The sequence below is a fragment of the Mauremys mutica genome, chromosome 2 (genome assembly GCF_020497125.1).
Source record: "Mauremys mutica isolate MM-2020 ecotype Southern chromosome 2, ASM2049712v1, whole genome shotgun sequence".
Lineage (NCBI taxonomy): Eukaryota > Metazoa > Chordata > Testudines > Geoemydidae > Mauremys > Mauremys mutica.
This window is the reverse complement of record NC_059073.1, coordinates 182946418-183523133: the sequence shown is the minus strand read 5'-3', so window position 1 is coordinate 183523133 and position 576716 is coordinate 182946418. Positions and strand designations below refer to the sequence as shown.

Below are 576716 nucleotides of genomic sequence, written 5' to 3'. Positions count from 1 at the left end.
TGGAACAGGCTTCCAAGGGAGGTTTTTAAGAACCGGTTGGACAAACACCTGTCAGGGATAGTCTAGGTATATCGAATCCAGCCTCATTGTGGGGGGAATGGACTTGATGATTGCTTGAAGTCGGTTCCAGCCCTACATTGCAATGATTCTATAATTCTTTGTCCTAAGCCATAATCACAATTCACTACCTGCCCAGCTGTTATCAGATGGCAGTTTTCTGTATCCATTATAACAGGAGGGACTTGTCATACTTACTTAGGAGAGTTCATTTCACACTCTGTTGCTACTACAAACATATACACTGATAGGATAATTGCATTTATAGGCAAATGAATTTGATTAATCAAATCATCATTTTTGTTCAGCCAATTCCTGCCAAGAATTAGAAATATTGATATGTGAAGGACATGGAATGCCCATATTATTATTATTTAATATTTACACTGCCGTAACACCAGGTAGGCCAGTGCACTGATTTCCCAGCCCAAAAATAAAATGGTCAGACAGCTGTCAGACAGTTATGGTCCCTCTTCTTTTGAGACCTCTTTATAAAGAATCCAAGCAGAACAGAGTATTAGCAAAACCAAAGCAGCAAGTACAAACACTAGTCTCCACAGTCATACAGCCCTGTTGTCAGAGCTCCCACTCACACCCACACATTTCTACCCCACAGCCTCCCAGGCAGCTCTTTATATTCTCCCAGTTCCTTTTAGGTCATGTTTAATTGGCAGCTGCCTTAAGCCTTCAGGGTCTGGACTAGGGAGTGTCCTTGTACCCTATCACACACCGACAGGACCCCATCAGGACAGCTGGGATTAACATATCCAAGGTCCGTTTGCTTTCTGCTCCCCAGGGAGAGATCGCTGGTGTGGATTGGGCAGGCCATGATAATACCGTTGGATGGGACAAATTAGTTCTTTCAAACACAGAGGATAATGTTATAATCTTGCCTGCTTCCATGATTGTTGGCTTTTCTCCATGGTTTCAATCTAAATTAGGCCATTCGTTTCCCATGCTCATTGCTTTTGGGGGGGGGTGAAGAGGTTGGATTTAATTAATATAGGAATGCCGAGCCCAGTGGCAGGATCTGAGTTTCATTGAGATTCTGCTTTATAGCCCAGTTTTCAACTGGAATGACTGAGGCACAAGAAGTCAAATGACTTTTCATTGCATGCACCGTGAACTCAGCTGGGAGTAGAATCTAGGCCCTTCTGCCTCCCAGGACTTCAAACTATGTAGCTTCCTTGTATAACAGGAGATACAAAATGAATTTTAAAAATAGATGAGCTTTTTTTCCTGACCTTTTCAACAATTCATTTGTGTGATACATAAAATGAAAGCAACGGTTCCAACAGATATGACAATATATACCATGCATCTCCGTCTTTTGCCTACACATAACAAAAAAAAAATCCACACCCTCTTGTTTTTATTTCTTTGCATTAAAACACTACTTGCAACTTGTAGCACCATCTGAACATCATTAAGAGAACCCTGCAAACATTCTTCCCCACCCCCACTTCACGTTAAACAAAAGGAATAAAATTAGAGATAACGTGTGAATGCATATGTCCATGGACATTTACATGCATACCATAAAGACCCCTAGCTATATATAAATGTAAACCAGTCCTCATCCTCAAAGGAAACTGCAGAGCATCTTCAAAAGATAAGCCTGGGAACTTAAATTCATAACTTTACTAGACCGCAAAAATCATGGACTTAATAAAGACACTGGATTTACGGTTCATTACAATAATCTGTAGCCTATTAATCCTCCTATGATTGTAGAAGTGTCAACTACCCACTTTGAATGGTCTCTTGCAACATGTGATGACACCTTACCTGTTCCACCTTGCATTTAGCTGTGACAGTATTTTTCCCAGACTTGAAGAAGAGCTCTGTGTAAGTTCGAAAGCTTGTCCCTCTCATCAACAAAAGTTGGTCCAGTAAAATATATTACCTCACTCACCTTGTCGTTCTAATGTAAACAGTAGGCAACAGAGATTCCTACAAGGGTTTTTTGAGCTGTAACAGGAGCTGAACACATTCTTACAAATAAGTATTTGATACTAGATTTCAGAAGTAGAAAGTCTTGTACTGACTATATAAAAGCCTGTGCAGATAGGATTTGTATCTATAACATGGGGCCCCAAAATGTCCCATATCATAAAGAGATCTCTCTTCTTTCTCCTCCTCTTTTCTTTTGCTAACAGAGGGCATACTGTTGGATGCTCTGACCAGCCACACAGGAAAAGTCCCGGGAAAATTTGAATTCCTTTTCCTGTCTGGACAGTTAGAATCTCATTTCGTGGTTGGACATCGGGGCGAGCTCAGCAGCACCGGCAGCAATGCAGAGCTCTCCAGCAGAGGAGTTCATGTAATCTCTGAATAGAAAGAGGGACCCGGCATAGACTGACCAGGAACTCTTGGATCTGATCGGTGTGTGGGGCGAGGAGTCTGTGCTTTCGGAGCTGCACTCCAAAAAACGGAATGCAAAGACCTACGAGAAGGTCTCCAAAGCCATGAGAGACAGAGGATACAGCCGGGATGCAACGCAGCGCCGCGTGAAAATCAAGGACCCCAGACAAGGCTACCAAAAAATCAAAGCGGCAAACAGACGCTACGGAGCCTGCCACCACTGCCCCACCAGTGACCATGGACTCTGACGATGGGACAGTGTCGACAGCCAGTTCCTCAGCGATGTTCGCGGACGGGGAAAATGAGGAAGGGTTTGTGGAGGACGAGGCAGGCGACAGCGCTTACAACGCTGGTTTCCCCGACAGCCAGGATCTCTTCATCACCCTCACGGAGAGCCCCTACCAACTCTCCCCGGCCGTTAACCCGGACCCTGAATCAGGGGAAGGAGCAGTCAGTAAGTGCTTTAACCATGTAAACTTTTATTCTTAATATAACAGGAATCTGAAGTATGTGAAAAGGCGGTCTCTCTATATATGGGGATAGAACAGAAATCCTCCTGGGAGATCTCCACGAAGCTCTCCTGGAGGTAATCGAAAAGCCTCCGCAGGAGGTTCCTGGGGAGAGCTGCCTTATTGGGTGCTCCGTGGTAGCACACTTTTCCGCGCGAGGCTTTCATGAGGTACTCAGGGAGCATTGCCTCCCCGAGCACGGCTGCATAGGGCCCTGGTTTGTGCTGGCTTTCACGCAGCATGCGCTCTCTATCTCCTTCAGTGACCGTCCTCAGGGTGATCTCGCTCGGAGACTCCTGCATCTAATTAGGGGAATTACTGTAATGTTACGCCTGGTCCAAAGTATTTTTAAAAAATCTCCGGACAGACGGCATAGCAGAGACTCAGCACGCTGCTGCGTGACGAGCGTAACGGAAACCCAAAGAATCAAATGGACGCTCATGGAGGGAGGGGGGACTGAGGACGCAAGGTATCCCACAGTTCCTGCTGTCTCCGAAAAGGATTTGCATTCTTGGCTGAGCTCCAAATGCTTCTAGGGTCAAAAACAGTGTCCGCGGTGGGTCAGGGCATAGCTCGGCAATTTACGCAGCCCCCCACCCACCCCCAGAAGTGAAAGGGAAAACAATCCTCTCGACTCTTTTACATGTCACCCTATCTTTACTGAATGCTGCAGATAGACGCGATGGTGCAGCACTCAACACCAACATCCTTGCTCCCCCCACGCTATGGCTGGCTGATGGTACAATAAGACTGATACCCATTGTCATCATCAGCCTATTGGCACATGGGGCAGTGCAAAAGGACTGGTAACCATGCTGACTAGCATCGGTAAGGTCAATCAAGGGCACCTGGCCCTAATTTTTCCTGGTAGATGGTACAGTATGGCTGATAACCATCGTCATCATAGCAACAGGGGGCTGAGCTTCATCAGCCCCCACCCTTCATGTGTAAAGAAAAGATTCAATTGCCCCTGGACTAGCAGCAGGATGCTGGGCATCTCTCCTCCACACTCCTTAATGTCCTATCTGGACTATCATAGCAACTGGAGGCTGCCTTCCACTCATTTCTCACTAACAAGGCACTGTGTCTTATTCCTGCATTCTTTATTACTTCATCACACAAGTGGGGGGACAATGCTATGGTAGCCCAGGAAGGCTGGGGAAGAATGGAATGAACAGGCGGGGTTGTTGCAGGAGCACCCCCTGTGAATAGCATACAGCTCATAATCTATGCAGGATCTGACACAGAGCAGCTGTGCTCTCTGGTTCTCTGATACAGTGGTTCTCTAGTACACTTGCCCATATTCTAGGCAGGACTGATTCTATTTTTACATATCAAAAGGAGGGATTGACTCAGGGAGTCATTCCCAATTTTGGCTTTTGCGCCCCTGGCTAAGAGCAGCCAGGGGCACTTATGACAGCAGCAAATGGTGCAGTGCAAAAGGACTGGTAACCATGCCCATCTTATTACCAATTTATGGTATGGTAGATGGTACAGTATGGCTGGTAACCATCTCTGCTGTCATGCAAAAGCAAAAGCATGCTGCTGTGTAGTGCTGCTGGACCGCCTCTGTCAGCGGCATCTAGTACACATACGGTGACAGGCACAAAAGACAAAACAGGCTCCATGGTTTCCACGCTGTGGCGTCTGCCAGGGCAATCCAGGGAAAACGGGCTTGAAATGATTGTCTGCTGTAGCTTTCCCGGGGGAAGGGATGACTGACGACATTTACCCAGAACCACCCGCGAAAATGGTTTTTGCCCCATCAGGCACTGGGATCTCAACCCAGAATTCACAGAGACAGACTAGACTGTGTTCATTGTTCGCAAAAATTTATCTTTGCAAGGAATTCACTCCCTTTTTCCCCATCACACAGCTTCGACTGTCTCCAGACCTGCCACAGCATCCCCCTAACAGAGGCTGGCAAAGATTAGGCGGCGAAAGAAAAAGACACGGGACGAGATGTTCGCTGAACTTATGGGGCGCTCCCGGGACGAGGCGGACCAGCAGAGCCAGTGGAGGGAGACCCTCTCTCTGTACCAGCGCTCACACAGCGAACGGGAGGAGAGGTGGCGTGAGGAAGACAAGCAGGCGACTCAAACGCTGCTTGGACTAATGAGGGAGCAAACGGACATGCTCCTGCGCCTTGTGCATGTTCTGCAGGACCTCAGGCAGGAGGACAGAGCCCCCCTGCAGTGTATCTGCAACCGCCCTCCTTCGCCACAAAGTCCCATACCCCCCTCACCCAAAATAACCAGAAGGAGGGGCGCCAGAGGCCGTGTAAACTGTCACTGCACCCCAGCAGAGTGCTCAAGTACCGAAAAGCTCTCATACCCTAAATTTTGAGAAGTCCTTTCCTTCCCGCCTCACCCAAGCCCCCATCCCAGTTTCATCCCCTAACTGTCTAGTTGATAATAAAAAATACTTTTCTGTTAATTACTGTTTCCGTCATGTTCTTTTAGAGGAGACTGTGTTTGAAGGGGGGGAAGGGAGTTGGTAATTTGACAGGACAATCACCTTTACCAGGGTACAGACATGGGGGCAGGATCAGCAGCAGGTCACACACACACTGCAGTCAGTACGCACCCTGGTCGGTATGGGAGGTGGTTTGCAGGTTCTGTGTGGGTGGGGGGGTACGTGACTTTGTAGCGGGGGAGGGGGGTTACAGATCTCATGCAACGGTCCCTGTCCTGGACCACAGAGCCATGCAGCAGAGGAATCTGTATCCGTCCTCCCCCACCAAAAGGCCACATAGCCCCCTGTAATAGTCCGGTACGGGGGGCCATGCCCTCTCAGGGGCCACCGGGAGCCAGGCCGCCTCACTACACGGCCCCAAATCAGTCCTCGGGTTCTGAAGGTCTCGGGTTCTGCCCCTCAGGCAGGGGCTAAACAAAAGGCACACGGTCACTGCAATGCCCCAGCCCTCGGTCAGGGCTGGGCAGCAAACCAGTTCTAAGCTCCGGTTCTTGCAGCCGGAGCTGAGCAAACACCAAGTCAATAAGCCCTAACCCTAGCTCCGGGCGGGGCAGCACACAAGAGTCCAGGGGCTCAGATCCTGTCTGCAGGCTGAGCACCCATACAGTCAATACGCTAAGCCCCGGCCCTCAATCAGGGCGGGGCACCAAACACTTAGTGCTAGGTTTAGGGCTCCAGTCCTTGCCCCAGGGGCGGGGCAGTAGCACTAGTCTCAGAGCTCAGGTCCTTACTGTAGGAGCTGAGCAGTAATAACCAAGTCAGGAAGCCCAGGCCCTTAGTCAGGGCGGGGCAACACACAAGAGTCCAGGGGGGCTCAGGTCCTTGCAGCAGGAGCTGAGCCCTAACAAAGTCAGGAAGCCCAGGCCCTTAGTCAGGGCGGGGCAGCAACACAGCAGTTCTAGGCTCAGGTCCTTACAGCAGGGGCTGAGCAGCAATGATAGTTCAGGGCTCAGGTCCTTACAGCAGGGGCTGAGCAGCAATGATAGTTCAGGGCTCAGGTCCTTATAGCAGGGACTGAGCAGCAATGATAGTTCAGGGCTCAGGTCCTTACAGCAGGGACTGAGCAGCAATGATAGTCTGTAAGCCCAAGCCCTAGGTCAGGGCGGGGCAGCAACCAATAGTTCAAGGGGCTCAGGTCCTCGGGCAGGAGCTGAGCAACAGCAGGTGCGTGCAGGCTTCTATGCCTGAACGCTGGTGTGAAGGGGAGACTGCCACCCGTAAGTGGGGTGGCAGGGGGGACACAGGCCCACCCACTCCACTGTGTCCCAGCCCGGGGCCCTACCAGCGGCAGTCAGTCTGCTGCTGTGTCGGTGGGGTCCTGACCGAAACACACCGACATCGGCTCTTCCTCTGTCGTAGCCAGACTGGGGTCAGCTACCCCCGGGCTACTTCCCGTCTCCCCCTCCATGGGTACCTGCTCATCGCGGGGCTCGGCAGCGGGGTCCCACACCATGGGCTCCTCGGCGTGCTGAGGGCTGTCTAGGTCGGGCCGCTCCTCCGGACTCGGGTCAAGGGGCCGCTCGGGCCGCTCCTCGGGGTACCGGGCTCGAGGCAGGCTCGGCCAGTCCACCTCGGGGTACCTGGCTCGAGGGAGGCTCGGGTGGTCCACGTCCAGATACCTGGCTCGAGGGAGGCTCGGTCCGTCTGTGTCCGGGTACCTGGCTTGAGGGAGGCTCGGTCCGTCTGTGTCAGGGTACCTGGCTCGGGGCAGGCTCGGTCCGGCAGGAGCCCGAGTAGGAGCGTCTGTCCTCTCCGGCTGCTGGGCTCCAACTGAGCGCTGGGGCCGGGCTTTTATACTTCCTGTCCCGCCCCTTGACTTCCGGGGGGCGGGAACAGGTGGCGGCAGCTCCGCCCACTGGGGTGGCTGCTCTGGTTCCTCTCTCTCAGGGGCCGCCGGGATCCAGGCCGCCTCACTACACCCCCACACACAGAGTCCCAAAAAGGAGGGATGGCAGGCTCTGTTGAAACATCCAGTCCGGCACTGCAGACCGCTCTGGGAGCAGGAGCCTGTCATTCCTTGAGTTTACAGGCGGTCTTTACATCACTGCACACCCTACCCAGCACAGTCCGTGTCCCAGTTTCAACCCTGTAACGCAAAGTCATCAATAAAGAAACCTTTGTAAAGTTACAGTGGAACATGTATTTTATTTTTAAACGTGTGTTGGAAGTTGGGGAAGCGGGGTGGGCGGGGTATGTAACTGCAGATGATAGTCAACAGTCACTTGGTAAAGAAACAGGGGCAGGTTCAGCTTCTCTTTAAAGAAACTGAACAGTCACAGGTCACGCTGCTCACTGCTCGCTGGTACTTGAAGAGTTCCTTGTCGCTGTGCAAGGCGCCTGCACAGAGCTTCACGAGCCAGGGCATTAGCGGGTAGGCTGGGTCCCCGACGATCACTATAGGCATCTGCACATCCCCAAGACTTATTTTGTGGTCTGGGAAGAAACTACCTTCCTGCAGGCGTCTAAACAGACCACAGTTCCTGAAAACACGCACGTCATGAACTTTGCCTGGCCAACCGACGTTGATGTTGGTAAAACGTCCCCCATGGTCCACCAGTGCTCGCAGCACCATTGAAAAGTAGCCCTATTTCTCAGCAGCTGACTGTGGAAGAGGTGGACGATAAGGTGCGAGGAGTTGACAACGGCCATAACTGCAGCGGGATCCGTGCTCAAAGTGCTTTGGCGCCCGCGCTGTCACTGATCAGAAAAGTGCACGAACAGATTGCCCGCAGGCGCTTTCAGGGAGGGAGGGAGGGAGGGAGGGAGGGTGTGATTGACGGTTCAATGATGACAGTTACCCAAAACCACCCTCGACACATTTTTCCCCCCAGCATGCATTGGGGGGAAATCCCAGAATTCCAATGGGCAGCGGGGAGTGCGGGAACTGTGGGATAGCTTCCCACAGTGCACCGCTTCCAAAGTCGACGCTGGCCCCGTTTCTGTGGACTCACACAGTCGAACTAGTGTATTTAGTGTGGATACACAACTTCGACTTCATAAGGTCGATTCCACAAATTCGAATTAAGTTGATTCGAAATAGTCTTGTAGTGTAGACATACCCTTAGACTGAAAGGTCTCAGAATCAAGGGCTCTTCTGGGCACCGTTCAATATGCTTTAGGTATCAAAGTCCCGCGTCTGCTTAGAGAGCTACATGAATAACCTTCATCTGGACAGCAAGAGCACTGAGCCATATTTTTCATTAAAAAGTTGAAACCATTCTTGAAATCAGGAACAATAACTTTGACAATGTTGCAGTCCTTATGACTCTATAAGCACATTGGTTGGACAGTGCGCTACAGCTACCCGTGATACAGTCCACACAGGTTTATGATGGCATTCATCATTTCAGCAGAACTGGCTCATCTTCCTGGCCTGAAAACTGTACTACAATAATATCCCTATATATTTTCAGCGCCTCCATACAGATTACTACAACAAAGGTGATCAGCATATTTTCTGACAGATGTTTGTTGATTTTGCTTCATTTATACAGGATACCCACAGAATCAACTGGTGGATGCAGCAAAACTTGTGTGCTTGTGTGTGTGTGTGTGTGTGTGTGTGTATGTACATACACATACAGGCTAAATTCTGCCCTCCAATACAGGTATAGTTTCATGTGTGCATCTGAGTGTAGAATTTGGCCTTATAGTTCATGTACAATTCTGTGTGTGTGCATCAAAACTAGTACCTCTAAACACAAAGTAGTTAGATAAAAGAAGTTATATGCCTCTGGGGTGATATCCTTTCCCCCACCATTTTAAACCAAAAGTTAGACTGGCAACACATTTAATAGAACTTATCTGTAAAAATACACATTTGCCATAAGTTTATTTTGCACAGAAGAATTTTAAAGCCTTCCCCACATCTCCTTTTTTTGACCATGCTCTTTACCAAGTATTAGAGATAACCTAACAAAAGAAGAGGTAAGGAATGAAAGTGAGGAAGACAGAGGAAGATTTGAAAACAGCTTGCAATTGTTGGTGTTGAAAACAGCTGACGTAATGCTTTTCCTACAATCAGACTTTAATTCTGTATCATTTGCTGCAGCTGCAGAATTGCAATGAACAATCTATTTTCATTTATCTTGGTGCTTAACCAGCATTCCCTCCATACGTCCAAGTAGCTGTTCCTTATTCACCTCATGGCTGAAGAGCATTTCATACATAAGTAACACAACTTCCCCTTCTCCCCTTGAATGCTGATACCAAAAAACCTTAAGAAACACTGATCAATACACTCTCAAAGTGGCTTATCTGCTTTGGAAAAGCCCTCAAATTTCTATACTTCCGTGTTTTCCTTATTACCTTTGCTATTTTTCTTGCTTTTACATAGGGCTAGACTACACTAGGAAATTATATAGACCCACCTATGTTGCTCAGGGCTGTGAAAAATCCACACTTCTGAATGACCTAGTTAAACCCTACCAACCTAAGTGGCCTAACAGGACAAGGTCAATGGAAGAATTCTTCCATCAATCTATCTGCTGCCTCTCAGGGAAGTGGATTATACAGCAATGGGAGAACCCCTCTTATAGGCGTAGATAATGCCTACCCGGAAATGCTACAGCGGCACAGCTGTGTAGCGTTTCAAGAGTAGACTAAGCTCTTAGACTCCTCAGAGACTATTTTAAAAATTACCTTCCATTTTTTACACCTAGTATTTGTATGGATTTTTCTGCCTCTCTCCCCCTTTAGACTTTGTCCTCTCTAAATGCACAAGTTTTCAGCACAGTCACCTCTGTAAACTGATACCAAAGACCTTCTATGGCCATAGCTCTTACTAAGTAAACGGAAGCTGTGTGTGTGTGGAAAGGCTGTAGATTTGGGCCTGTATGTGGATGTCTGTCTGATTTGTAAAGCTTACGCTCTCCTGAGTAATGGGTAGTGGACAAGTACCAGCTCGAGATCAGTGCTCTTATCCTCGGAATGCTCACCATGACACCATGGACTTGATCTTGTTAGATCTTCCCAGGCATAGACAATTTTTACACAGGGGAAAAGGTTAAAAAAATGAAGGGACAATATTTCAGTATTTTTCAGGCAGCTGCAGCTTACTTTTTTCTTCTGGAGAAGCTCTTTCAGCAGCAGGAGCATAGCAAGAAGAGTTTCATATGTTTCTTTGTACACAGCATCCAAGCAAAAGATCAAGAGAAAGTGTCAAAAACAACGGTTTGTTTGTTCCATTTGTCATATTTCATTCAGTCATCTCTGCAGGAATAAGGAATCAAACCATAAAGTATTTGACTGTTTTCATACTGCGCATGTCAATTCGCTCACGTCCATCTCTGACAGGTGACTGAGGCTGTAAGAGGGTTGCATTATGCTGCCACTAAGCCACATCAGAGAAAGCTAACACTATCAGATTTGAACAGCATAATTGTCTTTAAAAAGGCATTCTTATTGGATTTTTTATAATAAGAATTGAGTTAACTTAACGTTACACATCACTGTCCATTTATTCCTTCCCTCATACACTAGATTGCAAATTTGGGCACCCACTTCCACATGTGGTCCCCAAAGTTACACATAGATACCTAAAAATGGGAATTGGGTTAAATTAGTTTTGAATACTTAAATGTGTGATTAGGACAGCATAGTTAAATGGACTTATTTGGTAATTGGGCTTAGTGGATTCATTATTGGAGTAAAATGTAGCTCCAGAAGCAAAGCCCTTAGCAAAATTAATCAGAGTCTCCTTTTGATAGCCTTTTAGTTGCTGTCGCAGTAATGCATTAACTTAGTATTCCATGCATCTCGGGTGTATTGGAAGATCCTTTGTTTTCATATAATTTTAGTGTTATCTTTACCAGACTGTAAAGCACTACTTTGCTGATCGCTGTTCTTATTGCAACAAAATAAGGTAATTGAACATATGAACCCAGATTTGTCATTCATAAATGCTCCCCTCCCTCTCTCACTGTCTCTTATTTCTAATAGTCACACATATCAGAGATCACTGGATCTGTGAGTCAAGCCAGGTGAAGCAGCTGATAGTAGTAGTATTGTCAGATTGCTGGAACCATCTCAGCAAATCAACTGAGATTCACATGGTGACAATAAAGCTAGATAAATTGATCCATCCATCCTATATTTGGCCTGCCTAGACTCTCTTGGAAGAAAATAATGTGCTTCCAACACCTTAACTGTCCAAGTCACTTTACTAAGGACCATTAAATGTCCCTTTCAGTTTGAAGCTCAGTTTCTAATTGGGTTCACTTGTCAGTATGTAGATCACGGACAGGTCTGTTTTATCCTCTTTTGTGACAACAGATTAAAAAAAATGATGGATTAGTTTTAGCAGGATGTGCTGTTTTAGTCAATATCTGTCTCTGCATTTTCAGAAAACAGGGAAATCATTGCCTTCTGGAGTGGAAACACATGTTCCCATCTCCGAGATCTAGGTTAAAAAAAATAAAAATAAAGCAATAAGGTGTTTTAGCATTGATTTGCTATGTGCATGAGGCCTCATCTGGAGTACTGTGTCCAGCTGAAGAAAGATGTAAACATGTTGGAGAGAGTCCAGAGAGGAGCAACAAAAATTATAAGACATTTGGAAAACTTGACCTCTGAGGTAAGGTTGACAGCACTGAGAAGGGAAGGAAGATATGATAACAGTTTGCAGATATACAAAAGTTTGTAACAAACAGGATGGTGGTCAATTGTCAAGCATAGGACAAGAGGTCATCAGCTTAGTTTGCAGCAAGGAAGATTTAGGTTAGCTATTAGAAAATACTAATCATGAAAGTAGTTAAGTTCTGGAACAGGCTTCCAAGGGAGGTTTTTAAGAACCGGTTGGACAAACACCTGTCAGGGATAGTCTAGGTATATCGAATCCAGCCTCATTGTGGGGGGAATGGACTTGATGATTGCTTGAAGTCGGTTCCAGCCCTACATTGCAATGATTCTATAATTCTTTGTCCTAAGCCATAATCACAATTCACTACCTGCCCAGCTGTTATCAGATGGCAGTTTTCTGTATCCATTATAACAGGAGGGACTTGTCATACTTACTTAGGAGAGTTCATTTCACACTCTGTTGCTACTACAAACATATACACTGATAGGATAATTGCATTTATAGGCAAATGAATTTGATTAATCAAATCATCATTTTTGTTCAGCCAATTCCTGCCAAGAATTAGAAATATTGATATGTGAAGGACATGGAATGCCCATATTATTATTATTTAATATTTACACTGCCGTAACACCAGGTAGGCCAGTGCACTGATTTCCCAGCCCAAAAATAAAATGGTCAGACAGCTGTCAGACAGTTATGGTCCCTCTTCTTTTGAGACCTCTTTATAAAGAGTCCAAGCAGAACAGAGTATTAGCAAAACCAAAGCAGCAAGTACAAACACTAGTCTCCACAGTCATACAGCCCTGTTGGCAGAGCTCCCACTCACACCCACACATTTCTACCCCACAGCCTCCCAGGCAGCTCTTTATATTCTCCCAGTTCCTTTTAGGTCATGTTTAATTGGCAGCTGCCTTAAGCCTTCAGGGTCTGGACTAGGGAGTGTCCTTGTACCCTATCACACACCGACAGGACCCCATCAGGACAGGTCTCTGTTGTGTTAATTTCCGTACAAATACAGAAGTTTGCTAACCTCCTTACATTTGGTTCCTGCTTCATTTTGAAGACCTAATCTGTTAGGGAAGTTAGAGTCACAATAGGAATGTCCAGGGAGACATATTGCCAGGCCAGGCTCATCAATGGTCAAAGAGCACAACTGGTTGGTGGTCTTCTCTAGAGGGAATGGACTTTCATCCTCCCCTGCTCAGTGCACAACTTCAGTCAAACTCACAAGATATGAGGATGCATAAAGAATGGGATGGAGAATAACACTGAAAATATAATGGCATTATATAAATGAATGGGGTAACCTCACCTAGACTACTGGGTGCAGTATTGGGCATGCTATCTCCAAAAGGCTAGTGCAGAACTTTGCATGGGACCCAGAGAAGTGTGATGAGAATGATCAAAGACCTGGAAAAACTCCAGGGGAAGAGAGTTAGAAAAGATTGGGATTGTTTACCTTAGGCTGTGGCTACACAACACAATGGTGAGGAATGGCACTGCTTGCAGAATTCTGTGCCTCCTTCTCTTCCCCACACAGTGAGACTGCACTGGTTTTGCTCCATCAGTGATAGCAAACAGGATTTGGCCCTTAGTATTTAGCTTGCACTTACAGAAGTCACTAATTTTCATATATAATCATACACTTAGTTGCACCCTATTGCACATTTGTAAATGCCGTTCTTTTGAAAATTTCAGCCTCTCTTTTAATTGCTTAAGGGCACCAGATTCTCATGGTTTATTTAACAATCACTGGACAACATTATGCTCTGCTGGCCAGTTTAAGACTGCAATAGTCTGCAGTTCTTGCATACTTGCTGCTTCCATCAACATTATTGGGTGTTGTGCAGCAGGTCTGAGCACAAGCTAAGCAACGGAGACCTGCTCCGAGTGTAATTATTTATATTGCTGCAGCATCTATAGGGATCAGCCCCACTGTGCTCGTCATAAACACACATACTGAAAAGACGGTCCCAACTCCAAAGAGCTGTACCTGGTAGGAATGTTACAATCTGGATTTCTCCCAGATGTCCAGGGCAAAGGAGCACTGATGACCCACAAAGGGTGTTTAATTGAACTATATACATTTAGGGCCAGTGTGTGTAGAAACTAAAACTAAATAGTCCCTACTGTACACTATGTATTATATAGAGCTTGCTCTATTCCTAATGCTTCTTGGAGCTTAAGGCCAAAAGGGATCCATAGATCATCTAGTCTGACCTCCTGTATAACACATGCCATTACATTTCGCCCAGTTACTCCTGTATTGAGCCCAATAACTAATGCTGTTGAGCCTATTTCAGTCTGATAGTTTTAAAACTAGAATCACTTATTTTGAATTAATAACGTATAGTGTTTATATTGCAACAATAGACAAGTTATACATAAGAGAAAGTTGACCGCATGCTCAAGCATGTTAATTCAACTAAAAAACTTTCTGGCAAAGATGATACCACTGAGACACAGGTAGTCACTAAGCAAACTGTGGGCCACATCTGGACCACCAGATGCTTTAGAATGGACCCCAAAAACATTTTATTTACTTATTAATATTATTTTCCTTTCTGGGGTCTGAACCTTCACTATCCCTTGACCAAAAAATTTAGACCTTGACAAAAAAATAATTGCCTGCCCCCGCCCTGAGAGTTTGTACTGTCTGAGAACAGCGCACATGCCACACTAGGGCGCTGATGCAATGTCTGCATTTGTCTTAGATATGGGTGTGGCCATAAAGTGGGGCTAGGACAGTTGCTAAAAAACAACCATACAGGCAATGGAAGTTTCAATGCCAACCTAAGTGTTCATTCTCTGTCTGAGTGCACAAACTCCTTAAACGCCTGATACAGAAAATTTTCTGAGCAGGACCACCATCAAAACAGGCTTTTAAACCCCCTCCCCCTTTTATTTTTCTGAGAACACAAAATTGGACTGCAAAAAAGTGCATGCGTAAAAAGTGATCTTTTGAGATTTCACCTGCACAGCCACTGAGATCTGTAAAAAAGGAAAACTGGGATTAACATATCCAAGGTCCGTTTGCTTTCTGCTCCCCAGGGAGAGATCGCTGGTGTGGATTGGGCAGGCCATGATAATACCGTTGGATGGGACAAATTAGTTCTTTCAAACACAGAGGATAATGTTATAATCTTGCCTGCTTCCATGATTGTTGGCTTTTCTCCATGGTTTCAATCTAAATTAGGCCATTCGTTTCCCATGCTCATTGCTTTTGGGGGGGGGTGAAGAGGTTGGATTTAATTAATATAGGAATGCCGAGCCCAGTGGCAGGATCTGAGTTTCATTGAGATTCTGCTTTATAGCCCAGTTTTCAACTGGAATGACTGAGGCACAAGAAGTCAAATGACTTTTCATTGCATGCACCGTGAACTCAGCTGGGAGTAGAATCTAGGCCCTTCTGCCTCCCAGGACTTCAAACTATGTAGCTTCCTTGTATAACAGGAGATACAAAATGAATTTTAAAAATAGATGAGCTTTTTTTCCTGACCTTTTCAACAATTCATTTGTGTGATACATAAAATGAAAGCAACGGTTCCAACAGATATGACAATATATACCATGCATCTCCCTCTTTTGCCTACACATAACAAAAAAAAAAAATCCACACCCTCTTGTTTTTATTTCTTTGCATTAAAACACTACTTGCAACTTGTAGCACCATCTGAACATCATTAAGAGAACCCTGCAAACATTCTTCCCCACCCCCACTTCACGTTAAACAAAAGGAATAAAATTAGAGATAACGTGTGAATGCATATGTCCATGGACATTTACATGCATACCATAAAGACCCCTAGCTTTATATATAAATGTAAACCAGTCCTCATCCTCAAAGGAAACTGCACAGCATCTTCAAAAGATAAGCCTGGGAACTTAAATTCATAACTTTACTAGACCGCAAAAATCATGGACTTAATAAAGACACTGGATTTACGGTTCATTACAATAATCTGTAGCCTATTAATCCTCCTATGATTGTAGAAGTGTCAACTACCCACTTTGAATGGTCTCTTGCAACATGTGATGACACCTTACCTGTTCCACCTTGCATTTAGCTGTGACAGTATTTTTCCCAGACTTGAAGAAGAGCTCTGTGTAAGTTCGAAAGCTTGTCCCTCTCATCAACAAAAGTTGGTCCAGTAAAATATATTACCTCACTCACCTTGTCGTTCTAATGTAAACAGTAGGCAACAGAGATTCCTACAAGGGTTTTTTGAGCTGTAACAGGAGCTGAACACATTCTTACAAATAAGTATTTGATACTAGATTTCAGAAGTAGAAAGTCTTGTACTGACTATATAAAAGCCTGTGCAGATAGGATTTGTATCTATAACATGGGGCCCCAAAATGTCCCATATCATAAAGAGATCTCTCTTCTTTCTCCTCCTCTTTTCTTTTGCTAACAGAGGGCATACTCTCTTTTCTAACACCTGCCAGCCCCCATCCATTAGCCTCCTCCCTTCTCCTTTCTTTCAAAGGAAGAGCCTGCTAATTTAAAGTAATCAGATCCCCGTTTCTTTATTAAATGCCCATTCAAAAAAATTATGGTGTGCATAATGCAGTTCCTAGCACCTTATTCAGATTCAATTACAAAAATCTGGTGTCATCAACACTGTCTTATATTCATTGTACAAATACTATTGTATCCCGCACTCAGATTTTCTTCATTTTCTATACATGATCCATCAGATTTGATATTCTTTTCAATATGAAAAAAAAAAACCTCACCACATGTTGAATCTATAAGTTCTAGTAGTCTGCTCCGTTTTCTTCTTTTAATATGTTTCAGTATTGAAAAGAAATATAAACCTGGCAAATCCTGTAGCAGAAAATGAATTACACCAGATAATGCTGCACTACTGAGTCTGTTACTGAATAAAGCCAACTTGTTCTATGATGGGCATTTCAAATGTGCCCATTACTGAAGTACTAGCCACTAAGATTATATATTACTGATGTTCTTTTTATGTTTCACACAAGAATCTGACCATAAAGACCCTGATTCTTATTTACACTAAGGCCTTTTCACACTATTCTGGCAGTGTGGTGGAGCCTTTAAAAGTAATTTACAGCCACTTTAAGTCACCTTGATGTTGTTCTGACAGTGTAAAGGGGCCTAAATGTAAATGACAATCAGGCCCAGGAAGACGTATGTGATGGCTGTGCAGATGATGAAAAGCTTCATCACCAACACCATAGCATCTGGTAAATCGTGCACAGTTCAGCTGCTCCAGGGGTTGGAAAGCCTAGTTAATCTGAGTTTCCCTTGCTCAGAATCCCAGACAAATGTATCATGCTATGGGGGACGGTAATGTTCTTTTGTAGATAAAATCACTCTGCTGCAGACTGAGTTATCTTCCTCCATGAAAGCTACTCATGGTATTTTTAGGGGACAAATATAACTTCTTCACTGCTTAAGCTTCAGCCCGAATTGACTATATTGGTCTTTTGGGGCTACAGCCTGCATGAGCTGGACCCGGGGGCAGCTCTAGCTTTTTTGCTGCCCCAAGCATGGCAGTCAGGCTGTCTTCGGCGGCGCGCCTGCGGGAGGTCCCCGGGCCCGCAGATTCAGCTGCTTGCCTGCGGGAGGTCCCCAGCCCCGCGGATTCAGCTGCTTGCCTGCAGGAGGTCCCCAGCCCCGCGGATTCGGCGGCTTGCCTGCGGGAGGGTCCACCAGCCCTGCGGATTTGGCGTACCCGCCACCGAATTACTGCCGAAGCCGTGGCACCGGCAGACCTCCCGCAGGCAAGCTGCCAAAGGCTGCCTGACTGCTACCCTCACAGGGACTGACAGGGCGCCCCCCCACGGCTTGCCACCTCAGGCACGTGCTTGGAGCGCTGGTGCCTGGAGCCGCCACTGGCTGGACCCATCTCCATCCTGGCTAATGAAAGCCAGTGGAGGAGACATTGGGTCTGTATGTGATGGATATTCAGAGTCTCCCTGTGGGAGGGAAGAGTGCCAGGTGTTCTCAAGAAGGAATTGGTGAGGCTTTACTCAGGAAAGCAGCCCCTGACAAGGACAAGCATGCAAATATTGACTCGTGTCAAATCTCCCCTTTGGAAAAGGTCAGTGGCTTGTAGTGAACAATTTATTTGTTATGGGATGTTCTCTGATTTCCAGGACCCCACTGAGTCTTAATTTGAAGTGCTATACTGAGTATAGTACAGACGCTGCTCAGGCTGAGCCGGTTGATTATATCCTCCTGGGATGCATGAAGAGTCACACTAATTGTTTTAGATGATCATCAATTGTGTTCAACAGTGCTGACCAGGAGGTAGTGACAAGCAGCTGTGCCACTCCTGAGTGGTGCAACTCTCCCAACCTCATGTGGATTAAACCTTTATACTACACTAGTAGCATAGTGCAGTTTGTCATGGAACATCCGTGGAACCCTTGCCTCAGACATTGCTCACCTGGATTCACAGTGGCTGGGTTCCACAGGAACTTTCCATGGTGCAAAGGGATTAGAGAGGCCTACTGAACATCTCATAAGGCCTGCTCTGCTGTGGGTTAGGAATGTCGCAGCTCCAAATGCTCACAGGAGAAGAACTCTTTTCTGCACAGTTCCTAAGGTACAGTGGCAAGGGAATCCATCATGTGGATTTCATCCAGTGCATGGGAGAAGGTATTCCAATAGCATCTAGCCAAACAGTTCTAGATTATGGAATTAAACATGTAAATGCCAATTTTCTGCAGGCCAACAGAGCTTTGAAGAATAATTGATCTTTTTAATTTTTATTGTTTCCATTAAAAATGTTGAAGGAACACTATTTGTACAGTTAAGCACTCAATACAGGAAATGTCAAATTAAGGGTGCCCAAGCACCTCAAACCCCGTCCCTTGTGTATATACTTTGACCCACTCTTTTATTTAATCACATGATCGCACAGTGTTAAATACTATATAGTATAATAAAACAATACTTCAAACTTAACATGCTGCATACTGTACTACTCTGACCTACTTCATGGATCCCAGAAATAGTTCATGAAGTTTGTATTTATGAAAAGCAAGCTATGGTTATCAACAGTGTTTACACAACATACCACAGGAAAAAAAAGTGTACAAAATAAATTAAAAGTGAAAATTTACTGGCATATTTTATATACGTCTGTGAATATCTGTATCTATATTTATATATCTCTATATCTATGCTCTGTGCATTTTGGCAAATGCACAGAGCATTTAGCTTTGTAGTTAATTGCCTCACCCCCTGAATTATAGCTAAGGAGCTACTCTACGGGTTATAGCTAATCTACGGGTTAAAAAAAAATTGACATTATTCTACATGGTGATGACAAAAATATTAAAATACCTTAGAAAGTAGAAAACTTGTATAAAATTACTAAATCAATAAAAATGGGATCATTATGATAATAAAATCAGCGTAAAAATATGAAAAAACATTAAAGGATGTCATGCAAATATGTATATACAGTTTTAGATATTTGGCATGCATAAGTATGCCAGTCTTCCCATTGATATCCATGAATCTTGGCTCAGACCATTCGTTGTACTGAGAATTAGTATGTAATCTTGTACTTAAAAATGGTATCATAATTTGTATGCACACAAGGTTCGACTTAAGGTTGTGGGTGGAAATATGAAAGTCAGGAAATATCAAAGTTAAGTGCTGAACTGTGCAATTTTCAGCCCGTCTTGCAATATGATCCATGAAGAGCAATGAACGGAACTCTACAGGGGTTCAAGGTCCACCCACAAGGATCGGATGGCAAGATGTTCTCAACATTTTTTTTTTTTTTTTTGGTAATGGAACATGTATTTCTAATGGCAGACTGACAGCTGGAAATACCAATACATGTATTTCATTTTGGTTTTAGGTTCTCTGTTGTTTTGCTTATTTTTATTTTGGCTTGCCCATTTGTATTCATTTGGCTAGATTCTGTTTGGATGCTGTCTCATTGATCACAATGTGATTACACTTGGGTAGATTAGAGCAGAATATAGTCCATAGCTTATATTTCATAATAAAAAACACATGACCTTGTGTTGTACTATAAAGTCATGTACGCAGAAGCATAATTTACTACCCTGCTTTCCCGATTCCACCAAACAACGTGAAAAGGCCTCTTTACTCATGTCACAGCACTGTGTGTCGCTTTAAAGACCTTTTGAAGCCATTGAATTCCAAATAATATGTTAACTGCCAATTTATGAGACTCATGCAGGCTTAGATAGAAACGTATCACTTTGGCTTATATTGTTACTGAAGTCAGTAGTAATTCCTCCTTTACACAGAGAACAACATATGCTACTTTCCATTCTTTAGGGATTTCTTAGTGAGAACAGATAGATTAAAAACAGACACTCTTGGTTTTGCAATTATCTCAGAAGCCACGTTAAAAAAAAGATAAAGTTTTAAGTATACCACTTAATTGTCAATGGATTTTGTATCAAACATTCTCCTTGTGTCTTCTCAGCACTGTGTGATCCCTTTATAAAGAAATGGGATTTGACAAGGAAAAAAAAATGGTGTCACATTTTAAAACAAAATTGAGGTTTTGAAATTGATCTCCTTATTTGTTAAGCTTTCTAATTCTTCTCCCATTCCCTGGCCTCTTCACCCCACCATCTGCCTATTTTAAATCCCTGGCCCTTGACTGATATGGGTTTACTCTTTCAGGGATTTAAAAGATGCCCTTATTTCATAAAGATGTCAACATACACATTTAAAAGGAAAGCTCAACCTTTTTCAGAATCTTATCTGCTTATATCAGAGACAGTGCCTTTGCTTTGGAAATTAATGTTAACATAAAGGAAAGGTAAAATGGATGTATTGTTTAGAGGCTGCCATTATTTAGGACAGGGTGAGAGAGGGAGGTGCAGGGCAGAGGAGTTGCATCATCTTCACCCTCTCTGACGTTCATGCCCACATTCTAAGTGCATAACATTCCACAGGTTCGACAGCTCCCCTGTGCAGGCATCAGTTTTCCTCCATCTCTAGAAAACCACTCGGGGCAGTTTGCAGGAAAGGTGTCAGGTCTGTAACAGGGATGTAACAAGTCTGTGACAGGGATGCTTGCACAAACAGCAGCATAAAGGGAATTAGGATGAGAGCTTACTTCCTGTAAGTTTAGTTTTGGACAAGGATTTCAGGGGGTGGGGAGTAGAAAGGGAGAAATGAGCCAGGCAACAGGAATGGACACTTAGCAGTATCCTTGGTGTGAAGTCAGCCTGGAAGGTTAGCCAAGATGCAAGGTCAGGCTGTGGAGATAATATTTGCTGAGTCCTAGGTTCCCTTCTAAACCAAAAGCTTCCAGTGGCATCATTTGTTACATTTTTTTTGCTGAGCATTAGTTTTCATCTGACACTACATCCCAGTCATATAACATGGATCATTATCCACTAACTTCAGTGGCTTTGGTCACAGATTCCAAGAATTTACCTTTGCCAGGAGACTCTGCAGGCTCCAGTACTAACAGCTGACACACTGTGTATGATATTCCACACGAATCAGGTGGCCCTTCACAAAAACCCACCACCACCACTTTTGTGTCAAAGATGGTCTCTCATTACCACCTATGTCAATCAATAAATTTAGCAGTATTTTTCCTCAAGCCCCATTCATTATCAGGGGAGGCTGATTAGTCATTCAGAAGGCTACGAAGTGACTAGGACTAAGCCAGTCTGCAAAACACCTATATTATTTGTAGCACACAGGATGGCATTAGATATCAATCAGTTTCCACCCAGAGCATAAGTGGATTAAACTCTGCAAACACTCACCAGTTATAAGCTATTGAAAATTCCAGAAACAACAGCACAATGGAAGAGCACTTTCCATCCATTCTCAGACAACTTCAATGGCATGTCTCAGAAACCCCAGGCTACCTGAAAGGAGCCATTCACACTTTCATGCAGCAACTCCCCATGGACTTGGCTTCTAGATATAATCCTCATTTCAGGAGAGAAGTCCTACAAGTGTTATTCAAGTAAAACTCCTCAGTCCCATCTCCTTTGAGTCTGGCCACTCCTCGTTAATCAGCTGCAATAGGGAATGGATCCATGCAGGTTTTGCTTGAAGAAGAGATAATGGTTGATTACCATAGTAAGGGTGGTTCTTCAAGATGTCTGCCTTCACTGTTGTGTGCTTCCCACCGTCCTTCCCCCATTGTTTCCAAGTCTTACTATAGATTCTTGAGTTAGTGGAAAGAACCGAGCGGCGGTTATGTCCTAGGGTGATGAAGTGAGAGGGCTCAGGCAGGGTGAGTGCACATCCCCAGCAGATGCTGCTATCAAGAAAGTTCTGCGCTTACATGTCCAACATGTACTCATTGCTTACCATAAGCATCTGTAACCCTTCTTCCAGGTGGCTAACAGCAGCAATTAGGACTGAGTTCAAATATCTAGAGTTCCCACTGAAAACTAACATACCCTACCAATCTGAGCTCCCTCCCAGAATTTCTGAGATCACTAAATATCTTCCCTCAGAACCCTTAATAGGTAATACTTCTAAACACTGAGCCTATATATAAAACAAGGAAAGCTTTATCAAAGGAAAAGGGAACATGGGGTTGATTTGGAGATATACAGCAACAATCTATATTAAACAAACGGAAAAGTTATATTATTAAGATTACAAAATGAAGCATTCAATAGTTAGGAAATGCCAGTATTTAGGTTGCTCGTGCAACCTTAACTCAGCCCCCTTGTGTGTATGCATTATGATAGTCTTTGATTATATGATCGCATTCTTTTTCTCTACAAGACCACTGCCTCCTTCAGTGCACAGAATGGATGGTGCTCAATTAATAAGCAGCTATTCAATATTATGTTTTCTCTTTGTTGTTCGACATGTGGCCCCTGACTGCACACTGATCAAATCCTGCTCTGAAAACAGAATGATTTATTTCCTTGTATTTTCTATGGTGAGGTATCTGAGTGCTTCACAAACACTAATTAATTTATTTTCACAATTCCCTTCTGAGATAAGTGAGTATTCTTATCTCCATTTTTACAGATGGGGAACTGAGGCCCAGAGAGAGAAATTAAGATCAAAAGTATTCACTGATTTTGAGTACCCAATTTGAGATGCTTAAGACCTGATATTTCAGAGTATTTAGCATTATATGAAACTTGCTGTGTTCAAAGAACAGGTTACCCTGACTTCAGGTGCAGTCATGAATACTAACCACATGTACAAATAAGGCCTTAGAGTTTCAAGACAGGCTACAGAAAATGAGGAACATACAACTAGTGACCACCTGTGAAGAGTTTAGTTGCATTGCACCACACAGGAATTCAGTGGCAGAGTCAGGATAGAATCCAATTCTGTGGGACAGCATTCAACTGCCTTAACCATGAGATAATCCTTCCTCTTCCTAGAAGTCCCTACCTCATTCACCACATACCTTCCAACTTCTGCAACAAATGAGGCAGGGGACCTACAGACACAAGTCTCCTGTACTACATCACCTGATTCATCATCAAAGCAGGTCCATTCTGTGTACTGAATAGGTCAGGAAATATGTTGAAAAAAATAGTATATAGAGTATTGTGTGATTTCCAAGGTTTTTAAGAAAGCAAGCTAAAAAAAACAGAAATTCCATCATGAGGCATCATATTGACACATACAGGACATCAGCAGGTTGGAATCTTTAGACCTACCACACAGACCTCTGCCACTTAAGCTAACAGAGTAGTGATACCATTAGTATGTTCTCATCCTCTATGAGGACCAGAGGTGAAAGTAAGCTGGTCCAGTCCAGTACGGCGTATCGGTAAGAGCCGGTACGCTGTGTCAGACTGGAACGAGCTTCTCCAGCAGTGATTTAAGGGGCCCAGGGCTCCAGCTGCTGTGGGGAGCCCCGGCTCTTTAAATCACTGCTGAAGCTCCAGCAGCCGGGCTCAGGTGGGGATGTAAAGGTCCCGGAGCTCTGGCCCCTGCAGGGAGCCCTGGGCCCTTTAAAGCGCCACCCAAGCTCTGCTGCTGGAGCTCTGGTGGAGATTTAAAGGGCTCGGGGCTCCCCGCAGCAACTGGAGCCCCAGACTCTTTAAATCAGCTCCAGAGCCCTGCTGCCACTACCCCAGCCCTAGCCCTGGGGTAGCGGTGACAGGGCTCCCGCGGTGAGTTAAAGGGCCTGAAGCTCCATGGTGGCTGGAGCCCTGGGCCCTTTAATTCACCCCTGAGCCCCGGGGCTCCCAGCTGCCTCTGCAGCTGGGAGCTCCGGAGTGACTTAAAGGCCCTACCTCTTCTGGTTGAGGCCACGCCCAGCTCAGGACTCTGGCGTACTGGTAAGTCCTTCAAGTTACTTTCACCCCTGATGAGGACCAGCACTAAAGGGGGATGAGACACTAGGCCAGTGGGTTTCACAGATATTTGCTGTCATCAGAAGACTGAGGAGATTCAAGAATCTTGGGTTCCATTCCAGGCTCTGCAGTGGAGTGCACTTTAGTGGGCACAGACTCTTTTGTCCACTCTCTCTAAGCAAGAACCCCTGCTGCCCCACTCCTGTCTCTTCCACACCCGTGGTTCTTTGTTCCAGTCTCTTTGCATAGCCAGTTCCAGTCTTTACTCCTCAGGTTTCTTATGCTAGTCCCAGGCTCCTTGTACAGCAAGTCCTAGTCTCAGCCCTCTGGATACCCCAGTCCCAGCTCTCCTTGTTCAGCCATTCAGCCTCAGCTCACCTCCTTGTCCCCAGTCTCCTGCCCAGTCAGTTACGGTTCTCCTCATTTCTTCCCAACTCTCATATTAAGATTCCCTTTCCCTTCTTCCCCTGCCAGCCTCAAGTTGCAGTCTCCCCAACAGGCTCTTTGTCACAATCTACTTCTCTTCCTCTCCCCAATTCATGTCTGGCTCTTGTTCCCTCTACATTTGAATCAGGAAGCTTCCTCCCCTGCACTGGCTTGATCCAGGAAGGGGGCCATTAAAAGCACAGGAGAGACAGTCTCCTGGCTTTCAGTTCAGGTTCCCAGACCTAGCTCTGGACCCAGCATGGCCAGCAGCAACCACGCTTGCAGGGAAAATCTTGCTCAGCCCAGAATGGATTTTTGAAAAAAACTTCAGTGATCTGGCAGACATCTGCAATGGAAAATCTCAGCCCAAACAGTTGAAGTTTGGCAATGTTATAAACAACTGAAGCCAGGGTCTTCTAATGGAGAGTTTTGGGCAACCTTAATAATAGGTAGTGTTGCAGTCCTGCATATAATGAATGATAAATAAAACACTCTCTTAGGTAACTTTGACAGTAGTTTGTTAACATGGCTCCCCATCTCCATTGTGAACATTCAATAATTAAATGTATCTTTACCACATCAGGTTTCAGAATAGCAGCCGTGTTAGTCTGTATCCGCTAAAAGAACAGGAGTACTTGTGGCACCTTAGAGACTAACACATTTATTTGAGCATAAGCTTTCCTGGGCTACAGCCCACTTCATCCGATGCACAGAATGGAACATATAGTAAGAAGTGGGCTGTAGCCCAGGAAAGCTTATGCTCAAATAAATTTGTTAGTCTCTAAGGTGCCACAAGTGCTCCTGTTCTTTTTACCACATCATTTTCCCTTCCCCATCTTCTAAACCCCACTCCGAATTTCGGTAGCATAGTCCTAGTGTTCTGAGGTACAGCCAGGCAGGCCTGTCTCCAGTCCCTTGCAAAATGCTGCCTGTTTCCACCCTGAGCCTTCACTATCTAATCCAGCAATAGCAATTTCAGCTCTATTTAGTGGTAGAGCAGGATGGCCCTTACCAAAAGTTCATGAAACACTGTTGGTATCTCCTGCAACTCCACCAAGGAGCTCTCTTGGTATTGCATCCCATTGGCTCTGCCTCATCTTCTATCAAAGAGCCCTCCTGGGGAGGAGGGATAGCTCAGTGGTTTGAGCACTGACCTGCTTAACCCAGGGTTATGAGTTCACTCCTTGAGGGGGCCACTTAGGGATCTGGGGCAAAAATCTGTCTGGGGATTGGTCCTGCTTTGAGCAGGGAATTGGATTAGGTGATCTCCTGAGGTTCCTTCTAGCCCCGATATTCTATGAAGTGGTGGGGAACCAGTGACATATAGAACCCATGAGTAGTCTTTACTACAAGATAGGAGCCCTTTTCTTCTGTCTCCTCACTCTTAGATCTGTTCTACCACACAACCAATTCTGAGTTGTGCTATATCTGTGAATAGTTAGTGAATAGTTATGGTGACTCCCAAAGTGTCACTGGAGGAATTCTGCGTGGAAAGCTTATGCAAATGAAGCTCTGTCTGTAGCTGCACTTCACCCTGTTAACCAAGAGATGGGGCAGAGCAGCCCCTACTCTAGATCTTACATCAGCAAACAGCTGGGAGAACCACAGTTACTATGATTAGTAACCTTTCTTCACCATTATCCAAATCACCAAACATTAATCAGCAGGAAGGACTTGTTCATCCAAGCCTTTCAGAAGCTGTTCATTACATGGGTCCAAGGGAAAGGAACCTTCCGATATCTAAGTAGCTGAACAATAGCTAAATAAAACCAGGAAGGCTGCATACCACTAATAAATCAAACAAGCCAATACAATCAAGTAGAATATAAAACAGTGGATGTGTACTTGTGTTCAGCACCAAGGTTGCATTCATGTAGCTGTCATTTGAAATAATGTATTGATTACACTTCCAGGGGAGAAAAAAAACCCTCAAAACACTCAGGTTAAAACAAGAAGAGGAAGGAGGAGGAAAACTAGACTCTTTTATAAGCTGGCGTGGGCTGAAAAGTTTAAAAAATACTTGATTATTCTATGACCTGGGTCTCACCTGGTTGTGAACAATGGGCCAGATACTAGAATTCAGTCTGTTCAGCTGAGCCAGCCAGTACAGAAATCAGCTCGTCTAAGGACTCTGCTCTGGAAGCCATTCCCTGAATTGTATGATCCCTTAATGACTTCCTGGGGTGGACTATGGGCCAGATTTTCAAAGGTAATAAGACATCTAAAGATGCAGACAGGCATTTACCCGGACTTTCAAAAGCTCCTAAACAAATTAGTTACTTTACTCCCATTGATTTCAACCTGCTAACTTGCTTAGGCACTCTAGAAAACCCCAGTAGGCACCTATCTTCATTTCTGAAATAACTTTGAAAATCTGGCCCTCTGTCCTTTCTAGTTTGCAACAGCAAGATTTTAAAATATATCAGAATTTTAGCAAATGCGTACATACATTTTAGATAACACAACCTACTGGCAATGGCGAGGTGCAGTGTGATAAAGGTGTCCTCCCCACTTCCAGAGCAGGGCAATTTGACAATTCTTGGGAGTGGTTCGGAGTTTTGGGGAGTGGTTTGGAGCCCTAAGGGATTTCCTGGGTGCATCTGAAATGAATACTTTGTGTGCATTTCTCTCATGGGTGGCAGGTGAATGCGCCCTTGGGGGAGGCTAGCCTCTGGCCCCTCCCCCTCTGCCCGAGGCCCCACCTCTCCTCTTCTGTTCCCCCTCCCTTGCCGGAGGCCGGAATACTCCCCCCTCCCCCCCATGGCCGCTGGCCTCCTGCGTGCTCCCAGCCCGAGCGCATTGGGCAGATGGCATGGCTGGAGCAGCCCCAGCCCTGGAGTGCTGGGCAGGTGGTGTGGCTGGAGCATCCCAGCCCCAGCACCAGAGCTGGGGGTGTCCCCAGTCCTGGAGAACCGTGTGGGCAGCGTGGTCCCAGCGCCCCCGAGATGGACAGGAAGCATGACATGGCCCCAGCCCCAGGATCTTGTACTCCACAAGAAGTGCCATTGCCCAAATAATTCTACCAAATACCTTCAAGCTCACAATAAATCAAACAGATACTGCGATATGAGTCATGGAAAGAAAGATATTCTTCCTTTGTCAATATTCCATGAAAGCACAGCAGAAGAATATTAACTGAAAGCTTCTGATCACTGTTTCTGTGACATATAGCGTACATTGATGGAGATGGACAAATCCCTTTTGGAGCGATGTACCTTCCAGTATTTTCAAGAGAGCTACGGGCAGGCTGAAGCAAACAGGCAAGCCAACCATGATATAAACAGGGAAGGGCTGCAGGTTTGGAATAAGTTAGTTTATTGAATATAAATACGTGATGTCCAAATTGGATTCTTGAAACTGAATCCTTCTCCATTTCAGAAGAGGCAAGGTTTGGGTTCAAAATTCCCAAATCCCAACTCACCTCCCTTACAATCTGGTTTTAGATAAGGTCCAAAACTGGAAAGGGCCTCTTTTTTACAGGCCAGATATAGCACAAGTCCTGTGACAACAGCTGATTTTTTCTTTTTGTGGGGGCGAAGAACCCTCATTTTTGTGTGTGTGGTTGGGGGACCTTAACTGACAACAGCAGCTTGAAACCAAACTGATATTTTGGACCTGATTTTGCCTCAGCCCCCAAACTTAGCCCAAACACAGTATTTCTGGCCCTCCTCCAATATAAATATACATTGGGTTGCATTTTAATAAGGCTACACTATGGTTTACTCTTTCTCCTTGGGAAAAAATTAGCAGGTGTCAGTCAGTAATCTGGAAAGATCACACAGGCTGGCTGAAAGGACAGCTTAAAAGCTTGTGACCATACCAACAAGTGTCACAGTTAATTGTCAGACTTACCGGTGATTGGTCTGTTTCATTGTGAGGATCACATCTCATGTGCTGACCAAGGTCCACCATTAGTGCATCTTTAATAAGAAACGTAGAGAAACATGAAAAGACCTACAGATGCACTGAAGTTTGACAGCACCGAAGTAAAAATACAGCTTCCAATGCTCAGCTTTTTAGTTCACAGCATTCTTTTTCTCATTGTGCAAAGCAACATTTTTCTATCCATACCTGGTGATGCAACCACTGCCTCATTCATCATTCAGTTACTGCAGGGTCTGCAGAGAGATTATCCATCTTCCTTCATATGCATCATAAAAATACATTAATAGCTACTTTAACAAAGCAGCTGCAACACTGTAAATCCTTTTGCCTATTAACATAAATCATGCTCCCCCCTCCCAAAAAAAATTACACTGGTAAGCACAATTCCTACATACATGTTACTTGAGTGACTTTTTCAAATGTTGAGACCTTACATCTTCCAGTAGGGAACATGCTCCCATATCACCAATTATTCACCTGAGCTACTTCTTGGAAACAGAATAAGCATTTCAGCTATCGGGCCTCACATTCACTATTTCACAACTTAAGAAAAGGGCTTATAAATTATACAAATTGAGCAGCAGGCTCACACTGCATTTTTTCTTAAAAGTCAGGTGGGAGATTATTGAACAACGTTCCTGATTTCCATAACCAACCAGCAGCTGGAAGTGTTTTCTCCACCACTCAGGTGTATCAATTGTGAATGATGACTAGCACAAATATTGTGACATTTGGAACTTTGGGCAGGTGAAAACTAATCTTCATCTTTGGAACATGGAAATAAATGTATTTGAGTGTTAATGCAATTAAAAGACTGCCAACTGGGAAATGCTGGGCAAGGGACTTCAATTTATGACTGTTAATTTTGCACTGTTGGATATAGAAAACAGAGATGTTCATGCAGATAGTGCTCTGCGTTTTAAAATGTTTTACATTTATAAATACGTACAACATGCTCTCTAAACGAATGTATAGAATACATACACAGACAAAAGAGTAGACACTTTTAATTCAGGAGTCCTTACCTGCATACACTTTGGCATGGGGCATCTGAAGACCACACACAAAAATCATTGAACATATTAATTTTTTTTGCCATTGTTCTGTCACCTGATTTTTGAACTCTTAGGAGAGAGCCCCCTGTAGCTTTTCCTTGCCTCTGGCCGGGAGGCTGAGTTGTTGTAGCAAAAGGAAAATTTTTTGCCACATTACTCTCCCCTGACAAACAGGAGAATTATATTTCTGGGGAAAATCCTCTGTTATTACGAGTGTGGTTTAGATGATCTTATGACACTAGTATATTGAAATCCAGTATGGTAAAGCCATTTTCATTTAACCACTGATGGTCCCTATTTTGGTACAAGGAGATGGTAAATAATTGTGTCATATCTTAGAGCTTGGAAATCATGTTTAGACGCACGCAACATTGGCAGCAGAACTTACTTCCATGCTAAATTTATCAAAGTCACCTACCCTGGTCCAATTTTAAATCAATACCAGGGTCTGTCTGGAGTGTCTGCGGAGCAGCTCCCCTATGCCTATTTTGCATCTCAAGAGGAAGACCATTTCAGTTCAGGGATCAATGAATTCGGTGGCAGTGGAGGGAATCCAGCATCTCTGAGGAGGTGCTTAGTACCTGCTGGTAACTGCTTTTCAAGTCTAAAGGCACCATTATGCTCACTTAAAGGGCATCTCTCCTCAATTTTCCCAGTTCTTCACTTGGTCTTTCCCATCAAGGAAGATCCCTTTGAAGCACTGCAGGAGGGCAGAGGAAATGGATGATTAATATGAGCAGCCATCTCACAGTGGTAGAATAAGGGGATTTCTTCCCTCATTCCCTAACGGGTGACTGGGGCTGGGAAGCGAGCAGGGGAAGGAGCAGCTTCATCTTCTATTTTCTTTTCACTTCCTTCCCTATAGGGTGTTCCACCAACAAGGCAAAGCAGTGTCTGGGAGCGTTGGATACAGCTGAGGCAGTCACAGCTCACATGGTCTGTTTGCTTTGGTCTGACCTCTCCCAGCATCCCGTTCTGCAACTTTTCTACTACCACAACAGTTGAGGATTTTTTATGGGAGAATATGTGTTCCGTATTCTCCAGACGCCATTTGATCCTGATACATGAGGTAGGGGAGAGAGAAGGAGAAAAAAACAGCTATCAGTTCCCTTCCCGGATGGCTTGGGAATGGGAGAGACAGTGTGCCTCCCAAAGAAGGCACACAGCCTCAGCAGGAAGGAACATGATGTGCAGGGATGGGGGAAGACACGAATTAAAACACTCTCCACTTTTTTTAAATGGTTCATTTTGTGCCATTGCTGATTCCCCCTCATCTATTCTTTCTTTCTTTCCTTTCTTTCTTAACACTGTACAAGGCCTTGTAGACTGAGGTAAACTGTTTTACACCTTGCTTAAACTAATTTAACGAAAGCTAAATAAATGTAAGTGCATCTACAGTAGGAGTTTGCACAGGTTTAACTTGATTGAGTTTACTCAGTTCATTTAAGCCAGTAATACTATTTGCAGATTTGGGACCGGCAGGTCTAAACCTGCCCCATCCCCTCAACTAAGGGGAGGGGCTGCTAAGCCCAGGCTACAAAAAAAAAAAAAAAAAAAAAAAAAAGTACATGGGGCAACACCAGGGGAAAAACAAAACGAACAAACAAAAACATGAATGGGATTGAGGTCAAAAGTTTGAAACTCAGGGAACCACAAAGGGAAACCAAACAAAGGACTCCAGAGAGCACCTATTGCTCCTCAAAAGCATCTAAGGCAGAGGTTCCCAAAGTTTAACAACCTATGAACTCCTTTCACTAAAATGTCAAGTCTCACAAACTCCTAAAAATCAATATTTCCAAGGATTTTCTCCTTTACCCGAGTATAAATTATAAAAGCAGTGATCTTAGAAATATAAAATTTGTTTTTACATGCTTATTACACACTATTTATTATTATTATTTATCATTACAGTATTTTTATTACATTATGAAAATGGCAACACTCTTCCAAGATCTCACTTTCGTAGCTTGTATCACTTTGAATAAGCCTGTTATAAGACAAGGCTCCTATGTTTCATCAAGGAGTATCAGATGTGAAACAGCATGAAGGTATTAAGAAGCCAACCCAAATTGTTCCTGCTACACAAGCATTCAGGTCTTGAGCAGTCCAGGCAAACAACTCACATTACAACAAAGCTTAAACTTGTTCTTCATAATAATTTAAAAACCAATATTAGCTGCCTATTTAATTAAAAATACAGCAAAAAATATCCACCTCCCTTTCCATTTCTTATAAGGATTCTTGAAGTTTAAATCTCCTCAGTGTGATAGATATGCTTGCTTTGATCTGCCAAGCTCTTGGAAGTCCAGAGGCTCAGGGCTGCTGGCCCTGTGCTGCCTGGGCTCTCTAGGGACAGCTCTGTCAGCCATTACGGAATTTTTTTCCCTGAGAACCCCCTGTAACATTTCGCGAACCTGTTTTTGGAATCACTGATATAAGGAATCAGTGGACACTGCCCCAGAGAACTCTGCCCAGAGGCCCGTGTTATATCCTTGGGGCAGCCGGTGTAGGAAGCAATCATTTGAGGCCAGAGAGCAGACAGCTAACCAAAACCTCCATTTTATTTACAGATACAGAGAGCTCACTCAGCCGGTTGAAACCGGCTGAGCTATCCCTTAATAGTCTAACTCAGTTGCCATAGTAACAAAACCCATGACAACCAAATACACAACAGCCCAATAGAACAAAGAAACAGAAATAGGCCCCACAGTAGCTGAGCCTCACCCAATCCAGTGTGAGGGAGTAGATGATGTGACACATGAGTCAGTACAGAATTTCTTTGGGAGCTCAGCTGGACGTTGTGTGGCCAGCTCAGGTGGCACACTGGAGGAGGCTCATGGAGCAGGGGCCCACTGATCAGTTCTGAAGGACCAAGAGTGAGGAGCTAGCAGGGAGGAGCCTCCTGCAGGACCCACTCAAGGAAAATGAGAGAAGCAGGAGGCAAGACTGCCCTCATCTTCTAGAGCACATGACAGGGGATGCACAGGGTAGGCATCTCCATGCACTGGTTGAGTACTACAGGGGTCTGTCCAGTTCCTCTGATATAGCCCAGCAGGTCTCCGATTCTGGTGACACCACCAGGACCATCCCCCACCACAGCAAGAGGGATTCTGCAACCTGCACACAAAGATAGGGAGTTTGTAGCAGGGGTTCTATGAGGAGGTCCTCCCCTTCGGTGGCCGCTACAGACCTGGCTGCTGAAACTAGCTTCCAGGTCCTGAATAAAAGACCGGCAGCTAAGAGACATCTCGGGGGAAGATTAAGCCTGTAGGATAGACAAGGCCCCAGGACTCAGTTTTGTTGGGGCTGCAGTGGAATGTCCCTTTCAAAAGTTCTCTCTGACTATCTCAGTATGACTTCTCGCAATAAAACCTTTAATTTAAGCTCTTTGCCAAACTACTGTCATTCCTTTCTTCTTCATGTACAGAATAAAAATGAATCTATTAGCCTTCAGCATGTGTTTCTCTGGAAAGAAATGAGCAGAAACATTTTAATTTTCAATCAGCATTTCTGGTGGGTGAACACAATTAAGTGCCATGAGACAAAATATCTGTTATAGCTTAAGGGTACAGAGTGAGACTAAATGTACCGAATAAAAAAGCCAGTCGAGTGAATCGTAAAAACTTATGCTGAAACCAAAGTATCTTTAAAAATATATATATATATATTCAGGATAATTGTGAAGTACATGTTCATCTTGGTTTGTGTGCACGAGCAGGCATGTCCTGCCTGTGTTCACAACACATGGAAAAATACCCATTTTGGTTCATGGATGCTATGAGCGGCAGGTGAAGTTTCCCCTTGGGGAAGCTAGCCCTCAGCCCCACCTATTCCAGCCAAGGCCCTGCCTCTTCCAGAAGAGGCCACACACCCACTTGCTGCTCTTAGCCCTCCATGGCCCAGGGTGGGGGTGGGGGCTGAGAGCTCAGTCAGGGCTATGGCAGGGGGTTTGAGAGCTCAGCCCCAGCCGGGGTCAAGCACTCAGCCCTGGCCAGGACTACAGCAGAGCTCTTGGCCCTATCTGGAGCTCTGAGCCTGAAGCTCTGCCCCATTCCACCCCTTCGACTCACGGCCCCGCCCATGGCCCCACCCCATTCTGCCTCTTTTTTCACACCCCTGACCAACAAAAGTTTTACTGACAAAAGTGGTAGTGTAGACAAAGCCTAAATTAGGTGCTACAACTCAAGGAAGAGATCTTGGAGTCATTGTGGATAGTTCTCTGAAAACATCTGCTCAATGTGCAGCGGCAGTCAAAAAAGCAAACAGAACATTAAGAACCACTTGGAAAGGGCTAGATAGTAAGAGAGAAAAGATCATATTGCCTCTCTGAATCCATAGTACTCCCACACCTTGAATAAATCATGCAGTTCCGGTCACCCCATTTCAAAAAAAGATATATTAGAAATGGAGAAGGTACAAAGAAGGACAACAAGAATCATTAGGGGGATGGAGAAGCTTCCATATGAGGAGAGATTAAAAAGACAGGGACTGTTCAACTTGGAAAAGAGATGACTAAGGGGGGGGATGTGATAGAGGTCTATAGAATCATGAATGGAGTGGAGAAAATGAATAAGAAAGTGTTATTTACTTCTTCACATAGCACAAGAACCAGGAGTCACCCAATGAAAATAAGTTGCAGGTTTAAAAACAAACATAAGGAAGTACTACTTCACACAGTCAACCTGTGGAACTTGTTGCTAGACAATGTTGTGAAGGTCAAAACTATAACTGGCGTTCATGGAGGATAGGTCCATCAATGGCCATTAGCCAAGATGGTCAGGGATGCAACCTCATGCGCTAGGTGTTCTAAGCCTCTAACTTCCAGAAGCTGGGAATGGGCAACAGGGGATGAATCACTTGATGATTATCTGTTCTGTTCATTCCCTCTGGGGCACCTGGCATTGGCCACTGCTAGAAAACAGGATTCTGGGCTACATGGACCATTGGTATGACCTATTATGGCTGTTCTTATAACATGAAAGCAGGGGACAGTTTCTCCTGTGCACCTAATGCTCCCCCTTTGCTGGGGCCATCAGTTTGGAGAAGTAAGTTGCTTAATTTAATTGAAGAAGGGACAAGAATCAGTCCTGTAGAGGGAGTAGATTGGGACAAAAAAAAATTATGGGGTTGGAGAGAGGTGGTGACTGGAAGCTGACCAAGAGGGGAGAGGATACTAAAACTTGGAATAGGGGCTGAGACTAGGACAGGGAGCCAGGGGGAGACTGCAACTGTCTAGGCAAGGAGACTGGGACTGAGAATCAATGGTTGGTTAGAAGAAGAGACATAGATCTGATGAGGAGCCTATAAGGGGGCAGAGGAGTAGGCCAAGGAGCCAGGGAGAGGCAGTACACTGAGGTAGGACAAGGAGCCAAAGGGAGAAATTTGGGAGCCAGCAGGGATGGGAAATATGAGCAGGCAGAAGTGGTGCAGGATAGGGGGAAGAGAGAAATCAGATGAGGAGCCAGAATGGGGGAACTGAGACTGGCTGGGAAAAGAGACGGAAAGAAATGGTGGGCAGGTGGAACCTGGGAGCTGGTAGGTGGGTCAGGCAGATTGAGATTAATTAACAGAGCAGGTCCATCCTATGCACTGAATAAAGCATGGGAAAAAAATAGCATATGATAATTTAAAGATTTGATCAAAATGCATACAAACAAGGAGACCAAATGAAGGTTGCATGGGTAACTTCAATTCGGGCATTTCCTATCTTTGGAGTGTTTGACTTTGCTACCTTAATAATGTTCTTTTAATGTGCTCTCTATATATAGTGCCTGTGGGAATATATGTATTCCAACACATCACGACATGGACGATTGGGTTATTGGAAAATAGTAAGTTTTACTGAATACTTCAGGTCTTTTAAAGACAGTCAAGTAATAAAAAACCCATCATGCACTGCAGACTTTATTTTTGAACTATACTATTCATTCACTGAAGTCTTTTTGCAGTCATATTCATTAGAAAATACAACCTGTGATATAGTTTATATATTTTTACAGAACACCTTTACAAATAAATTATAACAGAAGTTCTAATAAGAAAGAAAAATGCAAAAAATAGAACATTCAGACTTGCCTATAATTTCAGTATCCTTAGGAAATTGTTTACTATATAGTTTTTCTAACCTTATTCTAGAACTTCTACATTTCTTTTTACATTTCTGTCAAATCTATTTCACAGAGTCTTTGTAGCAAGACATTTTCTCAGTGGCAGCAATTGTAATTCTCTGTCGTTTCTTCATCTTCTCCTTTTCAGGTAGGGTTTTATTTGTGACCACATAAGCTGAATGCGCCTGAAGATTGTTTCACAAGATTTATGGGAGCTTTAGATTTTCATTAAAGATTTATTTATTACACTGAATGGATGTGCCATTCTAGCATGGTGAGGATAAAATCCACACACAACAATTTAGTAATACATTCACTAAAAATATTTTGTTCATTAAAAGTTGGTTTACAATGGCTTCTACTCAAGATAATTATATGGATCTTTTATTAGAAATAGTAACTTTAATGCTTTTAATATATTTATTTGTCCAAAATAATTAAATGAACTATGTATTATACTATCATATCTTTCATTCCAGGTAGAATTATCTAAGGTGCAATACTGCTATGAACAATGTATAACAAGATTGTACAACTATCACCACCATGTTGGGAGTAGAAGGGGCAAACATCTTCCTCAGAAATGTCTTCTTGCAGAGTGTTGAAGATTTTCAGACCTCATTTTCCACACAGTATTTCATACTGTAGCTGTGCCAGTATCCAGGGTACAGTCTGGACTGTTGGACAGCTGTGTCCCCTCAGTTCTCCAGCCTAGGTCCCCCCCTGCTTCACTGGAAAAGCAACCACCCCTGGACTGTTCTCACACAACCTCCAGCATGTATGTCATAAATTACACTGCGGAGTAAAACCAGCAAACTCTCCAGTCCCAGACTTTCCCGCAGAAAAGGGCGTGTTGTACAGCTCAGTACTCCCCTGCACAATGCCAGCTCATATAAAGTCCATCATTTATTAACAGAAAATGATATGCATGAGCCCCGTTATCCCAAATGGAGTTTCCCCAAACACTTCAATCCAAACATACTGTTTCAGATAAAAGAATAAGATAGATTTTATCTTTCTATAGTTAAATTAAGTGATTCCAAGTTATGAGGCATAAAAATCAAAATCAATTACAAAGAAATAAAAGGTAAAACAATTAATATCTAACTTAACAAGCTAAGTGAATTCAAAGGTCTCACTCCTCACCACATGTTCCAATAGTCTTACTGGCTGAACCCCTTTCAGACAGGATCTCTCCCTCAGTCCAATGCTGCAATCTTTGTTCTTGGGTAGAGCGATAACGAGAGAGATGCATTGGGATGTTTTGCTCTCCTTTCTTATAGCCCTTTCTCTTGTGCAAGAATCATCTCCAGCTGAGATTCAGGAGACTAAGTCTGTGTGGATGGGAACCTCGAGCTGTTTCTTTGTTCGAGATGTAGATTTTCTACACACACCCTTTTTTTCCCTGCAAAAGAATGGCCACTTAACTCGGTGAGTGTCCATTTGGTCTTGTTGACACCTGGCTGAGGCATTGGCTAGCCTTTTGTCTCTGGGGAACTGGTCTGAGCCTGCTCCCAGACTTGGAACATGTCTTAATAACACAATACAGAAGTATCTTATAACTTTACATGCAATGTTGCCACACATACTTTACCAGGACACTAATGATCGGCAAATCATGAATTTTCAAATGATACCTAACAAGGACTGGCTTGTACAAGATGTATCATAGTTCTATAAAAAGGGGTGCACATAGGGGTACAGACTTACAGTAGCCTTCTGCTCATTTCTCTGGACCTTACCTTTGTTAGAGGTTAGACTAATTATCAAGTTGAAGCATGAACAAATTGTTTGGATTTTAGTGTTTCTAATAAACAGATAATCCATATGGTTGGTTGCTTAAGCAAAGAGATTTCATACTCTGTCACTATGCTCCCAGTCAGTAAATGGAAGTAGGGCACATTATACTTCTACATAGCAGAGCAGGAAGAGGGGAGGAGTTCAGGAAGGAGGTGCACAACCTGAGTGGCCCAGGGCATTGGGCCAGAATCTGCCTCCATTACTCCAGAGAGCCACTTGTGTAACTGAGCTCAGAAACTGGCCATAACAGACAGAAGAGTGGAAGTTCTGCCATTTACTTTGATGGGAATCAAGATTTCACCCCATGTCTCCAAAGCGGTGAGTGCAGAAGGTCTTGCTAGATTTTTAAAAAGATGTCAGTGTAGTGGGGCAATGGAGTATGCTAGGTCCTATAAATCAAATGCACAGCTACAAAACAGAGAATAATTGGCTAGGCAGTAGCACTGCTGATAAGGATCTGGGGGGTGTCATAAACAGATAGTTAAGGGTTAATGTCTTTTACCTGTAAAGGGTTAAGAAGCTCAATAAACCTGGCTGACACCTGACCAGAGGACCAATGAGGGGACAAGATACTTTCAAATCTTGGTGGAGGGAAGTCTTTGTTTATGCTCTTTGTTTTTGTTGTTGTTCGCTCTTGGGACTAAGAGGGACCAGACGTACATCCAGGCTCTCCAAATCTTTCTGAATCAGTCTTTCATGTTTCAAAATTGTAACTAATAGCCAGGCAAGGTGGATTAGTCTTATGTTTGTTTTCTCAGCTTGTGAATGTTTCTTTTGCTGGAAGGATTTTTACCTCTGTTTGCTGTAACTTTGAATCTAAGGCTGCGGGGAAGGGTCCCTCTGGTCTCTTTGAATCTGAGTACCCTGTAAAGCCTTTTCCATCCTGATTTTACAGAGATAATTTTTACCTTTTCTTTCTTTAATTAAAAGCTTTCTTTTTAAGAACCTGATTGATTTTTCCTTGTTTTAAGACCCAGGGATTGGTGGGGGAAAAAAGGAGGGGGAATGGTTAATTCCTCTTTGTTTTAAGATCCAAGAAGTTTGGATCTGTGTTCCCCAGGGAAGGTTTTGGGGAAACAGAAAGTGTGCCAGACACTGATCTCAGATCTAAGCTAGGAATTAAGCTTAGAAGGGTCCATGCAGGTCCCCACATCTGTACCCTAAAGTTCAGAGTGGGGAGGAAACCTTGACAGGGGGTTATAATGAATCAACAATTGAGTGAGTCAACAATGGGATACAGTTGCAAAATAGGCTAAAATCATTCTGGGGTATGTTAGGAGTGTTGTATGTAAGATATGGGAGGTAATTGTCCTACTCCAGTTGATACTCATGAGGCCCCAGCTGGAGTAGTGTTCAGTTCTGGGCACCACACTTTAGGAAAGATGTTGACAAACTGAAGAGAGCCTGGAGGAGAGCAACAAAACTGAGAGAAAGGTTTAGAAAACCTGACCTCTGAGGAAAGGTTTAAAAAAACTGGGCAGTGTCCTGTACATAGTTTTCCCCACGTATCTTTCAGTGAATTTCATCAGTCATGATATTTGTGCCTACAAATGAAGGGCAATCAGCAGTCTTAAGAAGCTATGGAGATAGATGTTAACAGTTTAAATCTCATTCCATAAAGACCATATATTCTTACTAATGATTTTAGAACTAAATGTTTTCCCCCTATGGTAAATGGATGCTTCCAGGGAATCCTTTACCTCACCTCCACAGGTTATGGTGATCCTTGGAGCTTGGCATTGTTGGTATTCACTAGTGCTGTACCTTCAGTCTGGAAGCAGGGTTGTCACTGAATCTCTCAGAGCTGGCTGAAATTGTTTTAAAAAATTTCTTATGAAAATGGCCCTGTCTCAAACTGAAAATTCAGTGACAGTTCATTTCTTTTCCATTAATTTTAAACTAAACAAAAAATCAGTTGGTGGAAGGTTGAAATAAAGAAAACTGGATATTTTCTGCAAAATACTTTTGAAATAAATGAATTTTGGGGGGCTTCTTCTGAACATTTTCACAGAATTTCTTACCATATTTTGAGACCTGTTCTATAGCTGATTATCTCCTCATAACTCAGGATCAGCAGCAGTGTCCACAGGTCCTGGGCATTATTACATTATCTCTTCCCTCCCCCATTCTCCAGCAATTCCCTCCTTCCCTGTCTCCCATTCATCATCTTTCCCTTATTTCAGAGGGTCAATTCATTGCAGCTCAGAGTTCATTTGGATTCTTTAGGAAGCCTTAGCACCTGATAGGCAAAATTCTCCTAGCCTACTTGTACTTAAACCAAGACCCTAATGCCTGGAACACTGCATATCTATCAATATTTGTGGCAACTGCAGTTTTATTTAATGACCCTGTGATATGAGACAAAATGCTGATGTATTGAATAAACACTGAATGATTACAGAGCAGCTGCATAATTCAGGCTAGACTTAGATACTTACAGTATGAGCAAATGTCTGCCAAGCTCTTGACCTGAGCCACTCTCTACATAGAGACTTGTCTATTCATCACAGACCACTGCCAGATCAAATAGTCTATCCTGGCCAGAGGGGGAGAAAAATACGGAGAGAAGAGAGAGTCACCACTGTTATTTCTGGTAAGACCCTCTTTTCACTCTAGTTTTGTTGCCACATAACTCCTTGCTAACTTCTCTCCTACTATAGAGTTTTAGGTGCAAGAGGCTTGCCTGGTGTAACTTTGTCTAAAACCTTCCTTTATCCAAAGGGTAATTTGAATGCACACAGCATGTCCATGGAAAGTGCTGGGAATTTGTGCTGACAGAACAAGCCTATGTGGTTTGCACAATAGAGGTTTTTACTTGATATAGTCTCCTTTAAAAATATGCATCTGAGTTTTTGCAAGTACTGCAGACTTAAACAGATACAGATTGAAGTGTAGAGGGTTGGGGGGGGGGGCGGAGAGGGGTTACAAGAAATAATATTACCTTGCAGGAAGAGTAATTTGGATACAGATCTGTACAACACAATTTAAGACTGTCTGTAGCATCAAAACCTTGTGGCCTGCAACCTTTGCCTCAATTTATAAACACATTTACTTGTCAAGCCTTCTGAATAATATTCCCTGAACAGATGAGCATTAAATTGCCATAGAACTCGTAATGACTTGGAGTACACTACTGTACTGCTCCACAAACAGCATTACAATTAATGGCCTGAGTGTTCAAGCAAACAATCAATATCATCAGTGTTCTACAACAGCTGCTTCAGAGAGAGGGTCTAGTGGTTTAAGGATTGGACAAGGAGCCAAGAGATCTTGGTCCTATTCCCAAGCTCTGCCACAACTTCTTGTGTTGGACTAGTCCTTCAGTCTTTTTGTCCTGAGGTGTCCCCTTCCATAAAATAGGGAGGCGATCATGGTGTGATGCGTGGATTGAGTCATAAACCATACATGCGAGGCACAATAGAAGTGCCAAGTATTATCAGTTTCCACTTCACACTGAGGAGATGTAACAAAAATTAAATCATTTCAGAAACTACACGAACAGCATTTGAAACTCGCCAAACAAAACTACTATTCCATGACAAACTGGAGAAACCCCAGAGGGGAGCAACAAAAATGATTAAAAGGTTTAGAAAACCTGACCTACAAAGAGAGAACATGCATGTCCCTTAATGATGATCCAAATTGCAGCTGAATGTAAACAAACATGGGAAACCAAAAGCAGCAGGAAAGTGCACAGTGCTTAGCTCCACCTCATACAAGCGCTAGCTAAAACTGACACATTGCCCTCGCCTGGCATGAATTCAGATATTTGACAGACAGATAAGGGGAAGATCCATATCCACCATGGCATAATTTGATGGACAATTCATGTAGCCATTTAGGAGAAAGAAATTAAACCCATGGACTTACTGCCATGACTTGTACAAGGGCATGAGAATTATTAATACTCAGCCCTTCAATAGCACCTTACATTTACAAATTACTGTACAAACATCATTTAATTAACAATAAGTCTCTAAATACAGTGGAGGCAAACAAGTGCAGGTTAGGATGACTGATGCCTGGAGGCGGAACAATCATTACCCTTCATGAATCATGTTTTGGGCAGTGTGCAGAATATATATTAGCAATGTACTAGGATTCAGTATGACAGGCAATTACGTTCAAAGTTCTGTTATGCGATATGAGCTGTTCTGCAGACTCCCAGCTTTTGACCACTTTGAATGTTTTCATGCTCGATTGACAGACATGAGCTGAGCTAAGTGTTGGGGTAATTGCAATGTACAATGGTGGGAACACACACCGGGCTTGATTTTGCTCTTATTTGTGCTGCTTTTCCTTAGTGCAATTCCACTGATATCAATGTAGCGTGCGTGGGCCAAGGTCACCATTCTTCTGCACCTTCTGTCCCCATCGCGAGCAATGTGGGGAAGAGTGGGGGGGAGGATAGGACTCAGAATGAGCTGAATCCTGAGGGGTAGGATGAGGAGAGCCACATCATGTTATGGGTTATATGGTAGAAGCCCTGTAACCCTCACAATGGAACCAACTAAATGCCTAGTATAGGAGACTATGGGTGATGGATGGGTAGTGCCCCTTCCCAGTATTTAAAATTTAATAAAAGTTGCAGCCTGCCACTTAAAATCCAGTCATGTGTCTGTTCTCATTTCAAAACTGTGTCCACATTAATACTTTTCTGCCTCTAGTACATGGTCATCTAATGTTTGGAATGCAAATGCAGTGCAATCTGAGACAGACTCCCTTTATCAAGGATGCCTTCTCCTAACAGAGCACTCTAATAATTTTACAATATTGGATTACATGTGCTAAGCAATTACTTTCCCCAATGTGATCAAGAACTACCTAGAATTAGTTCCAGAATAGCTGAACCCTTTCCAATGCTTTGAACTTCAATGCCCATAATGCACATGCACGGAAAGCTCTGCACTATGCTTAGTCTGTGTATCACATTACCTTTTTATAAGGAAATACCAGACAACTGTTCAGTAGAACACATTTTTACATTCATTTTTCTGTGTCTAGGATAAGTGGCAGACAGATCAATGTTTCAGCTACAAGAGACCTTTTATATAGTAAAAACCTGTATTAACTATTTGTGTTTCAAGTTTTATAAAATTGTTATTTCAGACTTGAGTTTTAAGTGTTTATAAAGCAACATTATTTCTGGTATCAAACAAGCATTATTTATTTTTGATGGGATTAGATTCACCATTCAGAGTAAAATTCTTCATCTCCTGTATTAAGAGAGCCACTTCCCCTAAAGTTATGTCTACACTGCAAAAATCCCAGATCAACAGACTTGGGTTCACTATATGCAGCTTAAAATAGCAGTGTAGACCTTCTTGCTTGTGCTGGAGCTCTGGTTCTGAAACCACCCCTCCTGTCGGGTTTCAGAGCCTGAGCTCCAGCCCAAGCAGGAATGTCTACACTGCATTTTTAGCCCTGTAGTGCAAGCCCAAGTCTATAGACATAGGCTCTGAGACCTGCTGCTTTGGGGTTGTTTTTTTTTTGGGGCGTGCAATGTACACATACCCTAAGAGACCATGCTGTCAAAGTAAATCCCCCTGTTACCGTCTTTCTTGCTTTACCAGTTTGGTGCTTCTTAATATCCTCCCAATGCCTATCATTTGTGTCTGTTGGATTTATTAGGGCCAAAGTGGTCTTTGAATGGCTGGTGTTATTGAACTTGGGAATACTCGAAGTTGCAGATGACTTGCAGCAGGTTATCAAAAGATACTTCCCCAACTGCACTGCTTTTTTTCAGCCACAGAAAATAAAGTAATTTAGCTATTGACAGTAAATCCTTGCTAGCTGTTTTTCAGGCAGAATTCCTATTGGCACTGAGCTGAACTGAAATAGTCTGTGTTAGGCAGTTCTGAGGTCCATACATCAAACATATAACCCCTCAAAAACAAAATGATAAAATATCCATTATTACAATGACATTTTTAAAAATAATTCGCTATATTAAAATAATGCTTATTCTTCACTCATTGATTCTCTCAAGATATACACTAAAGCTTTCCATGGTAATGCCAGACAGATTGTACCCAGTCTGCAAAAACTTCCTACAGGGTGTGGTGCTTTCTACTGTAAGTAATCCTATAAGCTGTAATGGGACAGGTCGTGGTAGTAAATGTTTGCAGAACTGGGCCCTATATTTGATAAACTATGTAGATCATACACAGCAGAATAAAATAGAAAGATTTTTTCAGCACTATTAAACATGGAAAGTTTTGCATATTTTACAGGGAACATTTCTGTTTCATTTTAATTATACTGCCAGTAGCTTATTAATGCTGTGTCAGCTCCAGGTTACAATATTTATAGAAAAATTAGAATTGTCATGAATGTATAACATTAGTGTAGATTTCATTTTATACTACTTGGTACTTGACAAACCAGTTTCTCTCAGCAGGCATTTAACAAACAGCCACCACAAATATAGCATGGTTCAGCTAGAAAAAAAATTAAAACCCCAATTGAAACCCTCCAAAATCTAGAATATTTCCTCCCTTAAGCAGTGACATTCTGATTAGTGCATCATATGTTTTATATGGAACAAAAAAGGTGCCAGGGACCTCTCATGCAAGCAACCATGTAAGAAAATAAAGTTGCCCCCAAAATAAGGCAGAAGTACAGGGAGATAACTGTGAATCAATTGAAACCAGTGTCCCATCGCTTAGCTCCAACTTTTGTTTTGTATTCCTTCCTCACTCCCCCATATAAACTAGAGATGGCTTAGGTAGCCATGTTTGTTTTGGTGGTAGTTTCACCAATCAATAATTTTCCCCTGCTCGATTGTGAGACACAAATTAAAATAATTCCCTTTTGCCTTTCCGGTGATGTTTGCTCACATTCTAGGACCCACAACAGCACAAGATGGAAAAGACATAAACACTGTTCCTCACAGTGGTTCAAATACACCCATTAGGTAAAATCCAAACCCACAATATAGTTATGCATGTATGGACAGAGCAAGCAAGAAACTAGACCCTGTTTAGCTCAAATATATGTAACCCTTCTCCTAGGTGGAGTCGGCAGCGACAAGGGCCAGGTTCAATATCTAGGCATTCCTTTTTAACAATACACCACCACCAGTTTGCGTCCTCACTCACTAATTACACACCACCCCCGGGGCGCTTCTAAGAGGTAATACTACCTCTCTTGCAAGTACAGAATGAGCGTAGAAAAGAACTTTTACTAACAAGGAGAACCCGGCATTAACTTGGGAAAACGCTGCAAGCAGGATTCATAAGCATAAGACCATGAGCAAAACACCCACCCTAGAGTAAGTAGGAGCAACGTCCTTCACCTCAGGTCCAACAAACCAAAGTTCCTTTAACATGCCTCTCCCGCTACTACATCTCACTCACAGTTGTCGTCCTTGGTCAATGAAGATCCAGACTGCAGAGGTGTAGGCACATGAGTTCACCTCCTGCCCTAAGAGAGGTGGAGTGGGTAGGCACCTTGCTCGCTCCACCGCTCATGCCTCTGGTCAGCCACTTGTTCCACCAGCTGCTCTGTCATTTGCTCGCTCCACTGCAACCTCTGGGATGTCTTTAGGTCCCATTGCTTAACACAGCTCTCAGTGATTTCAGTTGTTAGCGGGGGAGTCTCACTGCTGGTTCAGGCTGGACAGTCTTGTTCACCAGAGACATTGTCCTATAGCAGGTCTAATACTTAGACCAGGTTATCAGTGATTTCAGCTCCGCAAAAAGACTCAATTGAGCCTTAATCAGCTTTGTCATTACATAGTGGAGAGGGGGAAAATCAAATGGTGTCTAAGGCCCTTAGACAAAGTCCATACTACCAGGTACAAACATCTATCCCCACCCTCTTTCATCTCCACAGGGCTTTGGCACCCCTGCCTAGCGAGTGCAGTTCAGCTGAGAGTGAGTCCCTCAATCAGGGCATGCCAAGCACAGTTCTGCTGCTCTTGATCCACACAAGGATAACAGCCCTTTATTACCACCACCACCACCACCCCCCCCACACACACCACAAATGTGACTTGTGATCCAAGGCCAGCCAAAAGTGATCATGTGTATACCTAGGCTGGGTGGGTGTGTCTATGCAAACCAAGGTCAGTTCCTGAAGTCTTCTCCTCCAGCTCATTGCTAGATGTCAAGGGAGAACTCGACCCTGCTTACATCTAGAAGCACAGAGGAGAAAGCTTGGGTTTTGTGAATAATGTGATAGGTAACTACTTCGTTTCACTTAGCAGCATTAACTTTGTGGGGAGGGTTAAACACATTTTTGGGGTTTGAAATAGAAAATATCCAGGGAATGCATAACCTCAGGCTTCATCATCTCCACCTGATGGAGGAAAGGGCTCCTCTGCCCCGGTTTGCTTATGAAGATAGGCTGCCTTCCTGCCTCTGTGGTTGCCGTGGCCCCTCTACCAGGGATTTCTCAGAGGGTTGTGGAAGATGTCTGGTTGTGAGGGAACATCAGGTCATTAGCTACTCCCTACCTCTTGCTTCTCTTCTTTTGTTGGTTAACCTCTGCTTATACCCTCTTATATTTTACTTTCTTCCTCATGAGTTATTCCCCACCACCCCACACGTCCTGATTTCCTGCTCCAATAGTCATGGGGGTCCCAAGTTAGGGCTTCACCAAGAAAAGTCATGGCAGGGGCTTTCACTTCCTAAATTAAGCCCATTAGAACCAGATCTTGAAATAGTGAAATCTCCAGTTTTGGAAACAAACCCACAAGGAATTGTCCCAGTCATCATCACCACACAATTTGGACGGGTTTGGATTAGGTGCTTTGGTTTAGGCCCATAATCTTAAAAATAATAAAAAAAACAAAGAAAACACACTGACCATTCTGGAAGTGCTGCGCAATTTAGTGACTGGAAAGATACTTCAGATGGGAAGAGCTGCTTGAATCCAAATCCCAATTTGTTACTAACTACAATTCCCCTGGCACGTGTTAACATTTAGCTTGTTAGCAATTGCAGGAGCCTCAACTGAGTCAGCCAGCAAGATCCAGCAGTAGATAGAGAAAGATGTTCCTCCCAAAGCAGTAGTGCTACATCATTTTTATTTAGACTATAACAGTCCCTGATGGCCTGCTTTGAAGATCAGCCATCTCCTCTCACAGTCTGTTCATTGCTTAATCTTCATTCTGCTTTCTGCCCAGCAGTGAATCATATTTATAGAGCTCCCTGGGTAGAAGCACTTAATTCCTGACTGCCCTCAGTCCAAAATTCTGCCTCATTACCCTCAAGCCCAAGCCTAGTTCTCAAACTAGGGGGTCCCAACCCAAAAGTGGGTTGCAAGGCTAGTGTAGGGTGGGGGTCACAAGTAAGCTGACAGTACGTCTGGGTTTTCCCGGACATGACCTTTAGGTCTGCCGATCTCTGTCGGGGTGGACTTTTGAAAAATGCCTGTGATTTTTCCTTGTCTTCCAACCTGAGAGGCCATAGAGTATGGGCTGGTGGCCAGATGCTCAGCTCTGAAGTCAGCACTGACGCCAGCAGCAGTGCAGAACGAAGGGTGGTATGGTATTGTATTGCAATCCTTCCTTCTGCTCTGCTTCTGGTGGCGGAACTGCCTTCAGAGCTGGGCGGCCAGAGAGCAGCCACCACTCTGCAGCTGCCCAGCTCTGAAGGCAAACAAAAACCATGAACATTTTATCATATTTCAAAAATCTGCACAGATGGTGATTGGAGGTAAAAAAAAAAAGAAGAGTTATGTCTGGGAAAACCTGGATGTATGGTCACCCTAATCATGACCCCCCCCCATGCTAGCCTTGCAACCCTTTTTGTATTGGCACCCCAGTTTGAGAAATGCTGCACTAGGGCTCTGGTTCTCAACCAGGGGTACTCGTACCCATGGAGATGCACAGAGGTCTTCTAGGGGGTATATCAACTCATCTAGAGATATTTCTCTAGTTTTGCAACAGGCTATATAAAAAAAACCACTAGAGAAGCCAGTACAAATTAAAATTTCATACAGAAAATGGCTTGTTTATAACTTTTATATACTATACACTGAAATGTAAGCACAATATTTATATTCCAATTGATTTTATAATTACATGGTAAAAATGAGAAAGTAATCCATTTTTCAGTAATAGTGTGCTGAGACACTTTTGTATTTTTATGTCTGATTTTGTAAACAAGTAGTTTAAGTGAGGTGGAACTTGGGGTATGCAAGACAAATCAGACTCCTGAAAAAAGGAGTACAGTAGTCTGGAAAGGTTGAGAGCCACTTCACTAGGGGATTCCCCAACTCTTCCTACGTCCTATACAGCTAATAGTTCTTGGCAGACTGTTTCCCACAACTTCCATGGAAAGGGTCATAAATTCTCATAACTTTTTTTATATTTCAAAAATCTGCCCAGATAGATATCAGAACACAAAAAACAAAAACCAAAAACATGACATGTCTCGGAAAATCCAGACATATGGTAATGCTATCAAAAACAGCAGAATTCCTCACATTGTGTCCAGTTTCTTGTTTGTATATAGTTGCGCATGGAGCAACAGTTCTTGGACAATTAATGATTACCACAAATTGGACAATATTATGATTATTGCCACAATCACGGGTAAAGGCTTCCACCTCCCCAAACGGTATCCTGTTGTCTATTTCCCCCACCCCAGAAGTCGTGTTTCTTAAATGTCCATGCATTTATTCCTGAAAAATGTTGCTTTCCACTTTTTGAAAGGCTTCAGAGCCTGTGACTGCAGGGATAATGATGACATGCTTTATTTAATGCTCCTCTAAGTATGGACAGTAATACACTATCACTTTTGGATGCAGGGGGAAGGAGTTGTCACAGCCTGAAATATTTTCAAAGGGGGGCCCAGCAGGAAAAGTTTGAGAATCCCAGCTCAAGCCTTTCCACCTGCAGAGGTGTGGCCCACAGGAGACATGCCGTTAACTCCCCGTTTCCTGGAACTGGGGCAGAGCCTCACAACTCCTTTTTCCACCTTGCTAAATGAAACTCCACATGAAAGAGCCACACACTAATGAAAACCAAACATTCTACAGCAATAATTCACAACTCTGCAGGATCACTATGTATAAGGTACACACTGGGATTTTCAAAAATAACCTAAAGAGCTAGGTGCCCAATTCCCATTGAAATCTGATGGGCCTAACTCCCTTAGAGTCTTTGCAAAATCCCTGCCATAGTGGTTTAGACCACTATGGCAGAATACTGCAGTCTTGTGTTGTTCTGGAAAGGCAGCAAAGTGCTGTTAGAGGAATAAATATACTACTTGCTTCGGAACCAATGCTTAATAACCAAGGTACTTATATGGCCCCTTCACCACAGTATCTGAGCCCCCGCTAGCCATCTGTAGCGAGGGTGCTATAGTACACAGAGGCACAGAGATGCAAGCATTACAGTACTGAGCATTGCATAGCCTAACTTTAGGTGCCCAGAAAAGCACAGGAAACTATAAAGCCTGAGTTAGACACGCAGGGTCTCTACGCAATGAGATAAGTTCCCAAGTCAGCACCCTAGGCAGCGCCTAAGGCTGGCGGTAGATGGTTCCCTCTGCTTAGGAGCCACAGCCCTAAGTGGTTTTGGTTTGTTTTTTTTAATTATATATATATATATATATATATTTCTTTAAAAAAAATACCAGAGGTGGTGATGGTGGGGCCACCTCCCTTATAACCTTTAGCCCAGAGGTTAGAACAATCACCCAGGATCTAGGGGACTTGGGTTCATTTTCTCCCCTCTACCTGATGTAGAGAAAGGATTTGACCAGGGTGTTCCACCTCTCTGGAGAAAGCTCTAATCACTAGGCTGGGGGTACTCTGGTGTGGGTCTCTCTCAGTCTGTCCTGTTGTAGCCATCTGTAGCGAGGTGGCTACCCTGCTCCTGCCCTGAGGGCCTTAAAACAGCCTGGGAGAGGGCTGAGGCTGGAAGCAGGCTGACTGGGGAAGTAGCCGCAGCTGGGCCACACCCCAATCAGGCTGCAGCAGGCCCTTATGAAAGGACTGCTAGCCAGGAGCTCAGAAAGTCTCTCTCTGCATTCAGAGAGAGAAGGGCCTGGCTGCAGGGAGCTAGAGACAAAGTACCTGAGTGAAGCAGGGCTGGGGAAAGGCAGAGGAGCTGGGGAGCTCCAGCCTGGAAAGCCCCAGGCTGCAGCCTAGCAGAGGGCTAAAAGGTACTGGGGGTTGCAGAGGGCAGCCCAGGGGTAGGCCAAGGCAGCAGGTCCAAACCCTCCTTGCCAGTGATGAGTAGGCTGATACTGCAGTCTGCCCCAGGGCTAGATGACGACTGGCAGTAGCCTTATACTGATGCCAAGTGGAAATAGTGGGTGGGGGTTCCCCAGGGAGGGGAGACCCTAAGACTGAGGGGATTACTGCTAGGGAGCAGCACCCCAGGTACAAGGGCACCAGGTCCAGGGAGGGACACGGGGGCCAGAGGACAGGTGAATTACTGGCCTGTAGAGGGAGCTCCGGAGCTGGAATGAGCTAATTCCCAGAAGTCACCAGCAGGAGGCGCCGCAGGGGTGAGTCTGCACATCTACACCATCCCACTTTAGATGGTTAGTCACTGAAGCAGGGGGACTGGATCCTAGGTCTCCCATCTTCCAGACGGGTGTCCTAACCACCGAGCAATAGAGTCATTCTGACTCTCTCTCTGGCCCAGTGACTATTTCCGTAAACAACCTTTTAAGATATAAATGAACTGTTGTGTAAAAGAAGGCAGGCAGCTGCCCCTCCACAGCCCAGCCACCTTTCTTGTATGGTTCCTCACAGGCAGACTGGCTTTCAAGATGACCATTCTATCTATGTGTGTTGCTGGGACTTTATTGTATAAATGGAGTGTTAGGGAGCCTAGAACCTTGCATGGGTGTATTATTTGAAATCAAAACACAGATAAATAAAATGTTAATGCAATAATAATGAATGATAGCACTTCTATAGCATTTCTCATCCATAGATTCCAAATGCAAAGGAATGTTAAAAGGCAAACACTGGAAAGCCAGGAAATTTTCAATTTAGGTAGAAAACTTCTTAAAAAAACCAAGCTCATATGCTATAAAGCAAAAGAACCCCAGAGTTAAGGCCTCTCCAATGATAACAGTATCATCAATGATAATTACAGCCTGAGTAGATAAATGTACAAGATGGAGCACAAAATGATACTCTCAAAGCCCAGCTAGCCATAGAACAATCTGATCAGGCCAGACGCAGCCTAGCCGCAATCAGTCTGACTAGCCGAGAGGTGTTCCTGTAATGTAAGAGGCTTTTTGATGCCCAGCACTTAAGAAAATGCCTTGCAGGTGTCAGGATGACTGGAAAACTCTCCCAGGGGGAGAAAGGGAAATGCTATGGGGGAGGACGTAGAAAATAAAATTAGGCAAATCACATGTAAATGACTAGTGAGGCGGGCTACTTTTAGACACAGCCCCAGGCTGCCCGTAGCCGACTGTGATTTGACATGTCAGTCAGCACTAGGAGAACTTGAACAACACGTTTCACAGGAATCCAGTGACGACTTAAGAACCACTGCACTACAACACCCTCAAAAGTCATTTTACCAGTTGCTGGGAGTGGTGCTCTCTCTCCTCTTTCACTCCAACCCAAGGTGATGCACTTTAAAAGCTGAAGTGGGCTAAGCCATTTTCTTGACATCAACCATTTATTTGAAATACATACATTAAAATTAAAAATCAAACACCAGGATATGTGGCTTTGAATGAGTCACATATGTAAACATACCTCTGGGTTCTGACGTGGCAAGACACTTAAGCCAAATTTAAACAGAACTTTATGTTCTCCCCCAGAATAGTGACAGTTCTGGGGAAAGAAAGGACAGTGCATTGTTCTGCTCAGACCGATTGGCACATTTTGAGGGGTGAAAAGGTGGGCACCATGCCACCTATTTCTAGGTAGCATATACTAAAATGCTAGAGCTAATCTATCTATATTGTACTACATACATCCTGCAAACAAAAAACCTACATAAAAAAACCTTAAAGGTTGCAAAGCCAAGCACTGAAAATTTAGGAAATGCAGAATTAAGGTTGCCTATTCATATGCATTATGCTACAGTCTTTAAGTACACGATCACATGCTATTTTTTCAACCGACATCCCTACTTCATTCAGTGCACAAGTTGGGCCTGCTCTAGGGATGTATCAGGACTGGGTACTGAAGGAGGCTAGTCGTGTTAGTTTGTATCCACAAAAACAACAAGGAATCTGGTGGCACCTTAAAGACTAAGATTTATTTGGGCATAAGCTTTCATGGATAACGCCCCCCCATGCATCTGAAGAAGTGGGTTTTTTACCCACGAAAGCTTATGCCCAAATAAATCTGTTAGTCTTTAAGATGCCACCAGACTCCTCACTGTTTTTGAAGGAGGCTGTTGTCTGTTAGACCTCTCTCTCATTTGTTGCAGGAGTTGAAAGGTGTGTAGCAAACAAGGCAGGAGGGTGCAGGAAGAAAAAGGATGATCTAATGGTTAACTGTTGCATGCTACTGTGAGAATTAGATTCTATCCCAACGTCTGTTATGGAGTTCCTATGTGGCAAGCCACTTGAACCAAACTTTTCACAGATGTCCTCCAAGTGAGTGTGTTCCTCATTTTCTTAGTGCCCAGCTTGAGAAGCTGGGGTCTGATCTTTTGAAGTGCAGAGCACTCACAGCTGGAACTGAATAAGAACTGGCTTTGAACATACAAAGTGTTATAGGATGCTAAGTACTCTAAAAAATCAGGTGTCTCAAATCAGTCACCCAAAATGAGTGGACATTTTGTACCATAATCTCTGTGCCACAATTCCCCAAACGTAAGATGGAGATAATAATATCCCCTCATTTCATAGGGGTGTTTTGAACATCAAGTAATTTGTGACACATTCAGATTCTATAGAGGTGAGTGCCATGGAAGATCCCAAGAATAAATTAATAATTCTGTATTTAGATCAAGGTTTGAATATTGGGCAGTAAACAAGACAGGGGGCCACACATTGAATCACAGAGCCAAGCAGCAAGAGAAAAGTCTATGGGGAACATACATATGTCTGATAGGGATCCCTAAAGGTGCTGAAGAGCTTGACATTAATTCTTACTGTCTACAATTATCAAGCAATTACAAGAGGAGACAGCAGCCTTTCCCACTTGCTATGGAAATAGAAAAAAAAACAAACACACACACACTGTGGAGACCCCCTGTTGAAACCAGCAACACATGTACGACTCAGTCTCATCACATTCAAGCCTTTCAGAAAGAAGGAGAGGGGAATGACTCTCAAATTTGGCAGACAACACAATCAAGTTAGCTGGAAGAGGTGGGGCATTTTTATTTTTCCATTTCTCAGTTCAAACACATCTAGGAAGCCTGAAAATTTCCAAAGTATTTGGTTTGACCTTAGAAAGTTAGAAGCCACCATATTTCTACAATATCCAGCTAAGGTGAAAGCACCCTGGAATTGGAGCACTGGAATTGTTTTCTTACCTGATAACATATACCTAAAGTTCTGTTAGCCACATCAGGATCACAGTTTGAAATTTACAATTTTAAAAACCTCTAGGTTGTGAGATAAAGTTCCTCCTCTATCTTGGTGGGTCCTGCGCTTATTGGTGGATTTGCTCACCTCAGAGATCTTCCCTTCTGGTGGAACCCACAGTCTGGATCAACTCCTCCTGTGTCTGATCAGGAGTTGGGAGGTTTGGGGGAACCCAGGCCCATCCTCTACTCCAGGTTCCAGCCCAGGGCCCTGTAGATTGCAACTGTCTATAGTGCCTCCTGTAACAGCTGCATGACAGCTACAACTCCCTGGGCTACTTCCCCATGGCCTCTTCCAAACACCTTCTTTATCCTCACCACAGGACCTGCCTCCTGGTGGCTGATAATGCTTGTACTCCTCCAGCAGCACACTCTCCGCTCCTTGCACCTCTTGCTCCCAGCTCCTCACACACACACACCTCACTGACTAACTGGGAGGCTTTTAACTAGTTCCAGCCAGCCCTTGATTGGCTTCAGGTGTCCCAATCAAAGTAGCTATCTCCACTGCCTTCTAGAAGGATCTTAATTGGCCCCAGGTGTCTTGATTAACCTGGAGCAACTGCCATTTGGTTACCATGGTACCAGGGATTTGTTTAGCCTGGGGCTAACATACCTGTTCCTCACTACTTTACTGTAGCCATCTGGCCTTGCCCCATCACAGTTGAAAAAAAATGGGGGTTGCGGAGGGAAATGAAACTACAAGCACAAAGCAAGGATGGATTGAGCAGCAGAGCTGGGTTCCAGATCCACACTTCCCCTGTAGTCCAGGGATGTTTGGATTTGAAGTTTTGGCTTGGCCCATTATAAACATGCAAATTTTAGTTCCAACTCCAAACTTCCCCAAGAAGAAAGTGAAATTACAGGTAAAGCCCCTGGCAGAAGGTGTGTGATCAACCCTGCCCCTAGTGGCCAGTCCAAGTAATTACAACAATCTGCCACTTGCAGCTGAAGGATTTCCCCTCAGCTCAAGGGCTGGAAGCCTATGGTTTTGGTGCCAAAGGCACTCTAGGTTGATCCTTGATGGTGACATTGGTGAAATACAGATAGGCACCAAAGTTAGTTACTTAAAATTATCAGGAAACCAGCCAGACAAGTGCAGCCTGGTCCATTTCTTTTTGATTAGCATTCTGGAGAGAAAAGCAGGGAGAGGGCAGCTGTGGATTGCAGGAAAACTCCCTTCATAAAGCCCCTAGGAGAGGAAAAGCCACCATTAATTTCCAGCCACTCAGAGAGGGCATATAAATAGAAACAATGGGTGTTATTATTTTGATCTTATTTGAGGGAGTTGAAACCACACCTGACTGGAGCAACATTCACACTTAAATGCTTTTCCTTACTTGAGGGACAATCTTCAAAGCACAAATATACACAGACCTTCTCTTTGCTGTAGCTCATTTAATCAACAAGGCTCTCCTTCCTTTAGCATGACTGGCTCTCTGACCTTTCTGCAAATGCCAGTTTTCCTGGAGAGCAGATATTTCTCTAAGTTTTCTATTTGGTGTTCCCTTTGAGTCATTTAATCAATAGGGGCTGAGTATACATGACAAGCGCTAGAAACAATATTTTCAACTGTGGGAGAATCCAAACCCTGAATAATTTCAGAGCATCTTCCTAGTGCTTATTAACCTACTTTGCATAATCAATTCGTTTTCTACTCATGCCCATTACTCCGGGGACTGTGTGTAAATTCGCTTGGAATAATGTAATATAGCTTGGCCTCAGGAAAGAGAAACCACAGAGAGAATAACCTGAAAACAGGGAATTCCCACTGCTGTTTTTCCATAGACATAGAAAAAGAAAATCTGGGGCCAGATTGACTTTCTGCAAATGAAAAGAGCCTGTAACTTTTGTTCTGACTGCTCTTGAGACGTGAGAACAACCCCCAGATTGAGCAGTATCTGTGAAGGAGGGGGATGGCTAAGGCGGTTGGGGGCTGCAGAACTTGCAGCCCCGAGGGAGGTATCTTTAAGTCATGTTTGTGCCCTTCCAATTTTGGTCTGTTCCAGGGACTAGAGAGTCTACTGGCATAATTTACACAGCCTGCGGGTGTCGTCTATATTTCAGCAGCCTCCCCCAAGGGTTGCAATATTGCCCAACACCTGTGCTATGGCTCCACCCCCAACATGCCTCCTATACCAAAGCTTATCCTTACCCACCTAATGACTGATCACCAACTGGTTTACTCAGTGCATTTCACAAAGGACAATTTATATCACAAAAGAGACCAACATAATTTAGCACCAATTGATACCTTTGCTCACAGTTTCAGCAGAGAGGAAAAGACTCAACAGCTATGCAGGCTCTTATGCTTAGTCTGCGTCTACATACAAGATGCACAAGTTTTGGTGTGATTTCAAACCAGTTTAGTTAAATAGGGGCAACTTTGGGTGTGGACGCTCTAAATATCAATGTACACCTGGTTACCTTGGTTTACTTTGCCCCTATAAACAGATGGGAGTGTCCACATGGGGGTTTGCACCGGTTTAACTGGTGCAGATTTGTGGGTCCCTCTTGACACTGCATTTGAGGCACAGAGGTGGGTAGTCTGGGGAAGCTTGCACTGCCTCTGTCACTGCTAATAATGCACCTGTTCTGTGGATGAAGAAAGCAGTTCAGTTTTTAGGGCTGTCAATGTGAGCCCTTTTTTGAACAAGAAAGTCACTTTTAAAACATCTCATTACCTGGTGTTATTCCACTTAAATGTGCCACTCATTAAAATGTGCAGGGCAGGTTCCAGGGGCCGATGAGCAGGGCAGTCACCCTTGGCACCAACTTCCAGGGGGCACTGTACCACTGTGCTATCAAGCTGCTTGACTTTTTTTTCCTTTTTGCTCTGCTGATTTTCTTGTTGTTCACTTTTGACTCAGCTGCTTGGGTGGGTGAGGGTGCATTTCAGAAAATGGCTAGATCTGCTCCTGAAGAGGTGCTATTCCCCTGTCCATCACTATTTCATTAATATGTTACTGGAGTTTTTCTAGTTTTACACGATGCCAAAATCTGTACATTCCCTTACCGTTTTCTGTATAACATCACCAATATTTCTTTATCTCTTATATGTGTTTGCATCAGTTTTTTGGGAGTCCAATAAAATCATGAATAAAAAATATTGTACTTCACATTTTGTATTTATCACCCTGTTTTGTGTTAATTCATAAGAAACCTCCCATTCGTCTAATGTAATGTAACTCTCCAGATATTTTCCCTAGGTTTCTTTAATCTGTTACACGAAGAATTGCATTATTAGTACATGTAACAGATTTAGATATTTCAGGAGCATTTAGTATAAAATATTCTATCCTATTAGGTGAGGGTGATGCATTCAGACCTCTGTGAATAGAAACAACACAATGCCATTTCTTAAAATCTTGAATTCAGGAGAGAAAATTGTGTCTTAGATTTCTGGAATTATATAAATAACTTAATTAAAAATATATCCATGGCATAAGCACCAACTACCTCCTATTTCTTGAGATCAAACTTACCTTAAAAAGTGTTCCATGGTCACCATACAAGATGGTCACTCTGACTTGCTTCTTGTCATTTTAAAGGGTTTCCAAATCATTAGAAAGTGCCTCAGTATGTATGGGCTGCTAAGGCATCTTTTAAACCTATAGATGCATGTAGGGTAAAATTTTCAAAAGTATCTAATGGTATGTCTATATCAGGGCTGGGAGTGTCCCTCCCAGCCCAGGTAGACAGACATTCACTCTCTCTGTATGAGCTACTTCATTAATAATAGCAGCATCGTTGTGGCGGCACAGCCTAGATACCCAAGTCCAAGCCTCACATTCCCTCGGTTCACATTCAGGTAGCTAGACCAGGCAGCAACATCCATACTTATATTTTTAGCATGCTAGCCTGAGCAGAGCTAGCATGAGTCTGCCTGCCTGGACTGGAAGACTTGCTCCCACCTGCAGTGTAGACATACCCTAACTGAATTAGGAGAATAAGTCTGATTTTCAAAAATGATTTAGGCACATAGGAGCCTAAGTCTCATTGAATATCAAATGGACTTACACTCCTGTTTTGAAAATGGGTCTTTAATGGTGTTGAAATTTTTGCCCTCAGCTCTTTTTGTAGGTTTTGAAATAGATCTAGACTTTTGCCCCAATATTATTAGTCTCTCCTGGTTATTTCTGGTTGGTTGACTCCAGAGAAAGCTAGTCAATATATCTGGGATGACTTAAAATAGAAAATGGAAATCTGGCAATATATTCATTTGTAACATATTATTTCTACCAAGAAATTTAAGTTATTGCATTCTTTAAGTTTATCTTCTGTTTTATCCATCAAAAATAATTAATTTTATATATAAAAAATGAGAAATAGCCAAACCTGCATTTTAGGTTCATTGACTTCAATGGACTTTGAATCAAGCCCAAAAAGAGATGATGATTTTAAACTGTGCTTTCCCTTCAGTGGTCCCAGTTCAAGGTTAGCATTTCACTTTTCCCCATACTAACTTCCTACCCATACAGATCCATGTTTTAAAAATGTCTCAGGCTCACTCAAAACACAATTAAAAGTAGGGGATCCCCCATGTATGTGATATTCTCCCCTGTGCGAAGGGCCAGCACAAGTCTTATGTAACACAAATTCCACTTAAAGACTCTGACCCCAATTCTACAATACATTGTGTATAGGTGCTCTTCTGCACTGACTTTAACAGGGCTGCAAGGATCCATCGGTTCACAAAGGTCTTATCAAGACTTTAGGTTTTAAGAAGGACGTAAGTGTTGCATAGGGCCTTGTTAGGGTGACCAGATAGTAAGTGTGAAAAATTGGGACGGGGGTGGGGAGGTAATAGGAGCCTATAAAAATATCAGGACGGTCCCTATAAAATCAGGACATCTGGTCACCCTAGGCCTTGTGCTGACGCCCTCCACACAAGTATGAATTTCACCCACCCATTGTGAAATATTGTGTTCCATCCCCCTATATAGCCAAGCAGACTTTCCAACTCAGAATAAGAGAATACCAAGAAATGCCAGAAGACTCAAAAAAGATTACATTTTGTGCAACGTTTGCCACCCAATTTGTACATCTCTTGTAAGATCTGGTCCCCACAGTGGTTCGGATACACTTTACAAATTAACTTTTGAGAGCCTATCTGGCTTGAACTTCTGAACATTTTGGGGGTACATCTTTTACTAATTTTTATGATAAACTATTCATAACAAGAAGCTAAGTAGAAAATAAGGAAACAATATCCATTTTATTCCATTTGCAACTCAAACGCTGACAGACCACCTCATTTTTTCCTCAGATAACAATTTAATATATTAGCTCCTCACTTTGGTCAATATTAGACTTAACAGTCCCTTGAGATAAATATTGATTGCAGCTTTGTCTCAGTCATTATTTACTCCCTGGATCAATAAATCTTGGTATTGCTCTCAACCTGCCAAAAATATATCTGATGTGATCTTTCAGTGTGCGAACCTATTACTTGATGAAAAGATTCTTTAACAGTACACAAGTAAATATTGATGTACAATACCCATCCCCACCAAACAATTTCCCCTTAAATAACAAATATACCTTTCAGCACTACAGAATTTCACAATAAACTAACAGGATATAGTACCCCATTACCAAGTTACTCTCCAACAGTAAATCTGGAGGGAAAAAGTGTTTGACATACGAGGCAAATTGAATCAGCTGAAAAATTGCTGACTGGGGACGTGCTAAGACTATTGCTAAAAACTGCTCTGATTGTAGGGAAGACAGCATTGCAACGTATTCCTAAGAAAATCACCATTTATAATAATCATCTCTGATAAAGTCTTGATTTTCTTAAAATCTTTATTACAAAATGCTCTTGATAAGCTGACTTATAAGGACCAAAGGGCCTCAGAAAACCAGGGAGCCATTAAAAAAAATGACAACTTCCTTTTAGGAAACTATAACAATAACCATAGCCTATAGAAATCTGTATTTGTAGTTAGTAAACTAACTTATGCCAAGCTACTGACGTAATTCCAAGCTATACAAATAACACCTTATGTTAACCGTACGAAAAGAACATGTGAAACAAACAAACAAATCATGTTATTGAGTGTGGCTGGAACCAACCATCTTGTGATATTAATATCAGGCAGACACGAATGTGAAGTATAGAGAAAATACTCTATTTTAAATACAATTATTTCTGTAAGTCTCGCTATAACCCACTGGTGTTACAGGTCCCTTCTTTGCAGATGCACAGAGGATTTAAGTTGTAACAGTACCAGCTACAAAGCCTTGACTCTTTAGCCCAAGCTGTAGCAGTTGATGCTGGAGGTCTCTAAGTCAGTCCTTGATGTATCAGCCAAGGGTGTGGCTGACCTGCCCCACCCCCCATTATGTATTCATGCACAAAAACACTACTTTGTGCAGCAATTACAGTTGAGCTACCTGCAACATACCTAGCCCAAAAACAAGCACATAAAAAGTTAAGCCTGCTAACAGTACACATTTTCATTGTCTCCACCCAGACACTCACCTGTCCACTAGCACAGCATACCCCACAAACTGTGCACCACAACCTTAGCTCCTCCTCCAGACACATGGAATGCCAGCTTTTGAGCATCCCCTTCTTCAAATCCTGCCACTATCCCAAACAAACCAGATGTTTTCCCTCAAATGTCCCTTTTGCACAGTTTTGGGAAAACACGCTCCCTCAAGTTTGGAGGAAGGGGTGCTGGAAGGCTAGCATCTTTATAGAATGGCAAAGTGAAGGTTGTGAGGAGGCAATACATGTCAGAGCCAGGATTAGAATGCAGGAGGCGCTAATAAATTAACTTAATATTAAAGATTTATTGAAAACTTTTTTCTTGTAATGCTTTCCATGTTCTGCATTGTAGGAATACTTTGATGTAAATCCAAGTTTAACACTACTTCGTAAATGTCACCTTTTATAACTTTTTAATTGCTCCAATGCATCAGCAAGCTTTCAGGGCATGTGTGGTAGTGAATATCTGAATTTCATGGGCGGTTCTGCTTATTCTTCACTGCAGACTTCCATCATTGTTAATATCCATAATACAAAATAGCCACTCAGCTATATACCATTGTTTACACAACTACAAATTTTTTTTTTAAAAAAAGCAGAGTCTAAAGCTTGTCATCTCCTTTTTGGTTAACCTTGCCGTGTCTCTGCAATATGGCACACCATTATCTTTATTGTTTCCTGGCACAGAACCCAAGATACCATTTGCAAAGATAGCTCCATAGCACAGTACAAAGAGGCGCCCATCCAGAAAACAGCATATTCCACATAGTGCTGATTCTGAGATTATCATGTGCAACATATGCGCAGTCCCCTTGAGGCCTGCAAGATGGAGTTTCTTAACTCCCTTCTGATTTAGTGCTTCCACCTCTTTGAGCAAAACCAAATATCTATTACCTCTTAAATGAAGCAGATGGGGATTTCTTGGCTTCAGGGATCTCAGAAAATATACTCTATCCCTCCCATCGGGATTTTTTTTTTTTAAAATGAGCATTCCTGTACTGGTTTATATTTACAGCATCTGGTCACGTAAATTTCAAACATAAACCAGTGTCAAGTGGTAAGCAGAAACATATAATTAAAAATATTGACTAATAAAGTGTTTGCTTGTGCCCAGAGCCTTTCAGCAAAGGATTTCAAGCATGCCTGAATTTCAGAGTCCCCTGCTCTCACCACCAGACTCGTTTAATGTCTGGAAACCAAAAAAGGTTCAGAGATTTGTTCTGAATTAGCATTTAAATCTTTGGATGCATAGGCCCATGTTTTCATAACTATGCCTGTCTGAACCTCTTTGGTTTACAAAATTGGGGTGGGGATATGCAACTGCCTCTGGGGTGAAACAGAGCAACTGCTTAACAACAGACGGTCACTGTTTTTCTTTAATCGCACCTCTGCACAGGATGAAATTACACTTGATATTGTTAGATGGGGGTTTTGGGTACATTATGATGGGGAAGGACCTTGTATTTTACTATGGAATGTACAACACTCAAACATTGGGTTAACTTTAGGGGTGACATTATTAATCGTAGAGTAAATATATCCTCTGCTCTTTTTTTCTTCAGATGTTATAATTTATCCAAGTAACATAAATGTCTCTTTCTTCAGACAACATTAGCAGGTAACAGCATTTTCCTCCTTATTTCTAGATTTTAGAGAACCACTGAAATTAAATTCTGCATGGTGCTTCAATTCTTCCATTCCTCAGGAAGATCCATGCTTTCCAGTTCATCTGGACTTCAGCAAACCCCATGTATCCATTAGTTGTCTTTTCTTAGGTTGTGTCTGCACATATTGGGCTTTTGACACCAGGGAATCTTTTGACACCCTGGAAAGTTTTTGTTGGTTCACATGGGTATTTCCTTGAAAGACTTGTAATTTAATAACACCACTAATGTATCTCAATTATATTACAGGTGTTTTTACCAACAGTATTTTGGAACAATAAATGGGAAAAATCCACTGTATGTTTATATATTCGCACACAAACACATACACACACACAAAAATCGTGTCATTAATATATACAAAAAATGTGACACATATGCCTTTAAGGCACATTCCTGCAGTACATGGGCTAGCTGTCGCAGAAGCTTAAGTAGAAATTCTGACTGCCTCAGACAAAATTCCTCTCAGAACACCTGGACAGTACACACTGAAGCATCAGCTTCACCATCCCTTGCCAGGGTATAGTACGCATGCCCGTCTATGACGGTCAGCTGTGTTGACTGGAGTAGGAGACGTGGGGCTTTGTGCCATCAAGCAACACACAGACTCTTTCTAATGGCTGCACTAGCAGTACACAGTGTCTGTGCTTCCAAGCCATACTGCATCTCCTTCTCTTACACACCCTGACCAATAAAGATTGATATAAACATAAAACACACCTGCCCTTTATTACAATTTTACAGATTCAGGGCCTTGCGCCTTTTATTCCTGGTGCTCATAAGCAGCTGCAGTTTGGTAAGATGTCAAGATAAGATGCCTTTTCCTGAAGAGAAGCTGCTGCTTATTTGAAGCTTTTGAATGGGTTTTGCTAAGTTGCAACACTGAACTTCTTATAAAGCCTTTGTGTAGATTATTACCAACAAAAAGCACTTTGAATTAGCATATTAATTATTCCTCAATGAATTCTTAAATGTTAATCCTCTGCATGTTGCTAATTAAAGAGGAGCTATGAAACTAGGAAAAGATAACACTCCCAAGTGCTATGGAGATTACTTTTACCTGAAAAATGAATCAGCTTTTATTGCCTTTATTTTAGTGAGTTGCAGGGCTAGCTGCCTTTCCTTGCATTCACACTATGGGTTTAATATGGCAGCTACAGAATTATTTCCAATTCTTCCAAATTATCATGAATTGTTTGATGCCACCAGAGCCTGAAATCCACTTTTCCCCAGTAGGGGCATGATCCAAAGCCCAATGAAGCCAATGGAAAGGCTCCCAATTCCCCTAATTAATTTTTGGATGCAGCCATAAATGAATTCCTGCACAGCTGACCCTTTATTTGGGCTAATTAAGCACTTCGCATCCAAAGACAATACTATCCTCTTCAAATGTGATTTTGCACTTTTGTGATGGACTCTTGTCTCTCCAGAGACTAAGAATCTGATTTACTTATAGATATTTAATCTACGTCTTTGGATATGAACTGCTACAATTACGACCATGCCACTGACAGACAGGGACCTGTCTGTGTGATGCTAGTAGACAATGAGCTAAATTCTACTCTCAGAGAAAACTCCTGGGTGGAGTTCCCAATAGTCTGCCGAACTCTGCCCACAATCAGGGAAATGCCTGAAACTGAGAGTGTTCCAAGGTAAAATTTGCAGATCTCTGTTGTTCAAACATAGTTAATGTTCAACCAGTAGTTAGGCCCATTGACTGGGGCTTAATTCAAGTGTGTGGCATTGGTTCAAGGTGCCCTTTGTACCATTGCCAAGCACAGAGCAGGCTTAGTTATACTGTATTCTGAATTTACACAGAGTTGCTTTGTAGAAATCATGCCTGCTTTTTCTCTGATTTCCCATTTTTGCTAACTGTTATGGTATGTTTGGTTGAATGTGTCTTCCTAAGTATTTGTTGAGATACCATCTTCTCTATCTGGCTGCTAATTTTATAATGCAAAACCAAAGCCATTCTGTTCAAAAGACTTTCTGCAACATACTGTGCAGTGGAAGAGAAGAAAGATAATAGATCCATTGTAAACAATTCTGTCCAGCTTCTCAACTGAAGAAGAAACGTTCAGAGGCTCATTAACAGGAAGGCAGAGAGAGAGAGAAAGATGAACCATAGAGCAGATGTTCTCCAGGAGATGACTTTCCTCAGTGCACAAAAAATAGATCTTATTGGGACACAACATTTTCCTCCCAAGCCTGCCACCTACGGAAGCCAATATGAAACTGCACAAATGGCCTATGGGAGAGAGTGACTAGAGTAGGGGATTGCAAGTCAGGGCTCTTGCATTCTATTCCCTATTTTGCTGTGTGACTTTGATCAAGTCACTAAACCTCTGTTTACGGCTGCTTTCCTATCTCTTCAACTGGTCCTGATAATACTCGCCTACTTCCTGGGAGAGATGTAAGATTTCATTCTGTAATGTCTGCAAAGTGCTTTGAGAGCCTCAAATGAAAACTGCTGTAAGGACTCCAAAGCATTATTATTATAGTCACTAGGGAGTTAATGAAAGAAGATGAAGCTATTAAACAATAGTTGTTGTTATTGTTTAAATGCTGTCTATGCTGCAGAATAAAATAGCACTTTTGAGAACTTCAGAGGACGTAGAAACTGAATAATACATCTTTTGTCCTGTAAATACAAGTAGTTGGTCCAGAAAACTTTCCAGACTCAGCCCAACTGATCACTTCCTAGTTTGGAGATGGCTATAACTGCTAGAACACTTCTACTTGCATGTTAACCTCTGAAAATTCTTAATAGGATTCTGAAAGAAGGGAGATTCATGGATAAAGTGGTGCTGTAGTCTCCTTCTCAAATTCCTGCCCAATTTTACCTAACCAGAAGTAAGCCCCTGCAGATGTTATATCACAAACATATCATTTGTTTTGGTGCTTTGCTTAGCTTTACCCTACTGACAGGTGGATCACACATATGTGATTTGGTTGGAGAAATTGAAAATGCAAGAGTCTAATTTTCATAAATTAGAGGCACAAATAGTCCAGTGCACCCAATAACTGGGATTTGCATGTATACATGCCTCCTTTGAAATTTCAGTGGAAATCCAAAAACAGCGAATGCTATTCTCCCCTAGGTATTATGGAGCAGTATAGTTCTAAGCAGCTACCCAAATAAATAAATAAATAAAAATGACACTAGGTTTCTACTGAAAATATCTTAGATCCATAGTGAGATCTCTCAGAAGATGACTAGCATAGGACTACTTTAGCCATAGGGTAAGCAAGCACAATTCCATTGGCTTCACTTAAACAAATTTGGCTATATTTTTGAAAAACATATCTAGCCATAACTTTTTCAACTTAAAACTGGTCTTTGTTTAAGCCAATGTCAAATTTCAACATAATAGTGAGCTCCTTTTTGGCCAGATTAAAAATGGTACGGCTGCAGTGAAGCCTTCCTTCTCCCACCTGCACACATACACAATGTTTGGTGTTTGAAATGATCTTGATAATCCTTATTAACACCTTACAGGCAAGATAACTCTAATACTTCATTTAAGCCATTTATCTGAGTTCCGTGTTCTGCATCTGAATGAAGGTCTTAGCCCCAAAGCTGGCTCAATGTCTCTGTTTATCAGCTGCACAATACATTAAAAAAGTAATAGATCTCTTATCATATATTTAACTGTTTTAAAAATCATAGCCAAAGGATATATTTTGTACAATCCTACTGAAATTCATAAGCCCTCACAACTTTTACAATACTGCCAGAGTGCCTCTATTCAACTGATGATAAAATCTTTACAGCATATTTTCCTAAGCAGCAATGTTTATTATTGGTCATGTTTAAGTGAAGTAAGCCTTTGGCACAGCACTGCAAAACTTAATATCTGCATATCAGCCTCTTTCCTCTCATTCTCCTGCTGCAACTTACATTATTACGTGGCTTATTCTTTCAGGGGGGATTTCTAAAATGATAGAAAAATAGCAACATAAAGATTATAAGATAGTAGATGTAAAATTGTAAATGGCTTTAATTCAGTCAGAAAAGGACACCAAATAACCACAATATAATTTTAAGTCTGGTGCAGAATATGAAATGAGCTTTAAGGCTTGTTCTCCCCTCAGTATGTGGAAGTTGCTCTAGAACAGTAGTTCCCATTAGCATTATAGTTGTTCTGCATGTGAATTGCCTACAAGACAAGAAGGGGGCTGACTGTGTAATAATTAAATTAACATACTAAGTAACGACTGGCATTCATTATAATCTGACCATATTTTTAATTGCCCATCTTTCGCTTTGGCAATATCTCCTGATACCACCAACACCACGTCGGATGATAGCTTTGCCACAAATCCTGTGTATGGAGCAGTACACCATGGCAGGAGCGTGAGGGGAACAGAGGAAGTAATATGCTGCTCCACCCACTCGTTGCCCATCTGCTCTAGGGAGAAAATAGCTGGCACGCAACACCTGCTTATCCCTGAGTGCCTGGGCTCCAGAATTGGGTAATCTGCATAGGGGCCTCAGGGGAGAGAGGGGAAAAATCTTACTCCCCATAAACTGCCGCCACTCAGATCTGGGGATGTAACAGGACTGGCTGGCTGCCACCTGAGCACCCCCTTATGGCCATGGGTGCCTCTGCAGTGCTCTGCTCTACTTTCCCCCTTCTTCTGGGCTCCTTCAACAAACTCTCCAGTCTCCTTCCATCACAGCCTTTCTTGAGGTCTGGGGCTTTTTATTAAATTAACAACGTTCTCAAAACAAACATGAAACAGTCTTCCCCCCATGCTTAAACTAGGCACAGCCCTTCCTTCCTCCCTGAGGGACTGTCCTTTCCTCAGGGACCACGGCAGGAGACCCTCTCTCCCTGCAGCTTCCTGATGCCTTTTACCCAGCAGCACCAAGTAATCAGGGGCCTAGCCTCAGGCTCTCCACTCCATGGGCAAACACCCCTGTTACAGGGCTCATAGCCCAAGACAGAATCCAGCCCTTAGGGCTCACAATATGCCCATCTGCACCAGAGCAAAAGGTACGGAGACGACCTTCATTTATCTGCAAACACATTTGCAAATGCTGCTGATGAAATAGAAAGTGGGCAGCTGTAAAAGCTCAGTCTGAATGAGTTTGCCCAATAACCGATAATATATTTAGGGCCCAGTTCTGATAAGGGTAGAGGAACCTGACCCTTAGGGCAGGTTTTGAGCAGTGATTAAAGAGACAAACTGGCAATTTAAAGAGAGAGAGAGAAATATCTAGCAAATACATAAGCAGCATGAATTTCAGTTCTCTCTCCAAGGGCAAGCCAAATATGAAACTACTACAAAACTGAACTGGGTACATACGTCCTTAGAGGAAGCAAACAATGTCTCAGAGGAAACAGTTACCTTTTAGAGAGTGTGGAGCAGCACTAGTGATGTTGTGGCCTGCTCCACCCTCCTCCACTGAATGGATGCAAGTTTCGCCTCTCCCACAGCAGAAAGTACAAATGTGGAGGGATTACAAGAGACACATCCAAGGAGATATGGGGTTTTGTGTGATCCTCAGCATACAAACGAGGCATTTAGCTATGTGCTCCCCCATAGGCCTCATTGCCGCTCCGAGATAGGAGTAACTTGGCAGCCAATCAAGCACAGTCTCATTAATTCAGGACTGAGCTCCCCTTCTCATCACTTTTAACCTTGTGCTCACACACACACACAGAAAACTCCCTCCACCTGCGCTGTGCAGCATTGAGCCCATGGCCTGGCACTGTTGAAATGTAATAAAATTAAAAGCCGTGTTCAATAAACCCAGTGGAGTGGAAGTGGCTGAAGTATTTTAGTAATATTGTCAATACAGAAATAATGGGAAATAACAGCTTTTGTGAACTTAGAAACAAACAACAAAAACCATTGTTACCTTAAGGTGGCTACAATGGCTGCGTACCGAGCAACAGGACAATTCAAACTAAGCATTTCAAGAATGGCAATGAAGATCAGGGAGAGTAGCTAGCATTCCTTCATTACTCTGTTGTCCTCTGTGTGCTTCCACAGGTGTAGCTGAGGGCAGTGTTTGACCCTGACATTGGCACTTAGGATCACCCTCTTCCCATGGAAGAACCCACAAGAGGCTCATGGGAAGGAAATCTTACTGATTTTCACCTGTGTTGTTCCAGGGGAGGAAGGGCGGGTTATTTGCCTCCACAGAATGGGAAGACTGTTTGGCCCCAAAACCTTGGCTATCTCAGATCCACGAGAGGCCTGTGCCTTCACATTGGCTTCAGGGACTGCACACCCACCTCTCCATGTTCCTCATGGTGCAGATCCAATGCAGCCACACTGCCCCTAAACCACTGATTCTGGGGCAGAAGGTGTCTATGCGTGTGCTAGGAGTGGGTGGAAGGGAAGAATGTTTTGTTGCCAGCATACTCCTTACCCAAGTGTGGATGTCCACCCGTTTGGCAGACCTTCACAGGGTCCTGGGAGGATGGTATGAGGAAGTGGTTGACTTACTCTTTTCATGCTGAAAATGTGAGATCTGTGCATAGAGAATCCCCTTTGCAAACAAGATCTGGGGTACATAATCTGTCCTTAGCAATTCTGTTGACGATGTGAGGGCCAGAATCATTGAGTCTCCTGTAACTGTGCTGTCTCTTCAGGGCTAACAAGAGGAGAGTCTAGTTAAATTTTATTTATTTATTTGTTTGTCACTGAAGTCCTCAGATATGACTCTGAATACGCACATAGGGATCAGCACTGCCTAGTAAGCCGTTACCCTTTAAATGATCACTTCTTAGAGGAGAAGGACTAAAAGATTTAATTTCAAGCAGAAATGACCCAATAAGTTTCAGAAACTATATATAGAGAGCACTAGAATACTATGTTACAATATGCAGAAGATCCATTTGGAAGAGGAAATTAAGGGTATATATGGAGGATAAAGACCAGGAGAAAAACCTAAATTTTGTCAGGCTGCAGTCATTGTTCTTGACTCCATTGAACTCTCAATCCAAACTGATTCAGAGATTATAGCCAACAAGGAAATAGTGCAAATGGAGACGTGTGATAGGAAATGGATCACGTTTTGTTTATGACCTAGAAACAAACCTTTCTGATTAAATGCTGATATTGAATCTACGGGCACCATTCTCGCCAAAGACTGGAAATCCTTGCAGGCCTGCCCAAGAGATTGAACTGTTGTTTCCAGTTTGGATTTGACAAACTCAGTATTTTGGATGGATTGGGGGCTAGTTCTGAGGTGCTGATAACCATTGGAATCCAAATCTGATTCCAGGACCTGAAGGACCTGGGTTAGAGGTGTGTGCACCAGCTAGGGATGTACTGGAAAGAGGCTGGACAACTGCAGTAGGTAGGGAGAGGGTTTTCTAGGGACAAGAAAAGGATGGCAGGAGGAAGCCATTTGAAAGTGGAAGTGGGGGGATGGGGAGACAGGCCAGGTAGTGGGATAGATCTGAGTCGTACTTTAAATTGCTACCGTCATATGGCCTGACCTTCTTATTGAGAATGATTATTATTTATAATAGAGTAGGACCCCAATCAATGATCAGGGCCCCACTGTGTTAGGTTCTGTAAAGATAAATAACAAAAGAGACAGCTCCTGCCTCAGAGAGCTCACAGACTGTCAGACAGGACAGGACAGGTGGACAAAACAGACAAATGGCCTGGGGGGTGAATGAAAAGATCATTTGTATCACTGAGGCTTGCTTCACATACAGTCTTTTTCTTTTGATTTAATAAACATACACTTCCAGTGCTCTGGGCTCTCTGCGCAGAGAAAATACATAGCAACCAATAAAACAAAACACCCAGAGTAAACATTCACAGATCTGCCCCTGAAAAATAAACCTTCTTGCTTACTTCACCACTAATCTCTGCCCTTGCCAGAGAAGGCCTAGGAGAATTGGTAAACCTAGTAGCATGACCCAAATTACTGCTCTGGCAAAACAGGTGGGGGAGTGAATTCCACCACTGAGGAATCCTCATTGAAAACACCCTCCCCTTTTGTCCGCTTCCTGATTAAACAAGAGGACTGATAGCATCAGTGCTTCAACTGTGCTCAACTGGGAACTGGGATTGTTTAGTCTGCAGAAGAGAAGAATGAGGGGGGATTTGATAGCTGCTTTCAACTCCCTGAAAGGGGGTTCCAAAGAGGCTGGATCTAGACTGTTCTCAGTGGTACCAGATAACAGAACAACGAGTAATGGTCTCAAGTTGCAGTGGGGTAGGTTTAGGTTGAATATTAGGAAAAACTTTTTCACTAGGAGGGTGGTGAAGCACTGGAATGGGTTACCTAGGGAGGTGGTGGAGGTTTTTAAGATCAGGCTTGACAAAGCCCTGGCTGGGATGATTTAGTTGGGAATTGGTCTTACTTTGAGCAGGGGGTTGGACTAGATGACCTCCTGAGGTCCCTTCCAACCCTGATATTCTTTGATTCTAAGTGGCATGGTCTCATACGAGCAGAAAGGCCATCTCTAAGGTAACCTGAACTCAACCTATTGAAGGATTTATACATTAAATGGTACCCCAAAACAAATTGGAAACCAGTGAAGATCACAGAGTATCAGGGTAACATGCTACCCATGACAAATATCCCTTTATAAAGTTGGTAGCCACAATCCATACTTCAAGTTTCTAAATGGACTCATGTAGCGCACATTGTAACAATCCTATTTTGGGAGGCAAGATGGAAATTACCAGCCAGGCTATATACAGATATATATCAGTAGGCCTGATACTCAACAGGCTTGCACCTTGTGCCATCATTTACACCTGTGTAAAATGAGTGCACAATAGTACTATTTTGGTTAGGTAGCATTTTAAACCCACTTTACACAGGAATAAATGACTACACAGGGACCAAGACAGAGGAGAACCTGGCCCAATGTTCTCTGCGATGGACTATCTTGTTTCCCTCGAGTCTTGCTGGATCTCATCTAATAGTCTTTAGAAGTCTAATTTCTGCAACACTTTAAGGAACCAAAATAAATACTTCATATCTCATGCTGCTCTGTGGCTGGTTTCCCAACCATTTGCTGTAACAGAATTAAAGCCCATTTTTCTGTAATTGTAGAGGGCTGACATTTCTGAATAATAGATAGACCAAAACATAGATCTTAAAATAATAACTGCCTTAAAAATTAACACATTGCTAAAAAAAAAAGCTGGATTAAGATGGATTTGAGCAGAATACAGTAACCCTGTTCGAACAGATTTCCACTTCTTTGTTTCTCGGGATTGTTTCAACAGAACCTTTTCACCAACAAAAAAAATTTAGGTTTTCCTGTTCGGTGTCTAGTATCTTTTAAAAACAAACTAACACAGTAGGCCCTCAATACCTGCAGGCCAACAACGGGATGTTTCCATTCATTCCTTGCTTCCTTTGTTACCAGTTCCATCATTGGCCATTTCATGATTGTGCAGTAAAGTGATAAATATGTAAGGCCAATTTGTGTTCTCAGCTACAGTGTAAATCTGAAGTAACTCCAGTGACTTCAGTACTATAAAATTAAACCTCTTGGAACAGTTTTTCTGTCACAATCCTGATATTAGTTCACTGATTAGGAGGGCATTGTAATCTTCACGTCAGCTGTAGCCTACAGGTATGAGTTGCACCTCCCTGTTTCCTACACTGTTATTTTGTGTTGTCCCATGAACAATCCTGGTGCCCCCCCCACCCCCATGAGGTTCTGTAGCAGGGTGCTAGTGCAAAGGCACCTAATTAGCCCCTGCTCAGCCAGCCCCAGTCAGGAGAAATAGATTGGGGCTGGGGAAAAGGCTGGTGCCTGGCCTCTGGAACTGGCTGCACCTGTGGGCCTGCTAGTAGAAGAGCTATAAAGGCTGGCAGGCAGCCAGTGCAAAGGGGGGAATGGCCAGTCTCCAGGCTGAGGGGAGACTCCCTGTAAAAGAGGAGATAGGAAGACCTGTGTTTTGTAAATAGTATTGCTGGTGGTGGGAACTGTATGTAAATAAAAGCCACGGGTGCTGCAGCAAGAAAAGCCTCACAGTGCTTTATTGAGGGAGCACAGAGCTCAGCAGGGGGCGGCCCAGGAAAGGACCCGGTTACACGTGGGGGCTTGTCCAGGATCCGTGCCATAGACGCAGTGTGGCAGCCTGGGCATGGAGAGCACCCTGCAATGGCTCGCTGAGCAGCACACCAAAATGCAAAAGACGCTACAGTCTTTCTAGGAGTCCCACCAGGTGGAGCGGCAGGCTCTCCGCGTCTGGCAGACCGAGCAACAAAAAGCCCTCCAGGACTTCATCAAAGAGCAGTCGACTGTACAGCAACAGCTCCTGCAGAAATTGGTGAGTCCTGCTGTGGGGGATGGGACCCGAACGCCAGGCCTCAGCCTTTGTAAAATGGCCCCCGCCGATGACACCGATGCCTTTTTGGGCACCTTTGAGCGGGTGGCCCTGGGAGCTGGTTGGGATCGTACCACCTGGGCCCTACGGTTGGGCCCTTATCTCACCGGAGAGGCGCAGGCCGCGTATATGGCCCTGACGGAGACCCAAGCCAGGGATTACGATGCGGTGAAGGCGGCAATCTTGGACCCTCTTGGGTTGTCGGCCGAGGAATACCGCCAGAAGCTTCGGGCAGCCCGGTGGACAGGGCGCGTACGACCCCGGGCCTTTGCGCAAAAGTTAATGGACTGGGCGACCCGGTGGTTGAGGCCCGATGCCCACACGGTGGGCCAGATAATGGACCAAGTGGTTCTTGAACAGTTTCTGCAGGGCCTCCCTGAGAGCATGCGGGTTTGGGTACGGCGACATCAGCCGGCCACTCTGGAAGCGGCCGTGCAAAGGACCGAGGTATATGCAGAGGCTGACTTCCCAGTGAGGGAGCATCGAGTCCTGCGAGACCCAGAGGGGGGCAGGAAACCCCGTGAGCACGGCGGGGTGAAGCCGCCGGAGAAGTGACGAGAGGAGCCCAAGGGGACCCCTAGCCGCCTGGGGCAGTTCGTGTGTTGGCGGTGTGGCCAGCTGGGACACAAAAGTAGGGACTGCCCAGTGATGGAGTGTGGGGCGGACTTTTGTGGATGGACTAGGAGTGGGGCAGGGGAAAGGAGGCGTGGGTTGACCACCATCCCGGTGCGGGTAGGGAAAAAGCCCCAGAGGGGTCTGGTGGACACGGCCTCCGCCCGCTCCTTTGTACAGCGGCGCTTGGTGAAGCCGCACTGGCTTATCCCTGAGGGACGGATGTGGGTGGACTGCATCCACGGGGATAGGAAATGTTGTCCCGTGGCCCAGATACCTCTTGAAATAGACGGGCGGTTTACCTGGAAGCGGGTGGGGGTAATTGAGGGGTTAGCTTACCCCGTGGTCCTAGGGCAAGACTGGCGCTTTCCCCTGAGGGGAAAGGTGGCCGGGGGGGAGCAACCGAGAACGAGGGGAAAAAGAAACCTGGAAAGGGAGAGAGAGGCCCCGGGGGAGGCTGATCGGGAGCAAGAGAAGGCCCCACAACCTCCGGGGGGAGAATTAGAACAGCCTAGACAACAGAGCCAAGATAGTAAACAGGAGGGAATGACTGAGGAGCCCAGGGAGCTCCCGGGGCAGGACCACCTGGGGGAGGGAGCCCTCGGGGAGGTAGAAGGCGTTCAGCAGAGGGAGGCCCAACAGCAAAGGGACAGAGGGCCTGAACCAGGGACAGGGGGCTGACTCAGGGCAGTGGGCTCTGAGCCATCACCCCCACTCGAAAGGAAAGAGGAGCCTCTGGGGCGGCCGGCCCAGCCGTGTGAATGGTGTGTGGACCTCTGGGTAAGCGTGGACCTGTGGGGTGCCTCACTCCCTACCCAATGCACCTTTTGTGGTTGGGGGGTGCCAAATCCCCATGGGGTTGTTTCAGGGGACCCCTTGGCTGGGCAGGGGGCCCAACCTCAGAAGAAAATCCCTGGCCGCGGAAGGCGAGGCCGAGGAAGGCCAGGCCCGGCACCAGCTTAAGGTGGGAGGTGTGTAGCAGGGTGCTGGTGCAAAGGCATCTAATTAGCCCCTGCTCAGCCAGCCCCAATCAGGAGAAATAGATTGGGGCTGGGGAAAAGGCTGGTGCCTGGCCTCTGGAACTGGCTGCACCTGTGGGCCTGCTAGTAGAAGAGCTATAAAGGCTGGCAGGCAGCCAGTGCAAAGGGGGGAATGGCCAGGGAAGGGACAGTCTCCAGGCTGAGGGGAGACTCCCTGTAAAAGAGGAGATAGGAAGACCTGTGTTTTGTAAATAGTATTGCTGGTGGTGGGAACTGTATGTAAATAAAAGCCACGGGTGCTGCAGCAAGAAAAGCCTCACAGTGCTTTATTGAGGGAGCACAGAGCTCAGCAGGGGACGGCCCAGGAAAGGACCCGGTTACAGGTTCCCATCCCCAGATCGGAAGAAACTTTCTTATAGTTAGATTGTGCAACACTAAGGGTATGTCTACACTACCCGCCCGATTGGCGGGCAGTGATCAATCCAGCAGGGATCAATTTATTGCGTATAGTCTAGACGCGATAAATCAAATCCCGAGCGCTCTCCCATTGACTCCTGTACTCCAGTGCTACGAGAGGCACAGGCAGAGTCGATGAGGGAGCGGCAGCAGTCGACTTACCATGGTGAAGACACTATGGTAAATCGATCTAAGTACGTCAACGTCAGCTACGTTATTCACGTAGCTGAAGTTGCATAACTTCGATTGATCCTCTCCCCAGTGTAGACCAGGGCTAAGTTGTGTCATCAATGAACATGACTTCAGGACCCTGTATAAGAGAAAAAATTAATAATACTTTTTATTTTAAAATAGCCAGTTCTCCCTCCCCGCAACCAGCAGGTACAGTAAGCATATTGCCAGCTATAGCAAGACTGTGATGCATTTTTTAACTTCCTAATATCCTGATATTGCATTTTTTCCTTAGGTAAATCCCCAGGATAATGCAATTGCAAACAACAATGATTACAGATGCAGTCAAAGTTGCCTAATTAGGTGAAAAAATATCCAGAAGAGTTCTTCTATTTCTCTGTCTTCCAAGTGACCTTTTTCTGAAGAGAAATGCAGCCAGCATATTAGATATTACTATTCCACTCTTTCACTGCCTATATGGATGGCTGCCAGAAATTCAGCTTCGGTTTGCAGCCTGAGAACAAAACAGGCAAGGAGGAACTCCTGCGATCTGATCCTTCATTCTAGTACCAGCTCTATTTGTAACCTTGGGCCAGACATTTTGGGCTTGATTCTCTGCTGCTGTGTGCCTTGTGTAGTCATTCACACCAGAGCAGAATGGGAGAGAAATGCTTCCATTCTGACTTAGTAGCATTTCATACCCATTTTGCACACAGGTGCATCTGAGAGCACTCATTTTGCCTAGTCCAAAGTCCATTGAATTCTTGGGAGTCTTCATTAGGTTTTGGATCACGCCTCATGTGACTACATAAAGCATAAGACAGTGGAGTGTCTCTATCACATCTGCATCTCTCCTCTCAGTTTCTCTCTTTGTAAAATGAAGACAAGACTTACTCTGCCTCCTATTGTGAGGATTCACTAGTAAATGAACAGAGCACTATGTAATTTCAATACTTAATGTTAATATATATGTATAATATAAATAATTAGCATGTACATTCCACTTTATTCTATGTATATCATTGTGTTAGTTAGCTCTTATGTAGTGTATAGATCTATACTAATGCTCTAGTTCAAACAGGAATTATTTTGCTGTGGTTCTATGGCCTGTGTTATGCAGGAGGTCAGACTAGGTGATCACAGTGGTCCCTTCTGGCCTTAGGAGCTATTTTAATAGACTATAATAAATAAATATAATGTACAATTGAAATCATTAGCATGTACATCCCACTTTATACAGTGTGTCTCTGGTATAAATTAGATTATAATTTATAATAATATAATGGTGTGTATTGTATAATAAATTATACTGTACTCACACACAGAGAATAAAATTAATACTAGTTATCTGCATTATTATCCCAAACACAGAGCATCAATAATTGTGGTTTCATCTGAGGACAATACTTTGACAGCAGAGTATCACTATACAATATGACAGTAGATAGAGGTTTTATTCTCTTCACCATTAATATTCACTAAATGCTGTTCTTTTGATAGGTGCTGGAACTAGGGGTGCTGCCCCACCTCTTGGCTTGAAGTGATTTCCATCATATCCAGAGTTTATAATTTAGTTCAGTGATTCTCAGCACTCACCACTATACAAATTGTATCAGCACCCCTGGTTCCTTCTTGCTTAGTTAGTGAGCCTTCCATCCATCAAATGACACAACTTCATTCTATCACAGTACTTTGAAAGTTGCTGCATAAATTTTCCCCATGCTGTCTTTTCCTGATTTCGACAGAAATCATCTTGTCCTTCATGGGGTACATTTGTGTGTGTGTCTATCTGTTTTGACAGTGTCCTTCACAGAAGTCCCACAGTGCTTAACAATTCAGCACAATTAAAAGCAACATCAAATAAAAATCCTTTCAGATGGGATTTAAAAGCTAAAACTGATTTAAAAGCTAAAGCTGTCTGAATACAAAAAGGAAGGAAGGTGAGAAATAAACACTGATACTTCGGTTCCAAACATCTGTTGTGTTTAAGGCAAGCTAATAAACTGGCACCCATTTGCACAGGCAGCCTATTTGTGTAATATGATCTTCCCTGTGTACCAGGATGTACTATGTGCCATATTCAGAAGCTGATTACCTGCATTATGTACTAGCAGAAGCATTTGCATGGGTTTTACAATGAGTCCCAGTCAGAGTGCAGCATTGTGGTAGAACAGTCTAGAGGTAACAGACTTGGAGGATTGTAGTGAGGTGTGCCTCTGAAATAGAGAAGGAGCACAGTCATTTTACCAGCCATAGCTATAAAAAAGAGTGGGATTTTATGTGGCCATCTGGAGAATAGGGGTAGCTAGTGATGAAAGGATTGCAGTACTTAAGGGAATACGGGAGACTTGCAGACTCCACTGCATGGAGTTCTGCCTGGCAGCCATTTTCCCTAGCTGCACAACTCCTGAGGTGCACTGAAGCAGAGCTCTCCTTGGGCAGATCTGAGCACTGCCACAGGAGGAGGGAGTGTGTGGCTAGTTTTGGAGGCTGGGGGCAGCCAATGCCAGATGGGTCCACAAGAGACAGGGTGAGGCAGTGCTTAATTTGTAATGAATATGGTGTTGGGGCTCTAGTAATTTTTTTACATTCCTAACTGATGTAGGAAGGCCAGAGGTGCCGGAGCTAGGAACTGCTAAGTCTAGAGGTGCCAGGCGTCAGCCCTGGCAAGCTCTGGCACAAATTAAGCACTGGGCTGAGGCTTGAAAGAGGGAGGCAGCTGTGATGTTATGCTCTTATGCCTCATTCCTGTTAATTGCTTCATAATTCCCCTTTGTAGAATAATTAGCTTTGCTGCAAAATTTGGGTGTGGTGGCTGCTACTGACAGTAGGCGGGACCTGAAATAAAGAGAAGAGGAAGGCAAAGATCAATCCATATACTAGGCCTCTCAACAACTTTGGCAATGTTTCAGGGGCAGAGTCCCCAATGAAGGGAGAAAAGGAAGAATTGCTAGAGGTACATACATGAATATTGAAATTAAACCATTCTTCTCCATTTCTGAGGAAATCAGTGCCTGCCGTTTTCTGCGCCTTTCCACGGAGAACTCTAGTTAGGTTTGGTGATGACAGAACAACATGTTCTCACCCAGCACCTAGAAACATCAAATTACATTTACAGAAATAAAATAATCAAGGCTGAGGCCTCATGTTTGTCTCAAATGCAGAATGTCACAGTTCCTCGTGCTCAGAATCACAATGGCCCACTAAAATCATGATAGCTGAGAGAGGTGCATCCACTACAGCAATCTACCTGTATTCGATAACTCAACAATAAGCCGAATCCTGAGGTCACTACTTAGTCCCCTTAGAGGTAAAATTCCCATTAACTTCAATAACTACAATCTTCATGAGCTGGACCAATAATATGGTACACTTACTTAGGGCATGTCAGTACTGCCCCATAGATCGGCCTATGTGGCTGTGAATAGCAGTGCGTACCAAAGTGCTGCGCTGTAACTCCCCTGTGAGGGCACTGCGGACGTGAACTAAAAGGTTCCTAGTTCGCATTAACATAGGACTACATTCAGGGCAGGATTTCCCATTAGGCACAGTAGGCATTCTAAGGGTGCCGAACTTGAGATGCCCAAGTTTGAAACGTTGGCCTGTAGTTTTGCCCCTGGGACGGATGGTGGCTTTCGCCGGGGAGACATGTCAGCTAGAACATCCCTTCATCCCGTGGAGAGGTGGGCTAGGGACGGGCAGTGCCGCTTTGAGGGGCTGCTGCAGGGAGGAATGGGGTCAGTCCTGGGCATGCGGGGCAGAAACAGAAGAGAGTTTAATTTTTTATGGAGAACATGAAGGTCAGCTGTAGGTGGGCAGGGGGAGAGAGTGCTGAAGATGCTGTGCTTAGGGGCACATGAGGTGTAAATCCGGCCCTGACTACATTAATGAGAACAAGGAACCTTTTAGTTTGTACCACTGTGTCCTCACTGGGGAGTTACAGAGCAGAACTTTGGTGCACTCTGCTATTCACACCTCCATAGCCCAAACTGTGAGGCAGTGGAGACATAGCCTTATTGCTTTCAATTCATCGCTCGCCCAAGGTAGCTAAGCATTGATGTCCCTATGTTACAGATGGAGAATCTCAGGCATGGAGGAGGAAATCCTGGTCCCATTTAAGTCAATAAGAGATTTGCCATTAACTTCACTAGGGGCTAGGATTTCACCCAGAGACAGTAAACGACTTGTACAAGCTCACACAGTGAATTGGTGGCAGAGTTGCGAATCAAACTTAGCCCTCCTAACTTCCAGCCACCTGACCAGCTTTTCTATAACTGAAGAAATCTACCCTGCCTCTGTAAGGAAGCCTATTTATTAAAGTCACTAATGTTATTGTTACCCCTGTTGGCCTGAGAGGACAGCCAAAAATTCAGGAACTAGTAGATCGTTCCAGTTGGAAATAGAAATTGATGGAGTCCGGTATTTTCTTTGATGCGGTTTTGTTTATTTACAAAAAATGCACAAAGTCCTGTGTCTCTGAACACAGAGGAAATCAAATAGCAGGAGACAGCTTCTTTTGCTCATAGCACCAAGAGCACTCTTCAGCTGGCACCATAACCTGAAAACCTCTTTCCAGGTTTCTTCCAGGGTCAGCCATTATGCTTTCAACTACTCCTTCATGTTGTCTGTCTCTCTCTTAGGCCATGGCTACATTTGCAGATGTAGAGCGCTTTGGGTTAAACCAGCCTTCGGAAAGCGCACCAGGGAAAGCGCTCCAGTCTGTCCACACTGACAGCTGCAAGCGCACTGGCGTGGCCACATTCGCGGTACTTGAAGCGGCATTTGGAGTGGTGCATTATCGGGAGCTATCCCACAGAGCATCTCTTCCCATTCTTGCGCTGTGGCTTGTGGGAAGGGGGCGTGGGGTACAGGGCATTCTGGATCCTGTCCCAACGCCCCATGATGCATTGCTTTGCATCCCAGCAATCTCTGTGTTTCCATCCACATTTGGCACCATCTTTCAACGGTTTTTGTGCAGAGTGCGCTTTGTCTTCCCTTTCGGTCTGTGGGAATGGAGCCCGAACTGCTGCGGAACATGCTGACGAGTCTCGCCACACGTCTCATTTGGCAGTCACGTTACTGGTTAAGATCCAAAGTGATAGTGAGGAGTCCAATGATGATATCAAGTCGTGTAACGCATACGACACGAAATTGCTTGTCTCATTCACAGAAATGCTCAGCACCGTGGAACGCCGCTTTTGGGCTTGGGAAACAAGCACTGAGTGGTGGGATCACATCGTCCTGCAAGTCTGGGATGACGAACAGTGGCTGCAGAACTTTCGGATGAGAAAAGCCACTTTCATGGGACTATGTACAGAGCTCACCCCCACCCTGCAGTGCAAGGACACAAGATTGAGAGCTGCCCGGCCGGTGGAGAAGTGGGTGGCTATTGCAATCTGGAAGCTGGCAACTCCAGACAGCTACTGATCGGTCGCTAACCAGTTTGGAGTGGGAAAGTCAACAGTTGGAATTGTGTTGATGCAAGTTTTCAGGGCTATTAATCGCATCCTGCTCAGAAGAACCGTGACTCTGGGTAACATGCATGACATTGTGGCTGGCTTTGAACAAATGGGTTTCCCTAACTGAGGAGGGGTGATAGATGGGATGCATATTCCTATTCTGGCACCAGCCCACCTAGCCTCCGAATACGTTAACCGAAAGGGGTATTTCTCCATGGTTCTCCAGGCACTTGTGGATCACTGTGGTCATTTCATTGACATTAACGCAGGCTGGCCTGGAAGGGTGCATGATGCACGAATCTTTCGGAACATGTCCTGTTCATGAAGCTGCAAGCCAGGACTTTTTTCCCAGACCAGAGGATCACCGTAGGGGACGTCGAAATCAGGGGCGGCTCTAGGTATTTTGCTGCCCCAAGCACTGCAGGCAGGCTGCCCTCGGTGGCTTGCCTGCGGGAGGTCCCCGGTCCCACGGATTCGGCGGCATGCCTGCGGGAGGTCCGCCGAAGCCGCGGGACCAGCGGACCCTCCACAGGCATGCCACCGAAGGCAACCTGCCTGCCGCCCTCGCGGCGACCAGCAGAGCGCCCCCCCACAGCTTGCCGCCCCAAGCACGCGCTTGGCGTGCTGGTGCCTGGAGCCGCCCCTGGTCGAAATGCCCATTGTGATCCTTGGAGACCCAGCTTACCCTTTAATGCCATGGCTCATGAAACCCTACACAGGGAGCCTGGACAGCAGCCAGGAACGGTTCAACTACAGGCTGAGCCAGTGCTGAAAGACTGTGGAGTGTGCTTTTGGCCATTTACAAGGCTGTTGGTGCTCTCTTTATGGGAAGCTGGACTTGGCCGAAGACAGCATCCCCACGGTTATATCTGCGTGCTGTACCCTCCATAATATTTGTGAAGGGAAGGATGAAAGCTTCACTCAGGCATGGGATACAGAGGTTCAACACCTGGAGGCTGAATTTGCACAGCCAGAGAGCAGGGCTATTAGAGGGGCCCAGTGTGGGGCTGCAAGGCTTAGGGATGCCTTGAGGGAGCAATTTGAGGCTGAAAGCCACCAGTAACGTCTGGTGCCCTGCACGGGAGTGCAGTGGCTGTGTTTGGTACACTGTCTTGCAGTGCTTGTTGCTTTCCTGGACTAAGGTTTATTTTGCTTTATGCACTAATAAAGTATGTTTTCAAAATAAAAAACTCCATTTATTGAAAAGAAAATTCATTTATTTAAAAAAAAGAAAGTAACACAGAAATACCAAAAGGGCAAAGGGGTGGGGCCCGGTTCACTCATAGGCTTGAGTATGTCCTTATTTCATACTCTTGAATCCTGTCTGGAGTGCTGTGCACTGAGTGCTGCACTTCAGGATGGCTATAAGGCATGTTGAGGGGGGTTGAGTGCAATGGATAAGGGTTGTAGTTTTCGTGGGTGGATGGTGAAGCTACGGGTGTAGGAGGCAGCTGCGGGTGATAAGAACCCGGATGTTGGGGAAAGTGGGTTGGAAGGGACATGGGGGCACAAGGGGAAGAGTTTTGGGACAAGGCCTGCGGGGCGGGGGGGGGGCAAGCGCAGTAGTGTTCTGCCTGCATGGTGACGAGCATGTGGATAAAGTCCGCTTGACGCTCCATTATGCTAATTAGCCATTTTCCGTGGTTTGCTACCAGTGCATTGCATTTTCTTGGAGGATCCTCCTTTCGCTCTCCCTTCACTTCTGTGCCTTTCGAGTCTCGTTTACAGACTGCTGTATGACTTCATGCAGCATGTCTTCTTTGCTTTTATGCGGCCTCTTCCGGAGTCTTCTCAGTCTGTTGGCCAGTGATAAGAATGACGGCTGAGATCTCAAGGTTCCACCTAGACAGGCAAAATGCAACACTTAACAGAGGCAGCATTGTACACACCAGACAGAGTAATGATTCCCCCACACTTAAGGAGGGCAATCACAAAAACCATAATTTGCCTGTCCCAACGCGAGCGCACATAACCCATGGGAGCCCCAGAAATGGTGAGTAAGCACAGGGTCTATGGGGACTGATTATTTCATGGCTGTATTGTCCTCTGGGTTTCTGTGCCTTGGGGAGAGCCAACAGCTGCAGGGGCCACCTACACCGAACACTGTCCCAACATTCTCCACAAGAGTTCGTCCTAAAAGATATCTCAATGCTGAGGGTGACCAGGGAAGCAAGAGAGGGTCTTCTCCTACAATGCGGCTTCCGCCCTGGCCCATATGCAGCTTGCCTGTGTGCAGCAATGGTCCCCCTGCCCCTCAAGGCACAGTGGCACAGACACGTTAGCCTGACTGGGACAAGAACCACGCTGGCTCTCCCAATAAACCTGCGCAGGCACATTGCCCACGTTCTGGCTGAGACTTTTGAAGAGATCACCGATGCTGATTACCACAATGTGATAGACCACATCAGTGCGCTATTCCGCACCTAGGCATGCATGCAGCCCTTACCCTCTTCTCCCAAAGAACCCGTACCTAAAAACTTGCTTTCCGAAAAGAAAGCTGCTTCCGAGGAACGTCCTCTGTTGTTTGTCCTTCCCCAAGCACTGGACACCATGACTGGCTGCCTTCCTCCTGGCTCGAGAAGAGCTCCTGGCTGCATTCATCTAGGGATTCCGGGGTGTCTCCCCCCGCCTCAGCACCATCGCCTGCGCTTTCCTGCTCCTCCTCCTCCTCCCACCCCCCCTTGCTGTGCTGGGCTCGGAAGTGTCCATGGTGGTCGTTGCAGTGGAGGTGGGATCGCCCCCAAGTATCGCATCAGGCTCTTTGTAGAATTTGCAGGTCATGGGGGCAGCACTGGAGTGGCCATTTGCCTCGTGGGCTTTGCGGTAGGCATTCCGCACCTCCTTCGCTTTAACCCGACACTGCACCGCATCCCAGTCATGGCCCCTGTCCATCATGGCCCTTGATATGTGCCTGAAGGTATCGTTATTCCAACGGCTGGAGCGCAGCTGGGAGTGCACAGCTTCCTCCCCCCAAACACTGATGAGATCCAGCACTTCACCATTGCTCCATACTGGGGATTGCCTGGCGCATGGAGGCATGGCCACCTGGAAAGATGCACTGAGAGCACTCCACGCCTGGCTGAGCAAACAGGAAGGGGATTTTCAAAATTCCCAGGGAATTTAAAGGGCGGGTCTGATGCTTGGTCACCTGAGGACAGGGCAGCAGAGTTCAAAAGTGATGACCAGAGTGGCTAGGACAGGCATTGTGGGACACTTCCGGAGGCCAATCAGAGCCAATCAAAGCGCATTAGGTGTCCACACTGGCACCGCAGCGCTCCAGTGAGAGCGCAACAAACATTATTCCTCTTGGGGAGGTGGAGGACCAGGAGCACTCCAGCCGCAGAGTCAGAGCGCTCTACATGCCTTGCCAGTATGGCCGGGGAGTGAGGTAGAGCGCTCTTGGCGGCTTTATTGCGCTATAACGCGCAAGTGTAGCCAAGGCCTTAGTTCTTGTCTGACCTCAGAATCTGTCTGATCTCTCTATCCTCTCCCTCCCCCCAATAAACCCCGCCCCCATCCCTATACAAAACAATACTGAACCAAAAGCTCCTGGGCAGGTTCACATACCTTTTCTCTTAGGCAGGTCTTCTGCTTATAGTTATGTTAATTGAAGAGTGGCTTCACACCTACCAATCTCAATGAGGTTTTAACTTGACTATAACAAGGTTTTACCCAGCTCATAACATTAACATGGAATCTGAGATCTAGGAAAAGCTGAAGTACTAGAATTTAAAGAAATCTAGTGTAGAAAATATACCATTCAACTGTAAATACATACTGTCAAGGAATGTGGGGGGACACAAGGCCCTGCACCCCCGCCTTCCTGCGATTCACCATGACTCTCAGCCAGCCAGTAAAGCAGAAGGTTTATTTAGATGACAGGAACACAGTCCAAGACAGGTCTTGCAGGCACAGACAACAGGATCCTCCCCAATTAGGTCCATCTTGGGGTTCCAGGAGCACCACAGCCCCACTGGGGGGTCAGAGCCCTGTCTGGGCTTCCCTCCATTCCCCAGCCAGCTCCTGAAACTCTCTCACTCCCCAGCGTCTCCTCCCCGCCCCCCGTCTTTGTTCAGCTTCCCGGGCAGAGCTGTCACCTGGCCTCTAACCCCTTCCTGGGTTCTCACCTTACATGCTCAGGTATCTTCCTTCAAGGCCAGTCTCCCATCCCCCAATGCAGACCGTCCTCCCAGGCCAACACTCCCCACCCAGCATTCAAAGACCACATTAAGAACAGTCCCAGTTCGTCACACACACATACAATTATTTCTTGTTATAATTATAAGATAAAATGTGGCAGAAAATTCTGCAAATACAAATTATGTCAAAGAACCAGCAGTAACTTGTTACAGCCAATCTGCCACAAGTTTTTGGAAATGTCATAAATCATCAGCGTGAATTACTCAGAGTTTTTACATATGAATGCTAATGCAGCTACAGTATAACTCACTACTGAGAATGTATTCTGATTTGTTCTGTTTATTGGCTGGCCTTTTAAACACTGAAACATATCAACAGGCTACATACACCTGTCTATAGTACCCATTCATTTTGTTTCTGAGCTAAAGGGCTAGTCAAAAAAATGTATCTTTTCATGTTTGAAAAGAAGTCACTAATACTGTGTGTATCAAAAGTATCAAACTGAGATCTAATCACTCTTTACTCTGAGATGGTCTAGATAATACTCACTCTTGCCATGAGTGCAGGGCACTGGACTAGATGACCTCTCAGGGTCCATTCCAGTCATACGATTATCTGATTCTAGGATTATGAAAGTCAGCATATCTGATCTAGTAACTTCAGCTGGGCTACATGGTCAAAATACTTGCCTGTTTGGAGCCCAGAGAAATGTAATGCATTTATGCATTCCAGTCAGCTAAAAGTCTGCAAGGATTAGTTAGTTAGTAAGTAAGTAAACTACATTAATTACAAGGCTGGAATAAATGTGGTACCCATCCCGGATTAGATGGGTGAGAGAAATTATTTACTTCATTATTATAATCTTATCTAGTTGTCCATGCCAGATAGGAAAGGGGTTTAACCATCAGATGAAACATTTTTCATTGCAAAAAGAGCTGAAATAAAAACATCAGTCTTCCCAGTGCACCAATCTGTGATCCCTAAAGAAAGGTTCTAAGGGAGGTGAGAACCACTGTGGTCTTCTGCAGAACCTCTGTGCCTTAAGAAATGCCAACTGTGAAATGACCAGCTCAAGAGGGAGCGATGTTAGATTCAGGCTATGTCTACATTTAAAATGCTACAGCAGCATAATTGCACCGGTATAGTGCTTCAATATAGACACTCACTACAGCGACAGGAGGGCTTCTTCCCTTGCTATAGTTAATGCACCTCCCCAAGAGGCAGTAGCTAGGTTGACAGAAGAATTCCATCTCAGGGGTGTGGCTTTTTCACACCCTGAAGAGACGTAGCTAAGCCAATGTAAGTTTTCAGTGTTAACCAGCCCTTAGTTCCTTGCACCTTAGTCTGACTGCATTTGGACACACTTGTTAAACTGCTATGTTTTACTTCAGCATGTACAAGCAGTAAGAGATTCAACTTGACCCTGCTTATGGAAAAATGTATTTTACAGTGTATATTTTGGAAATTGTATTTAAAAATGCACCATTATTTTATTTTAACCCAGGACATTTTACACTTTGTATAAAAATGTGTGACATAGATTGGTCCCAAGGAGAAAAGCCCAAACTGATGAGGGCTGCCTTCTAAGGGCTTGGCATTAGAAATGTCTTCAGAGCACACATTAGCTTTAGGCCTGAGGAGGAACAGTTGTAGCAAAAGGAGCACATCAGATTTATTTTATAAAACAAGTCTTGCTCTTTTAATTGAATCACGTTTATTTTCCTAGATGGGTCAACGTTTTATCTCAATTTGCTATATTTAGCCTTTCTAGGGCAGAGATAGATAAAATATAAAACCTTCTCATTGTCACAGGTTTAGTGCAAAGCTAGAATGAGTGTACATCACCTTGATAAGCAGCTTTTTCTAGTTGAAGAAATCTGTGTTTGCAAATTAATATAATTTATGTGAAGGTATGAAAGAGTGAAGCCTGGGTTATTAACCATTGAACGGTGACTCCTGTTATTGCCAGTACAGCACAGAACATTTATAAACTGCATTCGCAAATTCCAGCTTAAGCCATATATATATAATATTGTAAGTTCCATTTCCTCCTGAAAGCGGCTTTGGTCTCCTATTCATTTGGGCTCACACTATTAAAAATTCATCAGGTACAATTTAAATTAATATTTGATTTCCTCTTGCTTCCCTTAGACATTTCTTTTTCTCAGTAATCACAGTGAGAACCAGTGTGTAACACTTGCCTATCAACCCCAGTTGTCCACATAATGCAGTGGAACCTGGCTGAGCAAAGTCATAGCTGCTGCATATGTTAGCTTTTACTAAATAGAAAGGAACCTATGAGCATATTATAATTCCCCTGTAGAAGTTATAAGGCATATCGCTGAGAGACTTGAGATGATGACAACCTCTATTCATCTCTCAGAGGGTAGTTACAAACTGCCCTTGCACTAGTGAAGGCCTGTGCAGTTCAAAAGGAATTTGCCGCTGGGGATAGGAGGCAGTGTTTCCAGTGCTCATTCCCACTGGAGGTTCCTGTGGAGAAGGGGAACTTTGAGCGGCAACTGGGATTCCATGGGAGGCTGCCCAGGAAATATGGTCAGTCAATTTAAGCACCATTGCCACCCCAACTGCCTCGGGCTGTACTGGCTGACTATCGCCCCCATCATGCAGAAGGGATTGCAGGTACCTCTCCTGCAAACCCCCTCTAGGCAGACATTCCCACCCTGGGTTATACGAGTAGAAACCAGTTTAATCTGGATTGGGGGTGAATCAAGCCCAGTGTCAACAGAATATATCACAGGACAGTGGTTTCCTGCTGTTAGGTGATGTCAAGGCAAAACTGACTTGCTCATTTTTCAAGCCATGAGATTTGATGGCTGTCAATCATCACCTTTTTCACCAGTACTAAACCACACCAGGAGCACTTTGCCAGTACAGTACATGGCTAGTCCTCTACCATTAAAGGGCTCAGCTCAGCTTCACTGGTTTAGTGAATAACTCTTATTGTTGTTTAAGGTGGTGTCTAGGTTTATATTGTTATGGCAAAATGTGCTAATGGCTCAAGCTTTGGGGGGCACTGATGTCACCTCTGCAGGGTCCTAGAGCCACAACTCTTATCCAAGCCCAAATCATTATGTGCTTTGTCTATTGTAATCTCCTTCTCTCTGGCCTTCATACCTGCCACCTCGCCCCCCTCAAATCCATTTGAAGTGGCTTGTCATTCTGATATCACCCCACCTCCCTTTAAGTCTTCCAGTGGTTCCCTCTCTGCCAGTGCAGCAAACACAAATTTCTTGTCCTTCATTTCAAATCCCTCTGTCATTTATTAAATCAGAACCATCCTTGAGTTTCACAAGTGCACAAAGTGTTCAAAACCATTAAATTGCTTTCTGGCCCTTTTGTATCTAGACATTTACAAATGGCTGGAAATGTTCTTAAATTTGGCACAATATTTAATTGTGGTTGAGACACTGTTTGCTGAATACTCCTCTTCATTGCCTAATTATAAGACCTGGCTTTAAAACAAGAATTTAGTTTCATAAAAAATGTTGAGGTTTTGACATTTGTTTTCATTTCGCATTGATTCAAGCTGACAACAGGACTAGTGTCTATTCTGGAGCTGGTCAATCTTTCTTGTTTTGACCAGAAATTCTCCAGGAAGATTTCCCAGGTCCAGGATGGAAAGTTTAATCAAAACCGATACATTGCCACAAAACAGTTTTTGTTTTGACAAATCGACATTTTCCAACAAAAAACAGTGTCCAGAAATTGCCAGCCATTCTATCTGTAAACATCTGTAAATATAGGTTTTAAATCTAAGTGCATTAGCAGAAATGCAATTAAAGTGGATTCAAATAATGACACTTGGGTGCATTTTAACCTGATAAGAAGCACAATCACATTATTCCCAACCTCGAATGGTTCCACTAGCTGCCTTTTCATTTCAGGGTTCAGTTCCAAATTGGTTGCATCACTTATAACCCTGCATCATAGACATGCTGTAGCCTACCTAGTAACCTGGCTTTTTCTTTACTGTCTTCACTGCTAGCACCAACCCCCTTCGCTATCCTTTCACATTCTGGCCACCACTGACCTAAGAGACATCTTGCATCTTCTCAGCACTCCATTTATTTTAAAATCTAATATGAAGACTTCTGTCTTGCTCACCTCTTAAGGATGGTATGATATTATGTTTGTATGTAAGTTACCCAGCATTTTTGAAATGGCTCTTTTTTTTAACTGCAAAAGGTCCCCTGTCCTGTATCCAGCATACATCAAGAGTGATCAGTTTTGCGCAAGCACAAGTAGGTAAGATTAGTATTCTCTGATTAACCTGTTTCAAAGAATCCCCTACCTCAAAATATGAGTTCATGATTCAAGCTCCCATTGAAATTTCCTAGTGCTACTGCGGGAGTAGAATCAGGTCCTTACATAGTAAGGAAGGTGTTTATAAGGATGTAGTGTAATTTAGCTCCTTGACTCCAAGTGATGTATGTTTCACTATGTTTAATGTAAATGCTCAAATACACTCATGTTCAGTAGCATTATTCTGGGCCAACGAGCACCAAAGAATTAAGCTTGTCATTTAATTTTAATACTCTGAACTGCCCTATCTTTTTACCAATAAATGCAATTACAGACAAATCAGCTATGAATGTAAAGGCAATCATTCACTTGTTCAGTGGGAGGAGAGGCTACAGATAAGATCATTTTTCTTCTATCTATCTTTTTAACGGCCATGAAAACAAGCCTCTGAAATTAGTTGGATGAATTTTGGCACTTTATTGAGTTGGATCATAATTTCATGGTTAATTATTCTCTATCTAAATCCTCCCTGGTTACAGCTACCATGAGCTTTATTATTTTAGTAACATTCCTAGTTATCAAAAATCTCAGTTTCTGTTTACCAGTGTAGGGAGACACACGTTATGGATGACATCACTTCCAGCCTTCTTGTCTTTGGACTGCATAACATTAGGGTTTCAGTTATGAAGACAAGATGATAGGTAAGATCACATATTTGTTCTAGCTGTAATGTGGCAGTTTAGCAGCTCTACTATGTGAACAAATGAACTTTTGTTTGTCTTTAAGGGTCGATTGACTTAAAATTAAATTTTGAGAAAGGATTTCAAAGTAGCTTCTGGTACTACACACATCTGTGAGTCACACTGTCACTTTCACATTTTCCTGTTCTTCAAAACATGATTTTTTTTCTCCCCTATTGAAAGTATGAGACCCACACAAACAGGGGAAATGACTGCCTGCACACAAAGTGCAGTGAAATGTACACAATAAACAAGCTGAAAAAAGTGTGGGTTTTTCTCTTGAATTTCTTTCAGTTCAAGTAATCTTAGATGTTACAATAGATTTTAAAAAGTCAGCTAGCAGTTTGTTTGTTTTTTTTAAGTGGCCAGTGTCCCTTTAAAGAACGTGCCCAGAAAACTTACGCTTTAATAAAAATAATAATGAATGTACTTCCAAGTGCACTTCATATGAGAGCAGATAACATTTGCTTCCGCCTGAGAATCATTTAGCTTTAGTTTAAGTTCAAACTCAGTGGCGTTTTTAAATAATCTTCAAAGTCGCATCATTCTCCCTCTGTTTATGCTAAAGTATTTTTCTTGGTATTATTGTTTCACTGTGGCACTTTAAGTACATCTCCATTCAAAGCCATTCATACTGAGTTATGGGGGCCTGATTTCAACCAGGGAGTACTTGCTCAGGGACACCTGCTACTGACTTCAGGATTTTTGTCTCAATGAGGACCACAGGATCAGGATATAGGTCTACATAGCCAAGCATTCTCCTTTGTTTTCAGGTAGTCCCATCACAGTGGGCATCAAGTAACACCTCTCTATTTAGAAATACCAATAAGCTGTTTTAGAGCAAATCCGGGGAGATGCTGAGCCCCTCTTCTGAACAGCTGAGCGGACCTCATCTCCCATTGACTTCAATAGTAGTTGAGGGCAATCAGCACCTTGCATGATCAGGCATTTATTAAAGAAACTTTCCTCATGGCTTAAAGGGGACAATGTTTATTAACATCTGCCAGTTCCAGCCTCTGAACTCTCAGGTATCTCCTTGATCAGCCGTCAGACTGGCAGTAACTACCGCATGCTGTTGTTGTACACAAACAATCACCGTAAGGAAATGTATTGATTTACTAATATGAGAGTGCTAAGCAAATACAATGGTGTTCCTGGGAGGAACTGTTACTCTGAGCATGATCAATGAGAGCCAGATGTTTTCAGAAGCCTGGACTGATTCAGGCTGAGCTGTGTCCACTAGCTGTGCCTTGTCACCAGCTCACAAATCTCCTGAATGCTTCCTAAACCTTACAGCAGCCTTTAAAAACAACAATGACCTTGGTGTTGGGCTGTAGGGCTTTTATAACAATCCTACATGCCTTCAAAGTGCAAAGGGACACTGAAAATGAATGAGAGTTTATTGCTTTGATGAACTTACATAATGTTGCATTGTTTGAATTAAAAACATTGCAGGGAAAATACTTGTTACCCAAAAACTGGAATTACAAAAAATAATAAATTAATGGAAGGTTTTTATTTGCCAAAGAATTATAAAAAGCTTCTTAAAAAAAAATCAAAACCAAAACTTGCATGTTGGGCCAAATTTCTGATAGTATCTTCAGGAGGGCTGTCCAGATCTTTTGGTGCTCTGTATAAATGACCCCACTGTCATGAGACACCTGACCCCAGTTGTGACCTAGTGGAGAAGCCTTGCTGAGCCAGACACTGGTGTGGACATTTGAAGGGTTTCAATGTCCCAGCTGGAAGTGTCCCCTGAAACTGAGAGTAACTCAAGGACTCCCTACTCTTCAGGCCTACACCTGAGGTAATCAAGTAAGCTTTATAACTGAGGCTTGAGCCTTTCAGGGCTCCTGGAAATAGAAAGGGTTTCTTACTAGGAGCCAGGACAGGGAGCTCTGGAAAGCTACGTCTCTTGTTTATAATATTGTTGTGTTCCATGTTTAAAGGCTGTTAAGCTGCATGAAGGCGAATGCAGCCAGAGAATATTAGTTTGCTTCTGTTGCGCCAGAAAACTTGTAAATCAAACTAAAAATGAGGTGCCTTCTTGTTGCCTATTCTGGGACTCCTGCTGAGTTTCCACTCAGCTGAATTGACCCTGGCTCTGCCACAGTCCATCTACCTGAGAATTATTTTTCCACCTGTTATATTTGCCCTACTCTGAGATCTGTTTCCCTCTTGTTTTGTGTACTAACCACGGCTGCACCATTATCAACAGCCAGCCCGGTATATAAGGCACAAAGAATAAAACTTGTGACTTTTGGGTACAAGAACACACAGCCCTCTACCTTGTGCAGCTGAAGAAAGCGCTCTACTAACTAAGCTAACAGAGGGAACTGAAAAACTATTGAGTAAGCCTAATTCAGTAGAGGGCAAAGAAATACACACAACTCCAGTCATTCCGGTGTGTCCTCTGAACATTAATGACAGATGGGTGTACCCTTTGAAGGGATATCAGTACACCCTTTCATTCTGTATACTGCCTCATTTACCCACTCCCGAACTGTAGTATTCCAATAACATTCTCTGAGATAACAGACTATCAATACCTGATCATTCTGAATTAAAGCAGCAAAATCATTGCATTTGTATTGTATAGGAAGTGATAAAGCTGTAGGATTAAGTAGGCCAATATCTAGGTTTAGTTATCAGAGGTGAATGTAACCCAATTTAACTCTGATGAAATTAGGCCATTTGCCCTCATTTTAATGCAGTTTGCATTATCTGAAGAATATGGATAAGAAACGAAAGGACACTTGAGAGCAACTGGCAGGCAGCATGATGACTGTGCTAGATGAGTTACAAAGTTTGCTCTCAAATAGAAAGATTTATAAAGCCAGAGATAAGATGAAGTGGGCGTGTAAACATGAACTGCTTCCCTACAATTATTTTCTACCACAGAGCCTTTGGGAAATAAGTCGTGTGGACTTAACTCGCTCTGTGAACCTGCCTGGATTGTTTCACTGAAGTAAAGGCTGCACCCATATTTATTTTATTTATTTATTGGATGCCGCTATTTCTTTCACACAATAGTGTGATAAATAGAGACATTGCTACTGCCACCTATTGGTGGAAAAGTAAAATTGAACAAAAAGGTGTAATGAAGCAACTCTAGGAATTGCTAGTGCCGCTTATGAATGAGACTAAAGAATTGCAAATAGCTCTTCTTAATCTGCATTAGACATAAGGAGGATGTAGTGGAGGAAACAATTATAAGTTCATGTTGTACTGCTCATGTTAACTATTTCAACTTCAGAGGTTTGTGAAGATGATTTTATATGGGACTTTTAAAATATATATGGCACTGGGACCAATGTAATAACATTAAAATTGGTCATCACAGATACCATGCTAGGTTTAACCTAGCTATGTTAAGAGAAATTGTAAAAGCTGCCCTCTAAGATTGTGTCTGCAGCTTTGAGACTGAAATCCCTGAATGATGCAAAATCATAGAATGCAGCAATCTAACCAGTCACTCCCTAGCTCAGTTAGCTATTTATCTCAGTAAGTAGCTGCTTACTTCTCTACAAGAAAAGAGCCCCCCTCCAAAGCTCTGGGTACCCTTGATAATCTTTTAAAATATATTAATAATAGACTCATTAATAGCTGTAAGATGAACTAGCCCAGCAGCATAACGATTATATGTAAATATTCAATTAACATCCCCCCAGTTGAATCCCCTCCAGAATCCAGGACCAGCGTTTCCAGCCCTACTCCTCACCCTTCTCCTTACAACCATAAGAGAAAAGATGGGCCTTACTGTCCATCTTGAAGCTAACAGACTTGAATTGTTAAGAATTGAGGCCTCAGTCCTCTATAGTGATTGACATAGGCCATGCTGTGCTTATGTGGAGCCGCACTGAAAAGTCAGTGGAGGTGTAAGTGGGTGAAAAAGCCATAGAGTTGCCAGATGTCTAGTTTTCGACCAGAACACCCAATTGAAAAGGGACTCTGATGACTCCAATCAGCATTGCTGACCGGGCCATTAAAAGTCCAGTCGGTGGTGCAGCAAGGCTAAGGCAGACTCCCTACCTGGCTCTGTGCGGCTCCCTGGAAGCAGCCGGCTGTTCCTCCTGCTCCTAGGTGGAGTTGCGGCCACTGGGACTCCGTGTGCTGCCCCCTCCACCCAGCACCAGCTCTGCAGCTTACATTGGCCGGGAACCACACCCAATGGGAGTTGTGCAGGAAGTACCTATGGATGGGGGGCAGTGTGCAGAGCTGCCTGTCTGCGCCTCTGCCTAAGAGCAGGAAGGACAGCTGGCCACTTCCCGGGAGCCACCTGAGGTAAGCGCCGTCTGGAGCCTGCACCCCAACTCCCTCCCCCAGCTTGGAACCCCCTCCTGCACTCCAAACCCCTCAGCCCCAGCCTGGAGCTCCCTCCTGCACCCTGTACTCCTCATCTCTGGCCCCACCCTGAAGTCTGATCCCCCAGCCAGAGCCCAAACCCCCTCCTGCACACCATCTCCCCTGCCCCAGCCCTGAGCCCCCTCCTAAACCCCAAACCCCTCATCCCCAGCCCCACTGCAGAGCCTGCACCTCCAGCCAGAGCCCGAACCCCCTCCTGCACACCATCTCCCCTGCCCCAGCCCTGAGCCCCCTCCTAAACCCCAAACCCCTCATCCCCGGCCCCACCGCAGAGCCTGCACCTCCAGCCAGAGCCCGAACCCCCTCCTGCATACCATCTCCCCTGCCCCAGCCCTGAGCCCCCTCCTAAACCCCAAACCCCTCATCCCCGGCCCCACCGCAGAGCCTGCACCTCCAGCCAGAGCCCGAACCCCCTCCTGCATACCATCTCCCCTGCCCCAGCATGGTGTAAATGAGCTAGTGAATGAGGGAGGGAGGAAGGGAGGATGGAGTATGTGGGAGGTAGGGCCTTGGAGAAGGGGTGGGGCCTCAGAGAAGGGGCAGGGGTGGGGGCTCAGAGAAGGGGCAGGGGTGGAGCAAGCATGTTCGGTTTTCTACTATTAGAAAGTTGGCAACCTTAACAAGCCATCCAAATGATCACAATGCACGACCAGAGCACAAAGGAGGAAGCATTCTCCATATGCCCCATTAGACATCTATGTCCTATTATCTGTACTCACAAGTGATCAGTCTCCTAACATCACATATGTAAATTAATCAGGGACTAAAAATTAAGACTTGGTTGAAGAGCCTTTTTGAGTAGTTTGGATGAATGCAGCAAAACCTCTCCCGCTCCCTATTGACTATCTAATCCTTAGGGATTTCCCACTCCTTTCTCTTTGACTGTGATTGACCTTGTTCAGAAGTATAAGAGCTGGGCCTGTGCAGCAAGGAACACACACTGCAATCAGATATGGGCAGGCCACCAGTTCTCCACAGGTATTGCATATAATAGTAGCCACTCTCACGTGGGTAGTGCTCTTCTGCACCCTCTACCTCATGAAAGTGGCTTTACAGAAACAGCTTCGCCTCATATCTTAGGGTTTGAGTGCTATGGCTACTGGCTTTGTGTGAAAGCAGCATAGGATTGGAAACACCATGTTAACCAGGCTCTTTTTAGTCACTGAAGGCTAGTGGGCAAATGGCAGCATGGGGAATTACTGGGAGGAATTTCTGTTCTCTGTCAGCACAGAGCAGATGTGCGCTAATATTCACATGTGGCTGAGATGATGTCATGCTACTATCCTTAAATAGACATTGTCTCAGAGCATTGTCCTGGCAGTGCTTTGCATACAGAGATGCACAAGGGAAACAAGTCAGTGTGCTTGGCATTTCAGATCCTTGACAATCGTCAAGACTTTTCTCAAGAAGAAAAACATGAGAAGCCTGAAATGTAAATATTAAACCCAGACAGTATAATCAACTCAAATCCTGGGCTGTTCTCAGTCTGCTGGCGGCGCTGTTGGTGTCATCACCCATGGAAGAGTGGGCCTGAGTATGTGGTTCTAAAACAAACTCCTTCCCGCTTTCCCTCATGTCAAAAATACCTGGAAGGATGACCACATATCTAAGCAGCTTTTGACCTTTTGCAAGTACAGCAGGAATGAATAAAGCCCAGCAGGATTCTCTAAGGCAAGCCCACCAAAGGACCTTGAAGAGTCAAGATAATCTTCAATTCCTGCACTGCTGCGTCTCCATGATTATTTAAGGCCTGGAGACAGCTGTTTAGGGACAGAAAGATAAGGCTGGAAGGTGCAGTAAGAAGAGCAGGAACCACTATGCAGCAGAGTGGAAAAGGAGGGAAGAAAAACAGCAAGGAAGCAAATAATCCAGCATGTGAAGATGATATCAAGATGGAGAATCTTCAGGAAGTAGCTGAGTTAAAGAATTACTAAGCCTCCTCAGACAACTCTTATGTTAAATGTGTTAGTTAAGTAGCCTGTCATGGAGGTTTTACCTGAAATCATTCGGCAATTAATAAATTAACATTTATGTGATGTTGCAATATCAAATTTTTCATATCTAATGTTAAGGCTGAAGATGGCAGGAAAAAAATCTATAAAATGCTCCTGGTTTGTGGCAGAAATGTGTCTTTCTGCAACCCGATTTTTGGATAAACATGGTAAGGAAATGGATGCTCCACCCATTGTCTCTGTCTTTTAGCACTTGCAGTTTTAACTCTTTACCTGCTTGCTTATCTTCCTCTTTTCTCCACTCAGCTCTGGCATACCTCTTCCTAATCACACACTTTGTCCTTGTCCACACTACAGAAGATGCATTGTAACTGAGGTCTTAAATCTGCTTTAACTTAACCCAGCTTTAAGAGCTCAGTGAGTACGGGGCATAGAATAGAGAAATGAATTTAGAAATTCATTCCATTTTCTTTTAACTTTATTTTTCCCATCTGCAAAACAGGCAAAAAAGACAATGATATGGAGCCTGATCCAAAGTCCCTTGAAGTGAAGGTTCCTACTTCACAGGAATGCTCCGAGGTTCATCTAACTAATCCTTGTAAAATATCTGAGTTCTCAGCTAAAAGCTGCTATCCCCAATTATGGTACTTACTTTTTCTTATGATTTGTCACTTCTAGGAGGCCACCATCCTAAAGATGAGGGTCCACTATGTCAATGTTCTCCTAAGTAGCTGACGGTGTCTTTCTTTTTGCATGGTGGTAGAGCTGGTAATGGCACACTGTTTGAAAACAAAAATATCATTAGTATGCTGTGAAGAAAACATTCACTCCTGTGCTGTTTAACAATTATTTTTCATTGTCAGACTAGAGGAGCAAAGAAGCTGTTCTCTAAGAATCTGACTAAGGAACCCTTATGAAAAAGTTCTAGAGCATTAAGTGGGGAACCCTCCGTAAAACTCTCATTTGCCATGGTGCCTACAAAAATCCTGACATTGGCCAAGTTGCTGTGTACAGAGACTGCTGTGCTGCCAATCATGCTTGTAGGAACTTTACACTTCTTAAGCACTAAGGGGGTCGGAAGACCACCCCCGGATTTAGAGCGGCCGAAGTGGTTCCCACCCCCCCACACTTCCGGTCAGGAGACACACTGATTAAGCGCCGACCAGGTGCATACCACTGGAGTACGCAGTGCATAAAGCACCAATCAGGAGAGGGGGCGAGGAGCTGGCTTGTGTTAGTGCATGCGCATAATAGAATGATTTATGTAACCATTATAATAAAAGGACGTGGAAAACCCCCGCTTGGGGCGCTCCACCGGAACAGACTGACGGACTTGGCTTCATTCATTGCTACAATGCTGATCACCAATATTGTTTTCCTGGTCACCTCCCTCAGTCTGTATCCATCTCTTGCCTTATGTAAGCTCCTTGGGCAGGCACTGTCTTGTTGTGCTGTGTTTGTTCAAAGCTTTGCATAGTAGGGTCCTGGCCTATGACTAGGGCTCCTAGGTGCTACAATAGCACAAATAATAATACAGTAATAATAAAATCGGTGGCATTATTTAGAAATGTGATAGGGCTTTGTAGAAATTAATTTAAAAAATATAGAGAGAGAGAATGATATCCCTGCTACACAATTCTAAAGAAAGCTTATCATTACCACTGGTCAAGGGGGTGGGGGAATCATGTTTTCTAAATTTCCATTTTGAAGTTTTCAAAAAGAAAACATTTCAAAAACGTGCAGCTTTTAAAAAAACAGAAGAATTACATTTTCCTATGTGTCAGCTCCCTTTCTTCTGCTCTTTTTCCATTTCTTCCCTTTTTCCATTTTGCCACTGGACATGATGGGGATAAAGGGGAAAAAAGTGAAAGGAGAGGCAAAAGGGAGAAAATAAACCCTAAAAATGAAGATGAAAGTGAAACTGACTATAAACAAAAGGGAAGTTGTTTTCATTTTCCAGACTGATAGAAATAAAAGAAAGAAACCAAAATCATAAGTGACATGAAAAATGGATTTTAAAAATCCTCTCCCTAATAAACTACCGTATTTATAGCCATACACAAAGATGTGTATGTTTTCAATACAACATGCAGTGCTAGGTCCTCAGCTGGGGCAAACTGTCTTAGTTCAGTCGAGCTAGGCCAGTTTGTGCCGGATGAAGAACTGGCCTCTATTTTTTAAGCTGACAGTGTCCCTTTAAATCCGGTGTAGAGGTGTACAGATAAAGGTGTCTCTATTATTGATTTGACTCTATTTAGTTTCATTTTTAGAACATAGTTCTGTCATTTTTTCTTTAAAAATTAATGGTATGATGTGATTGTCAGGTCAAATAAAAAAGAAAACCTGTGTCTATTTAAATGTGTTGTGTGCTTTTTGTTTTTTTATTCTGCCAATATTCAGTTTCACTCTTTTTCTTCCAAACAAAGTTTAAGGCAGGGGTAGGCAACCTATGACACATGTGCTGAAGGCGGCACACGAGCTGATTTTCAGTGGCACTTACACTGCCCGGGTCCTGGCCACTGGTCTGGGTGGCTCTGCATTTTATTTAATTTTAAATGAAGCTTCTTAAACATTTAAAAAACCTTATTTACTTTACATACAACAATAGTTTAGTTAGATATTATAGACTTAGAGAAAGAGACCTTCTAAAAACATTAAAATGTATTACTGGCACACGAAGCCTTAAATTAGAGTGAATGAATGAAGACTCAGCACACCAAGATACTGTAATGGTACGGGGCTTACACTAGACAACAAATACAGATAAACATGGATTATCGAAGAGCCTCATAATTTAACTACAGAATTTAACTCAGTTAATTATTCCCTATGAGTAAGAAATATGAGAGAAGCAGCTCATCATTTTGCATGTTAGACGTGAATGAGCTACTCAGCTTTTCAGGAATCTAGCTCAAGAAGAAGATAAGAATGATAAAACTGTTACATGTTCAATGTGCTGAGAAACAGGTTGAGAGAACCCAGCAGTAATTTTAATAATTTGATAAAACAAATTTTGGGAAATTAAAACTGGTGAGCATGGTCACTAAGAGGCAGTATTAGAACCCATAAGTATAAAAGAAGGCAGGAACATTCTAAACGAGGACCTGGATCATAGGAGCTATTATTCTTGGAAGGCTTTTTGAGTGGCTCACTGAGCTCTGGTGACCTTCTCTAGGTGTTCCTCTGTTGTGTATTTGGTTGTCATGGGTTTTGTTACTATGGCAACTGAGTTAGACTATTAAGGGATAGCTCAGCCGGTTTCAACCGGCTGAGTGAGCTCTCTGTGTCTGTAAATAAAATGGAGGTTTTGGTTAGCTGTCTGCTCTCTGGCCTCAAGTGATTGCTTCCTACACCGGCTGCCCCAAGGACATAACACTGGCGACGAGGGTGGGATCCTGGTGCTGCTCCAGTAACAGAAGGAAGTAGAAGTCAAGGTAAAGACCAAACAAAGAAAAAAGCTGCTTGTTTGCACTGACTGTGAAAGTGAAACTAAAAATCATGGCTACTCTGACCAGGCCCCTGGAGCCTTTTGATGAGAATACAGAGCAGTGGCATGTGTATACTGAGCGTTTTGAGCTTTTTGGTATTGCAAATGACATTACAGAAGCAAAGAAGGTGCCAATATTCTTAACTGTTGTAGGGGCTAAAACCTACTCTCTGCTACGCAGCTTACTACACCCTGTTAAGCCTGAGACTAAATCTTACAGTGACATTGTGGAAATCCTGGGGTCTCATTTCTCCCCAAAACCACTGGTAATTGCTGAAAGATATAGGTTCCACAAAAGAGACCAAAAGGAAGATGAAACAGTTGTACAATTTGTAGCCATTTTAAAAAAGCTAGCAGAACACTGTGAATTTAAAGAGATGTTAAATGATGCCCTGCGTGACAGGTTAGTGTGTGGCCTCTGCAGTGAAGCTATACGGAAGCGCCTACTGACAGAGGCTCAGCTTACATTACAGAAGGCTGTTGATATTGCTGTCTCCATGGAACTGGCTACAAGGGAGGCACAATACATCGGTGCACCCCCTAGGGTGCAAAAAGTGTCACAAGAACCGACCCACAAACTGTGCAACATCAGCAGCAATATCAAGTCATCAGACGGGCACCCAGAGCAAAAGACCGAACCTTTAGCCCAGGACAGCCAGTTTTGGCTCAGAATTATACTTCCAGAGCTAAATGGGTCCCGGCCACAGTCATCACTCAAACAGGACCTGTTTCCTATACAGTCCAGACTGCAGAGAATCTTACCTGGCGGCGACATGTAGATCAGCTGTTGCCAGGTCATGCCAGTCTTCAGGACGCATCTGCAGTTGAGGGGTCTGACTTCACCCCTCCTGGTGAGACACCGAATCATGAGTCACCTGTTCCTGACTGTTCTCCTCCATTACCGCCGGCAGCTGAGATACCCCTTTGCCCAGCACGAGCTGATACCACCTCCTCACCTATTCGTGCTGCGGCCCCTGAGCCCCTAGTACTTTCGGGTGCAACAACACCAGAAGTTCGCCGTAATCCACCTAGAGACAGAAGGCCTCCTCATCGGCTGGATCTTTAGTTAGGGCGAACCCACGGTTATGGGGCAAAATAATCCCCAGGGTTTAGCCGGGAATGGAGGCAGTCTACCCTCCTTCTCTAGTTTAGTGTGTGTTTTATTTTGGGGATGTTCTTATTAGGGGGGGAGGAATATGTTGTGTATTTGGTTGTCATGGGTTTTGTTACTATGGCAACTGAGTTAGACTATTAAGGGATAGCTCAGCCGGTTTCAACCGGCTGAGTGAGCTCTCTGTGTCTGTAAATAAAATGGAGGTTTTGGTTAGCTGTCTGCTCTCTGGCCTCAAGTGATTGCTTCCTACACCGGCTGCCCCAAGGACATAACATCCTCCTTTTGTCCTTGAGGTCCTTTCACATCACTGGGTTGCATTTCTGGAGTACTTCTAAATTATTTCTCTGACTACAGCAGATAGAAATAGCCTCTATTTACCCAGATGGGAAAGTATTTGGGTTCCTCATTCACAGGCCATTGACTCATGCCTTGTAGCAGAAACCTTTTCTGGCATCCAAAGATGTGTTAATTAAAATTAACCAGCAAATATATATTTCCCGTGTGCACAAAATTGGCTATAAGCATCAACTTTTCTCAATCCATATGTTACCAAACAGCAAACTCTGCGGATATGTTTGCACATATTCAGCATTTCCTTGGGCTTTATGTATTAGCAGCTTCTTTACCCAGGATCTATCTATTTTTGCTCATGAAAAGAGTCCTTGTCAGATATACATTACATGTCTGTATACTAATGCAAGAAGTATGGGAAATAAACAGGAAGAGCTAGAAATACTAGTGAATAATCACAACTATGACATAGTTGGCATCACAGAGACTTGGTGGGATAATACATATGACTGGAATATTGGTATAGAAGAGTTTAGCTTGGTCAGGAAGGACAGACAGGGAAAAATTGAGGAGGGATTGCCTTGTACATCAAATATGTACACACTTGGACTGATGTTGAGAAGGAAATAGAAAACCAACTTGTTGAAAGTCTCTGGGTAAAGATAAAAGGGGTAAAAAACACAAGGGTGAGGTCATGGTAGGGGTCTACTATAGACCATCTAACCAGAAAGAAGAGGTGGATGAACCCTTTTTTAAACAACTGACAAAATTATCCAAAGAACAGGTCTTGGTGGTGATGGGGGATTTCAACTACGCAGGCAACTGTTGGGAAAATAATTCAGCGGGGCACAGATTATCCAACCTGTTCTTGGAATGCATCAGAGTCAATTTTTTTTTATTTCAGAAGGTGGAGAAAGCAACAAGGGTAGGAAGCTGTTCTAGATTTGATTTTGACAAATAGGGAGGAACTGGTTGAGAATCTGAAAGTGAAAGGCTACTTGAGTGAACATGATCATGAAATGATGGGGTTCATCATTCTAAGGAATGGTAGGAGGGAAAACAGCAGAATAAAGATAATGGATTTCAAGAAGGCAGTCTATAGCAAACTTAATGAGTTGGTAGGTAAGATCCCATGGGAAGCAAATCTAAGGGAAAAAACAGTTCAAGAGAGTTGGCAGTTTTTCAAAGAGACATTATTAAGGGTAAAAGAGCAAACTATCTCACTGTGTCAGAAAGATAGGAAGTATGGCAAGAGACTACCCAGACTTAACCAGGAGATCTACAATAATCTGAAACTAAAAAAAAAAAGTACTACAAAAAGTGGCAACCAGATCAAATTATGAAAGATGAATATTAAAAAAAACACAACACAAGCATGTAGGGACAGAATTAGAAAGGCCAAGGCACAAAATGAGATTAAATCAGCTGGAGACATAAAGAGTAATAAGCAAACGTACTACAAATACATTAGAAGCAAGAGGAAGACCAAGGACAGCACAGGCCCATTACTTAATGAGAAGGGAAAGACAATAACAGAAAAAGTGGAATTGGTGAAATTACGAAATGCCTTTTTTTTTCTTTTCAGTTTTCACCAAAAAGATTAGTAGCAATCGGACAGCTGACACAGTGAATCCCAGTGAAAATGAAGTAGAATGAGAGGCTAAAATAGGGAAAGAACAAGTTAAAAATTACTTGGACAAGTTAGATGGTCTTCAAGTCAGCAGGACCTGATGAAGTACATCATAGAATACTCAAGGAGCTGACTGAGGAAATCTCTGACCTATTAGCGATTATCTTCGAAAAGTCATGGCAGGCGGGAGAGATTCCAGAGGACTGGAAGAGGGCAAATACAGTGCCTATCTATAACAAGGGGAATAAGGACAACCAGGGGAACTACAGACCAGTTAGCTTAAATTCAGTACCGAGAAAGATAATGGAGCAAATTTTCAAACAATCAGTTTGCAAACACCTAGAAGAAGATAAGGTGATAACCAACAGTCAACAAGGATATGTCAAGGACAAATCATGCCAAACCAAACTAATAGCTTTCTTTGACAGGGTAAGAAGCCTTGTGGATAGTGGGGAAGTTGTAGATGTGGTATATCTTGACTTTAGTAAGGCTTTTGATACAGTCTCTCATGACGTTCTCATAAACAAACTAGGGAAACATGGATGGAGATAATATAAGATGGGTGCAGAGCTGGTTGGAAACCCATCCCCAGAGAATAGTTATCAGTGGTTCATGGTCAAGCTGGAAGGGCATGTCAAGTGGGATCCCGCAAGGATCAGTCCTGGGTCTGGTTCTGTTCAGTATATTCATAAATGATTTAGATAATGGCATAGAGAATACACTTATAAAATATATAATTGGCAGATGACACCAAGTTGGGAGGGGTTGCAAGTACTTTGGAGGATAGGATTAAGATTCAAAATGATCTGGACAAGCTGGAGAAATGGTCTGAAGTAAACAGGAAGAAATTCAATAAGGACAAATGCAAAGTATTCCATTTAGGAAGGAACAATCAATTGCACACATACAAAGTAGGAAATGACTATCTAGGAAGGAGTACTGTGGAAAGGGATCTGGGATCACAAGCTAAATATGAGTCAACAGTGTAACAGTTTTGCAAAAAAAGGAACATCATTCTGGGATGTCTCAGCAGGAATGTTGTAAGCAAGACACATGAAGTAATTTTTCCACTCTACTCTGCACTGATAAGGCCTCAGCTGGAGTATTGTGTCCAGTTCTGGGTGCCACATTTCAGGAAAGATGTGGACAAATTGAAGAAAATCCAGAGGGCCTCCATCCTTATTTAAAATTATTAAAGGTCTAGAAAACATGGGCTATGAGGAAAGATTGAAAAAATTGGTTTTGTTTAGTCTGGAGAAGAGAAGACTGAGGGGGGACATGAGAACAGTTTTCAAATACATCAATGAGAGAGGGTTTCAGGTTGGGGGAGGGAGGTTACCAGGGGGAAGGTGAAAAACAGTTCTCCTTAACCTCTGAGGATAGGACAAGAAACAATGGGTTTAAATTGCAGTTTGGACATTAGGAAAAATTTCCTGTCAGGGTAGTTAAACACTGGAACAAATTGACTAGGGAAGTTGTGAAATCTCTGTCATTGGAGGTGTCTCTCTCCCAAATGTTGGGTTGACATACTCGAAGAGCTATATGGGAGAGGGCCATGATAGATCTTGGAGATCTTCATCCCTGTAAGCTGTTGGTCGGGGCTCAACTCTCCGGCTGGCGGGAGGGGAGCCACGCCGACTCGCTCCTTGTCCCCTCTAACTGGTGGGACGGCAAGAAATCAGGGTTAGTATCGTCTCCCGTTCAGGCCCTCTGGATCAGGGGGGCTGGATAACAATAGTTCAATATAAGCCCAGGCCCTCTGGAGCAGGGGGCTGGGTGACAGCAGTTCAATATGAGCCCAGGCCCTCTGGAGCAGGGGCTTGGGTAACAGCAATCAGTCTCAAGAAGTCCAGGCCCTCTGGAGCAGGGGGCTGGGTGACAGCAGTTCAATATGAGCCCAGGCCCTCTGGAGCAGGGGCTTGGGTAACAGCAATCAGTCTCAAGAAGTCCAGGCCCTCTGGAGCAGGGGGCTGGATAACCACAGTTCAATATGAGCCCAGGCCCTCTGGAGCAGGGGCTTGGGTAACAGCAATCAGTCTCAAGAAGTCCAGGCCCTCTGGAGCAGGGGGCTGGATAACAGCAATCAGTCTCAGAAAGTCCACAGGTTCAGACCCTCAGGCAGGGGACGAACACAAGGCACACAGTCTATCAGTGTAAGCCCAGGCCCTCAATTAGGGCAGGGCAGCACAATAGCAGTTCTACGCCCAGATCCTTTCAGCAGGAGCTGGGCAACACCAGTTCAATATAAAGCCCAGGCCCTCTGGAGCAGGGGGCTGGGTACCAACAGTTTACTACAGCAGTTCAGTTTAGGCCTCAGGTCCTTGCCTCAGGAGCTGAGCAACTACACAGTCAGTGAGCCCAGACTCTCTGGTCAGGGCGGGGCAACAAACCCTAATCCACAGGACTCAGGTCCTGACGTCAGGGGCTGAGCAACGACAGCAACTCAGGTTAGTGCAGGCGTCTGTCTGCATTGGGGTGAGGGGGAGACTGCCACCTGTGAGTGGGGTGGCAGGGGGGACACAGGCCCACCCACTCCACTGTGTCCCAGCCCGGGGCCCTATTAGCGGCTAGCACGGCCGCTGGTCAGTGGGGTCCTGACCGAAACACACCGACATGGGCACCTCGGTGCCTATAGCCTGACAGGGGTCGGCTATCCCCGGGCTACAGTCCATTTCCCCCTCTATGGGTACCTGCTCCTCGGTCGCCGTGAGTTCGGACCAGTCCATCGGCATGGGGTCTGCAGGACCAGGGCTTGGGGGCAGGTCCGGCAACTCCTGCAGGAAGTCCGGCCCGGCTGCCTCCGATGGCTCCTCCGGATAACAGCAGGGCGGAAGCGGCGGCGGCGGCTCCTCCTCGTACCGGGCGGGAGGAAGTCCTAGCGGCTGCTCCGGGTTCCGATCCCGGGGAAGTTCCGCGGGTTCCTCATCGTACCGGGCGCGGGGCAGTGGGGGCCAGTCCAGATCGCCGCCTCGGGTCCTGGAGGGTTCCCAGTCTGGAGCTCCCGCCGGCACGTCTGCTCGCGGCGGTGGCTGGCTCCTGACTGAGCTCTGGCATTCTCCTTTTCTACTTCCTGTCCCGCCCCTTGACTTCCGGGGGGCGGGGACAGGAAGTGGTGGCTCAGCCCAGCTGGGCTTCTGGGAGGGAGCGCCCTCTGCTGGGCAGGAGGGGAGCCACACCGACTCACTACAATCCCTCAGAGTGGAAAGCTGTGACAGACAGTCTTTCACTGTAAATTTGTGCTCCTAGTGGAGGTAATAAGCTGTGACAGGCTTTCTTCAGAAATCTCCATCCTTCTAGGAGAAGTGGGTCCATGAGATGTCACTTATCCCAGGTTCTTTGCTCTTGGAAGTGGCGGGAGGCAATTGAGTCCTGGAAAGCCAGGACCGTAGAAAAAACTTCTCCTGGAAGTTCAGAAAACAGAATGTTTGTTTCCTGTAGTGAAACAAAAGTAAAATAATTCACTCTTAGATAGTGTAGGGATCAATCCTTTTCTGTGTACCTTGAAAATATTAGAAAACAAGATATTCTTTTGTGTTCTCATCGAGAAGATCAAAGGCTCCTAAATGCTGTCTTCCTCATGACATTAAAAAAATACATTGAAAAGTCACAGAACAATTAGACATCCCATTAACTAACTATTGCAAACATTCCACATCCATCAAGAGCTAGGATTTGATTATCATCCTGATTTTTTCATGACATTGAGGTTAATATATTTGAAACAATTATACCGCCCCCACACCAAGCTTCTTGAGATTCAAAATACTGTGCATGTCATACATCTGCACGCACTTGTTCCTTTGCAAGATCTGAAAAGGATGAGCAACAGTATTGTTATGAGTCAGTTTGCTCCCAGAACTTGCATCCATTGCAGTACAGAGGTAATAGCTATGCTAATTCAGTCCCATGAGCTTTTGATTTCAGCCACTAATATGAGTAGTTCAAATTATGCCAGCTGCACTGTATTAAGTTTTAGGCAATTAATTATTCTTATTGTGGGTTTCAGTTGTTGGGAGATGCTTAACCAGAATGGCACTCACCCACACAAATTTCCTTTGACAGTTTCATTTGTGTCCCTAGATTCATAACTCTGGTCCCTCTCCATTTTTGAAAGCTGTTAAACTGGCTGTCATTATTAATCAGGAATCAGAATACAAATTGGTTTTGATAGCTTCAGATTTACAACATTGTAATTCACTTGTTTCCAAAGTGAAGAACATGTACAGGGGGAATGCACTTACCCAGTTCCATCATGCTGAAATGGACATTTGGTGAAGGCCAAATCCTCAGATGATGCAAATTAGCGTAACTCCATTAAAGTCAACAAGACTGATGAAGCTATGCAACTTTACACTAGCTAAGTATCTGTCCCTTAATTGCCAGCTGATGACCAGACATGGACATCTTCCAGCTGCAGCAGGAAAATGGTGAGTGTCCCCTCTTATCCTTCAGGAAGCACTTCATGTCTTTTAAAAGTGCTTGCTGGATTAACACTATACACACTTCAAAAAGGTCCATGCCCATCTGTGCATCATTATATATTTTAGGCTGTCTAATAGTCTATCCATAGGAGAGATCAAATTCCATTTTAATTTCAATTCTCCTATGTAGGGATCTGATAGACACTTATACCATATGATCAGGGCCTTGTGAACTCCATGGCAAAATCTAAAGCAACAACACCCACATTTTCATGCTAACATTAATTTATTCTCTCACCATTAAAGACCCTTCATTTCCATCTCTTTATTGAAATGAATGGAGCATTTCACACCTCTCTGAGCTATTGTGGCAGATTGTCTGCATACTGGCACAGTTGTGCCTCAGCTGGTTCACATTTTCATGACTGTCTTTGTAATTGTAAGGGCTAGAAACATATCAATTGATAATTGAGATGCTGGAGCACAGTTCTGCAGCAGAGGGGCAATCCTGTGGCCAAGGAATCATGGAATACATTGGACTTCTGACCTCATTATCCTAGTAGCTCAGGTGTTTCCCTGTGGGGATGAATGGAGCCCTGGGCGAAATCCTGGCCCCAGTGAAATCAATGGGAGCTTTGACTTCATTGTGGCCAGAAGACAGTCCCCTTTTCATGCCCCTCTCAGAATGACTTTCATCCCAAACCTTTCCCTCCAGACCATTTTGGGTGTGGAGGGAAGGGCAGCCAGCAACAAGACTACTTCTAGAGCACTTCACAAAACCTCTGGTATGGTACAAAATAAATAAGAAACTAACATAACAACTGTGTTAATAAGAAGCCAGTTTAAGAAAGGGAATTTTGGGATTAGATAAGCAAGTACACATGATTAAAGCTAGCTGAGTGTCCAAAGGTGAAAAAAACTCCAGCACTAAGGGCAGACATGCTAAAATCTTAGTGTTAACATTCAGGATCAACTCTGAGAGCAGCTGAGCAAAGAAGAAAGCCTGTTGCCATGGGTCTGTTGCACTCATTTGTTTGAACTTGCTGCTAGAAAGATGCCTGACTGACAGACCTAGAAATCCAAGTTTATCTACAAAACAGGTGTAGCACAGGCAATGGACGGTCCCTATTCCTCTGCAATAGGCAAAGTTCTGCCCCCTGGTACCCTCAAGCAATCTGGAGTGTGTGCAGATGGGCCATGTCATCTATGGAGGGCCCAGAAGGAAGATGGTCCGAGTCAGCCCTTCCAAGGAGAGTATGCTGCAGTGGTACTTCTGCTCCACACATCATGCCTGGCCAGTTCCATAGACCAGACGGTACGCCTGCCTCATCGTGTCCCTTTGATGATGGCTAATGCCACTGGGAGCGTTAGAGGCGAGCAGACACTATGATCCCCAAGGAGATTATGACCAGCCAAATAGACCATGTTTGGGCTGAGAAATAGGGCCCCTTGCCTCCTCCCACACAGGAAATCTGCACAATGTGGCCCACTATGCTCTTAATATGGCAAAACTCTCCTGCAAAGAGACCACTGCTAAGAGTAAAAGGATAATTTAGTCCATTGAAGCCTTAGATTCTTTGCTGAACCACCAGCTAAGATGCCAATTGGACTAACTGTAGAAGCGAGGAGGGCTTTCTGTGCATGCACATGTAATAAACACCCTCTTGGCTGACACAAAGGATCATTACAACTAAAAGCATGAGATACTGCTGCTAGAGCTAAAGAACCATAACTCTGGTGTGGGGGTTATAACATGTCATATCCTATGTGAATTGGCACAGAGGCAGGCCAGGAACACATCCTCACCAGTGGGTTACATATGTTCATGTATCTTTCAACTGAGAATCTCATTGAATTTAGGCCACCAAACATCCTTGTGATGATGAGACACAAGGTGGATGAGGTAATATCTTTTACTGGACTGACTTCTGCTGGTAAGAGATACACGCTTTCAACAAGCTCTCTCATCAACAGATGTTGGTCCAATAAAAGATATTACCTCACCCATCTTGATGCTTTAATATCCTGGGACCAACACAGCTATAACAACACTGCATACAACCGTTGTGATGATGAGTCAGTCAGGACTGACCTGGGCTGGATTTGAACCAGAAGCAGTCTACAGGTATAGGCATAATTAACCTCTGAGCCATAGATAGTCCTCTAGCGCTAGCTACTGAGAGACCTCATGTCCCAAGATTCTACATTTTCCCCACCCCCTCAGATTCATCCACCAAATTTTAGGGACAGGGACATGCAATTGTTACCCCGAGTTATCAGAACCCCAACAGTGGTAACTTAACTATTTCACTCCAGGCGGTGTCAGAAATAAATCAATGGGAACACAGCAATTCTGGCAGATCAAGGATTAATGCAAATAAGTGGGCTTTTGTGCTCTAACACTGCAGTTTATTAGATTTAAGCACACACAGACATAAGCAATAGGTTTAGAACATCTCAGATATGTGTCTATCATCTGGAACAGTATTGAGTAATTAACAGCAGGATCACAGTGGCCAGTTGCTCACCCTCCAGGGAGAAAGGGTGTCAGGAAAAAAATCTCTCAAAATTGCTTCAGAGGACTGCTCCAAGGTACACTGTATCAGCTAATCTTTTATAACTACTACAAAACACGTAGGTCATAGTGATGCCCCTTCTAAATCATCACTTTTCCTAACTTTCAATAATCTTCTAATATCAGAGGCATCCAGACTCAAAGTCTTCCCTCTGCCAAAGTTTTCAGTCTCAGTTGTTGACTTGTCTTTTCCCTCCTCCCATTCTGATTGGCAGAAACTGTAGCCAGTTTTGACCCTGCTTCTGAAAGACTGTCTGCAAATTAACCATAATTATGTGGTGGTTTATTTCATTAATTTAGGGTGGCTGAATGCACATAATATGGTTGCAACTAGCTTGATTACATTCTGTGGTATACACACCCCTCAAATCCAGGGCAACACAATGACATCTGTTGCCATGCTTCTATCTAGTGCCAGTGGGATGCTGAGCTAGCCAAAGAACTTAGAACAGGGGTAGGCAACCTGTGGCACATGTGCCAAAGGTGGCACACGAACTAATTTTCAGTGGCACTCACGCTGCTGGGTCCTGGCCACCAGTCCGGGGGGCTCTGCATTTTAATTTAATTTTAAATGAAGTTTCTTAAACATTTTAAAAACCTTATTTACTTTACATACAACAATAGTTTAGTTACATATTATAGACTTATAGAAAGAGACCTTCTAAAAATGTTAAAATTTATTACTGGCACGCGAAACCTTAAATTAGAGTGAATAACTGAAGACTCGGCACCCCACTTCTGAAAGGTTGCCGACCCCTGACTTAGAACAACATTTTCAAACTTAGCTGCCTAAGATTAGACATATAAATCCATATTTAAACATCTAAATAAAAGTGGCCTGATAGTCACAAGTGCTGAGCAACTGTCACTTTCACTGGCTGCCGTGGGAGCTTATTGCACCACCATTTTTATGTAGGTGGGCGACAGGGGGTGGATCACGTGATGATTACCTGTTCTGTTCATTCCCTCTGGGGCACCTGGAATTGGCCACTGTCAGAAGACAGGATACTGGTCTAGCTGGACCTTTGGTCTGACCCAGTGTGGCCATTCCTATTGTGATAAGTGAAGGAGGGGGTAGCTGCCTTTTATGGGCACCCAGCCAGCCAGTAACTATAAAATCCCTCTTAGTAGCTGTTCTCTAATTGCTCTACTTGTAAAGGGTTAAAAAAATCTCACTGCTGTACATAGGTAAAAGGAAGTGAGTGGGCACCTGGCTGAAAGAGCCAATGGGAAGGCTAGAACTTTTTAAAATTGAAGGAAGACTCCCCTTTTGTCTGTCTGTGGTTCTTCTCCCAGGGAGAGGGGACAGGGCAGAGCTATGCTGTAAGAAGCTTGGGACAGATATGAAAAATCATCAGTATCATACCTAGAAACTACTCATTTAAAACCCCAGATATGTAAGTAGATCAGGAAATGTCTAGGAAGATGCAATTAGGTTTATCCCTTTTATTTCATTATGGTTTGTGGATTTCTCTGTGCTAACCCCAGGTGTTTTTATTTTGCTTGTAACCTTTAAGCTGGACCTCAAGAAAGCTATTTTTGGTGCTTAATCCTTGTAGCTACTCTTTTAAAATCTGAGTCCCAGATGTATTTTCTTTCTTTCTTTTTTACTAATAACATTTACCTTTTTAAAGAACAGAATTAGACTTTTGTGTCTTAAGAGGTTTGTGCACATGTTGTTTAATTAGCTGGTACAGCTGATTTCCTTTTTTTCCCCCTTTCTCAGCTCTTCCCCGTAGCCTGGGTGAAAGGGCTTGAGGGTAGGAAGGAATTCCCAAGTGCACCTTCCTGGGCTCTCAAAGGGGTTCTGCACTTGGGTGATGGCAGCATCTTCCAATCCAAGGTCAGAGAAAAGCTGTAACCTTGGGAGTTTAATACAAGCCTGGAGTGACCAGTATTAATTTTTTGAATTCTTGTGGGTCCCCACCTTCTGCACTTGGAGTGCCAGAGTGGGGAATCAGCCTTGATACCCATGTTCTTACGTAAGTCCTCCGATGTAGTCAGCGAAGTTCAGAAATACTCCCATAACACCCAAACATGTTGCTGATCATGCCAATAACAGCTCACTTCTTCTTTCCCTTCCACTGTTGAAAACCCAAGAAAATATACTGTAGATGTAAGAATAGCTAATGGGCTTAAAAGCATTACATTAAGATGTATGGTAGTGCCAACCTCATCAGGAGCCCTAGAGACTGCAAAGGCCCCAAATCTGAGATTGACAAGCTGAAGATAGTAGTTCAGAAATAAAAATGCAGATTTCCAATACAGATATTTTAAAAGAGGAAAACAGGTGAAAAATGCAACTGGTGAGGGCTTCAGTTCCAAAGCCCCAGAAAACTCAACCTGTTAGGGTAGCCCCTGTTCCAGCTTATAACAAATACATCCTACAGCTTTTTGCAATAATTGCACTCAAAGAGAGATTGGGAACCTCTATAGTCCAGTGCCACCTACGTGCGATTCCCAGCCACATGCAGCGAAGAAAAAGCATCATCCTTTTTACATTGCTCAGTGCTCCAGTTTCCTGTCACCTGCCTCCTCCTTGCTTCTTCCATCCTATTGAACAAACTTAGCAAGAGCTAAAAAGAAGGAAGCCCAGTGGATGGCCAGACTTTGAGCTGCAGCTGAAGAATGTTCAGCACCACTCAGTTTCGGGGAGAGAAACCATACAGAGTGGTTTTATGCCAATGTGTGCTTGCCCAATCCTAGGCTGTTCTGGGACAGCATCCCAGCACAATTTAAAGTCACCTAGGAGCTCTAAATTGAGCCAGCATCTAATGTCTCCATGAGCCATTGCAGCAGTCCAGGATCAGCAGAGCGTAGCGCTCTGTTCATTGTATATGCTCTGGAGGCCAGCTGGTCCAGCTTCAGAGAAGTTTTGCACCAGCAAAGCAGCCTCACAGCCCAGGATCTGGCTCAGTGTCTTGCAGTAGATAGTACTAATGACAACTCAGATAATTCGCTGATCCACTTGTGGAGTTAGACAGAAAACTTGGCTCAGACAATGAACTTGTTGTGGAGACAGATTATTCGTTATTGTTACATAAGGTATATGTTTTGACATTAAGATATTATCTATATATTTATTATAGTCTTGGCTCATGGTTGGTAGTATTGTCATAGTTAATAATATTGAATATTAATCGAAGCACATATGTAAATCCAGATGGAATGCACTGAGTTCTCTGAAAATTACTTGTCACCTCAGAATGAGAATAAAAGTATTCTCTGGACATCTAGGGATATCAACCATTTAAAATATTAGCTTCAGAAAAGAGCTACTTCTGCAATACACCTCTACCTCGATATAACACTGTCCTCCGGAGCCAAAAAATCTTACTGCTTTATAGGTGAAACTGTGTTATATCAAACTTGATTTGATCCATTGGAGCACAAAGCCCTGCCCCCCCGGAGTGCTGCTTTACTGCATTATATCCGACTTCGTGTTATATCGGGTGGCGTTATAATGGGCTAGAGATGTACTTGTGAAATTTATGGCCATAAAGCCCTTCATGGAGCGGTTCCTAGATGTTCCGATAAGAAGCATTCAGAATGCATCTAATAATCTATATATTAGCTTCTGGCTTCCACGAACATCATGGTTTACAGCCCCTTTAGGAAAATACCATCCTCCTGTTTCAGCACATCTTGATAACTCAACAATCAATATCAGAAGTCAGTATCTGCTTCATTAAAATAACTTTTTTTTTAAGATGCCCCATTTTAGCCCAGAGACCCCTGGGCTTTTAAAACAACAACCCTTTGATGTTTGCCATCTAGGTCAAAGTCATAGGCAACTGGTTTAGCAGTTAGGAAAAAAGTCCTTTTATTGACACTAGGCGGCATCGTTTTGAACAACTGGCAGCAACCCATGGCTAAATATTCTGTCCACCCTCACCTCAGTCTCAGCCACACTGTGAATAGAGACTGGGGAAGAGAAAGCACTGGAGTGATGCACCAGCACCATATCTCCTCTCCTGCATCCAGCACAACGGGACCATTAGCCTCCTAAGATGCTGTGGGACCTGCCGTCCTGCCCCTAAGCACACTAGAGATGGCCTCTCCCACCCTTGGGATGGCCTCTCCCACCCAAACCTGTTGGTTGCCAGGAGGAGTTTGTGCACATGAACAAAAATGGGACCTTGCGGGGCAGGCCTCTGTAGGTTTGGACTAGCATCCAGATGTTGGGTTGCTTATCTCAAAACCAGGCATTTTGGGGGCCTGAATTAGGATTTGCATATTTAAAATAACCTGCAAGTCACCTAAATGCCAGAAACAATTCTGTGGTCACTGCAAGTCGGGTGGCCTCCAGACTCTCACCCTATTTGGGGAACTGTTAATGGAATTTTTTAACAATGTTGGCAGCTGAAGGGACATTATCATCACTGGAGCACTCTGCAAATGAGAAAAAAGATGAAGACTAACCGGTAAGCTCACAAATAACTGAAATTAGCATGGCCACTTGTTTTGTATCTTGATTGATGCCAGGTTGTTCATTACTCTAGGAAGACGTTACAGACAAAGGCCTGAGATTCACCACACTGTCGCACCTATTTTACACTGGCCAGCTTCAGGGAGTGATGAGGCAGGAACCAAAACACACAAGACAGTCAAGAAATATTGGCTCACCCAAGGCTTCCTGTGTGCGTGTGGAAGGAGCAGGCAGCAGAAGAAGCAAATTATTTCAACAAGCGAATAATTGATTTCGTCAATGAAACCTGAAATATTGAATTCATAATTGCAACCAGAATCTAGAGTTCTAACTTCTGCCCATCTCTGTTATCTGTATGCCAGGTTAGCACTGGTGCTGAAGGCTGCTGAACCAATATTCATTTCACTTCCACGCAGACATTTCCATAACTATGGAATATGTGAATATGTGACAGGCTCTTTTTCAAGAATCACAGGTGTGAGTCAGGTTACCTGATTGTAAATGGGTATTTGGATAGTACCCACAGCAATCCATGCAAGTTCACTCTTGGGGTCTTATTTCACCTCTATGTTCAGGGATACCATAAGATAGGAAGATTCGTCTTCAATATTGCCCAGGTTCAGAATTCACAGATATACTTTGGCTCAGAGGCTTCAGGTTGTTTAATGCTTTAAGCTCAGCACACTCCTTTTGCTTCAGGCGTTGGTGATTCACCATTTAAGCAAACATGCTTTCCCTTCCCTGGCATCAGCGGATAACCGCCTGGAGAGGACATAATTCATGGGTAGTTTCGCTTCAATTCAGCAGAACAGAGTCCTGCTGTGTCAGCTCAGTGTACCTCGGTGGCACAAAGACACTCCCATTCATATGGGGGATAATTATAATTAATTCTGTAGTACAATAATTACAGAGACTTGTTCCATTCACAAAAGTCCCAGGCCTCTCAGACACCACCAATGGAAATGAGATCAAAGTATTGCAGTCCACCAGAGAATAGGAGGGACTGAGGTGCATGAGGCCTCTGCAATGGCAGACAACTGACTGAGATATACCCAGATAATCCTGGTGAGTGACCAGCACCCACAGGCTGCAGAGGAAAGCAAACAAAAAACAAGAACAACCAACCCAAGGTCTCTGCCAATCTGCCCTGGGGGAAAAATTCCTTCCCAACCCCATATATGGTGATGAGTTAGACCCGAAGCATATGAGCAAGAACTAGCCAACCAAGCAACTAAGAGAAAATGCTCAGTGCCACCTGAGAGCACTGGCCCTCTCCATCCAGTGTCCTAACTTCAGCTGTGGCCAGCCCAAGTGCTTTACAGGAAGAAGGCAATTAAAAAAATCAATACATTGAGGGGGAAAAAAATCTTCCTTCCTGACCCCTGCAGGTGACTGGCTGAGCACTGAAGCATGAGCTTTCAGGAACATAAATCAGAAGGGACCCTAGGGCTGCTGCCCCTTACAATCACAAGCAACCCCATCATACCAGGATCCCTTTTGCCATTTAGTAATATGGGATGGCAGGATCACTGCAATCCCATTATACTTCTTTGAACTCATGGTCTAGATGTCCCTTTCCATCTTTATTTGCAATTATTCTGGGAACTGTAAACATAAAATCTTGACTTTTCATTTGCTGAACATCTGAAAGCAAGTCACAGGCAGCAGAAGGCAAATATTTAGGTGCATAATGAACCACTCAGAGCCCTCCGTCTCATTTGCACTAGGCAATTACATTTCACTTTGGAAAATAATCCAGTTTCTTTGCACACTTGATTTTGCACCTCATTGCACCAACTCTCCCCTTAAAGCACAGTCTGAAAACATACCCTGGATGCTCATTTAATTGAAAGCTTAATCTTAACGTCTCAGTTCTCAGAAATTCCCTTCAGTGTTTGACAGGCAGCTGCAGACATGCTTCAGCACAGTCACACAGGGTATGACAGTAATTATGTGGAGTCCTTTGCACAGTTGAGAGAATCACAAAGGACATTGATCAATACTGTACACACATACATGCCCAAATTCTACCCTCTCCCACATCAGTGCAACCCCACTGAGATCACAGAGGTGCCCAGGTGTAAGTCGGAACCAATTTTACCTCCTGAAAAATGAAACCTATGTAGTGTTACCTATTTTTATCTGGCACTTTTTTGCATATGGATCTATGTACGTGAGGCACTTTAATAGAAGTAGATCTTTACATGCAGATAAACTCTGCACTGATTGGACATGCAGCTGTGACTGTTTCATTATTTAAACCCATCTGTGAATTCTAGACTTTAGCAACTTGATGTGAGAAGCCAGCACATAATTTTCACAGTATGTGCCAACTATTTGGGGACCCACTAGAACAACTTAGTCAAAACTTCCCAGACTATGTCTACTAGGCTTCTCACCTTTCTAATTGCTGGTAATTGGACACCCCGAGACCCCGTCCTTTGCCTTGCCTCTTCCTCCAAGACCCCGCCCCCTTCTCTGCCTCATCCTCCAAGGCCTCACCCCTTTCTCTGGCTCTTCCCTGTAAGACCTGGCCCCCATCACTCGCTTCTCTCCCTCACTCCCTCCCCCATCACTTGCTGGATCATCTCAAGGAGCCTGCCTGCAGGTAGGAGGCGGCCCTGGCTGAGCAGAGGCTGGCGCAGGTTAATGACCCAGCATCTCCCCATACCCTGTGGTAAACAGACTTTTGGTTTGGGTGTCATTTAGGGTTGCCAGATCCCTGAAAACCAGGCACCTGGCAACCCTAAATGGCACCCAGACATAGAAGCCAAACACCAGACTGTCTGGGTAAAAACCAGACGGGTGGCAACGCTAATGTCTACACAGGGATGTAACTCTAGGGTTTGTGGGACTTGAGTCAGCTGACCTGTGTCAGGGAACCCAGGGCTACAGAGTCTACACTGCATTTTAACCCTAGGTTAAGAATTTTCTGATCCATGCTCGAAGCTAGTTGCTCTGGAGTCCACACTGCAGTGCATAGATCCAAGTCAAAGTAAACCTATTCCAAAGTACCTAGCTTCTCCCCCCAATGTCGACACTCTAGCCCTAGGAACAGGATGCACTGTGGGAAAACTCTATTGCCCATCCTGTTTCCTAACTGTGGTGGTGCTGTTGATGGCACTCAGGTGCCCATAAGGAGCACAAGTACATGAACTGCACAATTCGCTCCTTTGGTGGCTGTCTCGGTAGAATGACGGCAGTTTGAGAAGGCTTTATACTGAGCTACCTTCTAATCTAAGAATTGGGCTCTCCAGCACCGGGCTGAGTCACATGGACAGGAAAATTCCCACGTGCACCTATTCTGAGGATAATTAGCACATCAGTCCCAGGGCTGTCTGACTATTACAATGAAACTTTGCAATTTTTAATTTTTAAAGTGGGATGTTCAGCGACAGTATTTTTGTCTGTTTGTTTAGAAGTTTGACATAAAATGAAGGTATCGGTGAAACCCCCGCCCCAGCCTGGCTGCTGTTGGCTGCAGAGCAGTAAAGTGCATCCCCAGGGCTCGGGGTGCAGTGTGTTCCAACACCCCCCGGGCCGGATCCCTTATCCCTGCCCCCACCACACCTCAGGGGGTAGGGATAAGGGATCCCCAGGAGGCTGTGGGGAAGTTTGGGGTTGGCTCCCACTTGCCCCCCTGACAGTGCATGCAGCTCGGATGCCTCTGCACATGCAGCTCCAGGGAGGGCAGGAACAAGGGACAGAGAGCGCAATGGGACCTGCAGAGAGGAGAAATGGCAGGGCTCATGGCTCAACACAGTCAGGAGAGGAATGACTCCCAACACCTCCGCCATTCCCCCTCCCCTTGGTCCCCGCTCCACTCTCTGGCCCCTGCTCCCAGCCTCTCCCCCACCCCCATCAGGAAGGATGTGCTGGAGCCAGAGCCATCACCGCGGGAGGCTGTGGGGAGGTTTTGGGACTGGCTCCCAGGCCCTGTCCTCACAATGTATGCAGCCCAGGCGCCCCTGCACACACTACCCAAGGTGATGGGGGGATACCCGGGAACAAGGGCCAAAAAGCAGAACCCTGCAGGGACGGTGAGTGGCAGAGCTCCAAACTCAGCACTCCTGGGGGATGGATGACCCCTAACAACATGGCAACCGGAAGCCACCTCCCAACTGTCAACTTCTCTCCCTGGTCCAGGCAAGCTCTGCAGAGCAGCGAAAAGGAGCTGCCACCGCCATGGAGGAGCAGGAGTGGGAGCATGCTCAGCCAGATGGTGGCGTTTCCGGCTGCTGCACTGGTTGCCTGCACCGCTGCTCCTCCACCACTGGGAACTGTGGGATACATCTAGAGGACTTCCTGGACCTAAGTCAAACCAGGGATGCATGCACACAGGACACCAACAGGGCTCGGATGCCAGGTCCTGATTAACAGAGGCTTAGACACTCGAGCCCTGTAGGGTCCTGGAACCCTGGGTCTGAGCCCTAGGAAAATACATTTGCAGTGTGGACACAAGAGGGGTTTGGTTTGAGCCCAGGCTTAGACTCAGGCTTAAATTCTGAGTAGACATTTCCCCAATGAGCATGTTTCTTTGGTACCATCTCACAACTTCCTGCCCCAACTCTAAGTCCATCCGGCAGCTGTTCAGTTGACCTACCTGCTCTGCATCTCCTGTGAGTGCTATGAGACACAGCAGGAGAAAGAGCAGCTCAGCTATTAGCAGAGTGTTATAGCTGGCTCGCACAACAGATCAGAGAGGCCAGGAGAAAAATCATGCAGATTTTGCCATGCCCCTCTGTGTTCTACATGCAAACCACAGCTCAAACAACACACTGGAGGGCTCACAGTACATCCTTTCCCTCCTTTCATTTAATTTTAATTCCAGTGTTGTGATAAAAAAACAAACTGTCCTCATAGGGAGAGACAAAATGAAGGAGGTAACATCTTTTACTGGCCCAACTTCTGTTGGCAGAAGGTACAAGCTTTTGAGTTTACACAGAGCTCTTCTCCAGGTCCTATCGGCTACAACAACACTGCAAACAATTCTCCTGAGGTCATTTCTGTGCAATGCCTGGTCCTAATGAAACTTGTAATAGACAATTATATAGCTCCACAGGAAGGGCTGTCAGATTGATTATAGGAAACAAAATTAGTCTGACCTGCTTGAGTCTATTTTCAATGTACCACAACTCTAGGGAATGGAAAGCAGATTCAGCACCGCACACTCGGCTGGATTAAGTGACAGATAGCTTTGGGGCTGACTCAGTACAAAAATATGCCAGCCTTTCATTAGCACAGAAGCTTGTGGCAGTATCTGCCATTCCCTAGTCCAAAGTAGACCCTATAGAATACATGAGCTCAAAATGGTGTCTGCCAAATGCAATGTTGGGAAAACACTATGATGGCTTTGCACTGATACATATTCAGAACTTCTTTACCAGCTGCTGATGAGAGAATGGGAAGGCTAGGGGAACACCAAGAATTTGTGGAGGGCTATGGTAGATGAATATACAGTATGAGACTCCGTTTTCATGATCTTGTATCTTGGAGGATGTTATATGGGCTCACTAATAAGAACTAGTCAGAAAACAGAAGGTTTGTCCAATGGAAAAATCTGATATTTTTGTGAAAATCTAAAATTAAAATATTTCAGCCAAACACTGAAATACTTTGATTCTAAAATGCTGCCACAGTGACTCATGGGAATTGTAGTTCAGCTGCCTCAGGCTCCCATTCTTCTCTATAAGCTGAGCTCCCTGGTTGGGCCACATCTTTCAGGAAGCACCACAGTCTCCCCTAGTTTTTAGACTAGGGAACGCAGACAAGCACAGAAGAGCCCATGGTTCAAACTGAGATATCCCTTAAGGGAAGATCTATTAATAAGGATTCTGTATATCCTGCTAAAGAGGAGAGAATGAAAGTTGATAAAGTACAGGTAGGAATGAAAGAGAAACAGACAAATGAAGAAGAGTCCCATTCAATTATATCACATAATGGCAGACAGCTAAAAAGTGACAAGTTTGATAAAGGCTTGTATACAAATGCTAGAAGTCTAACTACTAAAATAGGTGAACTTGACTCCCTGGTATTAATTGAGGCTACTGATCTTATAGGCATCACAGAATCTTGGTGAAAGGATGATAATCAATGGGACTTGGTAATGCTAGGGTATAAAACATATAGGAATGACAGAGTAGGTCACACTGGTAGGGGAGTGACACTATATGTGAAAGAAAGAATAGAGTCAAATAAACTAAACATCTTAATGAATGGAATATAAATTCCATGCTTGAATAATAAGAATATAGCAGTAGGAATATACTACCAACCACCTGACCAAGATGGATTATGAAATGCTCCAGAAGACAAGAGAGGCTATAAAAATAGAAAACTCAATAATAATGGAGGATTTCAACTACCCGCATATTGACTGGGTACATGTCACCTCAGGACAGGATGCAGAGATAAAGTTTCTTGACAGCATAAATGACTGCTTCTTGGAGCAGCTGGTCCTGGAACCCACAAGGGGAGAGGCAATTCTCAATTTAGTTTAGGTGGAGCATAGGATCTGGTCCAAGAGATGAACATAGCTGGCAATAGCAACCATAATATAATTAAATTTAACAACTTTGAGGAGGGGGGAACCCAAAGAAGCCCACCAGAGTAGCATTTAACTTCAGAAAGGAGAATGACACAAAAATGAGGAAGCTAGTTACATGGAAATTAAAAGGTACAGACATAAAAGTGAAATGCCTGCAAGGTGCACAGAAACTTTTAAAAAACATCATAATAGAGGCTCAATTTAAACGTATACCCCAAATGTAAAAATATAGTAAAAAGACCAAAAAATGCCACCATGGCTAAACAACAAAGTAAAAGAAGTGGTTAGAGGCAAAAAGGCATCCTTTAAAAATTGGAAGTTAAATCCTACTGAGGAAAATAGAAAGGAGCATAAACTCTGGCAAGTCCACTGTAAAAATACAACTAGGCAGACCAAAAAAGAATTTGAAGAGCAACTAACCAAAGACTCAAAAACAAACAGAAAAAAAAAAGACATCAGAAGCTGGAAGTCTGCCAAACAATCAATGGAGCCACTGGGTGATCAAGATGTTTAAGAAGCATTCAAAGAAGATAAGGATATTGCAGAGAAGCTAACTGAATTCTTTACATCAGTCTGCATTACAGAGTATGTGAGGGAGGTTCCCACACCTGAGCCATTCTTTTTAGGTGACAAATCTGAGGAACTGTCCCAGATTGAGGTGTCATGAGAGGAGGTATTTAAACAGTAATAAGTCACCAGGACCAGATGGTATTCACCCATGAGTTCTGAAAGAACTCAGATATGAAACTGCAAAACTATTAACTGGGGTATGTAACCTATCATTTAAATCAGCTTCTGTACCAGATGACTGGAGGATAGCTAATGTCACACCAATTTTTAAAAAAGGCTCCAGAGGCAATCCCGGCAATTTCAGACCAGTAAACCTAAATTCAGTATCAGGCAAATTGGTTGAAACTATAGTAAAGAACAGAATTATCAGACTCATAGATAAACTTGATTTGTTGGGGAAGAGTCAACACATCTTTTCTAAAGGGAAATCATGCCTCACCAATCTTTGAGGGGGTCAACAAACACACAGACAAGAGTGATTCAGTGGTTATAGTGTACTTGGAATTTCAGAAAGCCTTTGACAACGTTCCTCACAAACGAAGTAAGCTGTCATGGGATAAGAGGAAGGTCCTTTAATAGATCAAAATCTAGTTAAAAAATAGAAAACAAAGGGTAGGAATAAATGGTCAGTTTAAAGAATGGAGAGAGGTAAATAGTGATGTCTCTCAGGGGTCTGTAGTGGGACCAGTGATGTTCAACATATTCATAAATGGTCTGGAAAAGGAGTAATCAGTGAGATGGCACAATTTGCTAAAGATACAAAGATTTACAAAGGAATCTCAAAGGAGTGACTGGGCAACAAAATGGCAGATGAAATTCAGTGTTGATAAATGCAAAGTAATGCACTTGGGAAAATACAATCCCAATTAGACATACAAAATGATGGAATCTAAATTAGATGTTACCACTCAAGAAAGAGATCTTGGAGTCTCTTTGTGGATAGTTCTCTGAAACAACCACACAGCACCAGTCAAAAAAGCTAACCGAATGTTGGGAATCATTAGGATAGACAGACAGATAATAAGACAAAAAATATCATAATATCACTATATAAATCCATGGCATGCCCACACCTTCAATACTGCATGCAGTTCTGGTCACCCCATCTCAAAAAAGACATTTAGAATTGGATAAAATACAGAGAAGTGCAACAAAAAATTTAGGGTGGTGGAACAGCTTCCATATGAGGAGAGATTAATAAGACTGGGACTTTTCACCTTAGAAAAGAGATGACTAAGAGAGGATATAATAGCGGTCTATAAAATCATGAATGACGGGGAGAAAGTGAATAAGGAAGTACTATTTATCTCTTCACATAACACAAGAGTTACCCAAAGAAATTAATCTGGAGCAGGTTCAAAATGCACAAAAGGAAGTACTTCTTCCTGCAAGAGTCAAACTATGGAACTCGTTACCAGGGGATGTTGCAAAGACCGAAAGTGTAACTGGATTAAAAAAAAAGAATTAGATAAATTCTGGAGGTTAGGTCCATCAATGGCTATTAGTCAAGGTGTTTGAGGATACAACCCCGTGCTCCGGATGTCCCTAAACCTCTGACTACTAGAAGCTGGGAGTTGACGACAGGCAGGGGCGGCTCTACAAATTTGGCCGCCCCAAGCAGTCATGCCCGGGAGGCGCCCCCGAGCCGCGGGAGCAGCGGACCTCCCGCGGGCATGACTGTGGAGGGTCCGCTGGTCGCGCGGCTCGGCTGGACCTCCCGCAGCTGCGGGCGGTTCGCTGGTCCGGCGGCTCCGGTTGAGCTGCCGCAGTCATGCCTGCAGGAGGTCCAGCCGAGCCGCGGGACCAGCGGACCCTCCGCAGTCATGCCTGCGGGAGGTCCACTGGAGCCGCTGGCCGAGCGTCCCCTCCGCAGTCATGCCTGCGGCAGGTCCGCTGCTCCCGGGGCTCCGGTGGACCTCCCGCAGGCATGACTGCGGCAGGTCCGCCGGCCCAGCCTGCCGCCCCCCCGGGAAAGGGCCGCCCCAGGCGGGTGCTTGCCCCGATGGGCTCTGGAGCCGGCCCTGACGACAGGGAATGACTCATTTGATGATTGCCTGTTCTGTTCATTCCCTCTGAAGCCTCTGTAATTGGCCCCTGTCAGAAGACCGGATACTGGGCTAGATGGACTCTTGGTCTGGCCCAGTATGGCCATTCTTATGGTCTCTTGGGGATGTGGGGCAGTTCAGCACGGGAGTTGCAGAGCTGTGGTGTATCACTGGAACCGGGTGCCTTAATTTTGCCTTGGTATGTAAATAGCAGCAGAATCTGTGGCGGTTTTCTGTTCCATTAGCATCATCTCCTAGTTCCACCACAAAAATTAAACTAACATTTATGGTTTATAAGTAAAACCCACAACAGGGGAAATTTCACAGTTCCGAATTACTGGCAAGTTTGTCAAAGGCAACCTACACTACATAAGCACTTAACTTTCTAAACTCTGTATCCTCCCATGAGATCCATAGGGTAAATGAGAAGTACAATAAGCAGTCACTGTATCTCTTCTGCAACTTTGAACGTATGTAGCATTTGCAGATGTTTTTATCCTTCCTCTGATAGTGATTTCTGCAGCCTGGGCACTATATTCATTTTGCCTCCAATGAATCTACATAACAGCATAGGTCTGGCATCACAGACACACACTCTGCTAATTTGAAATGTATTAAAATGAAGGCCTTGTTTCTTGCTAAGAGGCTTCTAGACTTCTTTAAATGGCTTAACTACTACTCTAAAGCCTTCACAGCTTTGGAGACATTAGGCAATTGTGTGGGTTCAAGTCAATATAGATCATAGCACGCACACACACAGAAAATATACAGTATCACAGGGGTAGCCGTGTTAGTCTGGATCTGTAAAAGCAGAGTCCTGTGGCACCTTATAGACTAACAGACGTTTTGGAGCATGAGCTTTCGTGGGTGAATACTCTCATCTTTTACCACGTCGGGTGGCCGGGCAAGGTTCATGACGCGCGTGTGTTCAGGAACTCTGGTCTGTTTAGACGCCTGCAGGAAGGTATTTTCTTCCCGGACCACAAAATAACTGTTGGGGATGTGGAGATGCCTATAGTGATCCTCGGGGACCCAGCCTACCCGCTAATGCCCTGCCTCATGAAGCCCTATACAGGCGCCTTGCACAGTGAGAAGGAACTCTTCAACTACCGGCTGAGCAAGTGCAGAATGGTGGTGGAGTGTGCTTTCGGACGTCTCAAGGGGAGATGGCGGAGCTTACTGACTCGCTCGGACCTCAGCGAAAAAAATATCCCCGTTGTTATTGCTGCTTGCTGTGTGCTCCACAATCTCTGTGAGAGCAAGGGGGAGACCTTTATGGCGGGATGGGAGGTTGAGGCAAATCGCCTGGCTGCTGATTACGCTCAGCCAGACAGCCGTGCCGATAGAAGATCCCAGTGGGAAGCGCTGTGCATCCGGGAGGCTTTGAAAGCTAGGTTCCTCGGAGAGCAGGGTAACCTATGACTCTCCAGTTGATTTACAGAGAAGCTGAACCTGATCCTGTTTCAGTGACTGTTGACTTCGATCTGCGGTTACATACCCCGTTCTCCAGGTTTCCCCCCTTCCAACACACGTTTTAAAATAAATTTAATGGAACACTGATTATTAATAAAGTTTTCTTTAATTATGAATTCCTGTTCAAGGGTTGAAACATGGACGCAGACTGTGGTGGGTACGGTGTGCACTGATGTACAGACCGCTTCTACACTAGAGGAATGACAGGCTCCTGCTCCTACAGCAGTCTCTGGGGGGAGGACGGTTGCAGGTGGGTGTGCAGGAAGGGGTGGGTTTGCAGGAAGGGGTGAGGGGTGCCATCTTTGGGATGGAGTTTGGATGCAGGCTCTGGGCTGGGGGGTTGGGGCGTAGGAAGGGGTGAGGGGTGTATGGGAAGGGTGAGTATGTGTCCATGGATGAGGGCTCTTGCTGGGGCTCAGGGCATCGGAGAGGCTCGTGGCTAGGGTGGAAGGGCATGGTAAGGGCAGCCTGCCTTGCCATTTGTGGATGCCAGGCGCTCGGACCCTGGGGCAGCATACACCTCACAGACTGACCCGGGGCAGCATTCACCTCCCAGAATGACCCTGGTGCCTAGTGACTGCAGTCTGTGTGTGTCCTGCTGTTGATCCTGCCCCCAAGTCTGTACCCTGGTAATGGAGGCTGTCCTATGCAATTAAAAAACCCCTCCCCCCCCTTCACACAAAGTCTTCTGACAAGGAAAATGTGACGGAAACAGTGAATAACAACAAACTACTCTTAATACTCAACTACACAGTGGGGGGATGAAACTTGGATTTGGGACTGGGTGATCCAGGAAGGGAAGCACTTCTCAAAATTTATGGCATGAGAGCTGTTTGGTACATGAGCGCTCTGCTGGGGCGGAGTGACAGTTTTCACGGCCCCTAGCGCCCCTCCTTCTTGTGATTTTGGGTGAGGGGGGGACAGGACTTTGTGGCGGGAGAAGGCGGTTGCAGATACAGTTCAGGGGGGCTCTCTGCTCCTGCCTGCGGTCCTGCAGAACATCTACAAGGCGCCGGAGCGTGTCCGTTTGCTCCCTCATTAGCCCAAGCAGCGTTTGAGTCGCCTGCTGGTCTTCCTGCCGCCACCTGTCCTCCCGTTCGCTGTGTGAGCGCTGGTGCTGACATAGGGTCTCCCTCCACTGTCTCTGCTCGGCCACCTCGGCTCTGGAGCAGGCCATCAGTTCCGAGAACATGTCGTCCCTAGTCTTTTTCTTTCGCCGCCTAATCTGCGCCAGCCTCTGTGAGGGGGATGCCGGGGCAGTTCGTGAAAGAGCTGCAGCTGTGTGATGGGAAAAAGGAAGTGATTTCCTTGAAAAGATACATGTTTGCGAACACTGAACACAGTCTAGTCAGTTTCTGTGAACAAGACCATACAGGGCACCTAGTCTCATGAGCTCTCAGGACAAGTTCGAGATTTCGGAATACGCTTTCATTGGCTGCGGTCTTGCACAGGAGATCGGACAAGCGGGGCGGTACAGCTGAATCCGTGTAGCAGCCAGGCCTGGTAAGCACTACACTATAGGCGGCTTAACAGTTAATGGATAGCTGTGCCCTCCCGCTGAAGGCAATCTGGAAAGCATAAAGTCTGACCCTGTTCCAGCCCCTTGCGGCTGTGCCCGGGAAAGATCACTGTATGCTTTTCCTCTGCGGCCTCCAACACGTGGCTGTTAAACGAAGGTCATTGCTATGCAAAGTAAAAGTTAAGCATTCACAATAGTAACAGTACACTAATTGCCCTAATTAGATGTAGCAGTCGCCGAACGAGATTACCCTGAGGCGGGTCACTCGGAGAGAGAGAGAGAGGATGCTGCTAGAATCCCTGCACAGACCAGGACCGTATGCTGCCATGCTGGTGGAGGCAATGATTCCGCTGTACGTTAGGATGGCCTGGCGCGGAAGAGTGTGCTTCCACGGAGCACCAAATAAGGCACCTCTCCCCAGGAACCTCCTGCGGAGGCTTTTCGAGCTCCTGTATGAGAGCTTCGTGGAAGTGTCCCAGGAGGATTTCTGTTCCATCCCTATATGTGTGGACCTTCTTTTTATATAGTTTTATATGGAAAAGTTTTTATATAGTTTTTATATATTTTTTATTCCTGTTTTTTAAAAAATAAATGTTTCCATGTTTATAGCACTTACCGACTGATCCTTCCCCTGATTCTGAGTCCAGGTTAATGGCCGGGGAGGGTTGGTAGGGGATCTCTGTGAGGGTGATGAAGAGATCCTGGCTGTCGGGGAAAGCGGTATTATAAGCGCTGTCGCCTGCGTCGTCCTCCACAAACCCTTCCTCATCTTCCCCATCGGCGAACATCGCCGAGGAACTGCCCGTCGACACTATCCCATCCTCAGAGTCCACGGTCACTGGTGGGGCAGTGGTGGCAGACCCACCTAGAATGGCATGCAGTGCCTCGTAGAAGCGGCATGTCTGGGGCTGGGCTCCGGAGTGTCCGTTTGCCGCTCTGACTTTTTGGTAGCCTTGTCTCAGGTCCTTGATTTTCACGCGGCACTGCATTGTAACCCGGCTGTATCCTCTGAGTGCCATGGTTTTGGAGACCTTCTCGTAGGTCTTTGCATTCCGTTTGTTGGAGCGCAGCTCCGAAAGCACAGACTCATCGCCCCACACAGCGATCAGATCCAGGACTTCCCGGTCTGTCCATCCTGGGGACCTCTTTCTATTCTGGGATTGCATGGACTCCTCTGCTGGAGAGCTCTGCATCGTTGCAGGTGCTGCTGAGCTCGCCCCGATGTCCAACCAGGACATCAGATTCAAAGTGCCCAGACAGGAAAAGGAATTCAAATTTTCCCGGGTCGTTTCCTGTGTGGCTGGTCAGAGAATCCAAGCTTGGACTGCTGTCCAGAGCGTCAACAGAGTGGTGCACTGTGGGATAGCTCCCGGAGCTACTAAGTTCGATTTGCATCCACACATAGCCTAATTCGAGATAGCCATGTCGAATTTAGCGCTACTTCCCTCGTCGGGGTGGAGTACCGAATTCGAACTAAAGAGCCCTCTAGGTCGAATTAAATGGCTTCCTGGTGTGGACGGTTGAGCGGTTAATTCAAATTAACGCTGCTAAATTCGTTTTAAAGTCCTAGTGTAGACCAGGCCATAGTCACTAACTTTTTAATACACTGTATGTGCTCTGGAGCTTAAAGAGCACATCGGAACTCATCTTCTTGGTCTCCTGATCTGGGAGAAAGGACTGGTTGCATTGACAGCATGGTTTAGAGTGCAGACACAAAAGCATCGTGGTACGGAGCAGGGAAGTTGGGTTCCCCTATGTGCATCTGGTGTGACTTCACCTGAAATATTGTATTTGACTCTGGGTACCACCATGGCAGAACCAGAGGTAACTTGGCAGGAGAAAAGCAATAGAAATGGTCAGGGATCTCCAGAGATTGTCTAGGCAATCTGTGCATCAAGACTGCTGCTTATGACACCAAACTCTAGCATTTCACCATTGCCTTGTCCTCCTGCTTGTTTGTTCTTGTCACCTGTTGTTTCTCATCAGATGGTAGCACAAAGGGGCCCTCATCTGCTTTACAGCCAATACTAATAAGTAATAGAGAGGGCACCTAGCCCTCCCCTCTCACTGCTACACTTGATCTTCAGTTCCACACTAAGGGCTGGTCTACACTACCGTGGTAAATCCATCTAACTACGCTATTTCAGTTACATGAGTAATGTAAGTGAAGTCAACATAGCTAGATCCAGTTACCGTCATGTCTACACCGTGCTGTGTCAATGGAAGATGCTTTCCCGCCAACTTAACTAAGGGAGAGCACTCTGCCATCGATTTAGCACATCTTCACCAGACCCACTAAATCACTGCTGCTGCTTCGCTTGCAGCAGCGCCTATTTAGGACAATAGTGAAGACGTTACAGGAAGGAGAGGGAGCTTTACAAATTCCCTTATACAGAGATGATATCTCCTCTCTAGAGAACTTGGTGATGAGGGCCGATAATGGAGACCTCTTCCAGGTGCTCAGAAACTACAGTGATGAGCACGATATGAGAACCCATGCAGGCTAGAACGCCGTATGCATTATTATTAATATAACAACAACATAAGCATGTATTCCTCACAGGAGCCAAGCTTCCATGCCAGTTCCCCCTCCCTCTGCCACTAACACTACAGAGGGAAGATTTACCAACCCAACCTCCTCTTCCTTGTTAGCACAGTCATATGGCTGACAGCTTTCACCTCAATATATGCCCACAGAATGGATAATGATTCTTACCTGGGAGCAGCAGCAAAACTAATAGGAGGGTAGGGGGCCAACCTTCCCACCCTATGCTGGAGGCCCTTAGGTGTACATGTGGCATCTTATCATATGGGGCTGGAGGGTGAGTCTGCCCTGTGCTCACCCAGTGGCAGCAGCTCATCCTAGAGGGCTAGGCCTGGCTCCCCACGCTGGGCATTGCAACGTGGAGGACACTCATCCAAATTTGGCCCAGCCGCCCCTTGATCATGCCAGACGGGCCAAAGCTGAACAGCGCTGCAACCCCCTGTGCCAGATCGCAAAGCCCAGAATATGGAGCTGGGCCCAGTCCCCTGGGGCAGTAGCCATCAGTGCTGGGTGAGCACAGGGCAGGCTCACATTCCAGTCCTCCACCGCACCCTGTGGCCTCCCCTCCCCACCAAGCTGTGTCAGGGCAGAGGGTGCTGCTTCAGGTGGGTGGTGCCCCCTCAGAGGGGCAAGGAGGAGGCGGCAGTGATGGAAGAGGAGTGCACCCATTGAATGGGGAGGCACCACCAATGACCCACTGCTCCTCTCACAATTGCAAAACCTGGCTCCGCCAGTGCCTGGGAGTGGCATTTTTCTGAAGGGCAAACACAGTCTCTACCTAGACAGACTCCTGCTTATATCACACTTGAAGAGACACAAACAACTGACAACATGTTGAAATATTTGAGCCCCAGTGCAGGTTGTCTCTAGGTTCCTGGTTGTAACCCCAGCCATTTGCATTTGCACTTATGAGTCTGGAGATGAGGCACATGGGGGCTGAAGTGAAATCGATTAGAGAACTAAAGGAGTCGCACTCAAGCTTAGCTAAAAGCCAGAAGTGCAAGCTAAAAGCAAGAAAAAAATATATACACAGTTAGCTTGGTAACATAACTAAGAGCAGAGTGCTTGAAAATGACTATCCATTTAGCTAGCATTATAGGGTGGAAGGATAGTTTTGTGATGAAGGCTCTGGATTGGAACTGGGAGAGCTGGATTTAATTACTGGCTTGGGCAGAGTCCCTTTTTGGACTTTGGGCAAGTTGTGTGATCTCTCTGTGCCTCAGTTTCCCCTCAATAAACAGGGATATTGTCTATTAGCTTGTAAGCTCTTTGGGGAAGGGACTGAGTCACATGATGTGTATTTACATCTCATACTATAGTAGGCCCCCAATCTTGTTGGGGGGTCTCTGAGCTCTATGATTATGGAAATCATTACTATTGAAATACCATTTTTTGGTCAAAAATATTCCGTGAATGGACAAGGTCTGTGTTTAACAACACGATTTCTGAAGTATTCCCTTCCAATTATTCTGGCTAGAGTCACCAGCTGGCGCTGTTATACATCATCTTACAAGGTTTTTTTTCTTAGCATGGTAGCCAGTTTTTAGTCTTGGAAGAAATACTGCATTGTTAGTTGTATAGTGCAGTGGTCTTTGAGAGAAACTATAGCAAAAAAGCAGCTTTTGCTCTTTGCTTTATTGTGTGTGTGTGGAGGCCATTCCTGGGACACAGTAGCTTCCTGGGAATCAAGCGTTGCTAAGTGGGCTGAGATTTCTGAAAGAAGAGATTGGCCTGTATGCTGTTTGCAACCATCTCTGGTTCAGGACTGGTGTTTATATAAACAAGACACACTTAAAAATATACCCAGAGACTCAATATCACTTATTTCTTCTCCACTGGGAAGACACCCTGCAAGGTCTCAGAATTCTGCTGCCACTCAGCAGAGGGCCAAAACTAGTGCCAGAAGCAAGGGACACTCGTATCAGAGGAAGTGGTAACAAAACAGTGGGCTGGAATGACTTTTCAAGCACAGAAGCTGGAAACTCTGCCAAACTCTGTTTCCAGAGAAACCCATGTACCTACGTGGGAAGGACTACACGCCAGCTTTGTAGCTGTATCTTAAGGCAGCTTGTCTCTCTCAGGCCAAGAGCTGGTGCTCCTTCTGGTGACCATAAGCCCAACAGGACAGACAGAGCCGCCCCGAACATGGCACCCGTCACTGACGCACATTCTTTGGTGCTGCACAATCAGTTCAGCTCTACAAAGCTCCAATCTGAGTGCTTATGAAATGGAACTTCATGGTCACTCTCACAGCTATAGTGCATGGAGGTGTCTCCACCTCAACGGCAAAACAAATGGGGAGTCTCACTTTCGAGGGAAAGCACTAGGGTGCTTCTGAACCAAAGAAGGTGCTGCAAGTAGGCCAAAGAAATGTGTGCCAGCAACTGTTGAATTTTGAGTATCCAGTCGTATGGGAACAAGTGCACCCTGGGTCCTGGGGGGACCTTGGAACCAGGGAGGAAAGCAGTGCCACAGGAGAGCACCACCTTCCAGATGTGAACCTATCTATATTGTTGGCATTCTGCACGTGACTGCTTGAGCATTCCATAACGGTGACTGTACAGCAGCGACAAGAACAGCTGCATACCGTATGCTGGGCTGCTTTCAGCTCTGCCATAAGCGGAGGTAAGGCGGGAGCAAAAGCAGATGGGAAGAAACAAACAGCAGGGTTGTCAGGTGGATTTTTCCCACCCCGAGTGTTCAGCTCTATGGATGAACAATGATTGAAGCTGCATCATTAGGGGAAACCTGAAGACCACTTGGCTTCTTTGGGAGTAATAACAACACATAATACTATTAATAACAAATGTTGTAATTAGTAATTGCAAATGCTCCAGAACTCTAGGCAACACCAGCATGAGCCATGAAATAAATAAAGAAACAAAAGTAGCCCACCTCTCTCTCATTCCCCACACCAACCAAACAAGTTATATCCCCCCAGCAAAGCCACAAACATAAAAAGAGAGATAACATTAATGCAGGTAAGCCAATTGCTTTACTATTGACTAATAAAAGCTCAAGTGCCTGGGCTGGGCTAATACAGTGATGCCTGTGGTAACGGAGCAGGGAGTGGGGAGGATTGACCTGGGAATGTTGCATGGGAGTTTTACTGGTACTCTCTGCATTGGTGATGGGATATCAGGGTGTGGCTTCACTTGAGGGATGATACAAGTGCATGTAACCTAAGCCATAAGGGGGCTGGGGCCAGGTGACACCGTCTGCCTGGGAAACTGGACAAAGGCTAGAGAAGGGAGCTGGGGTGGTGGCTGGGTGAGACTGCTGGAGGGGGTTTCAGTTCGGAGCTGGCTGGGGAAACGGAGGGAGACCCAGGGCCAGGGTCTAGGCTCCCTGATCCCCAAGATGGACCTGACTGAGGGGGTCATGTTGTCTGTACCAACAAGCTCTGTTTTGGACTGTGTTCCTGTCGTCTAATAAACCTTCTGTTTTACTGGCTGGCTGAAAGTCACGGTGAATCACAGGAAGTGGGGGGTGCAGGGCCCTGACTCCATTACACCTGTACAGTTCAATGGAGAATATGTATGACATGGCAATAGTGCTGCCACCTATTTTACACAAAGAGAATAGCAGGGAATTGAACGAAGAGGAGGTCTCTTCGGTTTTAGTCGATGCCAGAGTGCACAGCAGAACCATTTGGTATTAGTGGAAGGCTCATGGAAATTAAACAAATATTCAAGTTCACCCATTATATGCCAAAATAGCTGCTAAATGCACCCTGAGCACAGGAAGAAACAAATCTCAGTTCTTTTCTTGGAGCAGATGGTCCACTATGCACAGAACTGAAGTTAATACAAGTGGAAAATTGCTAACCAAGGCCCACAATGAAAACCTTCACCATCGCAAGACATGAAACTCTCTCATCAGTGCCTTCTGACATGCCAGTAATACCCTGTGTACACTCTAGGAGCACCCAATATGAGCGCTCAACAGGGTATCACCACCCAGGCTGCCAAGTAAAGAGACTTTGGCTTGGGACAGAGAACCAGAAAAGACGGTTACTCACCGTTGTAACTGTTGTTCTTCGAGATGTGTTGCTCATATCCATTCCAGTTAGGTGTGCGTGCGCCGCGTGCACGTTCGTCGGAAGACTTTTACCCTAGCAACACTCAGTGGGTCGGCTGGGCGCCCCCTGGAGTGGCGCCACCATGGCCCCGGATATATACCCCAGCCGACCCACCCACTCCTCAGTTCCTTCTTGCCGGCTACTCCGACAGTGGGGAAGGAGGGTGGGTTTGGAATGGATATGAGCAACACATCTCGAAGAACAACAGTTACATTGGTGAGTAACTGTCTTTTCTTCTTCGAGTGATTGCTCATATCCATTCCAGTTAGGTGATTCCCAAGCCTTACCTAGGCGGTGGGGTCGGAGAAAGACATGGCGGAATGCAAAACCGCCGAGCCGAAGGCCGCGTCATCTCTAGATTGCTGGACTAGAGCATAGTGCACAGCAAACGTGTGGACCGACAACCAGGTCGCCGCACGGCATATCTCCTGGATCAGTACGTGTGCCAGGAACGTGGCTGAGGAAGCCTGAGCCCTGGTAGAATGGGCAGTGAGGTGGCCCGCGGGGACATGGGCCAAGTCATAGCATGTGCGTATGCACGCCATTAGCCAAGAGGAGATCCTCTGTGCTGAGACAAGGAGGCCTTTCATACGGTCCGCCACTGCCATGAAAAGCTGGGGGGATTTACGGAAGGGCCTTGTACGGTCAATATAAAATGCAAGCGCCCTGCGGACATCTAAGGAGTGTAACCGCTGCTCCCGCGGGGAGGAATGAGGTTTAGGGAAGAAAACTGGGAGGAAGATGTCCTGATTCGTATGAAAGGCCGAAACCACCTTAGGGAGAAAAGCGGGATGTGGCCGCAACTGAACTTTGTCCTTATGAAAGACAGTGTAAGGGGGGTCTACAGTGAGTGCTCTAAGTTCGGAGACCCGCCTGGCCGAAGTAATGGCCACCAGAAAAACTGTCTTTCATGATAGGTACAGCAGAAAGCAGGTTGCCAGCGGCTCGAAAGGGACACCCATAAGCTTGTTTAACACGAGGTTGAGGTCCCAGGTGGGGGCAGGACGACGAACTTGAGGGTAGAGGCATTCCAGCCCCTTCCTAAACCTGGCGACCACCGGGTGAGAGAACACAGAGTGACCAGCCTCTCCCAGATGGAAAGCAGATATGGCCGCCAAGTGAACTTTCAGGGAGGATACGGCAAGGCCCTGCTGCTTAAGCTGCCAGATGTAGTCCAGAATGACTGGAATGGGGGCCCCTGAAGGAGTAAGAGCCTGCGATACACACCAGGCTGAGAAACGCTTCCATTTGGCTGAATAAGTGGACTGAGTGGAAGGTTTCCTACTACTGAGCAGAACATGCTGCACAGGGGCGGAACAGCGCACCTCCGATGTGTCTAGCCACACAGGAGCCACGCTGTGAGGTGGAGGGCCAGAAGGTCCGGGTGTTGGAGACTGCCGTGCTCCTGAGTTATAAGGTCCAGGCAGAGGGGGAGAGTGATCGGTGTGGCTACGGAGAGGCTGAGGAGCGTGGTGTACCAGGGTTGCCTGGGCCACGCTGGGGCAATCAGGATTAGACGTGCCCTGTCCTGCCGTAGTTTCAACAGAACCTTGTGCACCAGCAGGAACGGAGGGAATGCATAAAGCAGCTGGTGCTTCCACAGAATGAGGAATGCGTCCGAGATCGAGCCTGGTGAGTGACCCCGGAACGAGCAGAACACTTGGCACTTCCTGTTCACGCGAGAGGCGAATAGGTCCACGTGGGGAAAGCCCCACTTGCGGAAGATTGCATGGATAATGTCCGGCCTTATGGACCACTCGTGACACAGGAAGGATCTGCTCAGCCGATCCGCGAGAGTGTTCCGAACTCCCGGGAGAAAGGATGCCACCAGGTCTATCGCATGAGCTATGCAAAACTCTCATAAATTGGTGGCTTCGAGGCAAAGAGGGAAGATCGAGACCCTCCCTCCTTGTTTAAGTAATACATGGCCGTCGTGTTGTCCGTAAACACGGAGACACAACGGCCGGACAGAAGCTTGCGGAATGCGTGGCATGCCAGGCGAACCGCTCTGAGCTCTCGGACATTTATGTGGAGGGAGAGCTCCTCTGATGACCACAGGCCTTGGGTGCACAGGCAACCGAGGTGGGCCCCCCAGCCGAGGGATGACGCGTCTGTCGTCAGAGACAGGGTGGGCTGCGGTGGGAGGAACGGTAACCCCGCACACACCACGGAAGGGTTCAGCCACCAGTTGAGGGAGCGCAGTGTACTCGGCGGGATAGTGACTAACGTGTCCATCACGTCCCTGCCCGGATGGTACACCGAATGGAGCCATGTTTGAAGCGGGCGGAGGCGGAGCCTGGCGAATTTGGTGACGTATGTACATGCCGCCATGTGGCCTAGGAGACTGAGGCAAGTGTGGACAGAGGTCGTGGGAAAGGCCTGCAGACTGCGGATGATCGCGGACATTGCAAGGAACCTCGGCTGAGGCAGACAGGCTTTGGCCAGAGTGGAATCCAAGGTAGCTCCTATAAAGTCCAGCCTTTGAGTGGGGACCAGGGTGGACTTGTCCACATTGAGCATTAGGCCGAGACGTGCAAACAGGTCCTTTGCCACTCGTATATGTACCCTCACTTGCTCCTGGGAGGCCCCTTTGATGAGCCAGTCATCCAGGTATGGGTACACGTGGAGCCCTTGGCGACGGAGGTGGGCGGCAATCACCGCCATACATTTCGTAAATACTCGAGGTGCCGTGGAGAGGCCGAAGGGAAGAACCACAAATTGGAAATGCTGATGGTCCGCTACAAAGCGGAGGTATCTCCTGTGCGGAGGAAATATGGCTATATGAAAGTAAGCGTCCTTCATGTTGAGGGCAGCATACCAGTCTCCGGGATCCAAGGACGGGATAATGGTCCCCAGGGAGACCATCCGGAATTTTAACTTTATCAGGAATTTGTTGAGGCCGCGTAGGTCTAGGATAGGCCTGAGACCCCCTTTCGACTTGGGGATCAGGAAGTAACGGGAGTAAAACCCTTTGCCCCATTCCTCCCTTGGCACCTCCTCTATCACTCCAACTGTGAGGAGCGTTTGGACCTCTTGCAAGAGGATTTGCTCGTGAGAGGGGTCCCTGAAGAGGGACTGGGAGGGAGGGTGGTAAGGCGGGGTTGAAGCAAATTGGAGGTGGTATCCTTGCTTCACTATGTGCAGGACCCAGATGTCCGAAGTCAGGTGGGACCACGCCGGGAAAAAATAATAGAGGCGGTTGGAGAAGGGAGGTGAAGCATCCCGCATGGAAAGTGGCATGCTGTCCTCGAGCGCGCCTTCGAAAGGACGACTTCGGGCCCGGCTGCGGTTTGGAGGAGCCGTGGTTTTGACTGGTTTGAGGACCTGAATAGCGCCTGCGGCTGCCGCGCCCTCAGCATCTGCCAAAATCTTGTCTCTGTCTAGGGACAGAGTACGGACGGAAGGGCTGGGGGTGGTAAGTGCGCCGCTGGGTCACAGGGGTATGCATGCCCAGGTTCCGCATAGTGACCCTATTGTCCTTCAAATTCTGGAGTCTGGTGTCAGTCTTCTCCGAGAATAAGCCCTTGTCCTCGAAGGGCAAGTCCTGAATGGTATATTGAAGCTCAGGCGGAAGGCTGGAAGCCTGCAGCCAGGAGATGCGCCTCATGGTGATACCGGACGCCAAGGTTCTGGCTGCAGAGTCCGCCGCGTCTAGGGAGGCCTGCAGGGAGGTTCTGGCCACCTTTTTCCCTTCCTCGAGGAAGGCCTTGAACTCCTGGCGGGAGTCTGGGGGAAGCAACTCTCGGAATTTGCTCATCTCCGCCCAGGTGTTATAATTGTTACGACTCAGCAGAGCTTGCTGATTCGCTACTCTTAGCTGCAAGGCACCCGCCGAATACACCTTGCGGCCCAGAAGGTCTATCCTTCTGGCTTCTTTGGATTTTGGAGCTGGGGCCTGCTGTCCATGGTGCTCCTTGTCATTGACGGACTGAACCACCAGGGAAGAAGGAGGAGGATGCATATACAGGTACTCGTACCCCCGGGATGGTATCATATATTTACGCTCGACTCCCTTCGCCGTCGGCGGAATGGAGGCCGGCGATTGCCACAATGTGTCTGCCTTGGCCTGAATAGTTTTAATAAAGGGCAGAGCCACTCTGGTGGGTGCGTTAGCTGTAAGGATGCTGACAACAGGATCGTCGACCTCTGGGACCTCCTCCACTTGCAGATTTATATTCAGGGCGATTCTCCTGAGGAGGTCCTGGTGCGCCGTAAGGTCTATAGGAGGTGGGCTCGAGAACGACGCGCCTGCCACTGCCTCATCCGGCGAGGAGGAGGACAAGACGCCGGGGGCAAGGGTATCGTGCACCTGCTCGTGGTCCTGCCGAGGTTCCTGCTCAAGGTGCACCGGTGAGGTGGACGCTGGAGCCAACTGGTCGTCCGTGCCAACTGGTGGAGGACGACTAACTGTGGCCTCTGGGGCCCGGTGCTCTGAAGAGGCGGCACGTGAGGGAACCAAAGGGGCACCTTGGGCCTGATGGTAAGCCCATGGTGTCCAAAAGGGCCACTGCTGATCACCCTGCGCTTGGGGGTGGGCTTCCTGAAACAGGCCCTCTGGCACTTCCGCATCCTGGTCCTGAGAGTAGTAACTTCCCGCTTGGGACGAAACTGACGGATGCCTGGAAGGCCATGGAGGAGCCGAGAGACCTTGGGCCGACGTCCCCACCGATCTGGTGCTTTTACGCACAGGGGACCGGTGCCACGAAGAACTTCGGTGCTGAGATCGAGACCAGGACCTGCGACCGGCTCGGTGCCGGAAGGTTGACCGGGACCTGGAATAGCGGCGCCGTGAGCAGCTCCTAGGGGAGTGGTGCCGGGAGCGGTGCCTAGACGGTGATTGGCGCCGTGAGTAGCAGGACAGCGACCGGGATGCAGAGCGGTGCTGCGAGTCGGACCGGCGCCGTGTGGTGGAGCGGTGCCGGGACTGCGAGCGGCACGAAGCTGGAGAGCGGTGCCGGGATCTGGAACGCCTGCGGGACCGCGATCGAGAGCGGTGCCGGTCAGGTGCGTTGATCGAAGCTGGACGCACGAGGGCCGGCTTCCCGATTGATTGAATCACCCTCACCAGCGGTGCCGGGGGTGGTGGCGGTGCCGGGTCCGTCAGCTCGATCAGGTCTTTAGCCACTTCGCATACCTCTGGCGTGGATGGTATGACCAGCTCGATCACGGCGGGTGCCGGGGAGACAGGTGCCGGACTCGACGGCGCCGGCTTAGCAGGTGCCACGGCGGAAGCGGGCGCCGGGCGGAGCATCCGAGCTGTGCCCTCGTGCCGCGCGTCAGGCGGTGCCGGAGCGGCAGGGGTCTTAGCCTCTTTTGCTCTCGGGGAGAGCGAGCGCTTCAGGCCTGGTTTTGGTGCCGGCGATGTCCAGTGCCGAGAGGGCTTAGGTATACCGGTACGACCCGGTGCCGATGAGGCACTACTGGAGTCCGAAGGGGCCGCGCTCGGTGCCGAGGACGGAGGGGTGAGAGCCGCCTCCATAAGGAGCTGTTTAAGCCTAATGTCCCGCTCCTTCTTAGTGCGTGGCTTAAAAGACTTGCAAATTGGGCACTTAGCCGTTAAGTGCGACTCGCCAAGGCACTTCAGACAGGAGTCGTGCGGATCCCCTGTGGGCATCGGCCTGTGGCAAGCCAAGCACCGCTTGAATCCTGGGGAGCCGGGCATGTGCTCCGGTCCCGGTGCGGGAAGGGGCTAAGCCCCGAACCCGACAAAGTCTACCAAGTACTTACTTAACAATTAACAATTAACTACACTTATCTAAATTTCAACTATATCTACAACTATATACCCAAACAGAACGAGAACTATGAGAATGCTAGGGAGGTGGAGGTCAGCTAAGCCGCACTCCACTGTTCCAACGACCGACACGGGCGGTAAGAAGGAACTGAGGAGTGGGTGGGTCGGCTGGGGTATATATCTGGGGCCATGGTGGCGCCACTCCAGGGGGCGCCCAGCCGACCCACTGAGTGTTGCTAGGGTAAAAGTCTTCCGACGAACGTGCACGCGGTGCGCGCACACCTAACTGGAATGGATATGAGCAATCACTCGAAGAAGAACTTTGCCTTCTTCCCTGAAATGAAAGTTCCAGAACTACAAGCAGGAGAACCAAAGGCTCCAATAAGTGTATGAAGATCACAGCTCCAGAACTATTGAGCCCGGGCAAAAACTATGAACTAAGGGCTAGCTCCACAAAGAGATTTAAGTGCCTAACTGCCTCTTTAGGTGGCAAAGACCAAAGTTTAGATTTTCAGAATTCCAGCTCAGGTGCTGCATAATCATCTAGGTGCCCACATTTCTGCTGATAAAATCTCTATGGCACCTACATTTCTGACAATGAGCATGTGCACAGACAGCTAAGTCCCGATGCCCAGCCACCTAGCTCATAGCTAAGCCACAGCCGGATTCTAGAATACCCTGTAGTCCAGTGGTTAAGGCACTCAGCTTAGAAGGGGGAAACCTAGCTGCAAATCCCTGCTCCACCTCAGGCAGCAGTGGGATTTGAACGCCAGGTCTCCCACATCTAACCACTGGGCTCGTATGTTATAAGGGGGCAGCCTTTTTTTTTTTTTTTGCAAGAACGGGCTTAGACACTTAACTCCAGGAAAAAGTTCACAGTTAAAAATCATGAGTAGGGGGAGGCGTCTAATTCCCTTTCAGGGATGGGGTTTCAGCCACACCCTTCTCCTCAGCATTTCTTGTTGGCTAGTTTAAGTGGCTCTCAGCTCAACATGCTGGCTTGTGAAAATCCCATTCTTCGGTGCCTACAGCTCCCCATGCATTGTATAGGGAGCACAGGAGCCTAAACCAGGGCAGTGGATTCTACCGGGTGGCAAGGAACCTAATGTTGGGTGTTGCAATGCAGAGCTCAAACCTCTAATTCTCTTCCTGGGGTTTGGCCTCAGCAGCAGCTCAAACCACCAAAAATGTAAGATGCCACCTTAGGTTTCTCCCTAAACTTGGCTACTGCTAGGATTTCCCTACAGAGGTCAGACCTAGACTCAAAATCCCTCTGATGAAAGAGCCAATTCCACCACCTTCCATCTAGATGGACCCAGCAAGACATACCTGCTACAACAAGCAGGTGATAGAATCTGCAGGCAGGGTCCCAACATCTGTAATCAGGTGGATGAACAAAGGAACCTGTCCTTGCTGTCAGACTGTGACCACCATTTACCACTTTGCATCACCACTTCTTCAAACGAGGCTGCCTGGTTATAACCGAGAGCAGAATGTAGCCCTAATTGGCTATGCAGGAACAAGAACAGAATCCATTGATCCCCCCTCCAACAGCTGAGTTGCTGCTGACACACTAACAAGAGTCAAAGCTGTAAAAACATAGTTGAGTCACTCAAGCCAGCAGATGCACCTAAATACCCACTGGGAGGAGATCTGTTGAGTCAGAAGGTGCCATTTTTAGACTGTCCCTCTTCAGAGCAGAACCGTACTTGGTATATCCATCTGTGGAATACTATGGGGACGGCTGCAGAAGACCCTAAAACCAGGGACCCCCAGCACCTCTTTATTTACTCCCCGTGCATCCCTGTAACCAGAAAAGTTATCAGGCATGTTCTTATGCTTTGAAGCAAATGCAAGAGTTCTTAGATCTATCTGAGCTCGCCTATCTAAGTAAAACGGTCAGTTTCAATTATAGCCAGCTCATATCTGTCTCCCTCTCACACACACTCATTGCCTTGAGAAACTGATTTGGATTCTGACTTCATTTCTTCAGCTTCTCTATTTCTTGCCTGTGAAAGAGAAGGGGTTTAGGGGGAATGAAGGTTAGCAAATGTCAAGTATCCACCCCTCAGATACAATATTCAAATCTTCAAGTGAATAATGGATAGAAGCGTAAAACATCTACTCGGCTACATCTGACGCCCCAGCTCTGCACCTCATGACTCTGTAATGGCTCAGACAGCTGAGCATGCCAGGCAGTAAGTACTGACAAGGGTTTTCACATTTCCTTTGGAGTTAATTGAACTCTCTCTTACTCATACAAACACCACAGAGGCAGACTGAGAAAAACAAGTTTGCGAATAGTAATGGCTGGGCCAGAACACATATTGTACTAACATAGAGCAAAATTATAGGTGTATTTTGCAATGTTTTTTCAAACACTTCAGGAAAGCCCTGATTGGATTTTTCCCATGCTGTGCTGTTGATCACAATATTTCTAGGAAGCTATTCCTGAAATAATTACATAGGTTTTCCTTGTGACCGTGTTTTCATCTACATTTTCCAGACTCTGTCCTCCAATATAATTTCCCCCCTCTCGTTGGTGGCCATAGCAACACTACTGAAGGTTCCTTTATAGCACAAGCTCTTTCTTTCTCTCTTGCAGCATCCCCTCTGGGAAACAATTCTCCTGAGTGCCTTGAGGGAGATGAGCGTTCTGTACTTTTTAGATAGTTTACATTGTGATTGGGCAAAACCAGGGATGCTTTTGGGAAAAACCTCGAACAGGTTGGTTGTTTTACAGAATATACCCTTGAGGGAGATGAGCGTTCTGTACTATAGGGTCCTGACAAGAGATTAATCTCCTAAAGCCATTCTTGCTTCTCTGCCTCCTCTGTTCTTTTCAAGTAAGAAATCAGCATTTACTGAGATGCAATCCAGCCATCCGACCTATACTAAGGGTACATCTATACTGCAGCCACAGTCTATGTTTGCAGCTTCAGTAGACGTGCCAAAGATTAGCTTTAATCTAACTAGCTCGGATACTGGAGCTGTGAAGCCGTTGCAGCACATGCCTCAGCACATGGTCTGGGTTGGTGTGTTTATCCTGGATTCATTGTTCCAGTCCCCAAGCTAGTGAGACTAAAGCTAGCTCATGTACGTCTACTCTAGTTGCAATGATATCTCACAACTGCCGAAGACAAACCCTCAGGCTGAGATTTTGAAAGCTGCCAAAGGGATCTGGATGCCCTATTCCCATTATATTTGTAAACTGGGCATATGAGTTCCCAGGTAGTGGTGAAAATGCCAGCCTCAATGTACATCAGTCTGACATAGAGGGCCATTGGTGGTTCACTACTTTGTGTCAGCAACCCTTGCCAGGCCTGACATACTCAGTACACCTAACACACTGTTGTCATGATACATTCCCAAAAGGTGGCATGTAATATATCACTGGAAAATTCATAACTTACTGATCATTAATAGTCTTATGTGATGTATGAATGGGGCGTGTACAAAGAGTTAGGGATATGTGCTAGAATTATGTTTTTATGCTGTGTTTGGCAAGCCATGCATAAGAACAGTCTACCTTAGTCAAAGGAACATGTATTTGTCAGACTGACCTGGTCGTCAGGCAGAGATAATGAAGATGCATTTACATAAAAGGCAAACAAAGCCATCAAGTTAACAAGGGCAGAGGTAACAACTCAACTATCACTGCTGGGGGGAGGAACCAGCATGACCTCATCACCAGACTGCATGGCATCTCTTCCCAGAAGGAGAAAAGGAACTTTAATCCAAGAATACATTTCAATTGTTTATTGGACTATAAAGACACGGGATCTGAGCCTTCAATGATAAATTATTGAATCTACTGATTGTATTCAATATTACTGTATTATACAAGTAAGGTCTTTTCCAGAAATGACACACTGGTGATTAATATCATTGTGAAATGTATGTGTTAGCACTCTATAAGAAATAGGGATACTCCCCAATATTATGCTTTAGCATCTGTGACCAAAGACAGGGAGAAACAGATTTTCCCCCAGACAGGAGGGAAGGAGGCATTGTGGAATCAAAACACTGGAAGCCCTATTTACATACGAATCAGCAGCGGGAGGGGAAGTTCACAGGAAACAAAGACTAGGATGAGGTCATCCTGAGTCTGGGGACAAAACAGTGAGTTTGGGAAGATATAAATGAGAGAAGAATCATAAAAGCCATCTTGGCATCCCTCACTGGACAGACACAAAGGACCAGAGCTGAGAAAGATGGATCCTTCAACGAAGGGGGTCAAAGTGATTTAGTTGGGGTTTGGTCCTGCTTAGAGCAGGGGGTTGGACTAGATGAACTCCTGAGGTACCTTCCAACCTTGTTATTCTATGAAAGTCTCTGGGAAGTTAATATAGGTGAGAAACCTTCTAAGGCCAACATCTTTCACCTAGGAAGACAAGGGAAACCAGCACCTTGTACTTCTGTGGAAGATCCTAAGTAACAGAAAGTTAGCCATGGCCTGAAAGAAAAAGATCAGGAAAAAAATCTACCTTGAATCAAGGCTTTGGCTTGTTGAGTTAAGTCTTAGGCCTGGTCTACACAGGGTGTGCAGGGAGGGGCGGGGATCGATCTAAGATACACAACTTCAGCTACGTGAATAACATAGCTGAAGTCAATGTACTTAGATCAACTTACCATGGTGTCTTCACCACGGTGAGTCGACTGCTGCCACTCCCCCGTCAACTCTGCCTGCACCTCTCACAGCGGTGGAGTACAGGAGTCGACGGGAGAGCGCTCAGGGGTTGATTTATTGCATCTACACTAGATGCGATAAATCGATCCCCGCTGGATCGATTGCTGCCTGCTGATCCGGTGGGTAGTGTAGACATACCCTGAGTCTCTAGAAAGCATATTTTATTTTAATTTTCTTGTAACCATTGTCTCTATCCCTTATATTTGAATTCACTTTACATCTCTCTCTTTTTGATAAAATAAGCTTGTTTTAATCTAAGCCAACCCAGTGCTGTGCTTGAATTTAAATGATTATTTACTCCAGTTAAAGAAACAAGCTGTGCTTTTGTCTCTTTAAAGGAGCAATGGACCTTATTAATTCTCTGAATGTTCTAGGTGTGTTCCACTTCAGGGCAGACTGTTCTGGGGAAATTCAGGACTGGGGGTGTGTTGGGGTCACCCTGCACATACTAACCAAGGCTGGTAGAGTCAAAAGTGGGAACATTGTGTTGTAGGTAGGCTGCTGGGGTCAGAGTGCTGACCCAGGGCTGCACAGAACATGGAAACTCAGGGAACTGCATGCTTGTCTTCTGGCTGTTGGTGCCCAGGCTGTGAGCCACAGCAGCAGAACATTTAAGGGACTCAGAATTACAGGGCAGGTGGTGACACAACCTCTCACTGGTCTGAGTTGAACCCCAAAATGTGACAATCGTAACTTGTGGATTTCGAACTTTGATTTATGTAAAATTCTTTCTTCGACATGAATCACTTATGTCTCTGCCCTTGCCATTTTGCAGAAATTTCATGTAAGATTTTAAGGCATGCACAAAACACAGAGATCCGAAAATATGCCATTATGATACTCCATGAAGAACCGCTCCCCCCTTGTTCTGCTGAGATGAAGCAACTATTTCAACTGGGCTATTTATGAACTGTTTCCCAGTGAAAGCTGGCAAGAGCTTGCCAGAATGCATCTTCATATTGACAGGGAAAAGAAAATCTGGTTTGGGATTTTTGCTGCAGAAATGGTCTTTTCTCTCCTCCGGTCTCCTGTTAGGTAGAGCTTTTGCAAATAAGCAGTAATCCTCTAGCTGTATAGATCAAACAGTTTGTCATTAGGCTGTTTATTCAGATAGTGGCATGGGCAGACTGCTGGGCACTTTAGATATGCTTTCACCATGTTTCTTTTTGCAAACTGGAGCTTGCTGAAGTGCTCCAATGGGTTGATTTTCATATTTATTTCTGTTAAAAAAAATCTTTCCCTTCAAGGGTTATAAAAAGCATGTATCCAGTTTGAAGGAAAGTTTTGTTTTGTTTTCTGTATGTAAATCCTTCAGCTCTATCAGCTCTAATTCAGCTATGCAAGAAAATAAAATGATACTTAGAGTATGCTAGTATATTTCCAGCCAAAGCTAATCATTAGTCTTTTCTGTCACTAGGTAAACAACTTGTTTAAGTGTCGATCATAAATCTATAGTTTTGCTTGGATTTATTTTAGCTTTGCATATTAGTATCAGCTGCTATGAACTCCAAATGCAAAAATCTCTCTTTGGTGACTACTGTAAGAATATCTTATTCTTACAACTTCAGTCTCTATATTGTTGGCTATTGTGTTCCTTCCTTGAAGTGTCAGAGTAAATGAAAATTAGAACTGGTTGGAAAAATGTTTTTATCCTCTGTGGAAATTTTTTGGCAAAAACAAAACACACAAAAACATTGTCTAAATTTTCAACTTTTCAGTAAAAAAAGAAAAAAAAATTAAAAACCAAACTATTTTGATTTGGAGCTTCAGGGGAACTGTAGTTCGGGTGCCTCATGCTTTCATTCTCTCTAAAGGTTGGGTTTCCACATCAAACCACTTCTTCCATGATGCAGCACAGTCTGCATTCTTGGTGAGAGGCTGTGGTGCATCATAGGAATGCCATTGCAACAAAGCATCTTGGGAGATGTAGCCAGGTGAGAGAGCCTGACCCATAGAAGATAATGGGGACATGAAGCTTGTGAATTACAACTCCCATCAGGCACTGCAACACATTTCTATATTGAAATATTTTGGTTTTCAGGCATTTATTTTTTAAACGAAGAGTGGCATTTCCTGGGGAAAATGGACATTTTCCAAAGAAAAAAAAATCAGTTTAATTGAAAACCCAGTTTCAGTGGAAAATGTTTGACCAGCCATAATAACAATAATTGTTTGCATTGGGAGACTCAAATTGCTTTACAAAGGATGGTAAATATGTCCCTCCTCATTTATAGATGGGGAAACTGAGGCATATACCAGTGCTATGAATGTCCCAGAGTTGCACACTGGGTCACTTGTAGAACACAAATGTAGTGGTTTCCAGTCACTGCCATAGTCTCTAGACCACACTGCCTCCATAAAGAGAAAGGGGAAAACATTTAAAGGCTCAATAAACACAGAGCTCCTTTATTAATGTAGCTTCTCATCACCAAATTCCCTCAGTAAGAGAGAGCAAAGGTGGCAGCAAAGACCTACATCTATGCTTTGTGGCTTTCCACAACCAACACAAAAGCCAAGACCTCACGTTGCCAAGGTATTTTACAAGAATGCCTGGAGTAATAGCAGACGGCTGAGGTAATCAGACTCGGTAGCCTGCTAATCCCAGTTCTCAAGGTAAGGGGGAAATTGTGCAAATTTCAATGACAAAAAAAATGGAAAAACCCCTATGAAATCATGACATTACTTTTCAAAGGCTTTGCAATTGTTCTGCTGAGCTGCAGCCAACTGAAGAGGGTAAATGATGAAAAAAGCTCCAGTGTCATTTTTCCTCAGGTCTGTTGGGTGGCCTTAAGAACCCATATTGCAACAAGCTAAAATACTATTTTGTGTTTCAGAAAGAAATCAGGCTGTCTTGTGTTTCTTTGCTAACTACTGACTGTGCCACTAGTATTCATGTTGATCAACTTTGGGCTTCTTCTGTTCAAGCACCAAACAATGCTGGGAATCCTATAGAGCAGGCTGCCTCCTGAGGAGTCAGCTAGCAAGCCAAGGGTTACGTAGCCATGAAATTAAACCCTATTTTAGCAACATTAGGAATTAGGAGGCTTGGAAGTGTCTGAGTGCAGCAACAAATTCCTTTACAGCCAGTCACTCTGCAGTTGTTCGAGGAAGTGGAGTGCACGGTGCTTTCCTACCTGAGCCTCTGCACAGGATCTGGCTGCTCCTTCCTAAAATCCCCCTGCAAGGTTGCCACCTTTTGCGGTTTTACCATGAGACTCATAATTGGTGTTTTTCTGGAAGCCCCAGCTCCAGGAGCCCTGTGATTACAGGAGAATCTCAGCCTTCACTTAAACACAAATGGTAGATTTCTAGCCCTCATGGTTGCAAGGAATGTTTGAAAATGTGACCTAAGTGCCTCCTAAAAGCTCAGAATCCAGAAAGCAAATAAAAAGTATATTTTTTTTTTTAAAAGTCATGATTTTGGGGGGGCGAGGGGGCTGGACATGATTTTTGAGCTCTAGGGACTGGCAGTATTGATCGAGGTGCCTGAAAAGGAGAAATGCCATGAGTCTATTCCTCCTCCCAGCAGTGCAGGGAGTGTACTGCAGCCTCTCCCTCTCAAGGTGTGCCAGTGTGCTTTGCCTTGGAGCCGCGAGGAGGAGTTCTGAGTGAGCTAGCCAGCATTCCTGCTGCCAGGTGTTGTATGAGCCCTCTATGCTCCCCACAGCAGCCCAGAGGGCATAGAAAGCAGAATACAGTCCTTAATGATTTGCATGTGCCCTCGCCATGACATCTGTATACAGGACACATTAAAAACAAACCAGCAATGAAACCTGGCTGCAACAGATAGTGCCTACAACCCCGCTGCACCATCCAACCCACCATAAGTAAAACTTCCTGGTGATTATCCATCAAACAAAGGGGTGACCAAAAAGGCATGCCTTGGTCTGGGGTCTGAAGGTCAGCTTGTTACCCAGGGTTCTTTCAACCCAAACCTCTTGGTAACTTTTATTCTGAGCGAGGTGGTGACTTCAGCTTTGCAAAGTGTTGAGAGATACCTGACATGGATGAATGGAACTGTGGGGAGACCATAATATACTCACTTAACATAACTTCCCAACACTTTATTCATACATCTATACATACCTACACACATGCAATGTATATAATAATACTGCACATGAAATACCTTTTAATGTGGTGTATACAAGGAACTGTCTACAAAATGATGTGGCTTATCAGTGGTAAATGGAAGACACCAATAAACACTCTCATCAGGAACAAACAAGGATACCTACTAACAACTGAAAAAGAACAAGAATTATGCTGGACAGAGCATTTCAAAGAATTGCTGAACAGGGAGCTACCTAAAGAGGAAGCAAACATCCAGAAGAAGATCTTGATATGAACACAAACACCCCAACTAAGAATCATGGAATATTAGGGTTGGAAGGGACCTCAGGAGATCATCTGGTCCAATCCCCTGCTCAAAGCAGGCCCAATCTCCAGACAGATTTTTGCTCTAGATCTGTAAATGCCCCCCTCTAAGGATTGAACTCATAACCCTGGGTTTAGCAGGCCAATGCTCAAACCACTGAGCTATCCCTTTCCCCCAAAGGCAGAGATCATTCAAGCCATCAAAGCCTTAAAAAATGGGAAAGCTCCTGGCAAGGATAATTTGAATGCAGAATTGCTCAAGGTGAATCCTGAGTTAGCAGCGTCTATCCCGGCCCTTCTATTTATATCAGTCTGAGAAAAGGAACAAGTGCCAGATAAGTGGACCAATGGGATTATAGTGAAGATACCTAAGAAAGGAACTCTCAGTGTAATAACTGGCATGGTATCACACTTTTATCTGTGCCAAGCAAAGTATTGTGTAAGATCATAGTCCAGGGTATATCAGAGGCAGTTGACATCATTCTCAGAAAAGAGCAAGCTGGTTTTTGGAAAGGGTGTGGATGCACAGACCAGATCTTCACTTTATGTAACATAATAGAATAATGGTTAGAATGGCAACAGCAACTCTACATAAATTTCATAGACTTTGAGAAGGCTTTTGATAGCATTCACAGGAGCAGCCGATGGCACATTCTGCGGGCATATGGAATATGGCTTTCCGCATAATCAAAAGCTTCTATTTCAACTTTACATGCAGTGTTGATCACAGTGAGCTCAGTTTTGAAGTCAAAACAGGAGTACGTCAGGGTGTGTCATGTCTGTAATCCTCTTCAACATTGCCATCGACAGGGTAATGCAGCGTACAACAGAAGACATGCCAAGAGGCATTAAATGGACACTCTTCTCATTCCTTGAAGACCTAGACTTTGCAGATGATGTCGCTCTCCTATCACATACCCTACACCATATACAAGAAAAAACAACTCAACTCAATGCATTCAGCCAGCAAATTGGACTGAAAATCAACCGCAATAAGACAGATATCATGACCTTTAATATTGCCTCACCATCACCAGTACAGATAGAGGATTATGTTCTCACCAATGTAGAAACATTCACATATTTGGGCAGCACCATCAGCCAGGACGGTGGAACAAGCCAGGACATCTGGAACAAAATCAGTAAAGTCAGGAACACCTTCAGGAGCTTAAATACAGTCAGGAAATCATCAAAATACAACACCAAAACCAAACTCAAGATTTATGAGAACTGCGTACTTTCAATACTACTTTATAGTGCAGAATGCTGGGGAAGGAGAAAGTATGACACGTCCAAGCTGTCTTCATTCCATACAACCTGCCTCAGAAAAATCCTCCATATCTTTTGGCCCAGAACAATCTCAAACCAAGATCTATTGACACAGTGCAGACAAGAGGCTCTGAGCACCATCACTGCCAGGAGGTGTTGGAGATGGATTGATCATGTGCTTCAGATGGAAACAGATTCCATCACCAGAGTGGCAATAAGATGGACACCTGAAGGTAAGTGAAAACGAGGCTGCCCGAAAACAACATGGCAAAGAGCTGTGGAAGCCGCGCTGAAAAACCTGGGGCAGAGCTGGGGAAGCATTGAAAGACTTGCCAGAAACAGAAAGGAATGGAGGAGCTTCGTCACTGCCCTAAACGCCATAGGCGTAATAGGAAAATCATTCTCCTCTAAATACTTAGCAATTTCCCCCCTCCCACCTGATATTTGTTCCATTATTTGACTAGGGGTAGAAGCTGGACTTATAGGAATAGTAACTGCCTGGCTTTTACTCTTTCTTCCATTTGGATCCACACAATTTTGAATAATTCAGGCAGTCAGTGGTTATGCATAATATTTCTGTAACCGTTAACAGAGCTTTCCTACCTACTCCCTGCTTCACATACCCGACTTCTACACCAGGTCTATACAACCACTTACTTCTGTGTAACTTGTGTTGCTCAGCGATATGGGTAAGCCACCCCCCTGAGCAACATAAGTTACACCAACCTAAGCACTGGTGTGGACAGCAGTATGTCGGTGAGAGAACTTCTCCCGCCAACATAGCTACTGCCTCTTGCAGAGGTGGATTTTTTAGGCCGATGGGAGAGCTCTCTCTGGTATTAATTCATTTATTTAGATCTGTACAAATGATAAATGGACACCTATCCGTATGCTCTAGGTGGCACTAACATAGCTTAAAAATGCATCACAACCACCACACTACATGCAGCAGTAGAGTTCAACATAACCCCCCACCACCAAGCCAGGTAACTTCAGAAATCAAATACCTCACTCCCTCCAACAATTCCTCTGCTTACTCCCACCCACCCCTGCCCATTTTCAAATGCCTGGGTTAAAAGGATCAGCTCTGTGGCATGCCATGAATGTCACGAGATCCAGGGGAGTTTGAATCAAGGGAGGGGAGTGATTCCAAAGCCAGGAGGCCTCCCAGAGAATGACAGTCCAGCAGCACCTTTTCATTTACCCCAGTAGGAATTCATTTCCAGCACCTCTGCTGGTCTCAGCTGCAGCTTGGGGAGAGAGGCAAACTGCCTGGTAGGTAAGTCCTAAGTCATTTACAGCTTTATAGACCAAAACAAACACTTCAAACTCCATCTGGAAACACCCAGGCAGCCAGCACAGCTCATAGAGAACTGCCAATATACTCCTCATGAGATGCTCCCCTTACCGAGTAGGCTGCCATGTTCTGCATTCGCTTCAGTTTCCAGATGGTTTTGAAGGTAAGCCCCATGTGGAGTGTCCTACAGTAGTTTAGTCCTGAGGCAACAAGGGCAACAATGACAGTCTGCATCTGAAAGGAACAGCTGCGACCTCCTGGCCATGTATAAATGACAAAAAGCAGAGCGGGCACATCACTGTGTCCTGGTACCCCAAGTTTGGCAGGCGCATCTCAGCCCTATGACAGAGATATTCATGGATCCATGGAGCTGACAGTCGAACTGAGGACATGAGATGACAAGTGAAGATAAAACCAGAAGGGACTGGGGTAAAGAGATCAAGATATATAGGTTATGGATACAAGATGGTGAATTTACTTGAATGTTCAGCATGGGGCCAGAGAGAGAGATTATTAGTGTTAATTTATTTTCAATTAATACTTTTTAATTAATTCAGTGAATACCACAGGGAGGGGTCCAGCTGGTTTAGAGGTGAGGGGGAGTGATGGGAAGCAGTTGAGTCAATAGGAGCAATAGGAAAAGAAGAATGAAAAGAGAAGAGAGACTGGGGGGGGTAGGGAAGGAGAGGTGGGGGAGGGGACATACGGGAGAGAGCGGGAAGGGTGGGTGACAGGAGCACGGAGGAGAGTAAGGCTGGCTGCAGAGGGACTTGGGACTAGGAGGTGGGAGGTGGTTAGAGCAGTCCATAAATCAGCAAAGCATAAGGACCAGACCCAAAAGCCAAGAAATTCATTTTTTTAATCTCATGATTTTTAATCAAATCCCAAAAGACAAGCCCCCCACAAAATCATGATTTATAAAGTCATACGACTGACAATATTGTCTAAGTCGCAGACTGATCCAGTCCCCAGCTGCCCCTGGATCGGGGTCTTGGAAGGCTACAAGTCCTTCCCCTCAGCCCCTGTGCTGGGCTCTGTACCAGCACAGGGATGAATTGGGCTCTCAGCGCCTCCTGGTGATCAAAATAGGGACTCTGCAAGAGAGAACTTTAGTGACTAGCCCTGCAGCCCATGACAAGGACCCAGTCCCCTGGCCAAATCGCCCAATTGTCTTGTGCCTACCCACGATGTGCCTGACTTAGCCCAATGATATTAGCTTCTTGCTTTCATGAGCCCTTCATTAACTCAGATTTTTTTTTCTGAAATTGGCCATGCCACCATCCAGCTTTATTCAATTGGATTTTAAAAGGAAAAAGATGACTTCACTAAGCAAAACACACAGACCTCCAGGGGCTAGAAGAATACAGGAGCTGGTTGATAATGTGCCATGAAATTAGATCCCTTTAATGTTTATTTTTTATCTATTTATTTTAAACTGGCTCTTTTATACCTCTGATTATCCTGACCCGGCAGGCAAGCTCCCTAATGATGCACTAGCCGTACCAAGTATTTGTAAAGCTGCACTGTAAGATTTATATGGTGCCTTGAGGTTCACAAATGCCAGATGAATGTGAATACACCGTTTGGTGCGCACGTACAAATGTGCTGCAGCAGCATCCAGAGTTGTTTTAAAAATAATTATCTGCATTAGTCACAAGGTTGGGTAAGGAAATCTTTTATAAGGCAGAGTTGTCAGGCTCAGTATATACGCAGTGGAGCGTGGGGTGGTGGAGTCAGAGATCCAATCTATTAAAACAGTTTGATAAATACCTTACATCATTCAGCATGAAAAATTATGCATTGAACTATGCAACATATGTGAATTATCTTCTAATTTCATAAGACAGGAGCTCATTGTACAGTATTATGGAGGCGTCAGTAGCAACTCTACAGTTAAAGCTGCGTTATGACTTCCTCTGAAAGCAGAACTAAAATTTCTTTCTTTCATATTTTAATGATTGAATTTAGGCTCCACTTTTTATGCCTGAACTCTTCAAGAGACATTTCTATTTTTCTTGTAATTTTTATAAGTAAAATGTTTCCTCTGCAGCAGCTAGCAAATATTTAAAAAATGCTCCCCCGCCTTTTTTGTACTTTTGTCCTGTTTCTCCTCACATATCTTTCTGTTTCACCAGTTAATCACAGCCATCATGTACGTGGAACATCACAGACAGGACAGGGCCTCTGTCTTTAAGATTTCAATTATATTTTATGATCACAAAATAAGCGGTAGGGATTGAGGAGAAAGCTGGCTTTCGGAAGCTCGGACAACCCAGACAAACTTGAAACAATGGGTAAACACCTGCTCCTGAAACAAAGCATGGAGCCGTTGGGACTCTGAACAGAATTATTAAAACCCAATAGCTGAGCCCGGATCTTACAGGCTTTGTATGAAATTGTGGACAGGCAACTTAGGCGACTGGACTGACTGGTTTGTGGGGAGAGAGATCTTCCCAGGTTATGCAACTGTGGACAAAGAGACTCTTTGTAATTGTGTTAATAGACTAACATCTGAGAAACACTGGAAAAGTAGAAGGGATTAGTCTCCATATACAGCCTGTATCCCAGAAGGGGTAAGAGGATGCTGGTTTGAGAAAAAGAGGATTAGACCCTAGAGATGGTGTGGAAAACTATACTCTTTGTGACACCCTGTACCCCATGTTCACCACTTTCACAAGGTTATAATATATTTTGTACAAAGTATGCCTTGTGAGGTATCATTTAAAAACTCAATCTGCTGAACATCACTGTCCTGTTAAGATATGTGGAACAACACTGCTTGTGAAGCGATGAGATTTTACCATGTATCACTGCTGTAACATGCTCCAAATTTTAGAAAAGTAGGCCTAAACTAGTTTTTTTTTCAGCAACAAGGACACACTGAGGTATCAGCATAATCAAATAAACCATCAGAGACTATCGCCTAGATTAACTATCCATTCTTCAGCAATGGGGAGGTATATAATAAAATTTACATTTCATGCTGGAGATGCTTCAAACGTCACATACAGGGGAGACTGTCTGCACCCCAGTGGTGGGTAATCCTCAAAGAAAGGAGGTTATAAAAATAAGAGACAGTGACCTCCACATCACCTCTTCCTTTCCATCTCTACTTATGGCAGCTAGATCACTTGAAAGACAAAAGCATCATCATTAAACTGGGTATTGTCCAGCCAGTACAAACAGCTGTAAGCTTTTGTTGAGGAAAAACTCCTTTTTTAAACCTGCTAGCCTTGGTAAAGTTTAGGAACTAGCTTGCATATTTATCCTTTTGTTTCTTTTGTAACCAATTCTGATTTTTAAGCCTTATCACTTGTAATCACTTAAAATCTATCTTTCTCTAGTTAATAAACTTGTTTTGTTGTTTTATTTAAACTAATGTGTTTTGGTTGAAGTGCCTAGGAATCTCCATTTAGGTCAACAAGCCTGGTGTGTAATCATTACCCATTGCTGGAATGATGATCTATGAGCTTGCACTGTCCAGGAGGGTATTGAACAGTACAAGACACACATTTCTGGGGCAGAAAGGCTGGGGCTGGGGCTATGTGGGTGTCATCCTGCATGTAATTAATGGATGGCATAACAGTCATGTATTCAGCTGGGAGTGATTTTACATGTTAATGGCTGTGTGCGAGCAGAGCCTGGAGGGGTTGCTGTTCACCAGCAAACCAGTGTAAAAGCATCACAGGCTGGAGAGCTAAGGGGACACAACAATCCAGATTGTGACAATCCTGGGGAATGTCACACACCTGTATTAATCCCTTGCACACTATTGTAATAATCTTTGTACCAAGTATGCCTTGGGATGCATCATTTGAAAACTCATTACTGTCCTGGTAAAATATGTATAGCAACATTGTATGTAGAGTTATAAGAGTCCATTGTATAGTGTTACTAAAACATGTCCCAAGTCTGGGGAGTGGCCAAACCAGTTCCTCAGAGAAAAAGGGCAAGCTGATGCCTCAGCCAGCTGTAAACAAGGTTATTTTTTGGGCAGGAAAGGGGGAATGGATGAAAAGATGGAAGAAACATGGGGTTCCCATCCACAGAGACTGCTTGGTGCATGTTCCCAGCTGGAGATGATTATCAAAGGATGGGGAAGGACTATAAAAAGGGGAAACATCCCAAGGGACTCCTCCTTTTTGCTCGCTCTCTTTCTGTCCATTGATTCCCTGGACCAGGAGGAACAAAGGAAGCAGCCATTACACAGAAGAGGTCCTGGCCTAAGAAGTTTGGCCAGTATAACTACTGAGAACATGTGGTAAGAAAAACTTTGCTTTGAATTTAACATACATGGTTAAAGCAGCAAAGAGTCCTGTGGCAGCTTATAGACTAACAGATGTTTTGGAGCATGAGCTTTCGTGGGTGAATACCCACTTCGTTGGATGCATGTAGTGGAAATTTCCAGGGGCAGGTGTATATATATGCAAGCAAGAAGCAAGCTAGAGATAACGAGGTTAGTTCAATCAGGGAGAATGAGGCCCTCTTCTAGCAGCTGAGGTGTGAAAACCAAGGGAGGAGAAACTGGTTTTGTAGTTGGCAAGCCATTCACACTCTTTGTTTAATCCTGAGCTGATGGTGTCAAATTTGCAGATGAACTGAAGCTCAGCAGTTTCTCTTTGAAGTCTGGTCCTGAAGTTTTTTGCTTCAGGATGGCTACCTTAAGATCTGCTATTGTGTGGCCAGGGAGGTTGAAGTGTTCTCCTACAGGTTTTTGTATATTGCCATTCCTAATATCTGATTTGTGTCCATTTATCTTTTTCCGTAGAGACTGTCGAGTTTGGCCGATGTACATAGCAGAGGGGCATTGCTGGCATATGATCGCGTATATTACATTGGTGGAAGTGCAGGGGGTGTGATGTTATTGATATAAACTGGGACCATATAGAACATGGTTTGCAACCCAGGTCCTGTAGTGGCACCAAATCTTATGTAAAGGGGGTCATATAAGGTGTCTAAGTCCAGGTTATGGGTTGCTGGTTATGATTATGCTGTCTGTATGTCTGTATCATTTTGTAGTTGAAGTGATAAGTATTGGATCTATACTGTCTGTATTTCAAATTTGTGCTGTGTTTCTGGGAAACATCCCAGACAAGTTGGTGTTAGCTCTGCCTAGCCTGCTTGATGGCCCATTAAGGACCATCAGCTACACAATTGACCCATTGAGAGGAGGCAGATACGCCCTGTAACTCAGTAGGGTGTGCAGGAACTTGCCCATGTGACTGCAGACTCCATTTTGCTGTAATTTTCCACAGTAAGAACAAAGAGGTTCTTACACCTGGAAGAACCCAGTGTGGGATGTTCTCCAGAGACTTGATTTAAACCTGCAGTTCACTCCATCACTGCTACAAGCCTGAACTAAGAACTTTGCCATTACTGTATGTAATTGATTCCATTTAGCCAATTCTAACTCTCATCTCTACCTTTTTCCCTTTATGAATAAACCTTTAGGCTATGGCTACACTTGCACTTCAAAGCGCTGCCGCGGCAGCGCTTTGAAGCGCTAAGTGTAGTCAAAGCGCCAGCGCTGGGAGAGAGCTCTCCCAGCACTGTCCGTACTCCACCTCCCTGTGGGGAATAACGTACAGCGCTGGGAGCCGCGCTCCCAGCGCTGGGGCTTTGACCACACTGGCGCTTTGCAGCGCCGCAATTTGCAGCACTGGAGAGGGTGTGTTTTCACACCCTGCTGCAGCGCTGCAAATTTGCAAGTGTAGCCATGGCCCCAGATTTTAGATTCTAGAGGATTGGCAACAGCGTGATTTGTGGGTAAGATCTGATGTGTATATTGACCTGGGGCTGGGGCTTGGTCCTTTGGGATCGAGAGATCCATTTTCTTTTATTGGGATGTTGGTTTTCATAACCATTCATCCCCAGGACGAGTGGGACTGGTGGTGATACTGGGAGACTGGAGTGTCTAAGGCCCTGCAGCAAAAAAACTTCAGGACCAGACTTCAAAGAGAAACTGCTGAGCTTCAGTTCATCTGCAAATTTGACACCATCAGCTCAGGATTAAACAAAGAGTGTGAATGGCTTGCCAACTACGAAACCAGTTTCTCCTGCCTTGGTTTTCACACCTCAACTGCTAGAAGAGGGCCTCATCCTCCCTGATTGAACTAACCTCGTTATCTCTAGCCTGTTTCTTGCTTGCTTATATATACCTGCCCCTGGAGATTTCCACTACATGCATCCAACGAAGTGGGTATTCACCCACAAAAGCTCATGCTCCAAAACGTCTGTTAGTCTATAAGGTGCCACAGGACTCTTTGCTGCTTTTACAGATCCAGACTAACACGGCTACCCCTCTGATACTTGACATACATGGTTAAGTTAGTCACGAGTTGCATTTTATCTTTATTTTTCTTTTAATCATTCAAACTTTTATGCCTTATTACTTGTATTCACTTAAAATCTCTCTCTTTGTAGTTAATAAACTTGTTTTATTGTTTTATCTAAACTAGTATGTTTGAATCAGTCTTTGGGAAACTCCATTTGGGATAACCGGAATTGGCATATCATTTCTATTAATAAATTGATGGACTTTATATGAGTGCATACTGTCCAGGAGAGGGCACACATTTTTGGGGAAACATCTGGGACTGGGAGTGTGCTTGGTCCACCCTGCAGTATAATTCAGGCTGGTAAAAGCCTGGGTGCTACTAGCAGGTTGCAAGTGCACACAGATATAAGTGGGAGTGATTTACATGCTACAGGCTGATTGTGAGTAGTCCAGGAGTGGAGGAAACAACAGCAAAGCAGTGTAAAGGGCACCCCAGGTTAGAGGGGTGACAGCTGCTCAGGAGTCTAGATTCTACCCTGGTTATGTCACAGACAACTCTGAAAAAAACAAAAGATGTTATGTTTTCTTTTCTCTGACAAACTGAGAAAGCCTAATCTAATCTAACCTTTACCAGATATAAATCTAGGTCTGCTGAGGCAGCCACTTAGTTTTAAATCATGTTCTATAAAGAATTTGGTGGTTGAGTGGGATTGTCACCCAGCACCATTTGAGGAGAATATCACCTTGTAGAGAGGAGGCCTACAGGGTAAAGAGCCTGAAACTAAGATACCCCACATTCCTCTCAGTCAAAGAGCATGGAGAGAAAGAGCCATTCCCCGTGGGCTGCAAAAGGAGGGCATCATACAGGGGAAGATGCTGATATACCAAACAGGAGAGAGGTGGAGGTACGTCTATTGGTGACAGACAGACACACAGATACAGAAATAATTCTTGGATATAGGCCTATTATTCACTATAATGTCACTGATTTCACCAAGATTAGCCAAAGGAACTACTTAGATCTGTCTGCTGATTCCATTCTCTGATGCTGTGTCCCTGCTCTCTTTCTCCCAATCTAAATTTCCCCTAGTTCAAACCTCGCACTTCTTATCTATGTTCCCCCCATATCCATGCTCATTCCCTTCCCCTAAGAGCCTCTCTTCACCTCCCTACTGCCCACAAACCCCACTTTTCAACATGCTTCCATATCCCTGATCCCCACCATACCCCCTAAGCCAGCACCACATTTAACTGGTAAATGTTTCTGTATATAAAACAATACTACATCCATGTGTAAGAGATTAATTTGAATAGGGGAGTTTGGTGAAGACCAAGGACAGGATATGGGGGAAGCACGGAAGTGAGAAAGGATGGGTGTGGGTTGGGCAAGCATATGGACAATCTAAATGTGCAATGGGGGGTTGTCATGAAGGAGTGCACCAGGGAAATGGAACTTCAAGACTCTGCTATAAGGGATAGGGAGAATACATATTTATATTGATAGTTATTCACATGAATAGCTAACAGCTTTAATAAAGATTTTAAAATGGTGGAAATTCCTCTAAAGAAAGAGCTTTGTTAGAAACCTGTTCAGTTTGAGTGAATATTCCATCAACAGAATAAAAAAGCCAGGGAATCCCTCATTAAGTCCTTCCCCAACTCCTCCAATCCTCAGGCATGGATGTTGCCCTTTCCACATTGCCTCATCCAAATTCACCACCCATGCCTTCCTCTCTCTCCATCACCAAATAAAATTAATCTTAACTCTGACCACATCAATCAACTGTTGAAAAGACAAAAACAACCCTATTTCATCCTTATATTACCTACCATAAATAACACTACTAGAAACATTAAAGCCATTTCCCAAAATACTTGCTACAAACTATTTTCTTTAAAAAAATCGACTATTCCCCTTCCCTTTAAAAGTCATCCAGTACAACATACTTAAATATAATCATCAGCTAAAAATCTGCATAAGACACTGTCTCCTTCAATACAACAATTCAATATTCAAGACCACTGGAGAACATTGACTTCCAACCAGTCAACACATTCAGAGTTAAACACTGCGTGTTGTGTGTGGAGATGGAGGAAGGATGCCAAGCAGGAGAGAACAGAATGCACACCTCACCTTGACCCTAGAAATTCACTGTTGTAATAGTCTGACTCACAAGACTGTTGTCTCCTTGCTCCTAGCTAAAACCTCCCTTTCTGTGTAAATTGCTTTCTGTATAAAACTCTCCCAGTACAAAACTTAACATGTTGGGTTCCCCATGATGACACGTTTTTGTGTTACACTGACCCAAATAGCTTGGGTGAAGTGGTATCATCGAGTAGTGCAGAAGACTGAAGTTAAGACTCTTGCAGATTCTATTTCCAGGTCTGCTAATGATTTTCTGTGTATCTTTGAACAAGTCACACAACTACTCTGTGCCTAAGTTTGCCTATCTGGAGAATGGATAAAGTAATACCTTAATACATGTGGGTTAAGAGGCTAAATCAAAGTTTGTAAGACATTGAGCCAGCCTCAAAAGAAAGGTACTATATGTAAGCAGAGTCAGGATGAGCTCTACCCTGACATCTGGTGGTAGATTATGGGGAGTGCGGAAAGAAGTTTCAAATATTCGCATTAGCATTTCAGTTATTTGCATGGGCACTCCCACCCCACTTAGCATACCGCAAAGCAGCCTGGGATGGTTATTTTCACAGCTATGGGAGCCCCAATTTTGTTGTTATTGGGGCAGGAGCACTAAAATGTTGTCATCCCGATTAAGTAAATGAGGAACTACAAAACTGTCTTATGATAGAGGGTTTCATTGTCAACTAAATAACACTTGCTAGACAAGGGTCATGGGTTCCAAAACCCAGTCGAGAGAGAGAGAGAGAGGCTAGGGACAGATATCTGTACTTGGTGGTGCAGGCTCCTTGTGTGAGCCAGAAGCACCAGTTCCACCTATGTCTCTCTCCACTGTGGAATATCAGAGTTAATTTTTGATTTCCTTAAGAATCTAAATGCAGGTTACTGAGCTGAATTCACTGGTACTGGGGCTCCCCTACTAAGAGCTAGAATCACTGAAGAGCTGGACTTGCTGAGCTGAGAGCACTGAGTACAGGGCCGGCTCTAGGTTTTTTGCCGCTCCAAGCAAAAAATTTTTTGGCTGTCCCCCCCCCCCGCCCCCAGACATGAGCCCCTCCCGCCCACCAGTGCCCCCCACTCACACCCCCTGCTGTCCCAGCATTGGGCTCCCCCCCAAATGTGGGATCCGCTACCAGCACACTGCAGCCGAGCCCTGGCCCAGCTGCGACTCTGTCCCCATGCGGGTGGAGCTGCTGGGCAGCATGGAGCGGGAGTACTTCCAGGTGGCGGCACAGCTACGGAGTGGCACAAAGAACACGGCCCCCTCCCTGGGCTTCGCAGCACTGCTGGTGGCCAAGGTGGATCAGTTCGTGCTCACCGCCCTCACCCTCGACATGCTGGCGGCCAAAGACCTGGAGAGCCCCCTGGACCTGCTGCTCTTCAGCCTCACGGTGCCCTGGCCCAGCCCTGGCAGGATGGAAGGCGAGGATCTCCGGCTGCGGGGCTACCTGCTCAGCACCGATGAGCCCAGCCGGCCACTCACCTCCTCACACACTCCAGGAGCCCCTCGCCGCCATCGCAGCCCGGGCTCGGCTCCAGGGGACCCCGTTTCCCTCCCTCCCCGGCTCCTCGCACACACTGGGTAGGGCCGCCCAGAGGATTCAGGGCAAAGCAATTTTGGGGGCCCCTTCCATAAAAAAAAGTTGCAATACTATAGTAACATGTATTTGGAAATGTAAAAAATAACTAGTGAAAATTAATTTGTAATAATTTGAAAATACACCAAATACATTATTTAAAAACATTAAATGCTTTACTGGTCTGTATACATTTGCAATTACAAAATGGGCTGTTGCTGGGTGATGGTGATGGTTGGTGCCAATGGACTGTTACTGCCTGGAGGTGGTGCTGCTGTTGCCCAGGGCTGGGTGGGGAGCTGGGCTCTGGGGGGTGCCCGGCTCACAGGGGCTGGGCTCAGGACTGTGAGGAGATGGGGTCGGAGGTTGTCTGGCTCAGAGGGGCTCGCCTCAGAGCTGGGGGTCTGGAGTGGGGGGATGGGGTCGGAGGGTGCCCAGCTCAAAGGGGCTGGGCTTGGAGATGAGGGTCAGGGCTGTGGGGGATGGGATCGGGGGGTGCCCGGCTCAACGGGGCTGAGCTCGGAGCTGGGGGTCTGGGGTGAGGGAGATAGTGTCAGGGGGTGCCCACCTCAGAGCAGCTGGGCTCAGAGCTGGGGGTCAGGGCAGTGGGGGATGGTGTCGGGGGTGTCCAGATCAGAGGGGCTGGGCTCGGAGCTGGGGGTCAGGGCTGTGGGGGGAATGGGGTGAGGGGGGTGTCTGGATCAGAGGGGCTGGGCTCGGAGCTGGGGGTCAGGGCTGTGGGGGGAATGGGGTCGGGGGTGCCCAGCTCAGAGGGGCTGGGCTCAGAGCTGGGGGTCAGGGCTGTGGGGGGAATGGGGTCAGGGAGGAGTCCGGATCAGAAGGGCTGGGCTCGGAGCTGGGGGTCAGGGCTGTGGGGGGAATGGGGTCAGGGGGGTGTCCGGATCAGAGGGGCTGGGCTCGGAGCTGGGGGTCAGGGTTGTGGGGGGAATGGGGTCAGGGGGGTGTCCGGATCAGAGGGGCTGGGCTCGGAGCTGGGGGTCAGGGCTGTGGGGGGAATGGGGTGAGGGAGGTGTCTGGATCAGAGGGGCTGGGCTCGGAGCTGGGGGTCAGGGCTGTGAGGGGGATGGGGCCGGGGGGGTGCCCAGGTCCTAGGGGCTGGGCTCGGAGCTGGGGGTCAGGGCTGTGAGGGGGATGGGGCCGGGGGGGTGCCCACCTCAGAGGGGCTGGGCTTGGAGCTGGAGGTCAGGGCTGGGCCTGGGGGGTAATGGGGTCAAGGGGTGCCTGACAAACACCTCCCTGAGACCCCCCCAATCCAACCCTCCTTCCCTGGCCCCTGACCGCCCCCCCCACAGAACCTGTGCCCCCTCCCTGCCCCCGGGATTCCCTGCCCCTTAGCCACCCCCCGCCCCACCCCGCCCCGGCTGCTTACCCCCGGCTCACTGCGCAGCAGCCGCATGGCTCTGGAGGGGGCTGAGCTCTTCCCCGCTCAGAGCTGCGTGGGGAGGGGGCGGGGCCGCAAGCTCTAGGCTCAGCTCAGCTGTCTCTGCTCGGCCCGGAGCTTGCAGCCCTGCCCCCTGACCACGCAGCTCTGAGCGGGGCGGAGCTCAGCCCCGCCCCCCCCAGGCAAGCTGCTGCCGGGCTATTTAGGACCTGGGGAAGGAGCAGCCCGTCTTCTGCAGCCAGGTGGGGCCGCGCTACTGGTAAGGGGCCTCCCCTCTCCCCCAAGCGGAGCCGGTAGCATGGCCCTGCCCGGCTGCAGCCTTTTGCCGCCCCCTATATTTTGCCGCCCTAGGCAGCAGCTTGTTTTGCTGGTGCCTAGAGCCGCCCCTGACTGAGTACTGTGCTAATGAGTGGGGGAGCCTGAAGCCATACTGTGGAGCAGAGCAGCTGGCAGAGCAGAGTGGAGCAGTTTGTGCAGCCACTGGGTGAGTGGAGCCAAGCAGCTCGCGAGGACGGCTGGAGTGGCTCACAGGACAGCTGGTGGACCAGAGCAGCTGGCCGAGCGGAGCAGCCCACAGAGCAAGCGGAGCTGAGCTGTTTGCGGAGATGACTAGTGGAAGCAGAACCCCACGAAGAGGCAGGGCAGTTGGCCCCAAAACTACGTAAGGTGCCCCTTTCTACCCAGGCTGGGGAGGGGGACCTCTGCAGAGAGAATCTTGAGCTCTGGGGCTGCACTGACCCGGGACAGAGACTTTTGGATTGTGGGACTTTTGGGACTGTGGGTGATTTGGGGACCATTTGCTGGACTCAAGGGCCCCGAGAGAAGGACATGGCCCAATTTGCTGGAGTGGGTCTTTGCTCACGGTTTGACCTATGAACTCTAGCTGAGGTATTTTCCCAATTTAATGCTTGTTTGTCATGTAATTAAACCTTTTCTGCTACACCAAGACTCTGTGCTTGCGAGAGGGGAAGTATTGCCTCTTCGAGGCGCCCAGGGGTGAGTGTAAGATTTTCCCAGGTCACTGGGTGGGGGCTCGAGCTGGTTTTGCATTATGTTGTGGGGAAGGGACCCCTATGTATCGAACCCGGCCCTTGCTGCTATCGTTTCGGCCCGGCAGAAGGGTTACATATATAGAATTGCAAAGTTATAATTCATGAACTTCCAAAGCTTTAATGTATTGTCGTAACTTTTTAATTCTCTGATGCTGTGTCCGTGCTCTCTTTTGGGGGTGTTGTGGGTTGTTTCCATTAAGAGGAGAAATTGAGTGAGTCAGGTATTTCTTTACTGAAATCTTGTTTATTTATAAAGAACATACACAGTCTTGAATCAAGCAGGAGGCAGTTTCTTTGATCATAGTGCCAAGCCTCTTTCCAGCCAGCACTTTACCCAAAAAATTATCTTGGCTTTTGCTCAGAGCCATGTTACCAGTGCTTTGCTTGCTGACTCCTTGGCTTTCCTGTTGCCTTCTTTTGTAAAATATTGAAATTATAGAAATGTAGGTTTGGAAGGGACCTCAAGAAGTCATCAAGTCCACCCCCCCCCCCCCCACACACACACTGTGGCAGGACCAAGAAAACCTAGACTATTCCTGACAGGTGTTTGTCTTACTCTAACCTGTTTTTGGAAATCTTCAATGATAAGGATTCCAAAACCTCCTTGGAAATCTATTCCAGAGCTTACCTATCCTTACAGTTGGAAAGTTTTTCCTAATATCTAATTTAAATCACCCTTACTGCAGATTAAACACGTTACTACTTCTGTCTTGCATAGACAAGGAGAATAATTGATCAGACTCCTCTTTATAGCAGCCCTTAATGTATTTGAGGACTGTTATGAGGTCCCCCTTTAGTTTTCCTTTCTGAAGACTAAACTGTGATGTTGCACTCCATATGCTTTATGAAAATATGCTTGGAATGTGAACATAATATAACTGGAATATGCTTTATGCAAAAGGTCTCTTGTAAAGTATCATTACAAATCTTATAATCTACTGTGTTCATCCTATTTGTATGTCTGTATCATTCCTGTATCTAAAACTAGATATATAAAGTTAACTCTGGGGTCCTATTGTAATTATGCAAAGTGTGGGCCATTAATGGTGGTTTAGAATCTTGATGGTTCCCATTAACCAGGACAATTGGTTGTAAATGGCTCTGTTTACTTGTTAGTCTTCCTGTGTGTCAGGCCGGAAAGAATGGAGGCTGGGGTCTCACAGGACATGTAACTATGTCACCTGGTACTGGAATTCATGTTTAACCTGTTGCTTTTCCATTTAGAAGGAGGGGTGGGGATCCAGAGAGACAAAAGATCCCTGCGTTGTGCCAAGCTATAAAAGGGGGTGGAACAGAACAAAAGGGGCTGAAGTTATGAGAAAACCTCTAGTTACCACCTGAGCTGGAACTAACAAGAACTGTACCAGGGGAAAGGATTGGGCCTAGACTAAGAAGGAGTCTAGTCTGTGAAAGAAGCTTATTGGAACATTTCTTAGGGTGAGATTTACCTGTATTAAATGTATTAAGCTTAGACTTGCGTGTTTTGTTTTATTTTGTTTGGTAACTTACTTTGTTCTGTCTGTTATTACTTAAAACCACTTAAATCCTACTTTTTATACTTAATAAAATCACTTTTGTTTATTAAGTAACCTAGAGTAAGTGATTAATACCTGGGGGAGCAAACAGCTGTGCATTATTCTCTATCAGTGTTACAGAAGGCAGACGATTTATGAGTTTACCCTGTATTAGCTTTATACAGAGTAAAACAAATTTATTTTGGGGTTTGGATCCCACTGGGAGCTGGGTGTCTGGTTGTTAGAGACAGGAAACCCGCTGAGCAGTTTTGATAAAAGTCTGCAGCTTTGGGGGCGTGGTTCAGACCCTGGGTCTGTGTTGCAGCAGGCTAGCATGTCTGGCTCAACAAGGCAGGGTTCTGGAGTCCCAAGCTGGCAGGGAAAATGGGCTCAGAGGTAGTTTCAGCATGTCAGATGACAGTCCCAAGAGGGTCTCTGTGACCCAACCTGTCACATAAACATGTTGAGTTTTTGTAACCTTTCCTCATAGGTCAGGTTTTCTAAATATTTTATCATTTTTGTTAAAACATCCTCTGGATGTTTCCCAGTTTGTCCACATCTTTTCTAAAGTGTGGTGCCTACAATTGGATACAGTACTCCTTCCTGTGTCTTACATACAATACTCCTGCTAATACACCCCAGAATGATATTGGACTTTTTTTTGCAACTGCATCACATTTTTGACTAATACTCAATTTGTGATTAACTATAACCCCCAGATCCTTTTCAACAGTATTACAACCTAGCCAAATATTGCCCATTTTGTAGTTGTGCATTTGATTTTTCCTTCCTAAATGAGGTATTTTGCATTTGTCTTTACTGAATTTCATCTTGTTGAATTCAGACCAATTCTCCAATTTGTCTAGGTTGTTTTGAATTCTAATCCAGTCTTCCAAAGTGCTTGCAAACCCTCCCAGAGTGTGTTATCATGTGCAGATTTCATAAGCATATTCTCCACTCCATTATCCAAGTCATTAATGAAAATATTGACTAGTACCAGACCCCATTAGAGACACGCTCCCAGTTTGACAGCCGACTATTAATAACTACTCTGAATACTATCTTTGTCTGGTTCTATCTTCATCTGGCTGTTTATCACTCATGAACACAAAAAGCTCTACAAAACAATACCCAGCTCTTGCATTTGCATTCAGACCCCAGGGAAAACCCTTCAGACCACACAGTTCCACTCCTACTCCAGCCTTGTCATGATGATCTGTGATTTGGGCAGTAGCTTCTACTGTTTCAGCTATCACAAACCGAAGGCGTATAATTTCTCCCTTATTAGCTATCATCCCCACCAGCTTCAAGGAGGTTTGTGACTGCCCATGGATCAAAGACCCAACCTCCAACATAACAATATTTTTCAAGTGACTGGCTTGCTCATCCAGAACATTTACCTCTAAAATGTATGAAAACAAGATAAAAATGTGGAACATCAGTGCATAATCACAAAATATCTGTGCTACTTGAGTTTGTACCATATAGATTGCATATACTTAAACAGTTTTATCTCTGTCTGAACTAGTCTGAAAGCATCTTGGAGCAGGGATTGTCTCTTATAATTGCTTGTACAGCATCAAGCACATTGATGATATAAAATGACAAACTATAATAATGGCGGTTTGATTAAGGAAGACATGAATGATGCATTAGGCAGCATATGCAAAACACAATTAGTGCCACATCAAAAGACACTTAATTTTCTCTATCATACCCAATCTAAACTTCCTAGAATGTGGGGAACTTCAGAGAACTGATTAGCATTAGAAAAGTCCTGCATCTAGATAACCTTGATATAATGATAAGAAAATGGAAACATGTTTACATAGATGGCAATAAAGCAAATGATTTCACAATGTTAATTGAACAAGCAAATCTATGTGCATATTGCAGCAATGTGCAAAAGCAAATGCCATGAATATAGATAATGAAAACATTATACATAGGTTTGTTCACAACTTTGCTCAAGATATTGTTCCATGGTTAAGATTACAATGACAAGCAACAACAACAAAGAATCGGTCACTTAAATTCTTGGTATCCCCACCTTTTCCTCCATTTTAGACTGCCTATTTTTTTTTTGGCTTTCATTTATCTAAGGTGTCAAACTGGATTTATGCTTCTTGTGTCCCATTTGGAGGCTCTGACTAATTTTCACTGAATATTTAATGTAACATTCAGAAAGCATGAGATATCAAGTTTTTAAAAATCCTTGAAGAACCCTCACCTAATAAGATCAAAGTTGCTGGAGAAAAGGAAAAAAAATTGTAAACATTCATTAACTTGAGTGGACAGCCTTGAAGGCAAGTGAAATTCTTTTAATGGACTCATTTGGGGAATTATGGCCCAAATCTTCAAAAGTGTGTACATACTTATACTCATGCATTCTTGAAAGTCTGGGTCCACATGTACTAGGAGTATAAGCCATTCATTATTTAATTAGGTATCAATTTTGAATTTAATTTCCTTGGGTCTAGTCAAGTTTTATTTTTGAACAGATAAAAAGGAAAATGTATTATTCTGAACCCGCGTAGAAGGCTGGTTTAAGAAATAATTCATAGAGAACATTTCTTCATCCTTTGAGACCATACTTCAGGTTACACTGTAGTCTGCTAACCACAACATGGGGTTCAAAGGCACAGAGGAGGGCTCTTGGTTCCACTGATGGGGAATCGTAAATTTACTTATTTTCTCTTGTGTTCAGAGTACTGAATGCTGCACTGTCATGTTTTGACTGAACTGCAATATTAGTCAAAATTAGGATTGCCAACTTTCTAATGACATAAAACCAAACATCCCACCTCATGCCCCGCCCCTTCTCAGAGACCCCATCCCCTGCTCGCTCCATCCCCCCTTCCTCCATTGCTCGCGCTTTCCCACCCCCTTCACTTTCACTAGGCTGGGGCAGTGGGTTGGGGTGTGGGCTCTGGGCTGGGGAAGAGGGGCTGTGGGCTCTGGCTGTGGGGTGGGGCCAGGGATGAGGGGTTTGGGGATGCAGGAGGGACTCTGGGCTGGGCCAGGGTTGGGGTATGTGGGATGCGGTCTCTGGGGTGGGGCCAGGGATGAGGGGTTTGGGGATGCAGGAGGGACTCTGGGCTGGGCCAGGGGTTGGGGTGCTGACACTCGGGGTGGGGGCAGTACACGGAGCCTCTGAGTCCTGAGCTGCCCCAGCGCCTACTTCCAGGAGCAGCAGGGAGCTAGGGCAGGTAGAGAGCCTGCCTTAGCCCCAAGCCCACTCTGCACGCCGACTGGACTTTTAAGGCCTGGTCACTCACCACACTGCTGTGAGGGATCCAAATGCTGAATCTCATGTGCTTTAAGTCGCCGGAGTCTCAACACAGCCCAGACACTGCCTTTAGCTTGGGGTCTCTAGGCACAAACTCAGGCTGCAGATTATCTGTCTAGCACCCTCTTCTGAGTGCTCCAACCCCAAGGTCCAATTGCTTTCCCTCAAGGACCAGTGCTGAGCTCTTGGCCTCCCTTGTAGTTTAAACACACCCTCTGAGACATTCTATAACTTGGGGGAGCATGCTGTAACCCCCTTATTCCTTATTTTCATATAATTGTGATCTCACATATAAAGCATGCCTTGTAAGGAATCAGGGGAAAGGTTATGATCTGCTGAACGTCATTTCTCCATCCACATATGTGTATCATTAATGCATATGAAGTTATGAGAATTGTGTTGTATGGTGGTCACTCAAACATTCTGTAAGCTGGGGAATCAGCCAGATATTAGCTCCCCAGAGGCAACAGCAAGGAAAGTAACCAATGCCCAGGCTTAACCTTGCCTGGAGAGACTCAGCAATACCCCCCATACATGCCTGGACTTGTGCTCCCCAAGCAAGGCATTGTGAGAGAGAGCCCAGGCTACAGAGAATTCAGGGGGCACAACGGTCCCACAGTCCCAGGTTGCACTTCCAGAACTCCAGCTGTGTGGATGCTCTGGGTTTACAGTTTACCTCTATGGCACAACACAACACACACACAGACTTTGCAAAGGATTCTAAAATGCCATTTTTCTTTACTTAGTAAAATAAGAAATACATAGATCTAGGCAAAAATAATGATCCCTACACACATCTCCCTGCCTCAGTTTACTCACCATTCTGGAGCATTCTTTGGTCACAGGTTAGAGTCCTCTACGAGGGGATGCCCCTGCTCCTCCTCCTGCAATGCTTGCACGCCTTGTCCCTCTTCCTCTCCAGAACAGCTTGCTTTGAATTTGGTTGATCCTGGCAGCCAAACCAGGCTCATTTCACACCACTCCCCACTACAAAAGCATGCCCATCTCTTTCCCCCTCCTGCCCAAAAAAGCTTCCTGTCCCTCTAAAAGTTCCTGTCCCTCCCTGTGTCCTTCCTAAACCCCTGCTGTTTTGTCACTTTGGCCTCTCTATCCTGTTTGGAAATTTTCCACTCTCTCCACTTCACTAGGCCTCTGCATTGATGCTTGGTTGAACTGGTTTCCCAACGCCTTAGCATACTCATTATTCAATGCTGAGCAGTCCTCATTCTTTAACGACTCTCCATTGTCCCTGGCCTGGTGGGTGTGTGCTAGAGGGCTTGTCAAATGGTAGTTTTTGCAGTCACAGAGGCATTCCCTAATAACGTCAACTAGAATTTATAAATTGTACATAGATATTCCCCAAATCATCACACAAACTCCCTTCCACAACTGTGTTCTCTGCACAAGGTCTAGACAGAGTCTGGTTCTATAATAGTTTAATGAAGCAGATAGGCTTTGTCCAGTCCCAAACTACCCTAATTTGGAAATTCAGCCTACTCTTTAGGGTATTTTCTATCCACAGGTGCAGCCAGGTGAGTTGTATGGCGCTGTGGTGCCTGGGCTTCAGCAATATTCAGGGTCCAGGGGCCCGGCTCCACCAATGTTTGGGGCTGGGACTTTCCCCTGGCCCCACCTGCCACCCCCACATGCCTCCCCCAAGTGTCCCCCAACCCCCACTTGCTGCCCCCACGCACCTCCCCGCTGACTCCGCTCTGCTGGCTCCCCGCATCAACCGCCGCTGCAGGGTCCTAGTGCCCCCCTCTTCAATAGCGGCAGGGCAGGCTGCCCTTACCCTGCTCTTCCGCCTCGGACCTTTTCCTTTTCTGGCAGGACCCTCCACCAGCACAGGGCTCCTCCATCCACAGTCATTGCTCCTGCCCTATGCTGGGCAAGGGGCAGCCCCATCCCCCACCCCCAATGAGGCTACAGTCAGGGGCAGCAGCAGGGGAGGAGGTGCACATGTGATGGCAGCCCCCATCCCGGCATCCACCACAGGGGAGGCGAGGGGGCTTGAGAGAGGCCCTAGGAGTACGTGCAGTGACAGTGTTGCGAGGTGAGTGTGCTGCTGGGGGGGACCCCTCCCCCGGAGCTTGCTGCTGCTGGCAGGGAGAGGGCTGGGGGGAGTTCTCCTCTCTGGCCCCAGCCCCAGGGTAGCCTGCCTGCACCCCAAACTCATCCCCAGCCTGCAGCCCCCACACCCCAACCCTCTCCCCAGCCCTGAGCCTCTCCCACACCCCAAACCCCTCATACCCAGCCCCAGCCAGAGCCCTCACCCCCCCGCACCCTAACCCTCTGCCCTAGCCCTGAGCCCCCTCCTGCATCATAGACCCATTCCACCCCACAGCCTTCAACCCTGCACCCCCTCCCAGAACCTGCACCCCCTCTTTCCACACACCGCCCCAAACTCCCTCCCAGAGCCTGAACCCCACCCCAGCCCAGAGCCTGCACTCCCACCCCATTCCCACACACCCTTTCCTGCCCCCAAACTCCCTCCCAGAGCCTGCCCCCCCACCCCTTGCCCCAGCCCAGAGCCTACACCCAAACTCCACCCCACAGCCTACACCCCTCACCCCCTCCTTCACCCCCAGAGCCTGCACCCAGCACCCAAACTCCATCCCAGAGCCTGTACTCCAGACCCCCTCCCCCACCCAAACTCACTCCCCGAGCCCAACCTCTCACTCCTCCTGCACCCAAACTCCCTCCCAGACCCTGCACCCCAATCCCTGGCCTGCCCCAGCCCAAGGCCTCCACCCCAGACCTCCCCCACCAACCCAAACTCCCTCCCAGAGCCTTAGGCAGGTGGGGGGCAGAGTGTGTGTGGGGGGAGGGTGGGGGGGGTTCTGGGCACCACCAAAATTTCTATAAACCTGCCACCCCTGAATGCAGCTACAATGCCTTATCATCTTTACTCACTGGATATGGATCAGCAGTTCATAAGGAGGATGTAATCCTGTCTGGGTGAAAGAAATAGCTGCTAGAGAATGTTGCCTGCTCTTTGGTCTCAACTAGCACAGTGAGCTAGTTAGTTAACAACGGTGTGAAACATAGGAGCAAATTGCTGTGGCATGACTCTCTAATGTTAATATTGAGAAGGCAAGCAAAGCAACTGTATGTGCTACTTTTTCTAACTGATACTGAATCACTGGAAACAGTGCAAAGAGTGAATCTAAGTAAGGCTGATTGGAAGTAATTTGGGATCAGAATGAAATCTTGTATCTTCATTCAAGGTGGAAATGGACTATAGACATTAGGGTGATGGATGCTATAGAGGATCCTATATATTAAACAGAAATTAGTAAGTCTTCTCTAATAAAAGGTCAGAGGTCATGCTGCAAAGAAGTCATTTCTGAGAAATTCTGATCAGAGAATAGATGTGGTTATAGCACCAGTTCTCAGAAACTAAAAACATAGAAGCAGATAAGCATTTCATAGTCTTGATGACCCTGTGCAAAAGAACTTAACTTATACAATCAGTCTAGCATCTGAGAAAATGCATATTACAACTGGAAGCTTCAAAGAAATGTAAATTATGCATGTAAAGCTGATTGCAATGCTGTGCATGGAACCAAGTCTTCGCACCCTACGGAGGATGTATAGTTTCGATCCAGACTGACTGCCATGCATAAAAAGTCGGACGGCTTTGAAGCCATCACACACAGGTTTTTGGAATATGTGTGGTCCAGGAAGCAGCATATTTTTTATCTATGAAGCTAGAAGGGGAACACACATTTATATCTAAATTAATTTTGAACAAATGTTACGGTTGATCAGTTCCATGTGTATTAACTATTAATGACCCAGGAGTTATGTGGAAAGGACAATAAACTGTTTTGTCTTCACAGATTTTAGCAATTCATTATGCAGTTTTAATAGAGCATTCAGAAAGACTACATAAGCTCAAAGTATTTGTTTAGGGCCAAAAAGGGACACCAAAGTCACTTGTTCAAATATATCCAAGATTGTTAGGGCTTGTCTACACTTAAAACTGCTGCAGTTCTCCAGTGAAAATACCACCCTCCTGTTGGTGTATACACCACCTCCCCGAGAGGAGGTAGCTGGGTCAACAGAATTCTGTCGACCTAACTCTGTCTACATCAGGGGTTAGGTTGGTTTAACTGTGTTGTTCAGGAGAGTGGCTTTTTCACAGCCCATAGTGATGTAATTATATCAACCTAATCATAGGTGCCAACTTCGTGGGTGCTCCGGGGCTGGAGCATCCACAGGAAAAAAATGGTGGGTACTCAGCCCCCCCATCAGAACCTTCCCCTTTCCCCCAGCGCCTCCTATCCACCTACGGCCCCACAGATCAGTACCTTCCCCTCCCCTTCCTCCTGCCACAGATCAGTGCCTTCCCCTCCCCTCCCTCCTGCCACAGATCAGTATTTCATGGTGTTAGGAGGCACTGGGAGTGAGGAGTGAGGGTGCAGCACGCTCGGGGGAGGAACTGCGTGGGAAGAGGCAGGGCAGGAGTGGGAAGAAGCAGGGTGGAGTGGGGCGAAGCCTGGACAGAGCGGGGAAAGCACCCTCCAGGATATTAGAAACTCAGTGCCTATTAACCTAATTTCCTAGTATAGACTGGGAATTAGTGACTGACAATTTGGTGGGGTATGAGGAGTACATTGGCATATTTAGTCCTATTGCTAGTGGACATACCCGTGTCGCAAAACTATGATGTTGACATTGTTAATAGGGAGGTTACACAGGCATGGAGATGAGAATCCAGTGGGTTTCGAGCCTTTTGAAAAGAACTGAGGCCCATTTGCAGGTCATGTTGAGGAGCTTTAGATGTTTTTATCCTAACACATGAATTCTGGCTGCAACCATATTCAATTTTCATTAGGGTTTATCAGATAAAAAAGTGAGTAACCTATGCTTTAATAGTACTCCTCAAGCTTTTTTTCTGGAATAAAGTGACTACAAAAAGATAACCCAAAATGCTTTATTTCATCAATAGCCTTTAACCCAATAACATAAGTGGTGGCCATAATATTGTGTTCAGAACAGTTCCAATAACCCAAGGAAATTATACTGAAAATATTAACCAATATTTTATTCCTATAAAAATAAAAAAGAAAAACGTTACATTCATTTCAGGAAGAAGTGTGTCTACATTTCTGAACAATAAATTAAGCTTTGAAATATTAACATCAATTTACATTTTAATCATTTAAAAGACAAGCACAGTTAAGGATACAGAATTAACTCCCTTTCTCCTCCCTCTCTCCCCCCACCCTCTAACACATCAAATCTTTTACTCCTTTTATGCACTGGCAGCTAAGCTCTCAAAAGAAGACATTACTCAGTGGCACAGAGACAACCATTAACAAAAAATAGCCAGAATCATTAAACATGTACTATTTTACATGCTTTGTCTACATCTCAGATAAAAATTCTACCTGAACATATATAAAAATATAAATTTAGTCATTGAAATAATGGAGACTTCAAGTTGCTTGTCAAATTCCTGGCTTCCCCAAGTCTCATATATTTTATTCCAGTAATAGAAAGAACAGGACATGTCAAACAAAACAAAGGCCAACTTTTATTAACACATTTATCCTAATGTATACTTATTACATCTTAAAGCTTTGGTAAAATCATCTGCTCCATTTTTCTTATCTTTCTCTCTGTCTCTATTCATGTTACATGGACAAAGTGCAGAAACAGATAATTATGGTTACTACTCACTACAGAAATCTGGAATGCATGCATTAATGTTTGCCATTTATTTTGTGAAACCTGGATTTGATATTTACATTTGAGTGTGTATACTAACTCCCTTCCTCGTCATCCTCACGACAGTAACTCAATTTCTATTGGAAATTAGGAAAAGAACAAATTTAACAACAGACCATCATTTAAGTAAATGAAGCCTTGAATCAGAAGGGTGGGCACTGATTGATAATGAGAGTCAACTGCTACTTTGCCAAACTATCACTTACTAGAGGAAAACTAAAATTTACCTAAGCTGACACTCAGGTATTTTGAACTTTCTTTCCTAGACAGGATTTAGTCAGTTTTCCTCCTCTTGGATAGAATGCTACCTAATTTCTCTGGGTAAAACTTGAAGGTGATCTACAAAGGATTTTAAATGAATAATGTTTGCTCACTTGAAGACCTGAAAGAGTGGGCTGCTCCCCCCTCCCCAACAATATTAGAAATATCAGGGATGTCAAATCAGTTCTTTTCCAGAGGACTTCTTGAAGGTCTGACAGCAAGTGTGCTGTGAGCGTTCTCACCTAAAGTAAAAGGCTGGAGATTGATTATTTAGGAAAGACATCCTTTCCCCAAAATGTTCATTGGTATTATGTGGTAGGCAGCTGTTTGGCTAACAATCCCCTCCCTTCTCAAGTCCTCAACATTTATGATGTCATAACTTTACAAGTTCTTTAGTCACCATGGACTTTTCCAAGGAATTCATAATGTAAAAATAAGCAGAAAACAAAACAACCATCAACCTTTTTTTTTTTTTTTTTTTTTAAGAAATACAACTTTCAGGCCTTTTTTACACATCATTAAGCCACAAAGGGCACAAGTCCACTTTACTATATCCTTCATAGGTCAACTTCAATAGGAAAAAACGTGATGAACAGGATTTTCTATTAAGCAGGAAAATTGGTCTCTGTTCATTCCTACAGAAATAACATATATAAAAACATTTTAAAGGAAAATAAAAAAAATGGGACTAGTGTCTTTTTCACTTTTTTATCATGTTTTAATTGAGACTTTTCTTTTTAAAGAATTTGTTGTGCTCATTTATTAAGTCAGAAATTCAGGTCTTGACTGCCCTAAAAAGAATTCTCTCCCCCCCACTCTGCTTTTTCAAATAATTCCCACTTTGCTGACACCAGCAGAACTAAAGCAAATGCTAAGAGTTCTAACGTAGGCAGACTTAAGCACCATCTAACTCTACTTGCAGCAAATATAAACAATATGGTGTTCAAAACAAAGATGGCAACTGTTAATTTGTCTGTACAAGGGGTACTAACGCTGCTAACACTGGTAAAGCTGAATTGGCTTTAGCAACAATGGGAAACTTGAAAAAAATGTCTGTAGTGTGGACAGAACCAACAATGACTAGAGAACTACTGAAATGCTCACATCACAAGAATTAAGGCAGTGAAAGCTGAGCAACCGAAAACTGAAAAGAAATTTTAGTCAAACTCTTGCCGCTTATGTTAACACCTATTTAACTTAAATGATTAATTAATATTTTGGATAAAGGAAGATTCAAAACCATAATTCCTTCAATTCAGCTGAAACAGCGAGTAAAAAATATAATCTGAGACCCCTCCAAAAAGTCTTAAGCAAAACCAGGGAAACACAAAGGGGCACAAGTTCAATATATATATATTTTTTGGCAAACCATTGTTAAAGTACAGTTTACTGGGTATCTCTTTGGAAATATTTAGTGGAGCCTTTACTATATTATAAATGAAACATGCAGTACTAATGGCTACCACTTTCTGGAATTCACTGAATTCCTATTCTATCCATTCCCCCTCCCCTTTTCCATATCTTAGTACAGAGCAGTTCACACGTGCAGTTTGAGTTCAAAGTGTTCTTAATATTTAAGGAAAGTTTGTTCAGTTAAAAAAATAGCTGTGCTTAGAAGCTAAGAAACTACTTAGCTACAAAGTATCCCTGCTTAGAAGCTAAGAAGCTACTTAGCTACAGAAAGTTCAGCTATGCAAAATGGATGGTGCAAATTATAATATATACTTGTCTTGCACATCTTGAACTAGTATTTCCAGTAAGGAAAAACTTAAAAGCACATCAGTGCACTGCACAATCAACTAAGGATTTGTTTATTGCAAAAAATCCACAACTCTGAAATATGGCAAATCCTATTGCTTGTGGATATAATGTATTGTACATTTTTAAAGTTCATCAGAAGTAAGAAGCCTGCCAAACAATGAGTGGGGTCATTGGACGATCAAAGAGCTAAAGGAGCACTCAAGGAAGACTAGGCCATTACAGAAAAGCTAAATTAACTTTTTGCATCAGTCTTGACTGCAGAGGATGTTAGGGAGATTCCCACACCCGAGCCATTCTTTTTAGGAGACAAATCTGAGGAACTGTCCCAGATTGAGGTGTCAACAGAGGTGGTTTTGGAACAAATTAATAAATGAAACAGGAATCACTCAACAGGACAAGATGGAATTCAACCAAGAGTTCTGAAGGAACTCAGATGTGAAATTGCAGAATTACTAACTGTGGTATGTAACCTCTCAAATCAGCTTTTGTACCAGATGACTGGCAGATAGCTAATATAACACCGATTTTTAAAAAAGGCTCCAGAAGCAATTCTGGCCATTACAGGCCAGTAAGCCTAACTTCAGTACCAGGCAAATTGGTTGAAACTGTAGTAAAGAACAGAATTATCAGACACACAGATGAACATGCTATGCTGGGGAAGAGTCAACACAGCTTTTGTAAAGGAAAATCATGCCTCACCAATTTATTAGAATTCTTTGAGGGGGTCAGCAAGCATGTGAACAAGGGTGATCCAGTTGATATAGTGTATGGATTTTCAGAAAGCCTTTGACAAAGTCCAACACCATCAGTCATGGGATTAGAGGGAAGGTCCTCTCATGGACCAGTAACTGGTTAAAAGATAGGCAACAAAAGTTAAGAATAAATGGTCAATTTTCACATTGGAGAGATGAATAGAGGGGTCCCACAAGGATCTGTACTGTGACCTGTGCTGTTCAATATATTCATAAATAATCTGGAAAGGGGGGTAAAAAGTGAGGTGACAAACTTTGCAGACAAGACTAAATTACTCAAGATAGTCCAAGTCCAAAGCTGACTGAGAAGAGTTACAAAGGGATCTCACAAAACTGGGTGACTGGGCAAGAAAATGGCAGACAAAATTCAATGTTGATAAATGCAAAGTAATGCACGTTGGAGAAAATAATCCCAATTGTACATAAAAAATCAGGGTCCTAAATTAGCTGTGACCATTCAGAACAAGATCTTGGAGTTGTCATGGACAGTTCTCTAAAAACATCTGCTCGATGTTCAGCAGCAGTCAAAAAAGCTAACAGAATGTTAGGGACCATTAGGAAAGTGATAGATAGTAAGACAGAAAATATCATAATGTCACTAAATAAATCCATTGTACGCCCACATCTTGAATACTGTGTGCAGTTCTAGTCACCCCATCTAAAAAAGATATATAGAATTGGAAAAAGTACAGAGAAGTGCAACAAAAATGTCTAGGGGGATGGAACAACTTCCATAGGAGAAGCGATTAAAAAGACTGAGACTGTTCATCTTAGAAAAGAGACAACTATCGGGGAGAGGTTTCTAATATCCTGGGGAGTGCTCCCCGCACCCTGCCCAGGCCCCACCCCCACTCTACTCTTTCCCCCAATGCCCGGGGAGGGATATGATAGAGGTTTATAAAATCATGACTGGTGTGGAGAAAGTAAATAAGGAAATGTTATTTACCCCTTCACATAACACAGGAACCAGGGGTCACCCAATGAAATTAACGGGCAGCAGGTTTAAAAACAAACATAAGGAGGTACTTCTTCCCATAAGTTACAGTTCATCTGTGGAATTTGTTGCCAGGGGAAAGAATTAGATAAGTTCATGAAGTTCAATGGCTATTAGCCAAGAGATTGCATGTTCTGGGTGTCCCTAAAGCTCTGACTGCTAGAATCTGGGACTGAATGAAATTGGATGGATCATTCGATAATTGCCCTGTTCTGTTCACTCCTTATGAAGCATCTGGGCTGTCAGAAGACAGGATTCTGGGCTAGCTGGACCATTGGTCTGAGCTAGTATAACCATTCTTATATGGAAGTCTACTGTACTGTGCAACTGCATGATTGGAAAAAGAAATATGTTGAAGATTGAAACCAATCATATAACATAAAATTATCATGCTTAGTCCATTGATATAATGCTATTGTTAAACCATCTTAGGTGACTGTGTTCTAACACTATCAGTGTCAGATCCTACATGCAAGAGAACACATTTAATCAAAACATTATGTTTTAAATAATGAATTAATGATTCACCTGGCTTTCAATTCCTTTTGAACAAAAGTGTTTCATGAAACAACTTTAGCTTCTATATAGTTTCAATTAATACAAGCTTTTAAACAATTAGAATAATTGTAGGGTTAACAATGGAAATATAAACATTTCCTATTGCACATTATTTCTAGAAAGTCTTTATGTGAATGAATAAAATCAATTTCCTTCTAAATGCTTTATTTAAGGACATTTCAGAATAACACCATCGTAAAAAAAGTTTGAGGAGGGATCATATTAATGTTTTAGTTGCACTATTTTGATTATTTTTAACTTGATCAAGTGTGAACCCAGCAGGCCTTTAAAGCAGGGTTTTTAGTTAGTGGACACCTGTTTTATTTTAACATTTTCATTTTGGCACATAAGGACACCACCTACTAGGAATACCATTTTTTCTTGTTGGTTAATTATTAAATTATTACATTTGGAATAAAACAAACATACCATTCAGTACTGTTTCAGCACTTCTGTTATTTCAAAACAATGTACTGAATATTTCATAGAAAGCAAAAAATTAGATGTATGGTAAGAGAAATCAGATGTACGATCAAATATATTGCTGAACAATTAAGGTACGTTTTAATTACACATAATTGAGTACAAAGCTCTAATGGCAAGGCTACTGCCAACAAAATCAAAGAATTTGTGGGGATATTTTGGCACAATCCCACAAGTGCAATATGGTATATTTATGGTCTGCCTAACTAGTACTATATAACAAGTATGTAATCTTAGCTCTCTTTTCTTTTTGGTTGTATTTTAACTGGATTAGACATAATATACTAAAGGCATAATTGGGTGTATGGCACCATTTTTATTTTCAAAATATGGTAAAATCTGCCACTCTTACTACAGCTATGGAACATCACATGCAGGGCTCTGTAGTGCTCCTTTGACAAAATTCTGGAGACACTTGTAACAGGCATTTTGGTTTACTCGAGTAGCAAATATAAACCTACTTTGGTTTAAAGTTTACCTTTCTTACTTCAGAAGAATAAATATTAGTACTTTTTCCAGTGGACAAGAATACATAAATCCTATTTTTTCCAAGCTATGAATTTTGAGTACTATACTATTTTAATTAATAGACTGCATACTAACAGGAAAAAATGAGGTAAGCATGCTTTTGTTGGTTTATATGGACTCTTGACTTCATAGCATCTCCTTTTACTTGTCTACTCCACCCTGGCAAGTAAGTATTTTAGGGGTTAAGAGCCTAACTCATACTAATAATCAAGTAACTATTATATGCATATATAATTACCCACACATCTTGCTTAAATTTATTCAGTTGTGACAAAAACATCAGAGTTGAAAAGACTTTTCATTTATTATGCTGCTGTTGCAAGATCAAATTTTAAGGTTTTATAACCCCGTGCAAAATCACCACACATTATTCGATAAAAGGAAGGCATTCATTCCCCGAAGGTCCATGTCGGGCACTTAAAAAAAAAAAAAGAAAAAAGAAAAGAAAAGGAAAAAAAAGGCTCACTGTACATGTGCAAAACCCAGCAAGACTGTGAAATAGTAGTAGACAAAGTACTGGTAAATTTTCAAATTAAGATTTACTCTTTTGATCTTAAAAAGTATAGACTAATTACAGATATTATCAAATTGTCTTTTTAAACGGCTATTTCAAGTTAATGCTACAGCAGGTATCAGTGCCTTATATGTTCTCTGAGAATCCAAGTATTAATTGAAGAAATTCAAAATAAAAATCCAATCGTTTCTCTAGATATATCCATCTCAAAAAGGAAAAGCTTCATATAGCAAAATCTGATTACACTCTTTTAACATTACATGGACGTTAACGTATAAGGCAAAGCTGTACAGAACTGCTGGAAGATACTGGAGTTAAGTACTGGAAGAAACTTATTGCATTTTGGTAAATATGTTATATGGTTGACACAAAGAGGAGCATGACTAGTGGCAAAACCACATTAACCTCCTGGAACACAAGTAAGTTAAAAATAATGAAATAGTTTAAGGAATCAAATGTATACCACAAGGGAGTCTCTAAAAGTTCTCATGCTGTTCTCTTATACTCTTTTCTCCACTTCTGTTTTGGCTCCAGTCACACTATCAACTGCCAGTAAGATGAATTGTAAGCAGCACTTCTTCTCAAGGACCTGGAGGCTGGGGGTGGGGGAGGAGGCAGTGCTACTTCTGAAAGTGCTGATCGGATGCAAAGGGGACTAAAGACATAAAAGGAAACCTCCTGACAGTGAATCAGATGGGAGATATGGCTCCGTTAGTGCTTTGAGCCTTCTGCAGTTGACCAAATTTCCAGTATAGCAGCAGCAACAATTTTTAACACCTAAAAGTTTTGTATTATAAGGATAATAATAATAATAGATAATTTGCACATATATAGCACTTTTTCATGTGTTTTTTCCAAAGTGCTTTACAAAGGTAATAAGCACGAGCAGCCCCATTTTATATATGGGGTAACTGAGGCACAGAGAGGTTAAATGACTTGCCACAGTCAAAGCAAAATAGTATCAGAATCTGGGCTAGAACTACTCTTTTTAATTCTAGTCCATGCCTAATCCACCAGATGATAGTGGTTCAATATATGACAAGCACCAATTCAAGCTAAATCTTGAATAGCATATTTGAAAGAATATCAAAAACTACTCACTCTTCAACCAATACACATTAGTTAGGCTGCCATATAACCCCATTTGTTCTGACTAGCATGAACGTCTTGACTAAAGAAAAGTACCAAAAACCTCTCCCCCAGCAACTACGACTAATGATGTAATCTCCAAGAAGGGACCAATCTGCACAACAGAAGGGTGAGTGATCTAGAATGAACTACACCTGCTTTCAAACCATCTTCTTCTGAAAAAAAAGTCTCTTGGATGTCATCAAAGATTGCGGCATATCCAGGTGTAGTAGTTTCTATAAAATAATCTGTTGTCAAATACAAATGATAGCATTCATAATACAAATTATAGTTCTAAAATGCATGTGTGTGTGTGTGTGTATATATTTATATATATTAGGAGAAAATTAGATTTTTTTTTTTACACACATATAAACATCTGGCTTATATGCCCAATATAAATTTAGACAACTTCCCTTATTTAGAACGAATGTTTAAATAACAGAATTATATACAATCTCATAGAACATTTTTTAAAAAATTAACACACTATTCACAAATGCAGAATTATCTAGGACAATCAAAAAGTGTATTCAGAATAAATTAATGTCATACAATTGTGGTTATATTGTTCAGAAAGTCCAATTCTCCCCTTTGAAATGAAACTGAGACCATTGTACCTTAGGGTGAATTATTTAGCAATGCACACATTCTCTCTCTTTATGTAGAAGTCTTCATATGAACTTAATTTCATTTATACAAAGGAAAGAAACATGAAAGAGGCACCTCACACTACTGCATTCCACTGAATTAGAATAAGATTTCTATTGAATGGCAATGAAGTCAATGTTTTATCATCTGAACACTAGTAGCCTCTGTGTCCTTGCAAGTTTTACACCTTGAATTAGCAGCAACATGTTTAATAGGTTCAGTAGTACATTTTTTCTGACACTGGATTGGGCCAGTTTGCATTTATAGTAAGCCATTTAGCAGTTGGTGTGCAATATTAGTCCACTCCTGCATGTGAGAACTAATAAATACACTGGGAAACAAAGATAAATGAGACTTAAACCTTTAGTTTAAATGTTTTCAGTCTATAAAGAGAAAAACCACAAGAAAACATAGTGAAATTAAGTAAGTACCGTATTAGGGTGCAAAGGAGTAGAGCAGAAGAGACTACGGGAAATAGGTAAACTACTGAAAGGTCAAGAAAATGGAAAATTCAAGCTGTGGAAGATCTCAGTAAAACCTGCAAAGCAGCATTAGTTTGCGTGTCAGGTATGCTATGTTTGATTTATTAATATAAATTAGTATAACTGGCATATTTGCAATCAGGTTGATGGGAGTTAATTCTTTAATTGCTCCGGCTCTTAATGGACATGTTTAGGGTTTAGCCCTTGGCATTCTATTTATGTAAATTGTTTGACAAACCTCCAGGAACCAAATAATATGACCAACTCTACTTTGTATATCAATATTTTGGTCCCAATCTTGCAAGGTGTTTAGCATGCAACTCCCATGGACTTCAATAGGAGATGAAGACACTCAATACCTCATTAACTGGGCCACTTTTTTTATTAATACTGCTGGTTTTCCTTTTGTATTTTAGAATGGTAAACACCAGGGTTAAAGTAAATTCTAGAGGAAAACTTGTTTTTGCAGCAGTAAAAGATGCAGGTTATGTACTAAAGTTTCCTTGATTATTTCTTTTCAATATGTATATAATGCATATTATGCACAACTGCTCTCATATACATATATAAATTTCTTCTATATACTGTACAAGATTTAGTAATCGTCTATGGAAATTTAAAGTGCCACAGCTCAAATGTGCTCATCTGACTTCCCATGGGATTTTGATGAGTTCTCTAGTCACCTACAGAAATGAGACCCTGGCTTTATGACAACCAGTGTTTTTAGAAGATGAAATTAATCCTTTCACAGCTGTACTAACTGGAATCCAGTGGTCGAACTAATCCTTCTTTGTAAACACGAAGAATAGCTTCACACACGAACTTGTACTGACTCTGTGTAACAAAAAAAAGAATGAGTAAAAATATTAATGATCAGTCACATCAGTTATAAGCTATTGATTATAGTATAGTAATGAATACTAACTAAACACAGTAAACTGCCTTTACTGCCACCTCTGGCACTGAAACATGGGCAGGAGAAGAGGACAAATACAAAGACAGATAGAAAAAATAAAAATATTACAGCTCCACTCAGTGGAGATGTGTGCAGAATTTACACTCGAGTAAATGCCAAATGTTGTATGGTGCAAATTTTGACCTCAGATGCAAGCATGAGTCTCCTGGTAACTTTAATGGGTGCAATGTACAAACATCCAAGAGGCAAGGTTTAGCCAGAAGGAAAGTCTAAATTTATGCATCTGATTCCTTAGCCCACATGGCTATTTAAATGGAAGCTAATTTGTTTCACTTACTTTCTTTCATATATTTTATCTATGATGTAATTTGTACTGATGTTAATTGATCATTTAAAAGATAGCAATTTATCCATCCCTTTAATATACACATTACTTGAGTCCTCAAAGCATGCAAACTACAATAAGGGAAATGCATTAAACAGTCTCTTAATTTAACAAATGGAAGGCAGCGATGTACTTCATGTCTTTCATTTAAAATGCTTAAACAAAGGGTTTTATCTTCCAAGCTACGTCAACACTGCTGCACAAGTTGAAATTGATTTAGTTCAGTTTTGTACAGGCAGGGTACAAACTTTTGGGAGAGAACTCTTAACTATGACAGCCACCCTCCTTTTACCTCATCACCCCCAACATTTTGAGCTCATTTATAATCTTACAGCACTTTGGAATGTTTTTATAATGAAGTACTTTACAAATGAGATTAGAGTATTTTTCCTCTTAAAGAGCATCTAAGAAGTAGACAATTAAACAAATTTCTATTTTTTCCATAACCTTGTACCAGACAGTCATTAAAAATATTTGACTCCCTTTCTGAACTGGGAATGTCATGTCTTGTTGTTGACAATTGGAGCCATATAAGTTTCAAAACATACTTGGCCTGAAGCAAATATTTAGGGCTAATATAAAAGCTGTAGAATATGGGATCACAATAAAAATTCAGGAGAGATTTATAGCAGCTCTAGAAAGTGAGACCAATTACACATATTTTTTCTTTCTCAGAAGGGGCTTCAAGTATCCAAAATATGAACTCTCCCCAGCAACTCAAGTGTGATATGCCCAAAGGACTTTAGGTCCCAGAAGTGTGAGTATGCATTAACTCCTTCATTTTGAGTCCCAATCTTTTTTTTAGCCATCTGCCCTACATTCTCATGTTGATTGCAATGGGGTGTTTGGCAGTAGCTTATATTAATCCCTCCCCCCATAAAAAACTTCAAGGTTTAGCATTGCTCCCAGCCCCATCCAGCCTGAGGAGTGAAGGTCCTGAAGTTGCATTTAGTGCTCAGTTTTCAATATGTTATCATAGTGCATTACCTGATGAGTAACTTTTTTCTTGCGCTTTATTAAATTGGCTAAAATTTACAGGAAATCTTGGGGATGTAAGTTAATTGTTTGCAGCTCAATTTTCATGTCATCCAGTCCCCCTCCCCCAGTCAACTACTCCCATCTCAAATATTAATTTGTTCTTATGACTGTGATGTTTGTTGTTCTGTTTATATTTGTTAATTACTTTGACTTTTCCTTCATTGTTAGTCATTTGCAAATTTCACTGCTGCCTGCACAAGTCAACTGTGATATTTAACTCCCTGATTTATTACTTCTGTTAACTCCATTGTGTAAGCAACTTATTTAGAAATAAGATTGGATGTTTCATCATTGATTCCTATGATGCAGACAGTGACTACTTGTTTTCCTTGCCATTCTAATTGCCATTGCTTGTATTCTGATTGCTCACTCAACTGCGTTCTCATGCCCTCCACTGAAACACTCCCCAGGTTAGCTTTTTTTAAAAAATTGTGAATGTAGGCATAGCAGTCATTGTCAAACCTGATTTTAAAACTTCTTCATCTTCTTTAATGTATTGCTACCCCTTCTACGTTCATCACCATGAAACCTCAAGTTTTTAATAGGCTGAGTCAGCATAACAACTTTTTCTTCTTCAGGGGTTATATAGCAGAGTAGGATTAGAGGAAATCCACTGGCCTGTCATCCAGCTAACAATGAAGCAGCCTAACAATCCTACTTGCTAAATCTCTCCCTAAAGTCTTAAAACAATCAATTAAATAATCATTATCTCAAGAAAGCTACTCATTTCTGAATATTTTCACCTATACCTTCCCTCTTTTTGTGACCAGTCTGCTGTAGCCAAACTGTGATTTTCTTTTGCTTCACTATCTACTTGAACATATCTGCTTTGAACACAGAGTGCTATACAAATTCAAAGTGCTTGGAAAATATTCTGATGTGGGGCTCCCTCAGTTTCTCCTCTTGAAACCATTCCACCGTGGTGGATACAGTAAAAGAAGTCACTGGAGCAGGGAGACTGAATCTTGAGTCTCCCAAACTCCAAGGTGAGTACTCTAATCACCAGACTGCAGAGTCATTCTCAAGCTTGTTTTCTCTCTCTCTCTCTCCCCTGGCCCTATGACTTTTTTAATTATCACAGTAGAACAGCTTCAACCAGAGAGACTGAAGAAGACACAATAAAATATCCCAGAGCCCAAAGGTTACGGTATTCACCTGGGAGGTGGCAGATACCAGTTCAAATCCCTTGTTGTCCCCCTCAGGCAGAGGGGGGACTTGAACCAGGGTCTCCCACATCCCAGGTGAGCATTTTAGCCACTGGGCTAAAAGTTACAACAGAGATCCTCCTCTTCCTTCTCTCACCCCAACTGTCTCCTTTTGTGTGAGATTGCCTATGGGCGCCCCATTCGGAAGGCAACCTCTAAGTACTCTTACTAGGTTGGGCACTGCAGGCGTTAGGTGGAAGAACTCCTGTCTTCCCCTGATTTGTGAATCTCACTGTGGCTTTGGTGTCTGGATGTGCTGCAATGTGCATGTGCAGGGGCAGGGACATATGGACTTAAGGAACTTTCACTGCAAAAATTTAGGCACCAGCAATTTTAGGCACCTATAGAGTTTAGCAGCAACTGAGTGGGGGGTTTGTGATCCCCAATGGGGCCTGATTCTGGGATCCAGGCACCTAAAGTGGCAGCTACACACCTAGATCCTTTTACATATCTAGCCCCAAATTTCTTGCACTGGGGCTAGACCTCGGAGGACTCCAGGCTGAAGACCCAATTTGGGAAACCTGATTTACTGACTTGAAATGTTTTGGGCATGTCCTTCCTACCTCAGGAAAGGACAAATAAAACTTTTATTTAATCCTCAGGAGAGAGAAAACACTTGTGACTTTTTTTTTTTAAACAGGTTCTAAAAATTAATAAATACAACAATTCTGGCTTTTCATCTCTTTGTGCTTTAGTTCCCGATCTGTCAAATGGGATTAATATCAGCATCTAGTCTCACAAAGGTGTTGCAAAAATAAATACATTACTACTTCTGAAACACTCAGATGAGTGCCACAAAAATGCAAACAAGGAAATTAATAATTTTGTATTCAGAGCAGCGCTTGGGTAGTGTGCCATTAGTAAGGCTTGGGACCATACACGGAATGAGAAGGATAAAAGTAAGTGTTCACTGCATGAGGCAGGTAGCCCATGGAAAAAAATAGTATGTAATCATGTAATTAAAGACTATCATAATGAATATGCCCAAAGGACCAGGATTAAGGTTGCAAAGGCAAACTTAATCCTGGCATTTTCTAATTTTTGAAGGCTTGCTTTTGTAATCTTAACATTCTTTTAACACAGTTTTTTGAATCCAACAGAATAATTACTCTGGTGAATCACACAGCCTACTCTTAAGGTCATTAACTCATTACTAAGTAGAGTTTACACCTCTTCCTCAGATAGCTTCCTCTTTCTTTTGCTTGAATGAGAACTGTGAGGCATTTTCTATGTCATTCCTTCTGAAGTTTCAAGAGATACAAAGTGCCAAATTCAACAGTCACATTTGTGGGTTTAAATCCCTTTACTCCACTTTAGTTGAAGACACTTGCTGCCTTGGAAACAAGCACATTGTTCTCATGCCACCTGACAGCTAGACCTTGTCACCAATAATTAATCTACTCTCTTGTTCAAGAAAGTGGGAGCTATGCTACTTGTAGTGGGGTGATCACCCCGCTCCGGCCCTGGAAGGGTACAAGCAGCCCTGGGGAGGGCTGCAGTGGTAAAAGCAGCCCTGGAGAGGGCTGCAGCTCTGAAAGCTGGGCTGATTGGGAAAGCAGCCACAGCTGTAGCTGGCTTAATAAGGGCCCAGCTGGCCCTTCTAAGAGAGCAGTGGGCCAGGAGCAAGCAGTCTCCCTCTTGCTGAGGAGGGAGATGGACCTAGCTGCCTGAGTGCTAAAGGGTACTGGAGTGAAGCAGGGCTGGGGAAAAGGCCAGAGAAGCTGGAGAGCTCTGGGCCAGCAACTCCTCAGGCTGCAGGGCCTTGTACAAGGCCCCTGGAGGTATTGGGTTGCAGGGAAAGGCAGCAGGTCAAAACCTCCCTTGCCTATGACGACTGGCTTATACAGACTGCAGTCGCCCCAGTGAAAGGGGGCTAGATGGTGACTGGCAGTAGCCCATAGGCTGAGGAAAGGTGTGGGTAAAGGGTGGGGGTTCCCTGGGAAGGGGAGACCCGGATCTATGGGGTATTGCCTGGAGGGGCAGCACCACAGGTAAAAGGGCATCGGGGTCCTGGGAGGGACACGGGGACCAGCAGCAGCGGGACACTGGCCTGCAGGGGGCGCTCTGCGCTGGAAAGAGCTAATTTCCTGAGACGACCAGCAGGAGGCGCCACAGGGGTGAGTCGGTGAGTCCGCGCACCCTTATACTCCTCCACTCCTAATATTTTCCAATGGCAACCTATTCATTTCTAAAGCCCATTCAAATCTGCTTCTTGATTTTCAAAACTCTCTGCTGCTTACTCTTTCCCCTCTCCCTCCAACCTAGGCCTCCTTCTGATTCCTGCCCTTGACTCTTCAAAACTGAAATGGTGGTGAGGTGTGGGCTTTTTTTTTATTTTTATTTTTTTAAACCTGTGCTGTCCCAGCTGATTTTTCCCTAAAAACAAGCCTTAGGCTATGTGTACACTACAGGTTACGTTATCATAAGTTATGTCACTCAGGGGTGTGAATAAACAACCCCGAGTGAGATAAATGACTCCAGCATAAGCGCCAGTGTGCACAGAACTTCTCCCACTGACATAGCTACTGCCTCTCATGGAAGGGGTTTTATTATACTGATGGGAGAGCTCTCTTCCATCGGCACACAGTGTCTTCATCTGACGTGCTGCAGACACCCACCACATAGTCACTTTTCGTTTTAAGCCACACCTGAAAATCTTCCTTTTCTTTTTAATTTATGAAAGGTTCTCTAAGGATGAAATTTACAAACTAAATTATATTTTAATTGTATATAATATCTTGTATAAGAGATGTATGCAAATCTGACTCAAAGTTCACTCTAGTTTACTACTTGCTAGTTACAAAAATGGATGTGTCTTTAAAGGGCAAGACAGGAAATCAGTTTAAACATTTACAAATAATTGAAATACACAACTCACAAGCAGGGCTGTCCTTTCTGATAAGGTTAATTTATGTTTTCAGCTTATGCAATATAAAATTAATTGAAAATCATGCAGACAACTAAATCAGCTTTATACGAACCACCCATGTTTCTCTATGTTAATAATGAAACAAAAAGCATGCACACTGCCCTCTCCTTAACTTACTGATGTTTGCACCATCATAGCTCGCTGGTCTCGCATTTTTCGTACAATATCCAGTGGATAAACAGGTTGGTTTCTTTCAATTAAGCACATGGCTGTTTCCATAGTGACCAATACACCAGTGCGGCCTATTCCAGCACTACAAAATGTAACAGAATCCCCCCACATAAAATTAATAGGCTTTTGCCATGCACTGAATACATATCACAGAGTAACATTAAAACACTCTACATACCTTTAGGAATAAAAGCAACACCGCTTAAAAGTAAGAATAGAAAACAATGTATATTTTTAGGACAACATAAGCAACATTTTCTTTATATAACTGTGAGAAAACAGCATTTTTACATAAATAAAAATTCTAGAAAAAATAAAACCATAAGTTTAAGTAAATTACTTTAAAATTATTATGATTTTAAAAAATGATATATATATTTTAGATTTGATTTAAAATCAACCTTAATAAAATAAAACAATGTCAAACTTTAGAGCTACAAGTCCACTCAGTCCTTGTCAGCCAATTGCTCAGACAAACAAGTCTGTTTACATTTGCAGGAGATAATGCTGCTGGCTTGTTTACAATGTCACCTGAAAATGAGAATAGGCATTTGCATGGCATTGTTGTAGTCCATGTCACAAGATATTTACGTGCCAGATGCGCTAAATATTCATATGTCCCTTCATGCTTCAACCACCATTCCAGAGAACATGGATCCATGCTGACGACAGGTTCTGCTCGATAACAATCCAAAGCATGTTCATTTTCATCATATTTCAAATATTTCATATTTTCATCATCATGAGTCAGATGCCACCAGCAGAAGGTTTTCTTTTTTGGTGGTTCGGGTTCTGTAGTTTCTGCATCACAGTGTTGTTCTTTTAGGACTTCTGAAAGAATGCTCCACACCTTGTCCCTCTCAGATTTTGGAAGGCACTTCAGATTTTTGAACCTTGGGTCAAGTGCTGTAGCTCTCTTTAGAAGTCTCACATTGGTACCTTTTTTGCTTTTTGTCAAATCTGCAGTGAAAGTGTTCTTAAAATGAACAACATGTGCTAGGTCATCATCCAAGATGGCTATAACATGGAATATGTGGCAGAATGTGGGTAAAAACAGAACAGAAGACATACAATTCTCCCCCCAAGGAGTTCAGTCACAAGTTTAATTAACACATTTTTTTTCCAACAAGTGTCATCAGCATGGAAACACGTCCTCTGGAATGGTGGCTGAAGCATGAAGGGCATACAAATGGTTAGCATATCTGGCATGTAAATACTTTGCAATGCTGGCTACAAAAGTGCCATGCAAATGCCTGTTCTCATTTTCAGGTGACATTGTAAATAAAAGTGGGCAGCATTATCTCCCATAAATGTAACCTAACTTGTTTGTCTTAGTGATTGGCTGAACAAGAAGTAGGTCTGAGTGGATTTGTAGGCTCTAAAGTTTTACATTTTCGTTTTTGAGTGCAGTTATGTAACAAAAACATCTACACTTGTAAATTGCACTTTCACGATAAAGAGATTGCACTACAGTACTTGTATGAGGTGAACTGAAAACTACTATTTCTTTTGTTTATCATTTTTACAGAGCAAATATTTGTAATTGAAAATACTAATAAAAAGCAAGCACTGTACACTTTGTATTCTGTGTTGTAATTAAAATCAATATTTGAAAATATAGAAAAAAATCCACAAATATTTAACACATTTCAATTGGTATTCTGTTGTTTAATAGTGCGATCAAAACTACCATTAATCACAGTTAGTTTTTTGAGTTAACTGCTTTTAATCAACAGCCCTATTAAAAAGCATTAAGTTGTTTACTACATTAAACAACAGTTACTGGTGTCAGATGGTCATATAATTGAGCAATTTAACCAGAAAGATTAATCATGAAGGAGGCAACGGGATGGTAAAGAAACCCAAACCCTTACACACAATACCGTAACTTTTGTCTCCATTGGATAAGTGCTCACTGGCTAATAGGCTTATAGCTTTACGATTTCACCTTTATTTCAAGGAATTTGCTGCCCTGCAGGGTGCATACTATTGAATAATGCATAGAATGTATAATGTCCTTTCTACAGGACAGATTGAATACTAAATCTCTAGGACTCCATCCAATGTAACAGAACTTTAATTTCAAGTACCTGCAATGAACAAGGACCGGTTCATTCTCCACTCTCTTTGGCCTCATACAGGTGACAAACTCCAAAAAGTCCCTGGAGTCATCAGGAACACCATGATCAGGCCAAGCAACGTACTGGAGATGGGTGATGGTGTGCTCTTCCTCTGTCTGAAATGCAATTGTAGTGTCACCATATCTCACTCAGTATTGTAGTAGCTTTACTAAAGTTCAATGAATAAATGCAATTTGTTTCATAATAAACTTACCTAGGCAGCACAAGGCTCCATATCCTGTACAACAGACTGCAAGATTTTCTAACAGAATATTTTCTTATTAAAAACCAATAAAATAAGTGGTTCTTGGAGAAAAAAATTTAAAAATAAATGTAGGTGTTTAATAAGAGCATATTTACTATATATAGCTCCTTTCAGCCCAAAAGATTTCAAAATGCATTACCATTTATATTTTGGGAACAGTAATTCCAGCAAAGAAATGCAGCCATCTCTGAAGTAACACATGGCAACAGCTATGTACAGCAATATTACACAATAGTTTAGATTAGAAAGGAGGAAATACCTGCTGAAATTGCAGAAGAAATTTACAGGCAGAATACAATTACCAGATTTGAAATTTGGTCTGGACTCGAGGGTTAAACACCCCTCCGTCATGCAAAAAGTGCCATAGAATCTTTAATGATTAAGTAGAATAGACCTTTGCTTACATTTCATCCAAAAGACAGTATCCGCAGCAGCATCTGCTAACACCGCACTGGGATGATGGTTTAGTACTGACACTGGTGGAACAGTGCCACCTGCAAAATTATTACTACCTGCAGCACGCTAGGTTTTCCCTCCAAATACTGACAGTGCAAGCCTTGTGATCTTGAGAGATTTAGTGGGATTACAATACAAGATAATATGGCTGCTGACCAGTTCTAAATCTGTTTTCCCCTTCATAGTCATCATACATCTTATACACTGATAGGAAGGAGAAATGTTAAATAATGTATGTCTATTTGTGGATTTGGTCAGAACATAAGCTTACATGGGCATATTTGCTAACTATGATTCCTGTTAACAGGACAGGTTATGTATAGTATATACTGATATGTTAGAGAAATTATGAATGAATTATATTTATACTGCCTGTGGAAGCACTTCATTCTGTATGATGAAAATGTAATTAGTTGAGAAATTCTATTGTACAAAGGGCTTTTTTTCATTTAATTATACCTAAGGGAAGCCATGTACTAGAAACTACTTCAATTTCTTAACTTCCTGTTGATTCTCATCGTGCAAAAGCAACTCTTCTTAACACAATCATCTTCACATGCAAATGCATTCCAGTGACTGACTCATTCTACTTCATTTGCATACAGCTGTCAACATATGCACGGGGCATGATTTGAAAAACACTAGTTTTATAACATGGCTTTGGTCCATATTACATTTAACTTTTTAAACTAGACTGTTTTCCAGGGGATAGACTGGAAAAAATGAGCTATGATATTCCCCGAAGCTCTAATATATCAACATGCCAAAATGAAATGCCACTCACAAAGACCGTGAAAAATCTTCATAGTATGGTCAACCCTCTTTCTTCCATATTTTTAGTAACAGTGAAATAGTTAACTATACTGACTTTTCAATGTTCATCATTAAGCTCAACATTAACACTCAAATGAGAAGAATGTTGCTCTCATTCATTCACATTGCTCTCACACTTAGAATATCACTGCATGAGTTCATACTCCGGTCACATTTTAAGTTCGCCATGTTTTTTCTGATGGGGTCACACAAGCATCTTTTCATGGTATCAAACATTATGAGCTGAAATTATAGGACTGTGTGGCTATGACCACCTCCGTTCCCTGAATTGCCTGACTTTGATGCCATAGGTGGCTTGCTCTGTAACTGGGTAGGTGCAGATATTAGATCCAATATCGTTTCTAGGGACCAGGCATGTATGATATGACATAGAACCTCTATTGCCTAGCAAAGTGGGCTCAAGGCATGAAAGCCCTATACACTGCACTGCAGTCCTGGGAATGAGTTTATTTCAGGCAGAAGAAACAGTATGTATATACATCCCCCTCCTGGAACATGGAAGGGTATGAAATATCCTGGCATAAATCCACTCTCCTTGAAGGCAAGGCCTCAACAATGATGATCGAAAGGCCCAGGAACCCAAGTTCCAGAGTAAATCCTAAATGTGCACCAATGTAAACTAACACTAACCAGCTAGCTAAATATAATACACTGGAAACAAGGTGAGTTTGGGATGAACTCCCCAGAAATCACTCTAGGAGCTGAGAGAAGAGGTCCTTATATCGACAGCTCAACTTTGGGTCTCAGAAAGAAAGGAAGTCGGACAGGTGGACAAGCATGGTCCTTTTATGGCCTCAGCTCTGAATTGTTTGTTGCAACAAGGAGCAGCATAGTTGGTCTCTTGATCACTGCTTTCTAGAATGTTGCCAAAACTCTGCAAAGCCAGTCAAATCCCATAAGGGGGACTAAGCCACCCCAAAGAAAGAAACCCATACACGTTATAATAGTTCTCTTCTGAAAACGTAGGGGAGTTCACCCTCAGTGCCTCAAAGAGATGAGGTGGAACAGTGATCACATATATTATGGATAGAACAGTTTTGTTCTCATTAACTGGAGAAACTAGAGTGCATTTGAATCATAGCACTCAGGCTAGATGAAATTTTGACTCATTCTAAAACAAACCAGGGAGTCTGTGGTGTGATCTTAGGTGTTCATTAAAGACTCCAGGCTGAGTCATATGTGTGAGTGCTGAAGGGACACATTACTGAGGCACCTGGGGACAGCTACACAAAATTCAATAGCACTTTGAGCAGTTTTTTAGATTTAAATAATGAACGTATTACTCATCACAAATGAAGGCTTGAATGTGCTAGGAGCTGCATTTTTAATAGCTCATAGACATCAAATACAATGAGCAAGCACATTACATAAGATCTCTCTAGAATAAGAGCACACTAGTCCATCAAGACTACTTTTGTTGTTGCAAGCATCTTCAGTTTTCTGTATTTTGCTCTATTCTTTCCTAAGGACCAATGTGCTCCATTGTTAAATATCCCAGTGTTCCTCAAACTTCAACATCTTCATTACCCTTTTTCATTCTCCTTTTCAAACAGTTGTGACTTTTTCTGATGTGGTCTCCTAAGATTTTGATTCAAATTTTTAATGTTTTATCATAATAAATATTCACTTTTCAGAATGCCCACATTTACATGTCTCCCTTCCTGTCAATAAATCCAAATTCTACTATGCTTAATCTGTTTTCCTATCTTAAATCTCAGAATAAATTTCATCCCTGTATGCCCACCACCACCTACTTTGGTTGCAGTAGCCTGTTACTCCATTTAAACTCTCACCAATTGCTTGTATTACTTATCTGGCTTTGGGTTTTTCCAAAAGTTGACATGGGTGCAATACATACCACTGGTAGTAAGAGGTAATCGAGCTATGTGCATGTGTGCGCACAAAGGCGGGAAAACAGCAAACTACTCTCACAGAGAAGCAAATATGGTGTGTGCCTGTGCCTCCAACACCTTTTCAAAACAATAAGGAGGGGGCAGGAGGAACACAGTAAATTCTACACTCTGCAAAACAATTGGAGTAGTGTAGTTACTTAGGGGAGAAGTTGTCAAATATGTAGCTTAAGGGGCTAGAGATTTAAGATTTTTGTATTTTAACTTGCAAGGTATGATTTCTGATACTTGAACTTTAATTAAAAAACTGGTGGGTATGTGGTAGATTCCTATGGGATATTTTACAATGACACAAAGGCTTCCGCCTTTCAGAAGATAATAGATATTTTGTGGTTAGAACTTTGAGAGAGGATGTAAAGATGTCAGAGAGAAAAACGTAGGGCAGCTTAAAATTAGAGGTGGACAGGAACCAAGCCCCTCTGTATAAACAAACTCAGACTTTCAAGAAGCTTGGATGTGATCCGAATATGAACTTTGCAGTACAAATTCATCTGTAAAAGTGTTTCATGCATTTGACTCTTCCTCTTTTCTCCCCTTTCATTACAACAAAATAGCAGCAGCCGAAGGGTACAAAAACCTTGCATAAATTGCAAGTGTTCCAACAGTGCACTCTATGAAGCTGCCTTTTCAGTTTAACAAAACTAATGGAAGAAGATTCACACGATTCTGTAAGCTCCCTCAAAACTACATTACAAGGATTCACCTTTTTCTGCTAATTGCTCTATGGATGTGTGGCACTGAAGAATTGTCCCAGCCTCTGCTTTTGAATGAGCAAAAATATTATGAAGGAAAAAAAAAATCTATATTTTAGCCCTTAATGTTTGTTTATAGTCAGGGGCTGTAAAGCAGCATGAATAAGTATAATATTGTATAAATACACAATAACATAATAATAGAACAAGGCCTTATAATTAGTTACTTTTTTAGCTTTTTATTTTTTTATTTTTTATTAAAATAACTCACTAGAAAGATCTTTAGAATTGCATGGTTTTGGGGGCATCCCTAAAGAAAATTAATCTAAATGCACTGGTTCACGTAATACCTATAATATATATACAAGTTGACAATACTTGGTTATATTTCTCACTCCAGCAAAACCAAAACAAAACAACTCCCACCCCCAAAAGCTAAAGGCCACACTACAGAAAAGCACTCACCTCAATATTTGTAATCACCATTTCTCTAAAAACATAGGCAATAGTACAATCTTCAGATTGACACTTGACACGAAAGTTGCCATACTCCATTATATCTGGTGGATCAGGCCAATACTGATGACATTTGGTCTGCAAAGAAAAAAGAACGCACAAGCCATGAGCTTACAATTAATACATTTTCTCATTTGAACAGGGCATCTATGTGACCCAACTCTCTCTTCCTACGTTAACATTCAGAGAGCTCAGTAATGTTATTTATAACTGCTCTGGTTTGTTTTGTGGAATGTGTGCATCTGTACCTGAGAACAGCTTGACATGTTGGGCCTGATTCTCCACGGCCTTGTGTAGTCATTTACACCTGTGCAAAGTGCGTGCTGAATGCCAAAGTTGTGATCCTCACATTCCCTTTACACAGGTGTCAATGAATGACTACAGTGTACGAACCGGTGGAGAATTAGACCCATCACATCTAATGGCATTATTGAACACCTTTAATCCTCAGTGCCTGCTTTCTGAGATTTAAAACCCCCCCATGACCACTGAGCAATCACATTTTTGCTGATCATGGGATAGTAGCAGAGTTTCTGTAAAAATACAACCCAAGTTTTTGTCGAGTCAGTGAAATTCTTGTTTTACAAAAATGTGGTCTGAGCTAACAGATATTTTAAGTGCTATTTTCGTTTTTTGAAATCTCACAGGAACATATAGTAATTTTTTTTCAAGTGAACAACAATCTTTTGAAATATCAATTTAATATTACAAATCATGGGTGTACACAGATACAAAAATGGAGACTGGCCTTGAAGACTGGATCAAAATGTCAAACCTCAGTGTTGTTCCCTCATAAATTTGCGAATATATATCCATGGGTCAAAATAACTAATGACAAGATTTTTTTTTTTACTTTAATAATGTGCCATTTTGACCTTTGCATATAGTTTTGCAAGTTTTAGGAGGCATTAAGGTTGAGTGGGCAGTATAAATTAGTGGAATTACAGTGGGGATTGGCAAGTGGAAGCGAATGCTACATTAGTGAACTAGGATAACAGTTTCTTTGTTTTGGAGAGCAAAAGCACTGCAGCTCATTTTAATGAGCTGAAAAGGCTTTTGCCAGGAGTACGCTGGAACAAGTACGTTTAATGTGTGATTTACACTGGAGAAGTAGTTTTCAAAGAGGATGCTAATTTTTCATTTGTATGACAAATATCAAGATATTTACTTTTAGTCACGTGATCCTTTTCCAGAGTGGGAGGATGGGGGAGTGGAGATAAACAACATGTATTTGGTGACTATCAAAACTAATTACAAAATTTATGCCTGACGTCAAACAGACTTGAAGGGTTAGGAGTATCAGAAACGAAAGTCTTCAAACATGAGGGATGTTTTTTCAAGAATGCAAAGTACAGATTCTAGAACAATAATGTCAAATCTTTTCAGCCTGAGAGCCAAGCATATTTCAGCCACATCAAGGGGCCACATTCAATACACTGGGGCAGATACTCTGCCCTGTTCTGCTCCCTTTGTGTCACTGCGACTTTGTGAAAGGACTTTAGCTCTTTTTGCCAGTGGGAGCAACTTCCCATAGACTATCAGCAAACTAAAGTCTTTGTCTTTGGCCGTAGACCAAGGTTGCATAAATGGATGACGGAATAGTCCAGGTTTTACCCCCATTTAGGTTTTAACCTCATTTGGGTGTTTGTTTTAAATATAATGGCCAATGGGACAGACTATCGAGGAGATAAAGAAGAAAGCCCTAGGATCTATACAAGCAGTGCTGCACTTCACTCGCGTCCATGGGGGCAGTCTAATCACTTCAGCTCTTAGAGTTCTCAAGGCTAAAGTCTGTGCCCAAATACTACATGGTGCAAAAATACAGGGCTGGAAGAATACTAGTGAGTTAGATGTTGTGTCAAACACATTTTTAAGGAAATGTTCAGCCTCTCAAATTACACCCGACTTGCTTTACTCAGGACAGAGGTAGGGGAATGTATTATTTCGACCAAAGCCAATGCCTTTATACTAATTATTGGTTCCGTATTTGGCACATGAATCAACGGTGCCTTCCAAGGTTATGTCTGGAAGAACAGCTCAACAAGCTACATACTCAACAAGTTCACCATTCCCTCCATTCTTTGGGCTTTTTGGAACTTGACTTGGTTAGGACTGTAAGCAGAAGGGTGAAAATCTTAACTAAGCTCAGAGCAAAAGATATCTGTAACTCCTGGATGTAGCACACAATAAATATGTCTTCTTGTCTTTCTCAGTTAAAGAATATCCACAGATATGAGAAATATTTGGATATTTTGAACAGTACATTAAGGATGGCCTGTTATAATTGGGACTTACAAATTTACCCGAATTGTGAGCTCAACTGTGAAAAGTGGAAGTTCCTAAAATGTCACAATAACTAATAAAGACAAATGTTAATGGGAAAAGTGCAAAAAAAGACAAAAAGACTAAATATGTCCAAACAAAAATGCCTCCTGATATAACTCAAGGACTGCGTTAAAATCATGCTTGGTAAACAAGGGAAGTGTGGAACTGGAAACTAATGAACCAAAATTAGTGTGTCAGAAATTAGGTCTAACTGGTGGAAAAATAACGAGGGGATGGGCTATTCCACTCCATTCTGGGGACCTTAAAGAAAGAGACTTTGGAAAACAAAGTGGCTACTGGAGTGAGCTTTACCCTCATGGCGGCCACCTCTACTGTCTCCTGGGACAAGGGCCGTCCCTAGGAGGGTGCGGGTCTGGGACATAGGCACCGAATTTCTAATCTGCTGGGGGATACTTACTCCTGGCTCTGTCCAGGCTCTGCCCCCACTCCACTCCTTCCACCAAGGCCCCACTCCCACCCTGCCCTCACTCCCACCCAGTTCTGCCCTCCTCTCCCCTCCCCTCCCCATCAGCGCCTCCTGATGCCATGAAACATCTGATCCGTGGCAGGCAGTAGGCGCTGAGAGGGAGGAGGAGATTGGCTAATCGGCGGGCAGGAGGGGGAAGTTTTGTGGGGGGGGCTCCTCCTCTCTCCCCCCACCCTCCTGCCCATCCCCATTCGCCACCTCACCCCACTTTCCCAGGGTGTTTGCAGTAACTGGTTATTGGTTTCTCAGCTTTTCCTCTTTTTCCCCTCTCCTAGGTTTCCATGGATGGCTGTGTGGGAAAGGAATGCCATCTTTTGCAGGATCTCTCCTAAGTGCAGGCAAAGCCAGCCAAGCTCCTCCTGCTTTCCTTCAACATAACAGAAAAGGACCCCCCAAAAAGGGTGATACTAAGGCAGGCTGGGATTATGTCAATTCAACAGTTTCCCTCAGCAGATCCCACAGTGAAGAGCTCTAGTGGAAGTTAAAGTTGTTTAAAGCTCACTGCAAAAACGCTGAAAGAGGACAGAACCATATATCCTCTTCTGGTATGAATTTTCCATCAGGTGGATGCAGAGGGCTTAGCTGGTGTAGGGAGGTATGGTTAATATACACCAGGGTGAGCTTTCCTGAGTCTAGCCTTCAGTTTAGTTAAAGCTGTTTTCAAAAGATTTTTCAAGTTGAAACATTACAGTTTCTTAGCAACAACACTGCTGTAGAGTGCATGCACTGCTTTTGAATTACTCAAGACAGCCTGGTTACGTTTCTCTAAAGCATTCTGACTAGGTTTTAATTTAGGTTAAGCCACCTACTTATCTTAAAATTTTCTTCTCTCTTAGTAATTGCAAATAAGGTTATACATCTAAAAGCTCCTTTATACATATGTACATATATACCTCCACAACCAAAAATCATCTCTCATATAGTTTCAACATATATATGTGAAGCTTATATTAGATGAGCGATCACATATTTCTGAATAACTTCTCCTTTGGGAGAAGAGCGCTAATCACAGAAAATTAAGCTATGGCATTATCATCACTATAACTCTAACTCCTCATTGATTCAATCATATTTTATTTTGTGCCGTTGGTTTGAACACCCCATAAAATAAGTAAAATGATAACATAATTATTTCTGGCATGTTTTTAATGAAATGCTTATACATTCTCTCTCATCATGCCATCTGATTGTCCCTGAAACGTTCACAGTTTGGATCTGCGCTTGTAGAGAAAGAAATCATTGTAAGAATACTCTTCCCTATTCTGATTGTATTTAAAACCCTAGCAACCATATAAATGAAATGTGTATCAAATCTTGCAAAATCTTTTAGACGTTTCCACAAAATAAAATAACAATTCCTTCCTACTGGGAAAAAGGCTTCAAATCTCCCACTAGATTTTGAATTTGACAATTCTACTTTTCCCATTAGCACTGTGAACCAATAGTCCTCTGTGTTCTCACTCATCCATATACTGTAGTCCCTTTTAAGGCGAGTGGCATATTTATTATTTAAATTTTCCAAAACCGCCTCGTTTTAAGTTTATAACACTTGTATGAAACTAGAATAATGTATATGAAATTTCAAAGTGTACTGATGATTTTCTGCACTAAACATTAAGGTTTGCATTAAAAATACCACATTTGAAGAAACTTCAGAAATACCATTAAAACAACATTTTGGGTGAAAGATTTAGCATGAAAAATTATTAATTGCCTAAGTCAGTTTCTAGTCAATGGAAGCTCTGCTTAAACGCGGACTAATTAAGAACTGCAAAATTTCAACCAACATGACTAAACATTTCTCTTACTAGAGCAGTTTACATGGTTCAGCCAATAAAGAGCCAATAAACAGCTGTCAAACTACTTGGAATAGTTTAAGAATTCCATGAAAGTTTTTTCCTCACCCACTCTATATAGCTAAAATGATTCTCTCCAATTTTCTCTATGGCTAAGAACATTATCTGGACTTTTTGAGAGATGAGTGAAGGAGATACACCCCACAAACTAACTCCCTTCCCTGCTGAGAAGAGAACAGCAGCTCTAAAATGGCCAGTGAGCTGCTGAATGGTTATGATCATGTTTAAGTGTCAGTTTCTTCAAGACAGTACAGAGTTATAAAGTGAAATACTGGAAAATTTCAGGGAGATAACTATTATCAGAATCATGGGTATTTTGTCACTATTTGAACGGTATTTAATTACCTTACTGCTAAATTTTCTAAAGGATTTTGATCCTTCCCTTTTAGTATCAATTTTTTTTATAATAAAAAAAGAGCAATTCCCTATATCTCTTGATAAATCAGCTTTTTCAGGCACTGAGATTAAGTTTACATCTTCATGTGATCAGAAATATGTAATTCAAATGGTTTGGGAGAATGAGAGAAATAGTTTGTTCACTAGAATTTCTTCTCCCCTCATATTATAAGGGCCACTCAAACTAGATATAAGAAAGTACTTCGGGTTTTCTTTGCTTAGGGCTGAGATTGCTGCCCAAGCCTTTTCTGCTTCCATCTTTTCCCCATTAAGACAAGGATATATAAAGATCAGAATCCTATTATATATATATGAAAAAACTTTGCCATCTCGCATGAAAAAAATGATGATTTAGGTTATTTGGAAGCTAGGTCTGGTAAATTATTTGCCCTATGAAAGGATCTGTGTTCAGCTCAGTGATTATTAAAACAGCACTTACACCTTTGGGAAAAATGTATAATAATTTTAATTGATAAACACCATATACCTTAGATAGTCAAGCTATACATTCACTTTGTTTCCCTCAAGATTTTCCTGATGCAATTTTCTTCTACCAAACATTTTTAAAACTTACTCCAAAGACTTCCAAATAGCCATACTTTGTTAATAATTTGATGTAATGTTTTTTTAAAAACCTTTGCCAAAATACAGCATGAAAGAAGGCATCAATTTTAATGGCATTTAAACAAGCCCCACACCCATGGTCTCCAAAATTACCCTTAGCTGAATTTACTGCAAATTATTTTAAAATAATCAGTTAGTAACAAGACTTTCAAAAGAAGTAGTGATCAAGATGAGAATATAATGCCTGCTAACAACGTTAGACTGAGATTTATTTACAGGTCAGAAAAGAGCGAACAGCACAATCAAAACATGTGATTACCTTTTAAGCAGACTCAGAAAAGCACCACAATGAAGAAGCCTTTACCACATTTATTGTCCCCTAGGAAAAGGAACAGTCCAGCATTGATGCGGACATGGAAACCATGAGACTGACACCACAACATGGATAAATGTGAAGGCTGTAACTTTATTAAAAGCCAGTGGGGAACCACTCCCGAATGATCTGGCAAGGCTGTTTCACTGCAAATTTCAACTGGGCACCAATGGCTCCAGATTCTAGAAGCATAGGGGTGGGAATGAAGGCAGTGCCCCTTTTACACCCTCCTGCCTGCTTGGGATGCTGGCTGGAAGCCAGATCCCCAACCACTTCCCCTCCTCTGCTCAGGAGATTGCAGAAATGAGATGAGGAAAGCCACATGCTGCACAACACACAGGGGCGGCTCCAGGCACCAGCATGCCAAGCGTGTGCCTGGGGCGGCAAGCCACAGGGGGCGCTCTGCCAGTCGCCGCGAGGGCGGCAGGCAGGTTGCCTTCGGTGGCATGCCTGCAGAGGGTCCACTGGTCCTGTGGCTTCGGCGGACCTCCCGCAGGCATGCCACCGAATCCGCGGGACTGGTGACCTCCCGCAGGCAAGCTGCCGAAGGCAGCCTGCCTGCCGTGCTTGGGGCAGCAAAATACCTAGAGCCGCCCCTGACAACACATGTAGGCATGCCCACTTCTGCACAATGTTGTACTCTGGGCCCATACTCAAAGCAGCCTTTCGTGTTACAGGGACCTTACATTGGACCCTATTTAACCCACCGACCCCACTGGAACCCATCGAAGTTGCAACAATGTAATTTAACCCCACCCCCCAAGCAGGGCCGGCTTTAGGCCTATTCCACCAATTCCCCCGAATCAGGCCCCGTGCCTATTCCCCCTTCCCTGGCTAGAGGCGCCTTTTTAATTTTTACTCACCTGGCAGCACTCCAGGTCTTCGGCGGCGGGTCCTTCAGTGCTGCCGAAGACCCGAAGCGAGTGAAGGACCCGCCACTGAAGTGCCGCCGAAGACTTGGAGCACTGCCCGGTGAGTACAAGCCCCACGTGTTTTTTTACCTGTGTTTTTTTTTTTGTTTGTTTTTTAGTCATCCCTGCCGGGGCCCTGTCGAAACTGTTCGAATTGGGCCCCACACTTCCTAAAGCTGGCCCTGCCCCCAAGTGGACTTCTGATGCTGGATGGAAAGTGAAACCCACCCCCACAGCAATTTGCCACTTGGGGAAAGTCCCTTCCAGACCCCAAATAAAGTTTGGCAGTCAGCCTAGCTTCCTGAGTAAGAGTGCAGCTGGAACGGAGCCCCCGTGGCTATTTGCAAGCAGCAAGGGCAAGAAGATGCCATCACCTCTCCTGCCCCTGCAGGCAAGAGCCAAATCAGCTGGCCCCTCATAGCCCTGTAGTTCAGTGGCAGCAGGACTGGGCGGGGCAGGCTCCAATGATGGATGCCATGAGGCAGCCCATCCTGTGATACAGGGCAGTGGAGGGAAGGAATGACAAGCACCCTCCCCATCCCTCATACATGCATGGAGCAGGGAGAGGAAAGGGGAGCACCAGTAGCACTGCCTCAGTTGCTCCGGCTTGCGATTTCCATTTTTTGCCCTTTCACCCAGAGGAGGAAGGAAAAAAGATACTCCATCACCTCCATCAAAGATGCACCTCGGCTAGTGAAGTGAGCATTACCAGATATCATATTCCATGCCACTAGGAGTTGTGCCTATTATTTAAATTTTTCATACCAATGCATTACATGAAAAATTCTCTTTGTTTCTCCACGTGATCATTCTTCATATTTTTAAATGTAAAATCATTAAAATCAGAATGGGGTTTATAAATGTTGATCATGAGAACTGTGTAAGAAAACTAGCAGAGGCATACTCAGATACAATGATTGGGGTATCTGAAAAGAATCATCCTTCATGCCTGATGGGGAAAACTGAGTTAAGAAACTGGGAAAACCGATGAGCAACTTTGGTTCACGTAAATGAGAATGTGTCAGTTGTTGAACATATGAATATTTCTTTTTGAAGTGAAACATGTAAGACTGAACTGGAAAAAAAATCCTCCCCGTAAATGATTAATTATGCCTCAATTTACAGGCTGAATGTAGGAACCAAGGGCCAAAATCACTCCTGTTGATACAGGAAAGTGAAAGTTGCCTTCTGTGGTCCAGAGGGGTTTCATGCAAGGGTACACCTCTCAATCGTCAGGCTTGCCAGTGTGTGATACAAGCAATCACAATGAGCGACAAACTATAGAAATGTGGAACACCTGTGGTTTGTCATGCCATAAGTGACATTTATAAAGGTTTTTAACTATAACACCAAGAGAAAAGGCTTTTTTCTCATTGTGTGAATTAAATAAGCTAGTTTGTTTTTAAAAAAAAAAAGAAAACTAAGAAAACAAATCCCATCAAATGCAGTCATAAGGACCCCTCTCCTTCGCACCTGCACACACAGGTTGTCAGAAGGGGCTGAATTCTGTACCTTCAGATTCCCGCACAGATCTTTACCCTTGAAGCTACAGGATTATTTTATATTTTTTGCAGTCCAGCCTCTAGGGAGGAATGTGATGCATATTTAGGCAGCAAGTTACACAACTATTGGGTAGAAAGAAACAGAAAGTTGGAATCAGGACTCCTGGGTTCTATCTGTCTGAAGGGCAATGGTGTTTAATGGTTGGAGCAGTATGAATGACAGAAGGAGTGTAGTGTCACCACCCATCTAATCGAAGGGATTAAGTGCCATGGAAAACACTGTACTGAAAGAAACTATGCTGGTGAGACATTCTTTGAATATCTGAGGATTCTGTAAAGAAATATCTAATCTGTTTAAACACATTTTCACCTTGTAGATATCTGTAATTAACTGCCATAATTTTAACAGACAAACAAAACAAATCTAAATGCTTTGCAGGGTCCTCATCCATTGTGCCCATCAAAGAAGCACTATCAAAATATTTGGGGAGATGCAAGACAGTTGTGTGTGGCCTGAAATCATCTTAGTCTACAAAGCGGGAAATTGTATTTATGAATACAGTTTCTGACTCTCTGGAGAAGCCTGGCTGAGTTGCAGTGGTGAGTACATGCAAGCAACTGGAGGGAAGACAACCCAATAACTTATTTCTATTTGATCCATTAAAAAAATGAAGTAGGATTTCCAACAGTGTTAGATCAGTATGTGTCAATTTGGTACTCTCTATCCACACACAGAGATACATTATAAATTATATATATTCTCACTATATTTAATATGTTAAAATACTACAGGTGAAGTTTTTAGTGCCACTTATAGTTAAGTTTCCCCTCACCCTTTCCAATATAAGACCCTGCTTTCAGTTGCTTATAACTTTGCCAAACTTTAACTATTAGGACTGAAATATTTCATATTGACTGCTTGCCTCAGGCTTTTATTTTTTAATTTCAACTGAAATAATTCAGTCATTTCTGAAAATGAAATTAGTAATAATTGGAGATATACCAATCTCCTAGAACTGGAAGGGACCTTGAAAGGTCATTGAGTCCAGCCCCCTGCCTTCACTAGCAGGACCAACTACTGATTTTTGCCCCTAAGTGGCCCCCTCAAGGATTGAACTCACAACCCTGGGTTTAGCAGGCCAATGCTCAAGCCACTGAGCTATCCCTCCCCCCATGTACAGGAAATACATTTTGTCCATGTTAAAAAAACAAACGTTGTACAGATATTTCATTGAGGCTGGTGCCTCTGTGCTTCAAGGGAGGGCTTGTAATTTAGCATGGAGTGGTCCTGGTGTCTGATGGGCAATATTTTTGGTTAAAAAAAGCACAAATTTGGCTAACTTACAGGCCCCCAAAAAGTCGCAATTCACACATGCTCAGTGGAGACTGGTTAGAGTTTGGCAACTGAATTCTCTAAGATTCCATCTGCACTGGGCATTCTACAGCCCAGGACTTGCAGTACTTTCTTCACAATGGCGCCTCTGGACAGCTGGGTGCCAGGCATCATAACTGAGAGCAGGGAGATTGTCCTGCGCTCTTCCTGCTGTAGGCAGCCTGGACAAGGAGGAAGCCACCTAACTAGAATGCGGAGGAGTGTGGAAAAAGGGGGAGACATGGGAAGAAGGGGACAGCAGAGGACGGGGGAACTAGGGAGCACACTCTTCCAGAACCTGGAACTGAACACTGGTGTCCTGAGTGTCTACATTTCTCAGCTGTCACTACATATCTGTGAAACCCACTGGCTAAATGTGTCTCTCATACCCCTCAAGTGTTTGATCCACAAAAAGGAGAGCAATCTTACCAGTTATTCCGTTAGCTCAGGCAATGGAGATCTGTGCTTTGGACTTAAAGGTACAGACACTACTGGTGACCTAAGCTAGGGGTCCAAATGGTTTAACATGTTATTTCTGTTTTTTGTTCGTTTTTTAAGAAACTTGGAAATTGTATCTGAAAGATTACATTAAAAGGTTAAGGTTGTGAAATCAAACACTCAGAAGTTGGGAAATGCCAATTTAAGGCAACTTTAATTTGCCCCCGCACTCCACCCTGTGTGTATAAGCATTATGATACAGTCACATACTACTATGGTATGGTTACATACAATTTTTTTTTCTACGGGACCCATTCTTAGTTCAGTGAATGGGTGGCCATCACTGGCACATTCAATACCTTTGTTACTGTATTTATACTAGTCGCAATAAAACTTTGTCCTTGCTAAAGTGTCACAAATCCAAAGTTACTCTTTGAGATGGCAAAACAACTTTTGCCAGAGTTAAGGTTTTTAATTATGCTTCTGTGAATGGCTGTGTATACTTGACTGTACCTAAGGATCATGCCTTAACCCTTATGGCCTTAAGGACTTGTCCTCACTAAGGAATTGAAGAACAAACTCTTTCTTCAGAATTTATAAGTCTGCTCCAACTTCCCTGCCTTCCTTCAGCTGCTCTCACTTACTTCCCAATCAGTGCCTTAAATTGAACCTCCAAATATCCACTCCCAAATAAACCAGCTCCCAAACCAGATTCCTAACCAGAATGTCAGTTTCAGGAATTGACAGTGCATTGAGAGTTTACTTCATGAACACAGCTAACGGTTGAGGAGGATTTCTATCAGTAGGAAGGCAGGCAAAAGTCATGACCTGTCCCACCTCCCAGATGCCAGAAAAAAATGGTTACTAATCTTTCATAACTGTTGTTCTTTGAGATGTATCGCTAATGTCCATTCCATGCTAGGTGTGAGTGTGCCACATGCACAGTTGCCAGAGATTTTTCCATTAGTGGTATCCGTAGAACTGGCTCTAGTGCCCTCTGGAGCCGTGCGCATATGTGTCCGCACCCTCTCACTTCCTTCTTGCCAGTAACTCTGACAGAGGGGTAGGAGGGTGGGTCATGGAATGGACACTCAGAACTATACACACTAACTACAATAACTCTGCAATATATGACAGAAAAGTCCAAACCATTGGGAAAGCAGCCTTGCAAGAGCAAGAAGGATCATTCCAGGCAACTGTCATGGGTAGTAAGAAGGAACTGAGAGGTGCGAGGCTGGCAGGGCTCCTTATGCATAGGTGCACGGCTCCAGAGGACGCTAGAGCCGGTCCTACAGATACCACTAAGGGAAAAATCTCTGGCAACTGTGCACGTGGCGTGCACACGCCTAGCATGGAATGGACAGAACATGCACTCAAAGAAGAACCTTTACTTCTCAGAGCAGTGCTCCCTGTTTGATCTGCCTCCGAATCCTTAAACACAGCAAGTTTCTATGTCATCCATTCACTATGTCATCCATTCAGGGGTGGGCAAACTATGGCCCAGGGGCTGCACCCGGCTCTCCAGACGTTTTAATCCCGTGGCCCATGGGAGCTGCAGGGGTGACGTCTGCATACGGGACAGCGCAAAGAGCCACCTGGCCATGCCTCCCTGTAGAAGCCAGAGGGGGGACATGCCGCTGCTTCTGGGAGCTGCTTGAGGTAAGCGCTGCCCGGAGTCTGCCCCAGCCCTGATCCCCCTCCCTCCCTCCGAACACTTCGGTTCCAGCCCGGAGCACCCTCCTGTACCCCCAACCCCTCATCTCTAGCCTCAGCCAGAGCTCTCACCCCACCCTGCACCCTCAATCCTCAATTTTGTGAGCATTCATGGCTCACCATACAATTTCCATACTCAGATGTGGCCATCGGGCCGAAAAGTTTGCCCAGCCCTGCACTAGCTGGTCATTTTTTAGAACAGTGGTCCCCAAACTGTGGGACGTGAGACCATTCAGGGGTGCACGGCTGGCCTGGGCCAGCCCCTGCAGGGGGTGGCAAGGGAGTGCCACCCAGCCCACACTCCGATCCCAGCTCCACCCCGGCTCTGGCTCCACTCCCAGCCCCAGCTTCACTCCCAGCCCCAGGGCCCTGCTTCTGACTGTGGCCTCACTCCCTGAAAAAGTTTGGGGACCACTGTTTTAGAAGTAAAGGGATTTTTCACCTCATGCATATTATAAATTAGCAAATATATTGTACACTGGATATAGAAATATTTGCACTTTTGGATTTCCTATGACTCGGAGTCTATGAACTGATTTCAAAACCATAATTTAGTAAATCAGTTCTCTAACAGATTCTTCAAAGAAGTTTTAAGAAAGGAGTCAAAATATTTTTTCACAGATTCTCAACAACATAAGTAATTTAACTAGACTAAATTTTGGCTATATGTTTTAGAGGGCATTCTCTAACTTCTCTCGCATGATGTTTTCAGAAAAGCAGGTATCAGAATCTGCCATTCTAATATTTTATACATCTTCACATACAGAGTGGTAGGAAACAAGCAGCTGGCCTAACTGTTGCAGAGTTATTTATTCAGGAGAGGGGATAAGAAACAAAGTGCAAAAAGGAAGGAAGATACACAAGCTTCTTTAGCAGAAAGGATTTCAATGTAAACCAGCTTCAATAGCCAAGACCAAAACACAATTTAGACAAATGTTTAATTACTTTGGGACTGATGTGAACTGCAAGCTTCAAGAGAGGATATACACGCTTACCCGTCCTCGTTCGGTGAGGGTTGTCAACATGATGATCAGCGATAACCTATGATCCCAGACTACCTGCCAGAAATGTGCGCAGGTATGTGGAAGAGGCCCTTGAGTGGCGATATATCTGTTCACAATGCCAGCAGAAGGAATTTCCATCTGTCAGGAGAAAAAATACCCTACATCTCATTACTCAAATGCCCAATGTACTATTGTTTTCTTGTTTAAAATAACTTTCACAAAGATGATCTTCTGAAGGAAGTTTAAAGAAACAAGTTGAGTAACAAGATTAACAAATTCACCTTCAATATCTTACAGAATACCACAATATTCGACTACTAATTTAAAATGGACCAAAATCACATGCTGAAACACAGCAATTTCTTTTAAATTATTTTTCTTCACAACAGTGAAACCTAGTTATAAACTCACTAAGATCCTTGAAGCCATTTACAAACTGATGAGTGTAGCATACAAATCATTACAACTTAATCTAAAATGAAAGATTTTGTACTGACTTGCTAAATTTACTCTCAACAGGCAGACATTTTTAATTCTCCTGAAAATGTTTTACTTATCCTGTTGTACAATTTTACAACCTATAATTCTTTACTATCCCTCCGACATTTTAAAAGAAAAAATAACAAAAAAAACCTCACGTTTTCTTCCACTTCCCAACATTTACCCCCTATATTTAGCTTCTCAACTGCTAGACCTGTCAACTACAGCAGCAGTTCTCAACGCTTTTCCCATTCATGACCTAAAACCCAGCTGCAGGGGTCAAACTGTGCTGATATGTGGTGGTTTGATAAACTGGTAAATTTATCTGGAGAATGTCTTCTTGTGATCCAGAACATACATGATCGTTTATTAAAAAAGTCTCTCTCTCACTCTCTCTCTTATGGTTGAAAAGAAAACCTTCAAAAGGTGAACTGATGCAGTGAGGTGGCCCAAATCTGGAGTTAGCCTTAAATAATTACTCTCAGAGAAATATAAACTGACCCTGTTCATTTCAATATGCGATTAACTCTGAAATCTAATTATGACGATTTAAGTGCCAGCTTCATTATTTCAATGCTAATCAAAGCAAATGAGAAAGGAGATGGACATTATGCATATCTGCTAAGAGAGTAGAATCACTTTTTGGCATCTCAAGTCGGTAGAGTTTGGTTTGTGGGCAGAGTACCAATACTTCTATTTTCCAATATCTATTTGGATTCAAATTCTCAAGGAAATCACTCAGAACTCAAACACGCAAAAATGCTTTTAATACAGTTAGACCACCCAGAGGAACAATCCAGACTTTCCCTATAGCTCGTGTCACACAAGGGAATATGTTAACTACTTGTATGAGGGCACATGCTCACAAAAGGAATTGGGGGCTGGGAGAGTAAGGAGTCAAATAATAAGACGTTAACAAGAAGCAATAAGAATGGTTCTTCAAGACATGTCCCCCTATGGGTGCTCCACTGTAGGTGTATCTGTTTCCCTGCACTGCTGATTGGAGAATTTTGATAGCAGTGTCCATTTGGCCCACACATGCACTGCCTCCCCACCCCCACCTTGTGGTCTGTCACGAGACTAACCAGCATTGCACGGGCAAACCCTCCTCAGTTCCTTCGCTGCCACAGAGTGTATGATGAGAACTCCAAAGCAGAGGGGAGGAGGTTGGTTCATGGAGCACCCAAGGGGGACACATCTTGAAGGACCATTGTTACTGCACAAGGAAATTACTTCTTCTTTGAATAGTGTCCCTATGGGTGCTCCACTGTAGGTGACTCCTGAGAAGTATGCCCTACTGGAGGCTGGGGCTTCAGAGTCGGGTCTGTGACAGATGACAGTATTGTGGCACTGAATGTGGCGTTTACAGCAGAGTCCCCCAAGATGGCATAGTGTTCGGCAAATGTATGTGCAGATGCCCAGGTAGCAACTCTGAAGATTTCTGATATAGGGATACCCTTGGAGAAGACGATGGACGAGGAAACCAATCTCATAGAATGTGTGTGGATTGCAGATGGAAGTGCTAAATTGCTAATCTGATAACAGAGCTTGATAGAGTTTGAGGCCCATTTAGAGAGCCTTTGAGCTGAAATCGTGTGCCTTTAGACCTGTCTGCAATGGAGAGGAAGAGTCTAAAAATTTTTGTCCTGTCCAAATACAAGGCTCCTTACGTTGAGAGTATGGAGGATGGCTTCCCTATTATTCTGGTGAGGTTTGGGATAAAAGGTAGGACGGTGAATGAGTTGGTTCATGTGAAATGCGGAAATCACTTTGGGGGTGAACTTCGGATGTGGTCTCAGCGTGACTTTGTCGAAGAAAAACACTGTGAAGGGTGGATGTGCCATCACGGCTGTTATCTCCTCTAGCCTTCTTGCCAAGGTAATGGTGATCAGGAACACCTTCTTTATGGAAAGATGAATTAAAGAACAAGTGGCCGGGGTTCAAAGGGCAATCTAGTCACTTCTTTTAATACTAGATTGAGATCATATTGTCAGAATATGTCACTGAATACCACTGCATCTCTCTCGGTCATGTGGAAATTTGCAGCAGAAACTGTTCACTGTCATGTGGTGTATTAGCAGGTAAGCCGCTGATATTGTAACATTGTGGGAAATGCACCAGTTTCATAGCTTTAGTGCGTCCATTCAAAGGGAGGGCAAGCTGAAGGCAATGTCTGGCAGATATTTGAGGGCTGGATTGCACTGTCTTTGTAAGTAATGCTGTCTTGATGGTTTAAGTAATACATGCATGCTATGTTGTCCGTCATGACCTGTGTGTGCATACCTCTGATCAGCAAAAGGAAATGAGCGCATGCGTTCCTGACCACTTTGAGCTTGAGTAGATTGATGTGAAGGCACGTCTCAGATGGAGACCATTTGCTCTGCACTGTGAGATCGTTGAGATGTGCGGTTCCATCCTATGACGGATGCATCAGTGGTGAGAAGTAGTAATTGGAGAAGGATGCACAAACAGGATTTCCCATGCAGGGTTTTCCAGGACTGTTTGCTTTTGGTGGGCATACATAGGAGTTTGTCTTTGTTCAGTCTGTAAACTGAACAGAAGCATGATTGGAGGCATTTCATTCAAAATTTGGCAAGAGAGAAAGAGACTGTTCTGGGACCAGTTCTATTCAACATATTCAAAAATGATCTGGAAAAAGTGGCAAACAGTGAGGTAGCAAAGTTTGCAGATACAAAATTACTCAGGATAGTCACATGTAAAGCAGACTGCAAAGAGTTACAAAGGGATCTCATAATTGGATGATGGGGCAACAAAACTGCAGATGAAATTAATCGTTGGTAAGAGTAAAGTACACTGGAAAAAATAATTCCAACTACATGTATATGATGATGGGCTCTAAATTAGCTGTAACCACTCAAGAAAGAGATGAGAGGATTACTCACCTTGTGCAGTTACTGATGTTTGTGCCTGTTATTTCTGCACTTTAGGTGAATCTACATCGTGCGCCTGCGACTGGAGATTCTTAGTAGCAGTGCCTATTTGGGTTGCACATGCACTCTCCTTGTCTTGTGACACGCCCTGGCAGCTATACAGTGCTGTGCAGCCAAACCTCCCTCACTTCCTTCACCACCACAGAGTGCATGTCTGAACTCCAAAGCAGAGGGAAGGAGGGCAGGTAGTGGAGCACCCACAGGGACTCACATCACAAGGAACCTCAGTTACTGCACAAGGTGAGTAATCGGCTCTTCTTCAAGCTGTCCCTGTGGGTGCTCCACTTTAGGTGACTATAGAGCAGTATCCCTAGCTGGAAGGATGGGTCTTTGGAGTTGGATCTGCATGCAATGATAAAATAGTTAATTCTATAACAAACCATCTGAGGTCGAGCCTTGCTCAATTGCATACTGCTCTGTGAAGGTGTAGGCTGATGACCAGGTGGCTACTTTACAGATGTCCATGATGGACACATTGTTCAGGAAGGCTACTGAAGTGAAGAGCAATCTGATGGAGTGTGTTCAAAGTTCCCGATGCGGGTTGCAGATCACGTTGGCAGTAGCAAAGGTGAACGCACCTGGAAATCCTCTGCTTAGATATGGCTGATCCTTTAGACCTTTCCGTAACAGAAAGAAATAGCTTGGGTGACTTCCTGAAGGTTTAGTCCTTGCAGGATAGAATGTTAATGCCCATCTGACATCTAGAGTGTGGAACACTGCCTCTCGTTTGTTCTCATGAGGTTTAGGGAAGAAAGACGGGAGGTGGATGGGTTGGTTCAGGTGGAATGAGGAAGATATTTTGGGTACAAATTTAGGGTATGGTCTTAAAGTGACCTGTCTTTGACTAATACTGTATATGGGGGGTATGCCATGACAGCCCCCTGGGCCGGCTCCAGCATTTTTGCCACCCCAAGCGGCAAAAAAAAAACCCAAAACCCCAATCGGTGGCACTTCGGCAGCAGCTCTACTGACGCGGCTTCATCCTTCGGCGGCAGGTCCTTCCCTCCGAGAGGGACTGAGGGACCCATCGAATTGCCGCCAAAGAGCCGGACGTGCCGCCCCTTTCCATTGGCCACCCCAGGCACCTGCTTGCTGCGCTGGTGCCTGGAGCTGGCCCTGACAGCCCCTAGTTCTCCCACTCATTGTGTGGATGTGATGGTGATGAGGAAGACCACCTTCATCGATAGGTGCATAAGTGAACATGTTCCCCTGGGTTCGAATGGGAGACCAATGAGACGGCGTATTACTAGGTTAAGGTCCCAGGGTGGGGTGGGAACTCGTATTTCAGGATAAAGGTTTCAAATACCCCTGAGGAACCATTTAGCGATAAGATGGGTGAAAACTGAGAACCCATGAACTTTGCGATGGAAAGCTGTGATGGCTGCGAGGTGTACTCTAAGTGAGCTTGATGATACTCCTGATTTCTTTAGCTCTAGTATGTAATTTAGTACCAGTGGCAAGTGGAAGTAATAGCCATGGCTTGCGGGTTCTGGTACCTTATGTGGAATCTCTTCCATTTGTGCAGGTAAGTATAACGTGTAGTCGACCTTCTGCTATTTAATAGTATGTCCCTTACATCTTCCGAATGGGTCATTTCATTATCCTGGAACCATGGAGGAACCATACCTTCAGGTGGAGGATCTCTAGGTTCAGGTGGTGAACCTGACTTGCATCCTGAGACCAGAGATATGGAAGAGGAGGAAGAGCGAGTGGTGGGCATACCACCATCCCCAACAGATAAGGGAACCAAGTTTGTCTGGGCCATGTGGGAGTTATCAAGATGACTCTGGATTGTTTGGCCTTTATCTTGTGTATTACCCTGGATATGAAGGGAGGAGGGGCAACGCGTACAGCAGAAGAACACACCATTTGATAGAGATTGGGAGCCCAATCATGCTCTTGAGCAGAATTGTGGACACTTGGCATTCTGGGCTGTAGCAAAAAGGTCTATACTTGGGAAACCCCAGTGTCTGATATATTCTGTCAGACCATGGTGTTTATTTCCCACTTGTGGTCCTGAGAGAATTTTCTGCTTAGTGCATCTGCTGTGGTACTCTGACATCCTGGTAGACAGGTAGCTGATATGTTGACGTTATGATGGATGCACCAGTTTCATAATCTCAGTGCAAAGGGAGTGTGACCTTGCTCCTCCTTGACGATTTATATAAAACATGCCAGCGATGTTGTCTTTCAGTACCTTGATGGTCTTGCTCCTAATCAGAGGTAAGAAACGTGAGCATGCATTGCAGACTGCTTATAGTTACAGTAAATTGATGTGTAATGTTGATCCGAGGGGGATCACCTGCTCTAGATTGTGTGGTTGTTCATGGCAGCACAGTCTGCAGCACAGGCTGTGCAAGCCTGCCTGGAAACCCTGGACACGTACTTGCATTTTTAACTGATACTGAAGCCCATGTTGTCACAGCTTCACCGCTATTTTTATCGCTCCATTTAGATTAAAGCTAGTGCATGTGTGTTTACACAAGATGCAAATCAAATCTCCGACTGCAGTGTAGACATACCCTAAAATAAAGGTATCATTTAGAAAATAGTGTGTGTTGCATTGATGGCAAAAAAGTGAAAGTATCAATACATAGGGCTTGTAGCATTTGAAACAAAGTTATCATTTATGAATATCTTGGGAAGCTTCTGAACCACCCTTAAGTTGTTGAATACTAAAGCATACTCGAGTCCCACTGTGGCTCTTGGCATGAAAGCTTTGAAATGCCCTCACACTGAGTAACACATTAAGGGAGGCTTATTTATAAGGTTATAAGAAATATCCTTCCCTTTACTGAGTGAGTAAATTTAATAATGTGGGAAGGAGGCATAAAGAGCCTTTTCCTCTTGAATGCAAAGCAGTAAGGCATTATTGAAATCTTACATGTAAGAGAATGCTAGGTTTGGGGACCGGCTACTGGTCTGGCTGGCACACCATCCCCTGCATGTTTCTAAGTGGCAGTGAGGCCCCAAGAACTCTTGAGAATATGGTGAAAAAATGCAGACAAGTGCAAGGAGGGAAACATTCATTCTTTAAAGTGAGTCTACACTTACTGCAAAACATAGAGTACAGACACTGCACACCCAGCCAGCACAGTTATAAATAGCAGTGTAGATGGTGAGGCACCGTGTAAGAGAGTAGAGTATAGTCAAGTGTCCTACACACCTGAACCCCACAGGGAATATGGCCTACACTGCTCTCTACATGCCCAAGCAGTGCCTCCCACGTCTACACTGCTGTTTTTAGCAGTGTAGTGTTATGTTGCCTCCCCGGAGCCTCCGCCTGCTAGAGCCTTTTTCTCACCCCAGTGCAACGCTCCAGCAGCAGGTGCCTGTAATCCTAGATATACATTATTAGATAAATACTAATTATTAAATCCCACAAAATTACTGGTCTTAAAATTGATGCAATATATATGAAACTGTCTAACCGTTTTTACTTATTAAAAACAACCCTACACATCTGCTAATGGTTTCCATGTGCTTAAGCCTCCTGTCCACCAGCATAAATATTTGCATTCCTAACGAAGCACTTTAAGCTACTTATGCGCTCCTAAAATTACAGTGAACAAAACGTTAGGCTTTTTTTAATTAAATAAATACATGAATAAATAAATAACTTTGCTGCTATATTATTAATTTCTTTCTATAATTAATATGGATGCCTGTATAACTTACATTCACATAATTTGCATTAATGTAATCTTCGTTTCCCTGCAATATTATCCGTGTGCAATCATCTGTGTTTAAAAAAAAAATTAAATTAACAATTGGGTGGAATGCTTTATTATCACCTCCTTTCATTAGGTCAAATAACCAAGTGATCACAAGCATTTGGATCACAGGCACATGAACAAAGCATAGAAGTGTTTTAGAATGTAACATGGATGCACAATTACACAACTTTGATTATATAATAAATTCAGTAATGGCAAAATTCAATGTGGTGGTTTTATAACATGTAAAGCATTATTTAGGGTAATAAAAGAAAACAGTCAAATTTTGTACTTAATACTCACAAGGTAGAACATCTTTGTATCGATTTTTGTCCATATTTTGAGGTATTTTTGCACACGTAACAGCCAGCCCTGGCTTCTTTCTATAAAGTTGCTACAAAACAGATATGAAAGAGGTAACATTCTGAAGAATTTGCTTAGGCAAAAAACACTATAGACACTAAATAGATCCACATGTAAATGCATATTCTTTTAAAAGAAACTTATGTAAAGCAACTATGCAATGGGAAAGCCATTTCTTTTTCACTGCCTACAAAATTAAAGTGAGGGTGATTTTTAAATTCCAAAACCACAAGAACAGAAACCCTACTATTATTGCTAGTCCATCATCTTCTGTACATGAATGTCTGAAAAATCACGGAAATGTGTGAAAGTAATTGACTGTTCCCAGGCAAGATCTACTTTGTCTTATGATAAATATTGCAGAATATTGGGTTAGAAAGAGAAGAAGGAAGCAGATGGCAATAAAAAGCAGAAGAGAAGTAACTGCTGAAGACTGGCACTTCCCAGAATGAATGGTAATGCATATTCATGCACACGTTAACTTACTAGACTAAAACTGCTGTTTTCCATGGACTTTGGGTGTGTGTAAGAGAAGGGTGGGGCAAAGTCTACTGCATTTTAGCTGTGAAATTCTGAAGTGGCTTTTAAAAAACAGCTTAATAGCAGGATATTAACAACATTCCATTCACATTAGACATATGCAAATAGCATAAAACATGCTTTTCAAATGTAACACACTCAAATATGGAATTTATTAATGAAGTTTTTGCTAAACAATAGAAGAGGTGTCCAGTATGCTGTGAAATGGAGATGTGTAAAAAGCCTAGAGAATGGTGCTGAACAACCAACACACAAAAGCAAGCAAAGTTATTTCAGGGAGACAGAGTGAAAAAAATTCTGAAATGCTGAGTGCGCAAGAAAGGACGGACTTCTTTTATTGTGTCCATGACAACAAATCAACTCTACTTCAGACCTATATTGATGAGTATGGGGTCATAACCTCTGGTAACCATGTCTTACTAGTGCACATACCAGGTGCACTCAGCATCCTCAAAGCACTTTTAGAATCTCTATGTAACTTGACAATCTTTTTTCTCTCTTTCTGGGGCATTGTATTCATGTACTACATTAACACGTACGACTAGAAATACACAAGCACATTGCAATGAAAGAGCCCTCATTTATATGCTTAAATACTTTGTTGGATAGAGGTCTCAACAGTGAATTAAACGGGGTCTTGCAGATCTGTGTGTTATTTTGGAACAAATTCTATCTGGCATATCTGGAATAAATATGACTGTCTAATGGTGTAAATGAAAACACACTGGGCCTATATGGATGACGTGCAAACAATGAGGCAAGGGAAAATATGGACCAAGGTATAGCGTCTACTGCAGGGAAAAATTATATGTGATTATGTAATTAAATTTTTAACTCTCCACCTACAAAATGTTACGACTGTGTGTGAGACTATAGTTTTGGCATGTCTTGACATACAAAAGCTTCATTTTGTAACAAATATCTATATGTGTTGCGACTAAAAAATAAATAAATATTAGGGCCGTCAAGTGATTTAAAAAAATTAATCACGATTAATTGCAGTGTTAATAATAGAATACCATTTATTTAAATATTTTTTGATGTTTTCTACATTTTCAAATATATTGATTTCAATTATAACAGAATACAAAGTGGACAGTGCTCACGTTGTATATTTTTTGTTACTAATATTTGCACTGTAAAAAACAAAAGAAATAGTATTTTTCAATTCAACTAATACAAGTATTGTAGTGAAATCTCTTTATCATGAACGTTGAACTTTCACATGTAGAATTATGTACCAAAAATCCTGCATTCAAAAATAAAACAATGTAAAACTTTAGAGCCTATAAGTCTACTCAGTCCTATTTCTTGTTCAGCCAATCGCTCAGACAAACAAGTTTATTTATATTTGCAGGAGATAATGCTGCCCGCTTCTAGTTCACAATGTCACATTAAAGTAAGAACAGGTGTTTGCATGGCACTGTTGTAGCCAGCATCGAAAGTTATTTACATGCCAGACAAGCTAAAGATTCATATATCCATTTATGCTTCAACCACTATTCCAGAGGACATGCATCCATGCTGATGACAGGTTCTGCTCGATAACAATCCAAAGCACTGCGGACCAATGCATGTACATTTTTATTATCTGAGTCAAATGCCACCAGCAGAAGGTTGATTTTTGTTGTTGTTGTTTTGGGTTCTTTAGTTTCCGCATCAGAGTTGCTCTTTGAAGACTTTGGAAAGCATGCTCCACACCTCATCCCTCTCACATTTTGGAAGGCACTTTAGATTTTTAAACCTTGGGTTGAGTCCTGTAGCTATCTTTAGAAATCTCAGTTTGGTACCCTCTTTGCGTTTTGTCAAATCTGCTGTGAAAGTGTTCTTAAAATGAACAATATGTGCTGAATCATCATCCGAGACTGCTAGAACATGAAATACACGGCAGAATGCAGGTAAAATAGAGCCAGAAACATACAGTTCTCCCCTCAGGAGTTCAGTCAGAAATTTAATTAACATTTTTTTTTAACGAGTATCATCAGCATGGAAGCATGTCCTCTGGAATGGTGGCTGAAGCATGAAGGGGCATATGAATGTTTAGCATATCTGGCATGTAAAGACCTTGTAAGGCCAGCTATAAGTCCCATGCAAACGGCTGTTCTCACTTTCTGGTGACATTGTAAAGAAGCAGCAGCAGCATTTTCTCCCATAAATGTAAACAAACATGTTTGTCTTAGTGATTGGCTGAACGAGAATTAGGACTGAGTGGATTTGTAGGCTCTAGAGTTTTACATTGTTTCATTTTTGAGTGCAGTTATGTAACAACAAAAAAATCTACATTTGTAAATTGTACTTTCACGATAAAGAGATCGCACTACAGTACTTGTATGAGGTGAACTAAAATACTGTTTCTTTTGTTTATTATTTTTACAGTGCAAATATTGTAATAAAAATAATATAAAGTGAGCAACATACACTTTGTAGTCTATGTTGTAATTTAAATAAATATATTTGAAAATGTAGAAAAAAATCCAAAAATAGTTAATACATTTCAATTAGTATTCTATTGTTTAACCGTGCGATTAAAATGGCGATTATTGTGATTTTTTTTTGAGTTAATCAAGTGCAATTGACAACCCTAATATAATATGAGAGAAACAATTTTTCAAGTTCTAAGAAATGTGTAACTTAATTGCCATATACCTTTTATGATTATCAATTTATCTTCCTCCACAGTTCTATTAAGTATTATTACAGTATTAAGGCAAAGTCTACTTACTGCCTTTTACTATGATCTGAAAAAAAAGACGGTTACTCACTGTTGTAACTGTTGTTCTTCGAGATGTGTTGCTCATATCCATTCCAGTTAGGTGTGCGCGTGCCGCGTGCACGCTCGTCGGAAGATTTTTACCCTAGCAACACTCGGTGGGTCGGCTGGGCACCCCCTGGAGTGGCGCCGCTATAGCGCCAGATATATACCCCTGCCGACCCATCCGCTCCTGAGTTCCTTCTTGCCGGCTACTCCGATAGTGGGGAAGGAGGGCGGGTCTGGAATTGATATGAGCAACACATCTCGAAGAACAACAGTTACAATGGTGAGTAACCGTCTTTTCTTCTTCGAGTGATTGCTCATATGCATTCCAGTTAGGTGATTCCCAAGCCTTACCTAGGCGGTGGGGTCGGAGTGAGACGTGGCAGAATGTAAGACTGCTGTGCCAAAGGCTGCATCGTCTCTGGATTGTTGCACCAATGCGTAGTGGGAAGCAAAGGTGTGAACGGAAGACCAGGTAGCTGCCCGACAGATTTCCTGGATGGGGACATGGGCCAGGAAGGCGGCAGAAGAGGCCTGTGCCCTCGTAGAGTGAGCAGTGAGATGGCTAGCCTGAACCTGAGCAAGCTTGTAGCATCTCTTGATACAGGATGTCACCCAAGACGAGATCCGCTGGGAAGAGACTGGCATGCCCTTCATGCGGTCTGCTACTGCCACAAAGAGCTGGGGCGAACGCCGGAAGGGTTTCGTTCGCTCTATATAAAAAGCTAGAGCCCTACGAACGTCTAGGGTATGAAGCTGTTGTTCCTGGCGCAATGCGTGCAGTTTCGGGAAGAACACAGGGAGGAAGATGTCCTGGTTTACATGAAAGGCAGACACCACCTTGGGGAGGAAGGAGGGGTGTGGCCGAAGGTGCACCTTGTCTTTGTGGAAGACTGTATACGGTGGGTCAGCCGTCAGGGCGCAAAGTTCAGAGACTCGTCTCGCCGAAGTGATAGTGATGAGGAAGGCAATTTTCCAGGACAAATATAAAGGGGAACACGTGGCCATAGGCTCGAAAGGGGCCCCCATAACGAAACGTCTGGCACGCCAGGCGAACTGCCCTCAGTTCCCTGACGTTGATATGCAGAGCCAGCTCGTGGGGTGACCAGCGGCCCTGAGTGTGTAGGCTGCCGAGGTGTGCACCCCACCCCAGGGCCGAGGCGTCTGTGGTCAGCGCAATGGAGGGCTGGGGAGGGTGGAAAGGGACTCCGGCGCACACTACCGCTGGGTCTAACCACCAGTTGAGGGATTCGAGGACTGACCCCGGGATCGTGACCACCATGTCCCTGTGCGGGCGGTATATGGATGCGAGCCATGTCTGGAAACCTCGAAGCCTGAGCTTCGCATACAGGGTCACAGAAGTGCATGAGGCCATGTGGCCTAGTAAGCTGAGGCAGGTGCGCACCGACGTTGTCGGGAAGGACTGGAAGCGTCGAATGATGGAAGCCATGGCGTGGAACCGAGGCAGAGGGAGGCAGGCTCTGGCAAGATTGGAGTCCAGGACCGCGCCAATGAATTCTATCCTCTGCGTTGGAGTCAAGGTAGACTTCTCGGCATTGACCATAAGGCCTAGCTTGTGAAAGAGGTCTGTGACCACGGTCATGTGCTGAGACACCCGCTGTTGGGAAGTCCCACGAACCAGCCAATCGTCGAGATAAGGGTAAACGTGTATCCGACGACGGCAGAGGGCTGCAGCGACCACCGCCATGCACTTGGTGAAGACCCTCGGTGCCGTAGAGAGGCCGAAGGGGAGCACCGTGAACTGGTAGTGCTGGTGATTGACGACAAAACGAAGGTAGCATCGATGAGGCGGGTAAATGACGATATGGAAGTACGCGTCCTTCATATCGAGGGCGGCATACCAGTCTCCCGGATCCAGGGAGGGGATAATGGTTCCCAGGGTCACCATGCGGAACTTGAGCTTCACCATGAATCTGTTGAGCTCTCGGAGGTCTAGGATTGGTCGCAGACCTCCCTTCGCCTTGGGGATTAGGAAATAGCGGGAGTAAAAACCCCTGCCCCTCATGCCTTCTGGCAACTCCTCTATGGCACCCAAACTCAACAGAGTCTCAACCTCTTGCAAGAGGAATTGCTCGTGAGAGGGGTCCCTGAAGAGGGATGGGTAGGGTGGGTGAGAGGGAGGGGGCGAAACAAATTGGAGGTGGTAACCTGTTTCCACCGTGCGAAGTACCCAGCTGTCGGATGTTATCTGGGACCAAGCCGGGAGAAAATGGGAGAGATGGTTGGAAAAAAATGGGGAAGGATCCGGTAGCGAAACTGATGGGCCATCCTAGGGCGTCCCATCAAATGTTCTGCTTCGACCCTGAAGCAGGTTTCGGGGGCGGCTGGGGTTGGTTCCCCTGGTTGCCCGACTGTCTCCGCCGATTCACCCTGCCACGACGCCTGTAGTCTGGTCGTGGCCTGGGCTGATTGTATGGGCGGTACGGCTGAGGCCGGTAAGACCTACGCTGGGTCACCGGGGTGTGCATACCCAAGGAGCGCATCGTAATGCGGTTGTCCTTGAGACTGAAGCCGTGGGTCAGTTTTCTCCGAAAAGAGACCTCGACCATCGAAAGGCAGATCCTGAATTGTTTGTTGCAATTCAGGTGGGAGAGTCGAGGCTTGGAGCCATGATATGCGCCTCATTGTTATACCAGAGGCCAAGGTTCTGGCCGCTGAGTCCAAGGAGGGCTGATCTGGACACTTTCTTACCCTCCTCTAAGAAGGCCGTGAACTCTGGATGGGAGTCCTGTGGCAGAAGCTTGGTGAACTTGGCTATAGACACCAATGTATTAAAGGTGTATCTGCTCAAAAGGGCCTGCTGGTTGCCCAATCTCAACTGAAGACCGCCAGTCGAGTAGACCTTGCGGCCTAACAGGTCCATGCGCCTCGCCTCCTTTGACTGAGGCGCCGGCGCCTGCTGGCCATGCCGTTCACGCTCGTTGACGGACTTGACTACCAGCGAGCAGGGAGCAGGGTGAGTGTACAGATACTCATAGCCCTTCGACGGGACCATGTACTTTCTTTCCACTCCCCGAGTAGTCGGTGGGATGGAGGCCGGTGACTGCCATATGGTATCTGCATTGCTCTGAATAGTGCGGATAAACGGCAGGGCCACACGAAGGGGCGCATCCACCGTTAATATGTCCACCACCGGGTCCTCAACTTCCGCTACCTCCTCAACCGGCAGGTTCGTATTCTGGGCTACCCTCCTCAATAAGTCCTGATGTGCCCGAAGGTCAATAGGAGGAGGGCCCGAGGAGGATGTTCCTGCAACTGCCTCATCAGGGGAGGAGGAGGAGGACAGGCCCGGTACCAGAGGGTTCTGTGGAGGGTCAGTGAGCGGCTGAGGAGCCTCTGCAGCAAGAGGAGGCTCAGGTTATTCAGATGCCAGTGGTGCCTCTTCCACGTCCGTGGGAGGAGGCCTGCTAACAGTGGCTTCTGGAGCTCGATGGTCGGAGGGCCTCGAGCGCTGAGTCGCAAATGGGGCACCTTGCGCCTCGTGGTACGCCCACGGGGTCCAGAAAGCCCATTGAGGAGGGGCTTGGTCCTGGCCCTGAAGTTCGGTCTGCTGGTACGCAGCGCTGTCGGCGTGGGAGGAGACAGATGGCTGTCTCGAAGGCCATGCTGGTGCCGAGAAACTGTGCGACCGTGCCGCCGATCCAGCCGTTCTGTCCCGGGACGGTACCGGAGAACGGTGCTGGTCCTGTCGGTGCCGGGAGTGAGATCAGGACCATCTACCGTGCCGGTGCCGGGAAGTTGACCGGGATCTCGAGTCACGCTGGTGAGAGCGGCTGTGGGACGAGCAGTACCGAGAGCGGTACCGAGAGCCAGACCGGTGCCGATATCGCCTGTCCGGAGACCGGGATCGGGAGCGTCTCTGTGAGTACGACCGGTACTGCGATGGAAAGCGGTCCCGGTACTGCGAGCGGTGCCGGGATCAAGATTGGCGTGAGCGGGAACGTCTCCGAGATCGGGATCTGGAGTGACGTTTCTCCTGCTGGTCAGGGGAAGGGGGCCTCATTATGGCCGGCTTGCCCACTGACTTGATAACCCGCACCGGCGGTGCGGGGGGTTGAGGCTGCGTTGGCTCCATCAACGCAATCAGCTCTCTTGCCATCGAGAAGGTCTCAGGCGTTGACAGGAGAGCGAGCTCGACTGTGGTGTGTACTGGGGAGCAGAGTGGAACCGGACTCGACTGCCCTTGCGGTGCCGGAGTCGACGGTGCCACGCTAGGAGCTTGCGCTTGCGGTGCCGGAGTTGGTGGTGCCAGCGTAGGTGCCGGAGTTCGGCCTGCAGGCCTGGACGTAGAGTCCTTTTTGGACGACGTCGGTGCCGCCTTGCGTTTCCCCGAAGGGGAAAGGGAATGGTGCCGGGGAGCCGGTGCCAGCTGCTGTCTGTGCCGGGCGTCGGTACCGGATTGAGCTGGTGCTGAAGGCGCGCTCCTCAGCAAAGCGGACTGCAGGGCGGTCGGTGCCAGCGCCGCTGGGCTAAGTGCCAACTCCATTAGGAGCTGCTTTAAGCGAAAGTCCCGCTCCCTTTTTTGTTCTAGGCTTGAAAGACTTGCAAATGCGGCACTTATCGGGAAGATGAGACTCTCCTAAGCACTTCTTGCAAGATTCATGAGGGTCTCCAACCGGCATCGTCTTCTGGCAGGCCGAGCACGGCTTAAACCCCGGTGCCTTGGGCATGAGCCCGCACCGGGTCGGGGAAAAAAGGGGCTAGCCCCCCAATTCCCCAGTAAACTATACACTAACTACAACTAAACTAGTAACTAACTCTAACTATACTAAAATTGAACTATATACAGCAACAAGGTAGAAACACGAGCGAGAAGCTAGGGTTGTGGAGGACAGCGATGCCGCACTCCACTGTTCCAACGACCGTCACGGGCGGTAAGAAGGAACTGAGGAGCGGACGGGTCAGCAGAGGTATATATCTGGCGCTATAGCGGCGCCACTCCAGGGGGCGCCCAGCCGACCCACCGAGTGTTGCTAGGGTAAAAATCTTCCGACGAGCGTGCACGCGGCGCGTGCACACCTAACTGGAATGCATATGAGCAATCACTCGAAGAAGAAAAACCTCCTTCCTGTAAAGGATATTGAATTATTATTCTGTTTTACAGGGGCCATAGTCTTACTTCATCTTTATGTTCTCTTCAATGTTGTAGAGGCACTGAGAATTATTTATAAGGAAAACAGACCACAAACTTTTAGGCCTGAAAGTCTTAAAATTTTCACCCTGTCATTACTTGGCAGAACAAGTGAACAGCTCAAGCTTAAATCTTTATTTTCTTCAAATTGACAGAATTAACTTATCTTAAAATGAAGATCTGCTTACAAAGCACGATGTATATATACACACAATACATAGTTAAATTATTATGTTTATATATTTCCATCCCCCACCCCCAACCCTACTTTTACCTCTTCTAAGTAAAAGAAGGTTTAATAATCTAATCCCTAATAAATCACGAGGAATTTGGGGGAATTTTAATTCTTCCAAAGAGCTTAATGTATCTTGACATTTTAAAATAATGTAGGCTTTAATATAAGATTCCATACACAAATAGAGTAAAAGCAACAGGATGCTGACAGAATATCTTTTTACATAAAAATCTGTGGTTACCAAAAGCACGTGTTGAGAATTAGTTCCTCTATAAGGTTAACTGAATCCTGATACTCAGTATCACAGTTTGCTACACATTTTCAGTTTGAACAGCATAAGCTGGGGAAAAACTCACAGGGGAAGAGACCTAGTTAGAACATTTTTTAAATACTTGCAGCAATTAAAATTTAGGTTCAGCTTTTGGTTTGACTAGCAATTTGTGCTTTTAGTGGAAGAAAAAGATATTAATGTCAAGATATCAGCTCTGAGTTTTCAGAGTCCTTTCCGGCTTAAAATGTATTATGTTAAAGTCCACTCACCAGAGAGAATTTCTAAGCACAGCAGGTACAAGAATGGCTTTCTATTTTATCACATCATATTTGAAGATCTGCTTAGCTATTATAAGAAACCAAAGCCTATTAGCAATGGTTGCCACTGCAAACTCCACATTCCCCTTGTTCCACCACATACTGAATATATCAAAGGACAGTTTTAGAAATGTTTTCTTCTCCATCTCCCCTCCTCACAACATTGGGGTAAACATACAGAACTCCTCATTATGTAGGGATATTAAAGAAGGTACTAACAGTGATTCCCCCAAGTGACAGTGACCCCCCCCCCAGTTTCACCAAGTACAAAAATCTTTTAGTCCTTCTGTTAAAACTTGTAAGCTCCTGTCTGCAGAAACCATTGATGGTATCTGTCCTGTGAAAGATACTCTATTACTATGTAAAACTTAAAAATAAGTTAATTGACTTTGTTCTTGATGTAAACACTATGCTAGCCTTAAGCTGTAATTGATACAATGTAAACAAACAGACCCCCACCCTCTGTGATTACAGGGCCGGGAGTCTCATATGAATTAACACACACCTCAAGAGTGGTGGAGACAGTAAATTAAAATATGGTTAAGATATGGAATGTATGTTGATGAATGCTTGATGTGCATGAATGGTTGGGGAGGTGCCAGCCTAGAAAGGGAGTATCCATCGGCCGAAGAATGTGTCAAGTGGATCACCAGACAACCCCCGGAGGGTAAACTGGGATCCACCCCATCACCTGGAAGGATGAGAAACACAAACTTTGGACAGTGTAAAGCCACCAGGAATGTGCCATCTGCTGATTGAGTCAGCAACAGCAGGATGAAACAGCTCCCATAGACTAACATAGGAATTAATTCCTATAAGAATGAACTCCAAAGACTGAGGACTTTGAGCATCAGGTGCATCTGACACAGACTCGGCTCCATCCTCATGACCAAGATACCTGGCCAGTAACTTGGCATGAGCAACTTCTAGGCTGGTAACTATAACACCTATACAGAACTTGAATGAATGATTGTGTGAATGAACATATATATATATATATATGTGTGTGTGTGTGTGTGTGCGTGCGCGTATAAGGAATAAGTAGTAATAGGAATTAGTCAAACAGCATTGTTTACTTTTTTCTTTTGCTTTATTTTTATATTTACAATAAATGTGGCATCTTTGCCTTATCCCTCTTAATAAGATCCTGCTGGTTTTTATTATATTGGTATAACAATAAGAAATTTTATATTTTAAAGGTGTTTTATGAGCCCATAATTTAAAAACAGACTTTTAAAACTGAATTTTAATAGGTTATTAAGTCTATGATATAAACTAATTAATTTGCATCCTAGAGTTAAAGGACTGGCTAAGGAACCACTGACTATTTTCAAAAAAATCCTGGAGAACTGGGGAACTACCAGAAGTCTGAAGTAAACATATGTGGTACTGTTTTTCAAAAATGGAAAACTGATCCTGGCAATTAGTGTCTTCTTGGAATAATGCAATGCTCTCTCTCTATCTCTGGAGATAATAAAATTCAGCTAGTGCAAAATGAGGTAGTCCACTTACTAGGGCCATGTCTCCACTACACACCACTTTTCGGTGGCGTGTAAGATATGTGTAGAGCCCTGTGAGGATACAACATTTATATCTGCGGATGTGGATATCTGCAGAGCTGCAGGGCTCTACCAGGAACCGCAGCAACAAAAGCAGCAGCATGTTGGGCCACCGCTGGCAGGAGCCAGCGTCCAGGCCGGGCAGCTCCTCTGAAGTGGCTGTACCACCCCCAGCCCTGCCCACTGGGTGGGCAGCAGGATCACCAGCAGCTGTCCCTGGTCACAGTAGCATGTGAAAGTGGCTCACAAGCTCCCAGACAGGAGACGCACGCTGCTCCGCAGAAGGGATTCCTATGGGAGAGCTTGTGAATCACTTGCACACACTAGCGTGACCAGGGACAGCTGCTGGTGAGCCCGGTGCCTGTTTTATATCCATGGATACAAATGTTGTATCCATGCAGGGCACTAGCTACACGTCAAACAAAAAGCAAGCTGTGGCCACACTGTGGCGTGTAGCTACACATGTCAGTGAAAGGCTCTGGCAGGAGGGACGCAGCAGAGGAAGAGTCTGGCAGGGGGAGCTGACGGAGACTTTCCCCACTGCTGGAGTCCTTCCTTATCTGCAGTGGGGGAAAGCTCTAGAGGTGGGGAGCTGACAGAATCTTTCCTTGTGGTGGGGAAAGGCTCCAGCAGCTGAGAGGCAGTGGGGCACTACACAGTAAAAATAGCAGTAGAGTTGGGATGGCACAGCTTGGGTGAGAGTAGAAAGCCATATAGGGTATGTACTTAGGTACACACCCACACCATTTAGGTGTGTCTGTACTCTATCCACTTCAGCTGTGCCTCATTGTCTACACTGCTCCTTAAACCCATGCTAATGGGGCTACCCTGAGTATATACTCTATACACTGCTGAAAGAAGAGTGCAGTTTTAACATAGCCTTAGAGATAGTGTGCTCACCTCTGGCTTATTAGCCTGGATATATGAACGGACACATACACTGCAAAATGTCTTAAAAACTGGAAAAAGGGTAAAGATGAACAATGTTGACTGAGTTGGGCAAGTATCTAGTGGGATAAGAGAAGGAAAAAGTCCTAGATCTATTTTTATTTAACATGATCATCAGTGATCTCAAAAAAGGGATAAACTTATTAATGAAATTTACAGAGGCTGCTAAATTGAGTGCGGTTGGAAACTCCAAAAGGGACAGAGAAATATTATGAAGGGATCTAAAAAGATGAAGGGGTGGTAAGAAACTTGAAATACCTTGGGGCAACTGCAAACATTATATACAAAATCCCTTGAACCGTAAGGTAATTTGCCCTTACATTTTGTGGCAAGGTCTCCAGGTTTCTTCGTTACTTTGGTGCAGCTGATGAAAGTCTAAGAGGAGTTTAATTCATTTTAAAAATGGAGGTGTTTATTGATTTCAGTATGAAAATGAACAATACAATCAGCATCGTAGCCCCTATTTTATTAATTTTTATATTAAATTGAGGCCCTGAGAGCAAGAGGGACAGAGACCCAGATTTGGTTCACTGAATTACCTTGCCACAAGAAAAGCATTGAAGAACAACGTAAGAACATTTTTGTTGCCCTTCTCTGATTAGGGGTATGGAACAGTTTCCATATGAGGAGAGATTAAAAAGATTGGGACTGGGCAGTTTAGAAAAGAGAAGGCCAAGAGAGGCTATGATAGAGGTCTGTAAAATCATGAAGGGTGTGGAGAAAGTGAATAATGATCACCAAATGAAATTAATAGGAGCAGGTTTAAAACAAACACAAGGAAGTACTTTTTCCCACAACTTGCAGTCAACCTGTTGAACTCATTGCCAGTGGAAGTTGTGAAGGCCAAAAATATAACTGGGATCAAAAATGAATTAGATAAATTTATGAAGGTTAGGTCCATTAATGGCTACTAGCCAAGATGCAACCCCATGTTCTGGGTGTCCCTAAGCTTCAGACTGCCAGATGCTGGGACTGGACAACAGAGGATCGTTCACTTGATCATTGCCCTGTTCTGTTCATCCTCTCTGAAGCATCTGACACCAGCCACTGTTGGAAGACAGAGTACTGGGTTAGATGGACCACTGGTCTGACCCAGTATGGCCGTTCTTAACTTTATTCCTAATTCCCTGGTTTAATCAGCAATTTCTGTAGTGAAGAAATTAATTTGATAAACTATTGAAATTTATTTTGTGGGGGGTTTATGACATTTATTGCAAATATATCTGAGCACATCACATACAATACATGAATTTTTCCACCTCCATTTTACACATGGGGAACTGAGTCACAGTGTGACTAAGTGGTTTGCCCCGGTCACACAAGCAGTATGTGTGGGAGCCAGAAAGAACTCAGATATTTTATGTTCCAGACCAGTTCCTGATAGATAAGAAGATTCTCCCTCTACAACACAGAAACGTACATACCACAGAAATATCTAAACTTGTAGGAGAAAAAAGCCAGGAGGGAGTAAGCTCTTGCTGTTACTCTATGGAAAGCACAGCAAATATAGGGAAAGAGGAAGAGATAAACTGTTGTCTGCATTCATAAAAGATAATCTTGCATTTTCATTGTGTGACACAGGAAACTGTATCAAGAGCAGACTGGCCTGTTTTCTGTCAGAAAACTTTATTTTTGGCATGAATAGAATTCATAAAATTAAGATGAATTGGTGGGGGGGCTCTGGTGGTTGAACTAAAAACCTTAAACACCGATTTTTCTCAACACATAGTGTTTCATGCAAGACCGATAACTCACTCTTCCCCAAGATGGTTGAGAGTGTAAGAGTGAGCGTGAGAAAGAAGGGGCTGTATTAAGCCTGCTGAGATGGGGTTGAATGGGAGCAATAAATGTCCAAATGCCTTAAAGTCACTCCTTAGTCAGAAGCACCAGGTAGCTGTGAATTTAATGTTACCTACCTCAAATTGAATGAGTACTGTCCCACTTTCCAGCCCTTTCTTCAGTTGTTCCATAGACCCCTCTAGTGTGTCACTGTATTCTGAATACGTGCGAAGAATAGATTCTAGAAAATTCTGGGAATCTGCTTCATCTTCTGACTTGGCCTCAACCAAGGGTTTGGCAACTGAAAGACAGAGGCAAATTTAGACTTTTTACATGCAATCTTTAGTTATGTTAAAACCTACTTGAGTACAAGCATGGACATTTTCAATCCTCATTGATGCTGCAAGTTAGGCTACTAATCCCAAACTGAGACATCTAAATAAATTTGGCCATAGTTTTACACATGCTGACCAACCCCAGCGCTGCACAAATCAGTAAGAGTTCAGTCAGAGGTGTAGCCGTGTTAGTCTGGATCTGTAAAAGCAGCAAAGAGTCCTGTGGCACCTTATAGACTAACAGACGTATTGAAGCATGAGCTTTCGTGGGTGAATACGCACTTCGTGTCATGCATCCGACGAAGTGGGTATTCACCCACGAAAGCTCATGCTCCAATACGTCTGTTAGTCTATAAGGGGCCACAGGACTCTTTGCTGCTTTTACAGTAAGAGTTCAACACCTTTGAAAAATGAGACCAATGATTTAGGTGCCCAAATATGGGTAAGACCATAAGCATCCAGGTTTCAAACGTTTAATCTAATGATACACCAGCAGCCCTATCGCATGCATTTTTGGGTAGGCAAACAAATAACAACCACCACAGGAAGAAGCCCGTGAATTTCACCTATTGAAATTTAGAACAAAATTTATAAATATGCCTATTTCAAGAATGACAAAACGAGCCTTCTGGATTTGTTGTAAATTACATTTTTCACTGTATGTTTGTGCTGGGGAGAATTTATTGTTATTTCCACATCTGGAATAGAAGTTTTAGAAGATGGTACTGTATTTTAAAATGTTTATCAAAATGTTTTTTGTGCAACAAACTATTTATTTACACCACTGCAAAAATTAAAATTAAGCAGAAACTTGCTGCCATATCTTTTATTTAAAATTAGTATTGTTTAGTATTCTCAGAATATTCACCCACTTGGGTCAATACTCTTCACTTTGACTAAAACTTCACCAAAACTGTAGTTGTATGATGCAAAAAAACCAGCATTGAGTTGATGTGCTCCTCACTTGAATGTATAAGGCTAATGGCTCAAACATTTGTGTTAGTAATCAAGAAGAGAGAAGATCTTAAATGCTACCACGCTATTTCAATACAGACCCATTCACTCTTGATTATGAATATATTAAAGTAAATTGCAAGGGGAAAAAGCCACAATTTAAAGGCATGACAGTCTCAATTACATTTAAAAACCTTAGTGCAGTTACCTTTCCGCCTGACCAGAAGTGCAAGCTCTCTTGTGTGCAATTCTCTGCTGGCTTTTATAAACATTACCACTTGGTCATGAGTATGCTCTGAGATGTCTCGGCCATTGATTAACACTATCTGATCACCTTCATTCAGTTTTGGAATACATGTATCAGCCTGTTTCACAACCAAAGAAAAAAAAATCAGTTTATCCAATACCTTCAGTAGAACATTTCTTATCTCAGGGAGACTGAATTCATCGTGCAGCAAAGACAAAGTTATTCTCCTGACAAAGTCTTCCCCTCTGTATCAGAAGCTATGTCAGAGGATTCAGATCTAAAATTGTTCTAGTGGCTTCAGAATGAAGATAAGAGTAACAGTTCACACAGCCTATTAACAACTATACAAAAGTTTGCACTTGATATGTTTTATGCATCTGAGCTTTACAATCTGGACTTTTAGAAAGATTTTGAAAAATTTCTCTCACACACACAAGAGAGCAGAGTGATTAAAATAGCAAAATAGGAGTAAGTTTCAATTTATATTGAGTAAAAATGCTTTATAACATTAGTTTTGCTCCATCATCATACATGGAAACTGAAGATTAATATTAAATCCCATAAATGAGGGCTGTTCCTACATTACACATCATTGGTTTTACTGAACTATAAACACAACTGATGATGATTTATGCATTTTTTGTTAGATTCATACAAGCTTCTTCTTGTTCCACAGAGGAACTGATGAAATGCTACTGGGGAGTTAGCAGCTTTATTCCTGCTTCCCCATTAACAATGTTCCAAGTAAGATGGTGTGGACAGGTCCTATGATCTCCAACACCCACAGGTGCCACTCTTAGGGGCAAATCATATTCCTGCCCCTGCAGTCACAGAAGGTGGCAGGAATTAGGTGTGCCATGCATGCTGTGAACGCTCCCTGATTGTGTGAAGATCTGCTAGAATCCTCCCTGTACTGGACTTGGCACTGGGCTTTGGAATTTCTCCTCAGTTCATCATCAGTGCTCTTTAGGACTTAGCAGATCTGAATCCAAAGAAAGGCTTTTTGAGCAAGGATCCTGTGCAGTCAAAAATCTCCCTGGGAGAGGCGTGCTAGGAGCAGAACAAAGTCACCCATGTTTGCTTGTCCCTAACAAAAATGGATATTCTGTTCTGGAGGCACCCAGCAGCATCAGAATGAAGCCTACATGCACTAGAGATCAGCCCATCCTTTCAATCTAATCTTAATTGCTCCCCCACCTATATCTGTTGGTGTTGCAGAGCTTCACGAATCAATGTCTGTTCACCCAATGTTATTTGTGCTGTCAAAAAACAGGAATTGGAACAAGTTGTCCTGATTAGCACTTTCCTCCCTGCCCTGGTTTACATGTTTCAGGATGAATGGGGAACAGCTGAAGGACTGAGGTAGAGAAGTGGGCTAATGGCAAATAGCATTTGCAGGAAGAAATGAGAGATGATGGAAAGAAACAGCGAGATTGGCAAAACCAAGAGGGAGAGAAAGACAAAAAGGGGAATCTGCAGGAAGAAAAGGGTGATCTGAGTAGGTGGGGAGAGAAACAAGGGAACCACCAGTGGACCAAATTTGGTGATGAATCATGGTCATGTACCACCTGAGGCACTTTGCACATAAGCTAAGAAGACATACTAACAGGTGAGAGTGTGAAAGACACAATCAGATAAAGGGGAAAGAAAATAGTGAAATGGAAGAGAGAACATAAGCAAAATGGAAAAGCTGCAGTTCCAGTGTGGAAAAAGGGAAGAGGCAGTGTGCTGAGGTGTGTGTGGGTGTTTTAAGAAAGACATAAAAAAGGAGGGAAGGAAAAGAAGAAAGGAGGGAAAATAGTTAAGATGGAGAGGACTGAAAATGATGAATGAAGAAGGGAAAAAATGCAAAAAGGCAAAGAAAAAATCTTAAAGGACAGCCACAACATTTAGTGGCCATTATTTGAATTCTCAGGCTTTAGTAGTTCCCTGGAAAAGTCCCTACCACTCTGTACTTTTTCAGAAAGCAGGATTATACAATGTTATTGTTGTGGATGTTTGTCTTACTAATTTGTGATATTACCATTTGTCATATATTTTAAAAAGTTACACATCACGGCAGCAGGTAGCTTTTGGGAATCTCAAGGATTGATCTGGAATTCAGAGGGAAAGGTTTCAAAATCTTTTTTATGGAGTAGAACCTCAGAGTTATGGACACCTCGGGAATGGAGGTCGTCTGTAACTCGGAAATGTTCTGTAACTCTAAACAAGACTTCAGCTGGGGGGTGGGGGGGGGGAGGGGGTTTGGGGTTGCAGCCACAGGATATGTGTGGGGGGTCAGGGCTCTGGGTAGGGGAGAAGGATCTTGGTTTCTGACCCTTGGGGCACTAGGGCTCCGGGCTTCAGCTCTGTGGCGCCATTCCCAGATTCAGCCCTGTGGGGGAGACACTGGGGCTTCCCACAGCTCTGCTCTCAGCTGCAGTGAGGGGGGCCACCAGGGCTCAGGGCGTTAGCTAGAGGGGTGTGTGCTGGGACTGAAATCGGCGCTCCTCTCATAGCGAAAGCTCCAAGCCCAGTGCCCCAGCAGGGCTGAAGCTGGGAGTGGAGCCATGGGGCTGAAACTCAGAGCCCCAGCACTCTCTCCAGTCTAAAGCCCTGAGCCCCAAGCCCTCCACCCCCATCGGAGGCCTGACCCCCCTTGTGACTGTAGCCCCAACCCCTCCAGGCTCCCCCATGGTGCTTAAGCCCTGAGCTCCAGTGCTCCCAAGGGTCAGAAGCCCTGAGCCTCCCCTCCGCCCAGAATTCCCCCCCTCACTATGTGGCTGCAGCCCCAACCTCACCGTGGTGGAAACCCTGAGCCCCAGGGCTAAAGCCCCGAGGCAATACAGTATTTGCCTTAGAATCATAGAATATCAGGGTTGGAAGGAACCTCAGGAGGTCATCTAGTCCAACCTCCTGCTCAAAGCAGGATCAATCCCCAGACAAATTTTTGCCCCAGATCCCTAAATTGCCCCCTCAAGGATTGAACTCACAACCCTGGGTTTAGCAGGCCCTGGGTTTGCTCAAACCACTGAGCTATCCCTCCGCCCTGCCTTTTTTTTTTTTTCCCCTCTCCTCCTTTTTGTCTGCGCTGCTGCCTGATTGATGACTTCCAGTTCCACCGGGTGTCTGGTTGGCCAGTAAGTCCGCAACTCTGGTGTTACTATCTCTGAGATTCTACTCTACAGCAAGGCTACATCTTCACTAGACGCTGCAGTGGCACGTCTGCAGTGCTGTAGCTGCGCTACTGTGGTGCTTCAGTGTAGATACTCACTCCAACGATTCGAGGGGTTCTCCCACCACTGAAGTTAATCCACATCCCTGAGAGGTGGCAGCTAGGTGAACAGAAGAATTCTTCCATCAGCCTAGCACTGTCTACCCTGGGGGTTAGGTTGGCTTAATGATGTTGCTCGAGGGGTTAGATTTTTCCATAACCCTGAGTGATGTAGCTGGGTCAACCAAACTTTTTAGTGTAGACCCAGACTTAATCAAGTGACTCGAACAAGAAAGCAGAGAGTGGATTGTGAGGCATCAACATTTTACAGTAATTAACAGTTTCCCTGGAAGTTGACATTCTTCTCTACCAGTCACCAAGAATTCTAGCTGTTAGCCAGCCACTTACTAAGGAATCCACAATGCAGACAGAGAAAAAGGTATCTAGGAGTGGAATTAATCCTTTCAATGCAGGTACAATATAAATCTTTTTCAGAGATCAAACTTTTCAAGACAATGGTGCTAATGGCTTTTCATCCAGTTTAAGCCGCCAAAGTTTGGTATAATACCAAGCACTTCTTTTTTGGTCCTAAAAATTCCCCATAGTGTAAAGTTTCAAAGCCGTATTCAGTGAAAAGTTGCAAACTTTTGAAAGAACAACCATAATGTTTTGTTCAGAGTTATGAACATTTCAGGGTTACAAACCACCTCCATTCTAAAGGTGTTCGTAACTCTGTTCTACTGTATTTCTATTGTAGAAATACTTCTACTTCTACTGAGGTTCTACTGTAGTTCAGAAAATGTAACTTGTTGCTTTTAGTTGACATGTAAAGTTCTCTCTTTCCCATAAAACAAATTCAATGTTCTGGCTAAAAAGTTCCCAAACTGTGCTTCCTGCCCCTTGTTCACTTGATTGGTGGTCTGTCAGGAGAGCACTAAATTGTCACGTGGGGCTGGCTCCTCTGTTTCCCATTCATACATTTCTCTGAGACAACTACAAATTCATTAAATTGCATAATTCTATTTATTCATGAAGGCTGAATAAAAGCAAGCTGTTACACACAGATGTTACATGATGACAAAGATAGGTAATGTGGGCCACACATTCATGATCGGGGCAGGATGTGGGACACAAGTCAATTTCTCTATTATGGTGTAGTCTGTGCTATGAAAAAGTTAGAGAATTCTTGCATTATACTGTGGTCCAATTACAATGAAACCTTTCTCTCTGAAACTTCTGCAATATGCAGACTGCAGCAGAAACCACACAGAATTCATATCAAATTAGAATTGGTATTATCCCAATTTGTTATAAAAGTTTGGAAAATACACTTTGAAGTATGTGCCCAAAATAAAACCTTAAAATAAAATGCATTTGTCCTTCCAAATTTGATTTAGATGATGCATCTATTGTACTAGTCATAAAAAAGACATTTCAGTTATGTGTTACAACTTATTCAGACACTGGAAAAAAATTAGCTTTGCTACAGAGCCATACACTGAAGAATTACATGCGGATTTACTTACAGATGATCCTGGAGTTATTCTTGACACCACCAGAGGCATTTTTTGATCAACACCACCCTACAAGATGTTAAGTAAACAGTGACTATAAATATACTCTTAGAATGTAAGCAGTACATTATACAACAAATAGTCTATTTTTTGTTCCTATGTGACTATAAAATTTATGCTTTGTACTTCACTGTCATGGGCTTGACCTTGCAAGGTGCTCAGTATTCATGCTTAAGTGCTATGCTGAACTGGGACCAAAGAACTCAGCATCTTGCAGGATCAAATTATGAGTCTCAAACCAACCACATTTCTTTATCCCTTTTATATTTTATATGCCACTGAAGTCTTATGGACATAAAACACATCTTCCCTGGACTCATGAATGAAACAGATGACCTAACAATGCCCACAAATAAGTGACAGGGATCAGATGCTAGAACCGGAGCCTGATTCTCATTTTCACTATAGCCACTTCATAGCATTCAGGCAGTATAACAGGGCCTCAAAATGGACATTAATCAGAAAGTACGGGAGCTGCCGCCGCACCTTCTTCCGCAATTCCTTCATTTACTAGTTTTTACCTTTGCAATAACTGGCTCACCACTGGGTGCACACACACCATTAACATGTCTTGTTGATGGTAAAACATGAAGGGCCTACTTCTCCACAAAATAAGTGCCTGAAGTTAGGCTCCATAGTCCACTTGTAGGCATCTGAATAAATGATCTGCTTTTCAAATGTGTTGGACATACAGCAACTTCTACTAAAGACAACAGAAGCAGTTGGATGCTTGCTTTAGCCAATGAGGCCATTATTTGGGTGCCTAGATAAACAATTTAGGAACTTAATCTTAAGCACCTGTTTCTGAAAAATCTTGGCTAGAGTTTTTAAACTCTTCCAAAAAAAAATAAAATAAAAAAAAAAGGTCCTTGTAGGACAGCAAAGAATCATCAGATCCCTTAATCTCTTACCTCTGATGCAAACATGGACATTAAAAATGGAAAACAATATTGATTTGATCAGTTAAGACACTTAACTATGTTGCACATTCATGAGATTTTAAGGCTCCCTTTTTACCTTCAGATTAAATCCAAATTTCCCATCTTCATCTGGAGTGATTCGCACCAAAAGCAAATCTCCATCAATTACTTCATTCTGCAACACATTTAAAAAAAAAATCATCTAAGATTTTCTATTTCTTAGCACAAAATAATGGCAACCCCCCCCACAATATTTCCTATACAGATTAATTCATATTAGAAAAAGAAAAAAGTAAATGTGGTAAAAATGAAGAGGAGCCAGGATTGTACTGTACACAAAAATTGTTTGTATTTTCCTGTTTATTATACTGGAAATGGCAGAGAATACCACAATTAATGATGCATAATGGTTTCGATCATAAGCCTGTTGCCCATAATTTTCAGAAATTATTGATTTCAAGAACTATACAAAATAAACTTTTCCATAAAAAAGTGTATTTGGATCTTTTTGAAAAGTCCCACAAGCCAGAGTGTCTGAATTTTGAAGTGTAAAATTTGGCATTGAAATAATCTTCCCTGAGGAGTAGTTCACTTTATGGATCCACAGCAGAATTAACTTTGATTAAATTGAGTCACTGGACTTTGAAAATTGCATGCTGAGCATACTTAGATTTTTCAAAACTATAATCTAAAGTGCAAAACTTAGAAAATAATGGCTGCACATAGAGCTGGTTGAAAAATCTTACTGAACAGTTTTCCATCAGAAAATTAAGTGTCATTGAAATTGAAACATGTTGCTGAAATCAAAACTTTTTGCAGAGCCACGCTGATGACAAACTTTTTGATGGGAAAAATCTAAATGATTAATTTCAACTTTCTTGTCTCATTTAATTTGTGTTTGACTTTCATATTATATTATATATTATGTATTATAATACGTTTTAACATGATCAAAATAAAACATTTTTATGTATCCATCAATGCCACAAGAAATTTCATCTTTTTGTTTCAATTCAAAATGTCGCTATTACCAGCAGGATGGAGTCCATTTTTGGACCAGCTTTACATGCACATATCCATGCAACTGATTCAGCTACGGATTTAAACCTTTAAGGACAGCAAGCACAGGGTGCTAATTTTAGAAACTGTTAAAATATATTAAGTCAACTGCCAATATCCTCACAGCAAAAAGCACAGGAAATGCAAATTTGTCTGAATAACTTGCATAAATTTGAGTATATTTACATAAAATTGTTTAGAACTAGGGAAAGAGGTGCACAATCAAAGAAACAGAGGGAAAGGGAGCGGGAGGAAGAGGAGGGAATGGGAAATCCCAGCATTTGATTGTTTTCCTCCTCGCTTGCCCACATCAACATTTCATTCCTTCACCCCAAGAAATATTATTTTATCCACCATCCACAACATTTCATTGCAATTACCTCGCTCTTTGCCCTGAAGCATTTGAATTTAATCTTCCCGCAATAGCATTTCACACTCCCCACCAAGGGGTTTAATTTTAGCTATTCCACCCTTGCATTTCCTGCCACACCCTAGGCATTTTTACTCTACCATACACCTCTCCCCTACCCCACTTTCCACAAGTGGTTTAGTTTGGCAGTCCCCTGTATAGGAGGGAGGGGGTGGGGGTAGCATTCAGGAAAACAGGAGGGGAGGGGAAGGTTGTTAGGCCCCTGGAAGACTTGTGAGGCTGGGGAGGGGAAGCAATAAGGGGGCATTGGGGCTAGGTGTGGTGCTTGAGAATAGTCAGCACAGCACTGGAATTGGTAGTAGCGAGGGAGATGAGGGGCCCTGGAGGGGATGGGGAAAAGGGGTTAGAGAGATTGGGGGGCAAGGGGAGCCAGAGAGTGGTGGGCAGTTGCCGCCTGCTGTATATACTGAGGGGCACTGCTGTCTATTGGCATGTATAACAGCTCTGGCTGGCTTTATTTCCTCCAGAGATAGGGAATTAGGGCAAAGACAACGACATGAGGCTTTCCCTTTAAATTAGGGGTTTTCTCTGCAGGTGGGTCTGAAAATTTTGAGCCTATGGAAAACCCACAGAGCTGGCAGACTTGCCTGCCACATTGCATAGTGTTTTCCTCTTTGGTAAATGTAGACCTTAAGAAACCAGACTTACTCTTATTAGTACATGCTATTTAACATGTATATTGTGCAACAGACAAGTTAACATTGCTGGAAAACCCTATGAATTCTTTATCTCACAGACTGGATGCACATTTATACTAGGCCTTCTCCGTTTTCATTTAATTCAGCCTTGTTAAACAACGTACCTTATCACAGTAGTACTGACTGGAATCTTCTGTTACGCTCCCTTTTGTGACGTTGTCATATGTTTCTAAAAACTGTTTGTCCACCCCATCCAATGGATAAGAGCCTGAAAAGTTACCAACTCCATTGGGAGACTGGGACAAGGCAATAGGTGAGGTATGAGTCAGACAGTTCTGTGTTGGACTATTTTCCAATACATTCCTTCATTAAAAGAAAAAGATAAAGTACATTAAAAAGGTACTGATATTCATGGGTTTAAACTCAACATACAGTAGTAATTACAAACATGTAGTATCAACTTCTTATAGCAGAGCGCCAGTTAAAGTTGAGTGTCACTTTCTATTTAACAGTAGACTATTCTAAATACTCTAAAATCCATTACTTGGATTATCTTCAAATTTGCTGTGCCTCATAGGGGTGGGGGATAAGGTGATTTGGTCAAAATGTGGGGTCATTTGAACAAGGCATTCATGAGATATGAGCTACCCCTCAGAAAAATCCAACATCTGTTGACAAAATCATCTGGTTTTTTAAACTTTTTGGCGTACATCTGGGGCTCTAACTATGCTACTAATCCTCCTGAAACTGATCTCAGCCACTTGGTATTTATTCCAGCTGCTGGGGAAGCAATATTGAAAATACTGAAAAAGTTATTAAGGGTAAAGTTTATAGAAGTTTCATCTCTGCCCCCCACCCGGCCCTGCCACCCCTGAGCTTTCCCACATCCATAGCTCCTATTTCTTTCCCCCCTTTAAAACTGAGGAAGGGTGGGGAGCTGGGTATGAGCACGTTCAGTAAAATGGCACAGTACACAGCACTGAGATAGTAATGGGGATGTTTTCATTAAGCACAGAACAGCTCATTGATATTAATGAGCCACTTCACACCTCTCTGAGCTTCCTATGCTGCAGATGGATTTGTAGCGCTCCTTCCCCATACACTAGGCCCAGGTCTGGGGTAGTGGACTTGGCAAGGATGAGGGCGGAACTAGTATGTGCGTGTAAGGGAGGAGTAGGGGTCAGAGTAGTGGGGGTTTGTGGGCGGGGGGTGGGGTAGTCAGAGCAGTGGGCATGAGGAGGTGACCATTGGAAGTCATGGAGCAGCGTCGGACCAGTGGTGGGGAATTCTGAGCAGTGGGGAAGAATTTAGAAGCAATTAAAGGATTGTTGGAGCAGTGTAGGAAAGAGTGGGGTGCAAAGGAAAGCTGTGCAGTAGGGAATGTTGGGGGCTTTGAACTCTGTCCCCCAAAACACACACTCATACATTTCCCCCCTCGCTCTATCTTTAAAAAATGTTCCCCACTGACTCCATTCTAGTCCTTGCATAGTTCCTGCCTATGGGTCCCATTTCAACACCCACTTCTCCCTGTGGAAGTAAACTGAAGGAAGAAAATCAGGCCGTGATACAGGCAGAGAGAAAGAAGACATGGAGATGATGCAGAGGCAGTGAAGTGACTAACATCCAGCCAGTGCATCCTGTGGCCAAAGCAATCATTGACAAGGAGCCAGAGGCAGAAAAAAAAAAAAAAGAGCTGGACTGTGGAACATGGGGATACTGAGAAACTATTCTTAAAAATGAGAAGGAAATAACTTCACCAAAACTTCGTTAATGCAGTTATGGTTGCCCAGCAGTGCCTTCTGCTGTGCCACAATACTGAATTCAGCTATACCCAAACTTCTGAAAACCAGGACAATAAGAGCTAGAGCAACAAAAACAATCCTCTGAAAACCAAAACATGGAAAATTAAGTTAAAGTACACATCATCCCCACAATGCAACCTTATCTCTGTTCCCTGGAGCTGGAAACAGCCATTGGAAATGGTTCGGGATGAGATAGGGTGCAATGATAAGTAGACATCAGGAAGTTCTAAGAGAATGTGCCATTATTTGTGGTGGTGCAAAAATTTGAATTCCAGCATTTAGCTGCATGCACTCCAACTACCTCACTTCTTGTATTAAACAGTGGAGGATTAGTTGGAGCGGACTGGCAGAACTTTTACACTAATACAAGGAGGAGTGCATGTTTCCTTTGAAGGATTAGGTATTCTTCATTTCAGCACTGTGTTCTGGAGGTTGTATCAGTAGAGATGCACATGGGGATTTTCTTGTCAGCAGTTTGATGACATACAAAGCAGTGGTCTCTGGGGCTTCGTGAGTGGTAAGCAGTGATGAGCTGCCAAAATGCTAACAACCGGTTCCCTCCTCCTCACCCCATGAGGGGTCATGCCCCCCCCACTCCTGCCCCATCCAACCCCCCCATGTTCCTTGACAGCCCCCACCCCGGGACCCATGCCCTATCCACCCCCTTCCCTGTCCCCTGACTGCCCCTTGCCACCCCATCCAACCCCTTCTCTGATTCCTGATGGCACCCCGGGACCTTCTCTCTGTCCCCTGACTGTCCCTGGAATCCCTACCCCTGACTGCCCCCCACCGCCCCATCCAACCCCTGCTCCTTTCTGATTGCCTCCCCCCCCCGACCCCCATTTCAATCCCCCTGTTCCCTGCCCTCTGACCGCTCCCACACTAATCCACCCCCCCCAACTCCCCTGCCCTCTTCCAACACACCCTCCCTGTTCCCTTACCGTCCTGCCTGGAGATGGGGACTCAGCTGGGCTGGGGCTGGGACCGGAGCCGCCGGGCTGGACCCGGGGGCTGGGCAGGAGCCGCGCCGCCCGGCCGGACCCGGACCCGGGCGGGCAGGAGCCGCGTCGTCCGGCCGGACCCGGACCCGGGCGGGCAGGAGCCGCGCCGCCCGGCCGGACCCGGACCCGGGCAGGAGCCGCGCCGCCCGGCCGGACCCGGGGTGGGCGGGCAGGAGCCGCGCCGCCCGGCCGCACCCGGACCCGGACCCGGGCGGGCAGGAGCCGCGCCGCCCGGCCGCACCCAGACCCGGGCGGGCAGGAGCCGCGCCGTCCGGCTGGACCCGGACCCGGGGACCAGGCAGGCAGGAGGCGTGCCGCCCGGCTGGACCTGGGGGCCAGGCAGGCAGGAGCCACTCCGCGCTGCCTGGCGAGGTCACAGCTGGACCCGGGAAGCAGGAGCCGCGCCACCCAGCCCCAGGGTCCGGCCACGACCTCGCCGGGTGGCGCAGCGCCTGGAGCCTTCCTCCTGCTGGCGCTGGCGCCCCCGCTCCCCACCCCAGCTCAAGCTCACCTGGTGGAAGCCGCTGCTTTCTTCTCAGCCCTCCCAGGCTTCCCGCGCGAACAGCTGATTCGCGGGAAGCCTGGGAGGGGGAGGAGAAGCCGGAGGAGGTTCTGAAGAGGAGGCGGAGTGAGGTGAGCTGGGGCCAGGGGAAGGGCAGGGAGCTGCTACAGCTTTTCTTAAATTTAAAAGCCCTTTTGGAACTAGTTGTCCCTCCAGGAACAACCGGTTCTAAAGGGGCTTCTAAATTTAACAACCGGTTCGCGCGATCCGGTGCGAACTGGCTGCAGCTCACCACTGGTGGTAAGGGAAGGGAATGTCTCAGAAGGAATGCTCTCAGCCAGGGTGAAGGGTGGTAACATTAAAGAAGTCTAGGATGGCTTGTGTGGAGTAGGCTCAGTGTTTGAGTATAGGCCAGGTGCAAGTAGCTCCCGTTTGCTACACCTGACCTAGACATGAGATTTGCCTTAGCAAGAGAAGGTTTTACACTTTGTCCTATAGTGCCCAGGTGCTATTTTCCCAGAGCACCGTGTAGCTTCTGTAAGAATAAAGTGCTAAAATGTGTACTATTGTGTCTTGGGGCACTGCTTGAAGAGAACAGAATTAAGGTTGCGTTGAAGAGCGGAGGTATGATAAATTCATATTTCCTGGTTTTTAGAAGTCTAAGTTTGCATTGCTTTTGTTCTTTTCTTCATTTGCTAGTTTTCAGAGGTCTGAGTGAAGCTGAACGCAATGTTTTCAAAGGCTACAACCACCACTGTACAACCTTAACTCTGTGGTTAACCAAGTTTTGGGACATTTAATTTTACTACTTTGCATTAGAGCAAGGTGAATGGAGTGTTTTTACAACAGTCACAGAATATTCTGTTCAAGAAAGATACTTAAATTTTCAGCTTTTTCAGTCTTCAGTAGTCCTTATTGTTCATGAGAACACTTTGCTAAACCCTGAAAATGTTTTAAAGTAGTGAACTATATAAACACACACATCATGTAAAATAGGAACAGCATCTTCAAGATTTTGGTTTCTCTAGTAATTATTGTTATGAATATTGTATACCTCAAGATATTTATGACGAACATAAATCTGTATTATGAAGATACCAAAGTTATATGTGTAAGTGGATCACACTAACATAATCTTTGAGGAATATAGCAAATTTTCACATTTCACTTGTAACATCAGATTACAATCCATGATGATTCCCCAGTGCAGGAAAAGTTAACATTGTGGTAGGGATAGATGTGACTTCCAAACTGCTTAATTTAATGTGTTGTGGTACTATATAAAGAATTACTAGATAAATCACCACCAGATTTTAGGATAATTAAATTTTTACTATATATTCTACAGAGCAATTTAAAGAAGTGACTCTTCGCAAATTACGATGTTTAGATGCTTACTGGCATGTCAGAATTCAACATATTTCTAAAGATTAGTTTTGGAATTTTTTTTAAAGATGTCTATAAAATGACATTTTTCTAACCATTTAAATAGAAAGGCTTCAAAGATTTCATTCATTCATAATTTTAGTTCATATCTGAAATCCCCACTTTCAACAGTAGAATTTTTGTATGCTTATAAGAAAACTCACTTTGGTGATTCTTGTTCAGATGACCTGTCAAAAACAATAAGCGAACATAGGATAAATATCTTCAGAAGAACTGGAACAAAGCACACCACAGTTCTAATCTAAGAAAATAATTTCAAGGCTCGAGTGCTGTATTCACAGCAATTTAAGGACTTAATTTTATACAGGAAGTAGAACCTGAACCCAGGAAAATAATTAAAGATTTTGTGGATCACTCAAGAAATATTAAAACTAACCCCGCATTTCATTTCTAGAACAAAGCCAGTTAACAAAAAAGTTTCATCTGCAATCACAAATTCTACTGGTGCACAGCAGTGTCAGGATTCAGATCGTTTAACAAAATACTCCCTATCACTCAAGATGGAGCTCTTTGTCATGGTCCACAAAGACTACAGAAGGCACTGCTGATGCTCTGCAAAAATCACATACTGAAGACACAAATGAAAGTGGCACAGCCCTTGCAGTTAGCAGAACTGCAGTATGCTTGTCCCCACAACGCAAGGCAGAATGGCTGCTTACACAGAAAGCCTGCAGACAAAAGCATAACTGCATGCACATGTGTATGACACAGTACAGGGAGCAAAGGCAAGTTAATTGACATTCATTACAGAGCAGCTTGACCAGGAAGAGCAGGAGTTTCTCAAGATTTTTCCAAATGTGGTCCACATCTCAATAGAGATATTGACTTGTGGACAGCTCCTCTCCCATTCATGATTGCATAAATCATTCTGGTCCTCTCTGCAATCATAAAATCCTGTGTCAACTACAACAATTGCTTAAATGGAAAAGACTAGGAGAGTATTTAATATATGTTTAGCATTTCTCAATGTGATGGAGAAACTGAAAGCAAGGAGGAGAGCTAGCACCATGTCACCAGTCAGCTCTCTGTGGACCTTCAACTGCTCTACCGATCACTGGTGGTACAGAGTCTTGGAAACAACAGGGTTGCACATAGCAAGACCAACAGCCCCATCCAACTATAAAGAGGCATAGACCTTGATAGTTCTGGTTCCCAACCCCAACACAGCAGCTTGGAAGAAGATTTGGAGCACAGCTCTAAAACACCCTAGAAGTAACTGCCTACTTCCAAGAGTCAGGAAAAAGTTCTCTTACTGAAAATTTTCCATCACATTTTGGTCTATCACGGTTGTTTTTACTTAAGTGGGCCAGATCACTATATCAAGTTCCAGAGATGAAAAGACTGGTTGTTTTGTCATTTTCTGCAAGAGCATATCTTGCTATGGGCAGGGCCCTATGTGCTTTGTGATTTTGCTGCCATGGAATTTGCTGATAAATTGTGCTCCAGAATATTAAAATACTGAAATATTTTAACAAATATTTGCATATCTAATCCTTCTGTAATATGAGCCAAGCATAAAAACAAATTGGACAGAGATGACTGCAGACAGCCTGAAACATTTCCGGAAGTATAAATTGTTCCCTTTATCTCAACGGTGTGTCAACCTGAAACCTAATAATGACAATTTAAAATGCCAACAGTGTTAATATTTCACTTTTGATCACTGAAACGTACAACTAATGTTCTTATCCCATAGTCCCCTCTGCTGTCCCAAACTTTCTCAGCTGACAACCTTTACAAGACAGTTATGCATTCTGAATAAAAAAATTCTGAGAAAAGTTACTTTCATCCCCATTTATACTGCAGCATTTGAACTTGTTTGACTCATCAAAGAGAGAGAAATAGTTTGGCAGGTGGACATAGAGGGCAACTCAGTCAGGGCACAGAGCATTCAGAACTAGGGTGTGGCAGTTACTAGACATACTCAGTGGCTGTTTCTGAACCTGTATAGGAACTTTTCATTGTGGTCAATCCGGTTGGCGGGTCACCCGCCAGAGCTGAGCATATCAGAGCATCAGGTGGGGCGCGGGGGAAAGGGTATGAATATATGAGTTAAAAAGAGAGCCCTGGGGACTCAGCAGCTGATCATCATAGGACCAAGAGATGTGCTGTGAGGGCTGCATCCCAGTCCTGTAGAACTCTGGATGCAGAGCAATGCTATTCCAGCTTTACATCCTAGAGAAGCCCTCCATTGGGATGTTTCCTCCACTGTGGTCTGTGTTACAGACATAGAGGGAGAGCCGAGAGGAGCATGTGTTACCCTAGAGGCTACAGAGCCAGTGGAACTTACATTCAGCTATCAGCTAACTGCTCTCAACTGGGATTGTGCCTCAGTTAATGAGAGAAAATGGGGCAGAGCTGAGTGTGGTGAGGGTTTGTAAATTCTTGCCTGACTTAGCTGAGGTTATGGGGAGAAGATGGTGCCCTACAGAGTGAGAGCCTTACAGAGATCAAGGGAATGGATGTTTTATATGCTGATCCCAATATCTATGCCATTTTGAACACAGGCTGCAGATTTCTGTTTCCTCGGCAACTGAGGAGCAGTCAGCTGTTAACCCAAGGGCTGGAATACGACTAGCTATGGAGATCCCCAGACTGTTTGCTGACGGGTTCTGAAGTGTTGAGAGACAGATGTTCCCACTCTTCTCAAGCTCTGGGGAATCCAGGTGACACACAGAACATATTATGGCCACACTACCGAGACTAAGAAAACATCTCAGAGAAAATCAGAGGGGAATGTGTTTGAGTGTGTGCACTAAAGTATAAAAGATGTTATCTTGAAACTTTATATTTTCATGTATGTAACAAAAACAAAGTGGGGAACTCTGTAAAAGAAACACCAATAGTTTTACTAATAGCTTTTGTTTAAAGGTTATTCGTCGTTTTCCAAATACCATTTACCATATTTTATACTGTTTACTGTGTGCATTAAATATTTTAGTAAGACAGTGTATGGTAATCTCTCTTTGAAATGGATTGGGACCTATTAACACCTATTATCAGGATTTCACATACAATAGCTGTAGGGTTTGACACACTGTGCAATGCTTTCTGAAAAGTCACGATCAGACAGAACTCTAGTCTGTGCTTCACCAAAGAGTTAAACTGAGGTGCAGAAAGAAGGGGAGTTTAACAGAGTTACACATACTATTGTTTTACCATCCCAAAAGTGCTGCACCACAATGCTACAGCCATCTATGGGCCTTGCCACCGAATTTGATTAAGGGGTAACAGAAAACCAACACCGAGGAACTAACTGCACACCACCACTGGGAGAATCACTAGTGGACACCCCACCTCACCCCACCCCCAGGTCATATTTTAGGGATTACAGTCTCATTGAATAGGGAATATCACTGTGAGAAGGAGATATTCTATATGAGAGTAGTTCTCCACATTGTCTTCTGCAGATCGCTTAGTCTACATGACGGTCTTTCTTTTACAATGTCCTCTTTCAACTTCCTAGTCCACTTAAAGCCACTTGTTGCTTAGATATTTTATTCTACAAATCACTAGAAAGGGATCTGCTGACCACAGTTTGGGAGCCAATGTCCTAAATTATGAGTTCATGGGACAGGTGCTAGGGACCTCAAAGAGCATTGGTTTCAGGGAGCTGACACAGTGAACACACGGCTTTTCCAAAGATTTTTTTTTCCTGCCTGTTCAAGCAACTAAGCTAAATAGATTAAATATTATATTACCTGCAAGCAACTTTGTCACCCTCTCCTCCTCAATGTGATGTCATCTCCCTGCATCCCATCACTGTATCTAACCTGGATTGTAAAATCCTTAGGATAAGGACTATTATTATTATTATTAAAGAATGCTGCTGTTATAAACAAATGTTAATAACAGGAGTGGCTAAGCCTTTTTTGATCTACAACTCTGCAGATGGTGGATCTGGGACAACAACCATCTACATCCTTATATAGTAGTTATCTCTAGAAATAGCATGTGTAAATATACCTGTGTATTTCAGTTAGTTAAAAACAATTACATGAACTGTGGTGGTTAAATAAGAAGTAATTAATTGATATTGTAGAAAATATTATAATGAATGCCAAATAGTAATGAACTTTCAACAGAAAAAAAGTATTTTTGCATTCAATTGTTTAAAACAGATCAACTATATTATATAATGCCATCTAGGAGTAAAAGCCATAATTAAGCATTGCTGCAAACTAGATCCATAGTGTCTATAACCATAGAACTGGAAGGACTTTGAGAAGTCACCTAGTCCAGTTCTCAGCACTCATGGCAGGATAAGTTTTATCTAGATCAAGATTATCTATAATCTTAAAATTTATTTAAAAGGAAATCAGCGATTAATGCTTTCACATTAAGTGAGGTGCCATACCAAAATAATTCTTTTTTAAAAAATTGGTCGCTCAAATTAGGGCAGGTGTAGAAGGTTATACCATACTTACACCTCACTAAGTGTGAAGAAGAAAAAAATGTGGGTGGGAGAGGAGGTAATAGTTTTATTTCATTAAGTCACTTTAATCAGTTTTTTCCCCCAAAGACTCAAACTTCTGAACACCAGAAAGTAAATATGCTGAATGTCCCCTCAGACTGCTCTGCTCTTGTAAAGAGGAAGGGGTACTAAACTGAAATATAAAAGAATCCTGTGTGCAACTGAATACCCTTTTTGGCTTACAATAAGAGCAGAGCACATGAGTATGGTGGAGGAACAGTGCTATGGTGACCATGTTATGCTGCCTTTTAATTCAACTTTGATATTTTCTCAAAATAGAACTAAAACAAGAAGGAATAAATACCTCAAGTCCTTTTTGCTTTTCTAACATTTAATTAAACATCAGGCACAAAAATTAGACTGAAGAATGTTAACCATTAGGATAACATGAAGGTAAGGAGGAGTCTGGTGGCACCTTAAAAGACTAACAGATTTATTTGGGCATAAGTTTTCTTGAGTAAAAAACTCCACTTCTATCTGAAGGTGATTTTTTACCCATAAAGCTAATGCCCAAGTAAATCTGTTAGTCTTTAAGGTTCCACTGGACTCCTCGTTGTTTTTGTGGATACAGACTAACATGGCTACCCCTTGGATGAAGGTAAGGTGCAAGTTAAGTGTTGATTTAGAAAACCTGGAGATACACATTTTTTTAAAAACTGATTCACAATTTCTTCCTTCCACTCCCCTTGGAAAGGGTGAAAGTAAGTTAAAAGACTTACCAGTATGCCAGAGTCCTGAGAAGGGGCTTGGCCTCAACCAGAAGAGGCGTGGCCTCAACCGGAAGAAGTGGGCCTTTAAATCACCCCCAGAACTTCCAGCTGCCTCTGGGGCTCAGGGGCGATTTAAAGGGTCAGGGGCTCCAGCCGCTGTGGGGAGCCCAGGGCCCTTTAAAGCACCAGCCTGGGGAAGCCAGTCTGGTCCTGCACAGCATACCGGCTCTTGCCGGTTCGCCGTACCGGACCGTCTTACTTTCACCTCTGCCCCTTGGTCAGTGGTAAATACCTAACCATCACAGAAATGATTAAGTAAGAGTGCTGCCTTGCATTACTTACTTCCTGACAATACTTCTCTATGTCCTACCTACCAAAGGGAAAGGTACCATGTTTACTCTCTCTGTGGAATGAATATTAATCATCTGCCCAAATGGATCATTGCAGCTCTACATGCGGAACTATGAACTATTCAGTCTCTTTTCTAACAAAGTTATAATAGAATAGCCATGTTGCCTTTGGGTTTTTTTTAATTTATAGAAAGTAACTATTCAAAAACAATTATACTACGTAATGAAAAAACAGATCTCCCCCATAACCAACTAATCCTTAATCAAGCACTATAGAACCTAACCATCTTCTCTCTCACCTCTGGTACAAGCCAAGGAAAACAGATAAGCTCTGTAGCATGTTTGGAAAGTCACTGAATCCAGGGTCTGACAGATCAAGAGGAAAGTGCATTTATGAGGTAAGGACCCTTTACCGAAACTTCTCTGCCATCAACCTGCTCTCTTTTTATAGGGATGGCTGTTGGGCGCTGTCACAACTGCCTATTTAGTACAATATTTGACTTACAAAGCTGTATTGTGACAGGATGAATATTTGCTTCATGAAAGCTATTACAGCATACACCAGTAACACTTGTTCATAGACAATGCCTTGCCTCTATTTCAAATTTTCGTTCAGAGTCCTTCAGCATTCTGAATTTAGTTTTTTTAATAGTTAAAAGAAATCTGACTGTATATATCAGTATGGGGGAAAAAGGGCTTTTTGTAACGCATTTTCTGTCAAAGATAAAATGTTCCCTTTTTTACTTAATTCAATTTTAAAACAACATTAAATACTGACGCCTAGGTGTCACTTGCCACTTTCAGTCTCTTCTATTATCTATTGTTCTCTTAAACATTAGTTCTAAATAATTACTCAGGCATTCAGATGGAAATTATATGTAGGACTAGGAATGAGTGCATATCATTTTTTTTAAAAATCCATTACGTGGCCTACATATTTTGTCTATATAGCAACAAAATCTGGAAGGATGAGAGATGTCTGCATAAAATAGGAGTTCGCTAACAGTTAAATATGAAAAAAGGTAAAGGAAAATATTATGGTAGACAATATAACTTTACAAGGCATTCAAATCTCAATTAAAAGCAATGAGTTACATTCAGGGCCGGCTCCAGAGCCCAGCGGGGCAAGCACCCGCCTGGGGCGGCCCTTTCCCGGGGGGGCGGCAGGCTGGGCCGGCGGACCTGCCGCAGTCATGCCTGCGGGAGGTCCACCGGAGCCCCGGGAGCAGCGGACCTGCCGCAGGCATGACTGCGGAGGGGACGCTCGGCCGGCGGCTCCAGTGGACCTCCCGCAGGCATGACTGCGGACGGTTCGCTGGTCCCACGGCTCGGCTGGACCTCCCGCAGGCATGCCTGCGGCAGCTCAACCGGAGCCGCCGGACCAGCGAACCGCCCGCAGCTGCGGGAGGTCCCGCCGAGCGACCAGCGGACCCTTCGCAGTCATGCCCGCGGGAGGTCCGCTGCTCCCGCGGCTCGGGGGCGCCTCCCGGGCATGACTGCTTGGGGCGGCCAAATTTGTAGAGCCGCCCCTGGTTACATTATGTTACAGAAAGAAATGGAATAGGTAGGGAGAGTAAGCTAGGATAAGTTTGAAGGAATAGGTGATAACAGCGGGTGCTGGTAAGGGAAATGGTTAAATGGTTATTTTTCTGCAAGCAGGACAGAATATGTAGGTTTTGGAGATACCTGTAAACAAGTTCTTTTTAAATGTTCCCATTCAAGTTCTCTCCTAGAAAGTAGTGATCCAAAGTTGTGGTCCTTTAGATGTATGTCTACACTGAAAAATGCATCATGTTGGAAAACATGTTAAACAACAGGTTTTAACAAACATGGTGTTAAACACAACTTTATCCTTGGTCTGGACAAAGAGTTATGTTTAAAAACATGCAAGGTGCTCATGGTAAAATTAAATTACGGCACGTTAAACATATTTTAAACACTACTCTTCTTGTCCAGACTAATGTCAAAGTCATATTTAACACCATGTTAGTGAAAATGTTTTAACATGCTTCCCAGTGCAATGCATTGTCCCAATTTAGACCAGCCCTATTCCATGGCTATTCTGTGTTCTGTATGGAATGAGTATGAGGATCTCAGTCAAATATCTAGTGGACAGGTGGTCATATCACAACACATATCACCAAATAGTGGGACTAACTGCCACCAGAGTTTCAGAAGACATCACAAATTAATAGCCATAGAAAGAGAATTTCCCCCTCTTATAGTGTTCCTTCATAAGTCAGGGTATAGGCACATTGTAGGACAGTGTGAAAATGTGCATGGTCACTAACTGCTACATTTTCTGTGGCACAGTTAGTGACTTAATTCTCTAGGGCTGTCATTCTGGCGGCCTTTCACAAATGCTAAGTTCATACAAAAATAAAGGAGGGAAAATAATTAGTAATAATACTAGGATATGTAGGTGCTAAAGATGTTGAACAAAGCTATATCAGTGTTATTTTTAAAATATACATTGCTAGTTTGTTCTTTTGTGACATCTAAAATTTCTGCAAGTTTATAAATAGCATAAAAACAGGATAGGTTTTTAGTTTTATTTTTAAGAAGTATGAAGTGTTAATAACTCATCAGGGGATGCTGCAACAAAGATGTGACCTCCAACAAAGGACAGATCTGAACTGGCAGGAAGGCAAAAGGTGCATGTTAATGTTTGTGCAGCACTTTACACTTTCCCAGTGCTAACACAAGAACAAGGAAGGAGAGGAGGGCATACACATCAAGGTCCTTTAAGACTTTCAGGATGGAATGATGTGACCATGCAGAGGTGTGAAGGTGTCCAAGGCATGCTAAGAGGCTTCAGAAGAATTTTAGTTATCAAGGAAAGAATGAACAAACGTATGGAGGGACAAATCAGAGGAGTAAGCGTTGAAGCAGCATCAGATACAGGATATGTTTGAGACTTGATAGTAGATTTCCAGTATACTAGATGTAGGAAACAAAAAAAGAGCTCAGTATCAAGGATCCACTCCACATTTATCAAGCTGAAAACAAAATGGCTATCACAGCTTAAAACTACAGATGAGACAATATTTTTTCCTGCCACATAAAAGAACGTCCATCTTGGTGTCATTCAGATGAAGAAAATAAAGGCACGGCCAGATGATATATTCAAGAAAGATATGCATGGAGACAAAGAAGAGATCAGGGACAGATTTAAAGGAGCAAGAGAACTGAGTGTCAACAGCACAGAACTGATGAGGGGATTCAATTTTGAAATAATATAGAAGGGAAGGTGGGAGATACAGATGTGCAGAGGAATGAGAACAAAGCCTGAGGAACCCACCGAAGACCTGGTTCTTGTCTGAAATGTACTTCAAGATCAAGAAAGAGCAGAAAAGAGACGTGAAGCAGGATGAAGAAGCAGCAGCCAGAGACATCAGCATAAAATCAAAAGCTTTTTAAAAGTTTATCTTCAGTAAGTGCTCTGAGGTCAAGAAGGAAAACTGTAAAGAAATCCTGTTTAGCAAAATGGAAAGCATTTAATGACCACTAAGTCCTGAGAGTGAGAGACAGCCAGAATAGAATTGATCAAAGATTCTCTGAATAATCAGGAATTAGAAGACATGAGAGAAGATTGCAGAGAGAGCTAACTGGATTTGAGGAGACAGTTGTTAAGAGTATTGAGATCAAGGAGGAGTTCCCAGAGAAGCAGTGATGGCTGCACTTCAGATAAGGCAGGAGATAGTATCAGTAGACACGGTGAAGCTGAAGATGGCAGTGATATGAGCTGGAGAGGGGTGGCAAAATGGGAGACAATATAGAGTTCAAGGAAGGAATGTTGATCTCTGAAAGACAGATGGTAATTTTCAGGGGTGGAAATGCTGGAGATTACAGGAGAATTGAGTGGATGCTAGGGGACAGAACTGGTGGAAGCTTCAGAGAAGGGGGAGACCACTCAGCCACAATGGTACTGAGGCACTTTTACAGTGGAAAGAAATGACAAACTGCAGTGTATTGATAGGGAGGAAGCCAAGTTGGGTAGCTGAAGGAGTAAAATGATAGTGCTGATGAATAAACAAGGTTTGCTAATAATTTTTGAAGTTACAGAACAATTAAATAGTATTGTGATAGGGTGTACACTCGCAACACTGTGCCCCTAGGGGCACAGAAGGGTAATACAGGGCACACGTAGCCCTACCCTGCTCCTCTGGGCATGGCGAGTATGCTCTGACTGGAGGAGAGGGTTAAAAAGGAGCTCAGAAGCCCAGGCAAAGGGTGGTGGATGGGCTACAAGAGTGAGGAATTCTTCGCCAGCAAGCCAGACAGAAGAGTGAGTCTGAGCGGGGACCACCAATTGGGTAATGTCCTCAAGCAGAGCCTTCTCTAACCATCTCCCCCGTGAGAACTCACAGGTCCAGCAGGGCCCCTCCTTTGGATTCTTCTATTGTGAGGTGATTGGCTGGCTGGCATATAAGGGCCATGCACCAAACTGAAGGGATCTATAGGCAGGAAATACCCCAGGAAAGTAACTTAGACTCACTGCAGGAAGGACTCTGTCAGTGTTACTTCCTACAGGGCCCTGGGCTGGGACCCAGTGGAGAGCAAGTGCCTGGGTCCCCCTACCACCACCCATTAAGGGTCTTGACCCAGAAATGGGTGGAAAGCCAAAGATTCCTGGCTTAAGATAGGAACAGGCACCACTATCACCCTGATACAGAGACAAGGGGCCAGAAGTTGGGTATAATAACCACTAGCTCCTGGTCCTCTGAGCTCCATATCACAAGTACCTTTGTGGAAAGCCTGACAGAAGATTATACAGCCATATAAAAAGGCCACAGAGGAGAGGCTACGGAGCAGTGCATATTTATTTATAAGGATTAGAAGTGTCTCAGAAGCAATTATGAGTGCTACTTATTCCACTTATTAGGATTAATCAAAATCCATAATGATATAATGAAGCCAATGTTGATTTTAAATTGTAGTCTTTTCAGGCTTGGAATCCAGGACATGGCACGCACTGTAAACCAATAGTACTATATTACAAAAAAACATGAGAATGTTTATTTTAAATTGATATTTAGTGCCAATAACTTAATAAGTCTATTTAAAGAGATGCTGTCAAAACCTACAAACCACTAATATGACAGCATCCCATTGCTCAGTCTTTTTTTTTTAAACAGCAAAACCTACCCAGTTTTGAAAACAAGGCCTTGCACAATTTTAAAAATACTAGCTGAGAGACTAGGAATTTAACCACAACCCCACAAAATACTGAATTGTTTGAGATTGCGGGTGGACATAAACAGGCATGCAACACATATTTTGTGCTCTCTGGCAGTTCTGCTTTTGTAAGCTGGGAGGAGACTGAAATAGACAAGAACTGTGGAAAGGAGCATTAAGGGATAGTTTTTCTATTCACATTTACGACCTCAAGAAACGCAGTTCTTGGGTTTTTCATTTTGTTTTCAGTCTATCACCAGTAATTATGATATTGTTAGTCCATGCATTTGGAAGCTAGTATTTAAAGAAGTTGTCAACCATGAATATGCCTTTGACATGGTAATTGGCTAGGACCGGTGTGGAAGTACAGAACTATTCTGCTGACTCTCAAATGGCAGGCAGACCTGGTAGGTCTCAGGCCTGGTCTACATGGAGGGGGGGAGGGGGAGAGTGCGCGGGGGAATTGACCTAAGATACGCAACTTCAGCTACGAGAATAGCGTAGCTGACGTCGAGGTATCTTAGGTCAACTTACCTCGCATCCTCACAGCGCGGGGTCGACTGCCGCCGCTTCCCCGTCGACTCCACTTCCGCCTCTTGCTGTGGTGGAGTACAGGAGTCGACAGCAGACCGAGTGGGGATTGATTTATCGCGTCTACACTAGACGCGATAAGTCGATCCTCACCCGCCAATCCGGTGGTAGCGTAGACGTACCCTCAGTAGTAACTCAGAAGGACACATAGTGGAGAAAATCAAGAGAGCACAAGGGTGGGACAAAGTTCTGCAGGAAGGAACCCCGAGAAGAGCCAGTTTAAGAGACAGAATTTACATTTCTGCCTTGGGACTTGGATAATAAAAACTGTGTATAATATTTAGCAGCAGGATGGAGAGAATACCAATTTACAGTGTCATTTGAGCTTAATTTGCTTATATATTTGTTCAATAATCTAAATAAAAAGGAAACAAAATATCTGTATTTTGAAATAAGTTGTTAGTTTCATGATGGAAAAGTATGTTATGAAAAATGTAATCTTTTAAAACTAGATATTACCTTTATTTATTTTTTTAAAATCACAGTACATAGTAGCTATATTTTCAAAGTTTAAATAAAATCCAAGTTGTCAGAAGTCAGCTGATGCAAAAGAAGTCTACTCCAAAATTCACATCATGTCACTTTGTGATGTAATCCAACCGTTCTAAAAATACAACTTCACCTGTTTTAATATAATTCTATTTGCATCAGAGGGAGCTCTTTAGAGCTGGATTAATAATTTGTAAATGACAAAGGTACAATCAAATGTTTGGACATAAAAGTGAAGCAAGTTTCCAACTGAGTGCTATTTTTGGACACAAACGTTGATTCAAATTATTTTTTACTGATATTTTTCAATGGCTTTTTTTCATATTTCATTTATGCACTTCAGTTAATTCATTCTCATTATTTCTTATGAAAAAGTCAATGCATCGTTTTAATCATTTTAAAAAGCAAAAAGGTAACTGCTAATATTAACAAGCTATCAGATAGAAGTTTGTAAATCGGGAAAATGGTCAAAATAACGACCAGGATAGAGCTCCACTGAAAGTCTTTTGTAGCACAGGAGGTTTTTTATATTTATTTATATATCTGTATACCATACACCCTTTTGACATTCACAACTCAATTTGATATTTCTAATACTTAATTACCCACTAATATGATAAAATATTTTAAGTATGAATGACTGGACCATCTGTTCCCTGAAAGCCACAGCAACACAGCATTCCACATTTTCTCAACATATTCATGTTCCCATTTTGTAATAAATTACAACCAACACATTTTAAACACTGAAAATGAAAACATGTGAATAAAACTCACCAGAGAAACCAATTAACTTTTTCATCAAGAAACAGCGACCCTGCTTGGAGAGCGAATAAACTTGCCATTGGTTCATTTATCACTCATGAATGCTTTAAAATAGTAGGTAACCCACCCTCCTCGCTCCACAGTAAACCTATCTAGAAAGATGTCATCCGTATGCCTTTCATTTGCTACAGGATGCTCAGTAAATACTGATCATAATCATAAAGCTGCTTGCCCTAAATACCTCACAATCTATGTCAAGCTTAAAGAAAAAAACCACCTATTTTTTATATAAACTACAAGAGAGCTCTATTCTAAGAACTGCTGAAGAAAATCCCAAGGGGAAAGGGACAACTAAAACAATAGAAAACAGTAGTGAATACCTCCCCTTCACAAACAACTGAAGGAAACATCTGCAGAGATTGGTTTTGCCCTTTTGGCATTCTTGAAATGTAGGCTTTTTATATATTATAGTTAGCACCTGGTAGTGCTGTTAAAACTAAAATTGTGTCAGCATTTTCATTATCATCTCTTTTCAGAGATTAATAGGAGGGACAGGCTCAAGATTCAAATTTATCCTGTTTGGTGGGGGAAAGGAAATAATCTATTAGAACCACTGGTTGAGATCTGCTGCTGTGGCCCTAGTTTGGGACCCAAGTTGGATCTAATATGCACACTGTGCATGTGTATGGAAACTTAATTGCTGATTGAAAATCTTATGAGCACAGCTTGTGGGATTCAAGGCCTACAGAAGGCCACTACACTGTGCATCTGAAGCAATTTTTAGAGCAGCAACAACATGGGAAGTAGGTAGGCAGGCCCAACCTGATCCATCCCAGCCACATGGAGACTAGGAAAGAGTCTGGAAAAGAAGAGAAAAATATGAGGAAAAAAGGATCCCTTTCCACTGTGGCCACCTCTTCCTCAAGTATCAGGGGGTAGCAGTGTTAGTCTGTATCCACAAAAACAAAGAGAAGTCTGGTGGCACCTTAAAGACTAAACCGCTCAACCGTCCACACCAGGAAGCCATTTAATTCGAACTAGAGGGCTCTTTAGTTCGAATTTGGTACTCCACCCCGGCAGGTGGAGTAACGCTAAATTCGACATGGCTAGTTCGAATTAGGCTAGGTGTGGATGGAAATCGAACTTAGTAGCTCCGGGAGCTATCCCACACTGCACCACTCTGTTGACGCTCTGGACAGCAGCCCGAGCTTGGATTCTCTGCCCAGCCACACAGGAAATGACCCGCGAAAATTTGAATTCATTTTCCTGTCTGGGCGGTTTGAATCTGACGTTCTGGTTGCACATCGGGGCGAGCTCCGCAGCACCGGCAGCAATGCAGAGCTCTCCAGCAGAGGAGTTCATGTAATCTCTGAATAGAAAGAGACCGGCATAGACTGACCGGGAACTCTTCGATCTGATCGGTGTGTGGGGCGAGGAGTCTGTGCTTTCGGAGCTGCGCTCCAACGAACGGAATGCAAAGACCTACGAGAAGGTCTCCAAAGCCATGATCCAGACAGAGGATACAGCCGTCATGCAACGCAGCGCCGCGTGAAAATCAAGGACCCCAGACAAGCCTACCAAAAAATCAAAGCGGCCAACGGACGCTACGGAGCCTGCCACCACTGCCCCACCAGTGACCATGGACTCTGATGATGGGACAGTGTCGACGGACAGTTCCTCGACGATGTTCACGGACGGGAAGATGAGGAAGGGTTTGTGGAGGACGAGGCAGGCGATAGCGCTTACAACGCTGGTTTCCCCGACAGCCAGGATCTATTCATCACCGTCACGGAGATCCCCTACCAACCCTCCCCGGCCAGGAACCCGGATCCTGAATCAGGGGTAGGATCTGTCGGTAAGTGCTTTAACCATGTTAACTTTTATTCTTAATATAACAGGAATCTGAAGTGTGTGAAAAGGAGGTCTCTGTATATATGGTGATAGAACAGAAATCCTCCTGGGAGAATGCCACGAAGCTCTCCTGCCGTTAATCGATAAGCATCAGCAGGAGGTTCCTGGGGAGAGCTGCCTTATTGGGTGCTCCGTGGTAGCACACTTTTCCGCGCGAGGCTTTCATGCGGTATTCAGGGAGCACTGCCTCCCAGAGCACAGCTGCATAGGTCCGTGGTTCGTGCTAGATTTCACGCAGCATGCGCTCTCTATCTCCTTCAGTGCCCGTCCTCACGGTGATCTCGCTCGGAGACTCCTGCATCTAAGTAGGGGAAGAAATGTTACGTTACGCCTGGTCCAAAGTATTTTTAATAAATAAACGGACAGACGGCATAGCACAGACTCAGCACGCAGCTGCGTGACGAGCGTAACGGAAAGCCAAAGAATCAAATGGACGCTCATGGAGGGAGGGGGGAACGAGGACGCAAGGTATCCCACAGTTCCTGCTGTCTCCGAAAAGCATTTGCATTCTTGGCTGATCTCCAAATGCTTCTAGGGTCAAACACAGTGTCCGCGGTGGGTCGGGGCATAGCTCGGCAATTTACGCAGCCCCCCGACCCCCAGAAGTTAAAGGGAAAACAATCCTCTGTTGACTCTTTTACATGTCACCGTATCTGTACTGAATGCTGCAGATAGACGCGATGGTGCAGCACTCAACAACAACATCCTTGCTCCCCATGCAGGATTGGACAGAGAGCAGCTGTGGTCTCTGGTTGTATGATACAGTGGTTCTCTAGTACACTTGCCCATAATCTAGGCCTATTTTTAGATACAAAAAGGAGGGATTGACTCGGGGAGTCATTCCCAAATTTTGCTTTTGCGCCCCTGGCTGATCGACCAGGGGCACTTATGACAGCACCAAATGGCGCAGTGCAAAAGGACAGGTAACCATGACCATCTTATTACCGTCTTCTTACCAGTTCATGGTATGGTAGACGGTGCAGTATGCCTGGTAACCATCGCTGCTGTCATGCAAAAGCATAAGCATGCTGCTGTGTAGCGCTGCTGGTCCGCCTCTGTCAGCGGCATCCAGTACACATACGGTGACATACACAAAAGGCAAAATAGGGTCCATTGTTGCCACGCTATGGCGTGTGCCAGGGCATTTCATGGAAAACGTGCTCGAAATGATTGTCTGCCATTGCTTTCCCGGAGGAAGGAATGACTGGCGACATTTACCCAGAATCCACCGCGCAAATGATTTGTGCAACAGCAGGCACAGGGGTCTCAACAAAAAATTCACAGAGACAGCCTAGACTCAGTTAATTGTTCGCAAAAAAGTATCATTGCAAGGAATTAACTAACTGTTTCCCATCTCACAGCTTCCACTGTCTCCAGACCTGCCACAGCATCCACCTCGCAGAGGCTGGCGAAGATTAGGCGGCGAAAGAAAAAGACAAGGGACACGATTTTCGATGAATGTGTGGGCTGCTACCTAGCCGAGGCGGACCAGCAGAGGCAGTGGAGGGAGAAAGTCTCTCTGTACCAGCGCTCACACAGCGAATGGGAGGAGAGGTGGCGTGAGGAACACAAGCAGGCGACTCAAGCAATGCTTGTACTACTGAGGGAGCAAACGGACACGCTCCGGCGACTTGTGTATGTTCTGCAGGACCGCTGCAGGACAGAGCCCCCGGCAGTATCTCTGCAACTGCCCTCCCCCGCCACAAAGTCACATTCCCCCCTCACCTCAAATAACCAGGAGGATGCCCGCCCTGGGCCGTGAATACTGTCACTGCACCCCAGCAGAGTGCTCAAGTAACCAAAAGCTCTCCTACCCTACGTTTGCATAAGTCCTTCCCTTCCGGACTCAAACAAGTCCAATCCCAGTCCCATCCCATAACTGTGTACAAGTAATAAAAATACTTTGCTGTTAAAGTGCGTTGCTAATTGCATAGGACAGGCACCTTTCGCAGGGTACAGACACGGGGGCCGGATCAGCAGCGGGTAACACACACAGTGCAGTCAGCAGGCACCGTGGTCGGTATGGGAGGTGGTTTCCAGGTTCTGTGTGGGCGGTGGGGATGTGACTTTTTAGCGGGGGAGGGCAGGTACAGATCTTATACAGCGGTCCTTGTCGTGGACCGCTGAGTCACGCAGCAGAGGAATCTGTATCCGTCCTCCTCCGCCACAAGGCCACATAGCCCCCCGCACACAGAATCCCAAAAAGGAGGGATGGCAGGCTCCGTTGAAACAAGCAGTCCGGCAATGCGGACCGCTGTAGGAGCAGGAGCCTGTCATTCCTTGAGTTTAGAGGCGGTCTTTACATCAGCGCACACCCTACCCACCGCAGTCTGCGTTCCAGTTTCGACCCTTTAACGAAAAGTCATGAATAAAGAAACCTCTCCTCAGTAACAGTGTGACATGTATTTTATTTTTACACGTGTCTTGGAAGTGGAGGAAACGGGGAGAACGGGGTATTGAACCGAAGAGGAGAGTCAACAGTAACTGGGTAAAGAAACAGGGGCAGGTTCAGCTTCTCTGTAAAGAAACTGAACAGTCACAGGTCACGCTGCTCGCTGGTATTTAAAGAGTTCCTTGTCGCTGTCCCAGGCGCCTGTATAGGGCTTCATGAGCAAGTGCATTAGCGGGCAGGCTGGGTCACCGAGGATCACTATAGGCAAATGCACATCCACAACAGTTATTTCGTGGTACGGGAAGAAACTACCTTCCAGCAGGCGTCTGAGCAGCCCACAGTTCCTGAGAACACACGCATCAGGAACCTTGCCCGGCCATACGACGTTCATGTTGGTAAAACGTCCCCTATGGTCCCCCAGTGCTTGCAGAACCATTGAAAAGTAGCCCAATTTCTCAGCAGCTGAATGTGGAAGAGGTGGACGATAAAGTGCGAGGAGGAGAAAACGGCGAGGATCGCAGCGGGCTCCATGCTTGCAGTGCTGTGGCGTCCACGCTGTCACTGACCAGAAAAGTGCACGAACAGATTGCCCGCAGGCGCTTTCAGGGAGGGAGGGAGTGAGGGCGTGATTGACGGTTCAATGACGACAGTTACCCAAAACCACCCTCGACACATTTTTTCCCCCAGCAGGCATTGGGGGCTCTACCCAGCATTCCAATGGGCAGCGGGGACTGCGGGAACTGTGGGATAGCTTCCCACAGTGCACCGCTTCGAAAGTCGACGCCGGCCCCGTTAATGTGGACTCAGAAGTTCGAATTAGTGTATTTAGTATGGATACACAAATTCGACTTCATAAGGTCGAATCCACAAATTCGAATTAAGTAGATTCGAAATAGTCCTGTAGTGTAGACAAGGCCTAATAGATTTATTTGGGCATAAACTTTCGTGGGTTAAAAAAAACACAAGGTCTTTTACCCACGAAAACTTATGCCCAAATAAATCTGTTAGTCTTTAAGGTGCCACCAGACTTCTCTTCCCCAAGTTAGACAATCTGCACACCGCAGCCCTGCACTTTGATGCAGTCAGAGCAGAATTTCTTCCCAAAAGTAAAAAGCATCATATAGCTACTTGCCCTTTCCACTTCAGTTATTGTCCAGGAGTCTAATTATTTATTCATTAAAACATACTTTTTAAAAATTGTTTTTAGGTTAAAATGAAAAACTGTCAGAAAATTTTCCCTCTACTGAGAAGCAGTTTTGAAGAAGCTAAAATCTTGCCACAGAATTTAGTCCAGCTTGCCAATGTCTGGTACAGTCCTCTGATAGAAATCTATCCAGCAAGGGATTTGGTACACAGCAGTAGCTCTGTGAAGAGCAATGCATGTAGCATTAAGAGGAAGCAAAGAATAACAGAGGCCTTTTTGCTGATGGCACAGAGGAATCCATACGTGGCTGCATCATTTATACAGAGCATAGCCAATCACATGTTACGATTTCCAAAAAAAACAAACAAATTCAAGACGACAAGCCAGTTCCCAGTCCCTTCCCGAAAACCAAGCTACATAAAATGAGACAGCACAAGACATTGCCAGAGGCAAAGCAGTGAAAAAATTCAAACAAATTTCCATTACTCACCACACAAAGCAGTATGTCCCTCTTTGGGTCAGTATACATACATTGTGCTAGTAGAGACAGCTGATAATTCTGATACTCGTATTTGCACAAGAGTTTGCTCCAGTCACTCATTCCAAACAGCTTCAGATACAGGGTCAGATAGTGACAATTAAGAACACAATCTAAATTTGAGAATGCCTGTCAAAAGCAATCCTTGTACACAGATTTTAAGGGAGTTTTGGAGGGGTTTTTTCGGTGGGAGAAGGTAGGAGGATGGGAAGTGGTATCTCTCTAGCTGATGCTGATCTCTCAAATTGTACAGAGACAACATATTACAGAATTCATATAGGAACATGAGGCAAATCAACATTGTTAAGAAAGGCAGCTCTAAGTGAGAAATCCTACTAATATATATATCTGAAAGGGATGACAACAGCCTGACAGACATGCCAGTCTGACACATTCAAAAGAAAGATAACTGATTCTTTACTGACATGGAAATTTTAATATCCAGAGCCAACTGATCAATGTCTAGGAAAAAAGGGAGAAGGGAGAGAGATCTCTAAAGTGCGTACCTGTGCATTGCAGATGCACATGACACCTATTACTATTGGAGAAGACCAGGAGTGACCCAACAGGCAATGATTCAAAAAACCCTGAGGCCTGAATATTCTTTGCAGCCAAATGAAGTCTAAAGGCAAATGATTAATGCTGCTTGTACAGCTGTTAGTTCATAGAAACATCCATGACACTGCATCGAAGTTCAATGTCAATGTCCCTAGAACACTCAAAATGTTACATAGCCCATCAATTACTTTACAACACAGATGTGAAATACCCCATATCCCCTAGAGCAGTTCATTTTAAAGAAAATGATTGAGAGACAAGAAACATGACCCATGCCATTCCACCACCAAACAACTTGCTCAATTCACTGGCACTATGGTCTGTCTGGATCCAGGTCCCTTCAGCTGTAGTATCCTCTGGATCACTCAGTTATACATTTTCCCAGACTCTGACATCAGGTGCCAGGTAGAAAGTATTGTTCAGAAACAGATGTTCCACATGTGTGCACAATGGCATGACAAAGTTACAAAGACCTTGAAATTAAGTGCTGAACACAGCCTACTTCACCACTCATGTGGACAAATGGTAAGACAGTTATGACACATGCAGCAGATTGGGGTATCACTCAGTTCCACCACTGAGTTACTTCCATGGATTCCTTCCCCATATATTTTGCATTTCACTAGAGTCACTGTTTTGGTCCAGCTGCAGCTGGCTATACTGAGATGCCCTTCTTAGGCCATGTCTACATTACAGAGTTAATTTGACTTAAGTTATATCGATGATTATAAACCACTGTAATTACATCACTTGGGCATGTTCACACAACGCTCCTTGTGTCGGTGGAGCAAATCCACAGTTAGTGCTCTAGCACCAGCAGAGAGCAGTGACCGAAACTATCCTTCTGTGCAAATCACCACTCTCTCCCACTAGGAGTTCTGGGACTGGATCGTAGTGCATCACAGGGGTAGGATCACTGCCCCCATGATGCAGTTTTCTCCATCCCATAATTCCAAGGGCTTCAGAGTGCATTTTATACCTTTTCCAATTGCCCCTGTAAATTTTGCGCCTGTCATCTCTGCCTGAACGCATGGCTCCTGCACTGCTCACCAGTCTTGTGATAAGCTTTATGAACATAACAAAGCTGATCCTGCAGCGTTTCATGATCTGCGAATCTGAACAGGAATCTGTGCTGCCTGTCCTGCAGTGTGCCATGGAAAGAAACAATTCAGGATTGATGTTGGCATTCACGGAGCAGCCGTATATGGTGGACCATCATTACTGGGCTCAGGAAACAAGCACTGAATAGTGGGATCGGATTCTGATGCAGGCATGGGATCGTGAGCAGTGGTGGCAGAACTTTCGTATGCACAAAGCCACCTTCCTTGAACTTTGTGCAGAGTTCACCCCCCACCCTACAGCACAAGGACACAAAAATGAGAGCTGCCCTAATGGTGGAGAAGTGAGTGGCAATCACTGTGTGGAAGCCATCAACTCTAGACTGCTACCAGTCAGTCACAAATCAGTTTGGAGTTGAGAAGTCCACCATGGGGGTTGCGGTGATGCAAATGTGCACGGCCATTAATCACCTCTTGCTACAAAGGATTGTGACTCTGGGCAATGTGCAGGACATGAAGGATGGCTTTGCGGCAATAGATGGCACGCATATCCTAATTTTGGTCCCAGACCATCTTGTGATGGAGTACATCAACAGAAAGGCTACTTCTCTATGGTATTGCAGGTGCTGGTGGATCACTGGGGTCGTTTAACTGACATCAAACGGGGTAGTCAGGAAAGGTGCATGACACATGTATCTTCAGGAACACTGGCCTGTATGGAAAGCTGCAAGCAGGGACTTTCTTTCCAGACCAGACGATTCCAATAGGGGATGTGGAAATGCCCCTAGTAATCCTAGAGACCTAGAGTACCCCTTACTCCTGTGGCTCATGAAGTCATACACCGGAAACTTTGACAGCAGCAAGGAGCACTTGCGTGTCTGGTAGATTAAATGGTCGCTGGCGCTGCCTTTTTGGCAGGTTAGACCTTAAGGAGGAAAATATTCCCAAAGTTATAGCAGCCTGTTGTGCTCTGAATAAGTGAAGCTAAGGGGGAAAAGTTTCCCCAGGGGTGGAACGTTGAGGTGGATAGACTGGTGGCTGATTCTGAGCAGCCAGACACCAGGGCTATACGAAGGGCTCAACGGAGGAGGGGTTCACTATTCAAATCAGGGAGGCTTTGAAGCAGCATTTTGACAATGAGCCCCAGTAATGTATCTTTCTGTAATGAATTGAGCCAGGCATTGTTTACTTGCCACCTTGAATGACCCCTGTACTAATTCCTGCCTGAACATTAACTACAGTTTGCAAATGTGGTGTTTGCCACTATGTACGAATTTCTGTTGCAACCAGCCTGTTTAGATAAAAAATAAAGAATCACTATTTTTGTAAAACTCAATTTTTATTAAACAACAATAAACAGATTAACGTTTCTTACAAGGAAGTGACAGTGAGCAGAACTCTCTGAAGTGAGCATCTCACAGATGTGTGTAAGTCCAGCTGTCGTTATTGAAAATGTCCCCACGGGTGGAGTGTAATGGGTACTACAATGTGCCGGAAACGTGAAAGGAATATGTGTGGGAAGTTTGGGGAGGGCAAGGAAAGCAGTTCTCCATAAGCTGCAGGAGGACTCAAACACGCATGTGTTCTGCCTGCAGCAAAATCAGGGACCTCAGCATCACTGTTTGGTCCTCTGCGAGCTTTATTAATGGTTCCTAATCATGTTTCCTCTCCTGGTTATCCATTTGTAGTTTCTCGTTTATTCTCTCTCCACAGTCTGTGCTCACTATCGGTCTGATCTGATGATTGCAGTAATTCCTGAAATATGACCTCCTTACTCCTCATTTGCCTCCTTATCTGACAGAGGAGATCCACCGGTGTGTAGAAACTGGCCCTTAAGGACACATCTGCAGAAGCAAAAGAAGCCATACACAGAGTCAGTATTGTGTGTGAACTCAGAGTCTTAAATCATAAAAGTAGCATACACCTCTTTCTCACTTTCCCTTGGCAAGCACACAGGATGGCTAGAGCACTAAACATGGTGAGTTCGGCCCATGTGTGTGTGCGCAAGATGGGACAAAGGGTCTGGGTGATTTAAGAAGGGGATCAGTACAAGTGCCTGGGGACACTATTCTGAATACTGGCACCGTTTTCCACAGGGGACGACTGAAGCTGAAATAACACTACTGAGGGTAACCAAAGATACAAGGTTGCATCTCCTGCATGTGTGTGGCTTCAGACTGGGTCCATATGCTGCTCGCCTGTGTGCTGCTTTGGTTCCTCCAGAACTGCCAATTGGCATGGCAAAGTTTCCTACAACAGGGGAAGAAACAAAGCAGCTCTGCCAAGGAACCTTTGGCAGAGGATTGTAGAGTATCTGCAGGAAAGTTTCCTCAGATCTCTATGGAAGACTCCTGGGAGATCTCAGTGTGCATTAACAAACTTTCTGCAGGGCCCCCACATAGGAATGTGAAGCAGATACAAACAGTGCCAAGTGAGTTAATTTTGATCCCTTCTCCCACGTCCACCATGTAACAAAATAAAGGACACCTCTACCTCATGTAAGAGTACTCCATCAAAGAAAAATGAGTACTTACCGGAGCTCCCCTCTCCTGTGTCAGGCACACCAGAGCTGGACTGCTGGAACTGGCTAGACCCCTCCAGAGTAAAAAAGAGGTCCTGGCTCACCATGTCACCGGATGACCCTGTTTCCTGTCCAACATCCGCCTTCAACTTGACCACCTCATCCACCACTTCATCCTTGGGATAGACTCTGCTGGCCACTGCCTCCAGTCGCCCCCAAAGTATCCATGGGGCTGTTGGCAGTAGAGGTGGGTTTGCAGAGTATGGGGTGCAGCTCCTTGTAGTAGTGTCGTATTTTCAGTGCCACACCAGAGTGATGGTTGCCGCCCCCGCACCTCAGATCTTTTATATTAGCATGGCACTGCTACATGTCCCTTTTGTGCCCCTTCTCATTCATGCCACAAGCAATCTACTCGTAGGTGTCAAAGCTCCTACGGCTGGATTGGAGCTGCGACTATACAACCTCCTCTCCCCAAAGACACAACAGATCCAGCAACTCTGATGTACTCCACATGGGAGCCCATTTGCTGCAGAAAGTTGGCATGGTCAGCTGGGAATATGTGATGTGAGCTGTCCACGCTGAGCAAACAGGAAGTGGAATTTCAAAACTTCCAGGGGCTTAAAAAGGAGAGGGGTGCATGACTGTATACTCGGCTGCAGGGCAGCAGAGTAGAAACCGCTTACCAAGGTGGTCATGATGGGTATTATGGGGCACCTCCTGGAGGCCCCTTAGGGCAACATAAGCAGGCATAATGTCTACACTGAAACTGCATTGCTCTAACCTTGTTGCAAAAAGTTCTATGCTGCTCATCAAGGTAGTTTTACTATGTTGGAGTAGCAGGAGAGTTAAATCAGCGGGAGGAGCATTGTTGTGTGCGCACACCCACTATTTTGTCAACAAAACCTGACTTGTGTTGACATAACTGTGTAGTGTAGACAAGACCTTAATCTACATGCTCATCTATCAGTGCCACAGTACTAACCTGTGTTTTTAATCTTTCCTACCCCCTGGCTGCTCTGAATTCACACATTTTAACCTACATTATTGTTTTAATCTTTTCTCTAGTGTTTCATATAAATCAACCCCCTTTCTTAAAGAACCTGACTAAGAAGGTTTGCAGTCTTTCATTGCTTCCTAAAACCTGTGAATCCAAACAAACACACAACTGCCTAAATCCCTTGTGTGTAACTGGACAATAAAAACCATTTCCTTCAGGCTGACTAATTATTTGCACAATTTATAGTGATAGGTGCATTTTTAAGTTTCTGGATAAAAAAATGTGTATTAGCCGGTGTCAACTAAAATTAACTTATTCAAAACACAATAATATATTACAGCCATTATTCTCAGCAGGCATTAACCTGAGAAAATATGTACCTTATAAACACTATGCCCTGAAGGAAAATAAACATACACTCTGTCAGTCAAAAGAAGAATGTATTTTGAAGTATGAATATCACCCATGGGCAAATACTTTTCACAAAACAACTACTCTACATCTGACCTCTCAGTCCTTGTCCTCAAAGGAAGCGTGCACTACACCTTCAAAAGACAAGCCTGGGAGCTTAAATTCATAACTTTGCTAGACACTAAAAATCATGGTCTTAATAAAGACACTGGATTTATGGCTTATTACAACAGTAACCCACCAACTCCCATTTTTTATCCTAGGATTGCAGAGGTGTTACGGGCCCCTTCACTTTACATGCTTTCTTACCATATGTGTTTACTACTTAAGCTAAACAATCTGTTTCACCTTTATTTAGTTGTACCTTTCCCAGACCTGAAGAGGAGCTCTGTGTAGCTCAAAGGCTTGTCTCTTTCACCAGCAGAAGTTGGTCCAATAAAAGATATTACCTCACCAAACTTGTATCCTGGGCCAACATGGCTACAACAACACTACTTTCTATGGAGACTATCCCCAAATATATTAGTTAGTAAAACTTGCAAAAGTTTGCATTAATATAATAGGATTGTAAAATCTCTGGAATGGGGATCATCTTCAATTTGTTTTCTGCACAGTGCCAAGCACATCATCAGCAACAGAATACTGAATAGTAATTGGAGACTTGTCAAATTTTTGAATGCAGTGATGAGCGAGAGATAACAGTGGTTAATACCAATAACAATGGAACTTGCACAAGCTATTGAAAATATGCCCATACTTTAAGAGCACTGACTACTAAAGTGCACCTACTGCCAATTACATTTTTCCAATATACTCTTACGGATAAAGCAGGAAGTAGGAGAATTTTTTGAAAATACTCAGGATAAGTTAATTTTAAAAGATGTATTGTGAAGAGAATTGTGCCTTAAGTTTTTGACTTTTGCAGAAGAAAAACTCTAGGTGTTGTACATAATTTTTAAAGCACTTTGGGATATTTCCAGATGAATATGTTATCTACATGTAAGGGCTAGCACTCACATGCTAACATTGACTGCATTAGAAAAAAAATTGTATAATTTTTGCATAAGTTAAGCTTCACAACTGAAACATCATTTATCCTGCAAGTTACAAACAAATATCATTGAATTGTTTGTTTTGGGTGTGAACAACAATTATTTTTCTAACAAGACAGACAAGAAAATGTAGTACATTTTCGTGTGTATATAAATATAAAAAATGAAATGTTTATATCTAAATGTATAATTTATATTACATACTAATATATATGGTGGAGTAACCAATAGCTATAATTAAGAATTAAGCCACATAAGACTATTAGAAGCACAATTGCCAATGCTTACTACCAACCTCTTTGAAAAGACAATCACAGGAAGGCTGGGGAAGAGTCCAACCTCATGCCAGGAAGAAAGGACTATTAAGAACTGTGCCATTTTGTTACTTTATTCTTTTATTTGGACAAGGCCAAAGAAAGTCCCTATGCTGACTCCATGTCTGTCAGGAGAGGTGGAAATGGTTTGCACAAAGGTGTTTTCTTTAAAATGGCAGGATGTAGTGTTTTGTGTTTCTCCCCCCCCCCCACCTTTTTCTTCCCCTCTTGTCTTACCTGGTAGCAGCCTGGGCTACATTTTACAAAGACATTTCCACACGTATACAGAGCAATTTGAAATGTACTTTTAGATACTGATATTTTTGTGTGTATTAGGGTTACTGACTTCAGGCATGGATGGGGAAATATGAATTGGCAGGGGTACAGGAAGGGAAAGTGCTCGGAGCCCAGGGAATATGGAACTTGATGGCATACAGCTGTGCTACCTAGTCTTGGAATGGGTACTCAAGAGGAAGCAGGAAGAGGGGAGTAACATGGACAGGGCACATACAGGGATGAATGGGAAGAGGAGGAGAGCTATGAACAAAGATGGCTATTCAAGAAACTGAAGAAGTAACTGCCGATGGTCAGGGAACTGGGGATGTAAAAGGAAAGAGCCTTATCCATGTTAAACTTTGAACTTCTTAAAGTAATTTCAATATTTTGTAAAGAAAGTAATATTGCTTTGGGGACTTTGCTGGACACAACCAAAATACATTTTCAACAACAATGCTTCAATGGTATTGTTAATGAATTAAGAGATATTTTAATTAAATTAGTTATGTGCTGAACAGCTGACCAAATATACTTCCCTTCTCCCACGCCAGTTGCATCTTCATCCAAAACTTACTGTATATAGCTAACACTATAGACAGTCTATGTTAAGGGAAGTTGCAAAAAACTGGCAAACTCATTGGAAGTTTAGGAAATGTATTTTATATTACTTCCAGATAATACATCACACTTGCATAAGGAGCACATGCACTTCCAGAAATTCATAACATACCTCCAGCAAAACTTCCTTTATACCTACTAATTTATCCTTCAGATTTCCTTCCTCTCTCTCCCTTTTGTGCTGCAAGTATGCTCCGCTGAATCACCAGCAAAGGCAGGATAATTTTAGGAAACGAATTAGAGAAGTTTATGGTTTTGCAAGGATGTTTACACTAAAAGGAAAAGATCTTGCAGAGGAAAATGATATATTTATGTTACCAGACAATCTGTAGCCTCAGAAACAGATAGCTAAAGTTTTGTAACATTTAGCATTATCAACATTACTATACTAGTATTAATGCTCTGGTTATGCATTTTTTTTAAATAAAAAAAGTTTTCATTATTAAAGAATGTTTATTACATTAGCCTCTGGCTTTATTTCAGTATGTAGTTGACAGCTGTGTTTATAAGATAAAACTTTACTTAGGCTGAAGAGAAAATATTTTCATGTTCTGACATGTAATACAAGCTAAAGGGGTCTAGACTTTTACTCCATGCAAAATATCCCAAGGAAGCTGAATTTCAATATTAAACTGACCTTATTTATACGACAAATCCTCCTTCACAGAGTATGACATTAAAAGCAGATTTATTCTATCATTGCCATAGTCTAAAAACAACTTTAATGACCACATTATTTCTATAAATGATATATGGCTCCAAGTTATTATTCATTTTATTATTCATCTTAAAGGTATGTCTGCACCGCAATCAGAGGTGTGACTGCAACACACGTGGCTTGCTGTGTTGTTGTAGCTGTGTTAGTCTCAGGATTTTAGAGAGATAAGATGGGTGAGGTTGTATCTTTTATGGGGCCAACTGAAGATATTACCTCACCCACCTTACCTCTGTACCACAAGTAGACATACCTGACCTATGCTATACTTTGATCCAGCTAACCCAAACAGCAATAGCAGTGAAGCCACAGCAGCATGGGCTAGCTGCTCGAGTACATACCCAGGGTCCCGGGTGAGGTTGGACAGCCCATGTTGCCACCTCTACTGCCTCGGCTTCACTGCTGTGATTATTCGAGGTATATAATGTCATATATTTTGTGTCATAGCAATCTCGGACGATGACCCAGCACATGTTGTTCGTTTTAAGAACACTTTCACAGCAGATTTGACAAAATGCAAAGAAGGTACCAGTGTGAGATTTCTAAAGATAGCTACAGTGCTCTACCCAAGATTTTAGTGCCTTCCAAAATCTGAGAGGGATGAGGTGTGGTGCATGCTTTCAGAAGTCTTAAAAGAGCAACACTCTGAAGTGGAAACTACAAAACTGAACCACCAAAACAGAAAATCAACCTTCTGCTGGTAGCATCTGACTCAGATGATGAAAATGAACATCCGCCGGTCTGCAGTGTTTTGGATCGTTATGTACATGCATTGGTCCGCAGTGCTTTGGATTGTTATCGAGCAGAACCCGTTATCGACATGGATGCATGTCCTCTGGAATGGTGGTTGAAGCATGAAAGGACTTATGAATCTTTAGCACATCTAGCATGTAAATATCTTGCGACATCAGCTGCAACAATGCCATGCAAACACCTGTTGTCATTTTCAGGTGACGTAAACAAGAAGCCCTGCCTACAATTTCCCCACCCAGATATGGCCCTCGGCCCAAAAAGTTTGCCCACCCCTGTGTTAGAGACTGCTCAAAAAATCAAAATCTTTATTTAAAAAGCACAGTATAAAATACACAAGCTTTCACATTAAGTGGCATTTTGAGACAGACATTCTCAAAGGATACTAACAACTTGTTTAACCCCACAAGAGAAAGTCAGTTACAATACCTTAAAATTGCTAAAATTCAAGTGGGGAAATGTCCTCCAAAAGATTAGCAGTGCATTGCTAAGAAACTAACCACATCACTTGCTACCATTTTGGTATATAACAAACAGTGTAACCTCCCATGGCTATTCTGTAGCTACAGCTATAGTTGTAATGATCTCTACATCCTTATTGACAGATCACACTAATGAACTGTTACAAGTAAACAGGAAGCCATCTTGGCTTCTGTTATTAACTCAGGGAAAAAGGATTGCTAAATGGGGAACAGAAGCAGGAAAGATAGACATGTTTGTAAGACCACTTTAGGATCTCAAACAATACAGTTTATAAAAAAAAATTAGGAAAACAATAGAACATCTTCCTTTTAAAAAAACATTTTGTTTTGCAAACTGAAGGCATTTCACCACATTTTACAACCTATGAAAGTTAGGAAGATATGGTGTAATTACTTTTCTGAATGTTATTAAAGGAACTTCATTGCCTAAAGCAACATGCACATCTATGGTACAGTGTTAACAAAAAAACAATAAACTTACAATGAAGAAACAAACAGTTAAGCAACACATCGGGAAAAAAAGAACCATAATAATCATAACACTAAAAGCCAGAATCCAATCTAACAGCTGAAGTATTATGCCAAAAAGAGAGAACTCGTTTGACAACTCCATAGGAAAGAAGAATAAGAGGACAGCTTGTGAATGTAAAGATGCCAAAAAAAAAAAAGAGAAGCATATCTATAATGTCCTGCCCCACCTTCTCACATGATCAAGTCCTTGAATGAGGTTTTAAAGTTTATAGCAGTGGATATAAGACGTTATCAGTTAACAGACTGATTGAAACTTGGGAAAATTATCAGTAACCTTAAAAATAATACACATTATCTTTTAAGTTCAAGAGCCTGATTTGAAAATGATGAGCTAGCCTAGTAAAGGAATTTTCTTTATCATGTGTGTTAGAGGACTGATCTTTCATAGCCAGCTCATATTGTGGCAGGGGGCCAGAGTCACTCCTCTGGATGGGGCATGGTAGTCGGTGGCCAATGATGGCCCTCATTTGTTAGGACAATGTTCCATCTAGCCCAGTATCCTGTCTTCTGACAGTGGCCAATGCCAGGTACTTTGGAGGGAATCAACAGAACAGAAAATCGAGTGATCTATCCCGACATCCACTCCAACTTCTGGAAAACAGAGGCTACAGACATTCAGAGCATGGGGTTGCATCCCTGACCATCCTGGCTATGGGCCTATCCTCCATGAACTTATCTAGCTCTTTTTTGAACCCTGTTATAGTTTAGGCCTTCACAACATCCTCTGGAAAGAAGTTCTGCAGGTTGACTGCATTGTGTGAAGAAGTACTTCCTTTTTGTTTGTTTTACACCTGCTGCTTATTTTTTAAGCACTGGACTTGGCTAGCCAACAGATTTCCATCCATAAAATAACAGCAGCTGGTGAAGGCACCCCTCTTTTGATCCACTCTCCACTGCTGCAAAATCTCTGCTTGCTTTTGTTCCCTCTAGGGAAAGGATGACACTGATGACACAATTGTCATTTTGTACATCGTGGGTTGTTTGTTGCTTTTCAGGTTCAGAGAGGTACAAGTATTCCTAGCTACTGAGGAGGTGCAAGCACCTTTGGACTTAAAAGGAATTATGATGGTGGTAAGGCACAGGTGCCTTTAGACTCTGAAGCAATGGCACAGGCACAAGGTATAACTGGTATGTCTTCAGTTTTTCACGATTACAACCTGGGACACTGGTCCTGGCTATATGAGTGAGTATTTTCTATCAAATGGAGATACCATTAGTGATGATATATGTGTGTGTGTCGGTAGTGGGAGGAGAAGATTGGTGTTCCCAAACCCACAAAGATTAGGAATTGAGGTACCACCACCTTTACTGCAAATATTGCATCAGTCTGGCTTCACATGAGAGACTTGGACAGATATATGAGGGTACATGACAGCCTCACTGCCTAGGCATGGCCTCAGTCAAGTCTGGGAATTAGACAGGCCTAATAGGCCCACAAAATATTACGTTTCTCTGAATTTAAGCATGAAAAAATGCAGCCTAATTTGAAAAACTCAGAACAATGAGTGTAGCACTAGGGGTTAACAGTGTGGAAATAATTCCACTGTATTTTTCCTCCCCAATAAATGACTGGTGGTAGTTTTCATTCATAGTACTGAAAGGGGAAATATTGTCCTCAGAGAGAACAGGAGTACTTGTGGCACCTTAAAGACTAACACATTTATTTTAGCATGAGCTTTCGTGAGCTGCAGCTCACTTCTTCGGATGCATAGAATGGAACACACAGACAGGAGATATTTATACATACAGAGAACATGAAAAGGTGGAAGTATGCATACCAACAGGAAGAGTCTAATCAATTGAGATGAGCTATCGTCAGCAGGAGGAAAAAAAAATTTTTTTGAAGTGATAATTAAGATGGCCCATAGAAGGTGTGAGGAGAACTTAACATAGGGAAATAGATTCAATTAGTGTAATGACCCAACCATTCCCAGTCTCTGTTTAGGCCACAGGTTTTTTTTTTTGTTTGTTTGTTTTTGTTTTGTTTTTTTCCTCCTGCTGATGATAGCTCACCTCAATTGATTAGACTCTTCCTGTTGGTATGCATACTTCCACCTTTTCATGTTCTCTGTATGTATAAATATCTCCTGTCTGTGTGTTCCATTCTATGCATCCGAAGAAGTGAGCTGCAGCTCACGAAAGCTCATGCTAAAATAAATTTGTTAGTCTTTAAGGTGCCACAAGTACTCCTGTTCTTTTTGCGGATACAGACTAACACGGCTGCTACTCTGAAACCTGTCCTCAGAGAGTAAGCTTTCCCAGTTCATGATACAACCTATCAGGATAGCAGATGGTCAAGATGGGTTGGTGCCAGGTAGCCTGTTGGCATTACGTATGCAGCTTTTTATTAAACCAGCTTTTCCTAAGGAGATAATACTTTGGGATTCTAACGTATCGTTTTAGAAGTGTAATTTATCAGATTCTCATCTTGAAAGAACCTCACTCTTTCTGCACACCTTCGCAGTCTGGAACTCCTGAAGAAAAGATGCACTTAATCTAATAAAAACAATAAATAAAAAATGACGTTTCTGAGGATTCTGGTGGCAGCTGTCTTGCCAAAAAGTGATAATTTGAGAAATCAATTTCTCAAACTGTCATTTTTTTGGCAAGACAGCAGGCACCAGAATCCTCAAACGTTATTTTCACATGGGAATTTCACTGAAGAGAATGTAAAGAAACTCAATCCTTTTAAATACTAGTTTCATTTATTATTTTCTAGATAGTTGATTCTAATTTTTTGCATATTTAGATTGACTGGGTGAGCCACAATAGTTAGAATTTTACTTTTAATGTCTTAAAAATGAAGATTCAGGCCACCAAAGCTAAAATTACACCCTTAGTACTAATCTGTTCCCGCTCCTATTTTTCTCTATTATTTAAATTAAAAAAAAATCTTAAGTTTCCATTACCAAAAAGTCAAGAGTTATTTCCATGACCATGTACTGAGGTATTGTTCCATAATAATGTATAATTACGTATTACATTACATCAGTATCTCACAGATTTCATTAATAAAAATGAATAAGAAGTTTCTAAATATTTACATGGAATTCGTTTCAAGAAAATAATTTTCTAGTACCAGGGTAGCAGAATTCCTGGGTGGTGTGAGGAAAGCGATATTACGATTAAAGAAAATATTGAAGCGTGGACATGTAGCTGACTCTTACTTTGGAAATATATTTTAGGGCATTCATCTTTCCTGCCTTTGTTGAGATTGTGATTGGCATGAAATGTCATCCCTTAAAAGAAGGGAGCTAAATTCACACCATAGCCATCCAGTATGTGTCAGACAGACGAGACACAATTTGCCCCACCCACTCTCAACGTGGTATAAACCACCCCATTTCACTAAATGGGTTACTAATTTCAGGTCTAATTAAGATTATTTAACTGTAAACTAATCATTTCACTTTTAATCGGGTTAGAAGAAATATCCTGCTAATATGCTTTATTTAAGTTTCACTGTATACATTTGAAAGGATATTGCATCAATATGAATAAGTTCAGATGCAAACTTTAAGGATGCAAAAAAGTGAACGTTCTATCAAAAAGCTAGTGTTTTTGCTCTCTTCAGACATCAATGGGACAAGAGAAAAGGAAATATTCTAGGGAGACTGGAAGATTTCAGTGGAAGATCCTTTTTGAACAAAGTCCAAACTAGGTGAAAGTCCATTTTATTTAAAAGCTACTCATAAAAACAAAATTTACTAAACAATTTATAAGTCCTTTTGTATTCTTTAAATGTGTTCTAAAATATCGTACAAACCTCCTCAAGATCACTGGGATGAAGCAGAAGAGAGATTCAGGAGAATTTGACACTTCATGAAGAATTTCCACTTCCATGTGTTTATGCCTGAAGGGCTCTAGCCTGAACACATGCAAGCCTTTCTTTTCCTTGAAAAAAAATCTTCATTTATAAAATCTTAACGCTGGAGTAGAGCAATTTTTTTTTCTCACACACAAAATGGGTAACAAATAATATTTTACATGTGTTCTAGTCCAAGAAAGAATTGTCATCTGTAACACAGCTTCTAGGCTACTTGCATCTCTCTCTCTCTCTCCCCCTCTATATAAATGTATAAAATAATGCCTCATACACCTCAGATACGATTTGCAAGCTCAAAACACTTCACTGAAATCATCTTTATATTTCAGAGAAAATACAGTTCTATAATAATCAAACAATGAATAATACTTTCGGCCTTCATCCCCAATACTAACTCTTTTAGAAATATAACTGATCTCTTCCACATAAAACATTTTGCACTGAGATACTGGTATGATGGTACCCACCTATTTGGAATTTCATGTACAGAAGTTGGAAACTGTCATATTACAGAAAATATGGGCTATTTTGTATCTAATTAAATCAAGGTATTAAGTATTTCTAAATCAAATGTGAGTATCACATTTGAGAAAAAAAGTCAAATGGAACAGATTTCCTTAAATGATTAAACCCAGCAAGAGGGAAAATGGATTATGAAGAAAATAATAAGGCTTGGAACCATTGTGAGCTCATGCACTTGCAATCAAAAGTTAGTTTATAAAAATCTAATATTCATCATCAAGATCCCAAATGCCCACCCTGTGGTAAAGAAGAAACTAGGCTTTGTGTTTTGGCTTTATCTACCTTTGCTTCAAAGAAGCGCAACTATCTTGGCAGTTTACACACTGAGTGGTGCTGGAACTCAACTGCTTTGACGATGAAGACTAAGGCTTTATCCAGGCACCCAAAACTAACTGGGAGCTAGTGGAGGGATTTATGGGTCTGGTACGTTCACAACAGCCTAGGACATGGAGGAGGCAGGTAGCCACATTCTGTATTAGTTGGAGCTTGCACAATTGTCTTCACAAAAGTGATGCGTCTAACGAAGTGGGTATTCACCCACGAAATCTTATGCTCCAATACATCTGTTAGTCTTTAAGGTGCCATAGGACTCTTTGTTGCTTTTTACAGATCCAGACTAACACAGCTACCCCTCTGATAATTGTCTTCACATTCAGCTTTAGTTACAGTGAAGTACAGTAATCCACCCTGGAGATAACAAGTGCATGGCCGGGTTCTTGTCTTAGGCCTCGGGGGGCGGGGGGGTTTCAAACTAAGATACGTTGTGAATGTAGTTGAGTGTCATCTGCATATTGTTGGCAGCTATACCCAGGGCATCTCACTCTCTCCCCCACTGTAGATATTGAAGAGAAGGGAGGATAGCATGGATCCCTGTGGGAGGGCCTTGGGAGGGCAGCAGCAATTAATCCATGACTACTCTTAGGGCTAATCTACACTTACCTGCCGGGTCGACGCGGTGAGTTCGACTTCTCGGAGTTCAAACTATCGCGTCTAATCTGGACGCGATAGTTCAAACTCCCCGCGCGCTCCGGTCGACTCCGGTACTCCACCACTGCAAACGGCGGTGGCGGAGTCGACCTTGGAGACGCGGACTTCGATCCCGCGGCGTCTGGACGGGTAAGTAGTTCGAACTAGGGTACTTCGAGTTCAGTTACGCTATTCACGTAGCTGAACTTGCGTACCCTAGTTCGACCCCTGCCCTTAGTGTAGACCTGCCCTCAGAATTCTCCTGTAGAGGAACAACTGAAGCCACTTTTAGTACTATGCCATCTATTCCTCCTATGTCAGTACATAGTAGACCACAAGATACTATTAACTTATGTCAAAATAAGCAGTATGAGCATGGAAATCTTGCTTGTGTCCATGGTCATAAAAAGGGTAGCCTTTTAGTGCCACTAGAGCTATTCTGTGTGCTGTGCCTAGTCTTAACCCTAAATGAAAGGCATCCAGGATGTCTGCTGATATCACATATTGCTGGAGCTTGGTGGTTACTACTTTCTCAATTATTTTGCCAAGGAATGGAACGTTTGAGATGGGATGGTAGTTGGAGAGGTCATCAGATCAAATGGCTTTCTGAGGACTGGGTGGACTACTTTGTTTTCAAAGGAGTTTGCCAGGCATGTTTCTCTGAAGAAGGCATTAACAATTTCAATTAGCAGTGGGCATAGCTATTCTTCACTGGCTCTCTCTCACATGGAGGGGGGCATAGATGCATTTCACATGTTATGGCGCTGATATTTTTCAGGGGCTCTTGAGCTTTGGCCAGCATGATGGAGTGGATGATGTGATCTGGTCAGGAACAGAATTTTACAGAATTCAGTGACAACTGTTCCCTTCTTAAGCAACACAGAACATAACCCAATAATATCTCTAACATATACAATTTTAGTTCAAACTGTTTTCTTTTAATAGCTAATAAAGTCTTTTTACTTAGTGGTAATGAGGACACCACTTATCTTAGTAATAATAAAGCACTGCAAGCCACTCTAGTTAATGTTGCAACATAATTTCCATTGTAAGTTTAAATTCCCCCAGCACTACCCTCTCAAAATAACTCCCACAAACTCCTAAACAGCCGAGTCATACTGGTTTCACAAGTTGTAGGCTAGTGGTCTGGGACTAGCGTAGAACTTTTTTTCAAAAGTTTAAGTGGGGAAGTGATCAAGCACATGGTGAAAGGAGAAATGTGTCAGATGAATGAGCACACTGCATGTCAAACGCTGCACTATTATTCCAATGAATAAGCCAGTTCATACCAATTTATACACACATAATAGCAATATACAGAGAGAGAGAAATTAAGGAATGCATAACTGAAGTAGAAATACATTTAATGAAGGATGAAGCATATTCAAATAAGCAGTTGATGGAAGTTCCTCTGCATTTGGTTCAAGTTATAACTAAACTGGTGCAAGCTTCCTACTTAATTCACAGTTTACAAAAAGGAAGCAGTAGAACTTTAACTCCGTGACTGGAACACAGATTGTAAAGTTTAGGCAAAGTGAAGAGTCCAACAATGAAAAGATGTCACCATCTGACAGCAGTTTGATAGCAATGGTCCCTTTCTTTCCACATCAACAAATGTTTCCATATTAAAAAAAACCCACTATCATGGCTTGCATCAATTGGCACAAGTTTTGGCAGCCTCAGAAGAAAAGTTGAGGACTGAATGGAAACAGAGAGCCCTCTACTCCCTCATTTCTAATGATGGCTCCTCTAGATCAGAATGAGATACACGCTGGCAGTGTATAAATAAAAGGAATAAAAGGAAGTCAGTACTCTATCTTTTCCTTTTTAAATGCTCAAGGGAGAAATAAAAGATGGGAGATTTCAAAACTGCTACTTTATAATCTTTAAATGATACCATCTTAACTTTATAAAAAACAGCAATGCTCAAATGGATTAGTCAGTTCGTTACAGTGTGACTGCACACTGCAAAGTGTTTTATGATTATATATTTAAATATGAGTAAAAGGTGCTACGGGCTTTAGCTTTTGCTAAATCATAAATGAAAATAAAGAAAAATTTAAAATGTTCTGGTAACATCAGTTAAACTGAGTATTCTTTTATCACTTTCATTGTTTAAAATTAGGCACTCAAAGGCAGAATAGTAACTAATGGAAGTCTGCTCTGTTTGATTAATCCTGCTTTACATCTTTCAATATTTCTTTTGCAAAAGCAAATAAATAGATGAAGAGTTCAGATTATACAATTAAAATGAGTGAGTGATGCTTGTTAAGATAATAATGGCTATTAGTTAGCAACTTTAAACTGATATTTGGAAGACTCTCTCAGGAAAAATGGACCAGCTACAATCAATATGCCATCCCTCTACGTAATTTGTATAGGGTCAAATACAAATATTTGACCCTATACAATATTTGAACTGATATTTTCTCAGGTATCTTCACTTTAGTTGTTGAAACACATTGTTGGAAACAAGGGCTGTCATTTTATATATTCTTAAATTAATACATTTATTTTTTAAATTTAATATTTATATGATTTATTTTTTTTCAATTATTCTATGTTTAATATATTCTTCATCAGATTTATTTCTCCACCCCCATCAACCTCAATCATCAAGAATCTTGTCTATTTTTCAGATTGAAATTTCAAATAATTTACCAGACTTGGTCATGAACATCTATCGAAAAAATGGTGATTTTTACATCTCAATCTGAAAATCCTCACAAGAGTATCTGTTTCAATATTATCAGAACATGTGTTACCTGTCAATTCATCTTCATGTGTGAAAGCATGGAGAGTACTTTTTCTCTCTCTTTTCTTTCTGTTGTTACAAAGGGATCAAAATAAACCTTACCCTGAAGAGGTCCGCCACAATAAACCACACACCAGCAAACCAAGGATTAGAAATAAAGCTAAAGGAGCAAAAGGAAAGACTTAGCTGCCACCCTAACTCTATGAACTTTAAAACCTGTAACCATTAAGAGGGCAATCTGTTTGCTCACACACATGCACACAATATCTGCCATTTAATACCAAAATATACACAGGAGCATCAAGAGAGTAGGTTTCAAAACAGTTCTATATAAAAGTAATTAATAATTTGTATTAGTTATAACATTTTTATTTAAACAAACAGAACTGGCACTCAAATTTTCAAGGAGATCTAACTATATGGTAATTTAAAAGGACAGTAACAGGCCTGTTTTGAATTAGAGAGAAAATATCGGGCAAAAGTCAAACTTTCAAATTAAGTAGGGTTGCCAACTTCCTACTCGCAGAAAACCGAACACGCTTGCCCCTCCCCTCCTTCAAGGCCCCACCTCTTCTCTAAGGCCCTGCCTCTGCTCATTCCATCCCCCCTCCCTCTGTCGCTTGCTCTCCCCACCTCACTCAGTCGCTCATTTTCACCAGGCTGGCTCAAAGGGTTGGGGTGCAGGGTGGGGCTAAAAATGAGGAGTGGGGCTCCAGGCTGAGGCAGTGGATTGGGATGAGGGAGGGTGTGAGGGCTCTGGCTGTGATGGGGCTAGGAATAAAGGGTTTGAGGTGCAGGAGGGGGGCTCCAGGCTGAGGCAGGGGGTTGGGGTGTGGGAAGGGGTACGAGCTCTGGACTGGGGGTGTGGGCTCCAAGCTGGGACAGGGGGTTGGAGGGCTGAGGATGAAGGATTTGGGGTGCAGGAAAGGGCTCTGGGCTGTGGCTGAGGGATTCAGTGTGCAGGAGGGGGCTCTGGGCTGAGGCAGAGGATTGGGGTGTGTGTGTGCGGGTGAGGGCTCCGGGATGGGGCTGGGGATGAGGGATTTTGGGTGTAGGAGGTTGCTCTGGGCTGGGACCAAACCCCTTGATCCCGTGCTGGGATCAAGGGGTTTGGAGGGTGGGGTGTGGATCAGGGCTGGGGCAGGGCTGGGTATGAGGAGTTTGGGGCACAGTACGGGGCTCCAGGCTGGGATCAAGGAGTTCAGAGGGCAGGAGGGGGATCAGGGCTGAGACAGGGGCACGGGGATCAGGGGTACAGGCTCTGGGCAGAGCTTATCTCAAGCAGCCGCATGTCCTTCCCTCCGGCTCCTCCATGGAGGTGTGGCCAGGCAGCTCTGTGCACTGCCCCGTCCGCAGGCGCTGCCTCCACTTCTTCCATTGACTGTGGTTCCTGGCCAATGGGAGCTGCGGAACCAGTGCTTGGGGAAGGGGCAGTGTGCAGAGACCCCTGGCTGTCCCTATGTGTAGGAGCCAGAGGGGGGACATGCCATTAGCTTCCGGGAGCTGTGCAGAGCCTGCCTTAGCCCCTCTGCACCGCCGGCCAGACTTTTAATTGCCTGGTGAGTGGTGCTGACCAGTGCCGCCAGGGTCCCTTTTCGACTGGGCGTTCCGGTCGAAATCCGGACACCTGGCAACCCTAAATCAGGGTTTATTTTATAAATTAGGTAAATTTATTTTCTATATTATACGAAACTCAAACTATATGATGAATTTCCTCCAAACCTTACAGAAACACTATGTTGCTTTCAGAGTAAATCTGGCAATGTTCAGACCAAAACTATGTTCAAAGTTGGTTTTTTTGTATTTCTAGATGGGGAAGAGATAGCACGAGAGGATCTTCCTCTTCCCTATGTTCAGCAGCCTCAAACTTTCCCTCATTTTGCCAGAGGTTTGATACCTTTGTGTGCGTGGGAGGGGGCGGCGGGGGAGAGGCTGGGATGTCAGAGTTTATGGGGGGGTAGTCAGCTACAATAAACTGGTTACAATCTTAATTATGGAGAGGTAGTATCCTTATGGTTACTATACTATCCACCTCAAATGTTAATAGATGGGAAAACAAATCCATGACCATTCATTTCACAAAAGCTATCAGACATATTCGTTCTCTCTGTCAATAGCTCATTGTTTTCACCCCTACGTACACATGGTATAATTCCGTTCAAATCGAAGAATCTGCACTCTCTGTTGGGCCTCCTGGGACCATAGTTTAAATATATCTGTACGACACCCAGGAAATGCTGGAGATGTGTATAAACTTACACACATCTGATTTTGTGAACTAATGGTGATGTTCTTACCCTGCACGTTTATCAGAATCAAAACAAAATTGCTAGGATACAACCTCAATTTGGTGTTCTGCTCCATTCATCAGCAAAAGTCATATTTAAAAAAAAATTGTGGTATTCTCAGTGAAACTTGGAACTCTGTTCTCAGTGTGTGAGAAATACCACAAAAATAAATTGTTCTCATAGCATTTACCAAGACGACCAGCCAGTACAAAAGAAGTAAAGAGGAAGGGAAGAGACAATACTGGAGTAAAAAAAGCAAAATGAGCAGAGAAAAACAGCAACAGGCAAAACGGAGAAGAGACCTATCAAGACATAACCCATCCTGCTGGCAATTGTACGCTTCTGTCACAGAGCGGCTACTTCCAATCACCTATTAATCTACTGTCAGTCTTCTGCTGCACTTGCCCAGTTCTCCTCCATCACTTCTCCTTCCACTCTCCATCTCTCCTCTGTCAGCTCAGGTACTGCCACCTCTGGTCCCATTAACTATCTTACCCCTTCTCCATAATCCCTTTTACTCAGCTGCTAATCACTTCCCAACCTCTACAATTAAAAAAGGCCAAAAACAAATTACTGTTGTAATGTGGAGTGGTCAGAAAGCATAACTTTAAAGCGAGTGTATCTTTATTTGAAGACATGCAATTAATATTAGCAGCATGACCACACCTGCATATTAATGTAAAAACAAAAATCAAAAGACACTAGATATATATTGCTCAGGTTAAAATCATGATCTCATATGAAGATTTCCTGAATTACTAAATGTTCTCAGAAACTCTTTTTAAAGGAACTTAGATATGAAAGACTGCTGAAAGGGCATAATTTGTCTGTCACTTCTTTTTTACACTTTTACTGTGGGAGGACAAGGCTTCCTATTTATGATTATTTACACCAAAAAAGTGACATTGCATATTTGTATGTACTATGATGCTTATTGCATGCACAGCCAATATTCAACTTAATTCGCTGGTATTCAGTCCCACTTCTGTGAGTGAGATTGGCAAGCAGGTAGTGTTCTTAGTCAAATGTATATGGTCATACATTCTAAGCAAGTAACGCCTTACATTTTATGTTTTTTCCTATTTTACAGGTAACCATTTTTGTGACCTTATGGTAAAAATTCTGCCATCTTCAAAAAGAGAGACAGCATACATAAATCCCAGGGTTTACAACTAGAACTACATGATTTGGTTGACTTAAAGTAAACCTGTATATGATAATTACAGTGATATGTGTTTTTAACACCTTCTTAACACGATTTCTCAAAGTATATGGTGAACACCCAATATGGCTCAAAAGATATATAAATTAAGATGTGCAGACCTTTACTATCATATTGCCAAGTTATGAGGGAGAATATTGGTCTCATTTTCCTGAATGGGGCTTAGTTTTGAAAACTGTGGGAAACAGGGCACTAAGAACAGCAAAAGCACTGCATGTCCACTTTGGTTCCAGTCTAAATTTTATCTGTGAACCTGTAGGGACTGGGGCATGGGCGGTCAAACCTAATAGTTAGAGTCAGGAATTAGAACCAGAGTCAAGAGCCAAGCCGAGAGCCAGAGCCAGTACCAGAAGCCAAGCTAGGGGTTGAATCTGCAGTCAGCATCAGAGTACAGTGTAGAAGCAGAGATCGGGGGTCAGCAAGTACCAGGACAGACAGGGCGGGTCTGGGATTAGGAGGGCAGTAACAAAAAGGCAGGGCTCAGGAATCAGGCAAGTTAGCAGGATCCATAGCAGCAGCCAGTCAGAGATTCATTTAATTACTCAGACAACTTCCTGTGCCTCTTTCTGGTTTAAGTACTCTGTCACAGTCAATGGGTGGGACTGGACATCTCCCCCAGTCAGGAGCTTCATGGGTAGGCCCTTTGTGAGGTAGAGCTTCACAAGCCCCCTTCTCTTCTGGTTCAGGTGACCTGCTGGGTGGTGGCCACAGGCTCAGCACTGCCTGGGGAATCCATGGGCCCGGGTTTGAGGTCAACAATCACTGACAGGACCTGACAAGGGTTAGGCTCAAACTTTGTTGGCAAAGAAATTCTTGCCCTGTGTTTTAAAACTGAGAATATACTGCATTTAAGATTGGAAGCCTCAATGCTCCAAGTGACATGGCGCATATGATCAGGAGTAATCCTGCTCACCAGAAGCCATCTTACTTAGCATCACAGAGAAAGAAACTGCATTTCAAGTTAGAAAATGTATTTTTCTAGATCTTTTCTCTGGCCAGTGCCTAAGGCAGGCAATGGCTGGTAAGTTTATTATCTTCTCCAATTTTCCAAGTTACTGAGAACACTCTCATTTTAGCTATATTTTGAAATACCTGTCGCTTTATATATGAAATATTATGGTGTCCCCATTTTTTGCATAATCTTTAATTCTGAGAGACTTAAATACAAAATTAGTTTAATTCAGTGTAATACTGTTGATCTATTAAAGATGTTGTAAGATCTGAAGTCAAAACAATTGACTTGCTGTTTACAGAGATCCTTACCTCCTCAGTGGACTGCGGTTCTGGGAGAACTCTGAATCACTGTCCTTTGATGCTGGAGAACCCTTATACGTATAAAAAACATCCTCTGTTTCTGTAATATAGGCAATCTCATTTGTAAGGTTGTCTACAGATGAGTGTCGTGGTTTGCGAATCTCATGACGTAGTCTAGGACTCCTCCTTACAGGAAACATATGAACACAAGTTGGTTGAGACAGAATCCTTCGTAAAGCTCTTTCAAAAGTGACTAATTCCATTCTATTGCAATGCATGCCCTGAAATCTAAATTACAGGACACAGTAAGTTTTACTTCAGTGACAGAAAAATTGGTTGAAATGACAGACGTATAGGGCTGGAAGGGACCTTGAGATGTCATTAAGTCTAGCATCCCGTGCTAAGACAGGACAAAGTAAAGCTGGACCATCCATGACAGGTGTTTGTCTAATCTCTTCTTCAGAACCTCCAATAATGGGGATTTCACGACCTCCCTTGGAGGCCTATTTGAGTGCTTAACTATCCTAATAGTTAGATAGTTTTTCATAATATCTACCCTAAATCTCCCTTCCCGCAGATTAAACCCACTGCTACTACTTCTACCTTCATCGTTCATGGAGAAGGATTGATTATTTTCCTTTTTAGAAACAACCCATGACATATTTTAAGACTGTTATGTCACCCCTTCAGTATTCTTTTCTCAAAACTAAACATGCCCAGTTTTTTAGTCTTTCCACAGACATAAGATTTTCTAAAACTTTTTTTTTTCATTTTTGCTGCTCTCCTCTGGACTCTCTCAAGCTGTCCATATCTTTCCTAAAGTGTAGCACCCAGAATTAGACACAGTACTCCATCTGAGGCCTCACCAGTGCAGAACAGAGGATGATAATGACCTCCTGCATTTTACATACAACACTGCTGTTAATACACTCCAGAATGATATTAATGATCATTAAGTATTTCTGAAAATCTTGTGACCATACAATGTACAAAGTTCAACAAATAAACCGAAACCTGTAAATCAAATATGCTTTGACAAAGAAATGAACTGATTGATTTTTCCCTGAAATATGATATAATGATCAACTTCCTTGGTAGATTACTTGTTTTAAAATAACTTAGACTTTTAAAAAAATATATACAGACTATATTAAATGATATACTATGGCCTGTTTTGTAAATGTACAAAGAAATTGATTAATTTGCCTTTAGTTTTTGTAAGGCTGAAACTTTGTTTACCAAGTAGGGGTAACAGGAGGAGACCGAGAAGGCAGGCTTTTGGTCTCTAGATGTTCAACCGATAAAGATCTCCTCAAAGTTGGGTTCCAAACCATCCCACCTATGACTTTTCTGCAATAGTGGCTGTTTACAGACCTGAAAGGAAATAAAAATACGCTTTAGATAACTGTTTTACATAGAATACTAAAATCAGTTACATTTATGCAAATTTTTTTCATAAGTACCAATTAAGCCTTTTGTAGTTTCAACAATTGAAAGGAAATGCTTCAAAACTCCCAAAAGAAGAAAAATAATCATTTTCATTTCAGCAAGGTTCATTAATCCATGTCCAAATTGTTTTCTTTTTTATTACATTGGATTGATAGAAATTTATCTCTTCCTTTGTTTTGGAAATCTTAATTCCAATCTAGTTAATAGATGCAATTATTGACAAATAATTTTAATGCTGTCATTATTTTATTTCATCATTGCCTAAACTCTCTCAAAAACTTTAGATTTTTTCTTCATTTAAGATCTGGTTCTGCAGCACTTATTTACATGTAATTCTCATTTAAGTGATTGGAAGCTGTATGTATAAAGACTGGCAGACTAGGGAAATGCAGATATACATAATTAAGAACCTCATTCTTAAATATATTTATTCAAATGTTATTCTATGGAACTTATACACACCAATTAGTGTAACTATTAGAAGGAGTAAGTTTTCATATGCTTATTTAAGCAATAATGGCACAATCAGCTTTAACACCCAGTAATTTGGTTGGGGGTGGGGGGAGTGAGTATTATGGAGAATTATAGGACAGTCTTGTTTATGTGCTTTTTTATTTAATGTTATGTTAGCTAATGGTTAGCTACACAACTCATTTTTTATTTTTATCCTAGTTCCAGAAAAAAATGCCATGCTCCACTGAGGGTGCTTATTAAGTCAACAGCAGCAAGCAGAGAGAGTAGCAGGAGACAGGTTGCTAATTTTTTAAATTTCTTTGGTAACAACTGCTAAGATATCTGCATTAAAGAGTGAGTCATGGAGAAAGTCCTACACTTCTCATGAAAACTGTAGGTGGAGTGGAGGAGGTAACAGTGATGTGAGGTCTGGGATCTGGAACCATTCCAAAAATAAGTAGTGCTCAAACGAAGGATCACAAAATATAAGGTCCATTTTCTCAAATGATCATAGCAGATAAATGTTATAACATTAAAAAGCAGCGATTCCCAGCATTCCAACAACACATAGGATGGATTCATAGATTTTGTGATTTATGAGCTCTTCTACCTTAAAACTCTAACTGGTCACTCAGAACAGCACTGCTTTTACAGCAGTTGTCCAGATCACACTAAATCTAAATTCCCGCAGTAAGATCCTTAGATTTCTGCAGTACATTTCCTGAACTCTATACATTATTTAGGTGTTTTCCTTCCTTTTTCTGACCATTTTACCATTTCTTTCTTGTAAAATTCAGGAGGTCATATTGCAAAAAAATATTTTATTTTTCCTCTTCAGGGACAATTTGTGATACATAACAAAAGGACAGAGGGAAATAATTTTAAGTATGGAAGCAGCTCTCTTTTCCTGCTGTGATAGTTTATATCAGCTGAGAATCTACCCTCTGGCTCTGTGCTGGACAGAACTTGCATGGCATGGGTTAAGATTCATACCTTTGCAAAGCTATGAAGCCTGACGCATATGGTTTTCTAGCACACAATACTATCTAGGTATGCAGTGGATTGTTGGATATAAACAATTCTCCCTCATTCTAATAAAACAATTATGTTTAGTTTTCCATGAGTTTTGCTCTCCAGGACACATGGTAGTTAAATACTTTAAGTTTATCTATTGGGTGCTTTTAGTTCTAGGCATAGAACTTCCCCAAAATAATTCCTAGAGCAGATCTTTTAGAAAAACATCCAATCTGAATCTCAAAAAAGATATCTATCAAGTTAAGATATTCCATCATCCTGTTTGATTTGAAGACCTGTATGAAAATGGAGGAATGGGGGATATTGAGGGTGTGTGTTTGTTTGGCATTTTTTTTTTGTTTTAGAACCATGCTCATTTGCTAGAATGGGGCTAATCTCCCTTAGAACCCATGGCTATTATCCATTTTTTAAAGTTTATGTGCTCACCTTGTTACTGAAACTGAAGCCATGTGTACTGTAATTGCTCTGGCTCAAATCCCAGAATGATAAGAGTTCCAGGAGCTAGTCTATTATCTTAGACAAAGGCCATGTGATTGGCAACAGTTCATTCTTTGGGCAGAAAACAAATAATCTTACATTTAACTGGAATAAGATAATTTAATAAAGTCCTTTAAAGCTGACAAAATAATTTTAATTACTTAAACAGATGGCAGAAATCTCTAGTGTTTTTTTTTCATATTCAATGTATTGATGGAAACTGGAGCCACGGAGTGTTTACCACTCTTGAAAAGGAGAAGGTAGCTTGCTTAAAATTTATAATAAGGCTTTTAATGAGTGTGCTTTGTTGAAGTATAGAACCCATCACATGAAGACCGCACAAGACTGCCAACAGCATCCAGGAGAAGTGGAAAATATTTTAAACTTACACATGCAGTGTCAGGAAAAAGATGGAGGGAGGGCTGACTGTCAAAATCCTCCAACTTTTAAGAAAGGCACCTCAAACTTCCTAATGAAAAGCGTTTGGTACAGTATCTAACAGGGCTGTCAAGTGATTAAAAAAATTAATCATGATTAATCACACTGTTACACTATATTAGAATACCATTTATTTAAATATTTTTTGATGTTTTCTACATTTTCAAATATATTGATTTCAGTTACAACACAGAATACAAAGCGTACAATGCTCACTTTATATTTATTTTTTATTACAAATATTTGTGCTGTAAAAATAAAAGAATCATAGAAGATTAGGGTTGGAAGAGACTTCAGGAAGTCATCTAGTCCAACCCCATGCTCAAAGCAGGACCAACCCCAATTAAATCATCACAGCCAGGGCTTTGTCAAGCTGGGGTTAAAAACCTCTACGGATGGAGATTCTGTAACCCATTCCAGTGCTTCACCACACTCCTAGTGAAATAGATCTTTCTAATAGCCAACCTAGCCCTCCCGCACTGCAACTTGAGACCATTGCACCTTTCACCTCATACAAGTACTGTAATGCAATCTCTATCATTAAAGTTGAACTTATTAATGTAGAATTATGTACAAAAAAAACCTGCATTCAAAAATAAAAAAATGTAAAACTTTAGAACCTACAAATCCAATCAGTCCTACTTCTTGTTCAGCCAGTCACTCAGACATATGTTTGTTTACATTTGCACAAGATAATGCTGACCACTTCTTGTTCACAATGCCACCTGAAAGTGAGAACAGATGTTTGCATGGCACTGTTGTAGCGAGCATTACAAGATATTTATGTGCCAGATGTGTTGAAGATTCATATGCTCCTTCATCTTCAACCACCATTCCAGAGGACATGCATGCATCCATGCTGATGACAGGTTCTGCTTGATACCAATCCAAAGCAGTGAGGACCGATGCATGTTCACTTTCATCATCTGAGTTAGAAGCCAGTAGGAGAAGTTGATTTTCTTTTTTGATGGTTCGGGTTCTGTAGTTCCGCATCAGAGTGTTGCTCTTTTAAGACTTCTGAAAGTATTCTCCACACCTCATCCCTCTCAGATTTTGGAAGGCACTTCTGATTTTTAAACCTTGGGTCAAGTGCTGAAGCTATCTTTTAGAAACCTCACATTGGTACCTTCTTTGCATTTTATCAAATTATTTGTCTGAGTGACTTGCTGAACAAGAAGTAGGACTGATTGGACTTGTAGGTTCTAAAGTTTTACATTGTTTTGTTTTAGAGTGCAGTTAATGTAACAAAAAAAATCTACATTTGTAAGTTGCACTTTCACGATAAAGAGATTGCATTATGGTACTTGTATGAGGTGAACTGAAAAATACTGTGTCTTTTGTTTATCATTTTTACAGTGCAAATATTTGTAATAAAAATAATATAAAGTGAGCACTGTACAATTGGTATTCTGTGTTGTAATTTAAATCAATACATTTGAAAATGTAGAAAAACATCTAAACATAGTTAATACATTTCAATTTGTATTCTACTGTTTAACAGTGCGATTAAAACTGAGTAATCACAATTAATTTTTTAATCATGATTCATTTTTTTAATGGTGTGAGTTAACTGTGATGAATTGACGGCCTTAGTATCTAATAAATGACAAATATCTCAGATTTAAAAACACTTTATAACCAATGCTGAGAAAATGTTTTCTAGATTTTTCATTTTTTTCTCCTAAATTGACTTTGATCATGAGTTCTCCAAAAGAGACTAAAAGTCCTCTGAGTACCCTCAATACTTGGATTTTCCTCTAAGTTTACTTGACTTTACACCTCTCTAGCAATTGCAGCAGAAGATGGGTATATCAATTTAAAAAAAAAAAAGTCTTTTACCCTTTAATAAAAAATTCTAAAGAAAAGGTTTTTGCAGTTAGATGCAATATGTCAGCAACTAGATCATATGCTTCTTTTCTCAGAACAGGTATAACTGTGCAAACTAGGAAGATTTGAAAGATTTGGTTTAATATTTTTTTTGTTTTAAACTGTTTTTTAAACTGTCTACAAAAATCCCTCCTTAATCTAGATAAGCTTAAAATGTGAAGTTACTTTCAAATAAATTTATATATTTGTTTGAGTATCTTCTACGAATACAATCCCAGACAGCCTAATTTGTGATGTTTTTATTCTACTGGCTACCAAATTACATAGTTTTACACTGGGTGAGCGGGGGGGAGAGCTGCCCGCCCTGTAACTACTAAATAAACAGCACAGATTTACATGATATAACTATCAGTATTTATAGTACCAATTTAGAAAGGGTGAAGATTATATTTATACAAGTGTATCACTAAAGTGCATCATCCTTTTATGCTTTTCATTACAAGACTCCTATTGCGTAAGGAAGAAGGATTTGTCCCTTCATCAAATACATTCTTGAGAAGCTCAATTTGTAGCCTTAATACTTATGTTCTACAAGTGCCATGGAGGCATTATTAATCCCATTAGAAAGACAGACAAAAAGTACATTTTCACATACTGATGCTTAAACTGTACCTGCAAATAAGAACCACGGAACACAACTCTTTCATATGGTATGATTTACAATACCATATGAAAGGTGAGCAAATGGACAGACGAGCAAAGCCCACAGGTAAGTGGAGCATGGAAACCTGGGAGATGGGTCGGAAATAGGAGGGAGCATGGGCTATAATGGCAGAGAGAAAGGAGGGTCAGGGCAAAACTGGGAGGCAAGATCAAATCAGTATCTTAGATGTCTATATACAAATGCGGGAAGTATGGGTAATAAGCAAGAAGAACTGGAAGTGCTAGTAAATAAATACAACTGACACTGTTGGCATCACCGAAACTTGATGGTATAATACACATGATTGGAATGTTGGTATGGATGGGTACAGATTGCTCAGGAAGGATAGATGGGGAAAAAGGAAGGAGGTGTTGCCTTATATATTAAAAATGTACACACTTGGACTGAGATGGAAATGGACAGAGGAGACGGAAGTGTTGAGAGTCTCTGGGTTAGGCTAAAAGGGGTAAAAAACAAGGGTGATGTCCTGCTAGGAGTCTACTACAGGCCACCTAACCAGCTGGAAGAGGTGGATGAGGCTTTTTTAAACAACTAACAAAATCATCCAAAGCCCAAGATTTGGTGGTGATGGGGGACTTCAACTATCCAGATATATGTTGGGAAAATAACAGAGCAGCGCACAGACTATCCAATAAGTTCTTGGACTGCATTGCAGACAACTTTTTATTTGAGAAGGCTGAAAAAGCTACTGGGGGCCGGGGGCAGGAAGCTATTCTAGATTTGATTTTAACAAATAGGGAGGAACTTGCTGAGAATTTGAAAGTGGAAGGCAGCTTGGGTGAAAGTGATCATGAAATCATAGAGTTCACAATTCTAAGGAAGGGTAGAAGGGAGTACAGCAAAATAGAGACAATGGATTTCAGAAAGGCGGATTTTGGTAAGCTCAGAGAGCTGATAGGTAAGGTCCCATGGGAATTAAGACTGAGGGGAAAAACAACTGAGGAGAGTTGGCAGTTTTTCAAAGGGACACTATTAAGGGCCCAAAAGCAAGCTATTCCGCTGGGTAGGAAAGATAGAAAATGTGGCAAAAGACCAGCTTGGCTTAAACATGAGATCTTGCATGATCTGAAGAATAAAAAAGAGTCATACAAAAAAATGGAAACTAGAACAAATTACAAAGGATGAATATAGGCAAACAACACAGGAATTCAGGGGCAAGATTAGAAAGGCAAAGGCACAAAATGAGCTCAAACTAGCTACAGGAATAAAGAGAAACAAGAAGACTTTTTATGAATACATTAGAAGCAAGAGGAAGACCAAGGACAGGGTAGGCCTCACTGCTCAGTGAGGCGGGACAAACAGTAACAGGAAGCTTGGAAATGACAGAGATGCTTAATGACTTATTTGTTTTGGTCTTCACCGAGAAGTCTGAAGGAATACCTAACATAATGAATACTAATGGGAAGGGGGTAGGTTTAGAAGAAAAAATAAAAAAAGAACAAGTTAAAAATCACTTAGAAAAGTTAGATGCCTGCAAGTCACCAGGGCCTGATGAAATGCATCCTAGAATACTCAAGGAGCTAATAGAGGAGGTATCTGAGCCTCTAGCTATTATCTTTGGAAAATTATGGGAGACTGGAGAGATTCCAGAAGACTGGAAAAATAGACTTTCATTCATTTCTTCTGAAAATTAGCAGCCAGCAGGTCTTGCTGCTCACTTACTACAGGGAGTTGAAACTTCGCATCTTTACATAGTGATACTGAATTTAGAAGAGCTTGTGTTGCAGGGGCTTCTGACCCACCAAAGTTCCAAATGCTTAAATATGTTCTGCATTGCATTGCCCCCCCCCCCCAATCTCTTCCAGCTATACTTATTTCCTAATAATTTGAAAACACTAATTCCTTTGGTAATAGCATCCAAGTATTAGGGTAAATCCTACTGTATTATAAAAGATTAATTGAAAATATATTTTTGAAAATACCATCCATTTAATGGAGAGCATTATTTATTGTAGAGCATGACACAGATTTCAGGTTTAAACTCAAACCAATTTTGAATTATGCAGGCTTCGTTAGTGTATTTTTCTACTTTTTTTTCTTATGAATGTTAAAAATAACAATATTGCAAAAAAGCTTCCTTACCTCTATTAATATAACCTGAGATTATTAAAAATAAATGTAAATTTTTCATCTTTAAAACTGCTCATTTCTCTTAACTTAGAAAAGGAAAACAGACAAGTCCGCTTTGCAAAAATATGTTGTCATTAGTTTCATGTCACTTTTACTTTCTGGTTCTCTTATACCTTTGTACAAGGTTGAACTATGTGGGTTTCAAATCATACTGGTGAACCAGGTTTAAATCCAAACAAAGAACTTTTTTTTTTCCTTTTTAATTTAATGTCATGAAATATTTCTATAAAATAAGGTTCCACAATAAGGATACCATACTACAATTCTATGCCTGTTTGTACCTGAAGATCTCAAAATGCTCTGCAAACAACAAAACTGCAAGAAGTGTCCTGTGAGGAATTAAGTTTCTCTTTATTTTACAGTTGGGGAAACACACAGAGTGCGGTTCAGTTATTTACATACCAAATATATGATAGTACTGGAAACAGGATTCAACTCATGAACTACAGTCCTGAGTTTTCAACTTTGTGTAGAAAGTGTGTACAAGACTTGAAAATGAATTTTTAAATTAAATAGAAAGTCACGTCTTTAAACACTATACTCACTTTGTTGGGTTTCTAGAACCAAAGGTCCAATAATGGGACAATATCTTTCTTTCATGAGGTAGTGACGACTTTGTCTGAAAAAACGTGTGATGCTCTACACAAGATTTCCATAGATTTTTGCATGCTCTGTAATTTAGCATGTTGAAGGCAACTATATGTTCTCTGGATTCATTCTGTAATAATAAAACACATTATGTATCAGTATAGAATATGCAGACTGACAATATTAAGAGAAAGATTTAAAAATCAAGTAAAGCTAACAGGCACTTTGCAACTAAAAGTAATTTTAAACTGATAAGTCATCAGTAAGTGCAAAGAATCAACAGAATAACATAAAATTCAAGTGGTAAAAACACTCATTGATGGAAAACCAATCTGAAATGTCAAAGATGTATTACAATCACTTTTCTGACCACACTTTATAAATTTAAATATCATTGACAAAACTGTGGAATCTGCTTAAGTTATCGGACTGCTCAGATGTCAGTTAAGATATCAGATCTTCATACAATGATCCTTCCAAAACTAAAGACAAAAAATCTTTTACTTGAGTTTTATATGACTACATTGTTTAGGGAAAAACAAAAATTCAATGTGGAGTACATTCTAGCAGAAGATGTGTTTAGAAATAACCCAAATCAGAATTCAAAGCAGTTCTTAAATTAATTGTGATAGCATCTACTTAAGATATAGAGAGACTTCCCAAAAAATGTACTACAGAAGTTTACAGCACTGACCATGGTACTGACCACTGTAAACAAGGCTATCACCACCATATCACTGTTGCGTTAATTTCAATGAAATAAATAGGTCCAGAGAGTCAGAGGTGCTAACATAACCCTGTCATTGCACAAAACTAAACAGTTAACAAGGTTCAAGGTTTTGTGTACAGAGACCTTGGTCTGCTTAGTGCCATGGCAACAATCCACCACTAAAAATCGTTTAAATTTTTTATTAAAAATACATAGAGAAATAATTGAGACGGGCTGGAGATGCTGTTGTTGTTGAAGCTTGATGCTGCTTTTCCGAAGGCAAAATAAAACCAACACACAGAGAAAGGGATAAAAAAAGAATACCAAAGACAGAAAATGCAGTTTTCTCTGGTGCTGCCTCTTACTTGCAACCTTGCTTCCAGAGAAACATAGGCACAACACACAGTTTTATCAGCCACTTTGAAACCTAGCAATCTTACGCCAGCTTCAGGCGGTTTAACATGTTGCTTTTAGCCGCCTCTCTGATCACAGGTTCTTGGCAGTTCTGCAAAAGATGCAGTCTTGGCTGGCTAAGCCATACTCTTATTAAACGCAAGGCAAAAAGAGAGAGAGAGAGAGAGAGAAAAGAGGCGGGGGAAGGAAAAGCATACACAATGGAGAGAGTGACAGCAGGAACTCAAATCTCACATTCCAGGTGCTGTTAGGACTCAGCCAAGGCTGGTAGAAGATGTCTTTAGTTCCCTCACTTTGATCCAGTCTGGTCACAATGCCTTTTGTAATCAGGACAATAAAGGACCAAGAGTTTCATGGTGGATCCCTCGGTCCCAGCAGATGGTAGGGGTGGAAGTCATGATGGTAAAGCTCACTCTTCCAGGTCACCCATCCCACCTAGTGTCATGATTTCCCCCCCAAGTCTCTTTTAAGGACCTCCAAAAGGGGTGATGGCTGGAAAAGCTCCATTATTTTATCCACAAATTAGGCCTAATTTCCCACACACCAGTTTTGGTCCATTAATTTCCAATTCTATCTTTTGTTTACAGTCACAATCTTTACACACTCCTTGGGCGGTATCAATAGACACTTTTGTGTGGACTAATCTAATCTTTTTATTTCCCTTTTGCACCTTCTTCTATCAGCATTTATTGTTATAAATTATTCTGACATTTTATTGGCACCTTTCACCCACTTTCGAACAATTGAGTTCATAACTGGGGTAGATCCTAATTATTAAAACGTCCCCTACCAGCTAAAACACATTCAGAGAGACAACATTTCACAACTACTACTTGTTAAATACCACATACTTTAATCACTCTAATTAAATCTGATCACTTTACTCATAACAAACCATACTTATGCAAACCTATTAGGACATCTCCATGAGAAAGGTGAGCAGGATTTGGCACTTTGTATGTGGACATTTTAAATGGTAATCTGTTTCTCAGTCAGTCTAACATGCATCTTTCCTCAAATATATTTTAAAACATTTAATATGGATCTGTTTGTACAAGAAAAGAATAATGTACTTGTTTTTAAACATTGGTCAATCATACTGGAACTAAATCAGTATTTGGTGATCATGGATATTTCTATTAGAGTGGTTACACTTTTAAATGTAAGTGTTGTGAAGTTTGGAGGGAATTTTTTGCTAAGCATATAGTAACAAAAGATTTAATAGCAACTGGCATTTCTTAGCATCCTGCTGATGGCTCACCTGCAATATTGGTTAAAAATGAGTAAATTGACATACTTGTTCAAAAGAAGACCAATGCAGAGAAAAGTTGCAAACAATTTTGTCCAGCTGTAATACTAATTTTTAGCCACAAGAATTTGTTAACTTGAACATTTCAGTTTAACTTTATGCTAAAAATGCATGGTTTAAAGGCAAGGGATGAAATTTACCTAGTATTTCCTACTTTAATTTTTGCTGGACAAGAGAAAACATTTGTAGTCCCCAGTTGCAGTCACTGATAACTTTGAAAAGCTCCCTTTGTGTGCTGAAAAAATTCAGATGCTCGCTCTTCTCTCATTTTGGAAGGCTTGAGGATGATCCAGTCAACTTTTTAAAAATTATTAATGAATGAAAAAAATGTTTAATGGAAAAAAAGACTTTTTGCTCACCAAGAGCATAATCTTTCAAAGGGATCCACAGTCACTGACCATTAAACCCATGCAGAATCTTACTAAGTCAAAGGAACTACAGTGGATGTAGGGGGTCTATGTTTATGATCCCTTTGCATGATCAGCCTCTAGCACCCTTGGATTTCAATAGTTCACAATTTGTGAGGTCTGTAGTGTCAATTAGAGAGGTTTGTGGACTGAGTGCTGGGGCAATGAAAGTAACTGTGGGCTCCCAGGAGTTAATGGGGAGTACCCTGTAATTCCAAAACCTACACAAACCCAGCAGTCAGTAATCTGATTAATCAAGTGATGCCTCTAACAATTAGAGAAGATTTGCAGATGTGTTTACAGAATAGCAAATTAGTGAAATTTTAATGTACGTAAAAATATAGCTACACTGGCTAGTGTTCAGTAAGCAACAAACAAGTTTGATAAAAACTTTTCACTTTTTTGAAGCATTTAAAATTTTTACTAGTAAGCAAGCATGGCTTCTACTCCCAGGCTTACATCTTACACCTTCAACTAAACCCAAATATCATAGTTGGGCTTTAGTAGCATCAGTTACTATCAGGGGTGGCAGGTTTGTAGAAATTTTGGTGGTGCCTAGAACCCGCCCCCACAAACCCCATGCCCCAAACTCCATCCACACCTGCCTAAGGCTCTGAGAGGGAGTTTGGATGGGGAGAGGTGATCTGGGGTGCAGGCCATGGGCTGGGACAGGGGATTGGGGTGCAGGACGGGTGAGAGGTTGGGCTTGGGGAGTGACTTTGGGTGAGGGAGAGCGGTCTGGGGTACAGGCTCTGGAAAGGAGTTTGGGTGCTGGGTACAGGCTCTGGGGCTGCAGGAGGTGCAGGCTCTGAGATGGAGTTTGGGTGTAGGCTCCGGGCGGGGGTGCAGGCTCTGGGCTTGGGCAAAGGGTGGGGGTGCAGGAGAAGGTAAGGGGTGCAGACTCTGGGACAGAGTTTGGGTGCTGGCTCTGGGCTGGGGGTGCAGGCTCTGGGCTTGAGAGGGGGGCTGAGGGGTGCGGGCTCTGGGAGGGAGTTTGGTGCAGGCTCTGGGAGGGAGTTTGGGTGCTGTGTGCAGGTTCTGGGCTGGGACAGGGGCTGGGGGTGCAGGCGCTGGGACTGAGTTTGGGTGCAGGCTGGGGATGGGGGTGCAGGCTCTTGGAGGCAGCTTGGGGATGGGAGGTGGTGCAGAGGGAGGTGGTGCAGGCTCTGGGAGGGAAATTGGGGGCGAAGGAGGAGTGCAGGCTCTGGGTGGGGGGGTGCAGCGCTTATCTAGAGCTCCTGGGCAGGCCGGGAGTCTCCATGTGCTGCTACCACCAGGCCCTACCCTCGCAGCTTCCCACTGGCTGCAGGGGCACTTGGGGCGGGACACAGACCCACCCCGCCCAGGGGTTGCAGGGAGGGGCTGGCAGCCACGTGGAGTCGCTCAGCTCTGCTGTGCTGCACTACCAGTGGTGAGTGGGAGTCCCGGACTGTTTTAAATGGCTCGGGGAGGGCGGAGGGGCGGGGCCGAGGGAGAGATCCGGCCCCAAACATTGCTGGAGCCGAGCCTTGGAAATATTCCTGGTGCACAGGAACCACAGGCCCAGAGGACTCGCCGCCCATGGTCATTATATGATTAATCAATTCCTTCCCCATCCTCTGATCAGTTCTTCAATAGAATCAGCAGTGTTAGATATTCCCTGCTGAACAACTGATCAGCAAAGAGTGAGGAGGAAAGAACTGATGAGTAGCTGTTTCTCCAGAACAGCTGGCATGGGAAGACACACACAAAGCGTAAGAAGAGAAAGTATTGAAAAGGAAAAAGGAGGAGGATTTGGGATTAAGATGAGTCATGAATTAATAGGCTTGAAGTGCATAAAACTGTCTTAAATGAGCACTTGTTCATGGCCTTTGAGCACCTTCTCCGGATTTTCAAGAAATACCATCCATCTAAATATTGCAATGGCATACAAAAGCCTGAGACGTTGTAGCAACATCATGATCCATAAAGAAACCTTACTCATTAAGCCTTAGGTGGTTTGTGGAATCTACTCCTTGTTGTGCTTTCCCCATCCACCTTGGTCTTTCCTCCTCCTCCCAATCTCCTGTCTTTCCTCTCAGTCTTATTTAACCCTTTGCTTCTGAACTCTGAAATGGAGGGTTGATAAATCCGAAGACTAAAATATACTCAGCCACCTCCCCTCAAAGCCCACCTGAGACGCCTGAAATTCTGGAGAAGGCAAATGGCAGCCTAACTGTCCCACCTCCATTGGAAAAGACAGGGTTTTCAAGGTAAGCATACCCGCTCATTAAGAGACAGATTAGCAGGAGACCAATCCATATCACTGAGATGCAGAATTGGCTGCTTTATATCCCCCTTCACTTGTGACCTACATATATATTTGACAACGATGAATACATCTGGAGAGGAGACTTAACAGTGCACCTGGTTTGCTTTGTCATATAAAGCAAGGAAGACAAAGGTTACACAGCTGGTCCTATTTTCCTTAAGGTCTTGTGGTTCTTTAAGTGTGATGCCATTTGGATTACTTTGATCATTGTGTATTGTTATGAAACACAAGGAAATGATGACTTAAGAGATGTGGATAGTTATAAATCACAGCTTTCAGACTGTCATTTTTCAACAAGATAAGCAGCTTCTCAACAGAATGAACTTTGAGAACACTGCCCTTTTCAAAGTTGATGCAGCTCTCTTGAATGTGTAAACTAACTTTTTTGACAGTAGTAAAGAACTCTTATGTAGCGAACAAAAATGTTTAAAGTGATATCCACTTCTAGAGCTGATTAAATATTAAAAAATGCATTTGTTCAAGTGCCAACTGGTTGCTGTTTGACCACATTCATTTCTTTTATTATTCGCTGTTTGTAAACATTAACACAAAGGGGATTTTGTTCACATGACTATTTTGGGAATTGCTGCTATTCATATGTATGGTAGTATTCATATGCAAACAAGAATATTCATAAGTTAACAGAGCATCCGTTGTTCATTATTTGGAATTTCAGTCATCCAATCAGGGAACAGAAATAATACTTTGTGACCTATCACTCACCACAAATATTTCAGAGTGAATAAGTGAACAGCTGGCAACCAACCACAAGTTGAAATTTATTTGCATAAACCATTGATAAATATTTGCAAATAATATATTAGTAGCAACTATAGAATTAGTAGAAATTAATTAGTAGAAATTGTTTTTATATTATTGGACATTCATCTTTGGTAGGCTTTGACTCTCCCCTCTCCTTCTCCCAAAAATAAAGCAGCCACATTTGGGAGCCCTGTGCACCCCCTGAAGTGGTGTGCCAACCACACTTATGGGTCCCACTTGGTATGCAGAGGCACACCATATCCACATTTCTTTATTAGAGGCCTTACAAGCACAGAATGCCTCCCCATAGCCTCTGACACTCTGTATAAGATCTCCACCACCAGCACCGTCCAATTTAAAAATAAGGAGAACACCATCTCCTCTGGGCATGAGAAAGGTTCCTTCCTTGTACTACCTGCTGTTCTGCCATTCTGCAGGGACCTACCTGGGGTCACTCAGCCATACATGAATGCATTATTCAACCTTGATGAATGCATTATTCAACCTTGTCTTTTTTTTTTTAAACACTGCAGCCATCCCTCTTTCTAAACAGCCCAAAGTCGGACAGAATACTACATTAAATAACCAGTTTTTTCCCCTATTTGTTTCCCCAAAGAGAAGGGTGTTTGAGAGCCCCTGAAGATTTTTCACTTAATAATGAGCCTGAGACAACTTTTCCAGGATAACAGCTGTAATTTCACTTTATATTTGACCAGGATTAAGATTACAGAAATTACAAGCAGCAAAGAATCCTGTGGCACCTTATAGACTAACAGACATTTTGCAGCATGAGCTTTCGTGGGTGAATGCTTGCATCCAAAGAAGTGGGTATTCACCCACGAAAGCTCATGCTGCAAAACGTCTGTTAGTCTATAAGGTGCCACAGGATTCTTTGCTGCTTCTACAGAACCAGACTAACACGGCTACCCCTCTGATACTTGACAGAAATTACAAGATGATGTCCATATCTGTCTCCTTTAATAATTTGGGTGCAGGTGGAGGACACTCCCAAATGTAACTATAATTATGACATGGGAAAATGTACAGCCTTAGTTAAAAAAATGCTTGTTTATTTTTCACTAAAACAGAATCCATACATGCAAATATCTTCAAAAGTATTCAGACTACACATTACCAAGCATAGGTGTCCATATTTTATCATGTTATAGTCTAACTAATTAGCTTCCCACCTGCCCCCCCACCCACCCCGCCTCTCCAAAAAAAAGATTGACTAGTTTCTCCATTGACTTAGAGGAAACAGTTAGATCAGAATAATTAGAATCTATTATCAGCTGCAGTACTGGTTTTTTTTGCCACAATATGAGCTCATACTACCACTGGTTTACAAGAAAAATACCTTATAAAGAAATCTTGTAGTGAGCAATGTATTCTGACTTCAATTATTTTAACTATCTCCATGTATACCATCCAATTTTGCCAGCTTAAACACTATTGTATAATTACTGAATTACGGAAGGCACTCATTATCTGCTTTATACCCAGATCTTTCAGTTGCCGTTTTTTCCCCATAATGCATCCCTTATCATTTTTCAACTTTGAGTCCCATGGAGAAGAGAAGGTATCTGGGAGAATGGAAGGCAGCAGTGCCCAACATTGTGCGTCCTGCAGTGCTGTCTCCTCCCTCCATGCCCCCCTCCAGAGACACTCAGCTATAGAGTGGCTCATCTACACGTAGGGTATACTCCCAGCTTGGTAGACATATATGCTGGGGCTAGCATGCTACAGATAGTAGTGTGGCTCTGGCAACACAGACAAGTAGTGGATAGGACTAGTCGCCTGAGTATGTACCTAGGCAGTCAGAAGAGACTGTATTTAGATGACTAGCCCAAGCCACCACTTGTGCCACCACAGCCACGTTGCTATTTTTAGCATACTAGCTTGAGCACAGCTAGTGTGTGTATGTCTACCCAAGCTGGAAATTACCCCTCTGAGCTGTTGGGTAGACTAACCATTAGAGCAGATTCTGCAGGCAGCTGGCCAGCAGGTGGAGTATCTGAGAAAAGGGCAGCAAGACTCTGGTAATCTGATGGAAAGTTTAAGGCAGCTGAATGTGGGTGAATGGAAGATCTCCTCTGTAGTCCCCCCCGATACCCCACACCTCCAAAAAACAGTGAAATGAAGAAGGTAATTTTGGGTATTGTTAGGATATAGATATTCAAGCCTGTCTGTAAAGGCCTGTACTTTAAGAATTTGTTTATTATTTAACTAGTTATAGAGGTATAAAAGAAAGAATCTGTGTAAGGGCCTTCTCTCACCGTGACAGTCTGAGGCTCTGTTTAGTCATACTGAAATAAGGCAATCTGGGGCTGTTAGGAAGGTGATCCGATCTATCACCTCCAGAGAAAGGAAAACGCCTCAAAGATGTAAAAGGAAATTTAGTTTGATAGTTTTCTGTCTGGTAAGAACTCGCTTATCAATAGACACAGCTGGGAAACCCTTATGTCTTTATAGATGTAGTTGTGAAATCCTCACTTCTGTATTGTTTTGTATGTTTATTTGCATGGTTGCTGTCTGGTTCTGTGATTGTTTGTCTGCTGTATAATTAATTTTGCTGGGTGTAAACTAATTAAGGCGGTGGGATATAATTGGTTAGCTAATCATGTTACAATATGTTAGGATTGGTTAGGTAAATTTTAGTAGAATGATTGGTTAAGGTATAGCTGTGAATATTATTATATAAATTAGGGGCAAACAGGAAGTAAGTTGGGATTTGAAAATAAGGAAAAAGGAACTTGGATTTAAGTCTGCTGGAAGTTCACCCCAATAAACATCGAATTGTTTGCACTTTTGGATTTCAGGTATTGCTGCTCTCTGTTCATGCGAGGAGGACCAGGGAAGTGAGAAAGTGAAGGAATAAGCTCTCTAACAGGTACGGGGGCGGGGGGAAGCTGGAAACAATTAAACTTGAGGAGGTGGGGATAAGAATGGGGACAAAGGGGACTCTGGAGAAAAGGTGACAGCACATGGCAGCCAGAGGCAGTGGAGGAAGGAAAGGGGAAACTCAATGGGGAGAGCCAAATAGAGCAAGGCAGTAAGGACAGAGGGCATCTGTAAAGCCTGCTTTTTCTCCCACTGAAATTTAAGGCTAAAATTACTACACAGGTTCCTTTCAGAACAAGTCAAAAGAATTTACAGAATACTGATTACAAATTTGATAAATGAAATGGGAAAACAAAAAACATCGAACTACTTACATGTTTTTGCCGTTGCTGTATAAAAATTTTTTTCCTTTTAAAGGAAATTTTTAATATGTTCATCCTACAAAAGAAAAAAAAAACCACTAAGAAACAACCCATAAAAATAGAGCAAAACAATCAAAGAAAAAGTGACACATGACACATGTTTATAATGCCCGTCAGTCTCAAAAGATCCTGAAGTACATTATAGCATTACACATTCATGACTAATAAAATGCAGCCACCTCTTGGGTGGAGATTAGCAGCTAACTGACACACACATCACAGTCAAAACAGCACAGGAGCAAGAGAGAGGAGCAATAACTTTGGCCAATGGAGAGCATCTTTTAAAAATCATTATTCAATAGTTACTCTCTAAGACTTGCCTGTTGCATAAGCAGGAAGCCTCCTGTGGCAATTCTCACCTACAAAGCTGCATGATGTATTTGCAGCAAAGACCCAATGGAATCAGATTTTCCTCTTCATTGTCTGCACACAATGGTACCTAATGCACTGAGTTTGTGTAACTAATGAACCATATTGTAACAACCGAGTACCAAGAGGCAAATGTCAGACTTTGATAACAGGATACATTAAGCCAGGGGTCCCCAATGCGGTGCCCATGGGTGCCATGGCGCCCGCGGGGGCATCTTAATGCGCCCGCGTTCTGGCCCCCAGGAGAGCACCCGCCAAAATGCTGCAGCAGCATTTTGGCAGGGACGCCTCTCGATGATGACGCGTGTCGCCGACAAGTGATGTCATCGAGAGGCGTCGTTCCCGAATTTCGGCAGGGATGCCTCTCGATGACGTCGCTCGTCGATGTCAAGCGACGTCATCGAGAGGTGTCGCCGCTGAAAAGCTGCCGAAATTCAGCAGCATTTCGGCGGGTGCTCCACCGCCGCAGTGGTCCTTCGGCTGGCGCCCGCCAGCCAAAAAGGTTGGGGACCACTGCATTAAGCCATATACAATATCAAAAATGTCACACAGAGCAGATGACAATATAAGTCATATTACTATTGGTAATAGTTGTGTCACATTATTGATAATATCATTTTGAGTATGAAAAGAAAACCACATTTTGGAGTTGTCTTTTGGAAAAATCCTACACTACTGTACTATTAAACACCCAAGAGAATAATTGGTGGTTATCCATTAAACATTCTAATCACATACTTATTTGCTTTTGTGGGATTAAGGGAGAGGAAGAGTGGTGGGAAGAGACAGGTCTGAGTGCTAAGATTTTCCTTACACAGATTGATCAAATCTCTAATATTGTAATATCCTTATATATGTAACATAGTTAAAAACAAACATGAGCTGTGATGTTCTAAATGCACATGGTGTAAGGGGTGACTTCCCAAATTCGTTTATTATAGGCAGAGATGATAATAGTGGCTATAGTTAAAGCTTGTCTAACACTTTTCATTATCAGCTTGATATTATTTGCTTAGCTGAATTATTCAGGATGAAATTTTCCATGATTGTTTTTGTCTCTTTTGTCCCAGGATTTTTTTATTAGGTTTCAAAGTCATTTCATAATTTCCAAGAAAAAGGCTATTGAAAAATAGGTAGTTTTGCCAATGTTAAAATTTTCAACTTTTGTTTTTGTTTTGTTTTGTTTGTTTGTTAAAGCTCTCTAGTTCCTGCATGCTTGGGAAAAGAAATTTGACTAAGGGATATCTGGAGTTAGAGAGATACCTTGCCCCTAAGAATATCCAGATTTGGCCAATTTATAAATCTGAAAACTGCCATTTGCACTTGCACAGTAATACTTGTTAGAAGGCTGCTGCTAAAAATCTCAGAATATTGTATCTTAACTAAGTATGGTGCAGACCCTTGGAGCTTCGCACATGACTGAGGATTTCTCTCAATCCTCACCAACTCTCCTACATAGTTGTCACAGAGCTAGAGCTCTAGATAGAGGGTATAGAGGGGACCCATCAACCACTTAGGGGAAGGTGAATTGGGTTGAGAGCTAACTTGAAGTCCTAGTCCACCACTTTCTACTAATTGGTGTTAATACTGTGCACTTTACAATTCTTATTATTGAGCAATGCCTCACACTCCTGCCTTAGGAAACAGGAGACTAACATTCAACCATTTTATAAATAAGGTAACAGACTGTACAGTGTCATTTATGGCAGACCTGGAAATAGAATCTCTCTGTAACATGGCAAATCCATTCTGAAAGGCAGTGTGGCAAAATGGATGGGATGTACCAAAACTGTGCTCTTGGCTGTATCATCAGAAACAGAGCCAGGAACAGATTCTTAACATTCCTCTGCTGTCTAGCAAATACTTGTGTAAGCTACTAGAAAGTTTATGCCATGTCCCTCTCTACTGGCTAGTCTACAGAAAAAGTGAGAGCATAACACTGATACTATTTACCACTGGTTTAAGTGGTAGAAGTCTGTACTGTGTATTTAAAACACATGGGTACCAATCCTGCTGATGACCTACAAGAGGTCAAGATGGTTCCACATGATGGGATTTGTTTTTTTCACAGTTTTTTGTTTTGTTTTTTCAACAAACTGGTGAAAGTATTGTCTCCAGAGTATTGTTTTAATGTTTTATTTTATATAATACCTAGTTCTGAGCACTGAATCCATGTGCTACGCAGGCTGTTCTATCGCTGCTGCTGCACGCTTACAATGCTGGTTGACTCCCTCTCATTACTCCTTCCTCTCCCCATAACCATCTCACACTTTCAGGACTGTCTGTTCTTCAATGCCAGTGCTGCTTCTTTAGAGCACCACTCCAGCAGTTTAATTCAGTGGCACAGAATACTTGTTAAAAGGACACAGATTTATTTACTCTTATAACCAACACCTGTGACATCACACAATTTTTTTTAAGTGAATGGTAGTGAGTAACAGTAATCCATGAGACTTCCTTTTTTGTTTTTCTAGTGGATTATGCTGTCATTAGAAAACTTACATTTCATCAATGCTCAAGAACGTCAGATCCAGAACATAACCTATATATCATGCAGTTATTCACATTCTTATAGGTAACTCAGGCACCCTTATCACTCATTTTACAATCTTTACAATTGCTCCCTGTAAAATTCACAAATTCACTAGGTTTTACTGCTTACACTTAAAGTACACAGTAGTTTTGTCCCACTACAGATGACAAATCTTTTGGCTAAGGTTTTTCCTTTCATTTACTGAGATCAGAAAAAAGAAAATTATGTAGCTGGCAACAGAATCTCAAGTGTCTGTGCCAGAAGCTGGGACTCGACAACAAGGGATGGATCACTTGATAATTGGTCTGGTCTGTTCATTCCCTCTGAGGCATCTGGCACTGTCAGAAGACAGGATACTAGGCAAGATGGAGCACTGGTCTGACCCAGTATGTTCATTCTTATGTTCTTATGTCTTTAAGAACTTCAGACTGAACAGAAATCAAAGGGATTTCAACAAACTGATTAGTCTGTTCTGATACTTAAAGCTAACCTAAACAAAGCTGCTACTTTAGACTTAAACTGAAAATGTTTCCTTAGCTGTAAATTTGTTTTCTCAACCACCAATCTGGAAGTTTCTGTGTATATCAAATCCAGGCAGTATATCAAATCCAGTGCAAGCAGACAGCCAATTAGATTTCGGTTAATAACAAGTAACCTCAATATAGTCCTGCAGGCTTCTCAGAAAAGCTATTCTAAAGCTGCCCGGCCCACAGCATTGTTGTCCTATTGTTGCCGTCTATTAATATTGCAGAATATTGTTCCAGAATTTTTTGAAAGAGAGCTTTGATGGTGTTTGCTGCCACCTTGAGTTCGAAAAAGTTTGTGCCAAATCCTGATGAACTTATACCACAAGAAGCCCAAATACTTACAACAGTGTTATTCAAAGTGTAAACTGAAGCAGGATTTCGCTTTTTATTAGAACTCTAGCTCCTTTTCCATCATTTGTCACTATATAATGTTTTCCCCACCCGAGCACCCCCACCCAATAGGCTGTGTAATCCTTTCAGTGAAATACATTGAGGGCACTACAGAAATTTATCATATTTTATCTTTTTATAATATGTCTAAGCACACAAAATATAAAATGCATTCTGCATGTATAGTATAGGAAGGTGTGGTGCTGTATTTTCTCATAATGATTTGAGTGGACCCCATTGCTTATGAGTGGCTGAGTCATGATTGATGTATCGATGCAATCAGAAAGGAGACCAGTAAAGCATCTCTCTCATATATCAAAGTTTGTTTTTTGTGTTTTTTTGTGGAAAAAGACTATTTTAGAGCATTTCTAGGATTGTTCCTACCAATTTCAAACTTTCACCTGCAAATCCTGGTACCTCAGCTATTATGAGTCTAACATATATGCCTGAGGGGAAAATTCAGAGTAAAAAGTTTTGAAGACTCAAAACATTACTTAAAATAGCTTTCTATACATGATGTCACAATTCCAGTATCCAAACTTTCTACACCTTCCAAGACTAGAAGTGCTGTAGAAAGCTGTGAATTATCCCTTTTCAATGGAATAACACTTCTGTTTCTAGACCTGAAAGATCATGATATTAAACTTTACACATCACTTGTGCAAGACTTAACTATTGCTCACCCAAGTAATTTTGGTAGAATAAAAGTGTGAAAAGGAATAAAATATTTGTCTGGCAGACAATCTTTAAAAATAGCAGCTGTTTAAAGGCATTTAAAGATTTGAATGGCTGGAATTAATAAAGGGGGACTAAAGGGCAGATTTCAAGAGAATCAGAGGTGCATAAAAAAATAAATCTTCATTTTATAATGCATTAAATTATACATAGAAATACATACAACATCATGGTGTGGTATGAAGTTTGTATTGGCATGAATTTGGGATGGCTGCACTATCCGCAAGTGAATTATACAGGCGATACTATTCAAAAGATGAAACACTTCAAAGAATGGAGAAAAAGGAGTGAAATGAAGGATATAAGCAAAAAAAAAAGATAATTTAGGATAGACAATTTAAATTTATAATCTATTTTAGTGCTTTATTTTGTCAGACGTTCCTTAAGTTTGTGATAAAAGGACGGGGTGTCTTGAGTACTTAAGATATATTCATATTACTGGTTATTCTGTAGTTTTTGTAGTTAAATAACCGGAGGCAGAAGAGGAGAATCTACAACTCACCACAATGTATTATTCTGTATGGTCTGGGAGATTTGCACCAACTTCTTTGGAAACTTTACCCAGAAAACTGTTGTAAATTATGCCTAATAACATGCACCGGCAGCTAGGCACCAGTTCCACAATTGAGGAGATTGAAGGAAGTGCAAATAAACCCACTTTTACACGAAAAGGGTCAGGAGGTGGAGGAGTGGAGAAGAATCATCTTTTGGACCCTCTCCAAAATCTTATGGCCAGACATGTGTATAACATTTCAATCACTTTGCACAGGGGTCAGCAACTCTAGAATCTCCTTCCTGTACCAAGATGGGACTTCCCTATCAAAAATGAATACATATACTACTGTTTTCAGCTTTACACAGCCATCAAAGTATCTTCTCCTTTGGAGACCCCAAACCTATAAGTCAACCCTGGATGATCTTGTAGACTTGTTTTATTCCTCTTCTGCTTGTTCATTTATCCCAACTCCTCCTGAAAACTGCCAATAATTGTCATTTTTGTTGGTTATGTACTTTCTTTCACAGAAGCAAATGCTATGTTTGCCAAAATACATAAAATTGCTGATCATCCACAATTAATTGCTGAGCTGTTTAGCAATATTAAAAAAATTAACCAGAGTCATTTGGGCCTAAGGACAGGGGATGTGGAGGGTCACCAGTGTCCCAATCCTGAAAACCCAGATATGAAAGTAGTCTGCCTCTGAACTCTAACTGACTCCTTTAAACTCAGTGGTACTCTCAGTCATGAATCTTTGTAGGGTCAGGTCCCCAGTCCAGAACTTTCACTTTAACCCAACCCAATGAGAACCATATGCATATCACAAAAACATAACCTATCCCCTGCAGTAATAGATTTTTCCTCTTTGGAATAAACATCATGCCATGTGAAAATATTATTTAAAATTTTAAAACAGCAGTTGGTTAATAAAGGAAGTAGAAACAAGTAACACTTACCAGGGATAGAAACTTGTGCAAATAAATTTTCTGTACACAGCAATACCTCCTGAAGCAATTCCAATCATCAAATCTAGATTATGTAGATCCTGAAAAAGAAAAAACATTGTAAAAACGAAGAAGAAGCCTATGAAATACATATTATTTCTGCATGTGAATTCATTCATGTGTTTTCCATATACAAGTATAAAAAAGCAACCCAAAAGGCTTACAATTCAAAGAGTAAGATTTCTGCACTATTTCTTCTAACTTGGTCAGACCTACAATGCAATATAAAAGTCTTGCTATTGAGAGAAGCATTGTAACGTTACCTCGTGCAATTATGTTTAGTACTGTCTATGTCAATAGGAGACACTGTTATAAGGCGGCAGCGGGCAGTTGGGGGGTAAACCTTTTGTCCCTGGTCAGTTTGTTAAATGTTCAAAGAATTTAGGAGCTTGGGCACCCAGCATCCCAATCCTTGACTGTTTGGGAGGACTTGGAAAATAATTCCTCTCTCTGACTCCAGAAGGACTTACCAATTAGAGGCAAATGGAGAGTTGGCTGGATGAGAGATGACCCAAGCTCTCTATATAAAAGTGGGTCGGGACCACGTACATGTTGATATGCATAACAGATCAATTTTACTATCCATTGTAGTGTCATATTCCGGTGCACCAGATCAGGATTAAAGATCTTAGACTTCTGGTCAAGAAGCAGAGGTGTCCTGGCCTAAGAGTAAATTAATTTGTCAGGACTCCTTTCTTTTGGGCACCTGTTGCGGTTATTTTGATGGTGATAAAGGTGTTCCCAACATATATGAAATTCTGAAAAATGAATAGTATGTGTATGTTTCAACAGACTACTCCTGTGTAAAATTCAAATATGTGCACAGCAGGATTTGCAGGACTGAGGCCTTATAATGAATCTACTACCTAAAGTAGTAGAATACGAGTGACATAATCAAGAGGACATAATACTGGGATCATTAACTAGCTTTGCTATTGCAGGATGTCCAACCTCCATGCACATTAACCATGATATAGACACAAATTATTGTCTACAAGCAGCATCTGGATAATTTACATAATAAATTTTAAGCCTGTGATTTCAGCCAAACAACATTCCCTCTTTGTCCTGTGGTTCTCATCACTGACCTTAAATCTCATGAAAACCATACTTATGGAATGCTTTTTCATGCAGGGTGAAATTATCCACACAGGAAATTTTAGAATTACTGTGTATTCGGAAAAAAAACAATAAAAAATATTGCTTAGCCAAAGTTTTAGATGTTTCCTTTAAGTCCAATATAAAATTGTAATTCTTGGCTTCCTAGCTCACTGTGATCTATGTATGTACTCATCTTATAATATACATATTACTACAGGGAGTTGAAGATTTATGCCTAAATGTAGATTTAGGTTCCTAATTTTAGGATCCCAATATTTAAAATGTTGGCTTTCGTTCAGAAGAGCAGCCTTAAGAAATTTTATAACACACTTTTTAAAGGTAATGCTGGATTCTCTTAAGAAAACTTTCAATAGTCTAAATTCTCCTCTAGATAGCGCTCTCTGCTCAGTTAGTATAAATATATTTCCCTTAATCCCCAACTTCCATTTTTGCTGTACCATAACAACTCTAAGAATAAAACAGGTAGAATGTAATTGAACAAAACTCTGGCAGGATACAGAATATATGTGAACAAATTATCTTTTCTATACAAGTTTATTAGAATATATAAAATAAGAGATTGAATAATTGCTGAACATTCTCTGCCACATACATTATCAATTCATATGCCACCTAATTTTAAGTATCATAGTACTTAAAATGAGGGTAAACACATATTGTGCCAGATTTAGTATCTATCAGTCATTTATATTCCACTGGCAAGAAGAAAAGAAATATAAATCCTGTCTCTAAAGAGGTTAATATAGAAAAAAAGGGTAAATAAGATTGGCGGCACAGCTTAACAGCTCTAAGCAGGAGCAATTGACTTGCACATCAGGATTCAATCACCTTGCCTCTTTAGGCTGATAAACACGATTACAGTGGCCCATTAAAAGCTAGCTTTGGAGAAAAAGCTGGGAGATCCCATAAGAACTAATTGAGGAAAATGTTAACAGAAATGATGGACTGATAACTATTCCACAGAGAAGAACTAAATTAATCCAGTTCCTCCAGATGGTGTGCCTGATCAAGCTTTTTGGGGGGTTTTATGCTGATGTAACCTCACCCTGATATGATAATGAAATCGAAAACCTTTAAGACTAAACAAATCTGAGCATAATGACCAAGAACTGGGAACACAAGGGGGTGGGGAGGGAGAGATCCTCTCTGAGGGTACGTTTATACTTACCGCGCGGGTCGACGCGGCGAATTCGACTTCTCGGAGTTCGAACTATCGCGTCTGATCTAGACGCGATAGTTCGAACTCCGGAAGCGCCGCGGTCGACTCCGGTACTCCACCGCGGCAGGAGGAGTTGGCGGAGTCGACCTTGGAGCCGCGGAGTTCGCTTCCGCGGCGTCTGGACGGGTAAGTCATTCGAACTAGGGTAGTTCGAATTCAGCTACGTTATTCACGTAGCTGAATTCGCGTACCCTAGTTCGACCCCGGGGCTGTGTGTAGACCAGGGCTGAGAGTATGTCTACACAGTAGCTGGGAGCATACTTCTCAGCAAGGGTAAACGGACACATGCCAGCATGTTAAAAATAGCAGCACAGTCAGGGGTACCACAGGTTCCAGCTCAGGCTAGCAGCCTCAGGGAGTAAATACCTGCCTGGACCCGCTGGATACATACTTGGTGGCTAGCCCAAGCCGCCGCCCATGTTACCTCCAAGGTATGGTACTATTTTTAGCACTTGGTTGCCTGACACTTCCCATTATAAAACCCTATTCTCAGTTGCTTATAGCTTTGCCAAACTTTAACCAAAGAAACAAGGTAGGTGAGCTAATACCTTTTATTGAAAAAAAACCTTCTACTGATGGAAGGTACAAGCTTTCAAGCTATACAGAGCTCTTCCTCAGGTATGGGGAAGGAAGCAGAGTGTCTGAGCTAAATACAAGTTGGGACAGATTGTTAAGGGATAATACATGTTGGAGGCAGTCACTTGAAATGAAGTGTATACCTGGGGGTTAGATGTTAGGCATAAAGGGTCTGAAGTGGGCAATTAAGGGTAGCAGACAGCTTAGTGTGCTACAAATTTCCTGAACTGAAGAGGGTTCTCCCAGGGTATTTAGGTGCTAATAAATCTATGATGTGATCTACTTCTCTGGTTGAGTGGCCTTGTTTAGTGGCACTCAAAGCAGCACCAGACCCTGCCAGAACAACAGATATAAAACCTGCAGATATATCTCCACTGCCATGATGATTAATACCCCTGTGACCGGGGTCCCCGTGGGGAGCCAGCTGAGGTCACTCAATTAGGGTGAACTGCAAAGAATGGGGCAGACAAACCCCAAAGCTGGTGGATAATTCAATACTTCAATTTACCAAGCCAGCACTAATCAGCTTCTGTTATACCTTACTGGTTACTCAGAAGTCCAAACAACATAGCTCCCTTAAAGTAACCCAGCCTCAGGCCTCCATCCAGGTACCCAAGTCAAATATGATGATGTCGTCTCAAAATCTTATTTCATCATATAAAAGAAAAGGTTCTACCAATCCCAAAGGATCGGATACATTATCTTCCAAGTTAATGAATATTCCAGATCTTATCCAAATACATGCTTCAGCCAATTCTTATTAACTAAACTAAAATGTATTAAAAGACAAAAGAGAGAGAGAGAGTACGGTTAAAAGATCAGTATACATATAGACGTGAGTTCAATTTTTGAGGTTCATATTCATAGCAGAGATGGTGAGCTTTGTAGCTGCAAAGAGTTTGTTCAGAAATAGTCCATAGGTTATAGCTCAATATTTATATTTCAGGGCAGTCCAGTCAGAACAGGGATCTCAGTCCTTGTGACTTAGGCTTCCCCTGCATGAAATCTCAAGCAGATCTGAGATCAACAGGATCAGGACCCAAGGGTCTTTTTATATAGAGTGTTCTAGCATCCACTTGACCATACAGTCCTGGGTAAACAATTGGCTTTTGATGTAACCTTCTGTTTTCTCAACACCACCAGTAATTGGTTACACAAATTAACAAAGGGCAATTTATCGATTAGGCAGACTATCACAAACTTCAAAGAGACACATAGACAATGACATTATTTCACCCAAGATTCATCTAAATGTTAATATTCCCTTTTGATCTCTGAATTAGTAGCTATAGTGACAGACAGAAACTGTCTGTTTACATGGGTAGCATCTAAGATACACACAATTAGTATCACTTCTAACAATATAGGTTTGCATTTCAAAGTTTAGCCTATCTAGCCATAGAATGGCCCTAATTACCATTTCTAACATGTCTTTAAAGGTCGGCTTTGGGTTAGTTAGCCTGGAAGCGGTTTAATCCTCTGTGGCCATGCGTTATATTTTGTACATGATTCGTTGCAATTATATAACAGTGGTAGCAATGACGACTTGCATGGTTATATTTTAATTAGACAATGTCACTACCCCCTACAACATACCTTGGGTCTTTCACATGCTTATTAGAACATATGGTGGTGGTACCTCATCATGGGCATCAAATGCCCCAAAAACATCTATGTGGGTGAAACCAGACAATCACTATGCTCTGAACTCACACAGAAAAATGATAAAAGACAGAAACATATCACCCATGAGAGAACACTTTTTCCACAAAGAGATCATTCCATAGCTGATCTTTCAATACTTGTCCTCAATGAAAACCGCATAACACCTTCAAAAGGTGAGCCTGGGATTTACATTCATAACTCTGATAGACATGGACAAAAGCCACAAACATAACAGGGACACTGGTTTGAAGGCTCATTACAACGATTTGTAACACACCATACTGCCTGGTACCCTTAATTGCCCACTTCAAATCCTTTATGCATAACAATCTAACCCCAACTGCACATTAATTTCAAGTGACCACCTCCAATATGTTACTCCTTCATCTTAACAATCTGCCCCAACTTGTATTTAGCTCAGACACACTGCTTCCGTTCCTCGACCAAAGAGGAGCTTTGTGTACAAGCTTTCGAGCGACCTTACACAAACAGAAGTGGGTCAAATAAAATATTACCTCGTCTACCTTGCCTCTCTCATTTCCTGGAACCAACATGGCTACAAGAAGACTGCAAGGAAACTTCAACCATTCAGGCTCAAATTTTCCATGCTGGGTATCTGTCTCAGGCTGAATTTTCTTGGAAATTTTCAGCAAAATTGTTCAGCCATTTAAGAATGAGACTAGGGAAAAATACACCTTTTTCAATGTTAAAAAGATTCTGGTGACCTTTTCTTTGGAAAGCGCTAGCACCCCCATGCTTTGGGCCAGAGACTGTCCTTTGTATCAGGAAAGGGTCTCTAACTCTTCCTGTGGAAATCTGCCCAAATCTAGCCAAGTCATAAATATCTGGGAAAAAAATACCAGTTGCACATACTCAGTAGAGACTTGCTAGATCTAAAGACTTCTTCCCTCATTGAGCATGCTTGAGCCTTTCACAACTCCTAATGGTGATCAGACTACACATGGTGCCATTCCCACAGAGCAACTGAACATGCTTCAGCCTCGAAATACAGGAATGAAGCTGGCCTTTACTTGCAATAGCTGCCCCAGGCAGGATTGAGGGGTGCCATTTAGGAAGGGTAGGGGGCATCTGCCCCACCCCTGAGTTTCATACCAGAGATCTGCTTGCGGTATATGCCCCAGCCCCAGGCAGAGCTCTTACCTGCAGCACCACACAGTCAAGTCCCCTCCTCCAGGAGCTGGGACTCTCCTACAGCTCCCACGGTCAGTTTCCTCCGCTACACCAACTTCAACCTACCCTGCCTCCTCATTTGCTTCCACCAGTCAGCAGCTGAGATGATGCAGATGGACAATCCTCCTAATCAACAGCAGTGGTCTACTGTCCTCTATTGCACTTGCCTGGGGCTATAGAGGTATTACCCTGTTACAAATAAAAATTGTGATAAATGAAGCAGGGGATGGGGGGCGCTCCCTTTTATGGACATCCAGCCAGCAGCTATAAAATCCCTCTTAGTAGCTGCTCTATAATTGCTCTATCTGTAAAGAGTTAAAAAGTCTCACTGCTATGCATAGGTAAAAGGAAGTGAGTGGGCACCTGTCCAAAAGAGCCAATGGGAAGGCTAGAACTTTTTAAAAAATTGAAACGACTCCCCTTTTGTCTGCCTGTTGTTGTTCTCCCGGGGAGAGGTGGACAGGGCAGAGCTATGCTGTAAGAAGCTTGGGCCAGGTATGAAAAAAATCATTAGTATCATACCTAGAAACTACTCTTAAAACCCCAGATGTGTAAGTAGATCAGGAAATCTCTAGGAAGACGCTATTAGGTTTATCCCCTTTCTTTCTTTATGGCTTGTGGATTTGTTAAGGCACAGCTGGAGCTAGGCCAGAAGGTACTTGAGCTAGGTAGATTATGTGAAACGCACTAGTCATGCCAGTGAGATTCCCTTTGAAAACTGCCATGCAAGATATGGTAGAAACACTTGAGACTATTTCAGTTCAGAGAGCTGATGAACCATCAACTAGCACTGCAAAGGGCTTCGTGGCCTCCTTTCTATTGAGGCTCTTGGTTTTGGAAAGAATATTCAAGATTTTGAATAGTGCTTCAGAAGAGCTGCAAAATGAAAACCTTAATTTATCAAGTGCCGTGGAATTAGTAGCAAGTAATGTTGCTGCTCTTCGAGAAATTAGAATATCTGAAAGCAAATGGAAGGAGATATGTGAGAAATCATTGCCAAGGAACTTGAAATTGCTATTTAGGTCAGTAGTTGCAACTGCTGAGCACAGCAATAGAAAAACAGTAAGAAGACCTAACAAAATATCCTCCAAACTGGCCTTGTTTTTTTGTTTCTAGTACACTGGGTCAGTCATCTAAACATAATGTTCCCAAGAACACTCAAGAATATATAAAATCGGATTTCTACTATCCTGTTCTGGACAGAACTCTTGCTGAGCTTGATAGACCATTCAGCTCCAACTCCACTTTGCTTTCTGAACTAAATGTTTAAGACCCAAAGAGTGAAAATTTTCTTGATCATGAGAAACTGAAAAAAAACTGCAGATCAACAAGCAGCAATTTTGTCGATCTGGATGCAGAAGTTGAAGTTGCCAAGATGCACATTGCACCAAAAAAACTGACTTCGATTTCTGAACTGTTCTCAAAGACTTAGGGCTTGGCTACACTTGAGAGTTGCAGCGCTGGTGGAGGCTTTCCAGCGCTGCATCTTAGTAACTGTCCACACCTGCAAGGCACATCCAGCGCTCCAACTCCCTGGCTGCAGCGCTGGCTGTACACCTGGTCTGCTTGGGGTATAACGAGTGCAGTGCTGGTGATGCAGCGCTGCTCGTCAAGTGTGGCCACGCACCAGCGCTGTTATTGGCCTCCAGGGTATTAGGAGATATCCCAGAATACCTTTTCAGCCACTCTGCTTATCAGTTCGCACTCTACTGCCCTGGCCTCAGGTGACCCGCCCTTTAAATGCCCCGGGAATTTTAAAAATCCCCTTCCTGTTTGCTCAGCCAGGTGTGGAGTGCAATCAGTGAATCTTTCCAGGTGACCATGTCTCCACGCGCCAAACGAGCCCCAGCATGGAGCAATGGCGAGTTGCTGGACCTCATCAGTGTTTGGGGGGAGGAAACTGTGCAGTCCCAGCTGCGCTCCAGCCGTAGGAATTATGATACCTTTGGGCAGGTATAAAAGGCAATGCTGGAAAGGGGCCATGACCAGGACGCGCTGCAGTGCAGAGTTAAAGTAAAGGAGCTGCAGAGTGCCTATTGTAAAGCCTATGAGGGAAACCGCCGCTCCGGCGCTGCCCCCACGACCTGCCATTTTTACAGGGAGCTGGACGCGATACTTGGGGGTGACCCCACTGCCAATCCGAGGACCACGATGGACACTTCTGAGCGGGGTGGGAGAGAGGAGGAGGAGGGGGTCGGGGGGAGGAAACCGAGAGTGAGGGTACTGGGGTGGGGGGAGACACCCCGGAGTCCCAGGAGGCATGTAGCCAGGAGCTCTTCTCAAGCCAGGAGTAAGGTAGCCAGTCGCAGCAGCCACCTTGTACTTGGTGAAGGACAAGCAGAGGAGTGGGTTACCGGTAAGCGACTTTTATTTTCAGGATGGAAATGTTTCGGGAGAGGAGGGCGGGGTTAAGGCTGCATGCATGCCAAGATGTGGAATAGCCCATTGATGTGGTCTATCACGTCGCGGTAATCACCCTCAGTAATCTCCTCAAAAGTTTCAGCCAGAGCATGAGCAATGCGCCTGCGCAAGTTTATAGGGAGAGCCACTGTGGTCCTTGTCCCAGTCAGGCTAACGCATCCGCGCCACTGTGCCGCGAGGGGTGGGGGGGGACCATTGCTGCACACAGGCAAGCTGCATAGGGGCCAGGGCGGAATCCGCATTGCTGTAGAAGACCTTCCCGCTCTTCCCTGGTGATCCGCAGCAGCGAGATAGCTTCCAGGATTAACTCCTGTGGAAAATGTTGGGAGAGTGTTCAGTGCACATGCCCCCTGTAGCTGTTTGCTGTCCCCAACGCACAGAAACCCCTTTACAGCCCTGAAGCAATCAGTCCCCCTTACTCACCATTTCGTGGCTCCTGTGGGTTATGTGCGCTCTGTTTGGTATGGGAAAAGTATGCTAAAGTGAAGACTGTAAACTCCTTCATTGTGTGGGAATTACTGTCTGGATGAGATTATGAACAATGCTACCCCTGTTAACTGTTGCCATTTTTGCCTTTCGAAAAGCGACCTTGACTGCTGGACTGCCCGTCTCCTCGACTGCACAGAGACTACAAAACCTCAGGAAGAAGCCGCGAAAAACCAAGGAAGACATGCTGAAAGCAGTTATGGATCACTCTGCCAGAGAGAGTAAAAACCTGCAGGACTGGAGAGAAAGGGAAAGCAGGATCCACCAGAGAAACGCAGCGGCCAGGAGGAAAAGCACAAAGCAGCTGATAAGCATCCTGGTGCGACAAGCGGACTCTATCTAGTCACTCGTTGCCATGCAGGCAGAGCAATAGCGTGCCGCGCCCCCCCCCCCGGCCCAAAGCTCTTTCCCTTGTGCCCCAATGTCAGCTCCAAACCCCCTTCCCCAGCATCCAGGTTCTTACCTCCACCAGCTGCCTCCAACACCTGTATGTTCACCAACCAGCCCTGAGAACTACGACCCTTACCCTCTGCACTCAACCCCCATCACCATGCAGTATATGCACCCTGAAGTGCAGCAGTCATCGCACAGCACTCCAGACAGGACATATTCAAACCTGTGACTGTACAGTTCACCAACCCACCCCCCTGCCCTTTTAGGTTCCCAAAATGTTGTGTGTCTGTCAAGGAAGTTATTTTCTTTTCAATAAAAGAATTCTTGGCTTTGAAAACAGTCTTTATTATTGCAGAAAGTGAAAGATACCATAGCCTAGGAAAGAAACAGGCACTGCAAATCATTTTAGGGAAAACAGAATCCTACTAACATTGTAACCACTGCACTTCACTCCCGCGCAAGGCAACAAACATTACTGTTGGCTTTCAGCCTCAAATTCCTCCCTCAAGGCATCCCTAAATCCTTGTAGCCCTGTGCTGGGCCTCTCTAGCAGCCCTGCTCTCTGGCTGTGCAAATTCAGCCTCCAGGACTTGAACCTCGGTGGTCCATGCCTGACTGAATGTTTCACCCTTCCCTTCACAAATATTATGGAGGGTACAGCACGCAGATATAACCGCGGGGATGCTGCTTTCCCCCAAGTCTAGCTTCCCATACAGAGATCTCCAGTGCCCTTTTAAATGGCCAAAAGCACACTCCACAGTCATTCGGCACCAGCTTAGCCTGTAGTTGAAACGGTCCTTGCTCCTGTCAAGCTTCCCTGTATAGGGTTTCATGAGCCAAGGCAGTAACGGGTAAGCGGGGTCTCCAAGGATCACAATGGGCATTTTGACGTCCCCTACTGTGATCTTCCTGTCTGGGAAAAAAGTCCCTGCCTGCATCTTCCTGAACAGGCCACTGTTCTGAAAGATGCGTGCATCATGCATCTTTCCAGGCCAGCCTGTGTTAATGTCAATGAAATGCCCACGGTGATCCACAAGCGCCTAGAGAACCATAGAGAAATACCCCTTCCGATTAACATACTCGGATGCTAGGTGTGGGGGTGCCAGAATAGGAATATGCGTCCCATCTATCGCCCCTCCACAGTTAGGGAAACCCATTTGTGCAAAGCCATTCACAATGTCCTGCACGTTCCCCAGAGTCACGGTTCTTCTTAGCAGGATGCGATTAATGGCCCTGCAAACTTGCATAAAAACGATTCCAACAGTCGACTTTCCCACTCCAAACTGGTTCCTGACCGACCGGTAGCTGTCTGGAGTTGCCAGCTTCCAGACTGCAATAGCCACCCGCTTCTCCACCATCAGGGTGTAGGGATATTAAAGAAGGTTTATATTAAACATGGTTTATATGAGAAATGATTTATTGATTTATTGTTAATTGATACTTTATAACTTAAGGTTTATGTTAGAAGTAAATTTGTGATTGTCAACATTTAGCCTCTAACCTGCAAGCCACCAGCTGTGTCTGTGTGAAGCCTGCTCAAAAAAATACTTTGTATAAAACTTGCTAAACATTAATTAACTCTAAGTAAGTCAAAACAGTAGCTGTTATAGTGTATAGATAAAGACCCCCACCCTCTGTAAGTTTTCATCTCACTTTATCTTTGCTTGTTAAAAGACAGGGAGTCTCACATAAATTGGTAACACCCCAAAAGGTAAAGAGACAGTGAACTAAATGTAATTAAGATAGAGAATGTATGTGAATAAATGGTTAGGGAGTTACCAGCCTAAAGAATTCAGTGTCGGCTGAAGAAGATGTCAAGTGGGATCAACCAGATAACCCCCGGAGGGCAAACTGGAATCCACCCACCACACCTCAAAGGAAGGAAAAACAAAACATCTAATAACATGGAGCCAGCCATCTGCTAATTGATTTAGCAACAGCAAAATGAAGCAACTCCTATGAACTATAAAAATCCCTATAAAACTGGACTCTAAAGACTGAGGACTTTGAGTCTATGGTTCTGCTGCCAGCCTCCAGGAGCATCAGATGCATCTGACACAGACTCGGCTCCATCCTCATGACCAAGATACCTGGCCAGTAACTTGGCATGAGCAACATCTAGGCTGGTAACTATAACATCTCTACAGAACCTGGCTGAATGATTGTGTGAATAAATATGTTTGTATGTGTATGTGTATAAGGAATAAGTAGTGATAGAAATAAGTAGTAAAACAACGTTGTTTGCTTTTGTCTTTTGCTGTCTTTTGTTTTGTTATGGTATTTACAATAAATGTGGCATCTTTGCCTTATCCCTCTTAATAAGATCCTGCTGGTTTTTATTATATTGGTATAACAAGGGCAGCTCTCAATCTTGTGTCCTTGCGCCGCAGGGTGGGGGCGAGCTCAGCACACAGTCCCATGAAAGTGGCTTTTCTCATCCAAAAGTTCTGCAGCCACTGCTCGTCATCCCAGACCTCCATGACGATGTGATCCCACCACTCAGTGCTTGTTTCCCGAGCCCAAAAGTGGCGTTCCACGGTGCTGAGCATTTCCGTGAATGCCACAAGCAATTTAGTGTCACACGTGTCAGGCGACTCGATATCATCGTCGGACTCCTCACTGTCACTTTGGAGCTGAAGGAATAGCTCAACTGCCAAACGTGATGTGCTGGTGACATTCATCAGCAAAGTCCACAGCAGCTCGGGCTCCATTTCCCATAGAAATCGCGCTTCACAGAGACTCACAATGGCGCCAAACGTGGACGAAAAAACTGTGACTGCTGGGATGTGAAGCGATGCACCACGGGACAGGAAGCGGAATGACCCGCACCCTTCCGTCCCCTTCCCACAACCCACGGCGCCAAAATGGGACGAGGTGCTCTGTGGGATAGCTGCCCACAATGCACCTCTCCCAACAGCGCTGCAAATGCTGCAAATGTGGCCACACTGCAGCGCTGGTAGCTGTGAGTGTGGCCACACACCAGCGCTGTCCCTACACAGCTGTACGAACACAGCTGTAACTCCCAGCGCTGCACATCTGCAAGTGTAGCCAAGCCCTTAGCAAGAAGTTACTAGTCTTAGCTCTCTATACTGTATTGCTGAGCCTTGTTTCTGCATCAAACAACAGGTACTTATCTGTGTTCAAGAAAGTAAAGGGCTACTTAAGAGCCACAATGGGAGATGGACGCTTAAGTGATTTGGTAATTTTAGCCTGTGAATGTGAAGCTTCAAAACACCTGGATATCAACAAGGCCACTGACAATTTTGCCAAGATGAGACCATGACATTATCCATTGTTTTACTCATATCTGGGTGTTTTTTGTTTGTTTGTTTTTAATCGTTTATTTTACCATTAAACATTCCTGGAACAAATTATCTGTCTCATTCTCTTCACAATTTGGAATGTAAGACACTTAAAAAAACAACAACAGTTACATGGCTAAGCAGATTTTGAGCACATCTTATTTATCGCTACAAAAAATAGTGTACAAAGTATCAAGCTTGTGTTTCTGATATCTGTGTTAAGGTTCCAAAACTGATACCTCAAGGTTTGGGATTGGGAATATTTTGCTGTATTATCTCCTGATTGTTCCAAACTTACATATAAACTTTAAATATAGCTTTAATTTGTGTTTGTATTTTTTTTCTTTCTTTATATAGGAATTAGATACAGTGCTCCTGTCAGCTAATTTCTAAGTTGTTCGCCAAAAAAAAAGTTTCAGGTACCTAAGTAGCCCCTTGAAACACAGTTAAAGTTGCCCCAATTAAGATTGCACTGACATTGCCTAGCTTTTGTTCTTGATTTTGCAACCTTCAGAATGTTCTTTTAACACAGTTTTTGCATGTCATCTATATTATTAAATTTGATATATATTTGATATACATATTGTTCAACAAAATTGAAAAAAACAATGTCTACTTTAAACTCAGTGTGCTGACAGGAATTAGGCAATGAAGCGAAGCAGTTAGTGTTTCTTCTCTGCTAGCAAAAAGGATATCTAGAGGAAGAATATTTGAGGAGAATGTGTGCCCAGAAATGTAAAGTGTAAGTCTAAAAAACCCTCAATACCAACTGGTGAAGAGTTCACTGTTCTGCAACAGTAACTCTTGAGAGGCCTGAAACACTCATTACACACATTGCTTTCATAGTATTTATCCAAAAAGGGTAAAGTGAGGAAGCTAATAAAAACGTTTGTCATACCGATTCTCAAACTTTGTGTGATGGATGGATGGATATTTAAGGAGTTTTGTATATGTACAGAGCTGACAACAGGTTTTGGGTTAGACAAAGGACACTGAGTCACCGGTCTCTCTGTTGGCCATGTAGATTAAGCATTGTGGGCCAACACGGATGTCAAAAAGGGGGATAGGAAGTCAACAGGTGACAACACCAGAGAATAAACCCCGGGGAATCTTTCTGACTCTGGAAACAAAACAATGAAATTCTGGGGTATGAGAAGGCAGCAAAGAACAGCTTTTTATCCTTTACTGAGGAAGCAAAAAGGACAGCGCTTTTTATATTCATTAAAGGGAGATCCCAGTCATGTTGCTGGTGAAGCTGAGAGACTGCTTTAGGTGAAAAACCACATCATACAAGGATTTCAGACTGTTAAAGTTAAGTTTAGACTCTAAAAAGCACAATATACTTTTTGTTTTATAAGTAACCATTTCTGATTCCATTACCCTTGTTCGGTATCTCTTAAATGTTAGCCTTTGATAGGAAATTTAGGATTATTTTTGCACGAGAAATATATCGCAGGACTGTGATGTTATAAAGGGTGTGATCCTGAGTTGTACCAATCAAGCTGAGTGTATACTGCTCCCTTAGGAACAGCAAACATGGTAATTTCTTTGAGAGTCCAGTGGTTAAGAGCTGGAGATTGTGGGGCGTGCTCCAAGGACTCAGGGGTTGGTGTGTGCCTATCACTAGCATCCAGAGAGAAAGAGACCAGAACTACATGCAGTTTTCAAGGTGTTGGCATACCATGGTTTTATATAGTGGCATTATGACATTTTCTGTCTTATTAGCTAGCCCTTTCCTAATGGTTCCTAACATTTTATTAGCTTTTTTGATTGCTGCTGCACATTGAGTGGATGTTTTCAGGGAACTATCCATGACGACTTCAAACTCTCTTTTTTGAGTGGTAAAAGCTAATTTAGACCTCATCATTTTGTACACATACTTGATCTGAGGGAGAAAAGCCCAGCATGCTAGATGAATGGTCCTCCACTCTCACACATTTATGCAGAGAACTAAATCTTGTTGTGAACAGACACCTTGAGTCCTCAGGTTTCCTAGGTCAGCGGCTCTCAACCTTTCCACACTACTGTTCCCCTTGCAGGATTTGTCCAATTTGTCTAGTGTACCTTACTTAAAAATACTTGCTTACAAAATCAGACATAAAAATACAAATGTCACAGCACACTATTACTGAAAAATTGCTGACTTTCTCATTTTTACCGTATAATTATAAAATAAATCAATTGGAATATAAATATTGTACCTACATTTCAATGTGTAGTATATACAGTAGTATAAATAAATCGTTTGTACTGACTTCTCTAGTGCTCTGCTGTAAAACTAGGCAAATATCTAGATGAGTTGATGTACCTGGCGGAAGAACTCTGTGTACGCCCAGGGATACGTGCACCACTTGTTGAGAACCATTGCCCCAGGTGAGCCCCACCCCACAACCCAGAGAAGAAACAGCCATAACCAGAATCAATGTGGGTAGGGGAATAGCAAAGAAACTCCAATACACATATTGGTTGCATCCATCCACCAATCCAAAGAGGCTAACACTTCTGTAGGCACTCAAGCCAGCATGTCTAATGGGTGGCAGGTTGGGGAGCATACTGAGCTTACTCATCTCTGCGCTATCCTGAAATGAAGTCTGTCGTGCCCAAATATATACGTGCAGGAAGCTATATGCCTCACAAGTCTGAGACAGTTCCTTACAGTCATGACTGGATGAGCTTTTAGATCTGAAGAAATTATTAACATTATCTGAGATCTGGTTTTCAGGACTGCTCCTTTGAAGTCTATCATCTGGAGACTGACTTGTCCTCATTGATCAGCAAATCCAGAACTCTGAAGAGGGACCAGATCTTGGCCATACTCCATTTTACCTGTCTCTTGGGCCAACCCTTTACTGGCCAGTCATCCAGGTATGGAAGTACTTGTATCCCCGTTTTCTTTAGAAACAGTCACCACCACACATTTTGTAATTACTCACAGGGCCATAGACAGATCAAATGGTAGGAATGTAAACTGATCCTGGGTGTTGACTAGAAATCTTAGGAATCTCCTGTGGCTTTGACAGATAGCCACATGAAAATATGCATCCCTCAAGTCAAGGGCAGCGTACCAGTCACTGGGATGAAGGGAGGGAAAAATGGAGACTAGAGTGACCATACAAAACCTTATTTTCTTTATATGTTTATTCACCTCTTGCAGGTCTAATATGGATCTGAGACCTCCCTTTGCCTTTGGAATCAGGAAGTGGCGTGAATAAAACCCTTTCCCTTTTTGCAGAGGAGGAACCTCATCTGTAGCTCCTAAAAAGAGAAGAGACTGCACCTCTTGAACGAGGACAGCCTTGTGAGAGTGGGTTTTGAAGAGAGATGAGGAAGGAGGAGGAACTGAAATAAACTGAAGAGTAAAAAGCAACAAAGAGTCCCGTGGCACCTTATTGACTAACAGACGTATTGGAGCATAAGCTTTTGTGGGTGAATACCTACTTCGTCTGCTTTTTACAGATCTAGACTAACACAGCTACCCCTCTGATACTTGAAACTGAAGAGTGTATCCAAGTTCCACAGGGCTTAGAGCCTATTGATCTGTGGTAATATGGGCCCAAGCACACAGGAAGTGGGATAATCTGCTGGAAAAAATGGGTGGGAGAAACTCGTGTAATGCAGACTAGTAAACTGCCCTCAATATGGCAATCAAACAGACTGCTTGGCATTTCCGGGCTGCCTGGAAAGAGTCCCAGAGGAAGAAAACTGCAGATTCCTCCTCCTGTGATTCCTCCTCCTCCTCTTTCTGGACTGGTCAGAACGTCTAGGCATGAACAGCTGATAAAGCTGGAATGACTGAGGGAGGAACAGTTTCTTTTTAGGATATAGGGTGTAAATTCCTGAAGACTTCAACTTAGCCCTCCAGTCTTCAGACTGTGAAGTTTCTCATCAGTGTGCTGCAAAATAAGAGTCGGACCTTCAAAGGGTAGACCATGCATCACCTGCTGCCCCTCCTGTGGAAGCGCCAACAATTAGAGCTATGAGCATCTGTGCATCACTACTGCAGATGTCATGGCTCTGACTGCCATATCTGCCCCACCCAGTGAAGCCTGAAGAGACGTCCTGGCAGCCATATTGCCCTCTTCCAGTACTGCCAGAAACTCCTGGCTGGCATCCTCTGGCCATTTTTACATGCATTTAAGGAAATCATCCCAGAGGGAGAAATCATATCTAGTCATCAGGGCTTGCTGGTTCGCAATACAACATTGCAGGCCAGCAATGCAATATTTTTTTTCCATCTAAAAGGTCTAATCTCTTTGCCTCCCTTTGGGGTGGAAGCAGGTTGTCCTAGACATTCCTTTCATTTAGTGCCAAAACCACTAAGGACCCTGGGAAGGGTTGTGTGTAGAAATGTTCAAATCCCCAGGAAGGAACATGGTATCTCCACTCAGTCCTCTTAGCTGCTGGAGGCAAAGATGATGGCATTTGCCACAATACCTTTGTGGGCTCCAACATGGCCTCACTTATAGGGATTATCAGAATGTCAACCCCGATACGTCACCCACCTATGAGAGGACAGCAGCAGTGCTTTATCATGAAAACAAGCGCCTACGCTCTGCTAAGAGAAGTTCTTGTTCCACAATATGGCCAACTATGGCAGCAACTGAGACACGTGCAAATCACATTGAGAAGAGCTCACCATTTATATTACACAAAATAAAGGTGCAACTAGACTTTGGTATGCTATCATGTGACCTATTTGGCATGCTAGGACAGGAGACCTCTCTCTAGAGAAAATTATGCATTATGGTGCCCATCTATAATCATTTTAAGACACATTTTTCATATTTTGCATGTTAGTAGATGGAGACCCAAGACTTAGATTTAGGGGTGTAAGACTATACTGAAGAAGTAAAGAGTCGGGATTCTTAAGGATGCATTAGAAATCAAAGTGATACTGAAGACTTCTGCCAGCCATGTCACAAAAATAGCCACTTAGTTTCCAAGTACTTAACACACACTAATCTAGTTTACTTTCACCCTTCAAGCAAATATTTTGTTCTCTAAAATCTTGTGCAGTATCAAAGACAAAATGTCCTCAAATGAGGGGGAAAACTATTCTATAAATTCAATTTAATTTACAGACAAAACTGGAGACACTTATGTCAAATGCAAAGTTGAGAAATATAATACAAATTAAGTTGAAAACAAAATACAATGCAGCCAATACTGAAGTGCTTCTGTTTTCACTGTTAATGAAAGACTCTTGTCTTAAAAATAGTATTTATAAATTCAATTATTTTTCCAAGCAAAAAATGACAACGTAAACATACTCTACCACTGTGTAATTCTACTCCATAGAATTCAAGGGTTCGTGCTATGTTTATATAACAGGACTCTGCTTCAGATTGCTTGAGACCACTAAAGAAAAAAAAAACAAAAAAGTTATTAATTTTAACTACATTAAGTTAGAACAAGAAATTAAGCTCACTGACTTGACTATTTTAACTTATTACAAATGTTTCTTTTCAAAGCAGAAGAATCCTGTAGTCTAGAGGCTGACAAGTTGATCATACCTGCAAATACCACAGAAGCAGCTAAAAGATTCAGTATTTTAGCTCCTTCTAGACACCTCCTATATAATCCAGGGAATTGCATCACAGCCCCATTTGAGCATAAGAACGGCCATACTGGGTCAGACCAAAGGTCCATCTAGCCCAGTATCCTGTCTTCCAACAGTGGCCAATGCCAGGTGCCTCAGAGGGAATGAACAGATAATCATCAAGTAATTCATTCCCTGTTACTCATTCCCAGCTTCTGGCAAATAGAAGCAACTTTCGAAGTCTGAACCTTTAAATAACTAAAAACATAAGGCATAACTATTCACAGGGGTGGAAAAGATTCCAGACCAATTGCTATTCTCACACAGAGTCATGCTTGTGCTCCAGTCTGGTGATTAACTGAAAGTAGCAAGCAGCCTACCCCAAAGAATAAGCAGAGGAAGACCACAATGAAAGGAGATAATTAAAGAAAAGCAGGCTGTAAAACCCAGCAACCAAAAAACAATATATGAAGAAGTTACATCTACTTTAGTGTTTTATGAATGAACAAATAAATTGTCAGACAGCTACTCCACAAATCTCCTCATAAAACCTTCTATTTGTTTTTGCCAGAGATGTGGTGACAGACATTGATGAATGTGCTGCAAGCTTTGGAAGATGGTTTCCCCCAGTCTTCTTGTAAGCTTCTGCATTTGCTAACCTGAACTGCTGGGATATGTTGGCTTTGAAGTTTTCACACCTTTGTTCTTCCCAGCATAGGAGAGGAACAAGACATGAAATTTCCTAATTGGAAATAATTTGATCTGCAGGTACCAGGTGTCACCATCTGACCTTTTGAAACTCAGTGCCTTTAAGGCAAAACAAACTAAGAGTTACATCCTGGTAAAGATATGTAAGAATCCTGGAGTAGTTCTGACTACCACTTTGTTTTGTTAAAAGGCCTTTCCTGCAGTACTTTACAGGCAGACAATGCAACACACTAACTGATCATTCTAGCAGAAGTGACTGAAATCCAGAAAGACAAACTTAATAGAAAGGAAGTATAATGATGAAGGAAGCCCAGTCCAACTTAGTTACTGCCCTAAAGGATCTAGGGATGAGAGGAGAAAAAGACAACTATTTGCCAGATGAACTTCTGAAGGCAGTTGAGTGAGTACCTTGATTTGAGAGTCTTGAGGCTAATGAAGCTACCAAATGACCTGAAATCAGGAATTGTAAGAAACTGTAATGGCCTTACAACGATAGTAAGAAAACCAGGTTATGAAGACTTTCCAGATGCAGTAGTAACTCTAGATCAGGGGTTCTTAAACTTCATTTCACCATGACCCCCTTCTGACAATAAAAATTTCAACATGATCCCGGAGTGGGGGCAGAGCCTGAGCCTGCACAAACCTCGCCGCCTCAGGCAAGGGTGCCAAAGCCCAAGTCCAAGCCCCGCTGCCCCCGGGGGGCGGGGGGGAGGAGAAACTCTTGGACTCAGTTCTGTGCCCCAGAAAGTCTAACACCAGCCCTGGCAACCCCATTAAAATGGGGTCACGACTCACTTTGGGCTCCTGACCCACAGTTTGAGAACAGCTGCTCTAGATGTAAAATCCTTCCTAAATCAAAGAAGGACATCTAGCAGGTGCTCAGTATAAACCCTCACATCCATTCTCTCAAATTCAAGGCCATTAAATATGTCTGTTAGTCTGCCTGGAAGTGGTCACTACAGTCACCACTGCAACAGCAGATCTACAGCAGGACTTAAGGACTTCTTCAACCAGGAAAACCAGGGCCAACAATGTCAAAAAAGAATGAAGTGGATTACATTGACTATGTCCTTCTCTGATCACTGTGACAACACTAGGAAAGAGTGACGTGGGAGGATGACCTATATCAAAGGGTATAAGCATAACTAGCCACCATTCTTTCCTGAAGTCCAGGTAGTTTACTCAGAACTGCAGCTCCACTGACTGCTGCATTTAGGAAATTGCCAAAAGGACACTGTTCTTTGAATATTGCCTGGAGTATGAAAAGTCTTGGAGATGTTTGCCTCCCAGGACTGCAACCCAACACATCTCCTACTATGCTGGAACAGTAGAGAGAAATCACAATAATCATTTGGTTATCTGACAGTTGGTTAATATCGAAAGTTAAGAATTGAAGTCTGTGTGTTTATGAGTCCTATCGACTGCATTTGCAAAATTTTGATCAGGGCCTTAATTCTACTAAGGTGGAGGAAAACACACACAATATGCCTACAGAAAAGCAGCAGATGTAGTATCATAAGCCCTAAACTAAACAACAGAATTTAATCATGAGTCTGTGTACATAACCTGCCCCAAACCTGTAGGTGTCCAGAAAACCAAATCAAAAGAGGAATCAGAAGACAAGCATAAAAATTCCACCTGCTCCAGTGAAGAGAAATGTTTGGTCACCTAACCAGAGACAGTTTGTCAGCATGTTGAGTGGACAGGCTGAAAATACTTCTCATATCTCCTCCCAACACTCCTGGCAGTCCTTACCCAAAACCAAGAGTTGGTGATATGTCTGGAACCCCTCATGCTGGGTATAGATAGGATATGTTACCCCCAAAACAGAACTTGTAGTTCCTGTAGCCTTTGCCCTAGGGTTAAAGTGTTTATCCTTTTCCTCAAGACTGCTTGTCAAACTTGGCTATTTTCTTAACAATTTTGTCTAACTACCCCACAAGTATGTTAACCATTTGGATCAGGTGGATTCCAGAGATGGTGTCCACCTCTTCGGATCACAATCAGTTGGCTCTCCTAGCTACTATGGTATAAAATAAAGAATGATCAGAAAACCTTGTTATAAAAATCACGTATCTACTGAAAGGAGAAATCTTTTTGCAGATTTAGGATTTTTTGTGAGAGTTGAAATAAGAAAGGACAGCCAAGATTCCTGAACGTCTGCAGCATTACCAATTAGTTATGGTGTCAACAGCTTTCCTAGCAGATAGTGTGCACACACCAGTGTCTAGAACAAGTGTGTTCAGGAGACTTCTGTGAGCTGGACTCAATCTCAATCCAAGCTATGGCAGTGTAATGGAGAGAGATATGAAAGTCTTGTGTCAGAAACCACACTGTACATGAGTTTGTCAAGTTTGTAGCATCTTTGTATGACCTAATCATTTAATCAATTTCACTTTTAGGACAATTGAGGGCAAGAACTCAAACGGGAAACCTGGAAGAGGACATGGCTATTTACAGTGCAGTCCCTGCAGTTTTGTAATCCCCATAAAGGGACAGAATTTAAAGGGGACAATCTGGTCTAGGAATTATGTATGGCCTATGGCAGATTTTGCTAACTCATGTCATCTTAGACAGAGTCTATCATACCAAATAAACATAATTCCCCAGGGACCCTAATAAAGGATGGGAAAAATACTTTTATATTATTTTCCTTCTAATGGACTCCCCTTAGGATATAGGAATAGTCTTAGTGGATCAGATCCTTGGTCTAGCTAATCTAGTATCCTGTCTCAGACATTGGCAATCACCAGATACTTCCAAGGAGGATGTGGAATAATCAGATCCTTCATGAAGGTCTCAGCCTAATCCCTACTCCCCTGCCACCCCCAAGCAGAAGGTTTCAAAGGAGGGATTAGGCCTATTAGGAAGTGTGAGGCTCTTTACTAGGCAAATCTGCCCATGGATCATCTCCTCAATTATCAACATCTGATTGCTTCAAATGAGGCAGTTAAACTCCTTGATTATCAGTACTTTGGTGTACCTGCTTAGTTAATTACCATTACCTATCATAAATAAGCATCACAAACACCTGACTCCAGTATTTAAATACTCAGAGAGGAGCCTGAAATAAAGGAATCTCTTTCCTCACAGGCCCCATCTTTAGCCATATCCATATCGTCAACTGCTCTGCAGGGATCCAACTGGTCACTCAATTCCAAAGATGACAGCTGTCTGCGGTGAGGAGTTGACTTTAGCCCGTCCATTCAGTGCCCCTTCACAATCCTCCACTGGCAAGAGTGATTTCTAACAGTCCCCCACCATTTTCTATTAACTGACTTATATCTGCACCCAGCATACAGGTTTCCAGCCACACCAGTAACACCACACTTTTGGTATAGACTGGCAGCAGGGATGGGAGGAGTCAGCTTCAGCTTGTCCACTCAAAGTGAATAACAGCCCTGATTAGCAGTGACCATTGACAGGGAGAGCCAATACCCCTTACAGTTTGGGTGTTACCTCACTTGTGCCCAGGGTTTGGCCGTCTGACTACTCCCGATATTCCATGCCAAGAGCCTGCGATGTCAATAGGGGAGGGAGTAGACAAAGTACAGGACAATACCTAAGAGGAATTGCCAGAACCCTTGAGTCTACAGCCCAAATCCTTGAACTAAGAAGAGCTGCTGTGAAAAAGCTGTTCCCTGTTGTACAGATGCAACATACAGGGGCTGTGATGCAGCACACCGGCTTCTATGGTAGAAGACTGGAAGACACCAAGATCTTTATCATATCTTCTTCGGTGGCTTTTGTGGTCCAGTTAATCCAGTCCATCCATCACAGTCTAGAAGATTCCTTCTATATGTAAGGACCAATTTTCCTTTAGTGTTATTCATCTTCATCTATGTCACTAACATTCAATGGCTGCAAGACTTCTTTTTTTCACTTAAAGTAAATTAAATACCTTCCCCTTCCTACCCAACTAATGTTTGCTAGTTACACCTCACCAAACAAGCAACACGCAATTAAAAGGGTAAAAAGTGACAGATAGATTCACATTTTTAGTTTTGAAGGACCTTTACATTTTGTATTTTTGCCTAGAAGACTGAACTTAATTTTAATTTAGTTTAATTTGAAGCATTTGTTATGATAAAGGACATAAAAAGTAAACCAAATAAATTTAATTTGATTTTAGATGAACTTTAAATAGGCAGAAAATTAAAAAGATACTGTAGTACTTTTTTTCCTGCGTGTTGCAGTCTAAAGGAGAAAACTTTAAAATAGAAATAGAAAGTACTATGCATAATGTAGCACAGAAGTTAACTATTGTACTGTGATAACCTCTTTCCTGACTCCTGACCAACAGACTTTCCTTAAAGATACCCAATCCTAGTAGCAAATGTCAACTGTCAGACATTAAGATCCATTTAACGCCTCTCTGAGATTAAAACAAAAATGGAAAATTTCATCTCAAAGGTAATGTAAATAAGTTATGAAAACAACAAAAAGTAGTCACAACGTAAATTAGAATTCTAACTTCACTCTAGTAGAACATTTGCTATTGCCTTTAATAACCATCAATACAGTACTAGCTGTGTTAGTAACATACATATAGTCAATAAAAATGTTTCCCCACTTATCCCACAAAGCAAATTTCAACATAGATATGTCAAAGGAATCAAGAAATCTAGCCACAGAATACATGCAAACCAAGCCCACACCCAACGCATTTTTTCGCTAATGACTAACAGCCATAATGATTCCAAACATTTTAAAATGACATATTTGGCCAGCTGTAATTAGCTACCACCTTTTCTATCTTAAACAGTAAAACCCACAAATTATTCAGGCTTTCCATAGCCCGATGAGAATCCCACAGGATTCTGATCATGGTCCAAAGCCCTCTAAAGCAAGGAGCTCTCAAAGAAATGCCCTCAATGTCTACCTGACACCAACATTAATTTATTATACTTTAATTGAGCCACTGATTATTTTATAATCAAGATTTGTTTTTAAATTTAACTTATGCTACATTCCCTAGTACATAACTTTTGAATACATATATTTCAAAATCAGAAAGCTCAAGCTTGTTAAAAACAATATTAATGTAACATTCACCAGGTTAAACTTTCAGGAACATTAACCTTCCCTACCCTCGACAATTTTCTTTTTGAACTCATGAGGTGGAGGGGAAGGAGATGGAACGGGAAAGATATTAAAAGTACGTGCTTACCTGTGCTGTTCATGTAGTGACTCTACTTTGGCTACAAAATCTTCGTTCTGATCTGGTATGAAACGATGATTTGAGAGATATCCTGAATGATGTACTGAAGAGTTATGGTCTCCAAACTGAGCTGTTAGGGAAAAAACACATGCACAAGAAGGTTTCATAGATAGCCTCAGTCTAGTGTAAATACTGTGTACGGGAACTCCCCCCTCCACACTAAATGACGTATTAACCAAGAGTAAGTATAGTTGTGGAAAACTGCAAGAATTAAAGATTATTTCTCACTGACCACAGTTTTGTTTAACCTACTCAATCTTAAAACAACAGCAAATGAAAATATCTTCCAACATATAAGTATGCTTAACATAAATACATTTTTGGGCACTGATTAGCTCAATACTTTGTTCAGTGACTCATTTATCCATACTTTGTATGCTATAACAAAACTCATTAGACCGCACATATTGCACCAGCACAGAATATAACCATGCAAAATGTCACAGGTGAAACAGAATTGTCTAAATCAGGGAAATCAAACTGAGCCCTTTTGATGTGTGTGTGGTCCCATTACAGATAAAGAATCTGCAGACTGAAAATGAATTTTTTTTAAATGTCTTGTATTTAAAACTATAAAGAAAATGTTCCAAACTTTAAACTAATGTTGTTTTGTCCCGTTTTAACTACCCAGTTGTCATTTATCCATCTCCATCTTAACTGAGTGTTAACGTTTCTCATGATAAGCAATTCCTAATTTGTGCATGGATTTACAACAATCATATATGCACAAATGGCCAAATAAACAAAGGACAGAAACAGTATTCTATACAAGTGCCCATAATCATATTTTCCCCGAGTCATGCTGAATATAGCAGTAAAGTAAAAAATGGACATATTGTTCTCTAGCAATGGGATATCTGCTATAAATTGAAAGACAGCATATGGCCCTAACTTTGTAGCCTCAGTCCATGGACAAAGGTCAAAGATGTAACTCAGCCCTTTCCACAAAATAAATTTGACACCTTCATCTAAAGATCACCCTTTATGGATAGGAAGTAAGAGTTTGTTAAGGTATATTGTTGTTGTATTGGGGCTTTGTTTTGACTTAAGTATTTACCTGCTGCTAAAAGAATTACCTAGAACTAATTGCAGTGGAATTCTAAGTTCACAAGTATAGATGTACCCAAATGACTTAGCAGTAATGCTGTCATATGCCAATCAAAATTACTGAAGTGATGTGATACTATGCAAAGCACTAGAACATGAAATATTTTTCTTAGCACAGAACAAACAGTACTTATAAAACATTTAAAGCATTAAGAATATAGAAAAAGTTACTTGAAAGATATTTTGTGGATAAGCACAAGAACACATACAGTATACAATAAAGCCTTGGCCAAGTCACACAAAGTACATTTTTCTAAAGATGCCATTATTATACAAAAAATTTTAAAGGCCATGAAATATGAAATGGCGGGTTAGCCAAAGAATCAATATTTCTTCATAAAAGAACCCGTAGCACAACAATTGTAGGATACCTAAAGCAGAGGGAATGCCGAATTTAGGAAAACTGGCCAATTAAGGCCTTGTCTACACTACAAGACTATTTCGAATCTACTTAAGTCGAATTTGTGGATTCGACCTTATGAAGTCGAATTTGTGTATCCACAGTAAATACACTAATTCGAATTTCTGAGTCCACAGTAACGGGGCTCGCGTCGACTTTGGAAGCGGTGCACTGTGGGAAGCTATCCCACAGTTCCCGCAGTCCCCGCTGCCCATTGGAATGCTGGGTAGAGCTCCCAATGCCTCCTGGGGGAAAAATGTGTCGAGGGTGCTTTTGGGTAACTGTTGTCATTGAACCGTCAATCACGCCCTCCCTCCCTGAAAGCTCCGGCGGGAAATCTGTTCGCGCCCTTCTCTTGTCAGTTACAGCGCGTACGCCACAGCACTGCGAGCATGGAGCCCGCTGCGATCATCGCTGCACTTATGGCCGTTGTCAACTCCTCGCACCTTATCGTCCACCTCTTCCACAGTCAGCTGCTGAGAAATCGGGCGAGGAGGCTCCGGCAGCGCGGTGAGGACAGGAATTCACAGAGTGGCGCAGACCTCTCACAAAGCAGGGTACGCCGCGCCGTGAAGATCATGGTGGAAATGGGTCAAGTTCATGGTGTGGAACGGCGATTCTGGGCCCGGGAAACAAGCACGGACTGGTGGGACCGCATAGTGCTGCAGGTCTGGGATGAATCACAGTGGCTGCGAAACTTCAGGATGTGTAAGGGCACTTTCCTTGAACTCTGTGACTTGCTGTCCCCTGCCCTGAAGCGCCAGGACACCCGGATGCGAGCAGCCCTGAGTGTGCAGAAGCGAGTGGCCATAGCCCTCTGGAAACTTGCAACGCCAGACAGCTACCGGTCAGTAGCGAACCACTTTGGCGTGGGCAAATCTACCGTGGGGGTTGCTGTGATTGAAGTAGCCCACGCAATCGTTGAGCAACTTCTCTCAAAGGTAGTGACTCTCGGAAACGTCCAGGACATCATAGATGGCTTCGCCGCGATGGGATTGCCAAACTGCGGTGGGGCTATAGACGGGACTCATATCCCTATCCTGGCACCAGCCCACCAGGCCAGCGAGTACATTAACCGAAAGGGCTACTTTTCAATGGTGCTGCAAGCACTGGTAGACCATAGGGGACGTTTTACCAACATCTTTGTTGGGTGGGCGGGCAAGGTTCATGACGCGCGTGTGTTCAGGAACTCTGGTCTGTTTAAACGCCTCCAGGCAGGTACTTTATTCCAGGACCACAAAATAACGGTTGGGGATGTGCAGATGCCTACAGTGATCCTCGGGGACCGAGCCTACCCGCTAATGCCCTGGCTCATGAAGCCCTATACAGGCGCCTTGGACAGAGAGAAGGAACTCTTCAACTACCGGCTGAGCAAGTGCAGAATGGTGGTGGAGTGTGCTTTCGGACGTCTCAAGGGGAGATGGCGGAGCTTACTGACTCGCTCGGACATCAGCGAAAAGAATATCCCCGTAGTTATTGCTGCTTGCTGTGTGCTAATCAATCTCTGTGAGAGCAAGGGCGAGACCTTTTTGTCCGGATGGGAGGTTGAGGCAAATCGCCTGGCTGCAGTTTACGCTCAGCCAGACACCCGTGCCGAGAGAATATCCCAGCGGGAAGCGCTGTGTATCCGGGAGGCTTTGAAAGCAAGTTTCCTCGGAGAGCAGGGTAACCTATGACTCTCCACTTGCTTTCAAGAGAAACTGACCCTGGGCCTGTGTCTGTATGTGTCGATTTCAATCTGCGGTTACATACCCCGTTCTCCAAGTTTCCCCCACTTCCAAAGCACGTTTTAAAGCAAATTAATTGTTACACTCATTATTAATAAATCTTTGTTTTACTTTGCATTTCTGTTCAGGTGTTGAAACATGGATGCATACTGTGCTGGGCATGGTGTGCACTGATGTACAGACTGCTTGTTCCATAGAGGAATGACATCCTCCTGCTCCTACATAGGTCTCTGGGGTGGGGGACGGTTGCAAGTGGTTGTGCATGAAGGGGAGGGATTGCAGGAAGGGGCGGGTTTGCAGGAAGGGGCGAGTGGTGCCTTCTTTGGATAGGGGTTTGGATGACGGCAGTGGGCTGCGGGTTTGGGCGTAGGAAGGGGAGAGGGGTGTGGGGGAAGGGTGAGTATCTGTCCGTGGATGAGGGCTCTTGTTGGGGCTCAGGGCAGCGGAGAGGCTCGTTGCTACGGTGGAAGTGCATGGTAAGGGCAGCGTGCCTTAACATTAAGGGGGTGGCAGGCGCTAGGACCCTGGACAAGCATACACATCACAGAATGACCCGGGGCAGCATACACCACACAGAGTGACCCTGGTGCCTACTGACTGCAGTGTGTGTGTGCCCTGCAGTTGATCATGGCCCCAAGTCTGTACCCTGGTAATGTAGGCTATACCGTGCAATTATAAATCCCCTCCCCCCCCCCCCATACACAAAAAAATCCTCTGACACGAAAGACGTGACCGAAACAGTGAATAACAGCAAACAGCTTTTAATAATCTAATACACAGTGGGGGGATGAAACTTGGATTTGGGACTGGGTGAGCCTGTAAGGGAAGCACTTCTACAAATTTATAGCGTGAGAGGTGTGTGGTACATTAGCGCTATGCAGTGGTGCAGTGACAGTTCTCACGGCCCCTACCGCCCCTCCGTCTTGTACTTTTGGGGGGGGGGCAGGACTTCTTGGCGGGGGAGGGCGGTTGCAGATACACTGCAGGGGGGCTCTGTCCTCCTGCCTGCGGTCCTGCAGAACATCAACAAGGCGCCGGAGCGTGTCCGTTTGCTCCCTCATTAGCCCAAGCAGCGTTTGAGTCGCCTGCTGGTCTTCCTGCCGCCACCTGTCCTCCCGTTTGATGTGTGTGCGATGCTGTTGACATAGGGTCTCCCTCCACTGTCTCTGCTCTGCCGCCTCGGCTCTGGAGCAGGCCATCAGTTCCGCGAACATCTCGTCCCTAGTCTTTTTCTTTCGCCGCCTAATCTGCGCCAGCCTCTGCGAGGGGGATGCCGGGGCAATCCGGGAAAGAGCCGAAGCTGTGTGATGGGAAAAGTAACTGATTTCCTTGAACAGATACATGTTTGCGAACAGTGAACACAGTCTAGTCAGTTTCTCTGAACAAGACCATACAGGGTAACAAGTCTCACGAGATCTCAGGACAAGTTCGAGATTTCGGAATACGCTCTCATTGGCTGCGGGATTGCACAGGAGAGCGGACAAGTGGGGAGAGACAGCTGAATCCGTCTAGCAGACAGTCCTGGTAAGCCTTACAGTACATTCTGCTTATCAGTTAATGGATAGCTGTGCCCTCCCACTAAAGGCAATCTGGAAATCATATACTCTGACCCTTTTCCAGCCACTCCCGCCAGTGCATGAGAAAGATCAATGTATGCTTTTCCTATGTGGCCTACAACACGTGGCTGTTAAGCGAGGGTCATTGTTATGCAAAGTAAAAGTAAACCATTCACAACAGTAACAATACACTAATTGCCCTAATTAGATGCAGCATTTCATGAACGAGATCACCCTGAGGCGGGTCCCTCGGAGTCACAAAGAGCGGATGCTAAGGGAAGCCCTGCAGAGACCAGGACCATATGCGGCCATGCTTGTGGAGGCGATGATTCCCATCTACATAAGGATGTCCTGGCGCGGAAGAGTGTGCTTCCACGGAGCACCCAACAAGGCACCTCTCCCCAGGAACCTCCTGCGGAGGCTTTTCGAGGACCTAAATGAGACCTTTCTTGAATTGTCCCTGGAGGATTATTGTTCAATCCCTATATGTGTGGACCTACTTTTCATATAGTTTTTCATTGAAAATTTTATATATAGTATTTCTATTTTTTTATACCTGTTTTATAAAAAATAAATGTTTACATGTTTATAGCACTTACCGCCTGATCCTTCCCCTGATTCAGAGTCCGGGTTAACGGCCGGGGAGGGTTGGTAGGGGATCTCTGTGAGGGTGATGAAGAGATCCTGGCTGTCAGGGAAAGCGGTATTGTGTTCGCTGTCGCCTGTGCCGTCCTTCACAGACCCTTCCTCATCTTCCCCATCGGCGAACATCGAGGAGGAACTGTCCAGGTTCACTATGCCATCCACTGAGTCCACGGTCACTGGTGGGGCAGTGGTGGCAGACCCACCTAGAATGGCATGCAGTGCCTCGTAGAAGCGGCATGTCTGGGGAAGGGCTCCGGAGCGTCCGTTTGCCGCTCTGACTTTTTGGTAGCCTTGTCTCAGGTCCTTGATTTTCACGCGGCACTGCATTGCATCCCGGCTGTATCCTTTCTCTATCATTGCTTTGGAGAACTTCTCGAAGGTCTTTGCATTCCGCTTGCTGGAGCGCAGCTCCGACAGCACAGACTCCTCGCCCCACACACCGATCAGATCCAGGACTTCCCGGTCTGTCCATGCTGGGGACCTCTTTCTATTCTTGGATTGGCCGGACTCCTCTGCTGGAGAGCTCTGCATCGTTGCAGGTGCTGCGGAGCTCGCCCCGATGTCCAGCCAGGAGGTCAGATTCAAAGTGCCCAGACAGGAAAATGAATTCAAATTTTCCCGGGTCATTTCCTGTGTGGCTGGTCAGAGAATCCAAGCTCCGACTGCTGTCCAGAGCATCAACAGAGTGGTGCACTGTGGGATAGCTCCCAGAGCTACTAAGTTCGATTTGCATCCACACCTAGCCTAATTCGAGCTAGCCATGTCAAATTTAGCGTTACTCCACCTGTCGGGGTGGAGTACCGAATTCGAACTAAAGAGCCCTCTAGTTCGAATTAAATGGCTTCCTGGTGTGGACGGTTGAGCGGTTAGTTCGAATTAACGCTGCTAAATTCGAATTAAAGTCCTAGTGTAGACCAGGCCTAAGATACGAAGGAAAAACTCTATTCCATATGAACTTTAACTACTGAGATATAAAAGAATGAAAGCTGTCAGCACCTGGGAAAATACAGTCCCATAGCTACTTGTCAGCACTAACTGGGGTCACAACACATTTAAATGGAAGAGAAAATGAATGGACAAACATAAAGTAATTTAATTTGGTTACTGTAATGTTCCTACTGGCCTTTGCTCCTAAATGCCTTTGAAAGCAGCTTAATTTTTGTACTAGTTAGCAAACCCACTCTTGGCAGAAAGATTTGGATTTAATGATAAATATCTAAACAAACTTTAACAATGTTTGTCAAACATTAACTCTACCTTTGAAAGCAAAACACTCACTTGTATGAACTGTGCCAAAGTGAAAAAATTCCATGTACTGCAACACATTAATGTAGATCCAGGCCAATACCTTGCACAGATGTGCACAACTGAAGGCTAAGGCTATAGAACCACAAACTTATTAACTGTTTATCCAAAGTAATATATGCTTAATAATGGTATCAAAATAAAATATGCACATTTCAGACAACTGTGTTTTGACTGGAGTGTATACTTATTTTTCCTTTCCTGCAATTAAGATTTCTCAATCTCTTCCATATAATCTCTGACCCAATATTTTTGGTTTTTTGGGCAAAGCTGAGAGGCTTTTTTTGTGTTTTTTCATACCAAAGTTGATTTGAAGCATATTCTTGTCAACTGGAGACTACATTGCCAAGAATAGTACATCTTAATTTTCTACTTCAAAATCTATGCTTGTGTTTCTTATCGTAATTTTACCTTCTCTAAAGAGAGTACCTATTGCTCAGTGATTCATTATGAGGTTGAGTTCTTCTAATTCATCTTCCAAACATGTAGGCTCCTCTTTTCTCCTCCACACCCCCCTCCTTCCTAGCTAGGGACGTCCTTGTCAGGCCAGCAAGGAGGCGCAGGTTAGACTTGCATCTCCAACTCCCCAGACAAATGTCATAGTTGAAGAGATTAATTATAATAAACACTGCTTAGTACACATTGTAGAAGAGTAGTCTCAAGCATCATCCCACATTTTTTTTTATTACCTAAACAATGGAAAGAATTAGGATGTTTTATCTTTCCTGCTTGTGGGCATCTGATGTAACTGGGAAGTAACCAGCAGTATAACAATCTCAACAAACATGAAGAAAACAATCTTCAAGGAAATGGAGCCCGGGGGCGGGAGGGGGAGAAGGGAAGGGGGTTGAGAAACACATACCTCTTATTTGAATTTGCACTGATCATTTAAAATGTATCTGAAAAGTTTTAATAAAGAAAAAAAACAGAACCATTCAAAAAGCCATAGCAAACAAGGAGAGCACACCTATTTAATAGTGCTCGGTCAACGAATGCAATAAAGACCAAATAGCCAAGTGGCAAATTCCTTGGATGAACCCTGGAGATAATATGCCTATCAAGTAGCACAGTTGTGAGAGTCCTCAACGAGGTAAAAGGATCTTTGACAAACATTTAAAGGCCTGCAAAATTCCTGTGTCTCTGTCTGTCTATATAGTGGATATGGATGCTTTGTGGCCCTGGCCTCCCATGTAATTCTAAAAATGGTTCAGATTTTCTCCAAGGTTTAGTTTTGTATAAGAGAATTTCACTGCCTGGTTAAAGTGTGTAACAGTTTCTCTTGGGTGTTGAAAGGCTTAGGTCATATACAAAGTAGATAAAAGGACTTGGGGAGGGGGAGTGGAGAGAAGAGGAAGGACAAATAGATTTGTAATCTGCAGTGTTGCTGTAGCTGTTGGTCCCAGAATATTAGAAGGCAGACGAGGTAATATATTTTATTGGACCAACTTCTTCTGATGAGAGAGACAAGCTTTCAAGCTACACAGAGCTCTTCTTCAGATCCAAAGAAGAGATCCGTGTAGCTCGAAAGCTTGTCCCTCTCCTCAGGAGATGTTGGTTCAATAAAAATTACTTCACCCACTTTAAAAAAACAGGAGTACTTGTGGCACCTTAAAGACTAACAAATTTATTGTAGCATGAGCTTTCGTGAGCTAAAGCTCACTTCTTCGGATGCATAGAATGGAACACACAGACAGGAGATATTTATACATACAGAGAACATGAAAAGGTGGAAGTATGCATACCAACAGGCAGAGTCTAATCAATTGAGATGAGCTATCATTAGCAGGAGGAAAAAAAACTTTTTGAAGTGATAATTAAGATGGCCCATAGAAGGTGTGAGGAGAACTTAACATAGGGAAATAGATTCAATTGGTGTAATGACCCAACCATTCCCAGTCTTTATTTAGACCACAGTTAATGGTATCTAGTTTGCATATTAATTCAAGTTCAGCAGTCTCTCTTTGGAGTCTGTTTTTGAAGTTTTTTTTGTTTAAAAATTGCCACCTTCAAGTCTGTCACTGAGTGGTTAGGAAGGTTGAAGTGTTCTCCCACTGGTTTTTGAATGTTATGATTCCTGATGTCAGATTTGTGTCCATTTATTCTTTTGCGTAGAGACTGTCCGGTTTGGCCAATGTACATGGCAGAGGGGCATTGCTGGCACATGATGGCATATATCACGTTGGTAGATGTGCAGGTGTACGAGCCCCTGATGGTCTGTCTGATGTGATTAGGTCCTGTGATGGTGTCACTTGAATGGATATGTGGACAGAGCTGGCATCGGGCTTTATTGCAAGGATAGGTTCCTGGGTTAGTGTTTATGTTGTATGGTGTGCGGTTGCTGGTGAGTATTTGCTTCAGGTTGGGAGGCTGTCTATAAGCAAGGACTGGCCTGTCTCCCAAGATCTGTGAGAGTGAGGGATCATCTTTAAGGATAGGTTGTAAATCTTTGATGATGCGCTGGAGAGGTTTTAGTTGGGGGCTGTAGGTGATGGCTAGTGGTGTTCTGTTATTTTCTTTTTTAGGCCTGTCCTGTAGTAGGTGGCTTCTGGGTACTCTTCTGGCTCTGTCAATCTGTTTTTTCACTTCAGCAGGTGGGTATTGTAGGTTTAAGAATGCTTGATAGAGATCTTGTAGGTGTTTATCTCTGTCTGAGGGATTGGAGCAAATACGGTTGTATCTTAGAGCTTGGCTGTAGACAATGGATCGTGTGGTGTGTCCGGGATGGAAGCTGGAGGCATGTAAGTAAGTATAGCGGTCAGTGGGTTTCCGGTATAGGGTGGTATTTATGTGACCATCGTTTATTAGCACAGTAGTGTCTAGGAAATGGACCGCTTGTGTGGATTGGTCTAGGCTGAGGTTGATGGTGGGATGGAAATTGTTAAAATCTCGGTGGAATTCCTCGAGGGCTTCTTTTCCATGAGTCCAGATGATGAAGATGTCATCAATGTAGCGCAAGTAGAGTAGGGGTGTTAGGGAACGAGAGTTAAGGAAGCGTTGTTCTAAGTCAGCCATAAAGATGTTGGCATACTGAGGGGCCATGCGGGTACCCATAGCAGTGCCACTGACTTGTCTCTCTAAACAGATTTGTAGACAGTTTCTAGATTTGGGCAATAAGTCCATGAACCTTCATGAACATCCATGCTCCTCAGGCTTAGTACCTCAGCTGCTGGAAGCCTTCGTGTTTGAGCAGACCTTTGAAAAGAAAGTCCCACCAGACCAGGAATCCAAAGATGCTCAAGTGACAAAACCAATGGAGAATTATTGGTGAGTAGGTGACTGTTTCTGTTAGCTAACTAAGAATTTCATTATTCTCATTCTTCTATGTCCAGTCAGCCAGCCTGTAGATTTGCTCTTTGCCCAAATGCGACTGAAAGATGAAGGAAGTGGTCTTGAAAAATCTATGCACAAATTCCTTTAGGACTATTTCAAGCGATTTTCTGTCTGATGTGGATTGTTTAATAATTCTTTGGGATTAAGACATTTGGGCTGGAAATTTCCTTTAGGAAAAGGTAAACCCTGATGGGGAAGGCTTGAAAAACTTTGGAAGAAACTCCTATTTTACTATTTCTAAGATACTAAGGGAAAATATTATTAAAGCCATAGGACTTGGAGGGCCTTGACTAACAAAGAAAAAAGAAAAGAAACCCCATGTTATACTAACATTTTATTAAAAAGCAATAAAATGGTACCTTATAGACTAACAGATGTATTGGAGCATAAGCTTTCATGGGTGAATATCCACTTCGTCAGACATGCTTAGTCTATAAGATGCCACAGGACTCTCTGTTGCTTTTTACAGATCCAGACTAACACGACTACCCCTCTGATACTGAACATTTTATTGAAAGCTTCAGCTAATCACCTCAGCTATAGTACAGCAATCTCCAATCTACTAGGTTGCACAGCCTCACCCTTGTAAAGAGCTCTGTTGCTGCTGCTTCAGCAACAGCACTTGCTTGTGCCCCAGGCTATGACTCCCCTTAAAGGGACAGGGAGTGTCATTTTTTAAAATGTATTTGCAGAGGCTTGTCCAGTGGAGTTGGCAGACTGGTAATATAAACGACAAGCTGAGAGCTGCTGGCAGGCCCAAAAAAGTGATAGTCTAGCCGCTCTGCAGTGGAAGAACACTGGCAGGAGAGATATTTAAACTACCTCTAACCTGCATATTTTAGCTATTTGGGTGGTCTACAGTCATGACAGGCTGGCACATGTGTTCGGCTACACTGCTACACTGGTAGGACTAAAAGGCACATGAGGCCACGCTGACCTGATGCACACAATTGAAAAAGCAGGAAATAGAACAGAATCAGCACATGGAATTTTCAGGCAGCCATACAAGAGCAGAAACGGGTTCCATATCTTGGGAATTCAAACCACCTGAGTTCATCTACCCCAGGAGTTCTCAAACTGGGGGTTGGGACCCCTCGGGGGTTGCGAGGTTATTACATGGGGGGTCGCGAGCTGTCAACCTCCACCCTAAACCCTGCTTGCCTTCAGCATTTACAATGGTGTTAAATATATTAAAAAGAGTGTTTAATTTATTAGGGGGGGTCGCACTCAGAGGCTTGCTGTGTGAAAGGGGTCGCCAGTAAAAAAAAGTTTGAGACCCAGTGATCCACCCTCCCTTTGATATTTTAATTGTGATTTCAGTTTCAGAGCTAGTGGGAGTCAGAGCTGCCCTCTGGAAGAAACCCTGATCAAAAGCTTGAAGAAGCAGGGCTTAAGATAGCAATCACAGGGACTGAGAATTGAAGCTAAGGCCTTCCCTGGAACAACTGGGGAAAAACCCACCTAATTCTGGCATCCTAGGGGGTCCAACGCCATGGACTTTTTTTACCCCTCTGATTTACCAGGGCCTCAGAAGCACTCCTGGACTGCATTTTTCACCTTAACCAGCAAAGAAAAATAGCAAGTGCCAATGTCTTATAGTTTCAAAACAGACCAGATCCTACTGATGGACTTTTGGCCCAAATAACCTGGAGTTTGAACGTCATTTCTACAGAGTGGGAGAGGAATGAATGGTGAAGGGCAATGGAGCCAGGCTGGGAGAAGATTTAAAAAAAAAAAAAAAAACTACATAGCCTTCTGCTTAGAAAAAGAGAGCAGAACTCTAGAGGAAGCTCCTGCTTCTCCAAGCAAGGGTGAGAGACTGGAGAGCTGGAGATGTAAGCACTACTTTGTACAACTCCTTCAGCTGGCACATTTCAGAGCAAAAGTGAAAAGAAAGAGAGGTGCCTATGTGCTTAGAAGATATGAAGGAAGAACTCAGTCGTAATGAATCACAATTTAAAGCACTCATTATAACAATTTATTTCTTGGATTGGGGCCTTACTATAAGAACTGACAGCAGAAGCAGCGGTAGTAGTAGTAAATCTTTGCTACATGAGATTTTACATAAAAGCAGAGGATATACCAACTGTGTAGGACAATCCATTACATTTAACTTTCTACAACTTTGTGGGCAATTATTTTAGTTTACAATATAAATAATAAATAGAAAAATAGGACCGGATTTGTCATTGAAACATGTTCTTTAATTGAACTCATGAGTAATAAGTTATTTTAAAATATTTGAAGAAAATATATATCATTAGTGACTGCTTTTAAGAAACAAGAAATTCAAGATGTGCTGAATATAAGACACAGTGGGCAATATATAATGTTCAACATAAATTCAACATTAAAAGTAACATTTAATCTGCATATCCCCAATATCTGAAGAACAGTCTTTGTAGTTATGATAAATCATACAGCCATATCAACTAATCTGAGGCTACGTCTATACTACCCGCCCGGGTCGGCGGGTAGCGTTCGACTTCTCGGAGTTCGATATATAGCGTCTCATCTAGACGCGATATATCAAACTCCGAACGCGCTCCTGTCGACTCCGGAACTCCACCACCGCAAACGGCGGTGGCGGAGTCGACGGGGGAGCTGCGGACTTCGATCCTGCGGCGTCTGGACGGGTGAGTAGTTCGAACTAAGGTAGTTCGAGTTCAGCTACGCTATTCGCGTAGCTGAACTTGCGTACCTTAGTTTGACACACACACACACACCCCCCGCAGTGTAGACCAGGCCTGACACAGTCATACAGATTGTTCTACTCTCCTGTAATTTTTTACTACCATCAAACAAAGCGAAGTGTAGCATAACCAAAAGGCAATGTATCAGAACAGTTTTATTTTAGAACTTCACTACTAAAGCCAAACTACCATGAAAAGGCAATATGTAGAAACAGATGGTTTTCCAGAAGCATGATCTATTCCAGGTGACCACAACTTCAGCACTGAGTGGTTAGCAACATTTACAAAACTGAAAAAAACCTATAATAAGAATAAATTATATTTTACATGTGAAAAAAGAGAGACCACTACGTAAATGAAATAATTTCCTATACAAGAAGTCCTGTGAAAAAGAAATGTAAATGTAAAAATAAATATAAAACTTAACACATTATGGAAGCTCAGAGACAACGGCCACATGTTTTTAACCAACAATTGTAGGTAATCAACACCTTAAGATTAATCTCCTCCATACACAAGAGATAATGCATGAGGAAATTGCAGCTGAAAAGTCACAGTAGTTTAGCAAGAAATAGGTCAAACTGGGCTAACCAATGGTAGTTCAAGCCAGCAACCAGGGCCGCCCAGAGGATTCAGGGGGCCTGGGGCAAAGCAATTTCGGGGGCCCCTTCCATAAAAAAAAGTTGCAATACTATAGAATATTATATTCTTCTGGGGGCCCCTGTGGGGCCCAGGACATGGGGCAAATTGCCCCTCTTGCCCCCCCTCTGGGCAGCCCTGCCAGCAACACACACACACACTACCCCCAAGGCTGCTATCTTGTACTCCAGAATCTCAGATTTCATTTAGAAGCTATTTAAATTAAAATCCAAAACTGAAATGACAATAGTTTATAATACCTATTCTCATATATAAACCATTATCAGTAATCTATATCATATCATCATAGAGTAATGATATAATCAGTAAAAATAATGGAACCCTATTAGCAAGACAATAGACATGTATTTTATTCGTTAGGACAGTATTTATCCCTATTAGGATGCTCCACATTTTGCTGAACCCTGAGGCTCACAGAATGATCATGGGGTTTTCCACAAGCAGCAACAAAAACTATAGTAGCTTACAAAAGAAAATGAAGGAGGGAAACAATTGTTGTACTGGGAACATCACTGTCCACAGATGGTGAGGCTATGGATATAGATTTACGGGAAAAAAAACAAATATGCTAGAAAAATCATATATACCATACAGTCTACACACTAATTTTACCATTAGTCACCCCCTCCCCCAACAACATGAGCCTTCCCTCCTCTTTAACTGCCCTCCTCTATGCACTGCTTTATGAAATACCTCCTTATACCCTTAGTTCATTCATATTAGCTTTCCTGGACACTCCCGCATAGAAAAACCCTTAGAGTGAAAATATGTTTTAGACCAATTCATACCGTAAGTTTTATACAGAACACAAATGAGGGCACTGATTATTTCTAGTTCTTGACTCAATCTAATATTTTCTAAGATTTAATGAGCATCCTACCTCTATTTAGTGAAACTGCCCTAGGCATCCAAGTATGGATTACTGGTCATGTATTCTTTCCTTCTTTACAATGCATCATCTTTAGCAACAATTTTATCCAAGAGGATAGTTAAAGAAAGTCTTCTGCACTGGAGTTATCAAAACAGCTCAGTGGAAGATAAACAACAGCTCAATGATGGTCAAATATTTTACCAGCCAAGAAGGATTTGTCATTACTTACACTGTACGGAATAAGATGCGAGGACAACAGCAGAATTAAGAGGGCATAACAACCTGAGAAAAGAGAAAAAATAGGTTTTTTACACACACACACACACACACACACACACATATATATATATATACACACACACACACTTACACATAGCATAAATAGGTAGAATATTAACCGTTTCTCTGCAATCAATGTGTTTTGTAATGTTTAATATTAATCTTCAGCAACTCACTGATTTTTTTTATGTATTTTTATTAATAAAAGACAATAGTCATAGCATAGTAGGGCGATGAAAGCAAGTTGTGTAACAGCTCATTAATGGAATGGAAATAACTTGTCTTAAATGGATATGTTCATATCCTTGTTGGATGCTTATTCTAGTAAGTGAAAAGGAAAGAAAGATTTTCTTGCTCTGGATATAACTTTAATAACTGCAGTCTATTATTTTTAACATGAGACATGAACATTAAAATTAGCCAAGTGCCAAGAGTACAGATGCAGCTCTGATCTAGAGTCTACACAGAACTTGCTACCAATTTTTAAAGACAACAGGTAACGAAGATGAAAGGTTTGGACCACATTTTAGACTTTTTCATAGACACAGCAGACAGACAGAAAGACATCAGAGCCTTCTAACTTATGGCTACCAAGCAAGGACTACGTACAAATGAAGTCCATGAAATCTCCTGAGGACAGGGACTGTTCTCTGCTAGGACCATCTGAGGGTTAGAGGGATGTGGCAGGCCAGGGAGGGGAGAGCATGCACCACACTCTTAAGGGGTGGCACATTCACCATGCTACTCTCTCTACAAAGGAGATGTACTTTTGAAGCACAGACAACTTGTGCCTCCTGATACGGGTGTGTGTGTGTGTGTACAACGTATAGAGAGGGACACGTGATTGCCCCCCATGTAGCCTCTGGAAGGAAATTCCAGCCCCACCTCCCTGGGCTAGGGCAGCCAATTCCATGGGTTCCTGGGGGGTGAGGCCACAGGAGCAGGTGCCTCTGAGCCCAGCTGGGACTGGCCCTGGCCCGGGAAACTCTCAGCAACAGCTCACAGATACCATAGCAGTGGAGCACGGGAAATGCCCCTACCACTGGCTGAGCAGAGAGGAGGGAACCCGCTCTTCCAGCACTTTCCTCAGAGACCTCCTGTCCTGCACCCAGCCCAGGGACCGCCCTGTTCTCCCCATCCTACCAGAATTACTCAAGGTCGCTGCCTCTGTGCCCAGCTGAGGAAGCAGCAGCAGCAGCCCGCCCCCTACACTCCTGCTTGGCCCCACCTGCTGGAAACAGGGACCAAGCAAGCTGGAAATGTGCTCGGAAGGGGGAGGCCTATGTTTCTTCTAAGCTGCGCGGCAGCGCAGCAGGCTATCAAGGTCTGCGCAGGGTGGGGAGAGGCGCCTCTCCCCCAGTCCCAGCCTCGGATCTGCCACAACCAGGGGAAGAGATGCCTCTCCCCTGATCCCAAGCCTTGGAACTACCGTGGCTGGGGGAGAGGCACTTCTCCTCTGGCTCAGGCTGCTGCCACAAGAGAGGGCTGGGGGGAGTCCTTTCTCCCTGGCGCAACCCCAGGATAGCCTGAACCCCAAACCTCTCATCCCCAGCTCCACCCCAGAGCCCACACCCTGAGCCAGAGCCCTCCCCCCCTACATACCCCAACTCTCTGCCCCAGCTCTGAGCCTCCTCCCACATGCCAAACCCCTTGGCCCCACCCCTGCCACACATCACCTACATATTGGTGCACATAACAAAATTCATTCCACACATGGATGTAAAAAATTAGAGGGAACATTGTGGGAGCCTCTGGCTTGCTCAGTCTCTATCCCCAGCAGCCATGCCTGGGAGGAGAGCAGAGGGGAAGGGTCACTATCGTCTCCCCAACCAGGTTCTCACAGGCAGTCGCTGAGCTGCACAGAGCAGTGACCCGAGTGGCTACCCTCAGTAAGCATAAGAAGCGGCTTTGTCCTGCCCCTTCTGCTCTCTGCCTGGGCTTGGCTGCCAGGAATAAGGGCCAAACGTGCAAGGGGGCAGGTGCAGCAGTAGAAGGACAGAGCCCCTCTCCCTCACCCAGCAAGCAGAAATCTGGGGCAGGGGGTGCATGACCCCCCAACTTCCCCCCAACACACACATCACCTATGTGAAGCACAATGCCCACTGGAGCTCAAATGAGGCAGTTTCCTCTGGCACAATCACAGCATGGGTTGCTCCTTTACAGAACCAACTAGCTCTATGGATGTTAGTAACATTGTCATTTGCCTGTTTTTATAAAGCAATATTCAATTAAGAATATTTTTACGATAGCAAAAAATCTACTTTAAAACAGATTTTTTTTCCTCCTTGACTGTTCCTTTTTATGTCCAGCTATTGAAGAAGGATTACTTCAATAAGAATTTTTCATTACCTTCCTTCCAAAATATCTGTCTTCAGTTGTAAGAAGAATAAATGCCTAGAACACAGAATTTGGAAGAGTTGATTCATGTTCAAATATCACATTTAATCATTTCTAAAATCTATGTATAAAATTAAGTTATAGGCATGTATTTACAAACAAACTATATGTACAAAAGTATAAGACTACTTGGATGTTCCTTTAAATCTTTAACTATGTGAATTCTCACTGTCATTCACAAGAATTAAGGTCTTTTGTAGTTAGTTCCAATCTTTAATTAGGTTAAAGGATCACTATTAAATGATGAAAGGTTTCCTTGGATTCAATACGAGGTGCACTGCCACCGAAGTGCCCCCACTTAGTCCGTCTCAGGGGATAAGAGCCAGGGATCAAAAGTTAACTCAGTCTTATGCATGAAATTGCAGAATAAAACCATTAGAAAATGCGGCTTGCCTAGCTTCCATGAATTTTGATTTTAGATCCAACCATCTGTCGAATATGTGGATCAAACATCTTCTTTATAACAATAAATTATTGGTTTCAAGAGCTCATTCATCAAGTAGCTCCAATGCCCTCAATATTTAAGACTGATTCATATGTAACTAAGATTTCTGATCCTATCACAATTTCTTTTTATTCATACATTCTAGTCTTTCACAGCTATTTGTATGGCACGTAAGCTGGTATTCATTAAAATTTAAAAGGACAATTTAGTAATGACATCTAAAAAGGGTCTGAACTCTACAAATGTTAGCATATTCATAATGTAACAGTGGCTGAACCAACTTTTTATTTGATTAAGGTGAAATTCAGTGCATGGTCTACATGTGCTCTTAAAGGAATAGCTACATGACGTCACTATGTTATCAAATACATTAAATACATAATGCAAAAACATCAAGATTTACAATTCATTTGTCAAGTCTGTATGCTCTGCTTGAAAATCATACATGCTTCACCTGTCAGTCAATGGATTCATAGATAAAATGCATGATGCACAATTCTGTATTTAACTATGGAAGCACTGCTTACAATTCCATAGGTAAGGATGAATTAAATTTAGCAGTTAAAACTGGGATTCAACCACAGTATTATTATTTATTATTTGTATTATCATAGCACCAAGAGTCCTAGTCATGGACCAGGACCCCATTGTGTCAGGCACTGAACAGACTCAAAAGAAAGAGACACTCCCTCCCCAAAAGAGCTTATATTTAGATTATAAAACAAGAGAGAAAAAATGGATGCAGACAGAGTGACACTGGAGTACAAGGAAACAATAGGACAATATTGGTCAGCATGATAGGCAGCGGTCTCTGCACAACAGCAGCCTAGTTGGCAAGTTCTTTTAGGCCTTGCAACAAAGGAGAGTTTAAAGGGTTTTGAAGAAGGATAATGAGTTAGTTTTGCAGAGCTTCTCCCAGGTGGAGAAACAGCATGGGAGAAAGCATGAAGGTGCCTGTTTGAAAACATAACAAGTGAGCAATAGAAGCTGATATCATGGATCGACTGGAGACATGAGTCATCTTTTTGATACTTAATGAGAGGTGATAGGTAAAGTGGTAATAGGTAATGAAGGACCTTGAAAATAAAGACAAGTCGCTTACATTTGATACAATAGAAAAGAAGGAGCCAGTGAAGCGATGCAAAGAAGGGTGACATGGTCAAAGTTAAGGGGTAGGAAAATGACCTTTGCAGCAGCATTCTGAGTGGGTAACAGTGGGGCAAGATTGCATTTGTCAAGGCCAGAGAGAAGAATGTTGCAATAACTGAGACATGAAATGATGAGAGCCTGAACAAGAGTTTCAGCTGAGTGGAAGGATAGCAAAGGCCGTATGTTAGAGACGTGATACAGAAAGAATCTGCAAGACTTAGACATAGCCTAGATGTGAGGACCTAAAGAGATCCAAGTTGAACACGACAACTAGGTTATGGGTCTGAGTGACAGGAAGAATGGTGGTGTTGTTCACAGTGAACAAGAAAGGAGGTTGCCGGGAGGGTTTTTTTTCAGGGGTGGTGTGTGAGAGAGCAGAGATTAAAAGCTCTGTTTTTGGTCGAAACTGACAGCACTTTCTCTGAGTAGAAAACGAGTTTTCTGAGAACTTGTAAGTAAATCTTAGTCTGCAAGTTAAAAATAATAATTTAAAACAGGTTCTTTAATAAATGTAGCACTCTGTGTCACAACATATTTTTGTCCTTATTGATTTCAATAACAAAACAGACTCTTCAAGACTTCCCATGTAGTAAACACTCACTGAAATCTTGTGGAACTTAGCCTCACTCCCATTAGGAACAATGTGAGATGGTGTTCATTTTGAAGAAGGGCTTTGCCCTACAGTGACACCACAAGTAATTTTTTTTTATATGAATAGGTCTTTAAAATCAGTTTAATCTAACCAAGGACTATAAACACTGTTATGCACTTATAGTTGTATGGATATTGTATGGCATCACTACAGAACTGAGTTATGGTTGTCTGAGTGCCTTCATTGTTCACTTCCAAATCTCGATATGTTTGGATTCTTTTATATAACCATAACTCTGAATTTCTTGGGTTTATTATGATTGGTTTGGGGATGATTTCAACATCACTTTAGTGTTTTTACCATGGAGCATACATATAAGTAATTTAAAAGTTTTAGTGTGGGAATACTGTATAATTGTTTACTTACATAAGGAAAACTACTCCTACTTCTTATCATGAATGGCAATTATTTTGTGCTTTAATTATTTTCATTCTAGCTCAAACCTGAGAGGCTATGAATACCTACAAGGCTCATTGATTGGAAGTTGCAGGTGTTAAATCTGACCCAGTATTACATCATTTGTGAAGAATATATCTTATTTACTGCATATTCTAATTACATTAAGAAATTAGGTTTAATGTGGTAATGCCATGTGGCATAAACATTTCCTATATTCTACCAAGGGCTTCTACCAAGGGCTACTGTAAACCATGCAATGGATATAACATTGAACACTTGGTTTCTACTGTTCTCATAAAATTTAGAGTGCTCATAGGACAAGCTCTATGGTAAGACTGCATGATTAATATTTTAAAGTGTAAAAAATGCAGAAAGTTAAGGATCCTATATCAAAAGTAGCTACAATGTTGTACTTCATAACTGTAATGACACCACAAAATATATAAGCTATAATAATTACAAGCAAAAAGAAGTTAAAAGAATTACATTACAATATCATGCATTTGAAATGCCTGATTTATGGTTGCCCATGCAACCGTAATTTTGTCTCTTTGTATATGCACCCTGTACACTGAATGAGGCAAAGGTCTCAGACTACAAAATAGTATATGATAATTTAATTAAAGATTGTATTAAAATACATATGCACAAAACCTGAAAGGAATTTCATGGGTCAAAAAAGGAACTTCCATGACCAGAGGGCTTCCCCCTCTTGAATTCCGAAGGTCTGCTGCAAACAATAGAGGTGTTAGAGCTTTTCAGAAAAAAATTATAAGTATCTTTTATAATGAAAAGTATTAAGCAACTTAACTATGGAGGAGGGGGCAAGAGGGAGGAAAAAATGAACTACTACATGTATTCAAATTGGCCAAATCAATGTTGCTGTAGAAGCATTAAAGTAACAGTCAGGAGATGCAAAACCTTAATTGTGCAATCTTTATTTTTAAAAATTATTATATTTAGTTGAAAGAGAAAGAATGGCATGAATGCATACTTCCTGGAAGCATTTACTGCTTTAACTGCAGGTTTTTAGTGTGCAGTGGCAGAGTCCCTAGGGCCAGTTAGTGTAGGAGTTCTCAAGGTTTTTCTTTCTGAGGCCCCCCTAACATGCTATAAAAATTCCAGGGCCTAGCAGGGGGAGCTCAGTCTCTGAGCTTCAGCCATGGGGGGACTTGGGGCTCTAGCCGTGGAGGGAAGGGGAAGGCTCATGGCGCCGGGGCTTCTGCCCCATGGGGAAGGGGGGGGCTTGGGGCTCCAGGCTTCTGCCCCGCAGGGCAAGGGGGCTCCTGGCTTTAGGTCTGCGAGGCAGGGGTAGCTCAGGGCTCACGGATGCCCTAAAACAGCTTTCAGACTCCCAGGGGGCTGTGTACCCTTGATTGAGAACCACTGAATCAGTGAACAGCAAGTTAGTGCACTATAAAATCACATCCTGGCTTGCTAAGCTCTAACTTCCCATGTAAACAAGCATTAGGAGACATATCCTGCAAGCACTCCATTGCAGCAATCTCGATCTTCCATGACAGTGTATTCAGAAATAGGCCCTTTGTTTGTTACAAACATACATTACTTGTGTTCAGTGATGTGTGGGGCCCTGAGTCAGTGATGTATGCAACAGCAATGAATTAGTTGAACATTTCTCACTTTTGGAGGAGAGTTATTTGTTTCAGGCAAATCTATACCCTATTTTCAGTTGGGTATTTGATTTGTGGATGTGTATCCCTTTCCCATTCCTTGATTTCTAGTAAGATGGTTTCTTCACATAACAGAACACCTTAGTATTCTCAATTAGAACTCAGTTACAAAAGTCTTATTGAAATTGTAACACAAGCCATATATGGTTCCTTAGAAGTACAATAAGTTACCTGATGAAACTGGCTGTTTCAATAATGAAAGGCTGTGATTTTTTTTGTACGCTAAAGGCCAGCATGATTCATGTTTTTCATATCAACACTACTCACACACTGCATATGTTGTGCCTTCCTTGTGTGACACAAACAGAGCTGATATATAATAATGTTATGAATACTGGGATGTCACAATTTTACGAACAAGGTATGCGACTGGATCAGTGAGAGGAAGTTACTGCATATTTGATTATTAGAATTTCCTGCATGACTGTATTGACCTAACTTGTACTGGGGGTAATAGCATGTTTATTTTACATCGACAGGGCTCGAAATCAAGGGAGTCTGTATCTGAAGGAGAGATGGGGCTTCCCGCATAAGAACACCCAAGCACACACTTAAAAGAATTGGGTAAGCTGTTAGGTTCAAGGATTCTGTCTCTTGACTATAACCAGTTGCAAACCTTGTTCTGCCAAAGCTAGGAGTTACCAGATCAAAGAGTTATAATAAACAATGTTTTAAAAGTGGCTCAATTCCTAGGAAAGGGCTGAGTTGCCAGGGGCTGACCAGGGAGCAGTCAGTAAGCTTTAACAGGGAGGAAAGTTGACAGTAGCTGGAAGATGAAATTCCAGTTCAGGAATACACTAAAAATAGCAGCATGTCTACAGTGGCTTGGGTAAGCTGCTCAAATATGTACCTAAGATATCAGACAGGATTGTATTCTGACAGCCAGACTGAGCTGCTGTGGCTATTCTGCTCTTTTTAGCATGTTAGTTCCAACAGAGCTAGAACAGGTCTGTCTACCCAAGCTGGGAATTACACCTCCCAGCTGCTGCATAGACATACCCATAGAGGCCCGGTGGAAAAGTCTACAGGGAGTTAGTCATACTAGGCCCTGTGTGGAAGATGGTTAAACACCTGAAAACTAGATATATGCATAGTCTTTGTATTGTTTGGGTTTTTAGATGTATCTGAAATGATTGTGTTCTAAATCCAAACCTTGCTTTAAGAAGGCTGTTCGGTAACTATTGCCCTAGAGGATACAGAATTGCAGTGTCTGGACATAAGCAGACCTGCTGAGGTAAATCACAGGTAATACACAGGGGACTACAACCCAGAGCCCACTCTGAGCATAGGAGAATCATATGATACCACCTCCAGACAGAGGTGACAGTTTGAGGCCAGAGGTCTACACTCAGGGTATACGCCGAAAGACCAGGCAGGGTCAGAGATGCAATTAACTTGTTAACTGTCACACCGTGTCACATTAAACTGTATGCCTGTACCTTCTGAAAGTGAGCTCTATGTGGCAGGAACTATTCAGTCTGTACCCTATCACCAGTTGTATAACATGACACACACCTAACACACTATATAAATACTAAACACTTTACTTCAATAGCAAATCCCCACACCTTTTACATTAAACAGATTTTAGAATAAATATATAGAATAAATTGCAGTCTAACATCAGAAAATAAAAAGAGACTGTTACGAATTCTTAGTTGATGGATGTAAATTTTGAAAATAAAGTTACCTGGTTTGTTCCTGCTGCAGTGTGTTGGGATCAGGTATAAAAAATCTTACTCGAAAATGGATAGTGCAGGGAAAACCTCCTACAATGTTTTACAAACGTAAATCAGTATTTCTATTTTTGATTTATTTCTGTAAAATGTATAGAAAAAACTACAACAGAAAATAACCATATAATATGACAAATCATATTTTTTATATATATATATATATATATATATATATATATATATATATATATATATATATATATATATATATATAGTGAATAGAAGTATTTCATGATTTCTTCCCATGTTAAAAATATATAAAAATATATATTTTTAACATGGGAAGAAATCATGAAATACTTCTATTCACTATTCCCGCACTCCCACTATATTGTTAAGTCTTTTGCTACTTTCAGAGCAAGAACACACAAATATATCTTTCTTTGAAAAACAATCTTGTTCGTGAAGCAGTTATCAGCATGGTCTATTTAATTACCTTCCATTTATAACACAGCAATTTGTGTTGGAAAAAAGTACATTCCATTCCTTCTGGTATTAAAAGAGGAAAGTCTTAAAAAAGAGGAAAATACACCTGATGCAAGTATCTCATAAGACAAGCAAGAATGTTATATCAGGAAAATTTAGAGAATCCTCTATATTTCCTCTTGTGGAAAATAAACAGTAACAAAGCTTTAACAATTATTGTGCATAACTAACTTTTAACCTTATTTAAAATCACACACAAGCTACCAAATGAGCTAGAATTGAGATCAAAAACAGAATTTATATTTCAACTTCACTAGTGATTATATAGCTTTGACAACATCTGCACTGAGAAAAAAATTGTTTCCAGAAGTTGTTTATGAATGGTTCATGTTAAAAACAATTATGCCCTGTAATATTTATTTATTTATTTATTTTAAGACTGAGTTCAAACACTATAGACTAATTTTGCTCTACTCTGGCCAGAGCTTTACCTGAAATGGTTTAAAAACCATATTTGAAATCATTACATTCTTACCCCATCAATAACTTACCAGGCTTTTTGTCAAAAATCCCTCCCCTCTACTGCTGACATCAGTGGGAACAGTAACGTACAGAGGTCACCAGACAGCTACTATTTTCATTACTATGTTGTCTAACTTTGCTCAGACCAGGGCTAGAAGACAGAGTGGTAATGTTGGTGACCTACAGTGTCTAATCTACACTGGAGCAACTACCACTACTGAAGCTTAACTAGTAGTAAGAACTGTGGGAAGTTTTGCCAAAAAGTCTACTGTTTATGCCCAAAAGTGAAGTTCAGAATTGTGTTTTTTCTTATCAACGATATAGGTAGAAGAGGAATTCAGGCCAGAAAAAGTTAGATTTTTATGTAAAGTGTCTTACCTTTAAGCTGTTTTCTAACAGGTTTGCTTGATTCGAGCCATCGCTGTGAAATGAAAAATTAGATGAATTTTTTAAAAAGAACTTTTAAAATATATATTTTATAAAATGTAACACTATACTTACAGGGGAATCTACTGACTCTTCACTTTGTTGTAAACCAAAATATTCTCTCTCTGTCACACCCAAGTGGTTATAGGCCATATCCAACAAAACCTGACCAGTATCTTGTTTCTGAAAACAATGAACACTCCATAAATGAAATGCACACTTTTGTTTTTAATTAAAAATCTAAACAGAAAAATTGGTTATAAAATGTAGTATATAAATAAAATGGTTAAAAGTTTCTCAGAACAGAGATCATTAGACAGAGTACATTAAAGGGAATAATCTCTCACTAAAAAAAAAAAAACATTCTTAAGGTTGCCCAAGTCGCACTCAAAAGTTCAGAAGTATCAGAATTTAGGTTGTCTATACAACTTTAATTCTTCCCCCCCTTGTGAACGCATTGTGATACACTTTAATAAAATGATCACATACTATTTGTTCTCCAGGACCCCTGCCTCATTCAGTGCACAGGATGGATGATGCCAGTGGCATAACAAGGCCCCAGAGTGCCCTAGTGCAAGAACAGGTGAGGGGCCCCCTCTCCCAGCCTCCTCCTTCTCCAGGGTGGGTGCCTAGGTCCCCAGCCACCCCCTACAACCCTTCCCCAGCCGCCACCTTACCCTCTACTGCTTGGGGCAGGGGTCATGCTCCCCATCTGCTCCCTGCAACCCTTCCCCGCCGCCACTCAGCTCAACCACAAGGGCAGATGGATACCTACCACTCAAGTCCTCACACTCTGCACCCCAGCCTGAATTCCCCACACAGCCCCCCACAATCCACACACCCCAAGCCCACATACTCTGCTTGGCCTCCAGAAACTCATTCCAACCCTCAGTCCACCCCCTACACCTTTCTGGATGAACTCCTCATTGCTGAAGCAGTGGTCGTGCAGCGAATCTAAAGTGGCAGCAGGAAGCTTTCCAGGCAGTGAGGCTCACAAGAGCTGGAGCAGTAGGTGTGGGCTGAAGCCCTGGCAGTGCCATCAGGAGCAGCCCCGAGCCGTTCAGTCACAATCTTACTTGCACTGGGGAGCCAGGGAAAGAAGTAGCAACAGAGGGGCCGGGGGATTGCTTCCTACTCCTCGGAGCCCTTAAGGAAGGGGCAAGAGCCCCCCCACCCCACCCCCAGCAGCTTGGTTGGGTGGGCCACTAGTTGGCCTATAGGTAGAATGGTCTCTGGTGGTTGGGCCCCATCACCTCATGGGCCCAGGGGCAACTGCACCACAGGATGGTGCTCTGTTAATAAGAAGCTACTCAATATTTTGTTTGATTCTCATTATTCAATGTATGGCCCAGGCCTTTTCTTCTGCACACTAGTCAAATCCTGCTCTGAAGACAATTATGGATTTCCCCATATACTTATCTATGGCACTCATCATTACAGTATCTGAATGCTTCACAAACATTAAGTTTTTTTCGGTGAAGTGAGGGGATAGAATTAGTCCCATTTTACAAATGGCAAACTGAGGCACAGAGGTGAAAAGTATACACTAATTGGGAGTGCTCAATTTGAGATGCCTAGGACCTGATATTTCAGAGTACTTGTTATTAGATATCACTTTACTATGTTCAAGCACAACTCCCACTGACTTCTGCAGTTGTGAGTGTGATGCTTCCCAGCAGTACCCAGAGTTATGAGGCACCTCACTACTACCTGCCCTTAGCGTGAGGAAGCCTTGTCCCTGCCTGCCAGGATCAGCTCCTGACTCCACCAGCCACAGGCAACACAAGCCCTCCCCTCTCAGACTACGTAGACTGTATAGTCCCTTTGCAGATAGATTCACTCCAACCACCGAGTCCTCCGGGCATTCCCCTTGGATGTCCAGCCACTTATCCATCAGAAACTCACAGGACTATCAGATTCCTGCTCCCAAAAAACAGTACACAACAGCTTAACAGTTATGCTTCACTCCAGATCACTGTTCCACTTAACACACAGCACTTAGATTTGTTTATAGAGAAAGCAAGTACAGTATAAGTTTATTTAACAAAGAACAAGATTCAAATAATTGTTTCCAGTAGTTCTGTTTACTAAGGGTTACATATAAAATAAAATCATAACATGTACTCTAGAGCCAACTACAAGATGCCCTCTTGTCTAATAAGGTGCTGCTTACTCAAAGTCCTTCTCAGTGTTTTTCAACCAGAAAGGCTGAGACCCTTTTTTCAGGAGACCAAGCCCACCGGCAGCTTGTCTATCCAGATGAAGGATGCCAGGGCATCTTTCTGCAACCTAGCTATATTAAGGGGGCTCAGGGCTGGGGCAGAGGCTGTGGGGGGGGGGTTATGGCTCTGGCTGGGGATGAAGGCTCTGGGGATGAGGGAGTTGCGGTGTAGGAGGGGGCTCAGGGCTGGGGCAGAGAGGGTTGGGGTGCAGGGGGTGAGGGCTCCGGTTGGGGAGGCAGGCTCTGGGGTGGGACTAGGGAGGAGGGGTTTGAGGTGTAGACTCGCTGCAGCAGATCAGGGCCGGGTGAGAGGCGCCTCTCCCAGGCTACGGCAACTCCAATGAGGCTCAGCTGGGTGAGAGGCGCCTCTCCCTGGCCACGGCAGTTCTGGTGGGGCGGGGCTGGGCTGGACTGGGGTAGGGGAGTCTCTCCACGACTGTTCTGGTGAGGCAGGGCTGGGCCAGGACAGGAGCCTCTCCCCAGCTGCAACAGCTCCAGTGGGGCTGGGCTGGACTGGCGGAGGAGCACCTCACCCAACCTGATGGCCCTTGATAGCCTGCTGTGCGGTCGCACAGCTTAGAGGGAATTTAGGCTGTCAGCTCAAGCTCAACAAGGCTAAAACAGAGCCCTTCATCTCAGTTGTTCTCCCAAGCACTCCCTACTACCTCCTTTCTCACTGCAGACACCACCACAGCCTGCCCATCACTCAGGTCCATATCCTGGCTGTCATCTTCAACTTGAACCTCGCTTGAGGTCCTCCCATCCAGGCTATATCTAAATTTTGCCATTTTTTCTCTGCATAACATTCTAAGTTGTGCTCTTTCCTATCCATCCACCCAGCTAAAATTCTTGTCCAGGCTCTCACCATCTCATGTCTGAGTTACTGCAACATCCTTTTCTCTGTCTTGATAATCTTGCCCCACTCGTAATATCCATTCAGAACGCTGCTACAAAGATCTTTTCCCTAAACTTTCACTTTGACTATGTCATCTCTCTCTTTGCACCCTCTATCACTTCAAATGTAAGCTTCATGTCCTATCCCACCCACCCAATCATTTCTCTTTCACTACCAAGATGTTGTCTCATGTCTCCAGTCATCCCATGATAGCAGCCTCCATTGCCACCTTATTATATTTTCAAACAAGTACCTACATGCTACCCTCCTGCTTGGGAGGAGCTTCCCATAATCATCCCCAAAGCTACCTCATTATCCACCTTTAAATCCCTCCAAAAAAGTCTTGTTTTCACTGATGCCTATAAATAAACTTAACATTTGGGCCACTGGTGCACTGAGACCACCGCCTATCGTGACCAATATTGTCTCATTGTTTCCTTGTACTCTCCTGCTTGTTAGCAACCATCTGTCGTCTCTGGTGTTATACTAGATTGTAAACTCTTTGGCCTGGTCTACACTAGGCATTTAAACCGGTTTTAGGAGCGTAAAACCGATTTAACGCCACACCCGTCCACACTAAGAGGCCCTTTATATCGGTATAAAGGGCACTTTAAACCGGTTTCTGTACTCCTCCCTAACGAGAGGAGTAGCGCTAATATCGGTATTACCATATCGGATTAGGGTTAGTGTGGCCGCAGATCGACGGTATTGGCCTCCGGGTGGTATCCCACAATGCACCACTGACCGCTCTGGACAGCAATCTGAACTCGGATGCAGTGGCCAGGTAGACAGGAAAAGCCCCGCGAACTTTTGAATATTTCCTGTTTGCCCAGCGTGGAGCTCCGATCAGCAAGTGTGGCAATGCAGTTAAAAATCAAAATAAAGAAAGAGCTCCCGCATGGACCACGCGGATGTGATCGCAGTAAGGGCAGGCAAATCTGTTCTATCAGCGCTCCATTACAGAAGACGAAATTCAAAATCATTTTTTAAAAATCTCCAGACAGACGCCATAGCAGGGGCTCAGCGCACTGCTGCGTGACAAGCGTAACGGAAAGCCAAAGAATCAAACGGACGCTCATGGACTGGAGGACTCAAGCTATCCCACAGTTCCTGCAGTCTCTGAAAAGGATTTGCATTCTTGGCTGAGCTCCAAATGCTTCTAGGGTCAAAAACAGGGTCCGCGGTGGGTCAGGGCATAGCTCGGCAATCTACGCACCCCCCCACCCACCCCCAGAAGTGAAAGGGAAAACAATCCTCTCTTGACTCTTTTACATGTCACCCTATCTTTACTGAATGCTGCAGATAGACACGATGCTGCAGCACTCAACACCAACATCCTTGCTCCCCCCCTGCCATGGGTGGCTGATAGTACAATAAGACTGATATCCATTGTCATCATCAGCCTATTGGCACATGGGGCAGTGCAAAAGGACTGGTAACCATGCAGACTAGCATCCGTTAGGTCGATCAAGGGTGCCTGCCCCTAATTTTTCCTGGTAGATGGTGCAATATGGCTGGTTACCATCCTCATCATAGCAACAGGGGGCTGAGCTCCATCAGCCCCCACCCTTCATGTGTAAAGAAAAGATTCAGTTGCCCCTGGACTAGGAGTGGGATGCTGGGCTCCTCTCCTACACACTGCTTAATGTCCTGTCTGGACTATCATAGCAGCTGGAGGCTGCCTTCCACTAATTTCTCACTAACAAGTCACTGTGTCATCACACAAGTGGGGGGACAATGCTATGGTAGCCCAGGAAGGCTGGGAGAAGAACAGAATGAACAGGTGGGGTTGTTGCAGGAGCACCCCCTGTGAATAGCATACAGCTCATAATTTCTGCAGGATCTGACACAGAGCAGCTGTGCTCTCTGGTTATGATATACAGTGGTTCTCTAGTACACTTGCCCATATTCTAGGCAGGACTGATTCTATTTTTAGATACCAAAAAGGAGGGATTGACTCAGGGAGTCATTCCCAATTTTGGATTTTGCGCCCCTGGCTAAGAGCAGCCAGGGGCACTTATGACAGCAACAGATGGTGCAGTGCAAAAGGACTGGTAACCATGATCATCTTTTTACCAATTTATGGATTGGTAGATGGTACAGTATGGCTGGTAACCATCTCTGCTGTCATGCAAAAGCAAAAGCATGCTGCTGTGTAGCGCTGCTGAATCGCCTCTGTCAGCGGCATCTAGTACACATACGGTGACAGTCACAAAAGGCAAAACAGGCTCCATGATTGCCATGCTATGGCATCTGCCAGGGCAATCCAGGGAAAAAAGGCGCGAAATGCTTGTCTGCCGTTGCTTTCCCAGAGGAAGGAGTGACTGACGACATTTACCCAGAACCACCCGCGACAATGATTTTTGCCCCATCAGGCACTGGGATCTCAACCCGGAAATTCCAAGGGGCGGGGGAGGCTGCGGGAACTATGGGATAGCTACGGAATAGCTACCCACAGTGCAACGCTCCAGAAGTCGATGCTAGCCTCGGACCATGGACGCACACCACCGATTTAATGTGTTTAGTGTGGCTGCGCGCACTCGATTTTATACAATCTGTTTTACAAAACCGGTTTATGCAAATTCGGAATAGTCCCGTAGTGTAGACGTACCCTTTGTGACAAAGACCCTTCTAATGTAGACACAGCTATGCCAGCTAAAAAGTGCTTTTGCCAGTGCAGTTTATATAGGCTTGTTAAGTTAAATAAGCTGTACTGGCAAAACCATTTTTATGCCAGCGGAACTATTTCTACACTACAGCTTTGACCAGCATAAAGTCTCCCTCTAATTCTCCCACCCCTCCCAAAAATAAATCATACCCTGACATTCCTAGGCTGGCCAAGTTTTTAGTGTAGACCGGTCTTCGCCACATCATATTTTGAGATCCTCTGATGAAGTGTACCATTGAGTGCCAAGTACTTTATAAAGGTAGGTATTTTTATTCCCATTTTACATGGGAGGAAACAGAAGCAACAAGATGATTGTAACTGAGTTGCGTTTGAAGTAGAATTCAGTTCTCCTAACCCCCAATGCCCTAGTGTAATGATTAGGCCCATAGGGTATCCAATAGGTAGAGAATAAAGTTATGGACACTCCACATGAAACAACGTATTTGTGATCGCAGAAACCTTTCCTAAAACTCACACTTAGAAAGGGTATCCTAATATAGGAGAAATCAATATTAGGAGATTTAAACATTTTTCTACAGAGATTAAGCTCTTTCAAAATTCCTACTTATTCTGGCATTAAAATGTAGGCCACCTCATCCTCTCCCCACACACACACACACACGCATACTTCAGATTACTATCAAGAATTTAATACCTGGCAGTGAACATTCCTTTCAGTTTAACCACCTCATAAACAAGTGTTCACAATAGTCACCTCCATTAAAAAGATCCCTCCTGAATTTAACCTCATTGATACAAACTTGGCAGATTTATTAAACATAGGACTGCCACAGTCAAAACATTTCCACCATGCACCTACTTCCCCCCTCTGACACTTACTAGAATTACTTTCCAGATTTATGTGGCATAATTGTAGAGCTGACAAACTCAAAATCCTCTAGCTTCTTAGAGGGCACAATGCTATTGTCTTGGGCTTCGATTACAAGTTCTCTAAATATATTCTTTAATACTTATATTCACTAGTACCTAGAGGCTAAGTAGGCTGGGGCCATATTGTGCTAGTAGAAAATGATAGTCCCTACCCCAAAGAACCTACGATATGGAATTTATTATACACACATGTAAATCCCTCACCAACAAATGCAGTCTCTTCTGGGTGATAGTTTAACAGCAACACTCTACACCAGTGGTTTTCAAAGTTCAGGTCACAACCTAGTACTGGGCACTGGGTCGCCTTGCTCAGCACCCAGGGACCCTGGTAGCCAGCCAGTAAAAACTAGTAGTCCCTACCTGTTCTGACACTGTGCTGTGCCCCGGAAGCAGCCAGCAGCAGGTCTGGCTCCTAGGCCGGGGGGCCACAAGGCTCCACGTGCTGCCCCCACACTGAGCACCAGCTCCACACTCCCATTGGCCGGGAACCAGCTAATGGGAGCTGGTGGGGTGAGGGGGGCGGTGCCTACAGGCGAGAGTCGCACGGAGCCGCTTGTGTGCCTCCACCTAGGAGACTGGACCTTCCGGTGCAGTGGGGTGCAGTGCCAGGACAGGCGGGAAAGCTTGTCTCTGCACTCCGGCTGCACCACTGATCAGGAACTGCCGGACATAAGCCTGTGCCCCAATCCCCTGCCCCAGCCCCTGACCCCCCTCAAACCCAGAGCCCCTTTCCTGCACCCCTAACATCTCACCCCAAATCCTGCATCCCCAGTCCAGAGCCCTGACACCTTCACACACCCCAACCACCTGCCCCAGCCCTGAGCCCCCTCCTACACCCCAAACCCCTCATCCACGGCCCCACCCCAAAGCCTGCACCCCCAGCCCAGAGCCCTGACCCCACTCCCACACCCCAATCCCCTGCCCCAGCCCTGACCCCCCCAAACCCAGAGCCCCTTCCTGCACCCCAACCCCTCATCCCCAGCCCCGCCCCAAAGCCTGCACCCCCAGTCCAGAGCCCTGACTCCCTCCCACACCCCAATCCCCTGCCCCAGCCCTGACCCTCCCAAACCCAGAGACCCTTCCTGCACCCCATCCCCTCATCCCCAGCCCCGCCCCAAAGCCTGCACCCCCAGCCCAGAGCCCTGACTCCCTCCCACACCCCAATACCCTGCCCCAACCCTGAGCCGCCTCCCAAACCCCTCATCCCCAGCTCCACTGGGTCGTGGGCATCAACAATTTTCTTCAACTGGGTCACCAGAAAAAAAGTTTGAAAAACACTGTTCTACACCTTCCTCTTCCTCTCCCCCATGACAGCCCTGACCTTGCTTTCTACCAAAGTCACAGTTCTAAAATGGCATTTTCTTTTGAAAATTGAGCCTCATTTCAGAAAAACAACACCCATTGCACCCTCCCCTGCAATCCTGCTATGTGTTGTTCAAAGCCCACGCACCTCAATTTATACCGCTTTCATAGCCCCTTACCCCCAACTAGTCCAATTCCTGGCTATGTCTGACACTCTGTGCAACCTTGAACAAATCACTAAAAATGTGCCTCAGTTCCCCATCAGTGTTTGCATCATAAAATGTGCCTGCCTTTCTAACAGACACATCAGATTCCTACAAGGTACACAGAGACCTCTCCAGAGTTAAATCTGCAATCAAGCATCAGTATATGACCAGCCATTCTGTGTTCAGTCACCCAGATAAGGCCACACAGCAATTCTCTCCACAACGGTCTGCTGTCCATATGGTAATGAATGACACTAGAGAGAAGCCTGTGAAATGCTGGTACCTGAATGGGAAAACGGGAAAATGCTTGGAATGGCATGAAAAATCCCTGCCATAATCAAAATGAAGAGATGTGAAGACCAAGTGGAGGATGGAAACAAAAGGAAAGAAGGGTAGGGGACAACTCAATATATATACAGAAAATAAAATTGAGGGAAAACAAACAAAAGAAAGAATAGACCACAAAGATGCAGCTACTGCAGTAAGACTCAGCACAGTAAGTGCCATAATCTTACTCAGTACTTTCGACAATACTTAAAAGGAAAGTTCCAGCACTGAAGATTTTACAATCCTATTTAACAGATTAAAATGTGTACTCCCTGGGACAACACACAAGATGACAAAAAACAGCCTCTGCATGACAGATGTCTTTGCCACTATTATAAATTACAACATTACTGTAGATATGTCATGACGATACCCTTCTCTGAAAAACTGTGGGGGAAAGATTAAGGCATCTCAAAGTTCCTTGTGCAGCTGAAACTGCATGCCATAACAACTCAACAACCCCAGTGAAAAACCTGACTTCAGCCTTACTGGAACAACAACAAAAAAACCTGACTAGAGAATTGATTCTCAAAATATACCCAGCTATTGATTAACAAGATTTTTCTGATGTTTCTGAAATAAACAAATTCAAGTACACAAATAAAATCTATTTCATTCTGGTTCAAACATCCTCTAAGCCTTGTTTTATAGATCTTAGTCTACTCAAGAAAAATAAGTTAAAAATGTGTACCAAAGCAGTAAGAGACACTTAGCCTTGCTTGGCTGAGTAGCAAGCACTAACTCTCAGAGACTATTTATGGTCTTTAGGTTTACATGTAAATGCACGTCAAAAAATATTCCAAGATGCTCAATAGGCAGAGTCAACTCTGATTTGACAGCCACCTCTGTGGATATGAGGGGAATAGAGAAACATCACTTGCCACTTGGCTTTCAAGAGAAGTTATTCCCACGTTATTAATGCTTGATAAGTTTGACTTTCACAAGGAGTGCCTTGTTTAAAAAATGACCAGTTTAAAAGAAAAATCACGGTTCCAAAAAACAGATTCAGAAAGGGCATCTTAGATTAGAAAAAGATGGTTACTCACCTTTGTAACTGTTGTTCTTCGAGATGTGTTGCTCATATCCATTCCAATTAGGTGTGCGCGCGCCGTGTGCACGTTCGTCGGAAGACTTTTTACCCTAGCAGCACTCGGTGGGTCGGCTGGGCGCCCCCTGGAGTGGCGCCGCTATAGTGCCAAATATATACCTCTGCCGACCCATCCGCTCCTTAGTTCCTTCTTACCGGCTACTCCGACAGCGGGGAAGGAGGGCGGTTTGGAATGGATATGAGCAACACATCTCGAAGAACAACAGTTACAAAGGTGAGTAACCGTCTTTTCTTCTTCGAGTGCTTGCTCATATGCATTCCAATTAGGTGATTCCCAAGCCTTACCTAGGCAGTGGGGTCGGAGTGAGACGTCGCGGAGTGTAAGACCGCTGAGCCAAAGGCAGCATCGTCTCTAGATTGCTGAACCAATGCGTAATGCGTAATGTCCATGAAGACCGAGACACAAAGGGCGCCGCAAAGGTATGGATGGAAGACCAGGTGGTGGCCGTGCAGATTTCTTGAATGGGCACATGGGCCAGGAAGGCACCCGAGGAGGCCTGAGCTCGAGTAGAATGGGCAGTCAGATGTCCAGCGGGAACCTGCGCCAAGTCATAGCATGCCCGGATACAAGACGTCACCCAAGAAGCAATTCGTTGGGAGGAGACGGGCATACCCTTCATGCGGTCAGCGACAGCCACAAAGAGCTGAGGAGACCGCCGGAAGGGCCTGGTTCTCTCAATATAAAAGGCGAGAGCCCTGCTGACATCCAAGGTGTGCAGTTGCTGCTCCCGACGCGATGAGTGCGGTTTCGGGAAGAAAACAGGGAGGAAAACGTCCTGATTTACGTGGAATGCAGACACCACTTTAGGGAGAAAGGCTGGGAGCAGTCGGAGCTGTACCTTGTCTTTATGGAAGACCATGTAAGGAGGATCTGCAGTGAATGCATGAAGTTCCGAAACTCATCTCGCCGATGTAATGGCGACGAGGAAGGCCGTCTTCCAGGAGTGGTACAGCAACGAGCAGGTAGCCAAAGGCTCAAAGGGATGACGCGTAAGCTGAGCCAACACCAGGTTCAAGTCCCAAGTAGGGGCAGGTCTCCTGACCTGAGGGTACAGACGTTCCAAGCCCCTACGAAATCTGGACACCATATGGTGAGAGAAGACTGTAGAGCCTGCGTCTCCAGGATGGAAGGCGGAAATGACAGCAAGGTGCACCTTAATGGATGAGACCGACAGGTTCTGCTCCTTAAGGGACCATAAGTAGTCCAGGATAATGGGGATGGGTACCTGATCCGGGAGGAAACCCCGCTGAGCGCACCAACAAGAAAAGTGCTTCCACTTGGCGAGATATGTCGTTCGCGTAGAAGGCTTTCTACTCCCCAATAGAACCTGCTGCACAGCGTCCGAACAGCGCAACTCCGACTCGTTTAGCCAGAGAGTAGCCATGCTGTCAGATGGAGGGACTGTAGGTCCGGGTGGTGAAGTCTGCCGAAGTCCTGGGATATGAGGTCTGGACAGAGTGGCAAGGGTATCGGATCTGCCACTGAGAGGTCGAGCAACTGCGTGTACCAATGTTGCCTCGGCCATACTGGAGCAATTAGGATCAGCCGAGCCGTCTCTGCGGAGCTTGAGGAGGACTCGGTGGACTAGTGGGAACGGAGGGAAGGCATAAAGGAGGCGATCGTTCCACGGGAGCAGGAACGCATCCGAGAGGGAGCCCGGGGAGCGACCCTGCAGGGAGCAGAACTGCTGGCACTTCCGGTTCTGTCGGGAGGCGAAAAGGTCTATGAGGGGAAACCCCCACTTTTGGAAGACCGAATAGAGGACGTCCAGGCGAATGGACCACTCGTGAGTGAAGAAGGATCTGCTCAACTGGTCCGCCAAGGTGATCCGGACTCCTGGGAGAAAGGATGCTACCAGGTCTATTGAGTGGGCTATGCAAAAGTCCCAAAGCAGAATCGCCTCCCGACAGAGAGGGGAGGATCGCGTTCCCCCTTGCTTGTTGATATAGTACATGGCCGTTGTGTTGTCCATGAAGACCGAGACACAACGACCCTGTAGCTGAGCCTGAAACGCCTGACACGCCAGGCGGACTGCCCTCAACTCCCGAACGTTTATGTGCAATGCCAACTCCTGTGGAGACCAAAGGGCTTGAGTACGAAGTCGCCCCAGATGTGCGCCCCAACCCAGGGACGACACGTCCGTTGTTAAGGACACCGAGGGTTGCGGCTGATGGAATGGGAGGCCCGAGCACACCAGGGACTGCGACCTCCACCAATTGAGGGAGGTGAGGACACTCGGTGGAATGGTATCATGTCTATGGCGTCTCTGCCCGGACGGTACGTTGAGGCGAACCAAGTTTGAAGGGGCCTCATGCGCAGCCTGGCGTGCTTTGTCACGAATGTGCACGCTGCCAGGTGGCCGAGGAGGCGGAGGCAAGAGCGCGCCGAAGTTGTCAGAAAGTCCTGGAGCGTCTGAATGAGAGAGAGAATCGAGTGAAAGCGAGGCAAGGGCAGACTGGCTGTTGCGAGAGTGGAGTCTAGCAATGCCCCGATGAACTCTATTCTCTGCGTAGGTACTAGGGTGGATTTCCCTACGTTGAGCAAGAGTCCTAGACGGCCGAACATGTCTTTGACGATGTCTACTGCCGTGGTCACTTGCGTGGCTGAGGTTCCTCGAATTAGCCAATCGTCGAGGTATGGAAAGACATGAATTCGGCGGCGGTGGAGGAAGGCTGCAACTACTGCCATGCACTTTGTAAACACCCGTGGGGCCGTGGAGAGGCCGAAGGGGAGGACTGTAAACTGAAAGTGCTGGCGGCCCACCAAAAACCGTAAATACCGCCTGTGCGGAGGGTATATAAAAATATGGAAATATGCGTCCTTCATGTCGAGAGCCGCGTACCAATCTCCGGGATCCAGGGAAGGGATGATGGTCCCCAGGGATACCATGCGAAACTTGAACTTTTTCCAGGTACTTGTTCAGGCCTCGCAGGTCCAGGATAGGTCGGAGACCCCCTTTCGCCTTGGGGATTAGAAAGTAACGGGAATAAAACCCCTTGCCCCTTGAGTCCTCTGGTACCTCCTCTATAGCCCCGATGGTCCGGAGCTGGCGTACCTCCTGCAAGAGGAGTTGCTTGTGAGAGGGGTCCCTGAAGAGGGACGAGGAAGGGGGGTGGGAGGGTGGGGTTGAAAGAAACTGAAGGTGGTATCCCAGTTCCACCGTGCGAAGGACCCAACGATCAGAAGTGATGTGGGACCACGCAGGGAGGAAAAAGGAAAGACGGTTGTAAAACAAAAATGGGTCCTCGGAGGTCATCGGTATGCTGCTCTCGGGCGCACCCTCAAAAGTTTGGTTTCGGGCCCACGGGTGGTTTAGCGGAGCCGGAGTTGTTGCCTCCCTGAGGTCCGGACTGTCGTCTGCGCGTATAGCGACTTCGACACCTCGCAAAGTCCTGCCTCGGTCTTGGTGGGGGGTAAGGACGCTGAGGCTGAGGGCGGAAGGGCCGCCTTTGAATCTGAGGGGTATGCATCCCGAGCGAATGCATAATCACCCGACTGTCCTTCAGACTTTGAAGCCTGGTATCCATCTTTTCAGAAAATAGGCCCTTGCCATCGAATGGGAGGTCCTGAAGCGTATACTGGAGCTCAGGTGGCAGGCCCGATGCCTGAAGCCACGAAATGCGATGCATCGCTATGCCTGATGTGACTGTACGAGCAGCCGAGTCTGCAGCGTCCAGCGAGGCCTGGAGCGAGGTACGCGCCACCTTTTTGCCTTCCTCCAACAAAGCTGAGAACTCTTGTCTGGAGTCCTGAGGCAGAAGCTCAGAGAACTTGCTCACTGACTGCCAGGTGTTATAATTGTACCTGCTTAGCAGGGCCTGCTGATTTGCTACTCGCAGTTGGAGGCCCCCTGCAGAGTAGACCTTGCGGCCCAAGAGGTCCATACGTCTGGCCTCCCTGGATTTTGGTGCGGGGGCCTGCTGTCCATGGCGCTCCCTGTCATTAACAGATTGCACTACCAATGAGGAAGGAGGGGGATGCACGTACAAGTACTCGTAGCCCTGGGAGGGTACCATGTATTTGCGTTCAACCCCTCTGGCGGTCGGTTGGATAGACGCCGGGGATTGCCAGATGGTGTCTGCTCTGGCCTGGATTGAGCGAATAAAGTGGAGCGCCACACGAGTGGGGGCCTCCGCTGTCAAGATATCAACGACCGGGTCCTCCACCTCTGGGACTTCCTCGGCGGGCAAGTTGATATTTTGTGCTACACGCCGGAGGAGGTCCTGATGCGAGCGAAGGTCGATCAGAGGTGGACCAGATGCGGATGTGCCAGCCACTGCCTCATCCGGGGAAGAGGAAGAGGAAAGGCCCGGAACAAGTGGGTCCTGAAGTGGCTCCTGGTCCTGGGCAACATCTGGGGTCGGAGAGGCTTGGGCCTCAGGAACAGGCGCCGAAACGTCTTCACTATCGGTCGCTGGAGGCCTGCTAATCGTCGCCTCTGGCACGCGATGCTCTGCAGCCAGCGGGCGAGATGGTACTGCGGGCTCGCCTTGGGCCTGATGGTATGCCCAAGGTGTCCAGAAGGGCCACTGCTGCGGTGCGTGGTCCGAGGCGTGATGTGTCTGGGAAACCCTGCTATTAATGTCTGAGTCCCCATAATAGGCAGAGCCGGCGTGAGACGAGGCCGAGGCATGCCTGGATGGCCATGGCGGAGCTGTGCTGGAATAGGGCGGGTCCCTGTAGGCAGAGCGGCCCTGCTCCGTACATCGTCTCGGAGAGCGGTGCCGGGAGTCGTAGAGGTACCGCGATGGAGATTGGGACCTACTACCAGCGCGGTGCCGGGAGGTCGACCGATGCCTAGAGTCCCTGCGTCTCGACCTGCTACGGGAGACATGGTACCGGGATCGGTGCCCGGAGCGGGAGCAGTGCCGGGAGTACTGGGACGGTGAACGGGAGCGCGATCGGTGCCGTGAATAGGACCGGTGCCTTGATGGGTAGCGGCACCGGGACTGTGAACGGTGCCGTGATCGTGATCGGCGACTGGATCTCGACTGTCCTCGGGAGCGCGACCCGGAGTGTCGATGCTCGACGGTGCCCTGCGAGGGATGCCTCATCATGGCTGGCTTGCCTAGAGAATGAGGGGCCCGCACCGGCGGTGCCGGGGGTTGAAGCGGCCCTGGGTCCGTGAGGGCAATGAGGTCTCTCGCCGTTGCAAAAGTCTCCGGCGTAGAGGGCACAATAAGCTCTACCACGGCAGGGGCCGGGGAGTCAACGGGCACCGGACTCAACGGCCCCTGAGAGGCCGGAATCGATGGTGCAGTGGTGGGCGGTGCCGCGGCAGATAAAGGTGCCGGGCGATCCGCTCTCGGTGCGCGCTCAGACTGCGCCCCAGGCGCGGGTGCCGCAGGAGTCTTGTGCTTCTTCCCCCGCGGGGAGAGTGACCGGTGCTGTGGACGAGACAACGGCTGGCGCGGGACCTTCGCGGTGCCGGTGGTTCCCGGTGCGGAGGCAGAACTTGATCCCAGTGCCGGCGGTGGAGTTGGTGCAGGTGGAGTGAGCGCCGCTTCCATTAGGAGCTGCCTAAGGCGAATGTCCCGCTCCTTTTTTGTTCGGGGCTTAAAAGCCTTGCAAATGCGGCACTTGTCCGCCAAATGGGATTCCCCGAGGCACCTAAGACAGGAGCTGTGCGGGTCTCCTGTGGGCATCGGCCTATGGCAGGTCGAGCACTGCTTGAACCCCGGCGAGCCGGGCATGGGCCCGGCACCGGGCGAGGGAGAAAAGGGCTAAGCCCCAACCCCTCTCAACTATTTACACTAACTATTACTAAAAAACAATAAAAGTTACCTGTAACACGAAGACTGAACTATATACACTATAACTATAGGAAAAACGAGTGAAAAGCTAGGGAAGTGGAGGACAGCTAAGCCGCGCTCCACTGTTCCAACGACCGACACGGGCGGTAAGAAGGAACTGCGGAGCGGATGGGTCGGCAGGGGTATATATTCGGCGCTATAGCAGCGCCACTCCAGGGGGCGCCCAGCCAACCCACCGAGTGCTGCTAGGGTAAAAAGTCTTCCGACAAACGTGCATGCGGCGCGCGCACACCTAATTGGAATGCATATGAGCAAGCACTCGAAGAAGAAGAATAGCACAAAAGAGAGAAAGTAATATAGACAAGTCTTTTTACACGGAAAAGCAAGTTTAAATGCTTTCCTGCAAGTCTGTCACCTGTAGAAGTCCAGAGGTACAAACTTATAGTTAGGCTTGGCAGAATTCAATATATGTATTATATAAAATTTTTTTTTTTTTTACAAATTCATCAAACATCATCAACATTTAGTGTTATACATTTTCTTCTAGTTTTATTTATTTAAATATTCACAGCTGCAAAATATCAGGGGTTTTGAGAATTTCTTTCCATTTTATTAATTACATTTTCATAGTTATGGAAATTATGGAGGGGTCAGACAATTATTTAATGCCCGTAGACATTGAGATTCAAAAAGTTAGAGCTTTATAACCATTAACACACAAATTGTCAACATCATATATCAAAATATACAAAGTAAATAGCCATAAGTCAAACTCTAATACATTCTCAAGTAGAAATTTTCCTTCTTTGCCTATATATAAATTTTAATTATCGATAGAAATATATTTTCAACAATACGTGCGTGTATGGTGAAACTGACATTTACCAATAAAAATCGATCCTTCTGAGCCTAAATATAGTAATTCCTGACAAGCATATGAACCAGAGAGTTAAAATCAGAGAGCCATAACTTTCTTTCTAGTACCACCTGTTTGCTCCCATTTGCTAATGGAACATTTAAAAGGAAAACTCTAGTTATTTTTATACCAAAAGTTGCAGAGGGAATGTGTATTATTGCTATATAAACATTTGTAAAAGAGCTCAGCATCATGAGTGCATTTTACACGACTTAGAATAAAAGTGGTATTTCCCCCAATACGGGAAGCATATGCACAGTGATCCCATCCCATCATATTGCTTTGAACTTGAAGAACAGGGAAAGAACCACCCAACCTCCTAAGAGTGAAACCCTGTGGTTTGTGAAAAACTTGGGAATACTTTTAAAACAAAGTATCCTATACCACACTTGGTTTCAGAGGTACTTCTGAAGGGAGAGAATTTCCTGCCGCTGGTTTGAATTAGCTTCCATCCTTCAGACAGACAGCGTTCCAGCTGGATGCAAGTGTCATGATGGAGCAGAAGGAAGAGATCATTTCAGCACGTATAGGTAACCTTGACTTTCATCTATAAGGGAAATGATAGCCATAGTCATTTGGGGGCACAGATGTGTGTGTTCTTGCCATCTGAGCTCTAAAAAGGGTGGATAACCACAATCTATACTGATTAAAGCTTCTGAGATGCCTTCAAGGTACATCTCAGGTACAACAAGCTATACTAGGCAAAGCCTTCAAGTAACAAAGGCATAGGTGACTGTGAGGAAGTCTACATCTGAAAGGTGGTCACTCTTAGTATTTGGGAATTCTAGAGTAACATGTCTAGTAAGAATACCAACAATCCTGAACGTGACAGTCCAGCAGACACCTCCAGAAAAGAGGGAAGTTATGTACTGTCAGTTACTCAAGCTACTTACCCTGCCGAACACTACCTTTCTCTTATTCTGACTGGTTCTGAGACTCTTGGGTTTCAACTATCCAGGTACCTACAAATCCAGTCACTAGGAAGGCAGGAAATCTATTCAATTTTATCTGATGAAAAGGAGATAGATCACAGATTCCTGGCTGGTTTCACAAAATTCAAAAGTTCACCAGTTGAATAAAGAAGGGTGCCTGAATTCAATTTTCTGGGACTTCATAACTGCAAAGGGGTGGGAGGGACACAGTCTCCCAAAACAATATTTGAAGATGTTATGTAACACACCTCCACTTTAAAATGCTACTAGTAGATCTCTGCAGCTATTTCAGCAGTACACTCATGATAAATACATTAACATTCGAAATAAGTATTAGCCGTGAAATATCCCTGGGTCTCAATTTTTTTGCAGTTTTAAAGTATACTAGGAGAAGAAGAAAATTGTAACAGCATAAGAATGGCCCACACTGGGTCAGATCAATGGTCCATCTAGCCCAGTATCCTGTCTTCCAATAGTGGTCAATGCCAGATGTTTCAGAGGGAATGAACAGAACAGAGCAATTATCAAGTGAACCATCCCCTCGTCGTCTAGTCCCACCATCTGGAAGTCAGAGGATGAGATCATTCCTATTGATTTCATTTGGAGAAATGACGTGTGTGTTTAAATTAATCCGGTTTTGTTTACTTTATGTTTAGATGTCATATAATGGAATTGTCAAATGAAGAGCTGCCTTGTCCACTTCTGCCTGAGAACAAGCTTGTATATGATCTCCTAGCTGTGAAAAGGAGTTTGTAGGCTAATGCTGAAAATGTATACACCTCTACCTCAATACAACGCTGTCCTCGGGAGCCAAAAAATCTTGCCGTGTTATAGGTTAAACCATGTTATATGAAACTTGCTTTGATCCACCAGAGTGCGCAGTGCCCCCTCCCCCACCCCGGAGCACTGGTTTACTGCGTTAAATCCGAATTCATGTTATATCGGGTCATGTTATAGCGGGGTAGAGGTGTAGTTGAATATTTCACTGATCACATGAGCAGAAAAATACCCTAATGTGCTTATTCAGTTTCTTTTAATGTTCTCTTCTTTAAACATGCCCTCCACTGATCCCCATCACTGAATTAAGTTGCAAGTTTTCAAGGTGTGATCTCTAGGTCTGCGGATTCTTCCAAGGAGACATCAGTTCCTAGATAACTAGATTTTGGAACCTACACTGACTTCAAGACATGCTTTACCTTCTGAGCCACTTCCTATACTTTCAATCATATACTGAGAAAGCTCCAACCTCAGTTTGGTTGTTAGCTGCAGGAATCAAAATATGGTAAGTTCTGTATCACTCATGGTCAGTGACTGAAAAGTAATTTAAATCCATGGTCATTCCAGAAATCTGGCAAACACAACAAAACAAAACAAAAAAAGCAAATAAGTTTTTACTCTGCACAATCAAACCACCACAGTCAATTTAGGCCTGGTCTACACTAGAAATTTAAGTCGACATAAGCTGCGTTAAGTCAATCTAATAATGCATGTGTCTACACTAAGTGGCCTGTAAAGTCAACTTCTGTACTCCACCTCCATGAGAGGTGTAGAGCTTGATTCAACATCTACGCATCAACATGGGGCTAGAGTAGACACTGCATTGTGTAATTTGAATGAATTGACCTCCAGGAGGTGTCCCACAGTGCTCTGTTGTGACTGCTCTGGAGAGCACTTTCAACTCCACTGCACGTCAGCCAGGTACACAGGAAACAGCCACTCCCCTGTTAAAGCCCCAGGAACTTTTGAATTTTCATTTCCTGTTTATTCAGTGTGGAGAGCTTGCCAGCACAGCTGATCATGGACACTGAAGGCTGCAAACGTACTCCAGTATGGAGTACACAGAAGGTGGTGGATCTTATTGCTGTGTGAGGAGAAGAGTCTGCAGGAAAAGCTCAGATCCAGCAGAAGAAACACTGACATCCTTGCTAAGATTGCATGGGAATGTGGGAGAAGGGCTACACCAGGGACACACACCAATGCCGTGTGAAAATAAAGGAGCTTCGGCAAGCGTACCAGAAGACAAGGGAGGCAACAGTCATTCTGGTTCTGCCCCACAGACACGCTGTTTTTATGAGGAGCTGCATGCGATTCTCGGCAGCAACTCCACCAACACCCCAAAACGCTCTGGGGATACCTCCCCAGGAACCCCGGGCGACCTCAAGCAACAACGAGGAGGACATTGTTGACGAGGAGTAGGAGGAGGATAATTTGAGGCAGGCAAACAGAGGATCCATTCCCCCAGACAGCCAAGAACTGTTGGTAACTCTGGAGCCCATCCCTTCACTGGACCAGTTGGTGGTGGAGCGTGATCCCGCGGAAGGCACCTCTGGTGAGTACACATTTCCAATTAAACTGTAGAGGTTACATGTTAGTCTTTTTTATGTTTAAACTGAACAAAAAAAAATAGGTGTAGTGGGTATCAGTGGCCACTCCAGCTACGCAGAGGTGCTCTCCGAAAAAGACTGTTTATGTGCACGGAGATGGCCTGGAAATCCTCTATGGAGATCCCTATGAAGCTTTCATGGAGGTACTCTGCAATCCTTTGCAGAAGATTTCTGGGAAGGGCTACCTTATTTAATCCACCACAGTAGGACACTTTCCCACGCCACTCCAGTATTAACTCTGCTGGCATCTTGCAGTACAAGGACCAGGTCTGTACCAAGATGCTTGCAGCATCTGCTCCCTTGCAGCCTCTGTTACCCTCTGGAGAATGATATTGCATAGGGCCACCTAGGGGAAACAGGGGAAGCTTTGAATGCTAGCCCTTAAACCGCAAACAATTCAACAAGTAATCAGCCCTGTCTCGTGAAATCTGGGTCACACAACCATGCTTTCCCAAATGTGCTGTGGTTGTGGTTGGAAGGGATCACTGTGTATTGCAAGCAGCACTGAAAGAAAAATAAAGGGGGGAGTGACTTCCTGTTTATGTCCCTTCCCCCCTCCCAACCCAGTGCAGCTTTTGTAAAAAACAAACTATTTGGGGGGCTTTACGCTGGTGCTTGTCCTCAAGCACCATCCAGGTTGCTAGGGGAAAGGGTTTTTTTTCTCAAGTTCCAACCTGTGATCCCAAAGATGTCTTCACAAAAGCAGCAGGACAAGACCTCTCACCCATGCCTCGTGGCCTTACTCACCATGGCTGGAGCAGCAAACCAACTCTTGGAATAGCCAGTGGTTTTGATTACGTTGTGGCTTGCAGTGAAGTGTATTGAGGGGTGGGGTTTTTTAATAAAAAAATTAACCTTGTACTAGAAACAATGTATGCACTGTCAATGCTACCTTGGTGCTTTTCATTCCTTGTAGCTGAAAACTTGTCTGTCAGCACATCTTCCACACCAGGACAGAGACTTCCCCAGATTAGAAGGTGGAAAAAGACGATTCAGGAGGGCATGTTCAATGAGTTAATACGCACCTCCAAGAGTGACAAGACAGAGCTCAGAGCATGGAGGATCACACTGTCCAAGAACATGGATATGGACAGGGAGGACAGGAGATCATGCAAGGAACAAGAGGGTGCCACGCAGGAAAAGATGCTGTGGATTATGAAGGAGCAATCAGACATGTTGAGGTGTCTGGCTGAGGTTCAAGAAAGGCAGTTGGATGTTCCTCTGCAGCTTATGCTGAACCTGCTACCATCATTGCCCAATTCTACATCCTCCTCCCCCAAATGTCCTATGAGGCGGGGGGGGGGGGGGAGGTTTTACATCTCTTGCACTCAACACCAGGGGAGGGTACTAGGACCAGAAGATGCCCATTCCCACACCTTTGATTGTTACTGCAGTGCATCTGTAAGCAAGCTTTCATTCTCTGCCACCTACCCCGCAATGTTATCTGCCTTTCTGCCCCAGATTATCTTACTTTTCTTTGCTGTGTTTGTGTGCATAATAAAACTTAACGGATGGAGGGGAAAAGGCTATTCATTAAACACATGGTAGTTGGTGGGGGTGGAGTTTACACAGGAGAAAATGCAAAGGAGGGGACAGTTTGGTAAGGAACAACACAGATAAGTGTTATATTACTCTGGCTCATTGTTGAAACTGGTTTTCAAAGCATCACAAAGACACAGAGCCCCTCAATGTGCTCTTCTTATTGCCCTGGTGTCTGGCTGCGCAAAATTGGCTGCCAGGTGATCTGCCTTAATCCCCAACCCCAATGGAAACTTTTCTCCCTTTGTTTCACAAATATTATAGAGCACATAGCAGGCAGCAATAACAATGGGGATACTGCTTTCAGTGAAGTCTAACCTAGTAAGCAAACAATGCCAGCGACCTTTTAAACATCAAAAGGCACAATATACATGGCAGAGGGACATTGCTGGCACATGATGGCATATATCACACATTGGTAGATGTGCAGGTGAACGAGCCTCTGACACTATCATGTGCCAGCAGTGCCCCTCTGCCATGTACATTGGCCAAACCGGACAGTCTCTACGTAAAAGAATAAATGGACACAAATCAGATATCAAGAATTATAACATTCAAAAACTAGTTGGAGAACACTTCAATCTCCCTGGTCACTCGATTACAGACCTAAAAGTCGCAATATTACAACAAACAAACTTCAAAAACAGACTCCAATGAGAGACTGCTGAATTGGAATTAATTTGCAAAATGAACCCATTAAATTAGGCTTGAATAAAGACTGGGAGTGGATGGGTCATTACACAAAATAAAACTATTTCCTCATATTTATCCCCCACACACACTGTTCCTCACACCTTCTTGTCAACTGCTGCAAATGGACCATTTTGATTACCACTACACAGTTTTTTCTCTCTCCTGCTGGTAATAGCTGGGTTTTTTTTGCCTTCCTCTGCAGCATGGGGCACAGGTCACTTGCTCCAGGACTCTCTGCACCTTGAAGTCTTTAAACCATAAGTTGAGGACTTCAATAGCTCAGACATAGGTCAGGGGTTTGTTACAGGAATGGGTGGGTGAGATTCTGCAGCCTGCGTTGTGCAGGAGGTCAGACTAGAAGAGAATAATGGTCCTTTCTGACCTTAAAGTCTATGAGTCCCATGTGATGTTCATTCTTTTAAAAAGCTAGTAAACAAAAAGTATCAATATCATACACTGATTGTAAAAACTCAGACATTTCTTTGTATTTACAAAAGGCTGTAAGATAAAGATACAATTAAGATACCTAAGTTTAGCAATACTGACAGATAAAATGAAAACATTTGTGCAAACTTAAGGGTCATCTTCAGTGACTTATGCTTTTTTAATTATTTATCTTTCTGGCTGAAATTTGGTAGTGTTCTCTCAACTCTGAATCCTTTTGAAAAAAATTAACCAAAACGGTTTGGCTGTTTTGAAGCTTTAGGAGTGAAAAATACTGCACTTCTCGTTAAAGGAGCTCCAGTGTATAAGTAGCAGATAAGAACTTGGAATTTTGCAGGAATATAGCTTCTATATTACAAATATGCCTTTAAATGGTTTAATGAAAATTGGTTGTGCTTTGTGAAAGCTAAGGGTTTGGAAGTGTTTGTGCATTGGGTTGTGATGCGATTTAAGTCTGTCAGCATATCTGCAGATACATATTCAGTTTAGGAAAGTTCATAGGCAGTGTTATGCTTTTCTTCTATGATTAGAGAAAGTGCATGGGGAAGACAGGGCACTACAGGAATTCTGCTTTCTTCCATATTATGGTGTGCCTGGAACCAGAGAGGTTTGTGCCTCATGGATTGTACATACTACACAATACAGAGTATTCTTCTGATATTTAGCAAATATGGAATGTGGGGGACTTGGTTTCTTCCTTTTTCTTTTTACAAGCCATAAGGAATTCCATATAAAGAAACCATTTAAAGAATATTGAGGATACAAAGCAAAGAATTCAGTCAAAACTTGGCTGAGCCTCAGAGATGCTTCTAAGACCCCGTTCAGGAGGACATAACCACAGTTTTTTGACATTTTTAGGTGCTTGAGACTGATTTTTCAACTTTAACACAAGTTTCTCACTCAAGATTAATATATTTTAGAGCATCTTTAAACGTACAAGTATTTGATTTGCAACATGAATATTATGGTATATCCTGCTCAGTGCTACTACTGAAAATTAGAAGTGGTTGCATTTTGTGCAGACAGTAAGACTCTCATCTCAGATTTTCACTCTCCATCATTCCTCCACGTAACATCAGGGAGGCAACCTGCAAATACTGCATGACTGGTTGCATCAGAATACAGACTGTCCAGTCCCCTTCACCTGATAGTATATTATGAAAGAAGACAGAAGTGGTGGCATGCCACAGAGAGGAAATCAAGTATCCCAGAATCCCCCAAAAGAGATGCAATCAAAATATATGCATTTTATCATCTTGTTCTTTTAATCTGAATACACTGCCAAAAGTTTATATTTGTGTCCAACATATGTAGGTTTAATTCTCATGTAGGTTTATTTTAATTAAAAGTTATGCAAATTCTTAGTTCTATTTACACCGCAGAGCTAATCTCTACTGCAATTGGTTTTCAACAGTTGCAATTTTTTTCCCCCGTTTTTCAGAGGCTCAACAAGGGTATGTGCCAAGATGGGTTTATTGTCGGTTGACAGATAAGGCAATCCCATGAGACATGTCAAGAATGAATGACTGGGAAAGTTTCACACTGCTGGGCTGCTAATATACTTGTGGTTTAGCTACTTTATCATTACAACGTAATTCAAAGCAGAAGGAAATAATGAAACAAATCACCTGATCTAGCATAAACAGAGACACCAAAAAATAACAGCTGGCAGAACAGGGAGTTCCCAAGATCATTCAGGTGCAGTTCTACTGCTAGTATCTTGTAAGAACTCTTGCATCTAGAAAGGAAAACCAAATAGGGGCCTAAGAGAGCAATTTATACATTTGGAACACTAACAGATCAACTTCTTTACAATGAAGTTGCTGTAAGATGAAAAGAAGTTGTTTTCCTAGGGGAAGAATGGCCACTTAAAGTCTCTTCAAACTGGTGCCGTTTATCTGCAATCAAGATTTGCCAAAAACCATTCTGAAACAGCAGTCAAGCTCTAGCTGCTCTTGGCTGGAGACATTCAAATGAATGTTTCTCTTCTTTGTGAAGATTTAGTACTGGTGAAATTGTATGTAATCACACAAAAATGTATGGTAGGGGAATGATCTTCCCAGGCCCAGAATGGGTCAGAGTGTCTTTGGTGCTTAAGTGCGGTTTGCAGAAATTACTAAAAATAAAGAAATCACACATGAAATTCAATGTTTATTGCCTCTCAAAGAATCCATCTAAAAACTGTTCTCTTGTCAAGTAAAATGATGGTTCTCTTTTAACTGCCAGCCCTGTAAACCCTGGGACCTGAAAGTCACCAACTGAAAAAAAGTTTTCTGCATCTAGAGCTTAGTTTCACTCTTGGCTTCGACAGATTATCTGTGACTTTTTGCAAGTCAAGTAACCTCTCCAACTCTATTTTTCTCATCTGTAACATGGTACTTCCTGCATCACATATGCACTTAGGTTTAATTCATAAATGTGTAAATTGCTTTGAGATCCTTAGATGGAAGGCAAAAGAGCAGTGGCATGCTTTGCATACAGCCCAAAGTTCCAATATGCTTATGTGCATCCTGGCTTCTCACACAGTTCAGGTGCCTTGTGTCATGTGATCTCCCATGTGGGCGCCCATGCTTGTGAGTGACGCATCCATTATGACTCTCACTCTGCGAGGATGGAAGGAAGAGCATCCTGGAGCAGACTCGTATCGAGCCTATCCACCCACAAAGTGATGTGATGACCTCCAGTGGTACATTGAGTATGGTCTCCATGGGTTGGTGCATAGAGGAGTAGACTCTTCACAACCATAGTTGTAGGCAGCGAGGCACAGACAAGTGAAGGACATGATGTACATAAACACCGCCATGTGCTCTAGGAGGGACAGGTAGGTCCTGGCTGAGACCAAAGGGCTGATCTGGTCCAGTAGGCTCTGGAACCTGTCCCTTGGCAGATAAACCCATGCGGATCCCATGTTAATGCATGCGCCTATGAATTCCAGGGACAATGTAGATGCAAAGTCGATTTTTCGATGTTGATGCTCATCACCACTAGGGATGAGAGGAGGAGAAGAAGCTGGGACATCGATCCTCGTGCTTCCTCTTTGGATCGCACTGTCAGCAGCCAATCATCTAGATCAGTTGTCGTCAACCAAAGGTACGTATATCCCTAGGGGTACGCAGAAGTCTTCCAGGGGGTACATCAACTCATCCAGATATTTGCCTCTTTTTACAACAAGCTACATAAAATGCACTAGAGAAGTCAGTAAAAACTAAAATGTCATACAGACAATGACTTGTTTATTCTGCTCTATATACTATACAGTACACTGAAATGAAAGTACAATATTTATATTTCAATTTATTTATTTTAGGGCTGTCCATTAATTGCAGTTGGCTCACATGATTAACTCAAAAAAAATTAATCACAATTACAAAAATTTATCATGATTAATTGCTGTTTTAATCGCACTGTTAAACAACAGAATGCTAACTGAAATTTATTAAATATTTTTGGATATTTTTCTACATTTTTGAATGTATTGGTTTCTATTACAACACAGAATACAAAGTATACAGGGTTCACTTTATATTATTATTACAAATATTTGCACTGTAAAAAACAAAAGATAGTATTTTTCAATTCACCTCATACATGTACTGTAGCGCAATCTCTTTGTCATGAAAGTGCAACTTACAAATGTCATTTTTTTTTTGTTACATAACTTCACTAAAAAACAAAACAATGCAAAACTTTAGAGCCTACAAGTCCACTCAGTCCTATTTCTGGTTCAGCCAATTGCTAAGACAAACAAGTTTGTTTACATTTATGAGAGATAATGCTGCCCCCTTCTTATTTACAGTGTCACCAGAAAGTCAGAACAGGCGTTTTCATGAGACTTTTGTAGCTGGCATTGCAAGCTCTTTACATGTCAGATATGCTGAACATTCATATGCTCCTTCATGCTTCGGCCACCATTCCAGAGGACATAGTTCCATGCTGATGGTGCTCATTAAAAAAAGAATGTGTTAATTAAATTTGTGACTGAACTCCTTGGGGGACAACTGTATGTCTCCGGCTCTGTTTTACCCGCATTCTGCCATATATTTCATGTTATAGAAATCTCGGATCATAACTCAGCACATGTTTGTTTTAAGAACACCTTCGCTGCAGATTTGAATAAAAGCAAAGAAGGTACCAATGAGAGATTTCTAAAGATAGCTACAGCACCTGACCCAAGGTTTAAGAATCTGAAGTGCCTTCCAAAATCTGAGAGGGACGAGGTATGGAGCATGCTTTCAGAAGTCTTAAAAGAGCAACACTCCAATGCAGAAACTACAGACCCAAACAACCAAAAAAGAAAACCAACCTTCTTCTGGTGGCATCTGAATCAGAGGATGAAAATGAATATACATCTGTCCGCACTGCTCTGGACTGTTGTCGAGCAGAACCTGTCATCAGCATGGACACATGTCCTCTAGAATTTTGGTTGACGCATGAAGGGACATATGAATCTTAATTTTTTTAATCGTGCTGTCATAAACAGATAGTTAAGGGTTAATGCCTCTTTTACCTGTAAAGGGTTAAGAAGTTCACCTAGCCTAGCTGACACCTGACCAGAGGAACCAATGGGAAACAAGCTGTTTCAAAAGGAAGGAGGGAAGTTTCCTTTGTTTAGTGAGTTTCACTTTGACCGGAGTGGGAAAGCTCCAGAATTCAGCCTCTTATCAAGTAGTGAGTATTAGTGAAGGAAATAAATAGGTTTATGTTTATTTCTTTGTAACCTGTCTTGTGCAATTAGAGGAACAGTCAAATTGGGTATTGGGGTATTTTCATTGGTGTACTAAGTTTTTGCCCAGGGGAACATCCTCTGTGTTTGAATCTGTTGTCTGTGAGAGTAGCTGGTATGCTAATCTCTTCCAGAGGGTTTTCTTTTACCTTTCTTTTCTTTAATTAAAAGCCTTTTTCTTAATACCTGATTGATTTTTCCTTGTTTTAAGATCCAAGGGGTTTGGATCTGTGTTCACCAGGGAATTGGTGAAGAGTCTCTCAAGGCTACTCAAGGAAGGGAATTAGTGCTTGGGAGTGGTGGCAGCCAGACCAGATCTAAGCTGTTTTGAGCTTAGAGCTTCTCATGCAGGTCCCCCACATCTGTACCCTAAAGTTCAGAGTGGGGAAGGAACCTTGACATGGTGAGCAGCGGTGAGGGATTTTTTAGGAACCAAAAGCCAGATTATTTTTTCCTCCTTTGAGATGCTGGGGAAGCAGTGAAGGAGATACCCTGAAGGCAAACAGATAAGAGATTCTAACAGAGGGCTTTTTGTTAGAAGGGAAGTTCCAGCTGTGATCTCTGGAGGGTCAACAACATTGCCAAGGCAAGTCACAAAAATCTGTTTTACTTGTTTGTTTGTTTTCTAAAGAGTCACATTACAGTAACCAAAGATTCCAAGCTGTTCCCCCCCACCCCATAGCTAAGGTAGACCAGGGGGAAAATGTCAGGCAAAGAAAAAAAACCCCATACAACAGCAGCTAGAATTAGCCAAATTCCAGGCTGAGGAGAACAAAAAGGAACATGAAAGACAGATGGCCAGGGCTGAGGCTGCACACAAAGTGTGATTTATCACGATTAATTTTTTTACTCACTTGACAGCCCCTAATTTATTTTATAATTATACGGTAAAAATTAGAAAGTAATCAATTTTTCAGTAATAGTGTGCTCTGACACTCTTGTATTCTTATGTCTGACTTTGTAAGCAAGTTGTTTTTAAGTGAGGTGAGACTTGGCGTACGCAAGACAAATCAGACTCCTGAAAGTGGAATAGTAGTCTGGAAAGGTTGAGATGGGGAAGACAAGGACTCCTTGATGTCAGAGGTGAGTCGCTACCAAAGAGAAAACCTTTGTGAAGACACTCAGGGGCAGCGGTAAGTCCAAGTGTCAGTGGTCCATCCTGAACCTCAGGAACTGCCTGTGAGTCAGAGGTATGTAGATATGAAAGTAGGCATCTTGCATACAGAAAGCCGTAAACCACATGCCTTTTTCCTAATGAAGAAATGATGGCCGCAAGCGTGACCATGAGGAATTTTGGCTTGTGAATTGAATGGTTGAGGTGTTGGGAGATCCAAGCTTAGTCTCCATCTCCCTTTCTTCTTGGGTACCAGGAGGTAGTTAGAATAGAACCCTGTGCCCTGAAAGGCTGCAGGGAGTAGTTTCACCATTCCTCCTGCAGGAGGGAGTCCACCTCTAGGTTAAGAATACTGTCAGGACAGTGATCCTGGAGAAGGAATCAGGGCAGGGGACGCACAACAGATTCAATGGTACAGCTGTATCGAATAACATCCAGGACCCACTTGCCCGTTGTCGTTGCTCTCTATGCTGGCAAAAGAATTTGAAACAACCCCCAAAAGGAGTGGTTTGTAGGAGTGTTGGTGTATGGAGTGATTGACGGCTCTCTAGTCACATTCAGAAATATTTTCACAATGACTAAGTGTGTTGTCCAGAGGTCTGCATTGCCGGAACAGGCAGATGGGTTGTGTGTACCTTAGGCCATTTCTGAGGAGGCTCACAGGCTCATTGATGGTAACTGTGGAGTTATGTACTATTGTGTAGGTGGCAGGCAATAAAATTTTCACTTTGGAGCTAGTATATCATAAGGTGACTTTAGAGTCTTTCAGTAAGGACTCATCAATCTTTTGTTTAAAGAGGTGTGATTCACCAAAGGGAAGGTCTTCAATTCTGTTTTGTACCTTTCTAGGGAAACCTGAGGAATGTACCCAGGATTCCCCCCTCATTACAACTCCAGCCAATACTCATGAGGACGTGTCTGCTGAATCAAGTATTAACCTGGTGACCAACTTGCCTTCCTGTAAAATTGCTTGGAATCAGGAATGATCCTACTGAGGTAATTTATCTGCAAGCTCTGCCATCCATCCAGAGTTTATAAAGTCACACTTGGCCCTAAGTGCCAAGTAGTTAGAGATCTGGAACCGTAGTCCAGTTGAGGAGACCTTTCTAACCATAAGGTCCAGTCTCTTGCCCTCCTTGTCTGTCAGACTGGAATGTGGATGCTGCTGTTTGGTCCACTCCAACACAGCCTGGATCACCAGGGAGTTAGGTTGAGGGTGTGAGAATAAAATCTCAAATGCTTTGTGGGGACATAGTACCTTTTGTCAGTCCCCTTTGGGGTCAGGGCTCATGTGCCTGGGGTATGCCATATGGTGCATGCTGGTTGAAGAATGGCATAGTTGATTGGTAAAGCCACCGATGCATGCAGATTAATGTTTAGTGACCAGTGCTGACCATCCTGCACCTCTTCTAGTGGGATCTCAAGAGCATTGACTATCCTTCATAATAGCTCTTGAAACTGACAATAGTCCTCTGGTGGGGGAGGGTGTTGATGACAGCCACATCTAGGGATGATGAAGAGAATCTCTCTGGATCCATCAGCACCGGGCTGATTGGTGCATCATATAACCCCAGTTCTGAGTGTCTACTCAACGAAGGATCGGGTGGCGAAACAGGAGAGTCCTCCCATGCTGAACAAGATGATTCCAAAGGCAAATATTGAGGGCCAGGTGCTCCAATATGGCCAACCGGGTTGATCCTGCTGCAGTTGTGTCAGTGCCCAAGGAGCCGGATACCTGTGCTCCTTGGCTGAAGTAAAGGAGGAAACTGCCACAGTGCCACCACAACCCTGAGGTACTATGTCTCCAGAACAGAAACGGTCCGGACCATGTCAAACATCCGAATACTCAGACTCAGAGCAACTGGAGCCCTGCACACATGGTGGTGCCAATGGAACCACCAGAACGGGATGCATTAAAGAGGTATGGCCAGCAGGTGGTAGATCTAACACAGGACATGGGGCCCTCTGAGCAGGTGAGTGCAATGGAACACGCAGAGACCTCTCTCTTTCCAGGGTAAACTGTTTATGCGGTCTGGGAGCACTTCCGTGTCTCCCCGGAGTCAATGGTACCCAGTCAATAGACAGAAACAGGACTGATAAAGGGATCTGTCTCAGGACTAAAGATTCATGGGACACCGGGGGAGCCAAAGCAGAAGGGGTACATGGTTCTGGAACTGGGGCCAGCAGATCCAGCGAACAGTGCAGCCTTTTGTCATTCTCATGGGCATTGGAATGCATCGCTCCTCCATGGCCAGAACTCGTGGATGGTGCACCATGTTTCTTGGATCTGGAGAAAACTTACTGCCATGCTTATGTGCAAGCTTTCGTGGCTCATGGCTAGGCCTTGGCATGGGGTCTATAGCACTGTTACTGATGGAGCCTGACAGAGGAGCTGCAGTAGGGGGAGCACTCTTAGATTGTTCAGACCAATGTACGGGAGGGGTTCCCCTGCCAGGATCTGACTGTCGCCTGATTGCAGTACCCAAGAGGTACTTTTTCAGGCAGAGAGCTCAGCCTTCCCGTGTACGGGCAAGGAAGGAGAGACAGATACTGCACCTGGTGTGGACTTCCCCCAGACAGGACAAACAACGTTGCGCTTGTCACTGATAGAAAACAAGAGAGGGCAGAAAGCATAGACTTTGATACCCGGCATCTCTGGGATAATCTAGTACACAGACCTGGATGCTGGAAAGGGTGAGAGGGATTGTTTGGTGGGAAAACCACCAAAGCTCCAGCTCCGGGTGCATGGTGTGTGCAGATAACCCTCAGGGCTTGGCTACACTTGAGAGTTGCAGCGCTGGGCGTTTACAGCGCTGGTCATCCAGCTGTGTAGGAACAGCGTTGGTGTGTGGCCACCCTCACAGCTACCAGCGCTGGTGTGTGGCCACATTTGCAGCATTTGCAGCGCTGTTGGGAGTGATGCATTATGGGCAGCTATCCCAGCGTTCAAGTGGCAGCAACGTGCTTTTCAAAAGAGGGGAGTGGGGTGGGGTGTAGTGTGACAGGGAGCGGGGGAGAGAGAGAGTGGATTTTTGGAGCCAACACTGTGTGTTAGCTTCCTGCCTTGCAAAATCAGAAAATGTTCCCGACCCCTTACTCTTAACTCTTAACTGCAAACAGCCTGCATCCAACGGACTCCCTTTCTCCCCTCTGCCCCCGCTGTTTCTCTGTCAAGCAAACACTCACTCCCTGCTTGCCTCATTCACAGGGGTTATCTCATTTGATTGTTCACAGTCAGGTACAGATTGATCACAGCAAACAGGAGCTGTGTTTGTTTTTTAGATAAGCAGCTCCCGGAGCACCGGAGCTCCGAGTTCACAACAAAACAAAGAGAGGCTGCATAACAAAACAAAGAGAGTAATTTAGTTAAAAGCATTCTGGGATATCTGCTAATACACTGGAGGCCAATAACAGCGCTGGTGTGTGTCCACACTTGATGAGCAGCGCTGGCACTTGCTACACCCCAAGCAGACCAGGTGTTCAGCCAGCGCTGCAGCCAGGGAGTTGCAGCGCTGGATGTGCCTTGCAGGTGTGGACAGTTACTAAGTTGCAGCGCTGGAAAGCCTCCACGAGTGCTGCAACTCTCAAGTGTAGCCAAGCCCTCAGTGGAATACAATAGGGACCATCACTCAAAGGAGGATTGTCTGAATATTCCAAGCACCAAGGAGATGACTCACAATGGCCACCTAAGCATTTTCGCTTAAGGGTCACTTAGGGACAATGGCTCTGTCCCACTCCTCTCCTCAGACAGCCTATAAAACTGGTTTGACTAGGGGGATCAAAGCCCATGAACATGTGAAGAAATCTTTTGGAAAACAATCTTGCAGGGTTTAAAAGGGAAATTTCAGTGAGGCAGACAGAACACCAACTGAAACATGCTCAGCCATTAGGAACCCACCAGGGTATCTGAAGAATGTAAGCCTGTCTAGGATGCCATTATGGAATAGTAGAACATCAGGTAAGAGAGAAATGCATACGGAATGTTTTAAAATCCTTTTCTCTTTAATGCTTTATTCCAACTACTTAATCAAAATTCTTCAAGTAGGTTGTTGGTCTATATCATTGGTCAAAGATGCCCAAAGAGAGGAAATGCAGTTGCCTGAAACCCAACTGAACCTACAGGGTGACAAGCGGTTAGTATACATGGGATAGTGCATGCAGATACTGCTGGTCTGAGAGTGGCAGAATAGTGAAATTCCAAACAAGCAAAAATGTGCTAAAGACCCAAGATGTAAGGTGCATGCACTTAGAGATCAGAAAGTAGACAGAGATTTAGTTAGCCCTATAACCGGGATACAGACTTGTCTGGATTTGCATAAAATAATTCAATAAAATCGCAACCACGTTAGATTGTCTGAGTTCAGCTAGACCAATTGCAAGACACTGCCATTTAGGACCAAAAGGTGCTTTTAACTCAATATATTGTAGCAAATAATATGCCTCCATTAAGTTTTGGTTTGGTACTAAATTCTAGAAAGGGTTTATGCTATTTGGAATGATGATTTGTGCATAGTAAACAGCTTTGATCTGAGAGACATCTTGTACAGTGCAGCTTGTCTCAGAGTATTTGCTTCAAAAACTTGCCGATCCAACATACCAAATATTGCACTAATTAGACTAATAGACAAGAAAGGAAAAATTGTAACATTCCAAGATACGGTCCCTCTTCATTTTACTCAGAGGCAGGAATGGGGAAGAGGATCTGGTTTAATTTTACTTCAAGGTACAATATTTGGCTAATAATTGAATCATAGAAATGTAGGACTCGAAGGAACCTTCTCAGGTCATCTAGTCCAGTGCCATGCACTGAGGGAGGACTAAGTATTATCTATTCTAGACCATACCTGACTGGAGTGTCTAACCTGTTCTTAAAAGCCTCCAATAACAGAGATTTCTCAACCTCCCTACATAATTTGGTCCACTGCCTTAACAACCCGTACAGTTAGAAAATTTTTCCTAATGTCTAACTTAAATCTCCCTTGCTACAATTTAAGCCTATTGCTTCTTGTCCTATCCTCTGTGAATAAGAAGAACAATTTATCACCCTCCTCTTTATTGCAACCTTTTATGTACTCGAAGACTTATGTCTTTCCTCAAGTCTTCTTTTCTCTAGACTAAACAAATCCAATTTTTTCAATCTTTCCTTGTAAGTCATGTTTTCTAGACCTTCAATTATTTTTGTTTCCCTCCTCTGGACTTTCTCCAATTTGTCCACATTTTTTACAAAGTGTAGTGCCCAGAATTGGACATAGTACTCCAGCTCAGGGGCCTTATCAGTGCTGAGTAGAGATGATGAATTATTTCTCTTGTCTTGTTAACAATACTCTTGCTAATACATCCCAGAATGACATTTGCTTTTTTTGCAACAGTATTAACTTGTTGACTCATATTTAGTTTGTTAGTAAATATGTAGTTCTGTAACCCTCAATCCTTTCCTGCCGTACCCTTTTCAATGCAGTCACGTCCCGTTTTGTATTTGTGCAATTATTTCTTCCTATGTGTAGTACTTTGCATTTGTTCCTTATTGCTTCCCATGAAATCTTACCTACCAATTCTCTGGAGTTTGTTAAAGTCTGTCTTCATAAAGTCCCTTGTCTTTATTCTGCGGTTTTCCCTCCTACCATTCCTTAAAACTATAAGTGCTATTATTTCAGGATCACTTTCACCCAAGCTGCCTTCCACTTTCAAATTCTCAATCAGATCCTTCCTATTAGTCAGAATCAACTCTAGAAGAGTCTCTCCCCTTCCTAATCGCTCTCTACAGCATCTGTAGTAAAAAATTATCTCCAATGCATTCCAAAAATTTGTGGATAATGTGTGCCCTGCTGTATTATTTTCCCAACAGATGCCTGGGTAGTTGAAGTCCCACATCACCACCAAGTTCTGTTCTTTGGGTATTTGGGTAGGACACTGGTAAAGAAGAGCAATTCTTTCAGCCACAGTAACAGGCTATTTAATGTTTATTACCTCTGACAAGAAGTTGTAAAAGTAAATTTTAATAGGACACAACTGACTAGGCTATTTAATTGATTTGTTTTATTACAATAAATTGGCAATTTCCTCTAGAAAAAGTCAACTCAGTTTTAATAATGAGGGTTTTATACCAGTAGCTTGTTGCTCTTCAGAGTATTTTTTTAATAATGCTTCTATTTTTTTTTAATGGCTAATTGGTTAATTCCCATCAAAAGGGAAAACCTGATTCCCTGCAAATCAAATTGGCCATTGGAATTGGTACATTCACTTTTCATGAAGGATAGGTTATGTTAACCTATTTTGTGTTATCTTCTCTGGGAGCATATCCCTACTTTAACCAGGCCAAATCTCGTCTTCAAATCAAGCTGTAATAAAAACCAGAAGGATTCATAATAGCAAACTTCTTCCAAATGCAACATGGTTGAGTTTCAAATTCTCTCTACCCAAAATCAACCCACAGATGTACAGGAGCCTGACAATGTGAACTGTCCTCTTAAATCATGCTCCTAATTCTCGCTCCCATCATCTACTTCCCACTTGTATAAGCAGGGAGAAAGGGGAAGTTGCCAAGCATCTCCAAAGATGAAAGAGCATTGCAGAAAAAAGGAAAAGAAGTGGTCATTCCAACTCCTATAAGAAAGCAAGCACTGACATGGCTGCACCTGCTTATCAGGCACACTCCCTAAAACACCCCGCTTCAGTGTTACCACCACAAGATAGATAAAAATGGGCCACCCCAATCAAATTCAGAAGCCTCACTCATTTACCTACAAATGAACATTAACAGGTAACATTCAATAAAAACTTAGCTTTATCTAGTTCCCACATCACCCAAGTGATCCATCTCCCACATACATTCTGCATGAAATAAGTTTACTACTAACATCAACTGATATTAGAAAGACAGCTGAAATACCAGATTTACATACTCACTTCATAACCAGTGACTCTGAAGTATTCCATGACAGAAACGTACATCTTCAATCCCAGATAGAAACCATTTGCCTAATAACTCACAGATTTGATCCTCAGATTTTAACCTCAAATTTTAAGCCAATGTGAAAAAAAGTCTTCAGAACTTACATTCACTTTGAAGCTTTGTACTGAGCCATCCAAAAAGTGGACATTACAGATGATCTCTGATCGGGTTTTCTCTTTTGGTAGTTCTGATGCTCGTATATTATTTATCCTCCCACCTAATGCTCGTAACCGGGAGTTCATAACTATTGCTGAATAACCTGTAAAACAAAAAAGCATATTTGGTAAATTCCTTAAGATACACTAATGAGAACAGTTTCATCCATACTTTTCAGAGAATCACACAAAACACACAACCTCCCACAACAAAGCAAGGCCCTGAATTACACACAAATGTTACACTAGTTTAACTAAAATGTGTTTAAAAAACAATTTAGTTAAGCCTGTGCAGATCCCTAATCTAGGCCAATTGTAAACTAATAAAAGTTAGCTATGCAAGCCAATTATAATGAAAGTGTGTCCATACAGGGACTTGCACAATTTTTAAACCAACTGTAGTTAAACCAGTATAAGTTGTTCAGACCAGTCTTATGTAATTACCTTAATTTTAAAACAGGAATGTACACTCACTCTACATTACACAAAATGATTGATCTAAGCATTTAGAAAAAGACCTTAGAAACTCTAATAATTCCTTACACATATTATGGAAGTATGGTTTGCAGAAACTCTACATTCTCTATCCAAGTTTCATTCTACTCATTTAACTATTTTTTAGAATAAAATGAAAACTAAGTGAAAGCTTAGAGTTGTCACTCTTTCAAACATTTTGTTGCAGAAATGCAACAAATGATTCTTAAAGTACATGATTATAATGTTTTCATAAGATTGAAAATATAGACTCAGTCAATATGAAGCCAAGATGTTATAGCTACAGAGAACGCCCCCCACTCTGCCCCCACCTCCAAGATGGAAATAAGGTTTGGTTTCAAAATATTAAAAAAAGATACCCAGAATGGGCAACCTTATAGTTTGTACAAACCAAAAAAATAAATATGATACAGCAAGGGAGGAAATAAAAAAAAGCAGTTACATACAGGGAATCTGTAAATATTTCAGCAAAGACAATCAAATCTCTTCACTACATCAGTTTACCAACTGGCAACACAGATTGCAAAACTGGTTGTCAACTCACACACCAGATAATTGTATACGTTAATTACCAACCTTACCAAAGTTATTAGAGATTAGTTATGAGAATACTTGTAAAGTGAATCCTCACTAGCCACCTGGGAAACATTCCAGAATTTTCTTTTTCTCAATTCTCCTCCAAAGGTTCAACTTGATTTTTTTTTATTTTTTTTTTTAGAAGATCAGAAACTTTTTAAATTTTATACTAAAATTCTTGTAATTGGGTTGAATTGTCAGACATCTATCCAAGGGATCAATGTTTAACTTTAATAGAAGTTTCATATAGGTCAAACACTTCTTTAAAAGCAAGTAGACAAATGAAAGTTAATTCACACTATTCTGTTATACTGCTTAGCAAAGAAATGCTGAGTTAACAGAACACTGCATGGGCGCCTCTATAAAGATTACCTGTTGCATTCCAGTTTCCTATGACTTCACCAATGAACAAACACGCATAAAGGAATATGGAGAAAGGAGGGCAAGACAAAGCACACAGGAAAAGCACAGCAGGGCCAAGAGACACAAAATTTCATAATGTACTAATATGTAGAGAAAGCCATATAATTATCCATTTTTGCGCAATATTATATATTTAAAACACTAGAACAATAACGTCATCCTCAAAAGAGAAGTCTAAATCCCTAAAGTCATGCACAGGGGCTTGGTAGGATTAGATTTTTAATGGTAAATGTCAATTTCATCATACACACACTAACAACTGATTAAAAATATTTTCATCAATGATCATAAAAATTTACAGTTAGATAATGTAAGGAAAATGCTGTTTGAGAACGGAGTGTGATTTAAGGATATTTACTCTGTATATTTTGACATGTGATGTTAACTATTTATGTTTTAACAGTTATAAAGCTTTAACTTTAACTCAACATAATTAAACATTGTCGGATCCTCCCCCCAATAATTTCCTCCAACTTTGAAAATTTAAATTGATCAAATGAAAAAAACAAACATTGATATTGCTCATTGAAATTATTTTAAAAAATCAAATTCTGCCAAATCTAAATATATGCTATGTCAGCTCTCAAATATTTATTCTTTATTAGAAAATTTACAGTTGATCTTTGTATATTTTGTAACATCAAGACCCATTTATGAATTAGTCAGACTCAAATCCTTATCCAGCATGCTGATTTTCACTGTTAAAGGGCAATGTTTCCTTTATCATCATAGTGAAACAAATACAAAAATAAATCCTTTGCCATGTCTCATCTAAAAATAGTCATTTTTAAGTGCAATATAGAAGATTACTTCTATAAAGTATTACAGATCCAGTTCTTACTTTAAAAATGCTGTTTTGAGAGATAATTAGTGTGTTTGTAACTAGTGTGTTAAATGAGATGTTTCTCATCTAGTGAGCACCATCTGTTGTGTGGAATGAATGAGGCAGGGCTCTTGTCAAAAAAAAAACAAAAAAAACCAGTATGTAATCCTGGAATTAAAACTACCATAATGCATAAAGGGATTAATTACGGTTGCATGGGAACCCTAATTCTGGTATTTCTGAGTTCTAGACATTGCAATCTTAACTTTCGTTTAATTTAAAAAAAATTCCCTAAGGGAAAAAAAAACTAAACTGAACACACATTCCATCATGTGGAACCATACTCTTCCCCCCCCTACACCCCAAGTCATCAACAGGGCTGAGACTTTAAATTCAAAGCACTGACCTCTTCCACTTGAATTCAGTAACTGGTAGCAGTAGTAGGCTATCATATTCCATAGACCAGCCATTAGATGAGAAAGAAACATTTTCCTAGTGTGATTCACAGCTATTTGCGAGACAGAAGAGGCATTTTGAGACTAAGGAATCCTGGGGGTCAATTCCATGTTCTGGAGGGGAGTATGTTCTACTGTTTACAGACTCGTCTGCCCATGTGCCCCCACTCATCTCTGTGCCCCCCCCCTCCCGATCCTATGCCCACTCCCTCCCTTCACACTTCCTCTTTTCCCCTATACTTTCCAGTCAGGATACCTGTGCTCCATCAGGGAGAACACAGAGCACACAAGAGTCTCCTGTTCTCGGTTCTGATGCCTGGTTCCCTTACTGCTGGGAAAAGTAAGTGAGGGGGGAAAAAGGCCTGAGCAATCACAGCAGCCATGGAATGAAGGATGCTCAGTGCAGACAATCTCTGGAGATTTTAGGTGCCAAATCCTAACAAGCCTCCACTAAGAATATGTGAATGTGATTTTCAGAGAGGCTTATAATCTGGTCAAATTTACATCTGTTACTTATCTTTTTCAGCTCTCCATATTAGAAGTAATAGAGTAGCATTTTATCAGTGATCAAGGGCTATTAGATTAAATTGGGTAAAACACAAGGTCCATGTAAATAAAAGCAAGAGTGGTATGATACAGTTCATTCTATAATAAATGTTTTATAACAGATAACTATTACAAAATAACCACAAATTCTTTAGAGAACTAAACTGTACACAGTAGCATGAATAATCCCATTTTAATTTCACAATGAAATCCTCTCTATCTCAGTATCTGAGGGGTAGCCATGTTAGTCTGGATCTGTAAAAAGCAACAAAGAGTCCTGTGGCACCTTATAGAAAGCTTATGCTCCAATACTTCTGTTAGTCTATACGGTTCCACAGGACTACCCCTCAGATACTTGACACCATGCAAGGCACTGCATTTAGCCGTATGGAGTGGAAATCCATCAACCTCATGAAGAAACTTGGACAAGTACAGACAGGTATCTTCCTTTCCAAAAGCAAACGAATGGACGTCATACCAAATGGACTGAGGGTGAAAAATCCACTGCTATCTACATACTGCACAGACCACAGAGAGAGATTATGCCATACACTACCAAAGAAACTGAGGAACCACCTGATCGGCATCCTATACAGCAAACAGGAAAACCTCAAAAAAGAGCTCTCCAACTTGGAGACTTTCATAAATAACCAACCTTCCACACAAATGGACTTTACTAAAATAAGACAGGAGATCTACATTACACACTTCAACTCTCTACAAAGGAAAAAGCACTGTAAACTGTCTAAAATACTACCTGCCACATGGGACCACAACAGTGGTACCCCTAACTCACCCAGCAATAGCATCAATTTATCTAGCTACACACTCAAACTGGCAGAAGAGTCTGTCCTAACTCGGGGACTCTCTTTTTGCCCCACCACCCCCATGAACATGATACAGTTCTGCGGTGACCTGGAAGCCTACTTTCGCCGTCTCTGACTCGAAGAATACTTTCAAGATAAGACTGGACAGCACACTGATACACAGATGACCCCGCCCCCCGCCCCAACAGCACAAGAAGAACTCCACATGGACCCCTCCTGAGGGTCGAAACGACAGTCTGGACCTATACATAGAATGCTTCCGCCAACGTGCACAGGCAGAAATGCTGGAAAAACAATATTGCTTGCCTCATAACCTAAGTTGTGCAGAACACAATGCCATCCACAGCCTCAGAAACAACCCTGACATTATAATCAAAGAGGTTGATAAAGGAGGTGCTGTTGTCATCATGAACAGCTCTGACTACCAAAAGGAGGCTGCCAGACAACTCTCCAACACCAAATTCTACAGGTCACTTTCCTCAGGGTACGTCTACACTACGGGACTATTCCGAATTTGCATAAACCGGTTTTGTAAAACAGATTGTATAAAATCGAGTGCGCACGGCCACACTAAACACATTAAATCGGTGGTGTGCGTCCATGGTCCGAGGCTAGCATCGACTTCTGGAGCGTTGCACTGTGGGTAGCTATTCCGTAGCTATCCCATAGTTCCCGCAGCCTCCCCCGCCCCTTGGAATTTCTGGGTTGAGATCCCAGTGCCTGATGGGGCAAAAATCATTGTCGCGGGTGGTTCTGGGTAAATGTCGTCAGTCACTCCTTCTTCTGGGAAAGCAACGGCAGACAAGCATTTTGCGCCTTTTTTTCCTGGATTGCCCTGGCAGATGCCATAGCATGGCAATCATGGAGCCTGTTTTGCCTTTTGTGACTGTCACCGTATGTGTACTAGATGCCGCTGACAGAGGCGATTCAGCAGCGCTACACAGCAGCATGCTTTTGCATGACAGCAGAGATGGTTACCAGCCATACTGTACCATCTACCAATCCATAAATTGGTAAAAAGATGATCATGGTTACCAGCCCTTTTGCACTGCACTATCTGTTGCTGTCACAAGTGCCCCTGGCTGCTCTTAGCCAGGGGTGCAAAAGCCAAAATTGGGAATGACTCCCTGAGTCAATCCCTCCTTTTTGGTATCTAAAAATAGAATCAGTCCTGTCTAGAATATGGGCAAGTGTACTAGAGAACCACTGTATCATAGAACCCGAGAGCACAGCTGCTCTGTGTCAGATCCAGCAGAAATTATGAGCTGTATGCTATTTACAGGGGGTGCTCCTGCAATAACCCCACCTGTTGATTCCATTCTTCCCCCAGCCTTCCTGGGCTACTGTAGCATTGTCCCCCCACTTGTGTGATGAAGTAATAAAGAATGCAGGAATAAGACACAGTGACTTGTTAGTGAGAAATGAGTGGAAGGCAGCCTCCAGCTGCTATGATAGTCCAGACAGGACATTAAGAAGTGTGGAGGAGAGGAGCCCAGCATCGCGCTGCTAGTCTAGGGGCAATTGAATCTTTTCTTTACACTGAAGGGTGGGGGCTGATGGAGCTCAGCCCCCTGTTGCTATGATGAGGATGGTTACCAGCCATACTGCACCATCTACCAGGAAAAATTAGGGCCAGGCACCCTTGATAGACCTAATGGATGCTAGTCAGCATGGTTACCAGTCCTTTTGCACTGCCCCATGTGCCAATAGGCTGATGATGACGATGGATATCAGTCTTACTGCACCATCAGCCACCCATGGCGGGGGGGGGGAGCAAGGATGTTGGTGTTGAGTGCTGCACCATCGCGTCTATCTGCAGCATTCAGTAAAGATAGGGTGACATGTAAAAGAGTCAAGAGAGGATTGTTTTCCCTTTCACTTCTGGGGGTGGGGGTGGGGGGCGTAAATTGCCGAGCTATGCCCTGACCCACCGCGGACACTGTTTTTGACCCTAGAAGCATTTGGAGCTCAGCCAAGAATGCAAATGCTTTTCGGATACTGCAGGAACTGTGGGATAGCTTGAGTCCTCCAGTCCATGAGCATCCATTTGATTCTTTGGCTTTCCGTTATGCTTGTCACGCAGCAGTGCGCTGAGTCCCTGCTATGGCGTCTGTCTGGAGATTTTTTAAAATTGATTTTGAATTTCGTCTTCTGTAACGGAGCGCTGATAGAACAGATTTGCCTGCCCTTACTGCGATCACATCCGCATGGTCCATGCTGGAGCTTTTTTTTAATTTTGATTTCGGACTGCATCACCACCCGTGCTGATCGGAGCTCCACGCTGGGCAAACAGGAAATATTCAAAAGTTCGCGGGGCTTTTCCTGTCTACCTGGCCACTGCATCCGAGTTCAGATTGCTGTCCAGAGCAGTCAGTGGTGCACTGTGGGATACCGCCCGGAGGCCAATACTGTCGATTTGCAGCCACACTAAACCTAATCCGATATGGTAATACCGATACTAGCGCTACTCCTCTCGTTAGGGAGGAGTATAGAAACCGGTTTAAAGCGCCCTTTATATCGATATAAAGGGCCTCTCAGTGTGGACAGGTGTGGCGTTAAATCGGTTTTACGCTCCTAAAACCGGTTTAAACGCCTAGTGTAGACCAGGCTTCAGATCCCACTGAAGAATATACTAAGAAACTGCACCATCTACTCAGGACACTCCCTACAGTAACACCGGAACAAATCAACATACCCTTAGAGCCCCAACCAGGGTTATTCTATCTACTACCCAAGATCCACAAACGCGGAAATCCTGGACGCCCCATCATCTCTGGAATTGGCACTCTCACTGAAGGACTGTCTGGATATGTGGACTCTCTACTCAGACCCTATGCCACCAGCACTCCCAGCTATCTCCGTGACACCACTGATTTCTTGAGAAAACTACAATGCATTGGTGATCTTCCAGAAAACACCATCCTAGCCACCATGGATGTGGAGGCTCTCTACACAAACATCCCACACACAGATGGAATACAAGCTGTCAGGAACAGTATCCCTGATGATGCCACAGCACAATTGGTTGCTGAGCTCTGTGACTTTATCCTCACGCACAATTATTTCAAATTTGGTGACAATATATACCTTCAGACCAGTGGCACCACTATGGGGACCTGCATGGCCCCACAATATGCCAACATTTTTATGGCTGACCTGGAACAATGCTTCCTCAGCTCTCGTCCACTCACGCCCCTTCTCTATCTATGCTACATTGATGACATCTTCATCACCTGGACCCATGGGAAGGAGACACGAAGAATTCCACCACGCTTTCAAAAGCTTCCACCCCACCATCAACCTCAGCCTGGATCTATCTACACGGGAGGTCCACTTCCTAGCCTGGACCGATCTACAGGGGAGGTCCCCTTCCTAGACACCACGGTACAAATAACTGACGGTCACATTAACACCACTCTATACCAAAAACCCACTGACCGCTATGCCTACCTTCATGCCTCCAGCTTCCATCCCGGACACACCACACAATCCATCATCTACAGCCAAGCACTGAGGTATAACCGCATTTGCTCCAACTCCTCAGACAGAGACCAACACCTACAAGATCTTCACCAAGCATTCTCAAAACTATGATACCCGCATGAGGAAATAAGGAAACAAATCAACAGAGCCAGACGTGTACCCAGAAGCCTCTTGCTGCAAGACAAGCCCAAGAAAGAAACCAACAGAACTCCACTGGCCATCACATACAGTTCCCAGTTAAAACCCCTCCAACGCATCATCAGGGATCTACAACCCATCCTGGACAATGAATGATCCCTCGCTTTCACAGGCCTTGGGAGGCAGGCCAGTCCTCGCCCACAGACAACCCGCCAACCTTAAGCATATTCTCGCCAGCAACCATACACCGCACCATAGTAACTCTAACTCAGGAACCAATCCATGCAACAAACCTCGATGCCAACTCTGCCCACATATTTACACCAGCGACACCATCACAGGACCTAACCATATCAGCCACAACATCACCGGTTCATTCACTTGCATGTCCACCAATGTAATATACGCCATCATGTGCCAGCAATGCCCTTCTGCTATGTACATCGGCCAATCTGGACAATCCCTACGTAAAAGGATAAAAGGACACAAATCAGATATTAGGAATGGCAACATACAAAAACCTGTAGGAGAACACTTCAACCTCCCTGGACACACAATAGCAGATTTAAAGGTAGCCATCGTGCAGCAGAAAAACTTCAGGACCAGACTCCAAAGAGAAATTGCTGAACTTCAGTTCATTTGCAAATCTGACACCATCAGCTCAGCATTAAACAAGGACTATGAATGGCTAGCCAACTACAAAAGCAATTTCTCCTCCCTTGGTGTTCACACCTCAACTGCTAGAAGAGGGACTCATCCTCCCTCACTGAACTAACCTCCTTATCTCTAGACTGATTCTTGCCTGCATATTTATACCTGCCTCTGGAAATTTCTACCACATGTGTCTGACAAAGTGGGTATTCACCCACAAAATTTTATGCTCCAATACTTCTGTTAGTCTATAAGGTGCCACAGGACTCTTTGTCGCTCTCTATCTCAGTGTGTCTAACAGATTATCTGGCGACCCTAAGCAATACTTCAGGCAAGTTTGCTAGACTGGTTTGCCTTATCAGAACATAGCTCCTGAGGATTCTGCAAGTTAGAGCTCTACATCTCCTCTCCTGAATGGTTTCCAACTTCCTCACAATCCTTTCACCACCCTCAGTAATTTGTAGCTCTCTCCCCGAACCTGAGGCGAAATTCCTACTGAACCTTGCCACTAAAGAAAGTTTGCCAGAGATGGCATTAGAACCGACATTCCTTTTGTGTAGGATGACAGTGAAATGCCACTACTAAATTTTCCATAATATTGCTAGAATTCTAAATGCCAAAGAGAATGTATAGTGTCTCTTATGATCACTGAACTTTCAGGTGTCTCCTCAAATGAATCAGAACAAGCTTTTTCTATGCCACAAACCCATTAGTCACACTTCTTAAAGTATTTATAGAAGGTCCCTAGCAATTACAGGTGATACCTGTTTGGCTGCCCTATTTTGCCATTATGTGTATAATGTAAATTTTTGAGAGATGCTTATAGTTAAGATAGATAAATTTATACTCTGCATAACACTTTATGTTTATATCTGTTAGATATGCTTTGGTTTTATGCTGAATGCTCCAAATAATAAAACTGGGAAATTCAGCACAAGTGATATAAAGAATAACCAATCTGCACCGCGCTCATGACCCAAAAAATTCAAAATCCTTGAAGTCTATAACCTCATACAGTCTTATGTACCAGTCAAATTAGTTCTGTGGGATCTATTCTATGTACATGGATAAAATATTCAGATTCTTCCACACATCACTTTTCCTATGACAGATTACTGAGGGACATTTCACCATCTCTGGCGGATTCCCTCATCTTTCCACATAAAATGTGTTTACAATGATCAGAACAAGGCTATACACAATATGAATTTGATTTTTATAAAAGTAGGGCTCAGTTATTGAAATGCCATAATGGATTAGAGCAACAATTCCTCCAATCTAGTATCTTGGACACAACACCAGATGGTTCACAAAAAGGTGCAAGAATGCTGGCATTGACAGTTATAAAATAACAGTCCACTGGGAAAGTTTCTTCTTAACCTCTTCTGAACTTGTGTTATGCTTTAAAGCATGAAAGTTTATATCCTTTATCTTATCTAATATAACAGTACATGTGCTCATTATCCATTTAAGAGGGGTTATTTTTTAATCCTAAATTCTTGGAATCAATAATACCTCCTGCCAATGAGTTCCAAACGCTAATGGCATAATGTAAACAAAGCATTTCCTTTTATTAATTTTAAGTTGTTAGTTTTTTCTTTCCCTGCAAGTTCTTCTCTTTCCCCCTCTCCTTCTCTGAAAACAGCTTTTGAAAATATTTTTCTGCCTTTAGAATACTTTTATTTGTACATCCTTCTAGAATAAGCTGAACAGATTTATTTTATTATGCAAGCAGTTTTCTTTGCCTCACACCTCCATAAATTATAACAATGTTAGACTATTACAGATAGTATCCTTCACTCTACTCCAAATTAGAGGAATCTGAATGTTTATTTTCAAGTTCTACAACTAGTTAAATATTCCCTTTGCACTTTAATGCAAATAAGCACGTCTTTGAGGTTTCTACTGCCGGAATCAGAAAGAGGCCTCAGGTCAAGTTTTCACACTGGCCTTCTGAAATATGGAGTAAAGCTAAAAAGTTCCATAGCGATGTCAGAACTGATGACAACTGGAGTTTCATCCAGTTTCAAGACAGGTAACTTTAGAGCGCTTCTTATTACATTTGAAAAATAAAATGGAAACAGAAACCAAGATCAATTAATAGATTCATAGATTCTAGGACTGGAAGGGACCTCGAGAGGTCATCGAGTCCAGTCCCCTGCCCTCATGGCAGGACCAATACTGTCTAGACTAGGGGTCGGCAACCTTTCAGAAGCAGTGTGCCGAGTCTTCATTTATTCACTCTAATTTAAGGTTTCGCGTGCCGGTAATACATTTTAATGTTTTTTAGAAGGTCTCTCTCTATAAGTCTATATATTATATAACTAAACTAGTGTTGTATTGTAAAATAAACAAGGTTTTCAAAATGTTTAAGAAGCTTCATTTAAAATGAAATTAAAATGTTGATCTTACGCCACCGGCCCGCTGCTGGTCTGGGGTTCTGTTCACTGAGGTCGGCAGCGGGCTGAGCGCGGCCTGCGGCCGGGACCCCGGCTGGCAAGGGTCCGTCAGCCAGAACCCCAGAGCAGCAGCGGACTGTGCTGGGCCGGCAGCCTGGACCCAGAGGCCTGGGGGCGGGCTAGAGTCAGGGCTGGGGGCTGGAGGTGTCAGGGCAGAGGGGGGGGCTAGGTATGGGTGGGGGTGCCAGAGTCAGAGCTAGGGTTGGGGGGGGGGGGGATGAAGGAGTCAAGCAAAGAGCTGCGTGTGTATGAGGGAGGTACAGGGCTCAGGGCAGGGGCCTGGGGGGTGTGCGGGGCTCAGGGCAGAGGGTGTGGTGTGTGTGGGGGTGGGAGGGTCGGGGGTCAGGGCTCAGGGGAGAGGGCTGGGTGATTGTCCCCCTAAGAACTCCCAACCCCACTGTGACTTGTGCCCTGACTACCCCCTCCTGGGACCCCTGCCCCCAACTGCCCCCCAGGACTCCACCCCCTATCTAAGCGTCCCTGTTCCTTGTCCCCAGACTGGACCCTACCCCCTACCTGTCCCCTGACTGCCCTGACCCTTATCCACACCCCCATCCCCATCCCCAAACAGACCCCCAGGACTCCCATGCCCCATCCAACCGCTCCCCACCCCCTGACAGGACCCCCAGAACTCCCGACCCATCCAATCCCCCTCCCACTCCCTGCCTGCCCCAACCCCTCTTCACACCCCTGCCTCCTGACAGGACCCCCCAGAACTCCCAACTCATACAACCCCCCCCAGCTCCTTGTCCCCTGACCACTCCCTGCAGAGACCCCCCACCCTAACTGCCCCCTCCAGGTCCCTCCTTGCTCCCGGTCCCCTGACTGTCCTGACCCCTATCCAGCTGCTGCCCCCTCACAAAGTCTGGGACTCCCGTGCCCCATCCAACCCCGCCTGCTCCCTGACTGCCCCCTCCAGAGATCCCCGCCCCTAGCCACCACCCCTCCCGGGATCCCACCCCCCCATCCAACCCACCCTGCTCCCTGTCCCCTGATTGCCCCCCACCCCTTATCCAACGCCCCCAGCCCTGGGCCCTTTACCTTGAGGCTCCACGCAGAGCCAGACACGCTGCCCCGCGTGAGAGCACAGCCATGGCCCTCAGAGCACTGCGTGTGGCGGCGGCATGGCTCCAGTTGAGCAGAGAGCGTGACTGCCTCCCCGCGGAGCCAAATGCTGCCCCGCGGGAGCGCGCAACCCCAACCCCCAGAGCGCTGTGCGTGGCAGCAGGGCTCCAGGGGAGGGGAGAAGGCGGGAGAGGGGCCGGCAGCTTGCTGCGCTCGGCCCAGCACTCCGGCCCGGGAGCACAGACCCCGCGGCTTGCCGTGCCCGGAGAGTGGGGCCATTTGCCCACCCCGTGTGTATGTCTATGCTTCTGCTCTCTGCCCCCGCGGGGGAACAGAGGGCAGAGGAGAGTGGGCCGGGCTGGGCAGGATTTTTAATGGTATGCTGGAGTCCCGGCAGGATCCAGCGTGCCATTAAAAATTGGCTCGTGTGCCGTCTTTGGCATGCGTGCCATAGGTTGCCGACCCCTGGTCTAGACCATCCTTGATACATATTTATCTAACCTACTCTTAAATATCTCCAGAGATGGAGATTCCACAACCTCCCTAGGCAATTTATTCCAGTGTTTAATCACCCTGACAGTTAGGAACGTTCTCTTAATGTCCAACTTAAACCTCCCTTGCTGCAGTTTAAGCCCATTGCTTCTTGTTCTATCCTTAGAGGCTAAAATGAAGAAGTTTTCTCCCTCCTCCTTATGACTCCCTTTTAGATACCTGAAAACTGCTCTCAAGTCCCCTCTCAGTCTTCTCTTTTCCAAACTAAACAAACCCAATTCTTTCAGCCTTCCTTCATAGGTCATGTTCTCTAGACCTTTAATCATTCTTGTTGCTCTTCTCTGGAACCTCTTCAATTTCTCCACATCTTTCTTGAAATGTGTGCCCAGAACTGGACACAATACTCCAGTTGAGGCCTAACCAGCACAGAGTAAAGCGGAAAAATGACTTCTCATGTCTTGCTCACAACACACCTGTTAACGCATCCCAGAATCACGTTTGCTTTTTTTTGCAACAGCATCACACTGTGGACTCATATTTAGCTTGTGGTCCACTATAACCCCTAGATCCCTTTCTGCCGTACTCCTTCCTAGATAGTCTCGTCCCATTCTGTATGTATGAAACTGATTGTTCCTTCCTAAGTGGAGCACTTTACATTTGTCTTTATTAAACTTCATCCGGTTTACCTCAGACTATTTCTCCAATTTGTCCAGATCATTTTGAATTATGACCCTGTCCTCCAAATCAGTTGCAATCCCTCCCAGTTTAGTATCATCTGCAAACTTAATAAGCATACTTTCTATGCCAATATCTAAGTTGTTGATCAAGATATGAACAGAGCCGGTCCCAAAACAGACCCCTGAAAACCCCACTTGTCATAGTTTTCCAGCAGGATTGGGAACCATTAATAACTACTCTCTGAGTACGATTATCCAGCCAGTTATGCACCCACCTTATAGTAGCCCCATCTAAGTTGTATTTGCCTAGTTTATCGATAAGAATATCATGCGAGACCGTATCAAATGCCTTACTAAAGTCTAGGTCAGGGGTAGGCAACCTATGGCACTTGTGCCAAAGGCGACACGCGAGCTGATTTTCAGTGGCACTCACACTGCCCAGGTCCTGGCCACTGGTCTGGAGGTCTCTGCATTTTAATTTAATTTTAAATGAAACTTCTTAAACATTTTAAAAACCTTATTTACTTTACATACAACAATAGTTTAGTTATATATTATAGACTTAGAGAAAGAGACCTTCTAAAAACGTTAAAATGTATTACTGGCACGCGAAACCTTAAATTAGAGTGAATAAATGAAGACTCGGCACACCACTTCTGAAATGTTGCCGACCCCTGGTCTAGGTATACCACATCCACTGCTTCTCCCTTATCCACAAGACTCGTTATCCTATCAAAGAAAGCTATCAGATTGGTTTCACATGATTTGTTCTTTACAAATCCATGCTGACTATTCCCTATCACCTTACCACCTTCCACATGTTTGCAGATGATTCCCTTAATTACTTGCTCCATTATCTTCCCTGGCACAAAAGTTAAACTAACTGGTCTGTAGTTTCCTGGGTTGTTTTTATTTCCTTTTTTATAGATGGGCACTATATTTGCCCTTTTCCAGTCTTCTGGAATCTCTCCTGTCTCTCATGATTTTCCAAAGATAATAGCTGGAGGTTCAGATACCTTCTCTATTAGTTCCTTGAGTATTCTAGGATGCATTTCATCAGGCCCTGGTGACTTGCAGGCATCTAACTTTTCTAAGTGATTTTTAACTTGTTCTTTTTTTATTTTATCTTCTAAAACTACCCTATTCCCATTAGCATTCACAGTGTTAGGCATTCCTTCAGATTTCTCAGTGAAGACCGAAACAAAGTTGTCATTAAGCATCTCTGCCATTTCCAAGTTTCCTGTTACTGTTTCTCACTCCTCACTGAGCAGTGAGCCTACCCTGTCCTTGGTCTTCCTCTTGCTTCTAATGTATTCATAAAAAGTCTTCTTGTTTCCCTTTATTCCTGTAGCTAGTTTGAGCTTATTTTGTGCCTTTGCCTTTCTAATCTTGCCCCTGCATTCCTGTGTTGTTTGCCTATATTCATCCTTTGTAATTTGTCCTAGTTTCCATTTTTTATATGACTCCTTTTTATTTTTCAGATCATGCAAGATCTCATGGTTAAGCCAAGGTGGTCTGCCACATTTTCTATCTTTCCTACCCAGCAGAATAGCTTGCTTTTGGGCCCTTAATAGTGTCCCTTTGAAAAACTGCCAACTCTCCTCAGTTGTTTTCCCCTCAGTCTTGATTCCCATGGGACCTTACCTATCAGCTCTCTGAGCTTACCAAAATCCACCTTCCTGAAATCCATTGTCTCTATTTTGCTGTACTCCCTTCTACCCTTCCTTAGAATGGTGAACTCTATGATTTCATGATCACTTTCACCCAAGCTGCCTTCCACTTTCAAATTCTCAACAAGTTCCTCCCTATTTGTTAAAATCAAATCTAGAACAGCTTCCCCCCAGTAGCTTTTTCAACCTTCTGAAAGAAAAAGTTGCCTACAATGCAGTCCAAGAGCTTATTGGATAGTCTGTTCCCTGCTCTGTTATTTTCCCAACATATATCTGGATAGTTGAAGTCCTCCGTCACCACCAAATCTTGGGCTTTGGATGATTTTGTTAGTTGTTTAAAAAAAGCCTCATCCACCTCTTCCAGCTGGTTAAGTGGCCTGTAGCAGACTCCAAGCAGGACATCACCCTTGTTTTTTACCCCTTTTAACCTAACCCAGAGACTCTCAACACGTCCGCCTCCTATGTCCATTTCCATCTCAGTCCAAGTGTGTACATTTTTAATATATAAGGCAACAATCTCCTTCCTTTTTCCCCCGTCTATCCTTCCTGAGCAAGCTGTACCCATCCATACCAACATTCCAATCATGTGTATTATCCCACCAAGTTTCGGTGATGCCAACAGTGTCATAGTTGTATTTATTTACTAGCACTTCCAGTTCTTCTTGCTTATTACCCATACTTCCCGCATTTGTATATAGGCATCTAAGATACGGATTTCATCTTGTCTCCCAGTTTTGCCCTGACCTTCCTTTCTCTCTGCCATTATAGCCCATGCTCCCTCCTATTTCCGACCCATCTCCCAGGTCCCCATGTTCTACACTTACCTGTGGGCTTTGCTCACCTGTCCCCGTTGAACCTAGTTTAAAGCCTTCCTCACTAGGTTAGCCAGTCTGTATCCAAATAGAGTCTTTCCTCTCCTCAAAAGGTGAACGCCATCTCTGCCTAGCAGTCCTTCCTGGAATAGCATCCCATGGTCAAGGAACCCAAAGCCCTCCTGGCGACACCATTTTCGCAGCCAGGCATTCACCTCCACAATGCACCCGTCTCTGCCCGGGCCCCTACCTTTGACAGGAAGTATCGAAGAGAATACCACCTGCGCTCCAAAATCCTTCACCCGTACTCCCAGAACCCTGTAGTCACTCTTGATCCGCTCAGTGTCACACCTTGCAGTATCATTTGTGCCCACATGGATGAGTAGCATGGGGTAGTAGTCAGTGGGCTGGATAATCCTCGACAATGCCTCCGTAACGTCTCAGATATGGGCCCCCGGCAGACAGCATACCTCCCGAGATGAAATGTCAGGGCAACAGATGGGCCCCTCCGGGCGCCTCAGAAGAGAGTCTCCGACCACCACTACCCTACATTTCCTAGGGTAATTGAAAGCAGCAATCTTGTTTTCAAATATAATTTAGTGGAACACCACATTGCTCATATTTATTGTGCAAGAGCTATACATTATATACTTTAAAACATTCTGGTTCATCAGGTTGTCACGTTAAGCCCCTTAAACTCTGTTCTCATCCCTAGTTATTAGGCATTACTCACATATATCAAGAGCCATATCTACCAGTGACACACTTTTATGGGAAAAATATTTTTCCAGACAGAACCAGACAATAGAAGCCTAATTTGACCGAGCTTGTTAAATAAGCACCTATGAAAATGGAGATCAAATCTGGTTCCTGTAAGGAAGTATTAACATGCCCCTTTTCATCTCACCTTCAACCCTAAATTGCAGACTGGAAGTCTGTCCACTAATTATATAAAATCCAAGTCTGAAATTGTATAGCAAAATCCCTTTGTCACATACTACCCAAAATTCGTTGCTTACCCACTGGAATTATATTCCCTAAAAACTTTTTTCTGATAAACACAGCAGGCGATCCAATCAGTATTTATTTTAATATCTATTGCTGCTTGCTTAGACACCAGAAACATAAAAGTTTTTGTGGAATTCAATTCTTCAAGCAAATCAACAGGTCACAAACAGTGCTTAATTTGTAATGAAAGAGATGCCAGGGCTCAAGCAATTTTTTTACATTCTTAACTGACACAGCAAGCGCAGAGGTGCTGTGTATGTAAACTGTCAAGCCTAGAGGTGCCAGGCCGCAGCCCTGGCAAGCCCTTGAACAAATTAAGCACTGGTCACAAATATACCAATACATTAAATTAAAGATTTAATTACAGGGATTTTATTTATCACACACTGGATTAACAGAACATGAAAGAACCTGCAGCAGATATACCCAAACTGCAGTTTAAAGAATAGAAGATTTGTTGCTTCAAGTATCCGTTTGCTTAAATGAGGATAAAGATGGAAGTTTCTATTACCTCAAAATTGTAGCTAAAAATATTACAATCACCATTCCTATAAAGGAATATAATTTTGCCAATACAACAAAAATATTCACATTTCTTGAAATAAGCCTTTAAGACTAATGTAAGAAATTCAGATTTAGCACTCATATTTGGTTCCAATTGCCAAAGCCAGGTGAAATATTTAAACATATGGCAATTGTTGGTCTTGTCATATAAATTATGAGTAATCACAATATAAGCATCTTGGGATAACCATGGTTCACTGTAAAGTACAGGATCTAGGGTAGGGGTTCAACCACTTCCGCATACTACACTTTAAAAAAAAAAATCAGCCAAAATATTTAGTAAAGCCAATGAAACAGATTTTTGTTAGTCTTCTTCCAATCTTTCTCCAATGTTCAATGAAAATTAATTATACCCCTTTTTTCTCTAACATTTTATTATGCTGAAATTCATTCATAAATTGGGCTTCAAAGTAGACTTTAATAATGATTATATCTTTAACAAGACTAGATTATTTAAATATATATTTAAATACAGATGCTTTTCGGTACATATAATTTTGTAGACACTCAGAGCACCTCTAAGAAGTCATTTTAACAAATATGTTTCCCTACGCTAACTCCTATAAAATTGTATAGCGTGAACCTTATATTTACCAGAGCATTATTTATCTTGTATTAAAAAGCAAAAGTAAAATAAGCTGCAAAATCATATCATTGCTTTTCCCAGATCTTGAAATCAAGAACATGTGTACTTTGCAGTAATCATTTGTCTAAAGAGAAAACCAAGCTTTAAGCCTCAAGTCTAGAGGGCAAAAACACCACCCACCAAAACCACAGCTGACCTGCTCAAACTGCATATAACAATATCAGATATTACAATTTGCTTGCAAGTCTTAATCTGCACTTCATTTCAAGGTATCCTCAATATTGTGTTCAAGCCTTCCAGTGCTAAACTTGTATTGCAAATTTGGTCTAAGGGAAACGTTACAATTTTACTGAGTGCCGAGTTCAAATTAACAACTGAGCCTCAAAGATGCATGGAGTAAGGGGGGAGAGAGGAAAAAAAATCAAAATCTTAGGCAACGTCTACGCTGCAAATGGGAATGTTATTTGCAGCTTGTTTAACCACAACAAATCCTGGGTCTTGGCAAGGAGAAGCGATTTTCCCAAGGTCACCCAGCAGACCAGTGACAGAACTGGGAATAGAACTCAATTATCGTCCCACTCCAATGCCCTATTAGGCCACAGTGCCTAGTTAAACACTCCAAAGTTAGAAAATGCCAGAATTCCTGTGCAGTATTAATTCCACACCACCACCACCACCCCTTGTGCATATACATTATGATACAGTCTTTAAATGATTATATATAATTTTTCCCTACAGGCAGAGATTCTGAACCTTTTTCTTTCTGAACGCCGCCCTCCCCACCCCCGCTATAAAAACTCCACCGACTGCCTGTGCCACACCACCTCTTTTTCTGCATATCCAGTGGATTAAAAGCCAGGGCTGGCATTATGGGGTAGCAAGCAGGACAACTGCCTGAGGTCCCATGTCACTGGGGGCCCCACAAAGTTAAGTTGCTCAGGCTTCGGCTTCAGCCTAGAGCGGTGGGTCTCGGGCTTCAGCCCCGGGCCTCAGTGAGTCTACCACTGGCCCTGCTCTCTGGCTTATTTTGGCGGACCCCCTGAAACCTGCTCATGGCCCCTCAGTGGGCCCTGGATCCATGGTTGAGCACCACTGGACTAGATCAGTAGTTCTCAATCTCAACAAGGGGTCTGGGGCCCTTAGAGGGCCTCAAGCAGGTTTCAGGGGGGCCTCCAAGCAAGGCCACCATTAGACTCGCTGGGGCCCAGGGCAGAAAGCCAAAGCCCAGGTTCCTGAGCCCCGCCATCCGGGGCAGAAGCTGAAGCCTGAGCAATGTAGCTTCATGGTGGCCCCTGAGGAATGGGGCCCCAGGCAACTGCCCTGCTTGCTACCCCCTAATGCTGGCCCCAGCTTTCATATGCAGAAAAGCAGTTACTGTGGCATAGGTGGGCTGTGGAGTTTTTAATAGGATGTTTGGGGGGAGGGGGACTCAGAAAGAAAAAAGGCTGTGAACCTCTGATGTAGGGAAAAAATATATATATAATCATTTAAAGACTGTATCACAATGTATATGCACAAGGGGTGGTGGTGGTGGTGTGGAATTAATACTGCACAGGAATTCTGGCATTTTCTAACTTTGGAGTGCTTACTTAGGCACTGTGGCCTAATAGGGCATTGGAGTGGGACGATAACTGAGTTCTATTCCCAGTTCTGCCACTGGTCTGCTGGGTGACCTTGGGAAAATCACTTCCTCTCTGTGCATCTCAGTTTCCCTACCTGTAAAACGGGGATAATGACACTGACCTCCTTTGTGAAGAGCTTTGAGATCTACAGATGAAAAGAGTTAAATGAGTTAGTTATTATTAACTTGGCAATGTTAAGATTTTTTTAAAATGCTTTTGTAATATTAACATTTCAATTGTAAGACTCATTCTGCCAAACTCCAATTATACTCACTATGCCACAAGTATCTTAACTTATGTCTGTTCTAATTATAATAGTTCATCTTGCCTGGAGAGAAAGTTCAGTACTTTTCCCCTGTAATCATTATCTGAGAAACATTTATATTGTTAGTCTTGTGTTAGCAAGTGCAAATAATGGAAAGGGTTAGGAAATCTTAACTACAAGCTTCACTGCCAGCTCTACCAATAATGTTTATTATGTAGAGGGAAAAAATGGGAATTGGAGATGGAAGGATGGTACTACATTTCAAAGTATTTTCAAAAATCAATTAAGAAAATTAGATAATGAAGTACATAGGACAAAGAATAAAAATCCAAGGGAAGACTACAGTAATGTCTACTCCAACTTCCGAGGACTAGGCAAGAATGGGGTGGCAGGGAATCACATTATTGGTACTGGACAACTTAAGCTATTTGAATTCATCATACTATAGAACAGAATCACAGAATACAGAAATAAAAATACATTTAAGAACAAACTATACTGTTTCTCTTTCCAGGCAACTCAAATACTGTAAGCCAGCATTTCTCAAACGTGGGACGCCGCTTGTTTAGGGAAAGCCCCTGGTGGGGCGGGCCGGTTTGTTTGCCTGCAGCATCCACAGGTCTGGCCGATCGCGGCTCCCACTAGCTGCGGTTTGCTGCTCCAGGCCAATGGGAGCTTCTGGAAGCGGCGGCCAGTATGTCCCTCGGCCCGCGCTGCTTCCAGCAGCTCCCATTGGCCTGGAGCAGTGAACCGTGGCCAGTGGGAGCCGCGATCGGCTGGAACTGCGGACGCGGCAGGTAAACAAACCGGCCCGCCCCGCCAGGGGCTTTCCCTAAACAAGCGGCATCCCACATTTGCGAAACACGGCTGTAAGCTAAAAAAACTCAAAATGAAAGTGAAATATGGAACCTCACACATTTCATTTGGTTTTTTTGTTTTTGTTTTTTCAGCGGGGGCAAGGAGCACTACAGTTTTTCTACCCATTTTTTTTAAATCAATCTATATTATTTGTTATTTATTTTGAACAATTTTAATAATCATATCTTAAAACAATATTCAATATAATGATGGCAGGTTGCCCTGTTTCCTGTACTGTATGAATTGAAGAATTCAGGAACTCTATGGCTTCCTTTATAGCCCACTTCAACTTTAAACAAAGCCATGGTGTAAAAGAAACACATCTGACAACCACAGATCAAAAAGTTACAAAATCTCTACTCTGAGTTCTCTCTTAAAACAATGCATCCTCTATTTCCTACTGATGTCTGTTTTGCATGAACTGCAGTTGGAAACTGCAGATCAGTATCAAGAAGTTTATCATCCTCAGTTAGATATAATTTTAAGTTATCAGCACTGAGAACTAGAAGAGCAAGAAAAAAATCAAGCAAGTTAAATGGCAGCTTGAGAGCTGGAGGCCTTAACCAGCATATCTCATATATACTGCTTCAAAGCAATTTTTTTAAAGGGGTACATAGGTACTGTATTTCAATCCTGACCAATACCTACTAACAGGGAAAACCATACAAGAAGATTATGAAGGCTATTCAGCTACTGCGCTAACCTTACATAATTTAATTACATAATTACCCAATAATTTCTCCCCACACATTCCTTTAAATTACACATAATGAAATATAGGGTTTCCAAGTACCAAGAAACAAGCAAGCTCTATTGAACTTTATTAATATACTTAAGACACAAAGCACTAACATTTTTGGAAACTATTCAGCACTAGTGTAAACTTTCATCCAACTAATGAAACCTGAAGTTCACATAACAAAAGAGGGGCAATGAAATCTAGGTTACATGAAACTGCTCTGTAAAGTATGAAAACAAAGCCTTTGATATTTGTATTACATTAACTTTATTAACAATTAAGTTCATGCTAATTAAATGGAAATTTAATTATCGGTATTACTTATAGTTTTAGCCGGGGAGAGAAAGAACAAATAGAGAAAACTAATGACCATAATAATGTAAAAGCACAATATATACATTACATTTACTTTGAGGGGTGATTTTGTTACACACTTTGAAATAACATATTTTTATATTATATTTATATATATACACATAGAGAGAGAGAGAGAGAGATGAATGCCAAAAAAAAAAAAGGAGGGGGCATTTAAAAAACCAGAAAACTCATATTCCATCCTGTCAGAAACCATTCATGCTGTAAGCCAGCGTTTTGGAAACTCACAATTCTTGTTATTTCAACCACTACTAGTAATAAGCAATAACGCCTAAAAAAATCTAATATGAAAAATATATAAAAATGGTAATCACTAGTTCCGAGCAAGAATGTTACAGAAGAAAAACTTTTTGAAACCTATTTCCCAGGTCAGCAGTTAGCTATTACTACCACTACTCACTACTCTGAATCTCTTCCTTCATGCTCCACTGTGCCAGATTACACAAAATTCCCTAAGAACAATAAAGTCAACAACAAATCAACAAAAATCCAAATCACAAAGATCAATCAACACATCCCAAACACTGAACATTTCTTCATCTTTTTCACCAACTTTATAAAGGGCCATAAAGACCCTGAAAACAGGAACAAAATCAACTGACAAGCAGTACGTCCAGAATACATTACTGTAGTGAGTAGCGTGATATGAAAAAAACTTCCACTTCTTCGGAAGCTCCTGCAAGCTACCTGTTGCTTCACTTACAGTTAATCAGTTACAAAAGGTCTTCCACAGAAAGTGAAATAATTTCAAGCATCACATTTCTCACTAATGTATGCTGTCCACTGACTTGGATGGCAACAGATGCAAATTAAAGTCTACTGATTTAAAAATAGTTTTATGTTGTACTATATCAAAACCACCGGTTTTAATATTTCATTACTCTTTCATGTCAAAACTACCTCAGAAATAAAATTTAAGGTCAGCTGAGGGCTAATAAATGCTACATTATTTTGATTAGTACAGCTGTTTTGTGTCCTGATACTCAGTAAAGAATAAAACAGCCAACCTCTATCTACAACAGGGGTGGGCAAACTACAGCCCGTGGGCTGGATCCGGCCCATGGGATTGCCATCTCCATGGCGCCATGGGTCCCGCGCCGCTCCCAGAAGTGGCCAGCACGACATTCCTGCAGCCCCATTGGCCAGGAACGGGGAACCATGGGCAATGGGAACTTTGGGGGAGGTGCCCACAGGCGAGGGCAGTGTGCAGAGCCATCTGCCCCCCCGCCCCCAGGGACCACAAGGACGTGTTGCCGGCAGCTTCCAGGAGGTCCAGTGCGGGGCCAGGGCAGGCAGGGAGCTTGTCTTAGCCCCGTTGCGTGCCACTGCCACCATGGAGCCTACACCGCTCTTCAACGTCAAGGCATTAAGACCATCCAGTGTTAACTCTGCATTAATGAAAAATGGAAATTCCATCTCAACCGAAAGCATACATTTCTCCTTCTCCTTGACAAAAAGCTCAAATTCACCAACTGATAAGCACATTTCATCCCTGAATGGCTGCAGTTTAGCGGTGGATAAAGTAATGTGTCATATTTCAGTATCTATCCATCTATAGGTTGCGAAGGATATTGTGGTCCCTTCTGAGTGAGAGGTGCCATACAAATAAAAGTAATATGAACAAATTCAGAAATTCAACACAAGACTGATACTTGCAGGCTATCCTTGTTCAGTTTCCAATTCTGCACAATTTTGTGTTTTCAGTAAAATCAACACAAGCTGTAAAATATTCATATATATCCAAAATTCCTAAGAGCACAGAGATGCAAGAATCTGCAGTTGGTTCAGGTTCATACGTAATTTTCAGACAAACACAAAGCAGCTAGTTGTTACGCCCACACTAAAATTTTACATAGGATAAATGCTACATGGTCCCCTCATATTTATCAGTATGAAGCTTCGACAATTACACAATCGAATATCATTAAGTCTTCTATTAGCAGAAATATAGAATAGAATTGCATATCAGCTCTTCAATACTGTGAAGGGTAACCAATTCCAGCCCAAAGTTTACAAATTATTTTTATTTTGAATTGTCCATTCTTCTGGGGATTTCTGGAGTGGACAATAACAAACAACCTCAAAGACAGACAGCAACCACAAAGACTGATGCCCAACATCAAGAAGTTGTGCAGATGAAGGGCCTAGTGAGACAGACAGGAACACTACACTCCTGAAAGTTCAAATTGGAAAATTCCCATAGTGCATACACATTGAGACATATTTATACTCTAGACTGGGAACACAATGGAAAAGCTTCAGAACAAAAGTTCTGGTCTAACATTAGAATCAAACAAGTTCAATTCTCCACTACTGTTGGGATTTGAATCAGTGGTCACTACATCTGGAGCCTGTTTCTTAATGAACTCCAGGACTGTGACGCATCCCAGGTTTAGGAGAATAAAAATGCCAGCATATATTTTCTCCTGCAACAAATAAGTAATGTTTTAGTGGGAGGAATGACTCCTATCAGAGAGTCTGAAAGTTCAGAAAAAGGATGATCTTGTGAGGGATTTGGTTCAGGTAAAATCTTTTTCATTGCCATTAAAGATCAAATCATACTGTTTTTCCTGCACCCAATCTTTTCCTTAGACTAGAGAAACGAATTCAAACTTGATAGGATTGTTTTCCACATCACTGCCTAAAGTTTTTTTAATCCATTTATCATAAAAACGCCATTAAAGTTCTCCCCTTCAGGCACTGTAGTCTGCAGTGGCAGAGTGCCTCCACCCCACAGAAGGCAGAACAATAGCAGTAGAAATTTTGCAGTTAGCCACAAGATACTTCTTTTGAAAGAGACAGGGAGCAGAGTAGCTGAGCACAATTACTCATTTAATAGGAGGGGAAAGGGCAAGACAGAGCACCTAAATAACTAAATTGAAGAGAGAGGACAGTATTACTTAATTATGTAAGTGAGAGGTACTGGGATTGGCTATGTCACTAGCACCTGGTGGGGGGGAGGGAATAGTTCCCTCTAGACAACAGTAGGGCTGTACCTAGCTCAGTGTTTCTCAAATGCAGCCACCAGGGGTTTTTCATGCGGCCACAACAGCCTCCTGGGCAGTGATGGGTCGGGGGCAAAGCATCGTGTCCCCCCCACACACACCCACACCCCTTCCCTCCTTGTTGCTCCTGGATGCGCCACCCTGCCCCACCTCTGGAGAGAGGTGGGGCACAACACTGCAGGAGCAAGGTGAGTTCTTGACCCACACTGGGGGAAGGGGGTTTGGGCAGCAGTCTCCAGCGGTGGGACTTCAGGAACCTGGCCATGTGGCCCCAGGCAGGTGCTGACTCCCAGCCCCAGTTCCGGGCTCCGGCCACACAGTGGCAGGTGCTGGCCACAGGCGCCGACTCCCAGCCCCAGCCAGACGGCAGCAGGCTCCAACTGTGGGGCTTTGTATGCCAACCCCTGGCTCTGGCTGCAGGGTAGCAGGTACTGACCCCCGGCTCCAGTCGCAGAGCTTCAGTTGGCCTCTGGCCCCAAGTTCTGGCCATGTGGTGGCGGGCACTGGCCCTGTGCTCCAGCCACACGGCCCTAGCCCCTGGTGCTGATTCCCTGACCCAGCTGCATGGCAGCAGGCGCCTACCCACAGTCCTATTCCCGGGCTCCGGTCGCACGGTGGCGGGAGCTGGCCCCAGGTGCCGACCCCTGGCCCTGGCTGCACAGCAGCGAGCGCTGACTCCAGCCAAACAGCTGCAGGCTCCAGTCCTCAGCTCCAGGTTCTGCCTGCGGGCACTGAGCCCCAGCCCCGGCAACATGGCAGAAGACACCAGGCCCTGGCTCTGGCCACGCAACAGTGGGGCTCATCACCACTCCCATCACCCTTGGGGGGAGGGGGCGAGGGCAAAGAGGGAGGCAACATTATTTTTGTTATTGAATCTGCCAAAAACCCTACAAATGATTTGGATGTGAATTTGTGCATATTTAGTTGTTTTTCCTAAAGTTAATTAAGTATTTCAGGAAAAAAGTGTCCGTGCAGTCCTAGCTGGTCCTTAAAGGCCACTTTGAAACTACAAAGGTTCAGTTTTGACAGCTCTCATGATTTTATCACAAGTCTCATATTTGATATTCTACTTAAAGTGATCACAGGAGACTCAATTTAGCTTTGATTCTTAAATTTCTTAGCCCTCATAGTTATGGAGAAACCCTTGAAAACATGACAAGTAAATCCTAAAAGCTCAAAAACTAGAAGGCAAATAAGAACACTGCTTTAAATCTCATAATTTTTAAACCAGTCTCATGATCTCTGGAAGTCTGACTCATGAGTTTTGAATAGTTGGGGTTGGCAAAACTGAAGTTTGAATACTGTATTTGGTTTGCATTATGGAAAAATGCTGTTACCTCTTCAAATCGGTTTTAACACATGCTGTTTTATGAGTCCCTAAGGACTTCTAGCTAGTTCAGGAAAGCAATAAGAGTAAGACAAAAGTCAGTGTCTAAGTACATCTGTATCTTGTAAATAATGCTCATGGGAAGAACAGTTTTCTACCTCTCCTTACACTGAATTTTCCTCTCCTCTCCCTCTCATACCTGTTTACGATTAGCTGTCTTATTTATATTCTAAATTCACTGGGGGCAGGAACCATGTCTTATTTTTTTTTTTGCAGAGTCTAAAACACCTCTGGTATTAGATAATAAAATGATACATGACACCACAGGGTCAACCCACGGACAGGAGCCAGGGATGAAAGCAACAATTAAATACAGCTTTCACCCACCTGGATCGTTATGGGAGAAGAGTGGACAGAACTACATGCTACCACCACCAAAGACCAACTGCTGGCAGCTGCCCAAAGACCAGCATACATAAATCTGTGTATGACAAGAAGAATGCAATTGGTAAGAGAAATACAGCAATATAAATCTCTTACAGTGCATGTCCTATCTTGCAAAAAATGCTTTCTTTTTCCCAACAGTATTTTAAACTTACTGAAGACAAAACAAACATCTCAAATCTAATACCTGAATATGAAGTTTAATTATGACAAGTTTTTCATGTTTTTAAAAGTTGAACATGCATCTAGAAGACCTTAGCATATTATACATCCAAGAAATAAATCAGCAAGACTTACATCTCAAATAGATTCTCTATAACTGTCCCAACAAACACTGATTCCCTAAAAGCTTAATTCTCTCCTGTTCATTGCCTTTTCTTAAATGTTTGTCCATCTAACGAGGCAAGATTATAAAACTCCCTGCTGCTTTCTGAATGAATATTGTGCTCCTGAATTTTACATTATGAATTAACATGTCACCAATAAGCATCTATATTAGGGCTATCAAACGATTATTTTTTAAATTTTATGATTGTGATTAATTTTTTTAGTCTGTGATTAACTGCAGTTTCAATCGTACTGTTAAACAATAAAAGAATACCATTTATTTAAATATTTTTGGTGTTGAGGGGGAAGTGTGGGGAGGGAGCATTGTCTCTTTAAGCAGAGCACTCAGGAGCCTAAATCCTTTTTCAGCCAGTAGCAGTGCTGTCGGCAGCATTCACTCCTGAGCCAGCATCAGACAGGCTCCCCCTTGACTCTGATCCCAGCTCAGCAGCAACTGGGTACATGGGTGGTGATAGGGGGACACGCCGACATCAGCCCCGCTGCCCCCACTCTGCGCAGCACACAAGAGGCAGGCTCCCAGTCCAGAGCAGGTTGGCCTGGGGCGTCTCCATGGAGGGGAGGGAAAGAAGGCTGGAGCAGATGTGGACCGGAGCAGCGGGAGAAGGGGCTACCCTGCCCAGAAGGCATGCAGCGGCGCCCTCTAGCACGGCACCCTGGTGTGTGATTAATGCTCATTAAAAAAACAACACATTAATTTGTTTTGAGTTAATCGTACACATTAACTGCGATTGACAGCCCTAATTATTATTTCTGATTACAAATATTTGCACTGTAAGAAAGATAAAAAAAGTTGAAGCATGAAAGGACTTACAAATGTTTAGCACATCTGGCATGTAAATACTTTGTGACACCGGTTACAATAGTGCCACGTGAATGCCTGTTCTCACTTTTAGGTGACATTGTAAATAAGAAGCAGACAGCTCTGCCGTAAATGTAAACAAACTTGTTTGTCTTAGCGATTTGGCTGAACAAGTAGTAGGACTGAGTGGACTTGTAGGCTCTAAAGTTTTACACTGTTTTGTTTTTCAGTGCAGTTATATAAAAACAAATTCTACATTTGCAAGTTGTATTTTCAAGATAAAGAGATTGCCCTACAGTACTTGTATGAGGCAAATTGAAAAATACTCTTATCTTTTTTACAGTGCAAATATTTGTAATAAATAATAAAGTGATCACTGTACACTTTGTGTTGTAATTTAAATTAATATTTGAAAACATAGAAAAACATCCAAAAACATTATAAATTTAAATTGGTATTGTATTATTGTTTAACTGTGTGATTAAAACTGCAATTAATCGCAACTAATATTTGTAATCTGGTGGATTTGTTTTGCATTAATCGTTTGAGTTAACTGCAATTAATTGACAGCCCTAATCTATACATACAGCAGAGTGAATGTTAAATTGTGAATTAAAACTCTGTTGTTCTGGCATACACAAGCATAGCATTTACTTAACCGTTATTGCTGTTTTCAAGAGTTTTAAAGCACGGTGTTTAGTTGATTTGTTATTTTGAGTTCAAATTCAGTTAGAACATAAGATGAAAATAGCTTTTTTTCTTTCTTTTTTAAGCACAAAAAGCAAATTAGGTAAGCAGGTCCAACATTCACCCATCTTCTTATTTCAGCCTTTGTATTCCTGACTGGCAGGTAAAATATTTATCTACTTCCCTTGAAACACTTTTAAGTGCTTTGGCAACTGATTGCAAAGGAATGTAGGCACCTTGCCAAGTTGTCTGCTTTGTACTGAAAGAGGAGCAAAGAAGGAAAGCCTGTTTACAGTGGAAAGGTTTAACCTGTTCCCTTGCTCCTGCTCCCCCACATTTTCTGATGCTTTCATGTGGCAGGAAACTGCTTAATGCTTTCCAATAAGCAAATAATTCCTCAGAACTCAAAATAAGGGGGTGGAGCAAAGAGGAGGGAGTGCACTGTGGCACCTTATCACAATTGAGCTGTAATCACTATATAGCCGAACAGTGAAAGAGGACAAAAGTCCACAGCTACTAAGATTTCATCTGTACAATAAAAAAATTCTCTACTACCTCAATAAGGAACCAATAATATTTTCTAAATCAATGGAAGTGAGAAAAACTATATTGGAAAAAATACATTTATTTTGGCTAATATACTAGTCCCTTATTTAAAACATGAGTAAATTCATCGATCAGTGACTTTCTAAATAGACTTCATTGTTATGATGGCTTCAGCGAGGACACTCATTTAAGAGAATTCTAAATTAAACAATGTCAATAAAACTGATTCAGATTAGTTACATTTAAGTTGTACATTCTCAAATCTGTAACTAAAGCTTTGTGCAGATTGCTTGATAATCAAATAAGAATATGTGCTGAGTATAGCAATGAAAAAGGTATAATGAACTCTACCTCTTGCTTTCTAATCTACCACACCTCTATAAAATCATCATATTTATTTAAATTTAATAGCTTTTCCAGTATAAAATGTAACTAGTCATGGTATGTTAAGTGGCTTGCTGACTGGCTGGCTTGCTTCCTTGCAAGAAAATCCTAAATGTGGCACTAATATTTACACATAATGAATGTACTCAGTCTGCACTTGATCTTTGGAACCAAAGTACAAACTCTGTTTATTTATGTTCTTCTCTGTTCTAGAATGCCTACTATCACTTCGCATAAGTAAGCTTGTCCATCAAAAAACAAAACCAAGCAAAACAAAAAAAAAACCACATTTTTTTAGGGTTTCCTGGGATTTATATAGTGCTAAGATGGAGGATGGATGAAACCTTATGATAGTTATCCTTCTTTCAGACTAAATGTATGAAGCAGGTAAGCTACTTTATGAAATAATATTGCTGAAATATTATGAGTCACCACCCAAAGCACAGGTCAAATGAAAGGACAAGTCAGAAATTGATCTTTGTGATCAGAGGGAGTCTTGCTACAGGCTAAATGCAAATACAGGGGGACTGGGTATATTTTGGTGAAGCTAGGAGTACATCTACACGGAAAGAAAAAAAGAAAAAGAAAAAAAACCAAAACCTACAGCAGCAAGTCTCAGAGCCTGGATCAACTTATTCAGATTTGCACTATGGGACTAACATAACTGTGTAGACATTCCCATTTCTGCTGAAACCTGGCCAGGGAAAGAGTCTCAGACCCCAGGTTCCAGCACAAGCAGCCTACACTGCAAATTTTAAACCCATAGCACAAGCCTGAGTCAGCTGACCCAGGCAGGGCCAGCACACAACATTTTGACACTTGAGGCGGGGAGCTCAAATGACGCCCCCATGCCCCCTCGCTTGGGCCAAAACTTTGAAAGGTCTCAATTCTGCCTTCTTCCTGTTCTTCTATTCTCATGGTACTGCTCTGCTACCTACCCCAATAAAGGAGAACCAACAACTTAAAATGCCTTGTTCAAAAATTTTAAGTAACACTTAACTTTCAAATGCCTGAACAGCAAATGTAACTTTTCTTGTCTGCATAGTAAACACTGGCATTTTTATCTGTTTGAATAATCAAAGTGGTGCTTTCCATGACTTCTTGGTTGCAAAGATTTGAACCGCTTCCTGAAGGTCCACAGTCTAGGCCAGCTCATGCTCTATCGAGATGGTTCCAAGGCCAACCAGCCTCTCCTGTGTCATTGTGAAGCATAGATTAGTTTTATTAACTTTGGCTAGGAGAAGCTGCGTTCTCCACTAGCAACTGTTACAGGAAGTGTTAGAAGTATGCGCAGAGCAACAAAAGCATTTGGAAAGAGGGTGGTCATCTTATTTGGGCACATATTCCAGAACAGCCTTTGGAGTTGATCCTGCTGAAATGTATCATGAAAGGGCTTTCAATTCATCACCTAAATCACTCGCATCAATATCGCGCATGTCATCATGTGTCAACACTATCTCTAGTGCCCTGCATTGTTTGTGTAGGTCTTCTTCAGGTAGAGTGAGGGGTTTTGGAATATCATACAACATCCCAAATATACTGCTATGTTCCTTGAGCTGCATGAAATAGTCTTCAACTGACTGTATTGCACAGTCTAGCACCTGGTTAAAGAATTCAATTTTGAATTGTTGTTTGGGGTCTCTTATGGGATCATCCCATGCCTCATAATCAAAATTTCTTCTTCTTCGGTGACTCTTGTATTCTTGAATGGGTGGGAAAATAGCTTCAGTGTGAAGTTCCTCTGCCAACTTGTGTACTCCTCAGAACGTTTTGAAATCCCTCATCTGACCGGTCAGACTGTAGGTATGACTTTGCTTTGTCCAGTTGTACCATCGCTCCAGATATATGAAGGTCAGCACCTTGGAGTTTCTTGCTTACAACATTTATTTCAAACAGTACGTCATGCCACAACACTAAGCCACATAGAAATTTGAAGCTATGTATGTTTCTGGTGATTCCATTTCTCTCTGCCACTGTTCTCCCACGAACAGTTCCTGTCGTAGCATTATCCTCCATAATGGCAACTATGGCAACATCTATCTTCCCAATTTGGTGTTAGACAGGCTTTATCGCCTCCACTCGACTTTCCCATTGTGTGGCACTCAGTGGGTTTCAGTGTCAGAGAGGATGCTCCCAGATGTTGCTTCAAAATTTGCCTTCGATGAGTTGATGCAGAGAAAAATACATAGATGCTTTGAATTACATAAAAAAATTCAGCAGCCTCACTAGAAGCTGATGCTGCATCACTGACCACCAAGTTCAATGAATGAGAACTGCATGGGACAAAAAAGCTTGAGAGTTTAACTCTCAGATCCATGTCTGCACTGCTCTGTTCTTTCCTCTCATGTTGGCACCATTATCGTAGCCCTGACCTCTCATGTCAGCTATTGCAATTCCCATATCTTCCAGCTTTTTAAGAAGCACATTTGACATACCAGCTCCTGTAGTATCATCAATGTCAATACATTCTAGAAAATGCTCTTTGACAGTCACCATTGCAGGGACATTTTCACTAGGTTCTGTTGTTGTTACAAAATGTACCATTAAAGTCACTTGTTCCGTATGGCTGATGTCAGGTATGCAGTCCAGAAAAACAGAGTAATATCTTTCTGACTTCAGATCTGTCATCATCTTCTGTTTGACTTTTGTTGCCAGTAACTGTATGATCTCATTTCGAATTGTTTTTCCAAGGTAGTGGTGTGTGTACATTTCTTGGGTGGTGACTCTTCTTAAATGCTCCTGGAGTACAGCATCAAACTCAGCCATCAGCTCCACAATTTTAAGGAAGTTTCCATTGTTTGGCACATACAGCTGATCTGAAGTGCCATGCAGTGCTAGGTTTTGGGTAGCAAGCATTCTCACAATGGCAAAGAGCCTTTTCAAAACATTTTGCCAGTAAAGAGACTCTGATGCAATATTCTCTTGATGCTGATCATCTATGGTAGCCTTTAATCTTAAGTCTTATCTCAAGCTCTTTCCACCTGTGGAATGCTCGCTGGTGATTTGCTGCCTTCTCATGGCATGCCAGATTTCTAGCCAGATTTTTCCAGTCCTTTGTTCCTGCAGAACCGAGTGTGACTGGAACATTAGACTGGAAGAGTTTGCAACAAAAACCGTATGCAGCATTCTGGGTTTTTCAGTACATAAGCCATGGCCTCTCCACTTTGTCACCATTGGGGATTTCATACCAGTAATGTGTTGGATGGAAACTTCTATTTTCATTGTCTTTGGGGAGCATGAAGTTTTTCACTTGCTGTGGCCCGTGTAGTACAAGTAAGTCCCTCAGGCTACTGCTCAAGTGGGTCCACAGTCCTGGATCATCTAGACTTAAGGAACTAAACTCAGCAGCAGCTGTTTCTTGTGCCTCCACCACACTCTTCTCTGATCTACACTTTTCTTCAGGAATGTGCATGGTTACATCCATTTGAGATGGAGATATGGATGCTGCAGTAGCTGCCAGGTCATCTGCACTCTGACTAACTGGAAGATCAGGCATCTCCTCACCACTCATCCTCACTGGGGCCAGACGGCTCATCATGAATATTTGTGTCTATGTATCTCAGGAGAGCTCCTTCCTGCTTAGATAGAAAAGCTTCCTTTGCTTGCTTTCTTTTTCTGAATGCTGCCCCAGAAGTGCGTTTTCTTCTTTCACTCATGACTGCTGTTCGGTGTCAGCTATAGTGGCTCTCAACACTCAGTTGAAGGGGACAAATAAGCAGGCTGGTAGCAGCGCCTGAGTGAGGGAAGATATCAGCATCTTAAGGGCCTAACTGGCTCCTACTACTTCAGTTGACTGCCTGTTCTCCTCAAGTGGGTTCAGGGAAGCAGCAGGAAACTGCCTGCCTGTTATGTCTCTTGTGCCCTCCTTCCTCCAGCACAGCACTCCACCATCTCTGTGCATCTAGAGCAGAGAGAATACATATGCACCAGCAACAGACACAATTTTCTACACTCTGGGTCCTAGTGGCGTGTCAAACCCCGCCCCCCCAGTCTGGCACCTGAGGCAGTTGCCTCAGGTCCTGACATTCACTAACATGGGTTTATTTTTTGCCGTACATACCAGTGTGTACGAAACAGAAACAGCCAGCAAGAGAAGCACATAGTAACACGGCCCTAAAAGAAGAGCTTTTGGGATAGAGTGCTTCTCTTGCTGGCTGTTTCTGTTTTGTACACACTGGTCCCTACATGGGTGACTAGCGAGCACTGATGGGTGTGAGGTCATGCTCAGGAGCGTAGTCTGCAGCACAGCATGGCCCACGGTGGCATCTGCAGTCATCACTTGAGTGATGACTTAATGAGCTGTAAAGGTGTGGATGGAGAGCCAAGTTGCAGCGAAGGGGAGATATGATTGCTTTTTATAAACACATTACAGGGATAAATAACTCCTCTCCCACCCTGGTGTCTAAGTTGATGACCAATGTTGACACGAACTAATGATATAAACTGGCTATCAAGAAGTTTAGGCTTGAAATTAGAGGAAAGTTTCTAAATCATCAGAGGAGTGAAGTTCTTGAACGACTTTCCAGGGGCAGTAATAGGGACAAAAAAACCTTACTGGCTTCAAGACTGAGATTGGTAAATTTACAGAGGAGTAGTGTGACGAGAATACCTACAATGGTATGTGGCCTATCTGTGACTGCTAGTAGCAAATATCCCCAATAGCCGGAGATGGGACACTAGATGGGAAGAGCTCTGAGTTACTACAGGAAATTTTTTCCGAGGTGAGTGGTGGGTAAGTTATGGGTCTACTACAGGAGTGGGTGAGGTTCCTGCAATGTACAGAAGGTCAGACTAGATGACCACTATGGTCCCTTCTGGCCTTAAAGTCTATGAGTCTGCACTTAAAACCACACAGCTGTGCCATTGTAGTGTTTTAGGTATAGACATAGCCCAATTTTATGTCATTAGTGGGGGAAGATGCCCACAGTGACAACACTTGGGGAAAGCTACTGCCTTAAAGTGGTTGAAAGAGTAAAGAACATTTACTATGTAGAGGGCTCCGTTGAACTACTCATAGTGCATAAATGTAAGCACATCCCTAGATCTTGACAGAATTGGAGCCAAAGATTTTAAAACTATTTTATAATTAATATGTATGCAGAATTTTAATATACCTTGACACAAAGGGGCACATAAATCTAGTTATTTCCACTAGCAGTTATTCAAGTCCCAGTCAGTCTATGTAGGTCAAGTATGCAGTATATGTGCGTATGCACTTGAAAATTATGACTTTGTACAGCGATTACCAGATTTACACAGATATTAAGTTTTTTTACTGTCCAGGCATGATACAATATACTTACCAAACCATTTTACAAAACTATAACAGCTAATACTTTGTTACAGGAATACACACAAAAAACCCTATATTGATTTATGCATGTGAATTTCAATGATAGAGCTATTAGAGAAGCTACAAAAAAATAAATAGTTGAGATCTCCCATTATTATTATCTCCATATTGACTGGCTACATGTCACCACAGGACAGGACAGGACAGGACACAGAGATAAAATTTGTAGACACTAACAACAACTGCTTCTTGAAGCAGCTAGTTCTGGAACCCACAAGGGGAGAGTCAATTCTTGATTTAATACTAACTGTTTAATAGTTAGTATTAGAGTTTAATACTAACTCTCTGGTCCAAGAGATAACTATAGCTGAACCACTGGGTAATAGCAACCATAATGTAATTAAGTTTAATATTCTTGGGGAAGGGGATACCAAAGAAGCCCACCACAGTAGCATTTAACTTTAAAAAGGGGAACTACACAAAAATGAGGACGCTAGTTATACAGAAATTTAAAGAAACAATCACAAGAGTGAAATGCCTTAAAAATGCATGAAAACATTTAAAAACACCATAATACGGGCTCAAATTAAATGTATACCTCAACTTAAATAACAAATGGAAAACAGTAAGAGGACCAAGAAATTCTACCATGGCTAAACAGAATAAAAAAAGACGGTTAGAGGCAAAAAAGCATCCTATAAAAACTGGAAGTTGAATCCTAGTGAGGAAAATAGAAAGGAGCATAAACTCTAACAAATCAAGTGTGAAAATATAATTAGGCACACCAACAGAGAATTTGAAAGGCAACTAGCAAAAGACACAAAAAACAGCAGCAAATTCTTTAAATACATTAGAAGCTGGAAGCTTTCCAAACAATCATGGGGGCCACTGGATGATCAAGGTGCTAAAGGAGCACTCAAGGAAGAAAAGTCCATTGCTGAGAAGCTAAATGACTTCTTTGCATCAGTCTTCACCGTAAAGAATGTGAGGGAGATTCCTACACCTGAGACATTCTTTTTAGATAACAAATCTGAGGAACTGTTCCAGATTGAGGTGTCAATAAAGGTGGTTTTGGAACAAACTGATAAATTAAATAGTAATAAGTCACTGGGACCAAATGGTATTTACCCAAGAGTTCTGAAGGAATTCAGATATGAAATTGCAGAACTACTAATTGTAGTATGCAATCTATTGCTTAAATCAGTCTCCGTACCAGATGACGGAAGGATAGCTAATGTAACACTGTTTTTTTTTTAAAAGGCTTCAGAGGCGATCCTAGCAATTACACAATAAGCCTAACTTGGGTAGCAGGCAAATAGGTTGAAACTATAGTAAATAACAGAATTATCAGACACATAGATGAATACAATTTGCTGTGGAAGTGTTGACACTGCCTTTACAAAGGGAAATCATGCCTCACCAATCTATCAGAATTCTTTGAAGGGGATAAATAAAAATGTGGACAAAGGTGATAAAACAGTTACTCACTTCCTCATAACTGTTGTTCTTCGAGATGCGTTGTTCATGTCCATTCCAAGCAGGTGTGTGCGTGACGCGTGCATGCCAGCTAGAAGATTTTCCCCTAGCAGCGTCCGTAGGGTTGGCCTGGGCGCCCCCTTGAAAGGCGCCTTCATGGCGCCCAATATAGGGCCCGGCCGGCCCTCCTCCCCCTCAGTTCCTTCTTGCTGGCTATTCCGACAGAGGGGTAGGACGGTGGGTATTGGAGTGGACATGAACAACACATGTCGAAGAACAACAGTTATGAGAAAGTGAGTAACCGTTTTCCTTGAGTGACTGCTCATGTCCATTCCAACCAGGTGACTCACAAGCCAAAGCTCAGGAGGTGGGGGTCGGAGTCATGCACAGATTGGAGCACAGCCCGTCCAAAGGCAGCATCGTCTCTGGCCTGTTGTGTAATTGCAGAGTGTGTCGTAAATGTATGTATCGAGGACCATGTAGCTGCCCTGCACGGCTCAGACGTGAGGGCCCTGAGCTCCGAAACCTGTCGAGCCGAGGTAATTGCTATGAGGAACGCGACCTTGAACAAGAGATATAAGGAGCAGGTGGCCAGTGGTTCAAATGGAGGGCCCGTAAGCCTGGAGAGGACTAGATTGAGGTCCCAGGCCGGGATAGGCTGACGCGCGTACAGAAGAGCCTGTCCAAACCCTTGAGGAAACAACTCACTATAGGGTTTGCAAAGACCAAGAAACCATCTGAGCCTGGATGGAAGGTGGAGATGGCGGCTAAGTGGACCCTTATTGATGACAGGGGCAGGTCTTGATGTTTTAGGTGAAGGAGGTAGTCCAGTATAAACGGTATGGGGGTGAGGAGAGGCACCTGACGGCGTTGCTCCACCCAGATGGAGAACCTTTTCCACTTGGCAAGGTACGCTGCCCTGGTGGAAGGCTTTCTACTACCCAGGAGGACTTGTCTGACCTGGTCTGAACATGACAGCTCCGCGGCACTTAGCCAAGGAGCATCCAGGCCGTGAGGTGCAGCAACTCCATATTTGGGAGCCGGAGTCAGCCATGGTCCTGTTTGATCAGGTCCTGGACCAGCGGTAAAGTGAGTGGAGCCACTACAGATATTTTCAGGAGCAAGGTGAACCAGTGCTGGCACGGCCACACCGGCACTATCAGTATAACTTGGGCCCGGTCCCTGCAGATCTTGAAGAGCATCCTGTGGACCAGCAAGATAGGTGGAAAAGCATAGAGCCCAACCAAGAGAGAAGGAAGGCATCCCTGATGGACCCTGGGCTGTGACCTGAGGGAACAGAATGCCTGACACTTCCTGTTGCCACGAGTAGAGAACAGGTCTATCTGGGGAGAGCCCCAGAACTGGAAAATTGAGTTCACCACATCTGGCCGAAGGGACCACTCGTGGCCATGGAAAGTCCAGCTGAGGCTGTCCGCCAGCGCATTCTGAACCCCTGGGAGGTATGACACCTGCAGGTGGATCGAGCACTCTATGTAGAAGTCCCACAGCGTGAGGGCTTCCCAGCACAGGGGAGAGGAGCATGCACCCCCGTTTGTTGAAATAGAACATTGCCAAGGTGTTGTCTGTGAGGACTTAGGCACACCTGTCTGCTAGGTGGGTTTTGAAAGCGTAGCATGCCAAATGCACCGTTCTCAGCTCTTTGACATTGATGTGTAGAGCGAGGTCCGTCTGAGACCAGAGGCCTTGAGTCCTGAGGTCCCTTAGGTGAGCTCCCCAACCCAGATCCGAGGCATCTGTCACCAAAGAGAGAGAGGGCTGGCAAAGGGCACCCCCACACAAACCACTCACGGTTCGAGCCACCACAGGAGGGAGCCCAACACCAGGCGGGGCAGGGTTACGATGCTGTCCAGATACACTGATGCTAGCCAAGACTGGAGTGGGCACAGTCTGAGTCTGGCGTGCTGCATCATGTAGGTGCACGCAGCCATGTGCCCCAGTAGCTTTAGGTAGTTCCTTGGTGAGGTCGTGGGGAATTGTTTGAGGCCCTGTATGATGTCCCAAAGTGAGCGAAACCACCCTGGCTTAGGTAGAGTCCAGGACTGTGCCTATGAACTCTATCCTCTGGATCGGGAACAGAGTAGATTTTTCCTCATTTAGGAGGAGACCAAACTCGAGGAAGGTCCTTCCTATAAATTCGACCTGAGCCTCCACTTGGGCTCTCAAGCGACCCTTGATCAGCCAGTCGTCGAGATAGGGAAAAACCTCTATCTAGCGTTTGCGCAGGAACGCTGCGACAACTACCATGCAATTGGTGAATACTCGGGGGCAGTCGACAGTCCAAACGGGAGGAAGGCAAACTGATGGTGGCCTCTGCTCACCACGAATTTCAGGTAGCGTCTGTGATGTGGGACTATTGCAATATGAAAATACGTGTCCTTCAAGTCGAGGGCAGCGTACCAGTATCCTGGATCCAGTGAGGGGATAATGGAGGTTCGTGAGACCATGTGAAACTTGAGTTTCTTTACGTGCTTATTGAGCTGTCGCAGGTCCAGGATGGGTCTGAGGCCCCCCTTGGCCTTCGGTATTAGGAAATACCAGTAGTAGAACTCCTTCCCCCTTAGCTCCTGAGGAACCTCCTCCACTGCCCCTACTGAGAGGAGGGACTGCACCTCTTGAATTAGAAGCTGCTCTTGAGAGGGGTTCCTGAAGAGGGATGGGGAAGGGGGTTGGAGGGGTGAGTGGGTACAGATTTGGATGGAATATCCCCTCTCTACCATGCAGAGCATCCATCGGTCTGAAGTAATTCAGGACCAGGCATGGTAGAAAGGGGATAGACGAGATGAGAAGATAAGATGTGAAGGATCCAGAGGTCGTACTGGAGAGCTGTCCTCGACCGTACCCTCAAAAGGGTGGTCTAGGCCCAGGTGAGCTGGGTGAGTTTTGCCCAGAGGAGGGATGTTGCCTCCTCCTAGCACTCCTGTTTCGCCTGTGAGGAACATCCTGGCAGTTTTGTGGTTGATAAAGCCGAGGGGCAGGCTGAGGCCTAAAATGCCTATGCTGGGTAGCCAGCGTGTGAAGCCCCAGCGAGCGCAGGGTAGCTCTCTAGTCCTTCAAACTGTGAAGTCTCTTATCTGTCTTTTCAGAAAAAAGAGCTGATCCCTCAAAGAGAAGGCCCTGTATGGTCTGCTGGACCTCGTGTGGCAGTCCAGAGACCTGCAGCCAGGAGCCTCACCCCGTCACCACCCCTGTGGCCAGCGTGCAGGAGGCTGCATCCGCCTCATCCAGAGTCGCTTGCAGAGATGCTTTGGAGACCAGCTTCCCCTCCTCCACGAGTGCAGAAAACTCCATCCAAGCTTCCTGGGGCAGGATCTCAGCAAACTTAGCCATAGATGAGCAGGTGTTATGCCCGCAGTGGCTTACAATGGTCTGCTGGTTGGCTATACAGAACTGCAGACCCCCGGTCAAACAGATCTTTCGGCCAAATAGGTCCAGTTTCTTGGCGTCCCTGTTTTTAAGGGGTGGAGCCTTGAAACTCTTGGCGTTCTCTCTGATTGGCTGCATCGACCACCAAAGAGTCTGCGGAAGGGTGGGTATAAAGATGTTGGTACCCCTTAGAGGGAACGAAGTAGTGGCACTCCAGGGGGCACCCAGGCCGACCCTACGGATGCTGCTAGGGGAAAATCTTCCGGCTGGTGTGCACGCGGCACACACACACCTGCTTGGAATGGACATGAACAATCACTCGAAGAACCACCAGTTAATAAAGTACATCTAGACTTACAGAAAGCCTTTGACAAGATCCCACACCAAAGGCTCTTAAGCAAAGTAAGGGGTCATGAAGTAAGAGGGAAGGTCCTCTTATGGATCAGAAACTGGTTAAAAGATGAGGGGGCGGGGAAGAGTAGGAATAAATAGTTTTCAGAATGTAGAATGATAAATAGCGGGGTTCCCTAATGCATAAACAGTGAGGTTGCAAAATCTGCAGATGACACAAAATTATTCAAGATAGGTAAGTCCAAAGCAGACTGCAAAGAGTTAACAAAGGGATCTCACAAAACTGGAAACAAAATGGCAGATGAAATTCAATGTTGAATAACGCAAAGAACATATTCCCAACTATACATACCAAAGGATGGGCTCTAAATTAGCTATTATCAATCAGGAAAGATCTTGGAGTCGTGAACAGTTCTCTGAAAACATCTACTCAATGTGCAGCGGCAGTCAAAAGATCTAACAGAATGTTAGAAACCATGATAGATAATAAGACAGAAAATAACATAATGCCACTATATAAGTCCATGGTACACTCACATCTTGAACACTGTGTGCAGTTCTGGTTGCCCCCTCTCAAAAAAAGATTTATTAGAATAGAAAAAGATACAGAGAAGAGCAAAAAAAATGATCAGGAGTACGGAACAGCTTCTATATAAAGAGAGATTAAAAAGACTGGCACTGTTCAGCTTAGAAAAGAGAACTAAGCAGGGGGATAAGATAGAAGTCTGTAAAATTATGAATGGTGTAGAGAAAGTGAATAAGGAAATGTTATTTACCCCTTCACTTAACAAAAGAACTAGGGGTGACCCAATGAAATCAACAGGCAGCAGATCTATAACAAACACAACAACGTGCTTCTTCACACAGTGCACAGCCAACCTGTGGAACTCATTGCCCAGGGATGATGTGAAGGCCAAAAGTATAACAGGGTTCAAAAAGGAATTAGAAAAATTCATGGAGGATAAGTTCATCAGTGGCTATTAGGCAAGATGGCTAAACCCATGACAGATGCTGGGACAGGACTACAGGGGATGGATCACTCAATAATTGACCTGTTCTGTTCATTGCCCCTGAAGCATCTGACACTGGCCACCATCAGAAGATGGGATACTAGGCTATATATGGGCCATGGGTCTGACCCAGTATGGCTATTCTTATGTTCTTAGGCATCAACAGATTTTCTATGGCAGAAGGTCAGTTACTTGAGTTGGCATCTTAAGAAGGCCAAAATCAGCCCTAGGTACATAATAAATACATATATGAAGGGTAAACCAGGTGCTATGTTTAGCCTGCATGTGCAAAATATACAAGTACAAAATGGGGAATAATTGGCTAGGAAGCAATATTGGTGGAAAGGATCAGAAGAGTACAGTGATGATAAATTGAATATGAGCCAACAATGTGATGCAGTTATGAAAAAGGCAAATATCATTCTGGGGTGTATTAACAGGAGTTTTACATAATACACAGGAAGTAATTATTCTGTTCTACTTCGCACTGTTGGAGCCTCAGCTGGGGTACTGTGTCCACACTTTAAGAAAGATGCAGACAAGTTTGAGAGAGCCCAGAAGAGAGGTACAAAAATGATAAAAGTTTTAAAATCTTTCCTCATGTATCAGATTTTCTAAGATGGATATGTTAAAGTATTGACACACGAAGACCAAGGGAGCACTTGCTAACAGTCTTCAAATATGTTAAGAGATGTTATGGAGTTGATCATCATCCTCTCCATGTTCACTCGGTAGAACAAGTAGTAAATGGCTTCATCTATAGCAAGGGAGATTTAGGTTAGATAGTATGAAAAACTTTCTAAAGATAGTTAAGTACTTGAATAGGTTATCCAGGGAGGTTGTAGAATCCCCTTCACTGGAGGTTCTTAATAATATTGCACAAAACAGGTCATGGATAGTTTCGGTTTACTTAGTCCTGCCTCAGCAAGGGGTATAGATTAGATGACCTCTTGAGGTCCCTTTTGACCTACATTTCTCTGTTTCTACATGCATGCATAAATATTTAAAACGGCTTCCATTATAATTAGCCATGTATCTCATGTTTGATTTACAAGCAGCTAATGATAAGACAATTGAATATTTGACAGATCACCATTTGACAAAATTATACCAATCTCCAGCTATGTTAGTAGATATGTTTTGAAAAAATTCCTTACCATGGTGTTATAGGTCAAGCAAAATCTTGGGGGAGGAGGGTTTGATGTGATTGAAAGCATTTATTTTCTCTTTGGATTTTTGCTCTCATGGCAATAAAAAAATACAATTGTTTGTCATGTAGACTTACACAAAATATTTATATTTCAGAACTTAGAACAAATTGTTGTGTGTATTTTGCTTTAATTAAAATGGTTTGTCTAACTTCTTAAACTGCTTAGATTGTTTAGTATGTTTTTAAAAAGGAAAGTATGAATGAGATTATACAAAAAATATATAGTTACTGCCCTTGTTGACTGACTGACCATGTGAGCACCCGCAACCCAAAAATTTAAAAGACAGAAGCCTGTCATGTGGCTCACCACATTCAACTGGGAAAAAACTGTATTAACTGTGGCAGACAGGATTCCCAGAACACATGGACAAGACTGGGTAGGTCAAAGGTCAGAGGTCCTAAATAGGACCTGTGGCTTGTCAGCTAAGTGGTACTTGAGCAGGGAGTGGGTTGGGAGGAGAAAAAAGACTGAAAGGTAATAAAAAGGAGTTTTAGGACTCTAACATACCAATCCAAAAGTTGTCCTGATGCAACAGGCAGCACATGAAACGGAATCAGGTAGAACAGAATAAACAAACAAGCTGAGGGTTTCTGTCAGGCACCAGACTGTTGAAAGTGATCTCGTTAGGGTGTGGGAGAACACTGAAGCTACACACTCTTTATATTGGCTGGCATTATCTGCTGTTGAGAAGCATATACGTTTTTGATTGCCCTAGGGCAGTCATATGATCAAGCCAGTAAAACAGGCTTTACATTTCCTGTGGTTAAGAGTTCAACTGTGCCTTTTGTTTAAATTATTTCAATGGATAATATCAATGTTTAAAAATAAACATTTTTTCTATTTTTATTAATTTAATATTTCCCAGTTGCACAAAATAATGGGGGTTCAGACAATGGGGAAGTTTATTAAATAATTGCTTAAGTCGACATGGAGATTCAAAAAGTTAACAATTTATAACTGTTAAATCACAAATGTCTATACCACGTCAAAATATACAAAGTAAATATCCTTAAATCAAAGTTCTCAAGCAGTACTTTTTTTCTTACTTTGCCTATCTGTATATTTTGATTATTACTGATGGAAATATTTATCAGTTTGTTCTGACATTTACCAATACAAACTAATCCTTCCAAGCCAATTTATAATTTACACCAGTTCAGTGTTCTTTTTCTGCTTAATGCCATTAAGAGAAATCAGCTCACAGAACAACCAGCTCAAGTGAAAGAGGTGGGAATATGACGACAATGAAAATGCATTACACAATTCTAACACCTATCAGGCATATACTTGGAAATCTAGTAGTATTGCTAGTGCAGAGGTGAAAGTAAGCCGGTACGGTCCGGTACGGCGTATCGGCAAGAACTGGTACACCGTGCGGGACTGAACCGGCTTCCCTGGAGCTCCTGCAGCGAGCCTTGGGCAGCTCTTTAAAGGGCCCGAGGCTCCCCACAGTGGCTGGAGCCTCTGGCCCTTTAAATTGCGACCGGAGCCCGGCTGCCGGGCTCATGCGGGAATGTAAAGGGCCCAGCTATCCGGCCACTGCAGAGAGCCCCAGGCCCTTTAAATCACAGCCGGAGCTCTGGCAGCGGGGCTTGGGCAGCGCTTTAAAGGGCCCGGAGCTCCGCGGCAGCTGGAGCCCCGAGCCCTTTATTTCGTCCCACAGCCCTGGGGCTCCCAGCTGCCTCTGCAGCTGGTAGCTCCGGGGTGATTTAAAGGCCCCACCTCTTCCGGTTGAGGTCACGTCCCCACTCAGGACTCCAGCGTACCGTTAAGTCCTTTCAGTTACTTTCACCCCTGCGCTAGTGATACAGTAACACCACCACTGTTTTCAAAGACCTTATTTTTGGCATAAAGTTTCTCTTTATGCTGAAAATGTTCATTCTTACCTTAAGCCTAAAGTTATCTAGTTTGATGTTTGAGCGGTTCTTTTTTTTTCAAATATTCGTATTAAAAAAAAAGATTTTTACATTCAATTTGGAAAGCAATGTTTGTTATAGTGTCTGTAAACAATATAGCAAGTGTTAAGTATTGATTTGCTAATCAATTTTTAGTATCAGTTAAGTGTTTATCTTGATAACCACACAAGATGACGCAGTGAATATATTTCAGTTAATTTTCATTTAACTTCTGTCACACACACACTTGCTTCCTTTTAAAAAAGGAAAGTAGAAACCAAAATCTTTATTAATGTCTTGGTACAACCAGGTATTAATGCACAAAAGACAGTAATTTTAAAGGCATTATTTCCACAGTACATACATTAAAGTGTAAGTTTACCATACACATGTGCACTGGGGGGCATATTACTGCTGCTGTGAAAATATTTTTATTTCCTGACCTTTCTTTGTTTAAATTCTTAGTCATGTTTCATTAATGTAGTTTTAAAAGTGATGTTTTTAAATATCACCTCCAAAAGCAAAATGTCAACTGTGAAGCAACACACTTTGTTGTGTTAAATACTTTGCAGATTTAAAGCAATATATAGTCAGACTCCCATGCGTACTCCATGACTAAAGTGGCACACATTTGCCTTCAATTTCTTACTTTTGCCACCTGTACTATGAGAAATCTGAGAAATCATTTTCAAATATGTGAAATTATAGTATTTTGCTTGAGATATTGCTTAAAGAGGTAAGAAAATGCAGGTGACTCAGTATAAAATAAGGTAATGCTCCATCCTCTTTGGAACCCCTCTTCAGGTAGTTGAAAGCTGCTATCAAATCCCTCCTCGCTCTTTTCTTCTGCAGACTAAACAATCCCAGTTCCCTCAGCCTCTCTTCATAAGTCATGTGCCCCAACCCCCTAATCACTTTCGTTGCCCTCCGCTGGACTCTATCCAATTTGTCCACATCCCTTCTATAGTGGGGGGACCAAACTGGATGCAATACTTCAGATGTGGCCCCACCAGTGTTGAATAGAGGGGAATAATCACGTCCCTTGATCTTCTGGCAATGCTCCTACTAATACAGCCCAATATGCCATTGGCTTCTTTGGCAATGAGAGCACACTGCTGACTCTTATCCAGCTTCTCATCCACTGTAATCCCCAGATCCTTTTCTGCAGAACTGCTGCTTAGCCAGTTGGTCCCCAGCCTGTAGTGGTGCATGGGATTCTTTAATCCTAAGGGCAGGGTTCTACACTTGTCCTTGTTGAACCTCATCAGATTTCTTTTGGCCCAATCCTCCAATTTGTCTAGGTCACTCTGGACCCTATCCCTACCCTCCAGAGTATCTACCTCTCCCCGCAGCTTAGTGTTATCTGCGAACTTGCTGAGGATGCAATTAATCCCATCATCCAGATCACTGATAAAGAGGTTGAACAAAACTGGCCCCAGGACCGACCCAGGGGCACTCCGCTTGATACCAGCTGCCAACTAGACAATGAGCCATTGATCACTACCTGTTGAGCCCAACAATCTAGCCAGCTTTCTATCCACCTTATAGTCCATTCATCCAATCCATACTTTCTTAACTTGCTGGCAAGAATACTGTGGGAGACTGTATCAAAAGCTTTGCTAAAGTCAAGATATGGGTATCACATCCACCACTTACCCCATATCCACAGAGCCAGTTATCTCATCATAGAGGGCAATTAGGTTGGTCAGGCATGACTTTCCCTTGGTGAATCCATGTTGACTGTTCCTGATCACCTTCCTCTCCTCCAAAATGGATTTCTTGAGGACCTGCTCCATAATTTTGCCGGGGACTGAAGTGAGGCTGACCGGTCTGTAGTTTCCCAGGTTCCCTTTTAAAATATGGGCACTATATTTGCCTTTTTCCAATCATCCGGGACCTCCCTCAATCGCCATGAATTTTCAAAGATAATGGCCAGTGGCTCTGGAATCACATCAGCCAACTCCCTCAGCACTCTTGGATGCATTAGATCTGGACCCATGGACTTGTGCACGTCCAGATTTTATAAATAGTCCTTAACCTGTTCTTTCACCACTGAGGGCTGCTCATCTCGTCCCCAAACTGTATTGCCCAGTGCAGCAGTCTGGGAGCTGACCCTGTCTGTGAAGACTGAAGCAAAAAAGAATTGAGTATTTCAGCTTTTTCCACATCATCTGTCACTATGTTGCCTTCCCCATTCAGTAAAGGTCCCACACTTTCCCTGACCTTCTTGTTGCTAACATACCTGTAGAAACCCTTCTTGTTACCCTTCACTTCCCTTGCTAGCTGCAACTCCAATTGTGCCTGTGCCTTCCTGATTACACCCCTGCATGCTCTAGCAATATTTGTATACTCCTCCCTAGTCATCTGTCCAAATTTTCACTTCTTGTAAGCTTCCTTTTTGAGTTTAAGCTCACCCAAGATTTCACTGTTAAGCCAAGCTGGTCGCCTGCCATATTTACTATTCTTTCTGCACTTTGGGATGGTTTGTTCCTGCGCCATCAGTAAGGCTTCTTTCAAATACAGCCAGCTCTCCTGGACTCCTTTCCTTCTCATATTAGCTTCCCAGGGGATCCGGCCCATCAGTTCCCTAAAGGAGTTTAAGTCTGCTTTTCTGAAGTTCAGGATCCATATTTTGTTATTCTCCTTTCTTCCTTTTCTGAGGATCCTGAACTCAACCATCTCATGGTCACTGCTGCCTAGGCTGCCACTCACTTCCCCTACCAATTCTTCCCTGTTTGTAAGCAGCAGGTGTTGAGGAGCACAGCCCCATGTCGGTTGCTCCAGCACTTGTACCAGAAAGTTGCCCTCAGCATTCTCCAAAAACTTCCTGGATTGCCTGTGCATTGATCACCCACGAATCACAAGGATGTCATGCAAAAAATACCTGCCTCACACCATGGCATTGACAGCTGTCTTAGATGGACTCAAGAGTGTGTTTACTTGCCAAGAATCAATACACAACTCTGCTCCTTGATCCCATTGTCTGATAACCACCAGCAGAAAGAGACTGTTACCACATGAGCTGCCCACCCAACTCTGGGAGTAGACTTATTCACCTTCAAGGAAAAGCAGTATTTGATTACAGTGGACTGCTATTCAAATTTCTCTGAGGTCAAAATCCTGCCTGATTCAGGAAGCAAGTCAGTGATTGCCAAAGTGAAGGCCCCTTTACAAGATACGGCATTCTGGAGACTTTATTCACTGAAACCAGACCCCAATTTGCCTCAGAAGAATTCAAGGAATCTGCACACAAATGAGTGTTTGGCCACCACACCACCTTCCCAGTATACCCACAGAATAATAGTAACTTGGAATCAGCTGTGACAACAGCTAAGAAACTGTCACGCAAGGCTGTTTCTTCTGGTTCAGACGCCTTATCAGCATTTTTGGCATACAGGAATGCCCTGTCACAGGAGCGCCAAAAACAGTCCAGCAGAGGCACTGATGGGATGAAGGATCAAAACCCTGCTACGAATGAGGGGAGACCTGTTGCAGCCAGAAAGATGAACACACCGCCAAGAAGCGATGGCTAACAATCAGAATACAAGGACCTACTGGCACTGGACACAGGCTCTTCTCTGAGTATCCAGCCCTAAGAGAGGCAGCAGAAGGAGCAAACTAAAGGGGTTGTGAAGGATGCAATGGCACCCAGGTCATACGAAGTGAATACACACAAGAAGTAAGTGATCCAAAGGAACAGGAGGCATTTATGAGCCAGCAGACAACACCCAGAGAGAGAGCCTACAGAGATCATCACAGAACAGAGAGACAGAGGTGACAGAGACACAATTAGGTCACTCCCAGTGTGATTACCTGTTGAGGAGACCAAACTATCTCAAAGACTATGTAACCAGGTGAGTCTATGGTAAAGATGAGACTCCAACTTGGCTACAAGCTAACAACCTCTGGCAAAGGGATATGGGGTGGGAGTCTGGGCATCAATTATTTGTTTTTAATTCTTATATTAAAATGTTTGTAAAATAGGGACAATATATCATGGTCACTGGAATTGGAGACAAAGGTCAATGTTCCCTGAAGGAACTGTTATTGAGGGGAAACGAGGAATGTGAGGAGTTGGGCTGCAAGCAACTGACGGACAGAGCAGTCCATGAGGTTTAATAAAGCTCCACTTGTTCAGCTTAACCTGCATTTAGCACCACTTTTTGCAAATGAAACAGACATCAGGGGGTCATACAATTTAACTACGTGAGTTTCTAATCTGATATAGTCATATTGGTATAAAAAGTGTGTAGACATGCTCTAAATCAGGATTGTATAATTCTACTCTACTGTTAAGCCTTAGGTCCACACTAGGACTTTAATTCGAATTTAGCAGCGTTAATTCGAAGTAACCGTGCACCCGTCCACACCAGGAAGCCATTTAATTCGACCTAGAGGGCTCTTTAGTTCGAATTCGGTACTCCACCCCGACGAGGGGAGTAGCGCTAAATTCAACATGGCTATGTCGAATTAGGCTAGGTGTGGATGCAAATCGAACTTACTAGCTCCGGGAGCTATCCCACACTGCACCACTCTGTTGACGCTCTGGACAGCAGTCCGAGCTCAGATGTTCTGATCAGCCATACAGGAAAAGCACCAGGAAAATTTGAATTCCTTTTCCTGTCTGGCCATTTTGAATCTCATTTCCTGTGTGGACATCATGGCGAGCTCAGCAGCACTGGCAGCGATGCAGAGCTCTCTAGCAGAGGAGTCCATGCAATCTCAGAGTAGAAAGAGGGCCCCAGCATGGACTGACCGGGAAGTCTTGGATCTGATCGCTGTGTGGGGCGATGAGTCTGTGCTTTCGGAGCTGCGCTCCAAAAAACGGAATGCAAAGACCTACGAGAAGGTCTCCAAAGCCATGGCACTCAGAGGATACAGCCGGGATGCAACGCAGTGCCGCGTGAAAATCAAGGACCTGAGACAAGGCTACCAAAAAATCAAAGCGGCAAACGGACGCTCTGGAGCCCAGCCCCAGACATGCCGCTTCTATGAGGCACTGCATGCCATTCTCGATGGGTCTGCCACCACTGCTCCACCAGTGACCGTGGACTCTGAGGATGGGATAGTGTCGAGGGGCAGTTTCTCGGCGATGTTCGCCGATGGGGAAGATGAGGAAGGGTTTGTGGAGGACGAGGCAGGCGACAGCGGTTACAATACTGCTTTCCCCGACAGCCAGGATCTCTTCATCACCCTCACAGAGATCCCCTACCAACCTTCCCCGGCCGTTAACCCAGACTCCGAATCAGGGGAAGGATCAGTCGGTAAGTGCTATAAACATGTAAACATTTATTTCTTAACAAAACAGGAATAAAAACTATATAAAAAGAAGGTCAATGCATATAGGGATCGAACAAAAATCCTCTTGGGATAGTTCAACGAAGCTCTCTGAGAGGTACTCGAAAAGCCTCCGCAGGAGGTTCCTGGGGAGAGGTGCCTTGTTGGGTGCACCGTGGAAGCACACTCTTCCGCGCCAGGCCATCAGGAGGTATAATGGGAGCATCGCCTCGACCAGCATGGCAGCAAAGGGCCCTGGTCTGTGCAGGGATTCACGCAGCATTCGCTCTCTGTTTCTCCTGGAGACCCGCCTCAGGGTGATCTCGCTCGGCGACTGCTGCATCTAATTAGGGGAATTACTTTAATGTTACTATTGTGAATGCTTGACTTTTCCTTTGCATAACAATGACCGTCGTTTAACAGCCACGTGTTGTAGGCTGCAGAGGAAAAGCATACAGGGATCTTTCCCGGGCACAGCCGCGAGGGGCTGGAACAGGGTCAGACTTTATGCTTTCCAGATTGCCTGCAGCAGGAGGGCACTGCTATCCATTAACTGTTAAGCAGCCTAAAGTTTACAGCTTACCATGCCTGGCTGCTACACGGATTCTGCTGTCCTGCCCCGCTTGTCCGATCTCCAGTGCAAGACCCCAGGCAATGAAAGCGAATGCCGAAAATTCGAACTTGTCCTGAGAGCACATGAGATTAGGTGCCCTGTATGGTCTTGTTCACAGAAACTGAGTAGACTGTGTTCAGTGTTCGCAAACATGTATCTTTGCAAGGAAATCACTTCCTTTTTCCCATCACACAGCTGCGGCTCTTTCCCGAACTGCCCCGGCATCCCCCTCACAGAGGCTGGCGCAGATTAGGCGGCGAAAGAAAAAGACTCGGGACGAGATGTTCGCTGAACTGATGGCCTGCTCCAGAGCCGAGGCGGCCCAGCAGAGCCAGTGGAGGGAGACCCTCTCTCAGCAGCAGCGCTCACACAGTGAACGGGAGGACAGGTGGCGGCAGGAAGACCAGCAGGCGACTCAAACGCTGCTTGGACTAACGAGGGAGCAAACGGACACGCTCCGGCGCCTTGTGGATGTTCTGCAGGACCGCAGGCAGGAGCAGAGAGCCCCCCTGAACTGTATCTGCAACCGCCCTCCCCCGCCACAAAGTCCTGTCCCCCCCTCACCCAAAATCACAAGAAGGAGGGGCGCTAGAGACCGTGAAAACTGTCACTCCACCCCAGCAGAGCGCTCATGTACCAAACAGCTCTCATTCCCTAAAGTATGAGCATTGCTTGCCTTCCTGGCTCACCCGATCCAAAATCCCAGTTTCATCCCCCAACTGTGTAGTTGAGTATTAAAAATAGTTTGCTGTTCATTACTGTTTCCGTCATGTTTCTTTGCAGAAGACTTTGTGTGAAGGGGGAGGAGGGGTTTGTTAATTGCATAGGACAGCCACCATTAACAGGGTACAGACATGGGGGCAGGATCAACAGCAGGTCACACACAGAGTACAGTCACTAGGCACCCGGGTCACTCTGCAAGGTGTCTGCTGCCCCAGGTCAGTCTGGGAGGTGTATGTTGCCCCAGGGTCCGAGCGCCTGGCATCCACAAATGGCAAGGCAGGCTGCCCTTACCATGCCCTTCCACCCTAGCCATGAACCTCTCCGATGCCCTGAGCCCCAGCCAGAGCCATCATCCCCCCACACCTACTCACCCTTCCCACACACCCCTCACCCCTTCCTGCAAACCCACCCCTTCCTGCACACCCTCCGGTAACCGTCCTCCCCCCAGAGACCGCTGTAGGAGCAGGAGCCTGTCAGTCCTCGAGTGTAGAAGCGGTCTGTACATCACTGCACACCGTACCCACCACAGTCTGCGTCCCTGTTGGAACCCTTGAACGAGAATTCGTTAGTAAAGAAAACTTTGTTAATTAAAAATGTTCCAATAACTTTATTTTTAAACGTCTGTTGGAAGGGGGGAAACCTGGTGAACGGGGTATGTAACCGCTGAAAAAAGTCAATAGTAACTGAAACAGGGGCAGGTTCAGCTTCTCTGTAAAGAGACTGGACAGTCATAGGTTACCCTGCTCTCTGAGGAACCTAGCTTTCAAAGCCTCCCGGATGCACAGCGCTTCCCGCTGGGCTCTTCTAATCGCACGGGTGTCTGGCTGAGCGTAATCAGCAGCCAGGCGATTTGCCTCAACCTCCCATCCCGCCATAAAGGTCTCCCCCTTGCTCTCACAGAGATTGTGGAGCACACAGCAAGCTGCAATAACAATGGGGATATTGGTTTCACTGAGATCCGAGCGAGTGAGTAAGCTCCGCCATCTCCCCTTGAGACGTCCGAAAGCACACTCCACCACCATTCTGCACTTGCTCAGCCGGTAGTTGAAGAGCTCCTTGTCACTGTCCAGGGCGCCTGTATAGGGCTTCATGAGCCAGGGCATTAGCGGGTAGGCTGGGTCCCCGAGGATCACTGTAGGCATCTCCACATCCCCAACACTTACTTTGTGGTCCGGGAAGAAACTACCTTCCTGCAGGCGTCTAAACAGACCAGAGTTCCTGAACACACACGCGTCATGAACCTTGCCCGGCCACCCGACGTAGATGTTGGTAAAACGTCCCTTATGGTCCACCAGTGCTTGCAGCACCATTGAAAAGTAGCCCTTTCGGTTAATATACTGGCTGGCCTGGTGGGCTGGTCCCAGGATAGGGATATGAGTGCCATCTATAGCCCCACCGCAGTTTGGGAATCCCATCGCGGCGAAGCCATCTATGACGACCTGGACGTTTCCCAGGGTCACTACCTTTGAGAGCAGTAGGTCAACGATTGCGTGGGCTACTTGCATCACAGCAACCCCCATGGTAGATTTGCCCATGCCAAAGTGGTTCGCTACTGACCGGTAGCTGTCTGGCGTTGCAAGTTTCCAGAGGGCTATGGCCACTCGCTTCTGCACACTCAGGGCTGCTCGCATCCGGGTGTCCTGGCGCTTCAGGGCAGGGGCCAGCAAGTCACACAGTTCAAGGAAAGTGCCCTTACGCATCCTGAAGTTTCGCAGCCACTGTGATTCATCCCAGACCTGCAGCACTATGCGGTCCCACCAGTCCGTGCTTGTTTCCCGGGCCCAGAATCGCCGTCCCATAGCATGAACGTGACCCATTGCCACCATAATCTCCATGGCGCGGCGTACCGTGCTTTGTGAGAGGTCTGTGCCACTCTCACACTTCACGTCCTCTCCGCGCTGCCGGAGCCTCCTCGCCCGATTTCTCAGCAGCTGACTGTGGAAGAGGTGTTCGATAAGGTGCGAGGAGTTGACAACGGCCATAAGTGCAGCGATGATCGCAGCGGGCTCCATGCTCGCAGTGCTGTGGCGTCTGCGCTGTCACTGACCAGAAAAGTGCGCGAACAGAGTTCCCGCCGGCGCTTTCAAGGAGAGAGGGCGGGAGTGACGGTTGAATGATGACAGTTACCCAAAACCACCCTCGACACATTTTTCCCCCAGAAGGCATTGGGGGCTCTACCCAGCATTCCAATGGGAAGCGGGGACTGCGGGAACTGTGGGATAGCTGCCCAGAATGCACCGCTTCCAATGTCGACGCTTGCCCCGTTAGTGTGGACTCACAAAGTCGAATTAGTGTCCTTAGTGTGGATACACAAATTCAAATTAATCAGGTCGAATCCACAAATTCGACCTAAGTTAAATCGAACTACTCTTGTAGTGTAGACATACCCTTAGAATAAGGCAGTTTTCCCTTTATGTTATGGATTGAGGTTAAGGGTCAGAATTACCCCGTAAGAATTTTCCAAGTACTACATGAAAATGTTTTGAACTTAAGAAAACAATACAACAGCCAAATAGGTAGTTGGCCTTTCAGATTCCAGGGTCCTAGGCAAAGGTGAGGACTTGGAATACTATGTTCAAAAAAATTGCCATAGGATCTTTATCTTACACTTGGGTAACAAAGACAGGGAGACTTTCACTATATCTGATTTATAGAGCACAATGGCATATTACTCAGAAATAAATGACAGGTCCTCAAAATCAGATCACAATCTAAACTGATTTAAAATTAGAAATGCTAACTATTACTTCTGAATAGCTACTTTAGTAAATTTCCAAGTGTAGAGAAGCCCTTAGAATTGAAGTGCCCAGACAACTTTAACCACAGCCAAGACCATATACATAATGAGATTATGATTTTGCAAACTGCCACATTGTGTTTTAAATATTGTACACTTGTGCTCCAGAACTTCACTTACAGTTTAAAAAATAGGTCACAATCCTTTTATGTTTGCAGACAACTTACAAAAGGTGAAATGACTGTAACTGAATGCCTAGGTCTGCAGGCAGCTTAAAAAGATAAAGGTATTAGCTGCCCCATTTATCTCAATGGGGTGTTGAGTGATGCCCAAAGAGGGTAATTTAAGTGAACGCATTGCTAACTATTTAACTGCTTCTTATTTTAATGGAAACATCAAGCTAATATATTTCGTCACACAGATGTATGATGGTGTCAGATATTGGAACAGAGTGTGCAGGCAGTTAATTGCTGTCAAGATTTATTGGGGTGGAAGAAATAAAGGATTCAAACCTCTTCCCATCAACATATTTAAAAAGAACAGGAGTACTTGTGGCACCTTAAAGACTAACAAATTTATTTTAGCATGAGCTTTCGTGAGCTGCAGCTCACTTCTTCGGATGCATAGAATGGAACACACAGACAGGGGATATTTATACATACAGAGAACATGAAAAGGTGGAAGTATGCATACCAACAGGCAGAGTCTAATCATTTGAGATGAGCTATCGTCAGCAGGAGGAAAAAAAACTTTTTGAAGTGATAATTAAGATGGCCCATAGAAGGTGTGAGGAGAACTTAACATAGGGAAATAGATTCAATTGGTGTAATGACCCAACCAGTCCCAGTCTTTGTTTAGGCCACAGTTAATAGTATCTAGTTTGCATATTAATTCAAGTTCAGCAGTTTCTCTTTGGAGTCTGTTTTTGAAGTTTTTTTGTTGCAAAATTGCCACCTTCAAGTCTGTCACTGAGTGGTTAGAGAGGTTGAAGTGTTCTCCCACTGGTTTTTGAATGTTATGATTCCTGATGTCAGATTTGTGTCCATTTATTCTTTTGCGTAGAGACTGTCCAGTTTGGCCAATGTACATGGCAGAGGGGCATTGCTGGCACATGATGGCATATATCACGTTGGTAGATGTGCAGGTGTACGAGCCCCTGATGGCGTGTCTGATGTGATTAGGTCCTATGATGGTGTCACTTGAATGGATATGTGGACAGAGCTGGCATCGGGCTTTGTTGCAAGGATAGGTTCCTGGGTTAGTGTTTATGTTGTATGGTGTGCGGTTGCTGGTGAGTATTTGCTTCAAGTTGGGAGGCTGTCTATAAGCGAGGACTGGCCTGTCTCCCAAGATCTGTGAGAGTGAGGGATCATCTTTAAGGATAGGTTGTAAATCTTTGATGATGCGCTGGAGAGGTTTTAGTTGGGGGCTGTAGGTGATGGCTAGTGGTGTTCTGTTATTTTCTTTTTTAGGCCTGTCCTGTAGTAGGTGGCTTCTGGGTACTCTTCTGGCTCTGTCAATCTGTTTTTTCACTTCAGCAGGTGGGTATTGTAGCTTTAAGAATGCTTGATAGAGATCTTGTAGGTGTTTATCTCTGTCTGAGGGATTGGAGCAAATACGGTTGTATCTTAGAGCTTGGCTGTAGACAATGGATCGTGTGGTGTGTCCAGGATGGAAGCTGGAGGCATGTAAGTAAGTATAGCGGTCAGTGGGTTTCCGGTATAGGGTGGTATTTATGTGACCATCGTTTATTAGCACAGTAGTGTCTAGGAAATGGACCGCTTGTGTGGATTGGTCTAGGCTGAGGTTGATGGTGGGATGGAAATTGTTAAAATCACGGTGGAATTCCTCGAGGGCTTCTTTTCCATGAGTCCAGATGATGAAGATGTCATTAATGTAGCGCAAGTAGAGTAGGGGCGTTAGGGAACGAGAGTTAAGGAAGCGTTGTTCTAAGTCAGCCATAAAGATGTTGGCATACTGAGGGGCCATGCGGGTACCCATAGCAGTGCCACTGACTTGAAGATATATATTGTCCCCAAATGTGAAATAGTTGTGGGTGAGGACAAAATCACAAAGTTCAGCCACCAGGTTAGCCGTGATATTATCGGGGATACTGTTCCTGATGGCTTGTAGTCCATCTTTGTGTGGAATGTTAGTGTAGAGGGCTTCCACATCCATAGTGGCCAGAATGGTGTTTTCTGGAAGATCACTGATGGATTGTAGTTTCCTCAGGAAGTCAGTGGTGTCTCGAAGATAGCTGGGAGTGCTGGTAGCATAGGGCCTGAGGAGAGAGTCCACATAGCCAGACAATCCTGCTGTTAAAGTACCAATGCTTGAGATGATGGGGCGTCCAGGATTTCCAGGTTTATGGATCTTGGGTAGCAAATAGAATACACCTGGTTGGGGTTCCAGGCATGTGTCTGTATAGATCTGTTCCTGTGCTTTCTCAGGGAGTTTTTTGAGCAGATGGTGTACTTTCTTTTGGTAATCATCAGTGGGATCAGAGGGTAATGGCTTGTAGAATGTGGAGTTAGAGAGCTGCCTGGCAGCCTCTTGTTCATATTCCGACCTATTCATGATGACGACAGCATCTCCTTTGTCAGCCTGTTTGATTATGATGTCAGAGTTGTTCTTGAGGCTGTTGATGGCATTGTGTTCAGCACGGCTTAGGTTATGGGGCAAGTGATGTTGCTTTTCCACAATTTCAGCCCGTGCACGGTGACGGAAGCAATCTATGTAGAAGTCTAGTCTGTTGTTTCGACCCTCAGGAGGAGTCCATGCAGAATCCTTTTTATTAGAGCATTGGTAGGAAGGATTCTGTGGGTTAGTATGTAGTTCAGAGGTGTGTTGGAACTATTCTTTGAGTCAGAGACGGCGAAAGTAGGATTCTAGGTCACCGCAAAACTGTATCATATTCGTGGATCTGGAAGGACAAAAGGAGAGTCCCCGAGATAGGACAGATTCTTCTGCTGGGCTAAGAGAGTAGCTGGAAAGATTAACAATATTGTTGGGTGGGTTAAGGGAGCTACTGTTGTGGCTCCTTGTGCCATGTAGCAGTTTAGACAGTTTAGTGTCCTTTTTCTTTTGTAGAGAAGCAAAGTTTTTGTTGTAAATGGCTTGTCTAGTTCTTGTAAAGTTTGTCCATGAGGAAGTTTGTGTAGAAGGTTGGTTTTTCATCAGAATATCTAGTTTAGAGAGTTCAGTCTTAATCTTCCCCTGTTTACTGTATAGGATGTTGATCAGGTGGTTTCGCAGTTTCTTTGAGAGTGTGTGGCACAATCTGTCAGCATAGTCTGTGTGATATGTAGATTGTAATGGATTTTTTACCTTTAGTCCTTTTGGTATGATGTCCATCTGTTTGCATTTGGAAAGGAAGATGATGTCTGTCTGTATCTGTACGAGTTTTTTCATGAAGTTGATGGATTTCCACTCCATACGGCTAAATGCAGTGCCTTGCATAATGACAGGTTTCAGAGTAGCAGCCGTGTTAAGTACTCCTGTTCTTTTTGTGGATACAGACTAACACGGCTGCTACTCTGAGCTCCGAGCCCCACAAGTGGTGGGGGCCCCCGGAGTGCCAAGTGGGCCCCAGCAGCTGCCAACCTTCTGGGGCTGGTGTGGAGACCCCGCCACAGAGCTCCTCATTTTGTCATGAATATGTTTAGGATAAGTCACAGACAGGTCATGGGCTTCTGTGAATTTTTCTTTATTGCTCATGACCTGTCTGACTTTTACTAAAAATACCCATGACAAAATCTTAGACTTATGCATGAGACTGGCTTAAGTAAGGCATGACCGACTTCCAAAATGAAATTAACTCAAGGTTTCTTTGAAAGGCCAGAAGTGAAGCTAGTGACACTATGCCTTTTAGCAGAAACCTAAAGAAGACATAGCCAAGGAGAACACAAACATAGAGCTCATAATAGGGTATGAACTGGAAAATAAGTTATACCCTTTTTTCTTAAGAACATCCAGTGATGAACGGGGATGAGAAGTTACCACAAACCTTGAATTAAATTCCAAATGAACAAGAGTGCAGCAGCAGTAGTCTAGTGATTTGAGAATATGGCAGCAGAAGGAAATCTGGAAGTACCAAAGAGAGGGAGCAAAGCTGTTAACAGATTTGCCCATTACTTTGGGGTATGCTCATTTATTCGGGTTACTCTTGGGGGGGGGGGGTTGTTCTGTAATTCTATCAATGTACCGCTTGAGTCACTTATGTTTTCATATGGAGCTCTACTTCTCCCTTCTGCAAGTCCCCTCCCAATGGGGGTATCCTGCAGGACCTAGGCTGGGTTTCTCCAACCCCCGAATCGGATGAACACACCCACACACACATTAACAGAGCAAGTCTGAGCAGACCACGTCAATCATCACTGTCAAGCTGACCCCTTATGTGTCTTTGGACACACTGGGCTGGATGAAGCAGCACTTTCAAGCTGTTACCCTTATGCGTCCCAGATTCAGCACATCCCTGTCCCCACTCTCACATCACAATTGTACAGGCAGTGACCTACTTGATAAGCAAACCCCACAGTATTTTGGGTGCTGCAGGGATCTTTAGCTTAGGTAAAAGAAGTGTTGCTGTAGAGTGAATGGGGGAAGCTAAAAACACAAAAAAGTTCAGCAAGAGAGAGAGAAGCAACCAACTTAACCATAAAAGTTATGTATTGAATAATAGTGATAACTACACAAGGAGGGCTAAACCAACATAACATACATTATTAAAGGTTAATACCTAAGGTAGAAAGGAAAATAGAGAAAGAGAACAAGAAGGGGATCTCACCGCTCCCTGAAGCTTGAACTGGTCGGAGTTCCCAGGTGATGGTGGTAGTTCAGGGTCCTGAGGGCGGGAGACTGGCAGAGTCCCCAGCACAATCAGACAGGAGAATACGGAGTCTCAGTGGAACTGATGTATAGTTTGGATCTAAGCATCAGAACACTGACCGGAGGGTGAGTAGGGATTTTTGTAGAGAAAATGCAATGGTTCAAGGGAGAACACTAGATTTGTTTATGGGTAAACTGATGACTCAAGAGTTTTCTTTAGGCTAGACAATAGGAGCTGATCACTCTTGGCTATGGGTTGTTTTCTCTTCCAGGGAGCTCACAATGCAACTAGGCTGCTTCAGTATTTTGGATATCAATCAAGGATTAATTACTAGAATTGGTCTGATAATTGATGAGCTGGGTGTGTGCAGGCGTAGGTTCATTAGCATCTGGAGCAGAGAGTCCCATGATGCAGTACTTCCCTGCTTTTTCTGGTCCCAGAGTTCAGTTTGGTTCTCTGTTCTCCATTCCGTATGCAAATTGAGATGTCTCCCTGTCCCATCTTTCATGCAGATGAGGCTAGGGGAGTTGTCTCTGTTCTTCATTCTGTATGCTAATGGAGATGTCTTAATCTTGTCACTCTTGTCAGGAGGGGTCTAGGGGTCTCCCAGCATCCTTCACTGCTCTCTGCAAGTTTTTTACTCTGATGGGTTTTGGTTTAAGCAGAGGCTGGGGGGGGGGGGGAAGGTGTCTTTCATGAGTCAGGCTTGATACTGCACCCTGGTTCCCCAAGAACACAGAGCTGACTGGTATCAAAGTACAAGTTTTTGAAGATTTCAGATAAACGTAAAGACCTGGACTCCACTGACAACAAAGGAATTCCACTAACATTTTAGACCCATGAATGAACAACCAAGTTAGGTGATAAACATTTAGAGTTTCTCTCTACAAGGATTAAAAAGGTGTCTAAGAACACATTCGCTAATATGTGCTAACTAAAGCCATGTTATACTAGGAAAAAAGTATGTTTACAACAAGATAGCTAACATGTTAAAACCCTTGTGTAGACAGGGCAAATTGAAGTTTTAGGATCACTCTAGGTGTTCCCCCCAATCAACTACAAAGTAGGACTACAACTTGCCCTATCTACAGTAGGATTTTTACATCCGAAGAAGTGGGTATTCACCCACGAAAGCTCATGCTGCAAAACGTCTGTTAGTCTATAAGGTGCCACAGGTTCTTTGCTGCTTCTAGGATTTTAGAGCATTAGCTCTCTAGTATAAACATGGACTAACACACTCTAGCGTGTAGAAAAGGTTTGCTGTACTTTGGCATTTGCTAGCTAATCTTCAACTTGATCGAAGTACAACTTGTGTGATCTACAAAAACTATTATTTAGCATTATTTAGAACTTTAGCTAACATATTTTAAAAAGTTATCCTATTCAAAATAAACCATCAGAGCTAGCGTGTCCTGTAACATTGATACAGCCACACTAATCAAAGGGCCTGCAAACACTTACATATGCTTAACTTTAAGTACATGTGAAAGACTTTGCCTAGATGCAAAAGTTGTACTTCTAACTATAATGCTATAATTAAAGCAGTATAATCTTCCCCTAGTGTGTACACAAATATATCTGTATTAAACCAGTACAGTAGTATAGCTATTCTCTTGTGGGAACAGAAATAAGTTAAACCAGTATAAATAAGTCCACTCTAGCATGTTTACCTGTGTAACTATTAAAAAAATAATCATACTCCTTAAATGAAACAGTTATATCAGTACAAAACTGTGTGTAGACCCAGCCTAGGTGTTTGCAGAATGAGGGCCACAGACTGGAGTTCATCAATATTGAAGAATAAGACATTGATATCAGCAATTGTAGCTAAAACAATGCAAGGATCATTAAAGTACACAGAAACAGTAGTACAGGTCAGAGCTCATCTTCCTGCAATTACTGACCAACTTCAACATCATGACTAAGAGAAAGCTAGAGTCACTAAATAACTAGGATTATCTAGAAGCATTAGAAACAACAAAACAGCAACATGTACTAAGCTTTTTGGATTGCATGCATGTAGACTAAACTCTTAAGGAAGCTGCATAATTGTTTAAGAGAACTTAAGTTATCAAGCTACCATCACAGGAAGGCTAATGGTACATAGCTTATTAGGATTAGCAGCTGTGGCTGGGAAGTTTAGTACCTCTTTTCCTCTTGACTTCCACAAGTGTGTGTGTGATTAAAGCTTGGGAGATTACTATGTTAGCAGGATGCGCCTTGGCTGCTTTAGTACATTAAGTAGATGCACATAATCCATTATGTAACATAATAATGAAATAATACTTCAGTCTGTTTCTTTGTTCATATAATTGCTCTCTTCCCTAAAACTTTTTTTTTTGTCTTTATTAAGTAAAACAGAGCTGGGCTTGAAAGGAAAAGCAGCTCTCCACTCTCAGTAGGAGAAAATAAAGAAACTAGCGGAAGTGTTAAAGTTAGAGTTGGTCGGGGAAAAAAATTGATGGAACCATTTCCCATAAGAGAATGCTATTCCAGAGACAAAATGTTTCATGAAATTGTGACATATAACTCAAATATTCAATACCATCATTTAAATCCTCTTTCATTAATATAATTTATTGTGGAATAACTTTCCAATTTGCAATTTCAACATAGGATAGTTGTGAAAAACATCAAGACCAGAGTTACTTGAATCTTTGTTAGTGACAACCCAGACTGCTAAAGTAAAAAGTCATGGGGGATAACAGAAATATCATAATCAGAATTGCAGAATGGAGTGCAACATTTATAACATAGACTGTTTCAATGAATGTGTTGAAAAGATAAAATAACTTGTTTCAAGTACTATGAGCTAGATCCACAAAAGGTCTTAGAAACAGCAATGCTGAGCATTACAACATCTAACTTTTAGGGGCCCTGCTGCCAAGTGAAATCTTTAGCCTTGAGTTAGTCACCCAGCCTCCCTATACCATCCACAGGGAAAGTTATGCACTTGAGGATGGGATTCACAGAGGACAACATCCTGAATGGGGTGCTGCCTAAACTAGACAACAGGAAATGCTGAGGAGTGGAATCTAAGCCACACTCCTCAAAGACAGTTAGGCACCTACCTCTGGGCCAGAGCCCAGAGTTAAGTAGTCTGGAGTGATTATCTCCACTCCAGATTCATAGCCATGAATCCATTCCTGGAATTAGACACCTAAGCCACATCAGCCCTTTCTCATAAACATACATACACAGAGAGAGAGAGAGCACGAGCAAAACCTCCACTCTATTATAGTCAATAACCTGGTGGTCAAGGCATTTACATGGGATGTGGTAAACATGGGCTCAAGTCCCCGCTCCAAAAAGGGCAGACTGGGGATTTGCAAACAGGTATCCCACATTGTAGACAAGTATCCTAACCACTGAGCTATTGGCTATGTACGCACATATGCACACACACACACACACACACTTTGAAAAATTCCCAATCTGCTCACACTCAGCTGTCCCGGACTGGGCCTGATCCAGTCAACATGTGCTGAAAATGCCTCCCAGATCAGATCCCACAGGCAAAAAAGACTGAGGTACACCTAATCGGAGAGTCCCAGTGGGGCTGCTGAGCAGCTCAACACTACCAGGATTTAGGTGGTTTTGTGCATTCTCACCGGCAGAAATTTAGACACCACAAGGAACCTCCAAGGTTAAGCAGCAGCTGAGTGGCAGTTTTAAGGATCTCAGAGTATGCCTAAATGTTGGACTTAGGCATGGCTAAGTCCCTTTGTGGGTTCGAGCCCTGTGTGCCTTATACTGTAAAAACTATGACTTGTAAGATAGCTTATTCTTAATTGTGCAATGGGATACTAGATGGGGAGGGCTCTGACTTACTACAGCCAATTCTTTCCCAGGTGTCTGGCTGGTGAGTCTTGCCCACATGCTCAGGGTCTAACTGATGACCATATTTGGGACTGAGAAAGAATTTTCCCCCAGGTCAGATTGGCAGAAATCCTAGGGTTTTTTAAACCTTCCTCTGCAGTATGGGGCACAGGTCACTTGCAGGTTTAAACTAGTGTAAATGGTGGATTCTCTGAAACTTAAAAGTCTGTAAACCATGATTTGAGGAATTCAGTAACTCAGCCAGAGGTTAGGGGTCTATTACAGGAGTAGATGAGTAAGGTTCTGTGGCCTGCAATGTGCAAGAGGTCAGACTAGATGAGCATGATGGTCCCTTCTGACCTTAAAGTCTGTGAATCATTGATTATACAAATTAAGTCAAACACTCGACTGATTCACAATAATACAAAACCAAACAAAACAGAATATATATTTCTTCAAGATCCATGAGCTAGCAAATGATTGAGAGAAGAGAATTTTTAAAATTATCTACTGTAGTGCACTCTTTCCAATATAAGAATTGTGCACAGTTGTCTCTGATGCAAAACTATTCTCATAAAATTCAGTGGGTATAGGGGAACACTTCCACACAGGACTGAAGGAAAAAAGGGCTACAAGCTCTGCACAAAACTCTTAATACAGACACTTGTGTATTACTATCTTTAAAAAGATACAAACAAACAAGTAGTCGTAACTGTCTATTTAGGATCAGAGTCTCCTTTTTTATTTTTAATCTGATAGTCAAATTTGTAGCTACTACACATTAAGACCATCAGCAAATAAATAAGGAAATATAAACACTGATAACCATATTGTTGTTTAGTCTACTTAACACAATTCTTTGGCTTTAATTACTTTTGTATACATTAAAATTCTTGAGCTGGTGAAAGATTATTGTTACTGAACTTCATAGAAAAAATGCACAGGAACATATTGAAAAACTGTTTCTGTATCACTGAAGTAAGCCAAATTTAAAAAACAGGAGTCTTAAATAAGTTTTGCTCTCAAAATATTAGAGTAGGTGAGGGAAAACACAGATTTGATGTGTAAAAGTAATCAGTTTCCACAAAGTATCCATATTATAATCATTGTTCTGACTTTGTTTATTAAATTTTCCAAGTAAGAAGTGTTACTGGCCTGTCTCTACGTTAGAGGGACTGATCACTTAAAAATTTACTGTGGATACAGTTTACCAATTGTCCAGAGAAGTGATTGTTAAACTACAAAGTTTACTTTGGTCACTTCAGTCTAATTGCTAAAGCAGTCTTTTCAAATTGATAAAGTTTTCTGAAACAAGAAAGATATACTACAGGAATTCAGTTAGTATTAGAATAACATTCAGTGTTCTTTCCAATTAGAAGTGTGAATTAACTGCCCCAATTATAAAACATGTAAAAACAGGGGATAAATGATAGACACCTTATAAATGTTTATCATTACAAAACCTCTAGCAAGTAATTTGGTGTTTAAGAATCTGCATAAGTAAGGATCAGATATGTCACTAGTATTAAGTGTTTCACGAAACAAAAAAAATGTTTTCTCAATAATCTTATCAACACAAGACATTTCTTCAAATAACTTAATTGGAAAAATACTTTGAAGATGTACAGTGCTATATATGTAATAATTATTCCTACTATTTGGCACATGTTCCTTTTCCAATATATTTAAAATAAGAAATGTGGTTCTAAATGGATGTGTTAAACATGATTTGTCTTCTCCTAGTCAATATTTTTCCCCACAATAAGACAGTGCCTGACGAAGTCAGTGTCACCAAGATTGCATTATTCGCATTTCATTAGCAGTTATTCAGAATCCACTAGTTACAAGGGGATCTCATCTTTCTTTTCTCGCTCCTGTTTGTCAGCTGTTTCCTTTGGAAGTGGAAACACCCAAGTATTAAGACAATTATTTGTTGTTCTTCTTTACAAAAGTTTAAGACTTTTTTTAAAAACAACCAAATAATGATCCTCCTAAATGTGAATGAGTATAGAAAAATTGAACACAGTTATTGAAAAAATAAGTTTTAAGAAAATGATACAAAAGTTCTGCTATAACAGCACTTACACTTATAACTGAAAGCCTCAAATGTATTACTACAAGTAAGTAATGTTTCAAATGCTCAAATTAGCAGTGTCTGTATTTAATGCTATCAATGTGTCAACTAGTTTTTAATTCTATTAGGTATTACAGTAGTGCCTGCAATGTACTGGGTGCAGTACAAGCATACAGGGAAAAACAACCCATGCTCCAAAAAGTTTAAATTCTAAAGAGACAAATGAAGCTAAGAATGGAGGCAAGAAAGACAACATACAAGTACTGTGTCTTTATAAAGCATACCGTTTACTTTCAACTGCCCTGCCTCCTCCACATTAGATGGCTAAATTGTTGGAGACATCACAGCAAAGGTGAGGTCATAAGGAGGTTCAACTGATGAGTGGAAATTTCACACTTTAAAATATATTAGATTTTACTTTGTTTACTGCTTAGTTGTGGCACCATAAACTTGTTTTCACAATGTATATATAGTAGAAGTCAACACAAGATGTGCAGAAAAAGAACTACTGAGGAAAACTGTCACCCTTTGAGGTGGTTTATATCATCTATGAAACAGCAAATTAGGAAATATTTAGTAATATGGCAACTAACATTAGATTGCAATTTTTTTTTAAAGTTCAAGTTCATTTACCTTTATTACTCCAGGGAGAAATAAAGATAACCAACTGAAAAACCCAGTTAAAACAAAGTTGTTTTAACAACAATGCTATAGACAAACTATTATTCAAGGTGTTTTGTGACTGACTTGGAGAGAAGAGGCCAGGGTGAAGAAAATGAACGGAATCAGAGTAGCCCTATAACAAAAAAAAATCCTGTTCTGTAAGTTACAGTGCAATGAACATCTGTCAACTTTTCTTTGCCATGTGAACTTTATGGGATATTTACAAAGTTTGCAAGAGTTTCCAAGACATTTATAGCCAGTTTAAATGCAGCTGGAAACAAACTCAGAGAAGTGACTTCATAAGCGAAAGATCATCCTAGCAGCGCTTGGCCAGCCTCCCCAGCGCTGCCATTCAGCGCACCTAACCTACTCGGGGAAACACGGTGTGGCACAGACTGGAGCTAGTAACAGCTGCTTGGAGCCTGGAAAGCACCATCCTCCAAGGACACTAGCTATGAACCCGGCGGTGCCCGGCGTCGGGCTGGAAGATGCTGATCTGCATCTGCTTCCCCTGCCCTCCCCAAATCCTCGGACCCCCCCCTCTGCCCCCCCACCCTCGGGACCCCGCCCGCCGCACGGGACAGCGGCCAAGGAGACCGACCTGGGGCCGGGTAACCCCCAGGCGGCTCCCTACCGCCCGCCCACAGCAAACTTTCGCCCCGGCCCCAGCGCAGCGCAGCGCAGCGGGCGGCTCCCCGGGCAGCGCCCCCGCCCCCGCCCCCGCGCGGTACCTGCCGCACCATGGGCCAGCGCCGCCCCGCTGCTCCCGGCCCGGGGCTCCTCTCTCGCGCCGAGCAGGTGCCGGGCTCCCCGCGCGCCACCAGGAAGCTGCGCCGGACCTCGCACCACGGACCCGCTCCCAGCGCCAGCGCCGCCGCCGCCGCCTCCCCGCTGGGCTCGCCCGGCAGCCCCGCTGCGCCCGCGCCCGCCCCCTAGCGGCGCCCGCGAGCCCCGGCCGCGCTCGGCAACCCTCGGCCGCGGCCGGAGGGGGGCGGGGCGCGGGCCGAGTGACCTCACGGGGCGTGGCGCGACACCCCCCCCCCACGCACCCCGCCCCGGACGCGCCTGCGCAGCGGAGCCGCCCCGCTCCCGCCGCTTGGGAGAGGCGGTGGCAGGGACCCACCCTGAGCCCCCTTGAGAGCGGGGTGCTCGGTGCTGGACAAAGCCGGGGGAGGGGCGGCCCCTGCCCCCAAGGGGTTTTGAGCTTCTCTGCACTTGCCAGCTGGGGTATGACTCGTCCTGTGCCGGTGACCCTGCCGCCCGTACACCACCAGGTCCCGGGGTGCATTGAGTGTCTCCGCCTGCAAAGTGTGTCCCTCAGAGCGGACTAGGGGAGGGGTAGTAGTGCAGGGTCCCCTGGCACAGGGCTGGCAGGCTGCTGCAGTGTAGAGTCACACCTCAGCTTAGGGTTGCCAGCTGTCTAATCACACAAACCCAAGCATCCTTGCCCCGCTCTGCTCACGCCATCCCCCTTCCCTCCCTGGTGCTGTTCTCTCTTTCCTACCCTCGTTCACTTTCACTGGGCGGGGAGAGGGGGTTTGAGTGCAAGCTCTAAGAAGGGGCTCAGGGTTGGGGTAGGCTTAGCAACTTCCTAGTCACACAAAACCAAACATGTTTGCCCCACCCTTTCTTTTAAACCCCCATCGCTCAACCTCACTCGCTCATTTTCGCCAGGCTGGCTCCAGGGTGCAGGCTCTGGGGTGGGGCCAGAGATGAGGGAATTGGGGTGCAAGAGGGTGCTCCGAGCTTGGACTGAGGGGTTCAGAGGGGGATCAGGGCTGGGGCAGGGGGTTGGGGCACGAGAGCTCAAGGGTGGGGAACCTCTTTTCTGGCACAGGCCATTGACCCACATTAAAAAAAAAATCAATCATGGGCCATTCACTCACCTGTCCGGGGGGTACTCGGAGGCTCAGGGCTTCCCCCTGCAGTGTGGCAAGCTGGTGCTTGTGGCTCCAGCCCCTCAAGGGGGTGAAGCAGAGACTCAGGGCTTTCTCCACTTGTGGCTCTAGCCCCCCGGGGGGGGAGCAGAGGCTCAGGGCTTCCCCCCACAGCTGGGACAAGCCGACACAGTGGATCCAGCCCCACAGGGGGATGCTGCAGGCTGGATTAAATTAACTGGAACTGGCCCGTGGGCCCTAGGTTCCCTCCACACCCTACACGTAGGAGACGGAGTGGGGGACATGCCAGCTGCTTCCCAAGAGCCAGGAGGAGCACAGCGCTGCCAACCAGACAGTCAATGTCCCAGTCAGCAGTGCTGACCAGAGCCACCAGGATCCCTTTTTGATTGGGTGTTCCGGACGAAAACCAGACACCTGGTCACCCTAGGCTGGGGCAGGGGCTTGGGGTGTAGGCAGTGGTGTGGGCTCTGAGAGGGGGCTCAGGGCTGGGTCAACGGACTGGGGTGCAGGAGGGGGTAAGGGGTGTGGGCTCTGGGATGGAGTTTGCGTGCTGGAGGGCGCTCAGGGCTGGGGTAGGGGGTTGGAGTGTGGAAGGGGGTAAGGGGTGCGAGCTCCGGCCGACCAAGCAGCACTTACCTCAGGCAGTTCCCGGTTGGTGGCGCAGCAGTGCTAAGGCCCTGGCCTCGCACCACCCCCGGAAGCGCCTGGCACATCCCTGTGGCCCCTGGAAGAGTTCTAGGGCCTCCGCACACTGCCCCTTCCTGAAGGCGCCACCCCCACCTGCAGAAGCTGCCCCCGCAGCTCCCATTTGCCACAGTTTCCAGCCCATGGGAGCCGCAGTGTCGGCACTCGGGGCGGGGGCAATGCGCAGAGGCCCCTGGCCCCTCCTCTAGGGGCACCAGGGACCTGCCAGCCGCTTCTGGGAGCAGCGCGGGACCAGGGCAGGTAGGTAGCCTGCCTTAGCCCTGCTGCACTGCCGGACTTTTAGCAGCCTAAAATCTCGCTGGGAGATAGAGCCCAATTCTGGGAGACTCCTGGTCAAACTGGGAGGGTTGGCAACCCTACCTTAGCTTGGCATGAACTAAGCAGTCCTATAGACTCTCTCAGGGCCCAATTCCACAAAGTATTCAACTGCATGCTTAAATCTGGGACATTCTTTGACTGATTGCTCTCGCTGTCCCTTGCATGAAATCTATGTCTTGCTTATGGATGTATCATGTATTCACATCTGGGTGCTCAAAGTTTAGGATCTATCAAATCTGTGAACTACCTGACTTGCTATACAGGTCAGAAACCTGAGCCAACTTACAGACTCAGATTTTAAGGCCAGACAGGATCACTGTGATCATCTAGAGTGATCACCTGTGCATTGGAGGCCATAGAACCTCACCCACCCACTCCTGTAAGAGATCCAGAATCTTTTTGTTACTGAAGTCCTTAAATCTTGATTTAACGACTTCAACTTCCAGAGAATCCACAGTTTACTCTAGTTCAAATCAGCAAGTGACCTATGGCCCATGCTGCAGAGAAAGGTAAAATACCCCATGGTCTCTGCCAATCTGACCTTGGAGAAAATTCCTTTCTTACTCCAAATATGATGATCAGTTATACCCTGAGTGCATGGGTCAGACCCACCAGCCAGACACCTGGCAAAGGATTCTTTGTAGTAACTCAGGCCTGGTCTACACTACGCATTTAAACCGGTTTAAGGAGCGTAAAACCGATTTAACGCCACACCCGTCCACACTAAGAGGCCCTTTATATAAGATGCTCTTTAAATCGATTTCTGTACTCCTCCCTAACGAGAGGAGTAGCGCTAGTATCGGAATTACCATATCGGATTAGGGTTAGTGTGGCCGCAGATCGACGGTATTGGCCTCCGGGTGGTATCCCACAGTGCACCACTGACCGCTCTGGACAGCAATCTGAACTTGGATGCAGTGGCCAGGTAGACAGGAAAAACCCCGCGAACTTTTGAATATTTCCTGTTTGCCCAGCGTGGAGCTCCGATCAGCACGTGTGGCGATGCAGTTAAAAATCAAAATAAAAAAAGAGCTCCAGCATGGACCATGCGGATGTGATCGCTGTAAGGGCAGGCAAATGTGTTCTATCAGCGCTCCGTTACAGAAGACGAAATTCAAAATCATTTTTAAAAAATCTCCAGACAGACGCCATAGCAGTGGCTCAGCGCACTGCTGTGTGACAAGAGTAACGGAAAGCCAGAGAATCAAATGGACACTCATGGAGGGAGGGAGCGGGGACTGGAGGACTCAAGCAATCCCTCATAATTTCTGCGGGATCTGACATAGATCAGCTGTGCTCTCTAGTTCTATGATACACTGGTTCTCTAGTACACTTGCCCCATATTGCTTGTCTGCCGTTGCTTTCCCAGAGGAAGGAGTGACTGACGACATTTACCCAGAACCACCCGCGACAATGATTTTTGCCCCATCAGGCACTGGGATCTCAACCCGGAAATTCCAAGGGGCGGGGGAGGCTGCGGGAACTATGGGATAGCTACGGAATAGCTACCCACAGTGCAACGCTCTAGAAATCGACGCTAGCCTCGGATCGTGGACGCACACCACCAATTTAATGTGTTTAGTGTGGCTGCGCGCACTCGATTTTATACAATCTGTTTTGCTAAACTGGTTTATGTAAATTCGGAATAATCCCGTAGTGTAGACGTACCCTCAGAGGCCTCCCACTCTATCATCCCAGTATGGCAGTTCCTATCAAACTGCAGCAGTACTATTGGACAATTCTTTCATTAGAAGGCATGCTGGTCTACCTGGAAGAAATTTGCACCTAGTTATAATCCTTCCATCTGCAAAACTTAACATCTGAAGTACAGAACTTTCAGCCTGATCAATTGAATATTAAGATCACACAATCCATTTTTCTCAACTGAACAAGTTGTTGAAAGACCAAGGCTGGAGCTGTAGATTTTACAAAAACTAAAAAGCTTGTAGTATGTGCTGCCTATTCAAGTCTATCCTTCGGAATTGTATTCCCAAAGACCTCAGCTATAGAGAAGAACAGAGGATCATATTGATTTAGAATTAGGAGGGGAAGAGTGAAAGTAAATAGTTATGATTCAAGTATTAGGCCTACTGTAGAAGTGGATCAACAGCACTAGTGGGCTTTTGACTATAGTGCAGCAAGTGACTCCCCCAAATATGATTCTGTATCTGCTAACCAGCCAAACACCTAGGTATGAAATACATAGTTGTATGGATGCTGTTGTTGATTGTCCTACATACCATATGACATTTGTTTCAGTTATGGCAAGATTGAATCTAACAGTGAAACACTAACCAATGAGATCTAATTGGTTGGTTGTAATTTTGTAATAATTATTTCAAAATTGTAGATTATATATAAATATACAAAAACTATGTTAAAAATATCAAGGTTTCAAAGTCAAGCACTCTGAAGTTAGAAAATGCCATAATTAAGATATCTATGCAACCTTAATTTGGCCACTTTTGTATATATGTAGATGTACTGTATTATGACAGTTTTTACGTGGTCATATATTAGTCTTTCCTTGCCTCATTCAGTGCATAGGATGAACAATTCATACAGCATGAGTAGCTATTCAATATTTCCTTTTATCCACATCATTCAGTGTATGGCCCCATGTCTTATTTTCCACATGCAATCCTAAACTTGCACTGATAACATTTTTAATTTCTTTGTGGGCTTTTTTACAGCATTCATCACTAGTATTTTAATGCTTCATAACATTAATTTACCTTCATAACACTCCTGAGAAGTAAGATGGGTATTATTTTCCCCATCTTACAGACAAGGAACTGAGGCACAGAGAGATTAAGGCCAAAGCTGTCAAAAGTATCCACTAATTTTGAGTGCCCAGTTTAAGATGCCTAGCACTTGGATTTTTCTGAGAACATCAATTATATAGCACTTTATATGTTCAAAGCACAGCTCCCATTTAGTTCAGTTGTAGCTTTAAGTGTTCAGCACTTCTGCAAATCAGACCTCTGGATCTCAAGTTAGGCACCCCAAAAATGAGGAACACCATTAGTGACCATCGGAAAAGTCTGGTTTGGGTGACTTGCTATCACATAGGAAATTCTGTGGTAGAAGGAGGGATCCAATTCTCCTGTGCAGCTTTCAACTCCCTTAACCATGAGAACATCTTTTCTATGCCTGCATTCCCCTGCCTGATTCATCACACACCTTTCAGTTCCCATAGCAAATGAGGCTGGGGTCCTACAAATAAGAGTTTCCTTCATATCATATCTCAGCTTCATTTCCAGAGCTTAGTCTGCCCTGTGAACTGAATGAGGCAAGGTCCTATGGAAAAAATGTGATCATGTAATTATGTAATTAAAGACTGTCTCATAATGCAGATACACAATGGGGGTGAATTAGAGTTGCACAGGCAATCTTATTTCTGGCATTTCCTAACTTTTGGGTGTTTGATTTTACAATCCTAACAAAAGTTATTTTAAGTTATTTCCTAGGCATTTTAAAAAAGCCAGTAACCCAGATATATCATTCCGCAGGACCATACTGACCACCACATGGTTCATCAGCAGGGTTGGAACCTTTAGATCCACAGCACTAGCTTCTAACCATTTGAGCTAATGGTGTAACCAGTAGGAGTAGCAGGCTGTTATTCTCTCTGTGGACCAGCACTAAAGTGGGATGAGACACACACTTTGACAAAGGGTTTCACAGCTATTTGCTGACAGCAGGGGAATACTAGGTCTCAGGAATCCTGGGTTCTATTGCAGGTTCTGCAGGGGAGTGCGTTCTAGGGGTTGTAAACCCTTCTGCCTACTTCCTCCACTGACTGTGCACCCTGTTGCCCCATCCACTGGCATGTCTTCCTCTGTTCCCTTCAGCCCCTCTCCTACCAGCTCTTACTCTACTCACAAGCGTGTACCCTTTCCCCTGTACGCTTTTCTCCTTTTCCTAGCCTGTCCAGTTCCCCTTTTTCCCATCCCCCCACCATTTTGTCACCCAGCCTGCTGCTGTTCTCCCAGCCCCTCTTCCCCCGCCCCCCACCACCACCATTACTACTACTCCCACACCCCCAGGCTGTATCCTCCCATTCCCGCTGTGTTCTTCATTTTGTTGCATTTGAGTCAGATTGCTTCCTTCCTCAGCTTCATGCTGCCTGGGCAGTAGTGGGTGGAGGCTGAGATCACTGCTCTCAGTTCTCAGAGGGGGTGAAACATGCTGTATGGAGACAGAATGTTCTGAGGCTTTTACTGCCCAACTCCAACAAACCTCTCCCGCAGATGTAGATTTTCAGAGGCTTACAATGTAGTTAAATGTGTGTGGATTTTCACAGGGACAGCAAAAGGCACCTCCCTGATGCCAGAGTGAGCCCCCTGCAATATTTCAAATCCTTGTTCAAAACCATGGAAGTGCTAGAGCTTCTCCACACAATGATTGTAAGAGTTTGTTAACATGGGTAAAACAACATATTTCCCCCAACCCCATTCTCACAAATGGTAGAACTAGGCTTGCTGAAACCTTCCAAGATATTGAGCCTGAGGCAGAAAGCCAGCAGGGGAATTTTTGTCCCAAATGGTTAAAGACTGGCACAGTTATAAGCAACTGAAGACAGGGTCTTATAATGGAAATTTTTTGGCAACCTTAATTAGGGACCAAGTATCAGAGGGGTAGCCGTGTTAGTCTGGTTCTGTAGAAGCAGCAAAGAATCCTGTGGCACCTTATAGACTAACAGACGTTTTGCAGCATGAGCTTTCGTGGGTGAATACCCACTTCTTCGGATGCAAGTGCATCTCTTGCATCCGAAGAAGTGGGTATTCACCCACGAAAGCTCATGCTGCAAAACGTCTGTTAGTCTATAAGGTGCCACAGGATTCTTTGCTGCTTAATTAGGGACATCACTTCTACTATCACATTACTTAACTATCACTTCTGCCTGTAATAGATATGCGTGTTTATCCACACACATGCTCCAAAACGTCTGTTAGTCTATAAGGTGCCACAAGACTCTTTGCTGCTTATACAGATCCAGACTAACACGGCTACCCCTCTGATACTTGACACAGTGTAATGTTTATTGCCGTTCTAGAGATATTAACGTTCCAGTGACAGTCCTTATTTTAAGTTTATTAAATATTTCTGAAACTTGCAATATGGCTCAAACTAGAATAAACAGTGGAATTTTTAAAATAATGTAAGTGGCTTAGAAACACAAATCCCCATTGAGTTTGTGCTTTGATGTCACTTAGGCTGGAGTTTTCAAAAGTGCCTATATGTTAAGTGTGCCATATGAAGATACAGGTAGTTATACATATGTACACACCCATGAAAGAGGTCATCCTTATAATTAAGCACTCATTCACCCAAATAGAAGAGATGGGGGACGGGGAGACTTTAGTGATATATCTACAATATTGTATGCAGTTCTAAACAGAGAAAGTTCTATGAACTGTAAAGCTGACTTCCAATAGAAGTAGTGGAAGCTTCATTATTTCAGCCATTTAACTCTAGGCAGGACAAATTAATTCAGAATATATTGTTTGGAACAGTTGTATGTAGGCATAGAAATGGGATGAAATTAACTAGGTAATGTTCTATCATTAATTTGATTATCTGATTACTATCACATGTATGGCTAGGAGAATTAATATGTATTTGCATGAAGAAAAGCATTTTAGACAAAAAAACCCACATCTCTCAATTTCCCCTTTGGTTCTTTCTTCATTTGCTCCAATCTGAGAGCTGCTCTTTGATTTGCTACTATCTCAAGTGTTATATTAAAGTGGTAGAAAACCTTGCTTAAGTTCACAGATACATTTTTATTGTATATACCTGTAGTACTGTTCCCATATTTCAAGATATAATAAAATTTCTTCTAAAAGAAACAAAAAATAATAATTTGAAACATGTTCCTATCACTTTTTCTTTGTCTGACATTGCTATCATGTGCCCTACATTTGGCTTTTAATATGTTAAGAGATACGATCACATCTCCATAGATCAAATTTGAATGGATCTTATTGAAATGAATCCATTCTATGCTATATTTTCGTAAGAATAAAACAGTGCTATGTGAATTCTCTATTAGATACATTTTATCTTATAATTACCACTCCCCAAAGTGCAACAAAGGGCTCGTTATATGTTATAGAGTATTTGAATTTAGAGAGGAAGCACTAAAGAATGATATTTTAATTGATCCATTTCATTTGCCTGTCTTTTGGTGAGGCTTAAGAGGTACAGAGTGAGGCCTTTAGGGAGAGTGGGGCACTTTTCTTGTCCATCTGATTGATTGATTTGCATGATGTGGATGGGGTGCAATGTTGGCTTGGCTATCTATTTTAATTTGTATTCGTTCTGTAGGTTTTAAAGTTATATATAAGAATATAAAGCTTTAGAACAGACACTTTGTCCGAGATCCTCAATGATATTTAGCCAGCTAACTCCCATTAAAATGTAAGTTAGGCATTTTGTTGTGTGTGTGCATAGGGTTGCCAGTTTTGGTTGGACATATTCCTGGAGTTTTCATATCATGACAATCTTTAATTAAAGATTAATCTTTAATTCCTGGAGTCTCCAGGACAATCTTGGAAGATTGGCAACCGTATGTGGGCCTTTATGTTACAAAAAATTAAGTAAAATACTAAGACACTATTGAAAACCAATATATTGAACTCAGTTCAGAACATAATACACTTTGTAACATTGCACTATTACAGCAAAGGATTGTTTTCCCTTAGCTGGGCCTTCTATTCACATTTGTATACGTTATGTGGAACAAAAACCTTTAAACATAGAGAACAGTGTCACTTTCTCAGCCCCATAACGAATATCGGTCTGAAAACCTGACACTTAATACATTGTAGTGAAGGGACTTGATATTTTCCTTATGAAAAAATGTAAAATATATTTTAACATTTGGACTCCACTTTCAATATATGTCAAATCCAACCCAGCTATCATCAGGGCACAGTGTTGTTTGTGCTTTATTGATTTGCGGTCAAAGGAAAGACTGTCATTCACTCTAATAGGAGTTGGATCAGGCCTGACATTTCTTTCTATACTTGAAATTTATTGTAATCCATCTTTTCTTTTTAATTTATGTTTGTTTATTAGTTGTGTCAGAATCAGTGCCATGAGTTCTTAATCTGTGACCATTCTTTCTACATTGTTTGTGTTGCATTGTTACAGCTTATAGAAACAAAGACCCCCTTCCAACAGATGGTATAATACTAATCAATAACATTAATATTTCCATGTTATCTGGCACCCTACATACAGGAGAATAAACAGCACCTACAAGAGGATCTGCTATAGCCCTACTTTCTGAAAGCAGCCAAAACACCACAATGTAAGAGTGGTTAACTCTTTCAACAGATAAAAAATTAAACCACTTCAGGAGACTACTAATAGAGCAGCTTTCATCTGTAGGTCACAATTAATGTAAAGAATTGAACCTGAGCTATGTTTCTGTTATGTGGCTGTTCCTGGAATATACAGACACTGCAGCATTTTCTCATTTACAGCACAGGTCAGCCCTAGTGGCATGCAGGGTTATAAAGTACCCATAGGGAAGGAGAATAAATAATTAGGTCTGGAGTCTGGGGATCAGAAAGGCAGCAACTGGACTACACTAATTGATTTTCAGATTGATATTTTAAAATATATACTGCATATACTGATGCTGTTCTCTTTTGGGGGAGGAAAGAATCAGAAGAAGGTTCTGACTGTGTGCTGCTACATTTGTAGTAACTACAAGTTCTCTTAGATCCAGACAATGTCATACTTAAGTAGTAAGGCACACTGCGAGAGCCTTTATTTGTATGGCTTAAAACAACACAGATTTTGTAATGAAGTTATGAACATCTGGCCCTTGTACTCCACTGACATACACTAAATGCTAATCTCACTTATACTGAGTCTCAAGAAAAGTTGTTTTAAAAGTACTGAAGAACTTCTGCCATTTTAAACATTTGAATTATACAGACAAAGAAAAATATGTTAAAGAACATTAAGGTTGCCAAGGTGGGTCCTCAAAAATTGGGAAATGCCAGAATTAATGGGAAATGGGAAAAAATGGGAAATGCCCATGTGACCTCGAATCATCCCTATTGGCAGCTATGTGTTTGAAACAGTCTTTAATTACATGATCTCATACTATTTTCCCCCCAACAGGAACCTCTATCATGATTTTTGCTCAAAGGGGATTCCAGACCCCAAGGCAGATGGGACTGATGGGGATGTTGCTTTCTTAGATCTGCTACTTTAAGATTTTGGAGCCAAGGTTACTGCTCATCGCATCCCTCCATACCTTTTCAGAGGAGGTGAGGATGTGACCCTTAGATATATATTGTACCACACAAGGATATCTAGAATGTTTTCTACCTGAAACCCACTGGGTGCAAAACAAATTCCACCTATTCATCTCCATTGACTGGGGTTGCAAGTGTAAATGCAGAATTGGCCCATTTGGCTCCATTTCATTAAGAACGTGTTACAAAGCAGGCACCTGCAACTTTTCTGAAATTCAAGGACACGGGCTACTTCAATGAATATTTATAGTCATACCTCTGTTATGGCAGCAGTTTTAATGCTTCAACCACAACTCATAGTGTAAACATGTAAAAGGAGAACTCCCTTTCTCTTCTTTCCTTTTGCCATATTTGTTAAGCTAATTATTTTATTTTAACAAGGTGAAATAGTATTCTCTACAGCTATGCATCCATATAAGTCCTTGCTTCTGCTTTTCATGGTTAAATTAGAGAAAACATGATTAAGATTTAACCATAAATGAAAAGGAATATGAATTAATTATTAGCAGCCAGGTAACTGTGAATTATGCCATTATATTTCCATTAAGGGAGTTCTAGTGATTTTATAAACCATGAGAATGAAGCCTGAATGGTTTATGTAGTCACAAGAAACTCTGGGTAGTTGTATATTAATGTCTTTTTTTTTTAATTTAATGGGCTACATTTGCCCTTGGTTGTGCAAAGAAGTTACCCTTTAGAAAGTGGGAACGCTCATGTCTCACTTAAAAAAAATTCCTCAGGTGTTACTGAATGGAGCTGTGACAATTTATACCAGCTGAACATCTGCCCCTTAGCATGTCGATATGGCAGAATTGCTTCCTTTGCTCATCTCATAAGATTAACTGCATAGAGTTTAAGGCCAGAAGGGACCATTAGATCATCTAGTCCGACCTCTGGTATATCGCAGACCATCAAATTTCACCCAAATACTCCTATATTGAATCCAATGACTTTAGTTAGACTAAAACTTTTCATTTCTCAGGAGATTAAACTGTTGCGTGTTGCGGGCAGAGAACAGGAGCGACAGAGGTGTCACTAAAGCATGAGGGCCCTGCAACGGCAGGGAACTGAGGTAAGATATACCCAAATGATCCTAGCATGAAATCCATGGCTCATGCAACAGAGGACGGCATCCCCACCCTTCACCCCTAAGGTTCCTGCCAATCTGACCTGGGGAAAAATTCCTTTTTTACACCAAATTTGGCAGTCAGTTTGACCCTGAGTATATGAGCAAGACACAACAACCAGGTATCTAAGAAACGTTTCCCTGTACCACCTCAGAGCACTAATCTATCCCAGCCAGCGTCTTGCCTCCAGCTGTGGCCAATCTTCGATGCTTCTGAGGAAGATGAAAAACAACTTCAGAAGTCATCTGGGAAAAAACAATCCTTTTTGACCCCTCTCCACCACTGATGTCTCCCAGCCCCAGACGCACCCCCGGTCCCCAGTGCCACTCTCCTTGACTAACCAGTAACAATCTCCTCCCTCCAAATCCCACTCACAGTATCTCTCTCCTCACAGCTCCAGTCTCACCAGACTGCTTGATCCAATCTACTTCTATTCCACCCTGCATTCAAATCAGACAGCTTCCTCCGCCACACTGCCTGGGTCCCAGTGGTGGGCGGGTCACTGAGAGTCCAGGAGAGAGAAGCTCCGTGCTGCCAGTTCCAGTGCCCAGCCCTACCCTGATCCAGATCAGTCATTGCAAGGAAAATCCAGCTTCTAGCCCTGTAGCCTTGGGATGGAGCATGCTCAGTCGCTCTGTGGGGATAGGGCACACACAGTTTGGTCAGCAGTAGGAGCTGTGAGAGGCTCAAGCATACTTAGTAAGAATAGAATCTTCAGAGATTTTAGTTAAGTCAAGTCTCTGTTGGGCATGTCCAAAACTGAGATTTTTCACATACTTATAACTTGATCTGGTTTGGGCAGATTTTCACAGGGATGGCAAGAGGCATATCCCTGACTGATTTCAAGGCCCTACTCCAAAGCATGGGGATGCTACAGCATTTCAAAGAAAAGTTCTCACACATTTTTTTAACATGGGCAAAAAAAAATAAAATATTTTTTTCCCTAGCCCTGTTCTTGTAAATGACTGAACTGTTTTGGCTGAAATTTTCCAGAAAAGTTCTGCCTGAGACAGATACCCAGCATGGAAAATTTCAACCTAAATACTTAAAGTTTGATAAAGTTAGAAGCACCTGAAAAACAGAATTTTATAATAGCTAGTGTCGGGCAACCTTAATAATAAGGCGGTACTACCAGCCCCACCTATAATGAGTGGACAATCAATAACTGTTTCAGAATAAAGTCGCTTTTATTCTAGAATAGCGTGTTCACCCAGGGAGTTGTTCTGGAACAACTAAATGCAGAATAGCTTTATGAAAATAGGGAAAAGAGAGAAGTGATGTAGGCATGACAAACGAACATTAATATGGCTATGTCCTATGTTTCAATTGACAGGAGTATGGAGCCAAATGCTCTCTTTCCTCACAGTTATTAGCCCCCTCTTCTTTACCACCTCTCCCCCCACACTATCTGTTCCACTCCCATCTCCTGCCACTACACCTCCAAACTGTTACCCATATTTGCAAACAACTTTCAAGCAGCTGGGATTTTGCAGAATATTGCACACTGAACTCAGATAATTTAAGGCCAGAAGGGACCATTGTGATCATGTAGTCTGATCTCCTCTAGAACACATGCCATTGAACATCCCCAACATAATTCCTAAAGCTTATCTTTTAGAAATGGATCCAATCTTGATTTTAAAATGGTCGGTTATGGATATCTCACTCTGTAAATATTATCCACACATACATTTTGAAATAATTATGATCAGGGGCAGCTCTAGGCATTTTGCCGCCCCAAGCACGGCAGGCAGGCTGCCTTCCACGGCTTGCCTGCGGAGGGTCCGCTGTTCCCGCGGCTTCGGAGGACCTCCCGCAGGCACACCTCCGAAGTCGCGGGACCAGCGGACCCTCCACAGGCAAGCCGCCGAGGTCAGCCTGCCTACCGCCCTCGCAGCGCCGGCAGAGCGCCCCTCGCGGTTTGCCGCCTCAAGCACGCGCTTGGCATGCTGGGGCCTGGAGCCGCCCCTGATTATGATGACCAGTGAGCTAGTGGCTCTCAGTATAGGTCTCACATGCCACCCTTTGGTGAATTACTGTGCATATATTTGACCCGCGGACCCCTGTAAAACTCTATGCCCCCTGTGCTCTCTGCCAGTTGGTACAAAGAGGTTCCTGGAGCACAGCATCTTACCAACAACCAGGCCAATGATGCAGCTGCAAATAATTTTCACCAGCATTTGCAGTCAATCTTTAATGAAACTCTAAGAAGAGATGTCATAATGATCCTGGGTCACTTTAATGAACAGGTAGGAAAGGATAACAACACCTGGTCAAATAAACTCAGGAAGTTTGGTAACTAGTGTACCATAGTGTGGTGTTAAACTTTATTTCGAGATTGGAATGCCCTGGTTTGCCTGGGTCCTTAGTCATTTATATCTTAACACTTCTTTTGTAGTTGCTATTGAATGACTAAATTCTGTACTGCAGGAGTAATATATTTCTTAGATTAGTTGCAGGAAAATCATGGGGCTAAATTAATCCTTGGTGTAAATGTAATTTACATTAATCATGATATTAAGTGATACCTGTTATAAGTTTCCACCTGAGGAGCACTGGAAGTAATTGCTTTACTTAAGTGGTATTCCCAGCAGGGTCAGGGTAATCTAAAAAGTACCTAATAGTGTTGGGTGGGGGTGATCAAGATTTTGCCTCATTGCCACATGTATAGTTATAGGTGTGGATGCTGAGGTATGTGGGCTTTTTAAAATTTATTTATTTATTTTGAGAGGCACTGAAGTTTCCAAAGTTGAATGTTTTTGTGGGATCTGAGATGGGGGTTGTATATGTTATTGACGACTGGCTGTTATTGTGTCTGTGGCACGGAGGGGATTGCCTCTGGCTGTTTTTGTAGAATATGACTTTGATTACCTTCCAGGGTGTCCAGAGCCTTTGGACACCATTTTTTCTTTTTTAATCTCTCTAAATCAGTATTTCCTTCTTGTTTTCTTCACTTCCTGCCACCTCCAGGTCTCAAGAAAGGATCCCCACTTCCCATATATTCTGGGACACTTTAAAAAAAATTCTCTCTCTGAAGTATCAGGGATGGCCATGGATGGAGATGGGACATTGGGGTGGGGAGGATCGGGACTCTGAGATGGCACTGAGCATTCTTTCTCACGTGCTTGGCTGTTGGTTCTTTCATCTCCATTCAAAATAAAAGCAAAAATAAATTTTTCCCCCCTGGACTGAAGTGGCAAAGCTAGTGGATTTAAAAAGTATTCAGGCTGCTAACAGAGTATTAAGAATACAGATAAGAAAAGCATTAAAACCAATTGAAGTTGGTTATTGTCCATTTATTAAAAAAAAATCAATTACTTGAAAACAACAATTGTTGCTGTCCCTCTCTCTTCTCTTGTGTATATTACCACCATTCCATCCACCTCCAATAGCTCCAAATAGCCTAATTCCAAATGCTACTGCAACTATTCACATATTTCTTGTTGTCATATGGAAATTTTGGAACAGGCTTTCTTTAAAAAGCCAGGAAAGAATACACTGTAGAACAAAGAAGGAATATTTCACAGTGGCTTATGGAGTGGTATTTTATTAAGAGAATTATTGAAGTAAAATAATTATATTGTTTATAAATATGGATGTATAATGGGAATATTATATGCACACACACACTGATCTGAACTATCCATAATTCCAGCAGAGCCCATCAGAGAACTGAGTCATCCAGTTTTAAATATACTTCTTTGTGGCAATAGATTTATCAACAAACAAGACTCCAATTGCAGTAAAAGAGCCTGCAGGATTAGGTCCTATAATTGTGTCTGCCAGTGGAGAAACTGAGGCACAAGATGTCAATAAGAGGTTAAGGAAGTAGTTTCTATTATAGCTGCTGTCACAGAAATGTTTGAAATAGGAGGACTCACTCATCTGAAGGCTTTCTGACTCAAATACAGTAGTTGGGATATATATATACACCGTATATACTCGATCATAAGCTAGTTTGTTTATAAGCCGACCCCCACAAGATGGATAAGTAAAAATAGAAAATTTTTATAACCTGTTCATAAGCCGACCCTATAATTCAGGGGTCAGCAAACTTTGTCTCCCGGGCCATCAGGATAAGCCGCTGGTGGGCTGAGATGGTTTGTTTACCTTGAGTGTCCGCAGGCACGGAGGTAAACCTAAGTAAACAAAGTGTCCCAGTGCGCCAGCTGCTTACCCTGATGGGCCAGGACAGCAACCCGTGGGGAAATGTTTTGGGGGAAGAAGCTGGGAGTCAGGGGAGTAACCCCTGTGACCACCCCGCAGATGACCCCAGCCCTAGCCCGGGACCCACACACACTTCCCACCCCATCCCTTCCCACCTTATCTGGCGAGGGCCAGGGGAGGATGTCTTTGGCCTGGCTGGAGCTGCTCCAGCTGGCTGGGCAGCGCGGCCGCAGCATGTTCCAGCGGGCTGGGCAGCGTGTCCACAGCCGCTCTGGGGGCGGGGCCGAGCGGCATGGCTGCAATCTGCCAGCCCCAGAGCTGCAGCTGCTTCAGAGGCTGGTGGTACAGCAGTGTGGCCAGAAGCGGAGAGACTCTGGCCCCGCCTCTTCCCTTCTGGCTATGCTGCCTCTCCTTGCTCCCTCTGTTGGGGGGAGGGGCAGTGTCCCACCTCTCCCTCACTATACCCATTCATGAGCTGACCCCCTTCTCTGGTGCGTCCCTTTTTTACTAAAAAAATTCAGCTTATGAACGAGTATATACGGTGTGTGTATATATATATAAAATCAAATTATCCAATGACCTTTCCCATTTCATCAACAGGAACATTATTTTTCTTCACAATATATTTATTTTAACAATATCGTTGACTTCAATGGACATCTTGTCTGAGTGAGGTTTAGAGGATCTGGACTGCAGAATGCTCCTTGATTTGAAAACTGGCAGAAAGATTCTAGGAAAGTTATACCTACAGAATACATGATGGTTTGCGGTACAAAAGTTTTACTGTCATGAGTTGCGATGCTACATCTCTTATGATGAGTTAGTCATGAGTTAAATGAAACTTGTATAGAACTTCATGCCATCTTCTACGCTATATGTAAGACAGTGTATTCTGGTAATGTTTGAGATTGTCTTGAAACATTTTATTGGGATATATATATATATATAAATATATATATATATATATAAATACATCTTTCTAGTTGTAAAATCAAGCTCTCTTGCTAAAATGAGCCCAACAATCTTTGTGTGGTGGGGAGGTGAGGAGCAAAATCTTACTAATACTTGTTAAACACTTTGAACGATGACCTAAACCAACTTTTCTATGCATAAAAATGTCATGATTTTAAAGCATCTGATATCTTGGAATTTTCTAGGACAATAAACCAGCACAGTATGTTCCACTGGTCAGCGCTAATCTCCTGTTTCCAGTGATACAAAACTCCTATTTCTAGCCCCGAAGGAATCTGAGACAGCCCTGAACCTTAATCGCATTACTAGTCCAGGGCTAACTGTTGTCCATCTTGGGTCTTGGACCAGTGTACCTTTGGGAGGAAAATTCTACATTTAATGTTAAAGCAGGACACATTTTTGTGGGAGGTATATATTTATTTATATTTCATGGCATATGTTTGAAGCCACTCAGATATCTGGAATGTTAAACAACTAATTAGTGGAGAGGGATCAGTAGGCAGAGTGCAGGCAAGACAGTAAAACAGAAACACCATGTGTTAAATTGCAGCTACCATGCATCTTTGTGAATATATTATATATAGTGTATATAAGAGTATATACTGAGAAAGAGGAATTTGATTTAGATTGATCGGTAAATTCTTATAAGCAGATATCCTTTTAACGCCAGACTTGGTTATCTGCTAAGATATCACATTTCCATTTTTAAAGATAACTGTTAATTAGTAATCTACAAACAGACTAGAACCCTTGTATTTCAGCAGCCAACAGAGTCAGTAATTAAATGAAAAGGGTCAGTGTTGCTAACACCTTAAGGCAGGTTAAAGGCCTGTTCACTGCATTTTACTTCATAGTAAAAGCACAGGAGTAAAAAGGCAGACAGAAGAATGAGACAATTGATTTGTAAGAGTTCTAGTATGTCTTACAGTCAAATGGTTAGCAAAGCACAGTCATAAAGGAAGTGGACAAATAAAACAGCAATTACTTTCCCCCCGCGCAGTCTGTTAGACAGCACAATCAAAGAGGCAGGTGGCCCTTCTAGGCTGTACTTGTAAAGCAAGATCCCAGGTCTACCCTGCAGGCCTTTCATCTTTTTAGTGGTCATTTCTGTTGTCAGTCAGATTACACAGAGGGAAAAGTAATTCACATAACCTGATAAAGAGTTTTCCTTGAAAACAATAATGTGTTACAAGAAAGCTTTGTAAGGCTGGGGCTAGTCTTTCTGCTACTTCAAAGGATTTGTGTTTACTCTTAGAACCATTTGAAGAAAGGAAAAGAAACACAGTAATCACAAGATATACAAAAAACTTATTTCCTCTCCCCTGCCCCTTTTTAAAAGAACCCATAGCAAGAAACAGACTTGGCACATAGGTTATATTGCCCTGGCTCATGGAGACAAATTAAAACAAATTAAATAAAAAAGGTCAAACTTCACTCCATAGTGATGTTACTCATAATGTGCTGGTACAGAACCACAACAGATATAGTACCTATTCCTGCCACCTTTCCTCATGCACATACTCCCTTGGAAGCAAGAGGGATTACTCTTTTGAGTAATTTCAGGATCAACCCTTAAATCATGATTTAGTTCCCTCCCCATCAAAGCAATATAAATCAGAATTTAGGATGATGTTCAATTGTTAGTTTGCCACAAACTGATTATAGGGTTTATGAACATTTATAAACATAGCACAATCTTACACCATATATGCTGCAAACCCGGCTACAAGGAGAGTGATTAAAATAATATCTTTCAGCTCTAATTGTGAATTAATTGGGTTTTGTTGGTAATAAGACTTTTGAGTTGTATAGCCTACTACAGGAATGCATAATCACAAATCTTTAAAACATACACCTGGCATCATCTACTGTGCAGATACCTATTGATAAATACTTACACTATTTACCAGTATAGTACAATAGGGACATTGTATGCTGCTTTGGTTCATTTACCTGCTGCCAGTATAAAGGAAGTTGCTGCAATCACCTGAGTAGTTTGAGTCAATATTTTGAACCAAATTCATTGCTTACGCAACTCCATTGACTTCAGTATTAAGACTTTGGACTATATTTTGAAAAAATCTTTTTGTCCAGACATTTGATTTTGAACGGGCAAGTCAAAGTAACAGAAAAGCAGCTGAATCACCAAAAGATATAGGGCACAAAGTTAGTGATGAAAGACTCACTAACTGCCTGCACTAATTTATTTAACCATTTCTAACAACTGCCAGGCATCTTCTGCAAGTCATACGCCACTGGGAACCTGTGGAGATTTGTGGCAGGCAGTTTTATACATCCTTTCAGTTCTAAGCTGTACAGTTATATAGAATTAGTTAGCAGGTCTAAAGTTCCTTTGTGATTACGTACCACATTGTATATTCCACATACTGAGGTACCACAAGGACTCCTCATTGTTTTTATGTAAGGTATGTATCCCCAAATACAGTATGGAACGTGTATTTGTGAAAACATCAGACATATACACAGGAAAAGCTATGAACATGTTTGTTACTGTATATACAAACACTTTCAGTTTATTTGCCTGCAAAACCTCATAGGTTGCCATATTATATAATATAAGGGCTTCTGATTTTAGGTTTTAACCAATAAACTCTAATAAAACACCCCAATACACACACCAAAAACAAAATCAATAATACAATCAGTGTTTAGCCAACAAACACCAGAAAAATACTAGAAATGGTTAATTGTAGCCAAAGCCTTGTCTATACAGAGCAGTATACATTCTATGGGGGTGCGATTTCCATAGCACACTAATGGATTGTGCATTAATTGGTCCGTGTAGATCCTGCTGGCTGGTGCGCATGAAAGGTTCCCTAGTCCTCTTTCCTGTAGTGCTGTTTGAAACAGTATTACATGAAAGTGTGCTAGGGAACATTACACAGAGATTATTCATTACAGTACTTAGCACTGTAATGAGTAACATACATAATATACATTACTTGTGACAGTATATACAGAGAGAAAGCCCTGAAAAACTCTGATTTTTGCACATCCACATAAAATGTACATTGCTAAAAATAAACGCTAAAAATGAAATGAATAAACCCTACAAAAATAAGCCTAAATATAATACTGAAATACTATTTACTGTGGTTGACTGACAATATGGATACAGAGGCTATAGAAGTAATTTGTAGGCAAAGTTAAATATAGAATGAAATAGTAATTATCTATACAAGACGAGACTCTGTGGAGAAGCTGGACTGTTATTACAATAATATCAAGCATTGAAATGTTATTCCTTTTATACACAGATAATCACTTTAACATCATATTCCAAATCCCTTTAACAGATAATGTTTAAGGACATATTTATAGTTAAAGTCTAGGAAACGTCTTCTTCTCATTTTTTCTGGTTTCAGCATGTTAATTAAATATAATTTTTATAATATTATTAGGCAAAGCCTAGGAACTGAGTACATTTGATTTGGAAATCAATAAAGCAGAATAACCATGCACACTCACAATGTCATTTTCCCACCATAATAAGAGTGAAATCATGTATTTTTAAAGTATTTGTGTATTTTTTCTCTTCTCGAATGTGAAATGTTTTCAACACAATACTCTGCATTTGACAAAAATATTCAGTTGAAGAAGTGAAACATAACATAATACGACAATGATTTTTCATTAAATTTTGCAGGCACATAGATCTTGGTATGAACTAGGGATCAATTTTCCTTCTATTCAATTTTAAATTTATTTTTTATTGTCATGTGTTCCTATTCCAATACAGGAAACTAATAGGGAGCCCTCTGGTGGCTAACATAGTACCTCTGAATTGAAATGGATGTTAAAAGGAGAAAAATACACTTCTCTCCAGCACCTAAACTGCATACACACCAGTGCTTAACTTTATGTACATGAGTAATCCCGTTGAAGTCAGTGGGACTACTCACATGTGTAAAGTTAAGAACAAGTTAAAGATTTGAAGGCTCAGGGCCTAGTCTAACAGTTAAGCTAATTATCCATAGTCTTTCCCTATGGTTTTAATGCTCATGTTTCGCGTGGAAGTAGTATTCTCAGCACCTATCATACAGCCCCTTTTATGTTAGCCAGAGCAACACAGTCCAACAGAATTACTGTGCATCAGGGAGGGAGAGGGGAAAAAGGGGAAGAGGAAAGAAATGCAGGAAGTCAAATCATTGTCAGGCCAGACAAATTGTTGGTTTGGGATATATATATATATTAAGTATTAAAACTGCTTTCTTCAGATATATATATATCAAGTATTAAAACTGCTTTCTTCAGATTAGATTTCAGCCGATGTTCTTACACTATTGGTAAGGAAGAGACATTGGCGGCCTATGCCTGGAACCATAGGCTTTCAATTTTAACAACAATTTGGAAAGCGTTGATAAAAGAAAGTGAAATAAAATTAGCCTAAATATTAAAATCCAAATTACTTTGTCAAAGGTGATCAGAAGCCAAAGCTGCCCTGAAGTGGACAGTTGTAGGGGGGGAAGGGACCTCAAAATATTGGAGCGGGCCAAATCACATTCTGAGACAGAAGAAAATTGTAGGTTGTTAATTTATGTAGTGCCCAAAGTGTGCCAGGCACTGCACAAACAAGTAAGGCTGGGCTTTCCAAACAGTCCTGAGGGAGTCAAGTATGCAAGTCTCATTGAAAGTTGATGGGAGTTTGGTTTGTATGTCTGCAAATTGAAAATCTCAGCATAAAAAGAGACAATGGTTTCTGATCCTGTCCCCATGAGGCGATTGACTACATTTTAACATCTGAGAGAGAATCTACAGAATACCTGACCCTGCAGAAAAAGCCCAGAGGCAGGCATCAAAAATGTAGAGAATGAAGCATACTTTTTTCTCTTGCTTTTTCAATATTAAATATCACCAGTGTGGCACATTACTTTAAGACTACACATCATTTTAAAATGTGAGTATTGTAAATGGAAAGCGAGTTCTTCTTCACAAATGATGTTTCCGCTTTACTTTGTCATTTACGTAAATTACTCAGCTAAAAAAGGAAAGGGGAGAAAAAAAGTTTGGCTTGCTTGGAAGAGATCAATGGGATTCTGGGTGGGGCAAAGACCTAGTTTTTCCTTTGCTGAAAAAGTTCAAGCCTATATAATTAACAGAACATGGTGTGTTCTAATGGCTACAGTATCTGATTCACACACCCTTTTAAAAAACACACTTGATAATTTTTTAAAAAGCAAATGAGAGAAAAACAGTATTAGTACAATGACACATAAGACTGGTACATGATTACGCAGCCTGGATAATAGGAAAGAGGAGGTACGATATTTAGAGAATATTGTTTCAACTATTGTGAGTGAGGGCACAGAAGCAGATCTTTAAAATCGCTATTATTAGTGCTACAAAATCTCAAAGGATAGGTGTCTTATCTGACTGTGCTCTAGTTTGAAGTCCCCTCGGTAAAGTCAAGGAGTGGAAGCAAAACTAGCTGAAAGTCATTTGTATTATGCTAGCATCTGCTAACTTTTCCGGAACTAAGATTCTGATCCCAGTAATGATGTTTTAAATGGCTACTTACCTACTTCCAAATGTAATGTGATCTTAAAGCATTCTGTCTGGCAATTATCCTTCATTTCTTTAGGAAGCTTTTTATAACCTTAATGTTAACAGCATTTTATAACCTTAATGGGAGCTGGGAAATTTCTTCAGTATACAGTTTCTGTGCATAATAGAACACTGTTGTATTGTATTTGGATCACCATTACACAAGCCTGCTGTGTCACATTTAGCTTTTGATTAAGTTAATATGTTGGTTGACCTGTTTAAACTGGTTTGATGAAATAGAAAAGACAAAAAAATGCATATATTTGTAAGCCACATATTAGGTGTGGTCTTTTCATGCATTAAATCATGCTGTTAGAAACAAGACCTGAGACAGACTAATCTGATCAAGTGACAACTATTCCTTTGTGAGAACCTGTCTCTCTCCCTCCCCCCACCCCGACACAAGTTACCAGTCCTATGAAAACTGATTGGGGATATTGGGAGAGGGGAAGAATTATTAAAAACATAAGGTGATAAATGTGGCAAGCACTCTTTCAATAAACATGTTTGAAACCATAGTATAATATCTTATAGCATGTCACAAGGAGACACCTAAAACATGTTTACTGGAACATAAATGTTAAAAAAAGACACAGATCTCATTCTCCTCTGATTGCTGTTTTGAGCATGGGATGCCACCAGTGACTTCAATGGAGAAAATGTTGGAGTGCAAAAAATGGAAATCCCAGCTGTAATTTTTTATTACACTCTGATATGGGGCTCTCTAATAAGGTGAAAAAGAATATATTTAAAGAAATAGTCTCTTTACATCTGTTAGTACCTCTATGTCACTATCTTTTACACATAAATAATGAAAAATAAGTAAAGCGTAAGGCCTACTTGAATCGCGGGATGATTGTCAAAAAAATTGCAGCTAAGTTGCAGACAAACCATGGAAAATCGTGGAAAGGTAATAATGCACCTTATTATTTGTGATAATAAGTTCCATTATTGCTTTTCTGTGATTTTCCACTGTTGGCTGCCTGGGGATGAGATCGGGAGCCTGGAACTCCCACTGTTAAAATTGTAGTGGAAGCCTAATATTGCAGTATCCGTAATACTGGAAATTAAGCAGGGCCTTAGTAAAGTGTTATATTTTTGTTGGCCAGAGGCTACAGCCGTAATAGCATAAGCTTCTGGCAACCTGGTCTTTCTAGGTTTGTGTTAGTCCATATTGTCCCCACCCTCTTGCTGGCTAGTTGTCTCTGAAAGTAGACAAGGTGGATTTTCTAAAGTCACTAGCAAAGTTAGTTAGCCTGTTGAAGATGTTAAAAAGTACATATATTGTCTCTATGGAAAGCATCACCATGATGTACTGATGGATTCTTATTTCAATCCATGTGGTTACCTGCAATTTCAAAAGTACAACTATGCTCAAAAGCGACAGTGTAAATATGGCACCAGGGGGGTTCATGTTCATTTTCTCAGTGACTTCCAGATCAAATTACTACAGTTTATAAGTTACTTGTTGGTTTTCCTAACAACCAACTCATCCTGGACAATGAAAAGTAAAATTAATACATTCCTGGTCGTACATCACCCGTAAGAAGGTTCTTCAGAGTCAAATTTTGCTCCTATTTACACCAGGGTAGTTTCTGTAGTTTTCAGTGGGATCACAACTGCACATGAGGGAAGAATTTAATCTTGCATTTGGAACCTATTTAACAATTGTTGAGGAGTGAACTAGAATAGAATCTAGCTCACTTTCCCACAACTCTATGGGCTTTGCAGCAGTAGCAAAAAAAATAGGACAAACTTATCTGATCCTTTTGTGACCAAAGTAAGTCCTACAAACATAGGCAGTAAATCTGTTGACTAAGAATGTATCATTCTTACACACTCTTGTCAGAGTAAAACTGCATTGAAATGTGTGCATTAATAAGAGAAAGTATTTGTAATTTCCACAGCCAAAAATCAGAGAACTGTGACCATGTCATTAAGCAAAACTCAAGAGTCAAGACTATTGATAGGGAGTAAAATTTTCAAAAGCGCTTAACTGACTCAGGAGCCTGAGCCACATTTTCAAAAGTGACTGAGACAAGTCCCATTGGAAGGCAATGGAATTTAGGCTCCTAAGTGACCACTCTCAGACTTTAAGGCCAGAAGGCACCATCATGATCATCTACTCCGACATCCTGAAGCTGCATGCCACAGAACCTCACCTACCACCTCCAATAATAGATCCCTAACCTCTGGCTGAGTTACTGAAGTTCTCAAATCATGAATTAAAGACATCAATTTACAGAGAATCCACAATTTACTCTAGTTCAAACCAGCAAGTGAGCTGTGCCCCATGCTGCGGAGGAATGCAAAAACCCCTCAGGGTCTCTGCCAACCTGACCTTGAAGAAAATTCCTTCCCAACCTCAAATATGGTGATCAGTTAGACCCTGCCTGAGCATGTGGGCAAGACCCACCAGCCAGGCACCTGGGAAAGAATTCTACATAGTAACTCAGAATCCTCCCCATCTAGTGTCCCAACTCAGGCCATTGGATATATTTGCTAATAGCAATTGTGGATTGGCCATATGCCATTGCCTTGTCATACCATTCCCTCCATAAACCTATCAAGCTCAGTCTTGAAGCTGGTTAGGTTTTTTGCCCCTACAACTCCCCTTGAAAGTCTGTTCCAGAATTTCACTTCTCTAATGGTTAGAAACCTTCCTCTAATTTCAAACCTAAACTTATTGATGCAAACAGGGGCTGCTAACAGGGAGTTTCGAGAGGGAGTTTGGATGGGGATTGGGAAGGAGGCGAGGTACACTTGCCATTCTGTAAAACCTTTAAACTAACCTATAATCAGAACTTCTTGATTTAAACAAAAACCCTATCATTAACCTAGGTAGCTGTAGGAGAGAATGCAGGCAGAAGCCCAGCAGCAGAGTGGGGGCTATCCTGTTTATTGCACTCAGTGTAGCATGTATGATTAGCTGCCCTGTGGGTGGTTGGCACATGTGTGCATTCAGTGCAAGGAGTTCCTGGCGCTCAGAGACTGCATACGGGCTTTGGAGGCCAGGGTGGCGGAACTGGAGGAGCTAAGGGAGGCAAAGAGATATGTTGATGAGGCTTTCCAGGACACTGTAGATTTGTCCCACTTCTGGTCAGACACCCCCTGTGCTGTTAAGGAGGATGAAAGGCTCAGGGAAGCAGAGCAGTCAATGGGAGCAGAGGGAAACCTTCCCAAAGTTGGGACCCTCCTTCCAGATGATGGGGTATCCTCTCGTATGGAGGTTACCTCTCTGGGGTAGGGAACTCCAGTCATTAGGAAAAGGCAGGTGTTAGTAATGGGAGATTCAATCATTAGAAACATAGATAGCTGGGTTTGTGATCACCAGAAGAACCGTATGGTAACTTGCCTGCCTGGTGAGAAGGGTATGGATCTCTCAAGGCATCTAGACAGACTTATGTGTAGTGCTGGGGAGGAGCCGGTGGTCATGGTACATGTAGGTACCAATGACATAGGGAAGGGTAGGAGATATGTCCTGGAGGCCAAATTTAGGCTGCTAGGAATGAGACTGAAATCCAGGACCTCTGTGGTAGCATTCTCAGAAATGCTTCCAGTTCCACGCGCAGGGCCAGGTAGGCAGACAGGGCTTCAGAGTCTCAATGCATGAATGAGACTATGGTGTAGAGAGGAGGGGTTTAGATTTATTAGGAACTGTGGAAACTTTTGGGATAGGGGGAGCCTGTACAGGAAAGATGGGCTCCACCTAAACCAAAGTGGATCCAGATTGCTGGCACTTAACATTAAAATGGTTGAAGAGCAGTTTTTAAACTAAGAGATGGGAGAAAGCCCATTGCTGCAGAGGAGCATGTGGATTGGACAGAGACTTCAGACAAACAGGATGTTAGGAATCATTCAAAAAGGGATAGAGAATAAGATGGAGAATGTCTTATTGCCCCTATATAAATCCATGCTATGCCCACAACTTGAATACTGCGTAGAGATGTGGTCTCCTCATTTCAAAAAAGATATACTGGCATTAGAAAAGGTTCAGAGAAGGGCAACTAAAATGATTAGGGGGTTGGAATGGGTCCCATATGAGGAGAGATTAAAGAGGCTAGGACTTTTCATCTTGGAAAAGAGGAGACTAAGGGAGGGGATATGATAGAGGTATATAAAATCATGAGTGGTATGGAGAAAGTGAATAAGGAAAAGTTATAATTTGTTCCCATAATATAAGAACTAGGGGCCACCAAATGAAATTAATGGGCAGCAGGTTTAAAACAAATAAAAGGAAGTTCTTCTTCACACAGCGCACAGTCAACCTGTGGAACGCCTTGCCTGAGGAGGTTGTGAAGGCTAGGACTATAACAGTGTTTAAAAGAAACTGGATAAATTCATGGTGGTTAAGTCCACTAATGGCTATTAGCCGGGATGGGTAAAGAATGGTGTCCCTAGCCTCTGTTTGTCAAAGAGTGGAGGTGGATGGCAGGAGAGAGATCACTTGATCATTACCTGTTAGGATCACTCCCTCTGGGACGCCTGGCATTGGCCACTGTTGGTAGACAGGATACTGGGCTGGATGGACCTTTAGTCTGACCCAGTATAGCCATTCTTATGTTCTTATTCTTATGTTCTTACCAGTTTATATCCACATGTTCTTGTGCCAACACTGGCTCTTATCTTAATTCCTCTTCCTCCCTGGTATTTGTCCTTCTGATGTGTTTATAGAGAGCAATCATATCTCCCCATAGACTAGATTTTGTTAGGCTAAATGAGCAAACTCTGAGTCTCCTCTCATAAGGGAGGTTTCCAGTCCTCTGATCATCCTAGTAGCTCTTCTCTGCACTAGTTCCAGCTTGAATTCTTCCTTCTTGAACATGGGAGACCAGAATTGCACACAGTATTCCAGATGAGGTGTCACAAGTGCATTTTACAATGGTATGAACACTTCCCTATTGCTAGTGGAAATACCTTGCCCGATGCATCTTAGAATTGTATTACTCCTTCTCACAGCCATATCATATTAGTGGCTCATAGTCATCCTGTGACTGACCATTACACCCAAGTCTCTCCTCCTCTGTCACTTTCAACTGTCTCCACCTTAAATGAGATTTAGGATCCTAAATCATGAGATACAAAAAAGATCTGGGGTAAAAATGTCAGAAGTAATTTGTATAAAGGGAAAGAGAACTGGGTATAAAAAAGGTTAATGTTTTTGCTGAAGAAAATTTTTTACTTTTTAAAGAGCTGCTCCTTAGCTGCTCACATATCCTTTAGACATAGTTATCTTTTATTTTTTCATTTAAAATTGGAAATAAATCATTAATACTCTTCTCATTTGTCATTTCAAAGAACTTTTCACTCCTGTGATGTTTTATAGATCTTTTGGCGCTCTCTGGTGGTAAATTACAGTGTTGCCCTAGTTTAAAGAATTCAATCTATAGTAAAGTTTAATGGTTACTAAAAAAAGGTATTGGAGAAAATGTAGATACTGCAGAAATATAATACCTATGCTGTCTAGTTCTGCATCAGTCCAATTTTTTTCCTGCTCATTATATTGTAAGTTGAGTACAATTCTGTGGTTTTGCCATCCTACTAAATGTTGGTATTTAATTTTCAGCGTGTGTACATACACTGTACACACACACACACACAAAATAAATGTCCTTTAAATAGAAACATCTTTGTGTCCATGTAGGTCTTTTTGTGGTCTCCGATTTTTCTTTATCCAACTAAAATGGATTAAGTCAAGGTCAAATTTATAGAACTTTAAGCCTTCCACTTCCACTTGTGATGACCTTACCTCATGATTATATTGAATGTGTATATACATTTATTAATAATTTAGGGACCAGTCTTGAAGTTCTCAGTCAAGCAAATATTTTGAAATGAGGTATTCAGGATCAAGTTCTTAGCAGAATTCTTTCTATGTCCATTGTTTTCTGAATACAAATGAAACAGTAATAATTATTGATGACTTTGGGAGATGAGGGTGGGTTATTTTTAAAAAATGCGACATTAACTTTAAAAGAATAATGAAATTCCAGAGTGCATTAACCATGTTAAATGGAATTGAGATTTGCTAATTGCTTACAATTGTCAAGATGATGGAAAGTTCATAATGAAATCAAGCATGGTAATAGCTAAAACAGAGCAAAAATTAAATAAAACCCCTAAGGCACTGACAGAGTGCAACATCTTTTTCCAGTTCTGTGTCCCTTTTCCCCGAAAGCCTACCTCACGACTGCAGTGCAAGAGAGGAAGAAGATCTGCTTAGTGACCATCTGCACCAGGAGTTTTGTCTCTTTTGCATGGAAATTAGCCTTCCATTTTCTGATGATGCTTCCTGAGCCTTTGTATTATTTTTGTTATTACTATGAATATAGCACTATAAATGAATGTGCTTGAGCTTTAAAATGCAAATAAAGATAGATTCTCCTCTCAGAAGATCTTATAATATAAATTAATATAAGGACAAACATGAGAACAAACACAAGATACCCTAAAATCTATGTCTACACTACGAAATTAGGTCAATTTTATAGAAGTCAATTTTTAGAAATCGATTTTATACCATCGATTGCGTATTGTCCACACTAAGCACATTAAGTCGACGGAGTGCGTCCTCACTACCGTGGCTAGCATTCACTTATGGAGCGGTGCACTGTGGGTAGCTATCCCACAGTTGCAGCAGTCTCTGCCACCCATTGGAATTCTGGGTTAAGCTCCCAATAACTGATGAGGCAAAAACATTGTTGCAGGTGGTTTTGGGTACATGTCATCAGTTGCCCCTCCCTCCGTGAAAGCAACGGTAGACAATCGTTTTGCACCAGATACCAGGGTGCTTCTGATGTGCTCTTCTAGAGGCTTTGAAAACTAGTTTCATGACTTGCCAGGCTTCAGTGTGACAGCTGTGTGTTTATTCTTGATGCAAACCCATTCCCTTTGCCAAGTTTAATTCCCCGTAAGCCAACCACACTCCCCCCCTTTGGAATAAAGTAACTATTGTTTTGAAACCATGCATTCTTTCTTTATTAATTAAAAAAAATGAGATAATGGACAAGGTAGCCCGGGTGCGGTGGGGGAGGAGGGAAGGACAAGGCCACATTGTTTATTGTAGCCACACTAAAAATCAAACTGTTTGAATGACAGCCTTCTGTTGCTTGGGCCATCCTCTGCAGTGGAGTGGCTGGGTGCCCACGTTCTTGGGCGTCTGGCTGAGGAGGCTATAGAATATGGGGATGCAGTGGGGGGTGGGGGTCTGTGCTCTTGTTGGCTTTCCTGCAGCTCCAACAGACGCTTCATCATGTCCATTTGCTCCCCTAACAGATGCTTCATCATGTCCGTTTGCTCCCCCATTAGCCTCAGCATCGCATTCTGCCTCCGCTCTTCACGCTCACTTAATTCTTTCCTGGCCTCTGCCACTGAATGCCTCCATGCATTAAGCTATGCCCTATCAGTGCGGCAGGACTGCATGAGCTCAGAAAACATGTAATCGTGAGTGTGGTGTTTTTGCCTTCTAATCTGCGATAACCTCAGGGACGGAAATGATAGGGGGAGTGTAGAAACATTCTGTGCTCTATGATTCTGGAGGGACTGCATGGTCACCTGTGCTGTTGAGTTCTCCACCCTGACCAAACAGGAAATGAAATTCAAAAGTTCCTGGGGCTTTTCCTGTGTACTTGACTAATGCATCAGAGTTAAAAGTGCTGTCCAGAGCGGTCACAATGGAGCACTCTGGGATAGCTCCTGGAGGCTAATAACGTCGAATTGCGTCCAAACTACCCCAAATTCAACTCAGCAGAGTCGATTTTAGCGCTACTCCCCTTGCCGGGGTGGAGTACAGAAGTCGATTTTAAGAGCCCTTTAGGTCAACGGAATGGGGTTGGCTATGTGGACACATTCATTTTTAAAATCGACCTAATGTGGCTAAATTCGACCTAACCCCGTAGCGTAGACCAGGCCTTAGTAATGTCACTTAATGCTCTAGTGGAAGGCACTCACCGACAGGTAATGATCATGGTACAAGAACCTATACAGAATAGGAGAGAGGAGACAACAGCACAAGTAGGGGTAGGAGAGGGGAAGGCGAAAACAGAGGGTAATATGATTAACTAATCACATGGCAGGCTATTGCTCATGTCTAGAATGATTGGGGTGTTGTGCGAGTGAGAAGGGCCTACTCTCTCCCCTCATACATAAACTAGCTTACGGCAAAGAGGATGTCAAGACATCAGCAGTAGTAATGGTAGGGTTAGTTAGGGCAATCATCTTACAACATAGCAAGTCACATTGTCTTGACTACTGTAAGCTGTTTATTTTTTTCCAACGAACGAGGTGAAAAGCTCATTCTCCCAAAAGAATTGCATTGCGACTTCCTGAGGATCAACTAAATTGTTTCTCCTATAGGTATTAGGAAAGTGAGTTTGGATCATTTTTACGTTAACTCCTCTGAGTGTAAGTTTTGGTATATGCCCAGGGTTTGCTGTGACAAGTACTGCAAAGATACAGCAACCACATTAATATGTTGTGAATACAATTTGATGAACAGGTCCCTTCAGCTTAGATGACACATATCATCCAATTTGTTTTGTAACACAAGATACAGGGCCAAATTATCCAATCTGAGTTCCTATCAATTGTTATTACTTTTTATTTGTATGGAGTCCTCATGACAGAGCAAGACCTCATGGTGTTAGGTGCTGTACCTAACCTAACCTAACCACAGAACAAAAAGACAGTCCCTGAAATACCCATTTTGAAGCACTTAAGTGCCGATTTAATTTGTCACTGATCCTGCACATGCTTGACTGTACTACTGTGAGTAGTCACCAGGGCCGGCTCCAGAGCCCAGCGGGGCAAGCAGCCGCGTGGGGCAGCCCTTTCCCGGGGGGGCGGCAGGCTGGGCTGCCGCAGTCATGCCTGTGGGAGGTCCACCGGAGCCCCGGGAGCAGCGGACCTGCCGCAGGCATGACTGCGGAGGGGACGCTGGTCCCGCGGCTCGGCTGGACCTCCCGCAGGCATGACTGCGGCAGCTCAACCGGAGCTGCCGGACCAGCGAACCGCCGGCAGCTGCGGGAGGTTCAGCCGAGCGACCAGCGGACCCTCCGCAGTCATGCCCGCGGGAGGTCCGCTGCTCCCGCGGCTCGGGGGCGCCTCCCGGGCATGACTGCTTGGGGCGGCCAAATTTGTAGAGCCGCCCCTGGTAGTCACAATGAAATCAGTGGGTCTGTTAGCAATAGTAGAGTTACGTATGTGTGTAAGTAAGAGATTGTCTATTCTTAGTTTAGGTGTATACTGGGCCTTATACCCTTCCTGTTGCAGCCCATGGGAATCTTGCCATTGATTTAGATTGGCCATAAAGCTGCAGTGTGCCATATTCATTTGTATACTACCCTATGATGCCTTCACTGCCACAGAGTCAGGAGGTGTCTTGTATCCGTGACATTCACACTCTCTGATAATACAATTGATCACTATTGCCAGGGATCTTTTATAATCACCACCTAAAGTTAATATGCAATTGTGAGATTATTTATAGGGTTACAGCCAGTTCAGACAGCACTAGATTAGACAAAGTGAGCCAAATTCATCAGCAGTGGATTTGACAACAATATTTACTAAACCACTATGTCTTTGTTATTTTCCACTTTTATTTTCCTCCCTCCTCCTAAAAGTCTTCCAAGATGAACAGACGTTAAACACATCGTCAGTCTGCAGTAATGCTTTAGAAGATAAAAATTTGTCAAACTGAGGTTGATGTTACCAACTAAATATGGAAGATTAATTTATTTATAGTGCTTTCTTGTGAAACTGCCTTTCACTTGTGAATCTCAGAAGCTCAGTTTTCCAACACGAGTCCCTAAAGTTAGGTACTTAGACCCCCATCCTGCAAACACTGACACAACTGCTTAACTTTGAGCCTGTAAGGAGACCCAGTGACATCCAAAGGATGAATATAGGCAAACAACACAGGAATTCAGGGGCAAGATTAGAAAGGCAAAGGCACAAAATGAGCTCAAACTACCTACAGGAATAAAGGGAAACAAGAAGACTTTTTATCAGTACATTAGAAGCAAGAGGAAGACCAAGGACAGGGTAGGTCCACTGCTCAGTGAGGAGGGAGAAACAGTAACAGGAAACTTGGAAATGGCAGAGATGCTTAATGACTTCTTTGTTTCAGTCTTCACTGAGAAGTCTGAAGGAATGCCTAACATAGTGAATGCTAATGGGAAAGGGTTAGGTTTAGAAGATAAAATAAAAAAAGAACAACTTAAAAATCACTTAGAAAAGTTAGATGCCTGCAAGTCACCAGGGCCTGATGAAATGCATCCTAGAATACTCAAGGAGCTAATAGAGGAGGTATCTGAGCCTCTAGCTATTATTTTTGGAAAATCATGGGAGACGGGAGAGATTCCAGAAGACTGGAAAAGGGCAAATATAGTGCCCATCTATAAAAAGGGAAATAAAAACAACCCAGGAAACAACAGACCAGTTAGTTTAACTTCTGTGCCAGGGAAGATAATGGAGCAAGTAATTCAGGAAATCATCTGCAAACACTTGGAAGGTGATAAGGTGATAGGGAATAGCCAGCATGGATTTGTAAAGAACAAATCGTGTCAAACCAATCTAACAGCTTTCTTTGATAGGATAACGAGTCTTGTGGATAAGGGAGATGCGGTGGATGTGGTATACCTAGACTTTAGTAAGGCATTTGATACGGTCTCGCATGATATTCTTATCGATAAACTAGGCAAATACAATTTAGATGGGGCTACTATAAGGTGGGTGCATAACTGGCTGGATAACCGTACTCAGAGAGTAGTTATTAATGGTTCCCAATCCTGCTGGAAAACTATGACAAGTGGGGTTCCGCAGGGGTCTGTTTTGGGACTGGCTCTACTCAATATCTTCATCAATGACTTAGACGTTGGCATAGAAAGTACGCTTATTAAGTTTGCAGATGATACCAAACTGGGAGGGATTGCAACTGCTTTGGAGGACAGGATCATAATTCAAAATGATCTGGACAAATTGGAGAAATGGTCTGAGGTAAACAGGATGAAGTTTAATAAAGACAAATGCAAAGTGCTCCACTTAGGAAGGAACAATCAGTTTCACACATACAGAATGGGAAGAGACTGTCTAGGAAGGAGTACGGCAGAAAGGGATCTAGGGGTTATAGTGGACCACAAGCTAAATATGAGTCAACAGTGTGATGCTGTTGCAAAAAAAGCAAACGTGATTCTGGGATGCATTAACAGGTGTGTTGTGAGCAAGACACAAGAAGTCATCCTTCTGCTCTACTCTGCACTGGTTAGGCCTCAACTGGAGTATTGTGTCCAGTTCTGGGCATCGCATTTCAAGAAAGATGTGGAGAAATTGGAGAGGTTCCAGAGAAGAGCAACAAGAATGATTAAAGGTCTTGAGAACATGACCTATGAAGGAAGGCTGAAAGAATTGGGTTTGTTTAGTTTGGAAAAGAGAAGACTGAGAGGGGACATGATAGCAGGTATCTAAAAGGGTGTCATCAGGAGGAGGGAGAAAACTTGTTCACCTTAGCCTCTAAGGATAGAACAAGAAACAATGGGCTTAAACTTCAGCAAGGGAGATTTAGGTTGGACACTGTCAGGGTGGTTAAACACTGGAATAAATTGCCTAGGGAGGTTGTGGAATCTCCATCTCTGGAGATATTAAAGAGTAGGTTAGATAAATGTCTATCAGGGATGGTCTAGACAGTATTTGGTCCTGCCATGAGGGCAGGGGACTGGACTCGATGACCTCTCGAGGTCCCTTCCAGTCCTAGAGTCTATGAATCTATGAATCCATGCATAAAATGAGATGCATGATGAGATGAGAGGTCACCAGATTAGAGCCTTAATCTCTAGGGTGAAATCCCTGTTGAAATCAGAGGGAGTTTTGCCATTGATTTAAATGGGGTCAGGATATGATCTCTGGTTTAGAAAGTTTAGTAAGGAAATTGGAGCTACCGGGAATGTGCACTGGTGCTTCATATAGCTCCATTGCAAAGAGGCTTTAGTTTCCTTTCGACTCTTTATTTCAGCTGAGCTTCTCTTGAAGATGGAGATTGAAATTGTCTCTCTTTTATTGCTACCATTATCCTCCACACTACCTCTACAACCAGCCCTGTTACCTGGAGACATTAAAGAAGGTGATCAAAACTACCTACATTGGGCCAGATTGAACTTCTGAGCTGCTGCAACAGCACAGGGATCACTGCTGTGTTGACTTCATGACTTCAGAGACAAGTTTTAGGTTTCATTGAAAGAGTTTGTGCTTAAAATTGTTAACTCTGAGATGACACACACTATATACTCCATTTTTGTCCACAAATCACTTTGGTGCTGACACCGGTAGTACTTGGTTTCAGCCTGACAGTAACTCCAACCTCCCTCCCCCATCTGATTTAGCTGTTTTGAATCTCAAGAATGCAAAAATCCCCAGCTAACCACACCCAAAATAAAAATGCACATTTCTGAAAGTTTCACTTATTTGTTTGCAGTTGAATAATTAAAAATGAACTCAAAGCCAAGTGTGGAAAAGGAGTAATCATTCTATTCATGATCAGAAAATTAGGTACCTAAAATACCACTTTTTAAAAACATTCATGTAAAAAAAAAAATTTCAATTCAGAATGACAGATATCCACAGAAATTGACACAGATCTGACCAATTGATGTCAGCTTTCATTTCCTTTAAGTTGAATTTATAATAGCATCAACACTACGAAATGCATAATTCCAGGCTCCCAGCTCTGATATTGGAAAAGAGGGGGGAAAGAAGCCTGCAACTGCAATCTTTAAATATAGCAAAATGTAGTTAAACTCTGTCCACAGTGTAACGAGAGCTGTGCTAACCACAGTATACCATGGTTAAACACGATTGTTTCTATAGTGGCAAAGTTCTAGGGTTGCGCTTGCTGTTGACTTCTCTGGAATACTTCACACTTTTGCACTACTAGTCATGGTACAAATCCATTGGTGGCGTAGACTTGGGAATGCTAGGGGGAGACGTGGCACCTTCGTTTTTACCCCCCGTCTTCCAGTGTCACTAGGATCAGGTCTAGATGACAGGTTGGTAAAAACACCAGTGACTGCCTGAGCCCTATTTATACTAGCACCATTGCTCTCACTATGATTGGTAGTGGTGCAACAGTGGCAATTCCCTAATTAAGTTGTATAGCCAAGGCCTCACATGGTTTCCCTGACCAGTGTGGACAGGGATTTTATTTTGTCTGAGATCCATTTTATAAAGCCATAAACTACCTCTTGGAGTTTATAGGCAAAGTTAGGCTAGTGAGGCTCTCAGAAAAAAAAAACCTCCCAACACAGACTAGGGAAATGCTAGAACTCTTGCTAGCAACACCTATGTTTAATTATAGATTTAGTAATAGTGGTTCTGCTTCTTGTGTGGAGTGCGCCTTATTTCTCCCTACAGAGTTCATACTTTCTACCCAGGACATAAACTGCTCAACACATTTGTCCAGTGACAATAACTCGTCCTCTGCATACAGATGTTTATAAAGCTGCAAAACGAATACTAACACAAACCAAAATAGATCTGAAAAAAGTATCAAGTGTATACTGCCTCCTGGGAGAAATAAATCGTCTGAATCACAGCAAACTGCAATAGCAGAGGGTGTTGAAGTTTAGAGCTGAACAAGGGTATAACTGTCATGGCCTTTTAGGGACTGGATGCTTGAAGGGGGATGTCATTGCTTCTGTTGCAAATGTTAATAGATATTTCCTCCTTCTTTCTAAAGCTTGTTGGTCTAAGGCCCAGCAGAAAGGGAGTGCCATGGGGAATAAGTGCTTCCCTGAGTGGCAGGGCTATAATCCTGTCTGGCCCTCATATGGGAGCAATGCAAAGAGGGAGTCCTTATATCCTCTTCCCATACCATGTACCCTCATAAGGGCAGGGTGAAACCTCACCCAGGGGGTCTGTTCCTACAAGGTGCCAAATGTCCTTGACACCCAGTCAGTCAGCCCAATGTAAGGGGCCCAGCACCTTACAGGATGCTCTCAAATGCCTCACAGGAAGAGGCCCCACCATCCCAGTCATGTTGCCATTGAAGCCAGGGGGAGTTGGACCTTTGAATTCAATGGGAGTGGGATTTGCCGCCAAGTATTTTGCTTTACTTTCTATAGGGAATCTTTATTTTTACTGACAGGTTTCAGAGGGGTAGCCTTGTTAGTCTGTATCAGCAACAACAATGAGGAGTCCTTGTGGCAAATTAACAAATTTATTTGGGTATAAGCTTTCATTGGCTAAAACTCACTTCACCAGATGCATGGAGTGAAAAATACAGTAAGCAGTATATATATTACAGCACATGAAAAGATGGGAGTTGCCTTACCAAGTTGGGGGGGGGGGGTCAATGCTAACGAGGCCAATTCAATCAGGGTGGATGTGGCCCATTCCCAACAGTTGACAAGAAGGGGTGAATATCAACAGAGGGAAATTATTCTTTTGCATAGAGACTGTCCGGTTTGACCAATGTACATGTAAGAAGGGCATTGCTGGCACATGATGGCATATATCACATTGGTAGATGTGCAGGTGAACAAGCCCCGATGATGTGGCTGATGTGGTTAGGTCCTATGATGGTGTCCCTTGAATAGATAAGCGGACAGAGTTGGCAATGGGGTTTGTTGCAGGGATTGGTTCCTGGGTTAGTGTTTCTGATAGAGATCTTTTAGGTGTTTGTCTCTGTCTGAGGGAACTACACAGACACACCCCTAGAGCCCCGACCAGGGGTATTCTATTTGCTACCCAAGATCCCTAAACCTGGGAATCCTGGATGTCCCATCATCTCTGGCATTGGCACCCTGACAGCAGGATTGTCTGACTATGTGGACTCTCTCCTCAGGCCATCATGTGCCAGAAATGCCCCTCTGCCATGTACATTTGGCTAGAGACTGTCCAGTTTGGCCAAAAAATAAATGGACACAAATCAGACATCAAGAATTGTAACATTCAAAAATCAGTAGGAGAACATTTCAATCTCCCTGGACACTCAATAACAGACTTAAAAGTGACCATTCTTCAACAAAAAAACTTCAAAACCCAATTTCAGTGAGAAATTGCAGAGCTGGAATTAATTTGCAAACTTGACACCATCAAATTAGGCCTGAATAAAGACTAGGAGTGGCTGGGTCACTACAAAAAGTAATTTTCCCTCTGTTGATACTCACACCCTCTTGTCAACTGTTGGGAATGGGTCACATCCACCCTGATTGAATTGGACTCGTTAGCACTGACCCCGCCACTTGGTAAGGCAACTCCCATCTTTTCATGTGCTGTATATTTATACCTGCCTACTGTATTTTTCACTCCATGAATCTGATGAAGTGGGTTATAGCCCACAAAAGCTTATGACCAAATAAATTTGTTAGTTTCTAAGGTGCCACAAGGACTCCTAATTGTTTTTATTTTTATTGTACACTTTAAGAAATGTTTTTGTAGGGTTCTGACATTCATGCAAAAATATTATAAAAATACATAGGTAAATCTATTGACCACATTCACCAAATGGAATTAACTCTGTGCATTAAGATAAATAAAATAATTTTTTTAAAGAGGCTAGTAGCATCTATAAGCCAATATTGAAATACTTTCCTGGAAAAGGATGGCTGCTCTAGATATACCAAGCTCCCTGACAACTCAGAGGCTTATGCACTGGAAATATTCAAGATCTGGTAAAATAACACTTCATTACATTCCTGAGATACTGCGGTGCTACTTGTACATACAGGTCTCTTGAAGCTACTGCAAGTATCTGGAGGCTACTGCTAGACTTGGACAGATTCCAGTTTTTAGTGGCTTTGTGCCACATACAAGTCTGACTTCAGTCCCTTTCAGGTCAGAGTGGTTCTCCTCTCTGTCCATTTCTAAACACTAAACTAGAAATGGATTGTCTTGCTGCAGCGACCGGGGGTTCATTGTACAAGTAGTACTAATGTGCTGCACAGAGAGTGTTCAATCCTATGGCTCTTTTTCTTAACTTTGGAAAATGGAAAGAGAATGTTCCCAAAAAAGAGGAGGTTGGGCCTAGGCACAAGGGCAGATGCTGCCCTTGCAGAAATCAAGGGGCATGCCCAGGAACACAAATCATCCCGAGAGTAGATAGTGAGGAGGCTGGGCTGCGGTCTCCCAGTTATTCTGCACCGGCCTTGTGAGCTGACCAGGAATATGAGGAAGTACGTGGCTGAGCAAAGGGATGGTGCAGCACATGCATTTCCCCTGCACATCACCAGGGAATTCCAGTACAACTCCTCCTGGAGTTCCCCTGAGACAGTATGGTTCTGCACCCTCCAGATTGTGTAAACTACAGGATCTGACCCAATAAAAAGTAACCTTACAAAAACTGTAACATTGTTACAAGCCAAATACTTATGAATATTAACAATTCTTTCAACATTGCTTCATAGCGAACCACAAAACTTTTCAACCTAACCTAAGCTGAGGCAGGTTGGGACAGTCAGCAAAGCTCCACCCACTGGTGCTGTGACCCCCTGTACATGATGATGTGTTGAAAGCAGGGCCAACTTTAGGAACTGCAGGGCCCAATTCGAATACCCGGCGGCAGTGTGGGTCTTCAGTGGCACTTCGGCGGCGAGGGGTCCTTCACTCGCTCTGGGTCTTCCGCAGCACTGAAGGGCTCCCCGTCGCCGAAATGCTGCCGAAGACCCGGACCGCCACCGGTTGAGTAAAAAAATTTAAAAGGCACCTAAGGCACGGGGCCCCCTTAGGGGTGGGGCCCAATTCCGGGGAATCAGCCTAAAGCTGGCCCTGGTTGAAAGATTATATCAGAATGGAAAAAAAACACCGGAGAACTGAACTGGACACTTAGACTCTGACTTTCTTTACTTTTGCAGGTTTCTCTGTCAAATTAACATGGCCTTAATGAAGTTCTTTGCAGCGAACAGTACGTCTATGGTTGTGAGGATTATATCAGCCTTTAATGAAGTGATTTTTGCTGCTACTGCTCAAGGGTATTCTATTAAGTGAGGTGTAGCATCTTAATGAGTTTTAGCCAGATTGGAGAAATCAGAACAAATACAAAATCCAAAAATAATTTTTAATTATGCTGGGATTGTTCCCAAAGTGACTGTCAAGCAAGGAGGGTGGCTGGTACAAGGAGAACTGTCTCCATGGAGTTGGAGAATTCATCTCTTGTAAGATGCAACAGGCATAGCACCAATTAATTAATGAGGCTGACATTAACATAACTTTGGTTCAAAAAACAGATTCAAGGCAGTTCATTCATCAGCATTAAAAACACAAACCATCTAAAATAGAATCTAGAGTTGAGGGCCAATTTTATTCTGTAACACCAGTATAAATCTAGAGTAACCTCATTGGTCACTTCAGCCAGTGTAACACAGTAGAGCCTATAACAGCATCCTTGCATAATCATTCCTATCTGGAAAAGTTAAGGAGACTATTTGAAAAAATATCAGAGGCCAGCTCTTCAGCTTGTATGAACTGTCAAAGCATCACTGAAGTCAGTGGAACTACACAGATTTATACCCATAGAGATCTGACAAAACAGGTCTGCAAAACTATAGTTAGCTAAATATACACATTTTATACAGGTTTCCTACTTCACAAACTAGAGGCTGAATCTCAGTAGTTGAAGCGGCTCTCACTAGTTCTAAGATGGGCCAAGTCTGTGATTGTTCCCATTAATCCTTTAAGGCCCTGCTGTCCTTTTCTACCAGTCCAATTTTAACATTGCTTTTCACATCTGGCAAGAAGTGTGGTCATCTCAGTTGGCTGAAGTAACTCAATTGAGTTTGTTTTTACATAGAAACTGCCTGTTGGTATGCATACTTCCACCTTTTCATGTTCTCTGTATGTATAAATATCCCCTGTCTGTGTGTTCCATTCTATGCATCCGAAGAAGTGAGCTGCAGCTCACGAAAGCTCATGCTAAAATACATTTGTTAGTCTTTAAGGTGCCAAAAGTACTCCTGTTCTTATTCCATGCTTGTGCATGCATACCTAGCATGACTGTGTATCAATGCATTCTAGCAAAAACTGGATCACTATTGTGAACCAGTGGGGGATAGAGAGTCCCGAGGATAAGAGGTCATGGGGTGTAATGTAAGCTGGGAATTCCAATGTAACAAGGAATTCAGAGGAAGGAGGACTGGCCAAACTGGTGATGAAAACATGGTTAGAGGAGTCCGGTCCACATTGCTGCTGCTGTGAAAATAATATTAAATAGGTAGGAGATTATGCCTATCCAGTTAGGCTGCAAAGACGACTGCTCTTTAATTCCTTAGTACCACCATCTCCAAATTCACTTACAGTACAGGCTGTGTTATTTGTCTGATGCCAACAAAATAAAATGATCTGATGTCAACTTTTGTTTTCAAATGGGATGAAGCACATTGGGTGTGGGAGGAAGGAGGCAGCCAACAGGAAATCTGAGGCTTTGTAGTTTCCCATTGTAGGCAGGTATGCACAGATTGTAATGCTTCCAAAGGCGTGTGCTTCAAGTCTGTTTTAATAATAGCTCACAAAAATGTGGCCAAACCTGTATAACATATGAAGTGCATTCCCAGTACACCATGCAACAACACCAAAGGCCCCATTACCGTGCAGCCCGAGGATGTTTAACAAAACCCATCAACGCCAAATCTCGCAAACAGTGTTTACACACTATCAGTTCCAAAAGGACCCCAGTCCAGAAAGTGGATAGTGAATGAATCTGTGTGTCAGAGGAAGCTACTGCAAACTGAGTTAAAAAAAAATAAATCTTTCCACTGTTTGGAAATGGATACTACAGTGCTCCCTCTTGTGAAAAGAAGAGTTGAATTACTACATGTACAGAACACCACTAAAATGGTTTTAAGTTGGAAACATGGCTGAAATAGGAACTACTGATGTGTTTGTTATTGCTGGGGAGTGACCATTATAAACAGATTTAAAAAAAACCTGGATCCCGATAGTAATAAAGCCAACACATTATATTTCATCTGTTTTTCATCTATATGCTCTCTTCAAATCTTGGCTAATGGATGAGACGTTAGCTAAGAGGGTTCAGCGGACGTGACATGAAGAACAACTGTTGGGCCTGTATTTGTTAAAATGCAGTGCTCCTAAAGGAACCACTGCAGTTGTATTATTGAAAACTGATACTTCATGGATTGTCCTATTCGGTATATGAAAATATGTCTTGCCATCTGGGGAGTAGTTCCTTTATATTCATTACTAGAGCTACATAGAGAACAGAAATTCTATTTCGTGGAGGATTTTGAGTTTTGCTTTAATTCCAATTAGGAACTAACCCCTCACATTTTTGGAGGGGTGGGGGTGGGGGAGGGAGGTTTTGGGTTGATCCAAGTGTTTCGTCAAAACACAAAAATTGACTCTTTAAAATCGTATATATTTGGGGAAGTGACAATTATAAACATGCAAACCAAAGATAGGCTATGTCAACATGGTCCTGCAGTCGAGACTATGGGGGCATGAACTGCAGAATGCCCTAGCGAGCTGCATGGTAACTCCCCCATATGGATGCTGCAGGTATAAAGTAAAAGGGACCTCATTTGCATTAAGGTAGTTGCATGTGTATGTTTAATGCTATTTGCACACACGCTCATTTATGAACTCTTTTTCCTATTTGTGTGCATGAGCGATATTAGTGTGAATTGTGTGCATGCATTGTCAGACCTAAGTGGAGACAATGATATTAACTATTTAATGTGAGGACTACAGATCCATTTTTCAAGCTCACTTAAGCAATTTCTTCTCTAGTAAAATACTCAATAGCTGATTTTACAAAGTACATGGTATGGCGATACAAGATTGTATAACAGATTAAAATACAGCCCTATATTTTCACTGACAGCAGGTGGAGCACATTTGTCATTTGCTTACTCATCACAGTAATTAGTCTGTTGAAGCTTGCCATGTTTTCAATATTAGATTATATGAGTGTATGAAATCAAGCTGACTGAATGAGTTGCCTGATGGATCATTGCCTAGTGAAGAAAGTACAAGCTTGTCGTTATATTTGCCAATAAAGCACCATGCCCACCTATGGGGCTGTAAACATAACAGTGAGCTTGATTACTAGTAATATGTTGTTTCAAATATCAAATCTACAGTGTATTTGCTTTACATAACTTTTTGCGTGATTTCTCGAGCTGACAAAATACTTAGAGAAATAAAGTAATTTTATCAATCTTATTAAAATTCAGGCAATAATGAAAGACTAACAATAAAGTTATTGTTTAAAACAAATTGCAGATTAGGGGCATTAAACATGTCATCAGCACCAAGCTTCCCATCTCTTCTTGAAAGCAATCAAACAAATTAATGATGAAATTGCACACTTGATTGTTTATAAAGTACTATATTTAAGGTTGCTAAGCTGCTTGTTTACTTTAAATAACAGGCACATTACTTGCTTTTTATAGAGGTGGAAAAAGGAGCTCAGTTTATACACATGCATTATGTATTGGTGGAAGAGTAGATAGAAAGTATAACACACACACAGTTTAATCTATTGCACATTGTTTGCTTCTGCTATGAAATTAATGTCCTGTAATTGCTGCAAAGCCTGTGCATAGTTCACAACAGCAATGAAAGTCATATCCACTCATAGCCAGGGAATAATGAATAGTATTCATATTAAATTACTGGTGTGCATGGAATGTAGCATTAGGTATTAGCCACTCCACTTCTTACATGGAGCCTGGCATGCCAATGGTGTTAACCTCAGAAGAACTGCAATAGTGTAACACTACTATGAAGTTTTCCCTGGGAAGAGATTGAAGGACCTCATGCTGCTCCCAGTGAAGGCAATGCAGGTTTTCCCACTCATGTGAATGAGTGAAGAATCAAGCCCTTAACGATCAGTGAGTTTGACAAGACAGACCTTAGCAGGATTCTGGATGGAGGAATCATCTCTCCCCTACTTTTGGCCACAGGATAGTTAGTTTCAAATAATAATAAAATAAATGAAAGGGATCTTTTGAAAAAGATTAGGCCAAGTGCCTCTGCTGTCAATGACCGAGAGGGGCTGATAGTCAAGATGCAGCCTTCAATTTAGCTATGTCCCAGCCGTGTGTGTGTGTGTGTGTGTGTGTGAGAGAGAGAGAGAGAGAGAAAACCGTGTGTGTGTGTGTGTGTGTGTGTGTGTGTGTGTGTGAGAGAGAGAGAGAGAGAGTGTCAGCTTACAGATAAAGGTGAAAAATCTGAAAGTAAACCCTGATGGTGATCTGTGGAAGGAGGAAAGACCAGTTACAAGAGCTCCCTCCCCCTCAATTTTCTGGAGTTTCACACAGCTCCTTGCTCCATCATAACATACAAACAAATAACTCCACAATGAAAAGGACTGGTACATAGGCAATCTTTCCTAGTAGTCAGAGCAGGTATAAAGGTTGGGGAATGAAGCTAAGGGTCAGCACTAGAGTCAACTGCCAATTACCAGAGCCAGGGTCAAAAGTCAGAAGCTGGTGTCAGAGCCAGGACTGGTAACTGATGAGGTGGAGAGGCAAGTATCGAGCAGGAACAGGAGCAGAGCAGGAGTCATGGTCTGGGTTGGATTTAGGAGACAGGCACAAGCAGGGTCCAACACAGCCACAAGATATCACCTTGTTACTCAGACAAACTTCCTGTGCCTCCTTCTGGTTCAAATAGCAGATTTGGACCAATTAGTGGAGCCTGGTGATCCTCCAGGCAGGGCTTCTGTGGGGGTGCCTTGGCTGAGGCTATAGTCCTACTAGCTTCTCAGCTCACCAAGTTTCAGCAGATGTTAGGTGGAAGCCAGGATGCAGTGGCTGCCTGAGGACTGCAGTGTCTTACCCTGGAGGAGGGAGGGCAAGGCCTGAAGTGCCTACACACTCAGGTCCATGTCTTCCACCTCCAGGCCCTGCAGAGGCTCCTGTATGGTGCAGGTAGTCCGGCGTGGGGAGTACTGGCGCACGCCTTCCTCCGCCACCTCTGAGGGCTCTGATACAACCAGCAGCTCCTTTATCTCCATCTGAGAGGTCTTCCGCGAGACCTCTCCGGGCTGCCGGTCTTCTACCAGGACCTCCTCCGGACCTGGAAACTGTTCTCAGCGACCAGGTCCATGGCAGCCACCGCGCATGACTTGCAGCAGGTTCGTTTCCAGACCGTGCCAAGGAAACATCTGTACATGCTCGTGCTCCACACCCTTCACTTCCTCACCCTCACGTCCCGCCTCGACACAAAGTGGCGGGACCTCCTGCCACCTCTAGAGGGTGAGGAGCCCCGGTGGGCCAGCTTATACTCTGCCCTGGTCTCAAGGCCCGCCTAGGATATCAGTTGGCGGCTCCTTCACGGGGCCGTGAGCACGGGCATGTACTTGGCACAGTTTACCCCCCTCACAGACACCTGCCCCTTTTGCGGCGTGAGGGAGACCCTGGCGCACATATATCTGGAATGCGTCAGGTTGCAGCACCTATTCCGGCTCCTCTTGGATATATTATTACATTTTTGGTTGCACTTTCCCCCTCACTTGTTCATCTATGCGCTCCCCATCCATGGCCCCACAAAGTCGTGGGATCTCCTTGTCAACCTCCTCCTAGCTCTGGCCAAAATCGCCATCTACAATACCAGGGAGAGGAGGTTCGCTGACGGAATTTCCTGCGACTGTGGGGCCTATTTCTGCTCTTCCATCCGTTCATGCATCCGGGAAGAGTTCCTCTGGGCGGCATCCGCTGGCTCCCTTGATGCCTTTGAGGAGCAGTGGGCGCTGTCTGGGGTTCTCTGCTCGGTGTCCCTGTCAGGTTCCCTTCATTTAGCCCTATGACCTCACTCCCATTCCTGTTATTTCATTAGTTGTCCCCCGCAATTATTTGGTATCACGGACCTGTGGATCCTCCCCTTAGGCTGGGGGGAGGTCCTTTAGCAGTGGGCGGGCTTTGCCCGTCCACTTCCTGGATACCAAAGGACTGCAGTGTCTTAGTCCATCTGGCTATTTTAGCTTATTTTGTTTGTGGTGTTTGTTTACAGAGTAGAGGCAGAATCCCGAAGAACCCAGCCAGCTTCTCCACCCCATCCATCCAGCTTTGCAAAGCCTGAGCCCCAGAGGGTCTTCAGGGGTGCTCTGCATTTAAGACCCAGGACATCACACTAGTTAGTTTTTGGCAGAATCAGAAAGGAAAGAGTAGAATCAATTACCATTACTTCTGGGATCTTTTCAATCATGGAAGCCATAGAGCAATCTTATTGGAATATGAGTCACCATGTTTTTAGACTGTTACAAAATAATAAACATAGGAACTGCCAGTACTATCTGGTCCAGTAGCCTCTCTCTGATAATCACCTGTAGTACACGGTTCTCTAAGTTTTTCTGTAAACTCTGCTGAGGTCCTTAATTTCCTACAGCAATCCTAACAAATATTTCAGCTCCTTCTACAGAAACAGGACCTTCTCTCTCCCTTGGTGAAGACACACAAACTTCCCCAAGGATCTGCTCCCCAGAATACTAGCTTTGTCTGAGTCTGCAGTATTGGTTGTGGCATGGCTGGGCAGCTACTCCCTGCATGATTATGGGAGGAGTACTGCACACTCTGAACCACCATGTAAGCGTTGTGCACAATGCCCATTTATTTGGGATTTGTCCTTGAGGCCAGGATTTAGCCCACAGTACACACCTATAACATATCATTTTAATTCCATCTTGCACAGTTTTAACAAAAGCTCTTCAAAAATACAACTACAAAATCTGGGAGGAACCTGTCCCCCTCCAAATAGTTTAGATAAACTTTAAAATTTTCCCAAGACATTCCTTATTGAACGAAAAAGAATTAATGAAAAACATTTCTGAATTTAGAGAGAATTCTACATTTGCTAAATGGAAAAGTTCCAAAGATCAGAGTCATAAAGACTCTTTGGCATTTTGTCTTACAGAAGCACAATAAGGAGAACAAAAATGTTTAGGCAAGAGCACCATGACTACCAAATATATGGGCAGCCAATCTGGAATGGGTAAGTTGATATGGCCTGCTGAAATAGCATCGCAAATGGGGAACAGAAGCAGATTTTACATAACAAAGATTATAGACATAGCTATACACAACTGTTGTGTCGATATTTGTATGAAATAAGAGATATGGTTCAAATTCTGCTCCCATTGATGCAATTTCCAATGGATATTTTACATCTTCCCCTCATCCCTTCCACTATGGAGTGCCTCAAAGTTCCATTCTTGGGCCTCTCTGTCACCTATTGTCTCCCTCAGAACATTCATTGCTAGTTTTAATTGTGGAAATGGTTTCCATAATGGGGAACATGTCAGCATTGATCTGTTGAGTGCAGGTGTACATCCTCCATCAGTGGTATATATCGGAAGTTTCAGAGGAAGGTTTTGTTCATCCAGGTGATTAGCTATAATCTGAAACATGAGATTTAAGTAATCTTTCTTTTGCTTTCACAGATGCAAAAGTTACTAACGGGCCACACAGTTTTTCAGCAACAGTATTTCTTCTTCTGACTCCCTGCAGTAGTAATTACAATACAATATGAAATAGTATTTCCTTTTATATTTTAAAAATGTACAGACCCTGGATTTCATATCCCCTTTTTCCAGTATCATTCTTAGACTCATTCTCAGCTGCCTCTGTCTCCTTTCTACTATCTGCCTAGTTCCTAGATACACCATAACTTCACACCATTGAATGATTCAAAGAGGAAAAATTATCTTGCTAGATTACAATATTCAATGTTCCATTTGTTTCACATAGCCATCACTCTACTTAAATATGACTTTCATTTGCCCTCACAGCCAGAAATCCTGACGTTATCTTTGGTCCTGATCTCCTTTCTTCTCTGCCTCCGTTGCCTGTGAAGGGAATTTTCCTCTTCTTGTCTCTGGAAGTGCTAAGCGTTGTCTGTCTCTTCTCACTACCTCGGTAAAGATTCTTACATCTGCCTTAATCACGTCCCATTTTTACTCACAGCAATTCCCTGTCTGATGCTTTTTGAAAAGCTGTAGAAGTCTCTAGAAGGTAGGCCCTGGATTTGCAGGAAATCATATAAAAAACCCCTAGCTTTTTATTAATCCCTTAAGATTTATAAAACTCATGAAACTCATAATTTTTTTAATAAAACTCATCAGCATAGGAATGGGAATCTGATGACAGTTTTCTTATGAGGAAGCACGCCAGCCTACAGAACATCTAAACATTGGCATGGTAAAGGTTTCTAACACTATTCCACAGTTTCACTCTCCCCTGCTGTCCACTATCATGTACACTCAATATTCTTTCAGATGACCTGTTCACGGAGGTGCTTATCACCTCTTGTAAGGTATTAGGACCCTGAGGGCTGGGAGCCCCCCAAAGCTCAGGCTCCAGACCGAGCTTAGAAGTCTACACAGCAATGAAACAGCCCTGCAGCCCAAACCCTGCAAGCCTGAGTCAGCTGGTGTGGGCCAGCAGCGGGTTTTTATTTTCTGTGTAGGCATACCCTGAATGACCTCAGAGAGGTTGTTCAGATCTGACTTGGAGAGAGCCCAGCTGAGTTGTGTGAAGGCCAATGACAGAGTGGGTCATCTTTCTGACCTTTAAACTATTGGGCTCTGGTATTGAGGATGTGCCCTACTACAAATGGCATGAAATATGAACCCTCTGGCTCTGAGCAAAATAAAGTATAGTATTAGGGAAATCTTTGACCCTTATTCTGATCATATTCAGTATCTCTGATTCTAGTACAGATTTTGTAGAGCCTAATGATTTCTGTGCAACACAAACACATCCTGGATGGCTATTATGGGAAGAAAGTTGGTTTTCCAGAAAGATTTACATGATTCTCAGCTTGGAATAAAATTGTTTATGACAATAAATCAATGGACTCCACTGATGCTGTGCCATGTAAAATGACTTTGCGAGTTGGGGAAAAAAAACTGTACAGAGAAGAAAAGGAGCAATAACATTTCCCAGGCTACTTTGACCTTCTGAACAAGAACTGGAACTGGCATAGTAATTTAGATTCTAATCAGAATATCCAGTGTGTGGGTGTGCTCTGAGTCACAGCCATGATGTGCACTCACTCCTAAAACAGGGCTTCCTAAATGTTTTTGTAAGTGTAACTTTGGTTTAGCTATCGTTTGGAAGAATCCCACGCTGCAAATGGCTAAAAGCTCAGGCGGGAACCACACATTGTGGACGGAGCTGTTACCAATAACTTTGAAAGTTTTCAGATTTTTAATTAAGAAACAACAACTCAAATTAAGAGGTTTATTTTCCCTCAACCAGCCACATCAGTCAGGCTTCAAGTGGTCTTTGACAAAAGTTGTCCATGCTGCAAAAAAGGTCTAATTTTTCCCTCTCGGCATTTACTGTATTTTTAATAGGTACCTAATTACAAAAGACAACACACAAATAGCTCCAGGGGCATTTACTGAGGACATTTCAACCAAATGTAACTTGTGCAAACAGGATATATTGACTATGGTTACAGTTAACGGCAGCAAAATAGTTCAAGGAATCCTGTTGAGAAAAGTCTTTTTCTAGTGTTATCACTATTACATAACTGGAAACAGAGAGAAACAGGCTTCAGTAAAAACCAGTTCACAGGTGCCACACATTGCTTGCTCTCTTTGAGATCCTGTTAATGGTGGTGATATTACCTACTGCTTTAGTGAAATAAGCTTGAAAAAATCCACTCATTCTATTCTTTAGGAGTAGAAAGGAATGAATAACTCCACAGGCCATAGCTCTAAGCTGGACCTTCCTTCCAAATGGAAACAGTGGTCCAAGTTCTGCTCTCAGTTTCCCCAGGTAAATCAGGAGTAACTCCAGTGACATCACACTGGGGTAACTGACAGTATAATCTGGCCCCGGGTATCTATAGCAAAATCGCTTGCCAGATGAAGGGCCATGTCATAGCATGGGGAGAAAAAAAGGCAAGTCATCAGAAGAGTTACAATGTGGACAATACAACAGACTGCACTAGTCGCTTCACTGCACAGCCACTCTGCAGAATCAACATGGGGTGTGATCAAGAAAACATTGACCTCACCCACAAAAGGTGAAATTCTTCACACGGAAGCAAGTCTTTCCAGTACTCCAAATGCAGGAGCTCAGTAAATCTGCAGAACAATGAGAGCCACAGGAAATGGATGCCCACCTGTACTATGGGAAAGGTATGCTAGGAAGGCAAAGAAGTAGACATTCATGAGCCCACATTTCCTCATAGGCTCTGTCTACATTAGCCTTTGTTCTTAACATTCCCCTTCAGGGTGAATCTAGTATAGCCTAGTATAGTATAGCTGGCATTTTGAATGCTGTGTGACCCCTCTTCCCTCCAGAGCAGGTCTTAATGACCTGGTGGTTAAAACACAGGTGGACGTTGGTGGCCTGTCTGCACTGGCATTCTCACCCTTGCTATCATCAGAATGGCTCTGTATTGACAGGAGCAGTAGCAAAAGATTTTTAAGAAAAATGTCTCATGTAGGTAAGGCCCCTGTATCTCCTGTATCCTTAGGGTACCTGAACAAAGTGCGCACAACCACCAGTCCCTTGGGAGGACTTTGACACTGTCTCAGAGTCTTTGTCTGGCCATGCTTAAGCCATTTCTTTAGAGCAAGTACAGTCAGCTTGTCTTCTGAGTGCATTGAGCAGCCAATATTGATCACCTTAGCCTCAGATGTTTTTCACAGATGCATGTCAGTGGCACTTCATGCAGAAAGAGTAAAAATTACTTATGTTTGTCCAATAATATTCCTCTGCAACCTTTGAATGTTCATTGTGCTTCCACCTCGGCTCCACTCCACCCATTGAGAATACCTCTGTGGTTATAATTGGGCCTACAAGTTTACCCTAATTGTGAGTTCAAACATGAAAAGTGAACAAGAGATCATAAAGTGTCTCAGTAATCAATAACTACATATGCTGATGGAGAAAGTTGCAAAGGGGAGAAAAAAGAATCAATTAACCCAAACAAGGTGGTCTACTAATATAACACAAGGATTGTGCTAAGATAATGCCTGACAAACAAGAGAAATGTGGGACCAGAAATCAGTGTACCAAAATTGGTATAAAAAATTAGACCTAAATGGCAGACAAAATACTGGATGGTCTATTCTGCCCATTGCTCCCTTTTGGGGTTCTTAAAAAGGGAAGACTTTGGGGGCAAGCTGGTTACCATGACACAGGCTACCTTAATGACCAAAGAAGGGGAAGGAATGCCACCCCTGGTCTCCTGGGACCCTGTCTCTATATCTTCTGTGGCCCAGCCCTCCGGTCAGGTCACCTCTTTCCAGTTATGTCCCCTTTTGGCATAACAAGAGTCCAGCTAAAAAATCCACACCCTCATCTAAAGAGAAGATCCTTCTACTTCTCTTGGGCTATGCTGAAGTTCCCTGCTTTTCACTTTTGCTCCTGGGGACTGCAGAGTTCTCTCTTTGTTCCTTAGGCTGAATACTGCCTCCCAGGGCTTTTCCTCTAGAGAACTTTCTTGTCTGTAATTCCCTTGAACCTGCCTTCACCAGGCCCTTTTCACAAAGAGGGCTGTAACAGGGTGCTGGCCAGGAGGTCCTGGGCCAAGTCCCTGTTAGCCCAGCTCCAATTAAGAAGCATTAATTAAAATAAAATAATAATATAAATAATAATAATAATTGGGGCTGCCACACCTAATTGCTAGAAGAGAATAAGGCTGGCTGGAAAGAAGGGGTGGGGGGAAGAGAAAAGAAAGGGAGGAGCCAAAGGCTCTGTATCCCGGCTGGTTGGAGAAGCTAGCTATCCCCCAGGTTGCTGGTTTGGAGCGGACTGTAAATAGAAGGTGGTGGGAGCTGGCACTGAAAATAAAAAGCACTGGTGATTGCACTCAGAAGAGGTCTCTGGCTGATTTGTTGTGAGGGCAAGCGAAGGCCTCGTTACATGTGGGGGCTTGTCCGGGATCCAAGAGCCAGCAAACGTGGTTGATGGCCTGGATATGGAGGAGACCCTGCAATGGCTGGTCAAACAGCAGGAGCAGATGCAGCAGGCACTGCAAAGTTTTCAGCAGTCCCACCAGGCTGACAGACAAGCCTTACTGACCTGGCAAGCTGAGCAACAGCAGAGTCTGCGAGAATTCATACGGGAGCAGACTGGTGTGCACCAGCAGCTCCTGCAACGAGTCGTGAGCCCTGCGGGAGGGAATGGCACCAAGCCTGGGGACTTTGTAAAATGAGCCTGGCAGATGATCTGGATGCCTTTCCTGGGACTTTTGAACAGGTAGCCACGGGTGCTGGGTGGGAGAGGGCAACCTGGGCCCTCCGACTGGCTCCATACCTGACGGGATAGGCTCAAGCAGCCTATAGCGACAAGCAAGCCCAGAACTATGAGGAGGTGAGGGCAGCCATTCTAGATCGGGTGGGCCTGTCGACAGAGCAGCACTGCCAAAAGTTCCGGGCAGCCCCATGGACGGCGGCAGTGCGGCCCCGGGCATACTCCCAGAGACTAATGGACTGGGCCACACGCTGGCTGAGGCCAGAGACATGCACGGTGGGAGAAATGATGGACACATTGGTCCTAGAACAATTGCTGCAGAGCCTCCCCGAGAACATACATGTCTGGATAAGGTGTCACCAGCCGGTCACTGTTGAGGCAGCGGTCAGGTTGACCGAGGAATATATCGAGGCAGATGGTCCCCAGAGGGAGGACCGACCCCAGAAAGACAAAGAGATGCGGAAGAAACTGGCAGAACCTTTCCCAGGAAATGCCCGGAGAGAAAGGGGGAGCCCCAAGGAGCACCCGAGAGGCCCACCAAGCTTGTTTGCTGGCGGTATGAGAGACCTGGACACACAGAACGTGATTGCCCTGATATGGAGTGTGGGTGGGCTGAGTTTTGTGGCTGGACTCAAGCTGGAAGGCGAAAAGGGGGGCAGAAACTGTCCACCATCCCAGTGAGGATTGGGAGGAACCCCCAAACAGGCCTGATAGATACTGCATCAGCCTGTTCACTTGTACAGAGGGGGTTAGTGAAGCCAAACTGGCTGATTGTGGGAGCAAGGATGGCCCTTGAGTGTATCCATGGGGACAAGAGGTCCTGCCTGGTGGCCCAGGTGCCCCTTGAAGTGAGAGGCCACTTCAAATGGAAGTGGGTTGGGGTGCTAGAGGCGCTACCATACCCAGGGATGTTAGGTAGGGACTGGGGCCCCCTACTGAGAAAGAAACAGAGGGGTGCCCTGAAGGAGGGAGCAGATATTCCTAAACCGGGGATCCCAAGTAGGGAAGACGAGTGGAGTCCCAGAAATAACAAAGAAGAGAACCCTTGACAACAGAGCCCAGAGCAAGCAGACCTGTGGGAAGGGTGTATGGGGGAGCCGGCCAGCCTGAGCCCCTTGGAAGCAGAGAGGGGGCAATTGGAGCACCCCACAATACCACTCCCTGGAGAGGGGACCCAGAACCCACTGGGTGGTACAGGGAAAACTGAGGCACAGAGGGCCCTGCAGGATGGTGGGATGGATTCTGACCCCCTACCAAAAGTAAAGGAGGAACAGGGGATGGGACACCTGCAGGAGTGCGACTGGTGTGATGACCTATGAGCAGAGGCGGAACTATGGGGGCAGCCACTCCCTGAGCAGCATACGTTTTATGGGAAGGGGATGGAGAAAACTCCAGGAGAGGATACTGGGAATCGCCTGGCCAAGGGCAGGGCACATCCCCAGAGGAGCCCCCTGGGCAAGAGGGCTGAGGTCAGCCGGACCTTGAGGTTCTTAAGGGGGGAGGCAGGTAACAGAGTGCTGGCCAGGAGGTCCTGAGCCAGGCTCCTGTTAGCCCAGCTCCAATTAAGAAGCATTAATTGGGGCTGGCTGAGTATGCCATGCCTAACTGCTAGAAGAGAAGCACCTGCAGGCCTCATTAGCTGGGGGCTATATAAGGTTGGCAGGAAGGAAGTGAGTGAGAGCAGAGCAGAGCAGAGCTCAGCAGCTGATTTGTTGTGAGGGCAAGCAAAGGCCTCGTTACAAGGGCACTCTACTTGCTCCTCTCTCCTGGATCTCTTCCCTCTCTATGCACGTCTTCCTAACCCTTCCACAGCTGGTATCACTGTTATTGAGTTACCAGATGAGGATCAGCTGAGGGTTAACTGCTATGTCACAGGAAGGGTTGAGACCAACTCCCTTTAAAGGGCCAGCTAGCTCGTGACATGGACCAATGGTGAATCTTTTTGGAAAAATTGAATGAAATCAATCATTTTTATGTTATGTGAACATGGGAAAAATGTTTTGCCTTTTAAATAAATTCTTGGGTCATTTTTTTGTTTTGGTAACTCAAGCTTTTGGTTGGTTGGTTTTGTAGAGGGCTTATTTGGTCTGATGTGTTTTTGTGATCTATTTTCTTGAAAATACAAAAAGAAACTTTTGGCACCTGCAATGTACAGGTTCTGTCATGCAGAACAAATGAACAGAGGATAGTAATATAAAATAAATCCAACGATTACTAGTTAAAAGTAATCAGTAACTAAAACACCTGGCTCTGCAGGAGGAAAAATAGAAGAAACATCCCAATATAATTTTTAAAAACTCAAACATCTATGAAATAACTTTTTGTATAGATATCACATGGCTAATCCAGTCTACAAGATTCTGTCATGTGGTCTAAAGGATTTATTGCCACTCCTTTAGAAGGAAACGCATAACTCTGTTGTGACTTTGAGAAGATCACATTGCACACAACAGCAGCACACTCATGCTGTTAAAAGCCTTTATACCACATCACACAATGATGTACTTTTTCTCTTTCCTATAGCCATTTGTAACTAATCTTAATTAACAGAGGGTAAATGTTCTCCGCTATCATGATTCTACTGATATATGTTGCCTCACACACACTACTTTCTGAGTTACTTAGAGTTCATGGTAAATATTGCTTCGATACACTTTTTCATTCCATTCAAATTTCATTTCTCTCAAAGGAAGCCTGGCTGGCACGTTCAAAGGGGTGAGGAGGAAAGGGGTGGTTGAGACAGAGGAGAGTGCTGTGTTTTCAATTATTCTCAGATTCTTGGTTGCCCACACATAATTCCCCCTTTGAAGTTTTGATTCAGCAAAGTAACAATGGTGACAACAGTCAGAGTAGCATGAAAACCATGTATTTTAATAAATAACCAGCAGTTTGGATGAGCCGTGTACTGTTATCGTGCCTGAATGTGATGTTTGTAATGCACAGGGATTTGCTTTGGCATTTTACTAGCTTTGAGGCAACAAAGGCAGAAAGAGATGTTGAAAGCTTAAGTTCACTGCCACTGTTCCAGGACATTTTACCCCTCTGCTCCTGTCATACTTAACACACAGGTCAGTGACAAGGGCAAGACAAATATAGTGCATGCAGCATTTATCACTAGACATTCCAGGCACAAACATGTCCCCCACCTCCCAAGATAAGGCAGGAAAGAAACAGAATGATAGATCACAGAACTGCCTGACTAAGATTTAAAGAGACAAGCAAAGTTGTCCCCTTTTAGGTACGATTTCTCTCCAATGTCCTTGCCGTGTAACATTGTGTAAAAGTTTTATCTATGTGAAGAAACATCCACATACCTATGAAAATGATATCCCCTGATTAATCACATGCTACGTTTCCAGTGATGTAGCCCCCTGTGCCTGTCTGCATTAGGGTACACGGAGGAAAGTGGACAAATGAAGTGATTACCTTCAGCGTTTCTTTTTAAAGAGGTTTAGCTAATATGTTGTTCTGAGATAAAGAGCGGTACACAGAATACACATGGAAATACTTGATCAATGCCAGAGACCCTACATTTCAGGATACCTGGCTTTGAGTTTTCCATCAATTATCACTAGCCTTGTTTGTTCTCCACAGCCGTACATGTTTTCCTTTTCAGCTTTGATGAGAGGAACTCAGCCCAAAGAGCATTACCCCACTTAACACTATACACAAAAATGAGGCCATCATCCTGAAGAGCTGCATATTACTAAAGACTTAATACACTGATCAGCCACAACAAAAATGTCTTTAACACACTTAGGCTATGGCTACACTACAGCTTAAGTTGACATAAATTAGCCACCCTGCTGAGCAACATAACGTATGCTGATTTAAGTGCTAGTATGGACTGCGCTATGTTGGCGGGAGAGCTTCTCTCACTGACATAGCTACCGCTGTTCACAGGTTGGGGGAATTAAGCCAATGGGAGAACTCTCTTCTGTTGGCTTGGCGTGGCTACACCAATGCAGCTGTGCCGCTGTAAGGTCTCTACTGGAGCCATAGCCTTAATCAGTTATCCTACAAAGTGCTGATCTCTGTGGCTCAGTCCAGCAAGCACTTCATTTCGTGGGTAAGTGCTTTTCTAGATCAGGTTAGATTGCGCCGCACCTTGCAGCATTGTCCAGCTTGACTTGGAATATTCAGTCTTAATTTTGTTTTTTAATTGATTTGTCAAACAGGCAAACTCCCTTTTTAAAAAGCCAAGTAACTCCATTGACTTCAGTGGAATTACTCCTGATTTAAACCACTGTGAGCGCTGGAGGCTCAATTTATTTCATCATTTGGAAGAAAAGGCTTCATTACTCCAACAGGTCACTCCCTTTGGTGCAGTTCTTGCTATAAAGATTTCTCTGTGTATTTGCTGCAGCTTGTACAGTGCACAGGATGTTGCAGCAGGCTCATTCTTATATAAAATATTAATTAAATTGAGTGCCAGGATTGAGGCTGGACAATCATTCACACTCTCTCACAAATTATATATAATAAGAAAAGTTTAATCATTTAGTAATTTCATTCACATTCTGTTTTCAGTAAAAAGCAGCCACATAATTTCAGCCCAATGTGACCGTTAGTTTAGATCAGGGGTTGGCAACCTCTGGCACGCGGCTCGCCAGGGTAAGCACACTGGTGGGCTGGGACAGTTTGTTTACCTGCCACATCAGCAGGTTTGGCCAATCACGGCTCCCACTGGCCGCGGTTCACCGCTCTGGGCCAACGGGGGTGGCGGGAAGCTGCGGCCAGCACATCCCTTGGCCCGCAGCCAGTGGTAGCCGTGATCGGCCAAACCTGCGGACACGGTAGGTAAACAAATTGGCCCGGCCCACCAGGGTGCTTACCCTAGCGAGCCGCGTGCCAGAAGTTGCCGACCCCTGGTTTAGATTAAGGAGAACAACAATGAAGTAAACTCTTCAAGGAAAGAGCATGATGCTTACATTTCATTTGTACTGTACAGGCTGCAGCAGAAACAAAACAGTTGTTACCCCTGAACACTGATTTCATAGAAATGTAAAAGGTACAATATACAGAAAAAAGATTAAGAATCATAGTTTCATAGCCACAAATACCGCAACTCTAAATATCATTTGGGGAGTCCTGAAAATATCCATTGCATTCACTTTACATCAGTGCCTACTAGGGACTGATCCTTTGCCAGCCAAGCTGAGCCTGGTATAAGACTAATATGGGGGCAAAGAAGGCTTAATGCTGCCTTTTTAAGCTCCCTGCTCTAGAGGTTTGCCAGGGAGCTCCAGGGATTTGTTCAGTCCCCAGAACATCCCCGGTCTGCTCTTCCTACTGTCTATGGCAGCAATGGGGCACTTTGTCAGTTGGGGACAGCTGTGCTCTGGCCACACCTCATTGTGATCAGCCACATCACCTACACAGGCCTGAGAGCAGGAGAATAGCTATTGGGTTCCCCTAAACTTTTTCCTATGCAGGGATTATCTTTAGGAGGCCAGTTAAACCAGATTTATAGTCACTTTGAGCTGATTGGTGCAAAAGGGCAGAGGATCTGGCCCTGAGTCTTTCCCTTTGGGACCTATAAAACCTTCAGTAGTGGGTGCAGACAGAAAGACTCTGCCTGACAGTCAAGAACAAGACAAAACTACAGAACAATCAGGGAGGATCCGCCTCTTTAATGACATCCTTATCTGATTCTCTTCTTATTAATCAATGTAAAGAAAAAATCTTTCAGGGATTTGGAAACTCCCCAAGAACATGAAACAAGCTACATTTCTATTCTCAGAACCAAGATGATCCTTCTCCTAGAAGAAAATTTTAACTTAAGACATCCTACTTAAGCTGCCAATCCAAACAAGCCAGCAACTTGAAAGCTTATTAGCCTGCCTTCACTCTTTGCATCAAACCTCCACTGTGGCAGCATGTTCAAGTGGTTCATCAGCACACCAGTTCCAAATTCCACCCTGACTGTTTGGTTTAAACAGCTCCAATTCTAAGTTATTCAACCCACATGGATTAGTTTGCAGCCAACTAAGCTTTCAGCTGCTTGCTACATGGTTAATTGACGGTGCCTAAAATTCTATTTGCTTTTGCCTGAAGGAGGGTTGATTCCCTAACATTAAAAACAAAAACAAATTAATGATGATTTTTTTCATTCACAAATTGTTTATTTTCCCCATAATAAAGGAAATATTATGGATTGGTCTAGAAGCTCTGTAACAGCACTTTTTTTCCTGGATCAATTTAAGACTCCTGTCATTGCACTGTAATTCTCAGCTGACATTTGGAAAAGGTGAAAGAAAGCTTGCTGGTGACTCAGAAAAAAAAAAAGTCTTTGCATTGTCAAAAAAAAAAGACATTGCATGATTAAAAACACACTGTTGGTACAAAATGCTTCCACAGCACTCAATCTGTCACTCAAGTTATTTAAACTCACTATTCAAGTCCCCTCCACTGAAGCAGCCACTACATTACAGTTCTTTGCTAATACAAGCAATAAGTCCAACAATAAAAAACAACAACCTTTCAAGATACTTCACACAAGAGTCTTTCTCTTTTGTGCTGTAAAAACTCTGACCATATTGCAAGCCTAGAAATATAAACTTAATTGCTTCCTCCTTTATTCATTTTTAAGATTTCTCCTTTTCCTCCCCCGTGTCTAATTTTGTTAAATTGTTCTTTCATTTCATCTATCCACATTATGTTTTTGTTTCTTACACAAAAATCAAATGTGGTCACTTACACTTTTCTCCAGGACAAACACATCTTGATAACATCTCCTGCTCCACCATGATGCTCCTGTTGGGTATTTCAAAGATCCCTTGAATAGCACGTTGAAAAGCCAAGCTCACTTATGCAAACTTCTGATCTTTTCTCATACACTTGGCTCCTGTGTGTTGTCACATTACAATCCTTAAATTGTTGTTATTTTCCCTCCTGAGAAACCTGTGAAACAGGTTCAGGAACACACATCTAATGTTGCAGAAGAGGTTTTTAATTGATTCATTGCAACAAATATCCACCCTTAACAAAAAAATGCTCTGTGCACTGTGTTGTTAAAGGGAGTAGTCACCTAACACTTCATTTGAAGTTCCACAACCCACAGAGTCTAGCAGCCTGGGTACTTTAAAGGGAAATTAGTTTAAAATTAATTTCTGGATTTGTGAAAAATACAGGAGAGAATTTAAAATAAAGATTATATACTGAATAAACTCTACCCAACTGTGTATTACAATAGGTCTGCTCTTTCTTTTATGTAAGTATTTGGGTGCTTGCTCTCATTAATGTTGCTTTGTATATGTCACTGGAAAACAGCCTTGCTGTATGTGCAGTTTGGATGTATGTATTTTGGTCGTGCTTGGGTACAAATGAAAAGCACAGACAAATTAAAAACCTATCCAATCATTTAATCACTTTCAGTCATTCTTAATGTTTGGTATTTGTCTGCTCTGCTATAAATGTCTGTCTCTTTTCGCCTAATAAAATAGTAGCTCTGGGGTCTTAGGACATTTTGCTGCTGTGGAATAATTGCTGTTTTTTCTCTTTTAAACCTCGGCTGGTTTATTATTGCACCCTACTCCCATTAAAGCTTCAAATGCAACAATATAACTGGTCAATTAGTAGAGGTTATTCAGCAGTAAATACTTAGACTCATTAATAAAATGATCACATTGAGATAATAGCATCATACGTCTGTGAAGTGCCAGGCACACGTGGGCACTATGCAAATAAAAAGTGAATATTGAACAACTGAAAAAGGCCTCTTGGTTTTTCTTAGGGTACGTCTACACTACAAGACTATTTCGAATCTACTTAATTCGAATTTGTGGAATCGACCTTATGAAGTCGAATTTGTGTATCCACACTAAATACACTAATTCGACTGACTGAGTCCACAGTAACGGGGCCAGCGTTGACTTTGGAAGCGGTGCACTGTGGGAAGCTATCCCACATTTCCCGCAGTCCCCGCTGCCCATTGGAATGCTGGGTAGAGCCCCCAATGCCTGCTGGGGGAAAAAATGTGTCGAGGGTGGTTTTGGGTAACTGTCATCATTGAACCGTCACTCCCGCCCTCTCTCCTTGAAAGTGCCGGCGGGAAATCTGGTCGCGCCCTTCTCTGGTCGGTTACAGCTCAGACGCCACAGCACTGCGAGCATGGAGCCCGCTGCGATCATCGCTGCACTTATGGCCGTTGTCAACTCCTCGCACCTTATCGTCCACCTCTTCCACAGTCAGCTGCTGAGAAATAGGGCTACTTTTCAATGGTGCTGCGAGCACTGGTGGACCATGGGGGACGTTTTACCAACATGAACGTCGGGTGGCCAGGCAAAGTTCATGACGTGCTTGTTTTCAGGAACTCTGGTCTGTTTAGACGCCTGCAGGAAGGTAGTTTCTTCCCGGACCACAAAATAAGTCTTGGGGATGTGCAGATGCTTATAGTGATCGTCGGGGACCCAGCCTACCTGCTAATGCCCTGGCTCGTGAAGCTCTGTGCAGGCGCCTTGCACAGCGACAAGGAACTCTTCAAGTACCAGCGAGCAGTGAGCAGCGTGACCTGTGACTGTTCAGTTTCTTTACAGAGAAGCTGAACCTGCCCCTGTTTCTTTACCAAGTTACTGTTGACTAGCATCTGCAGTTACATACCCCGCCCACCCCGCTTCCCCAACTTCCAACACACGTTTAAAAATAAAATACATGTTCCACTGTAACTTTACAAAGGTTTCTTTATTGATGACTTTGCGTTACAGGGTTGAAACTGGGACACGGACTGTGCTGGGTAGGGTGTGCGGTGATGTAAAGACCGCCTGTAAACTCGAGGAATGACAGGCTCCTGCTCCCAGAGCGGTCTGCAGTGCCGGACTGGATGTTTCAACGGAGCCTGCCATCCCTCCTTTTTGGGACTCTGTGTGCGTGGGCTATGTGGCCTTTTGGCGGGGGAGGACGGATACAGATTCCTCTGCTGCGTGGCTCTGTGGTCCAGGACAGGGACCGTTGCATGAGATCTGTAACCCCCCTCCCCTGCTACAAAGTCACGTACCCCCCCACCCACACAGAACCTGCAAACCACCTCCCATACCGACCAGGGTGAGTACTGACTGCAGTGTGTGTGTGACCTGCTGCTGATCCTGCCCCCATGTCTGTACCCTGGTAAAGGTGATTGTCCTGTCAAATTACCAACCCCATTCCCCCCCTTCAAACACAGTCTCCTCTAAAAGAACATGACGGAAAAAGTAATTAACAGAAAAGTATTTTTTATTATCAACTAGACAGTTAGGGGATGAAACTGGGATGGGGGCTTGGGTGAGGCGGGAAGGAAAGGACTTCTCAAAAATTAGGCTATGAGAGCTTTTCGGTACTTGAGCACTCTGCTGGGGTGCAGTGACAGTTTACACGGCCTCTGGCGCCCCTCCTTCTGGTTATGTTGGGTGAGGGGGGTATGGGACTTTGTGGCGGGGGAGGGCGGTTGCAGATACACTGCAGTGCCTCTGTCCTCCTGCCTGAGGTCCTGCAGAACATGCACAAGGCGCAGGAGCATGTCCGTTTGCTCCCTCATTAGTCCAAGCAGCGTTTGAGTCGACTGCTTGTCTTCCTCACGCCACCTCTCCTCCCGTTCGCTGTGTGAGCGCTGGTACAGAGAGAGGGTCTCCCTCCACTGGCTCTGCTGGTCCGCCTCGTCTCGGGAGCACCCCATAACTTCAGCGAACATCTCGTCCCCTGTCTTTTTCTTTCGCCGCCTAATCTTTGCCAGCCTCTGTGAGGGGGATGCTGTGGCAGGTCTGGAGACAGTCGAAGCTGTGTGATGGGAAAAAGGGAGTGAATTCCTTGCAAAGATAAATTTTGGCGAACAATGAACACAGTGTAGTCTGTCTCTGTGAATTCTGGGTTGAGATCCCAGTGCCTGATGGGGCAAAAACCATTTTCGCGGGTGGTTCTGGGTAAATGTTGTCAGTCATCCCTTCCTCCGGGAAAGCTACAGCAGACAATCATTTCAAGACCGTTTTCCCTGGATTGCCCTGGCAGACGCCACAGCGTGGAAACCATGGAGCCTATTTTGCCTTTTGTGCCTGTCACCATATGTGTACTAGATGCCGCTGACAGAGGCGGTCCAGCAGCGCTACACAGCAGCATGCTTTTGCTTTTGCATGATAGCAGAGATGGTTACCAGCCATACTGTACCATCTACCATACCATAAATTGGTAATAAGATGGGCATGGTTACCAGTCCTTTTGCACTGCGCCATTTGCTGCTGTCATAAGTGCCCCTGGCTGCTCTTAGCCAGGGGCGCAAAAGCCAAAATTGGGAATGACTCCCTGAGTCAATCCCTCCTTTTTGGTATGTAAAAATAGAATCAGTCTTGCCTAGAATATGGGCAAATGTACTAGAGAACCACTGTATCAGAGAACCAGAGAGCACAGCTGCTCTGTGTCAGATCCTGCATAGATTATGAGCTGAATGCTATTCACAGGGGGTGCTCCTGCAACAACCCCACCTGTTCATTCCATTCTTCCCCAGCCTTCCTGGGCTACCATAGCATTGTCCCCCCACTTGTGTGATGAAGTAATAAAGAATGCAGGAATAAGACACAGTGCCTTGTTAGTGAGAAATTAGTGGAAGGCAGCCTCCAGTTGCTATGATAGTCCAGATAGGACATTAAGGAGTGTGGAGGAGAGGAGCCCAGCATCCTGCTGCTAGTCCAGGGGCAATTGAATCTTTTCTTTACACATGAAGGGTGGGGGCTGATGAAGCTCAACCCCTGTTGCTATGATGAGGACGGTTACCAGCCATACTGCACCATCTACCAGGAAATATTAGGGCCAGGCGCCCTTGATCGACCTCACAGATGCTAGTACGCATGGTTACCAGTCCTTTTGCACTGCCCCATGTGCCAATAGGCTGATGATGAGGACGGATACCAGCCATATTGCACCATCAGCCATCCATAGCGTGGGGGGAGTGAGGATGTCGGTGTTCAGTGCTGCACCATCGCATCTATCTTCAGCATTCAGTAAAGATACGGTGACATGTAAAAGAGTCAACAGAGGATTGTTTTCCCTTTCACTTCTGGGGGTGGGGGGGGTTGCGTAAATTGCCGAGCTATGCCCTGACCCCCCGCGGACACTGTGTTTGACCCTAGAAGCATTTGGAGCTCAGCCAAGAATGCAAATGCTTTTCGGAGACAGCAGGAACTGTGGGATACCTTGCGTCCTCAGTCCCCCCTCCCTCCATGAGCGTCCATTTGATTCTTTGGCTTTCCGTTACGCTCGTCACGCAGCAGCGTGCTGAGTCTGTGCTATGCCGTCTGTCCGGAGTTTTTTGAAAAATACTCTGGACCAGGCGTAACATTACAGTAATTCCCCTAATTAGATGCAGGACTCTCCGAGCGAGATCACCCTGAGGACGGTCACTGAAGGAGATAGAGAGCGCATGCTGCGTGAAAGCCAGCACAAACCAGGGCCCTATGCAGCCGTGCTCGGGGAGGCAATGCTCCCTGAGTACCTCATGAAAGCCTCGCGCGGAAAAGTGTGCTGCCACGGAGCACCCAATAAGGCAGCTCTCCCCAGGAACCTCCTGCGGAGGCTTTTCGATTACCTCCAGGAGAGCTTTGTGGAGATCTCCCAGGAGGATTTCTGTTCTATCCCCATATATAGAGAGACCTCCTTTTCACATACTTCAGATTCCTGTTATATTAAGAATAAAAGTTTACATGGTTAAAGCACTTACCGAGTGATCCTTCCCCTGATTCAGGGTCCGGGTTAACGGCCGGGGCGGGTTGGTAGGGGCTCTCCGTGACGGTGATGAAGAGATCCTGGCTGTCGGGGAAACCAGCGTTGTAAGCGCTGTCGCCTGCCTCGTCCTCCACAAACCCTTCCTCATCTTCCCCATCCGCGAACATCGCCGAGGAACTGGCCGTTGACACTGTCCCATCGTCAGAGTCCATGGTCGCTGGTGGGGCAGTGGTGGCAGGCTCCGTAGCGTCCGTTTGCCGCTTTGATTTTTTGGTAGCCTTGTCTGGGGTCCTTGATTTTCACGCGGCGCTGCATTGCATCCCGGCTGTATCCTCTGTCTCTCATGGCTTTGGAGACCTTCTCGTAGGTCTTTGCATTCCGTTTTTTGGAGCGCAGCTCCGAAAGCACAGACTCCTCGCCCCACACACCGATCAGATCCAAGAGTTCCCGGTTAGTCTATGCTGCGTCCCTCTTTCTATTCAGAGATTACATGAACTCCTCTGCTGGAGAGCTCTGCATCGCTGCCGGTGCTGCTGAGCTCGCCCCGATGTCCAACCACGAAATGAGGTTCTAACTGTCCAGACAGGAAAAGGAATTCAAATTTTCCCGGGACTTTTCCTGTGTGGCTGGTCAGAGCATCCAAGCTCGGACTGCTGTCCAGAGCATCAACAGAGTGGTGCAGTGTGGGATAGCTCCCGGAGCTAGTAAGTTCGATTTGCATCCACACCTAGCCTAATTCGAGATAGCCATGTCGAATTTAGCGCTACTCCCCTCGTCGGGGTGGAGTACCGAATTCGAACTAAAGAGCCCTCTAGGTCGAATTAAACGGCTTCCTAGTGTGGACGGTTGAGCAGTTAATTCGAATTAACGCTGCTAAATTCGATTTAAAGTCCTAGTGTAGACCAGGCCTTAGTTACGTTAGATGATGCTTTTGTCATTTAGAAAGTGAGTGCTGGATTGTCGTTTGCTCCTGAGCAAGTAATTACGGGGAAGACGGTGGTATGGAAACTTCCCTACTCCTTATAACCCCATCTCTGCTGAAGCCAGTCCCAGTAATGTGTACCACTACAGAGTGCAAGGTTAGCTCCTCGCTAGGGGCTCTTGGGGTACACCTCACCCGCACCTCTCCACCAGACAACAAAGCTGGCTGGCCAAAGAGGGGACAGACACTGCAACCTCCTAAGTGTTGGGAGAGCAAGCTCCTCTCTCTGTGAGCCAGGGAGAATAGAGTGGGCCTTGTGCCAAAGATATAATGCCTCTTGGGGCAGAACAGCGGCAGACCACCCCTGTGCAGTTCTGTGCCTTAGTGGCACAGACTGGTCTTTAATAATTTGAGCATCATAGTCCCAATTCTGTTCTGCATCTCCCAGGAGACGCAACAGAGATGGTTGCAGTCCAAGGGAACTGGGGGAAATTAAAGGTGTTTTTACACCACCTTTGCATCAAAATGGACCCTGGTGTAAGTTCAAACAGCCTCAAGGGCTGTTTTTCCTTACAGCAGCCTTAGCCTATACGGCCTTTGCTGTGCAGCCTAGCTCTACATCTACTCCCCGCCTCTTAACCCTTTCCATGCCCCTTCCCACCATGGTATGCCCTGTGTATACATCAGCCATAGGGTGCTCCTGCACTGAGGGAATTCTCCTCCAGTCCATTTATGGCCCCTCTCCTTTGCCAGAGTGTCATAGAGGGGCCAGAGCAGGATCCAGAATTGGCCCCCATGAAGACTGTATTAATTTATTAGATATAATGCACTGCTAGACTGATTTTCTAACTGCAAGCAATAGGAGGTTGTTACTGGCTATCTCTGTTGCTACTGCATGCTTGTCCAGATCATTGAGAGTGAGGCAGTAAAGTCTAATGGTTAGCAGGTGACTGAAAACCAGGAGACATGAGTTCTGTTCCTGACTCTGCTTCTAATTTGCTCTGTAACCTTGGGCAAGTTGCTTCATTGTTCTATGCCTGCTTGCCTAGCTATACAACAGGGATAATGATAGTTCCCTTTCTTTGTAAAGTGCTTTGAAATCTCTGGATGAAAGAAGACTTGAAGGAGCCAAGTGTTGTAATTAGTCACTTGCAAAACATTAGGATGAGTCAGACGACATCTGAAATACCACATATATAAAGTGCTGTGTTTAAAGAAAAGAAATCAGCAATGGAACGTAACCTTATCATAATAATACTAAAAAAGATACTGGGTAATTTGGCAAATGTTCAATTTCTGTTCTCACCATGGAACCCTGTCAAACAAGCTAAATCACTTGTCACCTCCAGGAACAATAAGTCCTCATGGAAATAGCAAGTCCATCGGAGGCTGCTCGGAGGAAAATGACATAATATGGCAATTTCCTGTCTTTATCTCACCTGTATAAATAAAGTGTCTCGTTTTTCATACTGCTGGTGCATCACATTCTCCAAGCCCAGATATTTTCTATCTCATTGAAAAACAAACACTCAATGGGTTATTTTCTCGTTTGTGGATAAGTTTTGAACAGATATATTCCAGTTCAACTAGGTTGTGCTGCTGAACTTAATTTCATGTGAGTATTTTACTTAATACTTAGTAAACAAAGTAGATGAGTTATTTGTATTTAGTCACATTTTGATGTGACTACTCAGAGAGGAAACGCTCCATAGTTAAGAGTTTTGTAAAGAAAATATCAAGGTATAATTCACCCTTGCAGGCATAGGCACTGACTCCATGGGTGCTCTGGGGCTGGAGCACCCATGAAAAAAAAAGTGGGTGCTCAGCACCCACCAGCAGGCCCTGTTGATCAGCTCCTCTGCCTCCTTCCCAGCACCTCCCACCCACTGAGGATCAGGGGTTCAGCTGTGGGCAGGAGGCGTGTGGGGGAGGGATGGAGCGAGGGCAAGGCATGCTCAGGGAGGGGCAGGAATGGAGCAAGAAGAGGCGGGGGGGGGGTTGAAGCAGGGGTGGGAAGAGGTGGGATGGGGCTTTGGGGAAAGAGGTGGAGTGGGACAGGCCCTGGGGCGGAGAGGGGGTTGAGCACCCCTTTGTCAGCTGTGTTGGCCAGCCCTGAGCTAGGATTGCAGGCATCTTGCATCATTGTACAGTCATTCTGAGACAGACTTTCTGCAACCAAGGGCCCACAGCCTGGGTTCCAACAGTAGAGCTTACTCCTTAATCTCCACTTTAGACTCCCACACAAAAAGCATTGTTAATTTAGGATTAAGGTTGCTATACTTCATATCCCACCAACACAAGGAAATATGCTGTTCACTCATTCACTATCCCACCTACACTCCACTCATCAGTTACCTTTCTCCAGCCCACTCACCTCTTTTTTCCCCCTCCACAGCCCACAGACCTGGCACACTCATCCTGAAGAACCAGCTGATATGCTTAACTCTGCCATGATGTGCTGATGATTCACATAGGGCGGATAACTAATTGAGACAGGTTTAATTTGGCTTTCATGAATTGCATTGCTTGTAGAGTTGCGCTGTTGTGTTTAAGGGAGCAGGGTGATTCATTGTGCCCTTCTTCGCCTCCTCCCATACTCACTAAACCAATTCCAAATAGAAATCTCTTTATCATTTTCCTCTTCTTATTTATGAGCTAAAATGCTGGAGAATATATTGAATGGACTTACACCAGCCTAACACTAGAGTAACTCAGTGGTGAATTGACACAAAGAACGAGGAGTCCTTGTGGCACCTTAGAGACTAACAAATTTATTTGGGCATAAGCTTTCATGGGCTAGAACCCACTTCATCAGATGTATGAAGTAAAAAATACAGGAGCAGGTATGACTACATGAAAGGATGGGAGTTGCTTTACCGAGTGTTAGGTGAGTCTAACAAGATAAATCAATTAACAGCAGGAAATCAAGAGAGGAAAATAACTTTTGAAGTAGTAAGAGAGTGGCCCATTACACACAGTTGACAAGAAGTGTGAGTGACAGTAGGGAGAAATTAGACACCTTCTTGTCTACTGTCTGTAATGGGCCATTCTCTTACCACTTCAAAAGTTATTTTTCCTCTCTTGGTATTCTGCTGTCAATTGATTTATCTCATTAGACTGACCTAAACACTAGGTAAAGCAACCCTATCCTTTCATGTATTTATACCTGCTCCTGTATTTTTTACTTCATCCGTCTGATGAAGTGGGTTCTAGCCCATGAAAGCTTATGCCCAAATAAATTTGTTAGTCTCTAAGGTGCCACAAGGACTCCTTGTTTTTTTTGCTGATACAGACTGTCATAAACAGACAGTTAAGGGTTAATTCCTCTTTTACCTCTAAAGAGTTAAAAAGCTCATATAACCTAGCTAACACCTAACCAAAAGGACCAATAAGAAGATAAAATACTTTCAAAGAGGGAGGAGGGAAAAAGTCTTTTGTCTGTTCTGTGTGTGCTTTTGCCGGAGTCAAAGATCCAAAAACCAACCATCTAACCCTTGTTTAAATTAGTAAGTATTTAGATAAGAATGTGGTAAATTTCTTTATTTTTCTCTTTGTAATTTCTTTTGCAAACATAAAGGGAGAATCAAATTGGGTTTTTGTGTAACTTTAAGGTTTTGCCCAGATGAAAATCCTCTGTGTTTTGAATCTGTTGTCTGTGAGATCATCTTGCTTTCTAATCTCACAGAGGTATTCCTTTCACCCTTTTTCTTTAATTAAAAGTCTTCTTTTAAGAACCTAATTAATGTTTCCTTGTTTTAAGATCCAAGGATTTTGGATCTGGGCTCAACAGGAATTGGTGGGGGGAATTTTCTTAAGTCTACCCAGGAAAAAGGGTATAGAGACTTGGGCGGGGGGGGGGGGGGATTAGTCAAATCCTGCCAGGAAAGGGGGGATAAGGACTGGGAAAAATTGGGGGAAGGCAGAGTTCCCAAATGGCTCTCCCTCAAACATTTATTTAAAATATTTGGTGGTGGCAGCGACTGTTTTGCCTAAGCTGGTAAAAATAAGCGTAGTGGTTATTCATGCAGGTCCCCACATCTGTACTCTAAAGTTCAGAGTCGGGGGCACACCTTAATACAGACTAACACAGCTACCACTGAAACCAGTGGTGAATCAGACACTCAAAATATGAAGGTTTGTATTTAAGCCTCTTGGCATTATCATTCTATGCATTGGTCAATGCTGACTGTGCAAAACATTTATGGGAAAGACTATATGGAAACATCTTTTCAGGAAACTCTCTCATTGTTTGCAAAATCACAGTGACCCATCCTGGAAGTTTGCCTTGCATCTTGATACAAAGCCCTGTACATGATTTAGCATGACCGGTCAGTTGTATTACAGAGATGAATGGTAGATGTGTAACCTGTTCTTTTCTTATTTCATAATCCATGAACTTCAGAGTTGGACTCTAAAGTTAGAGAGCTAGCAGGTTACAGTATTTTTTGATAATGAGGGAATCTCTTTGCTGCTGTGTGCCTCAGTTTCCCCGACTATAAAATAGAGCTAGTCAAGGTAGGACACTGAGACACAGTTGGGGCCTGTCAACACTCTAGGTCTCTAGCCCATTTGTAAGCTGCTGACTCCCAAATGTTGTTTAGAGCCTATGGATGACACACTCCAATGTGTGTATTCTGTGCTCAGCCTCTATGCAACAGCTGGGCCAGACAGCCTTTTATCACTGTGCTGTGGGGAGCAGGTACCAGGCACTCAGGATCTGAAGAGGCTCTCAAGGTTACAACCCATATAGGAAGGGGAGAGAGGATAAAAGTGGTGGGCTTGGTGGCACTTGACATTCAACACATCATTACTTGTTTAAAGTTGTTGGTTATTGAGAACCGCAGGATCTTGAATGGACAGGGATCAATGTGCTAACTCACACAGCCCAGCAAGGGAACCAGTGCGGGGTTGGTACAGTTCACTGAATCCAAACCAGAGAGCAGGGGATGTTTCTCCTTTAGCACCAGTCTGTGACTTGTGGGAAGACAACTGGGTTGACATGGGGCACTTCCTACTGGGAGACAGATGGGGGAGGTCTCACATAGCCAGTAGTGAATGATCCTTGGAGACTTAAAAAAATTATAGATACTTTTCTATCACAAAGTTTAGGACCCAACTAGGGGTGAGTCTATTGTGGGCCTCTTTGTGGTGGAGAAAATGAACAAATCACTGGATTGGGAATAACAGAAGCTGGTCCCCCCTTCCCTGAGGGAAGGACCTCCAGGCAGTTGCTGAGGGAGAGCTGCTGCCTTCACTCAGGACCTGCAAGATAGAGGTCCTTCCTCTTGCCTGGTCTGCCCACATGTGAGCTTTTCTGCTCCCTTTTAAATCCTCCCCCAGTCTGTGCATCCCCAGCAGGTGTGTTGCGGTGGGGCTTGCTGAGGCCAGAGCAACTCCTTAACCCCTTCTTGCCCAGTGTGAGGTTTGTATTCCCCATCACAAGTCCAAACAGAGGGGAAAAAACCTTGAAGTTACAGCTTTTCATACTATTAATGGCTAACCAGCCCAGCAGGCCTCAGGGCCTATTTTTTCAAGTGGAGCTTTTTGTTATATTGGGTATGTTGATCTAATGTGGCAGATGCATATTTTGGGTAGCAAGTTATTACCCCACCTAGCAGTGACAATGTGAATTTTGAACCCTTTTTTACCCTGGCTTCTCCTTAACTCCTTGGAAGGTGCCTTTAGATGATGCTTCGTGCAGCAGACATTATTTTGCCCTATTTTGTCCTGGCTTTTCTTTTCCTGGGCTCAGGAGGAGGATTGGGGATAACCCACTCTGCTGCCTGCAGAAAGCTGCATTCTAATCCAAAAGATTGTTAATTTTGGTCCTGATTTCCTTCCTCTCCTGGAAGGTGATGTTCAGAAGTTTTTCATGGAGCATGAATTCTAGATGACTTTTTCAGATTTCTGGGTAGAGAGAACTTTTGTTGACCACCCTCCACTTGTCCCTGGTAGCTCAATAAACCATTGCACTCATTGATGTGCTGTTCACACACCATTTCCCTGAATAGCTCCTCTGCATACTTTGACGGGATCACACCACTTGCCTGGAAAATTACTAGGTTTTCCAATATTTCTAAAATATTAAGCGCTTCCCCTGCCACAAAGAAAGTCAGAGCCAGTATTGGGAAATATCCCCAGAACACGACTTCAGCCAACCCTGCATTAGCCAGATCCAGCTTCTTAATTTTCTGGTATTGATTTAAAGTAAAATCAACAAGTTGAAGCACAGTGAACCCGTGGAACTCTTTGCCAAAGGATGTTGTGAAGGCCAAGACTATAAGAGGATTCAAAAAAGAACTAGATAAATTCATGGAGGATAGGTCCATCAATGGCTATTAGCCAGGATGGGCAGTGATGGTGTCCCTAGCCTCTGTTTGCCAGAAGCTGGGAATGGGCGACAGGGGATGGATCACTTGATGATTACCTGTTCATTCCCTCTGGGGCACCTGGCACTGGCCACTGTCAGAAGACAGGATACTGATCTAGATGGACCTTTGGTCTGACCCAGTATGGCTGGTCTTATGTTCTTATGTAAAATCAGAGTTACTCAAACACCTACATCGGTTGGGCTTGTGCATGTGGGAATCTTCGAAGGGCAGAAGTTTGATGGAGTGTAAATGAGATTTTATGAAAGAGCGGTGTAGAACCATTTCATAATGTTGCAAATTGATGGCCTTGTGGACAGACAGAAAACAAAGTGGGAGATTCTTTCGCTCCCCACTCCCATGGTAATAGAATGAGTATTGCCTCTGTTTCATTACATTGGAAGAAATTTCCACACCTGCTGGGCCAGGCCTGCTGCCTGGGACTGCAGGTGCAACAAGTGGCCAGCAGTGGGCTAGAAGGAGGAGGACCATGCAGGAGCTTTTGGAGATAGGGGAAAGGAGGAACAAGGAACACATTGCTTTCAAAAGATCCAAGGAGGAAAGGGACACGGTCCATGAAGAGAGACTGTTCCAGGGGTTCCTGGAGGAAGAGAGTGGGGGCAGGGAGCAGGACCGATTGCTCAGGGAGAGAATGCTGGATATGGGGGCCAGCAGGGTGGTTCATCCAGCTCATGTCACAGCGCCCGCACCAGTGCATGTGCCAGCTGCAATGTCTGCAGGTGCGCAAGTACATGTAACTATGATAGTGGAATGGTGTTCCTAGTCCTGGTCCACAATGGTCAGAGGGCGGAGTTTGTGGCAGGGGCAGTGAGCAAAACAGTAGATGGAGTTTGTGTTCCAAACTATTGATAGTTGTGTGTCTGAGAGAAAGATCCTCTAACCCCTGTCCAAGAGATGTACCCTGACTCCAAGAGCAGTGAGATGGCAGAGCACATACTGGTTTATCCTCTATTCTGCACCTTTTCCGGTCAGCCCTGAACTCTCCAATTCCCTGATGAATGTTCTTCTGACACTTAATAGCTTGTATATTTTCACCGTAGCGATTATTCAGATGCTCAGCAAAATCGTTCAGGTCCCGCTCCCACATGGTGCCTCACTTTCCCCCTCTCTGAAGTGGGGAGAATCCTGACCCATATTCAGAAAGTGTTTGATCCTCTGCTCTTGCTTCCCAAGTCCCTGCCCTCTTTGCCTAACCCCGGCCTCTGCCCAGTTCCCCAAACTTCCATGCCCATGTTAGAGCCTGTCTCACCCCTCAACCTGCAAGGGCTCATACACAGTCTCCTGCCAGCAAAGGGAAGCTGCCCCTGGCTCTGGAGCTGCAATCGTATGTCCTGAGTGCTGCCCTGCACCATATTCACCATGTGCAGGTAGATCATCAACTTCCATCTCTGTCCCAGGTGCAGGTTGGCCTCTGGTCCCAGCTCCCTCAGGCAGGTGGAACTGCTGAGATACAGGAGGGGTTGGCAGAGCATGAGAACAGCCCACGAGGTTAAGAAATGGCAGGGAGAACCTTTTTCCTCCAGGGGAGATTATGTTGTCCCTCTGTGCTCAATCCTTTCTTTCTGCAGGCTGTGCTTTGGTTCCTGGGCTCTGCCCAGAAGCCCAGCTCCCATCCCTAGCAGCTTGGCTGTTACATACCCTGCTGCGTCGATACATTGCCCTGTCTTTCTCTCCTAGGGCCTTGTCCTATGTGCTCAGCCTGGCCCTTCCTGGCTTGTCCCTGACCTTTAAAGGACAATCCAAGCCCCTCCCAGGCCTGCTCCCCTTGGGGTCCCTCTCCTGGCTGAGCACAGGCTGCTCTCATATCTCTCAGCAGACCTAGGTCCCAGTCACATGCTGCTCCTTGTTATGTGACCCCTGCACTTATTCCCTTCACTCTAGGGAGCTGCATAACCTGGGCTAGGCGCAGTTGAGCTCCAACCCCTTTCCTGGCCATCTCACCCTGGGACAGGCTGAAACTGGAAGCCTGTGGGCTAACAGTAACTGTTTGCTATGAAAGATGCTTAGGACACAATGGAAGAGGAAATCCTTTGGACTAGACTTAAATTATTCCAACTGAAAGTGAATGAGAGAAAATAGGTCCAGAGTTATCTTCTTAGCAGCAGAAAAATGTTAAGGTCAGAAAGGACCATTCTGTCCATCTAGTTGGCCCTCCTGTATAACACAGGCCCTAGAATGTCACTGAGTGGTTCCACCAGCAAACCCATCACATATGACTGAACAAGAGCATGTCTTTTGGAACGACATCCACATGCATTAGAGGTAGCTAGCTGACAGAAAAGCTTTCTTCTGCAGTGATGTGAAGTTAAAGGACATAGAGAAGAAGAAAACCTCTACTCGGGCTATGATTGAAGTTGGAGCAGAGAGGCCAGGATAACCAGGGCTAGGACCCAGGACTGGCTATCAGCAGACCTGCCGTTTTCTATTCCTGGCTTTTTGATCATGAGCAAATCTCTTTGCTGCTGTGTGCATTAGTTTCCCCGACTATAAAATAGAACTAATCAAGGTTTCATTTATTATTCCCATTTAGTGATGTGGGAGACTGAGACACAGTTGGGGCCTGTCTACACTCTAGGTCTGTAGCCCATTGTAAGCTGCTGACTCCCACATGTTGTTCAAAGCCTGTGGACAACACAATTCCTAGGCATGTGTTTGTTCTGTGCTTAGCCCCTATTGAACAGCTGGGCTGGATGGCCTTTTCTCACAGTGCTGTGGGGAGCAGCTACTGGGCACTAGGGATCTGAAGAGGCTCTCAGGGAATAATTCTTGAAAATAATTGTTATCCAGGAACTGGAAGCCAATATAAAATCACTGCTTATAACATTGGTGAGTGACAAAATACTGTCAGAGTGGTAATTAATGATGAGGACAGGGCAATGATACAGAGCGATCCGGATCCCTTGGTAAGCTGGACCCATTCAAACAAAACAAGTTTGAACAGAGCCAAATGCAAGGTCCTATACCTAGCAGCAAGGCATGCCGGCCGCACTTACAGAATGGGGAAGTGTATCCAGGAAAGCAGTGACTCTGAAAGGGATTTAGGGGCCATACTGGGCAAGCCGTTCAACATGAGCTTCCGGTGTGATGCTGCGATGAACAGGGCTAAAGCCATCATTAGACGTATGAGCAGAGCCGTGAGTAGGATAGGGAGGTGACACAGCACCAGTGAGACTGATATTGGAATGCTGCATCCAGTTTTGGTGTCCACCTTTGAAAAAGATGTTGAGAAATTGGAGATAGGGCAGCAAAGATCCAGAAAACATTTTGAGGGCTGAAGAAAAATGCATTTTAGCGAGCTATTGAAAGAGCTCAACCTGCTTAGCTTATAAAAGATCAAGAGGTGACTTCATTGAAGTGTTGAAGTGCCTTAAAGGAGAGAAAATATCGGGTATTAAAGGGCTCCTTAATCTAGTAGAGAAAGGCATAACAAGACCCAGTGGCTGGAAACTGAAAAGCGACCAATTCAAATTAGAAATAAGGCACAAATATTCAACAGCCAGGATGATTCACTACAGGAACAAAGTACCAAGGGAAGTAGTGGATTCTCCAACTCTTCATGTCTTTTAATGAAGACTAGATGCCTTTCTGAAATGTGTTTGATCAAAAACTAGCTACTGAGCTATACTGGAAGCCTGTGATATGCAGAGCGTCAGATTAGATGCTCTAATAGTCCCTTCTGGCCTGAAAGTCTACTAATTTATGGAAAAACTGAGTGGAGCATGGGAAGTAACCTGTGATGTTTTAATGTGTAGGCTGATGGATCCCCAGAATCAACATTCATTGAGTGGGGCGATCCACAAGGAATATCTCAATCATCCAAAGAGGCTGGCCAGGGGCAGGACATCAGAACTGTGGGGGAGGGGTGGGTGTGGCAGTGACATCACAAGGGCCTTTGGCAGGACCTCAGCCTATTGGTCAAAGGTGGTGGGGAGATGGTAACCTCACAGAGAGATGCTGACATCAGCCAGGACAGGGGTGCAGGGCCAGGGAAACCTCAGAGACCCCTGTGGATTTGCCTCAGCAAGTCTTCTCGAGGTCTCTCCTTGAAGACTGAGAGAGAATTCTGGTTCCCGTACATGAGCACAAGAAGGAACCTCTTTTGAGTTTTCTCCTTTCCTTTTACTGATTTTATTAGAAAACAGATGTTCCTGTTTAGAAGGTAAGAGCCTCTGAGAGGTTTGGAACTTGTTTGGTCTGATCTACCTGGTGCCGGCTGAATTCTAGGCATGGAGAACACTAGGTTAAGGTGGCAGATTTTTTTTCCCCACCTAAGGAAAGGACTTTGCCCCTTAGAATCACTGGGGACATTGGGGTTTCTCCTTTTTGGTTTCCCTTTTCCTCCGTGCTGCCCTCCATTTTCTTCTTTTTTGGCTTCTTTTGTCCTTTTCCCTGCTCCCATCCCACCACCAAGAGCTGGACACCTGGGGGAGTGCACTGCAGCTCTCATTCTGGGAGGCCCACCCAAAAAAGTGGGGCTGGAATATTTACATCTACAGTGAATCCCTGTGGTGGTGACCTGGGCCCTCCTTTGGGCTCTTTGGTGAGAACGCTCAGCCTCCCACCCCTCAGTCTCTACCCTGATTGGCTGAGCAGGGGGCTATTGACAGGGAAGAGACTCAGGTCCTTGTTGTTCTCTTTTAAAACCAAGCAAATAAGTCATAACCAATTATATGTTTGACTAATTTTGATGCTTCTCTGCATTCATTGTCTCTGAGCAGTTCATGGTTCTCCCTAACATTCCAGTTCTTCTAAAATACTTTCTGGATAATTTCTAGGAACAATTGTTGGTCTATAGCTCATTTGAGAGCACTTTCTTCTGATCATTCAATGTATGAAATTCAAGTGTGATGGTTAGTTTGAAAGGCAGGACTCCTGGATTCTATTCCCACTGACTGGCTCTGTGACCTAAGACAAGTCACTTCTCCTTTCTCAGCCTTAGTGTCTCCCTCTGTCAAGTGGAGATAACAATCCGCTCCTACCTACCTCACGGTGGGTGGAGGATGGGGATCCATTGGAGAGTGTCACTAGGAGCAGTGCAGAATATGAGGTGTCCCATCACGTTGAGTCATATCAGATTATGACATAATATAATAGCTGAAAGATTCTATTTTATTTGTATTTTATTATTTGAAATTGTTAAGAGCAGCAACTACTTAGCTCAGACTCATCAAATTTTCTAGACCATAGCGTATCCTCTTTATGTGCGATGAGACAATTTAACACACTGTGACGAACGGGAGATGCTTTTGTATTGCAGACAAATATTTTTACATAGAATTTTCTTCCAACTTGTTATGATTTCAAGAAACAAACTAGTTTAGTCTGAAAGGGATTTCATAACAGAAAACAGTTTCCATGAAAATCTTCCCACCATCTTAATTCCTGGGCCGTATCCCTGCCTGTGGGGGTTTCTTGTCTGTTAGTTAGAACAGGAGTCAGGACTGGTGGCTTCTCTTTCTGGCTCTGCCACCGCCTTGCTGTGTGGGACCTGGAGTAGGTCACTTTCCTTCTCTGTACCTCAAAGAATAGGGACAATTCTCTAACTCCGGACAGCAGTGAGCTTGGGTGCGATAATGGGCATTAAAGCCCACTGCGAAGGAGAAAGGGGTGTTTCAAGGTGTTGAGTGCCAAGGAAGTCTAAACTTTGCTAAAATGGCTGGCCTGTGGAAACAAGAAATGGTCAGGGCCAAATTTTAACCATTGTCTTTTTTAAAGCCCATTTAGGGATGTGAGTCCCACTATTTTGGTCTCCTGGGGCTCTTTACCAGGAGGAGGCCTCAATTTTTGTGGCCTTAATAAACCAGGTGCCATGCACCAGTTCTCTTCTGAGGTCCCAGAAAAAGAATATCCTCCCATCCATTAACAAGACAGGACCTATCTTTAAAAGGGGAATAAAGACAACCCTGGGATGTACAGACTAGCCAGCCTCACTTCCATGCTGGAAAGATACCGGAACAAATGATTAAACAATCCGGAAGTAAGCACCTACAAGATAATTGGGTTATCAGGACTAGTGAGCACAGATTTGTCAAGAAAAAATGGTTACTGATCTTTCTGTAACTGTTGTTCTGCGAGATGTGTTGCTCATATCTATTCCAGTTAGGTGTGCGTGCACGCTGTGTGGACGGATGTCAGAAACTTTTTCCTTAGCAGCTACCAATTGGGCCAGCTGTGTAGCCCCCTGGAGTGGCGCTGATATGGTGCTTGATATATGACCCGGCGGGCCCGACCCTCTTTCAGTTCCTTCTTGCCGGCTACTCCGACAGAGGGGAAGGTGTGCGTGGCGGGGAATGGAATAGATATCAGCAACACATCTCGAAGAAGAACAGTTACAGAAAGGTGAGTAACCATTTTTTCTTCTTCGAGTGCTTGCTCATATCAATTCCAGTTAGGTGACTCCCAAGCCTTACCTCAAAGGTGGGGTTGGAGTCAAGGTATTGCAGACTGAAGAATTACCCTGCCAAAGGCTGCATCATCATGAGAGTGTTGGACGATGGCGTAGTGTGATGGGAAAGTGTGCACCGAGGCCCAGGAGGGGAACGTTTGCCAGAAAGGCTGCCGCTGATGCCTGAGCTCTCATGGAGTGAGCCGTGACAGCAGGCAGAGGGACATTTGCCAGGTTGTAGCAGGTACAGATACACGCGGTGATCCATGAGGATATCCGCTGGGAAGAGATTGCTGTGCCTTTCATCCATTCCACGATGGCGATGAACAACTGGGTTGTCTTGCGAAATGGCTTTGTGCGATCTATATAGAAGGCGAGCGCCCTTCTAAGGTCTAGTGAGTGCAGGCATTGTTCCCGAAGATTGGCATGTGGTTTCGGGTAAAATACTGGCAGGAAAATGTCCTGGCTTACATGGAAACGGGATACTACTTTTGGCAGGAAGGCTGGGTGAGGTCTCAGCTGAACTTTATCCTTATGAAAGATGGTCTAGGGTGGTTCACATGTGAGAGCTTGTAGTTCGGAAACTCAATGAGCCAAAGTGATGGCCATTAGGAAGGCGACCTTCCAGGAAAGGTAGAGGAGAGGGAAGGAGGCCAGTGACTCAAAAGGAGGACCCATAAGGGTAGGAAAGAACCAGGTTAAGGTCCCAGGCCGGCACGGACGGCTTCGTCGGGGGATGGATTTTTTCCAAGCTTTTCAGGAAGCACTGCATGACTGGATGTGTGAACACTGAGTGCCCGGCTGCTCCTGTGTGGAATGCCGAAATGGCTGTGAGGTGAACCTTAAGGGAACCAAAGGCTAGGTGTTGGTCCTTCAGGTGCATCAGATAGTCCAGGATGTACGAGATTGAAGCTTGGAGTGCGGGCACCTGCCGCTGAGTGCACTAGATGGAAAACCTTTTCCATTTAGCTTCATAAGTAAGTCTAGTAGAAGGCTTGCAGCTTTCCAGGAGCACCCGTCTTACCGAGTCCAAACAGGCACGCTAAGCTTGATTCAACCACGGATCCTCCAGACCATGAGGTGGAGTGACTGAAGGTCTGGGTGCAGATGACTGTGGTTCTGTGAGATGTGTTCGGGGCTGAGAGGTAAGCGCAGGAGAGCCCGTATCAACAGATCCAACAGGATGGGGTACCAGCACTGATGGGGCCAGGCAGAAGCCACCAGTATGACATCTGCATTGTGCCGGCGGACCCTGAGAAGCACTCTGTGGACCAACGGAAATGGCGGGAAGGCATAAAGTAGTTGGCCAGACCACATGATCAGGAAGGCGTCTGTAATCGAGCCCGGGCTGTGGCCTTGGAAGAAGCAGAAGGCTGGGCACTTCCTGTTGGTCCATGAAGCAAACAGGCCGATTCGGTGAAACCCCCAGATGCGGAAAACAGAGTGAATGATGTCCAGATGAATCAACCATTCATGCATAAGGAAGCGTCTGCTCAAGCTGTCCACCAGTACGTTTTGAGCACCAGGCAGATATGAAGCTTGAAGAGTGATGGAGTGGGCTAAACAGAATTCCCACAGAAGAAGGGCTTCTTGGCAAAGCGGTGATGACCGGGCTCCGCCTTGTTTGTTCAGATAAAACATGGCCGTGGTGTTGTCTGTCAGGACTGCCACTCAGCGGCCTTGTAAGTGGGAAAGGAATGCTTGGAACGCAAGGCGGATCGCCCTGAGTTCCTTGATATTGATATGCAGGGTTAGCTTGTTTTCCTGCCATAAACCCTGTGTTCTCAAGTTCCCGAGGTGCGCTCCCCATCCCAGCGCAGATGCGTCCGTAACCAGAGTCAGGGTGGGATGAGGAGGATGGAACGGGACCCCGACACCCACCATATGGGGACCAGCCACCAGCACAGGGAGTCGAGCATGTGGCTTGCGACCGTGAGCACCATATCCAGGTTGTTGTGGCCCAGTCGATACAAAGACGCTAACCACGTCTGTAGGGGCCTGAGTCTTAGTCTGGCGTGTTCCACCATGTAGGTGCAGGATGCCACATGACCCAGCAACTGGAGACACTGCCTCGCTGTGGTGGTGGGGAATCTGCAAAGATTGGTGATTATGTTTGCCAGAGCCAGGCGCCAGGCCTCTGGGAGGAAAGCCCATGCTTGGTTTGTGTCCAGGACTGCCCCGATAAACTCTATTGTCTGGGTTGGGGAGAGGACAGACTTGCTGACGTTCAGCATGATGCCTGAGCGATTGAACGTGTCTTTGACCATTTGCACCTGAGATTGAACTTGTTGGTGAGACCGACCCCATATAAGCCAGTCATCAAAGTACGGGAACACGTGTACATGATGTCGGCGAAGAAAAGCTGCCACGACCGCCATACATTTGGTGAAGATGCGAGGGGCTGTGCACAAGCAGAATGGAAGAGCTGTGAACTGATAGTGCATCTTGTGCACCACAAAATGGAGAAAACGTCTGTGGGGCAGGGTAATCGAGATGTGAAAGTAAGTGTCTTTCATATCGAGGGCAGCAATACCAGTCTCCCAGATCCAGTGAGGGGATAATTGTGGCCAAGGAGACCATGCGGAACTTCAGGTTGACGATGTGCTTGTTGAGCTCCCTGCGGTCCAAGATGGGCCTCAGGCCTCCTTTTGCCTTGGGAACAAGGAAATAACACGAGTAGAACCCCTTGCCCCTGAGCTCACGAGGCACTTCCTCTACTGCTCCTAGGGTGAGGAGTGTTTGTACCTCTTGGATGAGAAGTTGCTCATGAGAAGGGTCTCTGAAGAGAGATGGGGAAGAGGGTGGGAGGGCAGAGAGGAATGGAAGTGGATAGAATATCCTGCCTCTACCGTGCGAAGGACCCAACAGTCCAATGTAATGAGGGACCAGGCATGGTAGAAATGGGATAGGCGGTTAAAAAAGGATAGCTGTCCAGGTTGTGAACTGGTAGTCAGTCCTTGCCTTCAAAATGGGTGCTTAGGGCCCGGAGGGGGCTTGGATTGCCCTTGGCCCTGCCCAGGGGGAGGGCGTGATGGTCTATACCAAGGGTACCTGTTTTTCCTATGGGAGAAGTCCTGCCTGGGTCTAGGCAGGAAAGGGTGCTGCTGGGTTTGCTGAGGTTTAAACAGCTTTCTTTGAGTTACCAGGGTATGCATGCCCAAAGATTTAATAGTGTTTCTTGTGTCTTTCAAGGTATGCAGACAGGAATCAGTTTGCTCGGTGAATAGGCCTTGGCCATCAAAGGGAAGATCCTGGATAGTGTGTTGCACTTCAGGTGGAAGACCCAATGACTGGAGCCAGGCGTTCCGACATATGGCAATGCCGGATGCCAAAGTGCGTGCTGCCGCGTCCGCAGCATCAAGGGAACCCTAGAGGGAGGTGCGAGCTACCAACCTGCCCTCCTCAGCAATGGCCCCCATGTGACGTTATTGATATAATCTGAGACCATATAGAACATGGTTGCAACCAAGGTCCTGTAGTGGCACCAAATATTATGTAAAGGGGGTCATATAAGGTGTCTAAGACCAGGTTATGGGTTGCTGGTTATGATTATGCTGTCTGTATGCATGTGTCATTTTGTAGTTGAAGTTATGAATATTGGCTCTATACTGTCTATACTTCAAACTTATGCTATGCTTCTGGGAAACATCCCAGACAAGTTGGTGTTAGCTTTGCCTAGCCTGCTTGATGGCCCATTAAGGACCATCAGCTACACAACTGACCCATTGAGAGAAGGCAGATACGCCTTGTAACTCAGCAAAGTATGCAGGAACTTGCCCATGTGACTCCAGACTCCATTTTGCTGTAATTTTCCACAGTAAGAACAAAGAAGTGTTCTTACACCTGGAAAAGACTATAAAAGGCTGATGCCTTATCTCCAACTGGTCTTCAATCCCGCTTCTTACCTCTGGAGGGACTTTGCTACAAACTGAAGCTCTGAATAAAGGACTGAATGACCCATCCCATCGGGGGATGTACTCCAGAGACTTGATTTGAACCTGCAGTTTACTCCATCACTGCTACAAGCCTGAACTAAAACTTTGCCATTACTGTATGTAATTGATTCCATTTAACCAATTCTAGCTCTCATCTATATCTTTTTCCTTTTATGAATAAACCTTTAGATTTTAGATTATAAAGGATTGGCAACAGCGTGATTTGTGGGTAAGATCTGATGTGTATATTGACCTGGGTCTGGGGCTTGATTCTTTGGGATCAAGAGAACCTTTTTCTTTTATTGGGATGTTGGTTTTCATAACCATTCATCCCCAGGACGAGTGGGACTGGTGGTGATACTGGGAAACTGGAGTGTCTAAGGAAATTGCTTGTATAACTTGTGGTTAGCCAGTGGGGTGAGACCAAAGTCTCTTTGGCTGGCTGGTTTGGTTTGCCTTAGAGGTGGAAAAACCCCAGCCTAGGGCTGTAACTGCCGTGTTTTAAGTGATTTGTCCTGAATTGGCACTCTCAGTTGGGTCCCGCCAGAACTGCATCGTCACACCACAGTTCTGTATGAGCCTCGGATGAGAGGAGTTCTTGGAACTTAAGGACCGCAGACCATGAGTTATAATTATATCTACTGAGGATCACAAGCTCATTTGCAATTCGGAGTGAAAGGCCACCAGTAGAATACATTTTTCTGCCAAAGAGGTCCAGGCGTTTGGCCTCCTTTGATTTAGGGGCCGGCCCCTGTTGGCCCTGCCTGTCCTTTGCATTCACCGCATCCACCACAAGAGAACATGGTGCGGGATGAGTAAAGAGGTATTAGTATCCCTTGGTGGGAACTAAATACTTCCTTTCCACCCCCTTAGCTGTGGGGGGAATGGAGGCCGGAGTTTGCCAGAGTGCTTTGGCATTAGATTGAATAGTTTTGTTCATTGGGAGGGCCAGCCTAGAAGGCCCTTCTGTACCTAAGATGTCTACCATAGGGTCCTCCTCTTCCACAACCTCCTTATCTTGGAGGTTCATATTTAGGGCTATGAGCCTGAGCAGTTCCTGCAGGACTCTAAAGGGCCAGACGTGGAGGTGCCGTGCCGGCCACGGCCTTGTCAGGGGAAGACGAGGCTGACGCTACTGGGAGAGCCGGATTGGAAGTGGCCCCTTGGTCTGTTGTGACCAGATCTTCCTGGGCGACTGAGGTAGCCTCTACTATGGGTGGGGCTGGGTCCATGGATTGTGCCTGGTCTGGAGGAGGGTGGCTGAGGGTTGCCTCAGGAGGCCGGGTGCCTGATTGTGACGGCGGAAAGGCAATGTGGTGGGGACACCCTGGGCCTGATAACATGCCCAGGGGGTCCAAAATTGCCACTGGGGTTGCCAGTGGGATGTTGAGGGGTCGTGTTCAAGGCTTCCCGGGCCTGAATGGACAATGTTTGAAGCCCCTGAAGCCCTCCCCGACCCAATGGAAGGGGATTGAGAGCGCGACGGCAAAGGGGGATCAGTACGTTAGTGCAGCGAGGGAGGCACAAAGTCCCTTGACAGGCGAGGATTGTATGGTGATTGGTGCCGGCGTGGAGAGCGGTGCCATAATGGGGGTGACCGTGACCACGACCGGTGCTGTGTAGAGGGGTGGTGCCGCGATGGAGACTGGTGCCGCACCGGGGACCGGTGTTGTGATGGAGACCGGTGCTGGATTGGGGACCTGCGTTGGGCCTGGGAGCAGTGCTGGAATTATGAGCAGTGCCGCACTATGGATTGGTGCGCCAAAGGGTGCCGGACCAATCAGTGCCGTGAGGTCACCGAACCCGATCTAGACCTCGAGTGGGACCATGTCCTGGCAGCTGACGACGACCTTGCGTGTGACCGGCTCCGATGGTCGGGGTTGCGAGACCAGCGCTGCGAGTCTGACCGGTATCGTGAGTCAGATGCCGGGACTCAAAGCAGAGTAGAGATGCTGATCTGGAAGCAGACAGTCCAAACATTGCTGGTTTAACCCTGGACGGTACTTGTCATAAACAGATAGTAAGGGTTAAGGTCTCTTTTACCTGTAAAGTGTTAACAAGCTCAGTAACCTGATGAACACCTGACCAGAGGACCAATCAAGGGACAAGATAATTTCAAATCTCTGTGGAGGGAGGTCTTTGTCTGTGTTCTTTGGCCAGACACATCTTCAAGTTCTCCAAGTTTTCCTGAAGTTTTCCTGAAGTATTTTCTTCTATTCAGTCTAGTGAGTATTAGAAAGGCGGACTAGTCTTATAATTTAATTTCTGCATTTGCAATTGTGTGTTTGCTGAAGGAATATCTTTATTTCTGTTTGCTGTTACTTTGATTATTCTGAGGAGGAGGGAGGGGAAGTCTCTCCAGTTCTTGTAAGTTAGACCCTGTATTTTTCCATCCTGGTATTACAGAGATAGTGTACTTTCTTTCTTTCTTTTAATAAAATCTTTTCTTTTTAGAACTTGATTGATTTCTTCCTTTGTTTGGATTTTCAGGGGAAGGGGAGAGGGAAAAAGTGAATCCCTCTTTGTTTGATTCAAGGAGTTTGAATCAAGGTATCTCTCCCAAGGACAAGGGGAGGGGGAAGAAGGTGGGGGAAATGGATTATTTCCCTTTGTGTTGAGATTCAAGGTGTTTGGATCTGTGTTCCCCAGGGGAAGTTTTTGGGGGAACAGGGAGTGTGTCAGACACTTAAAACTTGACTGGTGGCAGCAAGAACCAGATCTAAACTAGGATTTTAGTTTAGAGGAGTCCATGCAGGTCCCACTGGAGCTCGGGCCGGGGCCAGTGCTGGGATTGGGGACACCAGTGCAGTCATTTCAATGAGCCCTCTAGTGGCCTTGAAGATGTCCAGAGTGGAGGGCAGTGTAACCTCCTCCACTTGCAAGGGTCCTTGTGGCACAGGGCTGGTTTGAGCAGACCGAGGCCTAGCGGTTTTGTCAGGCTTAGGGGCCTGGTCCGAACTTTGCTCAATCAGAGCCGCAGTGACCGCTTTGGGCCTGTTGGAAAGTCCTCCCAAGTCTTGCTTCTTATGGGCGACCGGGGAGTGGGAGCAGCACCGGGGTGGATGCCTTTGGGGCCTGGGAGATCGTCAGTCCCGAGGGGGGTGCAGGATCTTCTGTGGCGCTGTGGACAGTACCGCTGGGGGAGCACTGTGAACCGAGGCACTTGGCCTGCATCTTGAGAGGGACGCAGTGCAGACTCCATGAGAAGTTGCTTGAGGCAGATTTCTCGCTCTTTTCTTGTTCGAGGCTTAAACGCTTTACAGATTTTACACCTGTCAGCCTGATGGGCCTTCTCCCCCAGACACCTAAGGCAGGAGTTGTGGGGATCGCCTGTGGGCATGGGCTTGCTGCAAGAACTGCAGGGTTTGAAGCCCTGGGATGGCATGGCCCAGAGCCCCGCAGGGCAGTTGTTGAAGGGAAGGACTCCCCCAACTACTATGCTACATTAACACTAAGATAACTACTATGCTACATTAACACTAAGATAACTACTAATGATTAACTAACAAAGATAACTATGTACAAAGATAAGAGAAAGCTAGGGACTAGTGGAGCACTTGATAACAAGAGACCACTGTTCCAACAACCATCACAGGTGGTAAGAAGGAACTGAAGGGGGGTCGGGCCAGCAGGGTCATATACAGAGCACCATATCAGAGCCACTCCAGGGGGCTCCACAGCTGGCCCGACGGGTAGCTTTTAGGGAAAAAGTTTCTGACATCTGTGCACACGGCACGCGTGCACACCTAACTGGAAATGATATGAGCAAGCACTTGAAGAAGAACAAAATGTTTTTTAAGTACATCAGAAGCAGAAAGACTGCTAAACAACCAGTGGGGCCCCTGGATGATCGAGATACAAAAGGAGCACTTAAAGATGATAAGGTCATTGCGGAGAAACTAAATGAATTCTTTGCTCCAGTCTTCACGGCTGAGGATGTTAGGGAGATTCCCAAACCTGAGCCGTCCTTTGTAAGTGACAAATCTGAGGAATTGTCACAGATTGAAGTGTCACTAAAGGAGGTTTTGAAATTAATTGATAAACTTAACAGTAACAAGTCACCGGGACCAGATGGCATTCACCCAAGAGTTCTGAAAGAACTCAAATGTGAAATTGCAGAACTATTAACTATGGTTTGTAACCCCCTTTAAATCGGCATCTGTACCCAATGACTGGAAGATAGCTAATGCAATGGCAATATTTTAAAAGGGATCTAGAAGTGATCCCAGCAATTACAGACTGGTAAATCTAACGTCAGTACCAGGCAAATTAGTTGAAACAACAGTAAAGAATAAAATTGTCAGACACATAGAAGAACAGCGGCACAGGAGCCAGCAAACAGGGCTGCTAACAGGGGAGCTGAGTAGGAGTTTGCAGGGGGAGGTGGAAGGGGGAGGCGCCGTGTCCCCTGTGTTCCCCAGGTACAAGCACCGAGCGAGGCCGAGACAGCAGCAGCCATGAGCCAAGCCGTGGAGGATACAGCGAGGATGAGAGCATGCAGCAGCTGCGGTATGTACCTGGTCCTAGCGGGGGGCCCAGAACAGTACTATGTGTGCATGAAGTGTCACCTAATAGAGCTGCTGGAGGAAAAGATCCAGGGCCTAGAGCTGCAGGTAGAAACCCTGATAGAGAATAGAAGGGGGTTCGAGCAGCTGATGGAGCAATGGCAAGCAGTAACTGCAGGGGAATGCCCAGGGGCACAGGGGGGAGCAGGGGCTAAGGCCAACGAGGGGGGACCACCAGACGAGGAAGATGGGCGGTGGAAGCATGTGACCGTGAGAAGCAGGCCGAGGAAAAGGAGAGCCAGTGAGGGGGAAATACAGCTAAGGAACAGGTTTGAAGGTTTGGAGAATGAGGAAGGGGTAAAGCAGATGGTAGCTGACGGTGGGAGGCCAAGGAAAAAGAGACGAGCGGCCAGTCCCATAGAAAGAGGGGAGGAGTCTATGGAGGCAGCACCAAGTGTGGGCCCAGGGAGGTTACAGGATGGCTTAAGGGGAACCACAAGGGATGATAGCAATGGAAGGAGCGTGCAATGAGGGGGGAAGGGGGATAGGTTAGAGGACCGCACTATCCCCAAGCAAAGGCAGGTCTACGTGATTGGGGATTCCATACTGAGAAGGTTGGACAGGCCTGTGACCAGGGCCGATCCGGAGAACAGAAGGGTGTGCTGTCTACCGGGCGCTAAAATACGGGATGTGGACCTGAGGTTGAAAAGGATCCTAAGAGGAGCAGGTAAGAATCCTTTGGTCATCCTTCATGTGGGAACGAATGACACTGCTAGATTCTCGCTAGACAGGATCAAGGGAGACTATGCCAGGTTGGGTAAGACGCTCAAGGAAATTGAGGCTCAGGTGATCTTCAGTGGGATCCTACCTGTCCCTAGGGAAGGGCGCCAAAGGGGTGACAGGATCGTGACGATTAATAGTTGGCTGAGGGAGTGGTGTTACAAGGAGGGCTTTGGGATGTATGGGCACTGGGAGGCTTTTGGGGACAGACAACTGTTCTCACGGGATGGGCTCCACCTAAGTAGGGAAGGAAGTAGACTTCTAGGAGGGAGGCTGGCTCATCTGATTAAAAGAGCTTTAAACTAGACACTGGGGGGAGATGGTTGGGAGAGGTCCTGGTGCTCTCCACGCCAAATTTATACATTGGGAGTGAGAACAACAAGATAACAACAGATATATCCAGAGGGGGACAGGCAGGTGTAAGGAAGAGGGGGGGGACGGATACTAGATCTATAGGTCATACTGGTAGTACTGTGTCCCTACCGAGTTGGGTGAAAAGAGTGAGAGGAGCCCAACAGCAAAAATTAGGATGCTTGTTCACCAATGCGAGAAGCTTAGGTAATAAAATGGAGGAACTGGAGCTCCTGGTCCGAGAATTGAAACCGGATATCGTAGGAATAACCGAAACATGGTGGAACGGTAGCCATGACTGGAGTACAGGTATGGAAGGGTATGTGCTGTTTAGGAAAGACCGATGCAAAGGTAAAGGTGGGGGAGTAGCATTGTATATCAATAATGAGGTGAAATGTAATGAAATAACTAGCAATGCAATGGATAATACGGAGTCTGTCTGGGCAATGGTCACATTGGGGAAGAAAACTACTAGAGCCTCACCCGGGATAGTGATTGGGGTGTGCTATAGACCGCCGGGATCTAGTCTGGAGATGGATAGAGAGCTCTTTAATGTTTTTAAGGAGGTAAACACTAATAGGAACTGCTTGATCATGGGGGATTTTAACTTCCCGGATATAGATTGGGAAACAAATGCTAGTAATAATAATAGGGCTCAGCTTTTCCTAGAAGTGATAGCTGATGAATTCCTTCATCAAGTAGTTGCTGAACCGACGAGGGGGGATGCCATTTTAGATCTGGTTTTGGTGAGTAATGAGGACCTTGTTGAGGAAATAGTTGTAGGGGACAACCTTGGCTCGAGTGATCATGAGCTAATTCGTTTCAAAATAAATGAGAGGATAATCAATATTGCATCTGAGACTAGGGTTTACGATTTCAAAAGGGCGAACTTTACTAAACTAAGGCGACTAGTTAGGGAAGTGGACTGGACTAACATATTTAGGGATCTAAAGGCAGATGACGCCTGGGGTTACTTCAGGTTGAAGTTGCAGGAGATGTCAGAGGCATGTATCCCGAGAAAGGGAAAACGGCTCGTAGGTAGCAGTTTTAGACCGAGCTGGATGAGCAAGCGTCTTAGAGGGGTCATTAAGAAAAAACAGAAAGCGTACCAGGAGTGGAAAATGGGAGGGATCAGCAAAGAAACCTACCTTATTGAGGTCAGAGGGTGTAGGGAAGCAGTGAGAAAGGCAAAGCGACGGGTGGAGATGGACCTAGCGAAGGGGATTAAAACCAATAGCAAAAGGTTTTTTAGCCATATAAATAGGAAGAAAACCAAGAAAGAAGAAGTGGGACCGCTTAAAACTTTGAACGGAGTGGAGATTAGGGATAATCTTGGAATGGCACAATATCTGAACGAATATTTTGCCTCTGTCTTTAATGAGGCTAATGAAGGGCCAAGGAATAGTGATAGAGGGACCGATGGGAATGAGGATATGGGGATAGACATTACGGTATCGGAGGTGGAAGCCAAACTTGAACAGCTTAACGGAAGTAAATCGGGGGGCCCGGATAATCTTCATCCTAGAATATTAAGGGAATTAGCGAGTGATATTGCTAGCCCGTTAGCGATGATTTTTAATAAATCTCTAAATTCGGGGATTGTACCGTTTGACTGGAGATTAGCTAATGTAGTTCCTATATTCAAGAAGGGGAAAAAAAGTGACCCGGGTAACTACAGGCCTGTTAGTTTAACATCTGTAGTATGCAAAGTCATGGAAAAAATTTTAAAAGAGAGAGTGGTTACGGAGCATGAGGCCGATGGCAACTGGAATAGTTTACAGCATGGATTTACGAAAGGTAGATCGTGCCAAACCAACCTGATCTCCTTCTTTGAGAAAGTAACAGATTTTTTAGACAAGGGAAATGCGGTGGATCTAATATATCTGGATTTCAGTAAGGCGTTGGGAGGTATTGCCAATTCGGAAAAGGATAGGGATATCCTCCAGGGAGATTTGGATGACCTTGTAAACTGGAGTATTAGTAACAGGATGAAATTCAATAGTGAGAAGTGTAAGGTTATGCATTTAGGGATGACTAATAAGAATTTTAGTTATAAGCTAGGGACGCACCAGTTGGAAGTAACGGAGGAGGAGAAGGACCTAGGAGTCCTGGTTGATCGTAGGATGACTATGAGCAGGCAATGTGATGTGGCCGTTAAAAAAGCTAATGCGGTCTTGGGATGCATTAGGTGAGGTATTTCTAGTAGGGATAAGGAGGTGCTAGTCCCATTATATAAGGCGTTGGTGAGACCTCATCTGGAGTATTGTGTGCAGTTTTGGTCTCCCATGTTTAAGAAGGATGAATTCAAACTGGAACGGGTACAAAGAAGGGCCACTAGAATGATCCGAGGAATGGAAGGCCTGTCGTATGAAAGGAGACTTGAGGAGCTCGGTTTGTTTTCCCTAACCAAAAGAAGGATAAGAGGAGATATGATTGCACTCTTTAAATATATCAGAGGGATAAATACCAGGGAAGGAGAGGAATTATTTCAGCTCAGTGCTAATGTGGACACGAGGACAAACGGATATAAATTGTCAGTCAGGAAATTTAGGCTTGAAATTAGACGAAGGTTTCTAACTATCAGGGGAGTGCAATACTGGAACAGCCTACCGAGGGAAACAGTGGGGGCGAAGGACCTCCATGACTTTAAGATTAAGCTAGATAAGTTTATGGAGGAGATGGTATGATAGGATACCGGGCTTAGTCAATAGGTTAATTAAGTGCCATACTGGTGAATAGTACAATGGGTCAACGATATGATATTCTTAACCTTTTTCCAGAGGGTATGGCTGGAGAGTCTTGCCCGCATGCTCGGGGTTCAGCTGACCGCCATATTTGGGGTCGGGAAGGAATTTTCCTCCAGGGTAGATTGGCTGTGGCCCTGGAGGTTTTTCGCCTTCCTCCGAAGCATGAGGCAGGGGTCGCTTGCTAAAGGAGTGGGGGAATCGGCTTATGTGGCCTGCATCTTGCAGGAGGTCAGACTAGATGATCATAATGGTCCCTTCTGATCTTGAATTCTATGATTCTATGATTCTATGAACATAAATTGTTGGGCAAAAGTCAACATGGTTTCTGTAAAGGGAAATCATGTCTTACTAATCTATTACAGTTCTTTGAAGGGGTCAACAAACATGTGGACAAGGGGGATCCAGTGGACATAGTGTACTTGGATTTCCAGAAAGCCTTTGACAAGGTCCTTCACCAAAGGCTCTTACGTAAATTAAGTTGTCATGGGATAAAAGGGAAAATTATTTCATGGATTGAGAACTGGTTAAAAGACAGGGAACAAAGGGTAGGAATAAATGGTAAATTTTCAGACTGGAGAGGGGTAACTAGTGGTGTTCCCCAAGGGTCAGTCCTAGGACCAATCCTATTCAACTTATTCATAAATGATCTGGAGAAAGGGGTAAACAGTAAGGTGGCAAAGTTTGCAGATGATACTAAACTGCTCAATATAGTTAAGACCAAAGCAGACTGTGAAGAACTTCAAAAAGATGTCACAAAACTAAGTGGTTGGGCAACAAAATGGCAAATGAAATTTAATGTGGATAAATGTAAAGCAATGCACATTGGAAAAAATAACCCCAACTATACATACAATATGATGGGGGCTAATTTAGCTACAACTAATCAGGAAAGAAATCTTGGAGTCATCGTGGATAGTTCTCTGAAGACGTCCATGCTGTGTGCAGTGGCAGTGAAAAAAGCAAACAGGATGTTAGGAATCATTAAAAAAGGGATAGAGAGTAAGATGGAGAATATTTCATTGCCCTTATATAAATGCATGGTACGCCCACATCTTGAATACTGCATACAGATGTGGTTTCCTCATCTCAAAAAAGATATACTGGCATTAGAAAAAGTTCAGAAAAGGGCAACTAAAATGATTAGGGATTTGGAATGGGTCCCACATGAGGAGAGTTTAAGGGGCTAGGACTTTTCACCTGGAAAAAAGGAGACTAAGGGTGCATATGACAGAGGTATATAAAATCATGAGTGGTGTGGAGAAAGTGAATAAGGAAAAGTTATTTACTTGTTCCCATAATATAAGAACTAGGGGCCACCAAATGAAATTAATGGGCAACAGGTTTAAAACAAATAAAAAGAAGTTCTTCTTCACACAGCGCACAGTCAATGTGTGGAACTCCTTGCCTGAGGAGGTTGTGAAGGCTAGGACTTATAACAGGGTTTAAAAGAGAACTAGATACATTCATGGAGATTAAGTCCACTAATGGCTATTAGCCAGGATAGGTAAGGAATGGTGTCCCTAGCCTCTGTCTGTCAGAGGGTGGAGGTGGATGGCAGGAGAGAGATCACTTGATCGTTACCTGTTAGGTTCACTCCCTCTGGGGCACCTGGCATTGGCCACTGTCGATAGACAGGATACTGGGCTAGATGGACCTTTGGTCTAACCCAGTATGGCCATTCTTATGTTCTTAATACTAGGGTACCCCTGTGCACCAATGAACTTGGGGCGAGGGGGATCAGGGATAGGTGAGTGGTGAGGGTATGGAATAGCCAGTGGGTCTGTGACTAGTGATATCAACTGGCCAAAACTCCTGCTCAGTGGATGGGCAACTGCATGGACATTGCTAAAGCTCCTGGGCTATGATGCTCTAGCTAGGTTGGGAGAAAGATTTCATCTTCCTGTCCATCATGTAGCTCTCCTAGAGAAACCCTCTTTACTATGCTTAGTGCGATGACCAGAATTTAGCCCCTCGTATCACAAGTATGTATTAGTTAGGAGATATAAGATGTTAGGGGTGAAAGCTCGGCCCCTTTAATGTCAATGGCAGTTTTGACATTGACTTGGATGGAGCCCGGATTTCATCCTAATTTTTCTTCTCTCTTGGTAAGGGCAGAGGAGCAGGTGGAAGGTCTGGGAGAAAGGATGTGCACTGGAACCAAGAGAGCCAATATTTGTGAATATTGTATATATCAGTGGTCCCCAACCTTTTTGTCTGGCAGGTGCCAGATGAAGGACTGTGGCAGCGGTCGAGCATCCGCTGAAATGCCGCTGAAGTTCCGCGGCATTTTGGCGCTGCTGCCTCTCGATGACGCCGCTTGTCAGTGGCAAGTGGTGTTATCGAGAGGCATCGCTCGACCACCAGCCAGGGTGTGAGCACATTTAGATGCCCCCGCGGGCGCCACGGTGCCCACAGGCACTGCGTTGGGGACCCCTGGTATATATCATTACTGACATGAGCATTTTAGATTAGTATTGTAATTTTCTACTGCATAAAATCAATTCAAATTCATACTAAAACATAAATGCTATCACATAAGAGTCTGGGGTGTGTGTGCAGGAATAAAAGGGCCTGATCTAGCATCAAAATTCCCCATATTTTTAATAAGTATAGGATTGAGCCTGTAACATGAATTATGAGCCCAGTCCTGAAAGGTTCTGATCTGCCATTGACTTCGATGGGAGTTGAGGCTCCTTAGTACCTCAGGATCAGAGTCCCTGTCAGTTCTTGACTAATTTAGTCACACTGCATGGTGGAGCGGGTTTCTTCCCTGACATATTGAGCTACCATTGTCATCAAATTATACAACAATTAAATGCGTGATTGTTCTCAAACACAAGCAATATGAAGGAAGATATTCTATCATCTGAATCAAATTCTCCTCTCATTACATCAGTACAGCTCTTTCTCTGCTGTGTCGAGAATTTGGCCTGTCTATATCAGCGGGAAACTCTATGCAACATATGAAAGTTGAACTAGGATTTGGCCCTTGAAGCATAATGTTCAATAGAGCCAGCTAGATTTAGGTTGATAAAATATGCATCTCAAAATCTCTCTCTCCTTTGTCATTGAGAGCTCAATAAGAATATAACCAATCCCCAAGCCTACTGGCTTTTTATGATTCCTTTTAATTATACTGCACAGGAAAGCAAAATTGTAGTAGTCAGTTTTACATTTGAAACCATTCAGGCAGGGACGGCTCCAGGTTCTTTGCCACCCCAAACAAAACAAAACAAAAAAATACACCTCCCGGAATGCCGCCCCTGGAATTGAGCTGCCCCAAGCACATGCTTGGTTTGCTGGTGCCTAGAGCCGGTCCTGCTCCTAGGGTCTTGTCCTATGTGCTCAGCCTGGCCCCTTCCCGGCTTGTCCCTGATCTTTAAAAGACAATCCAAGCCCCTCCCAGGCCTATTCCCCTTGCGGGTCTCTCTCCTGGCTGAGCACAGGCTGCCCTTAAATTTCCCAACAGGCCTGATTCCTAGTCACATGCTGCTTCTTGTAACGTGACCCCTGCACTTATTCCCTTCATCTGGGGATTTGCATAACCTGGGCTAGGTGCAGTTGAGCTCCAGCCCCTTTAATGGCCATCTCACCCTGGGACAGGCTGAAACTGAAACCTTGCAATGAAAGGTCCTGAAGACACAACAGAGGAGGAAATCCTTTGGCCTGGATTTAAATTATTCCAACTGAAAGTGAATGAGGGAAAATAGGTCCAGAGTTATCTTCTTAGCAGCAGAAAAATGTTAAGGTCAGAAAGGACCATTCTGTCCATTTAGTCCAGGGATTCTCAAACTGGGGGTCAGGACTCCTCAAGGGGTTGCAAGATTATTACATGGAGGGTTGCAAGCTCTCAGCCTCCACCCCAAACACCGCTTTGCATCCAACATTTATAATGGAGTTAAATATATAAAAAAGTGTTTTTCATTTACAAGGGGGTCGCACTCAGAGGCTTGCTATGTGAAAGGGGTCACCAGTACAAAAGTTTGAGAAAGGACAGTTACCTGTTCCGTAACTGGCATTCTTTGAGATGTGTTGCTCAGGTATATTCCACAGTAGGTGTGTGTGCTTGCCATGTGCACTGGTGTCGGAAGTTTTTCCCATAGCAGTATCTGTACGGGGGGAGCACCGCTGTGACCCCTGAGGTGGTGCCTCTATGGTGCAGTATAAGGGGCGCTGCGCACTCCCCCCACCCTTGGTTCCTTCTTGCCGGACAACTCCAACAGAGGAGAAGGAGGGCGGGATGTGGAATACACCTGAGCAACAGATCTCGAAGAACACTAGTTATGGAACTGGTAACTGTCCTTTCTTCTTCGTGTGATTGCTCATGTGTATTCCACGTTAGGTGACTCCAAGCTATATCTGATGGACGTGGGTAGGAGTTTGGGGTTTCCGGGATGGAGTACCGCCCTACTGTTCCCAGCGTCATCCCTAGCCTGGGAGACGATTGCATAATGCGAAGAAAATGTGTGGACAGAGGACCGCGTGGCAGCCCTACAAATGTCCTGGATAGGGATGTGGGCTACATAATCAGCCAATGAAGCTTGAGCCTTCATTGAGTGTGCCCTGATGATTGGTGGTGGGGGAACCCCTGCCAGATCATAACATGTGCGTATGCACGAGGTGATCCAGAGAGAAAGTCGCTGGGTAGAAATTGGTTGCCCCTTCATACGCTCAGCTGAGGCAACAAACAGCTGCGCAGATTTCCGGAACAGCTTGGTCCGGTCTAGATAGAAGGCCAGCGCTCTATGCATATCAAACTTGTGAAGACAGCGTTCCTCATTGGAGGAATGGGGCTTGGGACAGAGTACTGGAAGGAAAATGTCCTGTTCCATATGGAAGGCGGAGATCACCTTCGGGAGGAATGCAGGATGTGGGCGAAACTGGACCTTATCCTTGTGGAAGACCGTATATGGGGGTTCTGAGGTCAAGCCCTGAGCTCCGAGACACATTGGGCCGACATGATTGCTACCAGGAATGCTACCTTCCATGAGAGGTGAGACCAGAACACATGGCCAAGGGCTCGAAGGGAGGTCCCGTAAGACGGGACAACTCTATGTTTAGGTCCCATTGCGGAACGGGGGCCTAGCATATAGGAATGACCAGTCCAGACCTCTCAGAAAGTGGAAGGTCATAGCATGGGAAAAGACCGATTGGCCCTGCACCAGCTGGTGGAAGGCTGATATGACGGCCAAATGTACCCTGACAGAGGCGGGAGCCAGCCCTTAGGTTCTAAGGGACAGGAGGTACTTGAGGACGAGCTGGAGTGGTGTGGGAGATGGGGAGATTCCCCGCTCTCCCCCCCTCCGAGAACCTGGACCTCTTAGCCAGGTACATCCTTCGTGTGGACGGCTTCCTGCTTTCCAGCAGGACCCGTCTGACTTCCTCTGAGCCTCCTCATCTAGCCACTGAGCAACCATGCCGTCAGGTGGAGCGCTGCTAGGTTGGGATGGAGGAGGCGGCCCCCGTCCTGGGAGAGGAGGTCCGGGTGAAGTGGTAACCTCCACAGGGGGGCTGGCACTAGTAGGTGCAGGAGGGTCCCGTACCAGTGTTGGTGGGCCCAGTCTGGGGCTAAGGGGATGACACGCATCCTGTCTGCTTTTACTTTTTGCAGGACCTTGCCGATGAGGGGAAAGGGTGGGAAGGCATAGAACAGATGGCCCGACCACTGCAGGAGGAAGGTGTCTGAGATTGCCCCCTCCCTATTCCCGCCCTGGAGCAGAACCGGGGACAATGCCGGTTCTGACGGGTTGCGAAGAGGTCGATATGGGGAACTCCCCACTCTGGGAAGAGCTGGAGAGTGACCTCCGAGTGGAGTGACCACTCGTACTGGTGGGAGAAAATCCTGCTGAGGTGATTGGCTCGCACACTGCGGATGCCAGGCAGATGAAAAGCCTGAAGGGAGATATCTTGGGCTATACAGAACACCCATAGGCTCAGGGCTTCCAGGCAGAGGGCCGAGGAATGAGTCCCACCTTGCCTGTTGATATAGTACATAGTGGCAGTGTTGTCCGTGAGGACTCTTACCACCTTCCCGCAAAGGTGTGTGCTGAAAACTATGCATGCCAAGCGTATCGCCCTGAGCTCTCTGACATTTATGTGGAGGGACAAATCTGAGACCGACCATCTTCCCTGGGTTTGCATGTTCCCTGTGTGGGCTCCTCAGCCCAAGTCCGATGCATCGGACACCAGGTCTAATGCTGATGATACTTCCAGGAAGGGGACCCCTCACAGCATGTTGTTCGGATGTGACCACCATTGTAGGGACGCAACTACCGGGGACGGTACCGTGAGGACTTTGTCTAGCCCGTCCCGGGCCTGAGAAAACTGGGAGGCTAGCCAGAGCTGGAGGGGCCTCATTCGGAGCCTGGCATGGCGGACCACATACGTGAATGCTGCCATGTGCCCCAGGATCTGAAGGCATGCTCTTGCCGTTGTCACCGGTAAAGCCATGACCGAGGCGATGAGACCTTTGAGGATCTCGAACCTGCCCAGAGGGAGAGAGGCTGTGGCCCTTAGGGAGTCTAGCAGCACCCCTATGAATTCTATGCGCTGCACTGGAGCTACCGTTGATTTGTTTTCATTTACCACTAGGCCAATATCTGCACATGTGGACAGGAGCAGTTCCACATGGGCCTGTACCTGGGACTGAGAGTTGCCCTTGAAAAGCCAGTCATCCAGGTATGGGAAGATCTGCACACCTTCCCATCAGAGGTAGGCCGCTACCACAGCCATACATTTGGTAAAGACCTTCAGCGCTGTGGACAGGCCAAATGGGAGGACTGTAAACTGCTAGTGGTCCAACCCCTCCAGGAATTGGAGGAAGCATCTGTACCCTTTGAATATATAGATGTGGAAAAACGCATCCTCGAGGTCCAGGGCCATGTGCCAATCCCTTGGGTCCAGAGTGGGAATAATAGAGGCTAGGGACACCATGCGGAACTTGGAGTGAACCAGAAACTTTTTGAGGGCCCGCAGGTCCAGGATGGGCCTGAGACCTCCCTTAGCCTTGGGGATCAGGAAATATCTGGAGTAGAAGCCTCTGCCCTGGAGTTCTACTGGTACTCTTTCGACCGCCGACAGGTGCATCATACACGTCACCTCCTGCCCTAGGAAATGGGCCTGCTCCGGGTCCCCTGGGCCCAGCCAGGATGAGGGGTGGGAGGGTGGGGGTGAACTGAACTGTAACATGTAGCCCTTTGAAACGGTGTTGAGGACCCATTGGTCTGACGTTATGCGGGACCACGCCACTCGGAAGGCAGACAATCGGTTGCAGAACACAAACTTTATTAATCGAGGGGGTCTCCCTGGCAACAGGCCTGGTGCCCCCCTGCAGATAGTCAAAACCACCTCTTTCCCTGCCTCTTGCCTTGGAGGGCTCGGGCTGCGGGACTGATGCCTCTGGTCTCTCGGTCTTTTAGACAAGGGCTCATATGTGCTTCGTGCAGGCGGAGCCCATGCTTGCGGCCTGGGCTGGTCCTTAGCTGGAGGGACATAGAGGCCCAAGGTTTGCAGGGAGGTACGGGAATCCTTCATCCCGTGCAGACGGACATCCGTCTGGTCGGCACACAGCGCTTTCCTGTCAAAGGGCAGGTCCTGCATAAGGGACTGGGCCTCTGCTGACAGCACAGACAGGAGGAGCCACGACGCCCTGCGCATGGAAATCGTGGAAGCCATCGAACGGGCTGCCATATCTGCTGCGTCTGATGCCACCTGGAGGGTCACTTTCACCACCGCTGCCAGAGCCTTGAAGTCCTTTTTGTCCCGCTTTGGGAGGAGAGGGTCAAACTTGGATAGGGACCCCCATAAGTTAAAGTCCTACTGGCTTAGCAGGGCTTGATGGTTGGCCACCCTGAGCGGGATGCTTACCGAAGAATAAACCTTCCTTCCAAATGCGTCTAGCGTCCTGGCGTCCTTATCCTTGGGGGTGGGCGCGGGCTGACCGTGTTATTCCCAGTGGTTTACAGATTACACCATGAGTGAGCTGGGTGCCAGGGGGGAATAAAAGTACTCATGGTCCTTAGCCGGCACAAAGTACTTCCTCTCAGCCTTTTTGGAAATAGGGGCCAAGGAAGCGGGAGTCTGCCACAAGGTATTAGAGATGTTGGCCACTTCCTGGTGCAAGGGTAGGGCCACGCGGCCCGGTGCTGAGTATGACAGCACATTAAAAGGCGAGTCAGATGGACCTTCCATCTCCTCAGCTTGGAGTTGGAGGTTGGACGCCACTCTTTTCAGGAGGTCTTGATGTGCCTTGAAATCCTCCTGTGGAATAGCGGGCGGCGATGCCGCTATGGTGTCATCCGGTACCGGGGAAAGGACCGGCATGGAGCCGAGGGCCTCAGGCAGTACCGGGGGGTTGAGTCCCAGGTCAGAGCCCGGGTGTGGAGCCACCGACCTGGGGCCTGCTGACCTGTCCCTCTGTCGGGAAGGGGAAGCTGACGGAGCCTGGGACACCTCGGCCACTGAGCGGGTTCCTGTCTGGGCGGGCATCTGTGGCCACAGTGCCCATTGACACCACTGTCCCTGCCACGGTGCCCCTTGCCACTGACCAAGTTGGGGGCCTTGTGGCAGCAGCTGTTCCGGCTGAGCCACACGACCCGGAGATGGGCGGCAGGGTGTCAATGCTGAGGTCACCTTCGAGCGCACGGTCCCATAGGAGCAGCGAGAATGACGGTGCCAGCTAGGGTGCCTTCTGCGGGACTAGGACCTTGACATTGAGGAGCGGTACCCTGCGGACGTGCTGCTCCAGTACTCGCTCCGGCATCTGGAGCTACGGCGATCTGGTGCCAGTAAATGGCGAGGGGAGCCCCATGTGCGACATCCGGCCGAGCGGGAACTTGAACGATGTTGATGATGGTGGGATTGGCTGCGATAGCTGTGACGTGAAGAGGAGTGTCTACGGTGCCTGTCCCGGTGCCTGCGCCCATCACTGCGCGGCGTGGAGGGGCCTCGAGACTCCCATTCCGGTGGCAAGCCTGTTGGCCTGACAGGTGTGGACGGTTGAAGTGAGCTGCGAGATGACCACACCGAATGAGGCAAGGAGCGGGTCTCTGAGTGAGGGCTGTGCTGCTCCGGGGATGTCTGATGACCACCAAGCGGCAGCCTGCTGTGGGACCCGGGGCCCATCGCCGGTGGCACCCTAGGTATTGGTAAGCTCATGATGTCTCACATGGCCTGCAGGACCTCTGGTGTCAACAGCATCTGGACGGCAGGAGAGGTACGCGCGGATAGTACCAGGCTGCTCCGCTCAACACGCGTCAGAGACCTTAGGCCCAGGGGGGGATCAAGGGCTGCCCAGCGTGGGACCAGCCTCACCCCTCTTTCTCTCAGTGCCGCTGCGACGTGGATGTCTTCCTCTGCTTCTTGGAAGGGGAGCGGTGCCAGCTAGTGGAGGGGACCTCACTACACACCGAGGACACAGGGCTGGGGGCTGAATCCGTTCGGCGTGCTGGAGTTGGAGCCCATGCCGATTCCATCAGGAAAGCACGAAGTCTGATGTCCCTCTCCTTCTTAGACCACGGCTTGAATGACCTGCAGATCTTGCAGTGTTCATTCATGAGAGCCTCTCTCAAGCAGCGGAGACACTCAACATGAGGATCACTTCTTGGCATAGAACGGCGGCAGGAGTTGCAGGACTTGAAGCCTGGGGCACAGGGTGTGCCCCGAGCCCACTTTAACGACTGAAACTATTAAAAAAACTAAAATAATGGTACCACTAGGGTCAACTAGAAAGGCTGCAGCAAAGCTGGAGCAGAAGTTCCGACTACCTTCACTGGAGGCAAGAAGGAATTGAGGGTGGGGGGACTGCGCATTTCCCCTTATAGCGTGATATAGAGGTGCCACTCCAGGGATCGCAGCGGTGCTCCCCTCATATGGGTACTGCTAAGGGAAAAACTTCCGACACCGGTGCACGTGGCGAGCATGCACACCTACTGTGGAATACACATGAGCAATCACTCGAAGAAGAACTACTGATCTAGTCGGCCCTCCTGTATAACACAGGCCCTAGAATGTCACCAAGTGGTTCCTCCAGCAAATCCATGACATGTGACTGAGCCAGAACATGTCCTTTGGAACGACATCCACATGCATTAGAGCCAGCTGTCTAAGAGAAAAATCTTTCTTCTGCAGTGACATGAAGTTAAAGGACATGGAGAAGAAGAAAACCTCTACCCAGTCTGTGACTGAATTTGGAGCAGAGAGGCCAGGAAAACTAGGGTAGGACCCAGGACTGGCTATCAGCAGACCAGCTGTTTTCTATTCTTGGCTTTGTGACCACGAGCGAATCTCTTTCCCTCTGTGTGCCTTTGTTTCCTCAACTATAAAATAGAGCTAATCAAGGTTTCATTTATTATTCCCATTTAACAGGGTGGGAGACTGAGACACAGCTGGAGCCATTTCATCAGGACTAATGAGCATGGACTTGTCAAGAAAGGAGAGTTACCTGTTCTGTAACTGGCGTTCTTTGAGATGTGTTGCTGCTGTCTATTCCACAAAAGATGTGCATGCTCGCCACGTGCACTGGTGCTGGAAGTTTTTCTGTTAGCAGTACCTGTACTGGGGAGCACCGTGGTGACCCCTGGAGCGCCTGTATATCGTGCTATAAGGGGCGCCACGGGCTCCCCCCACCCTCAGTTCCTTCTTGCCGGACAACTCTGACAGAGGGGAAGGAGGGTGGGGTGAGGAATAGACAGGAGCAACGCATCTTGAAGAACGCCAGTTACAGAACAGGTAACTGTCCTTTCTTCTTCGAGTGATTGCTCCTGTGTATTCCACAGTAGGTGATTCCAAGCAATATCTGTTGGAGGTGGGTAGGAGTTCACAATGGTTCAGGATGAAGTTCCGCCCTGCCAAACCCAGCGTCATCCCTAGACTGGGAGACAACTGCGTAACGCGAAGTAAATGTATGAACTGAGGCCCATGTGGCTGCCCTACAAATGTCCTGGATGGTGAAATGGGTGACATAGGCAGCTGATGAGGCCTGAGCCCTCGTAGAGTGTCCCCTAATGATAGGTGGCGGGGGAAACCCTGCCAAATCATAACACATGCGTATGCATGAGGTGATCCAGCGGGAAAGCCACTGAGAGGAGCTGGGTTGCCCCTTAGCCCGCTCAGCTGAGGCAATAAAGAGTTGAGAGGATTTCCGGAACGGCTCAGTCCGATCCAGGTAAAAAGCCAACTCCCTATGCACATCGAGTGTGTGAAGGCGGCATTCCTCATTGGAGGAATGGGGCTTGCGACAGAGCACAGGAAGGAAGATGCTCTGCTCCATATGGAAGGCGGAGACCACCTTGGGTGTGGGCGAAGCTGGACTTTATCCTTATGGAAAACCATATAGGGGGTTTCTGAGGTTAAGGCCCTGAGCTCTGAGACACCTCTGGCCAACGTGATCGCCACCAGGAAGGCCACCTTCCAGGAGAGGTGCGACCAGGAACACATGGCCAGGGGCTCAAAGGGGGGATCCCCTGAGATGGGGCAAGACCAGGTTGAGATCCCATTGCAGCAAAGGGGGCCTGGCGTATGGGAACGAGCGGTCAAGGCCCTTCAGGAACTGGGAGGTCATCGAGTGGGAGAAGACCAAGTGGCCTTGGACCGGTGGGTGAAAGGCCAATATGGCCACCAGGTGCACCCTGACTGAGGCAGGTGCCAGCCCCTGGGCCCTAAAGGATAGGAGGTAGTCCAGGATAAACTGTAGAGGTGCAGTGGAAGGGGACATTCCCCACTCACTCACCCACCTGGCAAACCTGGACCACTTCGCCATGTACGTCCAATGCATGGATGGCTTCCTGCTTTCCAGGAGGACTTGCCTTACCTGCTCCGAACACCTACTCTCCTCCTCATTCAGCCATGGAGCAGCCACGCTGTCAGGTGGAGCGCCGCTAGATTGGGATGGAGGAGGCGCCCCCCGTCCTGGGAGAGGAGGTCCGGGCGGAGCGGCAGCTTCCTCAGGGAGGCCACCAAGAGGCATAGGAGGGGCCCATACCAGTGCTGGCAGGCCCATGCTGAGGCTATGATAATGACCCTTGCCTTGTCTGTTTTCACCTTCTGAAGGACCTTGGCAATGAGGGGGAACAGGGGAAAGGCGTAGAGGATCTGGCCCGACCAGCTCAGGAGGAACGCGTCGCAGATCACACCTTCCCCTTCCCCTCCCCTGGAGCAGAACCGGGGGCAACACCAGTTCTGACGGGTTGCAAACAGGTCGATCTGGGGAGCTTCCCACTCTTGGAAGAGCCGGTGAGTGACCTCTGAGTGGAGCGCCCACTCGTACTGGGGGGAGAAGACACTGCTGAGGCGGTCCGCTTGCGTATTGTGGACGCCCAGGAGGTGAGCCGCCCTCACAGAAATATCGTGGGCTATACGAAACTCCCATAGGTTCAGGGCTTCCTGGCAGAGGGCAAGGGAGCGAGTCCCGCCTTGCTTGGTGATATAGTACATGGCGGCGGTGTTGTCCGTGAGGACTCTGACCACCTTGCCACGCAGGTGCATGAGGAACGCCACACACACCAACCGAACCGCCCTGAGCTCCTTGACGTTTATGTGAAGGGGCAAGTCGGGGGCTGATCACGTTCTCTGGGTTTGCATCTCCCCCGTGTGGGCTCCCCAGCCCAGGTCCGAAGCATCGGACATCAGGTCTATGGATGGGCTGGCCTCCCTGAAGGGAACCCCTTCCAGCATATTGCTCGGGCAGGACCACCACAGGAGGGAGGCGAGAATCAGGAGCGGAACTGTGAGAACCTTGTCCAGACCATCCTGAGCTTGGGAGAACTGGGAGGCCAGCCATAATTGGAGGGGCTTCATACAGAGCCTGGTGTGGCGGACCATGTACGTGCACGCCACCATGTGTCCCAGAATCTGAAGACATGCCCTCGCTGTGATCACCGGGAAGGTCATGACCAAGGCAATGAGATCCCTTAGGGTCTCGAACCTGTCCAGGGGGAGAGAGGCTGTGGCCTTGGAGGAGTCCAGTAGGGCCTCAATGAACTCTATGTGCTGAACTGGCACTAATGTTGATTTTGTCTCATTCATGACCAGGCCTAGATCGGCACATGTAGAGAGGAGCAGCTCTACGTGGGACTCTACCTCATGACGGGACTCCCCCTTGAGGAGCCAGTCATCCAGGTAGGGGAAGATTTGTATGCCCTCCCGCCTGAGATAGGCCGCCACCACAGACATACACTTTGTGAAAACCCTGGGAGCCGTGGATAGGCCAAAGGGGAGAATTGGTAGTGGTCCATTCCCACCATGAACCAGAGGAAGCATCTCTGCCCCTTGAAAATACGGACATGAAAGTACGCGTCCTGGAGATCCAGGGCCGCGTACCAGTCCCCCGGGTCCAGGGAGGGGATAATAGAGGCAAAAGACACCATGCGGAACTTGGAACGGGTTACAAACCTGTTCAGGTAGCACAGGTCCAGAATAGGCCTGAGACCCCCTTTTGCCTTTGGGATGAGGAAGTACCAGGAGTAGAACCCTTTGCCCTGAAACGAAACCAGTACCCTTTCCACCGCTCCTAGGTGGAGCAACCGGTCCACCTCCTAACGCAGGAGACAGATGTGTTCTGGGTCCCCTGGGGCCATCGCAGATGGCAGGTGGTTTGGTGGGGGTGAGGTGAACTGCAACACATAGCCCTTGGAAATGGTACTGAGGATCCATTGGTTTGAAGTTATGTGGGACCACGCCCTGAGGAAGGCAGACAACCGGTTGTAAAACACAAACTTTATTAACCGGGGGGGTCTCTCTGGCAACAGGCCTGGTGCGCTCCCCCCCCGCCGTTAGTCAAAACCGCCTCTTCCCCTGCCTCTTGCCCTTAGAGGGCCCAGGCTGCAGGGCAGAGCGGGACTGACACTGAGACTGACGCTTACGCTTGGTCTCTGGGCCTTTTGTACGGGGGCTCATATCTGCTCCTCGCAGGCTGAACCACTGGAAGCGATTTGGCCTTGTCCTTAGCCGGAGGAACACAGAGGCCCAGGGTCTGCAGGGTGGTCCAGGAATCCTTCATCCCATGCAGCCTGACGTCCATCTGGTCCACAAAGAGCGCCTTGCCATTGAATGGGAGGTCCTGCATCAGTGACTGCGCCTCCATGGACAGTCCGGAGAGCAAGAGCCACGACACCCTATGCATGGAGATCGCCGAAGCCATTGAGCGGACTGTCGTGTCCGCTGCATCGAACGCCGCTTGTAGGGCCGTTTTTGCCGCCACTGACCCCTCTTCCACCAGGGCCTTGAAGTCCTTCCTGTCTCCGTCTGGGAGGAGGGGCTCAAATTTAGACAGGGACTCCCACAGGTTGAAGTCATTCCTGCTGAGTAGGGCCTGGTGGTTGGCTACGCGCAGCTGGAAGCTAGCCAACGAATAAACTGATGTGAGTCTCACCCAGGCAGCGAAAACACTCAGCATGAGGGTTGCTCCTGAGCATAGAATGGCGACAGGGGTCGCATGACTTGAAGCCTGGGGCCTGGGGCATGGGGCATGCTCCGAGCCCGCTTTATTCACTGAAGAACAATCTACAACGGTACCCCTAAGGTCAAGAAGAAGGGCTGCAGCAAAGCTGGAGCACAAAAGTTCCGACTACCTTCACTGGCGGCAAGAAGGAACTGAGGGTCGGGAGAGCCCGTGGCTCCCCTTATATTGCGATATACAGGCGCCACTCCAAGGGTCGCCGCGGTGCTCCCCCAGTACAGGTACTGCTAAGGGAAAAACTGCCGGCACCGGTGCACGTGGCAAGCACGCACACCTACTGTGGAATAGACAGGAGCACTCACTTGAAGAAGAACGAATTGTTCCAAACCAATCCTATTTCCTTCTTGGACAGGTTTACTAGCCTAGTGGAGGAGGGTGAACAGTAGACTTGATATAGCTTGGTGTTAATAAGGCTTTTTACACAGTCCCACAGAACATTTTCTCAAGCAAACTAGGGAAATGTGGTGTAGATGCAATTAGTATAATGTGGGTGCACAGCGGGTTGGAAGCCCATACTCAAAGAGTCTTTCATGTTTGGCTGTCCAATAGAGAGGCTGTACCTAGTGGGTCTAGCAGGGATCAGTCCGGGGTGCGGTACTATTCAATATTCTCATTAATGATTTGGAAAATGGAATGATGAGTATGCTTATAAAATTTCCAGATGACACCAAGCACTTTGGAGTGCAGGATTAGAATTCAAAATGCCCTTAAATTGGATTCCTTGAGCCAAACTCTATGGCTTTGCCCATCTCTATAGACTGGGCAGAATATGAAACCCCAGAGCCAAACACTCCTCCTTGGCAGTATGCTCCAAGGTTGAATGGTCAGATGCTCCTTAGCACTGACAGAGCAGCTTTTCCTGAGGTACTCTCCCAGCACTTTACTCTCTTTTAAAAAAAATAAAAATATGGAGGTATACCTATCTCCTAGAACGGATCTTGAAAGGTCATTGAGTCTAGCCCCCTGTCTTCATAGCAGGACCAAGTACCATCCCTGACAGATTTTTGCCCCAGATCCCTAAATGGCCCCCTCAAGGATTGAACTCATAACCCCGGGCTTAGCAGGCCAATGCTCAAACCACTGAGCTAACCCTCCCCATTTAATTGCTAGGAGCGAGCCATAGAAAAGACCCATTAATGAGGAGCTGCCTTGACCCCAGACTCACGCCTGCTCCCCACTCGGTTCCAGGATGTCCAGGCTCCTGAGGCTGTTTAAGAAGAAGGCTCTGCATGTGGCCCCCAAGCCTGAGAGAAGCAGCCACCATATTCCCCAGGAGCAGAGTGGTCCCTCCTTCCCGGCTGTGGGGAAGCAGCTCTCAGCCAGGCCAGGAGGTGGAAGTGCCCAGCCTTCTGGCGGAGGAAGCCCACTCCCAGTGCAGACGTTGAGGTGGGAAAGGCCCCAGCCAGGCCCCAATGGAGCTGGTCCAGGATATGGCTGGACAGGCAGGACCCAGCCCAGGAAGGGAGCCAGGCAGGGTGGCTCTGGGGATTGTTGTGTGGGCAGCACCAGCCCCATGATCCCAGCCCTGATTCCCAGCAGGAGGCATCGCCCTGCCCAGTCACTGAGGACCTTCCAGCCTCCCCAGGGCAGGAGGTGGAGGATCCCTGTCCCAGCACCAGAAGTTCAGCCTGCTGCTCCCCATGGGACAGCAGCAGCGACTGGGATTCGGGCAGTAGTGAGGCTGATGGGCAGGGCCGGCTCCAGAGCCCAGCGGGGCAAGCACCCGCCTGGGGCGGCCCTTTCCCGGGGGGGCGGCAGGCTGGGCCGGCGGACCTGCCGCAGTCATGCCTGCGGGAGGTCCACCGGAGCCCCGGGAGCAGCGGACCTGCCGCAGGCATGACTGCGGAGGGGATGCTCGGCCGGCGGCTCCAGTGGACCTCCCGCAGGCATGACTGCGGACGGTTCGCGGGTCCCGCGGCTCGGCTGGACCTCCCACAGGCATGACTGCGGCAGCTCAACCGGAGCCGCCGGACCAGCGAACCGCCTGCAGCTGCGGGAGGTCCAGCCGAGCCGCGCGACCAGCGGACCCTCCGCAGTCATGCCCGTGGGAGGTCCGCTGCTCCCGCGGCTCGGGGGCGCCTCCCGGGCATGACTGCTTGGGGCGGCCAAATTTGTAGAGCCGCCCCTGCTGATGGGCACTGCTGCTTTGTTCCAGGTGAGGGGCCAGGCTGGGCTCAGGGAGGGGTGAGTAGGGGGCTGTGAACACCCTGGGCCCACGCGCCCTACCAGTGCTATGGGGGGCGGATCCCCAGCCCAGGTGTCTGGCCTGAGCCATGCGAACCCTACTGACATCAGCAGCAGTCACAGAGCTGTCCCTGCAGCAAGGGGGACTGTGGAGTGGGGGCAGTGAGAGGTAGAGTCAGAGCAGGGATTGAGCTAGGCTTGAGTCAATTTCTTCCTTTCCTGGTTAAGTGGTGACCCTGGGCCTTTGAGGGGACCATGATCCAGCCCCTGCTCCAGCCAGATTCATGCCTGGCCTTGGGTCCGTTCTTGGCATCCTGAAGGAGCTCCAGGGTCCCTTGACAGCAGAGAAAATAAAGGGTCTAGTTCTAGCTTCTCTTCCCCAGCATCTCCCGCAGAGGGATGGAGGGGAAGGAGAGTCCTGGCCGGGGGAGACTGGGAGCTGACAGGAAAATGCTGATGGAGTCCCCTCTCCCTCTCCCTTCCATTAGAACTCAGCAGAATTCCCCAGGCTGGGTCACCATGTGGCACAGCTGGCTCTGTTCATCAGTGACCCAGCCAAGGACATCAGCCAGCAGGCCAGGGAGGGGGTTTACCGGCTCTACCAGCTGCTGCTGCACCAGAGGGGTAAGGAACCCAGCTGGGAAATGGCAGCCGATAGAAGAGTGAGACTGGGACCCCAGCCAATTTCTCTCAGACTGACCCTGGCTGGAGGATGAGTCTCTGTCTGTCTCTTTCTGTGTTCTACACCCATCCCCTGCAATTCTGTTGGACCAGGCACGCAGCGAGGACTCTGCCCACTGTGCAGCCACCAATGGGATTGGAAGGACACAGGCACTGCAACCAGAATGACAAATGTGTGTGTGTCTCGCTCCCAGGGCTGACCATCCAGGAGGCCGAAGACCTGTGGTGCTGGGACTGGCACCAAGATAGCAAGCTCCTGGGTTACAGGAACACAGCCAGGGTGCGGAAGATAAGGACACTCTGCCAGGGCATGGCACAGCTCAGGGAGTGGGGCTGTCTGGGTTCCCTGCAGTGGCTGCCTCTTGGAGACAGGACAAGAGCCCATTCCTTATTTCCAGCTCAGAGTTCGTCATCCAGCCCACAGTAGGAGAGGCTGGTACTAAAGGTCCACGTTGGACCCTCACTAGTTGCCATGCTTTGAGTGTCTGACATGGATCTATTGCTACATGGCCTAAGGAGAATCCCCGGTGGGTGAGTTAATGTAGGATTATGGTTCTGGGTGTCTTTCTGCTCCTTGTCTCCTTGGCTGATACCCAAGTGTCTGAAAGGAGAGCATTGGGTTAGTGAGTCACTAATGCCTGTGCAGATCCAGCACTTTAGCAAGGCTAATTAATTACAAGTGTTACCTCATCATGGACTTACATTCTTAGGACACCGTGCTATCGCTCCTGGGAAAGGCAGGAGAGTCCCCTAATTGCCCTCTGAGAGCCTTTCTTGCCCCACAGGGCCACACCCAGTTCCCAGTGGCCGAGTGTCCGTGTCACCCGAGCCACCATCCAGAGTTGCTCCCTACACTGGCAGGCTGGGTGGCCAAGGACTGACCGGTGATGGTGACTGACCAGGCAGGACTGAGGCACGTGGGCGGGGGAAGCTTGTCCTGCTACTGGCAGGGCTGGGCCCACTCTAGAGAGATCCAGAGAATTTAGTCAGCAGGGGCTGCCGACCTGCCCCATTCACCAGGGCTGCCGTCCTGCAGCTTCAGCATTAGTCACTGGGGTGACTTGGGGAAAAGTCTCAACCTCCCCCCACCCCACTTCACTGCTGCCCGGATCCCTCCTGTCCCATCCCCTCCTGCCGCGCACTAGAGCCCCCTCCCTGCCCAACCTGGGTGGGGGTGGAGGAGAGGGTTCTGAGAACTTGAACTGTGGATTGGAGGTGGAACAGCTGTCGGGGCACTGAGAGGGAGGTGGCAGGAGCTCACCCTACAAGGAGGGGGGTTGGCACTGGAGGTCGCTGAGGAGAACAACAAGACTCCATACTGGGGGTCAGGAGGGTGAGTCCATCCCTCAGACATGGGCAGGTGCTGGGTGGAAATGCTGCTGGTTCCAGGTGCTGTTAATGCCCCCTGATTCCTGGGGGGCCTCTGAATCTTTGACAGGTTCTCGTTCCCTTGCAGCAGGAGGACATCACAGCCAATGTGATGCGCCAGCTCAGCATCATCTGTTACTTGCGCCAGGTCCCCGAGGCGCTGCAGGGGCTGTGCCTCTGAGGACTCCAGCAACTCCTGCTCCCTGCTGCAGGTACTGCTCTGGCTCCTGTAAATGAGGTGCTCCACAAGCTTAGCCATCGCCGAGCAGGTGTTATGTCCGTAGCGGCTTACAATGGCCTGTTGGCTGGCTATGCAGAGCTGCAGGATCCCAGTCGAATAGACCTTCCTGCCAAATAGGTCCAGCTTTTTGGCATCCCTGTTTTTTGAGGTTGAGTCTTGGAACCCCTGGCACTCTCTCTGATTGGCCACATCGACCACCAAAGAGTCGGGGGTGGGTGGGTATAAAGGTGTTCCTACCCCTTAGATGGTACGAAATAGCACCTTTCTGTTTTCTTGGCCACAGATTTTTGGACGTGTCCACTACTATCTTAATCAGTGGCAGAGCAACCCTCGATAGGCTGGAGGGAGTGAGGATGTCCACAACAGGGTCCGAGTCCTCCTCCATCTCCTCAGCCTGTATCCCCAGGCTTTGCACAGCCTGTCTCAATAACTGCTGGAGAATATGATTGTCCTTGAGAGCTGGGGCTGTCAATTTCCCCATGACTGCTTCATCAGGCGAGGACGATGATGAGAGGACCAGCAGGGGACCCTGATTGCTACTCTCAGCCCCATTAGGGTCCCTTGGCACATGGTACTTGAGCTGTGCTGCCAGTGCTGATGGAGGATTCAGCACCACAGCCGATACCAGGGCTGATAAGTTCGGCAGTGCTGGCGGGATCGAAGCTGGAGCCCTCGGCAGTGCCGTTTCCTGGAGAGACGGTGCTGGAGCTGGTGCCAGTGCTGTCTGTGACACAAAGTGTGCTGAAGACACCGACTCAGTCCTGGATCATGGGCTGTGGACTTGATCCTGGCTCTGGTGGTAAGCCCAGGGTGTCCTAAAGGGCCACTGAGCAGATGGCTGCCACTGCTTCGGCCACGGTGCCAGGTATGGCTGGTGACTCTGTCATGACCTGGATCTCCTGCTCCATGATCTGCTGGAGTGATAAGAGTCCGCCTCCAACTCCAAGGTCTTCGAATAGGACCATGGAGAAGCAGTACCCTCGGTCGCTGGCGAGAGGTGCCCGAAGCCGGGGAATGATGCATCCCTTCTGTCTGCGCAGGCAATGCCGGGGGTTCCGGGGATGGAGAGCAATGGGTCATCATGGCTGGCTTGCTTCTAGAGTGGAATGGGGGGCCCGTGGTCACCGGCAACTTGTCCCTCCTCTGGGGGGGAGGACGGCACCTGAAGGCGCATCAGGTCTGTGGCTGCCTCGAATGCCTCTGGTGTCGATGGGAGATGTATGTCCCCCCCTGGTGATCCGGGGACCGAGGAGGGTCGGACTCAACTGGATCCTGGCCAGGGCAGGAGTCGACAAGACCCTGGGTGGCTGCAAGGAGGAGGAGGTCTGTCCTGATACACTCATGGATGCTGCAGACCCCTTAGGTTTAGAATGAGGCGACCGACCCCTCTCCCGCCTCTTCTTCTTTACCAGCACCGGGGACTGAGAGTGGTGCCGTGCTGAGGCTGATTTCTTATGGCCCGAGCTGTGGCAGTGCTGGGGGGGCTTAGAGTCCTTAGTTGGTGCCGTTTTGCACGCCGTTGGCGCCGGAGCACTGCACACCGATGGAGATATGCTCGGTGCCGGTTCGGCGGGTCCCAGGTCGGAATGTGGCCTCAAAGCCACCTCCATCAACAGAAGTTTTAGTCTCTGTTCCCGGTCTTTGAGGGTTCTGGGATGGAAACCCTTGCAGATATGGCACTTCTCTTTCTGGTGACTCTCACCAAGGCACTGCAAGCAGGAAGGGTGAGGGTCACTCTTAGGCATAAACTTGCTTCAGTCCTCACAGAGCTTAAATCCTGGAGACCCGGGCATACCCCAGGAGGGGAAAGTTGGGGGGGACCCCCCAAACCAACTAACTACAACTATAAAGAACAACTATTAACTAACTGAGAAACTATATACACGGTATACTATCAGACACTGCTAGAGTGCTTGCTACAGGAGCGAGCGAAGTTCCAGCTAGCCATCACTGGTGGTAAGAAGGAAATGAGAGACTGGAGGGTTGGCAGGGCCCTATATTGGGTGCTATGAAGGTGCCACTCCGGGGGCGGGGGGGTGAGGCCGACCCTATGGATGCTGCTAAGGGAAAATCTTCTGGCTGGCGTGCACACAGCGCACACGTACCTGGTTGGAATGGACATGAACAATCACTGGATGGAGAACTTCAGTTCCAGCCAGTGGATCCTGTGTGTACTCAGCACCTCTGGAAACCCAGTTTGAACTGGGGAGCAAGGACCTCAACCCAGTAACAGCAGGACTGGGCAGAGCAGGCCTATAACAGGGTGCTTTCCTGTGGGCTGAAGAGCCTGGGGCTTAGCCAAACTGATTACAGAATGAGCCCTGAGAGTGTAAGGGGAGATTTTGGCGATCCAGTAAAGTGCTTGAATCACTATTGCTTATTGCTAATAGTCGTCAAGTCAGCAGGCTGTACCGAACCACTATTGCTTATAGCTAAAAGTAGCCATCAGGCCGTAAATTGGCCATGTAGCAGCCTTAGCTTAACCAAGGCAGGAGGGGAGGGGGTTTTGGGTGCCACAGAAAGGGCAGCTTGACCCCGCGTCCTTCCTGCTAAGAATATTGAAATTGCTGATATATATATATTTTAGAAAAACAGTCTATATGTGCCCACAGGAATGTGTCTGTTAGGGCCTCAGGGCATGCACACTCTGGAAAAAACCATATCTGGTTAATTGATGATTAGAAGGAAACCTCTTGCTTGACCTTTAAAAACTGCTTGCTTAGCAAGTTTTCTTTAAGTGATGTCATTGTATTACTAATGTATAAATAAGGGGCAAAAGTTTGAGGTAGTAGGACTCTCCTGGAGGGACTCTTCAGGGACTCTCCCTCTGGACGCATCTTGCAGTCCCCACCGGCAGATGGAAGTTTGGCCAACGGAAGACTGTCGCTGCGCCATTCCAGAGCCACACTCAGCTTCGGTAATTATTGCGGGTTAGGGGTGTTTTACTAACCTGTTGCAGACGTGTGTAAGTGCTTGAGACTAAGTAAAGTTTACCTTCAAGTGAAAGCACTCTTGCGTTGTCCTGGTGCCAGCCATCTATCAGTTGGACAGCCATGTCTCCCTTAATTTATTTCCTGACACCACCTCGCACAGAGTAAAAGTTACCAAGAGCTTTGGGTTGAAAGAACCCCAGGTAACAAGAGGGACCATGTACCTTCCCCTAAAGAGCGGTGATAAAACCCAGCTGATAAAACTTCAGCGGTGATAAAACCCAGCTGGGCTCTGAACTGGAATGAGAACTAGTTGGGAAGTTCAGAACAGCAAGGAAAGCCTAGAAGGGAACTTGAGAAGAGAGGTAGGAAATGCCCAGGGAAAACTGCAGCAAAGAGAAAGGAGCAGACCTAGCTGTTGGGTAGAGGGCCCTGGGCTGCTACCAGTGTCAGGGTGGGACAGGATTCCCCTACTAGCCCCAAAGCAGAGGGCGTACACACACCCAGAGAGGGTTACCAAGCCCAGCAAGGGGGGTGCAGGCTGAGCAGGAGCCCCAGTGAGGGCAGAAGGACTTCTTTCTGTGGGAAGACCTCTTTGGACTTTTAGTGTGAGACAAGCTGGGCCCCAGAAGTGTGGGGAAGTTTCCCTATATAAATGCTCATTTATGTTCATGTTGATGTCTATATTGAATGTAATTTGTTTTTAACATATAGTTATAAGGAATGTGTTAATTAAAGTAATGTGGCTAATGGACGCTTTGATTCAAAAGGGAGTCTGCACAATTAACAACTCTGACTCCACATTTGTCGCCCTACTTCTTGTCACTTGTGGCGGGAAGGAGTAACAGCCACTAGGGGTCCAGTTCAGACCAGTTCAAACCTGGAATGTTTGCACCATAGAATGTATAAAAGGACTGCGTGCCCAAACTGACTGGCTGTTCATCTCAGAGGCAGCCAGTATCAGACCTGTTTGTGCGGGCTTCGAGGAACAATGCTATAGTATGACCTGTTAAGAAGTGGCTGCTATTATGGTTCTTATTTTAGTTGTAACATGTTTGCACTTTGCTTGTTCAAAGTATAATACATTATATATGGTAACTGTGCTGTTAACACTGTGCACAGTTACCAAGGAGGGGATTATGGATCAAGATCTACCCCATCAATCTGGATGACATTTTACACCTGAGTCAACGTCATCTAACACCTGGATTATGTTGGGATAATTGAAATAAGAAATACAAAATGGAGTCTGTGACATGTGACTTCGGAACTCCATCCTTGTGTCAAAGAAAAACTCAGTTCTCGCTTTTTGTTTGGGTGCAGCAAAATCAAATTCTTTATTATTTCTCCAGTAATTACCATGGAGGGAGAGAGTGCCATAGGACACAGGGTCACCCCAGTCCTGGACAGGTCTCTCAACTGGTAAACAATTACATCAAGCCTTTATACCGTTGTTTCAGACAATTTCTAGCAATAATACAGACAGTAAAAAGCAACAAATACATTTTGTTTATACATAAGCTTTTCTGCTATCTCACTAGAAAAACAAGACTGCAAGACTGCATATTGCAAGGTCGTAATAACTTTCACACAATTCACTCTGTCTTACATTATCTTGCTTCCTCACGTCACCAGGGTCACAGTTAACCTAACTCATGCTAACTAACATTCATTAAGATCTCTTCAAAACCTTGTTAATTATTTACTGGCTTCCACACTCCCCCCTTTTGTACTTCTAGTACAACAAACAATTTCAACTCTCAATTCGCATGAAACCATGGACTTCAGATTCCACAGCAAACATGTCAACCGTCATGGGACGTAATGACAATGCATGATTAGCATGAACATGAAAGGTATTGCTATTCTTACGTTATTTACAACAACAACAACAATAATATAATCCTAAATTAACTAACAACACTACAAACAATAACAATCCTATAGGAATAATATAATGGGGCTGTTGTACAATCGTGAACACAAAGCACAAAACATCATACCTAGTACATAAAGTAAACACTCTATAAGCTGTATGAAAGGCATTCCTTCCATCTTGATATATATTCTAAAGCATGGGAATTTGCCCTTGCAATTCAGAGATTCTTTGAACCTTTGGTAACAATGAAAGCAAATTTTGAAACCGATCAGGCATTATTCTAGTCCAATCAAAATATACCTAAAATCTAAGAGCTACCTGCAACATTCTATCTGCATTCTATCTGCATTCTATCTGTATTCTATCTGCAGGCCAGTAAATGATATAATTGCCTGCAGCAGTGGTAAGATCAATATGTATATCTTGTCAGGTGTTATTCTAGGGGTACTGTCTATAAATCAGGTAGGTATACCAGGTGGTCTAATTTCCCAGATGTCTCGGTAAATAATTCAGTTCCACATGCATCCTCCCCATGGACCCAGCAGGATTCAGTATGTGGGAGCCCACACCCCCTAACTGGTCCATATGCTTGGAAGGAGCACTGTGAATGTCCACACTTCCATCCAGAAAGTGTCCAAGTATGTCTTCATGACCACAGATCAGATGGTACTCCTGACGTGTCTGTAAGGGCAGTGGGCCAAGTCTGGTCCAGATCCCACTGCAATGCCTTCCCAGCCTCAGTGATATTCAATACCATCTCTGTCAGTCTCCTTCTGGGTCATAGAACTAAGGGTGGAAATGACATGTAACTCACCAACTTCAGCCTGTACTTAAGATAGCTGAGCTCCAAAAATAAGACTAGTGGCCTTTTCTAGTTGCCCCAATTTCTTATCATGTTCTTGGCCTTTAAGAATAGTCCAAATGGCTACTACACTATTGGCTCCAGCCCACAGGGATCTGGTCAATTCCCTTTTTGTCCAGAGGAAATAACCCATGCCTTTTATTGTGCTAATCTAATGGCAGCCCCTTGTGAGCAATCTGGGTATGTAGAAAACTGGATAAGGGCAATGTCAGTTAAAATCCAATTAGGGAGGGCAATACATACTGAAGGATTTATCCAGAACACAGGGCACAGCCTGTAGAATAAACCCCAAAATCCAATTAATACCACAGTCCCAAGCATGGGTCCCACAAATTTCTTCCTGCCAGTATGTAATTCTTTGTTTCTTCACCAGGGTCAGTTCTCAATGTCCTTTTCAGTCAGGAATTCCTGGACTTTGGCAATGTCAGTGGAGTGAGTGCTTCTTCTTCTTTCCCAAAACAATCAAGGTTTAGCATCCTACAGGGGAGAGGTTTCCAGCACATATCACCCTGTAATAGCTGTGCTTTTTCTAGAAAAGTCTAAAGGCACAGTTGGTCTGTCAGTGGACAAGGGAGCTTTTTCCCTGCTGTCCAGAAGCACAGTAGAACTAGAAGAAAGAATAGGCTAATCATCAATAGGAAAATTCTTCTGATGTGGAGGGGTCTTTTTGCAGTGAGAATCCTGGGTCCAAGCAGTCAGTCTGTGGCACTTCACAGCGGTGTCGGTAGTCAGCAGGACTTGGAAAGGGCCTTTCCAGCATGGAGCCAAGGCAGTCTTTCGCTGATGGATCTTTATGTAGACCCAGGCTCCTGGTTCCAACGAGTGGCAAGGTTGCACAGGATCCTTTGGTAGTGCTTCCATCACCTGTGTATAAAAAGACTTAACACATTTCATTAGTGCCTGACAATATTTAAGCATTATGTTATCCAGCAAATGAATGTCCATCTGAGCTGGGGTTAGTGGGGGTGCAGTTGGTAGTCAGCATTGGGTGTTCTGTCAAATTTCATGAGGGCTGAGTCCAGTCGTTCGATTGGGAATGGCTCTCATACACATCAGTGCCAAAGGAAGGGCATCTGGCCACTTTAAGTGTGTCTCAGCACAAATCTTGGCCAGTTCATTTTTTGTAAGTCCCGTTCCGGCGTTCCACTGTCCCAGCAGACTGTGGGTGGTGAGGGCAGTGAGTTGCACATAACTCCTTCACAATCTGTCCAGTAAAGTGAGTTCCACGACCACTGTTGATAGTCACAGGGATGCCAAAACGTGGTACAAAATCTGTAAGCAAAGACATCTACTGTCCTGCAGGGAAAAGCTTCAACCCAAGTGTTAAATACATCATCTAAAACTAATACATATTCATAACCACAACATTTAGACATTTAAATAAAATCAATCTGAATATTTACAAAAGGTCCCAAGGAGGAGAGTGGGCTGCACACCAATCTCGTGTAACTGCAGCAAGCATTCCCCCCCCCCTTTTCTTGGTAGGCAGCCAAGCGGTGTCCTTGACTGGGGCCAGCACATGTTAGCCATTCTCTACTTGGCTTTTTTAACCTACAAAGGAAACTTTTACTCTTCAATTATACACCTTTTTCATATCATGAACACATAAACAGTACTGTCATACAGTACAGAAGTATTATCATTCAATGTATGCCACATATACCCTTTCACTAAAATAACCTTATTACAGAACTTTGGAAGAACAAACCAGGACAAGCACACCCACTTTGAGAAGTTCACTTAATATAACTTCTAGGCCAATAGCTATCCACCATCCCCAGTCCTCTGGCTAAAAGTCTGAGGTAGCCAGAAGGATCCCTTGTACAATATGGGGAGTGGGTCAACCTTTCATGTCCTCGCTTCCAAAGACTGTCAGTATGCAAATTTTAACAACAATTCTCAATTAAAAGATTTGGCCAATGTAGTTTCTTTCCCTTACTTAAGAAAATGTATTAGACTTTAGTATATCACATTTTCTGATGTAACCAAACACTTTGTATTCTAAATCGAACAAAACAAGTATCTGCATCTCAATCCAACATTTCCGCCTGATATCAAATCAGACCATCTCATGAAAATATTAAACACAACAATTCTGGCCACGAAAAAAAACACAACAAGACAGAACATAGAACACACAACATAATTTTTTACTGTGCCAGTAAATCAAGGTACGTTGAATGCTGTGCAGCTGGCATTAGTTTTCTTTGATTATCTGAAAGACAAAAACAGAGGTCCACCCCGTCTGGGCAATTAAATACTTAAAATATACAAATACTCTTGTTGATTCTAGGCAAAACAGAGGAATTACCCCATATTTTCTCGTATGTGTTTCTTAGACAGCCTTGGTTTCAGCGGCCTTTACCTTATCAGTTAGTTAATTTGCAGTAACACAGATTATTTCTGGCTTGCTTTTTATTTCTTTTAACTCCTGCTTTTAAACACTGAAAGAAAACATCACCACTTATAGTGCCTGTAGAGCCTAATAAAATTCTCATTACATAGCACTGTATACATTCTTCAACTGATTTAACAAAATTGTTCATAGCCAAATGATTGCAATCTAATAAGTTCTTTGCCTGAATTTATTTACAAACATTTCATAGACACCAAAAACTGTTCTCTTAAAAATCACTTGCTTTTCCCTTCCAACAGCCACTTTTATCAACTCAAATCACCATTCCAAATATCCTCTTGAGTATTTGAAATCCTCATGCTTATATTCACTTACTCCTTCTTTCCACTACACCCTCAAAAGTTTCCAACCTGTTTTCCAAATCTCTTTGTCTGTTGCCTGTCTGCTTGGGCCCGATCCTTTTTTCCTCACTGAATCGTCCCGTCCATGGACACGAGCTTGTTCCACAACCAGTTCTTAGCTAGGAGGGTGGGCTACTCAACTAGCCCCCACCCTTCTGGTCTTTTCCCCAAAACATTTTTACTCACAAGACTACCTGAGTCCTCCCTAGTAAGGCTTGCCACCTGGGCAAAAATACATGGCCATTGCGTAAAGGCCATTTACTTAACACACAATCCAAACCCCTTTAGGGGTCTACCCAGAGACCCACCCATTTGTCTGCTGACACTTAAACAGAAAAGAAAATTACACAGAGAGCGAAGAAAATTACAGTCTAAGCCAGATTTTTCCTACTTCTATTACATTGTCCGCTACGGGGGGGCGGGACTGTAAAAATCTCAGGACAACCTCAGAGCTTCATCGCACACATGGCTTCCACCCTGAGGAATTACGAACGAGAAGTTCAGTTCCGCTCACACACCTAACGCCCAAATGAACAGAGCAGAAAAACATCAGTAACCGGTTAAACAAAACAGAGCCAAAGCTAAATAGTGCACCAAAACCAAATAGTGTTTCCTTATTCTATTAGAGCTCACCTATAATCATGCTATTCTTAACACATAACAGCAACAGTACCAAACAAAGCAAACATAAACTAACAAGGGTAAAACAGATAGATGGTGTAAATTCTACAGTGCCCCCCATTCTTAATTGCTCACCAAACTGTGACAAATTCCTGTTACTAATTTATCCCTCATGTCAGGTGATCAGACCGACAGAGCATATAATCAAATTTTAAAGCTTCATTAAAAATAATAAAACAACAATGGAGAGTGTTGGGAATGCTCCCACATCACTCGGGAAAAATATGAATGCTCCAAGCCTTAAACCACTTTAATACTCACACATGTCTCACTGGGAAGTTAAGCTTTGCAAATATAATTCCAATTCTGTAACTTGTAGTCCCTCTATTTTCCATAAGCAGCTGGGGCTGAAAGCAGTTTTCTTGGCACTTAGCATAGTCCGCACTAATTCATGACCTTGAACACAAAACAACTTCTCCTTTATCTCAGGGCTAAGCCGAATTTCAAATTAACCCGTTCCTAGACAAATTGCTCACACTGTGTCAGAGGTTTTTCTCTGTGATTAAAGCTCCACTGAGATATATGATCTTATCTAGATTGAAGGTACCTTCTAATGGGCATTGTTTAAATGAATTTTTTCACGCGTGTACAGATTCCAATCATTTAAATACCTGCAGGTTTTAGGACCATAATGTACGTACATGTAATATGCTGGGGCACCCTTAGGGGGTAAGGTGAAATATTTAGACTGTCCCTTACCCATTTTCCACTTACACACACAGAGAGGGTGTCCTGTCCGTGCTAGCGGCTCAAAAACCAAGGAGATGATCAGACTGTCAGTAGCCCACACGGAAGGGAAAGGGGAGGGAAGATGGGTTCACACACCCCTAGACCCAGGCAGCTTCCTCGCCGGACTATGCCAGGCTGAGTCAGCCCACTGTGGGTCGGATCTCCTAAAGATCCACTAGTTACTGGGCTAGCCCGGTAACAGCCACTCATACTGGTGTACACACACACACACACCAAGGCCTCTTTTTCTTCCTTTTTTTTTTTTTTTTAACCCTTTTTTTAACCTTTTTATCCCTTTTTTTTTTTTAACCATGATGCATCTTTACCTGGTCCGGACCAATACCATGAGGCGGTATGACAACCCCTCTTGAGGCGGCAAAAACCCCTCAGCACCGGTGCATTCTAATGCATTTACCTATGCATTACCTTATGCATTACCTTATGCATTTCCTTGGCCAACTCAGCAGTTCCCAGTACTGCTATAAACTAACCTTATTGGGGCCTCTCCCCAATACCACTTTGCATCTGATCCTGCTGCACAGTCAATAAGTTCAGATGGCGTGAGCCCAACAGAGACAGACGTCCTCACGGAAAGTCCTCCTCCGATACCCCAATAGAGATTTCAAAAGGTCTCATACCTCTCATGTGGCGCCATGGGGTTCGAAGGGGAATGATCCGTAGTAGCCGTCTGTGGGTCCGTGGGCGTTGCCATCCCGGACGAGCCCCCAAATTGTCGAAGAAAAACTCAGTTCTCGCTTTTTGTTTGGGTGCAGCAAAATCAAATTCTTTATTATTTCTCCAGTAATTACCATGGAGGGAGAGAGTGCCATAGGACACAGGGTCACCCCAGTCCTGGACAGGTCTCTCAACTGGTAAACAATTACATCAAGCCTTTATACCGTTGTTTCAGACAATTTCTAGCAATAATACAGACAGTAAAAAGCAACAAATACATTTTGTTTATACATAAGCTTTTCTGCTATCTCACTAGAAAAACAAGACTGCAAGACTGCATATTGCAAGGTCGTAATAACTTTCACACAATTCACTCTGTCTTACATTATCTTGCTTCCTCACGTCACCAGGGTCACAGTTAACCTAACTCATGCTAACTAACATTCATTAAGATCTCTTCAAAACCTTGTTAATTATTTACTGGCTTCCACACTTGTTTACCTCAGGGGCACTGACTCTAAGCTGGCCCCAACTGGTAGGACTGGATTTTCCTGTTCAAATCCCTAAAAGTTCTATCAACTCAGATTTGCTTGGCATTGCTATTTAGAACAGCCCAATTTTTCCCACCTTAACATCTATAAAAGACTGACTCCTGTGTGGATGCGGGGCTGTCCATCTGAGCAGCAGCCTGTGCATGGTGCAGTATGGGTCTCATTGTGGTTCCAACCATATTGACAAGAGTGATACCTATCCCAAAGACACCGGTGAAGACCTTCAACACTTACCTTATCCTGCTGTTCCATCTCCGGAGGTCGTCTCTTCCACGGAGATCAGCATCCATCCAACGGAATCCTCAGAGTGCCTCCTTGACAGCTTTCCACTAGCCCAATAGTTGAGGTCCTGAGCACTATCATCGCACACAATTCAGCACCTAGATTAAGTAGGAAGAAATCAATCTCTGTTATAAGGTACTTGGCCTAGGGAAGAATTTATCTGGGTCTGGGCTTTATGCCCCAATGGAAGTCACTGTCACTATTGTTATTGGTTGTAATACTGGTTTGTGTTTGTGGTTTCCCCCCTTCCCTATTCATTGTATTCTTATCCCTAATACACATCTCTTTGCTTTCACCTTACTTACCTGTCTCTGCCTCATTAAACACCACACCATACCTGGGGTATTGGTCCACTGGGTGATTAGATACCAGAGTGGCTCGTATCTTCACTTCTGAGAAAAAGGGGTATCCATTTTCTTTCCCTCTACCACACCTGATTTATTCTAAGAGTTACCTTTTTCACCCTTTAAGGCAACATTTGTGGTGACCGCAGCAGGACCACGTGGCATTAGCTACCCCATTTGGGTCCTGCGAGCTAGCTGATTGGGTTTATTTTAGATTTTAGTGAACAGTGATTACTGTCCATTTGACTCGGGAAGGGAGTATCGGGTGAGACTGGTATCTCTTTCGTTCTCTCTTCCCGCCCCTTGGTCTGTGATGGTGTGATTTATCTTACCGATTAAAAATCCTGCTACCAGTGACAAGGGCTGTGTGGACACCTGGGCCTCCACCAGAGACGCAGTAGTGAATGCTAGTGAGCCCTATGCTAGCAGCATCACTGGTGCCCATCCGTTAAAGGCAGGTACGGGGTGGTACTGAGATACCCCCTTCCATTTCCAGCAAGCGGTTATTATTAGGGACTGTTGCGGCTGGGAGTATTTCCACCCATTTTGTAGGTGGCCCCGTGTCTACGGAGCTACCGCCCACCTGAAGGATTTGCGGCCTGTGTATAAAGCCGAGTACCGTATCCTGCCCGTTTTGAAACCGCCTCTGTCATTCCCTCTGTTATACCCCAGAGCAGTAATCCACTTCCTTTGGGGTCCATTCCTGTTTTCCCTTAATTTTTCTTTACAGTTGGGTAAGCAGCCGTTAGATGCCATGGATTGCGTACTCAGTCTTCAGGGATGGATAAAGCAGACTAATAAACCTTCTTTGGAGTATGCGACTGAGTTATTTGGAAAGAACAAAAACCC

The 576716-nt window shown here is 44.1% G+C and overlaps 1 protein-coding gene across 3 annotated transcripts; it reads right to left on the bottom strand.

Moving 5' to 3' along the window:
• Positions 1–175257: 175257 nt before the first annotated feature.
• On the bottom strand, positions 175258–514405 carry PTPN3 (protein tyrosine phosphatase non-receptor type 3). 3 transcript variants are annotated; one of them, XM_045007229.1, is made up of 27 exons: positions 514250–514405; positions 390800–390954; positions 355702–355809; positions 355579–355621; positions 354207–354285; positions 348133–348177; positions 345734–345786; positions 331160–331280; positions 325013–325100; positions 307320–307408; positions 301266–301329; positions 292117–292289; positions 284278–284412; positions 283048–283224; positions 241524–241547; positions 236794–236992; positions 234600–234677; positions 233535–233591; positions 228777–228933; positions 227417–227580; positions 213664–213754; positions 213323–213384; positions 206205–206351; positions 193222–193350; positions 188570–188715; positions 186426–186561; positions 175258–180669 (listed from the first exon to the last, which is right to left on the bottom strand). In XM_045007229.1, exons 1-27 carry the CDS (start codon positions 514296–514298, stop codon positions 180592–180594), a joined length of 2847 nt encoding a protein of 948 aa, XP_044863164.1. In that variant the 5' UTR covers positions 514299–514405; the 3' UTR covers positions 175258–180591. The 3 variants fall into 3 exon arrangements, with proteins under 3 accessions (XP_044863164.1, XP_044863165.1, XP_044863166.1); XM_045007230.1 differs by lacking the exon at positions 514250–514405 and adding an exon at positions 456085–456191; XM_045007231.1 differs by lacking the exon at positions 514250–514405 and adding an exon at positions 456094–456182.
• Positions 514406–576716: the final 62311 nt, after the last annotated feature.

Bases quoted from the DNA above. Each gene is read 5' to 3' on its own strand.
- PTPN3 (XM_045007229.1), bottom strand. From the start codon at position 514,298: ATGGTGGAGCAGGAGATGTTATCAAGATGTGTTTGTCCTGGAGAAAAG. The intron at 348,178-354,206 runs GTAACTTTATTT...TCTGTGTTCTAG, and splicing joins CTGCAGCAGGAACAAACCAG to GCATTTATTCTTCTTACAAC. The intron at 193,351-206,204 runs GTAAGCGTGTAT...TTTTCTTTGCAG, and splicing joins CCCTCACCGAACGAGGACGG to ACCAAATGTCATCAGTATTG.